We start from the raw sequence: 576,716 nt of genomic DNA on the forward strand, positions 1-576,716 counted from the left end.
TAAAAGTGTCTCCAATTCAAATTTTTCCATATTTTTGGTTCTTATTTTATGCAATAGAGTTGGCCATATTTCATTACAAAATTACTGCTTTTTTTAATAATTATATTTTATTTTTTCGCTTAAAAAAATTACCATAAAAAACTATAACTTTTTATAGTAGAATCTGTGAATCGGGAACTTCATTGTCAAAGTTGATCATTGTTATTTATCTGTTCTTTATCTGTGCGCTGGTTGGTGCTGTCCTACTGTCATCAGTGCGCTCGTCGCTATGTTTTCATGCCAGTGAAATGTTTTTAAACGTTCTTTTTCTTTTCGTCCGAATGAATTGAATCCCACAACTGCACCCTTTTGCACAGATATTTGAAGCAAGCGCAGTTTCTAATCATATTACTTAGCAGCCATATTTGAAATTTTAAACTGGTTGTGAAAGTTTGATTATGAGATTCCCCTTTTGATGAATCTCAGGCACACACACATATGCATATATAATGTAAATACATTATCTGAACATGTGTGATGTTTACCATGCGCGCTGCAGCGACACTGGCATTCTATATATATTGCTTATATTGTGCTTTGCAGCTGTACCTGGATTAATCCAGATTATTTTCTCTAATGCCAATGTATATGACAAAACAAAACAGCAACATAACAGTTGTCACTCTTTCTCTTTCTCACTCACAGCATTCGCATTGTCGCACTTTTTGTGCCAATTGAAGATAGAATTAACAAAAGGGCGAATGTCGCAAGCGTAAACAAACCGAGTGAGGGTTGATTTTCCTATGCTGGTCTAGCAAAAAATAACTCTCACTCGTTTTGTTTACGTTTGCGACATTCGCCCTTTTGTTAATTCTATCTAGAATTACACTTTTAGACTGCGGTGTCCAGTATGGTGCAAAATGCGGGATACTATTCATGCACTATATAATTAATAGTAAATTTCCATGTGAAATTCCATATTCTAGATAGAATTAACAAAAGGGCGAATATCGCAAATGTAAACAAAACGAGTGAGAGTCTAGGTGAGAGTTAATTTTTGCTGGGCCAGGGCCAGCATATATAGGAAAATCAACTCTCACTCGGTTTGTTTAAGCTTGCGACATTCGCCCTTTTGTTAGTTCTATCTTCATATAAATGACGTCTGCATGTGTCCTTTTATCAATTCTAGATAGAATTAACAAAAGGGCGAATGTCGCAAATGTAAACAAAACGGGTGAGAGTTATTTTTTGCTGGACCAATAGGAAAATCAACCCTTACTCGGTTTGTTTACGCTTGCAACATTCGCCTTTTTGTTAATTCTATCGATGATATCGATTCTCGGGTATCGATGTCATAATTTTTACCGATAAAAATCGATACGGCTGGTATTCTTTCTTGACGAAGTTGTGCTGGTGTTGCTGTGCTGTTGAGTTTGCTGGGTTGCAAAATTGTCGCAATTCGCAGATTACATTTATCAATTTCGTCAATTTAAAAAGGTGTTTTTAAGCTATTCTACAGAAAAATAAGAAAATTTCTTTCGATTGAACGCTCGCGTAGTCATCAGAAGCAATGGTAGTGCGCGAATATAACGAGGAGCTGAAATACATCGAGCGTATTTCGCCGAACAGCTTCCGCATCAAGAAGGGCTTTCAGCCAAACATGAACGTCGAGGGGATCTTTTACGCCAACAGCCGGCTCGAGAAGCTGATGTTCGATGAGCTGCGGAACTCTTGCCGACCGGGAATGACTGGTGGATTTCTACCAGGCGTGAAGCAAATTGCCAACGTTGCGGCTCTACCGGGAATTGTCGGCAGGTAAGTGACTCCATTTGGTATGAGCCGGTAAGTTTGATTATCGCTTATGTATGTTTACAGATCTGTTGGTCTTCCGGATATTCATTCTGGCTATGGGTTTGCAATCGGAAATATGGCTGCTTTCGATATGGGTGATCCAACTTCTATTGTATCGCCGGGTGGCGTAGGCTTCGATATCAATTGTGGAGTTCGGCTGTTACGTACCAATCTTTTTGAGCAGGACGTCAAACCTGTTAAGGAGCAACTTGCGCAGAGTTTGTTTGACCATATTCCAGTAGGAGTAGGATCGAAGGGTATAATTCCAATGAATGCTCACGACTTGGAGGAAGCACTCGAAATGGGAATGGATTGGTCCCTACGGGAGGGATACGTTTGGGCTGAAGATAAGGAACATTGTGAAGAGTATGGTCGTATGCTGAATGCTGATCCCAATAAAGTTAGTATGCGTGCCAAAAAGCGAGGATTACCTCAACTTGGAACATTGGGGGCTGGTAATCATTACGCAGAGATTCAGGTCGTGGAAGAAATTTATGATCGATATGCAGCCAGCAAAATGGGAATTGAGGAGCTGGGTCAGGTTTGCGTTATGATTCACTCTGGAAGCCGAGGTTTTGGTCATCAGGTGGCCACCGATGCTCTTGTTGAAATGGAGAAAGCTATGAAGCGTGACAAAATTGAAACCAACGATCGGCAATTGGCTTGTGCTAGGATCAATTCAACCGAAGGTCAAAATTATCTAAAAGCCATGTCAGCCGCAGCTAACTTTGCATGGGTCAATCGGAGTTCTATGACTTTCCTCACTCGACAAGCATTTGCCAAACAATTTAATACCACTCCGGATGATTTAGATATGCACGTTATTTATGACGTATCTCACAATGTTGCTAAAATGGAAGAGCATCTGATCGATGGCCGTCCGAGGCAGCTCTTAGTTCATCGTAAGGGATCCACTCGGGCGTTTCCACCCCATCATCCGTTGATCCCGGTCGATTATCAACTCACTGGGCAGCCGGTTCTTGTCGGTGGTTCGATGGGAACCTGTAGCTTTGTATTGACCGGAACAGAGAAAGGTATGGCTGCTACTTTCGGGTCGACATGTCACGGAGCTGGAAGAAGTTTATCACGAGCAAAGTCTCGTCGTAATCTAGATTATAAGGATGTACTGAGAGATTTGGAGGCAAAAGGCATTTCAATTCGTGTAGCATCACCAAAGCTGGTGCAGGAAGAGGCACCCGATTCGTATAAGGACGTCAGGGACGTAGTGCAGACGTGTCACGATGTTGGCATCAGTGCGAAATGTATTAAACTAAGACCGATTGCAGTCATTAAAGGTTAGTCTGTAACTTCTGTGACTACGTTTGAGAAAGGTGATTTTCAATAATAAATTGAATAATTTCTAAGTAATCGTTGTTTGTAAAATGCGTTAAATGGATGGACATTCACTAATTTAGGTGAAGCAGTTGCTTCTAGAAAGAATTGAACAATACTCTAGATTTATGAAGAGTGAGACGGTTTCTATTTTTCTATTTGATGCATTTTTGCACTATTGATATAGAATATGACTGGTCAACCACAGTAGAAATATCAACGGATGTAAATTATATCAGCAGATGGTTTAATCCAAATATTTACCTATCTTTTTTGTAGTTTTTTGCTTCCTTGCCTCAGGGTAGTCATCGCGAACCGCTGATATTTCTTGTTTAATGAACTAGATTTATTACATAAATTTTACTGAAGTTATTTTCAGACTTCACAGCCCAATGTGATCAGAATATCTAGTCTAAATATTGACTAAACAGTGTAGCTTAACTCCAGAGCTATCATGCACTCAGTGCACCTATTTTGCTGTTTTTAGCTGTAACACCTCAGCCAAACAAAATTAGAAAATGTTATGTATGGGGCATTTATAGAGCCGATTATTATCCACAAGATTGCTGAACTAAGTATTGCTCTATCTTAAGTATTTACGGTGCACTTCACACTGGGAGCGCTCTGGGTGCATCGCCCAGTGTGAAATGCCCCATACATAACATTTTCAAATTTTGTTTGGCTGAAGTATTACATTTAAAAAAGCAAAATAGGTGCACTGAGTGCAGGACAGCCCTGCTTAACCCGTTATAATTCAGAATAGGAATTATGATCAGATTGTGCTCCAGGCTAGTGCTTAAAAATTTCTCTTAATCACAACCTACTGGAACTAGCGAGTCCACACTGAAGTTTAATACTCATCGACATCATAATAGATATGAACCAATGCACGTTGAGCAAAAACGAGCGCCCTCTGCAGCGACTCAATGAAACAGAATTCGAAAAAGTAGTATGGCTCTACAAAGGACAATTGTAGAGTTGATTATTATCAACAATATTGTTGACGAAATTATATTTCTATCTTTTCTATTTACGGCACTAAAGGACTGCCAATCCGTTGGTAGCAAAAAAAGCGCTCATTTGGCTACCAACGTGGTAGCAGCTCCATAGCGCCGCAAATTCTTCTTCTTCAACATAGAGCTGGGGTGGCTCGTGCTTTTTCTAGCACTCGTCTCCATTCAACTCGGTCTTGGGCCACTCGTCGCCAATTTCCTAGTAGCCTCAGAAGTCGCAAATCGCTTTCGACCTGGTCGAGCCATCGTGCACGTTGGGCCCCCCTGTTCTTGGTGCCGGTGGGGTTGTTGAAGAGGACTATTTTCGTCGCACCGTCGTCCGGCATCCTTACGACGTGTCCGGCCCACCGTAGCCTGCCAACTTTCGCTAGATGTACAATGGAAGTCTCCCCAAGCAGCGCCTGTAGCTCGTGATTTGTACGCCTTGCCACTCTCCGCTTTCAGTTTGTACTCCCTCAAATGTCGTCCGCAGCACTTTCTGCTCGAAGCAGGCCAGATTCCCCGCTTGGATGCGCCGCTGGATGTCTTTACGAGTGTTGTCAGCGGTCACCAGCGATCCCAAATACACGAACTCCTCTACCACTTCCAGTTCGTCGCCGTCAACGGTTACCGTCCGTGGGAGACGCGCGTTTGTTTCCTTTGAGCCTCTTCCTTTCATGTATTTGGTCTTTGACGCATTTATTTTTAGCCCAATTCTCCTAGACTCCGCTTTCAGTCTGGCGTAGATTGCCTCCGCCGTCGCAAAGTTCCTGGCTATGATCGAAGTCATCTGCAAAGCCTAGAAGTTGGCTACTCTTAGTAAAAACCGTGCCTCTTGTTTCGATGCCCGCTCGTCGGATCACCCCCTCAAGAGCATGCAGGATAGACCGTCACCTTGTCTCAACCCTCGCCGCGTCTCGAAGGGGCTCGAGAGTGCCCCAGAGATGCGTGCGAAACACTTCACTCGATCCAATGTAGCTCTGATCAGTCGCGTCAGTTTGTCCGGAAAACAGTGTTCGTGCATTATCTGCCATAGCTTGTCTCGATCGACTGTATCGTATGCTGCTCTGAAACCAATAAAGATGTGATGCGTGGGCACGTTGCGCCGCAAATATAAAAGATAAAATTATACTTTTCCAACAATATTGTTGATAGTAATTAACTGCCTTTTATACTACTTTTTCGAATTGTGTTTCTTTGAGGCGCTGCAGTTACATGAGTAGGTAACTACTGAGAAAAAATCGAAAATAAAGCCTGCTCCTATCCTTGCCTTCACATGGTGCAAGCCAGAATTCGAGCAACCTTAGCGAAGATCGGGTAACCAATCCCGGTGGAAACTCAGGTCGTATACCAACAGTGACGGAGGCATAGTGTTGTCTCGACACTATAAGATGGTTGCCCCATCACGAGACGATGGCGCAGGCTCTAGTACGACTACCTAGCTAAATCCAACACAAGAGAATCAAGAAAATTCTACTCGGAACATTTGGCATGGACAAAGGCGACGAAATAAGGACATGGAATAGAAACTTGGCATTTGGCACTACAGATCACTAAATTTTGTTGGTGGCGACAGGGTGATGCTCGATCAGTTAGAATCCCAAAAGTTTGGCATCGTGGAACTGCAGGAGATCTGTCGCAATGGCGGAACGCGGCCAAATCCAGTTTTACCAGAGCGGTAGAGTGAGGAACAAGCTTTGTAGTGATGGGCAAAATGCAGGACCGCGCAATGGACATGCATGTTGAGGATAAAGGGCCATTTCTTCAACTACATTATCATAAACGTGCATTGTCCACAAGAAGGTAGACCCGACGACGATAAGAAGGCGTTCTTTGCGCAGCTGGAGGCAAAGTACGACGGCTACTCGCCACGGGACATGAAGATCGTTATCGGGAATGTGAACGCCGGCAGGGAAGCAGTGTATAGACCGGTGATCGGGCGCCATAGCCTGCGCACCAACACGAACGATAACGGCCAGTGATACATCAAATTTGCAGCATCCCGAGGCTTGGTGATCACAACCACTTTCTTTCACCGCAAAGATATTCACAAAACCACTAGGAGGTCACCTGACTAACAAACCTTGAACTAAATCGGCCATATTCTCATCGAGGGCCTGTTTTCTCGAACATCACCAACGTACGCTCCCTATGGGGAGTGGATATCGAATCGAACCATTATCTAGCAGCAGTACATGCACGCTCAAAACTATCGACGGTTTATACCTCGCGACAAAGCCGCCCTCGTCGGTAATATTCGGGATTTAGACAACCCGCGGGTTACCGAATACTACGCGCGCATACTAGATGAAGATCGACCTTCCTCTGTGGACCTAGATATTCCGACCCTCCAAAAAGGATGGCGTATGATACACTCGGCCGCAACCGCAGTGCTAGGTGAGGAAATCTCGCGTGCACGGTTTGACGGTTTGTGGTTTGACGAAGAATGCCAACAAGCGATAGAGAGGAAAAAAATAGCTCGGAAAAACTGTCTAAGCATATCCACAAGAGAGAATTTAGCCAAGTATCGATGAGCTCGGAATGAGTTGACCAAGATCCTGAGGGGGAAAAAGCGTCTGAGTACAGATATCGATAGGAGCTGGAACAACTATTCCAGGCTAATGACACGCGAGATTTCGTAGGGCAGTATCTGGCAGGCTTTTGGGGGCCCATGCTATTACAGATCAATTTTTTACTCTCTGATAAATCCTCCAGAAATGTCGTACCTTCGCATCCTGAAGAGTTATATAACGAGGGCTGAAGAGTTTTCGTTTTAGTTTCTACGCTATGCAACCAGAAAACAGTTTAGAAACTACTTTCTACCCATGCAGCCGCGAACGTGAGAACGTGATTATGGGGCCTACGACTGGAACGAATAGAGATGAACATACCAAATCCAATCGAGCAAATTATTTCAGATCAAATTACTAATACCTCTCAACTAACTTTTATCAATTGTAATTGCACAATTGAAACAATTGTAATTTATTCAACTACGATGATTTTTACAATTTCTATTATAATACTTCATAATTTTTTCTATAAGTTTTGATCATTTATTACTTACGTATAATCTTTCCAAAAGGACTAATCATTTATGAAGATTTTACCAACATTATTAGTTTCAAATATGTTTTTTCAAACCTTCAAATATTGAAACCCGATTGGTCACCATTCCTGTTTAATCATTTTAAAAGTAAAAACTTAAACCAATTTAATTCTAGTTGAAATTCATCAGTCAAATTGTGCAGATTTACTTCTGCTTGACAGCATTTTCTTCGAAACTCATTTAGTTAAACCTCAATAAAACCACATTCGTTATTAGTGAAGCGGGGCGGCACGTGGGTTGGCAAATCGTATTACAGTCGAGCGCTCGTTCTAAATCATTGCGAATTCTTTCTGACATTGGTGTGAATGTAGTTCTCACTTTAGATTGCCACCGTCAGGTCGTGAATCAGTGCCGTTCCTTGATCTGAAATTCGAAGCAGCGGATTCCACTGAATTCTCACCCGACACCCTTTCGGAAAGTTCTTTAATCAGCTGAAAAACCCCCTGCCGAATTTACCCGCGTGAACCAAAAGTGAATATAATTCAAACTTGATCAGTGACAGTTTGCCCAAAAACGGTTGAACTAATACGCAGGCGGGTGGATTTCCAAAATCGAAAGGTTGTTCTACGCCAAAATAAAAAACAACAACTTGTATATTAAAAGATTTCGCCACAATCGGAGGATTTTCTGTGTAATACGTTCAGTTTTCACCTGGCTACGAAGCAGACCACTGGCCGAGCCTAGGCGGTCGAACATCGTGCTAATTGCAAGCGCGCGTTTTCGGACATACGAAATTTACGATACCAGAGAGCCGTAGTAATAAGAGTATACACTGTGTAGGCTTTTTACGGGTTTGAATTATTTGCGAATTCGGTTACCAACGGAAGGTAGGAGTGCAATTTGTCATCGAGAGGATTTACGTGTTTCGGTACAGATAAATAATAAGAAAAAGCATTTTTTAATGAGAGAAACAGGCCATCAGCATGACCGCAGATGTTGCTGCTCGAGTCGAGTGTGTTTATTGCGAATAGGTACGTGTGTGGCGGATACAAAATTCGCGCGTGGGAGTCCTCCAACGCCGACCGACGACGGCTGCAAACCTTGATAGTCGTTTCTGAGCTGAGCTAAGCGGACGTAAAGCTCTCGTTCGCGCTAAGTACGTCCTAGCGACTTGGGCGCTGTTATAAAGCGGCTGCCACTTTGGGCGTGTGCATCTACCGCTGAGATGATTTTCAGTGACGGTTTGGTTACTCTGGGAAATGGATGTATTCAACGATTTCCAGTAGAAGTTAGTGAGTATTGATTGAGTTTTTTTTCGTCAGAATATCCTTACTGCAATAGTAACTCTATCGGAATAACCTAAATGTTTTCAAGTTGTCCAATCCGTTGACGCAGATTTTGGCTTATTACTTTATATTAAGAAAATATTCACTTTGTTGTTGAATTTTTATCTTCAATTTTTATTAACGAAAAATATTTCTAGTATTGTCGAAAAAACAATACATCGTTGTCCAGGACATTTGCTGAAAATAGTATTTTTTTTATTGCTGGAATTCCGAGATATACCAAGATAAAGTAAACGTTTCACAGGCGTTGTACAAAATAGAACAGCGTGAGTAACGGAGGGATATAAGAGAATTTGATTTTATGCTTAATTCTGTATAAAAAAAATTATAAATATTGTACTAGGGTATGGGAGGGTATTTTCAGCTCATTAATGGATTGCTAAATGGATCCAAAAAATGATAAATTAAACTTGACTTGATTAATTGAAGCTTTACTTCAAATTGAACTGGAAATTGGACTTTTTTGTGCAGAGCCCATGCTAATCTTTTCTGTGTCGTCCCAATTTTAGCATATGTCCAGCCGAAACTAGGACATTGGAAATTTGACTTGAATTTGGGTTACCCAACAAACATTCTTGTTGTTTAACAACTTATCCGGTATTTAGCTATACAACGGTGGCGTGTTCTTTATCGTTCTTTCTTGTCTTCAACTTTTCGTTTTCTTTGTTCAGTCTCCTCGTTTTCTCGCCCATTTTCTGCGTTTTTCCTTTTATATCCCGTTTTATCTCCAATTCTGTCACGTTTTTTTCGGGTTTCTTTTATTCATGCCAGTTTTAAAATAAAATAAATGAAACGAAACCTTTTCGTATCTAAGATTTTTTATGTTCAACCATTATCCGTTTATCGCCAGTGCCATTATGTGGCCATTATGAAAAAGTAGCAATTCGGTTAGATTCTTTCTCAGTTAAAAAATAGGTGAAACTTGCAATAGCATATCGGATATTCTGCACACTACATCTTACTATAAAGAAACAACGAAAAGCTACCATCGAGCGGGCGCTCAGCCATAACCTTAAAATAAAAAAAGTTGCTCTCCTCGGAGGTTCAGTCGCTTTTTTCCGTCGATTAGTTATTATTATATATAGGACCAGACAGGGCTTGACGATGGGTTTTTTTTTTTTTTTTCCTTGTTGGGTTGACGATGGGTTACTTCCAGTGGGCGTTTAAATTTATGCAACATTAACGCGTTCCTGCAACCAAGAAGCCTACCGCTCAAGCTTTCCTACGTATATGCAGCTTTGAGCATACGTACCTACGTTTTGTGATCCGCGCAATAATCATCGCGTGGGCCTGGGCATGGTAGCTTTTGGCTGGAGGCTGGCTTCTCATCTTAAAGAACGAACGAGACAGACTGTCGCATTTGAGAAACCACAGGCTGTGCTGTGGTCGGTTGCGGTCAAGAATTCGAATCAATCAATGCTTTGACAACGAGTCTGGTAAGTATTATTAAGTGCTAAGTCTATTATAAATCCAACGGTTAATTGCAGTTCAATTTTAACGCTGAAATAGACTTCGAATACGAATCAAGACACTCAGAAAAGGATCGTAATATTTGTTGTAGAAGACCTAAATGGAAGAATTTCCTCATTGCATCGGAAATAAAGGATCCTCTCTTCAAACATGACGCAAGTAGAAAATAAGTCCAGCTGTTACAGCCTGAACTGCAAAATTTTCGTAGAACTTCTTAAATCATCAAGATTTGTGATAGTAATGTTAACTTCACGTGACGTTTTGGGTCTGAGTTGATTGGCCACCTGACTTTGCGCAACTGTCACCCAGATCAGCCACAAATCTGTCACTTTATAACCCTACTTGGACATGATCACCTATCTGAGACCTTCATTACTCTACTACTGATTATAGTGTTTATCGTCAGGCTGTTAATTATAGGTTGACTTCGGCTCATTTAATTCGATTCGATGGCACTTTAAGCAATAATTGATGAACTGAATAGGGTGCTACAGGATGCACTTAAACCTGCTAACCAAAATCTCTTACCTGGAATTAAATAAAAAGAAAACTAATCTAATTTAATTCTACTATGTGTATTTATTCTTGACAGATACGTATTTCGCCTACGACTTGCAGGCTTCCTCAGTGTCTGTTTTCGAACTTCGAAGTTCGATATTCTACTAAGACGCTCCAAAAACGTCAGTCAAAACACATTTACACAACAACAGTTATTAACACATGAGAGATGAAACATTACATTTACCTATTCTTATAAAGAACATCAAAGCCTTCATCATTTCGGCTCAAAACATTTAGTTTTTGAGTCAGTGGATATCTTTCATCATAAATCAAGAAAGCATCGAGGCACGTTTCTACACGCGGTCCAACAACAACGGTCGGTTTTGTGACTTTTTCGAAGTAAGCAACAAAACACGGCAGCTCATTTTGTCTTTTTAAGCCTCTCATAAAATAAAGACGGCTTCGAATGTCGTATATAAAACGGCAGACGGCAGAACTTACAGTCATGCCGTGTCACACGGTAGACGTTAAAGTGCATTAAAGATGCATTATTGTGAAAGAGAAGGGGGGGGGGGTTCATTACATTCGGTGTCTCGTTCGTCGTGCTGAGCATTAAAAGCGCGTGCGTAGGTGAACTACATCTCATCATAAGTTTCCTTTTCCGTCCATATGTGTATTATATTCGTTTCGTTCAAATACGAAATACGCCAAGGAGGACGTCTCGAGTGCAGAAGAAAAATGACTACAACGCGACGAGGATTTATCATACACCCTGCCAGTTTGTGGTCGAAACTGTGGTGTGAACCGAAGGATGTGTGGTTCCGCAGGAGGAAAGATTAGGGGGCTAATAATGGCCGATCGCGTCGTCGTCGTCGTCGTCGTCGTCGTCGTCGACGTGTGTGGGGAACTTATCGGTGGTAAATAAATGTTGCAAGCTCACTGACAATAATAGATGGCAAGCAATCCGACTATCACGGAACAATGATTCATAAATCATAGCGAGTCAGACCAAGAGTTCGACAAAACGACTGAGACTGAGATGTCGGGTGTCGTTGGCCCTGAAATTGAACTCATGCGCCCTTTGATTTGATTCCTGCGTCGTTATTCGCATTCACAAGAAAGGGATGCGTTTGTTTTGTTCTTTAGATCCGTAAAATTAAGACTCTTTGTTCTTCTGTTCATTTGTTATTTTTTTGTTCTTTTATTCTTTTGTTCTTTTATTCTTTGGTTCTTTTATTCTTTGGTTCTTTTATTCTTTGGTTCTTTTATTCTTTTGTTCTTTTATTCTTTTGTTATTTTATTCTTTTGTTCTTTTATTCTTTTGTTCTTTTATTGTTTTGTTCTTTTTGTGTTCTTTTGTTCTTTTGCTCTTTTGTTCTTGCTGCGTCAGTTTGTCCACAATCCATTCTCGTGACTATCTGCCGTAACTCCTTGCGCTTGACTGTATCGTAAGCTGTCCAGAAATCCACGAAAACATGATGCGTGAGCGCCTTGTACCTAATCCTCACAATTGTGAAGGATTTATGGGAGGTGGAAAACTTTGATCTGTAGTTGCATGGGTATTGGCAACCGCTATCTTTATTTTACTTCACGGTTAACATCATTGTCACATATCACTAACGTATCAAGATAAACAAATTGGTCGATCACTTCAAAAGTATCTTCATCTGTCACTACCGTAGTTCCAATACCTGAAGGGCTACACGTTTCAATAATCATATACTCTGTTTTGGTAGAATTAATGAAAAGCCCTTTTCTCGCAGCTCCCTCCTTAAGATGCGTGTACGCCTCTTTTACAGCTCTACGGTTAACACCGATTTTTTCGAGGATTTCAAGGCAGCATACGATACAGTTCAGCGCGATTAGCTATAGCAGATAAAATGAACGAATGCGGTTTTCCGGACAAACTGACGCGGTTGATCAGCGCTACTCTGGAGCGAGTTGAGTGTTATGTGTTTCGGGGGCACTCTCGAGTCGTTTCGAATCGCGCAGAGGGTTGCGGCAAGGGAAATATTGACTGTCCTATATGTTATTCAACAACGCTATTGAGGGTATGCTCCAGTGAGCGGGCATCGAAACGAGAGGAACGATCTTCAGCAACTCCTAGCCTTCACAGACAACCTCGACATCATTACTAGAAACCTTGGGATGGCGAAGGCAATCTACGCCAGATTAAAACCGTTGGCTAGGAGGATTGGGTTACAAACAGGGATGGAAGATCAGTGATTTTGATAAAATCTGTGAGTTATCGCCACACGCACGGATCACGATCCGTACAGATCATGACAAACAGTGAATCTATCGTTGATTACAAGATTTTGGTCTCTAAATAGTCTCAGCAGTCGATTACAGTGTTACATCTTACCTAGCTGCGAGAAAAAGGTCACACATGTTGTTTGTATTGTAATTCATACGATGCATACAATCAATTGTCTGTACCTGTTATATTTCTCAACGCAATCATGCAATGAACATGATCTTACATGAGGTTTGTCATAATCTGTACGGATCGCGACGAAGTGTTTGTCGCTTACTAGTAGTTATGTTAATGAATCTGAATCTGGTCGCTTCTATGATCTTAATCGCTAGAAGCGATTTTCTTCCATCCCTGGTTACAAATCAATGCGTCGGAAACCAAATATATGGTAGGAAGAGGCTCCAGAGAAAATAACATTTGTCTTCAGTGAATATTGACGGCGATGAACTGGAAGTGGTTGATGACTTCGTATATTTGGGATCGCTGGTCACCGCTGACAATAATACGGTAAGGAGATAGTAAGGAGATGCAACGACACATTCAAGCTGGAAGCCGAGCGTAGTTTACCCTGCCTATGGCGCTTCGATCAAGAAGCATACGCCACTAGACAAAGCTGGCGATATACAAAACGGTAATCACACCGGTAGTCCTCTACGGACAGTAACTTTGCTTACGGAAGACATACGTGCACTCGCCATATTTGAACGAACGGTGTTGCGGACAGATATCGGAGTGTAGCGTAGGCGTATGAACCACGAGTTGTAGGCACTACTTGAAGAGATTCCTATCGTACACCTGGCGAAAGTTGGAAGACTAAGTAAATAAGTAAGGTTAACACCGATGTTATCGCTGTCGTGCGCGAATCACAGGAGCATGTGGGACTCCATGATGATGGCCCCGCTTCTCTGCACTCCTGCTCTTCGAATAGCATCTTACCTTCCAATGCTATGTTTAATAAAAAATTCGATAGGCCATCACCTTGCTTCAAATCATTTAACGTCACAAACGAGTCTGATGGTTCACCCGCTCTTCTGACGCTTGATTTTGAACGGCCAAGGCTAGCACATATGATCCTAATAAGTTTTGTATTGGTTTTCCACATGATACAAGCATAATCCGTCACAGTACATTTCGTTTAACTGAATCGTACGCCGCCTTGAAATCTATAACCAAATGGTAAGTCTGCGTGACCAGCGCGACAATTACAGCAATCGATTCATTCACCCAGACAGTACGTTTCCAGAATTCCAGCGGTTCACTTTTTTCCTAGCAAATACTAAATAACCGCTCTTTTATGATTCGCTAATTAACTCACTATTTTCAATCATGCAACCCTAATGAAAAGCTCACAAATTCAGTCGTCTCCTCGCTACTCGGGAATCCTCATTAACTAATGCTAATATTCTTCGTTTAACGCCTCTTCCAAATGGATCATCAATGCGCTCAAAAAATTATCACTTCATAGCAAAATGTACACTTCGGAATGTTCAACCAAAAACATTCTGCTCAATAAAACATGCTTCGTAACCACGTAATAAATATCGAATACAATTATAATGAGCATGCAATTTGTCAAGCACCGCTAAAAACTGCTAAATAGCATGCTAATTGCAAACCGTCTAAACGAATTTGTTTTTTATGAGTCCATAAGTCCTTAGGCTCAAATAACATGAGAATTTTATAACAGCAATATGTCGCTTAAACATAGATTTATTTGCAGCGAAGTAATTGGTAGAATAAAATACATATCACAATCGACTCGAAATGTGTCGAATGCTATCACATCAATTTTATTACAACATTTAAAAAGTAGCTGACATTAAATTAAATTATAAATTAACCACCTTATAACTTAAATTTAATATTACGATAAAAATTTGGCAATAAAAAAGACAATTTGCAATAAAAATTTTGTCGAAACTTACAATACGAGACGATCTCTTTCATCAGCAGTTATCAATACTACTTTGTTGGCAATGATAAATGGCACGTATAATTTCTTCATTACTTTGAGTTTTGTGCACCTGCGCGGTGTCCTACAACTGCCTCTGCCTCATTAACCGTTTTATCACTTCTGAATGCCATTTTCGGTAACGTCTTGCGCAAGATTGGGAAACAGCTTTTTCCTCGAAGCAAAAACCGGTCCACTCGAAAATGCAGCAGGTTTTCCTTAAAAAGAAACCCACGTTCGTCGAAAAAATCTGTGTCTTTGCAATCAACCCAAGCGTGTTTATATGCAATCTCTTCTCCCGTCCGCTGCAAACCTTGGAATCGATTTTCGGAACGGGAACTTCAACCCGATAAATATCAAACGAATTGGGTCTGCTAACCAATCAATTGACCTTTGACTGCACCACAGTAACGCTACATTGAGCTCTTACTTTCAAAAGTTTCGCACTAATCGCCGCCAGTGAACAATTTTGCAGGTCAGGGCGTGGGGGTGAAAGATATGCAAAACCGATATATACCCCTAAGCCAGCTGGCCGGGTCCGCGCGCGATTTGCAGCCGGCCTGCCGAACGATTCGCTGGTTCAAGGTAGTTTCCAATCGATACGCTCTATTTGCGGCCAACGTCGTTTGTGCACCGGGCCGGTTCCAAAATGGGAAGGCGAAAATCGTGAAAGCCGCGCACTATACTTAAGAATCAAGCTGACTGCATCATGCTGCTTGGCGAATAAAACGTCCAGCGCCGTGTGGTTGACGGTTGAAGTAGAAATTATGTTGCTGTTATCCCATACAAATCCATCGGCCGTTAAGGATAAATGAAATGGAAACCGGCAAAGTAAAGGCTTTTGCATGGATCACCTAACTTTGATGCAAAATTATAGCAGTGATTATGTTCTGCCGTGCGCAAATGGCATCCAGCATCGAAAAGAAAATGTTTATGGAGATATCAGCCGAACGGCTGTCTAAGGCTGCCAATTACGGTCCGGTGGGCAAGCAAACTGCGACAAAGGAAACTTTCCGCGAATAGATTATATTTTCTTCTTTCGGTTTTGCACGATCGAGGACCAAAATCTAGGTCATTAATAATAGACTTACTATCACGAGTGGAAAAAATTAAAGACCGCAAGTTTCTCGATTTTGATTAATCGAGGACATAATTGACAAATGCAGGGTACAATTCTATATTCAACCTTTGAACTTTGAATAGCTTTGAAATGCATGATTTGGTGTGGAACTCGAATTTAACCGCAACTTGCAAAACTGCAATTCAAAATACTTCGTTAGTGCTGATAGCGGTTGATTAGTAGACAATTTGATGGAATATCATTTGCACATTACCAGTTTTATTCTCATACTGTATATCAAACAGTAACCTTCTAACCATAATGTCAAATTTAGGTACCTAAATCATAGTCAAAGCAATGATGCAATAAAAGTACGTAACAAGTATTGATCGTAATTTGTTATTTCAAACGCAATTTATTTAGCAATCGTATGATATCATCAACGATTCGGAAGCTAAACTATACCGAAAATATCGATGTTTTACTGCTTTTTTAGATGCCGGGTTGAGTCAGAGATAAAATTCAATCAAGTACCGAAACAATTTACAAAAATTAAACCTTTTGATAAGATCGTACTACAGCTACAGCAGCCGTCGTAACTTTCACTACTGACGGCGGCGGTGCAGTGGTGTACGGTCGCAGAAAAACGCGATCAATTTCATAACCTTCGCTTCAAATTTTTACCAGGTTTCGTGCTCCACTGGCGGCGCTACTTGTACAATGTACCGACACAGTCGATGATATACATTGTTCCTCTTTCATGTTTGAATTGCATTGCAACTGTTGTCCGCTGCCACCGGCAAGCTCTTGTAAGGAAAAATAACATAAATATTTCATGCCATTCGGACACATAAAATAACTACAATATTGCGGAGGCGTCTAAAGTTTTCCTGCTGAAAGCGCGTCTCATTCTATTTGAATATAAGTTTCAAAAACGATTGCGAAATTACGACGGTTGTCTGTGGATAGGGATTAAACGTAACTATGTGAAACCTGATCCTCATAGGCCGGCTCAGTTAGGTTATGCTTTTGATTTATTCCGCAATTTGGTTTTTATGATTCTATGTTTTGAACCCACATCTTTGCGTGATAGTGGCAATTTTGAATGTTAGGAATACAATCGAAATAATAACTCACAATAATTGAGAAACATGCCTACAGTTTTCAATCAATGCATGCACAAAGGTCCGCATTTCTGACATCATTGCTTCGCATCCCACCAATCACGTCACAATACCGACCGACGCATCGAACAAATGTTAAAAAAGTTGTCTTCTTCGTAAAAGGAAATGGCCATATTGATCACCAGAAAAAAAACCTGATTTAATCCACCTAGTGGTGAAAGGAACCTTTGTTATACGGTCTTACTTGCTATTTGAGATAGAAATCGACAGTAGAATCAATATATATATAGAATGCCAGTGTCGCTGCAGTGCTCGTGGTAAACATCACACATTTGAAAATTACGTATTTACACTGTATGCGCTTATGTGTGAGTGATCGATTCGAAACGGGAATCTGATTGTCAAACTAAAAAGGCAACCCAATAAAAAATCCTTCTGCTTTTCCGTAAATCACGTAGGATAAATCACCCGATTTGGTCGTTTTGGGGTATTTCGTCGGCAGGAAAATTTTCTATTGGGCAATTTGACAATGTAGTTCCCGTATCCAAGACACGAACCAGCAACATGTTTGCCACCAAAATATCCATGAAACACCAGCGACACTGGCATTCTATATATATTGATTATACTAAATCGACACGTTTGGTTTACATGAAATTTTTGGAAATTGAATAAGTTTACAAAATTTGAACCAAATAGAAGCACTTATAAATTTTGATAGTTCCTTTTCTCATGAAATTTCTGAGTAAGTTGTTACTAATGAGGGTAAGTGCAAGTAAAAGTAAGTTGTAAGATGAAATATTATTCTTTAACATATACATTGTGTAGTAAAGGTCTAGTTTATAAGTTTTTAAACTATGCATAATTTCTTGTAATGCCATTCTATTTGATTCACAACAATAAAGTTTTCTTGAGTAAATTTCATCAATTTTTATTAATCTTCGGTTACTCACGCTGTTGTATTTTGTACAACATGTGTAGGTTTTTGAATGCCATATTGTTATAAAGTTACAAATCGTATATTACGTATATACTAACGTATATTCTTCAGTAAACTTGTTATGAGCAAAATGTCAGAATTATTCAATGCATTAATACTTTAAATTGTTAGGAAACAAGATTAGCATAAACCGACATCACAGAAACGAAGCAAGTAGCATGTGAGGTGTACCGCAATTGACCCCAACTGGAATTTTCTCTCGTTTCTTCATATGGAAAAATGGTGTCTGTATGCAGCAAAACTACCAGCAAATGTAAAATGTTTAAGATGTATCCGTCTGTTGGTAATCGAGTAATTCGGGGTCAAAATCAGGTTATTTTTTTACAATTAAAGTTCTACAGTTCCTAAACAAGCAAACATAGAGGTATACTAAATTCAGCAAAGTTGTGTATTTTTATTTTTTGTACAACTTACTTTGTAATACATGAAAAAGTCATACAATAATTACAAGAAGAGTTAGAATAGAAAAACTGTTTTTACAAATTCATATACAATAAATAAGATTTTTCTACCTTCACTGAAGAGATAGAAGGTTACTGTTTTCAGCCAAATTTCTTGGAATAATATGCTCTAAAAGTTTGCAGAACACATTAATGTGTTGTATTGAAACTGAAGGAAAATAATTTTTTTATTTCACTTTTAGGGGGATTAATCAAAATTTAAATTCTACCAGACGATAGAACTTTCAATTTTAAGAAACTCTTCCAAAGGTTCGATAAACTTAAAACCAAGTTTTCCTAGTCAAAACTCTAGTGCGCACGTTTTCTTTGGTTTTGGGCTATTGTGCGCGCAAGTAACCGTGTTATAAAAGTTGGCGCGAGTGTTCGAAAGTTAATATCTTTTGACCGGTAAAACCAATTCTTATGAAATTTTGCATACATATTCGTAGTGTCTAAAGCACTCGTTTGATATTAAAATAATTGAAATTAGGTAAATTATCTTGGTTAACATCATTATAAATTAATGTTAATTTTGGTATGGTGTATTCGATTGCTCATAACTTTCAAATTAAACGTCCAATTAGAAAACCATTCAATAGTGATCTATCCGGTTATATTACCTGCCAAATGAAACTAATAGCGCGTAAATCGGTTTGGCCATCTTTGAGAAACAGGCGTTCATTTGTACCTAGTCAAAACAGGTTTTTCAAGGCTAACTTTTAAACGGCTTGTCCGTTTTCAATAAAACTTAGCAAAATGTTTAGTAATAGTAAGAGCTTTCGTTTGGTACTAAGATCGTTAAAATTGGTTGCGTGGTTCCGGAGAAAACCGTGTCACGTAGTTTTCACATTTTTGCCTTTCTACTATATAAATATATAGTATAAAGGTATAGAAATCACTCGAAAAACCGGAAATTGAAAGAAGGTCCTGCGGGCCGAATGTCATATACCATTCGACTCAGTTTCGAAAACTGAGCATTTTCTGTGTGTGTGTATGTATGTGTGTGTGTGTGTATGTGTGTGTGTGTGTGTGTGTGTATGTGACGCTTTTTAATCTCACTCACTTTTCTCGGAGATGGCTGAACCGATTTTTATGATCTTAGTGTCAAATGAAAGGTCTTGGTGTCCCATTGGTCGCTATTGAATTTCATACTGATCGGACTTTTAGTTCAAAAGTTATGTATAAAAATACGAAAAATGTGGGACTTCATTATCTCATAGGTCCCTTAAGCGATTTGAACAAAATTGATTGCATTTGAAAGGGAAGCCTTTCAAACCCTTAACTTCCAAATTTCATGACGATTGGCCTTGTAGTTTGAAAGTTACATAAAGAAATGTGAAAAAATACTATTTAAAACATATTTTTGAAACATATAAACATAAATTCAATGAAAAACATCACACATTTTATTATTATTTGAAAATTACTGCTGAGATCTATCAAACGAAACCGAGTTATTTAAAATCGGACGGTTAATTCAAAAGTTATTCAAACTTTAACACTTGAGCACCGTATATTAAACCGTTAAAACGTGTGAAATCAAAACATATCAATCAAATGTTGATTGTACTCAATGTGTGCGATGTATGTATGTATGTATGTATGTATGTATGTATGTATGTATGTATGTATGTATGTATGTATGCATGTATGTATGTATGTATGTATGTATGTATGTATGTATGTATGTATGTATGTATGTATGTGTGTATGTATGTATGTATGTATGTATGTATGTATGTTGTATGTATGTATGTATGTATGTATGTATGTATGTATGTATGTATGTATGTATGTATGTATGTATGTATGTATGTATGTATGTATGTATGTGTGTGTATGTATGTGATGACAATTTGCTATTTTCAAATTTGCATTGAAATTCAATGAGAAACATGTCAATTGTCGAAAGTTTTTGAAGCCTCTTAGTGGAATACGAACTCTGAAATTAAAGAAAAGAAAAAACTTTTACCGACTAAATTCCACTATTTAATATTTATTCGCGACAGATACGTATACGCTTTGAAATAAGACACTGATGAAGCCTGCACGTCGTAGGTGAACTACGTATCTGTTGCAAATAAATATTAAATAGTGGTATTCAATCGAAAAGTTTTTTCTTTTCTTTGATTTCGGAATTCAATTGTCATTTTCTTTACTTGCTGTTACTCACAATTGTACAAGAAAAGCAAAAAGCGAAAATAAGCAGTTAATTTCAGCATGTATGTAAAGTGGTGTATAGGATTAAAAATACTAGTGAGTTGATTTTTCCAAATAAATTTATACAAATTTCAAACAAATTTTCCGCATCAATAGATGCTCTTTTCAATCAATAGATACTAGAGCTTAGAAATGTTACATGAAAAATAGGAAGTAAACGTTGAACGGTAGTAATTTTCTAAGATTTATTTTCGTTAGTGACATTTTAAAGGACAGATGTCTTATGTCATGAATCATGTTTTAATAAATAAATAAAAAATGACAAGCACTGCAAATCATATCGATCCTTTTTTCCATTCTCAAGCATGTTTATGGCGCAGCTTTTGCACTATTTTTCGACCTCATCTTGTTTTCCTAGCCCTCTAACGGGATACATTGGAAAAACGATGCGATCAAGCTAATGACTATCTTTTCATGAAATTACATTCGAAAGAAGCTTAAGTTTTGATTTTCATGCAAAAATAATTATCTGAAGGAGCACCAGCCAAGAAAAAGTTCAATTTATCTTTTTCATATCTAATGCTTTATTCAGTTATTTTTTCTAATCCAGATATATTGAAAAATTGAAGCCAAGCAAACTAATAGTCAAATTTTGAGATTAATCATTTTGTTGTCGATATCCTTTTTCTTCAAAAGCGAAGTATAATAATAATTTTTCTGAACTCTTGTTTTTCAAAGATGCTAACTTTTGAACGCATGGTATTAATATGAAAATATCAAAAAATCTGCTATGAACACATATTTCATATTGTCAATTCAAAACAAGTTTCGTATGTGGCTCTGAAACCCGAAAGTTAAGGCCGACCGATTATAAAACTAAATAAGGTGTTCATCAAGTAACATAAATGACGCTTACAAGTATTTACGCACCCAAGGAAAGAAAATATAATTATTCTACGCAATACGTTGTGAATTTTATTGGCAAATAAGGATTTTGAGGAATACGGAACAGATATGTAAAAATATAGTCAAGTTAATTATAGATGTTCCTGAGAAATTAAATAATGATTATTGTGGCAGTAGAAAGGCTAGGTCACGCCGCTAGGTGGATTAATTCGGGTTTTGCTTATAACTTTCAAACGAAAAGTCAGACCACGAAACCATTTAATAGTGATATACTAGGCAATAATACCTTTCAAACAAAAGTAATAGCGGTCGAATCAGTTCAGCCATCTCCGAGTAACAGGCGATAGAAAATTCGGAGCGAACACACATACACACATACACACATACACACATACACACATACATACACACACACACACACACAGACATTGCTCAGTTCGTCGAACCCTATCGATTGGTACATGTGACTCGGCCCTCCGGGCCTTGGATCAATTTCGTGTTTTTCGACCAATTTCTAAACCTTTGTTATATAGTATAACAAAGGTAAAAACGTTTGCTTCAGGAGCGTTCATTGCTTTGGACAAGCCTAGGTGATCACTATTTTTACCGCTCCCAAATGGCGCAGTGTTCATTCTGTGTTATAACTGTGGTCGAATGATAAATTGAGATTCGGTAAGCGATCGATCGACTGGGCAACATTTATTGCCTGTTGGTGGAATGAATCACGCATCTCATTTGCTGCTGTTTTCCACTATGGCAGTCAACATCATCCGTACCGTACGCTGTGTAATCCGTTATAACAAGTTAATAAAAATATAACAGATATGGCAAACTTGTCTTAGGGAAAAATGCGAACTACCGATCCTGTTCTTTTCCATGTACCACGTATAATGTCATTTTAGTTGCTAAGCATGGCAATTCTGCATCATACCAGCTACAGCTGTCGGATAGAGTTTATCCAGTCCTATCTAACGATAACCGCACATTTCTCTTCATAACATGTGAATCGCAAGTACAATCTCTATAGAATTTAGAATAAAGATTCAGGTCCATGATAAGCTAAAAACTAAAACCCAGATAACACAAAATCGTAATAGAAAGTTCATAATAAATCGTTTTCATGTCAATTTCACATTGGAATTGTATAATAATTAGAGTATGTCAAATCGAAGTAAACAATAAGTTGTTTTGCAGTCGTGCGTGCCTTCATATACAATTCATGACTGTGAATTATAAAGCAGTATAGACGATTGCAATATTTGATTATATCTTAATCATATATTCAGGAGTATTTAGTTGCGTGTTATAAAAACTACGCAGAAAAGAATTACAAATAATTGTCAAAGCTTTCGCACGTATATCGCCTCCACTTTGGTACATATATGTTCTTATATGGCGTGAAATATAACTTTTTCGTTCAGATATGATTTCGTATATCTCAGTTGCAATCGAGATATACAAACCAAATGGTTTACTGGGAAACGTCTAAATTGGTTGAGCAGTCCTGTTTGGGACATAGATTCATAGCACAGTTTGTAGCTCTAGTACTGTCACAATTTCTTTCTCCGTAAAGGTAAAGTTCCTCCTTCGAAATTGCTAGTGGAAAAATGCTGTGGATCCTTTTGTAGATCTTACCATTGGCTCGAAAATTTATCCGGGTCATCCAAATGGAACTTTTCTCTTCAGAAAAGATCATTTTTTAAGTGCAAAAATGGAGAATGCGAATGCTGAACGAATGTTTTAACGTGCCAGTTCCCATGTTATTGGTGGCTCTTGGCGGCTTGACGCTTCTTTGACTTGGTGATTTTTCCCCAGGGTACGAGCGGCTCACGATAGCGTTTGATCTGGAGCACGCGGCTGAATTAAGAAACGTGGTGTCTCGCCACTGAAGCTAAGATGACAGCCCCATCATGACATTTGATAGCGAGGCTCTGGTAAGGCAATCTGCCTGAATCTACTACGGAAAATCAAAAAAAAAAATCGACTCGGAACTTGAGCATGGACAAAAGCGATAGCTGTTCGCTACGAGACATCAAGATTGTGAACGCCCAGGTTAGTAGGGAAGCGATGTGTAGACCGTTTATCGGGACTCATAGTCTGTATACCGACACGATCGATAACGGCCAGCGAAGCGATGCATCAACTTTGCAGCTTCCCGAGGTCTGGTGATTCACTTCTTTCTCTGCAAAGATATACACAAAGCCACTTGGAGATCACCTGAACAACGAACTTAGAATCGAATTGACCATATTCTCTATGTTCGAAGCGGCTGGCAAAGTGCTGTCAGTGTTTAGTGTTGCCAGATGAATAGGTATTTGTATTCAGTAAACAATAATCTTGAGCGGAATGCCAGAACAGACGTGGTTTGTTCGCGTGAGTCCAAATAATCGCACGTACCACAGACTCACACGTAACGCGTAATTGTAACGCGGTTGGTTTCCTCTTTTGGAATATGTCTATTTCCCAGCTGATTTATTGTTCTTTAACTGCATGATGGCCTCCTTAACATCGCCTATCATTGAGGCTATTACCGCTTCCCCGTTCGTTACACCGTTAAAATCGCTTTCCTCGCCGCCATGGTTCTCCGCCTGGACGCCATTCAGGTGTTCATCGAAGTACTGTTTTAACCTATCGGTCACCTCACGATCGTCTATCAGAATACTGTTATTCTTATCCCGACGCATTTCGGCTTGCGGTACAAAGCCTTTGCGGGATCCGTTCAGTTTCTGGTAGAACTTTCGCGTTTCCTGAGAACGATGCGCGAGATCTAACCGAGGCTGGCGTCGGTACCGAATGTTGTTCACAACGGAGAGTTTTGGGCGCAGTTTAACCATCACTAGACCTTCAGGTGTACTTGTGTACTATGTACGAGTCTGTCCTGGAAGAAGGTACTACATACGGCCATGTTCTTAGAGGCGGCAAAGTCGATAAGTCTTAGGTCCATTTCATTGGTCAGCTGGTATGCGCTGAACCCTCAAATAACCGGCTTGTGTTCTTCCTCCTGGCCGACCTGAGCATTGAAATCCCCGATGGCGATCTTGATATCATCTTTTGGGCAGTGGACGTATTCACTCTCCGTGCAGGGAATTCGTTCTTGTCATCATCAGTACTTCTGAGGCAGGGCCCGGCATCGTCGAAACAAATAAATGAAACTGACTTCCTCTTACCTTCGCTTCATACATGAAGTGACTTGCTTCATTTGTTGAACAGAACGTTTCAAGCAAGATTCAGCTAAAGTTGGTGGCTGTTTCAATTGACGACGGCAGAAAGTCAGGTACGATTTATCGACATTGACTTGGTTACCTATAATATGCGTTGCATTCCAAGAAATATAACTCAAATTCAATTCATTTGCATTCAAAGTTGCTGGCCTTCTTCTGAATATTTGGTAGAAAAGTACAAATGAAAAGTTAAAACCGATAGTCATGATGAAGTGAAACCCGTTTCACTGACGCTGACATAAGCCAACTGGAAACCGAAGTGATGCTGCTTCTGTTGAAACCGAAGCTTCACTGCTTCATTGTTAAGTGACACTATGCAATTGAACGTGACGTTGTCGGGCGCTGTTCTGAGGTGCTCTATAGTTATGTCTTCCATAAGAGCCTTTAGAAGATCATTATTTTGCAAACAAAGCATTGGTTAAAAATGGCTCGGCTACTTCGGAAATTTATTTGCCGTAAGCCATTATCGCACAAATTATGAAAAATTCGGTCCATTAAAGCGTATGACGGTCTCAAATTTCAATATCGCAATTTTTCACTTATTTCATGATACGTCATAGGTTAAATTGACTTAGGGTAGACGCACCATTAGTGGTGGTAGTACCAGTAGTGGTGGAAACTTGAATTATGCCATTATTTTTGCATATTTTGGTACAAGTTTGATAAGTATCGAACTACCAGTAACAGTATTATTTGATAAGTATCTAACTTGTACCAAAATCTGCAAAAATAATGGAATAATTCGAGTTTCCACCACTACAGGTACTACCACCACTAATGGTGCGTTTACCCTATCTAATTTCTGTATTTTATATCATCGTGGTCGTCGTCAGTAGCCTACCTAGAGCCGGAGGGGCTCGTGCTGTTTTAAGCAGTGGTCTCCTGGTCATCTTGTCATCTTCATTACGTTTCTTCATTACATTACGTATAAATGTACATGCTAATAAATCGCAAAATTGGCATTTCCGTACTATTTTGGAGGCGATATACGTGATTAGGAATAATTTTAAGCGTTACGACTATTTATGTATATATATACGATAATATCCGATTAAGCGCGACTCACTTCGTAATGCTATACGATTTTGTGCTGCAAATCGTATGTATGTCAGTTATTATCATTATATACGATAGAAAATCAAATTGGGCCCACTTTATCAAGCTTTGATTTCGATTTCGAATTTGTTAAGAGATATTTACGATAATTTTCGTGGATTGATATTGGAGTTGGTGCTAGCTGGGTTGTTGAAGAGAATTGGTTTTGTCGCACTGTTGTTTGGCATCTTTACGATGTGTCCTACCCTCCATAGCCTATCGACTTTCGCCCGATGTACGATTGGAATCTTTCCAAGAAGTGCCTGTAGCTCGGATCGGGGATGGGATTTGAACCCGGGTCCTTGGCGCGAGAGGCGTGAATGTTAACCACTCACCGGGATCGACCCCCAATCGAGTTATTGTTTGATCATAGCTTTGTTTCAACCTCTGAAAGAAAGGTAACGGTATAGAATAAAAACCTAAAAGTGGAAAAGTGATCAGATGTGATATGATGTCCCAACATGACTTCATATGTTCATTTTTTGTTTGTTTTCTTTTCAAAGCGTTTTCTCTTTCTGTGTAAATGATTTCTGTTTACTACATTAGATGGATAAGTAGGGGAAATGTATATAATGTGCCCCCTCTAAGAATAAATGGATATATCTCCGTTATACTTCCCCAAATTAACGTTACAACTACGAGTATATGTTGGTATTTGAGCTGAAAACCAATTGCAATTTATTTCATTTAGTATTGTGGAATAAATATGCTAGGAATTATTTAATAAAAGCACCTACATGTTGTGTTTCTCATTTGCGCAATGCGCGGGGTAAAATGCTCCACCTGCAGTATAATATGCCCAATGCGGTAATTTGAGTATTTCTACCAGTGACAGACCATTTTGCACTGCGTAGTTTAATTACCTGAAATTTAGACGTTGGTAATAAAATATTGCCACCACGGTTACTCTACAATACTAATTGAATTAAATAATGGCAATTGACTTCAACTTAGATCTGTTTACCTATGTTTATAGCCACATTTGCAAGGGGGGCAAATTGCACCACCGCAAGTGGGGCATATTGGCCTGCTTTTACTTATTTGGAAAAATATTAAATGCCAAAGCAAATCAAGCGTTTCATACCGTTATTTTTGGCAGGGATGTCTTTTTGAAGTTCACTTCACGCAATCGAATTGCAACAAGCAGTTATTTACAGATTTTGACAAGAAAATAGCTTATGGAAATAATGCCAAAAGTTACATCGGAAGCTGCTCAAAAACAAATTTATTTTTGTTTTGTTTTTACAGCATGTGACAACTGTCATACTTGCATAGTAGGCTAGTTCCATCAAATACTATGGTTTCTGAGTGGTTTTGCATTTTAATTTCGCTTATTTAGGGAAAAACGAAGGGGGGCACATTGGCCAGGGGGGGGGGGGGGGGGGGCTGGCACGTTATACACAATTCCCCTAAAGCATAGGCTTACGTTGCATTTGACAACCTATCAAAAAATTTGTCTTCAAGGAAGCGGCACATCCCAATGTGAAAATCCTCCTCTAATTATGCCTAAGAAAGTAGGTTCACGTTAAAACGAAACATTTCGGGACGGTAGATGAAAGAAGCATCTGCTGTATGTCTAGTTACTACTGTTTACCATTGATATCTCGCTGGTTTCGCTTTACGGTATGGTTGATTAATGGTTGTAACGTATTGCTGCTTTTGCCTGTCGGCGCATAATTGAACCATGTTCATATACATGAACAGATAATCGGTTAATTAGCAAACAAATGAACAGATGCTTCGTTAAAGATTTACGTACCATTACGTTGATAGGGCATGTGGCCGATTTATACTTTCATTTTTTCCGTAATGGTCTGAGACAAAATGTCATTAAGACAGATTCTCTGTCATTGGTTGAAATAAACATGTTTTGGTTTCCTAGACCATTCACTGTTATTAACAGAACAACTTCGGACAGTACGTTTTCTGTACTCTAACAGTTTATTGCTATAATCATGCCATATTTAGCAAAGTGCTTCAAGCGCAAAGACACCCCGGAAATCCACAAGCGCACATATAAACTTTTCATGTTCAAGTTCACTCACGTTTGTTTCTATATTCGGCTCATCTCCCGAGCGCGGTTTGCGATATTCTATCGTAATCTGCAGAAATTGTTACTGTAGTTACCGTACGGTGATGACGGGTTTACGATTCGGTGAAACTATTTATACGCTAGCTGTACCGCTACGGGCTGCACAGTTAATGATAGACCTAATGAATGGTTGTGTTATCTATATGTATATGTTGGTGGCTTCATTGATTCGTAATTTTTGGGGGTGAATTTACTTCGGCCGTAGGTAGCGGGTGACGGGTGTTTTTTTATCTCACCGTCCATGACGTTTAGTTTGAACTGTAGTTGAATTTTATGGATCGAATATGATCAACCGTATATTTTTTCGGTCCAAATTAGGAATTCCTAAGGTAAACTACAATGGAAGAATCTACACAATAGTTATTACCAGAAATCCATAGTTTGCTGATTCACAGCGTTTACGTTGGAATTAAACAAAGGTTGAACCTTACAAACAGTTCTGTTATATCTAGTATTATTCTATCCAAAATCTGTATCTTTTGATATGCACCAGCGAATAAAACCTTCTGATAGGTTTTATAAAATATAAAAATCAACTATTCTATTTTTCGGTACTTCTAGAATCTAGAATCTAAAAACCATCTCGGATAACAAATGGCCAAACCGAACAGATCATTCTCCTCAACCTCTGCGGTTAACCGGTAACCTCCAATCCTACGTTCTGCTCGGCGAATAAATTAAGTACATTGAACGCAGAAGAGCAGTCGTCGTCGTCGCTTTTGAGAAGGGCCGCAATGAACCTGATGTGTTAGCTAGGTAAACTACTAGTTAGTAGTGCTCCGGTAGGTACATGCGCCGCGGGCACGCGAAAGCCAGAATAAGACATGACACATTGCGTGTTTATCTTCCGGTTGTATAAAGTACCCCGTAATATCAGGGCCACGACGCGTTACGCCGACATTTTGCTGAGGCTTGGTCGTCGTTCTACAGGGCGGCGCGCGACGTTCGTTCACTGACTATGGACAAGTGTAGGAAAATATTGGCAATTGTTGAATAATATTTACATATGAAGGAGTGCGAGCGCAAGGGACTGGAATTTGCTCGGACGTTTTGCGCTAAATGGCGACGTACTGGGATATTCTCGATCGCGCCCAAGAAGATTGAATCGAGCCGCTGCGGATCCGTAACCCCTACAAGGATATGTAAAATATATTTTAGCCGGCACTGCTAGGGGGCAGCATGGTGACTCGACAGCGCGGTATGGTTGATATAAGATAGTGATGGCCATTTAGCGCTTATTTATTTCACATTGATGCTCCGGGAATCTCGTTCAACTAAGCGGCGATTTCACATTGTGTAGTTTCCTGCTTTTGCATGGCATTTAGTATTGTCAATTTATGAGATAAACAATTACGGCACACAATGAGGGTCGTTCGTGTGTGCCATTTCCCTGTAATCTTCTGATTGAGAACTTAGATGCTGGAAATGACAGATTTCGTGCTGACTTGATCCCATATATGAGATTGGGAGAACTCAGACTAGGAAACTAATCGAATTTTAATAGAAAAGGAATGAAATATATTACATACCTTTTTCAAAAGTAGATTTTTTGTCTTAAAACGGTAATTTTGAAAATGAATGGAAAATACCTAATGGTTTGATAGTTTCAAGTAGTCCATAAATTAGGGTCGATGCTCCAGTAGTTGTGGTAGTACCAGTAGTGGTGGAAACTCGAAATATATCATAATTTTGGCGGATTTCGAGATAATTTCAGTTTTCTATTGTTAAATATTTATTTGTTAACAGTTTTATCTAAGATACACAGTTAAAATGCAAGAGCCTGGTGCAAAAATTACAAATTTCTTTTCTGCAGTCCAATAGAGTGCAATTTCTTAAGAAATTCGTAACAATCCATAGCATTTTAACAAGCCTACGTTGTTATCCACATGCTGCCATGCTCATTGCAAGCGTTGCTAAGGCGGTAAACAACATTCCACTATTATAGGCAAATTTTCCACTATTATAGGAACATTACCACTACTTTAGGAGCACATACTAATGTCAGGAAAATCAATATTTTAGATATATTAACCAGCAGAATGGTATAATTTTGGTATGTATTTAAAGCCAACACTATGGTGCATCATATTATCATGTAGTTCAATTGAAAACTGATAAATTGAGCGTTTAAATTGTCTTTACACACTACCCCCCGACATAATCCCTCCATTACTGGAGCATCTACCCTATTGAAATAGAAAGGCGTGAAATTATGAAAAACAAAACCAAATCTGAAAGTGTCAAAAGTAAGTAAGTCACAGCTTACTAATATAAAAACCAGAAAACCAACTTTTTGTGTTAGAAGGTAGAGGCATGGTTTCTTTGGAAAAGTTGTAGAAAATGTAAAAACAAGCCATTTTTCTAAAAAACTTGAATTTCTATTTCTATTGGCTGCAGAGTTATAGCGCAGTTTTTTCGGAATTTCCTAAAAATTAGTTTTCCATGTCTAATTTTTGTTTGTTGCATTTTACAAGAATATATTGTTCTATGCAATTATCCAAGCACCCATTACCGCCGAAAATAATAGGAGTAAGGAGATTCAACGACGCTTTCAAGTTGTAAATCGATGCTACTTTTTCCTCCGCAAGACCTTTCGATCAAGGAACATACGTCGCCGCACAAAGCTGACGATGTACAAAACGCTTATCAGTCCGGTAGTCTTCTACGGACTTGAGACAGTAACTTTGCTTACAGAAGACATACCTACACTTGCCGTATTTGAACGAAGGAAGGATGCCGGACGACTGTGCAGTGAAATCCGCCCTCTTCAAGAATCCCACCGGCACCAGGAATACAGGGGCCCAACGTGCTAGATAGCTCGACCAGGTTGAAGCCGACTTGCGTGTGTCGAGACGCGCTACGAATTGGCGACGAGTAGCCTATGACCGAGTACAATGGAGGGGAATTCTTGGTACGGCAAGAGCCACTCCGGCTCTCGGCTGAATAAGTATAAGCAAGTAGGAGTAAGAAGCATGCTAGGCGTTTGTACGATCAAGTTTTGATGAAATTGAACGGATGTATTTTTATGGACTACAAAACCTACGTAAAAATGGATTTCAAACATCTTCCCGGTTAAAAATTTGAAAAATTTTGGGTGGAAGAAACATGCTGACTCAGTCGCATTCTATAGGTTCGCGAAGTTAAGGAAAAATAAAGTTTAAATCTATACCTACCTATAAAAATGGATTTCTGTCTGTCTGTCTGTCCGTATGTTCCTTATAGAATCAAAAAATTACTGAACCGATTGGAAAATTTGCATGTGCGGGTTTTTGGGGCCGGGGAAGCTTCTTATGATGGTTAGAGACCCCTCCCCCCACTAAGACGGGGGCTGGCATACAAATCTATACCTATAAAAATGGATTTCTGTCTGTCTGCCCGTATGTTCCTTATAGAATCGAAAACTACTGAACCAATCGGCGTGAAAATTTGCATGTGAGGATTTTTGGGGCCGGGGAAAGTTCTTATGATGGTTAGAGACCTCTCTCCCCACTAAGAGGGGTAACTCCCATACAATTGAATTACACATTTCTGTATAACTCGAGAACCAATCAAGCAAATGGAATAAAATTTTGCATGTGGGTGTTTTAGGAGACAAGATTTTTTTCTATGGTGAATTGGATTTCTTTAGGATGGGAATTATTTATGATCCCTCCCTTCTTCAAGAGTGGGGGCTCCCATACAAATGAAATACAAATTTCCTCATACCTCGCGAACTAATCAAGCAAATGGAACCAAAGTTGGCATGTGGGGGTTTTTGGAGGCAAGAATTTTTTCTATGGTGCATTGAGACTCCTCCCCCTATAAGAGGGGACACCCCTATACAAATGAAATACAAATTTCCTCATAACTAGAGAACTAATCAACCAAATGGAACCAAACTTGGCATGTGGGGGGGGGGGGGGTTTGGAGGCAGGATTTTTTTATGATGATTTTAGACCCCTCACCCCTGTAGTAGAGGGATAAAGACTCTCATACAAATAAAACAGAATTTTTTGCGTAACTCATAAACTAATCGAACGCGAGAAATTTTAGACTCTTCCATAAAACATTAGTCAATAACAAGACCACCAAAAACTATCAATAGTAACTAGATGATTCAGGGCGAGACGGCCGGCAATCCGCCGTTGGAAGCGCCGGCCACTGCAGGCCCCCCGTAGAGATCACCTCTATCTAGGTTTATTTATTTTCCTAGATCTACTGACCACTATTACTTTCCTTCACTTCGGTCCGAACGAGCGATAGCGAGTAAGGAGAGGATCACCCCGGCGAAATGGTACTTTCCACGAAAACATTTTCCGTGAAATGGTACATCTCGCGTAAGATTTTTCACGAAATGGTATCCCGCGTTGTGGTCAGCCGAGAAGTGCTATTCCGCATGTTATATAATCATGGTGAATATTTTAACGCCATCCGCTTTATTTTATCAGGCTTAGCAATGGGGGGATTTGTGTATTAAATCACCCATGAACTCCTCTGAAACTTGCAAAACTCGAGATTGTGACAAAGGTCATCCGAGATTCACGATTTATTTACAACACAGTTTAATTTGTGGCAATATGAAGTTTGTCGGGTCAGCTAGTATGCCATAAGTTTGAACATAAAGGTCTTAGAGATTTGCGGTCTTTTACAAAAACATCTGTTTTCAGTGCTTCGATAATTACCTGGAACAATGTATTCTGATCATACGCTATCAATCAAAGTGAGCTGAGATCTATTTAAATTAAAGAATCTGACTAAAGCAGTGACAGGTAACTCATTTTCAGTTCGTCGAAACCAAGTGTGCATGAATCTCGATGAAACCTTCTGAATCTTTTGCTCGAAAACTTGCGGAGTATCAGTCGATGAACGCGACTGAAAATAATGACTGCAAGCAAACGGCAACAAATATCATCGTATCATCACGAAATCGATCCGTGCTGCCTAACGAAAATACCAGGCAATCAAATTTGTATCGTACAGTTCATAAAATCGCCTAAATGTTGAACTTGAAAAAATATTGTTCGAACTTTTCCTAGAAACTTTGAACAGAGTCACGCACAACAATCATCGTTGAGCAAATCAGGTTTAATGATGACGGCATTAAATTAAAGAATCTGACTAAAGAAAAGACACTGGAGCTCAGTCACTCGTTGAGCAAATCAGGTTTAATGATGACAGGAGGCCGCAAGTGACTGAGCTCCAGTGTCTTTTCTTTAGTCAGATTCTTTAATTTAAATGCTTGTTATCATTAAAGAAGTCCTACCAGCCAAATTCCCTCCTTTTTTACGTGCGACGAAGAACAAAATGTCGACTAATCGTTTTAATTTCCGTCATTCATAAATGAAAATCACTTACGCAAGGCATTGTCGTTATTCTCCAGCCAGGAAAACTCACCTGACCTGCAGAAATTTTGCAGGATGACATTTGTCAAGCTGTCCTGCGCAAATACATGCGCGTTAGCTTCGTAAATATTGTTGTGATTTTTAGTTTGGACGATGAAAAATTTTGATAGACGGATTTTAAAACGGTACGACGAATTTAAGAAATAAAGTCAATTGCGTAATTTCAATAATATGCTTTAATAATCGCATTTCAGTGATTTCAAAGTTCACGGATCGGAAGGTACGGGTGTTTTAGTCAAATCAGCACAAGAACTTTTGGAGTATTCATTGAATCCATTCAACAAATGATGAAAATCAGAATGCCTTTACTTACTACGACGGGAATTAGAATTCTACCCTAATAGCACACTTTTGTAATTTTTGGTTGCCGCAACCTTTTCATGACTGAAAGTAACTGCGGCAAAGTAACTGAGATGTCCATAGTCGATGATACGGTTCAAAAAATCAACAGATTTCAAACAAATTTTAACTATTTGGCAACCTTATCCAAAAAAGCCATGTCACGGTCCCTCAAGGAACTCCGGAATAACTCCGGGGCCGTAAGACATATGGCGGGCTGGTACCGAATCGCCGAAATACAAATGGCCGAATCATGAATGGCCGAAATCTAATTGGCCGAATTTCAACAAATGCCTAAATAACTATTCAATAAAAACATGAATTGGCAAGTAGTTAACTACTAACTTTAATCAATCAAAAAACAAAATAAGCAACACAAATATTTACTATAGGGTATAGATGATTGAAAGTTCTTTCTTCCCCTAAGCGCAATTGTGAGACCTATTTACCGTGTCAGTAGCAAATGTGTCCTAGAAGATTCAGGGCGAGATGGCCGCAGGCCGCGTGTGTGCGCCGGTGATCTGCCGTCGGAAGCGCTGGCCACTGCGGGGGGACAGCCCCCCCGCAGAAACCACTACTATTTAGGTGCCTGCATTTTCCTAGGTTTACTGACTAGTAGGGATTATCCCTTAGTTAAGTTCGAACGAGCGGCAGCGAGTAAGGACAGCGTGTACCCAACGTTAGTATATTTTCAGCCAAATATGAAGTTCGGCCATTCGTGTTTCGGCCTTTTGTAATTCGGCCATTCGTGATTCGGCCATTAGGTATATTATGCCATTTGTTGTTTCGGCCATTTGTGTTTCGGCCATTCGTAGGTAATCCCATATGACCATTATCTATAGATATTATGAGAATAGAAAAGATTTTCGGGAATTCCCCCAAATTTGGTGAAAAAATAAAACGACCTATAGTGATTTGTTTATATATGTTTAAATCGATTGTCGACAACTTTTTCTTTAATATCATTTCATAGCAGTTATTGGTTTTCGAGTTACGAATATTTGAAAAATACAAATATGAAAACACGTACACTACTTTGGAAATTAGTCTTCAGTTCTAATGGCCAAATCAAATAAATTTTTGACAGATTTCACCAGAAAATTTTTACTGAAATTATATTTTGGTACTTTCGCGAACATTTTATGTAATATACTTGTATTTCCTGAGGCGATACTAAAGAAGTTGTATGAAATTATTTGATCTTAGTGAATTTAAACTACATAATAATCTTTCCTGATTAGACATCAATTCGAAAAGACATCAATGATGGATGAGCTACGAACCTGTTAAGATTTATGATATTAGTTTTTTTCAACTACGTTCTGGAAATCTCAGGCTTTTTTTTGATAATTTAAAATTAATTAAACCCGGTCTTTAATAATGGAAAATTGAAAGGAAATCTTAATTTTTCAGCACTAAACTGTGGTTTAAAATCAAAAAATATTAAAATAAAAAAAAAATTTAGGAAAAATAAATTGAAGAATAATAAAATCACAGAACTTTAGTCTGCATGGTCGTAAAACTCAAACAGATACACTGAAGTCGCTTTTTACGCGGTTTTTTACGCGACTATTTTTACGCGAAATTCGGAATTTACGTGGTTTTGATTTACGCGGGACGTATTCTTCGCGCAAAAAGCGACTTGAGTGTATAGTATTTTTCATAGCATTCATTTTTTACAAACTGAACATTCATAGCGTACTGTTCGTTTTACTTCGTTTGGTCGGAACCGTAATTGAGTTCCGAAAAACGACTTATTTGGATAGTGGAGCTACCGAATACGGCGTGCACCTCGGAGCGGACGGAACCACTACACGAAACAACTCAACTGCGAACAAGCACATGCAACGCTTAACGGATTTTGCAACGCAGATGCCATTTACGCTAAGGTGTACAGTAGTTTTTCTTCATTTTTTGAGGGCTTTTTTCTAAAAATTCTGGGACTCAAGCAGATATGGAAAAAACGATACAAAAACGGATGAACCTTTCTAAGTAGCAATTGATACTTTGAAATATGCAGAGCTCCTCGAATGTGTTATAACTAATCGTGTGATCCCCAAATTTTAAGTGAATATTTATGCATAACGAGCATAACGAGGAGACTTCTACACGACCAGCGACGAACCGGGGCTCGGAAATGCGCTTCGGCGATAGTTCGTTGTATGGTGCGAAGGATGCATTTTCGCGCATCATGCGTGTTGTTTATGGTCGGGGTCGTGCTTTTGTTTACATCGGCCGACTGGCAAGCTCTGAGTGGCTCAGTCTGGCTGCACCCGCGAGAGTGAGAGATTTCCGTACCGAGCAACGACGGCATGGTCGGCACGGCAGCCCACTCGAGTACTGACGACGGTGGTATTTATTTTCCTACAGACATTTACAATGGTTCGAGACCGCAAAGTGGTTTTCAGTTCGGCCGGTTTGAAACGAGGCTTGCAACTTTAATGTTTTCTTCGCAAGTCAGTTTCGCGTTGGCGGGCAGCCCATACGGACCACGACTCGAGCGGCGGATCGAAAAATAAGTAGAAAACAAGGAAAAATAAAACGGAATAAACTGGATGTAAAGCGAATTAAGCGAGAATCGTACTTTTTGAGGGAAAACATCAGCTCAACTGAACGATACGATTTCACAGCGAGGCTACCGTTGCTGTTACTGCAAATCGCAAAGCGCTTTTTCCAGCATACGTACGGGACCTACAGTGCAGCATTGCTTGTTTGCTTTATGAATGTCGATTTTTTATTGAACTCGGTCAGGTTTCAGTTTGTCACTGACCACTGATCGCGTTTGTTCCAAGAAAACTCCTGCGACCAATTTGGCTTAGTTTGGTTCCGAAGAAGTGTAAACGTTCGTGAAGAGTATCTGCGATACCGAAGGTCGAATATTAGTGAATTATTTAGATTGTTGACGACATTTTTCTATACGAATGTAATTGTGTATTACCACAGTTAAGGCAGCGTGCTTGGTTTCACATTTATATATTTCGAATTTTCCCGAAGAAAAGTGCTTCCAATAGTGTATAAGTAACGTTTCTATTTGAGAGAAGCAGCTCAACGGAACATCTCGCTCATCATCGTGGACACGTTTGTTTTCTGTTCTACTTTGCTGGATTATTATCATTACTTCATGTTGTGAAACTGGCGTCGTTTTGCTGTCTATAGGATTCACTGTAAATATCTAACAACAACGGTACTACCGCCATTACCGATAGCTTCGGTGGGAAAAGTTGGAAGAAAGTTGCTGCCGAGCAACCGTGTGTGCAACCGGGTGGAACAGTCACCCCTCAGTGACGACGTAAGGTGTAAGTGTACAGTATAATAGTCGAATACAGTTCGCTTAAATATGTTATAGTTTCGTAGTCTAGTACAACTTTTTCTTTCAAGATTTAATTGCCGACATGCTGTTTGCTAGTGTGAGATATAATAGGCATTTATTTTGGACGAAAAACAATCAAAAATGATGATAATAATTTGTCAGTTGTTTTTGAAAACGCATTCCTTACTCGATTACTTTTCCAAGTTTTGTAATATTTTCCGAAAATTTCAGCATGTTAAATATTACCTTTTTTCCTCCAAATTACAGATACATTCAACTCAGTTGATGTCAAAGACGAAGCGTCGTAAACTAACACGCGCAAAGGGAAAGCTGTGCGAATTTTCATATCAACGATCAGAATACATTGTGACCGGCCAGCAGCAGCAGTGTGACATTTCTAATGCTGCAAGAAAACCAGAACACCGGAGTGCCTTCTGAATGCGCGAATCAGTGTGTAAGTCAGGAATGTTAAACCGGTAGGAAAAAGGAAATGTGCACAAGTTGTTTTTTGTCTGAAAAAAAAAACCTGCAATCAAGTTTTGTTTTGGCCGTTTGTCCATTCGTGATAGTGAACTTTGAAAGAGTGAAGTGAATCAATTGAGCAAAGATTACCGCAGCTTTGCTGACAAAAAACCAATCTCCGCTGGCGTTGTTTTGTTGGCTTTAAGCTTGAAAAGGTAGGTAAATATCGAATTGATGGTTTTCCAGTTATATAGTTTCCTGTGATGGGTTGAATGAATGGAGCAATGATGGTCAGCAGAAGAGCCGCCGCCAATGTGCGATAACACTTTAAATTCGCGTTTTATTTGTGCTTCGTTACGTCGTTTTACGCCGCGTTTCAATGAAAGTGTTGGTAAATTTACATTGAGCCATTTGATTGGCTTTTTTTACTTGCAGTTAAACAAAATGGGCCTTTATGGGTCGAATGTGGAAAAACGGTATAAACTCTGACAAGCCTAATAAGCAACTCTTAGCAAAATAAATATTTTTATTTTTTAATGATTTTATAATTATAAAAGTGTTTCGTTAAAAAATGAAATTGAATGCACCTGAAAATGAATAGCTTATTAAGTGACTGAAGTTTTTGGAGCGTCTTAGTAGAATACGAAACCTGGAATTAAATAATAAGAAAACTTTTCCAATTTAATTCTACTATTTATATTCATTCTTGACAGATACGTATTTCGCCTACGACTTGCAGGCTTCCTTAGTGTCTGTTTTCGAACTGTTCGAACTGTACGTATCTGTCAAGAATAAATATAAATACTAGAATTAAACTGGATAACCTTACTTTTTATTTAATTCCAGGCTTTTTAAGTGGTTTGGAAATAAACAGTTCATTGGTTCAGTTTGATTGAATTTTGTTTGCCCATATAAAGTTACCGAGGGTTGGAAGTGGTGAATCGATTTCCATCAATAAGGAAAAGTTTGTTTCACTACTATGAGAAGTTTCGTAACACATTTATTACCACTGTAAGGTAGTTTAATAGTGATCACATTTGATCAGATCAAAACTGATGACGAAAACATAAAATTGCAATTGAAATTGGTTTCATTTCGGTTCAGCTGTATGTCGGCAACAAATGTTTATGCTAGAATGCTGCTTAAGCAACAACGAAATGTGACCACTGCTCTGAATGTCAATCACAATGAATTTATAGCAACATTTGTAGCAAAATGCAACAAAATAGTGTTCATAATTTAGACACACACTTATAGATCAAGTCTCGTAACTAGAATTACGTAAATTGGTACATAGTTAAGCAAATGGGTACTAATGCTAAAAATCGAGGAGAATTAACAGGTCTTTTGTTTACTCATATAGGTACTGTGTACTGTGTTACCATAGTATTTACCATAGTCGCAAAAACGCTTATAGACTCGTGAACCAGGCACAAGCTTGTAGGAATTGCTGCGACAATTAGTTCTCAAGCCTGCTTCGTAACCTGGAAAATCCTCCAAGTCATACTTCCAACCAACTTCTTTGAACTTTTCCATTTCAAAATCTTTCCGATCAGGGGCGTAGCCAGAAATATTTCCTGGGGGAACTTTTACATAAAAAAATCGACAAAGGCTTACCTTAAGGAGTTTTTTCAGGAAATGAGGAATTATTTTCAGTTAAAAGCTATTTTGGTTAAAATTGAGTGTTCTTCGTTTGACAAAAAAAAAAATGAATTAAAATACAAGAAAACAACTATAAAAATTTTGCCTCCCAGTTGGCAGGTCGAGGTAAGTTGCTCGGTGTTAAGTCAAACCGAACCAAGTGACAAAACTCTGGTTTCGAGAACAACGCGTTTAAAATTTGCTGCTCTGTATGGCCTTGATCAACCTCGTGCTTTTAGTCTTGACCTTGAAATGTGGCATATAAATTAATATTTTTTAAACGGTTCTTTTACAACAGATGAAGGAATGGGAGGGAAAGTTGAGAAAATTTTAGAGTTAGAGTGGGGGGAAAAAGCGGAAAGGTGCGAAGGGAGGGGGGTTCATTAGTAGCTATGCTTAACAAGTAGTCGTTGTGACTCCTATCTTTTGTCCAATGCTGGGAGGTTCATGGGTCGAACCAAGCTATAATCTGAGATTATAACCTCTTCTATGGCTCAAAGCCACCCGAGGTTGGTCTATCCCATAGGAACGGAGCCTTTCCCCGAAAACCCGCGTTGAGAGTCACGGCTAACACGATGACAGACGAACAGTGTCACGCCCAGTATCTTGTAAGTCGTAAGGGCCTACATAGTGTCGTCGTCCCGCCAGTAAAAACCAATTGGTTTAAACTTCTCGGTCGGTGGTTTCAACAGTAGAGAGAGGAAGAGGCACAATTTGTGTCTATTAATAACCCAACCAACCAGATGGTGGAGTTTGCAGATACGTCGCTAGGTTAATAAGCGGGTAGTGCAGTCTTCTTTTGTCCAGCACCTCTGTGGTTCAAAGGTACATGAGAACCAGCGAGCCAAGGTTTGAACCCCCATACCCCCCTCCCCCCATCGCTACGTCCATGCTCCTGATACAAGTTGGACTCGATTATCCGGGTGAATTTCTTTTAAATAGGTTTTTTGAAATATGTTTACGTTGAAAACGTATTTACCGCTGAAATTTTTTTTTCATCCGGATAATCGACTAATCGAGTCCGACCTGTGCTTCCAAAATTGCCACTTTAAGCTCATCTATGCTGTCATACTGCTTTTGGATAGGCATGGATTCGTCACATAGTGATTTGTCAAAAGCTTTGCACCGAATTTTTACCCGGACTGCAGATTGACCACCATTATAGCTCAATATTCCGGGCGTCGCTCTACGATTTAGCCGCCAAACAGGTGTGAATAATAGCGGTGCTTTACTGGGAACATAAAATTTTTGCATTAGTATTTCACTTTGAATGGAAGCAATCTGCTGTTTACGCAAAACTCAATACAATATCTTTCCTCAAAATTGTGAGTAAAGACAGATCTCGGCCGTCGTCCTGAAATCCATTGTATTAGAGCCATCGAAATTAAACTTTTTCTTGACAGAAAAGATAATCTCAGTGAAAAACAAGCATCTTAATATTAACAACTAAATAAAATAAAAATGCGATAATTAGTAAAAAAAATGTCATATCATAATGATTTTACCGTAACCCTTTGTGCATAAGCATAAGCATTGGACCGTATCCCTTTGTACATCATAAAAAGAAGAGGACTCAGCTGAGAGCCTTGTGGGATACCGCAAATGATTTAAATGATGAATTTTACCTAAACCTAAACCTATCTAAACCTATAAAAATGGATTTCTGTCGGTCTGTCCCTATGTTCCTTATAGAATCGAAAACTACTGAACCGGTTGGCGTGAAAATTTGCAAGTAGGGGTTTTTGGGGCTAGGGAAGGCTCTCTCGATGGTAAAAGACCCCTCCCCCCACTAAGAGGGGGGGGGGTATACAAATCTATACCTATAAAAATAAATTTCTGTCTGTCTGCCCGTATGTTCCTTATAGAATCGAAAACTACTGAACCGATCGGCGTGAAAATTTGCATATAGGAGTTTTTGGGGCCAGGGAAGGTTCTTATGATGGTTAGAGACCCCTCCCCCCACTAAGAGGAGGGTTCCCATACAAATGAAACACAAATTTCTGCATAACTCGAGAAATAATCAAGCAAATGGAACAAACTTTTACATGTGGGTGTTTTTGGAGACAAGAATTTTTTCTATAGCGAATTGAAAACTCTCCCCACTTTAGAAGGGGGGCTCCTATACAAATGAAATACAAATTTCCTCATAACTCGAGAACTAATTAACTAAATGGAACCATATTAGGCATGTGGGTGTTTTTGGAGGCATGAATTTTTTCTATGATGAATTAGGACCCCTTACCTTTTAAGGAGGGGGGGGGGGGGCTCCCATACAAATGAAATACAAATTTCCTCATAAATCATAACTGTACAAATGAAATACAAATTTTCTCATAACTCGAGAACTAATTAATCAAATGGAACCATATTTGGCATGTTGGTGTTGTTGGTGTTTTTGGGGGGGAATCCACCATCAGTTCAAGGTCCTGCCAGTGTATGTGGGTAGACTTACAGTAGATCCAAATTTGATTGTCAAATGAATTTCACACTAATGCTGTTATAGTAGAACCAAAAGGGATTGGGCGGACCCACAAGCAGAGACACTTGTGCGCATTCCGGGATTATAAGAATTTCCTTCCAGCATTAGGATCCTTCCATGTAACAATCAATTTCGCTGCACCAGCTTTAACCCACGTGGTGGTTTGTTTGTTCGAAGAGTGCAACATAAATATTGTTTCAGACCTTCAGGAGTTTCCTCCTAGTGATTCCGGTTAACTCCTCACTCCATCCTCCAGTCTTCCACTCATATGTTGCCTCTGTATTCAAGAATTTATCATTCAATGCACGTAATGAATTTATCACATGATATATAATGAAATGAAATTAATATGGATAAAAATAGAACGAGCTCACCAGCAGTCCTTTACATCAGGCATAGTTGCATCATAATGATACCATCATTTGAGTTTCCATCAATCCTACATGTACAACAACCCATCAATATCCATGTACATTATTAGTAAGTTTTACGGTCAATGTTTCCATTGTATAGTAGATTTTTGAAGAGCTAGAACGAAACAAACAATTAGAATATATGTTGGGGCTTACCTATAAACGGGGCTGGGTGGATCAGCCGTCTGCCCGAAACTACGATTTTGATATCAGGCAGCCGGGATCCACGCAGCATCGCACCTCCTAGCAGCATCGCACCTCATTATGAGCCACCTCGGTTTCGTCAGCCACAGTTTCGGGATAGCTTTTTCGCACTGGGTTTGGCTTGGGTTTGTCAAAACATGGGTTTGTCGTTTAGACCTGGAAGATGTTTCATGATGTTTCGGCATGTTCCATCGTTTTTAGAACAAACCAGATGCAAATATCCGTTTTTGGCAGTTTCGAAGGTTTCGACCGACGCGATTCCTATGCGACGCTTGAACAGACAGACTCAACACTTTCCTGGTGTTCACGAGGTCAGTTGTCTACGATTATCCGCAACTGTCTGACTATCATTGCATCGTTTGGATCTCGTGAAATGGTTTCACCATTTGGGACACCGCTGAATGATGAATGCTCAGGTGTTTTCCGATCCATTTAGTGGGACACAGTAGAATACCGGCGCATAAGTTTTTTTGTCGGATCTGCTCTTGTTCCGATGCTATCACGATAACCACTTAATAGATTATGGTAAGATTTTTTTAATTACGTTCAGTCAACATTTGATTCATTTTCACCCTCACACAAAAAGGTTACAAACTAATTAATGTGTCTCATTTTTTTCGAAAACAGTCTTTAATATATGAGATTTGGGAGCTGGTAACAAAAAATCTTATAAAACGGAGTATGAATAACAACAATCTTCAATGTTCGGACTATCATAGGATTAGATCGGGACAAATATCGTGAATAGTAGGGACACCACATGGCTTCTTTGCGGGACTTTCGCCGCATTTGTATACTGTGGTGATAAACTAAGCATAAATCCGTTGGGAACTCCGTATTCGTCAGGTTTTTGACCAGCAAGCAGTCGCGTTGCTATTACATTGCCAGCATGATCAAGAACTGTTTTGAGTACGTATAATGTCAAAAGTACTTTGCTGATATAAAAGGCTAAAAAAGTTCCAAAACAAATACAAAAAAAAAACACAAAAAGAGTTAAAAAAGATCTGTAAAACACGCAAAACGATTCCAAAGTGACAAAAATATTATAAAATGTTTGTCAAAATTGATTGGAAAAGGATTGAAATGACACATTCCAGCGTTACGGGACTCCATCCTCCCTATGGGAATCAGTACCTATTTCACCGAATCTCTGGCAAACTAAAGAAAACTTTGGGTCCCTTTAGTGATATACAGGGTGTTAAGTAGTTGAGTACAGATATTTCAGGGATTGATAGAGTACCACATTTGACAAAAAAACCCTTTTACGCATATGGTCAAATCTCAACCATTGCAGAGTTATTAAATAACGGGTGACAACTAAAATTTTGGAATTTTTTTCTCAAGCTGTCAAAAAAAAAGACAAAGTTACATGAAAAAGATCTGATTTACCGAAATAGAAGATACATAATCCACTGTTGAAAAAAAATTAGTGTCCATTTGAAAACGGTCCGTAATCGGCTGTTCGGCGAAGCTTTCGTTTGACGTCGAAACAGAAGCGTTGTACGGCCGTCATGTCAACTTTGTGAATGCATCTCTTGATTCTACCAATCAACTGTTTGCAATTCATGGCTCACCAGTTATTTTTGTACACCAAGGAACTCAAAATCCCGAAGAAATCTTCGATTGGGCGCACTGAGACGGATTTTTCGGGTCGTGTTTTTTGAGTAAAAATGGGATCGAATTCATAAACGATTGTGTTTTTTTTGGTGTAATGCGATGATGTTCTATCCGACCAAAACACGTATTGTCCATCTGCATGATATTTTTGTAGAAACGGGATCAAAATTTTCTTCAAACATTAGTCTGGTGCATCTTAATTGATAGCCAAACCAGAGGGCTTTTTGTTGAAGAAACGAGAAAAAGAACGATGGCCTTCTGCGTCCATAATTTTGGCTGGTCTTCCACTACCTTGCTTGCGAATAGTTGTTGGGCATCTGAGGATATGGTAAACAATCAAAGCCGCAACATATTTGCTTTTTAAATGTTGCACTGTATACTTTTTGCCTAGATTTTTGTTGCGGTTCGTAGAAGTGTACAACGCACTCCCGAAATGCTTCTTGTTTCAACGCCATTTTTAGCAAAACTGAGCAAGCATAAACAAAACAAAAAATATTAACAAAAAGAGGAGAGAGAGAGCTAACACATACATACTCTCATTTCTCTCTGAGCTCGTTTGTTGTTGAGCATAAGGGCCGCGAAAAAATTCCAAAATTTTAGTTGCCACCCGTTAATTTTTGTTTTCGGTTCTGTTTGCCTTAAATTAAGTCTGGTACAAAATTTTGTACTGAAAATTGGTCTTAAACCTCCTACTTCATAAAATTTAATAACTTTCTAGTAGTAAAAAGCTTTGAAATAAGTTTTTCTCAAGGCGTTTTTATCGAATTTCTCGAATAACGATTATGAGACAGGCATTAGTTACCTACTAAGCACCACACATTTCAACCTGTTATATTTTTGGATCAGCCTTACAAACTTCCCACCGTACAATTAAAAGAAGATATCCTGCTAGTAGTCTGTAGTCGCTAGTCTGCAAAATATAAAACCAATTTATTCTGGAAATTTTTTTTTTAACAGAAAAATATGTTAACTACACAACCACTTCAAATGTACTGCTATGAAAACGAGCCCACGTGAAAGGCAGTTTATTATTACAGAACCTGAAGGTGCTTTTATGTTCGCTGAATAGGGCACAGCAGATTCCACTCGCTTACTTTCAAGTGATACCACAATATGATCCAATTACCCGAACATCATTCGTGTTGAAGAGTATTTTCGTGAAGTCGTATTTGCCGGTGGCTGGGTTTTTTACAGCACCAGAAGTGCTTTTAGGAATCACGGTACGCTTAATAGGTGTCCAATAAAAAAGAAAATTAGAAAGAGCTGTAAATCGTGAAATTTAATAGCATGGCCTAGTCTCAGCAAAGCTTCCGAAGAAGTATCATACCACGACTATTGCCGGCGGGTATGATGACCCCTTTTATGACCTTGATTCAGTCAAGTCAGCCGGCAAATGGAAAAGTTATGTTTTGCAAGGGAATTAAAGGAGGACACCCGATCGGGATTGTCGCCGGTCGTCGCCAACACGAAAAAGCCGAACGCGAATGTTGGTATCCGTTTGTTTGCACAAGCACATGTTCGAGCGATCCAAACGAAAGGTGATGCCGTGACTAATCTAATCATGACCGGTAATTTATTGCTCATTAATCATTGCAGGCAGTGTTTCGTGCAGCGAAGTGACCCATACCCATGCAGGCGGGATTTCGTTGAGGCTGTTTTGTTTTTGTTTAAATTATGGAACAGATTAGCACCACTTTTTTGTCATTATTTAAAGTTGAGTCAATCGAAACTAAAAAGGATTTATGTCAAATTTGTCGACATATTTGGTCTTGCTTCGCAATTTGTATCGGTTCGTTGTTAGTTACAAAGTGTTTTAGTGAGGATGAATTAACACATGGCATAAAAAAATATTGATTGACGCAACCTATAATTATATGACTTAATATTTCTTGGCGCTCTCCGTATTGAACTATTATGTTCAGTCACTGCCGTGATGAGCAGTAAAATTAGTAAGTTTTTTCAAGACTCTAATAATAAACTTTGTCAGAATGAGTTTTGAAACACGCTATGTTTCTCAAACACGTTATAAGATTTATCCACCTTGTTCGATACTGTTCATTCACACATGTATAAGGCCATTCACAATCCTGATTGGTGAGTAGATAATTTTATGTTTTGTTTTAGTCTACAATGGTCGATTCCGGATGTTTTGACGAAAGGAGCTGACAATCACATATAATCAAATGTCATGATTTGGCTACCGTCTGGTGGAGTTAGACTGCACCTTAAGTGTGGCTTCATAGGAATTTAAAGTTTCACCACGTTTGACGGTGTTCATAATTTTATTTTATTATTATTTGAAAAGTAGGCAAATAATCATAAAAATATGCTCGATTATTTTGATTGATACTGGTCTGTTGGAATCAAAAACCTGATTAAAAATGTTTTGCTTGTTTTAATCTGCTGAAACATCTACAAATTGTAAGCAGGTATCTATGTTAAAAGGATTCAAAGATTTAGATATGTTTATTACAACTGTATGTATGTTTAATTAGACTTGCAACGTTCAGCTTAATCCAGTGTTGAAATTTATTTAAAACTTGATAGCGCTGTCAACGTGTGACGTGCGATCGTGTTCAGCAGTTGGTGAATATCGCACCTCTCATTAGTCATTGGTGGTGCGATCGAATACCGCCCGCCTGTTTTGCTGTTGCGCCTCGCAGCAATTTTCCATTCTATATTATTTAGCTGCTCTCGGTGGAATTCGAATTCAAACCCGTCGAGTCAAGCTTCCTAAAAAGGGAGCCTGGAGGTCAGTAAATTTCATAGCCATTTGCTGCCATGAGGTCGGGAATGCGTCAGCCAATGTAAAATGTCTTTTTGTGAATACGGTAGATTCTTGAAATAGAAATGGATTTTTTATTATATTTTTTATTCCGTTGAATTACGTTGGTAAGGAAATAATAACACACAATGCAATCTAAAGTTAATTCATCTAGCTGAAGAACAATGTTTTACGGCTGTATGGTGAGATTTGTGGAGGTGATTATTCTTCCGTTCCAAACAGGTTGCAGGTTTTGTTATTCCTTCATAATAAAGAAAAACTATCCTCTTTCGGTTTTACCTATACCCGCACACGGTGTTTGTGTTTTGATTTGTTGTTGCTGATAAACATTTCCCGTAAAGTTTCTTGGCCGCAGTTAAACTTAAAAGTGCCCGCAGCACTCGCATGTCAACAATTACCGTTCCAATTCGGTACAGTTCCCAGTCAGTGATGACTTCATCTGCCACTCACACTGTGGTCGTTGGGAGCGGCACACGTCCCCATCTGGAAAGATCCGTTACCACTCGCTCGGGTCGGGTTGTTGTTTACGAGTGCGTTCTTTCCGTAAGGCAAAAGCACATCCAGCCATGTGGGTCAGTTAGTCAAGTGTTGCAGTTTACCGCAAGCTTAGAAAGTACCTACACACACCCGGTTCTTTGCTCGTTAAGTCTGCGCAATTGGTTGATCATGATGGAAGCTTCTTTTTAGCTGCTTCCTTGCTTGCTGTTTATTGAATAGTTTGCGGAACTCTGTGGAATCGCTATAAAAGTCAGTTAGTCTTGATGGTAAATAATTAGAGTGCAGGGATACAAAATTGTTCTCATTAAAGTGTATTTTAAAATACTCAGTAAGAATTGTCCATTGACTGTCGGAAAGGTTCAGGAGGACATTGTACACACATCTGCTTCACCCCCAACAGGCAATTTTAGGTTAGATAAACAGATGTTTGACACCCACTGTTGCATTATTTGCTTGCTTTAATACTTACTAGCACTTTAGCAGCTAAGAGCCGGGGTGGCTGTTACCGTATCTGTTCCGTTTCGTATCTGTTCATACACGGAGAATAAAAATGTAGTTTCAACCATAATTATGGTTGTTTTACGCACAAACAAAAATTTCGTTTTGTTTCAAACTAAAATGTATGATTGAAATGAAAATATTTATTGCTATATCAATGTTAACTTCAAATTTAAAAATACTTTACATTTAATTCAAAACTGTTATTTTCTTGATTCAAACAGAATCTCGTTTTGAAACAACAATATTTTCAGGTTGTTATAAAAATATTTTATTAAGGCTTAAAGCAACAATCATTTTGTTTGAAACAAACTGGAGCACGGTACACGGTACACGGTCCTGGACTACTCGTCGCCAATTCGTTGCGCGTCTCGACACACGCAAGTCGGCCTCTACCGGGTCGAGCCATCTGGCACGTTGAGCACCGACCCACCGTAGTCTCCCAACTTTCACCAGGTGTACGATGGGAATCTCTCCTCGTGATTCATACGCCCCGCCACTCTCCGCTTTTCGTTTGTACTCCGCCAAAAATTGTCCGCAACACCTTTCGTTCAAAAACTGCTAGTGCACGTGGACTTATTCATTGCGCAACGTTTTCTTGATTCATTACCTTTTTGTTAGAAATATTACTTACTCTACGCGCAACTTGAGTCAACGTACGACAGCTGTTTACCACAGGACATCAAGATCGTCATCGAGGATATGACCGCCCTAATTGGTAGAGGAGAAATGTATGGACCGATTATGGGACTCCAAAACCTGCACACCGACACGAACGATAACGGCCAACGATGTATAACCCTCGCACCTTCCCGAGGCTTGGTGATCCGAAGCACCTTTTTCCCCTCGCAAAGATATTCACAAAGCAACCTAGAGATCACCTGACCAACGTCAATGAACCAGATTGACCACGTTCGCATAGATAGCTGGTTCTTTTTTAACATCACGAACATACGTCCCATACGTCGTTCGGATATTGACTCTGACCATCACCTAGTAGTAGTATATGTGCGCATCAATCTTCAAAGTCGTTTCCCTACGCTAAACATTAGGCAGCTAGATAACCCGCAATCTGTCGAGAACTACGCACTAAAGTTGGATGAAGCACTAATTTGTTCCGGAGAGTTAGATGCTTCAACCCTCGAAGTCCGTTATGGCAGAATCAGTGCTCGAAAAAAATGACAGTCCTGCAACTGCATGAATGTTTTACCCCTGGTAGTATTCTTATATCTGTCAGCCCACGGACATGACTACTGAACTGCTGACAGTGTTTGTTTGAAGAGTAGCAAACTGAGAAAACAACAAGGGTAGCAAACTGAAAAAAAAAACAATTTATTCATGAATTGCCGTGCTGAATGGTTGCTCGAACTGTCGGACAATTTTCTCTCTAAGTTTAGTTTTTAAACTGTTTGCTTTTTGGAATCAACCAAAACCTGGTTCAAGGAAATCAAACTTCGGACCAATATTTACGTTTATTTTAATTTAGATTGCCGTTGTCGGCAGTTGAAAATGAATGAATGATTCACATTTAACATTCACATCACTTTAACTCAATTTTGATTCATTTGATAATACCGTCTCAGCCAAGCAAAATTTGACAAAGTTATACATGGCCCTAAGTGGAACTAAGAGTGTTTAAAACATATTTTAGTTACAGCATACTATTTATTATTATGGAAAAAGTACTGATTAAACTTGTCAAACGAAACCAAGATAAGGAAAATCGTACGATCTAGTAAAAAGTTTATCAAACTACGGAAATTCCATGCATAACACCGCCACAAAACGAAAAGGATACAAAACGTTATGAAAAAGCTTAACATATTAATCAAAAGTCATAGAGTTTGAATCATTTCGTCACATTATTAATTTTATATGTGTATGCGCATGTCTGTCACATGTGCAAGTATGTGAGTCTAGATACGTGTATTTATTTACTGAGCACGTCCCATCTGGAAAATGTAAATTTGATAATATCAACCGAGAACAAGTGTTTTTCTGATTCTAATTTGTGTCCAAAAAAAAACTGCAGAAATTTTAAGAACTGTGGCCTTGAACCGTGATTGTAATTAACCATACCGTGTTGCGTTCAAATTTTTTGTGTTTTTGTGAAATGGTGAAAATGGTTTCTTATAAAATAAATCACTCGTATGTCCAGATTTTTCCTGTTTAACCTTTAATAAAGCAAATTTGATATTATCAATAACCGGTCTAATCATAACAAAAAGTTTAATATGATCATCTATCATGAAGCATAAACTCGAGAAAAGTAACAAATATCCCTATCCCAAATCCAAATCCGATGTAACAATTTGCAGGCACTGCCGAACTAATCGGTCATGTCAACTGCGTGATCAATCACTACTTCAATCAGATACGATGAGCTTAACAATTCACTGCAACGGTCATGCATGCTGAGATAAATTGATAATCTGACATGTCGCTAACCTTGGTGGAGTCTTAGAACAAAACAATTAATTGCGTGATAGTCTCAGCCTGCACACGTCTATCATCATGAGACAACTTTTTGGGTTCGTCGGTAGAATCTATTTCGTGATATGCCATATTTAGGAGAAGCCGTCGTATCTTGTACGGAAAAAATCTCATACACGATATTAGTTAGCTCTAGCTGACAGACGGTTTATTCAGGAAGTGAATACACTAAAGGTTATGCTATTCAGCAACGCAGGCCAAAGTCGGCGTCTTATGCATTTCCATACGGAATGGAAATTAACACTATTTGAGCCACATTTTAAAATTAATTACATCTTATTAAAGTAATATTACTCTGCTATACACAGGAAGTGAATCCGTTTTTCTTTACTACAACCTAATTTGAGCGAAGTGTTGTTTTCTACCCGCAAAAAACACGGCGGGCTTTCGTTTTGTAGTGCTGATTTCCTCTATTGATGCAGCCACTTTAGTAGGTACGCTGTGTTTAGCTTATTTGATAAAAAAAACACAACCCTCAACAATGCGAAGTTTTTTCCCTTTAGGAGTTGCTTTCCACCACTCCGACCGGTTGAATAATAATGTTTGGTGTGGCATTTCCCAGTTCGTCGCTTGTTTTCCCTAAAGTCATTATTGGACTATTCTGCTTTCAGCCATTTCAGAGTGGGAAAAAAGTATATGCTTCGTTACAATTCACAGCATTTGGCCGACTTTTGTTGTTTGGTCTCATCTGGTGGTTGCACTTTTCAGCTGACTTGCTGCGAAAGTGATGGCTAGTTTACATCTAGCGTAAATTAGACTTTTTGATTTGATCGTTGCCACTAAAAACATGTTTTCCTACGAGCGTAACAAACAATTAAATTTTTCATGAGAATAGTTTTTTGCACTTCAAATCTTTTTCATTTATCTATGCTGTTAAAAATTGATTACACCGAAAAGCCCTCTTAATCTATTGAGTAACAATCCTATTGCCATTAGCTACCTTGTACGAAAAAAAACTAGTATCTATAAGAGAAAAAGAGCGATTCAATCTTACTGTTACACTGTCCGATAGAGACCACATGCTAAAACATGACATTGCTCTTTCCTTCATACAATGTAACGCTTATGTTATTATTTGCTAAATAAAACCTTCTTGCGAGAGACAATGACTTCGTCATACATTACGAAACAGCATAAAACTGTCAGGCGCGCTCGGTTATTCTGCAAGAAATAAAATCGTCTGTCAGCCAAAGAGAGCAGAAACCGGCAAACGTTTAATCGAACAATTTAATGCTTTTCCAGTCAGACGCCAGACAACAAAGACCTCCCGGGAACAGCAAGTTACTCGGCTCTGTTCGGAATGATTCTGCATACCTTCAAGGCAAAAGCGATACTGCAGGATAGACATATAAAATCGTATAAATGGCCTGCAGATGGTCACCTACTATTATTATCGTCGAACGTCTTCGTTTTCGTACCTACTTGCTGTCAGCGCGGTTATCTCATGATGGTGTCGTTTCGTGAATTCAGGTGGGATTTTTCGAACAGCTGAAATTGACGCCACGCATCAGAGTGTGTGGCTCGGTAAAAGAGCGGAACACCTTTTATATCGTTTTTAAATGAAAAATGTAAATGAGCTTTCTGCTTAAGGATTGGCACAGTTGATGATTTATTGTCTCGTATGAGTGATTGTACATCAACAAATTATAAAAATACAACTCCAGACTTGTGGACTCGCTGATAGCATTGACTCACGCTTTTGGTCAATTTGCATAAGACGATGAGGTCTAGAATGCTGTAAGTTGTACCAGTCTTACATTCAAATTCAGTATGGCTAACAGCAAAAAGTCGTACTGTCAAATGTGGAGTGATTTTGAACTATTACCTTTTGGTTATTTGAATTCTGGTTACCGACAACTTTTACAGTATCTTGGTATAGTCTGATTTGAAATTGATGTATTACCTCCGTCGCACCCTTCTATTAGATATTCTAATATCTAGTTTTGTTGCGATATTCCAATTTGACCATTCACCACACACTTACTCATGCTCATTATACTTATTCATAGAGCTCGGGTGGCTCGTACTATTTCAAGTAGTCGTCTCCATTCAACTCGATCTTGGGTCACTAGCAGTGCTCGAAAAAATTGGTAGTCCTGGTAGTATTCTTTTATCTGTCAGCCCATGGACCTGACTACTGAGCTGCTGATAGTTTCTGTCTCTCAGTTTTCTACTTTTCGAAACAATTCAATCATGAATTGCAATGCTGAATGATCGCTCGACTAACCTGTCAGTCAATTTTCTTGCTCATGACTGATATTTTAGATTTAAAAGTTTAGTACTTTAAACTGCCTGCTTTTTAAAATCAACCAAAACCTGGTTGAAGGAAATTAAGCAATGTATACATTTATTGTAATTTCATTTGCCGTTATCGGCAGTTCAAAATGTATAAATAATTGATGATTTCATTCACTATTATCGAGAATGAATGAATGTAGAGAACAATACGAACATGAACGCTGTGATTCGCTTGAATTGTTGTTGGTTGGCAATACTGAGTTCAATTCTGTATGAGCAGTTGAGAATGAGCATTGCATCAATTCAGGCGTATTGCATAAATTTTTTAAGCACTGGGCACTAGTCGCCAATTTTCCAGGCGTCTCAGAAGTCGCAAATAACTTTCAACCTAATCGAGCCATCCAAATATCGTCCGCAGCACCTTCCGCTCGAACACGGTTGAGGCGCGTATATTTTACGTCCATAAAGATCTAACAATCTGATAAAGATTATAAATAGGTTCAATTTCTCGCTTAAATGCGCCGCTCGATCTTCTTCCTAATGCTGTCGACCGCAGAATGCACGAACTCATCTATCACTCAAGAGTATCCCCGAGATGCGTACAAAATGCATCACTCGATTCAATGTAGCTCTGATCAGTCGCATCAGTTTGTCCGACAAACCGTGTTCGTGCATTATATGTCATAGCTGGTCTCGAACGACTGTATCGTATGCTGCTTTGAAGTCAATAAAGATAGGCACGTTGCACTCCCGACATTACTGGATGGTGAAAATCTTGCCCACAGTAGCGCAAGTCCCCGTGAAGCTCTCCTGAATTCCCTAAGAAACCTTGTGCTATCGGTGCTAACCGATGTAACAGGATCTGAGACTGAGAGTGTACCTTGTAGGTGGCGTTTACCAGCGATATGCCGTGATTGTTACAGTAGTCGCGCCGGTCACCCTTTTTGTAAATGGGATAAATAACTTCTTCCGTCCATTGCTCCTACCAAATCTTGGAAATAACCCAGTATAAATCCATAACTAGATTACTTTCTGCCACGGGAACTCATGGGTGTTTATCGAAAAATTGCTTACACTTGGTGACCACTTCGCGCTCGTTTGTGATACGATTTCTTCCCTCATCTCCACACATGTCAAGTTTCGGCGTATAACCCTTACAAATTTGATTCATCTTCATTCTGAGAAGTAATCTCAGGGTCGTGGTTAACTAGTTCCCTGCTCGTTGGTATTTGGGCAAGTTCTTCCTAGTGGCAATGCTCAGAAGTTTTTTTTTTCAAATCCCGTTTCTTCTCTTCACCGCTGGTTGGCATTCCCTTTCAAACTAATAATTTCATATAACTATTGGCCGAGTGTATTTTGCCCAGTGCTTAGAAACCTCATATTCAATTTAAGTAAAACGCCTGAATTGATGCAATATACTCTTTCTAGTAGGGTAACCAGCCTATTTTGGACCCCGGAAGCAGCTGTACATAATTTGGACACTTCCATTTGTTTTTGCTGCAAGTATCCAAATTATGTACAGTTGTTGATGGGATCCAAAATACGTTAGTTACCCTACAGATGAAATAAACCCAGCATTTTCAACCTGACATCAACAATTCGAGCAAATCACTTGCGTTCATGTTCGTGTTGTTCTCTCATTCATTCTGAATGTTGGTTCATTTGACAGAACCGTCTCAGTCGAGCAAAATTTAACAAAGTTAGGTATATATGGGAGATTTGTAGAACTAGTTATTCTTATTATCTATGATTTTGCTGAATAAAGTTTTGCTGTATCTTTTGTAATTACGGTGCAACAACGCTATTCTTATTCTTATTCTTATTAATACCATCACAGCCACAATAAAGAATTCCTGGAAATAATTATAATTATTTCTAATCGAAGAAATAATTCAAATTATTTTCTTGTCTGTATTAACATTTGCAGAATATCGTAGATATATTGCAAATGTTTAATCGGCCAGGCCAACTGTGAAGTATTGCCGCAAAGACGATTATACGAAATAAATCTTGTTTGAATATTTTATTCATACAAAGATGCATTTCAAAATCAGCAGGGGAAGAAAAAACGGGGACGTCTCGTACCAACCGTTTCTGAATAACTGTAACTTTGTTTTCGTTGGGAGTATCTTTGCTAACAAAGGTTAAATGATACTCCGGACCCTCGGGGATGAACTTTTGGCCTTTAGACCAAAAGCCTGGCTGCAATTAGCCAAGGTTATAGCGCCTTATTTCGCTCTCTGAAAATAGATTAATCTCACCAACTACCAAAAATATTAGTTCCAATTGATTATTTCAAAAATATTGAGAGAAAATCATCAAAAATAAAAAGCTTTCACTCATCTGCGTTGCAATCCAGATCCCTCCCTGGTGAAAAGATATTCTCTGAATCACTTCACACAATACACGTAGGTCATTCGGCGTGGTACTAAACGGTTCCCGTACAGCAATACGCATTTTTGCGACTGAATTCCGCTGATAGCTCCATCGTTAGTCTACATCTACTGTATCATCTACAGATCTTGTTGCACCGGCGAATCCATTTCTGTTCGTCTTATTCAAGGACACTTTTACACAAATTTTATAACCGATCGTTCACACAATCACGATAAATAATTTGCTCTCGAGGGATTTGTGATTGCACATTAACACTTGAATTGTGAACTATTTAGATCACTATCTCAGATTTATAGCTTCTCGGAATTGGAAACGTAAAGCTGATTTCGTTGACAACTTTAGACGTTGAAAATTTGTTTTACAAAATAAAACGGACATTGTTGACGCGTAACTTTTACTATTTTATATACTCTTCTCGATAAACTGTTTAATTTAAGTCAATTAAAATGAAAAATTCGCGACGTCAAAATTTTTCGCGTCCGTCCACGCTCGCGGTTTACTTCGATCTTTCTGGTGAGTGAAGAAATTCCGTTCTAGCAATAAACCTGGCAGACCTAATTACGGTGCAACAACGCTAGTAGCAAAATTATAGATAGTTCTACAAATAACCCATGTTTTCAACTAGATCGTACGATTTTCGTTATCTTGGTTTCGTTTGACAAGTTTAATCAGTACTTTTTCCATAATAATAAATAGTATGCTGTAACTAAAATATGTTTTAAACGCTCTTAGTTTCACATTTCTTTAAATAACTTTCGAAGCTAAGGTTCAATCATCGTCAAATTTGAAAGTAAATGCCTGCTTTTCATTTCCAATCAATTTTGTTCAAATCGATTTGGGACCTTATGGAGTTTCGTTTTTATCATATTTTTATAGATAACTTTTGATCTAAGTGTGTTCAGTATGAAATTCAAGAGCAAACCATGGGACAACTAACCCTTTCATCTGACACTAAGATTATTGAAATCAGCGCAGCCGTCTCTGAAAAAGTGAGTGATATTTGGTCAACCCTTCACCTGACCTGATCTGAAAAAAAGATAACAAAGTGTAAAGCGTTTCAAGCACATGAACATACACGCAAATATGTATACTCACGCAAAGACACGTATACAAACATACTATACATACAAATTTATATATAATATACAGACAATATGCACATAAATATACACTAATCCACACACAAATAGTATACACACAAATATACACACAAATATACACTCAAATATATACACACAAATATACACACGAATATACACATGGGCACACACACGATTATACAACCGAATATACACCCAAATAGACACACACATAATAAACACACAAATATACACACGAAAATACACACGAAAATACACATACTCATGCACACAAATGTAAACACCACGAGTCTTTTCTTCTTTCTTTCTGTTTTTCACGCAAATACATACTCAAATATACAGACGAATATACACATGAAACTCCACACAAATATGTATATACACAAATCACACACATAATATGCACATAGCCACACATCACCAACGCGCACACACACAACACTCACGCAATTATACACATCAAATAGGCACACATACATATCACATAAACACACGTGCACACACGTACCCATGCACATACACAGCAGAAAACACTCAGTTATCGGAGCAGAGTCGTAACATACCTACTTGATAATCGACCTGCTTCAAAAGTATTATTCTTTTTTTTAATGTTACAAACATTGAAGTGCTACGTGTGAAAAAATTGATTTTGTAACTCAATGAAATTGTAAACCGAAAATACGGTATAGTTATCCTGATGACGAAGATAGTTATCCTGATAGTTATCCCGATGACGGTATAGTTATCCTGATGATGAAGGGACGGTAAGGGTAAGTAATGAAGAAGGATTTTTTGGGAATGGAGGCAAAAGAGTGGAAAGGAAGGGGAGGGGGTAATAGGTAGCTACGCTTAACAAGTTGTCTTTGTTACTCCTACCTTTTGTCCAATGCTGGAAGGTGCATGAGTCGAACCAAGCTACAATCTGAGATTATTACCGGATTTGAATCCACAAGATTATAGCTTGGTTCGACCCATGCACCTTCCAGCATTGGACAAAAGGTAGGAGTCACAAAGACAACTTGTTGAGCGTAGCTACCTATTCCCCCCCCCCCCTTCCTTTCCACTCTTTCCCCTCCATTCCCAAAAAATCTCCAGATAACACAAAATCGTAATAGAAAGTTCACATTAAATCGTTTTCATGTCAATTTCACATTGGAATTGTATAATGATTAGAGTATGTCAAATCGAAGTGAACAATAAGTTGTTTTGCAGTCGTGCGTGTCTTCATATACAATTCACGACTGTGAATTATAAAGCAGTATAGACGGTTGCAATGTTTGATTATATCTTAATCATATATTCAGGAGTATTTAGTTGCGTGTTATAAAAACTACGCAAAATAGAATTACAAATAATTGTCAACATTTTCGCACGTATATCGCCTCCACTTTGGTACATATATGTTCTTATATGGCGTGAAATATAACTTTTTCGTTCAGATACGATTTCGTATATCTCAGTTGCAATCGAGATATACAAACCAAATGGTTTACTGGGCCCTTCATCAATTGTAGGACCATCGTTTCAAAAAATATTAATATATGCCTGACCGCATTTCAAGGTCATGACTAAAATCACGAGGTTTGGTCAAGTTTAAGACTGTATAGTGTTACAGCATGCTTTTGTACGTCTTCAAGTCCAGGTTCCAATTTATATTATCCTATTAGGTGGATTCGTGGTCATCCTAATAGTGTAAAAATGCTACATTTTATTAATAAATAAATAATAGTGAACATAATGAAATATATTCGAAATGAACTGATGAGCTAAGAAATCTATATATAAATTAATAAACTACTCCAGACACATTCCTTGAAAAATTACGCATTTTTAATTTGCGCAGGTTTAATCCCACTGTGCATTCTAATTGATTCATGTCAGTATAAAGTTTTATTAAGCAATTTCATAAAATTTTGATAAACAACATTTAACTGGTAAGTCCATTTCTTATCAAATTTGGGTAGTTATTTTTAGAGCATTAGGGCCACTCGTTTGATGCTAAAATAATTGAATTTCGATGAATTATCTGAAAAATTCGTTATAAATTATTGCATATTTTATTGTGTTGCTTACGATTGTTCATAACGTTTAAAGTAAATGCCCAATGAAAAAAATAACGATTCAGTAGTAATCTATGAGACTCAACCAAGCTTCAAGCAACTCTAGTAGTGGCTGCTTCGGCTTGGCCATCTCTCAACTTTTGCAATGTTTATTTGTTTTGAACTAAATTCTTCCAAAAACTTTGTAGTAGTAAGACCGTTCATTTTGATACTGGAATCGTTGAAATCGGTTTAGCGTTTTATTTAAAAAAAACTGCAAAATTTGTTAAATTTGTAGAAACAAAATGCCCAAATATTTTGACTCACTACTGAAAAACTTTACTTTTGAGTTGACCTATAATACACTTGGCTCAAGAGCTTTATAAGGCTTAGTACAAGAGTTATGAACTCTTAAAACTAGCGATGTTCGAAAGAAGCGGAAAACTTGTTTTATAGTTATAGAAAATAAGAGATTCTGAATGTTTTAAATAGTGTTTTCATTAATAAGACGTATGCTAAATTTCATAAAATTCTCATACACTCCGGTTCAAACCGGTACAACAATTTTGAAAATCCCCATTTTTCGTTACCAAACATTTTCGTTCTAGCCGCTGGCATGAAAATACTGTTTGTTTGTATAAGTTGATAAATTAAACTTGTAGTAATGGGTTGTAATTTGTAATAGAATATTGCCGAACATGCCAATACAAATGAACATCTCACACGTGAAAGCGAAAATGTGGCATCCCGAAAACTTATTACATATTTCTGTCCTTGCGATTCAGCTGTGTTTGCTCAAGAGTTATATTTAGACATCCCTTAAAATCTGGCATATAAATACGAACGTATCGGAATGGTATCCTCAAGTAGACTTGCAAAATGTGGAAGTGGATCGTTGTCGCAGTTGCTACGTTCACAGCTGGGGTAACAAGCTTTATCATTTTCTGAGCACATTTTTCGATAATTAATCAATTTAATCAAACAGCTTGCCGAGCCAGTTCCTAACTATGGAATTGCGATTTCCGTTCCAAACTCGGCCATTATTACAGTTGGATCCAACAACATAGCTACTGGTGTTACTCAGATCAATGGTGCAATAGGTTCTTTAAGTACCACTTCAAGCAATGCCAATATTTCCGCGGCTGCAACGACCATCAGCACTATGGTGAAGACACTTGCGACTCTAAGTACGGCAATTAAGAATAGTATAACTGCTGCCAACTCCAACAAAGTGAGTGTTGGTGCATCATTCGGAGCTATTAATGCTTCGGTGTTAGCTCTAACAGAATACTTAGGAACCACAGCCGCGGAAGCTATTACCAACTTGACAGACTCTCTCGGCGGATCCAATGTGGCCACTATCAATACAACATTGATTGCGCTGGGCACTGGGCTAACTAAGATAGCATCATCACTTGCCGCAATGGAGACAGCGATAAATGCCACAGTCACAGCTGCCGCTGGAGCTACTCTTACTTCCAAAATGGTTATGGATGGAATCCCAACTAGTTTGGCTACAGCTGTCAATACTAATGTAAATCTGATCAAGACTGGCCTTTCCGGGATCGTAACCCCGGTTAAAAACATCGTCACTGGAATTACATCTGCCAATACTTTCCTAACATCGATTGCAACTACAATTCAAAATGCCAATACAACATCCTTGAATAGTGTCAAAACCATGGCCAGTGTTATGTCGGCCTTGAAGATATCTGTTACAACCTATGCAAATGCAGCAGTGAGAAGCATGAAGGCTGACTGGACTGCAGCTGTTGCCAAACTTGCGGTGTTCTCGACAAACAGTACATTGAAGGAATTCGTTACCAATCATGCCACATTTTCTACAAAGAACTCAACAGATTTCTATACAACGTTCGTGGAGACTGCAGTTAACACAACCGCCGCTGCTGTTGCTAACCTAACAAATGCCTTAACAGCAGAAATAGCTAACATAACAGGCGAAGCTATAGATGCAGCTGCTGCCGAAGCTACTCAATTGTCAAGTAAAATTGCCGCAGGATCGACTGTTTGTAGTACAAAATACAGCGCAAATCTGACCTCGCTGATTTTGGGCGTTTCATCCTCCCTCAGTATGTGTACAACGACGGCTACGACAATGCTTAATTTGGCCATTGCTCAGTACAACAACGTTCTACAGGCCCCAATTGCTATAAACAACTTCTATACGTCGGCGATAGCATCCTGTTCGAAATATTCCACTTTTGCCAAAGACCCCATTGTCTATGGTCAAGCGCTGGCCTGTTTGACGAGTGTGAGTAATGTTATATTTGTCTAATTAATCGTTTTTTTTCATTACAATAATACTTCGTCTATTTAGAGTGCAACGTTCGGAACCGATAATCTCGAACCAATTCTGACTGAAGGAGTAGCCGAGGCGTTGGACTATCTATCGGTGCTATCTGATCCCACATCGCTGATCGGGGCCACCATTACCAACTGTTACGCTTTCCAGAAGGCACAGATTACGGCCGGATTCACCGCTCTGAGTGAAGCGATTGCAGCCTGTTAACCAGTTGGCATGAGTTTAAAGTTGATGTCAGCAACATAAACTATAACATAGAATATACGAATAAAACAGTTGAAGGAACTAGTTTTACTATTGCTTGAACCAAAAATAGTCCAAAATTTGCTGGAGCATTCCGAACAATGATTGCTGGTTTTTGCTCATCGTTCCCTTTGAGAGTGTTCGTTCTTTTTACCGAAAATTTTATGTTTTATGTTCAGTTTTGTCTCTCTTTTCTAAAAACTGGGATTAAATTATAAAAACATTCTGGCAAAGACCCAATATTCAATAACACTGTTACTGAAGTAAAACATAACATATTTAATAGTAGTTACTTGAATATTTATTTTGGTGTAACATTTCCAAAGTAATACAAACATAGTGTAAATTTGAAAACTGAAATGGCAGTGTCCTTCGGTTCGGCTGAAAAGAAATGCTTTTACTAGTTCTGGCTTGTATTTGTCAGGCGAGGTTCGGATCGAACAGTCGAGAGTGGACCATCATTAGATTTAGAATTTGCCTTATCGGTGTTATTTTTACAATCACAAGTGGTGACTGCCCAAGCAACACAGCTTGTTATCGAATAGTATAATCTATACCTATAAAGAAGGATTTCTGTCTGTCTGTCTGTCTGTCTGTCTGTCTGTCTGTCTGTCTGTCTGTATTTTGTTCCTTATAGAATCGAAAACTACTGAACCAATCGGCGTGAAAATTTGCATGTAGAGGTTTTTGGGGCCAGGGAAGGTTTTAGTGATGGTTAGAGACCCCTCCCCCCACTAAGAGGGGGGGCTCCCATACAATTGAAACACAAATTTCTGCATAACTCGAGAACTAATCAAGCAAATAGAACCAAATTTGGCATGTGGGTGTTTTCGGTGACAAGAATTTATTCTAGGGTAATTTGAGACCCCTCCCCTCTTTATAAGGGGAATTATAACTCCTCTCCCCTTTAAGAGGGGGGGTTTCCATACAAATTTCCTCATAACTCGAGAACTAATCAAGCAAATGGAACCAAATTTGGCATGTGTGTGTTTTCGAGGGCAAGAAAATTTTCTATGTTGAATTAGGACCCCTCCTCACTTTAAGAGGGGGGGCTCCTGTACAAATGAAATACCAATTTCCTCATAACTCGAGAACTAATCAAGCAAATGGAACCAAATTTGGCATGTGTGTGTTTTTGGAGACAAAATTTTTTTCTGTGATGAATTGGGACCCCTCCCCACTTTAAGTGGGGGGGGCTCCTATACAAACGAAATACAAATTTCCTTATAACTCGAGAGCTAATCCAGCAAATGGAACCAAATTTGGCATGTAGGTGTTTTTGGAGGCAAGAATTTTTTCTATGATGAATAAGAACCTCTCCCCACTTTAGGAGGGGGGGCTCCTATACAAATGAAATACAAATTTCCTCATAACTCGAGAACTAATCAAGCAAATAGAACCAAATTTGGCATGTGGGTGTTTTCGGTGACAAGAATTTATTCTATGGTAAATTGAGACCCCTCCCTCTTTATAAGGGGAATTGTAACTCCTCTCCCCTTTAAGAGGGGGGGGGGCTTCCATACAAATTTCCTCATAATTCGAGAACTAATCAAGCAAATGGAACCATATTTGGCATGTGGGTGTTTTTGGAGGCAACCATTTTTCCCATTATGAATTAGGACTTCTTACCTTTTTAGGAGGGGGGGGGCTCCCATTCAAACGAAATACAAATTTGCTCATAACTTTAGAACTAATCAAGCAAATGGAACCAAATTTGGCATGTGAGAGTTTTAGATGGCAGAATTTTTTTTCTGTGGTGTATTACGACCCCTTTCCCTTTTAAGAGGGTGGGCTCCCATACAAATGAAATACAAATTTCCTTATAATTTGAGTACTAATCAAGCAAATGGAACCAAATTTAGCATGTAGGAGATTTTTCAGTCTTGAATTTATTTTATGATAGTTAGAGACCGACCTCTCACCCCTGTGGTAGGGAGATATGGACTCTCATACAAATAAAACAGAAATTTTTGCGAAACTCAAAAACTAATCCAACTCGAGAAATTCGAGACTCTTCCATAAAACATTAATCAATAACAAGACCACAAAAACTATCTATAGTAACACTAGATCATTCAGGACGAGCCGGTCGCGAGTGTTGCCGGTGACCCGCCGTCGGAAGCGCCGCCCACTGGGGGGCTTGCAAAACTCGAGATAGTGACAAAGATCATCCGAGATTCATGATTTATGTACAACACAGGTTAATTTGTGGCAATACGAAGTTTGTCGGGTCAGCTAGTATTACATATATCAGAACTTCTCTATTACCTGAAAAGCGCAAAAAATTTAAGTCTAATGAAACAAGAATTGAAAGAAGTATGTATCAGGTTATTTCATACCAATTTAAAACGTTATTATAGCATAAGCTACAACTTGTTCTTCCAGTAGTTTAAATTTAGTAATGGAGACATAATAAAAACTTCGTGTTGACATGTTGACAAAACAAACATTATACATTTGATATGAGCTGTCAAATAAATTCATGTTATCCCAAAACATCTCAAAACCTTAATAATAACGACATATGTTTTCCAAGTACGTTTATAGTACTCGTAAGCGACTAATTTCAACGAATATTATTTTCTAACTTGTTTTGGGTGGTTGGGGTGATATGATAACATTAATATTTTCAAATATTGTTTTAAAACGGGAAGTGGATAACATTGTGGACAATAATTGGCAAATTACCTTACTCGTTTTTTTTTTGTTTGGCGTTTAGGTTGTCCCCTTTTGAGTTACAATGATCCAAAAAATCAACATTTTTGTTTTCATACATTTAAAAAAAAATCATAAACTTTCAACTACTCAACCGTCAACTAGACCCGAAAAACCAAGGGTAATCCCTTTTTGATTTTAGATTAAGTAGTTCTTATCTTATATTTTAGTAGATATATATTTTATTTTGACAGATACGTATTTCCCCTACGACTTGCTTTTGTTTTCGAACTGGTGAAACTTGAAAGTTGTAGGCGAAAGACATGTCTGTCGGAATAAAATAAATAGTAGAATTTAATCGGAAAAAATTTTGACTATTCTTTCTTCAATTTTCGTATTCTACGCTCAACAAAGTAACTTAAGTTAACGTGTTTTTATAGATTAAGGACCAAAGAGACCTTTGTTTTTTGTATTTTTTTCAACATAGCTGTATATATATTAATGTATATTTTTGTTTGTGAGATTACAACATTTTTAAGAGGTTAGGGTGCAATAACTCAATGGAGATGCGTGCTATTTTGTTTTTTTGGAATGTACCGTGAACTCCCACTAATGTGAAGAACACCTCGTTCGAATTAGGCGAGTTCATTTTCAATCTGAATATTTGGTATTTTTATCATATGAACATACGTGCAAGGCGCGCATCCTATGAACTTATTGTTTTGATTTGACGAAAACAAACGTTTTGAAAACATTTCAGTTATGCGTGAATTTTTAACGTCCGATTGAAGAATGGTCTATTTTAGGTGCTGGAGCGAGGTTAGTTGCATATGAGCTATATTGCCAAAGCTGCTGAGCAAGACCGTCAATTGTCTATGACGCTTGATCAGTTTTTAATGTAAACGCATTCATATCAGCGGGCGTAAGATTGAAAATGTTCAGATTAAAGAAGGTGATTCCAGCAAGAATACACGGTAACATGTATTTCTAGTAAGGAAACTGATTGTTTTTTCAGCAAATAGCCATTTTCTTGAAAATAAAAACAAACACCATGCGTTTCCATCGTATTATCTCAAATTTATTTTGTTAAAAATTGTATCTCAATCTTATACATTTCTGAATTTTTGATATATTGTGTAAAAATGGAAAAATATAAAAATGGGAGACCCTTTGGTCCTCAAACCATGACAGGACCATCTTGCTCGCTGCGCTCCTGGCCGTCTTGTTCCTACCGGATTTGACGCAAACACCATCTTTGCAGGATAGTTTTTCGGCAGTCTTACAACATACCCAGGCCATCGTATCCGTCCCGCTTTAGCCACCTTTTGAATACTGGGTTTGCCATAGAGCTGTGCGAGTTCATGGTCCATCCTCCGCCTCCATAAGCACGACTTTCGCTGATAATACGCCTCCGAATCTCACGGCCGGTATCATTGTCCGTCGTTACCAGTGTGCCAAGGTAGACAAAAATTTTCCCAGAAACCTCATTTATTATTAAAATTCAACTTCATTCAAAATTGTTAAAATCGATGCAAATGGTGCAAAAGTTTGATTTTTCGAAGAATGTTCGGAAGGTAAAAAGCCACTCTAATTTAAAAGGAGGCATCCTACGCGCCAGCTAAAAATACGGGCCATAAATCTAAAGAAGGAACATGTAGGTGCACAATTGTTGAACAAATCTGGAGTTTTTCTGAATTCTGAACGTACATTTTTTCATGGTTTTGTTGATATTAAGTAAGGATTCTTTTTAGGGATTTTCTTGTCGCTGTTCTTTTTTAGCGACTCTGACTCTTATAAAGATAACTTATTAGTGACACTATGGTGACGAACAGTATTATGTTTTCATATTTTAATATTGCGCTATTTAAAATCAATAAGGTACTCTCTTTATTGTACAAGTCAGTAGCATATATTGAAAAGTAACGCTGGATCAATCATTGGCAGTGGCCTTTTATCCTAATGGCCTTCTGGCTCACAAAAAAGTACTATAACATTATCGAAAGATCGATCGAAAGAAAACTTTTTCACGATAAAATTCTGTTAAATATGGAATTTAATCGAGAAAAAGTTTTCTTTCGTTTAATTATCTTAGTTTAATTTAGGTATATTGAGTATTACATGCCGAATGATATGAAATATTTAGAAATCCTTTTATAAAAGATAGAAAGCAATTGTAAAAATGTGTTTGGAAAACAAAAAGTAATTTCAAATCTTTGCACTTGAACTTAGAAATTGTTCTAAGTGAACCTATTGTTGTTTATTTCGATATTTCGCGAACACATGCGGGTAAATATTAGTTTCGGGTATTGAAACAATTTGTGCTGCATGGATAACAGCTGTTTAGCCGAATGGCAAGTTTTACCTGATAAGATTGTATGTGTTGCTTAAAATACGTATTGTTTGATGTGCGTACTTCGTACGTAACATTTGTTTGACGAATTAGCAGCTGTTTGCACAATCAATATGTGATTTGTATCAGTGCTAGAGTTTTTTTAAAGCAAAAACCACCGACGAACTATTTATTCAATTGTTCAATTTGTTATCTAGAACTATAGTTCTAGTGACGTCAGAAAAGTACTCTCTGCTGTAATACAAATCAGTTCCTTGCTCGCTTGTTTACTGATTTATTTACATATTTACTTATTGGTCGATGTTCGCATGTTCGTCCCTTCGGCCGAACAAACGGAAAACATTTCAGAAGTAAAATTTCGTCATAAATTTTCCTCTCACCTGTGGGAAGCTCATCGACAGCCTGAAAGCTATTAGTTTGTCCTACTGCTGTACTCAGCTTCAATAACAGTTTTTGTCCCCCCGCCCTTCAAAACTTGCTCAAAACTCGGAGGGCAAAAAAAATTGTTAAACTTGAGTAAAAATTTTTTGTATAAAATCTATTATTCGTGGGTTTTACAGCCTAAAGAACACGAAAAAGAGTTTACGGATTGTTAACGCTTCTAGCACGAAACAAAAGTGGAAGTACAAATAATGTAATTTCCGAAAATCGGTAAAAGAAAAATCCTTTAGATTTTGACTCTAAGTATTTTGGAAAGTTTTTGCATGGGAAATAATAACGCATGGGATGTTTAATTTGAAAGTTATCATCAGATCACCATTATCATCATCAGATTTTAATTATTTTAGTATCAAATAAGAGGCCTTAACACTCTGAATACATCTGCTAAATTTGACAAGAAATGTTCTTGAACTTGAACCAATAATCATGGTCAGTGAGAAAACTCATAATCGAAGCAAACTGATCAACTACGATTTTTAATTCAATGTTCTGAAAATCGACTACTTTGGTTAAGTGAATGGAATTATGAGCATTCACGGTAATTAATTCATTTTTACAATACATGCATTTACATAATTCATTTTTATATGGTGGAAAAGAATTTCAGCCAAATTTGACCACTAGATTCTGAGCCGCTAAACATGGCTTCGAAAAAAGTTCTTACTGTATTGCGGAGTTTCCACCAATTTAGAGTCCCACGTGAAAATTATTAGCGTGGTTATTTTCTGCGTTTACCACACATGTTTGCAACTTAGCAATTTGAACCATAAGTTTTTCGTTATTGTCTCCCCACTGCACTCCTCTTTGCTTGAGAAGCATATTTTCAATGTATTTAGTAAGTACAGGGTAATTATTGTTAAAAAACGAATTTGCGTAGGACTCGTAAAATTGCTGCAAGGTACAATAACTTTTCAACAAGATCAGATTTCGAAAAATCATTTCTTAAAACGTATTTAGCACAAGCAGTTTTACCCCTGGTAGTGTTCTTTTATCTGTCAGTTCATGGACATAACTATTGAACTGCTGACAGTGTTTTTCTTTCTTGGTTTTCTACTCTTCAAAACAATTCAATCATGAATTGATTGCTTAACTAACCTATTAGTAAATTTTCTTGCTCTGGACAGTAGAAACAATATATATAGAATGCCAGTGTCGCTGTTTTACTACGGGACTCATTGTGGTAAACATGATGCTAACAATCTGTATCAAGTCTGTGAATCGGGAACTTCATTGTCAAAGTTGCTCATTGTTATTTATCTGTTCTTTATCTGTACGCTCGTTGGTGCTGTCATCAGTCCGCTTATCGCTGTGTTTTCATGCCAGTGAAATGTTTTTAAACGTTATTTTTCTTTTCGTCCGGATGAATTGAATCCCACAACTGCGCCCTTTTGCACCGATTTTTTCAGAAATTTGCAGCAAGCGAAGTTTCCAATCACATTACTTGGCAGCCATATTTGAAATTTTAAACTGGTTGTCAAAGTTTGACAATGATATTCCTTTTTGATGAATCTCAGGCACACACACATATGCATATATACTGTAAATACATTATCTGAACAAGTGTGATGTTTACCATGCGCACTGCAGCGACACTGGCATTCTATATATATATTGATTATACTCTCTGGACTGATACTCTAGATCTCAAAGTTTAGTTTTTTAAACTTTATGCTTTTTAAAATCAACCAAAACTAATTAAAGCTTCGGAGCAATGTTTACGTTTATCCTAATTTCGTTTGCCGTTGTCGACAGTTCAAAATGAATGATTGATTTACATTTTATTTAATTTTCCTACTATAGGGTGTTTTACGGGCCGGGAAGGGCGAGTTTTTTTTAAATAATTTAATTTCTTTATTTAAAACAGAAATTACTATTTGCATTATATGTATAGCAAGGTAATATATCTGTTTACTAAATAACAAAACTATTTTCAACAAACAAGCTAAAACGCGGTAGAAATGATCAAAAATGTAACTATTAACTATGTTAGCGGGATAAAACTGAACAAATATCGATGACCAGTAATTGCTTTCGGCCAAGAAAACAATAAATTATAGTAAAACCAATGCTACATTCAGATATTTCGAACTTGGCCTATGCGGCATGCTGCACCCAAAGGCCATATTTTTGGGTTACCGATTCAATGCTAATTCACTGAAATATTAATTGCTAAATGTAAACATATATATATATATATATATATATATATATATATATATATATATATCGGGGTACATTTCTTGGTTGATTTAAACATTAATTGTTTTGATAATAGTTTTAGAAAAAATGATCATTTTATCCAACGCGTTTTTGCTGCATCGAATAGGAAAAGATGCAATGTGTGCCTAACAGACGTCTTGCATGTGTATGTAGCAAAAGCCCTATTGTTGAGAATGAATGAATTTAGAGAACAACACGAACATGAACGCAAGTGATTCGCAAGTTGGCAATGCTGAGTTCATGTTCAATGTAAGAATGGGCACTATATTGCATCAATTCAGGCGTATTGCATAAATTGAATATGAGATTTCTGGTTCCATCCTTCCAAGTTTATCATTTTTTGAGGTATAGAGGTGGTAGCATAATTAAACGATAACATTAATTTTGCTTTTTTCTTATCCTTTCAGGTATTATACTAAGATGCTCAAAAAAACAATGGTTAAGTGGTGTCTTCTAACAGAGACAAAATTACGTAGCAGAATGAATGAAAATCCGATGGTTTATCAGCGGTCGGTATTAATCTACCAATATTAAAATATCTTGAAGAATTGCAAGTTGTTGCAGTTAAAACATATATGATCTTGTGGAGGGCACATTGAACAATATTTCCTGCATATTTTATCTTGAAACTCGGTGGAACTTTTTTATCGTGTTTTCCAGATTTTTTGCATTAAAATCATTCATCACTGTGAGGAATTTTACATCAATGAAAACAAAAATGAACTCCCAAATTCTATTGAAGCGTTCATTTTTTCCCTTTTGCAGAATTGTGGAAGCATAACGTATGCATTAAAAAAATTAACTGAGTTTCTACTAGGGAGTAAATGTGTTTTTGTGAAGAATAAACATTGGAAGAACTGGAACCACCTGGGGTGTCAATTATTTTTCACAGTTTACATATCATTTTTCCCAGTATAAGTCAATATCAAAAATTGTTGACCAATATAAGTCAATATCAAAAATGATAAAAAGTTGAATGGACTGATTATAGAGATTTTTATGCGATTATCCTGACAGTCAGGTGTTGAGTTCACTTATGCATCGTCAATCGTAGTAACTCTATTGTGTACAGAAAAAAATTATCAGCGTTATCAGATTTGCAGTAGCCATGGCCAAAACAGTCAACCAACTACTTTCGAAGCTTTATTGGTACTGCCAGCTCCACCCCGGAGCGAAAAAGTTGTACATCGTGAGGCCCTTCGTGTCCGCCAGATGTAGCCGATTCGGCTTTTACAACATCTCCCTTCTGGAAAAAGGCGGAGGAGATGGACCGAAAAGAGAAGTTGTTCTATTGAATTATTTTCTGTAGCTTCATCGCGGTTCATCGTTTTCCTTAGCAGTGTTGCCAACCTCAAAGTTTTCTGTATGATTGGTACTAGTTGAGGGAATATTAGTTTAAAGCAGTAAAAAATATCTTAGTGGTTCGATTGAAACATTATCCAATCCTTTTTAGCTACTTGAGAGGCGTTAATTCTTTCCTCTCTTGTTTATTGTTGCTATAAGACTAATATTCCCTGGTTAAAGAGAACAAAAAAGTTCTTTGATGGAGATCTTAAGGGCCATCTCAGTATCTTAAAGGATTTTAAAATTAATCCCATATTAACTCATGAGGACTGGATGGATAGGCAATATAATTCTGAACGATTATTCTACGCAGAGCTGCCATAAATACAGATATTTGTGCATACATAAATTTGGGACCCATCAATTATTTCAGTTGCTGTGATTTCTGGCTCTACTAATGTTCCTGAATTTTAAAGTACTCCATAAACTATTTATGTTATTTAAAAGATTAGATCGAGAAAACTAAATACTCCGGAGAAAACGGTAGGGTCCCAAATTTATGCATGCATAAATATCTGTATTTATGGCAGCTCTGATTCTACGTGACAGAAACAAGTCGCACGGAGTGGGAATCGGGTGGGCCTAATATTCAACCAGGATCGATAGTCTTCTACACTGACGGTTCTAAATTAAACAACAAAGTTCGAGCTGGTGTAATGGGCCCCGGAGTCGACATATCAATATCCATGGGCCAATGGCTGACTAGTTTTCAAGCAGAGATACAGGAAATTATTGAATGTGCTACAGTTTGTCTGCGACGAAATTATAGACATGCAAATATATGTATATTTTCTGACAGCCAGGCTGCTTTAATAGCACTAAAGTCAGTTTCGTGTTCATCTAAACAGGTTTGGGAATGCATTCAATTGCTACAGCAGGTGACTAGAAAAAGTACAGTAAATCTTTTTTGGGTCCATGGGCATTGTGGAATTGAAGGCAATGACAAAGCGGATCAGTTGGCAAATACTGGATCGATTAAATTTTTCATTGGACCAGAACCATTCTGTGGGGCCTCAGAATGTACCATTAGAATGGAATTAAAAAACAAAAAAATCAATATCAATAATAGAAAAATCTATGATAGACGATATCTGGAAAAATAATTTAACAGTTCGACAATCAAAGAAATTTATATATCCTAATAAAACAATAACCCAGAAACTTCTTAGCCTGTCTAAAAAGGACTTACGTACTTTCTGCGGCCCCGTAACAGGCCACTGTGCAAGTAAATATCACTTAAAACTGCTAGGAAAATTAGAAGATGACTCTTGTCCCTTCTGTAACCTAGAAAGTGAAAATGCAGAACATCTACTATGCGTGGCACTCCTTCATAAAAGAAAAACTTTCTTTGACATGGCTTTAATACAACCCTCAGATGTATGGATAATTTCTCCCAAAAAGGCAATAAACTTTATTCGTTGTATAATACCTTATTAGGACAATGCCGTCGATCAGCAAGTGGAAATCACTCATATTAACAGTGATACGAAACCCTGATGTGGCTTACAATATACAGGGGCCTGCCACAATATTTCAAATAACTGGTCGCAGTGGAAAATATACCCAACAAGGAAAAAAAAAATCAAAGTGTAGTAACTAATTAATGAAAGTCGTTATAAGAGTGCACCTAAATTGTTACGTAGGATCATGATAAAACTAAGTGTGATCAAAATAAGGTGGTGTCTGTTCTAAAGACTATTTCCTCAATTCGGAAAAAATATAACATAAACTTAGTTTTCGATGAGTGGGGCTTTTATTTATTTGTTTATCGATTGATTACAACATATTTGCAAACTCTATCCATTTGCGACTATTTAGGATTAGGTACAACTGCTGATCAAGGTGGTCAACGTAGTTGCCTGGGAACTGAAAAGCGTTTCGGCCAATGACAAGCATTCGGTCAGCCGGGCTGTGGACATATCAACTTCCACAGCGAGAATTGAAGCCGCTATATCGAACTCTGGTTGGACTAACGTAGAATACAGAGCAGTGATGTAGTCTGCGCTCGGGAGCAGCTGAAATTAGAAATAAGACGTTAGATGTTTACATATATAACACACGAATGTTTTAGAATATCTCACCGTTGACAGACACGTCTGTGCTTTCTGGTAGACAAGCGGATCTTTAGCGAAGTTACTGTACGAAGCACAGCTCACAATAAGATTGATGATGTACTGATGGCTGCCAATCGCCATTTGCTGCAATCGGACCATGATGTCCATAACGGCGGCCGCTTTCGTTTGTTCCGCTTTTAAGCATGATGCCACATCGGTTTGAGCTGCGGACAACGCGCCGGTAATACCGCTAGCGTACTTGGAATTACAGGCAGCGCCCGTTGGTCCAAGACTCATAACCTGCGTACCCAAAGCTGTTGCCAAGTCTGAAGATGTGCTGGTGAAGGTGGCAGCAGCAGCTTGGATCATTGCCTCTGCTTGGCTGTACATCGTGGCTAGACCGAAGTTGACGGTATCGATATTACTGGAAGAGATCTGGTCCATGGTTTCAGTAATTGCTGTGGCGATAGCAGTCCATGCTGTAACGTAGGCTCCCAAGGTAGTGTCCTTGGAGAAAATTGCAAGTTTCGTGGTGACTGTTTTCAAATCGGCAGCAACAGTTTTTGCAGCACTGGTGAAAAACGAAAGACCGGTAGTATTTACACTGCTGAGTGCCTTCTGGAAGGTGGTTTGGGTTGCATTGATGCTCGTCGCTGCCTTACTAATAGTGGTGGCTGTGGTCGTCAAGTACGTATTGGTTGAGGCGACAGCAGTGGCGACACCTTTGATATTAGTAGTGACAGTGGCTAGTTGGCTTTTGATGCTGGCGAATGCGGTACTAACCGCCGTGCCCATCGCAGTAGTAACTAGAGGATTTACTTGTGCGGCCGTAACTGAGGCTGCACTGCCGGCAGTCGCAATGGCATTATATATTCCTACTTGCATATCTGATAGTGCAGTAATTATGTCGCCCATTGCTGCTTGTGCGTTAGCAATCTGTTCAATAATTGTACTCATTGCAGAACTACTTGATAGGACCGTAGTTATCTGAGTGAGGAAATCGTTGCCATTGACGGATAAGTACGTATTGAAATCGTCAAATGCTGAAAAAATATTGCCGAACAGCGTGCTGGGTTCTGTTTTCGTGTCCGATAAGGCAAGGGTAATATTTTTGGTTATCAATTGCGCTGCCGCTGCAAATCCACTCACGTAGCCTTTCAGATTCGTAATGATTGTAGTAATATCCGCGTTAGTACTGGTGGCTGGTAGGCCACTAACGGCACCAGATAGCGCGGTTATAGCGCTCGTGAAATCGGAAACACCGGTCGTTACGGCAGTTGTTGGCTGAAGTTTCACCGTCAGGCCAAAATTAGGAGACCCTTCAGAAACCTGCAACGAATTCGTAAATAGTGCAATCACAGACATTGGTTATTGTGCAAACTTACCCCCAAACACACCACAGCGATCAATAGTAAAATGTTTTTCATTTTGCTGGTTTAGCTGATTCCAGTGTGCCTCCCACAACGGAACTGATGGCTAGCGTTCAAATTTATTGTATATATCTAGTTCCCTCGATTAGCCACGTAACAAGTTTTGTTGACAAATTTGTGGGGATTACGCGTGCTACAGGTGTCAGTTAAATATCGATCTAGGCGGTACTTCGTTAAATCCACACTTTAACGAGTGTGTTGGAAGGTCTTTTCATTTCCCGCAAATCTGTTTTGGGATCCAGAAAACTTTCTAACAGCTGATCAAATAACCGAATCAAGCTGCTGGTTGCTAAAAATATCACTTGTTCGTAGCTTAAGATTTTACAAAATATAGTAAATGAACTGCTTCAAATGAAGCTTATAGGATTTTGATGCAGTTATGGCTTTTTGGTAATCTGCAAAATTGAAAAGTTCTAGCTCAACCAAACTAAAACCAATAGAAGTAAACCTAGAAATAAAGTTGCCTAATGCATCAGAAATTCCAGCACAATAAGAGTTCTAGATATTTAAATGTAATCCGATTTTGTTCAAATCTTGTTTCGTTTTGTTCAGAAATATTTAAATCTGTTCCCGATCAAATGAAAATAACAAATTTATAACAGGATGAGTTCTAAATAACAAGTTTTTTATAACAAAATCTCCTTTGCGTTTTGTTATAATCTTGGTGTTGTTAGTAGTTAAAATAACAAAACTGGTAACAAAATCCGCTCAAGGCATATCACAATTATATCAAATTATGATATAATTTAATCAACTTTATTTCAAGATTACTTCAGAAACCAGCATTCTGCCCTGCTTTATAACCAAAATGTAATAAACCATGTTATAAGTAGTAGAACGAGATTCTCGGTAAAGCGTCGCAAGTTTTGCTATCACATTTACAACACACTCTGGTAGAAATATCAACTGGAGTTACAATTCTGTAATATTAGAATCGTTAGAATCATCTGATCGGATTTCTAATTTTTCGTATTTAAAGTGCTCGCGTTGGAGTAAAGCTGGAACCGAAATGATTTTGGAAATGTTATTATCCCTTTTACACATACAAAATTTGATAAAATGGAACTACAATAATACGCTGGAGACGCATGATGTTGTGTTTTTACTTTCAAGGAAAAATATCCTTTTTGCCTTTTTATTCCATGAATATTTTAATCCTTAATGTTTCTTAATATTCTTTGGAGTTCCCCCAACTGGTGGAAGTTTTGTGGAAAGCCTTTTCCAAACGATATTATTCGTGGAAAGGTGACTAAATTTATTTACACTTACATTAGATTAGTATTTATTCCACGGTGCTTGGTTTCCGAGATATGAATTTTTGAAGTAGGTAACTGTCCAGAAAAATTGAATTTTTCAGAGAGAACACAGTTTTTCTTTGAAATTTTTCATTAATTTGGAAAATTTTGCAAAAATGTTTTTTCAGTTGATATCTTTCCTGGATTACTGCAATGTTTCCTTACATTTCCATTGTAAATATTTTGTTCTAATCCTAAAAATCCTAACGTGCCCCTAACGTCAGGGACTCGGTTTCAAACGGCCAACCCCGCAGGAGTCGTGAATGACTATAATCCAGGGCAGTATCCATATTTTTGTTGGAGAAGGAGCTGGCTGGGCAGCAAGCCAAAATAGTTTTGAGAAAAGTATTTGAAGATCACTGGCCTGTCCATATGTAAACTAAAGCATGTGTTACCTTGGAAAACAAGGTGTTGGTTGCCGGTTAAAACCGGAAAAAACTGGAAATTTAAAAAAAAATTAGTTGAACCTGGAAAACTTTTAAAAGTACACACTCGGCACCGAAATGAAGCAATGTAGACTCGTATTTTTATGAGTAAATGCGCACTTCTAAAGAAGATTTTTGGAATTTAGATTTAAAGAAGAAATTAACCAAAGTTGTCCTGATTTTTATGCACCAATTTCATTTATTTGGCCTCAGCCAAGCAAAATTGAAAAAATGTACGTGTATGGAACATTTCTAGAGCTAATTATTACCTAGAATATTGCTCTGTCTTTGGTATTTACAGCATACTCTTGGTTCATATCTATCGCCCCACGTATGGTAAAGAATGGTAAAGAAATAATTCATTCAAATAAAGTCTTAATAAAGGCAAGTTAAAAACGTCTGGAGTTTTTCACAACTCACTTGAAAAAAGTCTGACTCTTCGTTAGATAATCGACACCCGGTAGAATCGGGCAAATGATCAAGTACAGTGGAGAGGAATTCTTGATACAGCAAGAACCACTCTGATTTTATCAAGTCAAAAACTACTTATAGCTAGCTATAAAACCATAATAAAACTGTTAATAAAGCAAATTCATTGTTGTTGCATATATTACCACGATAAAACTAGTTGGCCGCAACACATCTCTTATGAACTTCCCTTACGTGGGGCGTAGTAATACAATATGACGCACCTTTTAAAAAAACTGCGGTTGAATATCGAAATCGGCGAACCCGCCCAACGTCCTCCAGCTGTGTCTCATCGAAAATTTCTGGGCAAACCTGAAGCGTAAGATCTACTCCAACAATTTTCTCGAGAAAACTGAGAAGATTGATAAATAAAACGAAAAAAGAACCTAAAAACATGCCATTCGTCCGCCATGGAAAATGTTCCGGTTAACTGCCGGAAGGCCGCTTTTTGCAAGTAAGCTAATATTACCTTACCTAGTTGTAGGCCAAATACGTATCTGTCTTGAAAAAAATTAATAGTGAAATTCAATCCTGAAAATAGTTTTCTTTAATTTCAACCAATCGGTATTAAAATTATGAAAGTCGGTTCAAATTTTTATAAAAGGTTTAAAGCAATGTTGCAAATTTTCATCACGATGAAGGCTCGTCACCTGCTCATCAGCGATTTAAATGTTATCAACTCCGATGCAAAAACTGGTGAGCAAAATATGAATTGATTACGCTCGAAAATACTCGCTCGGTATCTCTGTCTCACACTCATCGCTATAATCATCGTTAATCGCTGTCATCCAACCGAGAATGTATTTTGCGATGAAACGTAAACAAACATGTTTTTTGGCAAATTACAAAAGAAATATTGCTCGTTCAAATATAAAACGTTATTCGTATCACATATAATAATTATGAACTTGTCAAACGTCAACATATACTTGCAACGCCATACACAACCAGTAACTTCAAGCGGCACACGGACAAACAAAATGGTTTCAAGATTTAGTTTTAATGAAATGCAAAGCTGGTGCAAAATTATTATTATTAATTGGTGCCTTGAAGGTTCGAAGCTATGAAAAATAATACATCTACTTCTTGTGTGACTAACGATGAAGGCTGATAATAAAAATATCGTCGGCTACTGTTCAAAATTTGATGCTGGTGCACTCAACGTGAATGTTGAAAAATTATGAATAGCATGTTAAAATAAGTTTATGAGATTAAAAGTCTTCTTGGTGTAGAAGAACGTTGATGTTTTGAAGTGCATTTATGTATTATGTCGCAAAAATGTATATTCCAAGTATCTCAAGTGCTAATAGTCGAACTGAAAAACCAACATAAATATTAGGTACATGTTTTTTTTTGACGGTATAATTCAATATCCGATAGCGCTTTTGCCTGTTTTCCAAAATTGATAAATCATCGCTACTCATCGCGATGAGTCAAAACGCGTTGTTGTTGTTGATTGGCATCACTAGCGATCAAATCATTGCATGAAAAAGAGTGAGTGGTAATTCGCTTTTCTCTCACTCGCATTAAATAATTCTCAGCTAGAAAAGCATTGCCAGAGAATTTGACGTTATGGAATCACCTTTGAGTGTGTTTCGAACCGAATCAGTACTTTATCGATGAATAGCAACATTGGTTCAAAGGTTGAAATGAGCAAAAATGATGTTTTTTGGACCACCACAACTCAAAAGGAGTTGGACTCTAAACATTTTTAGTTTTCGAAAAAAATAAAAACAACGAATTTTCATTTTATTTAAAACGATTTTCATAGTCAAGTCATTCTTCAACATTTAATTAGGCCCCTTTGCTATCATGATTTATGCCCATACTGTATCAAGAGTACTAAAACGTGATTTTTTGGATACACTCGTTTTAGTCTTTTAGTACTTTTGTAAAATTCCACAAAATTTCAATTGTGCTTAAATCATCGGATTGCAGAGGTTATTCATGTATTTCACTCCTGTTGAACCTAAAAAATGCAGTGTGTTTGCTTCCAAACCAACTTGATTGTTTTTTTTTTGAATATATGATTCCCTAGTTGCGTCAGCAGGTTTTTGCCATCCACCGTTTGTGTCCAAAAAAGTCAAAGAAAAAACATTTTGAGAAAACTTCAGTCAATGTATATTTTCTAGCAAACGTTCTAATCGTTTTGCCTTATTTCGTTTGCTAATGAACGGCGTTTCATATCTCTTTCCCATACGGATATAGCACTTAATCTCAGGCACCGAAGTTCCTAACAATAATCAATACACTTAAAAAATGTTTCAATTACTATTAGTAATAATCTTCTACAGTGTCAATATAAACGTCACTGATTTCGATGCTTTCGTCGTTCGGTACCGCCGCTCGCGATGTTCCACTAGCTACGCATGCGTGTATGTCGTCATTCCAGCCGTCGATAGCGGCATTTCCCTCATTGTAGTGAACGGTCATGCAATTCTCCACCCGAAAGCGACTCGCCGATCCTTCCGACATTGCTAATCGATGTATGTCGTCCAACTGTTGACCAATGATGGTCTGGAACTCAGTCAAATAAACCAAATTCTAAAAACCAAAAAAAAATATTTGGTTAAGGAAAATTACAGAAAGAATTGAAAATTTATTACTAACAGTTTGCAGGCAAGCTGTAGCTTGGTTGAGTGTAACAGCTGAGTTTGCGAAACCGGAGTGGGCATTACAGCTGATAATATTAGTTGTCAACTCTTGGGTGTTAGCATTAATCAGTTGCACCATTTTGTCAACAATTTCCTCCAATCGTCCAAATCGATTTTTCTCTCGCCCAATGCAGTTGTTGATGTCATTTTGGAAGTTCGATAAATGGGAGAAAATCTGATTAACATGTTTGTTGAAGCAATACTCTTTGCTTTCGTTTCGTTCCAAATATGCATTCGTGAAATTGGAATTAATTTTCTGTATGCTTGAATCTAGATCGGTGTAAAAGCGCTGACTTAACTGATGCATGTAATCAGTGCAATTCTGGTAAAAGTTAGCGATATCTTCACTGTCCGATTCGTTACGATGAAGCAAATAGTAGTAAATCTTTGTGTAACCGGCATTGTACTGATCCAATAACGTGTGCAGCTTACGGTCCATGCTAAATCCATCGATCTTCGATATTGCATTACTTAAGTCGGCTCTTACGTTACTTTGGTAGTTAACAAGGCGCTTCAAAAGGTTTGTCTGTACGTTTTCAGCTTCCTTTTGAGCGCTAACTACACTGTCATTGAAGCTCAGCTGGATCGATTGGGACGTACTAGTAAACTTAGCGATATAAGAATTAATCTGAGATATATCGCGAAGAATGTTTTCAATCACCCGGCCGAGTACTGACATCTCAACTTTCATTTGTTCAAGTGCTGTTGAAAGGGAGCCTGTCATATTCGATGTGACATGCTTCATTAAAAAGTCCTTCGTCAATTGCTTTCCATCGACAGCATGAATCGCATTACCGACGGCGATTTCAATTTGGGTTGTTGCATACAATGCATTCATGTTAGCTACTTTCAACGAATCTAGAGCCTGAATAATTTTGGAAGCGTATGTTCTACCTACGGTAGCATTAAGGTTGTGCGGAATATCCGATTCCAGGTAAACGTTTATTCGGCTGTACGATTTATTGAGTGTCGAAAACAATTCATCGACGGGTGTTGTTTTATCATCCAAAGCTTTGCTTACATTCCCGACTAGAGCTCTTCCGAGGTCAGTGACATTATTTGTGATTTCAGCAACCAGTTCATTGGCCTCGCGTAAGCGATCAGTTTGAGCAATCAAGCTATACTTTCGAGCATTTTTATCAAAGTCTTTCAGCACACTGTTTATTCCATTTGTATTTGAGCTTATTGTGTTGCGTTCAATAACTGGAGCATTCAAACCAAAATCTGCCCAAACATGGCTGATCTGTAGAAGAAAAAATATATTTCCGCTAACTTTATCGGGTTAGGTGATACAAAAAAAAAACAACACCGTACCATTATTGCCGACACTACCGTAAACACCACCAATAGCGACGGGGTTATTTTAATCCAGCAAATCATGTCCGCTCTTGAGCACGCTACTTCTACGACTGGTCGCTAAACTGGAACAGTTTCCTGTCTTAACCTATGCATTACCTACCAAACATCATAGATTACTTTCTTTTTCGTGAGGTCACTATGGGAATTTCATTAACTTCATTTCGGTTCTCGGAGGATGCAAAAAAACTAATCGTTGTTTCTGTTGCTTCTGTTGATACAGAGAGTGCAAGGTGTTAGAGCTGAAACTGCTTTGAATTTTTATAGCCATTATTTTGAATATCATTGTTTCAAAACAAACAATTGATGCTTCGTATTCGTTTTACGCAAATCACAAAATTGTACTCTCTAACGCCACACTGTACTTTGTATACTTTCAAATGATGCCAAACTTTTCGATTACATATGGATTAAATTATATGAATAATTTGTTGCTGAAATTGACCTTAAAATGATTGAGATGAAATTTACTGTGACTTCCCCAAAAATGATTTTTGCTGAAAAATATATCGAAAATCTAATAAATTTTCCTCAAACTATACCATGTGGTGTAGATTCACAAACTTTACTTGTCATGAAATTCCAGAAAATGATACGAAAAGGAACAATGTCGAACAATTCTGTCAAGTTTCTTTATGGTTTTTATAAAACAGTTTAAGGCCTTTCCCGATTGTCTACCGTCTATTTTGTTTTAGTATTGAAACATACTTTCTAAGAAACATAAGAGTTGCTAGTAGCTGGTTTCGGTTCTTTTATAACCAATCACCTGGTTACGACGAAAAATATTAAATAGGACATTTTCGATGCTCTAGGATCGTTAATTTAATAGCGAAAATATCCAGTCAATTTTATACTCAATTACAGTAATACTTCGATATAAAGAGACTTTATTTTTATTTTCGTTACGCTATATCAAAGTTACGTTATATCGAAGTAAAAACGAAATTTCTTTTTATTTGAACGGAATTGCTAAAAGGGGAACCTTTCAAACCGTTAACTTCCAAATTTTATGATGATTGGACTTGTAGTTTGAAAGGTTACATCGGATAGGAGGATATTACTGTATTTAGCGAATGCGGTAGATTCGCAATTACAATCGAAAGTATACATAAGTGAACACTAAAAACAATGTCTTATCTAAAAACCCGAATTAATCCACCTAGCGGTGTGACTTAGCCTTTCTACTGCAACAATAATTATTTATTATATTCTCAGGAACATCTATAATTAAGTGGACTATATTTTTAAATATGCCTCTCAGTTGGCATCGAGGTATGACGCTGGCCTAATAAGCCAGTCGTCGTATGTTCGAATTTCACTGGGAGAGGCTGTTAGAGTCAAAAGGATCGTAGCAACTGGCCCTGCAATTGTCCCGCACTCTAACAGCAGGCTGCGAAGTCTGTCGTATAAAAACAGAAGGTCAAGTTTCGATAACGGAATGTAGCAGCTAGGCTTTGCTTTGCTTTATATTTTTAAATATCAGTTTCTTAGTCCTCAAAATCCTTATTTAACAGAAAACTTCACAAGAACGTACTGCGTGCAATAATTATATTTGCTTTCCTAGGGTGTTATTTGTAAGCGTCATACAATTTACTTTATCAACACCTTCTTGTTTATAAAATTTAAGTGATTTAAGCATGTATGTAAGTACAAAAGATCTGTAGACAGCCTTAGCTTTTGGAATTACAGGAAGGAATAGGAAGTTTGTTTTGAATTGACAATATGGAAAATGTGTTCATATAAAATGAGAAATGTTCATGTTTTTTTTTGTATGCCAGAAGGGCATTGGGTTAAAAGGCCAATGCGACAGTCTGTTCATGTACAAAATGTGTGAACAGATTTCTTGATATTTTTACCACAACATTTCGTCCATGCGCTCAAGAGTTATCTGATTGGGAATAACAGCAAGTGAAGAAAATGACTATGAAATAATAAAATGTTTCCCACTGTTTCTTGTATTTCAAGCAAGTTGCAAAATTGCATATTCATAGACACATTCACGCATACACACATACATACATGCATACACACATCACACATACGTAAATTTATATATACATACATACACACGTACATCATACATACACTGAATACAATCGACCTTTGATTGATATATTTTGGTTTTACACGTTTTGAGTGGTTTAATACAAGGTACTTAAATGTTTAAGTTTGGATAACTTTTAAACAAATCGTCCGATTTTGAACAACTCGGTTTTGTTTGATAGATCTTAACAGTAATTTTTAAATAATAACAAATTGTTGGATGTTTCTTATTGAATTAATGCTTATTTGCAACAAAAATATCTTTTAGATACTTTTTTTCAATATTTCTTTATGTAACTTTCAAACCACCAGCCCATTCGTCATAAAATTTGGAAGTTAAGGTTTTGAAAGGCTCCCCTTTCATATGCAATCAATTTTGTTCAAATCGGTTAAGGGACCTACGAGATAATGAAGTCCCGTATTTTTCGTGTTTTTATAGATAACTTTTGAACTAAACGTCCGATCAATATAAAATTCAATAGCGACTTATGACACCTAGACCTTTCATTTGACACTAAGATCATTTAAATCGGTCCAGCCATCTCCGAGAAATGTGAGTGACATTAAAAGCGTTCCACACACACACACACACACACACACACACACACACACACACACACACACACACACACACACACACACACACACACACACACACACACACACACACACACACACACACACACACACACACACACACACACACACACACACACACACACACACACATACACACACACACACACACACACACACACACACACACACACACACACACACACACACACACACACACACACACACACACACACACACACACACACACACACACACACACACACACACACACACACACACACACACACACACACACACACACACACACACACACACACACACACACACACACACACACACACACACACACACACACACACACACACACACACAGAAAATGCTCATTATTCCATCTCACGAGTTAAATATACGGAGCTAATTGTATATTTTAGCAGTGATTTCATTTCTAACTAACTAACTAAATATCATAGGGTATGTTGCTGGTTCTGCTGCTGACATTTGTCATGCCGTCCTACACAAATATATGCGCGTTTGCTTCGTAAACATTGTTGTGATTTTTCGTTCGGACGATAAAAAATTTTGATGGACTGATTTTAAAACGGTACGACGAATTTAAGAAACAAAGTCAGTTGCGTAATTTCAAAAATATGCTTTAATAATCGCTTTTCAGTGATTTCAAAGTTCACGGATCGGAAGGTAAGTGTGTTTTTGTGTTATCTGCACAAGAACTTTTGGAGTATTCATTAAATCCATTCAACAAATGATGAAAATTAGAATGGCTTTACTTACTACGACGGGAATTAGAAATAAACCCTATATCAGTATCAACGAATTCGGCAATTGATACTTAGAACCAAAAATATGAGTTATATCTAATGGTATTAATATATTTGAGTAATTCTCGTTGAAACGGGGCCACTACTGACACGAGGTCTTCAAATATTGGAACTTTTGCACTTAATTGGTTGAAAATGGTTTCAAAATGAGAATTGCATTTTTAATGCCTTGAATTAGTAGACCCCTCGTTCGCCAAGGGGCCTAACAGTTTCATAAAAGTTGAATTTTCAGCTAACCTTGAGATCTATCATGTAAAATTTCATTAATTTGTAATAAAACAACTATCAAATTGCCCGGTTCTGTAAAGAAGAAGAAAAAGACTTTCAAATGGAGTAAAAATTTTGTTGGCGACCATATTAGATTTTATCAATAAATCGCCGTTTTCGCCCCAACCGATTTTCATTTTAAGGCCACCATTGGAAAGCTGAGAAAAATGCTACAAGAAACATGCTACAAAAAATCGGTTGGGGGATCATGGCGTAAACGGCGTTTTGATGATGAAATCCAACATGACGGCCAAATTCAAGATGGCCGCCAGTTTTTTTGCACTTCATTTATAAGCCCTATCTCTCCTCTTTCCAAAACTGTGTCGTTTATAGTGTGTTTCATAGCAAATCCGGGATTAGATTAGATTAGTATTAGATTAGTATTCAGTATTAGTATGAGAATTAGTATGAAACACTCGTAGGATTAAGACGTGTTTTCTTGCGTCCGAAAATGGCTGAATGACATATAGTAGGCTGCAATGCGTAACGGAGAAAATTTGAAACTGTTTCATTCCTCACCGAAAAAAATCAACCAAACCCAAACATATAATTGAACGTTGATCCAAACATTCGAATTTAAGACATGAAGCCGTTGTGAGCCGCTCCTAATACAGAGAATACACTCTGTAGCCCAAAACACCAATTCTTCAAAAAAAAATTGATTGAGAAAATTCGTCTGAGGTTAAAAACGTTTGGAACAGTGGTGCATCGCCCTTGCTAAGACAGGAAGCGCAAAACGCATGCGAGAACGGGCACCAAGATCGTGCGGGAAGTCATAAAGAACCCGAAGATAACTGTCTACGAGATCCAGAAAACCCTTCAACTATCAGTTTCCGGTCGAACTGTTCGTTGCTGTCTCGTAGCACAGCGGTGGAATGGCAAAGTTGTCTGCAAGCACCCATTTAAGGCATGTTCGTGGCAAAATTTGGATACCCCTAAACACACACAGCTTCGGAAATACATCAACAATGAGTGAAATATTTTGCAGAGTAGTAGACGTATGTCTGTTCTTTCTGAAAATATAACACTTGTTTATATTACAAGCGCTAAGCGTAAAATGGCGTCGAAAGAAGAGCAGGTACAGATACACACATAAATGATATAAAGTTGTTTCATGGATTAAACTTCTAGCAAATTTGTTTTATTGCAAAATTGAGGTGTCCAGATTTTGTCGCGAGCAAGCCTTATCAGCAAGGCAAATAATTCCAAACGGCTTTGCTAAGTAGTTTGCTGATAAGCCCCTTAAGTTCTGGCAAACGGTTCTTTGAACAGACAAACATCAAAATTCAAGCTGTTTAACCAAAAATGGCGGGTTCGTTTGTGGCGCAGTTCGAGTGAGGAGCTTCAGGAATGCCACATCCAAGACATGGAGTAGCATGAAGGAGGAAATCCTTAGGATGGTCTGGTGGTATTTTTCATGGGGTGGAGTGGGAAACTTCGTGAAAGTTGACGGAATAATTACGGCAGATTCCTACACGAACATCTTGTGGGAAAATCTAGAGGTTTTACTGATCCAGATGGGGGTTGAAAAGAAGATCGTATTTCAGAAAGACCACGGCTCAAAATATATTGCCAAGAAGACCAAGTCTTTCTTCCGGTATTGTCAAAATATTGTGTTTTGTGGAAGTTATGGCCGTTTAAACTTTGCCAAATTTTTACTTGTTCCGATCATTTTGTCTATCTCTGTAGATTATCGAATTACCAAAACTAAAATATCGTGGCCCAACACTAATGACATTTCCATATAACTCGGTATAATTTACCGTCACAAGAAAACTGTGATTAACCCTTTGTTGCGTAGGTCGGTAAAAGCTCAGTTTTGAAACAAATTTATGAACTTTTCTCGATAAGGAAACGTTACGTGGCAGGGCCCACGCGCCTACGGCCAAGTGAAATGTGTGCATAAACGTTTTAATACATAATCGTCATCGTTACAATCGTTAACGCATGTAAATACCGGTATGAACCTACACGGCACTGGTCATGCCTTTCTACACAAGCGCCGCCGCGCCACGCCGTCCACAGTGTGGCGGCGCGGCAGTTTGTGCGCAACCATGCATTCTACTTCGGCCATATCGACGACGTTGAAGGTTGTGCTTAGCAAGCCAAGCTGCCGGCTGTTTTCCTAGCCTTATGGGGCACTGACATTTCAATTGTGTCCGCTTTGGAGAGACCGTCCAAAGAATTATGTTAAATGCAACAATTCGGATACACGGTAGCCGAATCATTAGCTTTTCAGTTCCTATACCAACATACCGACTGATTTTTTTTCCTAATTGCCTTCTATTAATTTGGAATATTTTATTCAATTTCAGGTAATGCCGGAGCCATGGTCGATTGAACGTATCTTTGAGCTGTGCAGAGTGCACTGCAAGGTAACTTCTTCAATAAGGAATTTTAGCTAAAAATTTGCTTTGCCGTTCCGAAAAAGGAACATACATAGTGTTGTTGTAGTTGCCGATTCAGATTCAGCCACCGTGCAATGACCATTGACGTTCCGTTCCGTTGATGGATTAAACGTAACTGACCTTTGTTTGATGTTAAACTGTTTTGATCCGCTAAACGATTTCAATTAATGCAACACATATTTTAATGCATTAAATGTGACGACTAAGCAGTTCATTTTTTTTTTGAAAATTTATAAGAAATAGTCTAAAAAATGATATAACTCTATTTTTTTACCAATCTGTTTGCAAAACTGTATTCGAAAAATTGTTATTTGCAACTGCCAATGTCCGAGGAAACCTCATTAATAACAACTTCTTCAATGTACTTAATAATATGTAGGGTATAACCAGTTTGGAATCTCTCTCGAAGCAAATTTTATGTTAACTGTATAATATCCCAGCAGAGGACAAAAATATAATATATATTTATCTTCGTTTTAAACGTCACTGCTTCTTAAAGCATTTAAGTTTATATGTAAATACAATAAATTAATAATTTCGAAGGGTTTAAATTATTTTAAATATTGATGGTATACAAATATATATATCTTTACGATAGAATAATTTACTATTCAAGATCCACTGGCCAGGCAGTTGGTGAACTTGGTCTGAACCTGGACGACGTTGTCGGCGATGTCAGACGCGATAGCCGTTGTGCAGGTTTGAATGCGCGCTTGAATTGCTTGTACTTCTCGGCTGACCAGAGAGCTGCTGAGGTCTAATTTTTCACTGATCCGCTGTGAAAGGTTTTTGAACGATGCGAAATACTGAAACGAAAAGGATGAATTAAGTATTGACTTTCAGAGTAGCACCGAAGCTAAAGCTTATGATCAAATTGTTTTATTGGTTGCCAGCTGGATCAACGTTTAAGCGTTAATGGCATTGAAGAACTGCTTAAAACCACCATTGAACCATGAAATTAAATAAAAAAGAAAATTTTCCAATTAAATTCTACTCTGTAATATACATGGTAGAATTTAACTGGAAATTTTTTCTTTTTTATTTAATTTCAAGTTTCGTATTCTACTAAGACGCTCCAAAAACTTCAGTCACATTAAACCAGTTCAAGTTTTGATTGTTAGGTATGTGATTTCATCTTTAAGACTTTCAACACATTTCTTAAGTTTTGCTTTGGTTTCTCTAGACAGGAACTGAACAATCAATATTCGTTTGGCGAGTGTTGTGAAAGATAAAACCACATAAAACTTTCCTTTCTCATTCTCCTATTTATTCTATTTACTGAAGCAAACAGATACTGATGAAGCCTACGGTACAAGTCGAAAGCGAAGTATGTATTAAAAGAAAAGTTTCGTTCATAAACAGTTTTTAAATTTATGAGATATCAAAATTACTGATGGTTACATTTAAGGACATTTGTAGCACATTTGAAGAAGTTTTTGAGGGTCTTTGTAGAATACAAAAGTTAAATAAAAGAAAAGTGAAAACTTTTTTCACAATTAAAATTCACTGTTAATATATTTTGCTTCTATATCCGACGTTTCGGTGGTTAACGTCGGATATAGAAGGAAAACATCGTTTTGACTGCTAATATACAGACTACATAGCCGAAAAACAGAACCTGAAAATTGCATATTACAGTCGGAAAGCATACGTTAAACTATTAATATGTTTAATTAAGATTAATAGTGGAATTGAATTGGGAAAAAAGTTGCGACTTTTCTTCAGCTCAACTCCAGGGAATGTTCGACTTACCGTCTGCACACAACTCGACAGTCCTTGCGTACACTGTCGGGCCAGAATGGTCGCCGTCCCGGAAGCGGCCAGTGTTTTCGTTTGATCCAGCAACATTCGGTACACCTTGGTGATGAAGTATACGTTATCGTTATCCAGTTGCACACAAACGGCCAGTCGACTCGCAAGCAGCGGGTTCTGGTTCAGCTGAGCAGAATACTTGCTGATGCAGCGGTCGGCATGGTCACTTCCGCTAGTGTGACCCTGTAGAGAAATGTTTTGAACGGTGTCCAGAAGCAGCAGAGCAGTTTGGTTGGTTGCAGTGTTTAGCATATTTGTAACATTATACTGAAGATTGCTATATGCTTCCGAAACCTTGCCGTTCGTGTCGGCTAAGTATGATTTGACATCCGAAAGAAAAGCGGTTAAATTACTGATGTCACCTCCGTTGTAGTTTTGCGGCCGCGAAGTGATTGGGACGTACAATTGGTCAATCGCGAAGCCAAGGTTATTAGTATTCTTCACAGCTGTTGAGTTTGCATCACTTGAAGTCTTGTTAAACGCTGTGAGTGCCGACAGAATGGATTTGTTGTTGTTGTTAAGCGTACTATTAACGGCACTGAGCATGTTCAATGCCGTCATTTTGTCTTTGGTTACGGCAGTAACGATCTTTGCAAGTCGGTTAACACTTCCAGTTATGTCACGTACCGGGTTAATCACCGTGTTAATTATGGAACTGGTGAAAAAATCATTTATTATCTGCGATGAATCGTTCGATCTCGAATTTTGCACCAGTGAGACTGTCGTACTAAGTACGGTAAAAGCATCCTGAAGCAGCGGGAGATTTGCAAGGATCATGGAAACATTCTCCTGGATTTCATCAAACTGCGTAGGACGTATGCTTCGTTGTAAGTCTTGCGAGGCTATCAATGCTTTATTGACTGCATTTTCCGTATCACTTACTAGTGGTGAAATGCTACCAAACATCCGCTGACCGTTGTTCGTCTTGCTGGAAGCAACCGATAGTGCCGTTCCTAGCAGTCTATTTAACGGACTTGTAACGTTATTCACTATCAGAACCAACGTTGCAAGCGCTCCGGACGGATCAACTTCCGCGTTATTCTTGATGGTTCCGTTTGCTTTGATCAATTCGATTACACCGACACCAACTGCATCGGCCATTCCGCTCACTAGGCCGGGTACTGTAAAATTTAGACCAAGATCAGCATTAACGTGATTGGCAGTCAACAGAGTGACCACCAGTAAAGCAAAGACGCGTCTCATTTCGACGGGGAGAGAATTAATAACTGACATTCGAACGTTGACGGTGACAGAAATCCCGCTACCAGTATCCAGATACCTACTTTATCTGCATATGTAAATGGGCCACGCTGGTAGGAATGTTTTCTCTCCATTTGGCGGTCAGTCCCGTAACGTTGTGCCACTTCGAATCCCTGTTTTAAATTGAGTTTATAAATCTAAAAACAAAATTTTATGATTTTTTTACCAATTCTTTTTTTTATGAGAGTTTTATTGTTCCTGAAATCCAAATCAGGTTTTGTCGTTTTATCATTCGATAAAAACATGTTTAAACATTTTTCCAAATCTCATGAAAAAAAAAGTTTGAAAAAATGTTTAGCTTTTAACATTGGTTAAAACCGTTTATTTAAGTTTTTGGAGAAATTCGCATGTATCCGTGGACGGTTATAAACAGTATCCGAAATTTCTTTGCTGTGTTACAAATCCTTCGAAGCGTTACTGGATTAAATCATGTTTAACTAATTACTTTCTAAGTAAGCATTTTCACTAGGTAGCATCAAAATTTTTGATTGCAATTTTAAAGTGACCCATAATTGTGTAAAGCTCGGAAAACACCATTATGAGTGACTTTTATTTTCCTTCAAATATCCGATAGACTACTGACTTATAGAAAACAGTTGAGTTTCTCTTGAAGAATACAAATTTTACCTTTGTTTTGTTACGAACATCTTTTTTCACTCGTTTTTAACTTGTTTCAATTTGCACTTACAAGCTTTACGAATCGTCGCACTTTCAGATGTTTACAATTGCGACGACAGTTTGGCAGCTGGATTATGTAGTAAAATTTAAAATATATTTTCTCGCGGTTTAGGTGTACAGTTGACTTATTAAAAGAATATCCTATTGTATTTTTTTTTTCATTCAATAAGTAATATTGAAACGGAAATAAGCTGTTAAAGTCGAAACTGACCAATAATTGTGTGCATGGGTCACAATAATTGTGTGTAACTCACGGTTGTGGGAGGACTGTATTGGTAACGTAAAAGAAAGTAATTAACAGAATTGGTAATAGGACACCACCTCTAGTTTCTGACAATAAAGAACAGAAGTTGGCGCTAGTGTTTCATCATGCGCAATGCGTGAAAGTATGCTTGAAACTATCAATGTTTGCCTGTTGAATACAACAGATGTCGTTACCTTGTAACGCATATTGTACATTTCGGAAACAGCACTATTTTGCGCGACAATAAATTTACTCGGCGCAGCAACAGTACTCTCTCATGCATCTCGGTTTCTTTTGTGTTTATCGCCAATCGTAATATAACGTTTGACATCTGAACCAATAAATAGTTGGTAAACATTGTTTTTATTTATTACGTTCATGTTGCAAAGTTAAATTTCTTCGAATTGAAATATCGCAAACATATTCAAAATCACTTTCCCGGGCTCTCGGAAGAATCGTAGTAAGATGCTATGGAGAGGTATAGGAGAAGTTTTTTTTTATCAAAATTAGACAGAAGTTATGAAAATTAAGCATAACAGAGTAACTGTACCACAAATAAAATGTGATTACTAAATGTTTTTTAGGTAGGTAAACATAGATTACTGAGAAATTTTGATTTTACTACTACTAGGAAAGTGCCATCTCTTGAAAAGCTACGATTCGTGTGGTGCCCTATTGCTAATGAGCTGCACAAAAGCTACCCCTTTATACGGTAGCTGTATAACTGTAAAAGGAAATGAAGAAAGTGCTAACCAGTTTTTACTCTTCTAATTTCGGTCGTTGTTGTTGTTAAGGGAGACAGATGTTTTTGTGTCATAAAATGGTCGTTTATTAGCGCTGACATCGCCCTGGGCTGCTGGGCAGAAGAAAGTTTTAGTTTTTTTCTAACTGTACCGTTTGTCGAGAAACCTGTTTCTTTCTACCTATCTAGATATAGTAATTCTTAAGCTGACTGACCGGTATTGATAACGGTATAGCTAACGAAGCTTTCGAAACTCTTTTTTGAATGAATCACATTTTCAAGTTCATAATTCTGATTCAGAACAGTCGCTAACCAATTGGTTCAAAAGACCTGGTTAGGGATGGTATAGAACGTAGCAATGAAACCGAACCGGTTTGGGCAGTGCTAATTAGTTATTCAAATTACTTATTAATAGTCCCAATCATAACGTAGTGTCAAACACCCCCAGCCCATCGCCATAATGCACAACAGCAAAATGTGACTAACGACATTTAACTAGGTTTCGATTTTGGCAATCATGGCAACAAAAACTTTCTCCACACCAGCTGATTTTTAATAGTTTGTGTTTATTATATCACTTTATTTGACTTATATGAATCATTTCAAAATAGGTCATATCGTACGGATGTGTTCGATATACAAACTAATTCAGTATGTATGCTCACTAAATATTTTATTTTGTTCCTATCAGTTGATAGAATTACAGTTTCGATTGAAGTAACATTTTGGAAATGTAAACTATAAATAGAAACATATTTCCTCTTCGATTTCGAACGAGTTTTTGAATGAATTTTTTGAGTACATATAACAAAATAGCAGGTCAATGTTAGCTCCACGTACATTTTGACAAACAGTTAGTTACCTTATTTTTAAATACCGTCATCCGGGGCGAGATTGTGCCAAAAAAGCATATGTTTTTGTTCTTTAGCTCAGTATACACGCAATTTAGGAACTAAGTTGATTTCAAACCTGTCAAATTAAACTAAATTGTTCAATTAACAACTACCGTAGAGATGGTTTAGTTACAATGAAACCTTATTTTACTGGAAGTGCATGAACTTTGGCACAATCGTGAACATTAGCATGTTTATAAACAATACACATAAATATCAGTATAAAGTAGTTCATATGGGGCTGTCCATGAACAAAGTGGACTATTAGGGGCAGGGGATCGGCCAAAAACAACGCATCATACAAAAAGTATGAACGAAAATAACCCGGGGAGGTCTGAAATAACTAAAAATGAGTTCGTACTCATTGGACAGCCTTTATATAGCCAGTAGCGTTTCGAGGGTTAACAAAGGGGAGATATATGAAGGGGTGTACCCAAGGGGGCATACCTATTTGATCATTTAACAACAGTAACCATTACTTCGTTCGAGAACCCGCAGCCGCAGAACATCCCACGCCCCTCCCCCTCCTTAAAACTTGCAGTTTATACACGGTATAATATATTCGTCTTATATTAGAGTGTATATTCAAAGTATCTGAAATTTCCAGAGAAAAAGTAAAAATTAGTTTAAATTATTCAGCAGACATATGATGCTGTTTGCTCTAAAATGGATGATGCAATCTAATCTGTCAAAATATTGTGCTCAATAGTAAGGAATGTGAGTGTACTGGTGTATACTGACGTAGTTTTGTTGTGTATGTGAAATCCACAAATAGGATCGATCATTATGGCTTGGCACAATCTCACCCCCATGAAGCTCGAAAAGTACAAAGTTTCGAAAAATATTATTTTCGTAATCAAAACTTATCCAACGCGTAATAACCTTTCAATACATTGTAAATGATTAGTTTATATACCTTCAAAATAGCAAGTTGATGCGATTTCTTGTTTGGGTTGGTTTATGGGGGACATTTTCTACAAGCGTTATTTCCGCGTATTTTTGATCGCGAACTTTGAAGCCCTGTTTGGGCTAAATAGTTTGCTAATATTATCTGTGTTCCACTCTAAGTTATGAATAAATATGTTATGTTCATCATCAGTTTGAATTTAGGTCACCAGTTTCTATAGATATAATAAATTTTCACAAATAAACATTTTTGGTTTTTGGCCCAATCCCGCCCCCGTGGCACAATCTCACCCCGGATGGCGGTACGTTTATATTTACAAAGCCATCCTAAGAAATATTTAACTGAACAAAGACAAATTACTTATTTAAAGTAACAACTGACAACAATCAAAACACATACTATCAGTTTCGACATTTGAAAGCTGATATTTTTTTACCAGAAATATATCGTTTCCTTCTACGTAATTTCTTTGAAAAAATTATCTCTAAAACTAAAAAATATCAATTTTTTATAACGGTAGTTTATACAATCGATAGAGGGAACGGTGTAAGAAGGTAATGAAACAAGTGTCAAAACAGAATGAGACAAGGCATGAAGTAGAAATACCGGAAAATTAGGTAAGGAAGGGTAATTGAAGCAACGCTTAAGAAGATATGTACTATTTCTCTTCATTTCTCTTAATTAGCGTATTTGATACTAGCATTTTTATACCTATTCTGCCATATAGTTAACTATAAAATACAAAGAATTTTCTCTGTTATGCATAAATTCATGAAACCTTCCAAGTTGTCATACCGCATGGTTGAAATGACAATATAAAAAAGGTAGATAGAAACGGGAACAAATGGTAGACAAAATCGGATGTACCTAAATTCGGGAGTAGATTGAATAAGGTGTAGATATAATCGGAATACCACTGTATTAACTCAGCTTTCCAAAGAATATAAAAAGATGATGTCCTTACCCATGAAAACACTACAGAAGGATATTTTTTATGTTTTTTCCAAGGTGCATAATTTTTAGCTCCACCACAGTATTTTTTCCAAAAATACCCTTAAAATCTTTTTAATTTTCCACATCAATGCTTGAAGTTGGTCCAGTCAGTGTTTCAAAAGATATGACTTATCAAAGTAAGTAGGTAGGTAAAAAATCGCATGCTTGGAACCACCCCAACTCAGAAAGGGCCATTCGTGCTGTTGCAAGCAGTCGTCTCCTTTCAATTCGATCTTGGGTCACTCGTCGCCAATTTCGCAGATGTCTCAAAAGTTGTAAATCACTCGGTCGAGCTGTTTTGCCCGTAGAGCTCCGATGGGGTTGTTGAAGAGAATCGTTTCGCACATCGCACTGTTATCCGGCATACTTACGACGTGTCCAGCCCACCGTAGCTTACCGACTTTCGCCAGATGTACCACAGGAATCTCTCCAAGCAGTGTCTATAACTCGTGATTCATATGCCTCTGCTACTTTCCGTTTTCAGTTCGTAATTCGCCAAATAACATCGGCAGCACCTTGCGCTCAATCACGACAAGGGCGCGTATGTTCTCCATGGGCAGCGTCACAGTTTCTATGCATAAAGTACTATCGGTCTAATGAGGGGCTTGAGGGTTTGTCAGCTTTGTACGGCAGATGCCGGAAGTCCGCCTTGACGTAAGTCTCATCATCCATGATGAAACAATGAGGCTTCGTCAGCATCTGGGTGTACAGTTCAGTCACGGGCCTGGACTTTCGCACCGTATTTTGCCGTTCGTGATGATTTGGAGTCTTCTGCACTTTGTGCGTATGTAGCCCCCCACCCTATCCGGGTGGGTCAACAGCCGCCACGGCGAAGTCAACTTCCACCTGGTATCAGCATCTTTGGCTCGAGCAGCACGTTCCTCACAATCATGTGGAAGATTTGTGCCTCAAATTTCGGACGCCTGGGGAGCAGTCAATGCGGCTGCTATCCAGATTGTACTTGAGCTACAAAACCGCTGGAAGCCGATCAACGACGAATAAACAGCCTAACTACCATAGTCCAGTAGTTATCTAAGAGAGTGCGGTAACCTGAATAGCCCCTCCCTGAAGTAATGCCGATAAGGTGGTGCCAGGGGGATTGAGGCTGGACACTCGAGTAGGGTTTTAGTGGGTCCGGATCCTCACGCCCCATTAGGGGGGTCGGGATACCAAACCCCACTCTCTGAGTTGCCTTCTCAGGTGTCTGATAGTACCGTATCTTCTAAGGTGCTCAGTAGATTTCCCTACTCGTAAAAAGGCCGTTCCCCCCGGTCCATCGCTTTCTGAACGTAAGACTTGGACAGATTCAACCTTTTGGCCACGTCCCTGACCAAAGCATTGGCATTCCGCTTAAATGCGTTTACAACACGCTTGTGATCCTGATCACTAGAACGTCCGTTCAGACCGCATTTCTCCTTTCGTTCGAAGCTCAGTGTTTTGCAGTAACGTTTAATCACGCGACTTACTGTTGACTACACGATTCCGGGTTATTTTCCGATGTCCTGATGAGAGAGTTGAGGATTTTCCAGCTGCTTGCGCTAAATCAATTCGCGACTTTGCTTTTCGGGTGACGCCTTTTTTCTAATTTTCGAAAAACTGACAGCGATAAAAATACAGTGTAAACAATACACTCCAAACTACTTTTACCTAAATTTTCTAGAGAAAATATCCAATGGGCAATTCTGTACAGCGGGTTTTCCGTGATGCAATTTGATGGGGGATACCCTTTACGTTGCCTTCAACCGCGTGCAGAACGCTTTCTTCTTATCGTCGGTTCTCTCATCGTGCGGGTAGTTTATGAAGTTGTAATTGAAGAAACGGCCATTTATCCTCAATAGATACATCCTCGCGTTGATCGCCTCTCAATCTATCACGCGATCAAGCATTTTGTCCAACACTACAAGCCCGTTCTTAGTTCGTTGGTAGTGCCGCCACTCTGATAAAACGCTTTTGCTACGGATCTTCCAAACCTTCTCTCCTTTCCGACAGATTTCCCGCAGAACTACAATGGCGAGCTTGCGGGGTTCATGCTGTTCGGACAGCACCCAGTCACCACCAGCGAAATTCAGCGAACTGCAATTAATATTATTATTATTAATATTCTTTATTTAAGAGGTTTTCAGCCTGCGGCTGGTTCGCCTCTTAAAGATTTGCAATTTCAAGTAATGAATTTTCATTCGTCATACTTGTTTCGTCGCCAAGAGTTGAAGCCGGATATTCTGATCCGCATTTTTATTGAATGTTCGTAGTAGTTCAGTTTAGGTAGCCTGTCTTACTATGGCCACGCTACCGAATCTCGTAATGGGACTGCTATCTTAGCTTTTGTGCCGATGCCATATTTCTTAAATTCGAAGTTTACTCTAGATCAGACGCTGTCATAAGCCGTTCCTAACCTAGAGTACAACCACTTATTTGATCGTCAAGGAATCGTCAAGCCGTAAAAAATCGGGGATAGGGATAGGGATAAGAGCTGCTGCATAAGAGGCTAAGGACACTGTAGTGTCTATTTTACACTTGAAGGTACGCGAGGCGCCGATGTTATTCATTATTCAGTCATTCACCTTCTGTGTAATTGCTGTTTAATATATTTATTATTATTTGTTTTTACTTCATTTCTGTTTATTTTTTCTTTGTTCTACATTGAACTAGCTGACCCGAACAACCGTGTACTGCCACAAATTGAGCTCAATGTTATAAATTGTAAAATCCGAATGTGAGTTAATTACCGGAGTTTCTCAGAATTTAATTTCATTTTTATATTTATTTAAATTTTATTTTCAGTTCATATTTACCATAATTTTGTAAACAAAAATATTTTGTTTTACTTTTATTTTAATTTAACTGTAGTTTTTTCTGTGCAATGTCTATTTTAAATTCATTGCAGTTTCTTTGTTAAGTATGTTTTATTTGTGTCTTTGAATATGTCTACCCGATCAGGAGGCCATAACAAGATTATATCTATTTTATAACACATTTTGTTATTTTTAACATATTGTGTTACAAATCGAAAAAAAAACTTGCAATGCAATTTCAAGTTTGTAACAGATTCAGATACAAGTAACACATAGAGTTATCGATGAGCTATTCAGATTCCACCACTAAGAATGACACATTTCGCTTTAATAACAAATTATGTTACTTGCAAATTACTTTTATAACAAAATATGTTACTCGCAAAAATTATTTTAATTACCATCATCATGTGAAAGTACATGTATATTAAAAACGTCACATCACAGTTACTAATACTTGCTAATATATCTTTATTTGCTATGTTATTTTTGGAATATCTTGAAATGTTGACAACCTTTAACACAATGTGTTTCAATTAAGATAAAATCATTACAAGGTTTGTTGTGAATCAGGTATTAATTAGAGGTAGTTATAATTATTGATATTTTAACCAGGTACGGAGGCTGATTTATAACAACGGTTGTTATAATATATTATAATATATCTAATTAATAACAACTGTTGTTAGAAAATTTGATAACAACAAAACAAGATGTGTTATAATTTTGTTAGGTCCTCTTGATTGGGAAGCTACCAATTTAAGTTTTGGTGCACTCGGTTGCGATTTTCATGACCTATTTCGATCACTAGAACTTAAAATTTGTTCTTCTGAGTACTGAACCGTAACAGTTGTTTCTTAGTTAATAAAACTACGTGAATTGTTGAATATAATTTTACACAACAATTAATTTGTTTGCAATTATACTTTATTCATTGATGTTTCAAATCAAAATAGTTTAGCTACCAGTTGTCAAACAGTTTACGAATTTGTTCTGAATTACTACCGATAAGTTTTGAATATCTTGCGACACAGCCATAATACAGTTATCGATGCGGCTGTATAAAATGAGTTGATCCGTGATGTAAATACTGGCCACTATGTCGTATTTAGCCGATATCCATGCACTGAATGACGGGATGGCCGCAAAATACTAAATTGAATGGAAAAAAGTGAAAACATTATTTCATATATTTTCGTTCAATTACATTGTCAGGTACTAAACATACCGATACGCTGCAGTTGCCATTGGCAACCATGCAGTTGCTCAATTTGACCGCTGATGAGCCACCCGCCGCTACCATACTAGCAAACTGTGCACTAATCGCTTTCTCGGACGCCCCCAGACTGGAAGTTTCCTGTGACACGCACGCTGACAATCGTGCCACGGAAACACTCGATTGCGTGTACATCCCTGCGTACTTGGACTCGCACTTGTCTACATGTTTACTTTCGTTAGTTGATGCCATGGTGGTGATGTTCATAATGCCAAGTGTCAGGGCACTGATTATAGCTGACAATTCCGCGTTGAGAGTGGTGGTTACATTGTCAAGAGTTGATTGGACAGTTTCGTTTAGTGACATTTTTAGGTTTGTGTCATTAGCAACATTATTGGCCAAGTACGTAGTCAGGTTGGTCATGTCACCATTGTTGTAGTTGGCTGACTTTGACAGGACGGCCGTAAAACTAGAGTTAATGGAGGTTAGGGCAGCTTTTGATAGCTTTATGACATCTGTTTGAGATTCATTCACGGTTTTGTTGAATGCGGTTAATACCGGAAGCAATGACTTGATGTGCGCGTTGATAGATTTGTTTGCATTGACTTCGAAAGTTATAGACTCTTGTTTGGCTTTGCCGATATCAGTAATTAGTTTGCTCACTGTGGTTAGATTACCCACTATGTACTTGATGGGTATTATCAGCGTACTGACAACTGCTGGCGTGAATACAGTTGTGATGTTTTTTGCTGTGTAAGGATATTCAGCAGCTACGACTTCAGCGACTAACGCGCTAACAGCTTGAAAACTGTTTCCTAGTTCAGTAAGTTCGTTAGATGCGCTTGTTAAATTTCCTGTTAGCCCACTGTACCAACTAGCTCTGGTGACGGTTTCTAGTGCAGCTGCATCGGTCACTGCCGCTTGCACACCTGTTGTGGCAGCCATTAATAAATCGCTAAGACTTGTTATTAAGTCAGTGGCAGGTCCTGTTTTATTGGTTGTCGCATTCTGGATGCCTGACAGTAAATCCCCCACTGGAACCAGAAGATCGGCTACTACAAGTCTTAGTGCTGTCACTGTACCGCTGGTATCCAAAGATGCATTTACCGTGACACTTGCATTGGCTGCTGTTAACGCCTTAATGCCACTTCCAATGGCAGACTTCACGCTCGACAGTGTAGATATTGGAATTTTAAATCCTAGATCACCACTAACTAATCCAACGGCCACTAGGGCACAGCTCAGCAAAAGCCACTTATTCATTACTTGTAACCTAATCACACGTCTCTCCCGGATTTTCGCAACCGAACTGTTAACCAAAACTAGATTTCGGATGCCTATATAGCCGGCCGGTAAACTGGGAGAAAGGTTCAATCAGGTTAGATATATTGATATTGTCTCTTATCCCATGCTCGACGGGCTATCAAAACCTTCTTCAAAGCGATACCATTGCGTGTATAGGTCATTTGGCAATAAAAATTTCGCCGCCGTAGTAGCTGTCTAATCGAAACTGGTATTTTCCGGTTCAAAGGTACGAATAAAGCGATCTCTCTTCGCCCCTTCAAAGTGTGTGCTTTGGTTCGGAGAGGAAAAATATTTTTATTTGAATTTGGAGTTGAATTGATTGAATTCTCAAATTTAATGGTAAACTCCAATTTGATGGATTCTTTTAAAGAATTTTTTTAAATTTTGTATTCTCAATGGACAGAATAATCAGAACACTCAGACTCAGAACCTTCAAGATTAAAACTTTTTGTTACCAAATGAATACACACCTATGTAGCATAATCAATTATTACAAACCGTAAATGGTTTGTATTGACTTCTATCATTTAGAAAGCGGCTCTAATAGGTTCCCTGGAAAGTGCTGCGTACCCGGAGATTTTCTAGTTTCTTTTTTAGGAGCTGTTCTTTAAACCGATCTGAAGAGGAAACGTTCTCGAGATGTTATTTGCAAGGTCTCTTCTATTGCAATTAATAGGAAGATGGGCATTTTTCAAAATTATCATACAGGTTTGCGCTGAAGGGTTCTAGATAGTCATGGAATTTTGATAGGCCGATTATAAACTATCATGAATGGTTGCATCAATTAGTACACGAGAACTTAACTTTATTCATTAAAAATCCAATTCAAACAGCTTAGCTACCAGTTGACAAACAATTTACGAATTTGCTCTGAATTATTACCGATAAGTCTTGAATATCTTGAGAGACGGCCATAATACAGTTATCGATGCGACTGTATAAAATGAGTTGATCCGAGATATAAGTGCTGGTCACTATGTCGTATTTGGTCGATACCCAGGCACTGAGTGACGGAATTGAAGCAAAGTACTGGAATGAATGGAAAAAAGTGAGTTCAATAAATTTTCGTTCAATTACATTGTTGAGTAGTACTAAACGTACCGATACGCTGCAGTGTCCATTCGTAACGGTGCAGCTACTCAATTTGACTGCTGATGAGCCGCTCGCCGCTAATATGCTAGCGAACTGTACACTAATGGCATTAACTGACGTCGAGACACTGTAAGTTTCCTGTGACACGCACGCAGATAATCGTGACACGGAAACACTCGGTTGTGTGTACATCGCAGCATATTTGGATTCGCACTTGTCCACATATTTACTCTCATTTGTTGATGCCATGGTAGAGATGTTCATAATACCAAGTGTCAGGGCATTGATTATATTTGACAATTCCGTGTTGAGAGTAATAGTAACGTTGTCTAAAGTTGATTGGACAGTTTCGTTCAGTGATGTTTTTAGATTTGTGTTATAAATCACATTATTGGCCAAGTACATAGTCAGGTTGGTCATGTCACCGTTGTTGTAGTTGGCTGACTTTGACAGGACGGCCGCAAAACTAGAGTTAATGGAAGTTAGAGTAGTCGTTGAGAGCTTTAAAACGCTGGTTCGAGAATCATTCACGGTTTTGTTGAACGCGGTTGATACTGGAAGCAGAGATGCGATGTTCGCCTTGATAGTTTTGTTTGCATTGACCTGAAGCGTTACGGAAGTCTGTTTGGTTTTACCAATAGTACCGATTATTGTGCCCACTGTAGTTAGATTACCCACAATGTACTTAATGGGTGTTACCAGCGTACTTACAACTGCTGGTGTGAATACAGTTGTAATATTTTTTGCTGTGTAAGGATATTGAGCAGTAATGACTTGAGCAACTAATCCTATAATAGTTTGAACAGAGTTTGATAGTTCAATCATTTCGTTAGACACACTTGTTAAATTTCCTACTAAGGCGTTGTACCAACTTGCTCTGGTTACGGTTTCAAGTGCAGCTGCATCAGTAAGGGCAGCTTGTAGACCTGTATAGCCAGCCGTTAACAGCTTGTTAAGACTTAAAAATAAATCAGCTGGAGATCCTACTTTATTAACTGTCGCATTCTGGATGCCAGACAGTAAATCCCCCATCGGAACCACAAGATCGGCTACCACATGTCTTAGCGCTGTTACTGCACCGCTGGTATCCAAAGATGCATTTACCGTGACACTTGCATTTGCTGTTTCTATCGCTTTGATGCTGCTTCCAATGGCGGACTTCACGCTCGACAGTGTTGATATTGAAAATGTTAATCCCAAATCACCACTAACCAACCCAACGGCCAGTACGGCACATCCCAGCAAAAGCCACTTATTCATTACTTATAACCTAATCACACGTCTCTCCCGGATTTTCGCAACCGAACTGTTAACCAAAACTAGATTTCGGATGCCTATATAGCCAGCCGGTAAAACTGGGAGAAAGGTTCAATCAGGTTAGATATATTCATATTGTCTCTTAGCCCATGCTAGACGGGCTATCTAAACCTTCAAAGCGATACCATTGCGTGTATAGGTCATTTGGAAATGCAAATTTCGCCATCGTAGTAGCTGTCTAATCTAAACTGGTATTTTTCGGTTCGAAGGATGCATCTCTTCGCCCCTTAAAAGTGTGTGCTTTGGTTCGAAAAGAAAACATATTTTTATTTGAATTTAGAATTGAATTTATTGAAATTTCAAATTTAATGGAAAACTCCAATTTGATGGATTTTTTTTTAAGAATCTATTTTAATTTTGTATTCTCAATGGACGCAAATTCCAGAACCCAGTGGTGTCAACTGTGCAGAACTAAACCCAAAATAGCCCGGTCGTACAACAAATCATATAAAACTGCATAGAACAAATATTAAATTTGTCCAGGTGAATCTTCACCATGCTGTATTTTGTAGAAGATTCACAGAAAGCAATCTGGATGTAGCACTGATCCAGGAGCTGTGGACCTATGAAGGATACAAGGAATTTTTACAAAGTCGTGTAAATTGATTTATGCCGAAGGTGAGCTCTCGCCAAGAGCTGCCATTTTGGTAAGTGAAAAGATAAAAAGTTTTCCAATTACAGAATTGATTACAAAAGATCCCGCAGCAAAATTGATGGAGGTTCCAACGACCCACGGCAAGACTGAAATTTGCGTAGCATCGGCATATTTTCCAGGAGATGTGGGTTAAGTACCTCCATCAGAAGTTGTAAATTTGGTTTCTTACTGCAAGAAACAAAACAAACCATTTGTAATTGGATGTGATGCAAACGCCCACCACACTGTTTGGGCCAGCACAGATACCAATACCAGAGGTGAACTCCTTTTAGACTTTATATCATCAAATGATATAGCCATATGCAATAAAGGGGAAAAGCCAACTTTTGTAAACGCAATAAAGCAAGAAGTACTTAACTTAACACTATGCAGTCCAACGATGACTGAAAAAATAAAAAAATGGCACGTGTCGAATGAAGAATCCATGTCCGATCACAAGCAAATCATATTTGATTACGAAGCTAATCAGCAACTTAAGGAAATTATAAGAGATCCCAGGAAAACAAACTGGGATCAGTATAATTTGAAACTGAAGGTTGGAGTCAAGAACTTGAAAGACTGCTCAAGCACATGTAAAGAACTTGAGGACAACTCAAAACAACTTTCAAACCTGATTCAAAAAACTTATCACGAAAGCTGTCCTGCAAAGGAACGCTCTTCGAATAGAGATATACCTAGGTGCAACAAAACTTTGGAGAAATTTAGGAAGAAAACTCGGAAATTATTTAACCGGGCTCAACTAACACAACAGTGGGAGGAGTATAGACAAACTCACTGCCTATTATAGGAAAATACGAAGATCAAAGAGGATTCACTGGAGGCACACATGTGAAAACATTGAAAATACTACAGCAACTGCTAGATTGCAGAAAATCCTCGCTAAAGATCGTTCTAATGGGTTAGGTACATTGAAAAAAGAGGACGGTTCTTTTACTAACTCAACTAAGGAAACAGAATTAATGATGAGAACACAGTTTCCCTGTTCAATCATTAATATATGCGGAGACCAAAGTGCACCGGCAGTGAGAACTGTAAATCTTGAAACCAGGACAGACATTCACAAAAGAGTGAATGAAATGCGTGAGTTAGATAGAAACAGGAATGATGCTTGTACTTTGGCCAAAAAATTTTTTTACGAGAAGCAAGGTTGAATGGGCGATTGACACTTTTGAACCCTTCAAATCACCGGGTAGGGATGGAATTTTTCCTGTACTACTACAAAAGGGCGAAGCGTTTTTAACACCCATTCTAACAAACCTCTTTCAATCAAGCCTGATACTAGGCCATATACCAGCAGTATGGCGACAAGTACGGGTCACGTTCATTCCGAAGGCTAATAAGAAGGATAAAACTTCACCAAAATCCTTAAGGCCGATAAGCTTATCGTCTGTTGAGTTAAAAACTACAAGGTATACAGCCCTAAGGGTTGTACGAAAGGGTGACGTAGGACTATATCAGATCATCAGATCTAAGACTAATGTAAACTGCATTTCTGGCATATGTATGTTTATAAGAATCTGTGAGTGCCATTGTGTAAGTGAATGTTTAGAAGAAAAGAGAGATGCAGATTCGATTCTTCATTGAATGCAACGGTGGCGGGATTTCATGAGTACAACGCCTGCCACCTTTCAGACATAGAGATTTCTTTTAAAAATCACTTGTGTGCATCATAAAAGTTGGAATGGATAATGAATGACAGATTATTGTATTGAATATTAGCTTGATTAGTTCCAATAATCTTACTTTAACTCGTATGTGGCCTTTAAAAGGCCCATTGGTTACAAATAACATTAAAGCCAAAGCACGTTCATCGCAAATATGATATGAAAATTCCTGCCTCCAAAAACCCCCACATGTCAAATTTGGTTCCATTTGCTTGATTAGTACTCGAATTATGAGGAAATTGGTATATTATTTGCATGGGAGCCCTCCCCTCCCAAAGAGGGGAGGGGTCTCAATTTACCATAGTAAAAATTCTTGCCTTCTGAAACCTCCACATTCCAAATTTGGTTCCATTTGCTTGATTAGTTCCAGAGTTATGAGGAAATTTGTGTTTCATTTGTATAGGAGCCCCCCCTCTTACGCCCTCCTTAAAATTGTTCTCTTACCGCCCTTTAAAATTGCTGGGCATTTTATCTATCCAACGACATATAAATTGTTCAGTTTCGTTCAGTAGTTTAGTAGTTACTAGCATTTGAAATCTTTCATTCAAACGTTACACTTCTATTTTCATTTTCACAAAGTGCTACCCAGTCCCAGTATAGTAAACAAAGACGTAGTCCTACGTCAAAACAATGGAAAAAATAATTGAAGAGCATATAAAGTCATCATATTTAGCCCAAGATCCTTTGAGCAAATATCGATTCGCATGTCATGAAGGCAAATCTTCAATAACAGCAGTACAAACTGTTGTCAAAAAACTAGAAAAGTCTTTGGAAGTGAAAGAAATTTCACTAGCTGCCTTCCTAGACAGAGAAGGCGCATTTGATAATTCATCTCATAATTCAATGATTACGGCTATGACGAAACGTGGTTTCGATATATTCATTATCCACTGGATTAGCGAAATGTTATCAAAAAGGGAGATATCAGCAAACCTTGGAAGCTCATCTATAAGCGTTAGAGCAGTAAAAGGGTGCCCACAAGGAGGCGTAATATCACCTCTATTGTGGTCTTTAATAGTTGATGATTTTCTTCAAAAGTTGACAGCGCTGAACTTTGAAATAATTGGCTTCGCAGATGGTATAGTCATAATTGTTCGAGGAAAATTTGATTCTATTATTGCTGACCGAATGCAAATGCCAATAAAACTACTCATACCATTTACGAGAAGAAAAAAATTTACTTTGAACAACATCAGATTGAAAAGAACACTTTTAAAACTTTCAGACACTGTCAAATATCTTGGAGTATTTCTTGACAGAAAACTCAATGTGAACACACATCTAGAGCAAGCAGTAAACAAAGCTACAAATGCTCTATGGATATGTGAAAGAACTTTTGGTAAGCAATGTGGACTGAAACCGAAGATGATCCATTGGATCTATTCGGCTATTGTCAGACCCAGAATTACTTATGCTTCGTTGGTCTGGTGGCCAAAAACGAAAGAGAAAGCTACCGAAAAAAAGCTGGAATGACTTCAAAGGCTATAGCCACTCTCTCAACAACAGGTGCAATGAGAAGTACACCATCGAAGGCATTGGATGCTTTACTCTATATACTTCCATTGCATCAGTTTATTATATCAGTAACTAATAATGAAGATTGGATGGAGAAAAAATACAACTTTAATCGAATATTTCGTGTATTTAAGCCTAGATGTGATTCTTGGGAAGATGGTGGTCCCGATCTTCGTCCAGGCTCGACAGTTTTTTATACAGATGGTTGAAAATGGACAGTCAAGTGGGAGCAGGAGTGACTAGCCCAGGAATAGACATGTTAATTTCTATGGGCAGATGGCCAACTGTATTCTAAGCTGAAATACAAGCGGTTCTAGAATGTACGACTGTGTGCTTGTGCAGGAACTATAGACATTCAAATATATGCATCATGTCCGATACCCAAGCAGCTCTAAACGCTCTAAAGTCGGCGACATGCACATCAAAATTTGTCTGGGAATGTATTCAATCACTCCAAAAATTGTCTTGTCGTAACCAAGTCAACCTGTACTGGGCCCCAGGTCACTGTGGAATCGATGGATCAACTCATCAATTTGTAGGACCTGAGCCCTTCTGTGGCTTATCTGTTTCTGCTTTAAAAATGGAGCTGAAAGCATGGGAATGTTCGAAAGTGGAATCAAATTGAAATAACACTTTCAATGCTAGGCAATTGAAACGGTTTATCTCTCCAAACGTTTCAATGACTCGCGAAATCCTGAAGCTTTCGCAGAAAAATCTAATATTTATACTGGTCTCATAACAGGATATTGTCCGAGCCGATATCATCTGAATCTGAAGCTAATGGGAAAACTTCAAGATGATATATGTCGCTTTTGTGGCATAGAAAAAGAAGACTTGGAACACCTGTTATGCCAATGTCCGGCAATTCTCAATAAAAGATTAAGGTTTTTCGAAAGAGGGCTGTTAGAACCTTCTGATATTTGGAGAACAACTCCCAGCTCAGTAGTGCACTTCATCCGAAGTGCATCACCGGGCTGGACAAATGCTATTAGTCAAATAATGACGATCACTTCTGATAGTGCTACGTCATCTTGACAACATAGCTATAATAAAACGGGGAATATATCACAATAGATCGAACAAATGGTGGCAGTGATAAAAATACCCAACACGAAAAAAAAAAAATCATTTAGAAAGCGGCTGTATAGTGCTGTGTAACCGGAGATTTTCTAATTTCTTTTGGGAGCTCTTCTGTGAACCAATCTGAAGAGGAAACGTTCTCGAAATGTTATTTGCAAGGTCTCTTCTATTGCAATTAATAGGAAGATGGACATTTTACAAAATTATCATGCAGGTTTGCGCTGAAGGGTTCTAGATTGTCATGGAATTTTGATGGGCCAATTACAAACTATCATGAATTGTTGCATCAATTAGTACACGACAACTTCACTTTATTCATTAAAAATCCAATTCGAATAGTTTAGCTACCAGTTGTCAAACAATTTACGAATTTGTCCTGAATTGTTACCGATAAGTCTTGAATATCTTGTGAGACGGCCATAATACAGTTATCGATGCGGCTGTATAAAATGAGTTGATCCGAGATATAAGTGCTGGTCACTATGTCGTATTTGGTCGATACCCAGGCACTGAATGACGGAATTGAAGCAAAGTACTGGAATGAATGGAAAAAAGAGAAAACATTGTTTAATAAATTTTTGTTTTATTACTTTGTTTAGTTGTAAACCTACCGAAACACTACAGTGTCCATTCGTAACGGTACAGCTACTCAATTTGACTGCTGATGAGCCGCTCGCCGCTAATATGGCAGCGAACTGTGCACTAATCGCTTTGACTGACGTTGAGACACTGGAAGTTTCCTGTGACACGCACGCAGACAATCGTGACACGGAAACACTCGATTGTGTGTACATCGCAGCATATTTGGATTCGCACTTGTCCACATATTTACTCTCATTTGTTGATGCCATGGTGGAGATGTTCATAATACCAAGTGTCAGGGCATTGATTATATTTGACAGTTCCGTGTTGAGAGTAGTAGTAACGTTATCTAAAGTTGATTGAACAGTTTCGTTCAGTGATGTTTGTAGATTTGTGTCATAAACCACATTGTTGGCTAAGTACGTAGTAAGGTTGGTCATGTCACCATTGTTGTAGTTGGCTGACTTTGACAGGACGGCCGCAAAACTAGAGTTAATGGAAGTTAGGGTAGTCGTTGAGAGCTTTAAAACGCTGGTTTGAGAATCATTGACGGTTTTGTTGAACGCGGTCGATACTGGAAGCAGTGATGCGATGTTCGCGTTGATAGTTTTGTTTGCGTTGGCCTGAAGCGTTACGGAAGTTTGTTTGGCTTTGCCTATACTACCGATTATTGAGCCCACTGCAGTTAGATTACCCACAATATACTTTATGGGTGTTACCAAAGTATTAACAACTGCTGGTGTAAATACAGTTGTGATATTTTTTGCTGTGTAAGGATATTGAGCAGTGATGACTTGAGCGACTAATCCTTCAACAGTTTGAAAGGTGTTTGCTAGTTCAGTCATTTCGTTGGACACACTTGTTAAATTTCCTGTTAAGCTGTTGTACCAACCTGCTCTGGTTACACTTTCTAATGAAGCTGCATCAGCAAGTGCAGCTTGTACGCCTGTATTGGCAGCCATTAACAGCTCGTTAAGACCTGTCAATAAGTCAGCTGGAGGCCCTACTTTATTGACTGTCGCATTCTGGATACCAGACAATAAATCCCCCATCGGAACCACAAGATCCGCTACCACATGTCTTAGCGCTGTTACTGCACCGCTGGTATCCAAAGATTCATTTACCGTGACACTTGCATTTGCTGTTACTATCGCTTTAATACTATTTCCAATGGCGGACTTCACACTCGACAATGTTGATATTGAGAATGTTAATCCCAAATCACCACTAACCAATCCAATGGCCATTAAGGCACATCCCAGCAAAAGCCACTTATTCATTACTTATAACCTAATCACACGTCTCCCTTTTTCGGATTTTCAAAACTAAACTGTCAACCAAAACTGCATTTCGGATGCCTATATAGGCGCTGGGGAAAATGGGAGACGACAAGTTCTCAATCAGGTTAGACATATTGATATTGTCTCTTAACCCATGCTAGACTCTGCTATCTAACCTTTCGAAGCAATGCAGATGTGTGTATAAGTCAACGTCATTTGGAAAGAAATTTACGCCGTCCTAGAGGTTGCCTAGCCCAAACAGGTATTTTCAGAATAAAGGTACGAATAAATTGATCTCTCTCCACCCCTTAAAAGCCGCACTGACTTTTTTGGTTGGTAGTGGAAGCTTTTTAGTTTTCAAATTCACATTGTTATAAAATGGTTCACTCAAATAATTCATTTTAATTTTATATACTCAGTGTATTCCGTGTTGAATAAATTTGTTTGCAATAACATAACTATTTCAAAACATAAAGGATTTTCCTGTAACTTTAATGTTGCAACAAGCGGCTCTAATAGGTCAGCACGATAGTGCAATATAACGGGAAATTTTCCGGTTTCTTTTTTTATTGCTCTTAGTTGCACCCATCAAAGAGCCAAAGTTCTTCATTACAATAAACCTAGTATCGATATGTACCGATTAGAACAGGTGATTTGAAGTTATAAATTGAAATCTATGTATTTGATATTTTAGACGAAAAGAACATTAACGAACCGTATGATGTTTGCGATCATCAACGAACAGTTATTTTGATTTTAATTGTAATTTGTTGTTTTGCAAGAAACTGAATTGAGAACAATGCGTTTCTTTTGCTTGGATTTTATGGTTGCTGTTGTTGTTGTTTTTTATTAGCAACACTTTACACTTCAACAGTGCATTCGTGTCGAGATTTTATGGTGAATGTTTGAATAATTTACTTTTCATAATGCAAGGAAAGCCTTTGTTGATTTAATTGATACTCTATTTTTACCGTTTTCATGTCTTCTTTCAGATTAGATTGAATTCCGTGCTGGAATTAATTCTCTTCACTTGTATTCGTAAAGAAAACATTTCAGTTGTATGTTTTGTTGCTTAACAAGCGCTTGTTTCACAGGTGTTTGCTATACAATAGATGAATAAGCTACTCTTAAATAAAAATGCTTACTGGGTTTTCCCAAACAGGAAGCCATAACATGGCTATATCGGTTTTATAATACATTAAGATATTTATTATATATTGTATTACAAATTCGTAGCAAACTAAAACAAACTAATTGGTAAAAAACTTTATTACCTGTTTGGTTGAAAATTATTGTTAAAAAATGAGAATTACACTTTTAATACCTCGAAACAGTTAGCCAAGAGGCCCGAATGTTTAAAAGAAAAAGTTGCATTTTTTGCAAACATCATGTAATATTTCCTAAATTTACACTAAAAAAGTTAACAAATGACATGTTTCTGTAAATAAGAAGAAGAGCATGGCTTTTTAATGAAGCAAATCAATTTGGCGGCCATCTTGGATTGATTTGGTCGCCACATTAGATTTTCTCAGAAAATCACCTTTTTGCGATTTGGGCGCACCATTTTTTTTCAGACCACCATTGAGTATCTGAGAGAAATTGCTACGGAATAAATCGATCGAAATAGATTACTTTCCCCTTTGGTGATTTTTCATGTTGCAAAAAACTCAAACTTTGCGACATCATTGAACCATGCCGAATTGAAATTTTGAACAGGGTGTTTTTCGTGGCAATTAACAGTTTGGATAGTGCCCCGTTAAATCCATATTTATTGGTACCCTAGAAGTATGAAATAGACCCTATAGTGGTCCTTAGGCTTTTATCCAGCAACTCCTTTCCCTAACTTTTCGTGGTACTAGCCGGAATGCGAGCAATCTTAGCGGAGATCGGGTAGCAAAGCCCACTACGAACTACCCAAAAAACATTTTTTGAAGAGCAGTTTATTCAACCATTATACAGCCAATATCCAATAAACAAGCGCTTGATAAGCTGTTATTCAACAAAAATGTTTGTTGGGTAAGGTCGTATACCGACAAGGAAGAAGGCCCTCATGCTAATGCTATGGGTGTAGTAACGCGGAATAACCTCGTTAGTCTTGAGCGTCTGTTTCCATGTCAGAAGGCGCCTTTTGATGGTTTGACGATTCCTCAACCAGGCGAGCTTTTGTGCTGCAGATTAAGAGCAGCTCATGACAGCGTTTGATCCGGAGCAGGCAGCAGAATTGAGAAATATGTAGTCTCGGCTCAAATACGGCAACCTAGCTAAACCAAATAACTACGGAAAATCAAGAAAATTCGACGCGAAACGTGAGGGATCGACGAATAGAATGCTGGATACCTGGAACTGTAGATCGCTGAATTTCGTGGGAGGCGACAGGGTGCAGCTTGAACTCCGAAATTTCGACATCGTGCACCACAGGAGAACTATCGCAAAGGAGAAAATGCGGAGGATCCATGGCGGCAAGGCCCAAATTTACTGGAGCGGTAAAGCGACCAACGACGTAAACCCGACGACAAGAAAGAAGCGTTCTATGCGCAGCTAGAGACAATATACGATCACTGTTCGCCACGCGACATCAAGATCGTTATGAGGTCGCAATCGCAGTGCTAGGTGACGTAACCCCGCGTGCACGAAATGGTTGGTTTGACGGGGAATGCCAACTTGCGATGGAGAGGGAAAAATGAGCTTGGAAAAACTATTTAAGTATTACCACGAGGGGGGAATGTGGGGAAGTATTGACGACACGCAGAGCATGGTCAAGTAACACCACGATCTTGAGGAAAAAAAGCGCCTGAGGAAGGACAGAGATCGTGAAGAGCTAGAACAACTTTTCCGGGCAAATGACACAAGCAATAAGTGCTATGAGAAGGTGGACCAATCTCGTACAGAATACACACCGAAGGTTGATATGTATAGGGACAAGGAGGAAAACCTGACCACAAAAGAGCGCGAGGTGGTTGACGGGTGGAAGCAATTCTTCGATGGGCGCCTCAATGGTGATATAACAGAAGAAGCGGCACGGAAGTTAATCTAGGAGTACCTACAAACTATAACAGCGTCCTGACTCCGGCGAGAAATCAGACAACTGAAGAATCTTGGAATTAAATAAAAAACTTCAGTCAATTGCAGAATAATGCAGTCGCCGGAAAGGACCGTCTTCCGACAGAACTGTACAAAAATGGCAAAGAACCACTAACAACGGTACTTTGTTGGATAATTTCAAGGAATCGGGAGGAGGAGAAACTACCGGAAGGTGTGGTTTGTCCCATCAGAGCAATCGGTTCAATTGCTGTAATTACCACGACATTACATGTCCATTCCCAATAACAAGAGATGTCGTAGGGCAGAATCAGGCGGTCTTCATGGGGGCCCGCGCTGGCGGGTACGGTTCAAATTTTCTCTCTCCGGCAAATCTTCCAGAAATGTCGGGAGTACAACGTGCCTACGCGTCATATTTTCGTGAATTTCAGAGCAGCATACGATACAGTCGAGCGCAAACAGCTGTGGCAAAAATGCATGAGTACGGTTTTCTTAACAAACTGACGTGGATGATTAAAGCAACCCTGGAGCGAGTGACGTGCTATGTGGGTATCGGGGGCATTCTCGAGTTCCTTCGAATCGCACAGAGATTTGCGGAAAGGGGGTGGACTGTCCTGTATGTTATTCAATATCGCTGTTGAAGGCGAGCAAGATCTTCAGCAAGAGTAGCCAACTCCTTCGCCTTGGTAGACGACATCGACATCATTACTAGAAACTATGGGACGGCGGAAGTAATCTCAGACTAAAAACTAAAAACGGAGGCTTAGAGGATTGGGTTACAAATCAATGCGGCAAAAATCAAATATATGGTATGAACATTTGGGCAGATAACTTCAAGAATTCTCTACAAATTGGTATGCAAACTAATTGCAGATACTTGCAAATGGCTAAGATATTCGGATTTTTCATCAGACGGATTTTAACCTAAAATCAGTTATATCTTATTAATTAATGCAGATAAAGCAAAACAGCTTTCAGCAAATATATTCCTCTTTCATGTGCAAAATTTTTTCTAGAACATCACATGGAGCTGTCTGTTGAAATAAACATGTTACAAGAAGAAATGTGATTTGAGGGGTTGTTTATAAACAAACGTCTATTGCTGAAAATGGGTACAAGGTAAATGTTTGATGTATTCAGGAAAAATACTTGCTTTTTTGAAATGAACTTGAAATTGCTTTATCTTTAATATTTTGAAACCAAAAAGGTGTATAAAAATTTATTCAAAAAGTTATTACTTAAATTGTTGTTAAGGTAACACCTAAATATTGGACGACACCTTCAAAAGATGCATCAATGTTTCATTTAAAAAGTTGCTAAAAGTTGCGGAGTAAGTAATTCTTGCCTCCAAAAACACCTACATGCCAAATTTTGTTCCATTTGCTTGATTAGTTCTCGAGTTATGCAAAAATTTGTGTTTCATTTGTAGGGGAGCCCCCCCCCCTCTTAGTGGGGGTGGGGTCTCTACTCATCATAAGAATCTTCCCTGGTCCCAAAACCCCCTACATGCAAATTTTCACGCCGATCGGTTCAGTAGTTTTCGATTCTATAAGGAACATACCGACAGATAGACATCCATTTTTATAGGTATAGATTGTGATATTAATTGTTTAAAAATAGAACCACCATTTTGGATTAATAATTAAACATGTATACCTTTGAAAGGTCGGTGCAACACTTTCCGTTTATCTCTGGGCACGCCAGTACTTCCATTGCATCGTACTTCAGTTCACTCAAAATAATCAAATGGGTGTATGTTGCAATGAATTTAATACTGTGTCTTCCAATCATGATTACTTTTAAACTTAGAATGAGTACTTACTAAAAACTGTCTGTATGAAATTTCCGAAGTCTAGTATAAATTAATAAATAAAAAAATCCCATGTAGTTTTTTTTTAATTCAAAACTATTCGCCGTTTTCTTGGATGACCTATTTGCAATATGGAACAACTATTACAGTCATTGTCATTTTTATTGTCATGGGTCATTTTAGCTTTATCTGTCGAGTAATGCGTGAATACTATACTGATTGATAAAATTGTTACTCATACGTAGCACTAATAATTTGATCAGTCATTAGGTGATATTTAAACGGTAATTGGCAGCTAAAGCCAAAATGACCCGCAATTGTGTGTGACTGACGGTATACGGTAATTCAAGGATATATATTCGGACAGAGCAATTATTGTTACATTTTATACAAACTTAAAATGATTTTATTGAGCATGGCATGGGTACAAACCCTTCGGTTACAAACGTTGTTTTTGTAAGGTTTGCCATACCCTGGCATAAAATTTCATCCTTATCAAATCTTTCATTCCCGACACTTTTTTTTTGGAAATGTTCGAAGCAAAATCAGTCTAGCCGTCGCAAAGCTGGTCTATTTATTTGCCCGTTGTGAGGCAGGTAGTGAAACTCGCCTGAGCCTGCGCTACCACATCCTGAATGTCAGCGGATACAGCTGCCAAACATGTGCTGACACGAAGCGTTTGCGTAGCGTCAAATACCGTGGCAATCGTACCGGCGGCGCCGAACATGTCCATGATGCGCGTCCCCAAGTCCGTAAACGCCATGAAAACCTGTTAGAACGCAAGCAGAAAAGATTATAGTACCTATGTCTCTTGAACCATTTTTCAAGTTAAACCATATTTTTACATTACGATTTTTAAGCGGCTCATCACTAGCATTGAAGTCACTCACGATATTAGACGGATAAGAAAATGTTGTCGTGATTGCTTTATGGCCAATTTGGTTAGTTCACATTGTCATACAATTAGAAAACGAAAATGACTAAATGAAACAAAAATATTTTGATGTGACTTTCAAATTAAAAATTGATCAGAATGATAGAAGAGAAAAAAGTTCGCGCAAAACATGGTTCTACCTTCGAATGGAACCCAGAATTGGACTACACTGAGACAGTTAGAGCAATAATACCTACCGCTACACTGCATTGCCCGTTCGCAACCGTACAGAGGTTCAGCTTAACGGCTGCCGCGTTAGAGGCAGAAACTATACTAGCAAGTTCCGCTGACACTGTCGATACCATCATCGAAACACTGCTGGTTTCGGGAGTCACGCAGCCCCCTAACAGTGACATCGCTACGGTATTGCCCTGCAGCACAGTAGAGTACTTATTTAAGCAGGTGGCGGCAAAACTGCTCTGGCTGGTTGAGGCCGTAGTGATCATGGTGTTAACTGCCGTGGTTATGGCCGGTGTTATTAGCGCTTCCTGGTCCGTTAGAGCGGTTAGAGTTGCCATTAGAACACCTGCTGCACCAGTTTGTACTGTAGTGAGTGTGGTTTGACTCAGGCCTGGAAAGGCGGCTAAGAAGGTGTTCAGAAGAGTCATGTCTCCCATATTGTACATGGTAGACTTGGTTAAAACAGCATTGTACGATGATGTGATACTAGAAATGGAACTGGCTGACGTCTTGGCAATCGACGCTATGGCATCATTCACGGCCTTAGTAAAAGCGGTCCAGGGCTTGACTAATGCGGCTACTCCTTTATTGATAGCTGTATTTGTCTTCGCTACAATAGATACGGCGGTTGTTACATCCTTATTGACGGTGGTGACCACGGCACTTACAGATGATATACCACTAACTAGAGCTTTTAGCGGTGCAGCCACTGCCGCTGCAACGTCCGCTGTAATAACTTTTGTGACGGTAGACGCTGTATACGGAGGACTTGCACTTGCAACTTGGACTAGCAACATTTGAAAATTGGTAAAAGAAGTAGTGGAGGCTGTAATTGCGTCTAACATAGCTTGCAGGCCAGAGGTTAACGATGTGTATGTGCTGGCCTTAACAACCGCTTGCAAAGGTTGCACAGTTGTTTGTGCAGTTGTGATAGCTGCCTGTGCGGCTGTTAGCGCTGTTTGGACTGGAGTAAGTACAGCAGTTGGATCACAACAGGGTGCTGTTAATGCAGTCTGAATGGCGGTGAACAGACCGGTAATAGGAGTTAGCAAATCGGTACCTAATTGCTTCAGAACGGTCAACGCTCCACTTGTATCCAAAGTTGGGTCTATCGTTATTCCCGTGATTGCTGTCTGCAATGCTTTAACACTAGGTGCAATTGCAGTTTTTATCTGGGCTGTAGTCGAAATTGAAAACGACAGACCGAAATCACCATTAACTATCCCAACGGTCGCAAGGACGCATCCTAGCAAAAGACACTTATTCATAGCACTGCCGGTTATTCGCTTTTCCCTGATACAACTAATTTGGCTTCAAAAATCGCACTGTACCAAAAGCTAGTCTAACCTTTCCTTTATATTTATACAGAACACCACCGCTGTGCCCTCTCCTATACAGAATACCAACTTCAAGCATAAATTACAGGTTAATCTTATGCTACCTTCTCTCAAAATAGAGAAATGCGAGATCAAAGGGTGATAACCTTTGTCGTGTTCTACTTTATAACGGGATGTATACGCTGTTCAACAAAAAAAAATGGAAGATCAATATTTTATCTTTTAGTAGAAGCCAATATTTTCATTCAGATCATATATGGATGGTACCATGTCGATCTCAGCACCGGTGCCATGCAAAGTAACGACGCTGTCCACTGGTCGTCGAAAACGGTGATACTGTTATGAATTAGGCCAATAATCTTCATCGTATCCCGTCCCTTTCCCCAAATTGCCACACGATGTTATTTTTTCTATTTCTATGTTGGAGCCGTTCCACACTTTTACATCTAAACCTGGAACGGGGAGATGACGTAAATAGAAAAAAACCAAAAATCCATTTCTTTTATCATTCTCTGCTATAGATATGCTGGTTTCGCTTCGCAAGCGCTAAAGAGAGGCTGCTTTTCGTTTTCAACGTTTACGTGGCCTCTGATACATATTTCTCCAGTTAAACGGAACAGTGGGAGCCAAAATAGAATATTTAAAGGCAAATAGGCAAATTCAGATAAAGATAGAAAAATATTAGAAATTCGACAAAAAATATGGCGATGGTAAATGATTTTTATTACACAGGAAACGTGAAAATATGACATCAAATTGAAAAGCTTTTGTGTTTAGAACGGTTAGTTCGACAGCCATATTGTATATAAGCCAATCCAGTACGCAACATTACATATGGAAAAGATCTATTCAAATATTTGCGATTTTGCTCATATTTCTTTAAGCAATGAAAATTGCAAAGTAACCTGAGAAGCGTTAAGGGGACATAAACGACCAAAAATTTTGAAAAATATCATTATTTTTTTATTTCAGATTTTGATTCTGCAGTCTTTTCCGCTTATTTTGATACTAAATTTGTAATGATCCGGGCACGGGAAGTGGTCGAAAAACGATCATACACATAAACATTCCAGTGAGCTGTGGAACAACTTCGGCGGAATCAACCGCCGCTCCTGGAAAACCACGATTTTCAAACTTTATGTACCTTTTTCTCAGAAACTACACAACGTATTGGAACAAACTTTTTTTTGTTTTGTTGGTAGTAGCTTAGCAAAGACTTTTATAACTTTTGAGTTTCGTAAACAAAACACAGCTCGAGAAAAACGAAAAAGAAGAAGAAAAGATGCCTGAAAAAAATAAATTTTGTTTTCTTTTTCTTTTTTCTCTGACTGTGTTTCGTTTACAAACCTCAAAAGTTATAAAAGTCTTTGCCAAGCTACTACCAACAAAACAAAAAAAGTTTGTTCCAATACGTTGTGTAGTTTCTGAGAAAAAGGTACATAAAGTTTGAATATCGTGGTTTTCCAGGAGCGGCGTTTTATTTCGCCGAAGTTGTTCCACGCCGCACTGGAATGCTTATGTGTATGATCGTTTTTCGACCACTTCCCGTGGTCGGATCATTACGAGTTTAGTATCGATATAAGCAAAAAGACTGCAGAATCAAAATCTAAAAAAAATAATGCTTTTTTCAAAATTTTTAGCCGTTCATGCCCCCTTAATAATTCCTTTTGGCATGCCACGGTAACTAACGGGTGGCAACTAAAATTTTGGAATTTTTTTCTCAAGCTGTCAAAAAAAGACAAAGATACATGAAGAAGATCTAATTCAACGAAATTAAAGATACATTATCGATTGTTGAAAAAAATTAGTGCACATTTGAAAACAGTCCGTAATCGGCTGTTTGGCGAAGCTTCCGTTTGACGTTGAAACAGGAGCGTTGTACGGCCATTATGTCAACTTTGCGAATGCATCTCTTAATTCTACTAATCACCTGTTGGCAATTTGCGGCTCTCCAGTTATTTTTGTACACCAAGGAACTCGAAATCCCGAAGAAATCTTCGATTGGGCGCACTGAGACAGATTTTTCGGGTCGTGGTTTTTGGGTAAAAATGTTATCGAATGGGTATTCAGGAACGATTGTGTTTTTTTGGCGTAATGCGATGATGCTCAATACGGCCAAAACACGTATTGTCCATCTGCATGATATTTTTGTAAAAACGGGATCAAAAGTTTTTTCAAACATTCGTCTGGTACATCTTAATTGATAGCCAAACCAGAGGGCTTGTTGTTGAAGAAACGAGAAAGAGAACGATGTCCTTCTGCGTCCATAATTTTGACTGATCTTTCACTACCTTGCTTGCGAATGGTTGTTGGGCATCTTAGGATATGGTAAACAGTCGTAGCCGCAACATATTTGCTTTTTAAATGTTGTACCGTATACTTTTTGCCGAGATTTCTGTTGCAGTTCGAAGAAGTGAACAACGTGCTCCCGAAATACCTCTTGTTTCGACGCCATTTTTAACAAAACCGCGCAAGCATAAACAAAACAAACATATTTACAAAAAGAGGAGAGAGAGAGAGCTAAAACGTACATACTCTTCTTTCTCTCTGAGCTCGTTTGTTGTTGAGCATAAGGGCCGCGAAAAAATTCCAAAATTTATTTTGTGAGTGTATCAGATTTCACTGAATGTGAAAAAATGGCTAAGTACCTTGTTTCACTTACTTTAAAATACCTAAAAATATGTTTATGAAATTATTCTAAAAAATGCTCTTTTTTCATTAAACTTAAATGTGCGACCCCTAAATCGCAACCAATGTTGACGCCATTTAAAAGTTTTGGTGTAACATCCGAAGATATCATTTGAGGAGTGAGCCCTCGGGTTTTATGACATAGTCCTCGGTGGATACTAAGGTCGTATAATGACAGGGAAGAATGCACTATGTTGTGTCAGCACTATAAGATGGCAGCCCTATCACGAGACTCGATAGCGTGGCCCTAGTAAGTCATCCTACCTAAATCTAACAAACTACGAACAATCAGCGAAATTCGACCCGGAACATTCGGCACAGACAAAGGCGACGAAAGAAGGACTGAGAATAAATACTTGATACGTGAAACTGCAGATCGCTAAACGCTAGCGACAGGGTGTTGCTTAATCAGTTAGAACCCCGAAAGTGCCACATCGTGGCACTGCAGCAGATCTGTCGCAAATACGAGAGGGTGTGTAGGTTCCGTAGCGGCAGGCCCAATTTTACCAGAGCAATGGCGCGACAAACGAGCTGGGAACGGGCTTCGTAATGATGGGCACAATGCAGGATCGCGTAACCGACTACGTGTACGTGTTAAGGATAAAAGGCAGTTTTTTCAACTACACCATCTTAAACATGCACGAAGGGAGACCCGATGACGAGAAGGAAACGTTCTATGCATAGCTGAAGGCAGCGTACGACAGGTGCTCGCCACGGGACATCAAGATCGTCATCGAGGATATAAACGCCCAGGTCGGTAGGGGAGCAATCTACAGGAATCCCCCGAATAACGCGATGGGTGGTACTGTACACCCAACGCAATATCTCAGTTGTTCATAAACCAATAAAGTTGATCTTTGGTAGGTAGCCAGGTGATACCAGATACTAGTAATGTACCAAAAATCAACTTGATTGATTGATGGACAACTAAGAAACCGACACGAACGATGACGTCCAGTCCGATGCCTCTTTGCAGCTTCCCGAGGCCTGGTGATCAGAAGCATTTGACCAACGAACCTTGAATCAAATTAACCATATTCTCATCGATGACCGGTTTTTCAACATCACCATCGTGCGCCCCTTCGAGATGCGGATATCGACACGGACCATCACCTAGTAGCAGTACATGTACCTTCAAAACTATCGACGGTTTATACTTCGCCCTCCTCGATTAAAAATTAGAGAACCCACGCGTTGCCGAGAACTACGCGTGCGTACTGGATGAAGCTCTACCTTCCTCTGTAGAGTTAGGTGTTAAGCCGGATGGAGTAGGATAAGCGCGGTCGTCAATGAGGCCGAAACCGGGGTCCCAGATGAGGAAGCCTCGAGTGCACGAAATGATTGGTTTGACAGAGAATGCCAAGAAGCGATGGAGAGGAAACAACGAGCTTGGAAAAACTATCTAAGCATTACCACGAGGGAGATTTTGGCCAAGTATAGAAAAGCGCGGAATGAGTTGACCACGATTCAGAGGAGGAAAAAGCGCCAGAAGGAGGACAAAAATCGTGAAGAGCTAGAACACCTATGCTGGGCTAACGAGACGAATAGGTTCTATGATAAGTTGTATCAATCTCATAAAGGACGCACACCGTGGCCTGATATGTGTAGGGACGAGGAGAAAAACTTGGTCACAAACGAGTGCGCGGTGGTCGACAGGTGGAAGCTGTTTTTCCAATAGCAAGAGCATTCGTAGGGTAGTACCAAGCGCGATTTATAGCGGTCCGTGCTACTACGGATCAAATTTTTACTCTCCTACAAATTCTCCAGAAATGTCGGGAGTGCAACGTGCCCACGCATCATATTTTCGTGGATTTCAGAGCAGCATACGATGCAGTTGAACGCGAACAGCTATGGTAGATTACACACGAGTACGGTTTTCCGGACAAAGTGACGCGGCTGATCAAAGCTATCCTGGAGCGAGTGATGTACTACGTGCGCGTTTTGGGGACACTCTAGAGTCTCTTTCAAATCTGGCATCGAAACGAGAGAACTCCGAGATCTACAGCAAAAGTAGCTAACTCCTTGCCTTCGCAGACGATCTCCACATCATTACTAGAAACCTTGGGACGGCGGAGGCATTTTACGCCAGACTACAAACAGAGACTAGGAGAGACTAGGGCCACGTCACAAGGATGCCGGACGACTGTGCAGTGTAATTCGTTCTCTTCAAGAATCACACCGGCACCAGAAATAGAGGGGTCCAACGTGCTAGATAGCTCGACCAGGTTGATGCCGATTTGCGCGTGCGCAGCGAATTAGTGACGCCCAGGAGCCCAGGACCGAGTAGAATTATTGATACAGCAAGAGCCACCTCGGCTCTCGGCTGATAAAGTAAGTAAGTACGTATTGCACCTAGGACTTCATCATCAGTGTCTTTCAGTAGTGTTCAAAAACAGACACTGATGAAGCCTGTAAGTGTTCGAGTGGTACCAAAATACATATAACGTAGGTGAGATAGTAAATTTTTACGAACAACTAAATCCATCTACTAGTAATATCTTTTGTAACTTTTAGTTCCTTTTAATTGTTCTTATTTTGCATTTATTGCAGTCTTTACTTATCAATCGCCGTGAAACTCCAACTAAACCCTTTGACCATTTTTAAGGTTTGATCCACCGCGTGTTAATGGAACATTTCTTTCAATACTACTGAAGTAGTTTTAGAAATATTATTATATTATTGAGACATTCCTCAATTGAATTGAAGTAAGTTTTGCCCAGGAAAACGATTGAAATGATTGCTGTTCATATAAAAGCATCACACAAATTTTAATTCTATCATCAAACGCTTTATTCTTGATATATTTCGGGAATGAACAATGCGTAATCAGTTTATCGCAAAGTTTGTCTATTTACTTGCCTGTTACGAGACAGGTATCGAAACTCGCGGCAGTTTGTGTTATCACATCCTGAATGTCACCCGAGACAGCTGCTAAACATGTACTGGCACGAAGCGTTAGCGTAGCATCATAAACCGTGGCAATCGTGGCGGCTGCGCCGAACATATCCGTGGCGCGGTTCGTCAATTCCTCGAACGACGCGAAAATCTGTAAGAATAGTATTAGTCTAGCGGTTCGCAATAAAATGAAGTTTAATAAAATTTATTACGCCAAGGGTAAAGCAACGAATTTGGAACAACCCAAAGTAAAAGTTGAAGTTATATTCCACATTTGTTGTGGGTTCTGTGAGCAACTTTGGTAATCAGAACCGCAGTGAGTGTGCAATAAGCTTCAATTTTTATATAGGATGTCTGTTGAACTATTTTGATCTAAATGCAACCCATATTGTTACAATACGTTTTGGATGTATGTTTAAATATGTTTCAGTTAAGTGGGTAAGTCCAGTGCACTCAAATGCATGATAATAGTGAAACAATACCTACCACTTCACTGCAATGCCCATTGGGAACCGTACAGAGGTTCAGCCTGGCGGCTGCCGAGCTGAAGGCAGAAACTATACTAGCAAGTTCCTGTGATACTGTCGATACCATCATCGAAACACTGCTGCTTTCGGAAGACACACAGCCCGATAACCGTGACATCGATACGCTATTGCCCTGCAGTATGGCAGAATACTTGGTTAAGCAGGTGACGGCAAAACTGCTCTGACTGGTTAAGGCCGTAGAAATCATGGTTTTAGTTGCATCGACAATGGCCGGTATTATTATCGCTTCCTGATCAGTTAGAGCGTCCATAATTGCATTTAGAGCAGTTGTTGCACCGGTCAATACTGTAGTGAGTGTAGTTTGGCTCACAACTGGAAAGGTGGCCAGGAAGGTGGTCAGATCGGACATATCTCCGCCATTGTAGTTGGAAGCCTTGATCAAAACTGCGTTATAGGATGTTGAGATACTTGCAATGGAACTAGTTGAGGTCTTAGTAATCGATGCAGTGGCGTCGTTCACGCTTTTAGTGAAAGCCGTCCAGGGTTTGACTAATGCGGTTACCCCTTTGTTAATAGCTGTGTTTGTTTTGGCAACAATAGTTGCCGCGGTTTTTATATCTTTAACGATGGCAGTCCCTATGGCAGTGGCAGATGTTACGCCACCAATTAGAGTTTTCAGGGGTGTAGCGACGGACGATCCAATGTTCCATGTAATAACTTTTGTGACGGTAGACGCTGTGTATGCAGGACTTGTACTTGCAACTTCCAACAGCAACGTTTGAAGGTTAGTAAAAGCATCAGCAGCGGCCGACGTTGAGTCTAACATAGTTTGCAAACTAGTGACTATCGAAGTGTATGTGGTTGCCTTAAGAATAGCTTGCAAAGGTTGAGCAGCAATCATTGCAGTGTTGATAGTTCCCTCTGCGGTTGTCAGAGCTGTTAGGACAGCGGCGATTGGATCACAACACGCTGCCGATGATGCAGTCTGAATTGCGGTGAACAGAGCGTTAAAGGGTGTGAATAATTCGAGGCCTATTTGCTGTAGAGTGGCCATTGCACCGCTTGTATCCAAAGATGCGTCTATTGTCAAACTCGTCATTGCATCTTGCAATGATTTTAAACCAGGTGCAACCGTAGATTTCACCAAAGACAAGGTCGAAATCGAAAATGGCAGACCGAAATCAGCATTTGCTATCCCAACTGTTGCAAGGATGCATCCTAGCAGAAGACACTTATTCATAGCACTGCCGCTATCGCTTTTCACTGATACAACTAATTTGACTTCAAAAATGGCACTGTACCAAAAAACTAGTCTAATCTTTCTTTTATATTTAAACAGAACACCACCGCTGTTCCTCTTTCCTTACAAAATGACAACTGCAAGCATAAATTACAGTTTAATCTTATGCTACCTTGTCTCACAATTAAGATATGCGAGATCGCGCGATAATAAACTTGGTTGTGTTCTGCTTGGTTCTCAACAATGGATGTCCTAAACTTCGTCTTCCAATGGAAGGCTAGATATTTTTATTCGAAGCATTTATTGGTGACACTTTATCGATCTTAGCACCTTTGCTATTCATAGTACCGACACTGTCCACTGTCGGTCAAAAACGATGTTACTGTTATGAATGAAGCCAATAATCTTCATTGCATCCCGTTCCTGTTCCTAAATCGCCACATGATATCATTTTTTGTTTTCATTTTGTAGATATTCCACAAATCCACACTAGTGCTGCTGTATCTAGAAATCTGATCTGATGATGCAAGAAGAAAACAGTAAAATTTCTACTTTTTTATCATTTTGTGCCACAGATAAGCTTCTTTGGAAACACCTCCATGTTTTCTTCACGTTTCTTGGCCCCACTTTCCGATGCCAACAACCGTCGAAATCAAACAAAACGACAGAAACGGGAATAGAATGTTTGGAAGTGCCTTAGTAAAAAAGACTCGCAATTCGACATAAAACAGCAATTTTAGTTCTAAATGTGGAGAATTGATATTCAAATTGACAAAGCTTATTTATTTCAAAATTATCGTTTCGATAGATGTATCGTATGGCTCTTATCGGCCAACATTTAACTTATTATTAATTTAATCATCATTTATTGGTCAGAACAAACTCACCCATATTTGCAGCACGGAATAATTCTTATTGCCATAATTACGAAATTTTTCTTTTTTGAAAGCTTATCATGATTAAAAAGCTACTTACTACGTTCAAGCTGTCTTTTAGTTTAGGTGTTTTAGTAGGTAGTTATTGATGTCTACTAAATACAGTTAAACACATTTCGAAATAAGTTGTTGTCTCGTGTGTTGGTTTGCACCTCTTTAACAAATATTGTACTTTTTATCAATTTATTTGTAATTGACATTGAAATGAAACTGGAGTAATTGTAGAAATCAGGACCACAGCCAGAATGCCCTTGTCAAGGTTCAGTTAACTATATAAATGACTTTCATCAAAATTATTTGTTTCCTTATTCTTGTTTAATGTTTCCCCAATTCAAATAATTTTCTGGGACCTAAAACTTTTGCGAGATATAAAATTTTAAAACTGCCACACCTGTTTCGAACACTCCCACATATTCTATAATTCCTCAAGCTTGTTTAACATATCCACTTGATACTGATTCTAATAATACATAAAATTTTCGAAAAATACTTATAGACTTTAATCGACTGCATAGTTTTAGTTGAGCTAGCTTACCCTCAATTTTTTAACTTAGCTTATAGCAAAGTTTCAACATTCGCGGTTAAAACGATGGAAAAACTTTTACATTTAGTTTCTTTTGATTCAAAACATCATTTTAGAAATATGTTTTTGTTGACGTCAAAAGATTAAGCTTAGTCCACCGACATTTGGAGAGAATGAAATTGTTGTGGCAGGCCTTAAACAAGTAAACGAGATTGCTGCATGTGAAGTTTTCATGCTTGAGTATCGCATTGATATTTCTTCGCCCGTAGGGAAGATTGGCGGTGTTTAGTAATACTAGTATAACGGTCGAGGAACTGCTGGACTTTGGCAGTGGCTGATTCTAGGGTTTCAGTGTCCAGTCCAGTCGTGTCCAGTCGATAAAGATGCTGGACTGCTTGACCCCAAAGTGGTATGTCCCATCAGACACATTTCAGGCATGCGGGAACAAGCTTTGTCTGCCTTTACGTGTTCTTGTGACACAAGAACTGTAAACTGCCCTAGTAGCAAGCAGTTAGGTCATACAACCTATTGCTGCAATGAGGCACCGTGCGGGAAATTCAAAGTGAAGTAATTGGTGGACTCTCACTTGGTTTGGTCACAGCACAGACAAACAGACATAACACACGTTTTCCATTCCTGGTACCGATTAAACCGTCATTTCAAATTTGGGCTTAGTTGGAAATGTCTCCGTATTCGTCAAAGTGGTGCATTTTAACGAAAGGAGGAGAATGTCCCATAAAATTTGCTAGTTCGAGGAATACTCCTGTTGCTATTTAATATTTCGGAATGTCGATCATAGATGTGTCGTACGACAGTTTTTGTTGATTTTTCTTCCAAGTGTTATGTGGTTACAGGTTGGTCTTCGGCCCTATTGCATTGTTGATCTTCATTTGGTCGTGAACCTAGCTTAGAAATATGTTAAATAAACGGTAGGGGAACTGTAGGTAAGATGAACAGAGTGAGTAAGACGGACAGGTAGTTGATTCTACCAGTTAAGCATTAAAATTCGTAAATATTTTGATGGGCATCGAACCATTTTGCTATCTCATGATGTCTGAACGTTTCCAAAATCATTTAGAACTTTCAAATTTTGATAAAGTACAGAAAAACTGAAATTGGAAGTGATTCTGCATTTGGATGTAACTTTTTTCCATCGAAATTAAGCTTTTTGAGTGGTTTAATTCTAAAATGCAGGTCGCTAGCAACACTCGCGGCCTGTGGCCGTCTCGCGCTGAATTATCTAATGTTACTATTGATAGTTTTTGGTGGTCTTGTTATTGATTAATGTTTTATGAAAGATTTCTCGAGTTCGATTAGTTTTTGGGTTACGTAAAAATTTATGTTTTATTTGTGTGAGTGTCCCCCTACCGCAGGGGTGAGGGGTCTCAAATCATCATTAAAAAAATTCCTGCTACCAAAACCCCCCACATGCCAAATTTGGTTCCATTTGCTTGATCACTTCTCGAGTTATGTGGAAATTTGTATTTCATTTGTATGGGAGCCCCCCCCCCCCTCCTAAAAAAAGAGAGGGCTCCTAATTCATCATAGAAAAAATTCATGCCTCCAAAAACACCCACATGCCAAATATGGTTCTATTTGATTAATTAGTTCTCGAGTTATGGGGAAATTTGTATTTCATTTGTATAGGAGCCCCCCTCCTAAAGCGGGGAGAGGTTTCAATTCACCGTAGAAAACATCCTTGTCTCCAAAAACACCCACATGTCAAATTTTGTTCCATTTGCTTGATTAGTTTTCGAGTTATACAGAAATTTGTGTTTCATTTGTTTGGGAGCCCCCCCTCTTAGTGGGGGGAGGGGTCTCTAACCATCATAAGAACCTTCTCTGGCCCCAAAAACCCCTATATGCAAATTTTCACGCCGATCGGTTCAGTAGTTTTCGATTCTATAAGTAACATAGAGCAGACAGAAATTCATTTTTATAGGCATAGATTTGTATGGGAGCCCCTCCTCTTAGTGGGGGGAGGGGTCTTTTACCATCGAGAGAACCTTCCCTAGCCCCAAAAACCCCTACATGCAAATTTTCACGCCGATCGGTTCAGTAGTTTTCGATTCTATAAGGATACATAGGGACAGATAGACAGACACACAGACAGAAATTCATTTTTATAGGTATAGATAAGCTCTCTGTATTATATTAGCTGTTCTTCTTAACCTGTTCGTCTTACCCACAGTTCCCCTACCCGTTGAACGCTTGTTGTAGGCTTTTTAACGAAGTAAACTGTGTATTTGGCTTCTAAATACATCAGTAAAAAACACGAATTAATCCGCCTAGCGGTGTGACCTAGCCTTTCTACTGCAACAATAATTTAATTTCTTAGTAACATCTATCCAGCTTTCCACGAGCGATAATGGAGGCTATTGGGCACAAGTGGGCACAACCTTTTGACATTCATTGCAGGAGCGTCGAGTTCGCCCTGACGGAGTTACTAGGGAAACATCCATGATTGTTTGTTGTTCGAGTATAAAAATGTAAACATTGTTTAATTTTGCAGGTTCAAAATCGAGTTGGCGTGAAATCCGTTTGATTATATCAAAATGTTTGATATTGTGTCAAGCAGACATTTGTGGGATGTGTTGATTATCCTTTATCAATCGAAAAAATTGGCGCATGAAGCGCATCGAAAGCCGCAAATGTTTACGGAGATGTTGCTCTAAGTTAAATAACGCGTTGTGACACCATTTTCAATCGATTGTATGAGCTGGGAATGATTCAAAAACAAGTAACTTGAGTTTCTTATGATTTGAAGCGTTGAGGGTCATTTTTTCATTTGTGAAGAACTGTTTCGGCGGTAAAAAAGCTAAAGTTTATTTTAATGCATCGTGACGGGTGATGAAAAATGGATTTATCACAGCTCAACAACAACCCAAAGAAAAGAAAAACATAGGGAATGCTACTAAGCTTATGTTGTGTGTCTGGTGAGGCCAGATCAATGCTATTTATTATGAGCTGTTGAAAGCATGCAAAGCCATCGTTAAGCTCAATCGATGTGACTGATTCGAGCATTGCCCGAAAATAGCTACAATATAAGCAGTTGCACACAAGAATTGATTCTACAGCATGACAACGCTCGGCTTCAAGTTGTCAAACCTGTTAATAACTACTTAGACACACTCAAATGGGAAGTCCATATTATGCCGTTAGATTATTACCTGTCCCGTTCGATGGCACATGGTCTGGATTAGCAGTATCACTTTTACGAAAACATCAAAAAATGACTTGATTGGTTGATAGCCTCAAAAGACAAAGAAATTTACCGAATGGTATTCAAACTCTGTACGAAAAATGGAAAAAAATGTGGCTAGTGATGGGTAATATTTTGAATAATTCATTCGTAACTATTTTTGTACAATAAAGTATATACAAATATTCATAATCATATTTATATTCATAGAAAGTGGTTCTCAGAACGTAAAAAAGTGAGTAGTTGACAAAAATAAAATATTTATATTTGTTAAAACACAATCTTAGTTCGAATTCTTTAGTGCTTTAAGTGAATACACTCCAGTGCATATATTGTTTCGACAGTTAGCTAATTGGCAAGAATGTTTGACAGTAGAGCAATTGGCAGTACAATTAGCGAACGAGTGCTTTATTATGATTGTAATTACTGCGACAGCGTTTGTGTTATTACAGTTAGATTCTGTAGACTGTCACCTTAACGGGAAACTAGCAGTCATTAACTTTTCGTCGAAGAGCCCAATTTCGAAAGCAGTTTTTGGGCCCAAAAGCTGGGTTCTGTTTATAAGAATGTAAATACTGCATTCTTCTTACGAATCTGAATACAGCGAATATATTTTCATGAACAGAATTTTTGTTTCAAACAAAAAAAAACTGCTTTTCAAATTGGCAGAATCGATTACGACTAATTTCAGCTTAAGGTAATGTGCCGAACTGCCCATAGTGTGATGTTGAATTATTTTTTCTAGTGAAAGAGCAAACATTTACTTATTTCGGGTAAAGTTTTTGAATTCATAATCATATGTTTTAGCGATTTTTCTAAACTCTCGAAGATTAAAGCTGCGGAACTATTAAATTAATAATTATTTAATGTTTATTAGATATTCTATCCGTAATCCGTATATGCTGAAGGTAGACACACATCGAAGAAAGTATCACTATTGTAGTAGGTAGGAATGCCAAGACCCAATGCGATGCCTATGGCCCATTCAGGAGGCACTTGTTAAATCGTTTCCTAATAAACCGTGCATTTTCGATGATGTCTGCAGCGGTTCCGTGAATACAGTTCAGCGTTCGTCCAGTCGCAATATGCTCATCGTTGCTGATTCCCCCGGCAATCACCGATACCTTGTTCTGTATCATCTGTGAGTGGTCCGGAAGGGCTGCAAAATACTGTCACCAAAGAATTAAAACTATAAAAATTTATGTTGAAATTTTAAAATTATTTTACCGTTTTTGCGCAGAAGCCGGTGGGTCGCTGGCAGGTTTTAGCCAGCTGGGTCGCAATCGAGCCAGCTGCGTTCTTGACCAGGTCCATCTGAAGCTGGGTGAACGTGATGGTGGGTTGCAACGCGTTGGATTCCTGCTGTATGCAACGAGAAAGCCTCGTAATCAGCAGTGGGTTTTGCTGTAGACGTTGCACCAAGCGGGCTGCACACTGGTTGGTATAGATGCTTGCATTGATGGCACTCTGATCGGCTAGAAAGCTGGCAGTTGTCAAAATAGTTTTCGATACTGCACCAATTCGATCCTGCAGAACTGGGAAAAATTGCTCCACCGTGTAGTTGGTGCTGAGGCTGACAAGCTGCGAGAAACTCTCGTTGGCAGCGACTAGGTCCGATAGGAATAAGGTTAGATTACTGATATCGCCACTGTTATAGGAGGAGCCTCGTGAAACAATCGAGGCGTAGGTTTGATTGATGGCTTTGAATGCGTTCACTTGGTGGGTCGTTATGCGATTGTAAGTCTCCAGCACGGTGCGGTTGAAAGCTGTTGCTGCATTTATTATGTTTTGAAGACCTTTATGCAGTGTTGTGTTCACTTGTGACAGGTAGTTAATGGCTTGAGTTCGTTCGACAGCAATGACCGTGCCTATTGCAGCGACGTTTGTAAGATAGTTTCTGATGGCTTGTAGCGGTGTTGTCACATTGGATAGAACTGTACCGTTGAGATAGATGGTGATGTTTTGACTGGTTAATGGATACTGCTCATTGGTTGCTTGTTCGACTTGCGTTTTAAGGTGACTTAAACCCTCCGTGAGGTTCGTTAGAATTGAGGATAAAGCCGTTAAATTACCGCTCAGCAATTGATAGAGATAGTCTTTTGTTGTTTCTCGAAGATTGCATGCAACATTCGATGCAGCTGTCAGTGCTGGTTTAGTGTCCACAATCAGCTGTGATAAATTGGCGAACGTATCTTGAATACTAACATTTTTAACTGTAGAAGCCGCTAGGATACTGCCAAGTAATTTATTCAGCGGAGTTGTGACATTATTTGCAATAATGATCAAATTAGCAATGGTAGCAGTACTATCATCTTCCGGGGAAGTTTTTATAGATGCATTTGCTCTGATCACTGAGTTTATTCCATTTCCTATTGACTGATTGATACTACTCGTGTAGCCGGGCACAGTTACGTTCAGTCCAAAATCACAAAGAACACCACCTGCGGTATTTAGCACCAGTATTACAAGCGGACAAACCCACTTCATACTTTAAGGAATTTTCTACCAATTACAGACTTGTACGGGAAACGATCTAAACCTTAACGTTACCAAACTAAGACTAACGGTAGCCAGGTTCTCTACCTTTATACCATCGTCATTGGTTCTGAAGAGAGCAGAATTTGAAGTAAATAGCAGATCCCAAAAAGGTGCAACTCATCTTAAATTTGTTCACTGCCACTGAGCATCCACAATCCTTCAATTAACAGAAAAAACCGTGCAGGCCACTTTCTGTTCAAATGAACTAGATTTTTAATGAATACGCAACGTACATAAGTATGGTACAGGTCATGCTTGAACTAACTAACAATCAAAGGTTCAATGCCCCGTTGATGATTTAGTTTCAACTTTGTAAAGTTTCTGCATATTTAATTTTTTTAGATACTTAAAATGTTAAAATAAATTGTATACAAAATTTACATTTTACCCTTTTGTTTTCCATAATTTTCAGATCATCCCAATCACGAATCAATAGAATACATAACATAACGGACACCCAACGGTTTTGCAGAACGGAACACCGTGATTCCCTTGTAAACCAATCGTTTCCATTCGCCGCTGGTTCTACCGGTAACAGAAAAACCAGTTTCTGGGAGGTGACCGAACCGTGCATCAAACTCTCCACCCGTCGGTTCGTAGTGATAGACCGAGTGCGCGTTCGCCTTTGCTGAGGAAGACTGTCCCCGAATATATCGGGCATCGGGTCCCTACCGGTCGCACATTTTGTAGCTGTAAGTGAAAAAAAGTAGTAGCGATCGCGATGGAAGTGGCCGCGGTAAACACCGTTGGTACGGCTTGCTCGATCCCGGCTGGATCCGCACTGCGGGGTCCCTTTCAGCGCGAGATTCGTGAGTGGCAGCATGTCGATCCCAGCACTGGCGCTCTGCTGACCGGGCGGCTCGAAGCAGACCGCTGGGTCAATGGACCCCTCAGCAGTTTCGGAAAGGTTAGTGTTCATGTTTGTTGGTTTGTTTGTTTTATTTATTCTGAGCTTTTTGGCTGCCGCTAACTATCTGGTAGAACGTAGAAGTGAAGATGTTACCTGTTGGTGACCGTTGGTGGTGTGAGTTAATTTAAGCATCGTTATTTTATGTTTTTTTGAGTGGCTAAAAGCGAGTGTTATTCTAAAAATATAACTTGTAGCCTATTGTAGGAAAACTAAGTATAGGAATAATGTTATTTCACTCATTTATCCCCCTAAAAGTTATTGTCATAAAACAGCATAACACATGCGAATTAGAAACGCGTAGATAGCTGAATTGATTAATTTTTAAAAAAGTACAGCCTTTTTCGTTGCAGCTTGCTTTGGTCTTATCGCTGAAACCATTCCTTTGTTATTGCATTTTATTGCTTGGAATATTTTCAACTGCATTTCAACTACAGCTGATAAAAATGCGGAACCGCTTCAGGAATTTTTTTCTTAAGATGCATCGACTATAAAAACGTATCGCTTTCATTTTCCCATGCATCATATTATTTACGCGAGTAATAAGAGAAATCTTTGCAATATAAAAAAATAGGAAGCTCTCTCTGTGATTTACCGCATCGGAAATATATCTATCTACATAGCATCGCCTGCAGAGGACAGGAAAAAAAATATTATTTTGTCTACGAAAAACCCGATTTAATCCACCTAGTGGTGAAAAGAACCTTTGTTATAGGTCTTACTTGCTATTTGAGATAAAAATCGACACGTCTTCGGAACATAATTCATCTATTGGTTATCGTTGCGTAGTGCGTTGATTTACATAAAATTTTTGAAAATTGAATAAGTTTACAAAATTTGAACAAAATAGGAACACTTTTAAATTTTGATAGATCCTTTTTTCATGAAAATGCCGAGTAAGGATAAGTAAGTTGTTATTAATCTGAGTAAGTGCAAATAAAAGTAAGTTATAAGTGGAAATCTTATCATTTAGCATATACATTGTCTAGTAAAGGTCTAGTTTACAGGTTTTTGAACTATGCATAGTTTCCTGTAATGCCATTCTATTTGACTCACATCAATAGAGTTTTCTTGAATAATTTTCATCAATTTTTATTAACTCACGCTGTTGTATTTTATACAACACGTGTAGGTTTTTCAACGCCATATTGTTATAAAGTTACAAATCGTGGTTTAACTAACGTATATTCTTCAACAAACTTATTGTGAGCAAAATATCATAATTATTCAATGCATTAATAATTTAAATTGTTGGGAAAATTTATGCAGCAAAACTATCAGCAAATGTAAAAAAATTATTAAAATGTATCCGTCTGCTGGTAGTCGAGTAATGCGGAGTCAAAATTAGGGTATTTTTTATAATCAAAGTTCCACAGATCCTAAACAAGCAAACATAGAGGTATAGTATTTTCAGCAAAGTTGTGTATTTTTACTATTTGTACAATTTTGTAGTACATAAAAGAGTTATACAACAATTACAAAAAGAGCAAAAATAGAAAAACTGATTTTACAAATTCATATACAATAAATAAGATATTTCTATCTTCGCTGCAGAGATAGAAGGTTACTATCTTTAGCAAAATTTCTTGTAATAATATGCTCTATAACTTTGCAGAACACATCAATGTGTTATATTGACACTGAAGAAAAATAATTTTTTTATTTCACTTTTAGGGGGATTAATCAAAATTTAAATTGCACCAGACGATAGAGCTTTTAATTTCAAGAAACTCTTCCAAAGGTTCGATAAACCTAAAACCAAGTTTTCCCGGTCAAAACTCTAGTGCACACGTTTCTTTGGTTTGGGGCTATTGTGCGCGCAACTAACCGTGTTATAAGAGTTGGCGCGAGTGTTCGAGGGATAATATCTTTTAACCGGTAAAACCAATTCTTATGCAATTTTGCATATATATTCGTAGTGTCAAAACCTCTCGTTTGATATTAAAATAATTCAAATTAGGTAAATTATCTTGGTTAAAATCATTATAAATTATTGTTAATTTTGGTGTGGTGTATACGGTTGCTCATAACTTTCAAATTAAACGTCCAATCAAAAAACCATTCAATAGTGATCTATTAGGATATATTATCTTTCAAATGAGACTAATAGCGCATAAATCAGTTTGGCCATCTCTAAGAAACAGGCGATAATTATTACCTTGTCGAAACAGGTTTTTTAAGCATAACTTTTAAACTACTTGTTTGTTTTCAATTAAAAATTCCTGAACAATTTAGCTTTAATAAGGGCTTTCATTTGATACTAAGATCGTTGAAATCGGTCATGTAGTTCCGAAGAAACTCGTGTCACGTATTTTTCACATTTTTGCTTATAACTTTTAAACGAAACGTCGTATCACGAAACAACTCAATAGTGATCTACTAGACAATAACACCTTTCAAACAAAAGTAATAGCGAACCATTCGGTTCAGCCATCTCTGAGAAACAGGCGATAGAAAAAATCATTACATACATACACACACACACACACACACACACACACACACACACACACACACACACAGACATTGCTCAAATCGTCGAACCCTATCGATTGGTATATGTGACTTGGCCCTCCGGGCCTCGGATCAATTTCGTGTTTTTCGACCAATTTTTAAACCTTTGTTATAGTATAACAAAGGTAAAAATGATCAAAATTAGGTAGATTGGAACGAAATGTTGATTATTCTCTATAGTTAACGAGTCAAAAGATTAGCTTTTTCTCTTGTGTTGTTTTGAACCGTACAAAGCAAAGCAAATCGCTAAATGGTACATCTGACAAGCTTTGCAAACAAGCAGCGAAACAAAGGCGAGAAAGAGTTTCCCATACCCTCTAGCCTAGATGCTATTATGTTTTCTATCATCAACAACAACAAATTACATAAAGCAGAGTTGCGCTACTCGAGAGTAGCACAGCGGTATAAATAGACGTTACTGTTGAGCTAAAGTACATAGATAGGTAAAGTGCTTTGCTACTTAAACTCTCAAGATCATTAATCATCGATTTATCAGCAGTGCTGCCACTAAGAGGTGACATTCGCTGATGGTTTAACTCTTGTTCCATAGGTAAAGTACAATCATATTATATCGTTTCTGTTAGTAGGGTACGGGAAGGTATTTCCAGCACGCTACTAAATTCGGCATGCATAACTTTTTTTGCTGCGCTTTCCCAAATAAAAACTTTGCCGCTATATAACAATACTGAAACGAATGTAGCACTCATAAGTTTTAATGTGTTATAACTATTTTCATAAAAATGTAAGTAATTTGCTAAATTTTATTCAATAAACATCAAAACCATTGTTTTTCCACTGGCACGTAATCAGGCTGAAAAAACCAGCAGCGATCGCTTACGCGTATCCCCACTTGATGATGGTTTGGAAAACACACAATTATGATCACGTTTTCTTATTCTAGCAACTAAACAGCTGTGAATATGATGTCACAGAACAATTTTACTTCTTTGCATCACGGAAGAACACAAAAATTCCCCTCTGATATGAAAATATAAATCAATTCTCATTCTCTAGCAATCTGCAGCATTTTGCTTTTAATTTCAGCATTTGGTGCTTTATTTACACTGCTACCTAGATGTGATGCATTTGCGCCTGAAACTCGGCTATCGTGTTGACATAGCTAGTATTTGAGTTTGACCACTTGCTTCTGGTGCTAATGTATATGACACATTCTGCGGGCCGGTATACCAACCAGAAATTTTATAAAAATTGCTTTTAGCATTGTTGAATATTTTTTCATGATTGGACAATGTTTCAACCTTTCAAAACTAGCATGACTGATATTCTAGCATTTCGGAAGTTATATAAAACGTGTATCGAAAATATATGAAATTTACAAGAAATAAATGATTTTTCGTGATATTTTTAAAAATGCTGCTACAGTGCGCATTTGACATTTCATAATTCATACATTTCATAATAGCACTTGTTTTCGACCAATTTACAAAGGAATATATGCTGAATCCATTCCAAAAATAGTTTGGATGTAATTTTTCAGTTATTTTGTATTTCAAGTGGATGAAAAAGGACCATTTTTTTGCGTTGTAACGTCACGAAAAAGGTGTACTTTTTCACTTTCGCAGAAAATTACAAATTCGAACAATCTAATAATCATATCTAATCAAATCATAGAAGAAAGCCCTTTGGATAAAATTTGAAAGAGAGCAGATTTTTCATATTTTTTAACAGAAGAACCAAAAGATGAATTTCTGGCGCGTTGTAACGTCACGCTACATATTTGCTTTCCAAAACAATCTAAGTAAGGCAAATGCTATTAATTTGTTAATTTTTAATAGGAAATTCCATGCTCTTTCTAAATATGTAATAATATTTGGGGGTTTCTTAACGATTTACCCAGCTAAAACACAAATACTGTGCAAAGAAATATCAAAACGTTGTAACGTCACGGGGGAATGTGTCATATGTATATTCAATGATACACTAGCACCAGCAGCAAGCTGTTGTCACTGCAAAACTAGTTATCTTCAATGAGCCGGTATCTAGGCAATACCGACACGTTATCCATCGGTCTCTCTTTTGATCTGTTTTTGAAAAGCATCTAATCCCTGTGCAGGCTACCCAGCAAACATTTTCGTACGTATATCAAAGTAACAAATATGATATATGTACCGATATATTTTTTTTAATTTAATTTAATTTTTATTTCACTTGTATCGTGGGAGGCAAAAAGCACTTAGATTGAGATAGACTATTAGTTTTTTGTCTTAATCAGGGCATAAAAACCTCCATCGATCTTTTAACAAACAATACATTGCATCCTTAGTGAGCAGTAATGCTCTTTAAAAAGGATGTTACCAGGGATGGTTCGATCACTTTGATTCAATTTTGATTCATTTGACACTACCGTCTCAGCCGAGCAAAATTTGACAAAGTTATGTATGAGACATTTGTAGAACTCGTTATTATTTATAATTTTGCAGAATAAAGTGTTGCTGTAACTTTTATAGTTACGGCGCTACAATGCTAGTACCTCTTTAGTAACTAAATGAACGTTCATTTAGTTACTAATGCGGTACTAGCATTGTAGCACCGTAACTACAAAAGATACAGCAACACTTTGTTAAGCAAAATTGTAGATCTAGTTATTATCTACAAATGTCCCATACATCAATTTGCCAAATTTTGCTTGGTTACGACGTTACTATCAAATGAATCAAAATTGAGTCAAAGTGATCGAACCATCCCTGGATGTTACTTATTGATATATCACATATATTTATATTGGTTTGTAGGCGGTGCGGTGTCGTGGCGGTGGGCGGCTTGGGTGATGTTGTGTGGCGTTCAATGGCGGTGGTGTTGACGTTGGCGGTGGCTGTGGCGGTGCGGAAACGAAAATAAGCAGATATTTAGGGGCGTAATTAGTGGCGTTATCTTAGAAATTGGGCTTAAGGTAGAAGCTTAGAAGCTTAAGGTGACTTCTGAGGCGGGTTTTGAAGAGTCCAATAGTGCCTGACTGCTTGATGGTTGATGGTAGGTCATTGAAAATTTTACTACCAAAATAGCTTAGCTTTTTCTTGCCATATTCGGTGTTAGGTCGAGCTAGTGTAAGATTACCAGCTCGTGTTCTTCGGGTATTTTCAACTCTTTCTAGCTCCAAGTTATGGTGAATGGCGGGATTGTTCATTATGTTGAACGTTTGAGTAGCAAGCTGGTGCAAGTGAAGCCCACGAATAGGCAAAACTGAGTGGCTTTCATCATTATATAACAGTTGCGACGAGTACAGATGAGGTTTACGGAAAATAACTTTTAGGCAGCGATTTTGAAGACTTTGCAATTCTCTTAGCCTAGAATAACTGGCATTGCCCCATATAGCTACTAAATATTGCAGTCTAGAGTGAACCATACTGAAGTTTAGTTTCAACAGCCATTTACTGAGTACAAACGATCCTATTTTGCGCAGTGCACCACAAATTGGAGCAATCTTACGTTTCAGTTGTTTAACATGGAATGCCCAATTTAAAGTACTGTCCAAGGTGAGTCCTAAGTATTTGAAATAATCAACCTCCTCTATTATCGTATTCTTGACCGAAACAACTGATGTAGGGGCTTTTGGGCGTCTCGGGGAACGAAATATCATAAATTTTGTTTTGCTTAGGTTTAGCGACAGCAGATTGGAGTTGAAGTATTCCAGTAGTTTCAGAAGATCTTGTTGAATAAGATTCACGATATGCTGACTTTCGTGTCCACTGTAGTATGTAAGTGAAGTGTCGTCCGCAAAGAAACGAATTTTTCCGTGTAATTGCAAATTCGATAGGTCGTTGATAAAAATCGAAAATAAAAGCGGACCAAGGTTGCTGCCTTGAGAAACTCCGACCTTCACTTCTTGTAGACCACTGTTGCATCCATTTGCTGAAACAAATTGTGTGCGTCCCGATAGATAGTTTCTCAGTAACTCAAGAGCATTTCCTCTTATTCCATATCTCTCAAGCTTGTGCAGCAGCAGGCCGTGGTCGATGGTATCAAATGCTTTCTTCAAATCCAAAAACAGCGCTCCGGCGAAGCGTTGATTGTCCAAGTCGTTATATATATCCTCAAGAAGCTCGCTGTTAGCAGTCAACGTACTCCATACGCGACGAAACCCATACTGGCGAGAGAATATATCTAGAAAAATCGCATTCGATGCATGAAATCAGCATTTGCGTACTATTTTGGACGCGATAAACGTACTGAAAATTATATGAAAACAATTCACTTTCATAAGTTAAGCATTTGTATACGATGAAATCCGACTCAACATGATTAGTTGCATAATGCTATACAATTCTGTGACGAAAATCGTATGTGAATCAGTTCTATCATTTTGTACGAATAAAAGTAAACTAGGGTGCGCTTTATTAAGCTTTATGTACGATTTCGAGTTTGTTTAGCGATATTCAAGATGATTTTCACACATTATTATACGATTTGTGGTTCGCTGGGTATTTCGGCTGGTCGAATTTAAAAAACACAGACACCACTATAGAAAATGGGCCCAATTTAGCCGCAGCGACTTCATCATTTCTCGCGACTATAACTCAAATTCAGTAGCGTTTCATTAAGACCAAAATACACGCCGATATTCAGTAAATATTATTCTATTTCAACTGGTATAAAAATCTTATCTCGAATGAATATAGTTCAACGTAATTCCTGAATATTGTTTAGGCTACCGCTTAATGGGCTGAAAATACCCTCCCGTACCCTACCATGGAGAACCGTAAACAATAAAAAATAAAGCAATTTTTGGTATGATATTATGACGTAGGACTACATCTTTGTTTACTATCTGGGACTGGGTAGCACTTTGTGAAAACGAAAATAGTGTAACGTTGGAATGAAAGATTTCAAATGCTAATAACTACTAAACTACTGAACGAAACTGAACAATTTATATGTCTTTGGAAAGATCAAATGATCAGCAATTTGGTCAAAATTCCTGCGCGGGTGGTCATGAAAGGATATAAGTTATATTGGTCACCGTGTTCATATCGGTAATATTAAGAATACACGATGGTAGTCCCGGGAGGGTAGGAAATAGACGGAGCATGTCATTAGCATAAAGGCGGTGTAGGTCGTACTGTTTCAAGCGCTAATTTTTGAGGCGTCTCAGAAGTTTCAAGTCGGTTTCAAATCTGAACGGGACATCTTGCACATTGGGCCGCTCTTTTCCTGCTACCGATGGAGTGACTAAAGAGAACCTTGCTTGTTGTACTATCGTACGGCATCCTTACGACGTGTCCGGCCTACCTTAGTCTACCGACTTTCGCCAGATGTACGATTGGAATCTGGCGGAACCAGCGGCTGTGGCCCCCGACGTTTTTTGGCCGTTTTATTTCGTTGTCATATTAAATCTAAATGCACATTAATTGCGATGTTACAACAATGATGCAAATAAAAATTACTTACAAGTTTTGGTTACCTATAGTGTTCTAACTTACAGTGTGATACATATATATTCGAACAAAAACAAAGTCATATATTTTTGTAAATAAAGGCTGAATTTCGAATTTTTCTTTTAGAAGTATCTTTAAACGCTTTTTAAAGTCGTTACATGCGGCACGCACTACTTCCATCTGAATATCATCCCATATCTTGTTGATAACTAACTTAAATTTATCCAAATCATAATATTTATAATCCTTGAGCTTCTGCTGCATGTCCGCCATATACAAAAATCCAGTAGGTTCGAATCAGGAACACTTGGAGGCCATTCCTTTTTCGATATGAAGTCCGTTGTATTGGTTTTGCACCACGTCTTCACAGGATTTGCAGTATGGGTTGGAGTTCCATCCTGTTGAAAGCCGTAATCTTCTTCGCCATACATTCCCCGACATACGTAAGGTATCCAATTTTGTTCAAGACCATTTCCAGATCAGGGTGTCGACTCAAATCCAAAAATAAAATTCCCTGACTTTCCCTGATTTTCCCTGATGCTTCAAATATTTTTCCCTGACCCTCAAAACTCGAATATCAAGCTTATTTGGGCGATTTCCGGCTTAAGTTTTTAACCCTTTAGCATGGCTTATGCGAGCTACTGAAAACTAAAGCTAGATTTCTTCATGTCTTTAGAACATATATCAAAAATTCTTAACCTATTTCTTACCAGCGTTTCGAAAACGCCCTCTTCTATCGAGTCTAGGGACAGTTATGTTTGAGGTATCAACATGAATCCAAAGAAACAAAGATTGAGAAATAATCTAATATTCTAATCCACCTGTTTTTGCACAAAGCTTAGATGTTACATACAAAAAAATTACAGCCGTGTAAACATAACAAATCTTGCTAATTTTCAGTCAGCTCAAACTAGTAACTTTGCCGCTGGAAGGTGGACACATGTCTGCGAGTTTTCAGTTAAACTAAAACAAAACTTTCCTGGAAGTTCCAGCTTGTTATCTTTGCTGCAAAAAGCATGGGGTTAAGGAAATGATTCCCCAAAGTACGAGCTTCGAGGTACGGCAAAACTTTAGCTAGATATATTATTAGAAAATGTCCAAATGGCAAATATTTTAACCCTCAATGGTGGACAGTTAAGACTAAAGCTGTGTGTCATGATTTCGGATTGCAACTATCGAGGCTTGAAAGCAACATTGACTCGAAGGCAGTTCGGTGGCCGGCCGTTCGTTCCGATGACCGTATATGGGTGTTGAGAATTAAGGCAAATTCTTCAACTACAGCTTAATCAACGTATAGTCACCAACAAATCATAAATTCTATGGTACTAGGGACGAATTGAACCGACCAGTTAGCTTCGAGGTACGATGCTGATCTAACAAGCCAGTTGTGTTCGAATCTCGGCTAGCCGGTTTTTGTTAGACAGAACCAGTAGGATCGTTGCACTGACCCCGTAATTTTCCTGTACTCTAACAGCCGGCTGCGAAGTCTGTCGATAAAGAAGGATAATGTCTAGTGACGGTTAAGACTTTGCTTTGCTTTGCTAGGGACGAATTCTATGACAGGTTCGAAAGGATTTATGTGGGGTGTGCACGACTTGAAAATTCAAGACTCTAGCTCCCAGATCGATCGTGTTTAACGGTCAAAACTTTTTGGAAGTCACAATATACATCTTGACCACTATCTTGTCGTAAAATCCACGCAAGGTTATCGAAATCGGCGAAGGCTCGCACTGAGAGGATGTTGCATTTCAACATCTAGCGCAGTGATGGCTAAACTGCGGCCCGCGGGCCGCATGTGGCCCTTTGAGATAATTTGTGCGGCCCGCGGACTGATTTGAAAGATGGTGGACTTAGGAAAAAAATTTTTGATGACATAGGAGTCCCTCAGTTTAATCGTTATGCCTCGTGCATGTTGTGAATCTGAATGCTTTCCGGTTTAAATCTTATGGTGATTCCTAGAAAATGGTTTTTGTTGTCACCTATTTTACATTTTGTTATGCACAGGAATGGCCAGACATTATTGCGGCCCGCGGCATTCATGGGCGATCTGATTTAGCCCGCACCATGCCTATGCCTGGGCACCTCTGATCTAGCGGTTTACGGCATATGACGTTGCAGTGGAGTACACCAGAAAGCTTGATCAACGAATCGCAGAACAGCAGGACGAAAGGGAATAAGACGTAAGTAGGCTGTGGAGGATCCGCCATGGCGCCAACAACTACGAAGGAAGTGATAGGCACGACGTGGGGAAGACAATCACCCTTATTCTGCGAGTCACGTGACTCAATACGACAATTGTCACTCGCCGTGACTCGCCATGGCGAGTCGAATTGAGTGCTGTCACCTAGGTGACAACCGTGTCACCTAGGTAACACCCCGTGTCACCTAAGTGACAAACCGTGTCACCTAGGCGACAATTGTCACCTCATTCGCGATGACTCCAAATTAGTTACGTCACTCGCCTCGCAGAATAAGGGTGAGTGTAACAGCTTGTTTGATGTCGAATGCCAGAAAATGACAGATGAGAAGAACCAGGCCAAGAGTCGCATGCCCACTGCGGATCACGTCAGAACAGAGAAATATGTAAGCTTTCTGCGTATTACGTAACCAGCAGAACCAGTCCCGAAGGTTGCCAACTCTCATAAGCGCAAATTCTACAGAACGTTAATGCTCCCGGTAACCCTTAACGGACATGATTCATGGACACTGAAGGAAGATGATCAATGCTTGGCGCTTCTGAGTGTAAAATTCTGCAATTGGTGAAAACGCTGTAGATCGCGTGTAAATAACAGTATGTATCCCGCTTTGTGCTCTCGATGTCTGCAGCGTGAAGTGCGTGAGGCCTGCCATTGCCGATTACGAGCACTACAGCGAGTGAAGTCTGACAATTGTACGGCGCAAAACAAATAAAAAATTTACGGCAAACTGAAAGATAATCGAATCGCCACTAGACATGTAACAAGTTTTAATTCAACCGATCAATCTGCGTATATTTTACACGAAAATTGATTTGATTCCAAAGTTGATCAACAATATTGCCGGGTAAACAAAATTTCCCTGATTGAATTTCGAAATTCCCTGATATTCCCTGATTTCCCTGATCCAAAAATGAATTCCCTGATATTCCCTGATTTTCCAGGTTTTTCCAGGAAATCGACACCCTGCAGATACACCAAATTCTTTTTTTACACGTGGGATGAGTCCCATGTAAAAAACCGTGCAAAATAAACCGTGTTATTTCAAGAAACCGTGTAAAAACCGTGTTATTCGAGAAACCGTGCCAAAAAAATCATAAACAATTCCGCGTAGAAAAATCCATGTAAAAAAATAATTGCGTGTACAACTGTTTTTGGCGAAATTTTCGGAAAACCGTGTTATTTCGAGAAACCGTGCAAAAAAGTCGTCCAAAAAAATCCGTGCAAAAAAGAATTAGGTGTAGTATTTTACATTAGCTTTCACACCCTTGTCAATAACTTCAAAAGGAAGTTTCCCTTTGTTGGAAATGCCTCCACATACCATGATCATTGATGAATTTTTACATTGTGGTACATTCCGTTTGTGCTTTGGAACGTCCATATGCAGTTCTGCAGTTCTAACACTTCGTTTTCTTCCGGTTTTTTACGGTTTTCAACAGATTCCGTCTCGACAAAACTTAGTGTATAGTATACAAATCCTCTTTTCATGCCGTGATGTTTGAGGTCACGAAAAATAGTGCCGCATGTAGCACCGTTTAACAATTTATTTATTGACCAAACTCGTGTTTTTAGTCTTTTGACCTTGAAATGCAGTCAGGCATTTCAAAAATATATTAATATTTTTTTTGTAGAACCATCGCACAGTGGTTCAAAAGGCGAAATACGTGATCGTGTGATATTGCGCCGAAACGTGAAGCTTTTCGCATGTAGTGTCTTTAGTAACATTTCTTGGTATAATAAGCCCCTTCTTGTGAGAGAAATCTTTAGGTGATTGATTCCCTTAGAAGTGAGATACGAAATTTATTTTCTCATATATTCGAGATACAGGTGTGGTACTTTCGGCAAAGTTGTAGTAAATATTAATACAAACAACTTTGTCAAAGACACCATACTTGTATCTCTTCATGGAAATTATCTATTAAGCGTTATTCGTGGACAAACCCTTTAAAACAGTTTTTAAACCCTGACTTATTCTGGTCAATTTTGACTTGTTCATAGTGTTCTAGAAAGTTGTTTATCTTGCTAAAATCAACGTTTCTGTAGAACATTATTATATGTTATTTTTCTAAGTTTCGGAGATTTTGAGCTTTTTTGGTGAAAAATAGTACTTCTTTGGGCTAAAATATTTCCCAAGGTGGCAAATGGTGGCAGATCAAATAACTCCTACCTAAAAGTACAACAAAAACCCTGTAAAAGCAAGTGTCAATTGACTGTATCCGTTTGTATCCTCAAAAGTTATATTTGTTTTAAAAATCCATCTCAGTCATGTTTACAGAACAATTAAACTGTACTTCGGATGCAATAAACGCCATTTTGTTTACGTTGAAAATCTCTTTCTAACAAGTTAAGTTACCAGCAATTTTTTCGCCTATTTTCGAGTCGAAAATGAATGTAGACTTAAAATTATTTGACGCAATTAATAAGAGAAAAGCTTCCAAATAACTTACCTATGCCTATTTTGTTCAATTCCTTCGATTGATGTCTTTTCAAAAGAACACACTCTGGCTGGTGCCGAATGGCCGAAACACAAATGGTCGAATCACGAATGGCCGAAATCCAAATGGCCTAATTTCAACAACAGTCACAAAAGGCCGAGTCATGAAAGACCGAATTTTCTCGGAATGACTAAGTAAGCAGTACGTCATATATAGTTAATTATGTTAAATAAAGGTGTAGGTGAGACGACTCATCATCAAATGTTGTTTTGAAAAAATGCGGAAGGAGAGATCAATGCAAAATTGAACAAAACAGACTTAAGTTAGTTATTTGGAAGCTTTTCTCTTATTAATTGCGTCCATTTTAAGTTTACATTCATTTTCAAATCAGAAATAGGCGAAAAAATTGTTGTTAACTTAACTTGTTAGAAAGCGATTGTCAACGTAAACAAAATGGCGTTTATTGCATCCGAAGTACAGTTTAATTATTCTGTAAACATGACTGAGATGGATTTTTAAAACAACTATAACTTTTGAGGATACAAACGGATACAGTCAATTGACACTTGCTTTTACAGGGTTTTTGTTGTACTTTTATGTAGGAGTTATTTGATCTGCCACCATTTGCCACCTTTGGAAATATTTAAGCCCAAAGAAGTACTATTTTTCACCAAAAAAGCTCAAAATCTCCGAAACTTAGAAAAATAACATATAATAATGTTCTACAGAAACGTTGATTTTAGCAAGATAAACAACTTTCTAGAACACTATGAACAAGTCAAAATTGACCAGAATAAGTCAGGGTTTAAAAACTGTTTTAAAGGGTTTGTCCACGAATAACGCTTAATAGATAATTTCCATGAAGAGATACAAGTATGGTGTCTTTGACAAAGTTGTTTGTATTAATATTTACTACAACTTTGCCGAAAGTACCACACCTGTATCTCGAATATATGAGAAAATAAATTTCGTATCTCACTTCTAAGGGAATCAATCACCCAAAGATTTCTCTCACAAGAAGGGGCTTATTATACCAAGAAATGTTACTAAAGACACTACATGCGAAAAACTTCACGTTTCGGCGCAATATCACACGATCACGTATTTCGCTGTTTGAACCACTGTGCATCGTTTCAAAAAAATATTAATTTATTTATTATCAACGACCGTAACTCAAACTCTGGTACGTACACAACGAACAAGACACAATACGAAAATTAAACTACGTCAAGTAAGACTTAAGGCATGATTACACACACACATGGTCTTAATTTGAATGTATTAATTGTATATGCCGTTGCAAGCATAAAATGATTTTTGTTCGAATATATGTGTCACACGAAACTAAATTTTTCCAAAATTTAAAAAACTTGGTCGATTTTTCTAGCCCCTCTAGTTACCAGCCTAGCCAATGCCAAGCAATACCTGTAGCTCTGTGAGCTTCAAGTCCATAAAGAACTACGGGTCCATTAAGGGTTTGTACGTTGTCAGTTTCGTACGGCGGCTTATGCTTGCCCGATTTCCGGCTCTAATGTGCCGCTAGATCTTCTTACCGGTGTTGTTGTCAAAGTTCACCAGCGATCACAAATACACGAACTCCTCCGCCACTTCTATTTTGTCAGCGACAACGGTTACCGTCCCTAGGAGGCACGCGTTTGTCTTTTTCAACCTCTTCCTTTCATACATTTGATCTTCGACGCATTTATTTTTTGTCCAATCCGCCTAGACTCCGTTGTGAGTCTGACATAGATTACCTCTGCCTCCGCAAAGCTCCTGGATATGATCTGGAAAAATGAATAAAAAGATCTCTTCTTTTTATTTAATTTCCAAGTTTCGTATTCTACTTAGACGCTCCAAAAACTTCAGTCTGTATATGATGTCAAAGTCATCTGCGAAACTTAGGAGTTAATATCTTTTGCTAAATATCGCGTCCCTCGTTTCCATGCCGGCTCGTTGAATCACCTTCTCAAGAGCTATTTGCACTTTATCTCAACCCTCGCTACGTCTCGAAGGAACTCAAGAGCAGCGTTGCCACAGGTGCAGATATTTGTGCACGCATAAATCCCTGGGACCCTGGCATTCTTCCGGAGTATTTTATTCTCTCAGACTAATCTTTTATATAACATAAATCGTTTATGGATTACTTTAAAGGTCAGGACATTGGTAGCACCAGAGCCCACAGGAACTTAAATAATTGATGGGTCCCAAATTTAGGCATGCACAAATATCTGTACTTGTGGCAACACTGCTCGAGAGCTTGCCCGAGATTATATCAATTGATCCAATGCAGATCACTCGCGTAGGTTTGTTCGGAAAAACGTGTTTGTGCATCTGCCATATCTGGTCTCGAACGACTGTATCGTATGCTGCCTTGAAGTCAATATGGATGTGATGCATGGGCATGTTATAACCTGACATTTCTGACGAATTGGAAAAATTTAGTCCGCAGTGGCATGAGCTCCCCTGAAGTCCGCCTTGCGAAACGTTTTGCTATCGGTGACAGCTGGTGCAACAAGATCTGGGAGAGTATCTTTAGGTGGCGTTTATCAGCGTTATGACGAGAGAGTTGCAGCAGTCACACCGATCATGCTTTTACATTATGGGACAAACAACTTCTTTCATCCATTCCTTCGGTATCTTCTCATTCTTACAAATCTTGGAAATAACCAAGTGTAGAGCCGTTGCCAGGGATGGTTCGATCGCTTTAACTGAATTTTGATTCATTAGAGAGTACCGCCTCAGCCGAGCCAAATTTGACAAAGTGATGTATGAGACATTTGTAAAACTGGCTATTATCTATAATTTTGCTGAATAAAGTTTCGCTGTATCTTTTGTAGTTACAGCGCTACAATGCTAGTAACTCTTTAGTGACTAAATGAACGTTCATTTAGTTACTAAAGAGATACTAGCATTGTAGAACCGTAACTACAAAAGATACAGCAAAACTTTGTTCAGCAAAATTGTAGATAATAACTAGTTCTACAAATGTCCAATACTTTATTTCAAAAAATTTTGCTCGGCTGAGACGGCACTGTCAAATGAATCAAAATTGAGTCAAAGTGATCGAACCATCCTTGGCCGTTGCCAAAGTTTCTTAGTCACGTTTATAAAACTCTATTGCTAGGTAGTCTTTGTTGGTCTTCAGCAACCCGACTTTCCATTTGACTTTTTGGAGATCAGTTGCTGAGACATTATAATCTTTCATGAGTATTCCTAAGTTAACTGCTTCTTTGCTTCCAATAAGTTATTGGGCATTTTTTGATTCCGCTTGACGGTGGCTTAATATTTATCGATTGAGCGGAGCTGCGGGACGTGCTGGGAGGGCTCATGTCCTTCCTGGCTGTCGACATAAGTTCCTCGAACAATTTAATTACGTTGGTTATAGTTAATTTAGCCACTTTTAATGCTTTCACTAACTTAAAGTGCGAGTAATTCGTTATAACTTTTTTTAAAAGAATTGCGTCATGTTCTTGTCAACCAAGTTTCGATCATAACACCCTTATTATTTGGTGCATGTATTAACACGTCTAAATTTATTAAAATAAAGCCAACACTGAACTCGACTGATTATGCTGTGAGATCAGCCATGGCCGTAATTTTCCAATGCAAACAAAAAATAGCTACCATTTGAATGGTTCTTTCAAGATCGTAAAACAGAATAATATCGTACAAAAGCAATAAGCACTTACATGAAAACATGCGCTTTATATCACCGGCTAAATAGTATATATCAGACCGGTATTAGTATGTACATGTAAATTAATTGCGGTCTGAGCCAGGTCGTAACAGTCGTTTTCAGACCTACGAACTATACACGAAACCACCATTTAATGGAAATATCTTTCTAGGGTAGTCTTAAAGGCGCGTTGCTTCGAGCCACCTGGATTAAGTATTCTGAGAATGTAGATGCACCCTTACTGAGCGAAGTGAGATCTGATAAAACCTCACATTGTTCGAATGCATAGCAGCTTATCAACACCACATCAGACTACTTTACGTACAATGCAACCTGCCTGATGATGGAAGAAAAATGCAGTAGCAGAACTGCCTTGGTCGTTATGAGCTACCGCGGCGCGAGCTTACCGCAGTTTGCAAGTATATTAGGCATCCGAGAATGGGCGATTAACTTTCAGATTCATAGCCATAGGTTAGGTATACCTACGTGCATTGATTGCACTCGAGTGTAAAACAGGGTGCCCTTCGGCACGTATTTCATCTCGGCAAACCACTGTCGGCTGCTGCCGCCATGGCGCTAAGTGCAATCTGCAGACAGTGCGGAAGACGTCTAGGATGTTCGACATCTAGCTTCGCCACCAGGGTGGTTCGATTATTTAATAATGTTGATAACTTATAAGTTAAAAACTAATTGCGTTCATTAAGCCGTATCCAAAATCGTATATTTAATTGTAAAATGACGCCATTTAGAAAAGCGAAACAATGCAGCTTCAATATTTAAAACTTTTTTACTTGAACCTAACGCGATCCGCTTTCGCAACTTCCGATTGCACTTTGGCCGCACTTTCGCGCAACGTTTTTTCGAGCAACTCCAACCGGATGTTCAAAGCCAGCGTCATGCCTTTGTCGTTTATTTCCTGCAGCGTCTGTTGCAGCTGTACCACTGGAAGGGCTAACGATTGCTCTGCGGACTGGATATCTGCAATGGCGTTCATTTTTGCAGAGTTACTGCTTACATCCACACTGGCGGCGAGATTTCCAATTGCCAGTGACGTAGCATTCAAGGAACTTAGCACGACATCGGTTATTTCACGAACCAAATTGATTTCCTCCACAAGTTGGAATTGTCTTACCGATTCGATTGTTTTAGGTAGATTTTTGGCGAGATTCAGAGCGCCTGACAATGTGGTTAATATTCCTTCTAGCGTTTCCGCTGCAGATAGCTGTTGCGAAAGTGTGTTCTAAAAATTAACCAAACATTTTAGTGCATGCGAAATGCTCTGAAAACTGGTAGAATTACCTCACAAAAAATTGCAACGAGACCAATGAAAAAGAAGTGTACTTTCATTTTGACCCACTCTTTTCGCTTACTGAATAAGACTGTATTTGGATGAGACAAATTGTTAGATTATCAACTGCAGCATCAAATTTAAACAGCTGGTGATGACGTCAATTTATTAATCAAAATGGAACATTCCAACTATATTAATCATTCAGATTCAAGATGTATCCATCAATATCGCGAGATATCTCTCCAGTAGAACCTGTCCCACGTTCAAGTGTTGACTAACATCGGAGGCTTTTTCCTGCGTTTCGTCTGATAATGTTCCAGGGCCGATTATGGGCCGAACCCTTTCCAGTTCGATGGCCATTCGAGCACAGGTACTGTTGATAATCCTTATAGCTGCGATTATTGTACGATAGCGCTCGAACTGAGAATGCAGCAGAAGACTTTCCGTCGTACTGGTGATTTCTTGCAGTTTCTGAATCACTCTAGTAACATTCGACAAAACCGATTCTGGGTTGTGGAACTCATCATACAGTACTGCTTCCTGCAGATCGACTTTTAAATTTTCAATATTCGACACAGCATCTCCAATTAAACCCTCCAGGCTCCGCAGTTGGTTAGCCGAAGCTTCATCCAATTGGACTGCATTCGATATCTGAGAAATTTTTGACGTGAAAAAAATACCTTGAAATTCTAAGTTGACTTTAGGTACATACCTCTATCAATAGTACAGCTACTGTTAAGAAAGTCACAAGCAATCTCATTTTGATGTATAACCAACGGTTTCTCTCGACCTTTTGCGGTTTTGGAGGGGGTCTTCTTACTGCACAAGGAAATATATTTGCACAAGTGGTTACACGCAGTATAGCTGTTTTCAGTTTAACACGCAGTAAAGTTTTAACAAAGGAACGTACCTCGAAAATTAAGGTAGAGACAGTCACAAGTAGAGGAATAAAATGACGCAAGATAGGTTTCGTCAGACAATTTACGATCATGAATGGTTCTATAGTCTCGTTAAAGTGACGTTGCTCAATAACTATATTTGAAATTGATGGATTTTTATGTTCAAAAATCTGTTATTCTCTTCGTAAAAGCATATTCGATCACTATCCATGTTCAAATCCTTTGGTGAAAAAATGATGCAAACCTTGGTATATTTTATGCTTTACAACTTAGATTTGTAAATCAATGCATTTTGGAACAAATTAAAACCTACGCAAGCAAAATACACCGCAATAGTAGGGGCCGAGCGCCGACTAAAAGAAGTACATAAACAGATGGTATATCGCACAGGGGTATGACAGTATCAGCGTTTGGCCATACCAACAACATGTCAGTTGCCAAGCGGCTACACTATGCTAAGTGAACTGAATCCAAATTTGGAAGATCCATAAGATTATTGCCATTGCTTTAGACACGTTTACGTGTCATTTCTTGTATTCACCGGCTTCTAATGATCAGTCAGTCGGTTGATTTGCGATCGATTTGGATGATTTGTATTATATTTGGAATGTTGATATTTTTCTCCAAAAAATGATTGACGTTCTTTGTTATGCTAAACACTGTTGTTGGGGAAGGCGTCGTCGGTCGCCAAAGCGTGAGCGTATGTGTTTCTGGAGCCCAAAATCGCAGTGGATTCAGTCGATTTGGACGCGGAATTCCGACCGGTCTTTTTGTTGAACGGCGGCTTCGGGACGGTGTCTTTCGAGAGTGCTTGCCGGCGTAAAACATGTGTTGTTTTTCTTCCATATTATTGTTGCGCGTATCTAAGTGACCGTGACCGTGACAATATTTCCTCATCGACAACGATCCGGGTTTTTCGTTAATTCGCGTTGATGGAGTTGTTGATATTTGTTCGGATTTTGTGTGAGAAAAAAAGGGAGAGAAGTATAATTGCCTTTGTCATCACTGCTACAATGACATTTTATTATGGGATTTTGGGTAAGCGCAAACTTCAAAATTTTTAAGAAGAAGAAGTGACAATTCGTAGTACGAAACTCAAAGCATTATTGATAAAAACGCCTGCCTTCAAAACTACTACGATTTTTCAACTAAATAAGTTGGTTGAAAAATCAATTATTTTGTAAATAAACGAAAAAAATTTGTAAGAATTCGTTCTGATTGTAGGTAGGGTAAAGAACCGGTTTTAAGCAGTCTAAGCGGGTCACTGATTGTTTTACCTTATTACAAGCGATGGGTTGACTAAGTGGGGGATATCAGCATACCAATCTTCTTGCTATCTTTAGTTCTTCAAGCTGTTACCATTGGAAGAAACTATTGTTGTGCTAAACTTTTGATTTTCCGCTTTAAAAGTTGGAGCGGTGGAACTAATTTTGATCAGACCGAACATATTTTCACCCTCAAGGTGCTTTTTTAAGCAATCCTGAAATCTGAATTTTTTTACGTCCCCATACAAAATCCCTCGGGGGAAACCCCCTATTCAGTAAGTTCGCGTTCCCATCCGCGACCTACTAATCGGCATCTGATGCGTAATTCGCATAGATGCGTAAAATGCCATCTGTCTAAATTGTTTATCGGGGCATACACTCGCCGCACCGTTCGGCAAACGGTATTCGTCGTCTCTTTTATTCTCTAGTGTTCTTATGGGAAACTGCGAGTTTGACGTCTCACTCGCTGTTCATAAGGATGGTGGGAATACCGCCCAGCTAGCTTCGAGGTACGATGCTGGTCTAACAAGCCAGTCGTCGTATGTTCGAATCTCGGCTAGGCGGTGCTTGCTAGTTAGAGTCAGTAGGATTGTTGCACTGGCCCCGTAATTTTCCTGTACTCTAACAGCCGGCTGCGAAGTCTGTCGATAAAGAAGGGTAATGTCTAAAGACGGTATAAACCCATGGCTTTGCTTTGCTTTGAAGGATGGTGGGAGAACAAAAGAGGTAAACATAGCAGTACGCACGGTCCGACTCAGAACAGTGTTGTCAAAGCAAATAACATTGAAACACATCGTTGCTTCATTAAATCACTGAGAAAATCTTCGAAAATTATTGAAAAAGCTGTCTTTTCTGTTGTTTTTAATAAAGAAAAATTAATTATGAACATACATTTCTCTTGAAAGTATTGAACTACGTTTTCACCATTGGAGGTTTCAGTTAATTTCAAACCTATAATTCTTATTTCCAGAACCGAAACAGTGTCTTGGCAACACGATAGCTTATCAGTTTTGCTGCAGCTGCTGCTACTGGTAAACAGGTTCCGTCAATTCAGAATTTGTTTTCAGTTTTGTTGGAAAATAATAAAACTTTTGGCTAGTGACAAAGCCTTAGATAATAGAAAAAAAGAGAGTGAATAATATGGTATGTGACAATTGAGTGCTTGACTTTTAGAGTGGTTGTAATCAGTGCTGAAAAATGTGATGGATTCGTTAGTAGCGAGGTGGCGATTGCCTTCAGCAGCTGAAACATGTACGTTTTTGGACAACAATTTTTAATTCATTAAATTTCTTGTCGGAAACCCAGTAAATTGTGTTTGTGTGAATCAAATGTATGGTTAGGTGATTTGTGAAGATGATCCTATCAAAAGATTTTGAAAATATGAATAAAAAGTGCATTTTCGGCTCATTTATTTTCAACTGATTAAAATAGGTGACACTGCTTAACTCGTTCCTTACCCTATCTATTTGGTAAAAATTGTACTAGAATTAAAAGGAATTTCTCCATTTTTTTCGTGAATTCTACAATATAAATCCGAAGCCGAAGTGTCAGAAATTACCGTGGCATTACAAATTTGCCCGCTGCCTCCAAATTGTTCGAAATAATTGTGAGTGGCGCCTTAACCTTCCTAGTGCATTGGGGTCGTTTTCGACCCATCGGCATACTTACAAAGCTTGATACTCAGTAACGGTACGTGCTAGAGACTTGAAATTTTCTGACTTTTCCTAACTTTGGAAAATTAGCATTGTGGGGGAGTTTCAGCTTTCAGCGACATCTAGAAGAGCCACAGCAAAAAAAGTTACATATTATGCATTAAGGGTCGAAAACGGACCAAGTTTTGAAAATGCTCTCATTCATCCATTTTCAATCCGAATTCGTTTTCTTTACCTCGTTTGAAAGATATGGCCAAAAACTAGCACCCAAGGTATGTTGGGGAATATTTGTTGACTGATGGCCACTTCTGCGTCGGTTCCGAAACACCCACTACCAGGTCCCGGGGAACATTTTTATATTTTGAGATAATTCATTTTGCGGCACATCAAATCACATCGGCTTGATAAAATAAGACTGATGGAAGTAAAACAATGTCATTTAGAAGCCAAATGGCCACTTTACCAACGGTATTGGGTCATCCGGTACCAGTTTCGGGGGACATTGTTGGCTTTTGATATAATTCACCATGCGGCACCTCAAATCACATCGGGTTGATAAAATAACAACAATGGAAGTATAATGGGGCGTCAGTCGCATATAATCCGGTACCCGGTATTTATAATGAACCGTAAAACAGGGTAACTCGGGGCAGATGAATTACCCTGTTGGATTACCGGATACCGGATAGTCCGGAAGCGATGGAGAAATGGTAATTTTGGCTCCAAAATTTTTACATTGTACTTCCATTAGTGTTATTTCATCAAACCAATGTGATTTGATGTGGCGCATGATGAATTATCCTATCCAAAAATGTTCTCATATACCGTGCACCCGATGTTCCGGAACCGATGATGAAATGGCCATTTGTCTTCAAATGGTCCCCATAGCTATTGTAACTGTTTTATTTGATCAAGGCGTTGTGATTTGATGTGCCGCAAGATGAATTATTTCATAATCCAAAAATATCCCGCGGAACCAGGTACCGGATGTTCCGGAACCGGTGGTAAAATGGCCATTTGGCTTCTAAATGACCTTATTTTATTTTCATCAGTCTTATTTAATCAAGCCGATGTGATTTGATGTGTCGCAAGATGGGTTATCCTAAAATACAAAAATGGCCCCAAAACCCGGGTACCGGATGTTCCGGGACCAATGCTGATGTAGCCATTTGCCTTCAAAATGTCTTTATTATACTTTCAATAGTCTTACGTTATTAAGCTGATGTAATTTGACGTGTCGCCGGATAAAGCATCCTAAAATTCAAAATTGTCCTCAAAAACCGGGTACCGGATGTTCCAGAACCAATGAGGAAATGGCCGCTTGGGTCCAGAATATTCCCATTGTACTTCCATTAATCTTATTTTATCAAGCCAATGTGATTTGATGTGCCGCAAAATGAATTACCTCAAAATATAAAAATGTCCCCCGGGACCTGGTAGTGGGTGTTTCGGAACCGACGCAGAAGTGGCCATCAGTCAACAAATATTCCCCAACATACCTTGGGTGCTAGTTTTTGGCCATATCTTTCAAACGAGGTAAAGAAAACGAAATTCGGATTGAAAATGGATGAATGAGAGCATTTTCAAAACTTGGTCCGTTTTCGACCCTTAATGCATAATATGTAACTTTTTTCTAATGCATTAGGAAGGTTAATTCAACGTACTAGACACTACATTTCTTCGGACCAACACGGTTTCATGGCTGGCCACTCCGTGACAACAAATCTCCTAGACTTCACCTCTAATTGCATTACCGAAATGGGACGTACTGTACTGAGACTTGTAGCAAGTGGATGTGATATATACCGATTTAAAAGCCGCCTTCGACCGCATAAATCACCGCATACTGCTTGACAAAATCTTGCGACTGGGTGCCTCGCAACTATTTGTCGCATGGCTTCGCTCGTACAGGGTTCTGCAAGTGAAACTTCGGTCTAAGTTATCATTGCCGTTCACAAATAAATCTGGTGTACCTCAAGGCAGTAACTTGGGTCCAATTTTGTTTTATTTATTCTTCAACGACGCTGCCTCTACTCTAGGAACTGGTTGCAGACTGGTATATTCTGACGATCTTAAAATTGACTTGGTGATTCGTTCTATCGAGGATTGTCATCGTCTTCAGTTACTGTTGGACACATTTGTGAACTGGTGTAAATCGAACCACATGACCATCAGCATTATTAAATGTGAGATTATGACATTCCACCGTATCAAATCGCCGATCGTATATACTAGCTCTATTAGACCCTTCGAATTGAACGAGTTCAGAGAAAGTTTATACGACTGGCTCTACGTAATCTGCCTTGGCGTGACCCAAACAATTTGCCTCCGTATCCTGACCGCTGCCGTTTGCTTGGATTAGATACATTAGAATGTCGACGTAAGGTTCAACAGGCTTTGTTCGTGGCCAAACTGTTAAATGGCGAAATTGACTCACAGAAATCACTGTCGCTTATGAATTTCCGTGCATCTGAAAGGACTTTGGGGCCGTCATCATTGCTGACTAACCTGTTTCACCGTACCGAATTTGGCCGCAACGAACCAGTTACATCGTGTGTCAGAGCTCAGAGTTTTTAGCTGCGTTGAGGAGCATTTCCAGTAAATTTAAGCGGTTGGTGAGAATAAATTTGTCATAGATTGTTAGAGTAAGTTCATTTAGACTAATAAGGCAGATGAAGTATAAAACAAACAAACAAATTTAACAACATGGCTCTTGAAAAGCAGTCTTGAAACAGTTAGGTTCATATGTTTGCATGATTTAACAACGTCGAAACAATGAACTAGCATAGAATTCCCTAGTCCAACGAATAGGATATCGCGCAAAGTTACAAGAAAGTATGTCAGTATTATTTATTGGTTTATATTTTAGAAATTTTTACCGTTGTCGGAAATCGAAACGAAAATGCGCTAGCCGTCACTGACTGGTTTGGTTCATAAATCGATTAAAATTTGGGACAATGAAAACAGCGAAATGCTTCTAGGCGTTATTTAATTAGAGATAGGCCATTTAGACCGCACACAAGCCGCGTCGCCGTCGGAAATGTAAAATAGATTCAACTTAAGCGCAAAATCGTATCTATTCCGGTTGCTAGCTGTCGGCAGCAAAAGCAACGAGAAACCGGTTGAGGTAGGTCCTCATTTTTCAAGTTTGCCGTCCGCGAAATATTTAATTCTGAATCAAATATTCGTCGTTACAGAAATTTATTATCCTTCATTGTTACTTCGCACGCTATTAATAGTTAGCTTAGTCGGACGTATCAGATTTAGGTAAAGGTAACTGTAAATAAATTAAGTTTATCCGATAAAATATGAGAAATGACTGTACTGTCCCTGTTGTCTGTTACCAACACTAGAGTGCTCATGCTGTAATAATTAAAAGCAAAGTTTTCTTTGCGAATGCAAAGTTCGCAGTATCTGTAAGTGTTTCTCTACATAAATAACCCCAACACTTAGGTCAATCAGTGCTGGTAGTGTTAGATAAATATATGTGAATATGCTAAACTTGCTTGTCTGTTTGAACAATTTTGTGTAATTTTCTAAACGGCGCTGCAAGCGCCGCCGTACAGCTACTTTGTCGGAGACGCGGCGTCTGTACATCGGTCAAATTGACTCAAATTACTAGGTTAGTCGCGCTCACTAGCGTGGTAAGGCATGTATTAAGCAACATTATGAATCACTACGTTTGATACTCTTACAGTGAAGTATATTTTCCGTTCGCAATGTGAATTATAGCGAAAAAGTTTAAGGAAAGGGACCGACCGGGATATATATTTTCTAAAGCCACATTGTAATTGTTTTACTCGAACTATGAACAAATTTTTATTTTCAATTTCTCATTTAATAAATTATTGTTTTTATTCCCAAGGCATTACCTTACCATAAATTGTCAAGCAACTTGGATATAAAAGGGTTCAAAGTGAGCGTAAATACACAGCATCAATTATGCGATTTGTGTAACATGCTAATGTGCCTCAATTAGTCATGTGAACGGTATGATTTCGTTTCTACTAGTATTATTTCCTTGGAAAACGAAAGCTAATCGTTCTTTATTTGCCATGCATGCCCTCTTTGGTGCCGTTTGCTTGCACGATCTGGCCACGCTAGTGAACCTGAAGCTTGAACCGGTCGCCACTGTTTTATGGCTTACCGGTAAGGTGTTCGCCCGTAGTGATTATCTATGCACTACTTGATTGCTGTATCAATTCGTATCATTCGTTTAATTAAATTAGTGACGCAGGTGATATTAAATTGTCTACCAGGTTATAAAACGCATCCGCTCGGTGGACGCTTTTATGGTTCAAATACGACGACACAATAGTCGTTGCTGTGTACATTATTTTTTCCAAATGACCAATCAGATGTAAAGCAAAAACGGTTCAAAGAGCTTGCCGAAATTTATTGCAACCAGTAATGTGTCATTTCACTTTTTACAAACCGGTCGTAAAGTTTTGCGAAGTGGCTTCGAGCAGCCGATCACCAAATTTGGATTCACTTCAGGCACTCGGTTGGATGGATCGCTGTGCCAAACCATAAGTCATCCGGAAGGCACGCAGGTATTCTGTTACAATAATACCATGCCATTCCATGCCATCGAGACCGCGCGTTAATGTTATTCCATCAAGTTAAAGTAGCTCAGCGAGATAACGATTTGATGAGTAATGAAGCCGCCGTGGTTAAAATTTTCAATGAGTTGAAGCACGATCGTAGACATGGAGGAGTCATTTTGAAAGATAGTTTTGTCTTTGACTTATCGGATTGAAAATACATATTTATCCAATTGATTTCTCTTCCAACAATATCAATCATAGATTTTAAAGGTTTACAAAAGGATGTGAATTGAATACATGAGCAATTCTCCAGTACTTGAGCAACAATCAGATAATATTTGCAATCACATTTTATGTCGTCTATTGATCATACTATTGACAGGACTGGAACACTGGCGTGCTCAGCCATAACCAGGAGGTTGGGCACTATTAGAAAATATTCGTCAATTAAATTTAAACTCCAGACTTCCGTGTTACACCTTGAGGAATTATTTTGTTTTACCTACATTAATTTTATAGAGAAGGTGTGCTACAGCCTGGGCATGCCAGTGGATTTGAATGCAAAACAAATACATGCACTAAACTGTTGGGTTTTATCTCTAATTGACTTCATAACCATCTGTTGATATATAAAATAATTGGGAAGCCATTGTCACGATCCATAGCTACCACGCCCCTTCGATAGTACTCTTTAACTTTTCCGTAACTGCGTATTTTATTCCGTTCACGACATTCGCCCAACATGACTCATGCATTCTAAATAATTTATTTAATTTCTTTCAATATTCTCTGCTGCTACACAGATGGTCTCAAATAACCTGTCTACATCGGACGGCGCAACACAGCACACGCAAAAGAAGCAAATGGAAATTCTGCAGGCCCGTACATCGTCCGGATCGTTGCAGGTGGTCCGGGCTCAGACTGTTCAAACCACCTCATCGCGTTGGTCCTCCGCTACGTTGCACTCCGAGATTAGCAGCAGCAGCACCAGCAGCAGTAATAGCACCAGCCACACACAAATAGCAACCTCCTCCAGTAGCAGCCATAAAACTGGCAGTTCTCTAACAACCAACGGATTTTCCAGCCCTCATGTACCACTACCGTTTCACCGGTCGCTCATAGGTTCTAGTAGATTATTGGTAAGTGCACAACGATTCCCGAGCAAATGCCCAGTGGGGTTCATGGAGTTTAGTCAAACGACAAACGACAAAAATATACCATAAAGGTAACACTTTCAGAAGGTCGTGCCTGATTGATATTTCCGATCAAAACACAGCCCTGTTTCTGATCAACAGAACAAAAACCACATGCGTCCATGATCAATCCATCAATCCGTGTCAGTCAGGGGGTAATTGATCTTCCTTTGTGCCGCCCGCCGCCTTGTTAATGTGAACAGTAGCACAGAAATGGACACTTTAAACGCGCCAATGGCCATCGCATGCCATTGAAATTCAAGTGTGACGCCGGTTTACGCATGATCATTTGGCACCAACAACGGCATACTCCTACATGCTTCGCTGAAAAAGGCCGTTACCATTATGGTAACTCCTATGGAACTATGAGAATTGAAGTGTACTCTATGGACGACCTTGAGGCATGCCTGGCATGAAACCGTCAAAGCTACCGCTAGTTGGGCATCATGTTGATGCTCAACTTTTTCCAAGCCAACTCAGTTTACTTAACACAGCGGTTGAGCTTTAAACGACTCTCGTCCTGGGACATAGTGTCAGTCTTTGTTACCCTACGTTCGATCCCATCGACTACTTTTATGACTCATCAATAATTCATAACATGGTACTTACACGACCATAAATCCTTAACTGCGGATGAGTTAAATATAAACCAATATAACATTTGTATAATGCTTTAATGGCACCCGACGTTCTTTTATTGCTTATGGTGGGTCACTAATAGAAAAAGAGTTTCGCGTGAAACGTTCCGTGTTGATAGAATTATGACAACTAAAGAACTGTTGGAATCCCAAACACTGAAATGAAATCCTTATTCGACTACCATTTTTTTTTTGAATTTGTGCCAAAAATCGAACCTAACATCTAATTGTCTTGTTTCCTGTCACAGTCACACCAGCCGCAGAACACCATATCCAGCAGCAGCAGCAGCAACAGCATCCCACACAGCAACTCGCAACACCTGAGCTCACAACTGCTGCCACCATCAGCACCACCATCGATAGCTGGGTCTTCGGCCAATAGCAGTACCGCGACGTCATCGGCGCATTCGGCTTTGGCTACTTCTTCACAGTCGCACACCGGACAAACGACCGGTTTCGGTAGCAAACCGCATTCCAGCGCCCCTGGCCAGCCAGCGAACGTGGGTGCACTGCGTACCATCAGGGACACAAGCATCGGCACTACGGTTGACTTCGGCCGGCACCACCACCACCGGCAGCATCTGGATCTGTTCGACAAGTTCAAAGATATCTCGGTGAAAGAGCAACCGGCCGATGCCGATAGGTGAGTGGAAGTTTTGTCGTTTGATATCTGGTGAACGTGCGATATTTTTACAATGACAGAGTGACCATTTTAGCGATAAATTTGGTTTTTCTAATTTAATTCGTTTGATTCAAATATTATTGAATCGATATTTTTCCAAGTCAAAGATCCGATCTGATTGTTGTTGATAAAGATATATTGGGGATTCCTTAAGCGTTATTCACGTTTAGATTAAATATATTTGTACATGCAACGGATTTTTGAAAAATATTCCTTGCAAAATCTTCAAATTTGTAAACTCTCTATTCTGAACTGATTTATATTCTAACAATTATAATCTATTTGAGCATTACGTTTTTCTAGCAAAGAATGCAAATACACAGCATGATTGCTTGAATTTTTTTTTATAATTATATTTAATTAGTTGGCTATCATAGAAATAAATGTATCTAAATTCAAACACGATACTTTTGGCTAAAAAGTTGTTCAAGAAAGTATATTTTATTTGGCGGTCAGGGTGACCCCTTCTGCGTTGGGGTGAACCCGAATGAAAACAATAATGATAACTATTGTCTTTCGTCCTTTTGTTTTAAAAAATCATAACTTTCTAGCAATTTAGTCTATTTTTTCAACAAATCTTGATTTGTTGATCCAGGGCGATCCAGGGCGAGACAAGGCGTGAAGGGGAAAGAGCAGAAAACTAGGTAAGGGAGAGTCCTTTTGAAGCGACTTTTATTAAGCTTCGTGAAAAATGCCTGGTAAACAGCGGAGCACCCAGCGTGGGTGAAGAGGAACGGTACACATAGGGTAAATATTTTGCCCCCTAGAACCCAATTTCCAATGAACTTTGAGAGTTTAACTTATGTTACTAATTATAGTCAATCAACTTTTTCTCTACAAGATTTTATGCTTTTTACCATTAATCGGTTACGTATTTTTATTGGAATTAGGCATTTAAAATCTATATTAATAATTTTATTCTTTGCTCCCCATTTCAATCTTGGCCTCTCGTATGTACCACATTTTCGCCCTCATGCGGAAAGACGCATTGTTAGCCATTTGTATATAGAATTATTCAAATTAAATTATGTTGAGGATTTCAAGACTATAATATAATAAGAATCGCCTTTCCTTTTTTCGCGATATTATTCGATTTTTAAACCGCAATTGACTTAGTGCTACCATACATTTTCAGGGATTGTCGTTATTACAGCATCAGGTTGCATATTTTCTGGATCATTTGTAATGGAATGACCCATATGATTTTGTGAAATTATCACTCGCAATAATTCGAACATGCATTACTAACGTATAATATTGGCGATGAAGCATAAAATCCAACTGATTATATGCAGCAACTAATGTTTTACTATGATTTAAACTGTAGTTGCCACGGGGACGAAAAACTAAAACATCGAATTTCTGAATGCTATTTTTCACCACCAATATATTTTATTTCCCCAATATTACTTACTTATTCAGCCGAGAGCCGGGGTGGCTCTTGCCGTATCAAGAATTCCTCTCCATTGTACTCGGTCCTGGGCTACTCGTCTATCACACGCAAGTCGGATTCAATCTGGTCAAGCCATCTAGCACGTTGAGCCCCTCTATATCTGGTGCCGGTGGGGTTCTTGAAGAGAACGGATTTCACTACACAGTCGTCCGGCATCCTTGCGACGTGGCCGGCCCACCGTGGTCTCCCAACTTTCGCCAGGTGTACAATGGGAATTCATACGTTTCCACCACTCTCCGCTTTCCGTCTGTACTCCACCATAAATAGTCCGCAACACCTTTCGTTCAAAAACGGCAAGTGCACGTATGTCTTCCGTAAGTAAAGTTGTCTCAAGTCCGTAGAGCAGCGGTTCCCAAATGGGGGTTCGCGAACCCCCAGGGGTTCGCCAAAACTTTAGTTCGCTGCAGGACAGTATAGGGAAATCCGTCAGGGGGTACGCGAACCGAAAAAAGGTTGGGAACCGCTGCCGTAGAGGACTACCGGTCTGATTAGCGTTTTGTACATCGTCAGCTTTGTGCGTCGGTGTATGCTTCTTGATCGAAACGTCTTGCGGAGGGAAAAGTAGGCTCGATTTCCAGCTTGAATGCGTCGTTGGATCTCCTTACTCGTATTATTGTCGGCGGTGACCAGAGATCCCAAATATACGAACTCATCAACTACTTCCAGTTCATCGCCGTCAATAGTCACTGTCCGTGGGAGGCAAACGTTACTTTCTCGGGAGCCTCTTCCTACCATATATTTGGTTTTCAACGCATTAATTTGTAACCCTATCCTCCTAGCCTCCGTTTTTAGTCTGGCGTAGATTGCCTCCGTTGTTCCACGGTTTCTAGTAATGATGTCGAGGTCGTCTGCAAAGGCTAGGAGTTGGCTACTCTTGCTGAAGATCGTTGCTCTCGTTTCGATGCCTGCTCGCCGGATCACACCTTCAATAACGATATTGAATAACATACAGGATAGTCCATCCCCTTGCTGTAACCCTCTGCGCGATTCAAAAGGACTTGAGAGTGTCCCCGAAACGCGCACGTAGTACATCACTCGTTCCAGAGTAGCTTTGATCAGCCGCGTCAGTTTGTCCGGAAAACCGTACTTGTGCATTATCTGCCATAGCTGTTCGCGTTCAACGGTATCGTATGCTGCTTTGAAATCCATGAAATTATGATGCGTGGGCACGTTGTACTCTCGACATTTCTGGAGGATTTGTCGGAGAGTAAAAATTTGACCCATAGTAGCACGGGCCCCCATAAAGCCCGCCTGCCCTACGAATTCTCTTGCTATTGGGGATGGACGACGCAATAAAATCTGGGTGAGCACCTTGTAGGCGGCGTTGACCAACGTGATGCCGCGGTAATTACAGCAATCTAGCCGGTCACCCTCTGTTTTTCTGTTTTTCGGCTATGTAGTCTGTATTTAGCAGTCAAAACGATGTTTTGCTTCTATATCCGACGTTTCGGTGGTTTTATTGCACCTTTTTCAAGGAAACTAAAATTTTATTACATATAAATTCGTTTTGTGCGTCTTAGAAGAATGACTTATTTTTAGCTTACAGAGGCTGTACGTTTTGTTGTCTGGTGTATGTGTGTATCTACTTTGTGATCGTCCATGTAATTTACAAATGGCGTCCTCTTTATATTGCTCTGTGAATACTGATAGTGATTGTTTGGTCTTCATTTTAACTGTTTTTTTACTTACTACATTTAATATAATAATTTGTTGTAATTGTGTCACTGTTTTCTGTTTTTAGTAGTCCGGTAAAACAAGCTTTTGCGGTAAACGTCTGTTAGTATCTCTAGCAACGGTTTGTGTGCCGTCTGTTGTCTGCTGTTGGTCACTTTGATTGTACTGACTGTTTGAGATTTGACAATTGTGTGGTGACGGTATAGCGTCACTCCGATCTGTGTTTATTTACATTTTTTAGTGTGTGTAATACTCCTGCATATATAATACTTAACTCTTGTGTATCTGTGCGTTTGTTAATTTGTAGCTCTATTTCATGTTTGACTTTAAGTAAATTTCAAATTCAATTTTAAATCTTATTTCAAGTCCACGTCAATTTCAAGTCCAATTTCAAACTACATTTTCAGTCCTATTTTAAGTTTGCTTACCTTGTCGAATTTGAAGTCCAGCTTCGGGATTTATTTTAGGCTCCTCGTGGCACCAGCTGGGATATGAACAACCTTGGTGGAGATCGGGTAATCAACCCCGGTGGAAGCCAAGGTCGTACAGGGAAGGAGGGCTTTTTCGAGCTTTGTTGGTCTTGCGGCAAAACGGGGGGTTGGTGTAGCAGGCTTTGCAAGCCGCTATGCCGAAAAAACTGAAGTACGGAGCGAAGAACAGGGAAATTCGCACTGGAACAATCGGAATAGACCCACGCGACGAAATAGGACTACGAATTGGAAACTTGGGACGTGGAACTGCCGATCTCTCAACTTCCAAGGGGGCACTCGAGTGCTCTCCGACGTATTATAGAGCCACAAGTCGTCGTTGTAGCGCTATGGTGTGCTGGAATAACTCAACGGTACGTACGTTCAGAGATGGACATACTATCTACCAGAGCAACAACACACACGAGCTGGGTACAGCTTTCATAGTGATGGGCGAGATGCGGAAACGGGTGATTGGGTGGTGGCCAATTTATCCTCGAATGTGCAGGTTGAGAATCAAGGGCCGATTCTTCAATATAAGCATCATCAACGTGCACAGCCCTTACCTCAGAGGTACCGATGACGACAAGGATGAATTGGCAGCATTTCGACGACGATGGCAAATTTCAAGAAAAAGAAGACAAAATTTAATTTTTTCATCCCTCTTTTCTTCTTCTTTTTCGTTTTTCTCAAGCTGTATTTCGTTTACAAAACTCAAAACTTATAAATATCTTTGCCGAGCTCCTACCAACAAAACAAAAGAAGTTTGTTCCAATACGTTGTGTAGTTTCTGAGAAAAAGGTACATAAAGTTTGAAAATCGTGGATTTTCAGGAGCGGCGTTTTATTCCGTCGAGGTTGTTCCACGCCGCAGTGGAATGCTTATGTGTATGATCGTTTTTCGGCCACTTCCCGTTGTCGGATCATTACAAAATTAGTATCAAAATAAGCGAAAAAGACTGCAGAATCAAAATCTGAAATAAAAAATTAATGAATTTTTCAAAAATTTTAGTGGTTTATGTCCCCTTAATAAACCGTTTTGCATGACGGGCTGATAGCGTATTATTACAGTTAAATATGACCTGATTCTCTTCCCATTTTTCAGTTCCATCTGGCACGTACTATTGGATACCCCACAGAAAGGTTCGGGACCTATAAATTCCATAGCAGATCCAGATCTGGCTAATTCGTCTGCTCTTTCATTACCTTCTATACCACAGTGCCCGGGAACGCAAAAGAGGTTTACCCTGTTGTGTGTAGATAGTTGTTGAAGCAGTTTTACACAGTCCCAGACTAATTTAGAAGTGCAAGCAACAGATTTTAGAGCTTTTAGAGCTGCTTGACTGTCTGAGAAAATACAAATATTTGCATACCTATATTTTCTCTTCAAGTAGATCGAAATACATTCTAGAATAGCATATATTTCGGCTTGAAATACCGTTGGCCATTTGCCCATTGCCACTGACCTATTCAGTCCAGGACCAGTAATGCCAGCCCCCACTCGGTCTGCCAATTTCGACCCATCAGTGTAAAAAGTTATTGAACGTGAACCATCTCTGACATAGGGGCCCCCTCGTTCCCATTCACTACGATCTGGTTCATGGATGCTAAATAAATGGTCAAAATCTAATTTTTTTCATTAGATCTTCGGCTTGAAAAATAAGAGGATTAATTTCAAATTCTTTTAGGATACTTAGATGGCCTTTTAGATCACCACTGAAAAGATTTTTAGTTCGTCTGAGTCTTAACGGCATCTAGTTGAATGACCTGAGATAATGCCAGCAGATTTAATAGAGCATCTAGGGCTTTAGACGGAGTAGTACCCATTGCTCCTGTTATAGCGATAATAGCGAGCCTTTGCAGCTTTCCAAGTTTAATTTGAATCGTTTTTTGTTTCGTTTTCGGCCACCAAACTAATGCTGCATATGTGATTCTAGGTTTCACTATGGCCGAGTAAATCCAATGTATCATTTTTGGCCTTAGACCCCATTTTTTACCGAACATTCTTTTACATGCCCAAAAAGCACTAGTAGCTTTGTTGATCACTTGTTCGATATGTGTATTCCAGTTGAGTATTTTATCTAGAGTAATTCCAAGACACTTAGCTTCTGTAGAAAGCGGTAGAGGAGGTTGGTCTAAGTGCAAAGTTATGAAGTTAGTTTTGTTTCTTTTTGTAAATGGTACAATTGTGGTCTTACTAGGAATGATAGTATCGAATTTCGTAGTTTATCGAAATTCCCAGGAATTATTTGTCAGACTTATTTCGATTGATTTCGTTAAAATTCGGTAAACTTGCTGAATACTAACCCCTCTCTTTCAATGGTATTCTTCTGTCATGTAGACATCAATGCGATCAGCGACGAACAGCTGATGATGTAGTCAGTTTTTCTAATATTTGCAAACATTTACATCATCGTTTCACTATTCAAGAGCAATACATCATCATAGAGAAGGCAGACAGCGTAGAAAATCAAGATTCTGGAATATGTATTCACAACTGTAGGGGTTTGTTTCCCGCATCAACATGTTGCTCATTTAATGTGCGAAAGTTTTAAAGTGAATTTATCTGATTGTCACGGTTATTATATTTTTATTGATTCATCATACTCAACCTAGTCGACGACAAAGAAAAAAATTCCTAATAACGTAGCTCTGGGTTAATTTTTTTGGCAAATCACCGGTTGACTCAATTGCCATTTAATATGAGTCAACATTGCGCTTTTTTATTATATATCTCAAAGAGAAAACGTTCAATAAAAGCCTAGGATGGGGCTTTCCAATCACTGCATAATTTGACCTCCTGTCGTCAATAAGGTTCATTTATGTAAATGGAACGGAAGCAACAGCTTGGAGTCGAATCGAGAGCAGCTCCCGTGCTGCACTGACTGACTGGTTGACTGACGGACTGGTAGTTGCATGTGTGCCACGACGACGCGGCGGGACGGGGTGGCCTTCCTGTGTACATATATCCAACTTAACAATTCGAACAATAGCGCAAAGAAAAGCATATAATCGACGAAAATAGTCCACCCACTCACCGGACTTGATTGCTCTAAACACTCTTAAAGTCTGCAGCCGTATTGTACAAATTTCGGCATCTGACGCTGCGAGAAGACAGCATCAGTCACAGTCACAGTACTGCGCTGGGAAAGACTGTTGCTGACTGCGGTTGTAAAGGAAGTTGGAAGTGCAACTGATCAGCAAACTGACGACGGGTTTTCTGATGGTGCTGTTGCGAATCGCATACGGTTTTAGCAATACGCCATTTCACCATTGTCCAACCCCTTTACCGCCGGGGCTTGGTTCGGTTCGATCGTGTGGGACAACTTCGCTCGCCGGCTGGTGCGCGAACGTCCAACGCATTTTAAACTAAGTGTGGCGGAGATTCGCGAAGCCTGTCGCTCAGTACAAGGCTTAGTCATTTATTTGCAGAGGCATCATCACCTCAGACAGTACGACACGTCTGGACGAGATCATTCGTCAAACAACAGTTGATTGGTTAGCTTTACACGTTGACTACAACAACGGTTTCAGATATATTAACAACCTAACAAGTCTGGTTTCAAGTGCAGTTAGTGGTGAAACGATTCGAGAAAAAAGTGCAAAATAATTCTGCAAAAATCTCGCAGCTCAGTCGGTGATCACGGAATGCCGTTGGATGGATGGCATGAGGCAAGAGCGTTGTAAAAATTAGTAAAGTGAAAAAGTTTACCAATTCTCGTGTGCCGATCGTTGAATAACGAATCAGCTTTCCCCGTTGTTGTTGGCCAAACTATGATTTCATGTCAAGCAGTTGGCACGAAGAAAAAGTTCGAAAACAGTACTCCGTGGTGGCGTGAAGGTTTCATTAGTTGAGATCGAGTGTAAACTAGAAGCAGAAAAATAACAAAGGTAACTTAGAGGAGAGTCATAAAAAAAAGTTTTTCAAATCTTACATGTGGTTTTAAAGGCATTAACAGCAATAAAACAACATCACGCTTTTTAAAGCTGGAACCTGATACGATTTCGATGTTAGTTTCCTACTAGTAGTGAGGAGAATTGCGATGTAGGTCTGCCGGCACTTCTGCAGCAGAATGATCCACTTATAGCTCGGTATTAATCAAGGAAAACTTTCAGTCTGAAATGATCCTCATCTTGGTCGACGATTGGACCTGTAATGCAAGTCAAATAATTAGTTTTTAGCTCTCTAACAGGTACGACCGCCCGTAGACGGCCTTCACTTTTAGAGCCTCAGAGTCATATATGAGATTTGTTTTGAATTGTCAATATGAAAAATGTGTTCAGAACATTTTTCTTGACAATTGCGGCACCAACATAACAAAATTTTGACCATGCATTCAAGCGTTATCATCGTTCAAAAACAAGAATTTAAGAAAATTGAAAAAAAAATTATTTTGTAGGAATAGGACGTCTAAAATCAAGATTGACTTCAAAATATTTTTGTGAGTAATTTACATGCTTTATATGAATTTGGTAATAAATTTGATTTGAAAAAAATGTCTGAGTAGAATGTTGGACGAAAAAAAAGGGGAAAAATTTGGACTATTTTTTACTTGGCGCTTGTCAAGATAATTGTTTTTGCATAAAAGTCAAAACTTGAGCATCTTTTGAGTCCTACTTTCATGACAAAATAGTCGTCAGCTTTATTGCAACGCTTTTGCGATGTTGCCTGTTAGAGGGTTAAGATCATTTTAATGTGCAAGTGAAAATAAGAAAAAATTGTAGTGAAGATAAAAAAAAATTAAACTGCTGTCTGAGTTAAAATATTCCTAAAATATTCCCTTAAAATATGGAATAATACTTTCGAATTACTATTAAAAGAATGCCTAGATTTTTTGATCGATGTAGCAATATGTGAACGAGTTTTGTCATGCAGTAAAACTAGATTTCTACCTAGTAGTTGCGTATTTTGTCGGTTTTTCTACTCACTCAAACGCGTTGTCGGTATAGATAAAATTGAAGTCTACAAACATGTAGTTTTTACGTGGTTTCAAAGAAAACTTAGAATCTTAGCTGATGGAACCTATTTTACTTTATTTTACGATCTTGCGCCGAACGAATTATGGTTCTCCAGTACTGTCGATCCTGGGCTGCCGTTCTCCAATCCCCTCGAACTCTAGTTGAACGTGCACCATCCTCGACTGCGCACATCCATCGGCTGCGGGGTCTGCCCCGAACTCAACGGCATCTTCCTGGTTCTTTGCTGAAAACAGTTTTGACTAGTCTTTCGTTGGGCATTGTGGCCACGTGCCCAGCCGATCGCAGCCTGCCACATTGTACTACCTTCACTTTATCAGCATATTTGTATACTTGATACGGCTCGTGATTCACGCGTCTGCGCCACACTCTATGTTCCGTTTTGCCACCAACTCTACGGTCCATTCCGATGATATTAACGTTATATGCAAAATGTTTACCCATCCAGCGTCGCACGAATCGGCGTAACGCAGCTCATTTCGTTTCACATAATATCGTAAAAAGCAAAGCCTTCTACGACTTGGCCCTTCTCTATCGATAGACTTCGCAGTTTGCTGTTAAAGTACAGGACAATTCCGAGGCTAGTGCAATAATCCTACTGACTCTATCTAGTAGCACAGCTCAGCGGAGATTTGAACATACGACTGCTGACTTGTTAGACCGTACCATCGAAGCAAACTGGGCGGTTAACTGAATCGTACGCCGTCCTAAAATCCACAAGCAGATGATGAATCAGCAAGTTGTACTCCCGGAACTATTCAAGTAACTGACATAGTGTAAACATCTGATCCGCCGTAGAGCGACGCTCACGACAACCAGTTTGGTACTCGCCGACGAAGGACTCCGCATTCGCTAAGTTTCTCTGTTTCCACAGCAAGAAGCACAAAACTCATGCATATTGCATCCCGCTTGATCAAATTCAGCTATTTTCGTCTCCAATATGCAAACTTCATCAATTTTAGCTCGAACACTGCCTGTAAGTCGGAGACGAAATGCGTATCTGTCAAAATAATAACATAATAATATGCGCAGAATAATAAACAAATAGTAGAAACGAAAAGTTTCTGCATTATTGCCCGTTTCTTTGGTAACAAAACGCGCTGCTCACTTTTTTGATAGCTTGAAATCGTCGCAGAAAGAATCTACTTGACTCTATGTAAGTTGTAAGTATATATTATGCTTGTCTAGCATGTAAGCTATTGATTTACTTGACAAAATAAACGATATTTGCCCCCGCGACGATTCTGGCGATGGTTATAATTCATCGCGTACGAAAGGGTGGGAAATTGATAATATCTTTTTTAAGATTCTAAGCTAGGCTATGGCTAAGTATACGTTTGCAATGTTCTGCTAAGTAAAGTGGAATGACGTCCCTTATATTTCTTTAAGCTTTGTAAATATTACATCCATACCCAACGTAGAACAGTTATTTATCTCTTTGGCGTATTGATGGTGATAGTTAGCAAATGGTGCTCATTGAAGATGTATAAAACTGCACTAGCAGTTTTGGTCTAAAATTGTACAAGTCTGAAGACTCTACTAGCTATACGTTCCTTTAATCGAGTTTTCAATTTCTTTCTCGTCTCGTGAGGGCATCTGATTTCGTAAATCGTCGATTTTCTCAATTTTTTCATCCGGGTCCTTTGTTGATCCCATCCTGCTTTTAAGTTGGTTATTTCGGCTAGTGTACGTACGTGAACTGTATGTATCTTTCTGATAGTAATTGTTTTTCTTACAGCTTATTTTCGACATTTGCTATAAACTGTTTACTAATCTAATCTAATCTAATCTCACACTAACGCAGCCAATTCTGGAAGGCATCCTGGAAAATGACGATTACTTGAATCAATCATTTTTCTTGTCAACGGCCAGGCCAACTGCGCAGCATGTACCGCAGAGAGAATTCCAAGGAATCAAGTGGAACTAGAAAAAATACCTAATTCCATCAAACTCCTTGAAATCAAGGGAAGGAAGAAAGCGTGGACCTCCCGTACCAAACGCTTCCCATATACATAGATAATGATTTATTTACAGTCGTTGGGAGTATCTTTGCTAATAAGGGTTAAGTGATACTCCGGACCCTCAGGGATGAACTAATGGCATTTAGACCAGAAGCCAGGCTGCAATTGGCCAAGGATATAGCGCCTTATTTCGCTCTCTGAAAATAGATTAGTTTACCAAAAAATTAGTATAAATCATATAATACTTGAAATTAAAGTCGTGTGGTTTAATGGTTGCCTAAAACTACATTTGTAAGGTTAGGAACTGAAAACCGCACGACTCCGCACCTCCTAGCTTGGCTACTCAATTATACAAATTGAAGTATTTCCAGGTATGGCCACGTGGAGGCGCTAGGTAGGGGCTTGGGACGGCTAGAGCTATGTTGGGCGCTTCTTCCTAGTTGCCTTCCCCATTTCATATCCGACATTTGCTATAAACTGTTTACATAACTTTATTGACAACGGATTACCCATTGGTGCTCCTTTAAGTTGTTTGTGAAAATTACTTCTGAAGGTAAATTAATACTCCTCCCTTCAAAATTGTTTTAGCCAGAGCTGTCGGTACCGCCAAATATCCTACTACTTTTTTCCTCCATGATTAAGTCGTATGAATAAATCAGTTTACTTTACTTCGTTCATAATGTTTACTCGGGAACAGCAAGGCAAACTGTTTTATTCATACGGGTCATTGTCTTCAAGTTGTTTCAACAGCTAATTGCTTTTACAGAGGAATACAGGCAATAAAGTTATTATCGTTTTCCGTTAGGTCTCCTGTTGTTTTAAGATATTCGATCAATTCTCGACTGACTTGGTAAATTTTGAGGGTATTTTTTGAAATTTGGATACCAATTGCTTGGAAATCTATGACGCGGCTGATCAAAGCTACTCTGGAGCGAGTGATGTGCTACGTGGGCGTTTCGGGGATACTCTCGAGTCTCGAGTCCTTTCGAATCGCGCAACGTTCGCCTCCCACGGACAGTGACTATTGACGGTGAAGAACTAGAAGTGGTTGATGAATTCGTATATTTGGGATCTATGGTCACTGCCGACAGTAATACGAGTGAGGACATCCAACGACGCATTCAAGCTGGAAATCGAGCCTAGTTGTCCCTCCGCAAGACGCTTTGAAATAGGAGCATACGCCGGACTGAGGGATGAAGTCCAAATCAAGGTGCAAAAAGTAATCATACCAAAACCATTAGTCCTAGGTATATAGTATCGTCGGAGAAAACTTGTTATTTCAACTTCCGCATTTTTTTGGTGCATAAGACGTTAGGGTGGCCATCCTATAAAGCGAGTCCAAATTTTTTATGGCTTAAGTTGGCTGAATAAAATGTTCAGCAAAGTTGAAGAACACTAGATTTTGAGTAACTTTGCCAGAGAAATGAAAGACCTATCTCTTAAAGTTGATAGGCTGGAGCAATTTTAAGTTTTTTGGTCAGGGTGGGCCTGAAACATCCGTTTTTTCTTTATATCTCCTTTTGTGTTCATTTCTCACAATTCATACCTTCTGAGCGCTTTCACAGCTATTGAAAACGAACATTTTCTTTAAAGGAATTAAGTTGCTATCTCCTTCGATTCTGAAACTACGGGCATTTTTTCTAAAAAAATATATGCAGTTTTCAAATGTCAATAACGTAAAAACTACTCAAAAGCAGGTTGGCCCTTTTTTGACCTAGACCATATTGAATAAAGAAGTAAAAATTACCGATTTACTTTCCAAAATCACTATTTTTACGATATTAGAATGGAATGAAAAAGTAAAAATAAATCTAAATGTTTGTATTCCACGCAGTAATTCCCACGCCGCCGCACAAAGCTGACGATGTACTAAACGCTAATCAGACCGGTAGTACTCTACGGACTTGAGACAGTAACTTTGCTTACGGAAGACATACGTGCACTAGCCGTATTTGAACGAAAGGTATTGCAGACTATTTTTGGCGGAGTACAAACGGAAAGCGGAGAGTGGCGGAGGCGTATGAATCACGAGCTAAAGGCACTGCTTGGAGAGATTCCCATTGTACACCTGGCGAAAGTTGGAAGACTACGGTGGGCTGACAACGTCGCGTTTTTAAAGAGTGATATCCGTTTGCCAAAATGATTTTCTACATTTCAGCTCCCAGTTTTTACATTTTGGGTTGACTACAATTTTTTATGAGCTTAATGCAATACGAAAATTAAATGAAAGAAAACTTTTTTCACGATTGAATTTTACTATTGATTTCATTCACGACAGATACGTATTTCGCCTAAGACTAGCAGGTGGAGCTCGCTCAGAGTTGATTCCGAAATCAATCGGATGCATCCTAGGAAACACGCAGCTCATATTAAGAAAGAATATTAAGTGTTGGAAAAAATTTGGTCATCGCTTGCAACTCCGTTGGCATGACTTAGTCACTACTCTCATGGCTAAATCAGATGAACAAAGGGCCCCCACGACCCCACCGATTATCCACCGATAGTATCAGAAACACTTGGTGACTTGCTCATTCCATATCTGCTGTCTCTGCCAGGGATGGTTCGATCACTTCGACTCAATTTTGATTCATTTGACACTACTGTTTCAGTCGAGCAAAATTTGACAAAGTTATGTATGAGACATTTGTAGAACTCGTTATTATTTACAATTTTGCAGAATAAAGTGTTGCTGTAACTTTTGTAGTTACGGCGCTACAATGCTAGTACCTCTTTAGTAACTAAATGAACGTTCATTTAGTTACTAATGAGGTACTAGCATTGTAGCACCGTAAATACAAAAGATACAGCAACACTTCATTCAGGAAAATTGTAGATCTAGTTATTATCTACAAATGTCCCATACATCAATTTGTCAAATTTTGCTCGGCTAGGATGCTACTGTCAAATGAATCAAAATTGAGTCAAAGTGATCGAACCATCCCTGGTCTCTGCACTATGGACCAGAAATTAAAATTTCGCGACAAAAATCAAAAAAAAAACTTTTTGAGCTATGAGTGTTTTTCTATCACAAAAACAATTTACATAGTCTTCGAAAATGATTTCAGGGGGTTATTTTGACATGACTATGCCCATTTATAGTTACCATGGCTTTTAATATCCGTTTTGCGTTGTAATGCCTAATTTCATCATTTATAAACACATTTTCACATTTATTCATCTAGTTTTAATTGAAAAATAACCATAATTACATTATAGTTAGTGGACTTTTACTCTTCTTTTGCTATAATGACAACATGGAAAACCTATAAACATTGATATAATTTTCATAATTTACTATTAAAAATTACTATTTTGTTACTGTGTGTTGGTAAAACTAATGGTATTCCCAGGTATTCTCTAAAATGAACATTTGGGCAGTTAGCTTGAACAATTTTTAACAAATTGATATGCAAACTAATTGCAGATACTTGCAGATGGCTGAGATATTCAGATTTTTTATCAGACTGTTTTTAACCTAAAATCAGTTATAGTTTATTAGCTCATACAGAAAAAGCAAAACAGTCTTAAGCAAAAATATTCCTCTTTTATGTGCAAATTACTTTCTAGAACGTCATATTGAGCTGAAAACCTGTTGAGATAAAAATGTTACAAGAGGAAATGTGATTTGATAGGTCATCCAAAAACAAAGGTTTGCTACTGAAAATGAGTAGAAGATAGAAAGTTGATACATTCAGAAAAAATATTTAAAACTGATTTATCTTTAATGTTTTGACACTAAAAAATAGAAAGCAATTTTAGTTGAATAGTTATTACTTAAATTGTTGTTAAGGTAACATCTGAATATTGCACGACCGCTTCAAAAGATGCTATAACATCCCGTTTAGCCGCAAACATTTTTGTCGCGAAATTTTAATTTCTGGCCCATAGTGCCCTGGTCGGTTACGGATCAACTAATCTGTAGCTTGATTATGTTCGCAACGGTCAGAAGGCACAGCTTTATTAAATAAATTTTTCGCAAAGCACATTAAAAAGATGACAATGCAAAATGTTGCTGCCCACCACACGCGCTGCTTATTATGATCCTTTGATTAAAAATTAGAGATTTTTCTTTTTTCTGTGAAAACTTCAAGCAAATTTTATGGTTTTTTCTAACATCGATTATTTTAAAACTTCATATTTCAGGAACTAACGTAAAGCAAATATTTTTGAAAACGTAATTAAATTTTTCCAGCAATGATAAAAAATACGACTTGGAAAACTTGTCAGGGTTTGTGGAAACTTCGAAAGAAAAGTCAGAAAAGTTATGTCCTTGCTCATTGAACACTTTCAAAATATTTTTTATCACTACCCGAATTTTCATCTTTTAATGGTGTAAATTTCACAATAGCGTTATTTTCTGTTATTGAATAATGGCCGAAAAACAAACGATTTACGACGACACAAGACCGGTCTTTAGTTTCAAACAAATGTTATCAAATTTGAGAAGTTTTTTGACCATAAAACGGTGGTAATCAAAAAGCTTATTGCCAACAACCTATACCCGCAGACAAATAGACATAACTCTTGGAAGAAAAATCAACAAAAATGATCGTACCTCACATTATGCTTAAACACTAGCACCATCTATGATCGACATTCCCAAATATCAAATAGCAACAGGAGTATCCCTTGAAGTAGCAAGTATTTTTTATGGTGCATTCCTTTTCTTTCGTTAAAAAGCGCCAATTTGACCAAAACGGAGACATTCCCAACTAAGCTCAAATTTGAAATGACGGTTTAATTGGGGCAAAGAATGGAAAACGAGTGTTATGTCTGTTTGTCTGTGCTATACCTATAGTTAAATACACTATAATGAATTATATGAAAAACACTCTCGAGGAGGGTAAATTCGATATTTAATATTTTTTCGTCATTTACCGTGCAAAACCTCAGATGTAAATTAGAAACAACATCAACTTATACTCTCGTCAGGAATAATTGTCACTGATTGATTGGCCAACTTCAGCTGCCAGCGATCATTGAGGTTCACGGGCATGATATATTCTCGATGTCTCGCTATCTGTAGACACTGGCAATGCAATATGTAGCACATTGTATCATTTGCCGGTGTACGCTCAAAGCGGTGACCCATCGAAATAGTTATTACTATAAATAGCACAGGAAAACTCGCGAAATCAACACACCTGGTACCTACCGCCAGTTGGCCACGTGTGCCGGCTCGACTGGTTGGCTGGCTGACTGGCTAAGGTACCTACAATCTGGCGCACGAGCCAACGATCGAAGTGAATGGTTTATGACCCACGGCTTGCTCACGCGCGCGCGCCTACTCAGGTTCGTTCGGGTGACGAGCAGAAAGTCTTGCGCGATCGCAAGACTGCCTTCGAGCGGCTTATGGCGGCTGGCACGCTCAGTCGCTAGTTCAACCGCAGCTGGCAAAGATCGTCAATCTCTGGAGGTGGTGCAGTCGTAAAGGAGAGCAGCAAGAAAAAAAATTGTGTAGAAGAACTGCAACCCATGCCGCGGGCATTTTAGAATAATTAACTGTACATCCGCGGTGAGCAGCCAATAAGGGGACGGAAATTCAATCGGAAATTTTTGGCAACCAGTAGAACCGCTCGCTAGCGGCAGACAATGATCGATTCCCATCCGCGCTCTTGCGCTTGTATTATATGTAAATCAGTAATTAGAAATTCCAGGCCACTGAACCTGATTTGAATTTCACTGAACCAGAAATAGCAGTTCTGTTTTCAACCCTATTCGAGTATACCTACTCGTTTCTGTTTTGCCATTATCATTAATGTGTTTCCTCAACTTTGATCGTGTTTTGCAGTTTCCTAAGCCGCGGCAAGAGCATCTCAACCGAAGATTTAGCCACTGAACGCGACGAAACCAACTTCGATGACGACGTCGAACCCACGCAGTGGAAGCGAGTCAGCAAGATCCGTCGTTCGCTACAATTTCCAAGGAAAACTGCACCAAAGTAAGTGGAAGTTGGCTTGCATGTTTCTGTTCATTGCTGTAAATTTAGTGGGACACACAATTAATAATGCTGTTTTTTTCTTGTTGTTCGAAAACAGAACCAACGTCCGTCCGATCGATCTGCCAGAAAATTCCGTTAGCGTGCGAAAGATTCGTCAAGAGTTAGAGAACGGTCGCCGTTTGAATACTGCCATGAGGAATAATCACATCGATTTTGTTGCACTGGATAACATTCTCAAGAACGTAGCGGAAAGTCCTGTTCCGAAGGTGGAATCTCCGCGAACACCAACCACTGCGACTGCTGCTAAAACTTCGTCCACCACCTTTCTCACAGCTGAATCGTTAAAAGAAATCCGTGGGAAGCTGCGAAGGCTGAGCAACGAGTCACTCTACCGTGATGACATGAGTCCAGGTGAGGAGCGCAAGGATGATGACGATTCGGTTACCATAACCGAGGTTGAAACACGATTGGGTACACTGCAGTCTAGCAGTTCGTCCGATTCCTACAAAAGTAATAGCCTAGAATCGAACCGTAAAGGTTCGACCGATAGTAACTCGGAGGATTGGCATTCGCGGCGAAAGTCCTATGGATTCGAAAGGATGCATCAGCAGTCTGGGTTTATGGCGAAAATGGATTCTTCGACCGACAGTGGAATCGGTCGTTCGTCGGATCTCAGTTCCAGTTGGTCCAGTGGTGGGACGGAGAATAATGCTTATTCTAGAGGTACCATTGTAACCCTTGGAGAACAGAAGGAAAAACCTGCCAGCACGGCGATGGTAATTAAAATCACCAACGAAGGTCAGGATAATGGAAAAACGAATTACCGCGATGAGGAGATCAAACGTCATTCGATAGCTGTTGACGAGACCAGTTACGTTCGTGACAGTTTGAAAAATATGTTCGAGAAGAAGTCATCGGTTAGTGTGAATGGTTTTACCCATACGTTTATTGACGATTTCAATAGAAACAAGAAAAAAGTTGAGTTTTGTAAAACGGAAGTTCATTTTACCGCTGACTCGGGTCGTGTAAACATCGTTGAAACAGATGAGAAACCCCCGCCAACCAATGTTTTTCGCAGGCGACGAAGGTCGTCATCTGGCGGATCGATGGGATCGTCATTTCTGCAGGCAATCAGTTCCGGTGTTCCGGTAACACATTTCGGCGATTTGGAAAAGGAGATCAACGAATCGGATCTGAAAGAAAACCCTGTTTATACTGCTCCTCCGGTGGTGACTACTTCGGTTGGCCGCCCGGAACCTAGTCCACACAAGCTCGTTGTCCCTTCGGATGACAGTGACGCCCATTCGGCAGACGAAATATCACTCCGTGGAATACTTAAAAACAAACCCGTAAAGCCGAAACCGTACATGCTAGGCGAAAATCTGGAAAATAGTGAAAGCTTATGGGGAGTTAAGTTGCGACCCGTATCGACTGAACTGAACTATTGGAACGGAGAGCTGGATGAAAAGCAACAAACAAGTGACGAACCGATGACAACAAATGGTACTTTTTCGACTAAAATTAACCTCCCTCCAGCCCAACCGGTCGCTCGAAAATCAGAAGGTAAGTCGCTTAGTCGTAGTTCTGACAAGCTTGACATCTTTTCGAGGATGAACTATCGCAGCACAATCTCTTTTAGTTAGCCTTAACCAACCGCTTCCACGTCGCACGCAAAATTGGACCATAAAAAACAATACACTAATTCTGTGCCACAGTCACCAATTGTTGGTTTAAATCTGTCATTTTTCTTTTGCACCATTCGTTTTTCCTTTTAATACAAACTCTAGAATCATCCGAATCGAATCCGAAATCCACTACTAAGATCACGATCGGTATGACACACGGTGATCCTTCGGATCGCAGTCCCCTAAAGTCAACGTCGCTTATTATGCGAACAATGCGTTCGGCAACTCAATTCGATGAAGCCATGAAAAAGCTCGAAGCAGTTCGGAGAGATTCTCTGGACAGCAACGCGGACGAGGAAGGACGTCCTGGAATTCAACTAATTTCCAGCACAATTTCCAAGTCGAATTCAGCCAGTAGCATCTACAGGGAAACTCCCAAGCTAAGAGTAGCAAAATATGCAGCCTCTCTGGACGGAGATATCGACGATGATGAGCCCCGCTACCGATCTCCCGTAGCTGCCTATAGAAGAAAGTCTACGAACGAATCTCGACTATCCGACTTCGAGGCTTATATCAGCAAAAACAGCATCCGTCGATCAAGTACGGACGAGTTTTCCTCAGTCAGTATGGTGTCTAATGTCAGTGCAAAACCTGTGGCAGCACCTCGGATGAAAAAGCTAGGATCAAGCGTTCTAAGTCATCAGCTTACTCAGCTGAAACGACTGTACGATGCGGCTGAGCAATATGACAGCGACGATAGTGCTAAAGCTGATGAAGAAGTCAAACTTTACCTAGGCAATTTGGCGGGTAATAGCGAAGAGAAAGGTGCCAGCGAGCTATCGGGAAGCTGGAGTCGGCTCAAAGCGAAAAGAAGTTATCAAAAGTATCGCGATCAGGACATTAAGATCACCGTCAACTCCAGTTCAGGTAAGTTCGAAGAGTGCACGCACGATTTCTTTGATAGTTCATCCGCCGTGTACATATTTTACGTTTTTCTTTTTGAATGTTTTCTTACAACTTTTGGTCACTAATAATGAAAATAAATTTTAATGAATTTCCTAGAGTTTGAAATAGTGAAACCATCATCTACCGGAACAACGACCACAACTATTTCCAATGAAAAGCAGCCCAGAAATAGCAACATAATGTCCATTGCGCTGAAAAGTCCTACTCCTATCAAGAAGCAATCGACGCCTAGTACCGGCCAGCCGGCCGGCAATAAACCTTGTCCGGCGCCAGTAATCGGTAACCGTAGCGTTCCACCAACGGTGAAAACCCAGCCTCCGCAAACGATCGAACCTCAACAAGCAGCTGCTGTGCAGCCACAGCAGCAACTTTCGACGCACTTCAAGCGCCACATTCCGACGGCTGCTAGCGAAACGAATGGCACAGCACGAAACGAAGAACGGGCATCACTTCGGCTGTCGTCGGGTGCACGACAACTTCGCGAACATGAACTGTCATTCTTCGGTGTCAACCCAAACAAAAGCCACGAATCGTCGAACTCGTCGGGTACCTCGTTGTCGTCGGCGTCAGTAAAGACTCCGCCGCATACGGCGTTTACCCGATCCACAACTCTTACCTCCTCGTTTATTAAACGTAACTCGATTAACATGCATCCTCTGTCGACGTCGTCGTCTTCCGCATCATCCTCTACGAATTCTACACAGGTTAAACCTCAAAAATCCTCTCCCTGGCAGTTGACGAATGATAAGCCTGACTTGTTACGGCACAGTCAACGTATCGACAATGATAGAGCTGAAAAAACTTCCGGCGCTCCAACTGCCACGACTACGGTTGTTGAACCGCAATACGAGAATCTAGTCAAATCCGTTGTGGAATCGTCCAGCACACAATACGATCGTAAAACGGATCTTAAACGGGATGAGGAGATTCTCGAGGAGCTAACACGAGCTGCTGATGAAATTTTGAATGTAGGTTACAAGCCCACTAGGTTTTAGCGTCTATACAACTGCTTGATATTTTTCAGGTTGTTAACAACATGTCGAACGCTGAAAGTACTGAGAGCCTCCTGAATGAATATCGTTCCTCAAACAGTGGCGTTACACTGGGAACGATTCGAGAATGTGCTTCCACAAACAAAATTATGAAGTCCCGTGGAATTCAGGTATCTAAGAACTTCGACGAAAGTTTGAAGCGACATCAACGGTCTGAAAAAGGTAGGTTCTAATCAGCAAGGCTTGTAAGCATACTGATGAACGTTTCTTGTAGTCTCTTCAGCATCATCTAATGAAAGCCTCTCGCGACCATCCTCCATGAGTACATCCGTAATGCGTCCTACGCAAGCATCCGAGTCCCGCAGTAGCAGTGGTCGCCGTAAGCTATCGAATTCGGCCACGGAAACTCGTCGACTGATTCGTATGTGCAGCAAAGAGCGGCTGCATCAATCGAATGCCAGTTCTTCAGAAGACTTACCGAATTCTGCCACAGTTGATCCTCCTCGTAGACCACGTCGAACCAGACACCACCACAGCTCCACTGATAAAGAAAGTTCTCGAAATGGAGTGTCGAAATCATCAACCGCCGAAAGCCGTAGAAGCGATGAAAATACCGTAACCAGTCGAACGCATCGCACCGAAAGATCGTCTACCAGAACTAGCAAAGGTGGATCGTTTTGTTATCGATTAGTAAACATTATCAGAGTAAAGAATCTTACTTTGCAGGTACTACCACTCATCCCGCGGGTAGTGTAATTCCAATCGGAGATCACCAACAGCAACGTGCAGTCCACCGCAGCAGCAAGTCCGGAACGTCCGTCCTTACCACTACGTATGTATTGCAATCGTTTATCGTACCACCGCCACGCCGTCGCCGTCGGCGCCATCAGGCCGCGAAAGCCATTGTACGCCGGCACTCCTCACGCTTACGATCCTCCTCTGCCATTCGTGCCACTACCGCCGATGTAACTAAAACGCTTAAACGAGGACGCCAGCTAGAGCTGTGCATCTGCTCGTAAACCGCGCGCCCTGTGTATTTGTTGTATGTATGTGTCGGGTTTCCGGTGCCTTAGTAATCCACACTCCTTTCCTAAGTATTATGGTGTATAGCAATATACATACATGTGGGCGTCGTACATTTTGTGTCTAATCGGCCTGTTTTCCATTTGTGGCTTCCTTCAGGGCTTCTCCCGCTAAAACCAAAAAACAAAAACCAAATGACATACGTGTAGCTTCACACTCTAGCAGATGGACAACCGAAAGCATACAAAAGCATAATTTGTGATAAAAATCAATAGGTGAATTGTTTGTCACGTTTTTATTTTCTTTTTTCTTTTCGTTAATTTTTGATACGACCCTCAGCGGTATAACTATACTAATTTAATTTTTTCTGGCCGATTTGTGCCTGTGATCTTTTGTTATCAATTCTTGCTAATTCTATTTTCACGTTTCCAAGTAGTAGTTTTTAAAACAAGTGGAGTGAAAAATAAACTTTGGAAAACAATGGTGCTTGCATCCGTAAAGGTCCAGTACATTAGTAACGAATAGTATCTATCGAAAGCTAATACTACTATTTGTTAACATTATGTTTAGTCGAATTTGCTTCTTTAAACCATAAATTATGTTTCACTTTTCTCGACACAGACTAACAGACGTAACACTTCCTACAAATTTCTAAACACATGCTGGCGACCATCACTGACGTTTCTTTCCGTTACATTGCCATTGACTGATGCCGATGGTTCAGCTTTAATCTGCTTATCTTCACCACCTGTGAGCGTCACGAAATAGCATAATTTGTAATGCTATAGCACAGACTAACAAACATAACACTGGGAGCATCAGGCCGTTGCGTACAAAAATGATCATTTCAAGTTTCCACTTAACCCGAAACTCTAATAATAGCCGTTCGCAAGCGCTGACGATGCTGAAAAGACGCTGAACAAACGCTAATGTGACAACTCTGCTGATTGTCTTTTGCAGTAGACCCATATTGCTATGATTTATGTGAATAATGTTTCTCGTGTTTCTATGTTTGGCTGTAAACATTTTTTAAATTGTAAAATTTAAAACGCAATCTTTTTTAAAAATTTCTATCATTTGTTTGACAAACTGTCAAAAAGTGCATGCAAGCAAAGCAATAAAATTATTAATTATTTAAAAAAATATGGAAACTATCAAACTTAATTATTTACGAATGGATGTACTTTGCTCGCACATCCGTTCCGTGACGAATACTATTTAAAAGCTGGAAATACTATCCCGCGCCCTATATTCGTACCAATCGTGAGCTTTTTCTTTTTCTTGCCTCCATTAATGTTATCAGAATTGCACAATAAAAAAGACTCCGTACCTACACTGGAAAACCTCGGGTCAAGAGTTCGCATTACATCGCATTGCACCGATCCGATGAGCATCGACAGATGTGCTGAAATGGGATTTCACAGTGATGAAACACAGCGTAATCGGTCGAACTAAAAAGTACGTTCAGTGATAAGCTTTACTAATCGACACCTTCGGAAGCTATGCACAGTAAGAAGATCAGTGAATATTATATTTAAATTTCCCAAATATAAATCATTTGAAAACGATAGAGGTACTTCAATTGCACTGATTTGTAATTTGTATCTAATTTGTAACATAACATACAAAAAAAATTGAATTGTGCTGTTTTTTTTTCACAAATTAGACATCTTTGAAGTAGAATGCATTGTACCCATCTGCATCTGGAATGTTTCATTCGACTATCAGTAGGTACTATTACGCCGTGAGAGAGGAACAATGACTATCGCGGATTAGCCGGGGACGAAGCAATGCTTTATGACTTCGCGCTCAATTTGCTACACACTGCAAACAGGCTTTGCTTTGTCGCTCATTCCTGGGGCAACATTGTCCCGGAAGGTTCGCCAGTGAATCACGTGAACTAAGGATGACTGGAGCTAGTCTGGCTAAGACTTTAGAGATTTTGATTAATTAGTTTGATGGCAACAATAGAGCTCATTATAACTTCTCTGTAATGTAATCACTGCAATTCTTATGAATTTCTTACAATTAGCAGCACACATCAAAAAGCAATGGTCCTGTGTCCAGGGTGTACGTTTAATCTGGGTTTGCTCAAATATGCCAATCGACAAATCTGCCAATTATCCTCAAATATGTCTGTTGCGAAAACATTTGCGTTTTTCGGTAATTTTTCATTTAAATTAGTAGCCCAGATCGCTACATATCTAGCCCAGTAGATGTCCACATGTCCTCTAACATAACTCTACGATTGACGCCAATATGTTTGGTGACATCCAAAAAGCTTCGCAGCACTTCATCATTATGGAACCTCCTTCGCATTGTACACACTCGCCTTTGTCAATGCGATAATCTTCTTGAAACCATCTAACTTCACGAACGGATCAGTTTTGCTGGGCAATTATATTCAGGCGTAATCTGTCAAAACTCATTTCGTTTAACTGAATCATATGCTGCCTGTAAATAGTTCGTCCGTCTGCATGTTGAATTCTTGATATTTGTTGAGAACCTGTCGCATGGTTGGTAATCGAAGAATTTCCAGAACGGCGTGCATCTGCAGAACAAGATGTGGCAAAAAATTCTGTCCAAGTTGAAAAGGGTTATGTCTCGATAATTGCTGCATTTGAATCGAGTGCTTTTTTTGTAAATACATGTTTGATCTGTCTTCCAACCAGCCCGCTGCTAGTTAGAATCGGGTCATACCCCCAGTATGACCAAATTTGTTACGCATATCCATGGTATCAGTAAGTTTCTGCTACACGAGATGATAATGCGACATGGGGATAAGGAATTGAATTCCTATTGTGCCCAGGGAGGAGTTTACGTTTACGTAGCCTTGGTGAGATAGGATAAATCTATACCTATAAAGAAGGATCTCGGCTAGGCGGTGCTTGCTAGTTAGTGTCAGTAGGATTGTTGCACTGGCCCCGTAATTTTCCTGTACTCTAACAGCCGGCTGCGAAGTCTGTCGATAAAGAAGGGTAATGTCTAAAGACGGTATAAACCCATGGCTTTGCTTTGCATAAAGAAGGATTTCTGTCTGTCTGTCTGTCTGTCTGTCTGTCCGTATGTTCCTTATAGAATCGAAAACTACTGAACTAATCGGCATGAAAATATGCATGTAGAGGTTTTTTGGGGCCAGGAAAGGTTTTAGTGATGGTTAGAAACCCCTCCCCCCACTAAGAGGGGGGGCTCCCATACAAATGAAACACAAATTTCTGCATAACTCGACAACTAATCAAGCAAATAGAACAAAATTTGGCATGTGAGTGTTTTCGGTGACAAGAATTTATTCTATGGTAAATTGAGACCCCTCTCCTCTTTATAAGGGGGGCTTCCATACAAATTTCCTCATAACTCGAGAACTAATCAAGCAACTGGAACCAAATTTGGCATGTGAAGGTTTTCGAGGGCAAGAACATTTTCTATAGTAAATTAGGACCCCTCCCCATTTTAAGAGGGGGGGCTCCTGTACCAAAGAAACACAATTTTCCTCATAACTCGAGAAGTAATTAAGCAAATGAAACCAAATTTGGCATGTGGGTGTTTTTGGAGACAAAATTTTTTTCTATGATGAATTGGGATCCCTCCCCGTTTTAGGAGGGGGGGATCCTATACACATGAAATACAAATTTCCTCATAACTGAAGAACTAATCAAGCAAATGGAACAAAATTTGGCATGTGAAAGTTTTCGAGGGCAAGAATATTTTCTATGGTAAATAAGGACCCCTCCCCACTTTAAGAGGGGGGGCTCCTATACAAACGAAATACAAATTTCCTCATAACTCAAGAACTAATCAAGCAAATGGAACAAAATTTGGCACGTGGGTGTTTTTGGAGACAAAATTTTTTTCTATGATGAATTGGGACCCCTCCCCACTTTAGAAAGGGGGGCTCCTATACAAATGAAATGCAAATTTCCTCATAACTCAAGAATTATTCAAGCAAATGGAACCAAATTTGGCATGTGAAAGTTTTCTAGGGCATGAATATTTTCTATGGTGAATTAGAACTCCTTCCCACTTTAAGAGGGGGGGCTCCAATACAAACGAAATACAAATTTCCTCATAACTCGAGAACTAATCAAGCAAATGGAACTAAATTTGACACGTGGGTGTTTTTGGAGACAAATTTTTTTTCTATGATGAACTGGGACCCCTACTCACTTTAGGAGGGAGGGCTCCTATACAAATGAAATACAAATTTCCTCATAACTCGAGAGCTAATCAAGCAAATGAAACCAAATTTGGCATGTGAAAGTTTTCGAGGGCAAGAATATTTTCTATGGTGAATTAGGACCCTCCCAATTTTAAGAGGGGGGGCTCCTATACAAACGAAATACAAATTTCCTCATAACTCGAGAACTAATCAAGCAAATGGAACGAAATTTGACACGTGGGTGTTTTTGGAGACAAAAATTTTTTCTATGATGAATTAGGACCCCTGCCCACTTTAGGAGGGGGGGCTCCTATACAAATGAAAAAGAAATTTCCTCATAACTCGAGAACTAATCAAGCAAATGGAACGAAATTTGACATGTAAGTGGTTTTGGACGCAAGATTTTTTTCTATGGTGAATTGAGACCTCTCTCTTCTTTAGAAAGCGAGTTATGGCCCATCTCCCCTTTAAGAGGGTGGGCTTCCATACAAATGAAATGCAAATTTCCTCTTATCTCGAGAACTAATCAATCAAATGGAACCAAATTTGGCATGTGGGAGTTTTAGATGGCAGAAATTTTTTCTATGGTGAATTACGACCCCTTCCCCTTTTATGAGGGGAGCTCCCATACAAATGAAATTCAAATTTCCTTATAACTTGAGAACTAATCAAGCAAATGGAACCAAATTTGGCAGGTGGGAGATTTTGGAGTCTTGAATTTATTTTACGATAGTTAGAGACCTCTCACCCCTGTGGTAGGGGGATATGGACTCTCATACAAATAAAACAGAAATTTTTGCGAAACTCAAAAACTAATCGAACTCGAGAAATTCGAGACTCTTCCATAAAACATTAGTCAATACAAGACCACAAAAACTATCTATAGTAACACTAGATCATTCAGGACGAGACGGTCGCGAGTGTTGCCGGTGACCCGCCGTCGGAAGCGCCGCCCACTGGGGGGCTTGCAAAACTCGAGATTGTGGCAAAGATCATCCGAGATTCATGATTTATGTACAACACAGGTTAATTTGTGGCAATACGAAGTTTATCGGGTCAGCTAGTTATTCTATAAATTATTGCCAGATGCACAATTTGTCGGAGAAAAACTGTTTTTACAGACAACTGAAAAGTGTGATCGAGAACGAGTCAAAGGGTAACATCCAAATCGATTCAAGTGAATTCAACACAAAGATTGGGTCGAACAACGCGGACTTTGGACGCATCAGGGACTATGGTCTACACAGAGCTGTTTGCAGAGTTTTGTAACGAGAACATTATGGGTGGCAGCGCTGAACCGAAACCAAATAGACCACAGCTGCATCAGCTGAAAGAAGAGCAGGGCTCTGTTTGACGTACATAACTAGCACAATGCAGACATCGCAATCGACCACCATCTTGTTGGGGGGGGGCATGTCTTTGGGTACGAAAATGACCCTGTTGGCTTCGTACCACTCCAGGACATCTTTTGAACAGTGGCACGAAGCTAGATCCGACTTCTTGTTGCTTCGACAGAAGAAGCAGATGCTTCTGTAGACTGAACTGAAAAATGGAGTGTAAACAATACACTCTAAGCTACTTCTATTGAAATTTTCAAGAGAAAATACACAATGCGTAATTTTCTGCAGCGTTTCTTCCGTGGTACAATTTGATGTGGGACACCCTTTAGTGTTTTTTTTTGCGTTCATTTTAGCAATACAGATAATATCAAGAAGAATAAACACAGTTTTCGCGGTTTGTAGAACAGCAATGCGCGAAGAGAATGGTTAGCAACCAACGACTTTGTGTAATACACATTCAACAGTTACGTACTTACTTAGTTGGCTTGGGGTCTAATACAAAGCTTGATGAACAAAGTTTCTCTGATGTACTCGGTGGGCTCTCCAATTTCTTGGACACCGCGTACTCTACGCCAGATCTCGCTTCACTTGGTCTAACCATCTTGCTCGGTGCGCCCGTATTTGTCTTGTTCCTACCGGATTTGAAGCGAAAACCATGTTTGCAGGCATTCTTGCCACATATCATGTCCATCGTATCCGTCCAGCTTTAGCCACCTTTTGAATACTGGGTTCGCCATAGAGCTGTGCGAGTTCACGGTGTACCCTCCGCCTCCATACCCCGTTCTCCTGTACGCCGAAGATCGTTTTTAGTACTCGTCATTCGAAAACTCCAAGCAGTCGCAGGTCCTCTTCGAGCATTCTCTACGTTTCATGCTTCCGCCGATAATACGTCTCCGGATCTTACGGTTAATGTCATTGTCCGCCTGGTAAACGGCTGAATAATGGGTACCGTCTGTGCCTTGCGTACCAGTAGGCATAAAATAGACCCTACAACGCCAGCGGTTCAAAGCCTCTAATTCAGTAACTCCCAAACCTACCTCCTCATGGTACCAGCCGGGATACGAGCAACCATGGTGGAGTTCGGGTGTACAACCCTGGTGGAAACTAAGGGCGTATGCTGATAGGGAAGGAGGGCTCTTTTGAGCTCCATTGGTCCTCCGGCGAGACCGGGGGTTTGTGTCGCAGGCCTTGCAAGACGCAACCACGAAAATCTATCAAGCCAGCATTTATAAAAGTGGGGTCATCCTAAATTAATTAGATTGACAACGTTAGAAGTAAAATATTCAAGTTGGTTACTGAGTTACCCCCTATCGTTTGGAGCGTCCTTGTCCCCTGGAAAGTAGGTGGACGCAATAACTATGCCCTGCTTTCCTCTAGTCGTCGGAACTACCACCGAGATGGCAAAGACATCGCGTTGCATGTAGGGTTTATTTCTGATTCCCGTCGTAGTAAGTAAAGCCATTCTAATTTTCATCACTTGTTGGATGGATTTGATAAATACTCCAAAAGTTCTTGTGCTGATTTGACTAAAACACACTTATCTTGCGATCCGTGAACTTTGAAATCACTGAAAAGCGATTATTAAAGCATAATATTGAAATTACGCAACTGACTTTATTTCTTAAATTCGTCGTACCGTTTTAAAATCCGTCCATCAAAATTTTTCATCGTTCGAACTAAAAATCACAACAATGTTTATGAAGCTAACGCGCATGTATTTGTGTAGAACGGCATCATGATAAATTTTATTCTGCAAAATTTCTGTAGGTCAGGCAAGTTTTCCTGGCTGTAGAATAACGACAATGCCTTGCGTGCGTTATTTTCATTTATAAATGACGAAAATTAAAACGATAAGTCGACATTTTCTTCTTCGTCGCACGAAAGAACGTAGGAAATTTGGCTGGTAGGACTTCTTTAATGATAAAAAGCGTTTAAATAGATCTCAGCTCACTTTGATTGATCGCGTATGATAGATAGCAAACTAAAATATTAGAAAATAACTAGTTTTGCATTGTGTGATCTAAAAATGCTGATATTTTAATAATTTTTGTTGGTTAGGACGGGAATAGGCAATTACGACGAAGCAGCAACATACCCTATTTTGTAATTGAAGAAAATCTAATTTTTCAATTCAACAGCATGATAGTCCTAGGCTGGGATTGTGTTCTACAACAGATCGTCGGATAAACCTCGGATCTTGGCAACGTTGATCCATGGCTTTTGGACCAAAGTAACAGTCAGTGCTACAGTGCTACTGACAGTTTTCGTGGCGCCCTTCTTGTCTTCGCATGGTTCCATTGTTTAGGAAGCTGTGGGGCACTTCTGGAGGAAAGTTTCACACATACCGTTTTTAACGCTGCAGACTTGCATTGCCTAGGTAGTGACGGGGCAACTTTGCAGCAGAGGCTGTTGCGCCCGTGTTAATCGAACACAGGTTGTTACCAACCTGTCGCATGCGTGCTTTCCCAAACATGGAGTTTAGCTTGAAGCGCCTCTCAGCGATCGGGCTAACCGACTTTTGTTTTGGTGTCCTGTACTTCTGCACTCTACGAGGGTACAGAACCTTCGGCAGGTTCTTGGTGGTCATAGGCACGTAGTTGTGTCCCTTTCCGCATAAATAAAAACAGTGGTGAAACTGGTCATAATCATATCGCCATTATAATCCTTATAATCCACCATACAATCAATGGTTATAGTACTTTCCAAAAACAAAAATTTCGATGGCGTCTACCATTTACATTATGGTTCAACCATTATCATTATGTTCATCATATCCTACGCTTCAAATATATGTATGGAAAATCACTCGTTTTCGTATGGTGAACATTCTTAACGACCCATTGTTTTTATCGAATAACCATAACTAATATACTTGATATTATACCAGGCAACAGTTTTAGTATGGTGCGGCACCATTTCACAAATGGTTCTAGATTGGAAGATAGATGGTAATGTCTATGGTTAGAGTATTGTTCCAATTAATGCGGGTTCCTACGGATGGAACGTAGATGCCTTTTGCTCCAGCTATTCGACCGTCGGATCGGGTCAAAGCAGACGAGTGTAAACTAACCATTCTTAAAATGGCCGCTCTTGAACTTGGCATAATGCCCAGAAGCACGACGCGGACAGTCTGCCGCTGATCGAACTGAGCAGAGAAGAGACACGGGATAATCAGCCGTTGTCAAGGCTACAATGAAAACCTCCATTTTTTCCACGTATGCGACACCCGGGAGTGGTTTTCGCTTGCGTGTTCTCTTTTCAGTGGGGCCTTTATTGCTGATATTTGTTAGCGTCAGGTCCTCCAAAGGGTCCTCTTCCGCATTTCATTCTGAATGTAGCATGCTCCAATGTAGCTTTTGCTTACTCATTGAGAGCAAAAAGTTTTTACAAGATTTGCCGCTGAAAAGACTTGATGTGAAGCTCTGGATGGATCCCTCACAAGTTTGTCATGAATTTGATACTCTTCATTTACACTGGCTTTGTGATAGACAGTTCGGGTCCCGATCCGATTTCTCCATCACTTGTTTACTATTTTCAGAGAGCCACAAGTGGCGGTTCATCAGCAAAATTTTATGTTTACAACATAGAGTTCACAACTAAAACTAAATTTGAAAAGTGAATAGTGTAAAAAACCTATTTTAGGCAGTCTAAGCGGATCACTGATTGTTTTACCTTATTTAAGGTGAAATTAGTCGTCATCGATTCTGCAAATTTCATAAGCAATTTTTTTGTTTGAAACAAAAATTCTGTTCATGAAAATATATTCGCTGTGTTTAGATTGGCAAGAAGAACACAGTGAATACATTTCTAACGGGTGGCAACTAAAATGTTGGAATTTTTTCGCGGCCCTTATGCTCAACAACAAACGAGCTCAAAGAGAAATGAAAGTATGTATGTGTTAGCTCTCTCTCTCCTCTTTTTGTTAATATTTTTTGTTTTGTTTATGATTGCCCAGTTAAAAATGACGTCGAAACAAGAAGCATTTCGGAAGCGCGTTGTATGTTTCTACGAACTGCAACAGAAATCTCGGCAAAAAGTACACGGTACAACATTTAAAAAGCAATTATGTTGCGGCTTCGACTGTTTACCATATCCTAAGATACCCAACAACTATTCGCAATGTGGGTAGTGGAAGACCAGTCAAAATTATGGACGCAGAATGACTTCGTTCTCTTTCTCGTTTCTTCAACAACAAGCCCTCTGGTTTGGCTATCAATTAAGATGCACCAGACGAATGTTTGAAGAAAATTTTGATCCCGTTTCTACAAAAACATCATGCAGATGGACAATACGTGTTTTGGTCGGATAGAGCATCATCGCATTACGCTAAAAAACAATCATTCCTGAATATCCATTCGAACACATTTTTAACCAAAAACCATGACCCAAAAAATCTGTCTCCGTGCACCCAATCGAAGATTTTGAGTTCCTTGGTGTACAAAAATAACTGGAGAGCCACGAATTGCAAGCAGTTGATTGGTAGAATCAAGAAATGCATTCGCAAAGTTGACATGGCGACCGTACAACGCTCCTGTTTCGACGTCAAACGAAAGCTTCGCCGAACAGCCGATTACAGACCGTTTTCAAATGTACACTAGTTTTTTTTCAACAATGGATATTGTATCTTTAATTTCGGTTAATCAGATCTTCTTCATATATCTTTGTCATTTTTTGACAGCTTGAGAAAAAATAATAAAATTTTAGTTGCCACCCGTTATAAACAGAACCCCGCTTTTGGATCCAAAAACTGCATCCGAAATTGAGCTCTCCGACGAAAAGTTGATAGGTTGACTAAGTGGGGATATCAGCATACCAATCTTTTTTGTCAACTTTAGTTTTTCATACTGTTACCTTTGAAAATCGCTAATATTAAGCAAAACTTTTGATTTTTTACATTAAAAATTAAAGCACTGGCACTAATTTTATTCAGCCGGAATGCATTTTAATCACCAAGGTGCTTACTTAAGCAGTCCTGAAATTTGCAGATGTATTGCAAAAGCAAAGCGAAGTAAAGCCTAGGTGCTACATTCCGTTATCGAAACTTGACCTTCTGTTTTTGTACGACAGACTTCGCAGCCAGCTGTTAGAATACAGGAAAATTGCGGGGTTAGGGAGGCATTGCGATGTATTGCAAACTTGTTCCAGATAACACTGTTATAAATCTACCTAATCTTAGTTAAGCTGAACTAAAAATTTTTAATTTGTCCTATTTCTTGTCGGAAACATAGTAAACTGTATTTGTATGATTTACATCTATAGTTAAGTTGAGTGATTCAAGATGGTGTTCTTAGAATGAGATGAGAATATGAACAAAATACTGCAATTCAAGGTCATTCAGTATGAATTGATTAAACTACAAACTATATACGCTTTATTAAGTGCACTTCATTGATCAATCTACGAAGTTTACACACGTGTATACATTTTTTACAAAAACAAAATTAATTAAACAATGATTCCGACCGATTGCAAACCTGTTACGTTAGCTTGAACTCAGTTTACTTTTACTTGTGTCAGAATGATTCTAGCTTTGTTTAAAAACATTTGATCATCTTCGGATGCATACGGTTGAAAGTACCGGATTTAACCGGTTGTTTGCGCACGATCCCGCCAATTGATTAGTATCAAATCAAACAACGCTTTTCGCAATCACTGCCCTAATCAAACGACGCAATCTTAATCAAATCAATCAATCGAACTAACTTAAACCGCTTCAGCTGGCTCTGCTACAAAGAATAACAGTTTAGTTTTAACCTCTGTCAATCTTGTAACATTTTAGAACGCTTCGCCCGGTTTCTGCCTTCTGGTTGTTACGTTGTTTTGACCAGTTGTTTTGTCTATCCCTGTGCACTCGTTCCGTCCACTCGTTATTATCTGATCAACTGCTCACTACTATATTCGACTATTTCAGATCATCCAAAAAACATCACCGGTGAGTCTCTGCCGCCTGCTGTTGTTGTTGTTGTTGTTGGTGGTACCTCAAATAGCTTTTGGCGGTTTTGAACGACAACTTCGAGTAACTTCGGATGCAACCTACAATCTCCAGCTTCCAACCACGTCAGAAAAAATGCAGCATACATACTAACAAAGATCTCGAGCGAACAAAAAAAAACAATCATTTCCTATGTAATCATCGAAAAAGCACAAGCGCCGAATGCGAAAGTAAACATATGTGATGAGTGGTGATAAATACTATCTCTAAGAAGTAAGCAGCAGAAAAAAAAAAGAAAGAATGAACAAACATACAATACGAAATGATTCGAACATTGACGATCGACTTTATTTTTTTTTGTTGGTTCCAAGGTAATCCAGCAGAACGCGAAACTATAAGTATTTTATTGGAATAGAAGCTTTTTATATAGAAACATTCTGTGTGTTCCTATTGTGGTTTGATTCTAAACTTTATTTTGTTAGCTTAATACAGGAGAAAGCAAAAAATGGCGATAAGCCTTTAAGGAGTGCGAAACTAATTGGAGGAAACGCAGCTAATCATCGGAATTAATTGCTTTTGCATAATCTCAACAGGGGTTCTACTATTTGCCGCAACGCATTATTACTAATAAAAGCTAAGTGATAAACGATGGAAACGAATTATAGAATACGAGTTTTGTAGACTTGCAAACGTTTTTCTTTATTAGTCAGAACAGGGATACAAAGCACAGTTTTTTTTTGGTTTTGCAACGTACTTTAACAGTTTAACACTTCTTATTGTATGCCCACGAAATATATTTATATTATTCACAGACTTGAAAATAAAATAATTACAAAACTACGAAGTCGGACTATTCGCACCCCACGAGAAATTCCTTAAGTAGCTTGATTTGTTCCTGCACCGCTCGTTTGGATGTTCCTCCGACGACGGAATACTGTTCCACGCTGTTTTCGTAGTTCCACAGTTTGCTGACCGTTTCGTCGAAGTACGGACAGATATCCTGAAGGTCCTCTAACGTTAGTTTGTTGATTGGAATTTTGACATTTTCGGAAAACGCAACTACCTCGCCGGAGATGTGATGTGCCTCTCGGAATGGGATACCTTTGCGGACCAAATAGTAGGCCTAGAAAACAAGAAATAAATGAGAAATTTTCGATAATTATTTGTCGAAAATGCGAAGTACTTACCATGTCCGTCGCAAGCATATCGTAGCTGAGTGCACTGAGACAGCGTTCCTCGTCGACGCGCATCGTCGTTATCACGCCGGTCATCAACGTCAGTGAGAGTGCAGTCTGGTCGTACACGGCAAACATGCCACTCTTATCGCACTGTAAATCTTTGTTGTACGTCGAGGGGAGCCCCTTCAATGTCATCAACAGGCCGCAATGTTGACCAAACACCGATCCGGAGATACCACGAATCAGCTCCAAGCTGTCCGGGTTTCGTTTCTGTGGCATCAGGCTGCTGCCGGTTGTATATTCCTCCGACAGCTCTAAGAAATTATATTCTTTCGTAGAATACAGAATCAAATCTTCAGCAAGTCGGCTCATATGAACGGCGGCAAGAGTGCATAGAAAATTGAATTCCACAACAAAATCACGATCAGACACAGTAAACATGCTATTGTAGGTAACTCCAGTGAATCCAAGGTCTTTGGCCAACTGGTGGCGATCAATGTTGAAAGGATTCCCTGCCAAAGCACCAGTACCCAGCGGCAGTACATTCATTCGTTTCGCAAACTCCACAATTCTCTGATAATCTTCTCTAAAGTTGAACGCATAACTTAGAATCCAGTGACTAAATCGAACAGGCTGAGCTTTTTGCATGTGCGTGTAACCCGGCATCAGTACGTCTAAATACCGTTCCGCTGCATCGGTGATTCCATCGATCAATCTACTTAGTTGCTTCAGAACATCTCGGACGGCTTTTCTCATCCACAGTTTCATATCGACAACCACCTGCTCGTTCCGGCTTCGTCCCGTATGCAGCTTACCACCGATCTGTGGTCCCACGATTTCGATTAGACGTCGCTCGTTAACGGTGTGCACATCCTCATCTCTTGGCATTAGTTTGATCGTTCCCTTTTCCCATTCATCTCGAATCGTCTCTAGACCGTAGCAGATCACTTTAAACTCACTTTGCGTTAACAGCTTAGCCTCGGTTAAACTCTTCGCGTATGCTATGCTACCATCCAGATCCTCCGAGTATAGCCGCTTGTCCACCGATAGGGAGTTGTTAACTTTCGACAGAACATGATCCGTACCTTTGGAATATCGACCTCCCCACAGTTTGAACGGAGTAGCCACCGATTCTTCGCGTCTTGAGCTCATGCTGTTCTGCTCTGTAGTGCACTGTCTTCTCGATAGAATGTCTCCTGCCAGACTGACTCCGGACGGAGGTTTCGAGCCGGCATAAATAGTGAGTGCGCGGAAAAAAGGTTATCAGTGCTACTGCGTCGTAGTCGCGCCGCTTTCTCTCGCGATTCACGCTAATGCGCTGAGCTAAGGATGGAACATGATAACGTTAATCCCTTCTCTCACGGTTTCATCATCACGAGAGTGAATGAAATATTTGCCGCATACGATGCAATAGTTTCGGACGTCCAGTTTCCATTTCAGCCGGGAAGAAAGGAATCCATACTGAAGTAAGCTTTTAGGTCTCGTTGATACGGTCTGTTACATAAAAATCCCATCGGTGCGATCACTGACTTGCAAAAATACAGACGCTTCCAGGAAGGGATGACGCTACTGACGATCGTTCAAAACAGGCATATAACCCAGCACTAATCAGATAACTAATGATTTCGTGCGTCGTTTTAAAATGGAAACTTAGTCATTCTGAATTGATAGATAATCACATGGAAACTACCGATTAGTACATATCAAAAAAATTAAATTCAGTGCCTCACTTTTACTAGTTAAGCCAAGAATCAATATACATAGCATAAACTTATATAATGCACTCTCTACAATTTGGCATTTCCGGATTTCCGAAGCATTCCAGCTCGATTGGTTATAGATAATATAATATTGACATATCCCTTTTTTCAGTTTATTACTCCTGTTATTACCTATTATTACATTTAATAGATTCAATCAACGCATCCATCGTAAATTGATTAGGCTAGGAAAAAACGCTTGCACCAACGCGGTAAATAACTCGGAAAAACATCCGAGATGTATCACAAATGTCAAATCTGCCAAGCCAACTGTTCAAGTACTGTCGGCAGTATCGGGCAGCGCAATTCGCTAATTCACTAATCGAGACAATTTTTTCGAAAACCATGGAAATGTCGTAAATCGACAGTCGCGAACTGCAAATTTATGAACTGTTTAGTTATGAACGTATCGTAAACAACATGCATCTGTCACTGCACAAATTATTATAAAATTAGATCTACTGCATCGATATTACTCATGAAACTTAGATCGAAACTTACGATAGTAGACAAAACTCTTCACAGTTTACTAATTCAAAAATAAACAACGGCATTTAATTTGCAATTAGTCTGAGCTTATCAATTAGCGTTTCACGATTGGTGGGTTAACGAATTAGTGAATCAGCGGTATCGAACACTGATTGCCTAAAAGACGATTGTGTGCAATGTAACTTGTGTAAAAAAGCTATTCATGCATTAATACATTTCTTAATCAATAGGTGAAGAAATCTTTAGCTACTTGAAGTTAAAAAAAAATCTCCAGACCTTTCGAGATGAACTTATGGCTTTTAAATCAAAAACCCGGCTGAAATACAGATTGAGTCATATAATATCTGGAAGCAAAAACCTCTAGCAACGTCTATCTCGGAACCATGTAAAAGAAATAGCTAAAATTTATAGAAACCTCACTTCGGTCAAATTGCAACCAAACTTATCACCGTTCTAGGAGTTTTTCATTTTTATATGATTTTCACGAAACTTCACACTTTGGTGTAAGAATTCAGTATGTTAGGCACAATTTCGCTAAATCGCTAATTAGCGATGTTAAATTTTAATTGGCTAGTTAGCGTTTTCGCTAAATGTGAAGTACGTTAGCGAAACCGTTAGTTTCGCTAAAAATAAATCTTTGAAATCGCTAAAATTGTATGAAACTTGCAAAATTATTCAAACTACCTTGCCGTTTTAATATTGCATTGGTCAGAAATAACGTCACACATCATTGGTTGGAGAATTCGGAGAATGCGGAAAAAGATTATATGAATCGATGAATATCCTCCAAGAACATACACTATTTGCGTGCCTCGCCGAAATGCATCCATCGGCTTTGAATTTTATCACGAACATAACCTCATTGTGAACATCGGAATTTGTTCAGAAATTGAATATTGAACATCGAATGTGACTGATTTAGCGAGCATATTATGCCCGGGGACGCCCGGAAGTAATCAAAATAATACCACCACGTAAAAGGAATAATTTAGAGTAGTATTAATTGCTTTAGAAGCAGCAGAAGGTGTTGTTTCGCAATTTTGCGTTGCACACGATAATAGTATATTCAGCGATGCTATGAAGCGTGAATGTATGCGGCTCATTAGTTATAGGCGAATTGAACTATTCGCTTCTCTGTTTTCTCATGATAAAATCGTTTGCCGATGCTCACATGCCTAAACGCGATCATTAACAAGTTTGTATGCGCCAAAAATATTGTATTACTGTCTGGTGAATGATATAGGGAGTATCATGTCCTCGGTGATCATGTCCAGTCAGCTTCTGCTACGAATGTAAAGTAATTGGGAAGCAAATACACATAGTTCCACCCATTTCTATCTTCTATCGTTTGCAGCTGGGGGACATTGAGAGGGTTGGCGGTATTTAGTTACCTACGATTATCTCTAGCCAGTCCATCTCTTCCAGTGATCCTTTCTCTTTCGCGTGATACTTCTAGATGAAGGCAGCAACTTCCCGCAAGCACTTCAAGCTGTATATCTTCCCGTTCACCGCAAGCTCTGAAGAAAAGCCTTAGCCAATCTCTTCTCGCTGGTCATCAGTTACAGAAAGACCTTCTACTGGGAACTTAGTGTGAAAGATATATTTGATGTCATCGCTTACCTCCTTGGTGGGAAGCGTAAAGTCCTTTGCCAATCGTTGCCGTTTAACATCATGTAGGTTCCGTCTTCCTTGGCTGGAAAGTTGTTTTTACCAGCACCTTCAGCCGTGATTGCCTGCTGCTCAGAGTACTTACTTATGTGTCCGTGTCTTCCGGTCCGGCTGAACAAAGAGATGAAATTAGAGATCTCCACTGTTGACGGTTACCCGCCAGAGCCTTTACTTGTCACTAGGACAGGTTCTCGTCTACAACCTGGATGTCGTTGGCTAAGTTGCATCGCCATGAGCCTCTGGGTCTGCTTCTTCTACGCTGTCCTTGCGGATTCCACTGGAGTGCTTTTCTGCAGATCTGGTTCGCTCCTTTCCTCAAGGTATGGTCGATTCACTTGCACCTACGTTCACGAATTTCTGTTGTTATCGGCCGTTGATGACATCGACGATGGAGTTCCTTGTTGAACATCCAGTTGTCAGGCCACCACGCACGAATGATATATCGCAGGCACCGGTTAATAAATACCTACAGTTTTTGCGTTGTCTCCGCTGAGACGTACCACGTTTCGCAGGCATACAGCAGTACGGATTTAACGTTTGAATTGAAAATTCTGGTTTTCGTATGTAGAGTTATCTGGTTTGAGCCCCAAATGTTTCGCAGCCCTGCAAAGGCATCCATGACCTTCCTGATCCGTGTGGCTATATCAGTCTTGGTACCATCATCGGGCGTTCTGGTTACCAAGCTATACCTACCTGCTCAACTTGTTGTCCCGCTGCTGTGAAGTCGGGTGTTCACTAACATAGACTTAGTTTTTGCTACATTGACTGTCAGACCTGCTGCCTGGGAACTCTTGGAGAGGTCATCTAACTTGCTCTGCATATCGTTTCGGCGTTGACAAGCAAGAGCTTGACTGACGCATCCATATAAAGATGTTCCTTTTAGCAAGGTGCTTCTTCACCGTTTGGCTCCGACACGTCCAAGGCGCGAAAAGGTGAGGGCACCTTGCACTCCGTGTCCCTTTTCAACTTCTGGTGCACTTAACTTTTCTCCAGAAGGAAGAGGATGCTGTAAGTGCCGGATCGGCAATACCCGGTGTACACGAAGTGCCTCACGATGTCCAACTCACTCCGGGCTGCAGCTGGCAGTACGAACAAAGTATCGAGTGTAATTGCTTGACTGTTTTCGTCATAGCTGCTGCAAATCAATTAATAACGCTGTCTGTACACTGTATTTCTGTACACAATGGGATTGTTGCTATTGACAGTACATATGTGGATTCATCAACGGTTGGCTGGGAAACTTCATGAATGATCGCTAAAATCAGTTTTTATGCATATGTTATGTCTTAAAATCAACAATTGCCGACAGTTATTTGGGCTAAATGGTATATGTTCATTCAAAAATTTGGTAATTTTTAAGTAATCTAGGTTTAGCGATTTGCAAAACTTTTGCTAATGTGAGTTTAACGATTAGCGTTTAGCGGTTATCGAGCTAATTTTTTCGGTTACAGGATTAGCGGTTTACAAAATTTTCGGTTAGCTGCGCCCACCACAAGAATTTACTTGTAGTAAATGTCCTAAAAATCGGACGCATTTCAAGTTGAGTATACAAACTAAGTTATAATCAAATATTCACCATAAAAATGCTATTGCAAATCACACCTCAAGTTTTATTTGATTTTGAATTTTATTTTCGTCTTTAAAATTCCAGAACAAGATTCGCAAGAGCCCACCCAAATGGAAAGATATTCTAAATATTTTTGGTTCCAGCTATTTTATTCAATAAGAATATACAGTAAAGGGATATTAGCAGTACTGGCTCCAGTTTAAGCGCTTTTGTTCTTTTGCAGAATATCTACTGTTGCTTCTTCTTTTGTTGTTTTGCTTCTTCCTGTTTATACGTTGCTCCAATTCCTCTCGTTTTTGCTTCCGGATTTTCGTTTTCTTTTTCGAAGAGACATTCTTTCTTCTTTTTTCTCTTCCTCAAACAGGTGAATTTTCTTAAATCGCTCGGAAGCCGTCAATACTGGATAATACTGGACTTCTTTTTAGAATTTCGATGGATGTTGCTTCTATGAGGAGTTGGTGAGTCTGAAGCAACTTCACTGAATTAATTCAGTCATGCTTATTTCACGATTTGGAGCGATATTTTCCTCTTCCTCGCTCGTTACACTGTGCAGTGCTCTATTGCGCTCTTCTTGCATAAAAACATCCTCACTCACCTCCTTAACAAGTACTAAATCCTCCTCATTGTTGCAATTACTCGATTTAGCTACTTCTTAGTCCATTCCGCCGACTAGCGACTTTTGCAAATCGATGGGCATCGACATCTCAAAAAGCTGTTGAATGATTTTTCCTTTTTCAGAGCTGGTAGAGCCGTTACCAACCATTTATGCGTTCCCTACAGGGTAATTAACCTATTTTGGACCCCATCAGCAGCTGCACATAATTTGGATACTTCCATTTGATTTTTCTGTAAGTATCCAAATTATGCACAGCTGCTGCTGAGGTCCAAAATACGTTGGTTATCCTTCCTATTTAATCTATTGCAGCCTGTATCGTGGATGTAGGAGTAATAACTGAATTCTCTAGAACATCTTGTTCTTCAATCTGTTCGTTCAATCTAGGAAATGCTTTGAATGTATCGGTTGCAACCGGGTCTTTCTCATCCACCTCATGAGTATCGGAATCTTTAGGATTGACTGGACTTAGGTGTACTGTCTTGGCTATACATTTCTCGTAATTAACATTATCGGCACTGAACAGAAACAATCCACAAAATCCTCAATCCGTTTCTTACGCTGGTTTTTTTATACCTTTGTTCATTGTTTTTTGCAATACTTCAGGAAAGTATTTCAACGAGAGACTTTCTTCTCCGTTATCCATTCGCCAGTCCGATACGGGATTCTTCCAGGCGCTTTTGAGAGGTTTAAATATGGATACGTCGTTGGTTGATTCGAGATTCATTAGCACATGTTTTGAAGCTTTTACTATCGTCTCGATCGCGACTGTCTAGTCGGGTTACGTCCAATACAACAACGTCGTAGTCACATTCGGTGACCATCAAAAACAAGTCGTCAATTTTAGTACAAAGTCCACGAACGTTCTGGTAGCACATCAGAACTCGGGAGGGTCGAGTTCTCGTGGTCCTTCTTGAAACCAACAACAGTGCATCTTAATGCCACAGTATTTGGTGAAATAAACGCCGACACTAGTGTCTGATGAGATACATGTGATATTCAGAGCGAGTCGTCGACTTTAACAAATAAAATTGTAAACTTTAAGAGCATGCTATTGAAAAATTATAAAATGTCATGACATGTCTTTTTTCTGTTTTACTTGTCTTTCGCTTTGTCAAATCATTTTTTTTATTGAAAGTGGAGGAGCGTTTGGCGAGGAAGAATGGTAGACTGGATGATATTGTGAAACTTCGATGTGAGGCCAAAGATATATTGTGTAGCTCAATTACTGAGTGGGACTCTAACACGACACCCTATGTCTCACATCTAGTTTCCGTTCATTCCAGTCTAACCATGTCTTATTTTTGCCTTCAGTTGCTTGATCATTGTGCAGACATCAGTTGTTTGATCATTGTCAGTACAGCAGCAGACAAACGAGCACCTCATAGAGTGAACTAGTTTTTTTCTCGCCCTTGAAAATTTAGTGGAAAATTTTACCAACTTTCTCAATTTCTCAAGTGCGAACGACATAAGTGATAAGATCGCGTCAAAGTTAAAATCGCGAAATAGTTTTTAAAGGTTTTATATAACACAATCTTTCTTTCAACATTACTAGAAACTCTATTACAACCTACTCACAATAACGGCTTTAATCACGGATACAAAGTGTTTAAGATGTGATATATTTACAGCTATAATAAATTTTTACTTTTATCATAAAAAAATAAATTTAAATTTGAAATAAATTGTAAAAATTCAAAATTTCATTAGATATTTTATATAAAAACAACTCTTTATTATGCAGTATAATATAACACTATACGAGACAGATTAGAAATTACTCTCGTTGACCTTTCGGTGCTTGTTTTTAGTACAAATTTCTAATATCAGATACACAATATTTATCTTTCTCCTGCTTCAGAATTCTGACATTAAAAACGAGCTCCTAATTAGTCGTAAATTTTTACGTCTATAAACATTCACTATGTTTTGTTTGTGTTTAGAAAAATAAAACCCTCATTTATGATTTTTTTCTGTGAAACTTGGTAGATATCTGCTGTCGAACGATCAGCGAATCGATCAACAGTACAATTAAGACAGTTTCGTTCTTTTATTTTGTTACAGGAAAGCTCGGTGTTCTTTCGATAGTAATACCAGAGATCATAAGATTCATCAGGTGAGAATATGATTTCCACCGATAAACAGGTAAGCAAGAAATGGCAACGAGATATGCCCTGAATCCTCCTAACCTTTTCTATGCGATTCAGTGCTGCAAGGCAATCGTGTCTCCTAGCTCTCAACCTCAATGCAAAGCTATTTTTTTTATTTCCCTAACCCTGTCATTCACCTATTTTCGGATCAACAAGAACATTTATACTAAACTTTCGCTTATTTAGGCAATTTTATACTCTGTTCTAGTTTTCACTCAAGTGTTTCGTGCAAGCTGATTGATTGCTCGAGAGTTAGCACGACCAAAAAAAAAAAATAAAAGGGAAAATAATTCAAACAAAAACGAACTAATAAGTTTTACTTCTTTTAGAAAGTTTATTTTTCTCTGTTCCGTTGTAAGTTACAATAACAGTATTGTTTCTCTGCTGACACCCCTCGCAAATATTAGACGCTATAATACAATTGAAACAGTAAAACACAAAGTTTTTACACAACAATAAAAGAGTTATGGAAGAACATAACTATATAATTGAGAAAATTTTCAATAACCTGCTCCTAATGTTTTACCCGGGACAACATTTCCATCTCCAGGTCTACTCAGTAATTCAAAATATACAAACCCATTACTAGTTGTGTGCTACCTATCGCCTAAAATACTTTTCGATACATGGAATCACGAAGAAAGAGTTTATTTCTTTCTTGCAGAGAAAAGAAAAATCTAATATAATATTGATCTATAGTCACTATTTACCATTGCTAATGCAAACTGTAACTCGGAAATTAAAACAAAAAAATAATTGGACCGGATTGGATGATTTTTTACATCTCTCATATACTTTTTCTAAACAAAACACTATTATTAGCAGTCATAAATTACAGACTATTTCACTAGGGATGAATATCATAGAACATAGACCACTCTGACGCATAACTAAAGCAATTACATAATTTTTACCTATGTCTGTCGAAGATACCCTAACAACTGAAGGCAACAAAGGCGAGTACGCAAAATATACAGGATTTTGTATCAACTTGATTCCTCGAGGCTACCTTCTAAAAGAACATTGCACGTAACGTGATCATAGCTGAATTTAAATTTGTACATATAAAATGTAGATGTTGTGTACTCGTCTGAGAAATATTCAGCCCCCGTTTGGTGGAATTCTCAAAGCAGAATGGTTTCTAGAAATCTAGATATAAATAGCATGAACTTCTAATGAGTATGAATTCGGTAAAATAAAGATCAAAATATTGGTATATTCAAAACAAAATCGCCTAATTTACGTGTGAAATATGAAAAAAAAAAGAATTTAAGCAAAACCATTCCACTTTGACACTCGTTGTTATCCTTGATACAGACACATGTAAGCGTATACAGAAGCCCGATTAGCTGACGACAATTATTATAATACTTCACGCACATCCCACTCAAGCCGACCTATCTACAGTACCTACTACATTCCGAAGTTGAAAACAGGAACTGGAAAATAAGGCGATTCACTTTAGCACCCAGTCGCAACTTCAACTTCTTTTTTCTAAGAAATCTGACGCTCTCGTACTCGCTCGCTACTCGTACACCTCCAGGGCAGCCTAGACATAATTTGCTACAACAGTTTCCTTGTATTCAACGTTTAACCGTAGTACGTTTTATAGTAACATTTAGCCCAGGATACAGTTTTACTTTCTTATACAACTAAAAACTAGCCTTTTCATTTGATTATCTCCTAGACATTGACAGTTTCATTGGTATTTATAACTACTTTTATGTGTTTCCTCTTGTCGTACTGTCCTGCTTCCATGATACCGTAACGATCTGATCGTTTAGATTTACCCGAGGTACAACTTCGATGTTGTTCTATCAGCGCTTATTCAAAAAGAATATTTTCCTGTTCATTTCGTTTGTCTAACTTAAACGCTTTTCCGTTATAATGAATTGTTTTCTTTTTCACCTTTTTTTGGTACAAAACAAGATCCTAACCATAGTACCTTACAACTAACATACGTAATCAGTATAAGAAAAACGTCATTCGTTTCCGGAGTGCTATCGAACATGCCAGGGTTTTTGATACGCGCACCCACGTTCTGTGAAAAGAAGAACGCTTAATGAATGTGATGCACACTGAATAACCATGATGCTAGTTTTATTTTATTTGATCATGAAAATAAAATTATTGATGCATCAAGATTCAACAACTTTCTAGTAGATATTACCGTTCCTATCACCTAGCAGTCAATTTCTTAGTCTCCTGCTACTGGTGCGGTAATCCGTTTACTGCACTGCTACTGATTTGTCGTCGAGAATCACATGCTTTTCACTGGCGCCGTCGATAGCTACAGATCGGTTTGGGGAGCCTCGCGAGCTGGTTGCTGGTTGCAGAAGAGGTTCGGTAAGTTGTTCTGTATACGCTTCCGGATGGACGAAGACGCGCGCTTGGTGCTGCTGCTGCTGGCTGCTGTGGGCGTACTGCCACTGCGCCTGCTCGCCGGACGGTTGGTCCAGGAAACGTTGCTGGGACTGCTGTGGGTGGTACTGCTGGTACTGCTGATGTCGCTGCTGTTCTTGGTGCTCGTAATAGTGGTACTCTTGGTCCTGCTCCGCATAGTTTTCATCATCATCGTTCTCAATCTCATGGTTGGTGTTGCGGGGGGTGACGTCGTCGTTGGAACGTCGTCTTCTGCGGTACATCACGCCTGCGGATGTGGAATCGAGAGCCGCGCGATTGGCGCGATAAGGAAAAGATTTGGTTTTTACAACAATCAATTTTCCTCGGTTTTATACAGGTTTTGTTTTTTTCAGGACAATCAGAGACAAACAGACATAACCCAACATAAGTGTGAAACTGTGACACTTATCGCATGCAGTAACAGTCATTTCAAATTTGGGTTTCATTGGGAATAGCTCCGTATTTGGCGATTTGTCCATTTTCAAAATTCTTGCTTATTCGAGGGATACTCCTGCCGTAACTTAATATTTGATTTGACGAGATTTTGTAGGATATTCTTCAAAGAGTTATGTCTGTTTGCCGGTGGAACAATGTTAAACACAAAATAGCGGGAAAAATTGGTACGGGCTATAGCGAATGGTAGCATGTAAACAAACGTAAGACAAAGCTGTACAATTTATACACAAAGCAATCTTCGTTTTTTTTGGATTAATTTTTGTATTTAAATAGAATGGATGATAGAAACTTAAACAGAAAAGAAAATGTAGAAATCGTCTCCTATACGAAAAGCGTTTAGAACTAGGTATTACTGTTCACTAGAAAACAATAAGTGTGAAGGAAAAAATTACAAAATAAAAATAAATACTTCCATACGCTTTTGGGGATGTAATGAATGCTGCTTCAAAGGGTGTTACGATCAAAATTTGGTTGGCCTAAGCTTGCCGCATTTGTGGCAATCATTCAAAAACGTGGCGTGCATTCAAAAACCTGAACATCCCTGATTTTGCAGTTGGGTGACATGCAGAAAGATGCAGATAATGGCATACAAGCAGGGGGAACAGCGCATCAAAATTTTCTCGCACATAGTGAATAGCTGAATTCCTCGCACATTGAGCCCGTTAAAAGTCCCGAAATCGTTAAAAGTGGCCAAATCAACTGTCACTAGTATAATAAAAAAGTTCGACTAACGAGTGGCCAGCGCTTTCAAACTAGCAGTGTCATCTACAACCGTCCATCGGGCTAAAAATAGCCGGACTTATAAGAATGTAATGACTACAAATTGAAGCCGCTTGAAAAGTGGCGTTTTCATTACGTGAACGTCTCCATGTTAGAATCGGCTGATCGACATCGTCTCCGTGTCGCTGTGACACATCTAAATAGTGCTGTATACGATGATCCTCCAGCGCTGCCGCAGACCATGAAGTCGAAACGATATGCAAAGAATGAAAAACAAAGAAATTCGTACGGGAACAACGGAAACAGATCAATGCGTCGAAAACAAACTTTGGATTGGAAACTCCGGACATGGGAAAACTTCCAAGGTAACGCTTGAGTGGTTTGCGACGTATTAAGGAATTACAAGGATGGCGAAGTTGTCTATCAGAACTGCGTAGCATGTTTCATAGTAATGGACAAGTTACGGTTTGGCTAGCCGCCAATCAGTCCACGAGTTCTTCAAGCACAGAAGCACCATCAACGCGCACAAAGTTCGAAAGTTCCGGACTTCTATGTACAGTTGAAGGCTCAGGCTGACCAGGATGAGGAATGCAAATTGATGATTAGAGGGCGTAGTTCGAAGAACTACTTTTGCCGGGCTTTTGCCGGGTTTGATAGCATGACGGTAGATAGAACCTTCTTCCACCATAAATTCATCCAAATTACAAATGGACGTCACCAAATTAGACAGAAATACCGATTGACCACGTGTTGATCGACTGCTGGCACTTTTGTGGCATCGTTGACGCCGAATCGTATCGTAACGTGGACTCGGACCAGTTGATGGGTAACTCTCTGTTGTGAACGACATTTAGTGGCGACGGATGGTTCAGCCTGGCGTCGCCGAAAATTATTCAACCATCGAAAGCGTAGCAAAGAGTATCCTCGGACTAGAATGACGATGAATTAGGAGAACGCTCAGTGGGCGGCAACTGTTATGCAGTGGCATTTGTCAGAACGTGGAGAGACAGAGGCAAAAAAAGATGCAGCAAACCCAAATCTTCCGGGTTAGCAACATAAGGCTGAAAATCATAAGGCTGAAACACGAAAGGCTGAAATTCGAAAGGCTGAAAACTAAGTAACGCCTACATAAGGCTGAATGGACAAAAGGCTGAAATCTCATAAGGCTGAATGTTCGAAAGGCTGAATAACGAATGGCTGAAACTTTGAATAAACAATGTGTATGCAATGCTAAAGGCAGAAATTTCAGAATGTTTCACAATTTTAACTTAAATCGAAGAAAACTTAATCAATTTTTGATAATTTTTTATAAATTATGAAAAATAATTACACTACATTTTATAGTGTCCAACGGGGAAAGCGTATCATTTAAGCTTAACCTGTGCACTGAGAAGGCATTGCATGCTTTTCATCTCGTTTCAATGTGTTCCAGTAAATTTTTACAATGATCCCATGTTTATGTGCCAAACACATTCCTAGATGATTCAGGACGAGACGGCCGCAGGCCGCGAGTGTTCGCCGGCGATCCGCCGTCGGAAGCGCCGGCCACTGCGGGGGGGCAGCCCCCCCGCAGAAACCACCTCTATTTAGGTGCAAGCATTTTCCTAGGTTTACTGACTAGTAGGGGTTATCCCTTAGTTGAGTCCGAACGAGCGGCAGCGAGTAAGGACAGCATATAACGAACACTTGAGCAGGCAGAAAGCCGCGAAAGTTTTATGACATACTCGCCCATATGAATAAAACAGTTCTGTTTGCTTTGCTTTCCCCTGGCAAACCTTATAGACGAAGTCTTATATATTTTTCAGCCTTACGTGATATTCAGCCTTTTGATTTTCAGCCTTTCGTAGCTTTCAGCCTTTTGAAATTTCAGCCTTTCGGTTTTCAGCCTTTCGAGATTTCAGCCTTTCGATTTTCAGCCTTTCGTAGGAGACCCGTCTGGAAGGGTAGGACGTAGGAGTGTGCTAAGTTGAAGCAACTGCATCGTTCTCAGAAGGCGTGCAAGCTCTATCAGTAATTGAACGCATTCCGCAAAGGATTCCTGCTGCGAGCCAAAATGTGTCGGGATACGAATGGCAAGATTTTGACCAACGATCGTAAGGTGGCAGAAAGATGGAAGCATGACTTCGACGAACATTTTAATGGCACCTTGGTAAGGAACGATGGTGACTGGCAAAGTAATTTCGACGGTGCGACAAACATGAAAGACACGTCAGCGCTAGCTCGACAGGCAAAGTTTAGGGCGCCATCAATCAACTGCAAAACAAAGCCGTGGGCTTAAACCGTCATTAGACATTACCCTTTTTTATCGACAGACTTCGCAGCCGGCTGTTTAGAGTACAGGAAAATTACGGGGCCAGTGTAATGATCCTACTGACTCTATCTAGCAAGCACCGCCTAGTCGAGATTCGAACATACGACAACTGGGTTGTTAGACCAGCATCGTATCACGAAGCTAACTGGTCGGTTAAATCAATCAACTGACGAACTATAAATCAGTTGGAAAGGATGGCGTCGATGGACCCGGAAAAGTTGGTTACTTATCTGATACTCGATTCAGAATTGTTTGTAAGAATTTGGTATAAAGAACAGATATCGGAGGAATGGGAGTACGGGTTTATCTACCGCCTACAAAGTTCCACTGACAACCACCAATTACGAACAGATTTCTTCTTCATTGAAAGACGTTCAACAACGGATCAAATGTTTACACTGTGGCAGATCCTCCAAAAAGGCCGTGAATACAGATCCCCCACGCAACATCTCCATCTTCTTCGAATTTAACGCTGCAGATGATACCGTTGTCCGCAAAAAGCTATGAAAATCAAGAACGAGAAAGGTTTTCCCGAGCAGCTGATAAGACTGATTATGGTCACGATAGATGATACGCGGACTTCGTGCGGACTTCGGCTGGCTTGTTGTGTCCAATCGAACCCCCTAGGGGACTTCGTCAAGGCATAATCTCTCATACATTCTGTTCAATGTCCCGATACAGGGTGTCGAATATTAATATGCAGAACACGATCTAGTCCATTCGATTGCTTTGCCGATGACATAGACATTGTAGGTAAAACAGTATAGCAGACTAAAGCGCGAAGCAGAGTAGATTGGGTTGAAGCAAATTCGTCCAAAACATGCTTCGTGCTGACCGGCGGAACCGAGGATGACCGATGCCGTTTAGGCAGTAGTGTAACGATCGACGGCGAGAAAGTTGACGAATTTTCTATTTTGTTCATTAAACCAGTTGTTCTCTACGGGCACGTAACGTGGCCAATACTCGAGGAGAATCTGCCAGTGCTCAGAGCTGTCGAGAGACGACAACGAAAAAGTATCTTCGATGGCGTTCAGACGACTGAGTATGGAGGCGAAGGATGAACCATGAACTCACGCAACTGTATGGCAAACTCAGTATTCAAACGTTGGCTAAAACTGGACGGATACGATGGGCGGCGCATGTTGCAAGAATGCCGGCCAATAACTCTGCGAAGATGGTGTTTACTTCAAAATCGACAGGAAAAAGACGACTAGGTGCACAGCGAAAAGATGTTTAGACTAGGTAGAGCAAGGTCTAATGGCGACTAACTAAAAAATAGGAGAGCGACAATCAACAACCAAGTGAATTGGAGAAATCATGTTCATCCGGGTATGTCGAAAGACGGAAATTTACTTGAATAAATTAAACGTCCCATTGAAAATGGGCGCATATTTATCCCACTGCATACATTAGTTCTTGTAAAATTTTATGTCGAAATTTAAGGACGATTTTCTCTTTATTGTATTTTGTCCCAATGTACATTTATGCTGTCAGTAGCAATTTTGGGGGAATAATGAACGTTTATAGTGTGTAATTTGGACGCAAAAAAGTTGACTTTACTTCAACGATACCAACCTACGACTCATTAGCTAACCAATTGGGATATCCCAGCTGTTACTTGTTCATCTGCTTGAACTATATCTAGAGATAACTGGGAATGAACTCAAACTAGTTGGGATTTGAATCTTCTGCGTTAAGCGGATTCTAACCAATATCTACGGTCACAATTTGGAATGCTCACAGACTGTGTAAAGTGTTGGAAACAAGTTCATCTTTTCGTCATTTGAGTACATTAGAATAAGAATATCTTATCGATTATGGTTATGTCTTTTGATTATTATTAAAGCAAGACATTTCTAGTGTACAAAAATTATTCACAGTGTACAAGAAATAGAAGAAAATAGGGTTGTACTTAGTAAGAAACCTACTGTCTATCGAGCCACGGTGCGTAATTCTACGTTCGGTTGAATGTTTGACGGTGGGTTTTGTGCATTTTTATAATGTGCACTTAAATGTATGCAGTTCTGTCTGGATCCATGCACCATACATATTTTTAAAACAACTTTCTTACCAATTGAGCATCCTATAGCATTCGCGCCCAAGCATTTCTCACAGCCACATCTTTTTGTGCAAACGTGATTGAGAAGCGATAGTATTCTAAAAGCTACATTACGTCTGCATAAAAAAAACTTTTTCTGCAAATATATCAAGCTATCGACATACAGATGTAGGCAATCGGGATATTGAACTGTGTCAGTCGACCGGCGTGTTAGCAGCACAGCCAACAAATTTGGTGTTTTTTTTTACTAAAAGTGTGTCTATATAGCAGGACTTGGCACATTGGTGGCATGATAGGCTTACACACAGTAACAAGGAGTATACTTATTAACCATGGACATCGGCTTCGACTTGGTCAAACACAAAGATTCTTTCATCCCAGCGCTGCAATTAAAAATAAGATCGAATACAGAAAAAACAAATCAGGAAAACGGGAAGTAAACCAAAAAGAAGAGTTTCTTCATCCAATTCATAGAATTTACAGTTTTGGCAAAAAAAGGAATATCTCTAGAAGTGCGATTCTGCTACTTCGAAATATAGCCAGCAATTTTGATTTGTACATAAAAAATCTTTAATTGAAGAATGCTTTGTTAACAACCACTGAGAAGTCGTCAGTCAGCCACCACCGCGTAATGTTTTCTAGCGATAATTCTAAAACTAACTCTTTCGAACTTGTCCGACAAGAAGAATTTCAACAATTTTTACCTAAACATTTAGTAAAAAATTAAAACGGGGGAGTAGAAATATGCAATATAAATGTCTATAACACAGGAAAGTTTTTGGCATGATTTGTTATTAAACGAAAAAGTAATACAGATGATTTAGATGAACAAGTTATGATCAAACATTACATTGTTAGCTTAATCTCAAACCTGGCGAATAATTGGAATGACCTAAAATCTAAAGAAATGGGTGAAGTTTCGAAAATGTTCCACACCAAAAGTGATAAGAATGAACCATTCATGCAATCTGCTACCATGAATCATGCAAATGAAAAATGATTTACCAAAATTTTGAAGTGACAACATGATCAATCACAAAAGCTACAATAGAAATCCACAAAAATAAAGACAAATTTTGCTAGAGCTGTAACGTCGATCCTAGGCAATAGTCTGGATTGGAGTACAGGGTGCTGCCTTCCGTCGCATCGTTGACATCCGTCCGAGTACGCCAACAGAACAGATTCTGCCAAAGTTTTTCGATCCTGGTCTTGTTTTTATCGTCGGTCTTGGGTCCAGCTTCTCGTACCTTAAGCGTTCCAAAATAATACCGTGACGGTTCTCGAATCTGTCTTCGATCGTCGTATCTGAAGCTACTACTGGTAGTACAGCCAAAACTAATATTTTTACTGGAAATACAACTGTTGTCGCTGCTACTACTAATACCACTACTACCATCTCTTCTAGCACAAGTGCAATTAAATAGGACATTGTTGGTGCGATCAAGCAAAATTGTACAAAAGGCCCCGTCCGGTTCGGTTCGAGGGGTGAAAAGCTTAGTGCAACATTCATAACAACAATGAGTACTAGAACGGGTCGGAAGTTGTTTGCTTACGTTTGAAAGTGATGTTTCCTGTGTGTCCTGCATCGCCTGCCGCCGGTGATTCGCCAGCTTTACTTTGTTGATGGGAGCGCCTGTTGGCGCGGCAAAACAAGATGTGTTCGACAACACACGACAAATCATGTTCATGATCCGAGAGATTTGTGCATATTTCGATTTGCATTTTTTTTTTCAACCCCCGTGGAATGTTTACGTTGGAAGCGATTTTTGATTTGATTTTAATTTTATTTGCGAAGCCACAGATGAAACGAAACGATAATAAGAAGAGAATGCAATTTAGAACCCGGTAATTTGTTATAATTTCGAATAATTTACGCACACCAAAAACATGTATCACACAGGTCATCATCACTGAATATTTTTAGTAAAATCGTCATTATATAGTAAACGCACACTTACAGTGGCCGACACTAAAACACCCACCTACCTCAATATGGAATAAGAAAATATAATTCTTTTTTCTCAAACTTAGTAATATAATCCTCAGCGCTCGAAAAAATTGACGGCCCTGCATGAAAGTGAATATATAACGTAATCAACGCATACAGTAGTAATCTTTTATCTGTCAGCTCATGAACATGACTACTGAACTACTAACAGTGTTTGTCTTTCTCAGTTTTCTACCTTTTAAAACAATTCATTCATGAACTGCAGTGCTAAAGGATTGTTCGACTAACCTGTCAGTTAATTTTCTTGCTCTAGACTGATATTTCAGATCTCAAAGTTTAGTTTTTTAAACTGCCTGCTCTTTAAAATCATCCAAAACCTGACTGAAGAAAATTAATTAATCGCGAATTTGTTTATTCAATCTGGTTTGGAACTGGATGAATTTTATTTGTCAAATAGGAGAAAATGAATTCATCCAGTTCCAATCCAGTTCGCTATAAAACTTCGGAGCAATCTTTGCATTTATTGTTATTTCCTTTGCCGTTGTCGGCAGTTCAAAATAAATGAATAATTCATATTCACTTTCATTCATTCATTATGAATGAATGAATAAGAACGAATGAATGTAGAGAACAACACGAACATGAACGCAAGTGATTCGCTCGAATCGTTGATATCGGGTTGGCGATGCTGAGTTCATTTCATCAGATAGTACAGATTCAGTCTAGAAACAGCAAAGAATAAGCAGTATATTGCATCAATTTGGGCATATTGCATAAATTGAATGAGATTTCTAAGAATTGATATAATCTAATCAAAGTATAAAATTGTATAAAATAAATCATGACTAGCAGTAGTGATAAATCACGATAAATGAAAAAACAATTTGTATTATTAGGGATGCTGTTTTTCCTATGAAAATGCAACTTGATTTAGAAAAAAAATGGTTACCAATGAATCATTCATAATATTGCCCATTGCTAGCTATATTTTTTCCAACATCTTTCAGGCAAGGCTCGAATACCAATAACTGATAAACCAGACTATGTGCCTTCGAACGGAATGAGTAATAAAAATAATCGGATGATGCAACATCTGGTGAATATGGTAGGTGGGGTAGAACTTCCCATTTGAGTGGTTCCAAGTAAGATTTAACGAGTTTGGCAAGCTTAGGTCGAGCGTTGTCAAGCTATAGGATCACTTTTTCCTGCCTCTGCTCTTATTGCGGCCGTTTTACGCGCAGTGCGCGACAATCGCATTACTTGAACATAGAAAATTATCGTGCAGCTTTGACTGCTTTGACCTCAGTTGGTAGTTTTGGATTATTGTACATTGTACAGATGAATACCAAATAACACTAGGTCAGCCACGAAATCGCCTTAGTAAAATTAGCAAAGTTAGGATTCATTGGCAGTGTTATTAGTTAGTTACGCTCATATCTTACAAGCAGTTGATAGTGAAAATTATTGATAATTTTTCTGATTAATTTTTGACCAAGGCAGCCAACTAGGACCTTTTATATTTTGCTTGCATTTCAATTAGGTATGGTGTTTAAACGCTATCACATTAGACCGAATTTTAAACAAATCGAGAGCACTTGGGTTGATTTCAAAAACTGTGAGAATAAAACCTATACCTAGTTCTAATAGATCTATTTTATTTTATTGTCTTGCTAAAATCGTAGGAATATTTTCGACTTACAAAGTCCTAAAATAATTTAAATTATTAAAAAACTTCTCAACATTTACGAAAGTATTTTTTAGTAATTCACATTTGTTGCACCCGGATTTGATTGTGTCGACCACGGCAACTGACTCTTTTAAATGCAGCAATATTTTACTAAAATTATACAGGGTAACCAATGATCAGTACCTACATAAAAAACGAGGACTTAACTTACTTTGAACTTTAATTTAATTTACTTATACCATTTGCATTTCTTGTAATATTTCTTGCAAGGTTAAGTCGTTACAAAGTTACGAACACTCGCACTCACACACACACACGTAATCGTTTCATGGGTGCCTGAACATGCAAAACAATGTTACGTATTAGTGTCTACATACTACTAATGAACAGCCATCGACGTTTCACGTGTTAACAAATCACACTGTTGTGCGTTCTCTCAGTGACATTTATATCGACACATTTTGGTTTATTGCTTCAAATTTCATCACATATATTTATTAATTTTCTATCAACCATGACTTATACAATACTGGACGTAACACAAAGCGCATATCACACACTGCAGCGAAGGGGCTACTTACCGATATAACTCAGCAGCACCGGAAGGAACACGAGACCATGGGCAGCACCGAACAGCACGATTCCCAGGTACATCCGGAAATAGAACACCTGGAAGATCTGGCTCTGGGCAAACCCTAGCACTAGAATACCGCCGAATTTGGTCAGCGTGATGCCAGAGAAAACCGAACTACCCATTCGGGTGAGTGCATCCGCTGATCGCTTTTCGCGGGTTTCCTCTACGGACACCGAGAAACTATGCACCAGATGGGAGCAAAATTCCACACTGATACCGACTGCCATAACCAGATTCACTAGAGAGACGGCATTCAACGAAATATCCCAGTGGTACATCAAACCACCGATATTGATCACAATCATTGTAATGGTAATGACTACCACCAGGGACGAGTGGATGTCGAAACCCATCAGCAGGAATGTCACGATGAAGATGGCCAGCACAGAAATGCCCATGCTCTTCAGAGTATCAGGCCACATAGTCAAATACTGTTCGTAGAATACGTAAAACACCGAGTACGGGAACACTTCCACTTGTTGAATATCCGCTTCGTCACGACCTTCCACCCGCAGCTTAGCGTGGATTGTGCTAGTTATGTTGGCAGAAATTTTCTGAGCCGAACGCAGCGCTTCGTAATAATCGGATGACGTTTTCAGGATCGTATGATAGGCCATAAAGTATGATGCACCTACATCGCTATAGTTAGCCTGCATCGGAGTTACGATATTAACCGCATTTCCATACGCTGCATGACCAGCCTTGGCACAGTTTTCGTCCGGGTTGTCTTGCAAAAAGAACGAAACGTACCGGCGGAAGCTTTTCTCGCTTGGGCGGTTCCATGAGGTCAAGTTAATGCTGCATTTGTTGCAACTCGTCACTGTGAATAAATAGGGTACAATTAGTCAACTGTGATTTTAATTGCTGGAAAAGATAAGAAATAATTTACATTCGTGTGGACAGAAGCTTCCATTAGGCTGCTGGCGGCAGCATGATTCCGCTGCAGACCAATCGATGTAGTCGTCCAACCAAGATGCCGCCGGGCGTGCAATATAGGTTTCCTCTGGCCGTTTGCTTGCGATGTAAACCTGTGTCGATAAACTGTCCAGATTACAGTGCTGTCCTCCGCATATCAGATTTTGGTCGTAGGGTAATGAGTAATTCAGTCCTTTTTTAACTACAAAATACATCGGAGGTCCTATGCTTAGGTACTGGCCGAGATAGCGGAAATATTTCAGCACGAAACTGTCACCGGGCATTGATAGTTCCTGATCTAATCCGATGTCGATGTGGGGTGCGACGGCAATGCTGCTGCACAGCCAACCAAAGAAGACAACCATCACTAATACTCGAACGGGTTTCTTCATGATGAAAGGCACATAGATACTTTTGAAAAATTTGTACAGAAGGCCTTCTTTGCTGCTGCTGACTCCAACCGGCATATCTTTCTTGGATCCGCGGAGGAAGAATAGCACATCCAACCGATTGTCTGCCTGGCGGGCGGTGTCCAATGCCAACAGACTCACAAAGCACGTTATTTGCAGAAGGAAATCGATCAACAGTGCCATACCAGCATAGAGAGCAAAGGCACGAACAGCTGGCATATCAGACAGGCCTCCGAGGAAGAAACAACAGCTTTCGCTAACGGCCGTCAGAAGAATGGAAGGCCCCACTCGACCGAGTATTCGACCAATGTGTTCTGCGTGAGTCTCAGTGGGTTTTTTAGTATCGCGCTGATGTGTTTGTACCAGAATAAAGATGTTATCCACACCGACGGCGAGCACTAGGAACGGTATGACTTCAACGATGATCAGTGTGGCAGGAATACCGATGTAACCAAAGATTCCCACGGATGCTACCACGGAAGCAAGCACAATAATAACACCACCAAGGCCTAGCGTAATCTTCGAGTCAATCAATGCCCTTCTCCACTGGTTAACGTGGCCCAATGAAACAGCAATGTAGGCAAACATAATTATGTACGAGACCAGAATAGTCGAAACATCCGATTGCGACTCACGCCGCAACTCGTCTTCAATCGATCGTTCCGATGTAAAAGCAATACTCATATTAGCCCTTGTCCAATTTTTCATAAATGCCACATAGCTTTCCTCCCACGATAGAGCAGCTTCAAGTTTGCTTTTGTCATGATAGTTCCGGACAAGGAACGTTAATATGACGGCATTTGCTCGTTCATATTCTGGTTTCGATTCGGGCGATTTCGGTTTTGGTATGCCTCCTAGAGCGATAGCTGGGTCAACTGGACCGCCATACGGGGCCAAACAATCTGGATTGTACGGATTACCGAAGCATTGCAACATTTTGTCAAGATAGATAATGGGATATCCCTGCGGATCTTCATCTTCCGCATTAAAGTTGTCTTCATCGTCCTGGAAGTAGCCCCAAAGCGATTGTACAACACAATCTTCCGTCTCGATGGGTCCCCGGTAGGCCGAACTCAACGGTGCATAGCAGATGTCTTTTAAACCGATTGTGGTGTTGTCTTCCAGTTTGGATTCAACTTTCTTGATTGCCTCTTGCAACTCGAACACACCCAACAGGAACTGTTTGTTAAATACCGGTCCGAATTCGATCACCCCGTTCGAAGTGTTGTGAACGATGTTCGAAAGATTTTCCGCCTTGATAATCAATTGTTCAATTCGGTAGAAGGGCTCAAAGTGCGAGTCAAAGTACTCTCGTTCAATGCGTGACCGTGAGTTAGGTGAAGCCCACAGTTCTACCGGATTAGTGGTAACGTGTAGGAACATGATACCGAAGCCCATGGCAACAATGAACAGGATGCCTGTGGAAATGTTGAAAGTTTGTTAGAAAAGAACCGAGTAGTTTACTACAAAACGCTAGCAACTGACCTAGCAGTAGTACGATCCACGGATTGTTAGCGCAAATTGTACCCCAGCTTGTGAAAAACTTTTCCAGCACGGTTTCCGTCTTGGCACCGAGTCGCTCGAAGTATCCGGACTCGCCATCCTCGTCGCCGTGGATAGTAGACGGATGAGGTCGCAGTTCCTGTTCACCGTCCCAGGTGGCACCTAGAGTGGGAGGGGTAAAATATGTGGTTTGTGAATAAACAACTAACCAGCAACTGTGTACAAGGGATGAAAGATTCAGTAGAAGTTTTCAGATAGGTACTCGATATATTTTACCATTTGATTGATTTGTGCATGTGTTTTGTTTTACTGAGACAGGTGCCACACTGCGAGGCGATGAATAATCTAGCAAGCAGTATGGTGTGTCGGTATTATGTTAGTAATATTTAATATGCATGAGCTGACAGTTATTAGCCGGGGGACAAAAACGGGTTTTATAAATTGTTCAAACGAAATGTACACAAATAACGCGAGAAAAATGAGTAACCTGCTGGACGAGGTGAAAACCAATGAATGCTACAGTTTATGCTGATATTACGAATAGAAAATAAACTAAAATCTATGAGAATAGAATACAATTTTAATGAATTTAAAAAAGATTTAGTAATAGCGTTGCTCTGCCTATGGGCACGCCATTGAGTCAATTATAGGTAGTAGGTACACATTGGACAATATATTCAGAATTTCCCAGTAAAACTAAAGCAGTTTAGACATCTGATCCGATCCGGATAGTATCCGATCGTCCCGTTGGATTTTATCCGACTTAATAGCTTTGAGTTGAGATTGAAGCTTCTTGTTCTAAAGTATTCATCAATATCTTTAACGTGCCCCGGGGAAGTGCATTTGGGTATCGTTTGTTCCCGCTATTTTAAAGAAAACTGAAGAGAACAGAAAGAATAAATTTTACTTTGCTTAGATAGACCAATCTTCGTTTGTAATTTTCAACATTTGTTTTCAATCGCCGTAGACGACAAATCACTAAGCCTGGACATACAAAATGATTCCTACAGATTCTCTCTGGTTCCCTACGAGATAATTGAGTTTTTGGCATCCCCACGATACCTATAATTCGGTAAAGGAATCGAATCTAATTCAGAGCTGGGCCCATGTCCGATTTCAGCCTAATTCAGAGTTCAGTTTAGTCCAGGTCCTAGCTCAAATTCCATACCAGTCCAGCTCAAATTACATACCAGTCTAGTGAACATTCCAGAGTAGTTTCTAGAATCCAGTCCAGAGTTCAATCCATTTTAGTCCAAAGTCTCAGCCTCAGTTAAGTTTAGGGCTTATTGCGGTCAATAACGTTTCGAATCGGAAAAATAATTGTTACATCGAGCGTTCCAGCGTGAAAATAGCCTCAGCCGGTTTGGTAATCTACGGAAGTTGTCTCGGTCTCATCTTCAGTTGAGTCCAGAGTTTAGTTAAGCCTAGTGCTTTCCAGAGTCCACTTCAACCCAGTCCAGTCCAGTCCAGAGTAAAATCCATTTCAGTCCAAATTCCTAGCCACAATACCATTCCCTTTTAAGTCAAGAGTCCATTCCAGTGTTGTTCTGAGTCTAGTTGGGACAACTTCAGTACAGATTCTGATTCTGCAGAATCCAACTTATTTCAGTTTAAAGTCTAGCCCAGACAGAGTACAATCCAATCCAGAACTCAGTGCTGTTCAGAATCCAGTCCAATTCAGAACCTGATCCAGCTCAGAGTTCAGTCCAATCTGGTCCAGAGTCCAGTGCAGTTCCGAGTTAGTCCAATCCAAATTGCACACCAGTCCAGAGTATAATTTAACCAAGAGTCCAATTTAGTTTAGAATTCAGTCCAATTCATAGTCCCGCGCAGTCTTCAGAGCCCAATAAAGTCTAGAGTCCAATCCAGTCCAGGGTTCTAAAAAAGCATAGATTTCATACCAGTCCAGCAGAGAATACCGTCTAATTCAGTCCATAGTACAATCCGATTCAGAGTTGAGTTGAGATCAGATTCTAGTCTAGCCTAGAGCACAGTCTAATTCAAAGGACTAAACTGCCTAATTGCATATCAGTCCCATTTGAAATATCATCGAGTTGAAAAAACAGCGTTTGAAATGTTTTCTTGTTTTAGTTATTTCACCTATTGAGCGCGGTCTATTTTTTCGACATAATACAAAGAAATAGACCTTTACCATAACTTCTTTATAAAAACATTGCATTTTTTGTGAAAATTACTTCATTTTTTACCGACTTTTTGGAATAAAAACAACTTTTTGTATTCTTAATCGATAGTAAAGTAAAAAAAGAGAGAATCTGATATTCAACTCAAAAACAATGGAAATGCATATAGGACTGATATGCGATTATAGGCCGTATGCAGCCCAGAATACAAAAGAACAGAGCCTAATCCAGTTCAATCCACTCCAGATTCTAGACCAGCCTAGTCCAATCAAGAATCCTCAGTCCAGTACGGTCCGGAGACCTATCCAGTCCAGTTTTAATACCGGTCCTCCTAAAAGTACAGTCTCGTCCAGTTCAGAGTACAATCTAGATCAGAATTCGGTCGAGATCAGAATACAATCCAATTCAGAGTTCAGCCTAGTCCGGGGTCCAGTCCAGTCCAGTCTAGCTCAAATTCCATACCAGTCCAGTCTAGATTCCAGAGCAGTTCATTTCAGAATTCTGTCTCCAGAGTTCAATCCATTTTAGTTCAAACTCCCAGTCTTAGTCCTATTCCCAGTCAAATTTATAACCCATTTAAGTGTAATCTAGAGTTCAGTATAGAGTACAATCCCATTCAGAGCTTAGTCCTGGTCAGAATTCAGCTCAATTCAGAGTCCAGTTCATTTTAGAGTTAGGCCAATCCAGGGTTCAGTCCAATCCAAAGTGCAATCCATTTAAAAGTTCAATCTAGTTTAAAATCCAGTCCAATTCTGAGTTCGGTCTAGTCCAGTTGAAAGTCCGATCCATTTCAGAGCACAATTCAATTCAGAATCCCATTCAGGCCAGAAACCAGTCCAATTCTGAGTTCTCAGGACCAAAGTTCAGAGTGCAACCTAGTTCAAATTTTATTTCCAGTATCCGGTCTAGTCCAGGGTTCAGTCCTATATAGAGTTATATAACGCTAGGAATATAACGCAGAGGAATATAGCGCTATATTGTTAAAGCTATGTATTGCTTCACAACCTGTTGCGTATACTCAGTTTTGCTCAAAACTACTGCAGTCTAGCTACAAGTTAGCAGTAAACCAAATCACGTCGAATTTACCTTGTACTGTATATATTAAGTTAATACTTTCCACCGAACCTTTTTTCCTTATTCTAGAGGCTAGAGAGTCAGTCATTTCTGTTCAGCTTCAGCTTCAGCTACCCTGTTACCAATATTCCTTCTGTTCAATGTCAGTACTTTTTATGTTGTGACCAGTCGTGCTTGCGATCAAATAAATAAAGACGGGAGAATTTATCGGCCACCAACAAACTAGCTTACTGGTAACTAAGATTTCACTGGCGTCACAGTGTTACATATACATACTAGGCCAGTGCTTCCAATTTCTTGAACGTCCTTGTTCTTGTTCTACTTGGACTAAGCAGCTAGTTTGCGACGCTCCTCATAATTATCCAACAAGATTAGCCAAAAATGGTCTTAAGCACCCGGCGTTCAATAAGGGTCAGTACTTCCGAAACTCCGTCGAGCATTCTCCACGTCTCGAGACGGTAGAAAACTATCGGTCTTAGCGTTTTGTACATAACATACTCAGTACGAGTGTTCTCTGCTTCACGTTTCCTCTCCGGGAATATCACCGCTTGGTTGAAGTCTGTGTATTAAAGTCATTCTGTGTATTAAACGAGCTTGATAACGCGCGTGATAAATTGACACATCACTGTGCACCATCCGTCGTGATTTTGCCGGTTTCACGGGAAAGCCATCGTCGTCCATTATTTGCCATAGATTTTCACGGTAAATCGTATTATACACGGCCTTGAAATCCATGAATAGAACTCTGAAGTCTAATTGGGACAACTTCAGTACAGTGCAGAATTCAAACTGAAATAGGTTGGATGCTGCACTGTACTGAAGTTGTCCCAACTAGACTCAGAACTCACTGAAATGGACTCTTGACTTAAAAAGGAATGGTATTGTGGCTAGGAATTTGGACTGAAATGGTATTCGCGACCATTTTGGAGGATCTGAAGTAACACAAAAAATTTGATCCAATACCGATCGCCCGCACGCAAAACCGACTTGATAACTTCCTAGAAATCCACTAGCTAGCGGCAATAAGAAAGATTATCTATCGCCAATAATTTGAAAAAGCACTTTGAAGGCAGGGTTACCGATACCAACTTGTCTTCCTTTTTGTATATTTGGTATATTACAACTTCCTTTCACTCCTACTTCCAGATCCTGACTAGCAGCGAGGCAAACAGGTATTCAACCAACCTATTCGGGCTCAACTTGATAAGCATAAGCAACTTGATAGTCGGCTGTGTCTTTGCTAGCCGCCTTATTCTTGACCAGCTTAATAGTGTCGATCACTTCACCTATAGTGGGAGGTAGCATATCTTCATAGCCCGTCGTACTGATGTAGTCGTTTTCCCTGCCGTTTTGGCATTATGCTTCTGCGCTATTTATATTGCTACTTTCACCTATCCTCCCTTTCACTTAACCATTCGTCAAGATCTTTATTCCGACACCTTTCGGATCGCAGCCGCGAAAGCCTTTGCAAGTTACGTTGAATTTCTTGTAGAACTTACGTTGGCTGAAAATGATACAGCTATTCCATTTCTGCACAATTCGTTATTTCCAGGCGGCGCTTCTTATCAAGGAAGAAGCGGATTTGTGGTCTTCGTTTCAGACTTTACCACCCCACGACGTTTCGACGGGTCCACAGTTGCAGCATCAACGTCCACACTATTGGTGAGCCTTTCGATTACTTCTAGCGAGTTTTAGTTAGTACCAACAGCCTTTAATACTCTTCCAGAAGTTCTTGAAAAAATCTTCAGTTAGCTCTTCTTTAGTCATTCCAGACTGCACCGTGGCGGGCGCACTTGAACCACCGAATGGTAGTGGTCGTAATTAATATTGACGCCACAATAGGCTTTAACGTCTAAGAAGGGCCTTCTATTAATCAATACATGGTCAATTTGGGATTCGGTCTGATGCGGTGCTCTCCAGGTGTATCGATATGGGAGGTTATGCTGGAAATAGGTGCTGCATATGGCCATGTTTTCGGAGGCAGCGGGGTCAACGGCGCGGTAATTCGGTATGGGTTGATTGCTCACATTGAAGAAACAGCCGGTCAAAAAGTCACCAAGATTGCGGGTAATTATCAGAAAATAAAAAGACCTTCAAAAATTTAATTTTTGTTCGTTATTGAGCAACAGTTGAAAAACTAACGAGCGACCATGATGATAGCTCATGATGGTAAAGCGTTAGTTTGGTTCCTAAGTTATAATTTGCTGGTGCTTGGTTCCTGAGATATAAAATTCTGAAGCCATTCGGCCCATTCTGTAAAATACGATAATTTTGTAAAATGCCCACCTTCCATAATTTTAAATATATCTCGATATCAAATAAAAACTATAAATTCAGAATAATGAAAACAACGAATATACCTAATTTTAAATGAGCTTCAATATAAGAACAACTAATAAAAACAGAAAAAATAAATGTACTACTTGATAAATAGCTTTGTGCAATGACAATGTGAATGATTTGTGTTTTTCGGTCTGATTAGACTTTAGCAAATGGGTGATATATGTGAAATCATGTTACGGACGGTGTTAGAATTGCAATTCTGTAATTGTTAAACGATCGGTTAGTTCATACCACATACTGTGGAAATGCGACGTACATGTGTAATGCATTGCAATTGTGCAAGTATTATGAAAAATGTAAATCTTGAAAGCGCAACTTATTACCATGAGTTTCCTTCAACAGAAGTTCATAAATTCGGAAATCATACGTGGAGTGAAAGTGATTCGCAGCAGATGAATGAGAATACTATGTGAAATGTGGTGAACACATCGAATGAGAGTTACGGTTAAATGGTTTGCAAACAACAGACAGTGCGTTCGGTACTCGGCGAAGGGACGAAAACAGACAGAAAGTAGCATAAACGTTCGTAAGAAAAAATAACCTACTCGATCTCTTCGATTGAAGGGGCGAATCTTCGCGGTCGGTGCCCAGATCACCACTATTCGACAGCCCACCGGCTAGCCGACGACCCACGGTCGAACGCAGGTCTGAACGTAAGGTGTCGCCCGGTACCAGGAGCTCTAAGAGAGAGAAAGAGCGTGGTGGAAGTGTTCGGTTTATGTTTCGCAATTAGTATTATTCGATAATCGATCGAGTAATGGAGGTTTGCGATAGTGCACCACCAAATGACCATCCGAAAAAAGAAAGAGAAAAATGTTCTTGATTAGATCCCAATGTGGTTGTAGGTTATGATCGATTGATGGATGGAATAAATGAATGAATGATCTGTCATCCTGTGGCAAACACTTTGGCGATTGTCATTTGTTGGTGAGCATTGTAGTTGGTAATACCGTTCAACCTGCATTATACTAAAAAGAAGATATTAGTCACATTTTGCTCTTACTCTAAACCAAAACCTGGTGTATCCATACCCATATCCAATAATTGCTAAGATTAAATATATACGAACGAACGAAAATCAAAATAACCGATTTTAATTGAACCTAAATAACCTTTGCTTCACAGACAAAACTGTATATTTATGATGCTGATTCCTGAATCATGAGAAATGATTTATTTTTAGTTCAATAGGGCGTAGGTACGACGTCACGTGGACAGACACATGCAAGTTGTGGTTACCCCAACAGCAGCACGCACGATCGATCTTTTACGTGAGGTCAAGGGAAATATTTGATGCAAAATATTTCCGATTCCCGATATTATTTTCCAAGTATTTTCACTGGAGCGGCATTTCCATCAAGGTTCAAGGCATACAACTACCAAGTTCAAGTTATTAATAGCAGTCATATTAAGTGCATGAGTTTAATAATGCGCTAAACCAAAAACCTTCCACAGAATAACTTTCTAAACTGAGAAGTCATCTTGTTTTATCGGAAATTAAACCATATACATCATCGTTCCCATTTTAGATTGCAAATACAATTTGATATATTCAAAAAATTGCAATCAATGATAACGTGCACAATTAGTCTCATGCCGGAAATAGCCACCGACATTTAAAACTGTGTGGCCTTCTGCAGTCAGAAATGACTGATTAGACAATCTATTTTTGCAGGAGAGCAACAAGTTTATAAAGCAGCATACGGCTACGCTTTTAAATTTTTATTTGAAAAGACTAATGAATATTGTACTCGGACGCAGGTAAAAATGCACAGCAAACGGTTGGGGCTAGAAAACCGATCAAGCCATAATATGTTCAGCCCACGCCGGACTGGCTCTGCCAGGCGGAACGGATGTCAGACCGGATGTCCACCATTACCATGCACACGATAGGTTGGTTGCGATTGCGACAGCAATGAAAGCAATTTTCCGTCCGAACTTCTCCAATCAACTTGGCACGGCATAATGCTTTGAAAAACCTCACAAAAACGAACAATTATGAATTGGGGATTTTTTTTTACAACAATGAAGTAGGTACTTCCGAAAATCTTGTCACGTTTGTCGTTATTATATAAATTTGAAATGGCAAAATGTTTCCTTTATGCACAAAGTTAATATTCAATATTCGAACATTATTCTGTTTGTGTCGAAAAAGCGATCCTTGGATTTTATTTCAATTCGATTGGAATTGTAGAGTAGATAGAACATTGTTGGAGGTCACCTTTGCACATGATGGTGGACTCTTTAGACATAAGGCGTCCCGCCTGAAGAAGAAAGGCTGGACGTCGTTGACGCAAGATGAGAGTTTCACTGTAGCTCCCCAGTATACTTGGTAAAATATGTTGATGCAAACAGTTCGTTACCTTCAAAATTAGAGAAATGCTAATAAGCAATAAAGTCATTCGTTCGACTTTGTCCACTCTACGTACACAGTAGGCAGCAGAGCAAAGGAAAGCTGTGAAGATCCTGTCACTTTCTGAATGTCTTTTAAATGAAAAACAATAAAAAACGAGGCAATATCGAAAAGGTGAATATTATCGCCTACATATTGAATGGCATATGGAATTTTAACCGGAAATACAAGAAACTTATTCTTAATGAACAAATAAATTTAATTAAAACATTGTAAAACCAAATTTGTTTTAAGTTTTAAATGAGAAATTATGGTAAAAATGTGCATTGTCTCAAGCCTTCATTTTTCTTTGAAAATAAACACTGAATCATGATGAATTTTGTCTCTAGAGAACACCTGTGTTTACACAGAACCGGTATCTGCAACGTCCGTCTTATGCGTATACATACACGTAGACGTAGTGATGATTCAGTTGTAAACTAATTCCTAGGAAGGTACAGTTTCATATACCTACTACATTGGACAAAGCAGAGTGTTGCTTATCTGACATATCGACATCGACGCCGCGGCAAGTAGCCTAGAAATGTGATATCACACTAGTGATGGTATCGGGCTGCTGCTGCTGCTGTTGCTGTCACTTTTGCTATTGGCTTGCATGTGTCTCACATTTCCGTCGAACGAGCGTATGCTTTATGTTTATCAGTAAGTGGGGCTTGTTTGTAAATTTCTAGTCCTAGGTAATGGGTTCTTTATCGGATCTAAGGATTGACAAGTATCGGATGATACAAAACTGATTACCAACAGAAACGAAACATTCCCTGCATTTTGCAATTTATGCTTTTTAAAGAATGCAGTAACTTTGGTTGATTGCAACATTTTTTAAACAACCCAGTTCGCTCTGTGTGTGTAACAGAACATTTGTTACCATTTGTATATTTGATTTCTCGCTTATCATGGGATGGTGAAGGGTGGTAATGAAGATGAAATTGATGAACGGAACGGAACCGAAGTGCACTTCGTAAAACACTGTAAAACGGATAACTTACCGGCACCGTTTGCACTGGATTGGCAGAGACATGCGCCAATCACGAAGAGTCCACTGCACACTAGGAATACAACAAACATCACCACGGCATAGCCATCGAAGCCGTAGATCATGAACGGTTGGGCTGGTGGGGATGGCGGCGGTGGCCGCGGGCAGGATGCCTCACAGTCGATGCACGAGCAGGCTGGCGTTTTATCCTGTGAAGTAACGATAAAGGTAGCGGAAAAAAACAGAGATAAGCTGTGTTGTTTATCCGGATATTCGCTTCGATGGAAATATACTATGATCGGCTCGGGAAATGAATTTTATGGAAGGTCAAAGGTCGAGCAAGGTTTTATTAGTGTGCCTCTCTTCAGAAGGGAATGGTTTTAATTAAAACCTAGTGAAAAGGGGTATCATTGGGAAAGTAATTTTAATTGGATTTTCTATCCACTTACATCCAGTCTCTCATTGCATGGCACCACTCGAGGATCCAACGGTTGGAACTCACTGCCATTGGTAGTTTGATGGGTGATGTAGTTGATTTGGAACGGTACGTAGTAGTTGTTTTCTTTGGTGCCCATATAGGTGAACCATTTTCTGGCGCTGCAGCGTGACGCTCCCCATTCGCCGCACATGAGATCAAGCGCCAGCTGTCCGCTGGAAGGAACGGCAACCTGACTACAGGAACCATAGGTTCCATTTATGTAACGCTCCATAATGTGCAGGTCAATTTCGGTGATGTAGTCTTTTTCTGCGTGAAAAAAATCATTGCAAGTATTAGTTTGTATCCACAAATCTTTCTGTAAACATTAAAAACTTACTGATATTTTCATTAAACTCCGTGGCCTTTACTTCCATGAATGTCGACTGTTTCGGATGACAGGTGAAGTCGCACATGTGCCTTACCAAATTCGCCATACACGAGGGACAACGAGCTAGGAAGTTCGCTGCTAGTTTAACGTTGTTGTTTAGGATTTGTACCTGTTAAAACAGCAGACGAGTTAAATGACGCTAACTTAAAACTATTTATATTTTAGATGACTGTGTCGTTGAATCCTGCACATTGCTATAAACGTGAATCTTATACTACAATGACAGAATACAATTGCGTTGTACTATATTGCATACACTGTCATCATTCGAATGCATTCGGAAAAGCTAAGTCAACGTAACCGATGGAAATGTACGCTTTCATTGCCAAGGCAAGTCAACAGTCAAGCCTCTGTCTCAACCGAGACGAATGGTTCATCTACCAGATTGTCGATTCTAGTACAACAAACGATGCCGCCGTACGGCATCGTGTGCTGTACCAGAACAGTATTGTATTGAAACGAACAATGACTGTATTTATCGTATGCTGATGTTCGTGATTTTCTTCTCGAGCTCACTAATGAAGGATGCCCCTCACGGCAATGTTGATAATTAAACTATTCGTAGTATGATGTTTAGTGCTTTCCTATAATTTAGCCTACGTTCTAACGAATCCATCCGAAAGTGCAAAGTGTAATCACGTGGGGAGCCCCTTACCTGTTCGGCATCGCAACAGGTCTCGATGCTGCCGTCGCCGTCTTCATCGACGAGCAAATGCTTACACCAGACCTTCAGCAGGTCACGTGTTCCGCTTTCGATCGGTTTGGCTGGACCGCTATAGTTGCAGTACTGGGAGGTCAGCGCGGTTTCGTTGTTGCACACGCCGTACCATATGCACTGACCTCCTCCGCCCCCTGCGTCATCCCGTACGGCTAACGGCTGTGATCCGTCGCTGGCGTCGGCTGTCGTTGTTTGGGCCAATGACTGAAAGAAACGAAAGAGGAAAATATGCATACAATCAGCAAACTTAGTGTACAATCTCTGCATTCTTATCAGTATATAATATAGTTAAACAGCGAACGATGAAATGATTACCACTTCGAAAGGGTTTACTAACTACATGCTCTAAGGAAGGGGTAATTCATAGTTTATATTCGACTTTTTTACCAATACACAGAACTTAAGAACAGATTATTTCAATGAATTGGGAAATAACTAAAAACCAAATACTACCACAATTTCCCAAGTGAACTATTAACACGTTCCCCGCTATAAATAGCATCTTCCATCTTAAGAATCAAATGCCAAACAATATTTTCCGGCACCTTTTAAGAAATTTGCTAGGATGTAGAGCGTGGCGGCAGAAAACTGTTTGTTTATTTTTCTATCTACAGTATGTTCCGCTGCACATTGACGTTTGGTTGGGTAATGTCGTGTGTCATTTCGATTGCGATTCAAAAGTTCACGGAAAATGTGCAACAGGAAGGGTGCAGGTTTTTGGAAGTTGTATAAATAAACTATCAAAATCCAATAATCATTTTAGCCCAGGAAGAGTAGTTTTGAAATGAATCATACATTAATACATTGAAAAAACTTATCTACAAAAGACTGATTGTGACAAATATTATTTTCTTCTACACCACAGTGACAACTAAGCTACTATCTTAGTGTACATTTGTGCGCGCGAATAGTTGATTTTGCTATCCTTCCATTTGGCAAACCGTCAAGTGATCTTTTCGCTGTTGTCGTAATATATCGATGCGTTGCACGTAACAGTCTCCATTTGTACGGTATTGTAAACAATGTGATAGGCAAAGTGTTTAAAGATGACGAAGAGAAATTTTTACTACCACGAATCAAAACAATTCGGTCTAAAGTCAAAACAATTTGCTGACTAAATTGATTTTTCGACGCCGTTGTCATGAGATGTCGATCGGATTAGAAAAGGAGCAACGGAGACCGAGTTTAGTATTTTAATTCAAAATGCTAATGTCATTCTTACCTCGCCACTACAAAACTCTAACTTAAGCTTCAATATCTCAAATATGTTTATTTATTTAATTTTCACAACTATAGACTCTTCCCGGTTCAGTTTGATGAAATAAAGAAAATCGAATTGATGATAGATGGTCCTAGAGTACTTCCCTGAGTTACGTGATGGGCCGAAGAAATCATCGCTACTTAGGTTTATTTGTGTTCCTAGATCTACTGACCTTTAGTAAGAACAACAACCCTTACTGCACCACCTAAACTACGTAATTGAGCAAATCTGATAACTCGCGTAACAACTCGAAAGGTACCAAGTAATAAAATGCTCATCATGGCGATGCAAACGTACTTGGACGTATTGGCTTTGCATGAATCGGTGCCCAAAACGGCATCACCGGTTGCTGCATATCAAACACCCAGCAGAGATGAAATTCTTCGGCGTAGTAGTTAGCGTACATCATCAAGTGTAATCTTCAACGCATCCTTTTTGGGTACAAAAATATCTCTTCTTAGACGACGGTCACTGGTATAACGATCGGAACATTGTAACTTCAATGGACAGGTAACTGAGGCAGAAGTCGTTACAATGGCCATAACTGAAACGGTTCGAGGAAAACTGGGACTTCCACAGCAAACTTTGGACTTCGCATAACTCGCAACACGGTTTAACCACTTCAAGAATTTCCCAGTGAAGGGCTTTCATTCGGTGGAACCGGAAATTTTCATTGGGCTCAGCTGCGCGCATCTGTTAGCTACCTACGCTTGAACTTCAACATGGCAGATCGGATGAATTGATAGCCACGAAGACCAGGATCGACTGGGCGATATGTGGCATTCTGCGAAACCTTATCGTGCATCGACAACTACATATGCTCTAAAAATCGACTTGATCCGTGTGAAAAATCAAATAAACTTCTGTACAGCAATTTACATGGACTTCCGGTGCGGGTTTGGCGAAAATTAATAAAATTTACTGGAATCGCACGTAAACTGGTTGGTATGAGTGCAATCTACCAACAATTCACGTAAACGTAACATGAAAAGTGCAGTGGATGAGAATCACCTATCTTTCCACGTAAATTTGATGTGCCGTTTTTTTCAGTGTATGAAAGCTGAACTGTACGAATATGTCAAGCCCTTCTTCGACATTGAAAGTCTTGGGGTGGCGGCTGCGGTAGTCGGCAAAGGAGTAGATGTGCAACGTGCTTACAAGATACTATCAAAAGCAACGTGGCGACTGGAGAGCAGTAAGTTCAAAAAGCGGCTGCCCTGGAATCACGAATGCATCAAGTTTCCGCACAGCAGGCATATGCCAAAACGACGCTTCAAATGCCTCGAAAAACGTTTGGTACGGAATCTAGACCTGTATGGCGGCGTTCGCCAGCAAATTGCGGACTTCAAATCTAAGGGTACATCGACGAAGCAACGAAGTAGGAGTTGGATGGATTCGACCTGCGACGCACTTGGTACTTGCCGATTGGAGAGGTTGTTGAAGAAAATAAGCCCGTTAAAATCAAAGTTTCGCTGAATTCGATGCTGTTGAAAGGTCAACAAGATTTCTTGACGACGTTACTATCTGCACTACATCCGGTATCGGGAACGCCAAGTTGCAGTCTTCGCTGACGTCAAATTACTGATGAGCGTCGTGTACTCCGACGTAGCAATCTTCGGAGCGGCCTGCTCATCAACGCAGTCTCAATGTATCAAGAGCTTGCTGGAGTTTTAACGAGGAGTGCGGCAGTGATATAGAAGCACTACGTGGATGACTAAGTGCACAGTTCCGATAATGCGGTAAAAGTGATCGAGATACACAGACGAGCAGAGTTCCATATTCGCAACTGGATGTCCAGCATACGATCCGTGTTGGATAACTTGGGAGAGAAGAACCTGAAACAATCAAAGTCTATGCTACCGGACAAGGAAAACGATTACATTTTCACGTTTTCGCATTAGTTTTCTGGGAAACCTAATGAACGGTTCTATGATTTCTACAAAGCGCGAGATGCTTCGAGTAATCGCCAGTATTTTTCTAACCCTTTGGGATTGGTGGAATCGTTTGTTATCCACAGTAAAATTCTCATCCAAGAGGTCTGACGCTAGGCTACAGGGAATGGGATAGCAGAATTCCAATGGATATCGTTACACATTGAATGGAGTAGCTAGCGGCTTTCACGTAAATAGAATACCTACATATTCCACGTTGTTACTTTCCAAACTATAATCCGGACAGTTGAGTTACAAACCGCTTGAACTTTACGAATTCGCGGACGCGAGCGAGTAAGCCTGTGCAGCAGTTGGATACTTCCGTGTCGTGGACAATGAACAGCTTAGTATCGCGTTTGTCTCGTCTAAGACAGAGGTGGCACCATTAAGAGGAATTGATGGAATGGATGGAATTAATAGCAGCATTGCTGGGAGCTCGTTTACGGAAGACTATTAAGGAGAGTCATCCGTTGAAGATACGCAAAACGTAATTTATTCTAGAGCGACTCATCGACCGTCTGTTCGTGGATCAAATCGGACATACGAAGATATGGGTAATTTGCAGCCTTCCATAGTCAACGAAATTCTAAGCCTATCAAGTATTGATGAATGGCAGTGGAACAAGACCAAGGTCAATGCAGCTGCCAAAGCAATCAAGTGGGAGAAAAGGCCTGCTTGCAATATGGAAAATTGTGGGTCTCGAGGACCAGCCATTCCGTACGGAAATGAGGCAGTATCGACAACGATTCCGGAAGAAAACACCGACGGAAGTGACAAGGAATTGCGAGATGCGTACATGTACGGCTTCTGGTCAGACAACCTGGTCAGATACACGCTGACAAATTTTCGAAGTCTGAGCGACTTACACATGCTACAACATATGTTCATCGTTTTACCGATAGAATACTATGTTCATTGAGTGCATCCACTGATACTGTCGGACTGACGAGTGAAGAATTACAGAATGCCGAACGGATACTGTGGAAAACTGCGACATTACCTGACGAAATTCTCGTCTTGAAAGTGGGAAGCAGTTAGAATCGTCAAACAAATTGATGGAGCAATCTCAGAGGCGGAGATTTTGTCGTATGAACCATCATCTTGCCCAGAAAATTCCGAAATACGGAACTGCTGCTAAACTATTATCATCGGAAATACCGTCATGCAAACGACGCCTACACTCATGAGGGGCTAGTGTCCCTTACATGGGGGGCTGTTGGAAAAGAATGGTTTGCGTAGTGAAAGCAGTATTAGCATTTGTTTTAGTAGTGCGAAAGCTCTGCTCCATTCCATTCGCTATAGTATTAGGTAGAAGCCGAAAATATGCTGAACTTTTGACCGCTCAACAACCCTCTAGATACAGCCAACCATGAGTCATTGACGTCCAATCACTTCCTGCTTCTGAGTTCCAACGGATTACAAGAAACGGAAAAGTTTCCTGTGAATTCTGGAATGACCACGCGGAGTAGCTGGAATTTAGTAAGACACATTCTGGCGTGAGAGAGTATCTACCAACGATAACTCAACGAACGAATAGGTTCTGAGACATAGTACCGATAAAGGAAGGAGATCTAGTGCTGGTGGTCGACTAAAACATTGCGATTGGATGTTCGATGCAACAGTCCCTTGTAGCGTAAGCAACATACGGTAACCGACGTGATGCGCTGATCTCGACAGTTGATCCAAAAAACTCAACCGTCAACAAAGATGATGGCAGAAATTGAATGACAGATGATAAGATCCCAAGCAGCACATATTTGGCACTTTTAGTTGCAGCAACTCATTTATGACTGAAATTAGTCACAAATCGGTTGCCACAACCGATTTGTAACAACTGTGCTATTAGGAATATGTGCAGTAACTGTTACTCGGATTGCTTATTAACAATTGTTATATTTTTTCAGATTTCTTATTAATAATTGTTACATGTGAAGCCTCCCAGATGACCTCGAGGTACGACACTGATCTTACAAGCCAGTCGCCGTATGTTCAAGAGCTAGAAGCTAGAAGAGCAGCTAGAAGAGACTGTTAGAGTTAACAGGATCGCAGCATTGGCCCCACAACTGACCTGTACTTTAACAGCTGGTTGCGAAGTCTGTCGAATAAAAACAGAAGGTCAACTTTCGAAAACGGATTGCAGTACCTAGGTTTTGCTTTGCTCTGCCCAAATAAAAAAATATCCACGCTTCTTTTAAGTACTATTCAATTTACTATTCTCTATCCTACCCGTATATATAAATTTTCGTTACAATCGATTTAGTAGTTTTTTAATTTATGAAGGACAGATAGACAGACGTTCTCATTTTAGACTAGTGAAGCAAAAAACCAGCCAGCGTCCATTTTCGTTGGGGATTTAGTTAATTTGCTACATAGTAGATGTACCGTAGCAATCGTGCAGCTTGCTGCTGATTGAAGAAAATGTTGAAGAACTGGAGTCTATTAATAGATAGCCATTAGCGGACTTGACTTGAAGTGCAGAACGATTTAGATGTAACAAAAGGTCCTGGAGTGGTTGGATTGACTCCATTGATCATCAAGAGCTGTGCGCAAGAACTGGCTGCCCGGATATCTTTGATTTTCAATCGTTCCCTTGCTGACCGTACGTTCCCGTCCATTTGGAAAACTGCTAAAATGGTCCCAATTCACTAATCAGGAAGCATTCAACTCGTGGAATATCGATACTTTGTTGCCTTGCTAAAGTCTTCGAAACAGTCGTCCAACGTTTCCAGAGCAATGCTGCAAAACCTTTGATCAGCGAGTTTCAGCATGTTTTTGTCGACAACGACAAACCTAATGGCTTATACCAACACGTTGTTACCTCACCATCCCGTCACCAAGTAGATTCAATTTACGTAATTTTTAGAACTTTCAAACTTGCTCATCTTGGTTTCCCGAGTTGGATAGTTGAGTGGCTGGAATCATACCTCACCGGACGAAAAGTTCTTGCTCAGATTGACCATGAAACCTCAGTAACATTTAACGTCACTTAAGGAGTTCCTCAAGGAAGTGTACTGCGCCCGCTTATTTTTATTCTGTACGTAAGTGATCTCGCATATCGGATATCATTCGGAAAATTTTTCTTCGCTGACGACCTCAAAATCTTTCGGGTGATATCATCCGCCCAAGATTGTGCCGCCTTGCAAAGCGACATCGATCAACCCTTGTTGTGGTGTGACGAAAACGGTAAGGCAGTAAGTATTAAGAAATGTAAGGTAATATCTTTTACTCACTGCCTAACTACTACTGAGTTTCCATACAAGATTGGCTCGGTCGTTGTCTATGATCATTTTGGCTTTCATATTAGTAAGAACGATTTTGTGAATTGAATTCATAGTTTACCTTAAGCAAAAATCTGTACGAGTATTTTCAAAGACAAAGAATCTAGAAATCATTAGCGCGTTTGTCATTCCTCTTACCTTCTGGTAATACGCGTAGATATTGTCGTGCTGATTGTCGCATATGTTGTCCAGCAGCCGCTGGATAACGATGTGCTAGAAACGGTGAGACGATTCAACAGTGATACCTAAATATGCGTTAGTGCGATTACCCCGCCAGAAAATTGAAAAGCCCTCCTTGTTACAACCACGAACAGAACTGAAACGGCTCCTTAACGTTTGCAGACTGGTGGCACAGTTGGATGTTTCGTCTTTGAAGCTTCAAAACGCTTGAAAGTTTATCAAATTATTCACAAGTGCAAGTTAGTTGAAAGTCACAAGATAGAAGAATAGATATTCAAAACTATAATTTTAGCAGTTTCATTTTAAAGTGTCGTTTTTCCACAAAGTATAGAACAAAGCAAAGTCGTGCCGCTACATTCCGACAGAATTTGACCTTCTGCTTTTTGTTCAACAGATTTCGCAATCAACTGTTAGTGCACAGAACGACAATTGCAAGGCTAGTGCTACGATCCTATTGATTCTAACTTTCACAAAGTATTTTTGACTGGAGTAGTTTTGTCCGAAACATTGCGAAAAGAAGTATCTTATCATCAAGTATCCGAAGTCCACTACCATCTGCTGAGACCAAATCTTCTTTAACTGCAATTTTAAATATCGTAGAAATAAAAACGAATTACTTTTCTAATAGCTTTGAACTGTAGTATAAATAATACGGATTGAATATTCAACACTAGCGAAGCTCAGTATTTTTGGTTGATCGAGAGAATTCTTTATCGATATCAATATTCATGCTTGCTTGGCAAAAAAAGTTCAATTCTGAATAGGTTTAAAACCGATCCAATTGAAATTCTATAAAATGATTTTTTGAACAATCAGTTTCATTCATGATAAAATCCAAACCCGATTGATACATTATTAAGTAGAGGATCTGCATGATTTATGTTTGGAAGGGATACATTTCCACTTAAAATATTCACTTTTCGTGAATTTTATTAACCGCTGGATGTCAACCTCGCCGGGTAACTGAGCGTTTTTAGTTGATAAAACAACCGAAAGTTCTGTCGACTGAAACATTGTTTTGTAATGAGAAGATAAATATTACAATTATATGGAAAACAGAAGCGTTTTATACAACAATACTTTCAGTTTTTTTCTTCAAGACTTCAACGGAATGCATGAGACTGCACCTTTTCATCCAGACGACACGTTTACCTAGCGAACAAGCGCCACAAAAGAATCATCATCCGCTGTGGTTGCAATTTCACATGGTTTGGTTTGAAGGCTTAATTGAAATAAATTAGTTGAGAAAACAGGCTGCCAGCAGGGAACAGGCAGGCAGGCAAGCGGGAGACGATAAAATCTCATACGCCGACCAAGTTGGAATCGGAGCACAGGTCAATTAATAACTGGACCGTACAATGTCACGTCTGTTCGCATGAAATTACTAGAGGTTGAGGATATTTGATTCGGTTGGTACCTGACGACGGTGGTGTGACGGAAGTTTACGTTTAGAAAGTGATCTGTAAGTTGATTATAGAACTGATTTAATAAATAAATCACTGGGGTGATTGGAAATCACACTCTGTTACGTGCTCGTTGTTGCTGAGTGTAACCTTTGTACTGAATAACTAAGTGGAACCTAACAAAGACTCTTCACGCATTGTATGAATAATCAAATACGTTAGTAAATGGCAAACAAATAATAAAATATAAGTCCCACGATTTACTGCATCAATCAAGTTCACATTCTGTATGTGCTCGATGCAGCAGTGGAGTGAACGACGTGAATCAGCAAATAGCTCAACAATTGGCTCGAGAAATGACGAGTCTTTCTTTGCCTCTCCGTATTGAATAACAAGTGCTGGATAATAAAGCCGCGGAGCTTCGAGGAAGCAGTATACTCACACAGAGACATACAGCTCTCGTCACAGCTGATAACAAAACCAAAGTTGTCACCAGACCAGGCTGCAATCAGACTCCTCCTTCCAACATCGGCAGAAACTCTAGCTGGAGCTAAAGCACGTTTCTGTTCGGATGATTTAATGTAGTAGAAATACAGCACTGGCATTCTGTGTGATGGCGTTTTTGGGACACAGTTTGTTAGAGTTAGGAATTGCAGTCTGGCAGATTTTTGCACGGTGAATCGTGATTTATTTAAACATAAATCGCACCGGTAAAATGCTAAATGTCAAGACAAAAAGTTGTCATTTCATTTGTAAGCCGTGCTAACTGATTTTCATTCGCTAAAGCTCAAGAGCAATAGATAATTGAAAAACGAAATTTAAACAATATGTTGTTATTGACTATGGACAGAATTTCTTAAGAAAACTTGGATTTCTTAAGAAGGTATCAGTAACTAAACCATTTACATACAAGAAGCCAAACGATAGAAATATAGGCAAAATTGAACTCATAAAACCATCGCGTTCTCAATTCTAATCCAAAAAGGAAACCTTACAACTGCCAAGTAACCTACAAACACTAACATGTATCGATTTTCCGTATCACTTCACAACTTGGTGGCCATTCACACTATCCTAGTTTACCGTTTCGTTGACTTCGCGACAACAGACTACCGTCCTAGGTACGCGCGGTAGCGATTTAGCGTAAACATCAAACCTTCAATGATGATGTAAGAAAATGTTTTTCTCGCGTGGTCTTGTGATACAGGTGTCGGTAATTCTATTTTTTATGTTTCATTACTAACAAGCAAATAGTCTCTGAACAGCGATCGGTCAAAACTCCCGTCGTCATCCCATCGTGCACATCTAGAGTGTAGGCACATACTTCTAGTAGAGGCAAGTCACACTCGAACGACGTTCACCTTGAACTGTCATAGGTATTTACGGATTTAAGGTTGGCAGCATTTTTGAGACTTACAGAGATTGTTTTTGCGGAAATATATTCGTGATTAATGCATTCGCAAAATATTCATAAGTTGAAAAGTTTTACTCGGCTTTCACCTTAATCATCGAAATTCAATATCACAGCGTGATCAGCAGATCAACAACAACAAAAAACTAAGTGACCTTCATTATACCCATCACGTGTTAGTGATTTATCGTCTCCCTTACCGCTGGTTACAGATTATTTATGGCTCGATTTCGCACGTTTGATGATGACGATTGATGACACATGCGTTATCTACACCGGTTTATCAAGTCATTGGCAGGCGTACACGGTTAACATTAAATTCCGGTTTACGATTCTCTTATAACTCTTCAAACTCAAACTCCTTAACCAGCACCGTGTAGCAGGTCAATCATCAATTTCAAGGTTTGCGGTTTGTGTTAAAATAAACTTTCAACAGTTTTGAATTACGATCGTACACCACAGCATAGGTATGATTGGCATCGCTGATGAACTGAATTTTAGAACCATTCATCAAAAATGCATAGCAAAATAGGTATAGGCACAAGAAGAAAACATAAACACTTTAGCGGATCATCACATCCCAATACGCTCCATTGGAAAATAAACGGCTGCTGCTTTTCTGTGATCTACAGTTAAAAATAAAACATAAACAGTGCGCCGGCGGCCGCTATGGTAAACGAACATTGCAGACCGGCGGCGGCGACGGCGACGGCGGCTGCCACGGCTACCATCCACCTACGGACCGAAAGGACCAGACAGTAATGTCCATATGGTCTTATTTGTGCATTAAGAGGCGTGGGCAATGTTGTTTTGCATCTTTTGGGCGGTTCGTCAGAGAAAGTTCACCAAGAATAATAGTCTAGCGAGTAATTGAATCGGCGCCATCGAATGTAGTGTTGCGAACTATAAATATAAAATTGCATAATTTTTCTCAGAGTTCGTCAGTTTTTACTGTATTCCAATCATCGAATATATATTGGTCTAATGAGACATTCAGTATACAGTCAAACAGTCCTTTTCAGATCATCATTGTTGATACTTCGTGTGAGTGTGTCAGTGTTTTGGTGTATTTTGGTAGATATTTGAAAATCTAAGAGTGATCGTTTCCAAGATCTTTGTTTAGTAAAGTAGAAGTGCATCTCTTGTAGATCTCCAAGCTTTTCGCCATATCCATTTCCCACTCCGAACAGTTGTTCATTACTTTTGCGTCGTTGATGATTAGCGGATGGTTGTCATTGACACATTGATTTGACAGCCTCTTCTCGGTATCCCTGGATGCTACCTTTGCCAAGTGCTAAATTTCTTCTCGTCTAGCCGACGTAAAGCTTTACGTAATGTGGGCAACTGATTACATAAATCGCGGATTTTCTATGTTCCTCAAAAGGGTCTTTAGTTGATCCTAACTTACTTTTGAGTTGATTGTTTTGACTCGTGTACACGAGGTCGATTCCGAATTTCTTCATTTTTCGAAGGAGATGACGTGTTATGTTTTCGTCATATGCTACTGCCACTCTCTTTAACTTCGGTGCTGTTGATGTTAGTGTTGTTAGCGATTTTATGTATTCTTCCCTTCTTTTCTTGGACATAATGGTTTGGATGGTGCCTTTTTGATATCCGTTCAGTTTCGCAATTTCTAACATGTATTGCATTTTTTTTGTTTCCCTAGCTCATTGAACGTTAATGTTTCCATCTGATGTATCATATGATAGAAATCCGCCATTTTGTGCTGGTACGAGTGGTTGGATGAACTAGCTATAACACGTTTTGTATTGGTGGGTTTTCTGTATATTTCATATTCAAAGAATTCTGCACTTTCCTTTTGCTCAATTACCAAAAAGTCCAAGAAAGGAAGTTTTCCTGTACGTGCTGCTTATGGCTTCTAGAATGGTTTTCAGTTCTCCTTTTTCGATTATGCTGAAAACGTCGTCGACGTAACGCCACCATCTTTTCGGTAGTAAGAGGGTAAGAGGGTCTCCTACATCAAATGGCATCACGGAAAAAACGCTGTAGAAAATTACCTAGTCGACCGATCTTTTTCAAACTTTCATACAATAAAATATAACACACTAGGTAGTAAGCTTTTGGCAAATTTATTTCATTAAACTTGAATACCATAAACGTATGTTCACACTTTACGCTTAACTCCACTCATAAGATTTTGTACTGCATTTTGCTGCAGCTTCTTATGTACGAAAACCCACTTTTTCTTCAAGTTTTCCTCAGATTTGACTTCCTTGGGATGCTTCCGTGGTGCCTGCTTTATAATAGCCCAGTATTTTTCGATGGGTCTTAGTTCCGGTGCGTGGACACTGCTAGAAGAAGACCTACGAGCACTCAGAGTTTTCGAACGGCGGGTGCTAATAACCATCTTTGGCGGAGTGCAAGAGAACGGTGTATGGAGGCGAAGAATGAACCACGAGCTCGCGTGTCTCTACGGCGAACCAAGCATTCAGAAAGTGGTTAAAGCTGGACGGATACGTTGGGCAGGACATGTTGCTAGAATGCCGGACAACTATCCTGCAAAAATGGGTTTCGCATCAAATCCGGTAGGAACAAGACGAAGAGGGGCACAGCGAGCGAGGTGGCAAGACCAGGTGGAGCGAGATCTGGCGAGCACTGGGTGCCCGCGGAACTGGAGATCAGTTGCCATGGACCGAAACAGATGGAGAAATTATACTGCGCAGGCCTTGTCATAAGACGTTAGGCCAATTAAGTAAATAAGTAAATAGTTCCGGTGCGTTGGGGTGTTCATGTCCTTAGGTACGACAGTGACCTCGTTGGCCTCGTACCACTCCAGGACATCCTTTGAATAGTAACACGTCGCTAGATCCGACCAGAAGATAGTAGGGCCCTCGTGTCGCTTCAACAGAGAAAGCTGACGCTTCAGTAGATACTGCTTGAGGTAGATCTGCCCGTTTACAGTCTCGGTAGTCACAAATAGCACACTCCACATGCCACATGACACATGAGCAGATCGCTTGCCATATCATGAATTTCTTGACAAACTTCAAAAGTTTCTGCTTCCTTTCTTACTCCGGAACATCAAACTTGAGCTGGGTGGTGAAGAACAGCAGCCTCGAAAGCTGCCGGAAGTCTGTCTTCATGTAAGTCGCATCTTTTATGATCAGCATCTGGGTGTACAGTTTCCCATCCCGTGACTTTCCCACCGTATTTTTCTGTTCGTCACGATTTGGAGCCTTCTGCACTTTGTATGAATACAGTCTTTCCCGGTCCTTGGCACTCTGAACGAAAGGTTTGGACAGATTCAACTTTTTGGCCACCTCCTTGACCCTGACCGAAGCATTAGGATTCCGCTTAAACGCTCTCACGATTCGCTTGTAATCCTGATCACTAATAGAACACATCACTAATAGATTTCTCCTTCCGTTCGATGCTCAGATTTTCGTAACAACGTTTAATCACATGACTCGCCGTTGCACATAGGAGTATTTGGCCCAAAAAGTTGGCCATAAGTCCGAAATATGAAATGCATGATTTTTATTTATATGTAGTATCTATAATCTCAGCATAGTCTACTAGTCACGTTAGTATGATTTTGAACTGAATTTATGCTTTTCTTCGCTCAGCAAGCTGCCTATTTAGAACGCCATTCGGCAGTAAATTTTTTCGCTTTTAAAATGCGTTCTTCCGCTCGTTGGTGCAAAAACCTAAAAATCCGAGTGAAATAGTGTCTATTCACCATGGGTAAGTATTTATCAGCAAAGAAGGATGTTATTCAATAGTTTTTATGTATAATTGCATAAAATTAATGAATGTCTTCGTTACGAATAGTGATTACGAAAATTACCCCAAAAATAGTGGTAAGATCTTAATACTTTAATCAATGTTTTGGTAACCTTCCGAGCATGTCCCGGCAAAATATCAATCACCATCAGATAGGTCAAACATCACAGAATATAGTGGAATCGAAAAATCTTCCGCGTGGTTCCGCTTTGTCGTTTTTTAGACATTTAATTATTTTAAGGTAGGAGTCGTGCGGGTAAGACCGGCACAGGGGATAAGACAAGCACGCATAGAGTTTTACTAGAATGCATTAATCAATTGTGTTATTAAAGACTCAACATATTTGTATTTATTATTTCAGATGTTTTAAAACAGATCGAGCTTACTATAAATCGTAAAATATCAAAATAATAAACAAAATAAACGCGAGTGTCGCTGATGCGCAGCCCGTTGTAACTTTTCGCGAGTAGGTTTTAAGCTTTATTTCTCAGAAGAAGTTTCAAACTAAATTTTAAGATTTTATATATTCTAGCTAGCATTGTTTTTCATAAGTGAGATTTAAGTAGAAATATGATTAATAAATGTATAAAAATCGTCTTCTTAAAAAACGTGCCTTGGGAGTAAGACCGGCACCTTTCGAACGGGGTAAGAAAGGCATATTTGCAGGTCGCCGGCAACAGTCACAGTCTGCGTTTGTCTCGCCCTGAATCATTTCTCACACTCGTTCAAAGTCATTTATAGAGAAAAAGATATTATTCAATGTTACGGAGAACCCTCATTATGGTTACCGTACATGTACCGTATTAATGACTATCGTCCGATGGTCAGTAAACTGACCACTTTCGCGGAGGTTAATGGAAGTTATTCGGCTCTGGTCATTAAGGTATATGATTTGACTTCTATTGGGTTTGCCATCGACTTCTAGAGTGATTCGAGAAAGTACATGATGGGCTTAGTTAATTTTAAATTCCTTTTATTCTCATAGTATGTATGTTTAAATTATTCTTAATAAAAAACAATATACTGTACTAAATAAAACTTTGGTAGGAAATTTTCAAGAATACAATGCAACAGAGATGTTTTGAATAGACTTCTGCTTAATTCGGATCCATTGCTTAGTAGCTCAAGGCCGATACCAACAAAAAAAGCAAACCTTTTTCGACCGAAACGTTGAAGATGTTGGAGGCAAATCAATTTCAAACTGAAGAATATGAGAAATGCAGCGACTATGAAACAGAAGACTAGAATGTGATGCTTCTATACGTATACGTACACACCTACACATTTACATACATACATACACTTTTACATCACACATACATACTGACACACATACATGCACACATCCCAACACCTAATAAATGGTTATGTTCTTAATCGGCTTTTTTATAAATATAAGAGAAAGATACGAATTGAACTTTACAGGGGATTAGTTGGCAATTTCTTTAACTTCATATGCAGAGTTGGGAAATATTTAATTTCTGATCATGTTTTATCAATATCGACTGGAAAGAAGCAATTTAGAATTTTGGCCAGCTTTTTGGGGCAAATACTCCTATGTGCGTTGACTGCACGATTCCGAGTTGTTTTCCGAAGTGTTTTTGATGAGAGTCGAGGATTTTCCAGGTGCTTGCGCAAAATCAATTCGCGACGTTGCTTTTCGGGTGATGCCATTTTTTCCAACTTACGTCTTTTCTAAGACTTGACTCTTTTTTATCGACAGACTTCATAGTCGGCAATTAGATTACAGGGCAGTTACGGGGCTAGTGCAACAATCCTACTGGCTCTATCTAGCAACCCACCTAGCCGAGATTCGATTTGATGTGGGACACCCTTTAACTTATTTTGTTCCAGCTTACTTTTGAAACTAGCCATAAACAGAGTTGGCACAGGAACAGGTGATAGTGGATTGCCCATTGGTGTACCTTTCAACTGTTTGTAGTAGTTTCCCCTGGATGTAGTAGTTCTCTTCTATACAAAATCGCGTTAGCTTCAAGTATCCTCCTACCTTTTCCCTCCAAGCGTTGTCCCAATGTTGTTTCAATAGTCAATCCTCCTAGATGCTTATCGATTCTTTCACAGGGACGCTAGGGAATAAAACCGTAACATCAAAAGAGACAATTAAGTCGTCTTCTATCTGTTAGTTCTCCCGGTGTTTCTAGATGCTCGACGAATTCTCATGTGCTGTTGACGGACCGAGTCGGGAGTTTTGTAGTTTTTAGAATTCCACTTAACAATCTGTTCCCTGGGTGATCCGTTTACCGTGACTATTTCCCACAATTTAAGTTGCTGGTTTATGTATTTTGGGTTGTCCTTTTGTATTTGTATTTGTTCTGGCTTTTGTAGGCTTTTTTTGCCCTTAAGCACTAATTAGACTACAGTTATAAAAACATTTACTTAACTAAATTCTATGTACATAAACACTAAATACTATATAATTGACCTCTGAAGTGCAAGCTAAGTCTTCGTCGTAACATATCCGGTGTTTTATCTACTGTTATTATATTTTGAAGCCCGTTAAACTCGTTCATGAATCTGCATGCCGCTTCATGCTGCGAATAATTTTTGCTTCGTAGAGGAGGTTCAAAAGTTCTGCGCCGACGAAGGACAGCTGGGCTCAATTTGTCGCTTAACACCTGGCTTCGTACTCGACCATTTAATACATTGACAAAGAAGATAACATCCGTTATTTTATGTCTAGCAGTCACGTTGTCCAGATCGACAAGCATACAAAGCTGCTCATGCTCATACGGAGGGAGTTCGTCGTTGTTCCGTTGTACCAAGTTTCTCAAAGCAAATCTTACGAATTTTTTCTGAATGCCTTCCAGCCAATTGATTTGATAGGTATACTGCGGTCTCCAGATGGTACTCGCAAAGTCCAGTTTGGATCGAATTAAGCCAGTAAATATAGCGAGTAGTGCATGCGGATCGTTAAATTCGCGGCCAAATCGACGCACTAGTGCAAACATTCCTTGACTAAATCATTGATATGGCAGTTGAACGAGAGTTTTTCACCGAACACAACTCCTAAGTCTCGTATCACTGTCACTTGCGGGATATCTGTTTCTTCGTAGCTATACTTGAATATAATTGGTGCTGATCTCCTAGTAAACGTCAAGACAGAACATTTCCCGGGATTTACTGACAGCCCACAGTCAGCACAGAATCTCCCGAAGTTCACTAAATCTGGTTGCAGGGTAAAACATTCTTTGACGGTCTTTACTGGTAAGAACAATTTGACATCATCGACGTACACCAGAATGTTTGATCTGTCGATGAAGGTGGGAAGACTGTTCATCACTAGTACGAAAAGTAAGGGGCCTTGATGACTTCCTTGTGGCACACCTGAGTTCACGGTGAATGGCTGTGAAACTTCGTCGTGAATTTTCACATACTGCGTTCTGCATGTTAAATATAAGCTTAGCCAGTTTAGCATCGAGCCCGTAATGCCGAAATCTAAGCAGCATCTAGTACGCTACCAATTCCAACTGCATCAAAAGCCTTACTCATGTCGGTGTAAATACAGTCTACCTGGTATCATCTAGTTATGTAATCTGTGATGGTATGGAATTCACACAGGTTCGTTAGAACTGATTTTTTTATTCTGGGTATTATAGGGTTTGGTGTCCGTTGTTTTCCGATGCAGTCTCCTAGCGCAGGTTGACATTCTTTTATTGTGCGTTTAACTCGTTTTACTATTTCGGATAGAGGGTCTGTTCTTTGACGTCTATATCAGCCTTTGTTTGTTTTCTCCAGCATCTGTTTATTGCAGTCCTCCTTGTTCATTATGACGACCTTGTTTCCTTTGTCTGCCTTCACGTATTATACTGATTTTTCTTTCAGCTCCTCGACGATGTGGATCTCGTGCTTCATCTTCTTTGGGTGACGATTCTTCTTGTAGGCATCGGCGATCGTTATTCTGGCATAGTTCACTTGGGAGGGTTGAAGATTACATGTGCTAATTCCTGTTTCTATGTCCTTGATACTGTGTTCGACGTTCAGTGTTGTCGTTACTGCGTAGTTTAAACCCTCATTGAGTTGATCTGTTCGTCGGTGAATTATTATTGTTCTAATGACCTGCTGTCTAAAATTTTTTTTAGTAGGTGAACCTTGAGTTTTTCTTGTTGTGTGTTGTTGTTGCGTTAGCGTAATTAAACTTCTTTCTTCCTATTCTTCCCTTTTTCTAGCCCAAGTAACAATTTGAGTTTTATTGCGCGCTTATAATGGTAATTTTGACCAATTCTGGCCATAACACCATCATAAGTGTATAATAAAACTTTCAATGTTATTTGGGCGAACTCATATTTCTCAGCATTTTTTATCTTTTGTTAGCAACAGTGGGAAACTGACGGGGAATTCTTTGGTCAGCTTCGAATGTAGGTGGTAGCATTCCAGAGTTTTTGTGTTCAATTTCCAGTAAAGGATCCTAATACTTTCCTTTATCCACTGCGAATCGATGCATCTAATAATGGTGCAAATGTGCTCCTTGCTTTAATTCTCGTATGTCAGAATGTATGTGTGTCGTGGTATGTCCGATTCTCGGCCGCTATAGGATCGTTGCACTAGCCCCGTAATTGTCCTGTACTACAATAACCGGCTGTGTAGTGTGTCGATAAAGAAGGGCCAAGGGTCTTAAACACGTTTATATCCAAGGCTTTGCTTTTCAACAATTGTGAGTTTCGTAAAACGTGTTGATAGATTGTTCATAAATGGTGCATTATTCACTGAGATTCACTGGGCCAATTGGTTAAAATAGAAAATGTACGCATCGCATGTACCGATTGGTTATGCTAAAACAGACACGATTATGCGTAGCAGGTTATGAGAGTTCAGAACAATTACGGGCTAGCGCAACGAACCTACTGAAGTTTTTGGAGCGCCTTAGTAGAATACAAAACCAGATATTAACGATCCTACTGACTCTTGCAGCACCGAGATTCGAACATACGACTACCGGCTTGTTAGACCAGCGTCGCAGCTAAACTAACTGGACGCTTGTCAAAATTGTTGGTTAAATGTAAATTACTGCGCAGCTCTTTGAAGCTATTTGAAAACAAAACAAACGTAGAAAAGGAATGTATGACCGGAAACTACGAGCGCAGATCACCAAGAACAACCCAAAGGAATCCTGGAATGGACCTTGGATGAATTTTTCAATGGGAGATGCTCCCGAAAAAGTGCAAATAAATTCACTAGCAAGCTATTGATATGATTGTGGAAGTATAACCATAATTCATATCACTGAAGCGACATGAATGAACAGTTTCGTGTAAAAACGACAGAAGGCCTTACCCGTTAAACAGTTAAAGCTAAAAAGAATTCCGTAGTGATTCGCGAAAAGGGCGCAACTAACAAAGTGTGAACAATGAGAAATATCATTGTGATAATTTGCCAGTACATTTTCAAGTCATAATTTAAATAAAAGTTACAGAAATCAAGTTTAAAGACATAAATTGGTGTAGAATAAATCAATCTTATAATTTCACAACAACACTGCATCAAATTTGTGCATTCAAGCTCAAAATCTAAGTTTTATAGTTGAACCCCTTGGAATGAGCCTCAAAGCATTTTGACAATGCGATTCGCCCAGCCCTGTTTCGCCTTGTTTTGATTTTTTATTTAGTTTCGCCTGTTTACAATGCGCCTGTGTTTTGAAAACAACGCAGTTTCGCTCTTTACTATCGCCTGTTTACAAAACGATTTGCAAATAAGCCTGTCACTTCATAACAATGCAAGGGGCTAAACTGCAAATTGTCTTTTGTTTTGATTAAACACTTCTATCGCCCATCACTAAAAACTTGTTTTAAATAATTCTAACGATTAAAACAGAAGAAAGGATATTATCAGTCTTTTTAAGGCTGATGATGTAATAAAACGATTTGTTTACAATTTGCCAGTTGAGCCCCAATCGCGAATCACTCCGGAATTACAAATGGATAACTCTAGCGTTTTTGAATGTTTATTCCCCTAGGAGCCAAGTTTTAAATGGAGCAGACTTTATGCAATCGTTAATTAAATTGCCAACTAAAAGAATCAAGTAATAAAGATTTTATTATTTTACTATCTGCTACGTGACAAAGTTGCCACGCTTTCATACCCGCCGAACACATTTCAGTGGCGCAGTTTTCCGACATTTTATCGACAGCTAAAATGCTGCCCGTTTTTCCGAATTAGTACTAGCACCATTTCAAACAAGTGGCCCTGGAAGCGGCAGTTGGGTTGCAGAAAATGGCGCCGTCAACAACGCGACCGTGAAGACCGTGTTTTTTCGTTTCACTACATCAGTCACGCCACCAACCAACAGGAAGCGCACCGAAAGCACGGCCAGTAATTGGAACGAAGCCCTTTGGGGTCATGTACACTAATGATCCTGCGGCGTAATATTCCCATGTTGATGATGGTGAACTGTTACCTTCACCGCGTCGTCGTCGTCATCATCGCCGTCAGGATCGAAAGAAATTTGCGTGCAATAGCAAAAAAAAGCACATTTTCTATTGGGGGTTAGCTGCCAAGTTTTATTATAAAATCCTTGTTCATGAACTTTTCGCGCCCGGTTGACTCTGACTGTGATTGAAGGAAGATAAAGTGCAATACCTATATCGTTCAGATTGCTTATCGTGAGTGATATGTCGATAAACAAAACATTTTTTTCAGTCAAGTGTTTTATATCGATTAAGTTATAAATAGCTGCACTGCTGGATGCATAACCCATAGATAGCACGGTGTTTTATGACGTAAAATAAACACAACACAGATTAGTTGACAATATTAATAATTTACTGATTTTCACCGGCAGGCATTGATGATTTTAAATTGTGTCGATCACTTTTGCTTCAAATTTATTACTTACAGACCTCAATTTTGCGGCATTTCACGCTGTCATAAAGCAATTTCAAACGTGATAATAAAATCCTATTAGGACGTAATTTTCCCACTTGAATGCAACCTCGAGCGGGCGACTTACTGGCGACAGCGGCGAAGACAGTAAACATCACATAAAAAAAACCCTGGCCCACTATTTGTTTGTAACTGCACTGTAACCAGCGGACCAGCGGAGGTTGGTTCTCCAGTAGAAAAAAAACATGAACAAATTGGGAAGAAAAAATAGGTCAAACTCCCTAGACCATCCGGACGGTTCGCACGGTCCGACTTGCAACGCCAAGCTGCAGCGCAAAAAGGACAATTTAAATTCAACTTAAAAAAAATTCTTCCGTTACTAGTGGGATACCCAAGATGCAGGAGGAAGAGTTTGGCATTAACCTAAATAATAGTGATGACCCGACTTGCGTGGTATTTTCCGTGCTAGGGATAAAATACACTGGAAGTCGGATGTCTGACAGGGGTTGACGGTGTGACGTGACCATGTTCGGTTTGGAGGCGGTCAAGTACGAACGAATTTGCTGTGTCCTTTACCTTGGACTGGCAACTGTAAATTATAGAACAACTACCGTTTTAGAATACAGTGCTCTCTAGAGTAGTTTGGTAAATTTGCTTGAAGTTCATATCATACTGCGAAAGAAGTATGATTGGGTTGCAGAAAAAAATATAAAATATGCAAACAAATCTATTTTAAACACGAAACTTTGTACGAAACGATAAAGACTGTACAGTGTACACAATGCGAGCATTTAATTAATACTCTCTAGTAACATGTATTTTTTAAACTTAAACAAATGGTATGTGTGATAAATCATCATCCTGTGACGGCCTGAGTGTATTTTAACCGACCAGCATGGATCGATAATGCAATTTACATTCTTTGCACACACTATGCCTGCCGGTATAATTTGCTTAGCCACAAACATGCACATATAATACGCCTATTTAACGCAACTAGCACGCGCTCAATCATGCCCGGATTATACGATAGAAACGATGACCACGGGATATCCTCGGTGGAGGAAAATAATGTGCAGTTTTATGCAGTTCAATACAATGAATAATAATTATGATGGGTAGTTTTTATTTCTATTTTTACTAACATTCCATGTCGTACTAAATACTGCGTATCTGATGCAAGCATGGCTTAAGTGTTACCTATTTTGTTAAAGTCAGCCCAGACAGAAGTCATTTATTCCAAATTTTAACCAACCAACAAAAAGTGTTAATAGTACGAAGTAATTCACCATTGCCTGTGAGGAAAAACAAATGCCAGAGACATGGTCTCATTTGCTCTATTTTTTCAGGGAGTAGGGTAACCAACGTATTTTGGACCTCAACAGCAGCTGTACATAATTTGGACACTTACAGCGAAATCAAATGGAAGTGTCCAAATTATGTACAGCTGCTGATGGGGTCCAAAATAGGTTGGTTACCCTACAACTTGCAGATTCATCAACTGTTTGTGGACTTTAAGGCGGCGTACGATTCAGTCAAACGAAATGTGTTGTGGCAGATTACGCAAATTACGCTAATTCGTGCGACGCTGGATGGGTTAAAATCATGCGTCAAAAAAGCGGGCGAGAGTTCAATCGCTTTCGTGACGTTGGATGAACTGAAGCAAGAGGATGCACTCTCTAACCTGCTATTCAACATTGCTTTGGAAGGTGCAATACGAAGAGCACGTTGAAAGGAACGGAACTGTCATCATGAAATGTCATATGCTTCTTGGTTTGGTGGATGATGTCGGTATCATCAGAATCAACTGCAGAGCAGTGGAAGAGGCTTTTAGACCCTTTAAACGGGAAGCAGCCAGATTGGGATAAGTCGCAAATCAAAAAAGGTTGGGAATCACCGTAATAGTGTATGCCAACGATGTCAAAATATCAATATCGGTCTGTTACATTGAAGATTGTCGCCATCATCAGTTGTTATTGAAAACGCCTGAGTGGTGCCGAGTTGTTGACAATTAATGGTACGAAACACGCAGTAATGCATTGTATTCACATTGATTTACTTATTATGTTCTATTACAATACCGATCATCAAGTGTTAAAATGAGTTGATCATGTGGATGGTCTTGGCGTGATCCTTGACCGCCAATCAATTACTTTTTTCAAAGCAACTTGCTGGACTCTCATTGTACTATATACTCATCAGCCTCTAATTCTAGTTCTAGAGAAAACGAGCTTGATCCGAATGTTAAATAACTATATTCAGGCTTGGAACTAGATCATACACAAAGAAGATGCATGCATTCAGCACCGCATAGCGTGACTCATTAGTGAATAATAAATCACTATATAGCGATGCACACAGCGCATACTTAAATTATAATCGGTTCATCGTTTTGTCACCAATTGCGTCGTTAATCTAGCATGGTAAACTTTGGTGCACCATATATTAAACATAGATTTCCGTCCCTGACACCAAATTCCAAACCAAACGGCAGGGACGTGCTGATGTATCATGGAGGCGTGTAATAATGCGCCACAACGCGTTGCTTGTTTGTATAGGGGCCGGCCCGTCAGCAATTTCTCGGAATTGCTGCTTTGAGTGATGCATTCAGTTCAAGCTGCATTTATCGGGATTGATTGAAAAAGTAACGTTTCAGCAATCAAATCGTCCGTCGGTGTCAATGTACGGCTCCGCATCCGTGGGCAGACAAATGAAAACATTCCTAAGGCCAACACGTGAAAAGGAGTCTTTTTCTATACGTTGGAACTGATTGCAGATATTTTGCACTTTTCGCACACTACGTTTCAAGACACAGACGATTGCGCATTTGCTTCTTCATGCTCGCTTACATTTATAAATGATGCGTAGAAGCATATAAAGGCTGTTGAAACAATTTGTCTAGAAATTTCGCGAGTTTCCACAGAAGATAAAATTGCAACTTAGGGCTAACTACAATTGAAAAGTTCAATGATTTGTGAACTAATGAAACAGAACAGAAATGTCTAGTCAAAACAAGTTGGACGGAAATGGTTTTTGTCTTTTCTAACCCCCTTAAAAGTGATGCTAATTTCCACATATTTTAAAACCAGCCCAAACAAGCCAACGCCACCTCATACCAACTCAGCAAATTATTGGCAGTTTTAAAAAGACTAATGTTACGCTTCACCAGTCATGCACATGTTGCTTTCCAACGATAGGTTTTCCCGCAAGGACGATTTTACAATCAATAACAACTCCGGCTTGTAAGTGTTGGTCTCCATCGTCGCCGCGTACGACCGACCGGCAACGTTTTGGCATGTCACAGCGACAAATGCACATCGCTAGCTAGCTAGCTAGCTATGTAGACGGAAACCCCCCCTTCCAAACCAACATATCAACCATTGCTCTATATGGCAGTTAATGTCAGCGGCTGCGCTTTACGTTGAAAGCTGGTCAACCTTTGTAAAAGGAAAAATGAGAGTAGCTTCCCGTCCCGTAGACAAAAGGAAACCATGCAATTGCTTGCTAGGCAAAACAACACAACCATGCTGTGCTGGCTGGGGCCACGACCACGAGTGAGTACAAAAAAATGCGCACGAATTACTTTTTTCGCGAAACCGGCGACGATGACGTCATTGCTTTTTTGTGTTTACCAAAACAGACACACTCGGATGCCACCAGCACGTAACTGGGTGATTAAACGATCGGGAAATAATAACAAGAGGTTGCTAAATTTCAATTAGTGGAAACACTGTTGGCAAACGTGAATCGTGAATGCAACTTTTCAACATCATTTTTTCCCGAAATGAAATAATCGGTTGGGACATCCAGATCTAATCGATTACAATTAACACCTGCAATCCGGTCCAGTCATGATAAAATCAGTGTTAAAATCCAGTTTAGGTCAGCTTACCTGTGAAACAGAAGAGAAAAAATCTTTGTTTAGTGATTTGCACTATTATTATTTTTTGTTCATTATATTAAACAGCAATCATGCAACAGCAAGTTACGTTGAAAATAATTAAAGAGATTATGATAAACCATTATGATTCAACTGTTGCTGCTGTTGCTTCGCTCGCGGTAATAAAACACAACCGGAAATAATCCATCCACCAGCTAAAGTATCGAATATTCTGAAAACCAAAAATATTGCTTTCCCCACAGAAAGCGGGCATCTGGAAATCGTTAATTTATTTTTCTTTTTCCAGCTTATCGCCATCAATCATGGGATTGTCGGTCATGAGTCTCGCCCGGTCGCAGTGTCGGTGCGGGCGCTAAGTCAACGAACATTCTTTCTTTCGATCGGTTTCCGTTTCTATATTCCACGGGAAAACCGATAGATAACAAGAGGTAGAACGATAAATGGGTCAGATTATCGATTACATCCGACCGGTGTGCGGTGTTGATGCTTGATTATAGCTGGTTTGTTTGTATTCGATTCAAAATTTCTTCACTTTCCCGTTGTGTTTGAAAACTTATCTGAATGCTTTATACGGGTAATCATACACCACGCTCAAGTACGTAGCTACCGTACAAATAGCATTGAATGCAAATGAGCGAGATGTTATTGAATTATTTGCTTGAGAAATTTTAGTCCGACTTCCGCATTAAGAGCACTTTTCTAAGCTGAAGTTGAAAGCGTGCAATTGTCGTCGTTTGGATAACGTACAATTAAATCCCGCAGAAAGCTGTAGCCATCAAGGACACCTTTGGAAAAAGAACCAAGCTGCGAGCTGTCAAACGAACGATTCTAATCTTGTTGGGCAGGCCATACCCGTATATATTATGGCTTCATGGCACCAGCCAGTGCCATAAACGACGTATCCACACGCATCAGTGTGTGTGATAAAATCAATGTTCAGTTCAGTTCAGCACGGTCAGTTCAAGGACTAGCAGTTCTTCAGCCGGTATTGGAAAAGCATTGCCTATAATAAACGAGAACGATGAGGGAAATTGATATTCCGATATGTGACATGCATTCGAATGGACATGCGGAGCATTGACGAACGACGCTTGATTAAAACTAGAGCAAATTAATTTCTAAAACTTTACGACGGACGAGTATAACTTCCGTTTGTTGAACAATTCTTCATTAACAAGTTTTTTGACACTATCACAGAATATTTGTATCAAATTTTTTTATAATTTATCAGATACGCAAATATACTCTCGCTGTTTTGATAATAATGCAACTTAATTGTAAAAATGAAAACAAATGAATCATTCAAAACATTGCTAGCTACAAGCGTACAAGGCTCATTGTAGCCACAAGTGATCCATTCCTTATGGCATTAAAATATGGATATTTCTGTTTCAGAACGTGGTAGAAGCATTGTTGTATAGGCTATATACACTCAACCCCCGCTAATATGAAAAACAGCTCGTTCAGATTGGGCGAGTTCATTTTTAATCTGAATATTTGGTAACTCTATTCATTTTCACACACGCGCAAGACGTGCACCCTATGAACTTGTTGTTTTGATTTGACGAAAACAAACGTTTTGAAAACATCTCAAACATGCGCGAATTCTAAAGGTTCGGTTTGTATAATACGAAATTGGCTCGGCAGTTTCGACTAAAATAGTCTATTTTGAGTGCTGGAGAGAGATAAGTTGCATATGAGCTATATTGCCAAAGCCCCTGAGCAAGAGGAAACGCATTAAGATTTTTTGCTTTTTTTAATTTACCGGTCCACTTTAACGTCAATTGTGTGTGACGCTTGATCGGTTTTTAATGTGAACGAATTCATACAACCGGGGTACAAATTAAAAATGTTCAGATTAAAGAAGGTCATACCAACGGGGGTACACGGTACAACTTGCTGTATAGAAGTTTTTATTTACAGAGGGTTACGGCTATTTACGTATCGAACCTGTTTTGATGCCTTCATATGAGCGGAACTGCTGATCAGCCAGAATCGAAGTGCCATCGAAAAGAATAAGTTAGATTCGTTTGGCGCAAAATTAGAAGACTAAAGCTCCAAAAGCGGAATATTAGCAACCAAGACTTTGTTTGTTTATTGGTGTTTGTTCATTGAGAATTTAACGAGGGACAGTGTTTTCCATTTGAGTGTTTCGAGGTTGATTTTAACGAGTTTAGCAACCTGAGGTCAAGCGTTGTCATGCTGCAGAATCACTTTTTAACACCATTTTCTGTAGAATTTGAGGAACGGTATCTCAGTGATGGTTTTGCTCGGTCTCAACAGCTCACAATAAATAACACCGACCTGATCCCAGCAAATACACAACATAACCTTTGCAGCCTGAATATCTGGCCATTCCGACGACGTAGAAGCGTGACTGAACAGTGCTGCTGACTTTCTTTGCCGTATGTTGCTATAATAAATCCATTTTTATATCACTCGCCACGGTGAGATGAAGGAAACCCTCCCTTTACCGCCGCAGTTGTTTACAGACGAAAACACAAAACTTAACGGTCTTTGATTTCGATTTACAAGTAATCTAAGTTCCTAATTTTTGCTCCTATCGCCTATCGCGGATGCTAGCTCTTTTTGCACTTTGCTGGTACTTATAGAGAGAAATGTTACCTAATGCACATCCCCATCTCTCTGTTCCTCCCTCTGCCAGCGGAGTTGTTGATGAGAACCGTTTCCGTCGCACTGCCGTCCGGCATTCTTACCAGTCCGGCCCACCGTAACCACCACTAAAAGTACCATAGGAATCTCTCCAAACAGTACGCAGAGGGATTTTTTTCCGTAAAAAGAGTCTTTATACGAATCTTTTCAAGTGCAGCCACAGCCCAGTTAGCTTCGAGGTACGATGCTGGTCTAACAAGCCAGTCGTCGTATGTTCGAATCTCGGCTAGGCGGTGCTGGTAGACAGAGTTAGTAGGATTGTTGCACTAGCCCCGTAACTGTCCTGTACTCTAACAGCCGGCTGCGAAGTCTTTCGATAAAGAAGGATAATGTCGAAAGACGGTTACGCCCAAGACTGCTTTTTTTTCAAGTGCAGTCGAGCTAAACCCTATCTTTTAATGTTAAAAGAAAGATATTTTCATAGTGATTCCAATGGTGGGGACCTTACTCACGGCATGCCGCTATTTCAAGCAATTTTTTAGCTAAATGAAGGACATATTATCCTACTTTTCCCGGAGTACAGAGATTGATCAATAAGTCTGGAACGAACGTAGTCCGTTGGAATAAAACCGATCTTTTTTCGCTATAAAAAAGTTTAGAAAAGTTGTCTGCATGCGAATTCCTATGGCAGGGTATCTGATTACGGTAAAATTATTTTTTTCAAAACGCTATATCTCGAGATCGGCAAAGAACACCTCGTGGTTATGATTGATTCTTATGTAAAAAAAATCTGAGGAATACGATGCTGTTGAAATTTTTGAGATCAAATTGCATTCGTTGAGAGAAAAATGCAAATTCAGTATTAAAATCGAAAATAAAAATACTTGGCAACACTGCCGGTAAAAACTAATATCTCTTTCGGATTCCTCAGATAATTTCCCTTGAAAACGTAGAAAGGAGTTTGTTCCAGTGATAACGGACGGAACATTGCGAAATCAGACAGAGTTTCTTTCTAAACAGATTACTTTCGGTTTCTTTCGGAAAATAAGCGAATTTGACGAAAATGAGGCTTTTTCTTATAAAAGCGGGGGCTCCCATAAATCCAGGGGATGTCCAATCGGCACCAAACTTGGAATTTTCGTGTTTTGGTCCAAAATTAACAATCTGGCCGCATTTGGTAAAAATCCGAGGAAGTGCGTTTTTATCAGTTTCGACCAATACCCGTCGTTATACCTTAATTTTTGCGACGTTAACTGAGAAAATTAGAGTTAAACGACTATATTTGCCGTATTCAAATACCTTCCCGGAATGCATAACGAATATTAATGTAAAAACATTACGATTACAATGAATTTTACTGTTTACAACACTTTATGCTATAACTTCACTATACCGTTCTTGGAAAAATTTTCATATAATTCGGCAACAATGCAAATTGTTTCGAAGCAAATGGCCACCGGAAATCATCTCTATCTAAGGTTCAATCCTTGGTAGATTGAGTTATTTTAGACACAAGTTGTACCTTCTCCAAGGTGGTTAATTTTTGGAAAAACACCGATCATAATCAGCAAGCGAGTAAGAAACCAATGAAAAATTCGTCATATGCTCTATAGCGATCAACTCTACCATCGATTCCGAAAAGAATGATTTGCTAGTCCTGCATTGCGAATTCACTCAATGAAAGAAACTATGTGGTTCGGGTGGCTTTGATGCTCGGCTGGCGAGTGAGTCGTTCGCGAGTACAAATTAGTTTTGATCAGATAACGAGCTAGGATGGCTAGAACTTTGCTGGTTGGACTCACAACAACGCGGGTCTCAGCGTAAGCATCGTAGCATACATTGGACTTGTGGATGGAAAATGCGCGCCTTTTATTCTAGAGATGTGATACGTAGGGAAAAAGCAAACGCACTCCGTTCAAAGCATAGCAATGCATTTGGTCCGGGTTATGCCAAAATTAATCAAGGACCAATATTTCAAAAATTAAGTTTAATTAGTTTCGCATACAGAAAAATGATAATCTATGAGCGCGTGTGGTCGGCAGCAAAAGTTTTCGCTGTCAATTTTTTCGTGCGGTTTTCCGAAAAAAATGGTCGATTTACCGGATTGTTTTCAGATTTTCAGAGAGCGAATAAGGCGCTTTAACCTTGGTCTATTGCAGCCTGGCTTATGGTCGAAATGCCATAAGTTCATCCCTGAGGTTCCGGAGTATTATTTAATTTTTACTAGTTGAATACTCCCAACGAGCATTAAAACTAAACAATAACAATTGAACAGAAACGGTTAGTATGAGACGTACCCGTTTCTTCCTCCCCTGTTGATTCAGAAATGTATTTATGTATGAACTAGCTGACCCGACAAACTTCGTATTGCCACAAATTAACCTGTGTTGTACATAAATCATGAATCTCGGATGATCTTTGTCACTTCTCGAGTTTTGCAAGTCCCCCAGTGGGCGGCGCTTCCGACGGCGGGTCACCGGCAATACTCGCGACCGGCTCGTCCTGAATGATCTAGTGTTACTATAGATAGTTTTTGTGGTCTTGTTATTGATTAATGTTTTATGGAAGAGTCTCGAATTTCTCGAGTTGGATTAGTTTTTGAGTTTCGCAAAAATTTCTGTTTTATTTGTATGAGAGTCCATATCCCCCTACCACAGGGGTGAGAGGTCTCTAACTATCATAAAATAAATTCAAGACTCAAAAATCTCCTACATGCTAAATTTGGTTCCATTTGCTTGATTAGTACTCAAATTATAAGGAAATTTGTATTTCATTTGTATGGGATCCCACCCTCTTAAAAGGGAAAGGGGTCGTAATACACCACAGAAAAAAAATTCTGCCATCTAAAACTCTGACATGCCAAATTTGGTTCCATTTGCTTGATTAGTTCTAAAGTTATGAGCAAATTTGTATTTCGTTTGAATGGGAGCCCCCCCCCCCTATCAAAAAAGGTAAGAAGTCCTAATTCATCATGGGAAAAATGGTTGCCTCCAAAAACACCCACATGCCAAATATGGTTCCATTTGCTTGATTAGTTCTCGAATTATGAGGAAATTTGTATTTCATTTGTGTAGAAGCCCCCCCTCTTGAAGTGTGGAAGGATCCTAATTCACCGTAGAAAATATTTTTGCCTCCAAAAACCTCCACATGCCGAATTTGGTTCTATTTGCTTGATTAGTTCTCGAGTTATGAGGAAATTTGTATTTCATTTGTATTGGAGCCCCCCCTCCTAATGTGGGAAGAGGTCCTAATTCATCACAGAAAAAATTCTTGCCTCCAAAAACACCTACACGCCAAATTTGGTTCCATTTGCTGGATTAGTTCTCGAGTTATGAGGAAATTTGTATTTCGTTTGTATAGGACCCCCCCTCCTAAAGTGGGGAGGGGTCCCAATTCATCATTGAAAAAAAAATTGTCTCCAAAAACACACACATGCCAAATTTGGTTCAATTCGCTTGATTAGTTCTCGAGTTATGAGGAAATTTGTATTTCATTTGTACAGGAGCCCCTCCTCTTAAAGTGGGGAGGGGTCCTAATTCACCATAGAAAATTTTCTTGCTCTCGAAAACCTTCACATGCCAAATTTGGTTGCATTTGCTTGATTAGTTCTCGAGTTATGAGGAAATTTGTATGGAAGTCCCCCCTCTTAAAGGGGAGAGGAATTATAATTCCTCTTATAAAGAGGGGAGGGGTCTCAATTCACCATAGAATAAATTCTTATCACCAAAAAAAACACCCACATGCCAAATGTTGTTCTATTTGCTTGATTAGTTCTCGAGTTAGGAGGAAATTTGTATTTCATTTGTACAGGAGCCCCCCTCTTAGAGTGGGGAGGGGTCCTAATTCACCGTAGAAAATTTTCTTGCCCTCGAAAACCTTCACATGCCAAAGTTGGTTCCATTTGCTTGATTAGTTCTCGAGTTATGAGGAAATTTGTATTTCATTTGTATAGGAGCCCCCCCTCCTAAAGTGGGGAGAGGTTCTTATTCATCATAGAAAACATTCTTGCCTCCAAAAACACCTACATGCCAAATTTGGTTCCATTTGCTGGATTAGCTCTCGAGTTATAAGGAAATTTGTATTTCGTTTGTATAGGAGCCCCCCCCCCTCTTAAAGTGGGGAGGGGTCCCAATTCATCATAGAAAAAAATTTTGTCTTCAAAAACACACACATGCCAAATTTGGTTCCATTTGCTTGATTAGTTCTCGAGTTATGAGGAAATTGGTATTTCATTTGTACAGGAGCCCCCCCTCTTAAAGTGAGGAGGGGTCCTAATTCAACATAGAAAATTTTCTTGCCCTCGAAAACCTTCACATGCCAAATTTGGTTCCATTTGCTTGATTAGTTCTCGAGTTATGAGGAAATTTGTATGGAAAGCCCCCCTCTTAAAGGGGAGAGGAGTTATAATTCCCCTTATAAAGAGGGGAGGGGTCTCAAATTACCCTAGAATAAACTCTTGTCACCGAAAACACCCACATGCCAAATTTGGTTCTATTTGCTTGATTAGTTCTCGAGTTATGCAGAAATTTGTGTTTCATTTGTATGGGAGCCCCCCCTCTTAGTGGGGGGAGGGGTCTCTAACCATCACTAAAACCTTTCCTGGCCCCAAAAACCTCTACATGCAAATTTTCACGCCGATTGGTTCAGTAGTTTTTGATTCTATAAGGAACACAGGACAGACAGACAGACAGACAGACAGACAGACAGACAGACAGACAGACAGACAGACAGACAGACAGACAGACAGAAATCCTTCTTTATAGGTATAGATAAATTATTCACACAAGATTCATTTCACAGAATCGTCTTTGCGGCAATACCTCACAGTTGGCCTGGCCGATTTGATTTTTGTGATATATCTGGGATATTTTACAAATGTCAATACTGACAAGAATACAGTTTTAAACATTTCTTTAAGAAATAAATTTAAATTCATTCCAGGAATCCTTTATTGTGGCTGTGACAGTATTAATAATTAATGATGATGAGTATGCGAAAAATAATAATCCATCGACCATAAAATGACCGCATTATTCGGACAGTTTACATCAATTTCAACAAATAAATTTGTGTAGCAGACTGCAGAAAAAACGAAATTGCATCCAACCAGAGCTAACTATAACCCAACAACATGGCATCAGAAGATAGGGATCGTGTTATCCTGAAAGCAATTTTCCCGATGTATCCGAATCTTTATTAATTTTTTCAGCTCATAGAAACAGTTGTCGGAATCTGCAAACTAAAGCAGCGCAACGGCTATCCTGGAGTATAAAACAGTGTTGAAAGAGCTGATCTGCGTTTTCCAAGATTATCAATCTTTACCTCAATTAGTGATTGATATCAGAACGGAAATTGAAAACAGTTTGCAGCCGTCGTTTTTCATAATTAGAATTGCTGTCGAAGTTAGTCCGGATTTCAATGGTTTGTTACGAATTCTGACGCGTTTTGTTTCGGCTCAGGTTCGTTTATTCGTTGCGTTAATGTACACATTGTTCCCGCCTGATAATGTTCTGAGTGAGCATTACCTACCAATAAATTTTTGAAACCGCGCGCTTTTTAGAATTTTTGAAATCGCGCGCATGAGGAAGTTCAAATCTAACTACGTGCTCCGATGAATGCATTTGGGTCTGTATTTGAAAAAAAAAAAACATCATAGTATTCTGTGCTACGGTAGCATATAGGCAGTAAGCAGAAAATGAAAAATTATACCTAACGATCCACACAGTTTGGATCGGTTGCCGAGTGATAACCATGCTTCGAAACGACAACTCAATTCGTTCGCCGAGTGAGAGTATGCTAAATCAAACGACAATATTCTCAGGACCTCTCCATTCATGAACTGAATCGAATCAAACTATCTAGGTTGCTGTGCGTTTTTTGTTGTTCAGAGAGACTAGCGGGAAAACTAATGCATGAATATTATCGCAGGCAAATAGATCGTGAGTGCTCTTTGATGCGATAATTTGCAACATTGATCTCTTCCTCCGTCTACTGTAGCAACCACTGATCGAGAAGTTTAATCTAACTCGTTTTACTAACAAGACGACAACACTATGCAGGCGCTTGCAACTTACGCTGGTCGTCTGTCAGCGTGTTAGCCGCGATTTTGAACGCGGCTGTTCGGGGAAAGGCTCCGTTCCTATGGAATAGAACAACCTCGTTGCTTTTATGTCTTGACCTTGAATGATGCAGGTATACAATTAAGTTTTTAGAACAGTAAACTTTACAATTGACGGAGGAAACGGATATCCTAGATTAGTTAGATATCTAACAGATTGAGACCAGGCGTGAAGGAGAAAGAGCGGAATGTCGAAGTCTGTCAAATTAATTTTCATCATATCTTTTCAAAAAGATGAAGTATCAGAATTATTCAGCCGGTTTTATTTTGTCCTAATAATCCGAAAGCCCGCATAGAAATGCATAACGAATATTAATGTAAAAACATTACGGTTACTATGAATTTTACTGTTTACAATACTTTATGCTGTAACTTCACTGTACCTTTCTTGGAAAAATTTTCATATAATTCGGCAACAATGCAAATTGTTTCGAAGCAGGGAATAATCTCTACCTAAGGTCCAATCCTTGGCAGGTTGAGTTATTTGTAGACACAAATTGTGTTTCTTCCTCTGTCTACTGTAAAAACAGCCGATCGAGAAGTTTAATCTAATTCGTTTTACTGACGAGACGACGAAATTATGCAGGCGCTTGCAACTTACGCTGGTCGTCTGTCAGCGTGTTAGCCGCGATTTCGAACGCGGCTGTTCGGGGAAAGGCTCCGTTCCTATGGAATAGACCAACCTCGTTGTTTTTATGTCTTGACCTTGAATGATGCAGGTATACAATTTAAGGATTGAACCTTAGATAGAGATGATTTCCGGCGGCCATACAATTTAAGTTTTTAGAACAGTAAATTTTACAATTGACGGAGGAAACGGATATCCTAGATTAGTTACCCGGGTAGAAATGCATAACGAATATTAATGTAAAAACATTACTGTTACTATGAATTTTACTGTTTACAACACATTATGCTGTAACTTCACTGTACCGTTCTTAGAAAATTTTTCATATTAATGTAAAAACTTTACGATTACAATGAATTTTACTGTCTCCAACACTTTATGCTGTAACTTCACTGTACCGTTCTTGGAAAATTTTTCATATAATTCGGCAACAATGCAAATTGTTTCGAAGCAGGAAATAATCTATCTAAGGTCCAATCCTTGGCAGGTTGAGTTATTTGTAGACACAAATTGTGTCTCTTCCTCCGTCTACTGTAGAAACCGACGAGCCAGAAGTTTAATCTAATTCGTTTTACTGACGGGACGACGACACTATGCAGGCGCTTGCGACATACTTGTTCGTCTGTCAACATATTAGCCGCGATTCTTAACGCGGGTGTTCGGGGAAAGACTCCGTTCCTATGGAATAGACCAACCTCGTTGTGTACGTCTTGTCATCGAATGAGGTGTCAGGCATATAATTAAGTTTTTATAACGGTAGATGTTCACCTTTATTCTTGTTTAAGGCCGGATCCTGCATTCGTATGAATAGTTTGCTTCGAACGAATCGGGAAGCACTATTCTCATATTCGTATGAGCAAAAGGAAGGGGTGTTCGAACGTTCGAATTGATTCGAACGAAAACAAGAATACGAATCGGTTTAACTTTCGAATGAATGTCATTTGAACGAAAACAAGAATAAGGGTGTTTACAATTGACAAAGGGAACGATAGAAGACAGTAATGAAACAAAGAGTCGATAGGATCTAACAGATTGAGATAAGGCGTGAATGGGAAAGAGCGGAATTTGTTTATGTAGGTGTACTGTACTGACTTCTAATACTTTCCTAATATGAGCGATGAATGCGGCTCGAAAATCATAATAGTTCGAAGCCTATCAAATTCATTGTCATCATATCTTTTCAAAAACATGAAATACCGTAATTAATCAGCCGGTTTTATTTTGTCCTAATAATCCGAAAACCTACAATTTTTTTTGCAGAACTCACCTTAAATTTCATTGTAACTTCGTTGTAAAACAGTGTAAAACTTATAGTGAATGTACCACAAATTTTACTGTTTTTGGTTTTTATTTGTATGGGAAAAAGCCGAAAAATTTAGTGTTACATCACTTAATCACCCCCTTATTCGCTGTAAAATTGGCGGTTTCCATTAAAATTTACTGTGAAAACAGCGGTATTCACGGTAACTTCAGTGTAACTTTTACAAAGTTTATCACTGTTTCAATGTGGTTTTTCGAAGTTTTTCAATGTTTGTAACAGTGAAATTTAATGTTTTTTCGCTATACTTTTTTATTCGGGTAGATATCTAACAGATTGAGACCAGGCGTGAAGGAGAAAGAGCGGAATGTCGAAGTCTGTCAAATTAATTTTCATCATATCTTTTCAAAAAGATGAAGTACCGGAATTATTCAGCCGGTTTTATTTTGTCCTAATAATCCGAAAGCCTATAATTTTATTTGCAGAATTTACCGTAAATTTAATTGTAACTTCATTGTAAAATAGTGTAAAACTTACAGTGAATGTACCACAAAGTTCACTGTTTTTGGTTTTTATTTGTATGTGAAAAAGCCGAAAAATTTAGTGTAACAGCACTTAATCATACCCTTATTCGCTGTACAATTGGCGGTTTCCATTAAAATTTACTGTGAAAACAGCGATATTCATGGTAACTTCAGTGTAATTTTTACAAAGATTTTCGCTGTTTCTCGGGTTTCCATTAGAATCGACATGGAAATAGGTTTGTTACGGCAAAGAAGGATCGGTTTCCCGGCGGATTCCAGAGTTTTTGAATAGCAGATCTCTGTATTACTAGAAATGCAGGAAAAAATTCCTTTCAGCATTTGTGACTCGAACAGCGCATTTTTCATTCGCGCCACGCCATCACTCGTGCAGTAGGTATCTGCCTCACTATGAAAATAAAAATTGTGGCAATGTATTGTGAAATGTAAAATATTAGTTTTCAATCCAGTTACCAATAGATCAAACAACTGATCGCAGTGATAAAAATACCCAACATTACGCATTGAAGCATACCTTGATGATTAAATATTGAAACTACAGTCGAAAGAAACTGCGTTTTTTAAAGTACATAGCCGTAAGCGGCACCGAAATTCGTATTAGGTTTTGCAGTAAAGAATTCCAACGAAATTGCTGATAAAGCTTGGACGTGCCGACATGTCGATTTGATCACTTCCGGACAATATTCTTAATTCAACGAACACGCTTTGCTGCGCACAAACAATTTTTAACGCAACGTATTTAGTAAAAGAATGCGTAAAAGGAATTCCAAGGTTAACAAGTTACAAATCGAGTCGCTTCAAATTGGTATAAATTTCTTAGTAATCAATATGATTTTGTTTTATGAGCAGCTGTTATCAAATTTCACTTGCTGCTAACAGATTCATTATCCTCAGAGTATTAACGTTTAATCTCTAGCTTGAAATCAAAGTAATCATCTTTTGATTACTAATGCAACACAATTGATTCGTGACGTCAGCCGTCGTTCCGACAGACAAACCAACAGCAGCAAACTTGACTATACTTGAATTAAAGCGCAGAAAAAGAAAGGTGTGCGTGTTTACAAACATTAGTTCATAAGGGCAAAGCGAAGCAAAGCATCCGTTGTAGGGATGACAGCTGGGTGTGGTTGTGGTGGTTGAGCACCGCGACGTCGTCGTCGAGTCGCCCGACTCGTTGGGGATATTGAAACGTGCATGTGTGAGTTTTTTTCAGGTGACGACTCCCATATCCACCATGAGTAAAACGCTGAAGAAAATCGACATGACTGAAGCAGAAAGCGAAATAATTTCTTACCATTTGCGATACTCCCAGTACTAGAAACGCGATAAAAATGGTTGTCTTTCCGCAGCAGCTCATTTTAGCACTAATAATTTCACCTTGAAGGCGTAATAATCAACACAACGTATGGAAAAATCACTGCCACAAACTCTTTCGAGGCACACTATTTGCGCAAAACTTTTGCAATATTTTCAACAAAGCAACTCTCACATTGGAAAAAACCCAAAGAATTTACTAAAAACTGAGTAGCGGTGGAGTTTGCCCAAACAAAACGTCAAACTAAAAAGGGTTTGGTTGGCAATCGCCAAACGATACTTTCGTTCGGCTAGCTGGAAAGTGGATCCTTTTTACTTCACCACTTGACGCACATAACTATTTCACTTTTTGTACACGCAATCCGCGAAAGACGTCCTCGCGCTTGTCCGGTCAACTACACTTCGCGAAGCCTAAAGAGAAACTGAAGCAAAAGCCCGTCGCAGGTCGCAGTCGACACAAAGTGAACCAAGTGAAGCGCGAGTGAAGCACTCATTTCCAGTGTTGCCACTACTGCATATTATTTTTTCGTTTTCATGATGTCAAATTAGGGTAACGAATATATTCTGCACAGAGCGTTACTACTGACTTACCTGACTCACAACGAACATACGTGTTATTGAAATAAAATGTATACTATACCGTTCTATTCGTTTATTGCATTTTATTCAGTTAATACGAATATCGAGAAGTTTTTTGTAAGTTATGTTTTTATTATTACTTTAAACTATAGTTACTATATATATAGTTCGGCGGATAGAAAACCAGGCGAATTGGCATCCCTGATTTATGAAATTAAATTTGAAATTATGGTGAAATGTGCAGGTTTTTACGAAAAATAATCACTGGCGGGTGTTGAAAATGACTAGTTCTATGAAAATAAAGTGTATTTTTTTACCATTACTCCTGCATTTTGGATTTTGAAAAGCTTTTGGCTCCGCTTTTGACGTTTATTTGGCTCCCGATTTTCTATCCGCCGAACTATATATATAGTAACTATACTTTAAACCTGTAAAACGATGCATGAATAACTCTCTAGCACACTCTTGTTCAACAAAGAAAGCATTGCATGCTACTGTCACTTTAAAAATAACGTTTTTGTATGTTATTTTCAGGGATGCGAATTAAGCGAGGGAACGTCGCTCATTTCAACTTTTTTTCCGATTTTGAGCTCCCGCGAACACAACGCTTATTCGCTATGAGTCAAGTAAAACAGAAGTATTTATCTCTTGTACATTCACGCTAAAAGCTTTTGACTTCTGTTTTAGAGCGATTTCGCGCGAATAGTTCTTCAAAACGTTGGAATCTAAACCTTTCTGCTTTGGATTAAACCTTTACCACAAATTATTTTTGTAGTTTAGGTCTATTTTTTAAGCCAGGTTTTTTTGGAGATTATGTCAAGCTTTCACATCCCACAATACTAAAAATAACCAACTATGTATACATTGTACACAATAACATTGTTGGAAACTCAACATCTACGAAAATGTTAGGAGACCAGGTAAAGACATGAAAAAGTTAAATAGAGCACTCCATTTTGTTTCTGTTTTTCCGACAATATTAAGGCCATTACAAATATTTAAAAAAGTTTTTGTCCCACCGGTGTTGGGTTACTGAAGGGGGGGGCGAAAAAAAACAAAGAGATTTTTTTAATCGAGCAAAAAAATGGATTTTAGGCATTTTTACTTAAAGCTTAAACGTGAAAGCCAAATCTATTCTTGCTTTTAATAAATACGTTGTTATTTCTCATGCAAAAATCTACGAACAAAAAGACAAAAACGAACGAAATTTTTTTTGACCGAGTTTCGGAAATTCCACTGTTTGAACTTCCATTTCTATTTCGTGCTAGAAGCGTTAACTTAACTCGTACACTCATTTTTCGAGTTTTTCAAGCTGTAGAGCCCACAGACAATTGATTTTATGAAAAAAATATACTCATCTCCTACAAAATGATTTTTTTGCCTCACGATTTTTCAAGCCAATTTCCAAAGATGGGGGTGACAAAAACTTTGAAAATGATTTGCAATGGCCTAAATGTTTTGACATTATTCGGAAATGTATGAGTAGAGTTTTACTTCAATTTTATTTTCTGACATAGAAATAACCTGAGAAAATAAATAAATGAATGAAACTTTAGATTAAATTGTTTGAATTATTTTTGCATTGTTGTACTGGTTGTTAATTAGCGTGAAAGCGTGATGTTCATTCATTCATTACTTTTGGCAACCCTTGTGATAACGGTAATAACCGTAATAACGCCTGCAGCTTGCAGGCCATGGTCCTGATGAATGAATTTTACAATTTTACGTTTCGTCCCGTTATGTTTACATATTTATTTCAAGCACTTTGACATTTGTACCGTCAACCAGCGTCTGTTTATTTTCCGTACCGTGTAATGTAGGTGCTTGACTGGAGAAGGCAAATCTCCAATCAATGGCCGAAAAAATTGCAACTAAATGGACCCCACCCTGCCGGAAGCAAATTTAAACGATCTTCGACTTCGTGCAACGCAAACATTGCAGTTGATCGGACTGGTTGAAGTAAATCGCTTGCTGTACGACCCCACGGATAAGAATTACACCCGCAAAAGGATAAAATCGGCAGCTTGGAAGGAGATCACTAGTGCGATTCTCGGCATCAAGCCGGAAGAGGTAACTCGGCTACAGTCACTCCAGATACAACATAAGTGGAAAAGCCTCCGAACCGCGTACGTTCGTCAACGCAAACTTGCCAACCCACTGGCACCGTACCGTTATGCTGACTTGATGAGTTTTCTGGATCCGTTCATTCGGCGGGAGGAATCTGCCGATTTAGTTCTAGAACCGAGCCAGTTCACTGCTCCATTTGAAATAGATCTTAGTGGCGATGTCGGAACGGAGATTGGACCAGTATGTAAGAAGCACTTGGTACATATTATGTTAAAAAAAAGTTGTTCTAATTCAGTCGTCATTTTGTTTTATTTCCGGCCAGCAATGGAGAGTCAGTGCATGGACTTTTTCGATCCCATTGAGGAGGACTTCACTTGTGACATCCAGATGCTGCCAAAGCCGCAGATTGTCGATGCCCTTCCCACTGCACCGCCGTCCTCGTCGGCTGTATCGACGGTTTCGGAAGCCAACGAGAGTACAACCACTTACGCCGGTAACAACAATGCCCCGGAAGCGTCAGTCAGTAGCCAAATCGTCATAGACGAACTGGAGGTATTTTTCTCCCAAATGTCACGCACGGTTCGTAAGTTTTCGGCCCGTAAAATAATCGAACTAAAGATGCAGATCTTTAACTTGGTATCGCAGGCCGAGTTGGACGAGCTGGATGCCGCCGCTAGGCGTTAGTGTTACGTACTTACAGGAATCTTCTCAGCCAAGGCTGGCCCACTGTTTGTGTACCGATTTTACTCATTTAATTGTACCTACTCGGCTGAGAATAATTTGAAAAAGTTTAGTTAGCGACTTTCATAGAGCTTCTTATGAAGCTCTATAAGTGTCCTGTTTATAACTTTTGCAAATTTAGCTTGCCTGACGTGGTACAGTCAAATAAAAAAAGTTACGTACCGTGAAAGCACCAGTCACCGCGCACTTGGTGATATTTTCATCAATTTCATCAAATTGAGATCAAAACTCTCAATTCTATGCATACATTTCTATTGTCACAACAAAACGACATGCATTCATTTGAGTTTATCAATCAGGGATGGTTAGATCACTTTGACTCAATTTTGATTCATTTGACAGTACCGTCTCAGCCGAGGCAGAGATGACAATGTTATGTATGGGACATTTATAGAGCTAGTTCTAATCTACAATTTTTTTTAACAAAGTTTTGCTGTATCGTTTGTAGTTACGTTGCTACAACGCTAGTAACTCATCAGTGACTAAATGAACGTTCGTTTAGTCACTAACAAGATATTAGCATTGTAGCGTCATAACTACAAAAGATACAGCAAAACTTTATTCAGCAAAATAACCTGTTCTACAAATGTATCATATATAACTTTGTCATATTTGGCCCCGTTAAGACGTTACTGTCAAATGAATCAAAATTGAGTCAAAGTGATCGAACCATCTCTGGTATGAATCTCAATTTGTAAATATCGATGAAAATAACACCTAGTGCGCGGCGACTTAAACATGCGCGGCGACTGGTATAATCACGGTATAATCAGAGCATAAAGAGTAGGACAGCTATGCTTTTCAGAATTTAGAGAAAATTAGTGAAGAACGGTAGAGGAATCCAACAGAACTAGTCAACCCGTACCTCAGTGATATTATTTACTATATTCGGTTTTAATCCAATTTTAGAAGAATTTAATTTATTATTTATTTATCTGCTTAGTTTAATTTTATTTATTTTAAATAAATTATTCGTAAGTGAAAAACATTCCAGTGATATAAATTATCAAATGCTCATTTTACTTCCTATTTACAACTTTTTGCATACTGAAATTCACCGAATATAATAGCATTCATAAGAGGCAGTGCCAACAATATAAAAAAACATACATTTATGTAATGAATTATTCTAGTCTTACGAAAATTCCGTTTTACACGAAGGTATACTCAACTTTAATGAAGTAATTGTGCACCGGAAAGGTTTTTATCCAACATAACGAAATACATGTAATTTTCAACAATTCTCAGTATGTTAGGATTTATTTGTTGTATGTATGTATGTATGGATAGCCACCATCACCTCAAGGGTTTCCCATTGTATGCAAGTAGAATTACTGCAGAATCGAATTTATCTACCTAGCTACTTTCATGTCAATGCTGTTCGTGAAGGACCAAAAGGGGTTGGGTGGATCTATAAGCAATGTCGCTTATACGATTCCACGGGATATAAGACACTCCTTCCAGCATAGACTTCCGGTTTCTAGATACATAACTTCGCCGTGCAAACTTATCTTGCGTGATGATTTGTGTGCTAGGAGGGCGCGTCAAAATCCTCTCCGACCTTATATGACTTGGGCTGGTTACCACATCCCTCATCCAGTCTTCGATTCATTCGATACCCTGATGCTCCTTCCCCTTTACGATATGTGTTACATGAATATACATTATATGAAGATATATGGACTAAAATAGAACAATCTCACCAGCGGTCCTTCGAATGGAATAGAGTTGCATCATTTGAGTTTACATGAGTACTTCCATTATTAATTTAGTTTTTTCTTCTGGTATCCATGGGCATTGTTTAAACTTTCTTCGGCCCGAGTTTTCACTGTACAGCAGGTGCGTGCTTCATGAGCTAAAGCGAAACATATAATTAAAATAACTTATGTTAAGCTTACCTACTAATAAGGTCGTGTGGCTCAGCCGTCATCCAAACCCGCAGTTTTGAGATCAGGCAACCGGGAACCACCCAACATCGCACCTCCTAGCTTTAGCTTGGCTACTCAATAGAGCATTACCGGCTAAGGCCACGTGGAGGCGCTAAGTAGGGGCTTGGGATGGCTGGAGCTATGTTGGACGCTTCCTCATTTGCCTTCCCCATTTCATACCCAGTATGTTAGGATTTATTTGTTTCTCACAAACCCCATACTTCTTTTCAAAAAATGTTTGTCAGAGCATCCAGACGTTCATGTGACGGCACGTATAACGTCATGATTTATGTGTGCTGTGTTATCCTTCATGTGACCTTCATGTGAGGGTACGTATGACGTTATGATTTGAGTGTGCTGTAACATCCACACACTGCACGGTGGTACGGATTTAGCGGACATTAGCATTTTGGCAAAAAAAGTGTAATTTTTCAAGGGTGGTGTCTTCGTAGAAGTTTAATAATAAAATATAGCGCATCTTTTTGCACTATTAAGGTGACCATGAATTCACCTATTAGGGTGATACAAACTTTTGTTTTTTAAAAATATTTTTCAAAAAAAAAATTCCTTCAAAAAGTTGCAGAACATACTAAAATAAGCAACTTTGCTGAATATAGTAACTATCTATATCTTACCGGTTGCGAAATATAATGATGTGTTAAAAAAGAGTTCTACAAAGTTATTCAGTGTGCTAAAAATACACACTGACCAGTTAGTAAGTAAAGTAGAAGATCAGAAATTCAGAAGTAGAACGAATTGGTTGGTTGGTAATTGGTGTTTAACGGCGGCTTTTAGCAATCCAATTTCACGCTCAAACTCTTGAAGATCAGATGCTGGGTGGTGACAGTTTCCATTTCGCTTTCTTCTGTAACAGAATCGCCAGTTGATCAAAGACTGCTCTCACGCGTTCATTTAGTCGGCTAGTCGTCTTTACACAGATGTCATACGAACAGTCCACGAATAAGCAGAAGTTTGGATATCCTTCCAACACAGACAGGATTAGTGATAAGTAAATTACTCGTTGGGACACCAACGTTTCGCATGGATAAACATTAAATGATTTTTTCTTTATTTTTCGCTTTATTCCGCTTGATTTCAACATTATTTCTTCTGGGTTCATTGTGTTGTTGTTGTTGTTGTTGTTCTACGAGCACATGGTTGTGAAACTTCCAGGAAGTCGGCATTTTAGACTTCCACTATGCATGTAGCCTTACATTCAGCGACAGTTTGGTTTTTTCTTCTCGATCAAAACATTCAATAAATAGGATTGATTTTGCTGCTGTTATTTTCTTTTTGTTTTTCTTCTTCAGTAAGCATATCGTACTTCGTGCGTGTGTGTGATGTTTAGAGATGAAAATTTGGTTGTTTATATTTTTCAACTTGTTTTTTTGTGTTTATCGTCTATCATATTTTGCATGTTTCACGCATGAAAGAATTTCGATGCTGTTGATTGAGAGCATATTTTGTTTGGTGTTTGAATAAATAAATTTTGTAACTGTTTTTAATGCTTTGCAAAATACAGGTTTTATTCATAGCGATGATATAGCATTCTCAAACCGTTAACTAGGTACTATATGCAGTATAAACACTTTTTTACATTTTAAAACCATAAGGATCTGTTTGAATATAGGATAAGCTAAGCTCGGAACAAATTTTGGAATGCTATCTACCGGATGGGAGGCAAAGAAAACCGTGCGCGGGCCATGGATCATGGATAGAGACTTTCAGTTGTGCAGGGATAGTAGTGAGGACAACTTTTTTTTGCTTGAGCATTCGAACATTTTCCTTACTTTTACTACCGTTTGCTTGTTTGACAAACATACACGAGACTATACCGTTTAATAAGTTATATCTTTTCTGCATTTAAAATCCTCACGATTTTGAGTTTTTTTTTGTTTCCTATTAAATATTACCTACTCTCAGCTACAGAGCTTTACCTTCTGATAAGTTTTAAAAACATGTCTTTCAACTTGGCAATCGTTTTTTTTATATGGATATCTGTTTGGTTTCGTTTCTATCAATTTATGATTTTGTTTCGCTATAAATATAGTGTTTTACTTGCTAAAACTGATGTCATTCAGAGAGAGAAAGAGGTGAGGGTTGGAAGAAAAAAGTGAAAAGGAACTGGACGAGCAAGACAAGGTGGTAATTTGTGGCGGGCTTAGGGCTTGGAAAAAATCTAATTTAAAACACGAGCCGTTTGGTTCCTCCGTTTAAATCATGTCTATTAACTGCAAGTCTTTTGTATTGCTACGGAATTTATATTGCAATTTAAAATCTAATGATAAGTGTCACAAAAACGGTTTGCCTTAGTAGGAGGTTTTAAGTCTTTTAAAATACGTAATAATATTGAATCTAATATTTTCGTGTGAGGTTTGTTTATGATTTACTTTTCTTTTTACTTCATAATGAGAACGATACTTATCCAAATGCAAAATTTAATATGTATTGGTTGCTGCTTGCGTTTGCTGATTTTTACATGGTAATATTACAAATTTTATTTGCTGCTTGATGAATGAAATGTTAATATGGCAATTTTATTTTTGTTTCAGACTAACTAGAGAAATCGAAGTATCAAAATTATTGATTTACTTTAATAGATTGTGTATTAGATATAGCGTACATGTGTTTTATTGTTTCGTTATACGAGAGTACAAAACTTGTCATATATAGAAAATTGATCCTCCGACGATGAATCAGAAACAACAGTATCGTTTCCTGTATGTAAATGGTAACGTTCAAATGAGTACCGTTTGTAATGATTCGGTGGCAGAATTCTCACCATATAGGCAATTTTTTTACTAGTAAGCTTCAGCTTCACAAATTTAGAAGCACTTTTTGAACAAACAAAAAAAGCAAAATCTAGTTTGAAATGACAACTTCTTGAAAACTGTTAGCATAGCTGCAAAAGGCTTGTTTAATTTCATCATTTAGTTGGTTTTTAAGATTTTACATAAAATAAAGTTGTATATATTACCAGGCCTTAGAAAAACAATCATAAACGTTAAAATAAATATAACCTTTTGGAGCATTCGAACTTCATTCGTTTTATTTGCCGTTTAATTCACAAAGTGTGTGATTGAAACTTGCAACAAAAGTTTTTGGCATTCTGTGTTACGCTGTCAAGAATAGAGACGCACACAGCGACATTCTCACCGCTATTCTGTATTTCGAACGAATTGGTATTTCGAACGAAATTTCCGCCAGCGAATGGGCAAAACATTTCGTTCGAAACAAGTCGAATGAAATAAAGATTCGTTCGAAATACAGAATAGGGGTGTCTGCCTTGCCGTAAACTTTGCACTCGCTATTGTGTTGCTGGGAAGAAATTTTGGATCGGGTGAGACCTTGCTAATTTCGTCTCAGTGAACAACAGTAGCAGATCCGTCCACGACAGAAACTGAAAAGCCAAGCAACCATTAAACATTTATGGTTTACCCAAAAGAATTTTACAATTTTAGTTACGCATGTCAGCCATGTTAGTTGTAAAACCATGGTAGAGACACATCCAATTTAACTGATATGCTGTGGTCTTACAAATAGAAATCAAGCTTAAACCAGCAGAGATACCAGAGATAGAGAGCTTAGGCAGCAGAATTCCGTGGTCGATACGATCAAATGCTGCCTTTAAGTCAGTGTAAATTTCATTCGGGCAGGGATGGTTCGATCACTTCGACTCGACGAATATTCATTTGACAGTACCGTCTCAGCCGAGCAAAATTTGACAAAGTTATGTAAGAAACATTTGTAGAACTAGTTATTATCTACAATTTTGCTAAATGAAGTTTTGCTGTATCTTTTGTAGTTACGGTGCTACAATGCTAGTACCTCATTAGTAACTAAGTGAACGTTAATTTAGGTTGCATCTGACTGGATACGTAGTCAGAATGCCTTGCAAAAGAGCAGCCAAAACTAGAATCAGCATAAATGTGCATAACATAACAGTCAAGCAACTACGCTCAATGCTTTGTTCATACTGCCAGTTCCACCCCGGAGCGAAGAAGTTGGAAAACGTGATGTAGCCGATCCGGTATTCACAAGATTTTCTTTCTTGCGGAGAGAGGCGAAAGTGTAGAACAGAAGCCTGGTTTCGACCGCTCGACAGTGCTGTGCGACCGAAAAATGCATCAAAAACAGAAGAGGAAGACCGAGAGCAACATGGCCTCATCGCTCTGCGCCTTGGGTCGGGAGGTCGGAGCAGTCGGCTAAATGGTGAAGCAGAACTTGGCCAAAATAGATATATTTATGCGGAAGGGCCAATCGAAGCCGGCCGTCAGTATTATCGTTGCACTAGCCCTGTAATTGTCCTGTACTCTAATAACTGGCTGCGAAGTCTGTCGAGAAAAAAGGGAAATGTCTAAAGATGGTTATATCTAAGGCTTTGCTTTTGGTATATTTTCGTGGCTGACGATCAGCGAGAAGAGAATGTCCAAGACGTTGTTGTTTTCTTCGAGGCTAGCGATGAACGGGGAGATATAAGGTTTATCAGGATGGAAAATCCTTTTACAATGGCACAATTATGCGATATTTCTGCTATACCGATCGAACCACTACAAGCCGTTCACATTCGATACTTAATTTGAACCGAAGATCGAAACTGAAATAGAGTGGCACCTCTATTTAACCGATTAAGATGTGTCATGTATACCGAGTTTGCTCATTCACAATATGCTTTCGATTCTTTTTTTTTTCCTTTCTTCTCTCTTAATATCTGCTTTTAAAAAGTTACTCAACAACGTTATCAACACTAGAGTCCAATAATGTCTATATATAAGTTTCAATTTCTTTTAAAAATTTGCCTTTTTACCTTCTTTTTTTTTGCTAACTTCATAAATATGTATCTGTTATCTTTTAGTTTCTATTCGTCTGTTCTCAACATTGCTTCTCTAAACAAACACGAACCGTTATTTGCGCTCTGCTAATATCCGTTAAAATCTTTCTACGGTTCATTCCGATCACTATTTACTGTATGATTAGAACACGTGACAAGCATTTTTATTTCTGTATTTCTGCTTAAAACTAAACGTTTAGTTTGGTAGTCATTTATTCAAAAAGAAAAAAATGTATAATAGCCTTCTTCTGCCAGCGAAGGTGATTATCCCGGCAGATGCTGTACAATTTTTCCTCTGTTCCTACATACAGTACTATGTATTGTTCCAATCCGATATAAATTACTAACCGTCTACATTCTAGATAAATTATTTAACAACTTAACCTGTTTTCGTTTAGCATACTTGGGAAATGGAGAAAAATCACACCATAGGAAAAAAAAACAAACAAAAGAAAACAAATAACCGTCATAACAAAAAAGAACACTGCAGTTGTTGACCTTTAGCACGACAAACTAAACGCTGAAGAAAATACTATCCCTTAGAGCTGGGCGAAACCAATCAGTCAAAGGTGGTCCAATTGTTGAACGCTCTGGTACTGCCGCCGGCGCCGCTGCCGCCGGTGCTAGCGCTACTACTGCTGGTATTGCTGGCGCGACCATTAACGAAGTTGTTTACAGTGCCTAACTTATTGAATCCACTATTACTGCTATTGTTGCTACTACTAATACTACTATGATGACTACTACCGTTAGTGTTTACGTTTCCCTGTTGTTGATGATGAACTGCCGAGTTGCTGAGAAGACTTGCCATGTGATGTTGTTGTTTCCGTTGTGGTTTCTCTTTGCCGTTACTAGCGCTATCTAGGAGCGAGCCGAACCTATCTAGACCGTAGTTTCGTAGCAGTTCGAAATCGTCTTGTGCGCTATTATTGGTGATGAGCTTAGTGGAACCGCTACCAGCAGGACCAGTCCGTGCCGTGGTGGTGAAATTTCCCTGCGATAGTGAGTGCTGATGGTGTGCGTGGTGATAGTTTTGCGGCGCTAGGGTGTTGACATTGAACGATGAGGATAACGGTGACGACGTTGCCGATTTGGTGGTACCGTGAAGATGCGTTGGTGTAAAGTAAGGATAAATGGGATTATCGAAACCGAGACCGCCAGCCGGGGCCGGGGCCGGGATCGGTGGGGAACGGCCGAAAGCCGTAACCGTAACGGGTGCGGTTAGTCCACGGGAATTTAGTACTGCTGCGCCGGCTGCCGGCATTGGCTTAGCGTTATCGTTTAGCGGATCGAAATCTTCTAGCTCAAAGCTTGAATTTGTGGTGTCCAGGTTGATCAGGTCTGTGGTGGATGTCTGGTCTGGTTCTGTGTTGCCGAACGGAGACGGGGGCTTGATGGGAAGGGCTCCCGTTCTGGGCACAGGGGATATGGATGATGTAGTAGCGGTAGTGACAAGAGCGTTAGCGTCAGCCACATCGTTGTTAGACTGCAATGATACGGTAGACAGACGTAAGCGAAAAGTTTTTTTTTGTTTTATCGGAAAGGCTGGGAAGAGAGTACGGCTTGACTCAAGCAGTTGGCGTCGCTGGAATTATTAGCTGGAATACCTGCGCTGCCAATGAAAGACTCTTTTAAACAGTTACTAATTTGGTGGCATATACTCTACAGAAATTTTATTAAGATAATTATTACAAAACAGTTTAAAACATAGATATGTGTGTATCAACTATGGATTTTACTTCTAACACAAGGAATTGCGACACTCTTCATGCCTTTAACGTGTTTGGCGAAAAATACCATCGAGAAAAACTATTATACCGTAACACATAAGACTTGACTTTCTATGTTTATATAAAAAAGTCTTTCATCGATATCTGATTGCTATATTATTTATTCAAAAATTACACATTTTATAACATTAACAACTCATAATTAGTTTTGAACATTGCTGAGCTTCAGCAAAACGTAAAAAAAGTAAAAAAAAACTTTAAATCAACAATGGTAATTCATTGTATCACACGAAACGCACACACATACAAACCAATACATTTTCGAACGCTAAAGGTAAAGTCTAGTAAACAAATAGAAAAATCAGGCATTAAAAACAATCATTTTTTGCGGACGATAACACAGGACATGTCGTAGGAGGAATTAGCGAAGCGGTAAAATGATGCAACATAAATGCAAAAGAAAAATGTAAAACGGAAGGGGAGTAGAACGGTGCTTTTCACATACAACACAATAGAGGTAGGTATGCTATGCTGTAGGAACGACGGAAAACTCGCGATCAAATAAATATGACAATGAAAGTAGTGCATGTAAGCGAGTAAATCCCATACCATCACAACCGTGAATGAACGAACTGTATAGGTATATGCAATACAATGAAGTTTAATCCCTAACCTAACGGAACGATCCGGAATGAATGATTGCGTGAAAGATTCGCTAAGTAACAATGATTCTACACACAAAACACATCATGGGATGATGAGAATGATGAGATCTTTCCTGTTTTGAATGAATTAAGTAATACTCGACATGAAACGGTTTAAAATGCAGGAAGTTCCGTAACGCATGTTGTTTACTTCAGGCGATAGAAAGCATAAAATTTGAAATCTTACTTAAATGCGCGTTTCGAGGGTGGTTGGTGATGATGGTGCTAGATTAGTCTTATCAGAGATTTTATTTTTTGGTTATTTTTACTCGTCGGAATCATCATCGTTGATGCAGCTCTACGTTAGGACATCGGAACGGATGGGTTGTGTTTTCTTCTGCGGTAGCATGTAGACTACTCCAACAAGCAGTTTGTTCATTCTCGCTAGGGTGGTTATTTTTTAGCTAATTCGATTGTACGGTTGGTGGCGAGGGTTGTACTATTTGGCATCTGTCCTTGGTTCAGTCGAGAGCGAAATTGCGTTTGGCATCTCCGGTTGGTTGGCGTGGTTGGCAAAGAATTTGTTAACGGGAGGAAATAGGATATACATTTTTACGAGAACGGATGGAAGAAAGAAACAAGCAGACAAGGGATGTTAAACGTTTCGACACTCGTTTTAGGATTGAATGACGTTCTCGTAAAAGGTTTATTTTAGACCCCAATATTTCGATTGGCTGATTCCTCTTAAACATCGTGGTTCATCACAGTCTGCATGCTGAATTTTCGCTCAAGACGTATTCTTGCCTGTGTTTAAGGATTTTATAGGATTGTTGATAGTTAAGCGGTGTTTCGTATTACATTCAGGTGTACATGCCAGTATTGGGTCAGAATCGAGCAGAGAGCATAAATATGCGATGTTGGCATACATAGTAGTATAGTGGTGGCAGTTACGAAATCATAAAATGAAAGAAAAAGTATATATAAAAGTTAGCGCTAGGAATGCGAAACAGGTCCTACTCTACTGTTGTGATGTATGTCGGGAAGGATCCTGATTGTAGTAATTTTTATGTTCCAAATAGGGATGAGTATCTTTAACATTCGTTCGTACACTTTCTGAATTCTATCGGATCGGAGCATTTTTATTACGTTTCATTATTGGACATTTACTGCTCGCTATTAGTTTTGATTTATAATTTAGGCAATATCCAGAAATAGTAAATTTTCAAGTCATTACGAATAGCTATGTCATTTTATAATTATGCCCATTTCATGCTCAGTTTTAGAGTCAGCTGAGACTTAGATCATAAGGTAATTACAATTTGAGGAATTCTTATCCTAAATATAGCGCAATACCACCGAATGATGCAGATCTAGTAGAGTCCATTAGGTTTGAATCTGGTATTATTGGCGCAAGAAGTTCACATTTTGGAGGCATCTGGGAGGCTGCGATGAAAACAATGAAATATTATACCAAAAGAGTCGTAGGAGAAATAATTTATTTTTCAATCATAGACACTTTAACCCTGAGGATCATTCGCGTTGAAGCAGAAATAAAGCTGACTGGCGAAAAGAAGCATTCATGACCTCGCGTGGCGTAGTCTTCCCCTTTGTTGGACGACCCGAATGATATAGAAATGCTTATCCGGTCACACTTCTTGATCTGCAGAGTGGGGATAAGGAACCGTGGGCTGGCCATGAGTTCAATCCAAAGGACGCTGAAAGGCGTTCAGCTTCAACGGAACGCAAGAAGGGATTTTCGCATCGAGCCATTGGCAACGAAAAGTTGAATGCGGTACAACAAGTCTAAGAACAAAAACTTGTGGGGTATGCCAAGGTTATGCATCGACACTACCGCCCAAGTAAAATATTCATAAGAAGATCATGCTCTGTACATAGTTGGATAAGTCGGACGTATCTGTTAAAGACCTCAGCAGACGTTAACCTCTTACAAGCATTGTGGATGAAAATGGCAAGAAGATTTCGCTTTATAACAATACACGGACCCGTAAAATCAGATATTTTGTCACACTCGCCATATTCACCGGACATGCTTCTATTTAATTTCCACTTGTTTCAGGGCCGTGACGCGTAGCTTATCACAGCAAAAGGTATCAAAGATTTTAATTAATAATACATCAAGTGTAAAGACAAAGAATTCTTTCGAGATGGTGTCTATACTTTGCCAATAGCTCATTTCAAAATTCATGAAAAAAAATTGCAATTACAATTTACCAAATCGATTAAGATGGATTTATTTGGTTTTGAGTTTATCTAATTCTTCGGAAATTGCGGCTTGTGCGAAATTTCTTTGTAATTCAAGTTATTTTTTTTTCTAAAAGCAGTAAATGTCCAACATTTTACGGTATATATACCTCAGCGGCTTGTCAATTGCGATAGAACAGTGTATTTAAATCTCATTCATACATGCATTCAACCATCCAAACTTCACAGCAACCACGAACGATGGTTGTCGTTCGAGAATAGGGGGTTGTCGATTTTCCAAAGCCAATCGTTTGATTTTGTTCCAGGGGGAAGGTGTAGCATATATTGATTTATTCATAATATAAAATTATGCAGCGATCAATGGTAATAGCGTATGAGCAAGTAGTAAACTATCAAGCAATGGATGAAGTAGTAAAATAGGTAGTAAAGCAGCGTTACCTCTTTGCGGAAGGTGGGCTTCGGTGCCAGTGGTGGCCTTTGCGGTGGCTGTGGAGCCGGTGGTTTTTGGTGGTTGTTATGGTGGAAGGGAGCATGCGGCGCCGCTGGTTGCACAATGTGGCCGCTGCTGCTGCCGCCGCTAATGCTGTTGGAGCGGCTCGGTTGGCGACCGGTCGGTTCCAGCACGATTTGGCTACTAGCATTGGTGGAGCTATTTGGCGTTAAGGTGATCAGTTCGTCGTCGTCAAACTGGGTCACAAGCGGATCGTTCCTACTCGCTTTTAGCGGCGGTGGCGGTGGCGGTGAAGGAAGCGGAGGTGACTGACTAATGACCGATGGGACTGTGCCGGTCGTATTCGGGTTGAGCTGAGCCGAATGGTTTGGTTTAGGTTGCATTATGGCAGCTTGTTGAAGGAAGTTATAATTTCTATAGGGTGATGCTGAAGTTGACGAGGAAGACGAAGGGGGAGACATTGGCGGGGGTGATATTTGGATTGCAGCCAGTGCTTCGGCTGCTGTTTGAAAACGACGTGGTGGCACTGGGGGACAGGGTATGTCTGGCGAGAGATCAAAGTGGCGATCGTCATCGTCATCGTTGTTGTTGTAGTTGTTATCGGCACGCCCATTTTCCGTTCGTACTGTGTTGAGATCCAGTTGCAGCAATGGTTGTGCTGCGGACGACGAAGACGACGGTGCTTCCTGTATGCGAGGTAGCATTTGACCGGATCCTGGCGGGCTCAATGGAGCTCCCGTCCGGGACGATGGACGGTTAGCTCCATCCATACTGTACGCTGGTTTGAGCTATTTATTTTTTTCGATGATTCGATTTAAATGTCACATTCGATCGTAATGAAAGATCAGTTTGGGTCATTTCAATGAACGAAGCCGAGGATGCGTGTATTGAATCGAGAGTCGAATTATGACAAAAATGTGGTATTTGATGTTGACACAGAATGGTTTGGAAGAAATGGAAAGCAGAAAGTATAAAAATAATATTAAGACACACGAGAGAAAGTGGTTTGTTATATATGTATAGATGAGTCTGAGGTTTGCTTTTGTTTCTAAGAGCATCAAATACTCATTTTTATTTTATATTATTGTGTAGTCTTCCACCGTGAAAATTACTAACAGATTACTACTATCCCTTCTTCCTTCACCGTAGGTAAAAAAACGTGTCAAAATTAGTTTAGTGCGGCTGCTCAAAACGCTATAACATAACCATTGGACATTTTCCGTTAAATATGTTCGATATTTTGGAAAAAATACATGACAAATAGAATGTCGTATTACCGGTGATCTGTATACTGAAATTTACTGTTTAAATAAAATAAAGAATTCAACTTCATCCAATGCTTTTTTTTGCCATGCATTTTCAAAACTAAACACATCATTTGATGCTCTTGTTTTAGGTGCCAAAATAGCTTCACTGCTATCAAATGCCGCATATTGCATCTTTATATGTGGTTGATACATCCAGCTGTAGAGCATGTTAGTTGTTAAAACGCAAAGAGTAGGAAATCAACAAAAATATATTTTCAAAACAAAAAATAAAAAAATCAAAATAAATACTAAACTGAGAACAAGCAACCATTCGCAAAACTAACCAACAAAAAATCGACTGACTACTACTAATATGATAGAGATCGGATGAAAACCAACAGACTACTTACATTTCGGTTCACCGCCGGCGATTTGAACAGCGCCAAATGCTGCAACTCCTGCAGCAGATTCATTTCCGATGAGGAGTTCGAGCTGGTTGGACTCAGGCTGAGCGAGGGACTTCGTACGTCGCTGCTGCTGCTGGTGTTGTAGTGATGACCGTGATGGTTGTTGTTGCTACTGCTGCTGCTGAAGTTGTTGTTCATCATCGAGCCCGTACCGCATCCGGTGATCGTGTTGTAGTTGTTATGGCCACTATTGTTCATCATGATGTGCGGTGAGTTGTATAGAGAGGTGCTGGAAGGGGTCAACATTTGCGCGTGACTGTGATAGGAATCGTCCGGAAGGGCGATTGTCTGGGGTCGTTTGTTGAAAACGGGTGAATTGGGAGCAGACTGATGACCGATATCGTACTGCGATACGTGCGAGTTCATGCTACTGTCCAGTTTCGATTTGGGAGGTGTGGTTTCGCGAAATTTCGATCGCAGTCCTTTGTAGGCTGTTTTGACTCCCTTACCACCTTCCTTCACCTGTTGGATGAACAGCGAAAAATGTTTACATTTTGTGTTTAAAATATCGAATTTAAGCTAAAGTGATCAATGAGAAGAAATGTGAACAGATAGGCAGGTTCCCACTCACCGATTTAACAGCGGATCGAACGGCCGGGTTGGTCTGGAACGGACAAAAGCCAAGATACGTTCGGAAGCATTTCGATGATAGCAGAAATGCACAGGATTGGTTAAAAACGAAAGGAAACATACATTAGAAGCCTTTAGCGCCAAAATGGATGGGAACAAAAACTTTGAACTTGAGCTTACGTTGCTAAATAGTACAAAACATGAGACAAAAAAAGCAAACCTAGGCACATAAGTGAGTAATGTTGATGAGTATCGGATTCAAATCGAATTCAAATTGGACAAACTATTGTAAAATTAAAGTGATTTTATTTAAAATTAGTGAAAAATACTGTTCTATCACAAATTAAATATAGACTAGAATAACTAAAAACTAAGCTTAAAATGTTGCATTTTGGGAAAAATATGTATTATTATTTGGAATGAAATATAGTATATTCGTGATTAGTTGAGAGATTAATCAGGTTAAGCACACTGGGACAGTGACTTGCAGAAACACCATAGGTGTTCATGTAAAAAAATCTCAATTTTTCGGAAAAAATATTGAAAGTGAAAATCTGTTCGGACTACACTACATGAAAACACGAAAAAACGAATACGATCATATGAAAAAGTTCAATGTTTTTGCGATCATAAGATACTTTGTATTTTAGTTTATTGTTTTCCCTGAACAGCCTGTTAAAATATCTTTCATTTCGTATCAAAATCATTTACATAGGTTCAAAAGTCATGAATTTTACAAGAAATGAAGATTGACAAGTGACGATTTTTAAGACCCTTTGCCTAAACGCAAAATAACAAAACGAATCTAAACTTTTATTTTTTCATGAAATTGCTGTATTGTCAGGTGTAATGAAATCTTAATTTCTTGACTTCATACCTTGTTTATTGTTTTATATTTAGTCTTTTGTCGGTAAATGATTGGAAAACCAAGCTGATCTTCGGGAGGATTGCTCCACAAAGCATCAATTGTTTGCACTGCGACAGGTCCATCTGCTTCATCTGCTTGGGGATTTCAAGGCGGTGTATGATACAGTCAAGTGCAATGAGCTGCAGAAAATAATGCTACAATACTGATTCGAACGACGCCGAATGGATCCAGATCGAGCGTTGAACAAGCGGGTAGAAACTCAAACGCCTTTGCAGGCGACCTAGACTTCATTACTAGAAACCTTGAGACTGCAGAGGAATGGAGGTTAGAAGGATTGGGTTACAAATCATTGCATCAAAAACCAGTTATTTGGTAGAGTGAGGCTTCAGAGGAAACAAAGCTCGCCTACCACGAACACTGACTATTGACGGTGATGAACTGGAAGTGGTTGATGAGTTCATATATTTGGAATCTGTGGTCAACAATACGAGTAAGGAGATTCAACGACGCATTTAGGGTGGAAGTCGAACCTACTCTTCCCTCCGCAAGACGCTTCGACCAAGCTTTTAGAAGCTTTTATGCAAAAACAATCTTAGGCAGGGGATCGTAGCCTCCTCATAAATTATAACTACCAAGGTTTTTCCGTTTTCCTAGGCATACTGACTCTAGTTAGTTTTCCATTGATCCCGCATCGATTCTCCTTCAACAGAAAGCGACTAAGCCGTAAAAGTAAAAGTAAGTATGTCTAAAAGGAACACTGCTATAGAATTAATAAACAATTCCTCAATTGGGCAAACTACTGCGTTCAGCACGTCAACTCGGTGGTTCTACCTTATGTACGAGTGCTTGAAAAATTATGCTCTATATTAGATGTCATGCTGTAGTGAAAAGAAGTTGGCACAGCGATAATCGCTGGTTCTGTTCAGTCATAGGCAACCAATCTGGCAACTACCAGTAGAAGCTATGAAAGGTTTTTTCTACATTAGTCGGTGTTGATTCATTAGTCTTGGAGCCTCCCAGTTGGTCTCGAAGGTACGACGCTGGTCAAACAAACCATTCGTTGTATGTGCAAATCTCGGCTGGGAGAGACTGTTAGAGTCCATAGTATTGTAGCACTAGCTTCGCAATTGTCCTGTACTCTAACAGCTGGCTACGAAGTCTGTCGTAAAAAAATAGAAGGTCAAGTTTTGATAACGAAAGATAGCGCCTAGGCTTTGCTTTGCTTTGGTATTGGTTCGTTATTTCCGCGCGGTGAAAATTAGTTGTCGATTCGGCAACTCGAAAGCCGCGAAAATAATCTACTGCATTTACCATTACACCGTTATCCACGTTGGTTTGGCAAAGTCATATTGGCTCCATTATTGTTGTAGAAAAAATATTGTAGCCGGCACATCAGTTACGATTAGAAATTATAAAAAATTATACTCTGCATTCGGCATTGTGCTAAAGTAAAAGTACTGAATGAGCCATACTCTTTGGCTCCGCTTCACCGCATCATCAATCGACCCGCTAAGTTTCAATACATGCTAAAGCAAAGCAAAGCAAAGCCTAGGTGCTACATTCCGTTATCAAAACTTTTTCTACGACAGACTTCGCAGCCAGCTGTTAGAGTGCAGGACAATTGCAGGGCCAGTTGCTACGATCCTATTGACTCTAACAGCTCTCCTAGTTGAGATTCGAACATACGACGACTGGCTTATTAGACCAGCGTCATACCTCGAGCCAACTGGGAGGCTGTGGACATGCTATGGAAATTAAATTCTGCATTAGGCCTTATTCTGCCGCGAAAATTCGGTTTTACTGATCAGAGCAACCGGCAGATGCCATAAATTTTATCTTATTCAGTATTTTATTAGACTAATCTCAAGATTTTAGTCTTGACCTTGGAATGAGGTCATACATATATTAATATTTTTTTGAAACGATGGTTCTACAATTGATGAAGGGACGGTAGGGGAAAGAAATGAAAATTTTTGGTGAAGGAGGGGGAAGAGCGGAAAGGAAGGGGGGGGGGTATTGGTAGCTATGCTTGACAAGTAGTCATTTTGACTCCTACCTTTTGTCCAATGCTGGAAGGTGCATGAGTCGAACCAAGCTGTAATCTGAGATTATAACCGGATTCGAACCCACAACACCCTCCAGGGCATGTGGTTCGCTGGTACTTGTACCTTTGAACCATAGAGGCGCTGGACAAAAGGAGACCGCAAAATCCACTTCTCAAGGATAGCTACGCGTGTTGGTTGTGTTATCGACACATATTGTGCCGCTTCCTGCATCAATTGCAGATTACCACCGAGCGAGAAGTTTTAATCTAACTACTATTTACTTTCAGGACGACGACACTGTGCCGGTCCTTACGACTTGCAAGGTACTGCACGTGACGCTGTTCGTCCGTCAGCGTATGTTAGCCGCGTTTCTCGGCGCGGGTTTTCGAGGGAAGGCCCCGTTCCTATGTAATAGACTAATCTCAAGATTTTAGTCTTGACCTTGGAATGAGGTCATACATATATTAATATTTTTTTTTTTTTTTTGAAACGATGGTTCTACAATTGATGAAGGGACGGTAGGGGAAAGAAATGAAAATTTTTGGTGAAGGAGGGGGAACCATCGTTTCAAAAAAATATTAATATATGTATGACCTCATTCCAAGGTCAAGACTAAAATCTTGAGATTAGTCTATTACATAGGAACGGGGCCTTCCCTCGAAAACCCGCGCCGAGAAACGCGGCTAACATACGCTGACGGACGAACAGCGTCACGTGCAGTACCTTGCAAGTCGTAAGGACCGGCACAGTGTCGTCGTCCTGAAAGTAAATAGTAGTTAGATTAAAACTTCTCGCTCGGTGGTAATCTGCAATTGATGCAGGAAGCGGCACAATATGTGTCGATAACACAACCAACACGCGTAGCTATCCTTGAGAAGTGGATTTTGCGGTCTCCTTTTGTCCAGCGCCTCTATGGTTCAAAGGTACAAGTACCAGCGAACCACATGCCCTGGAGGGTGTTGTGGGTTCGAATCCGGTTATAATCTCAGATTACAGCTTGGTTCGACTCATGCACCTTCCAGCATTGGACAAAAGGTAGGAGTCAAAATGACTACTTGTCAAGCATAGCTACCAATACCCCCCCCCCCTTCCTTTCCGCTCTTCCCCCTCCTTCACCAAAAATTTTCATTTCTTTCCCCTACCGTCCCTTCATCAATTGTAGAACCATCGTTTCAGTATTTTATTACCACGAACAGATCGTGACTAAGATCGCTAGTTTTCTATCAATAAACATCAGCAGGTGACTCATCAGCTATGAATAACAACTGCAGTGGCAGTGTTGCCAGAATTTGATGAAGAAAAATTCGTAGTTTTGCCATCCGTGTTTCCATCATGAAGAAAGGGTAATAATTTCGTTTAAAAATTAAAAAAGAAACAAAATTTAACAGAAGGTGAAGTTAAATTTTCTTTTACGGTAAAGCCTTGGTGCTGTTAGAGTACAGGCAGGGCTAATGTTACCATCCTATTGACTCTTACAACCTCTCCCAGTGGAGTGTAAATTTTGGTTGTATATGTAAAAGTGTTTAATCGGCAAAATTAACAAACACTTAATTTTAAGTATTAAGTGTTTGTTAATTTTGCTCAAAAGTGTAATTTTTTTCGATATGCGCTGTTTTCTAATAAACCAGAGTTACTATTCACATGAATGAAACCACGTTTTATTTCGCCTAAACGTGTGATTACTCTTTAAAGCATTTGTTTTATAGATATTGTTCTTGGTTGTACTTGAAGAAAATACACACTTTTTGGAATCATAATCATAAAACATTTGAAATTTGACTTTCAACGTTCATTCTTGATCTTTCATTATTCGCCGTTCGTCTTTGGTTTTTCGTCTTTAATCTTTCATTTTTCGTCGTTTGGTTTTTAGTCTTTTATCTTCAATTTTTCTATTTTTTTCGTTATGTATGGCGACAAAGTGCCTTTTTATGTCGTCTTCTTGTTGTTTTTTGTTGTCTTTTTAACGTTCGTTAGTCGTCTTACCGTTTTTTGTGCCATTTATAATTGTTCTTGAAGAACAACGGGACGTTCTTTTCGTCATTTGTAGTCTTTTTTGGCATTTCTTGTCACTGTTTTGCGTATTTTCATCGTTTCTCATCGTCTTTTCTGCATCTATTTAGTCGCTTCTTTGGCGTCGACACTGAGACACCGAAAAAGTCTTTTCATCGTATTTTTGTCATCTTTCGTTTTTATTTAATCGTCTTATTCTCGTTTTTTGCTTCGTTTGTTTGTCTTTTTTGTTTCTGTTTTGCAATCTTTTCTTCGTTTTTTGTCATCCTTTTATCGTCTTTTACCGTCGTTTTTGGTTGTCTTTCCATAGCAATTTTTCCTTATTGTTTGTCGTTTGTTATCTAGGCAACAAAAGTATCGAGGGGTCAATCCCGGTTTAGTGGTTAGCATTTACGCTTCTCACGCCGAGGACCACGGTTCAAATCTCAACCCCGCGGAAGTCACGATTGACCCAAGCTGTTAAAGTGACTAATCAAACAAAAAAAAGCTGGCTACATAGCACTAGCAAATGCAGCCTTTACAGAACGCCACAACAACGTAGTCAAGATATTGCACCAGAAGTTGGCGCTGCAATGTGGTTTGTTGGAGGAAGATGTGCCAATTTACCGCTACAAACCAAATCCCGTCTTGGAAAACGACCGGTTCAGATTGTATTGGGACCGCATCGTTCTGACTGACCTCTTTATTCACCGCAACCGACCGGGTATTATGATTTACGACAAGGGTAGTTAGACAAATAGTAACCATTATTGACGTCGCTATTCCACTGAGCCATAATTTAGAGTCAACACATGGTCACAAAATTGTAAAGTATCATCCACTGGCAGTGGAGTCGAAAGAGGTCCTGAGAATAGTTCCGATTCCGATAGTGCTTTCCGCAACTGGAGTGGTTCCGAAGTGGTGCTGGAAGACCTATAAAGGTGCTGAAGTTAGATCGTCAGCTAGCTGCGCTGTCCTGGGTCAAGACGACAGATATACTCCAGACGATAATCTTATGTAAAGAAAAAAAAATTGTACGGATCCACCGAGCCTAATCCCCCCTTGGCAACCGCCCCGGGTAGGTCAAATTTATCGACTTTGTCGCGAGTGTGAAAATTCGGTTGAAAAAAGTATCGTCTCTTTACGGGCTTTTCGTCGTAGGTATATTCGTTATCTTTTCGTCGTTATTTTCTTGTATGTTTTGTCATCCTTATGACACATTTAAATATCTATTTGTCGTGGTTTATTGTTTTTTGGTCGCTGTCTTGGCGTGTTTCTATCGTATTTTCATGTTATTTTCGTCTTTTCGTAAACTTTTAATTGTGTTTTCGTCATCTTTTTATTTCATTTTTTTGCCGGAATTACGGCGTCTTTTTGTCGCATCTTCGTTTTTTTCTTAGTATTTAAGTAATTTTTTCATCGCCATTTTGTTGTGCTTTCTGAAAGTTTAAATGTTCAACAGTCGTTAATAATCAGGTAAATTAGCTTTAATTAGCTTTAATAATTAATATAACTTGGACAAGAATTTCAGCTACTTGGTTGTAAAGCACGACTTTGAAAATGTAGTAAATGATTTTGAAGTTCTATTACACTACAGAAATCATACTAGGAACTGTCGATATGTGCGAAGAACTAGAAATGAAAATATTTAGCCTTTTTCCTGTATTCCAACCAGAAAAATAGTAGTATAACTACTATCTATGTGAATACACTACGGTCAGGGAGCGAACCCAGCTTATATATTATTTGATTTGGAGTAGAAAAGCACACGGAAATGGTATTAGGTATATACCGTCATATATTCTCCCGTGGGTACAAAACCTCGCATCTTTTGAATTGTACAAGAGACAATAAAATCTCAAAGTACAATTCTAGAATGTCTTCGAAAACATCGTCAATAATAAAAATAAGTAGTATGAGACAAGAACGAGTATAATACTGTAATGTTTACAAACGGTGGACTGCACTAACAGTTCAACGTAGTAGTAAAAATGTTACTTCGTTCGAAGTTAATAATTCACAATAAATCTTTATCACTAATGACGGTTTTTCCTTTTTAAATAATGCCCATTTGAGGCACTATTATTCGCCAAGCTGTGGCAATATTTGCACTGCGAATTGGGTTACTGAATGAGAGATGATATTGAAAGTGACTAATTTATCAATGAATCAATAAGATAATATGTAAAACAAACGTAAACTTTCATAAAACTTAGACAAATCCAAACGCAAAACACGTAAGCACCTACACTTCATTTTTGTAAAATACACAATACCTTATCCTTGAAATTCTTCAGCAAATCTTTGTATTGCTTAACCTTCCGGCCGGATTTTTCCGCGTATCGAAAACATTCCACTTCAAATTCATCGGAAAAGCCCTGTCCGGTGTTCAGCATATCCAGCCGCTCTTCAATGAACTGCAAAAATCGAACCGAAAAGTAATCCAATCATTACCAGTACCGTGAAAGCACCAGTCGCCGCGCAGTTCCAATGGCCGCGCACCCGGCCATATTTTCATTAATTACATAAAATTAAGATAAAAACATATAATTTTATGCATACAGTTCTGCTGTTACACTTTTTCTGTGTATGTTAAAGCAAAATAGACAACCAGGCGACGCTTGAAGAAGCAAAGAAAAAATAAATTCAAGCGAGTGATACTACAAGCACCTACAAGACGCCATCTTTGCAAATTGATTAGCTGACAAACTAAAAAACTGCATTCTTGAATTTAGGAGTTTCTTGGGACGCGTAGCAAAAATATTCCACAAAAACGGAAACGAGAAGTGAACTAAACATTTCTTCATATGAAATGCTGCATATTTTGATCGTTGTTGCATTTTTGCTGATATTTTCGAGTGTGCGGCCATTGGTACAGCTAAAATATTACCTTATCCTATCGCCGCGCATGGGTCTTTGGAAGATAGCATCTACTTATAGAACCAGGAAAAGATTATGGAGAATGTTCTTTTGTACAACAGTTTTTCTAAAGAGAGGGATTGTTTTGCATTTGGATGTATATAGAAGTGTTTTTCATATATTTTATATGATTTTGCTTTAAAAGACAAATAATAGAAAAGAACTATTGAAAAACATGTTTAAGATAGTAAAATTTATAACAACATATTAGCAGTTGAATATAATATAAATATTTATTGAAATAAATGAGTACGAAAAGTCCGCGGCGATTGAACCATTGGTGCACTGCAATGGAAACGGAGCAAAATTATGTGCGCGGGGATTGGTACATGTACATGATGCACTCGAAGCCGTGTTTCGCTGGTTAGAGGCAACAAAACGACGTTTTTAATATTTTTGTCTGAAAGCGTAATAAAAACACTAACCGAAAATGAATATTGCATAAAAATATGTAAAAGAAATATTTTTATACATGCATTTATGTATCAGCCAACGTACTAAGTGCGCGGCGACTGGTGCTTTCACGGTAACTAAGGAGTAAATAGAAGTTTCAAAGAGCCACTTACCTGCTGAAATATCTGCAACTGCAGCATGTTCGCTAGAAATGGCCTCAGATGCGATGGTCGGGTATCGATAAACGTTTCCGGATCGAAGGTAATCTTATCGTTGAACTTTACCGCATCCCGGTACCCGCCAATTAATTGCACTAATATACCTTTAAACAGGAGAGAAATTTTGTCAATCACTGGTGACAAATAACGGAATACAAATGAGCAATCTTACCTAAAAATATCTTTGACACCCGATCACCCCGATGCTCGGCCGAGTTGGCCAGGTGTTTCTTGAGCGAGGCGACCAGTTCCGGTGGCATATTTTTCACATCGTCGAACGGTGTTTCCAGCGTTCGTTTATCACAGTTCAGTATGACGACGTCACCGATCTCCTCGCGGCGCAACGAGTCAAACACGGCCTCCGGTACGCCAATCAGAAACGGCATCGGCGCCCCGAGGATGTCCTTCATCTTCATCGGCAGCACCGGGATGAAGATGTGCTGCCACACCATCGGATACAGGAAGGCGTTCGCCGCCTGGATGCACGACGACAGGATGTCCAACCGGCGGGACACAAAGATTATTCGCCGCTCTGCCAGCATCGCGGCGAACACTCCGATCATGAATTTCGGCTCCACGAAATTGTAGTACAAGTTTAGATTATGCTGAAAAGGTAAACGAAATGGTTAGTCGTAGATATGTTTACATTGCATAAGTGCATAGTTTGTTACATTTTCCGGTATACTGGGAAGCAGAAACTGCTGCGGTCGCTGGAAGCTAAACGTTTGGACCGGTCGGTCATACTGCAGCTTCAGGCACCCGCCCGGCTCGGGCACGCCCTTGTTGTAGGCTTCCGCCAGGAATGACTCGAACTCACTCTGAGAGTTTTTTCGCACCTCTGCCAGCACGTTCAGAAAGCGGATGAAGGTGTCATGCCACGGCAGATAGGTGACGATGACCATCGCCGTGGGCGATTTCGGATCATGCCTGCAGAATCCAAATCGCCACTTGGAGTCGATGTTGGTCAGTACGAACGAATGCACCTGGATGGTCCGCCTGTGGGGCACATCATTTTAAAGCAGGAGAAAAGTGGAAATAGTATGATTATTTTTTTTTCTAAAAATGGGTAGGATTGTCAACTAGTTCAAATATAATGGTATAATAAAATATTTAATATTCGTTTATGGTTTAATGACCGTATCGATTCAGCTTTTATTTAAGTAATTTGCCACTAAATGTGCTGAAACCTAGTGCACAGATTAAACCCTTTGAAAGACAAGGTAAAAAAGCAAGTTCCTTATCAGTACTAGTAACGGACATCCAACCAAAGGCATACTTATTCCGTCACTTTATTCGTTCAATCTTTCTAATCACGACTGCTGCTTGACCAGCTTGACGTACCTACGTGTTGCCTCCCATTCTGCAGACTGCCTCCCCAACCCCCCCCTAAGTCTCACCAGTTACTGATCTTGCCCTGCTTCTCGCTCAGCTGACACGAACGGAAGGGAAAAACCTGTTTGGTTCAAGTCTTGCACAGTGTATTGGTGGAAGTAACTAACATGTGAGTCATTCCGCCATTCGTCGCGCGCTGCCATCGAATGAATTGGTATATAGGCATTTCTAATTCCAGGAAGTTTTTGTATCGCTTGTCGCTTCACTGTGATGCATAGGAAAGTAAGTTAGCTAAGTGATGGTCAGCATTGGTACTGCCGAAACGATTCTGTTACTATGTAGAATCCTCTTCACTAAACGTTATTTTTATTGCTTGTAAATAGGAAGCTTCGTTTGTGGTTTTGCATTGTGGGAACTATTACATAATTTAATTGGAAGAATGGGTATATTTGTCAGCTGATGACTCAAAATAATGGATGATTCTCGAAAAAAACTCCATGGTAAGTGAACCGTAACAAACGACTCGCGCAAAGCAGGAAACTCAGGTCCAACTTTTATCACGCTATATATTTATATGGGTACGTGTAGTCTATCACATTTAAACATCAACGACTTCCTTCTTCTTAGCCGAGATTGCGATCGCGGGCTAACTCTCCCGTTACCCACATCACTTAATCATCCTGATTATCGCATTCTGCTCCGCTCGCTCGTAACGGCTCGTAGGGGTACGCGGGGCATATCATTCCGAAGCCACGCTGACCGCGACGTCAGCAACAATTTGTACGAGTCACAAAGAACGGTTCAATAACAATTGAATTAAATTATTAGTGCGCATTACCGCGCGGTTCGTTCAGCCTCCATCCATTGCATCCATCCATATGGATGAAGAGCGTGTCTATCGGAGGAAAGAAATGACTGAACCGGCTGAATATATGGTTGAAGTGATTTTGGTTTATTCGACGAAGTCAATCGCGTCCGCACGAAAGATATGATCGTCGACATGGTAATTAAAAAGCTAAACGAACTCGTCCGTGTCCAGATTCGAAAAATGTATGAAATTCTGCACTACACAGGGTACCTTTCACAATCACTTACAGTGAATCAAATTACATTATGGCTTAACTGTCCACCAGTAAATGATACACACGATACGATACGATATGATAGGTGATAGCATTTCGCCGAAAGACCTTGACTTCACCGTTATCGGACCGGGGAAAGTAAAAGCGCTTGAAATGTACACACTACAGACTAGAGCATGGTGGAAGGGTTTATGTGGAAATCGACGATCACGATAATAAACAAACTACCGGTAGCCAGCTTGCCGGTGGTCTTGCGATCGAGCAGCCAGGCAAACACCAAAATAAACCGCGAATTTTTTTACATAATCGAACCTCGTGAAAGGTAGCAGAAGCGAAGCATTAAAACAGAGGGAAAACATAAAAATAAAAGCAAAGAAATAATAAGCAACCGTAACGTGCGTACGGGACGGGACAGTCGATACCGGAAGAGCGGATCGAATGAAGAAATCAACTGAAAATAAACTAGAAAAACAGTGTCGACAAAATGCACTGACGCGTTTGACGCAAGTGGAAATCACAACAAGTCAACTTGATGACAGTGGATATTCGCTGGTAAATAATTGGAATTGCTGATGTGGCCGGTTTTTCCGCCGCTGGTTTAAGCTTATTTTCGGATCATTTTTCTATTTTTCGTTTCGGGTCGGTGGGCAGTTTTTAGTTGTTTTACGTTCATTTTGAGATAAGATTCTTTCCATTGGACGTTGATTATAATAGATTTATCGACCGTAAAATATACACAGCATTATCAGTGGAGTTGAATTTGGTAGAATGGGTTGAAATAGTTTTCCGGTAAAACTATTTAAGTCCACTCAGCTATTTGAAGTTGCCATAAATAATTCGAAATATTTATCATCAAGCGGCTTAGACTGTTTCAGTTATAACAATTGGGGTAAGTAGTTAACTATAAAGAAAACAATGCAGGAAATGTTAAAAAATATGATGACATATTTATTTTATAGGAGGCATCCGACTCAGGGAAGCTCTTATGAGAAATTAGACATAATGGAGACAGTTAAACGATTTCAAAATATATGGCAATCGTCCCGGTTTGAACTGTATAAGCGATCACACAACGTGGCTGCTCCCTTGCGCCGCCATTAAAGCAAATTTGAAAGAACACCTGCTGGTTTATTACCGAAACGTACGTGGATTGTGCATCAAAATCTAACTGTTCGTCTAAATATCCTGAAAGCTTTGTCTCATAGGTGCAAATTTACAGTCTGACTGTCAAATTCACAGTTGTGAAGAAAATACATTGAAGAAGAAGGCGATAGTGGTAATATTAATCAGGCGAAGGTCACTAAAATGTCGAAAAAGTTATTCAAAAATTAGATATTCTTATTTAGATCTTTTTTTTTACTGAATCTAATCTTTTCATGACTCTATATCTATACCTATAAAGAAGGATTTCTGTCTGTCTGTCTGTCTGTCTGTCTGTCTGTCTGTCCTGTGTTCCTTATAGAATCAAAAACTACTGAACCAATCGGCGTGAAAATTTGCATGTAGAGGTTTTTGGGGCCAGGAAAGGTTTTAGTGATGGTTAGAGACCCCTCCCCCACTAAGAGGGGGGGCTCCCATACAAATGAAACACAAATTTCTGCATAACTCGAGAACTAATCAAGCAAATAGAACCAAATTTGGCATGTGGGTGTTTTCGATGACAAGAATTTATTCTAGGGTAATTTGAGACCCCTCCCCTCTTTATAAGGGGAATTATAACTCCTCTCCCCTTTAAGAGGGGGGGCTTCCATACAAATTTCCTCATAACTCGAGAACTAATCAAGCAAATGGAACCAAATTTGGCATGTGTGTGTTTTTGGAGACCAAAATTTTTTCTATGATGAATTGGGACCCCTCTCCGCTTTAGGAGGGGGCTCCTATACAAGCGAAATACAAATTTCTTCATAACTCGAGAACTAATCAAGCAAATGGAACCAAATTTGGCATGTGAAGGTTTTCGAAGGCAAGAATATTTACTATGATGAATTGGGACCCCTCCCCACTTTAGGAGGGGGGGCTCATATACAAGCGAAATACAAATTTCCTCATAACTCGAGAACTAATAAAGCAAATGGAACCAAATTTGGCATGTGAAGGTTTTCGAAGGCAAGAATATTTTCTATGATGAATTAGGACCCCTCCCCACTTTAAGAGGGGGGGCTCCTGTACAAATGAAATACAAATTTCCTCATAACTCGAGAACTAATCAAGCAAATGGAACCAAATTTGGCATGTGTGTGTTTTTGGAGACCAAAATTTTTTCTATGACGAATTGGGACCCCTCCCTACTTTAGGAGGGGGGGCTCCTATACAAGCGAAATACAAATTTCCTCATAACTCGAGAACTAATCAAGCAAATGGAACCAAATTTGGCATGTGAAGGTTTTCGAAGGCAAGAATATTTTTTATGATGAATTGGGACACCTCCCCACTTTAGGAGGGGGAAGCTCCTATACAAGCTAAATATAAATTTCCTCATAACTCGAGAACTAATCAAGCAAATAGAACCAAATTTAGCATGTAAGTGGTTTTGGACGCAAGATTTTTTTGTATGGTGAATTGAGACCCCTCTCTTCTTTAGAAAGCGAGTTATGGCCCATCTCCCCTTTAAGAGGGTGGGCTTCCATACAAATGAAATGCAAATTTCCTCTTATCTCGAGAACTAATCAATCGAATGGAACCAAATTTGGCATGTGGGAGTTTTAGATGGCAGAAATTTTTTCTATGGTGAATTACGACCCCTTCCCCTTTTAAGAGGGGAGCTCCCATACAAATGAAATTCAAATTTCCTTATAACTTGAGAACTAATCAAGCAAATGGAACCAAATTTGGCATGTGGGAGATTTTGGAGTCTTGAATTTATTTTACGATAGTTAGAGACCTCTCACCCCTGTGGTAGGGGGATGTGGACTCTCATACAAATAAAACAGAAATTTTTGCGAAACTCAAAAACTAATCGAACTCGAGAAATTCGAGACTCTTCCATAAAACATTAGTCAATACAAGACCATAAAAACTATCTATAGTAACACTAGATCATTCAGGACGAGACGGTCGCGAGTGTTGCCGGTGACCCGCCGTCGGAAGCGCCGCCCACTGGGGGGCTTGCAAAACTCGAGATTGTGACAAAGATCATCTGAGATTCATGATTTATGTACAACACAGGTTAATTTGTGGCAATACGAAGTTTGTCGGGTCAGCTAGTATATATATATATAGAAGTCACGAATGACACAATCTAACAAAAAAAAACTGTATATTTATAAAGCATATTTCAACGATCTTCGGCGGTGGCTCAACCACTACAAACGGTCTAATTTTGACAACATTTTCACTCGTTACGTAAATGTCCCTGACTTATTTATTTAACAAACAATCAGTTCGAGCTTTACCCGAAATATATCTTGTGTATAGTCCTTTGCAACGATGTATTCAGATGGCCGAAATTCCGATTGTTTATTTGTAAAAAAATCATCGAATCCCAAGTAACAATTACAGGTTTTATTACGTTCGTATGGTGGGTTTCATGACCAATTTCATATCACTCCTAATCAAACCATGAGCTCCAGCAGAAATTTCTGATGACCGCTATAAAACTGCTTTCTGACCAAGTGGCCCACACTTCAGAATGTTTTCATAACCTCTATGAAAAAGAGGTTATAAGCTCAAGTAGTTCCATCACGCTCTGCTGAAGGCAGCAATAAAACCGATTAAGCTTTCGTTGATTGACAGCCACCGCCATAATTTAATTAAGCTTTTCGCTTTTCGCTCCGGTAAAAGCTGAAAATACATCCGTGAGCAGAAAAGTTAAAGTTTTAAATAATCTGACAATTTTGAACGATTTAGTTAATAGCGACCATGATAAAATATCCCACAGAATAAATAATGAATTTTGAGCAGTCTTAGTTCGTTAGTAGCATGGGCGCATTAAATTTTATCGTGCATATTGATATGATGATTCGAAAAGTGGTTGTTTTAACAAAATAAATATGTTCAGTTAGTCAACCTCAATTTCTAGCAAAGGTCCCTATTCTCACAGTCACCTCACCTCACCTCACTTCTCTCACCCGACCTATTCTCACAGTCACCCTCACTTCACCTTACAGGCCCCATTTGAATTGTACAGTCGCCCAGGTGAGCGGAGGTGACCTGAGTGACTCTGAGGATCGCAAATTGTGCTCTCACCTAAAAAATTGCCTCTTGTGGCAGGAAAACCGATTCATAATAAATTTCTTTCTGTAAAACACTTTGCTTTGATGAATTTTTCTTTGCGAGCTAAAACAAAATACTAGAATATGGCAATATGGCCTTGCATAAAAAAATTATTTTGGTGTTGAATTTTAGTATTCTTCATAATAGCAGCAAAAGAAAAACAGTTTGGTCAGGGTGTTACCGTTACCGTTTTACCGGGACGGCGGAGGCAATCTACGCCAGACTAAAAACGGAGGCTAGGAGGATAGGAGGAATTAATGCGTTGAAAACCAAATATATGGTAGGAAGATGCTCCCGAGAAAGTAACATTTGCCTCCCACGGACAGTGACTATTGACGCCGATGAACTGGAAGTGGTTGATGAATTCGTATATTTGGGATCTCTGGTCACCGCCGACAATAATACGAGTAAGGAGATCCAACGACGCATTCAAGCTGGAAATCGAGCCTACTTTTCCTTTCGCAAGACGTCGCAAGGATGCCGGACGACTGTGTAGTGAAACCCGTTCTCTTCAAGAACCCCATCGGCACCAGGAATAGGGGCTCAACGTGCTAGATGGCTCGACCAGGTTGAAGCCGACTTGCGTGTGTTAAGACACGCAACGAATTGGCGACGAATAGCCCAGGACCAAGTATAATGGAGAGGACTTCTTGATAGGTAAGAGCCACCCCGGCTCTCGACTGAATAAGTAAGTAAGTAAGTTACCGTTTTAATAGCTCTATAAAACTAACAGATTTCATGCGGTTTGACAAGCAACCACCATAAGATTAATTTTGACTGGTACGCCATTTTGTATTGCTACGCCACACTTATGGTAAGTTTACAAGAGACGTGGTGCGACCAAGTTTTAACGTGGTAATATAAGCAACCCGATCGTCCGTCAGAATACTGCCAGTCTTATACCGACACATTTCGGTTCGCGGCACAAAGCCTTGGCGGGATCCGTTCAGTTTCTGGTAGAACTTTCGCGTTTCCTGAGAACGATGCAGCTGCTCCAACTCTGCATATTCCTGCTCTTCCAGGTAGCGTTTTTTCTCCCGAAAGATTTGGTTTCGTTGCATCTTCGTCTGTTTGTATCTTTCCACGTTCTGTCATGTGGCACAGCGCATCTTGGCCGCCTCCTCATCCATCACCCTCCTACATTCATCGTCAAACCAATCGTTCCGCTGATTCCGGGCCACATGCCCGATGGAGCTCCGCTACACTGCTGATGGCTGTTTTGATAGTGCTCCAACAGTCCTCGAGAGGGGCTTCGTCCAGCTCGTCCTCTTCCGGCAGTGCAGCTTCGAGTGAATGCGCGTAGTTTGCGGCGACGTCTGGCTGCTTCAGCCGCGCGAGATCTAACCGAGGCTGGCGTCGGTACCGAATGTTGTTCACAACGGAGAGTCTTGGGCGCATCTTAACCATCACTAGGTAGTGGTCCGAGTCAACGTAAGCGCTTCGATAGGATCTGACGTCGATAATGTCTGAGAAGTGCCGGCTGTCGATCAAAACGTGGTCGATCTGTGATTCTGTCTGATTTGGTGACCTCCAGGTGTACTTATGATGGATTCTGTGCTGGAAAAAGGTACTACGTACAGCCATATACTTGGAGGCGGCAAATTCGACAAGTCTTAGGCCCATTTCATTGGTTTGTTGTTGTGCACTGAACCTTCCAATCACCGGTTTGTATTCCTCCTCCTGGCCGACCTGAGCATTGAAATCCCCGATGACGATCTTGATATCATATTACGGGCAGCGGTCGTATTCACTCTCCAACTGCGCGTAGAACTCATTCTTGTCGTCATCGGTACTTCTGAGGTGAGGGCTGTGCAGTTGATGATGCTTATATTGAAGAATCGGCCCTTGATTCTCAACCTGCACATTCGAGGATTGATTGGCCACCACCCAATCACCCGTTTCCGCATCTCGCCCATCACTAGGAAAGCTGTACCCAGCTCGTGTGTGTTGCCGCAGCTCTGGTAGATGGTTTGTCCATCTCTGAGCGTACGTACCGTTGAGCTCTTCCAGCACACCTCCTGCAGCGCTACGACGTCGAACTTGCGGCTCTTCAATACGTCGGAGAGCACTCGAGTGCTCCCTTGGAAGTTGAGAGATCGGCAGTTCCACGTCCCGAGTTTCCAATCAATAGTCCTTTTTCGGCGCGTGGGTCTATTCCGATTGTTCCAGTAAGAATTTATTTGTACTTCGTTCCGTGCTTTAGTATTTTTCGTGGTGACGGCTTGCAAAGCCTGCTACTCCAACCCCCTGTTTCGCCGGAGGGCCAACGAAGCTCGAAAGAGCCCTCCTTTCCTGTCAGCATACGACCTTGGCTTCCACCTACCCCGGTGGCAACTTCGACATTTACGAACAAAATAGATGAAGCCAACATAGCTGGATCACTGGATCACTTTTATACGTATCGGATCACTAGTGTGCGTGTAAAAGAACGATTCACATGATATTTCTGCAGCGCCACACGTGATTTTTGCTGCATTATCATTTATTTCTTGTCCTAAAGGCGACGTTTTCAGTTAGTTAGAAGTAAATTATTTTTATCGATGATTTGTAATTGAGATTCATGTAAAATTCTTCACTTCTACGTGATTATGTTTTGTTGGCTTGATCGCATCACTTCACTGCCGTGTGAATGCTGCGTATTAAAAGCAAAACGTCTGTAGCGCCTCCTCATTTTGTGGCGGTTTCAGGAAACATAGTAGATGCCCGGGGGTTGCTTTCACCGGGGTTGGTTACCCGATCTCCTAAAAGCTATAGGCTTATTTTTACGGTGGAAGATGGCGAAGCCCTTCGAGATGCTTACGGCAGGCATGTTATTCGAGAACCAATCTTCATTTGTCTACAAGGCGTTGTAGTTCAATGTCGTCGGAGTCCATTTTAACTATTTTAAAGACTTTTACTACATCGTCGACATAAAATGATTTACTGCCGGGTGGCAGGAGAGCAGATACTTCGTTTATAAAAAGAGAAAACAGCAAGGGTCCACGGTTACTCCTCTGTGGTACGACAGAGATCGCTGAACTAGTTGGAAAACTCGGATCCGAACTACTCACTAAGCCTCCGATCCAGCCGCTAACGATTATTTTAGTTTTCCGATGGCAGTTTCGACAATCTCCTCCGTTACACGAAAAACGTAGAGGCTGATGAATTTATTAGGTGTGAGGCAATTTGTTCCAAGGAAGCAGGAAAACGATTAAAAGGTTGCTTGAGGTGTGTAGCCAAGAGGTTGCATTTATCGCGAGCGACGCTTTACGATCGTCCAAAAATAAATCAACAGGCAGGCCGTCTTCGCTTTTCTTAGAGTTGACAAATGACCAGAACTTCTTCGGACTTCTGCGGAGGTATTCGTAGAGTATACTGTTTAAACAGAAAACGGTTGTACGCTCGAAAATCGCTACAGGCACGGTTAAAGTATCGCTTGGTGGCTTGGCAGCGTGATCCTTGAAATGCGCGCAGAGCAGAGGATCTTGTACGTTTCAATAGACGTAGAAGCGTGTTTCCCCATGGAGGCTTGCAAGAGAATCGATGTATAATAAATGGCGATAAAACTGCTCAAAGGACGAATAAATTGATCAACAGCGGTGTCAACATCAGGAAACAGCAAGTATCAAGTAATCAGATCTAACAAGCGATTATTCCTGTTTACCACTGGATTAATTTGTGTCAGGTCGTGGAAACAGAAATCGTCTAAGAGCGCGGTGCAAGCTGCGGAAGTTTGAGAGCGCTGGTACTAGGACAAGCGTTGATAGGAACATTCCAAACTACATTGGACTGGTTGTAATCACCGAACAGCAATGCTAGGTCATTCGACGCTATGTGAGAAAGGAACGATCTAGAACGATCAGCTACTAGGCCTTTTACCCATAGCTGCTCAAGTGTTTCGTAAATCTGGGATGGGTCGATGGAGCAACTCAGCTTATTAGAGATCACGAACAACACACGATTGTCACGGGTTTTTCTGCTGGTTACGGTCGCATCTAAAGACGGAGAATGCGCTTCTAAATAGCTGTTGCAAGTGAATATTCTCGAAGTCAGATTTCCGTTAATACGATAATATCGAAGTTAGACTCAGCAACAGCAATAAAAAAGTCATCGATTTTGTTCGAAGCCCGCACACATTCAGGTAGTAAATTAGTATTGGAGGATTGGAGTTCTGCTGGGTCAGACTCAGAGCTGGAAACGGGGACTGCGTCATCGAAGGAGTTGTTGCACTTGTCTGGCGTGGTATTTTGGAAACCCCGTTCCGTACACCCACACGCAGGCCCGGGACGACTGTTGATCGCTGACAGGAATGACTCGACTGCGGTGAGGAGGTCGGGCACTACCATAATATTGAAATGATTGCATCCCAGTACAGCCTCAGATGTCGGTGGTGAGCTGTGGTGAGCTGTCTAGCGTGGTATGCTACGTCCGAAACAATACCATCTACGATAATGATCGTTATTTATATGAACTAGAGAAAACTCTAACAAACAAGTACAATAAATATGCGCTCAATTATATTCATCTATAAAAATATTGAAAATAGTAATAATATCATAACGTTCTACTCTCGGGAGAGCTAATTAAAAACCCTTGCTGAAACAATCTTTTTCAACTTATTCACTCACCATACCTACTAGCTCTAGAAGATAATAAAAAAAAGCTCGAACAGTCGGACGGTAAAAACTCACCTCTCGAAGGAGCACGGAAATGCAAACGCCGGAATATCAGCTATCACCTTGGTATCCTTGAATGATTCCGGAAAGCTTTGCACAATGTATCCCGGACTCTTGTCTCCTGCAGCGGCCGGACTCGCAGGGGATGGCGATGTCGCCGACGGCGACGTCGCAGTTCCGGGAGCGATTTCACACCAGTACTCGAACAGGCGGCTGACATCCTCCCTGGTTTCGTTGTCATTGTTGATTACATTAGAAATGGAAAAGAAAACGAGAGAAAAAACACGTTCAGTTTATGCTGCACGGGATAAGGCTATGCGCTATGTAGCAAACTGGAGCACAGAAAATCGATGAATCGGGATAGTTCTTAGTGTTGTAACATTCAGGACAGCTGGGAGGCTGTGATTGAGTTACAACTTGTTCCATGCTCGAAACATTACACCGTTGGACATGACTTCTTGCAGGGTAAAGGTTTGTGTTGTTGTTAGGACATTTACTTCAGAAAATAAAAAATAAAAAAAAAATGATCGTCTGAAATCAAATGATATGGCTAAGCGATAAAAGTGTAAACTAAAATAAAAACTAGCACAAAAGCTTTTGAAAAGATTTCTCGATTAGAAATTATAAACCTTTAGAGAAAATGTAGTGAAACTATCATTTTAAACTTTTGCTTCACTTTTTGAGCTAACGTAAGAACTGACGACACTATGGAAACTACCATTCTACAAGATTAAGTAGATTCAAATAGTAGTTTTAACTGATAGAATGATGTGGGGACCTATTTAACCTTTCATTAACCTATTCAAAAAGTTTGTGAAAAAGTCCTACCAGCGAAGATCATTAGGCATCAGAGCCATGTTCCGCCATAACTTCAGAACAGCTTAACCATTCTCCACCAAACTTGGCGTATATGTTTCTGGACCGAGAGCCAACAGATGCATGCGGCGGTGGGACAAAGGGGGAAGCTGACCGGGGGCGGTCTAGGAAGAACGTATGTATATATGTACGCCATAACTCCGGAACGTCTGGTGGAGTCGTCACCAGACTTGGCACACACGTGCTTTGACATAATACTATCACCACAGGGAGTTGATAAAAGAGGCGATTGGCGAGCAGCATGGGAGAATGTTCAAATAAGTAAAGGGGCTGCGTTTCTCTTGAATTTTGCTTTACAGCTATTGTACAAGTGGGTGGATGACAATAGGGGGTCCGAAAAGGGAGATCACCAGCTCAAAATAAGGAAAAAGGCTTTGTTTTCCTTTCATTATAAGGATTTTTGGAAGAAACAAAAGATGGCTGTGGGGTAAAAGATGGCTGCTGACTATGGAAGGGAGGGTTAGCTGATAAGGGGGACTTCAAAATGAAGAAAAGTCTTGCTTATTGCATTATAGGAATTTCCGAAACGAAAAGAGATGCGCAAACGGATGGAATACAAAAACAGGCTGGGGAGGTCCAATCTAAATACATACATAATAAAAGCACATAAAAGTGAAGGCATGTTTGTATGCACTGTCATACTTCGAAATGCTTGGACGGTTCTTCATAAAATTTAGCATACATATTCCTTGACAAAAGGTGTGAAGGGGTGATCTTAACATGGAGAGAAAGTCAAAATAAGAAAAAGGGCTTTATTTGTCTTTCGTTATGCGAATTGCCGTATCGATATCGATAAGAGATGTACAAATGGATGCGTGACAAGAATCTAAGAAGGATAAGGGGGAGGTTCAAACAAGCCAAAAAGGCTTTGTCACTCTATACCAAGGAATTACCAAAAAAAGAAGACAGACGTACAAGTGGCTGAGAGACAAAGGCTAGTTACGAAATAAATAAATAACATAAAAGGCTAAAAATCAGCAAAAAATTTGCTTTGTCAAACAATACTATGTCTCTAACCAGCAAACAGAACAAATGACTTAACAAGTTGATTAGAGAATACTATGCGCTTCTTTGCAATAAGTTTGATTTGACAATTTTATTAAAATAAGATCCACTATAGCATTCATTCTGAAAACAAAAATCAGGTACATATAACTGTATACGCTAATTATTACGCAGGCATTACGTGTTACGTAAATAAGAAATGCGCCAACGATTGTTAATTTTACAGCAGCGCTTTATGGCATTTAGAAAACACGCGCTCAAAATTCAGTTACAAAGATTTGTTTAAAAATAGTTTAGTCGATTCGCAAAACTATAGACAGATTTATAATATTAGATCATATTTCAGGCGAAAGCCCTGGCAGCACTGCTAAAATACTCAAGGCCTTCGTTTCGTGTGATTATTGTTCTTGAAACGAATGCCTCTTCTGTCTGTTCTACTGCAACAGACGTCAATTTTAAATGGCCTCCTTTTAAGATGCTCGCCTCTCGGAACTAAATTTGCTGCCTTTCTTTGCAGCTTTCTCACGTTTTAAAGAGCCTTTGTGATTTTTCTTTTAGTTAAACTACCGTCTTTATTACTCACTTTATTCGGGAGTTCATGACACTTATTCCACTGGTACTGGAGTGACCACCGAACCGACCGCCGAGTTGCTGCTTAGTGGTGGGAGTAGGATTTGTCTTCAGAAAAACACCTCCGATGGGGCGTTGACCACTTGCAATATTTTCGCGTAGAACGCGATATCGCCACACCACCGGTCAGCCTATAAACTGGAAACTGCTTCCAGTTTTATCTATCTTCTGTACACTAAAGACCGTCCATTTCGATCTTTTCCTTCTGGCTGAATCACGAGTCACTTTTCTGTGCAGCACTTTTTCTTCCACACAGCTCACATCAAACAATGACCATAAGATTCTCAAGACACCATAAATAGAAATTCTAAACTTTTAGTAGCAAACTAATCGTTTACCATATTTCTTCATATTTGAAACGGAAGCACTAGCTCGCGATAAAGACGACAAAGATACAAATTAAACCTAAATGAAGATTGCATTAGAGGACGTTTTTTCGCAATGAAATTTTACACACTCCCCCTTTCTAATACTACTCCAGCAAACGTAATTACTATGTTACACTCTACAGTACACGGCACTACTACGAAAGGAAGCGATTTTTCTACCGAACGAAGCAAACGACGACTGTACTGTGTGCGACACAGTGCGACTGCGAATCCTTCGCTTTGCAAACTCTTGATGAATGGAGCTGCTGAGCGAAACAAGGCCCGGAGAGAGATTATGATAAAAATGTCAACGAAGCGAACAGAAAATGATACTGTCAGACCAAAGTAAATTGCCGATATTGGTGTAAGGTATCCCAATAGAAAATTTTGACAGATGCTGTTTTACGCATCTATCGACGAAATCGGATGCCGAAGAAATCAACTTATAAATCAACCGACTTCGTCGGATCGCGTTGGGTGGTTGTCTCCGTCACCCGACGCATTGGTATATTTAATCTGTTACCGTCGAGTAACGATTAAATCAGATGATGATCGGTTTACTCTGTACAGAATGATGTTTTGACAGCTAAGTCTGATTGATTTTTGAACAAGGCCAGTTTACTTCTAATTTACTTGTTCTTTATTTGAATAGCTAGGTAAGTATCCTTTACATAAAAAGACAGCTGCATTGAATTTGTAACTTATTATCGCTATTTTAGTTGGAATTTCGCACTGAAAATTATCGTGTGACTATTTTTTCCTATCGGATTGTGGAGCCACACAACGGAGATAGAGGTTAGGTCCAGTAACAAGCTGCTCTTGACTCGGTTTATATCTTCCTTAAAGGAACTCCGTCCAGATCTTCGTCGCCGTCAATGAGACATGGAATCGAAAAGGTCCTGCGACAAGTTCATCTCCTTTGTCACGATGGGAACGGATTGGTTCTGCGGAGGAAATTGATCGATTGGCTTCATGAAGGATGAGCAGGTTAGTGAAATTAAACTATAGGAGTCAATATAAGTGTACGTGTATGTTCCGCAGAAGAGAGAAATTTCTTCAATGAACAGCTTTTTTCGATTCCAATTAATTACCTTCTGATCGTTACAGGTTGTCATCGCGCCGACGTCGCTCGTGCTATTTCAAGCAGTCTTCTTCGTTCAACTCGGTCTTGGGCCGCTGGTCGCCAATTCTCAGAAGTCGAAAGTCGCTTTTAAACTGGTCGAGCGATCCCGCACGGTGGGCATCTCTGTTCCTGAGGCAGGAGGAGTTGTTGAAGAGGGCCACTTTCAAGGCATTATTAGGAGCATTTTTATTAGAATTAGGTTTGGTTCTATAGACTTCAATATAATGCTCAAATTGATCCACCTATTTTGTCTGTATTGATAAATTTTATGTCCCGAATAATCAACCTATTTCGTATGGTTCCGTAGGTTACAAAATTTTCTCCATCGATTAATCCACCTATTTCGTATGATTTACGTATTTCGTCATCTGATTCCTCCACCGATTTGATCGGCTTTGGTAGGCAAGTTAACTACATACACCAATTAATCCACCTATTTCGTCGGTATATTGACAAATTTTATCTCCCGATTAATCAACCTATTTCGTTTGGTTCCATCAGACACCTTTATTTCGTCACCCGACTAAACAGCCAATTTAGTCGGTTTTAGTCGATCGATTAAACATACCGACGAATCGGTAGATCGCCCTGTTAAACTCCCATAAGCGTCGTTGCAACAATCGGCCGATTCGTCGGGTCCAAAATCGGGCGATTCAGCCGACGCGAACCTACTAAATCGGGGGAAAAGTAAGGGGGATTTTTTATCGGGTATATGATTCACCGCGGGTTGTCATCCATGACAGTTTGACGGCCATAGTGCCAACTTGAAGCCGACCAAGGATGCCAGATAGACATATTTATTAATTAAATTTGAGGCTTTTAAATAATTATTGTATTAAATAATTATTGTCGCAGTAACTATGTTTTTTATTTATTCAGGCAAGTTTACTAATACCGTTTTTGTTTTTGCTTAGGTCCAGTTCACTCTGGTTCCAATCGAACGGCTGTCAAAACGTTTGTTTTTTCACTCAGGTTGAACTTAGTTTCGCTCTGGGTTGCACCTTTTAGACGACGGGTTCGCACTGAGTTTTTTCACAGTTTGAACTTCGCAATAAGCAATATACTGAAAACGTTTGTTTATGCTCGCGAAAATGTTTGTTTATTCAGTGGTCGGTTGGAATAAACCCAGGTTAAAAACAAAAATGCTATAAATTACAAATTTTGTTTCAGATGTTCGTTCTACAGATAAAAGATAATGATATTAATTAGAATGATAGAGGAATAGATAGATAGAGGAATTTTTTTGGCAAAATGTGGAATGCGACATGATGTTGCTATAGTTGTTGCTTCTGTCGCCACCTGAACATTTGTGATATGTTGCAATAGTTGCCTTGAACTAACGAGCAACAGTTTGGAACACGTTACATGTCACATGAAGCCAATCTAAACGCATCTTTAAATTGTCTCAACGTGGCAACATGTTGACAGAAACGAGTTAGTTATGACAGGTATACGTAAAGTTGGTATTTTTCAAATTTATGTATAGTTTGCAATATTCAATTTTGCAAGCCTCCAATGTTTTCTTTAATTTTTTTTTGCTATAGCCAGGCAATATGAATTAGTTGCAGACTTGTTCAGTGTACTAGTCCAGTGTTTTAGTTTTCAAAAGGCCGCATAATCAACTCTTTTGCATGACTAATGCGACTATTTGAATACTAAACCAAGGTTATTGTTCTATTTAATTCTATTTCAACATTTCTGGCAGCTCTGAACTAACAATCCCCATAACTTATATTGAAAGGTGGAGACATTTCCGTTCATTCAAACTTTCAAATTTTCAGTATGGGTGCTTTGCCCAAAGTTAAACGCGGTCTAAAGGAAACACCGCGCTTGAAGCAAACACCGCGCTAGAACTGTTGCCAGAATGCTGTAAACAGGCATGTTGTTCACCTAACTGGGTCGTCAAAAGTAACTAAAACTTTATGATTTCTGTGTGATTTCTTCCAATAATATCAAAATCGACCCGGCAACTATGAAAGAGCATTTCATTTTTGAGTTTCGCGGTGGATAATTTTCAATGAAACTCACAATAGTAGAATCAATATATTCAGAATGCCACTGTCGCTGAAGTGCTCGTGGTAAACATCACACATTTGAAAATTATGTATTTATCTTGTATGCGCATATGTGTGAGTGCTCGATTCGAAACGTTGGAAACAGGAATCTGATTGTCAAACTGAAAAGGCAACCCGATAAAAAACTCTTCCTGCTTTTCCGTAAATCACGTAGGATAAATCCCCCGATTTGGTCGTTTCGGGGTACAGTCAACTTTCGTTCGTTGGGCTATCTTTAACTGGGCTACGTTTTAATCGGGCTCCCGTTAATTGGGCTATAGCCCATCTAAGACGAAGTCAAACGTCATTTCTGACAGCGTATTTTTTCTTCCGAGGGGCTCTTGAATACCGTGGACCCCCGTTCGTTTAACCGTTTTTAATCTGAACACTTTTTAATTTGAACCCCGTTGGTTTGCACGACGTACAAATTAAAAATGGTTCAAACGTCATACTCAATATGACATCATTTGCTTATGCAGACAATGCTCATAAACACGATTTGTTTGTGCTGATCTAGCGTGTTTAATCTGTTTCACATTGCGTTTTCCCAACGATTATGGTAGAAATCCGATCGGAGAATGAATATTCACTGCTTGCAACTGCCTACTGAATCAAACCACCAAAACAATAACAAAGAGCAGGGCAGCCAGTTCACAAAAGTTCCAGCATATTTAGGGTTACCAGTTGTTCAAATTAAAAACTAACCCCGTTAGTTTGCATGAGGAATCGTTCAAACGAACGGGGGTCCACTGTATAGTTCATTTTAGTGTGGAAAATAATTTATACAGAAAATATTAAAATTAATTGAATGGAACACAATTGCATCATATCGTTTTCCGATCCCTTATGAACTTGACCCTCCTATTTTTAGCATCACGGTGAAACAGTTAAAAATGCCAATATATATTAACATTGTAGCATGAAATTCAGCTGTATACTTATTAAACAATCTAGAACTAAATTTCAACAATGAAAAGATTAGGTTCCACTTTGATTCTGTATTTAATATAAGTGTATATTTTTATAAACCTTTCTGCGACGATTTCGACAAAAACAATCGATATATCCCTCGGTTTTGACATCTCAGCCCAATTAACGAAAGTCTTTCACTAAACGGGCTAAGAGCTTAGTGCAATTAGCGAAAGTTGACTGTATTTCGTCGGCAGGGAAAATTTTCTATTCGGCAATTTGACAATTTTGGCTTTGACCCCCCCCCCCCCTCCCCCGCGAAGTATTTTGGCTTACATTAAAAAAAATTAATGCAGAATAACAAGCTAAAACCACATACAAACAGACGAGACACTCGCGATAATTCCATCGTCCAATCAAAAACCACTCATTTTTCAAAAAAGCATGTTTCGCAACATGGCCACAACGCGGCGCGTGGGTGTTGCTTTGAGTTTTCAGTATAAAACCATTCAAATGTACAAAACCCTACAGCATAAAACCCTGCAAATGCAAGCTACTCTGCAACATGCATAACAGAGGGTGCTAGTGGGCAAGCAAAACGTGCAGGACGATGGTTTTAAAAGGATTTTCTTCTAAGTGTCATGGCAGTTCGTCAGTGCTAAAACTGTAGCGCAAGTATATTTTTGATGAGATTTTTGAATAACGCATCATTTTGTATCTCTCATAAGTCTTTGAAAATTCTCAACTATGTTGTAGCTCTTTGTTACTCGGAACATCCGGCATAGACAAAGGCGAAGAAATAAGGAAATGGAGTGAAGACTTGATACCTGGAACTGCAAATCGCTAAATTTCGTTGGTGGCGACAGGGTGCTGTTCGATCAGTTAGAACCCCGAAAGTATGGTTTCGTGGCACTGCAGGAGATCTGGCGCAAAGGCGAGAAGGTGTGGAGGATCCGTGGTGGCAAAGCTTAATTTTTCCAGAGCGGTGGAGCGATTAACGAGTTGGGAACGGGCTTCGTAGTGTTGGGCAAAATGCAGGATCGCGTAAAGGACTCTGGAAAGCGATCAATGAGAGGATGTGCGTGTTGAGGATAAAAGCCCGTCTCTTCAACTACACCATCATAAACGTATATTGTCCACACGAAGGTAGACCTGACGACAACATGGAAGCGTTCTATGCGCAGCTGGAGGCAACGTCGTCATCGGGGGTATGAACGTCCAGGTCGGCAGGGAAGCAATGCATAGACCGGTGTTCGGGCCCCATAGCCTGCATACCGACACGAACAACAACGGCCAGCGATGCATCAACTTTGCAGCTTCCCGAGACTTGGTGATCAGAAGTACTTTCTTTTCCCACAAAGATATCTACAAAGCCACCTGGAGATCACCTGACTAACGAACTTCTAACCATATCGACATATCACATTTGCCTAGACCCCCTCCCCCCCTTTGTCACAACCTGTCACAAAATTGACACCCCCCTCCCCCCATAAGCAATGGACGTCATTATTGAATGATCCCTTTGTTCATCGTCAGCTTTGCGGCGTATGCTCCTTGATCAAAGCATCTTGCAGAGGGAAAAGTAGGCTCAAAGCGAGAGTGCCAGAAGCTATGCAGTCTTTAAAAACCCTGTAAAACATTCTTCTCAACAGCAAACTAATTAGCAGAAATCATATTGTACGCAAACTTTTGAAAACCATTAGAAAGTTACTTGTGTTACATGAGTACTTAGTTAAATAAATAAATTAATTAATTCGAAAGAAAATTCTGTAACCTAAGCATTAAATATATTGCTTAATAATTTCCTGGGTATGAAATGGAGAGAGTTACCTGCAAAGGAGCGTCAAACATAGCTCTGGCTCTCTCAAGTTCCCACCTGGCGCCTCCACGCAGATCTTAGTCAAATCTCGGGTAATTTTTCAAATAGACCTAAGTGACAATAAGAGATTCTCTTCGCGTCTCTTCCCTTTCGCTTTTTACGGCGAAACTAATGCATTGAAAAGAAAATTTTCAAAGCATTTGGCTAGCTAGTGACGATTCATGCAAAGCTGATGTATTAAAATGCATTAGTATCGCCGTAAAAAGCGAAAGAGAGGAGACATGAAGAGAATCTCTCATTGTCACTTAGGTCTATTTGAAAAATTACCCGAGAAATGATGACGGTCGATGGCCTTACCCGGAAATGCTTCATGTACTTACTGAAGCAGCTAAGCTAGGAGCTGCGAACTAGAGTGCCTGTTCTCCAGGTGTGGGGCGGCTCACACAGCGTCTGTCTCGAAACGGGCGGCTGAATATAAAATGCTGTTTCCCGCAAGCTATACCTAAGATGGCAGACCCATCAGCGGGATGTAGGTATCGTGACCCCGGTGAGGTAGTATACCGAAAACTCGATTACCACGAACAACGAAGAAAGAAATTCAGGACGGAACAATCGGTATAGGACACGGCAAGGGACAAGGAAACGATTAAGGGATTACGATTGGAAACTTGGTACCTGGAAGGTCCGAACTCTCCATGAACTGGCACGGGCTGGCTTGCTTGCTCGAGAGCTGCATCAACTCGGAGTGGAGATCGCTGCTAGTTCGGTGGCCAAATTCCGGAGAATGGGAGTTCCGTGCAGTAGACCCTATTGCAGGCACTTCTTTCAAGTACCATATCTACTACAGTGGCGGTAAAAAAGCAGAATATGGAGGCGGTTTCGTAGTGTTGGGAAAACAAAAGCAACGAGTTATCCGGTGGAGGCCCGTAGATGACCGTATATGCGTGTTGAGGATTAAGGGCACATTCTTCAACTATAGCCTACTCAACTTAAATGCACCGACAAATGATAAATCCGATGATGCTAAGAACGAGTTTTAGGACAGGCTTGAGAGGACCTATGAAGAGTGCCCAAAACACGACGTGAAAATCATCATCGGATATGCAAACGCGCAGATCGGGAGGGAGGAATTCTTCCGTCCAGTTATTGGAAGACATAGCCTTCATCTGTCGACCAATGATAAGGGTCTGAGGCTCATAAATTTTGCCGCGGCCAGAAGAATGGCCAACTGTAGCACCTACTTTCCACGTTTGAATATTCGGAGACACACCTGGAGGCATCCAAATAGGGACTCTAGCTCTCAGATCGATCATGTCTTGATTGACGATCGACACTTTTCGGATGTTATCGATGTACGGTCTTTTCGGGGACCAAATATCGACTCTGACCACTATCTCGTAGTGAGTAAGATTCGCGTAAGGCTGTCGAACACGACGAAAGCTAGCACTGAGCGGACGCTGCGTTTCAACATCCAGCGGTTAACGGCAGACGGCGTAGCAGTGAAGTACGCTAGGAAGTCTGACCAACGAATCGCAGAACAGCAGTTTGATGGAGAAGATATAAATGGGTTGTTGAGGAACATCCATGGTGCCATCGAAACAGCTGCGAGAGAGGTGGTAGGCACGACGCGTGGAAGACAGCGTAACAACTGGTTTGATGCCGAATGCCAGAGAGTGACAGATGAAAAGAACCAGGCCAGGAGTCGCATGCTCACTGCGGCAACGCGTCAAAACAGAGAGAAGTACAGAGAGACTAAAGCTGCGGAAAAAAGAATCCATCGTCTAAAGAAACGCGAGTACGAGGAGCACGTGCTCGCTGGCGCTGAAGAGTGAAACGCCAGCAACGACACACGGAGTTTCTATAAAACGGTGAGATGCAGGAATTTTGCCATGCCTCTGATGTGCAATGATAGTGATGGCAACCTGCTTACCGACAAAATGGCGGTAGCAGCCAGGTGGAAGGAGCACTTTCAGACACTGTTGAATGGAGAGATAAATGCGGAGATCAGCAGGGACAGGATAGGAATTGTAAGCGATGGTCAATCTGTAGAGCCACCAACACAGGAGGAGGTTAAAAAGGCAATCAGTGAGCTGAAAAACGGTAAGGCTGCTGGGAAGGACGGTATCCCGGCTGAACTTCTAAAAGCTGGGAGCGAGCGGCTGCACGAAGCAATCCACCAGATCATTGTCAGGATCTGGGAGGAAGAACAAATGCCGGAGGAGTGGTTGGATGACCTCATTTGCCCAATTTTCAAAAAGGGACATCGACTGGAGTGTAAAAACTATCGAGGAATTACATTGCTCAATTCTGCCTACAAGGTGCTTTCCCGTATCCTGTTCTGCAGACTGAGACCGTTTGCAGAATCCTTCGTCGGCGAGTACCAAGCTGGTTTTCGTGAGGGTCGCTCCACGACGGATCAGATGTTTACCCTGCGCCAGTTGCTAGACAAGTTCCGGGAGTACAACTTGCAGACACACCATCTGTTTGTGAACTTTAAAGCGGCGTACGATTTAGTTAAGCGAAATGAGCTGTGGCAGATAATGCTAGAATATGGTTTTCTGACGAAACTAGTTACGCTGATTCGTGCGACGCTGGACGAATCCAAATCATGCGTTAGGATAGCGGGTGAGGCCTCAGCTGCTTTCGTGACGTTGGATGGACTGAAGCAAGGGGATGCACTCTCTAACCTGCTATTCAACATTGCCTTGGAAGGTGCATTACGAAGTGCAAACGTGGAAAGCAATGGAACTATCATCACGAAATCTCACATGCTTCTTGGTTTTGCTGATGACGTCGATATCATCGGAATCAACCGTAGAGCAGTGGAAGAGGCCTTCAGGCACTTTAAACGGGAAGCGGGGAGATTGGGACTTACCATTAACACCGCCAAAACGAAGTACACGGTTGCTGGCAGGGAGCGGGGGAGCCCAAGTGGTGTTGGTGCCGAAGTGGAGTTAGATGAGGAACGATGTGAAGCAGTGGAGGAATTTGTATGCCTTGGTACACTCGTGACATGTGACAACGATGTAAGCCGCGAAGTGAAACGACGAGTTGCAGCCGTGAATCGGGGTTTATACGGATTACGTAGCCAGCTGAAGACCCGTAGTTTGCCAATTCGCGCAAAATTGGCGCTCTACAGAACACTTATCCTCCCGGTGGCCCTTTACGGACACGAATCATGGACGCTAAGGGGCCATCCATATACCACGTGGACAGTTTAGAGGGGGGTGGGGGTATGAAAATGTCCACGCTTGTCCACGGAAGGGGGGGAGGGAGTATGGAAAATGTCCATGTGGACAAATTTTTTTTCATACCAAAACAGAAATTAGAAACAGAAATATTGAATTAATTTTACATATTAGCATTAACCATTGATCAATGATTGTTTTTAATTTCATATAAAGTTTTATCTTCTGATGAGGCATATGTTGACGTAAACACATGAACCGAGCATTACTGAAAGATTCGCCTTTAGAAAATTTTACGAACCACATCGCGTCGGATAGGTCCTGTGTTGTGTTGAAGTAGACGGCCAAGCAGAGGTGCTTTGGTTAGACAGGGATATTCTTGATGGAGAAGAATCGTCAACCGAAAGTCAAGATGAAACGGACTTTCTTGCAGTCGATTATAATTCGCTGTGGACAAGATCACTATGGACAGAAGAATTAAGGTCCTAACACCTTGCATACGGATTTTAAAACGCTACTGCGGAAATTTGACGGAAAATCCATGAAAAAAATCAAATTTCCGCAACGACTCAAAATCCGTATGCATTGTGTCGGGACCCTTGGACAGGAGCTTCCTTTCACGTGAGCTTTTTTTAAATAAATACTGCATAAATCAAGTTGAAAACAAAATTTAGCACAATGCATTTCTGTTTTGTTAAATTTTATATAAAAAAAATGTCCACGTGGACAAACAGGGAGGGGGGTGGGGGTTGACTCAATGTCCACGCTTGTCCACGGAGGGGGACGGGGGGGTTGAAAATTGGCATTTTTCTGTCCACGTGGTATCTGGATGGCCCCTAAAGGAAACTGATCGGCGAGTGCTTGGCGTTTTTGAGCGTAAAATTCTGCGATCTATACTTAGTGGCAAAATGGAAAATGGAGTGTGGCGCAGACACCAAATAATAGTTTATAAACTCAGTTGCGGGATACATTGAAAATGCATTTAAATGTTGTTTGACAGTCTGCTTTTGTCTCAATATTCTTAATTTATGCGCTTCATAATGCAATCCGACTACCGACTACTATCATAAACTAAAATTCCTTTTTAATGGCGAGGGCGCCATTGCAGCTCACAACAGTACATGCATATCGCGGCAGAGAATCAGTTCGTCATACAAATAGCGACGCATTTACTGAATATAATTCAGGTATCTGAAGGTTAAGCAACCTGAATAATAAGAGTTTTCCGTTGAACTCAACCGTTTGTATCGGCTTCGGCCCTTTAGTCTGCGCTGTCGGTTGCAAATGATTTGAATTCCAATGTGAGAAAAGTGCACCATGTATGTAATTTGGGCTTCATACGTTATTTGGTTCGGAACTCTGGATTGCAACGTGCTGGCTTGGACTAAAAAGGCTGAAGCGTGGTGAAAATACATTGCTGTACCTTACCTGATCAGAATAATCAATCCGTCGCGTCGTCTACATGTGTTCTCACCTACGTGTGCCGACTGGGAGGCCGCTGGATCTTTTCCTGTGACAAAACGGCAAGATTCAAATGTTCAACATAATTGTCTTGATTTAATTGTTCGTACTTAGTTCAAGTAATTAATTATTGTAAATCGAACAATGTTTTACATCTGAGAAATACTCTGTTGTCTCCATCGTAAAGTTTTCTACTAAGTTTGTATTTCTAAAAGGTAATTTTAATTGGATTAATTCCAGTGAAATAACCAAATATCTCTAGCTTTATGCTAATGTTAATGACATTAGTATGGTAAGCCCAAAAGACAATAACTTTTCTTAAAATTTGAATGTCAAGTCGAAATGGGGTTATTCGAATGCTGCTAAATTCATAGTTTACCAAGCACAGCCAAAACATAGAATTATTGCAGAATGTGAAGTTTATGCTTCCGAATACATTTCTGATTCTCTTATAATATAGGAAACGAGCAGGGAAAATTCAGCTCAAAGTGTCACAAATGAAAAACTAGTTTGCTCTCTCCGAAGATTGCGGGAAACAAACCGAAGCCTTGCATGTGAATGAGAAATAATGCTAGAAACAAATCAGAACGGTAAATAAAAGTACCGTTTCGAGCGTGACGGTGCATGAAAATAACATTAAACTTACCGGCAGGATCCGGATATTCATGAGCCATTAGCGCGAAGGTTTTTTTTTAAACGGTTCGTTCGGATGTCTCAATTCCGAACCTAATCCAATAATTTATTTTATGTTCCCGCAGTTTTACTCTAAAATGCATCCTATTACGATCGCCATTCAACCATTTACCGGCATAATCCCATCCGGTCCGCCAATGAGTTTACGACGATCCACAAACCAAATGTGTGGCATATAGGCAAAGTTTTCTGATTGCATCAATACACAATGGCAAAATTGAACGCAAACAAAAGCTTGAGCGGCTCTGGTTCCGGTTTCACTCATACCTCAACAGTCGAAATAGAATTCGGCTTGTTCGATGGTTAGCCGCCAAAAGGGTGCCGCTTAACATTGATTATCATTAATATTCTTTAATATGTGAAGAAGACCCACGAACTAGTAATAATCAAAGCATGTTGCATGTTTTCACATTGAATTTAAATTAACCATTCTGAATAGAGTTATCAATAGTTCAAAACAAGAGACCTCTTACTCGGTGGCGGTTGCTCTGCATCAATGGACCCTGTTGTAGATACCGAACCTAGGCGCAATTTTCCATTTAATTTTGTTTTTTAATCTATTTGAGCTTTCCGTTTTCAGCTTCTACTTTACAGTCAGAGAACAAAACATTCCATCTATCGGTCTCGAAACCTCAGTTCTTTGCGTACTACTGCAATGCAAATATGTACACGTTTTACTGTGGCTTATAACGTACGGAAGCTTTCCACTCTCCCACAGCACAGGGCCACACTGCACGTTTCTCACTTCGGATAGTCACTTCCGACCACCGGATCGGCCAGCATTTCACGGCGGTAGTCCGTTATGTCATTATTTGATTGTCATCTACTTTTTTGCTATTTTCCGTCGCTTTCTCCCATCCAGCTGGGCTGCGGATTGGGCCGGCTCCGCACTGCACTTCCCATATTCGGAAATTAGCCAGTAACCAGTAATGAATGGTGTGTTTTGCTAGACGACAACGTTCAACAAAGTATCGAATACCCAATCCTATTCGATTACCAACTTGATCGTTCAGAGGGTCTGAATATTATGCATGGCTCGTAGGTACTGTTGCCTATACTGTTGCTTTAGCAAATGGAAAACGAACATTGTGCCAGACAGAGACAGGAAAAGTTATTAACTTCCATTTTGTACTATTTCCGTCCTCAATATTTATCGGTTACGGCATGCCAATGAAAAACGATGACCGACTGACTGTGCTGTGCTGGGTATGTTCTGCTATTGAAAACAAATAATTAAATGCATCTCCTTTTTCTAGCGATGACGTGATGAACTTTATCTGGAACAATCCGCGATTCGAAAATGTGCATTTTTCTGATGATTTAAAATTGTTTTAGCATGCATGCTACATTTTTATGAATTCTAAAATACGGTTTAAAACAAGAACCACTTAATTTGTTTTTTTTTTTCTTTCAATAGGAACCAACACAAGTATGCTACATTCGGAGTAAATTGCGGAGGACCCCAATCTTCGGTGTAACGCGGATGAACGTTTGGGGTTTCGTAATCGATTCTGCCAATTTCAAAAGCAGTTTTTTTTATTTGAAAACAAAAATTTTGTTCATGAAAATATATTCGCTGTTTTCAGATTGGCAAGAAGAATGCATTGAATACATTTCTATAAACAGAACCCCGCTTTTGGGCCCAAAAACAGCTTCCGAATTGCTAATTGCGACTGCTAATTTCCCGTTGATTTTAAAAGGTGGCCCACATCACATCATATCACGGAAAAAACCATGAAGAAAAATACCTATTTTTTTACTTTAGTATCGTCCATTAGCGTAAGAAAAGGATCTTTTAAAATTTTCCGCTTACGAGTTTTTATCATTTTAAGTACATTATTCTTATTATTTAATTATTCACTAACAACATAACAATTATCTTCTTTGGTCAATTACAGTAAATTTAGAACCTAGTTAACACGGTTACAAAAATTGATGTAGCTTTTCTTGAACATTGCTTTCGACGATAAGCGCTTCAACTCGGGCGGTAACGAATTCCAATTTACCACACCTAGAACGAACAGTGAACCAGCGTAACATGCAGATCTGTGACGAACAGTGCATTGCTCTTAGCTGGATTGAATCCAGCAAAAAAAGCTTATTTCGTTGTAACCAATCCGCAACACGTTCTAGATCCGCATTCATCATCCTGATTAGCTCACGCGCACAAGGACCATGCCGACCGACGTAGAGTTGCACATCATCGGCGTACATCTGAATCAAACAATACTTCAACACCGTCGGTAAGTCATTGATATGGCAGCAAAATAATAAAGGGCCGAGTACTGAGCCTTGAGGAACGCCGGACGGTACTGCTACACTACGGGAGCAGCAGTCATCACAAAACACGGTCTGTTTTCTTCCACACAGGTACGATTCCATCAGGCTTACGGCAGCAGTAGAGAAGTAGAACTGAGTATTCAGCTTGGTTGGCAGTTTACCATGCGGAATGGTATCGAAAGCCTTCGAGAAGTCAAGCATTAGCAATATAGCAGCACCTTTCTTGTCAACAGTGGCTGCTAAATCGTCATACACTCGCAGAACTGCGGTTTTGATGCTCTGTCCTCTACGGAATCCAGCCTGGTAGTCCGTCAGCTGTTCATTGGCGTCTATGCAGGATATCATTTGCTGGAAGCTTCTCAAAAGCCTTCGACAACGCACAAAGTATGCTTATTGGTCGCAGATTGTTAATGTCGTTTAAGTGCGCCTTCTTCTTCAGCGGTATAACTTTTGCATGTTTTCAAGAGTCAGGGAAGGTGGAACATTCTATGAACGTGTTGAATAAATACGTAATGTGCTGCACAACTAACGGTAGGATAACCTTCATGAACTTAATTGGTAATTCGTCCATTCCGATAGCATTAGACTTAATGTCACAGATGGCATTCACGACTTTTCGGCAGCACTTCGTGAAAGGAGAAACTGTGCAGCGATGCTGGAGCTGAACTCACGGGTGTTGGTCTTCGTTGGGTACTGTTTGTAAAACTAGCTAAGAATGTTCGATTCACTTCATCTGGATCGAATTCGCAGGGACCATACTGCATATCCTTTCCGACTCCTAGGCTCTTCACCCGCTGCCATAAAGTTTTCGACGGTGCTCTGCTATCTAGAAAACAATTCAGGTACTGCTGTTTGACTTGAGCAATTTTAGTATTAGCCCGGTTTCTCCGTGCCTTGTATCGTTGCCAGGGCTTCGACCGATCCTTTTTTTCTACCGCAGTCACACCAACGCGCATTCAAGTTCACACCGTCCGTTTAGAGGTGGAATACGAATGCTATGCATAACACAACTGGCATTTTGCTCAGTCAAACACCGACTGCACGCTGCAGAACGAACGGCTTCTAAAACTTTTTGACATTTTCGTTTCGATCAAGTTGCCTTTACCGTTTGGAGCAGCGAATGACTGCAAAACAGTCAAATGACTGGCAATCACCACGCTACGAAAAGCAACCGCACAATCGTATGATTCAATACTACAAAAAAACAACCACTACATGTGCATGGAAGAAGTCGGTCGGACTCCGTCCAATACAAACGAATATTTTGCTTGCGTCGGACCGACGTCTGGGTGACAAACTTTTACTGTGAGCAGCCGATTTGGAGACAAAAAGAGAAACGAAAAAATACGTCACCGTATGCTTCCAGTCAGTTTGCAGTTTATATTCTCAAAGCGCAAAGCAAAACGGGAGATCGACTGTTTGCTTTTGCTGAGATGCCGCATGAATTGTACGACGACAGCAGCGCAAGCGGCAGTTTGACTGGATTAAAAAAACGGTCAAATGATCGTTCAAAAATCGGAGTTTGAATGCGGAAAGTTCGCATTCACGGCAGTCACATTCAACTTGCGATCCCTTTTTAAGCCCTGATTCGTTGCCGCTTCACATCGTTCAGATGTGTTGGAGCTTGCAGCCAGTCCTTGTATGCCAAGTCACGCTCAAGCAGGGACTGTCGTACACTATCAGAGAACTACGGATTGTGCCGACGGCGATTGGTACTTACACGGTGTGGAATGCACAGTTCGTGCACTCGCCTAATGTGTTCGTTGAAGAATTCCAAGGAATCGTTCTGGTTCACCATTGCGTAAAACTGGTTTCAGGGGATGTCCAGAATTTCGTTTTCTAGGATATAAGAATTAAAGTTGGTATAGCCTCTATAAGTACGCAAACTGGAGCGTCGAGAGATATCAAAGTCCATCACAGATGCAAAAATAAATCGTGTTGCGACAATGCGGGAAAGCAGACCTGTCCGAACCGCAAAAACTTCTCGTTTCTGTTGGTTATGAAGAGATCAAGCTGCGAGCATCCTCCATCATAGAAATATGTTGGTTCTTCACTAACGGATGCCAGGGAAAAGGTACGAAGCATCGATTCGAATAGCGTACGTTTGCTGCTAGGCTGGAGCAAGTTAGTATTAAAGTCCCCTACCAGAAAAAAATTGTCGTAGCGTACAGCAAAACTAGACAACTTCTCTGCCAAGAAAGAAGAGCAATCGTTTTCCGGAGGGTGTCAGATGACTATCAGTATAATTTTCAGATCTTCCACTCGAAACTCCAACGCCAGACATTCAGTTTTGTCGATTGTATCTGCTGCAAGCGCCTTGCCAAACACTGTAGAGCAGGCTAAATGCTCTCTGTAGTAGACAACGATACCTCCACCGCGTTTCTATGCTCTGTCGTTTCTCACAACGCGGTAACCTGTAAAAGACAAAAAACGAGACAGAAAAATAGAAAAACAAAAAAACTGAAAAGAACAATCAGGACTCCGGAAAAGGGCGAAAAACGGATCATGAAAAGGCAACACCGGACAAAAAAAAAAGGAAAACCGAGAGAGGATAACATGGAAAACGAGATAAGAAAAAGAATACAAAACAAGAGATACCAGAAGAGAAAAAAGAATTACGTGATTGAAAAAATAAAAACCGATAAAGGAAACGAGAAAAACGGGAACGAGGGGTTTAACGGGCTATAATAGAAGAAAGATGGGACAAAACCCGGGAAAAGGGGACAGAAAAAAAGAAAATAAAGAAAAAGGAAAGAGTAGACTAAAAACATATTTAAAACTGGGTCTTTTTCCCAAAATGGGAGAAGAAAACAGAAAACCTGAGAGGGAAAAGAAAACAAGGAGCAAAAAATAGAATAAACTTGACAAAAAAAGACGAAAACAAAGGTAAAACGAGGCATTATGAAGAGACGAAGACAACAAGCGAGAAGGATGGAGATAAAAAGAGATTCAAAAAGATGAAAAGGAAAAAAAGAAGAGAAAGCAACGAAAAACAAAGAAAAAAATTGCAAAAAAACGAGTGAAAAACAGGATATAAAACAGAACTAAAAATAAGAAAAAATGAGGCAGGAAACAAAGAAAAATGGAACATTAAAACAGCGAACACAGAAGGCCAATTTTCAATTTATACCTATAAAAATGGATTTCTGTCTGTCTGTCCGTATGTTCCTTATAGAATCGAAAACTACTGAACCGATCGGCGTGAAAATTTGCATGTAGGAGTTTTTGGGTCCGGGGAAGGTTCTTATGATGGTTAGGTCCCTCCACCCACTAAGAGGAGGGGCTGCCATACAAATGAAACACAAATTTCTGTCTGTCTGTCCGTATACAAGTGAAAACTACTGAACCTATCGGCGTGAAAATTTGCATGTAGAGGTTTTTGGGACCAGGAAAGGTTCTTATGATGGTAAGAGACCCCTCCCCCCACTAAGAGAGGGGGGGGGCTCCCATACAAATTTCTACGTATAAAAATGGATTTCTGTCTGTCCGCATGTTCCTTATAGAATCGAAAACTATTGAACCGATAAGGCGTGAAAATATGCATGTGAGGGTTTTTGGGACCGGGGAAGGTTCTTATGATGGTTAGAGACCCCTCTCCCCACTAAGAGGGGGAATTCCCAACAAATCTATACCAATTTCCAATTTATACCTATAAAAATGGATTTCTGTCTGTCTGTCTGCCCGCATGTTCCTTTGGAATCGAAAACTACTGAACCGATCGGCGTGAAAATTCGCATGTAGGGGTTTTGGAACCGGAGAAGGTTCTTATAATTGTAAGAGACCCCTCTCCCAGTAAGAGGGGGGGGGGGGCTGCCATACAAATGAAACACAAATTTTAACTAGAACATGTGGGTGTTTTTGGAGGCAGAATTTTTTTCTATAGTGAACTGAGACCCTTAACCTCTATGAACTATGACCCCTTCCACTTTTAAGAGGGGGGCTTCCATACAAATGAAATACAAATTTCCTCATAACCCCAGAGCTAATCAAGCAAATGGTATCAAATTTGGCATGTGGGTGTTTTTGGAGTCAAGAATTTTTTTCTATAGTGAATTAGGACCCCTCCTCATCCTCAGGAGAGGAATTATGACCGCTCCCCTCATTAAAAGAAGGGGGGTGGGGCTCCAATACAAATGAAATACAACTTTCCTCTTAACTCGAGAACTAATCAAGCAAATGGAACCAAATTTGGCATGTGAAGGTTTTTGGAGTCAAGAATGTTTTTCTATAGTGAATTAGGACCCCTCCTCATTTTAGGAGGGGGCTCCCATACAAATGAAGTACAAATTTCCTCATAACTCAAGAACTAATCAATCAAATAGAACCAAATTTGGCATGTGGGGGTTTTTGAAGGCAAGAATTTTTCTATGATGAATTAGCACCCCTCCCACCTATAAGAGGAGGGGCTCCCATACAATTGGAATACAAATTTCCTCATAATTCGAGAACTAATCGAGCAAATGGAACCAAATTTGGCATGTGAGGGTTTTTTTGAGCCAAAAATTTTTCCTATGGTGTACTGAGACCTCTCCCTCCTCTAAGAGGGGGGCTCCCATACAAATGAAACACAAATTTCTGCATAACTCAAGAACTAATCAAGCAAATGGAACCAAATTTGGCATGTGGGGGATTTTAAAGGCATGAATTTATTTTATGATGGTTTGAGACCCCTCACTCCTGTGGTAGTGGGGGCGGACTCTCATACAAATGAAACAAAAATTTTTGCGTAACTTAAAAACTAATCGAATTCGAGAAATTTTAGACACTTCCATAAAACATTAGTCAATAGCAAGACCACCAGAAACTACCTATAGTAACACTAGATGCTTCAGGGCGAGACGGCCGCAGGCCACGAGTGTTGTCAGTGACCTGCCGTCGGAAGCGTTGGCCACTGCGGGGGGTAGCACCCAGGATTTATGTACAGCACAGTTTCATTTTTGGAAATACGAAGTTTGTCGGGTCAGCTAGTTCAATATAAAATACAGTCGCAAGCAGGGCTTGAAAAGAGATCGCAAGTTAAATGTGACTGCCGTGAATGCGAACTTTTCACATTCAAACTCCGCTTTTTGAACGATCATTTGACTGTTTTTTTGAATCCAGTCAATCTGCCGCTTGCGCTGCTGCCGTCTTACAATCCATGCGGCATCTCAGCAAAAGCAAACAGTCGATCTCCCGTTTTGCTTTGCGCTTTGAGAATATAAACTGCAAACTGACTGGAAGCATACGGTGACGTATTTTTTCGTTTCTCTTTTTGTCTTCAAATCGGCTGCTCACAGTAATAGTGTGTCACCCGGACGTCGGTCCGACGCAAGCAAAATATTCGTTTGTGTTGGACGGAGTCCGACCGACTTCTTCCATGCACATGTAGTGGTTGTTTTTCGTTAGCCTGGTGATTGCCAGTCATTTGACTGTTTTGCAGTCATTCGCTGCTCCAAACGGTAAAAGCAACTTGATCGAAACGAAAATGTCAAAAAGCTCTAGAATGCGGTCGTTCTGCTGCGTGCCATCGGCGTTTGACTGAGCAAACTGCCAGTTGTGTTATGCATAGCGTTCGTATTCCACCTCTAAACGGACGGTGTGAACTTTTGACCCGAAGTCTTTAAATATTAGAACTTTTAAACTTGATTGGTTGAAAATGATTAAAAAATAAGAATTATACTTTTAATACTTCGAAACACTTTTAACCCCTCGTTCGCGAAGGAGCCCGACAGTTTGAAAAAATGTGGAATTTTTAGCAAACCTTGACATCTATATCATATTTTAAAAATTTGCAATGAAACAACTAATAAATAGCACGGTTTTGTAAAGAAGAAAAACTGGGCTTTCAAATGGAATAAACAAATTTTTAGCGGCCATCTTGCATTTCGTAGCCATATTGGATTTTATCAAAAAATCGCCGTTTTTGCCATAAGCCCCCCAACCGATTTTCATTTTAAGACTACCATTGTAAATGAAACAATTTATTATTTGTAGCAAGGTCTACAAATCCCATGTAATGTTAAACCTTGCTACAGAAAGTTAACTGTTTAATCGGGTCGATGAAGGGATCGAAAAAAAAAAACAATTGAAAAGTGTAAAACATTGTGCGAACGAACAAGTGTAAAACTTGGCGAATATTTAAAAACTTTGAAAAAATCGTGAGCAAAATTGTTGAGCATAATTGAAAGCTAGAATGGTACAGGCTCAAGACGCGCAATGAAGCCTCTTGTTCCAGGGAACATTTTAACTAGTTGGAGAAACCACACATACACATACACTTCGAGAATGTCCAGAAGATTAAGATAGGTGTAGGATAACTCTAGTCATTAAACGGCAAGGATAATCACATTTCAGAATAAATTTTTATCTTACGCTTATCATTCGAACTTTTTCAAATTAACAAAAAAAAAACTTTTTTATTATGAGAAAGGATGCATTCGATTTGAGAAAAGGTGGTTAGAAATGAATTTAATCCAAAATATTTGAAGACCCGATTGAATTTTTTAACGTGATTGGATAACATTTCAGAAAAGAAATATTATCATTTTCACATATTTTTAAGTAGAAAAACAGCTACGCGTCCCCTTTTTTTATTTGAATTGATGGAGCCGCCATGTTCGGTACGGTTGTTAAAGCTTCTGCGTATGGTAAAGCGTTGAAAAATTTAACAATGTTTAACTGAATGTGAGGCTCCAATCTTTCTCGTGAAGTTTCACAATACTTTTTAATGGGGTTGAGAAAAATCTTGAGGTTTTAGCTTTTATTCTCATTTAATTTATTTTACACGTCTCTATATAAAGTTTGACAAAACCCGCCGATTTAGCTCTGTCAAAGATGTTATTGTATTCACGTTGATTTCACAAGAAGTACACACAAGAAAAATATCTGTAGAACATCTAGTACTATTAAACACAAACATCTTAACTCAATCTTCCTAGTAAATATCGAAAATTCTACCCATTAGAAACTTTCGTTTCAAGTTTTCCAAATAATTGTTAGAAACATGTTGCTCATGTAATGTCATAGGCTGAAAACCTCTTAAATAAACTTACTTATGTGTCCATGTCCGCCGGTCCGGCAGAACAAAGGGATGAAATCAGAGATCTCCACTGCTGACGGTTACCCGCCATGGCTTTTACCTGTCGCCAGGACAGGTTCTCGTCTACAGCCCGGATGTCGTTGGCTAAGCTCCGTCTCCATGAGCCTCTGGGTCTGCCTCTTCTACGCTGTCCTTGTGGATTCCAGTCGAGTGCTGCTCTGCAAACCTCGTTCGCTCCTTTCCTCAAGGTGTGTCCGATCCACTTCCACCTACGCTCACGAATTTCTGTGGCTATCGGCCGTTGATGACACCGACGATGGAGTTCCTCATTGGATATCCAATTATCAGGCCACCAGGCACGAATAATATATCGCAGGCACCGGTTAATGAATACCTGCAGTTTTTGCGTTGTCTCCGCTGAGACGCACCACGTTTCGCAGGCATACAGCAGTACGGATTTAACGTTTGAATTAAAGATTCGGGTTTTCGTACGTAGAGTGATCTGGTTTGAGCGCCAAATGTTTCGCAGACCTGCAAAGGCACCCCTGGCCTTCCTGATCCGTGTGGCTATATCAGTCTTGGTACCACCATCGGGCGTTGTTTGGCTACCAAGATATTGAAAGACGGCTACCTGCTCAACTTGTTGTCCCGCTACTGTAAAGTTGGTGGAATTGTCAGTGTTCACTACCATAGACTTAGTTTTCGCTACATTGACTGTGAGACCTGCTGCCTGGGAGCTCTCGGAGAGGTCGTCTAACTTGCTCTGCATATCGTTTCGGCGTTGTGCGAGCAAGACAATGTCGTCGGCTAGGTCGAGGTCATTTAGCTGCTCCATCGTTAGAGGATTCCAAGGCAATCCTCGATTTGGTCTACTGTCAATTGCTCCAACTAATATCTCATCCATAACGATGAGAAACAGAAGCGGTGATAAAATGCAGCCCTGTCTCACGCCAGCAGTAACCCTTATGGGGTCGGACAAGACGCCGTCGTGCAAAACCTTGCACGAGAACGCCTCGTACTGAGCCTCGATGAGATGGACTAGCTTATCTGGAACTCCTCTACGCCTAAGTGCGCCCCAGATGTTTTCGTGATTGAGTCGGTCGAACGCCTTTTCGAAGTCAACGAACACCAGCAGAAGAGAGTCCTGGAATTCGTTGATCTGCTCCAATATAATGCGGAGCGTTGTGATATGGTCTACACATGATCGGCCAGCACGGAATCCAGCTTGCTGCCGCCGGAGAGTAGCGTCGATCTTCTCCTGAATCCGGTTGAGGATTACCTTACAGAGTACTTTGAGAGTAATACAGAGCAACGTGATGCCACGCCAGTTACCGCATTCCGTTAGGTCTCCTTTCTTAGGGACTTTGACCAATATGCCCTGCATCCAGTCCACCGGAAAAGTTGCGGTTTCCCAAATATTGCTGAAAAGCTGATGCATCATCTGGGCTGACAAAGATGGGTCAGCTTTGAGCATTTCGGCTGAAATACGATCTATCCCTGGCGCTCTATTGGATTTCATACTCTTGATGGCTGCTACAATTTCATCCAGCGATGGCGCCTCCGAGTTCACGCGATTTATTCGACGAACTGTAGGCGTCGTACGCTGCTGGTTTTGTTGGTCTCTGACATTTGAAACTCGGAAGAGTTGTTCAAAATGTTCAGTCCATCGCTTAAGCTGTTCTGTATGGTCAGTCAATAACTGACCAGCTCTGTCCTTTAGCGGCATCTTTGTATTCATCCTAGCACCACTAAGGCGGCGAGAAATATCGTACAACAAACGGATATCACCATTGGCGGCGGCGGTTTCTCCTTGTTCGGCTAGGGAGTTAGTCCAGGCTCTCTTGTCCCGTCTACAAGCACGTTTAACAGCCCTCTCCAGTTCGGCGTATCGTTGACGGGCAGGTGTCTTAGCCGATCTGGTCCGCGCTCGCTCAATGCCGGCTTTCGCCTCTCTCCGCTCGTCGATCTTCCTCCAAGTTTCATCCGAAATCCACTCCCTCCGCCCACTGCGCGCTTTGCCGAGGGTTTCATCACTGGTCGTGATGAAGGCGTTCTTGATGCCGGTCCATTGCTCTTCGACGGTACCACCAGATGGCAACTCCGAGGCTCGAGATTCCAGTTGTTCAACAAAGGCCCTTTTCACCTCAGGATTCTCCAATCGGCGGACGTCGTAGCGGCACCCAACTTTCTCCTCCCGTCGTTGGACACGTGCGACGCGCAGACGTATCTCAGCGATAACAAGATGATGGTCGGATGCAATGTCAGCGCTGTGTTTGTTGCGTACATCAAGAAGGCTCCTTCTCCATTTCCGGCTGATGCAGATGTGGTCGATTTGGTTTTCTGTTCGGCCGTCGCGGGAAACCCACGTGACTTTATGTACTGGTCTATGGGGGAAGAGCGATCCACCAATGACCATGTCGTTATTACCACAGAATTCTGTAAACAGCTCCCCGTTTTCGCTCATCTCTCCTAGGCCATGGCGTCCCATGACGCGTTCAAGGTCCGCGTTGTTTGAGCCAATCTTCGCGTTGAAGTCGCCCATGTGAATTTGGATGTCCCCCTTCGGGATTTTCTCAACCACGCTGTTCAGCTGGCTGTAAAAGCTCTCTTTCTCCTGCAGGTCGGCAGCATCTGTTGGCGCATAGCACTGGATTGCCGTAAGGTTCCTAACCCGTGTTCTAAATCTGGCAACGATTATTCGCTCATTTATTGGTTCCCACTTCATCAGGGCCGCATGTGCCCCTGGGCTCAGTAGGAATCCAACTCCTCTTTCTCGAGTAGCATTTTCACCTCGTATGCCAGAGTAGAGCAAGACTTGCCCGGATGATGTCCTGTGTTCGCCAGTACCCGGCCAGCGGACCTCGCTCAGCCCCAGGATTTCAAGCTTCAGGCGGCTAGCTTCCCTTGCAAGTTGAGCCAGCTTGCCCTGCTGGGCAAGGGTCAGTATATTCCATGTTCCGATTCGTGTCCGTGTTTTCATGCTAAAGGTCGTTGCCAATAATCCGGAGAGATTTCTTCTTTCATTTTCATTAACTTTTTGTGTGTTCTGGTACAGTAGGCTGTTAACCTAAGGTCCTTATCCCGCTGATGGGGCTGCCATCTTAATGTGGGCGGGAGCCACTGTGCCCCCTTTCCTGTTAGCATACGACAACCGAAGTTGCGTACCCCAGCCGGCACCTCGTGGAGGTAGGAATAGGAGTTAATGAACAGAGGTTATGGAATGCACATGTTCACCCTTTGCCAGCCCTCTTAAATAAAGAATAATAATAATAATGTTGTTCATGTAACAATTATTTGCCATAAATTAAAAGTAATTTTTTTGCGGAAAGTTACTGTGTGTGATACTTACCATTAAATTAGTTTTCGCAAGTAGTAAGTATACTTTTTTGCTAAAAATTCTGCTTGAGCTAGCAAGCTTTACGAAAAGGATGATTTAAAGAACTGGAAGTCGAAGTAACTATTCAGCATTGATAACTTCGAATCAACCTTTGAAATGTTATGGTTATGGGTTAACAGTTAAAGTGCTTACTTCCACGCTGTCAACCACTTTTTTTTTCGATCATCCCCACTACCGTTGCTTATTCACTCACTCGTCATCTTTTTAAAGCTCTCTGTACTCTCGTAGCTCTCACTTCATTCAATTTCTCCACCGAAACTCGAACGAACTCCTTCCACACTCTCGATTCGATGTTTTCATACCACCTGTTCTACACCCGCGCAGCACATGCTCTGCCTGCACCACGCGTTCGTATATTTTTGGTCATTCTCTGTTTTGATCGCTCCATTCGCCGTGGTTTCATTGATGAAGTCCGCTTTTGGGTGGTGAATGCTTTCCACTACGCACTGCCGTCGCTCCGTCCACACGATGGGTAGGTGCACATTTTCCGGTGCAAGACGCACGGTCACATGGTTTCTCGAGTTCATCGCGACTCGTGTAGGATTCATTTTGGTTCACTTGATGAAAGCCCGATTGCACGCGTACCGAGCACGGTAGAAGGCAGCCTCCCAAACACCCCAACAGGAACCGACGAAGCTGATGCGTTGGGCTGGACCTGCCGCAAGTCGCCCGGCAGTATCTGATGTTGGTTCGTTTGGTACGGTACGTTGCGGATGGTCCAGATGCAATCGTATGTTTGTCTCCCAAGGGCTGTCTAAATACGCCTGTTTGATTTTTAGCGATCCCGGTGGGTTACTTTACGTGTCGCTGTCGCTTCGTATGCTCGATGTGGTCTACAGACTGATAGTTTCTTTTCGGAATCCATGCAAAGTTGGCGGCCTGATCTGTAGAATTCGGAACAAAAATCGAGTTTTGCGCGTGCTGCGTGTCAGTCAGCCGGTGGCAATAAATCTGCAGCCGCAGTAGCTTTCCAGTGTCACAGTGCATTTCGCGGATAGAGTGAAGAACGCTCTCCTGCTGACTCTATTGTGAAGGGCTGAATAGTTTTTGTTACGTTTCTTTGATTAGTTTTTGGTTGACATTCGAATCTACATGCGGTGTGATTTACGATGTGATTGGATTGGCATTTTAGAGGATGATTCTGGGATACTGGGTCAACTGGCGAACTGGCGAGCCATTGTGTAACAATAGTTAGCGTTGCTGGCGAAGCACAGCCAGCCAGTAGTGGAATACATTATTATTAATCCGGCACAGACTGGAAAGTGTCCATTTTTTCAACGACGACCGAATGAAACGAACGGATGTCGCCGGTTTCGATCGAATGGGAAGTTTATGTTTGCCAACCGAATTGATTATTTTGTTTTTGTTTCCCACTGGCAAAAAGGCGAAACTCTACGGAAAACTCAGTAATTGATTTAACGACAACAAACCCTGAATAATTGATACGGATTTTTTCTCTCACTGGTGCGGTGTAGTGATTTATTTCCAGGATTGTTTGTAAACCAAATCGCGGTTTGTAATGGTTTGTGTCAGATTCAGAACTCGATTTACGTGCCAGTGTTAAAACGGAAAGCGAAAATGTGACCAGTGAAAGTTATTCTATAGACGGTTGGATGGTCAGTAATGGGTTCTGTACTCTACTTCCTGCGTACCGCGGGGATTTAGGTTCTGAAAGTTTCCAGTCACGCTTATTAAAGCATAGCAGGAGAGTAAAGAGAGGAAAACAAGAAATAAAAAAAAGTGCGGCAAGTCGCTTTTGGTCGGTTGTCGGGCACAGCCCAGCTCCGCTGAAGCTGAACCAGATGAAAAATTATTCCTTGCTTGCTAACCGCTACTCGGGTTGAGGGCGAAATATGTTAAGTGTTTAGCGAAAAGCTTTTTTTTCAATCTAAAGTTTAGAGGCACTGAAATCGCTGTCAACGATAACGATGAAGAGTTTGTAAATTTGTGAACATACTGTGCAGTAGTTTCGCTTTAAGCTGGTACAAAATCATCATCATATTACGAGGTTAATGCATGCATGATTTAACTATTTGATAGTTTTTGGTAGAAAAGAAAAATGCAATTAAGGAAGATTCAGTAAGCATAAAGTGTAAGTGAGCAACTAGAGAAGAATTTCTTGAAGTTGGTTTATATCATTCAAGTGAAAAGATTAATGCTTCCATCTGCCAGAGTCACATAATCAAAAAGGTAAATATACTAAATGTTCATTAATATTGCAAAGTTGGTTTCACCGCGGCATGCAGTTGAGCGTGAGAGGTCTAATGACCTTGAACTAATTTGTGTGATTTATTTGCTCGTGTCAGTTGCCTGAACATGATGAATTTATGTTAATGACTATGTGTAACTTCAATTGCATAAACTTGAACTTTATGTCGAGCACAAAGCAAAGCCTTGGTGCTACATTCCGCATTCGTAACATGACCTTCTGTTTGTTACTCGTCAGACTTCGCAGGCAGCTTTTAGAGTACAGCACAATCGCTAGCTGAGAATCCATAGCCAACTCGCATCGGAATGTCCATGTGCCGGTGTCGCTGTACAGGATTCTGGAAAATTATTTCCAGAATCGTGTGCTATGCTACAATACGGAGGAGGGTCAGAAGAGCGTTTCAATCACCGCAGGTGTTCCCATACTGGGCCCGGGGTTGTGGAACGTCATGTATGACGAGGTGTTGAAGCCTGTAACACTAGCCTGTGTGAGTGATCTTATTGCCTCTTACAGACTCTCCCAGTCGAGATTCGAACATACGACGACTGGCTGCGTGAGTAATAAGCATAATAATTTGGCAGGACTTAGTGATTTTTTCACGATCATCATTGATTGAAAAAAGAATAGTTGGTTTAGTAATTTAATTAGGCTATCGATAAACGTTGTGAATGAATTTGGTTAAAAAATAAAACTGAAATACCACCGTTTGTTGCTTTGGCTGGTTTATCTACTTGCTCGATAACATTGTAGCCTTCTGAGAGATGCATTTTCTGTCCAGCGGTCAGCAAAACACAGTGCACTTTGTACGGGGGCTCAAATTGTTCGACCGCAAGTGTTTGTGGAGTCCGCAGTAGGCCTGGCTTCCGCTGATAATACGCCGATTACCACGGTACTACCCAAGCGGGCCCTGTCGCGCTCGGTCCCGCCCGCCAGCATATACTTCGTTTTAGACGTATTTATCTTCAATCCAATCTTCTTTGCTTCGCGTTTTAGTCTGGTATACTGATCTTCCACCGCTTCAAATGTTCTGCCGACAGCATCCACGTCGTCAGCAAAGTGGATAAATTGACTGGATTTGGTTCCCCGCATTTCAATCGCCGCTCGTCTTATAACACCTCCAAGCGCAATGTTGAATAGCAGGCAGGAAAGACCATCTCCTTGTCGAAGTCCCCTGCGAGATTCGAATGGGTCCGACAATCCACACGAGATTCTCACACAGCACTGGATCCCATCCATCGTAGCCATGATAAGTCTAGTAAGCTTACTCGGAAAGCCGTTTTCGTCCAAAATTTTCCATAGCTCTTGTCGGTTTACGCTATCATATGCGGCTTTGAAATCGATGAACAGGTGGTGCGTGGGGACTCGGAATTCGCGGCATTTCTGGAGGATCTGCCACAGGGTGAAGATTTAGTCTGTTGTAGACCGACCCTCTATGAAGCCGTCCTAGTCCTACAAATCTATTGGCTATTGGCGATAGTCGATGAAAGAGGACTTGGGACAACACTTTGTAGGCCGCATTCAGTGATGGCTCGATAGTTCTTACAATCCAGCTCATCACCTTTCTTGTAGATAGAGCAGATAACCCCATCTTCCCACTCCTCCGGTAGTCGTTCCGTATCCCAAATCTTGACAATCAGTTGATGCAGGCAGCCGGTCAACTTGTCCGGCTCCATTTTAATAATTTGCGCTCCAATGCCAAATGCCATCCATTCCCGCTGCTTTGTTGTTCTTCAGCCGCTGGATGGCTTCTTTAATTTCCCTTATCGATGGGGTTGGCACATCTTCGTCGCTTGCTGCACCAATGTGGTCACTTCCTCCGCTATCATGGTCTTCCGCCTGCACGCCATTCAGGTGTTCATCGTAGTGCTGCTTCCACCTTTCGATCACCGCACGGTCATCAGTCAAGATACCTCCATCTTTATCTCTGCACATTTCGGCCCGCGGCACGAAGCCTTTGCGAGATCCGTTGAGTCTTGAGTCTGACAGAACTTCCATGTGTCGTGAAAGCGGTACAGCTGTTCGAGTTCTTCGCACTTCTTTTCCTCTTGATAGCGCTTCTTCTCGTTGAAGAGTCGGGTTTGCTGCCTCCGCTTCTGTTTGTATCGCTCCACATTCTGACGGGTGGCTCTACGCAGCATTTGTACCCGCGCTGCGTTCTTCTCAGCCAATATCTGCTGGCATTCCTAGTCAAACCATTCGTTACGTCGATTCGGTGCCATACCGCCTAGGACGTTCTCCGCTACGTTGTTAATGGCTGTTTTCACGGCATTCCAACAGTCCTTAAGAGGGGCTTCATCTAGCTCAGCCTCTTCCGACAGTGCGGTTTCAAGAGATTACGGGTAGTTTTTGGCGACCTCCGGTTGCTACAGTCGCACTAGATTATACCGTGGCGGGCGCCGGTATCGTATGTTGTTCACAACAGATAGTTTTTGACGTATCCTTACCATCACTAGGTAGTGATCCGAACCAATGTTAGCGCCCGGATAAGTTCTCACGTCGATAATGTCTGAAAAGTGCCGACCATCTATCAGAACGTGGTCGATTTGTGATTCTGTCTGGTTGGGTGATCTCCAGGTGTACCGAAGGTAGAGGTTATGCTGGAAGAAGGTACTACGTATGGCCATGTTCTAGGAGGCGGCGAAGTTGACAAGTCTTAGGCCGTTTTCGTTCGTTTGCGGGTGAGCGCTGAACCGTCCATTCACCGGTTTGAATTCCTCTTCCTGACTAACCTGAGCATTACAGTCCCCGATGATAATTTTGATATCATGTCTTGGGCAGCGGTCGTATTCACGCTCCAACTGCGCGTAGAATTCGTCTTTGTCATCATCGGTACTTCCGAGGTGAGGGCTGTGCACGTTAATTATGTTAATATTAAAGAATCAGCCCTTGATTCTTAAACTGCACATTCGGAGGTTGATCGGCCACCACTCGGTCATCAGCTTCTGCATCTCACCCATCACTATAAAAGCTGTGTCCAGCTCGTGTGTATTGCCGCAGCTCTGGTAGATGGTATGACCATCTCTATACGTACGTACCATCGTGCCTTTCCAGCATACCTCCTACAGCGCTACGATGTCTAACTTACGGCTCTTCACTTCTTTACTTCCGAGGAAATTTAGAGACCGATAGTTCCATGTTCCTAATTTCCAATCGTTAGTCCATTTTCGTCGCCTGGATCTTTGCCGATTTTTCCGATTAGAGTTATTTCTTTTTACGGAGTCCATTGCTTTGATTTTTTAGTGGTTCAGGCTTGCAAAGCCCGCGACCAACCCCACAGTATCGCTGGAGGGCCAACGTAGCTCGAAGGAGCCCTCCTCCCCTATTAGTATACGACCTTGGTGTTCACCGGGAGCGTTTATCTTCTGTCGGTACATCCCCTTTAGTGATCTCTTGGATAATGAGTCGAGGCCAGCCTTATCCAAAAGACCACATCCTGGCTCACGTGATACTTGACAGCGGAAACTTCCAGCAGGCACTTCATACTGTATGTCTCTTGGTGTGGGAGATCGCTTACCTTCTTGGTGGAAGACGTAACGTACCGTCATCCGGGGCGAGATTGTGCCAAAAAAGCATATGTTTTGCCTTTCTACTATATAAATATATAGTACAAAGGTATAGAAATCACTCGGAAAACCGGAAATGGAAAGAAGGTCCTGCGGGCTGAATGTCATATACCATTCGACTCAGTTTCGAAAACTGAGCATTTTCTGTGTGTGTGTATGTATGTGTGTGTGTGTGTGTGTGTGTGTGTGTGTGTGTGTGTGTGTGTGTGTGTGTGTGTGTGTGTGTGTGTGTGTGTGTGTGTGTGTGTGTGTGTGTGTGTGTGTGTGTGTGTGTATGTGTGTGTGTGTATATGTGACGCTTTTAATCTCACTCACTTTTCTCGGAGATGGCTGGACCGATTTTAATGTTCTTAGTATCAAATGAAAGGTCTAGATGTCCCATTGGTCGCTATTGAATTTCATACTGATCGGACTTTTAGTTCAAAAGTTATGTATAAAAATACGAAAAATATGGGACTTCATTATCCCATAGGTTCCTTAACCGATTTGAACAAAATTGATTGCATATGAAAGAGGAGCCTTGCAAACCCTTAACTTCCAAATTTCATGAGGATTGGACTTGTAGTTTGAAAGTTACATAAAGAAATGTGAAAAAATAGTATTTAAAACGTATTTTTGTAACATATAAGCATTAATTCAATGAATAACATCACACATTTTATTATTATTTGAAAATTACTGCTGAGATCTATCAAACGAAACCGAGTTATTTAAAATCGGACTGTACATTCAAAAGTTATTCAAACTTTAACACTTAAGCACCGTATATTGAACCGTTAAGGGGGCATAGTACTTTTTACACCATATTTTTTGCCTTATTTCAAATATTTTTTTCTCGATAACGCGAAAAGCGAATCGATTCGGGTTTATTGCTTGCTAAACATTGCACTTTATACTAATATTTGCAGTTTTGTTTGCATATGTGAACCTCTTCCCCTCTCCCCTACGGCTCCTTGAACATGATCATTCGAAAAAAACATGATTTGCGGTACCATGGATTGGCGCTGGGGGGCTTATCCGAATTGAAAAATTCCAAAACGACATGAAAGAATATTAAATTATCTCGTATTTGACCCATCCTTTTTTTAAAATTCGAACGCATAACAAAATGGCAGACATTCAAACATAAAAGTAAGGTTTTCAGTCGAAAAAATTGACTTTAAACATTTCTAAAAAATACAAAAATTGTAATATCGAAAAAAGGATGGGTCAAACACTAGATAATTTTGTTGGCTTTGAAACAAAAAAAGAATAATGAGAATTGCTTCAGGCGTTCTTGAGATATTTATGGTACCGACTTTCAAAACCTGGTTTCGAGAAAAACGACGTTGAAGTTTTTATTCGCTGTGTAATCGCTCCAGACATGCGCGGTACAAATAGCTGTAACTTTGTCAATTTTTGGAATTCATCGAAATGACTTGAAACACATATGGTCAAAATATTAATCTTTCGAAATAATCAACAAAAAAAATTTCGATTTTTTTAAATTGCAAAAGTACTATGCCCCCTTAAAACGTGTGAAATCAAATCATATCAATCAAATGTTTGTTGTATTCAATGTGTGTGATGTATGTATGTATGTATGTATGTATGTATGTATGTATGTATGTATGTATGTATGTATGTATGTATGTATGTATGTATGTATGTATGTATGTATGTATGTATGTATGTATGTATGTATGTATGTATGTATGTATGTATGTATGTATGTATGTATGTATGTATGTATGTATGTATGTATGTATGTATGTATGTATGTATGTATGTGTGTATGAATGTGTGTAAGTGATTACTATTTGCAATTTTTAAATATGCATTGAAATTCAAGAAAAGTGAGAATTATGTCAATTGTCTGAAGTTTTTGAAGTCTCTCAGCGGAATACGAACTCTGAAATTAAAGAAAAGAAAAAACTTTTACCGACTAAATTCCACTATTTAATATTTATTCGCGACAAATACGTATACGCTTTGAAATAAGACAGTGATGAAGCCGGCGAACTACGTATCTGTTGCAAATAAATATTAAGTAGCGGGATTCAATTGAAAAGTTTTTTCTTTTCTTTGCTTTCAGATTTCAATTGTCATTTTCTTCACTTGATGTTACTCACAATTGTACAAGAAAAGTAAAAAGCGAAGAAAAGCAGTTAATTTCAGCATGTAGGTCTAGTGGTGTATAGGATTAAAAATACTAGTGAGTTGATTTTTCCAAACAAAATTATACAAATTTCAAACAAATTTTGCGCATCAATAGAAGCTCTTTTCTATCAATAGATACTCGAGCTTAGGCATGTTATATGAAAAATAGGAAGTAAACGTTGCACGGTAATAATTTTATAAGATTTGTTTTCGTTAGTGACATTTTCAAGGATAGATGTCTTATGTCATGTATCATGTTTTAATAAATAAATAAAAAATGACAAGCACTTGAAATCATATCGATCATATTTCCCATTCTCAAGCATGTTTATGGCGCAGCTTTTGCACAATTTTTTCACCTCATCTTGTTTTCCTAACCCTCTAACATTGTAAGAACGATGCGATCAAGCTAATGACTATCTTTTCATGAAAGTACATTCAAAAGAAGCTTAAGTTTTGATTTTCATGCAAAAATAATTATTTGAAAGAGCGCCAGCTAAGAAAAATTTCAATTTCTCTTTTCATATCTAATGCTCTATTCAGTTATTTTTTCTAATTCAGATACCTATATTGCAAAATTGAAGCCAAGCAAACTAATAGTAAAATTTTGAGATGAATCATTTTGTAGTAGATATCCTTTTTCTTCAAAAGCGAAGTATAATGATAATTTTTCTGAACTTTTGTTTTTCAAAGATGCTAACTTTTGAACGCATGGTATTAATATCAAAATATCAAAAAATCTGCCAAGAACACATATTTCATATTGTCAATTCGAAACATGTTTCGTATCTGGCTCTGAAGCCCGAAAGTTAAGGCCGTCTGTAGAGCCGTTAGAGGGTTAATTTCTAATTTTCTATATATATTCATTCAAGTCTGTAAAAATTATATTATTTTATAAATCACGTAAAAATTATAAAACTAAATAAGGTGTTCATCAAGTAACATAAATGACGCTTGCAACTATTTACGCACCCAAGGAAAGAAAATATAATTATTCTACGTATTGGACGTTGTGAATTTTACTGGCAAATAAGGATTTTGAGGAATACAGAACGGATATTTAAAAATAGAGTCAAGTTAATTATAGATGCTCCTGAGAAACTAAATAATGATTATTGTGGCAGTAGAAAGGCTAGGTCACGCCGCTAGGTGGATTAATTCGGGTTTTTGTTCTTTAGCTCAGTATACACACAATTTGGGAACTAAGTTGATTTCAAACCTGTCAATATGTACTAAATTGTTCAATTAACAACTACCGTAGAGATGGTTTAGTTACAATGAAAACTAATTTTACTGGAAGTGCATGAACTTTGGCACAACCTCACCCCTTCTAGGGGGTGACATTGTGCCAAAAACTTAAAGTTAAGCTAAAAACCTAAACAGTGAACATTAGCATGTTTATAAACAATACACATAAATATCAGTATAAAGTAGTTAATATGGGGCCGTCCATGAACTAAGTAGACTATCAGGGGCAGGGGGTCGGCCAAAAACAACGCATCATACAAAAAGTATGAACGAAAATAACCCGGGGAGGTCTGAAATAACTAAAAATCAGTTCGTAGTCAATGGACAGCCTTTATATAGCCAGTAGCGTTTCTAGGGTTAACAAGATATATGAAGGGGTGTATCCTAAGGGGGCACACCTATTTGATCATTTAACAAAAGTAACCATTACTTCGTTCGAGAACCCGCGGCCGCACAACATGTGGCCCATCCCACCCCCCTCCCCCGGCCTTAAAACTGGCAGTTTATACACGGTATAATATATTCGTCTTATATTAGAGTGTTTATTCAAAGCATCTGAAATTTCCAGAGAAAAAGCAAAAAATAGTTTAAATTATTTAGCAGACCTATGACGCTGTTTGCTCCAAAATGGATGATGCAATCTAATCTGTCAAAATATTGTGCTCAATAGTAAAGAATGTGAGTGTACTGGTGTATACTGACGTATTTTTGTTGTGTAGGTGAAATCCACAAATTGGATCGATCATTATGGCTTGGCACAATCTCACCCCCGTGAAGCTCGAAAAGTACAAAGTTTCGAAAAATAATATTTTCGTAATCAAAACTTATCCAACGCATAATAACCTTTCAATACATTGTAAATAATTAGTTTATATACCTTCAAAATAGCAAGTTGATGCGATTTCTTGTTTGGGTTGGTTTATGGGGGACATTTTTACAAGCGTTATTTCCGAGTATTTTAAATCGCGAACTTTGAAACCCTGTTTAGGCTAAATAAGTTGCTAATATTATCTGTGTTCCATTCTAAGTTATGAATAAATATGTTATTTTCATCATCATTTTGAATTTAGGTCACCAGTTTCTATAGATATAATAAATTTTCAAAAATAAACATTTTTGGTTTTTGGCACAATCTCACCCCCGTGGCACAATCTCACCCCGGATGGCGGTACTCGGTTTCCTGCCAGCCGTTGCTGTTCAGCGTCAAGCCGCTCGGTCTGGTCATGACATCATGCATGACGCCATGCAGATTTACTACTTTACCGTTTGGCTGACTGCTACGACCGCTTGGGCTGTCCTTGGTACCTTGGTACGGAATAATGAGGTTACCTTGCTCTCGGTTTTTGTCTTCAGTTTCAGCTATGTTTTACGGTCGCGCAGCACCGTCGTGCGGTCGGAACCAGGCTTTCGTGCGGCACTCTCAGCTATCTTCAGCAGCGAGAGGATTTTCTAATTATCGGTTCGGTGTTATCTGGTGGACACGAAGTGCCTCACCGTGTCTAATTTGTTCCCTCCGCGGCGGAGTTAGGAGTACGAACAAAGTTTCGAGCGTAGCTGCTTGATTGTTTTCGCCACGGCTCTTGCAAATCCACTGCAAATAATGTTATCATTTTTTTCCGTACACATCGGGGCTGCAATGATTGGCGATGCATAGGTGGATTCACCACCAGGTGATAGGGTAATCGCTGAAAAATCGCTAAAATCAGTCCATTTTCTTTAATGCATACGTTACAACTGCGTGAGTGAGAGAGGGGGGCTCCGTAGCCGCAAGGTTACCGAGTCTGCTTTGACAAACGAGTGGTCGTGGGTTCGAATCTTAGTAGAATCAAGCCATTCTCGATGTCAAGTGACTTTAGCATGGGTTTATTCTCAGGCCCCTCCATTTACCCTTCCTTCGTGCTGAATTCTATATTTACCCTCTGAAGCCTCTTAACAGTGCAAATGTCCCTCCTATAGTTAAGTGTACTGGTCAGAGGTACGAATGAGTCCTCGCCAGGGACGGCTATAATATGGGATAGTGCTGGCAGCGAGGAATAAGTGGGTAAAGTAGATTAAGCTTTGAAGGAAGGGTAAACCCCAATACACGCAAGCACGCATAAAATTTAATAAGCATATCGCTCACTCAATAGCGATTATAGCAAAAAGAAATGCAGTGCAGGTCATACAGCAAACACCCGGGCGATATTACGATAGATCAACTATACTAGTCGCAGTAATGAGTCCACACATGAAAAAAAAAACTGCGTGAGTGAAAATCTGTGTTTAGTTTATAATTACTCTATTCTGCAACTCTGTCAACCGAAGGTAAATCAGCAATAAAACAAAATAACTTAAAAAATTGTTACAGAAACGATGATTTACTGCAGATTTTCCGCCTACCCAACCAAAACGACCGAGATTAGAAAGCGCAAAAATGCGCTGGTTTTATGAGCTTTTCCCGCTTAAGGGACCACTTCGGAAAGGACAAATCTCGTTCGCAAACTGTCATCAAATGTAATGTCACAATTTATCCTTACTGTGCACGTTTAGCAATCCCGTTGCCGATATATAGGTACGTGAAATTCAACTGGATTTTAACTGCTTGTTGAATGAGGCAGAGGGGAAAAAATCGAAAGCCACCCGCCGTCACCCGAAAGCCCCAATAACGGCGGCTGTGTCTGGGACGTTTGATTTTATTGTTCTGGGCATTTTTGCCCTCTTTGGCAGGCTACTCATAAATAACAACGATTTGGTTTGATGCCGGTCGGGAAATATTTGCTACATGTACCGACTCACATACCCTACTTGCTGACTGGCTGGGCCGATCGACATTCCTTCGCTGGGCTGCATGTTTCCCTAACGATAAGAATGGTTAGATAATGTAGAAATTGTAAATCATGGTATTTCACATTCGCATAATTGCCACTTAGAACGTGCGACGGCTCGAATGTTGGTTTGGCTGGCGACATGACGTTGGTCCGCTGATAAACTGTCTAATTGTGTCAAAGTTTAGCTTTAATGGCTTTAATGGACTATCACCGATATCTCTAGTTGCCAGTTTGCTGGCAATATTTCTAAAACAATGTATTCATGATGGTTCACAATCATGTAATAAATAATGTCAATCGTGTTTTACTCCAATAAAAAGAAAGAATTGTGGTCTCTTACTTTAAGTTATTCTTTTTGTCGCAAATTTTATTTGAAGAGATAGGTATGTATATGTAACTTATAAACCGTTCGAAACATATCTGGTGGCGAACGTTCTCTGTTTCAACCACTTAGCGACAAAGAAATAATTGAAACTGAACCGTCGTCACTTCATTGGAGTATTTCATGACTCGATGCTTCTTATGTAAGCATCCTTAAACGCGGGCCAGAATGCTATTTTTAGCAGAAGAGAATAATAGTATCACACTATGAGTGAGCATTGTCTTCACAAATCGATTAATTCAACTAAAAGTCACCTAATCGAATAATGAACACGAAATTTTCGAAGTACCTTATCCTAACTTTGACCAAATTAAAATGTTCAATATTCCGAAAGATATAGTTTACTGTTGAAAATAGTTTCCAACATCTTTAATGGAGTCGCACTATAAGCTCGTATAATTTCGTAATAATAAAAATGGCACTTTTATCAAATGATTTGCGCCTAGTCTTGGAGCAAAATTAGAAATTTATATACATGTGAAATTGGACATAATCTTTAGCTATGTATTTTGCAGAAAGATATACCCAAATTAAATTTTTCATATGTTTACAAATTTTACGAATATTAAGCTTGTTTCGCGAATCATCCTTCCCTTTGTTTTATTTCGTTAGCTGTCCTTTTGTTGGTTAACGTTTATCCCTTTATATTCGTCACGCAATTTTTTACGTTCTTCAACCGTCAAATTGGGGTTCGTATTGGTGTACACATCATTTTATAGATCAATTTTGAGAGCGACAGTCATCGAGAAAAAGGGTGGGGGGAAGCGCCAAGTGCCATTGAAAAGTTTTATGAACAGCTCACAGCGCAGCGGAATGGTTCTGACCGACGACGGCGACGGGGACGGAGAAACAAATACTGACTGATAGCACGTTTGAGATAATCGAGCCAACTTCGCGATGTATTATTCAACATTTTATTAGCATACAGGCAGCTGTATTCTGCAGTTCGTTTCGAGCGTGTCCCGGCCTGGCAGAAGAAGCATACATAGGTACCGGCCGAGTGAGGGTGATCCGAGCCAAACGGGCTGGATCGACCGAAAGTGAATAAAAGTCTGTGTGGCATGGCATGTGTGGTTTGTTGAAAGGATGAGAGTATACACTCACCGCATGCTGTTCAATTCGTGGTTGCCGCTAGACTTTCGCCAGCAGCCCCCAGCGGATGCCCATTTTTCTCCAACATGTACCACATTGTTGATTATGACATAAGGAAAAATGCAGCGAGAAAAGTTTAATATACATGGATATATTAAACGAGTCTATGTGAGGAAACGGAAAGAAGCTTATTTATCACAACAGCTCATGAAAATTCTCTAAATTGCATTTTTCGTTTGTTTTGTTTGTGTCCCTTTTTATGCTTGGCTGAGTAAACAATAACATATATATCCTTTCTAAGTTGATTTATTTTGGTCGAATAACCTTTTATTTACCCATATTTCACTATAAATAATCTCAAGTCTTCAAGACACACTATTCCAGGCGCCCTGTTCCAAAACGGTTTCTCATTCTCACCGGAAAAAGATATTGTGTGCAAAAGTATTAAACGAATAAAGCATTGGATATAAATTATGATAGAGAACATTTGAGGAAAAATTATGACCGGAAAGTGTCACATCAAAGTTTATTTCATTGTTTTTAAAGCTATCATAAAAGCAGTGGCTCATGGTGTTAGGAGGAGTACAGAAATGCTATATTATGTGTACCAGCAGAAGCATCAAATAAAAAACAAGTTTGCTAAAACCGTGACAAACTATATAAAATTATCATCCAAGCAAATCAGAAACGCAAAACTCATTCAATAGAATGCACATATTTTCTCAGTGAGCAGTGTCATACGAGAACTATTGCTCGGATGAGGACTTCGTACATTGTCAGCTTCGAGAAGTGCTATACACGTAAAGAAGCTTAATAAAAGAAATAACACGTAATTCATATTCAAAGTTCCGAAACGAACTGGAATGCTTCCGAATGTGCAGTATCGGAATTAAAATGCGAATGAACGCGGCAAAAACATAAGGACTGCACTCATGCGACGACAAATCCCGTCGTATCATCACGAAATCAATCCGTGCTGCCTCGCGGAAACATATTTGAATGTAATGATGGGGATATTTCTGGCCTAAAATTTCAGGTTCGTATTGGGCAGAAATATCCGTTTCTAAAAACAAAAAATATCAAAACACTGGGTGCCTCTGTTGCTTTCATACAATTATTAATTTAAATGTGCACTTCTCAAATACACTTCTAAATTTTTGATAGGATTATGGACCTTCTTCGTCATACGCAAACACAATCCAGACTTTATTGCGAGTTTTTATAAGAATTAACCCACAAGTACTCAAGTTTTTTACACCAGATAAATCTGAAACATCTTGCATCTGTACATGTATACCCATTTAGCCTAAAAAAATATTATGGAACTTACATTTCTCAGTGGAAAAAACAGCTCAAAATTTCAAGTAGTTACTCTTCGTCATACTCAAGCTTTTATTCGTCATACTCAAAACTGGTATAAAAAGCAAGAGGACTTCTATTTTTTGAACAAATATTGAAAAATAGTTATTTTCTAACAATCTTTTCCTCGATAGCCAAGAGACAATCCATAAATATCAATACCATGTACCCCTGCTGGAATGACCTTCCTTAATCTGAACATTTTTAATGTGAACCCCGTATGAATGGTATGAATGCGTTCACATTAAAAACTGATCAAGCGTCATACTCAGTTGACGGTTAAGTTGACCGGGCAAATTGAAAAAATACAAAAAAAAACATTATACGTTTCCTCTTGCTCAGCAGCTTCGGCAATATAGCCCATATGCAACTTATCTCTCTCCAGCACTCTAAATAGACCATTTTAGTTGAAACTGTCGAGCCAATTTCCTCTTCTACAATCTGGATGTTCAGAATTCGCGCATATTCGACATGTTTTCAAAACGTTTGTTTTCGTCAAATCAAAACAACAAGTTCATAGGGTGCGCGCCTTGCGCGTTTGTGAAAATGAATAGAGTTACCAAATATTCAGATTAAAAATGAATTCGCCTGATCTGAACGAGGTGTTTTTCATATTAGCGGGGGTTGAGTGTACCAGGTTGGTTTGACTGTAATTCGCATAGAAATTGATTATAATGCTGGTTTCTTGTCAATATGTCTGGAAAGTAGACGAAGACCCGCCGTAGACGAACCCATCCAGCACCCTATGTTATGTAAATTCTTAACTTTACACTTTCTTTGGTCTGCATACCATGAAATCACAAAAACAACCGATGTTTTGGCAATCATAAAACAATTTGAGTTCCAAGCTAGTATTTTTGCTGACGTTTTTGACGTAGGACTACGCCTTTGTTTACTATACTGGGTAGCGCTTTGTGAAAACGAAAATAGAAGTGTAACGTTTGAATGAAAGATTTCAAATGGTAATAACTACTAAACTACTGAACGAAACTGAACAATTTATATGCCATTAGATAGAAAAAATGACCAGCAATTTTATGCTATCTAGACTAGATATATAAAAATGAATTTCTGTCTGTCTGTCTGTCCGTCTGTATGTTCCTTATACACTCGGAAACTACTGAACCGATCAGCGTAAAAATGTGCATGCAGGAGTTTTTGGGACCGGGGAAGGTGCTTATGATAGTTAGAGACCCCGTTCACCCGTAAGACGGGAGGCTCCTATACAAATGAAACATAAATTTCTGCATAACTCGAGAACTAATCAAGCAAATAGAACCAAATTTAGCATGTGAGGGTTTTTGAAGATAAGAATTTTTTCTATGGTGACTTGAGACCCCTTTCCTCTTTGAGGGATGAATGAAATGAAATACAATCGAATGAATCGATGAATAGAAATGAAATACAAATTTTCTCATAACTCGACAACTAATCAACTTAATGGAACAAAATTTGGCATGTGGGAGTTCTAAGAAGCAGGATTTTTTCCATGGAAAATTACGAGCCCTTTCCCCTTTAGGAGGGGGGCTCTTATACCTATAAAATACAAATTTATTCAGATCTCGAGAACTAATCAAGTAAATGGAAACAAATTTAGCATGTGGGGGTTTTTTTAAAGACAAGAGTTATTTTTATGGTGTACTGAGACCCCTCCCCTTCTAAGAGGGGGGCTCCCATGCAAATGAAATACAAATTTCCTCATAACTCGAGAAATAATAAAGCAAACGGAACCAAATTTGGCGTGTGAAACTTTTCAGAGGCAGTAATTGTTTCTATGGTGTATTGAGACCCCTCTCCTCTCTAAAAGGGGAGCCTCCCATACAAATGAAATACTAATTTCCTCATAACTCGAGAACTAATCAAGCAAATGGAACCATATTTGGCATGTATGGGTTCTAGGAGGCAGGAATTTTTTAATGGTGAATTAGGACCCCTGCCTTCTTTTTCCGTAGAACCCTTGGGGCTTTATACCTTGTAGTTTTAAAAATACATTTCTCTTGGTATCAATATTGTCAAATCAATTTAGTTGTTTAGTAGTTATGAATTTTAAACGAAAGAAAAGTTACCAAAAATGGCGATTTTTGGACCACTCCAAAGGGGCATCCGAAGCCCAAAAAATAAAAAAATACTAAAAATAAATCTAAAAATTTTTGTAAAATAAATAATTACACAAAGTTTGAACAAAGTTGGAATGTAATTTTATTGTTTACAACTTTGGCGAAGACACTGTTTTGAAGGTTTTGAGGGTTACTGCTGGCGTGAGACAGGGCTGCATTTTATCACCGCTTCTGTTTTTCATCATTATGGATGAGATATTGGTTGGAGTAATTGACAGTAGATCAAATCGAGGATTACCTTGGAATCCTCTGACAATGGAGTTGCTAAATGACCTCGATCTAGCCGACGACATTGTTTTGTTCGCACAATGCCGTAACGATATGCAGAGCAAGTTATTTCGATATTCAGAGCAAGATGAACTCTCCAAGAGCTTCCAGGCAGCAGGTCTCACAGTCAATGTAGCAAAAACTAAGTCTGTGGTAGTGAACACTGACAATTCCACCAACTTCACCGTAGCGGGACAACAAGTTGAGTAGGTAGACGCCTTTCAATATCTTGGTAGCCAGACAATGCCCGCTGGTGGTACCAAGCCTGATATAGTCACACGGATCAGGAAGGCCAAAGGTGCCTTTGTAGGTCTGCGAAACATTTGGCGCTCAAACCCTCTACCCGAGCAGGAGCGAAGAGCAAAATAATATAAATACAATATCAAACTGTGTAATAATGGTATATTTTGTTATTGAATAGATATGGAGAAACATTGATAACACATTTTGTTATTGAGCAGATATTTAAAACAGTGGTTGTAAGATGAGTTTAATAACTGATTTTGTTATCATATTTTATTTTGGCCTTCAAATGACATTCGATATATTTCATACAATTTTTTTGTATTGATTAAATAGAATTCAGAGTATAAATATTTTATATTTTTTTTTAATATCTCATATACTACTGCATTTGTTATTCAATACCTTAATAATATTAAAATATGTTATTCTAAACTCTGAATACAGTCATGCTATTGCTTTGTTATTCAAATAACACAAATAGTTTATTATTTTGGCCTTAAAGGAGTAAAATTTTGATATCAGTTTTTGTTATTTTACAAACAAGTAATGTAATAATGAAACAAAATTAACATTAACGGTACAAAAAAGCATCAAAATATTGTCAGAAAGATTATCGAAAAATGATAAATTATAAAAATGGGAAAAAATGATATGTGAAATAATACAAATAAATACAAAACATAATTACAAAACAAACAAAATAAGACAAAGATAACACGGAAATCACCCAAAAATGTAACGGAAATTATTTAAATATGACACAAAAAACGTGAAAAAATAAGTATAGTGGAAGTGGAATAGACCAACCTCGTGTTTTTGTATTGACTTTGTAGTGAGCTCAGGCATATAATTAATTTTTTTTGTAACGGTAGTCGTCGGTATATCGTCGCATGAGAAAGTGTGTGTGTGCGTATACGGAAGTGATAGAATTGGGAGAATAAAACAAAATTTGGTATTAAACTACCGCGGTATAGCGGGTGGGGGTAGTTTAGTTGGTAAAACACTCGGGTACCAACCGGAAAAGTGTGGGCTAATTTAAAAAAAAATGCCATTGCACTTCATTGTATAATTTCAAGGATTTGAGATGAAAAGAAATTACCGGAGGAGTGGATGGAAGGTGTGGTTTGTCCCATCTACGAACAGGGCGATCGGTTAGATTGCTGTAATTACCGCGGTATTACGCTATTCAACGCTAACTACGGGGTGCTCTCCCAGATTTTGTTACGTACGATGCTATCCGGGGCAAGAGAACTCGTAGGGCAGTATCAGACGGGTTTTATGGGAGCCCGTGCTACAACAGAGGGCTCATTTGCCAAAAAGGGGCATCGAGTTCTCCCGTATCCTGTGCTGCAGACTGAGACCGCTAGCGGAGTCCTTCGTCGGCGAGTACCAAGCTGGTTTTCGTTAGGGCCGGTCCACGACGGATCAGATGCATCTGATAATATGCTTACCCTGCGTCAGTTACTAGACAAGTTTCGGGAGTAAAACTTGCAGACACATCATCTGTTTGTGGACTTTAAGGCGGCGTACGATGAAATTCTGCGATCCATACTTGGTGGCAAAATGGAAAATGGAGTGTGGCGCAGACGCATGAATCACGAGCCGTGGCAAGTATACATAAATGCTGTTATAGTGAAGGTAGTACAGTGTGGCAGGATGCGGTGGGGTCGTGGCCAGCATGCCCGACGAAAGAGTAGCCAAAACTATTTTCAGCAGAGAACCAAAAAGAGGCCGTAGTCTCTGCGGCAGACCCCGTACCCGATGGTTGTGCACTGTCGAAGACGATACACGTTCAGCTGGTGTTAATGGGGATTGGGGAACGGCAGGCGGCAGCTCAGGATCGACAGTACTGGAGGACCACAATTTGTTCGGCGCAGAATCGGTAACGGACCGTTGCCACTAAGATAAGTAAAGTAAAGCTACTACGGATCAACTTTTTACTCTCCGACAAAACCTCCAGAAATGTCGGGAGTACAACGTTGTATATTTTCATGGATTTCAGGGCAGAATACGATACAGTTGAACGCGAATAGCTATGGCTTATACTGCACGAGTGATATGCTACGTGTAAGTTTCGGGGGCTTTCTCGAGTCCTTTTGAATCGCACAGAAAGTTGTGGTAAGGAGATGGATTGTCTTGTATGTTATTCAGCATCGCTATTGAAATTGTGATCCGGCGTGCGGGCATCGAAACAAGAGGAACATTCTTCAACAAGAGTAGCCAACCCCTAGCCATTGTAGATGACCTCGACATCATCACTAGAAACCTTGAGATGGCCGAGGCAATCTACGCCGGATTAAAAATGGAGGGTTGGGTTACGAATCAATGCGTCGACAACCAAATATATGGTGGTAGAGGCTACAGATAAAACACCGTCTTTCGCACGGACAGTGGGAGGTGACGGTTGCCGATGGTGAACTGAAAGTTCATGAGTTCGTCTAATTGGTGTTTCTGTTTGAACGACGCATTCAAGCTGGAAGGTGAATCTACTATTCCTTCCACAAGACGCTTCGATCAAGTAGTATACGCCGCCGCACAAAGCTAGCGATGTAGAAAACGCTAATCAGAACTGCAGTCCTCTACTTAAGACTTAAGACAGCAGCTTTGCTTACGGAAGGCATACGTGCTCAAACGTACGTAACGGATAGCGGAGATTGGCGTACCCAAGCGGCACATTCGTCGCACCAATGGCTGCTGAAACTTATTTAGGACGAAAATTAGTCATAATTCGGTTATCACAACTGGTTTGTAACAACTGTGCTAGTAGGGTAGGGAGAGGTTCCCATCGTACACTTGGCGAAAGTTGGGAGACTACGGTGTGCCAGCCGCGTCGCAAAGATGCCGGACGACTATGCAGTGAAATTCGTTCTCTTCAAGAACCCCACTGGCTTCGGGAATAGAGGGGCCCAACGTGCTAGATGGCTCGGACAGGTTGAAGCCGACTTGCGTGTGTCGAGACGCTTTACGAATTGGCGACGAATAGTCAAGGCCCGAGTACAATGGAGAGGAGTTCTTGATACGGTAAGAGTCATCCCGGTTCTCTGCTGTTAGAAGTAAGAAGTAGGTAAGTATCGACTCTGATGTTGAGAGCAATTGATTTTTAAATGCAGGCTATTGGAAAATTGCCACATGTCATGTCATGCCTTCCCTTTTGACGATTTCGACATATCTGCCAAGAAAGCGAGGCATTTCACTACCACAGACATTAGGTTTATCATTTCATATACAACGGCAGACAAACGTGCTCTTGAAGAAGAGTAAATTAATTTTTTCGTACGTTTTAAAGATTAACTTTTGCAGTCAAATTTAGATGAAACTTTTGAACTCATTTTCTACACAATTTCTCAACTTCTCAAACACAGACGACCGCCACCGTACACGGTATGACTACTGTATTATTGCCACTAATATTTTGTTTTTAGGAATAGAATTTGAAAAGAATCTCGGAAAAGCCTATTTATGCAAAGAAACGAAATACATAGAGCGGGAGCGAGACTTCCAATTTGGCATTCCATAATTTTGTTTCTTGAGAGAAAGTAAAGTAAGTTTAGTTAGAATTAAATATGATTTTCATTCTATTGTTTTAAGTTTTCTTTTTTCATAGCAAAATTCTGCCCATTGTAATCTTACAACCACCATGCGGTCGTGTATGTAACATAATCCTTCTGAACTTAAGATTTATTGATTTTCAAATCAATCTAAAACAATTAAATAGACGCTGCAATACGTTCTTTTTCCAATATTTTTACATTCAAAGACCTGCAGCATTTGTGAGCCGAATATTAACTGACAGGTCTGGAATTCGGGACCTGCCGGCCTATTCAGACAACTGCTGCATTATGCTACGCTACTAAAAACTAAGAACCATGCTGTGAAAAACTAAATTGAGAAAATTTGCCTTATCGCACCAGCCAGCCTTTAGAGCCTTTAGACGGCCCAACCGCAATGTCTGCCTGTGTGAAGCTAATCCACTTCTGCATACCTGCGGCCAGGAACCGGAAAATTATGACATCCTTCCACGGTAAACTCGGCTTTCTTCTATCCATGGCAGCATAAACTATAGCGTCGTAAAAGTTGCGCAACCACATGTTTTCGGCTCGGTGTTCCGGTTAGCTGATGTACCGCTGGCTGCTGCGTACTCGACCGGAACTAAGGAAACGCATACGAATTTTCACTGACAAACGGACGGGGGGCGGCGTGGTTGCATAAATATTAAACATCAACTGAATGACAAAGTAACGAAGCAACGGAAGACGTTTGGCTTGACTTCTGCTGCGAGAGTTCAGATGCTACTGAGCTGTTGCCGCCGTCGTTGTTGTTCTATAAGAATGGAGCACAGCTATATTCTGTTGGAGAACCGAAGGAAAGGAAGGATGGATCGCGGAATTGTTTGCTATAAATCTTATCACGTTTATGATGCAGATTTGGTTGTTAGCTATGAGTTCTGCCTGTTGTCGGTGGATTGGTTGGTAGCACTGACTGTAAGAAGTTCATCAGAACAGCATGGAGCCGTTGGGACGTCGAAAGGTTGAAGTCAACTAGAGCGCATATCGATTCATATGTCTATATCCTAGAAGGTTGCCAGGAACGGCACGCTTCTCTTTGTCGTGAAGGACGATGACAAAATCTCTTGTAATAGGTAACAGTAAATATCTTAGACTCATTGTTATTATTAGATGTAGTGTTATTTGCGTAGGTATATAAACTACGTCTATTTGAAGATGGAAATACCACCCAGGGTGCGAGTTATGCTGCGCTCTCTAGCTCCAACTGGGTTGTCCTTTCATCCATGTCCTCGTTGATGGCAAGAAGGCAGCGCTGGCTGGCAGCGGATACATCACTCTAGTATTCATTGCAGAATTCTCGCCCGACTATATATCTAGTGTCGGAGGGTCCAGCTGCTGGCACGGACATTGTTTCTCTTAGTTGAATATTTTATGTCTGGCATCCGTGGCTTTCGGTTATGGTCGTGTGGCGGCGAATGGCACATCGACTGCCGTTAGATGATGGTGGCAGCGAAACTCGAAACCTCACCTACCAGCAATGAAAGCGGAATAAAAAAGTTCGAGTCGAGAGCGTATGTGACAGTTTGTTGATGTTACGACGTTGTTTGTATGCATCGCTAGTGAGTGCTGTCATGCTGCACGGAGATATATCATAACAGCTTCATCAAGCCTTTGCCTCGGAGCTCGGAGATAGTGGAAACAATTCTTTCTAAATGAACAATTTCAAAGTGAAACCTTTTTTCGAGTGAACTGACTAATAACCTTTTATGTCACTACTATGGTTATACTTTGTTTCAATTGCCTAGTCTTTTCATATGCAATTTATATGCCGGAAGTAGAAGTCTTGTTCTATGAATCATTTCCTTGAATATTTTATTTTAAACTATACATGCATGAAATGATTTGAACGTATAACAACTAGAGCTTTTTAGACTTAGAAATTGATATGGTTCACCTGTTAATAAATAGAATACAGTACTCGCAACGTATAATTTACAATATTACGTTACGTATTGAAAACTTGCTCGGTGAACCCAACAACCTGTCATAAAAAAACCATCTGAGGGTTCTTTTGCATAAAAAAGTGAATGAACTATTTCTGATCTGAACAAATATGCTCTGAGTCTGACGACGGCGACCATTCGCAAAAAAAAACAGAAACCCGCCAACATATGGGATGATGAGGAAAACCGATCTCGCCGGTTGTTGCCATAAGTCAGCTTTACTCTCCGATTAGGTAAATCGTGCCCGGCAACCGTAAAAAAGTGACCCAACGCTGGAATGCTTGTACATCGGAGTTTTTTTTTCGTTATCCCACACCGGTTGTTGGCTTGCGATATAAAAATATATATTACTGTAATCTATCGGATGAACACGAAAAAAAAACTCGAACCTCGTTCTGAACCTAAAAAGAAAACACAAAAACTCTTCGACATGTTTTTCTCTGTTCAACACAGGATTTTTTTTCGTGTCTAGCTATAAAAAAGAGGGCTCGATGAAGAAGCGATAGATCCTAAACTTTTCTGTTGCCCTATTTTTACACGCCGGTTGGTTAAAAAGCATAAGGAAGCCATTCAGATTTGACTGCCAAACCGTTTTCTCAATGCTCCATCATATCAAACGTTGAAAATCGACAACAGCAACGACGCGAATCGGCAATATGCAGTGCAGCATCCCGGGCGCGGAATTTATATGGATCAAGATAGATCAAACGGCAGCGGCCAACAATTCGGTTCTGCTGCTGCTGTGGGATTGGCAAAATTTCAATATAGGTACGTACGATGGATGCTACAACCGGAGTAAACTATTTTCATTTCGTCAGAATACGGCGTCCGGGTCTGTTGAGAGATCCCTACTACAACGTCTCTTGGATGTGGAAAACAAATATCCTGCGAGTGTAAAGCTTTGTGCTGGTTGCAGAGAAACGGTCGTTTCACAGGTGCCTATGTGCTATTTTTATTGTATTTCATTTCCCCTTTATGATTAAACTGAGATAACTGAATAAAAAAACTTAGAATAGTTTACCCGCTTAGTTGAAACAGGTTACTTCGGTAGCAATATTTAAAAAAGGCTGCGGCTGCGGATTTTAACAATTAAAGTTTTGTTTAGAACACTGTTATAAATCAAAATCTATACCTATAAAGAAGGATTTCTGTCTGTCTGTCTGTCCGTATGTTCCTTATAGAATCGAAAACTACTGAACCAAAAGGCATGAAAATAAGCATTTAGAGGTTTTTTGGGGCCAGGAAAGGTTTTAGTGATGGTTAGAAATCCCTCCCCCACTAAGAGGGGAGGCTCCCATACAAATGAAACACAAATTTCTGCATAACTCGACAACTAATCAAGCAAATAGAACAAAATTTGGCATGTGGGTGTTTTCCGTGACAAGAATTTATTCTATGGTAAATTGAGACCCCTCCCCTCTTTATAAGGGGAATTATAACTCCTCTCCTCTTTAAAAGGGGCGGCTTCCATACAAATTTCCTCATAACTCGAGAACTAATCAAGCAAATGGAACCAAATTTGGCATGTGAAGGTTTTCGAGGGCAAGAATATTTTCTATAGTAAATTAGGACCCCTCCCCACTTTAAGAGGGGGGGCTCCTGTATCAAAGAAACACAATTTTCCTTATAACTCGAGAAGTAATTAAGCAAATGGAACCAAATTTGGCATGTGGGTGTTTTTGGAGACAAAATTTTTTTCTATGATGAATTGGGACCCCTCCCACTTTAAGAGGGGGGGCTCCTATACAAACGAAATACAAATTTCCTCATAACTCGAGAACTAATCAAGCAAATGGAACCAAATTTGACACGTGGGTGTTTTTGGAGACAAAAATTTTTTCTATGAGGAACTGGGACCCCTCCTCACTTAAGGGGGGGGGCTCCTATGCAAATGAAATACAAATTTCCTCATAACTCGAGAGCTAATCAAGCAAATGAAACCAAATTTGGCATGTGAAAGTTTTCGAGGGCAAAAATATGTTCTATGGTGAATTAGGACCCCTCCCAACTTTAAGAGGGGGGGCTCCTATACAAACGAAATACAAATTTCCTCATAACTCGAGAACTAATCAAGCAAATGGAACCAAATTTGGCACCTGGGTGTTTTTGGAGACAAAAATTTTTTCTATGATGAATTGGGACCCCTACCCACTTTAGGAGGGGGGGCTCCTATACAAACGAAATTCAAATTTCCTGATAACTCGAGAACTAGTCAAGTAAATAGAACCAAATTTGGCATGTGGAGGTTTCTGGAGGCAAAAATATTTTCTATGGTTTCTATATTTTCTATACAAATTTCCTCATAATTCGAGAACTAATCAAGCAAATGGAACCATATTTGGCATGTGGGTGTTTTTGGAGGCAACCATTTTTTCTATGATGAATTAGGACCCCTTACCTTTTTAAGAGGGGGGCTCTCATACAAACGAAATACAAATTTCCTCATAACTCTAGAACTAATCAAGCAAATGGAACCAAATTTATCATGTGGGTGTTTTTGTAGGCAAGAATATTTTCTATGGTATATTTTCTATGGATTTCCCCACTTTAAGAGGGGGGGGCTTCTATACAAATGAAAAACAAATTTCCTCATAACTCGAGAACTAATCAATCAAATGGAACCAAATTTGGCATGTGGGAGTTTTAGATGGCAGAAATTTTTTCTATGGTGAATTACGACCCCTTCCCCTTTTAAGAGGGGAGCTCCCATACAAATGAAATTCAAATTTCCTTATAACTTGAGAACTAATCAAGCAAATGGAACCAAAATGTGGGAGTTTTAGATGGCAGAAATTTTTTCTATGGTGAATTACGACCCCTTCCCCTTTTAAGAGGGGAGCTCCCATACAAATGAAATTCAAATTTCCTTATAACTTGAGAACTAATCAAGCAAATGGAACCAAATTTGGCATGTGGGAGATTTTGGAGTCTTGAATTTATTTTACGATAGTTAGAGACCTCTCACCCCTGTGGTAGGGGGATATGGACTCTCATACAAATAAAACAGAAATTTTTGCGAAACTCAAAAACTAATCGAACTCGAGAAATTCGAGACTCTTCCATAAAACATTAGTCAATACAAGACCACAAAAACTATCTATAGTAACACTAGATCATTCAGGACGAGACGGTCGCGAGTTGCCGGTGACCCGCCGTCGGAAGCGCCACCCACTGGGGGGCTTGCAAAACTCGAGATTGTGACAAAGATCATCCGAGATTCATGATTTATGTACAACACAGGTTAATTTGTGGCAATACGAAGTTTGTCGGGTCAGCTAGTAACAATATAAATGAGATAATAGCACCGTAATTTGACAGTTATAAAGACGAACCGCAATGGCAAAAATTTTAAAACACAAGCTGGTTTTGAAACTGTACCCTCTGTTTTGTCTTGTCTATTGTCTATTTTCCAACTGTCCACAAAACTTGATTTACACTTGTCAGTTCGTGCCTATAACATATATATTTGGGATGTTGAGAAATTATGAAGTTAATAATAATGTTAGTCCCATTTGCTTCATTAGTTGGCGAGTAATGAGGAAATTTGTTATGTGGAAATTTCATTTGTATGGGAGCCTCCCCTTTTAGAAGGGTGAGGGGTTTCAAACCATCATGGGAATCTTTCTCGACCTGAAAAACACTTGCATACAAATTTTCATGCCGATCGGTTAGGTAGTTTCTGAGTCTATAAGGCACATGCAGACAGACAGACAGACAGACAGACAGACAGACAGACAGACAGACAGACAGACAGACAGACAGACAGACAGACAGACAGACAGACAGACAGACAGACAGACAGACAGACAGACAGACAGACAGACAGACAGACAGACAGACAGACAGACAGACAGACAGACAGACAGACAGACAGACAGACAGACAGACAGACAGACAGACAGACAGACAGACAGACAGACAGACAGACAGACAGACAGACAGACAGACAGACAGACAGACAGACAGACAGACAGACAGACAGACAGACAGACAGACAGACAGACAGACAGACAGACAGACAGACAGACAGACAGACAGACAGACAGACAGACAGACAGACAGACAGACAGACAGACAGACAGACAGACAGACAGACAGACAGACAGACAGACAGACAGACAGACAGACAGACAGACAGACAGACAGACAGACAGACAGACAGACAGACAGACAGACAGACAGACAGACAGACAGACAGACAGACAGACAGACAGACAGACAGACAGACAGACAGACAGACAGACAGACAGACAGACAGACAGACAGACAGACAGACAGACAGACAGACAGACAGACAGACAGACAGACAGACAGACAGACAGACAGACAGACAGACAGACAGACAGACAGACAGACAGACAGACAGACAGACAGACAGACAGACAGACAGACAGACAGACAGACAGACAGACAGACAGACAGACAGACAGACAGACAGACAGACAGACAGACAGACAGACAGACAGACAGACAGACAGACAGACAGACAGACAGACAGACAGACAGACAGACAGACAGACAGACAGACAGACAGACAGACAGACAGACAGACAGACAGACAGACAGACAGACAGACAGACAGACAGACAGACAGACAGACAGACAGACAGACAGACAGACAGACAGACAGACAGACAGACAGACAGACAGACAGACAGACAGACAGACAGACAGACAGACAGACAGACAGACAGACAGACAGACAGACAGACAGACAGACAGACAGACAGACAGACAGACAGACAGACAGACAGACAGACAGACAGACAGACAGACAGACAGACAGACAGACAGACAGACAGACAGACAGACAGACAGACAGACAGACAGACAGACAGACAGACAGACAGACAGACAGACAGACAGACAGACAGACAGACAGACAGACAGACAGACAGACAGACAGACAGACAGACAGACAGACAGACAGACAGACAGACAGACAGACAGACAGACAGACAGACAGACAGACAGACAGACAGACAGACAGACAGACAGACAGACAGACAGACAGACAGACAGACAGACAGACAGACAGACAGACAGACAGACAGACAGACAGACAGACAGACAGACAGACAGACAGACAGACAGACAGACAGACAGACAGACAGACAGACAGACAGACAGACAGACAGACAGACAGACAGACAGACAGACAGACAGACAGACAGACAGACAGACAGACAGACAGACAGACAGACAGACAGACAGACAGACAGACAGACAGACAGACAGACAGACAGACAGACAGACAGACAGACAGACAGACAGACAGACAGACAGACAGACAGACAGACAGACAGACAGACAGACAGACAGACAGACAGACAGACAGACAGACAGACAGACAGACAGACAGACAGACAGACAGACAGACAGACAGACAGACAGACAGACAGACAGACAGACAGACAGACAGACAGACAGACAGACAGACAGACAGACAGACAGACAGACAGACAGACAGACAGACAGACAGACAGACAGACAGACAGACAGACAGACAGACAGACAGACAGACAGACAGACAGACAGACAGACAGACAGACAGACAGACAGACAGACAGACAGACAGACAGACAGACAGACAGACAGACAGACAGACAGACAGACAGACAGACAGACAGACAGACAGACAGACAGACAGACAGACAGACAGACAGACAGACAGACAGACAGACAGACAGACAGACAGACAGACAGACAGACAGACAGACAGACAGACAGACAGACAGACAGACAGACAGACAGACAGACAGACAGACAGACAGACAGACAGACAGACAGACAGACAGACAGACAGACAGACAGACAGACAGACAGACAGACAGACAGACAGACAGACAGACAGACAGACAGACAGACAGACAGACAGACAGACAGACAGACAGACAGACAGACAGACAGACAGACAGACAGACAGACAGACAGACAGACAGACAGACAGACAGACAGACAGACAGACAGACAGACAGACAGACAGACAGACAGACAGACAGACAGACAGACAGACAGACAGACAGACAGACAGACAGACAGACAGACAGACAGACAGACAGACAGACAGACAGACAGACAGACAGACAGACAGACAGACAGACAGACAGACAGACAGACAGACAGACAAGGTAAAAATCAGAAACACAAAAGTCAAAGAATCAAAGGTCGGAAGCTAAAATCGAAATTCAAAAGATAAAAATCAACAGTAAAAGTCAAAGTTTGAAAAACAAAGTTAAAAATCAAAAGTGGAATGCCAAGATTAAAATCAAAAGTGAAATGGTGCAAATCAAAACTAGTAGTCAAAAGCCAAAAGTCAAACTCCAAAAGTCTAAAAGCAAATGTCAAAAATCAGATATAGTCAAGTCAAAATTTTAGTCAAATGTCAAAAATCGAAAGTAAAAATTCGATTGCGCAAAAAGGGAATATCTTTACTTTTGAAAAAATGGACATCTAGGACAAAGTGATTGACCTCAAAATTTTTGTATGTATAATTTGCATGCTTTATTTCAATTTTGTAATATATCTGAATTCAAAAAATATCTGGATAGAGCGTTAGACATGGGGAAATAAAAAGAGAAATTAGACTTTTTTTTAACCTGGCGCTCCTCCAGACAATTATTTTTGCACGAAAATCAACACTTGAACTTCTTTTGAATGTTAATTTGCATTGATTGGAATCCTGTGCATTATGAGCGTCAATCCATGGTACAATGTCTTCTGATTTTTTTGAAGGGTGTGTGGGTGTGTGGTTTCTATATGAAAACACAATTTTAAATATTAGTCTAAAGTGTGATTTTCTCTATGTAGAAAACCCGAACCAATTCGTTCTTCACGATATCGAGTAGAAAATATTGAAAATGAGCCAAACAAAATGATAACAATAGTCCTGTGCCATCTGAACAGCACACGAAGGCCCGATCAGGGATTTAATTATGGTAATGGTTAATGCTGGATTTTTGATGTACTTTTAGCGTTTAAAGGTATAAACAACATGACATAAGCAGCCTTGGCATACACTTTTCGCTTCGATTTTGAAACCAAGCCCAAGCAAAATTTGAAAAAGTGATGTATGGGGTGTAGAATTTGTTATTATCTACAATATTGCTGAAGTAAGCATTACTGTGCATTTTGTATTTATGACGCTATAAGGCTGCTACCCTTTTGGTAGCAAAAAGAGCAAAATCAAAGCGAAAAGTGTATGCTAAGCCTGGACATAAGTATTAATTGTTACTTTTTAGGTGCCAAGAATTAGGAACAAACTTACGCAGAATTAGGAACATGCGCAAAAAAGCGCGCAGAACTAAGTACCGTGGATAAGTCTACCAAATGAAATATATGAAAAATACCAAATGAAATGTTGTAAATACAAATCTGTCAATATTTGGAACTTATTGAAACGGCTTCAGTTACATTTTCTAAAAATAATGTTGGTCTTGCGATATAATAAAAAAAAGAGCCGAAAACTCTTTCCTGTACTTTAAACCAGGCTGCATTCTTGGTTTTTTTGCTCAGTAGATGCTCATTTGACTGTAGCACCTTAACGAAACAGAATTCGGAAAAGTAGTGTAAACGGCGATTGTAGAGCTAATTAATATCTACATTATTGTCGAAGAAAGTTTAGTTTTATCTTTTGTATTTACGGCACTACGCGATTGCTACCCCGTTGGTAGCCAAAATGAGCGCTCTTTTTGCTACCAACGGGGTAGCAGCCCCATAGCGCTGTAAATACAAAAGATAGCTTATAATAGATAACAATAATGTAGATAATAAGTAAATCTACAATTGCCGTTTACACTACTTTTTCGAATTCTGTTTCGTTGAGGTGCTGCACTCAAATGAGCATCTACTGAGCAAAAAACTGAAAATGAAGCCTGCTTTAAACTGGACATAAAATTGGTTTTGAAGTTGAACTGAAGTTGGATTTGATATTGGATTTGAATTTAGCTTTTACTTGAGGTTTTACTTAAATTCAAACTGGAAATTGGACTTGAATCCAAATTAGAACTTGGCCTTGAAACTGGATTCAAAATTGAACTTGAAATTGGGTTTGAAAATGGACTTTGAATTAGACTTAAAATTAGAGTTGAAATTGAACATCAAATCGGACATATTGATAAATGTAAGACGCAAATCCTTCCAACAGGTCTCCAACAAACTCGCTGCTATTTTCATTGTCATCATCGTAACAATTTTATCGTCCCTGGGAGGTATCTGCTGTATCTTCTAGTAATTGGCGGTAGGTTTACCGTAAATGACGACTAGTTGTCCCTCAGTGTCTAGAACCAGAGGTCCTCAGCGCTTTGTTCTTCCTTGCAACATAGGTACTCTAGCTGCCACTACCACCTTTTTCAAAACGAATGCAATCTGTTTAGGATCGTCTGGTAGCGTTTGAGTTGGTTCATTATAATTTTCGAATAGTCTGGATTTGTATGCTGCGCTTAAGAAATCATTAGGATCATCAGATATGTACCTAAAATTAAAAAACAAAGAAAACTTATCCAATTTAATTCTACTATGTATATTTTATTCACGACAGATACGTATTTCGCCTACGACTTGCAGGCTTCCTCAGTGTCTGCTTTCGAACATAGTAGAATTAAATTGGATAAGTTTTCTTCCTTCTTAATTTTAGGTTTTGTATTCTACTAAGACGCTCCAAAAACTTCAGTCATCAGATATGTCTCTCAGGTGTTTCATTGGGACATCCTTTCACTTGAGTCAATAAAGTGCATAATTCTTCAATTGACGCAACGTAATCCTCGAGAACACGAAACAAACGGTATTTCGCTGCATTAACTGCTGTTTTTCACAGCCCTCCGGAATGGAGAGTGCCTTCACGTGTCGTGTTCTAAATTATTGTGTTAACTGGGTCGAAAGGTCTTACAATTTAATGCAGCGTTGTAGATGACCGTAATTAATGGACTTATTAACGAAAATAACATTTAAAAAATTTGAAATCTTCTATTGACCTGAAAACTACAACGCAATTTTTTTGATTTTCTAGGATATCGCTTATATCTAACATTCATAACACTTGTACCAAGTGTCGTACAAAAAGTCCTAAAGAAAAATCTTAGAAAAAATACTTCTGAATCATGGAAACTCATACAAATATCAAAATGGCGTGTTTTGTTGTACCTGAAGGAATGGTTTTATCTATTCATGTGTGTAAAGCAGTAATTGTATGGATGGTACAGTAAAAGTATAATCACCATAATTTGCTGCAATTAGATTTACAGAACTTGCAACATATACTTATTTTGATTCTGATTGACTCCGGATGGGATTAAAACTGTATCTAACTATTTTGTAATGGAACCGCGAAATACGGATTATTACTTTTTTCAGTTGATGGCTACTGGCTAAGAGTTGGGAATATTCATATCATTTTCGTTTTTTTTTATTTTAACGCCAAAACGGAAACTACCGAGTTCGTCTGAAATTATAGCAGCGAAAAATGGAATCATACAGAATCACCAAATACAGTTATTGCTTTACGCCAGTGATGACCAAATGTCGGCTCACGGATCGCATGCGGCCTTCCAAAGTATTCCACGCGACCCGGGGACTAAATAGTTATAATCGCATATTTTACTTTTTGATATGAGTAGTAAATCATTGCGACACGCGGCATTCAAAGAGGCAACCAATTTGGCGCGCACCTTGTCAATACCTGGGCACCGCTGCTGTACGCTGTAGGGGTACTGCAAACTAGTTCGAAAATACACAGAACACCGGTAAAACTTTTCTTCGCGTGCAATTAGAAGCAGAATAATTCATTCAGCATCCTACCCAATGGCAACCGGAAGCTTTCTGCGATGCTGCGTGATGGATGTATGTTTCGCGGTCATGCGAAGGACTATCCATTCCTATGAATGAGTTTTGATCAGTGTGCTTTATAATCCTTGGTAGATGAGATGAAATTTTTTAGTAACTTTCTCTTCATACTGTTAACAAATGGGTTTTTTAAAATCTATACACATTGAAAGATTGAAAAAAATAAATACACCAAAAAATCGTGTTGATACTACAGACACCCTTTGCAAAAAAGGCTTGTTACTAATGGTTTCATTTCATGCTTTGGACATAGGTACGTACGCAAGGATGAGATATTTGTTTCACATGTCAATCACCGCACGTTCAAAGCTCCATTTATGAACGGATTCTGTTCGTCGGATGAATTTTCAGCAAATATGACTTTGTCGCAGTTTCGTCAGGGCTCGCATTAGTTGAGTTTATGAGCTGCCGCGTAATAGCCCCTCGGATGTTAATCTAACGCGATTGCTTGTTTTGCATAAATATGTACATTTATGAAATTTCATCACCCCAGAAACTAATATAGTTTTTAATTGTGCTTGTTTATTATGCATTTTTATGTATGTGTGAAACAAATTTCATTTTATCTAACCTTTATTATTTTATGTCTAATCTTTTATCACCCTAATGGTCCTAATGGACATTTGCAATAACCGCCTAGTCATCAAGTGGATTTCGTGCTTTTCGACCACCTAAGTTTAACAGAAGTATAACAGAAACAAGTAGAAGTTTACTGCTATGCTGATTGACTCAGGCTCATCAAAAATTATTTGCGAAACACCACGAATAATATCGATCAGATGCACGTGCGTCACTAAGCATCATCCTTAGATAGAAACATATCATGCGTTCAGATAGCGGGCAATGTAAACAAATATGTTCATGCCTGCCACACCTGCTGCCACGTAGATACGACCAGCAGCGAACATCGTGTTTTGCGCCCCGTGGGATGTGAAACGGTTCAGGCCTTTGTCAAGTTCAACGGCAGAACGCCACAGTAGACTTGTTATCGCGAACTGATGAACCGCCCGCCTGGTGCGGGTATATCATCAACGCGCCCGAGGCTCCTAATGCCCTTTTGTGGGGTATGTGACACCGGTGCGGTGTATCTACGCATGCATTTTGCACTTTTCTCCAATTTTCTCGCAGCAGCAGCAGCAACAACAACAACAACAACGGCACCGTTCCAGCATCATCGGGCTGATATCGGTCGGTACGATTTGTAGCGCCGAAAGCTCCATCCGGGACCTCATATAATAGTATCTGGCCTTGTAAAACTGTTGACAGCTGCACACTCCACCGAGCCAGACCAAGATACGATGGCAAGCGATGGAAACGGTCCGTGTGCTTGTTTGTCGATCAACACCCAAGCGATTGACTGCGCTGCTTGATGCTGACTCAACCGTACCGGGAGTTGATAGTCAGGAGTTGAGGACATCGTCAGACAGGCAGGCTGGCAATTTTTGCTCCGCAAATGATGTACGTACGTACATATATGCCGTACCTACTTCTTCACTCTATCTGGCTGGTGTCGTCTGGATGATTTTTTTCTTGCGGAAATCGAGTAATGAGGCAAATGCGGAGATAGCTCCAATAGACAATTTTCTCTGTTTATTGAGGTGGAATATTAAACTGATGTAGCATAGATAAACATCTGAGCATGTGAGCTGGATGGTTAGAGGTAAACTAAATTATTCATTGAGTTGTGTAGAATGAGAACAAAGAATATGGGAATAGTAAAATTTTGTGACGGAAAATTATTGAACTGAAAATATTTGACCAAAACTCAAGACTCGAAAAAATGCCACCAACAGCAAAACATTTAATCCGATAAGGGACAAATGTCGACCCTGCAGCAATGAAACTTTTGCGCAAATATTTTCGTTCGATTGGTGCGTTCAACCCGATCCGTACGTACCAGCCCAGCACTGTCATCGTTGGTGGTCTGCATCTATAGAGCAACACATATGGGGATACAGTACAATGCAAGAATATGCTATGGAATTGAGTTATGTGATCTGGCCATTGGCACTTTCCAGTGTACGTACGTTGTACGTACGGTACAGTACAGCGGCGAACTGATGATGTGGAGAACGAATTTGAGAAGACGAAACGAACTGCGTAATAAGTATCTATGAGGGGTTATGCACTAGGTACATGATCATAACAATTGTAAATATCTCTGAAAAATCAAATGGAATATCTCAGAATCCCATATAGACTTGCATTTATCTGTGGGAATGTTCTGACAATACTAAACAAATTTAAATGCATTTCTGTAAAAGCTTGTCGGTGCATAGGTTTTAGCCCAAGTAACACACAAAACAAGTTAGAAAATAATCTTCATGGAAAGTAATCGTTTAAGAGTACTATAAACGTACTTTGAAAACATGTGTCGTTATTATCAAGGTTTTAAGATGTTTTGTGATAACATGAATTTATTTGACAGCTCATATCAAACGAATAATGTTTGTTTTTGTCAACATGTCAACACGAAGTTTTTATTATGTCTCCATTACTAAATTTAAACTACTGGAAGAACAAGTTATAGCTTGTGCTATAATAACGTTTTAAAATGGTATGAAATAACCTGATACATACTTCTTTCAATTGTTGTTTCATTAGACTTCAATTTTTTGCGCTTTTCTGGAAATAGAGAAGTATTGATGTATGTAATGTTATACTATTCTATAACAAGCTGTGTTGCTTGGGAGAATGCCAAATCACTGTCAATGCTTAGGCCTACACTGAGAACATTATTTCGTATTTTTTTTGAAATAAAATATTCGTAAGACTATGTTTCTAGGTGATAAAAAAAATTACATAGCAGTTAAAAACTTTCGTAGGTTTATTGTTTACCGCACATGTGGTTCGTATTTGGTACGAAAACACATTCTTAGCACATTTTGCACCAGAACACATTTGCGGCACGGTTATTGTCTGGCTTCGTTATCGACAAGATCGGGCTACGAAGAGAAAATATACTTGTACAATTATTATCTGCTAAAAACTAGATTTATCACCTTTATAAATATACCAATTTTTACCAAAACCAATTATTTGGTGTATAAGAAACGGTTGGTGAACGAATGGATAATGTGCACCATAGACCCCCATAGTGGTCCTAAGCCTCTTATCTAGCCACTTCTATTCCTACCTCTTGGTGGTAGGGTAACTAACCCATTTTGGTGTCCAAATTATGTACAGCTACAAATGGGGTCCAAAATAGGCTGATTACCCTACCAGCCGGAATACGAGCAACCTTAGCGGAGATCTGGTAACAAAACCCGGTCTAAATTAAGGTCGTATACCGACAGGGAAAGAGGCACTGTATTGTCTCGCCACTATAAGATGGTAGCCCCATCACGAGACTCGGTAGCATAGTCGTAGTTAGTAGGTTGCCTATTTATAATACTACGAAAAAAATAGACTCGGAACATTCGTGACGCTTAGTTGGTTTCGAGGTACGATACTGGTCTAACAAGCCAGTCGTCGTATGTTCGAATCTCGGCTAGGCAGTGCTGCTAGAAAGAGTCAGGCACTAGCCCCATAACTATCCTGTACTCTAATAGCCGGCTGCGAAGTCTGTCGATAAAGAAGGGTCAAGTTCTCAACAGGACGTTTATACCCATGGCTTTGCTTTTTCGGAATATTCGGCATAGACAAAGGCACCGAAATAAGGATGTGGAATAGATACTTGGTGCCTGGAACTGCTAAATTTCGTAGGTGGCCACATTGTGCCGCTCGATCAGTTCGCCTGAAAGTTCGACATCGTGGCACTGGAGAACGTCTGTCGCAAAGGGAAAGGAGCAACCAACGAGCTGGGAACGGGCTTCGTAATGATGGGAAGAATTGATGATCGTCTAATGCACTGGAATGCGATTAACGAGAGAATGTGCATGTTGAGGATAAAAGGCCATTTCTTCAGCTACACCATCATAAATGGGCATTGTCCACACGAAACAGATCCGACGAGAAGAAGGAAGCATTCTACGCGCAGTTGGAGGCAACGTACAATAGCTGATCGCCATGGGGCATCAAGATCGTTATCGGGGATATGAACGCTCAGGTCTGCAGGGAAGCAATGTGTAGACCGGTGATCGCGCCCCATAGCCTGCACACCAACATGAACGTGAACGATGCATCAACTATGCAGCTTCCCCGCAAAGATATCCGAAAAGCCACCTAGAGATTACCTGGCCAACGAACCTCGAATCGAAACGACCGTCTTCTCATCGAAGGCCGGTTTTTCTTGAACATCATCAATGTACGCTCCCTACGCGGTACGGATATCAGTTCGGACCCTTACCTAGTAGCAGTACACGTGCGCTCAAAACTATCGACGACAAAGCCGCCTTCCTCGGTTAAACGTTAGGAAATTAGATAACCTGCGAGTTGTCGAGAATTACGTGCACGTACTGGATGGAGGTCTACCTTCCTCTGTGCAGCTACAAGTTTCGACTCTCAAAAACCGATGGAGTATGATGAGTGGACCACGGTCCTGTAGAGAAAAAAGCACCAGAAGGAGGACAGAGATCGTGAAGCGCTAGAACAACTATTTCGGGTTCTTCAATGAGCATCTCAACGTCGATATTACAGAAGGAAGCGCAACGAAAGTTAACCTAGTAGTACCTACAAACGACTCCATCGTACCGGTTCTCGATCTCGAAGAGATTCGGCGAGAAACCGGTCTGCTGAAGAATAATAGAGCCGCCTGAAAGGATTGACTCCCGGTAGAACTCTACAAAAATGGTCAAGAACTGTTAGCAACGGCACTTCACTGGATAATTTCAAGGTTTTGGGAGTAGGATAGACTATCTGAGGAGTGAATGGAAGATGTGGTTTGTCCCATCTGCAAATTATTCTGGTCATTGCAGCCTTCAAGGTACTCTGCTAGATTTGGTTATGTCGTCTATCCCTAATAGCAAGAGAATTAGTAGGGCAGCATGAGGCGGATTTTCAGGGGGGCTCGTGCTACTACCAGCACGGTCGGCTGAAGAACAATAAAGCGGCAGGGGCTGATTAGCTACCCGGCGAGCTGCTGAAATACGGTGGTGATGCACTGGCTAGAGCGCTGCACTGGGTCATTGTGAAGATTTGGGAGGAATTCACGGGTGCGCGTGCCACCACGGATCAGATTTTCGCGCTTCGGCAAGTGTTGCCGAAATGTTGCGAATACAACGTGTCCACGCATCATTTATTCGTCGACTTCAAATCTGCGTACAACACGATCGATCGAGATCAGCTATGGCAGTTTATGCACTACTACGAATTTCCGGATAAACTAACGCGATTGGTAAAGGCGACGATGGATCGAGTAATGTGTGTTGTTCGAGTATTAGGGGCAGTCTCGAGTCCCTTTGGATCTCGAAGAGGGTTACGGCAAGGTGATGGGCTTTCATGTTTGCTGTTCAACATCGCTTTGGAGGGTGTGATAAGAAGAGCGGGTATAGACACGAGTGACACGATATTCACGGAGTCCGTCTAGCTTCTTGGTTTCGTTGACTACGTTGACATCGTTACACGTACCTTTGAGAGGATGGCGGAAACGTAGATCGGACTGAAAGCTGAAGCCAAACGGATTGGACTTGTCATTAACGTATCGAAAACAAAATACATGAAAGGAAGAGGATTCACTTCTCTAGAACCTGACTGACTCCCTCCCCGGATTTATATAGACGATGATGAAATCGAGGTGGTAGAAGAATTCGTGTATCTGGGCTCACTGGTTACCGCAGACAACGACACCAGTAGAGAAATACAAAGACGCATTATGGCAGGAAATCGTGCCTACTTTGGACTCCGTAGGACGCTGCGATCGAACAAAATTCGCCACCGCACGAAGTTAACAATTTACAAGACGCTGATTAGACCGGTAGTTCTTTACGGTCATGAGGCATGGACTATGCTCGTGGAGGACCAACGCATCCTTAGTGTTTTCGAACGGAAGGTGTTGCGCACCATCTACGGCGGAGTGCAGATGAAAGACGGAACGTGGAGAAGGCGAACGAATCATGAATTGCATCAGCTGCTTAGGGAATCACCCACCGCTCACACTGCAAAAGTCGGTCGCCTGCGATGGGCTAGGCACGTCGTGAGGATGTCGGACGACAGCCCGATTAAAAAAGTTCTCACTAACGATCCGACTGGAACGAGACGGCGTTGTGCGCAGCGAGCAAGATGGATCGATCAAGTGGAAGGCGACCTGCGCAGCCTACCGAGTGGAATGGAGACGAATTCTTCGTACAGCAGAGGAAACCACGGCTTGGAGCTGATTAAGTAAAGTAAGTCGTGCTACTACGGATCAAATTTTTACTCACAACTTGTTTTCGGGGATTTCAGAGCAGCATATGATACTGTCGAGTGCGAACAGTTATGGTAGATAATGCACGTTTACGGTTTTCCGGACAATCTGGTACGGCTGATCAAAGCTGTTCTGGAGCGAGCGATGTGTTACTTGCGAGTTTTAGGGGCACTCTTGAGCTCTTTCGAATTGCGCAGAGGATTGCGCCAAGAGGATGAACTGTTCTGTATGTTGTTCTACATTGCTATTGAAGGTGTGATCCGGCGAGCGGGCATCGAGCGGGCAACGAGAGGAACGATCTTCAGCAAGACTAGCGAACTCCAAGCCTTCGCAGACGACCTCGACATCATTATTAGAAACCTTGCGACAGCGGAGGCAATCTACGCCAGACAAAAAATGGAGACGGAGGAGGATTGGGTTACGAATCAATGCGTCGAAACCCAAATATATGGTAGGAAGAGGCTCCAGAGAAAACAACGTTTGCCTCCCATGGATAGTGATTATTGGCGGCAATGAACTGGAAGTGATTGATGAGTTCGTGTATTCGGGATTTCTGATCACCGCCGACAGCAATACGAGTAAGGAGATTGAACGACGCATTCAAGCTGGAAGTCAAGTCTACTTTTTCCTCTACAAGACGCTTTGGTTAAGGAGCATGCGCCGCGGCACAAAGCTGTCGATGTATAAAACGCCAATCAGACCGGTAGTCCTCTACGGACTTGAGACAGTCACTTTACTTATGGAAGACATACGTGCACTTGCCGTATTTGAGCCAAAGGTTTCTAAAAAGTGACGCATTTTGATAATATCAAATAGTTTGTAGAACATATCGAACCTGTTAGATGAGGTTTTATGTACAAAAAGTTTAAAAAACTGATTTTAAGGGGTCACGACAGAAAGTCAATTATATCTCGCAAATCATACGATGCGGATACTTAGTATCTTCGGCAAAGTTTAATGAAATTCAAAGTTCTACAACTTTGCCGAACACATGACCATGCTATCTAGTTCCTATAAAAAATTAATTTTTTCAAATTTGTTATTGGTTGGTTATTGTTGGTTATTGGTTATTGGATGGTTTCTTTTTTACGACCGATTTTTTTTACGTCCCTCGAATAGTGGACGTGAAACGAGACTTGAGTGTACTGTACAATAATGTAGTGTACAGCGGATAACGGATGTCAAAAAAGAAAACCAAATTAGGAAAATATTATACCTATCTTTAAATCATAAAAAATTTCAAGATATTTTTTATTTGTATCTATAAAATTCGTTTATGGAAAGAACATCGGATTCTTCGTGTCCTTGCTCAAACCTATCGTTTCATAAATTATTTCTGACCGGATATTTAGTGTAGTGGCATTATAAAAAGCAAACCCCATTTTAAGAAACTGCCGGTTTCTCCACCCTATAGCATAGGCTATCGGGGAACATTGTTCATCGAGAAGAAACTTTAGTGTATGACCTAATGGCATTGTAGTTGTCTTGCTTTATATTCCACATTAGGAGAAAGTAATTAATCAAATAAAATCAGGACTTGAGGCAATGCGTTTGCCTACGTTTGCGTACGACTGGTGGTCAATTAATAAACTTGATACGTTTCCTCACTATCTTCCTGAAATAAAAGATCTAACCAACAGGGTTCACAGAAGGCAAGGAGCCAATATAAATAGAACGGGTAAAAGTTGTTTTCCATTGTACTTTTAACACTATTTAGCATGGGAATGCCATTGTTTCAGTATAGTTAGTATGCTTTTTTGTTTGAACCGAATAGGAATACATAAGCAGTGCCTTGAACCGAACAATAGCGAGCAAATAGCAGAATATAATGGGTCTATAGGCATTGCAACCTCCAGTTTTTGTTTTTGTTAGCAGCTGCTGCCGGCTGGTACGTGTAAAATACGATTTTGCCAAATTTCTCCTTTCCTGGAAGCCGATGGACATGTTCGCCGATAGGATTTAATATAACGATTGGCTATTCGTTGAAGAATCTTGCATTTATTGTTCAAGACAAGAACGTGAATGTCGATTTGAGGCCAGCTGCCCCAAATTGTTCTCCCTAAAACCGTTTTACGTAAACCGTTTTACGCCACCGATAAGGACTTTGCTGAAATAATGTTGAGAAAACGGCAGTTCATTGGAAAAGTTTTATCGTACCAGCAACTGCCGGCTATGTCTGGCAGATGTTGCCGTCCACAATCAACTACCGGAGCAAATTTCGGTGAATGTCAGTTTGGCAAATAGATTGCTGTTTGCCACAGGGTTCGTTGTTCTGTCATATTCGATGAAATTTTGAGACTAAATTGTAATTTTAATCAGCGCAATGTAAGTGTTGATTCGTTTGACTCGGGGAGTAAGCTAGAATGTGTGTAAAGATGTAATCGTTAAATATCTGACTTTCTAAGAAAAATGGGTTGCCATAGTGGTATTCTATTTATATACATATTTCTTTAACAAAATAACGATATGCTCTCATTGTGCTTGAAATACGGCGGTTTACCTTACGTTTTGCATTTAATAACAATCCGTTTAACCACCCACTTGGCAGGCAAATATTCAGGTCAGTCTGTAAAAGTAAAGCATGATTGTGCTATCGTTGTAAGTTGTTTTGTTTTGTTATTCATTTGAAAACTTCCAATACAATATAAACAATACTTTGATCCCAGATTACTCAAGCCAGGCACTTCTTTGAAAGGCATCCATTAACCATCACTGATATAATCATCTTTGAACCCAAAATATCCAGCGCTTCAGCCCATGGAACCAACAAAGCGTACTTCAACCCTTTCGTAATCCTTCCAGATAACACTCCAGAACAATCTTTGATGCCCTTCGTATAGAGGCAGAGAAATCCTTTTTGATCATACAAAATGGAAAGTCTAAACCGGAGCAGGCAGTTTAAAAAATTAGGCATTGTTGAAACGATTAAGCTTTTCTCATCATATGCTGTGTTCGAGAGCATGTGTTCACTTGTTTATCGAGCATAAGGCGGGTAGTTTATAATTCCATTGCCCTATTATGCAATCATGTTATGAAACACCATTATTCTATTGTTGTGAAAAGCACTTTTGAGGATGCATGATGACTCGCAAATTATGACATACTGCAGCTGTTGTTTGTTGTTGACCACCGGCAATGCAGAATAAATACCGGATCACATAACAAAACAAGTTGAAGGCAAAATTTTTATTCCATAAGGCAACTTCTGCTTGACTGTGCTGGACACTGAAAGCACGGAGGAAATAACCGTTTCGGCACATTTTCACCTCACCTCCTCTCGAGAAAAAGTTATCCACTTAATAGCCTGTATCATGGCAACCAATCCCTGTCGTTTCTTCAATCTTTTGTTTCGTTCCTGAATGCTTCAATCCCGGGCGGCGATGTAGCGCCGCCGTGCTGCGACGAACAACTTTGTCAGGGTATTCCGATATTCCACTGGAGCACTTTCAAGGGTGAAATGTGAGTTCCATTCCAACCCCAACCGTCTAATGGGCGTGTAAAGATACGCAAGTTTGCTACTAAAGCTTGTCTCTGTGCGAAAAAATGTTGCTACTGTGACAGTAGGTAGGCCAAGTGTGTACCAAAAGTGACTTTAGTGGCCAAAACATTCACTCTGTGCTTCCTACTCTGCTGTTTGTTTTTTTTTTTGCGGTGAGTCGAACAAGTGTTTGTTTCGAAAGTATCGTAACATAAAAACGGTAATGTGATGCCATCAAAATGCAACTTCCTTGAACCATTCCAGTTTTTCATGGCATTCAACCGGAACTAAAAATTGATTCTTTGTTGAAGATGCCAATTTGAAAAACGTAATTTATTTATTAAAAACACATAAAAGGACAACGTGGTGCCTGACGGTTCCGAGCAGAGAAAAGTTTTCTAATTTATGCAGATACAGAGCAGCAATTTTGCGAAAGCTGGCACCAATCGGTTTTTGTTGATCCAACTTCCCGGAGGGTTGCGTGGATAGCTTTTTCGGGGTGTGCCGAATAAAATTTGCATGAATATAGCCAAGTTGGAAAACATCATCAAGTAAAACTGAAAATGGTTCGGACAAACTTATATTGAATTAGCTAATTCACAATAATCTCGATTTGATAGACTGCGCAGGGATAGTTCGTCACTTGTTCAACGGAAATAGAAAGACTGGAAACTTTTCTCGAAGCTTTTATTAATATTCTTGATCATATAGCTTTTAAACTATTGTATCTTAGTAAATTACTTTCAATTTGTATGAATTCAGTTGTACTCTGTCCGAGCACTGTAGAAAGAGTTAATTATTTCCGTATAGCCTGCTGCAAGCACTGAAATATTATGGAAGTAATGGAACATGTAAGTGTGTAAATCGACTCTGCAACGGAAAGAATGAACTGATTCAGAAGTGTAATTCAAATTTCGAAAGATCGTTATTGAGAGTATTCATAGAGTTCTGCCTAAATAGTTCTTTTCTACTAGTTATTTCTTCCCGCGTGCTGGATATTGGTGATTTAGTCAGTGAGCCTAGCTTGACTGTCAAGGAGCTGCTGGGATTTGGAATTGATCACTTTGTCAGGTTATACTACACGTATGTACTGAGGAGGAACTACCAACGGACTAGTTGGAAGGTCTCATATGCCCTATTTACAAAAAGTGTCATCGATGCGTATGCACAAATTACTAAGGCCTTACACTCCTCAATTTTGCATACAAAATTCTTTCCCGCGACCTGTTTCTCAGTACAACGTGCCCACGTTTTATGTTTTCTTGGTTTTCAGAGCAGCATACGATACAGTTGAATGCGGACAGCTATGATTGCAGCTTTCATTGACATTTTGCTCCCGCTTGCAAAAAATACGTTTGTGACTAAGTTATTGAACAAGTTTTAAATTATGTCTATTAAATGTACTTTCTAACGTAGTATTTACTTTTAGATTTAGATTGTTATTTAGGTAGGTATAACAAGTTACATTTCGTAACGGGACACCATCGCTGAAATACCGCTTTTTCCACCATCTACACTCAAGTCGATTTTACGCGAAAGATACGTCCTGCAAAACCGCTTAAATTCCGACATTCGCGTAAAAAAAACCGCGTAAATCCGAATTTCGCGTTAAAAATCGCGTAAATTCCAAAATTCGCGTAAAAAAACCAAAATTTCGCGTAAAAAAAACTTTGTGGAATTCAACACTTCGTGAAAAAATATACGTTTTGAGCACATCCGCGTAAATTCCGAAAATCGCGTAAAAAAACCGTATAAATTCCGAAATTCGCGAAAAAAAAACCGCGTAAATTCCGAACTTAGCGTAAAAAAAAACGCGTAAATTTCAAAATTCGCGTAAAAAAAACCAAAATTTCGCGTAGAAAAAACCGCATAAATTCCGAAATTCGCGTAAAAAATCGCGTAAATTCCAAAATTCGCGTAAAAAAACCAAAATTTCGCGTAAAAAAACTTTGTGGATTTCAACACTACGTGAAAAAAATAGACGTTTTGAGTACATCTGCGTAGATTCCGAAAATCGCGTAAAAAACCGCGTAAATTCCGAAATTCGCGTAAAAAAAACCACGTAAATTCCGAAATTCGCGTAAAAATAGTCGCGTAAAAAACCTACCCCGTAACAAAGTGACAGTTATTAACGGTTTCCCATAACACCCACCAGTGTCAAAAATGTCGCGACGATCGTTTTTACGTGCCGGTCAAAATTGACGCACCTTCGATTTCTAAAGGAAATGTTAATTTTTGTTACGTTAAATGTGAACGCAAAAAGCTGTCTGGACAACGATTTGAAAAGTGCGTATTGATTATTTCAGCATTATTTCATGTTTTCGGTAAAACTGTTTGAATTCTTGGTGGGTTGTTTGATTGATTTGTTTACAAGATAAAAAGCGGTATTTATTACAAGATGGTCACTCTTGTGTACGAGTTGTCTGCTCTAAAGTATTTAAATATTGCGTGTTTCATTGAAAGTTATCCGCTGCGCAATTAAAAATGAAATGCTCTTTCATGATTGCTGGATCGATTTTGTCGTTAACAGAACAAGTTATGCAAAATTCAAGAGTAAATCCAAGCAATAGAGATCGTTGCAGTTGTACAAAAAACACTGTTACATGACAGAACCAAATAGAGCATGTTATTATGACAGAAGAACCAGTTATGCTGCTATTGTCATTACCACGGAAACGTTTTGGTACTTGACATAATGTCAGTTCGTAAAATACTCTATTGAAATAATAAACCAATTCAGATCTTATATGCACAAGGGATTTTTTTGCCAAAACAAATGATAATAAACTCTTTCTTCGATATTTACGCAGCTTTCAAACAGCTGTCGTGAACCATGAACCGGCAGTTTTAGGAACGTTTGATTAGTATGGGAGCTGTCACATTGTTACGGGGTTGTAAAAAACAAACCGCGTAAAAACCGACTCTATTTATATAAAAGGCTTATGTCTGTACCGAAAACCAAGTCTGTGACAGGACGTTATAAAAGGCTTATCGATAACTAAAAACAGGTCCCTGACAGGACGTCATGCTTTCGTAGCAATGGGTTGTATTCTCAGTCACCTCTCTGGCCGACTGCTGGACTGCTCGATTGCTCAACTGGTTGACTAGACTGCTCGACTAAACTGGTCGATAAGACTGCTCGATTTGATTGCTCGACTGAACTGTTCGATTTGACTGCTCGACTCAACTGCTTGATTGGACAGATCGACTTGCATGCTTGACTGAACAGCTGGACTGGACTACTCGACTTAACTACTCGATTCGACTGCTTGATACATTTGTTTGACTTACTACTCAACCCGATTGCTCGATTCAACTGCTCGACTAGACTACTCGATTTGATTGCTCGACTCAACTGTCAGCTTGATTCAACAGCTCGACTAGCCTGCTCGACTTAGCCACTCAACCTGATTGCTCGACTCAACTGCTTGACTTAACTGTTTGGTATGACAGCTCGACTTAACTGCTCGATTCAACTGCTCGACTGGACTACTCGTCTAAACTGCTCGACTCAACTGTTCGACTTTACTGCTCGAATGAACCGCTTGACCTGACTGATCGAGTGCTTGACTGAACTGTTCGATTCGAGTGCTCGACTCAACTGCTCGACTAGACTACTCGATTCAACTGTTCAACCGGACTGCTCGATTAAACTGCTCTACTCGACTGCTTGGTTCAACTGCCCAATACGACTGATCGACTCAACTGCTCGGCTGGATGGCTTGACTGAACAGCTTGATTTAGCTGCTCGACTGGACTGCTCGATTTAACTACTCGACTCGACTGCTCGACTGGACTACTCGAGTCGATTGCTCGATTGGACTACTCGAGTCGACTGCTGACTCGACTGCTTGACTCAGCTGCTCAACTGGACTACTCGACTCAACTGCTCGGCTGGACTACTCGACTGTTCGACTTAGCTGGAGCTCGAACAACTGGATTACGCGACTCAACTGCTTGAATGAACTGCTCGACTCAACTTTTCGACTTAACCGCTTAACCCACCTGCTTGACTAAACCATTCGATTCGACTGCTCGAATCAAGTGCTCGACTAGACTATTCAACTTATTCAACAAACAGCCAGAAGTTTTTTTCAGTTAAATAAAACCCAATACGCCCATAAAAACTATTTGTTTCAGTTTCCGGCTATGACTCTCTTATGTACAACATATTAGAGCTATATTATGCAATATAAGAACTCAAAGAACTAATACAAAGATTAATTATCTTCACAAACACTGGTCAATGGAATGTAGCCGCAGTTTTCTGAATTCTGAACAGACATTTATATTTTCCGGATCGTAAGATTCGGGCTCAACTAGTGTTTTAATATGTGTACACTTCAATGTGCTAATTATTAAACGTCCTGTATGTTGATTGTGTTGAGAACTACGTTTTCTTTGTAGATCAATAATCACTGGTTCATATCCAGTATAATATGAGTTGAAATATGCTGTTTTAAATACCGATGTCTTGGTGTACACCCAAGTAACATTTTGGGCTTTATTACACTCTTATGATGGCATTTAAGACCAAAATTGGTCATGAAAGCCGCCATAAGAGTACAATAAAACTCGCATTGTTGCTTGAGCAAGTACGTGGAATGTATCAGTGGGTTACGGCAAGGGGAAGGACTGTCCTGTGTGTTATTCAATATCGCTATTGAAGGTGTGGCCCGGCGAGCGGGCATCGAAACGAGAGGAACGATCTTCAGCAAGAGTAGCCAACTCCTAGCCTTCGCAAGCATCCTCGACATCATTACTGGAAATTTTGGGACGGCGGGGGCAATCTACGCCAGAGTAAAAACGGAGGTATATGGTAGAAAGAGGCACCAGAGAAAGCAACGCTTGCCTCCCACGGACAGTGACTATTAACCACAATGAACTGGAAGTGGTTGATGAGTTCGTATATTTGGGATCTCTGCCGGACGACAATGCAGTGAAATTCGTTCTCTTCAAGAACCCCACCGGCACCAGGAATACAGGGGCCCAACGTGCTAGATGGCTCGACCAGGTTGAAGCCGACTTGCGTGTGTCGAGACGCGCAGCGAATTGGCGGCGAGTAGCCCAGGACCGAGTACAATAGAGAGGAATTCTTGATACGGTAAGTCACCCCGGCTCTTTGCTGGTAAAGTAGTAGTAGTAGTATCCTGTTTCTCAGACTAAAGTCGTTGCAGTAAACCTTTATTTGCGAATACCAGTGCGGTTATCGGGAGGGATACTCCACAACGGACCAAATGTTCATCTTGCGACAAATCCTCGTTAAATTCCTGGAATTCAACATGCAGACTCACCATTTGTTTATAGATTTCAAGGCGGCGTACGATTCAGTTAAACGAAAGGAGCTGTGGCAGATTATGTTAGGACTTGGATTTCCAACAAAACTGATTAGGCTGTCTCCAATGTCTTCTAACATGCGCCACGGACAATGATTAGATTGTGTAGGAATTATTGAAGTGTAATAAATCTTTTGAAGAAACCTTGCTGCTGATGTTGCTTGTACTCTTGTATATAATGTTGTTACAATAATCAGAAATGATTTATTTACAATAAAGTCTCTGATGTATTGCTTCTTACCTAATAACGCGTTTTCTAGTGAACTTGATTAAATTCCATGTTTTGCATCCCATTGGTTTCTAACAGACTTTTATACGACAGAATGGCATCTCCGTTTGCAGTTTTTCTTTTCGTTTATTGCATTTCTGCATTGAAAGGGTCCTTATCAGTCTCGTTTTTTGACAATGTCGATGATACTTCTTTATAAGTTTCACATCCTTGCCCGAGATCATTACTTTCCACTCGACTCGCCAGACGCCGCCATTTGCCAGTGATTCAATCATCGTCCTGTCCCTCATTTGTTCGATATCAATTTACTTCTCCTACGGAGAAGGCTAACACTTCGTCGAAAGCCAAACTGAAAAGGGAAAGCAGCTGGATCCATATTATTCGTTACGTGGTGATCACTCGATTCGCGAAAAGTTTTTCTCCATTTTTTTCTACGTCTCTGCTCTTGGGTGTCGCCCAATATTCATCATAGCAAAGTGTGACAGATGCAAAGTCTGAGATACTGTGTTGTTAGGTGACAGAAAAAAAAATTACGCCAATGTGAGTAGAAAAGTTTTATTCGAGTGGTTAATAGAGTGTTTGATTTATACGACATGGTTTGATTTATTTGTGTAACAAGCGTGCTCTTGGTATTAGTTTACTTAGCAATATTAACTCAATTAATTGGATCTTGAAATAGGTATGGCTTGTGCAACAATTTCAAAAGTAAAGGTACAATTCTAGTGTAAAAATGAAATTGATGTCCCAGTTGTTTAGGACAACTGAAATGTACAAGAGCATGGCAGTGAATGTGGGTATTTTTAGTTTTCCTCTGGCATGTCAACCGCAGCTGTAATATCGCTATCTGAATAATGCGTCAGTAGTCGAAAAGAAAACAAAACACTTGTTGAGAAAAACAGCCATGAGGCCATGAGAATGATGTTGTTAGTTCGTGGATATCTGCAGCAATAAAATAAAACGCATCTTAACTGGCTTAGGCAAAGCTTCAAACCAAGAAAAACAAATTAAACCTAACTATGTTCACGTATTTCTGTTTCTTAGGGAAGAAATACTTTTAGAATTGAACATTCCCTATTTCTTAAGAAATGAGCAAAACGACGTTCACATATTATTGAGTCACATAACAGTAGATAACTGGCCGAAAAGTCATGCTTAATCCACCACCACCAAATCCACCATAAAAATTGATCAGAAGGAATCGTGAAAAATTATGTGGAAACATTTTGTCAGAAAATATTTTTTTCTAGATTGTTGAGAAAAATTGCTTACATTTTTGTGAATAAATATATATTCTGCGACGCTTGGTTCAAGAATACTGATTTTTTGGAATAAGCGTTGTGTAAGAAAAGCGAATAAATTCCATAACAGTTTTCCGGAAAAATTGGTATCCACAATTTTTTTTAAGTGATAATTTCGTTTATATAGTAAATCCGTGCACCAAATTTCATGAAGTTCTGGCACTCTTGGATAATTTAAAAAAATGTCCTCCGGGTGGACTATGGGAAACGATTGTAAAAATTCTTAAAAATTGTACAAAAATGATTGAAATATCAAAGTAAAAATCAAAATATCACACTGAACACAATCAGTTGGCTGCGAAGCCTGTTAAACAAAAGTATGCAGAAGGTCAAATTCCGTTGGAATGTAGTGCCAAGGTTTTACTTTCCTTGCCCTTGTCTAAAGAACATAAGTCCATAAGTTCATTAACGTTTCCACCCACCATCAAAAATATGTAGGTAAAGATAAAGCAGTGTAGGAACACGGTCTGCAAATGATGCACTTGTCAAACCACCGGGGAAAAAGTTTCCCGGAACAAGCGTTAGCAAAAATTACGCCAATTTCGTGTTGACAGTCACTTGCAGGTGCCGGTTGCTGAAAATTTATCACTCAACAATCACGCTCGCCCACGACAGTAACCTCCAGTTGTATTTTTTTGTGTTCTGCAACGTGCCAACGTTGGTTGCTAGTGGAGCAGTATCTTCGATAAAGTATTCGACGGTTCTGTCGGTTAGAGGCGGATTAAATTATGCAAAGTTCACCCGCAAAATTCTAATTAATTTAAACTCGTCCTGTCGGGTGCTTGTCTTGTGGCGAACGCTGGCGTTCGACAAACGAGAACGGTGAACGTCTCTTATTGGTAGAAATATTTCCCTCCTAAAGTTACTCTCCGATAAGCAGACTTAGAAACTTTCCTCAATACATTTTTCGTAATTATTATAAATTGACGGCGCCCGGCGCGCCGGGAAAAACTGGAGATAAAACCGAGAACTTTTGTTTAATTTTAAATACGTTCACGAAGAGTGCACACATTTTATCCGAGTCAGGTCCATTCACTGTTCGATTGAATGAAATTGCTGCGCGGGAATTTGAATAATCGACGGCAGCAAATAAATCAAATTGAAACACTTGCTTGTTCTTCTCAGTGGATTGGTTTTACGTGATCTGGGTTTATTATTATGCGCTGTAGTTTTGCTGCAATGATTTAGAGGAAAACCTGAGCAACCGATTGTGTCAAAACAAATAAGTATTCGGTAGGAATAACTTAGTTGAGATAGAAACAGTTCGGAACGGCTTCTAATGGAAAAAGTTGTAACAAATGCATTATTGCAAAACGTCCGCCAATCATTGCGATTGATTGTTCCAAGCTCATGAAACGTGAGTTCATTTAAATTGTGGCAACATTTCAAACATACCTAAATAGAAGCAGTCCATTACCTCCGGCCATCCAAAGAACTCTCGAAAGAATAGATAGCAGCTAAAATTTGAATAGGAAAACTTCTTCCTTTCTCAAAATCTATTACCTCTATCAATGATAGATAAAACCGCGAACAATTCGAACATTGCCCGCTCCTTTGAATGATTCCTGCTATGCTATGGCGTTTGGTTTTATCCATTTTCCCGTTTTTTTGATCGACCGACAGCGATAAAAGTCGAATAAATGTTTCACTTTCTTCAAATGGTTACCACCAGTTCACAAGTAGGTACTTTCTCGTTCTTTTTTCAATGATTCTAATTCCTCTTGCATCCGTGATAGCACATGTTACACAGCAAATCTACTGGGAAACGTGCGTCCTTACTACTGTGCTGCCAGCCGATGCTTGAAATATCCGTGACGAGGAAACAGCTCATATCCGAGTTTTGCTATCATTAATTCTAATCTCCGCTCTCTAGCTGGCTGGCTGGCTCGATGGCTGGATGGATGGATACTTTCCAGCCGACGGAAGGAACCGGATGAATGAAAATGATTTTTCCGAGTCAGTGCTATCAGTTTTCGTAATGATTATAGCGCCGCCTCCGGTAGGCTCGACTTTTGCCAAGTGGCTGGCCACTTCAGCCAGTCGTCTACAGTAGTGGGCGTTATACCGTGAGGCATAACACCGGAAGATTTAGAAAAAAAAACCAGATTTTCTAATTAATACTACAACTTCATATGTTCGCGTGTATTTAGCGGTAGATAACACTTCACAAGTAGTTGCAAATTACCAGTTAAGCCTCACTTAGTTTGTTTTGGCATCGTTCGGAGCTACTATTTTTGTGGGAAATTTGTGTTTGTAAGGATATGTTGAAGAATGTAGTGTAAACATCTTTCTTGAAAATTTATGCGGGAATCCCTTGCTTGTAAGCACTTGTGTTGCGATGCTTCCTTTCAGGATATTCGTCTAGGGTCGGATGGATAAAACTCACACTTAACCTTTGATGGAGCTATAGTAGAGGTTTCGAAGCATGCTCGCACGAAATCTATACCTATAAAGAAGGATTTCTGTCTGTCTGTCTGTCTGTCTGTCTGTCTGTCTGTCTGTCTGTCTGTTTTGTGTTCCTTATAGAATCAAAAACTACTGAACCAATCGGCGTGAAAATTTGCATGTAGAGGTTTTTAGGGCCAGGAAAGGTTTTAGTGATGGTTAGAGACCCCTCCCCCCACTAAGAGGGGGGGCTCCCATACAAATGAAACACAAATTTCTGCATAATTCGAGAACTAATTAAGCAAATAGAACCAAATTTGGCATGTGGGTGTTTTCGGTGACAAGAATTTATTCTAGGGTAATTTGAGACCCCTCCCCTCTTTATAAGGGGAATTATAACTCCTCTCCCCTTTAAGAGGGGGGGTTTCCATACCAATTTCCTCATAACTCGAGAACTAATCAAGCAAATGGAACCAAATTTGGCATGTGAAGGTTTTCGAGGGCAAGAAAATTTTCTATGTTGAATTAGGACCCCTCCTCACTTTAAGAGGGGGGGCTCCTGTACAAATGAAATACCAATTTCCTCATAACTCGAGAACTAATCAAGCAAATGGAACCAAATTTGGCATGTGTGTGTTTTTGAAGACAAAATTTTTTTCTATGATGAATTGGGACCCTTCCCCACTTTAAGAGGGGGGGGGGGCTCCTATACAAACGAAATACAAATTTCCTTATAACTCGAGAGCTAATCCAGCAAATGGAACCAAATTTGGCATGTAGGTGTTTTTGGAGGCAAGAATGTTTTCTATGATGAATAAGAACCTCTCCCCACTTTAGGAGGGGGGGCTCCTATACAAATGAAATACAAATTTCCTCATAACTCGAGAACTAATCAAGCAAATAGAACCAAATTTGGCATGTGGGTGTTTTCGGTGACAAGAATTTATTCTATGGTAAATTGAGACCCCTCCCTCTTTATAAGAGGAATTGTAACTCCTCTCTCCTTTAAGAGGGGGGGCTGCCATACAAATTTCCTCATAACTCGAGAACTAATCAAGCAAATGGAACCAACTTTGGCATGTGAAGGTTTTCGAGGGCAAGAAAATTTTCTACGGTGAATTAGGACCCCTCCCCACTCTAAGAGGGGGGGCTCCTGTACAAATGAAATACAAATTTCCTCCTAACTCGAGAACTAATCAAGCAAATAGAACAACATTTGGCATGTGGGTGTTTTTTTTGGTGACAAGAATTTATTCTATGGTGAATTGAGACCCCTCCCCTCTTTATAAGAGGAATTATAACTCCTCTCCCCTTTAAGAGGGGGGACTTCCATACAAATTTCCTCATAACTCGAGAACTAATCAAGCAAATGCAACCAAATTTGGCATGTGAAGGTTTTCGAGAGCAAGAAAATTTTCTATGGTGAATTAGGACCCCTCCCCACTTTAAGAGGAGGTGCTCCTGTACAAATGAAATACAAATTTCCTCATAACTCGAGAACTAATTAAGCGAATTGAACCAAATTTGGCATGTGTGTGTTTTTGGAGACAATTTTTTTTTCAATGATGAATTGGGACCCCTCCCCACTTTAGGAGGGGGGGTCCTGTACAAACGAGATACAAATTTCCTCATAACTCGAGAACTAATCCAGCAAATGGAACCAAATTTGGCATGTGAAGGTTTTCGAGGGCAAGAAAATTTTCTACGGTGAATTAGGACCCCTCCCCACTCTAAGAGGGGGGGCTCCTGTACAAATGAAATACAAATTTCCTCCTAACTCGAGAACTAATCAAGCAAATAGAACAACATTTGGCATGTGGGTGTTTTTGGAGGCAACCATTTTTCCCATGATGAATTAGGACTTCTTACCTTTTTAGGAGGGGGGGGGGGGGCTCCCATTCAAACGAAATACAAATTTGCTCATAACTTCAGAACTAATCAAGTAAATGGAACCAAATTTGGCATGTGAGAGTTTTAGATGGCAGAATTTTCTGTGGTGTATTACGATCCCTTTCCCTTTTAAGAGGGTGGGCTTCCATACAAATGAAATACAAATTTCCTTATAATTTGAATACTAATCAAGCAAATGGAACCAAATTTAGCATGTAGGAGATTTTTGAGTCTTGAATTTATTTTATGATAGTTAGAGACCTCTCACCCCTGTGATAGGGGGATATGGACTCTCATACAAATAAAACAGAAATTTTGGCGAAACTCAAAAACTAATCCAACTCGAGAAATTCGAGACTCTTCCATAAAACATTAATCAATAACAAGACCACAAAAACTATCTATAGTAACACTAGATCATTCAGGACGAGCCGGTCGCGAGTGTTGCCGGTGACCCGCCGTCGGAAGCGCCGCCCACTGGGGGACTTGCAAAACTCGAGAAGTGATAAAGATCATCCGAGATTCATGATTTATGTACAACACAGGTTAATTTGTGGCAATACGAAGTTTGTCGGGTCAGCTAGTTCCATAATAAACTATTTGAGTATGACGACAGCGAAAATATTTGCCTCTCTAATTTTGCTTTTACAGATTAAGTAAAGTATCAGCAATTCCGCTAACACGAATGTTCTGTATTTTTTTAGTTGCCAAGTTCGAAAATTTTTCTTCGCTAATATCACTGAAGACGCTTTAGACGCTTCCTCACGTAGCGACCCAGTTTAACTGAAAAATAATTAGGAGTAAATCAAATCTTCAAAATAATATGTTATTGGCAATAATATAAATCGTTGCTTGATCTGGCCCCACCAAAATTCAAATAATTCTACATCAAGCATTCCTTTGTCCTCGTTTGAAAATTAACAAAAAACAAGCTTGTTGTTCATATGCCATTTATGGAATTTTGTTTCATGCTGCTTAACATGTTTTCTCCTGTCTGAGAAGAAGTCACAAGAGAATTGTGCTGCAACTGTAACCGTCAAGGCACGAAAATTGATTCACATTAACCAGTCCATGAATGCATATGTCGCCTGTTTTGCAGCGTTCTGTAACAAGCAAAAAACACGATCAAAAGTTAGCCTTGTACAATAAATTTTCAAACGACGATCCTTAAATCGGATTATCACTGGTTGTGTCTAAGCTTAGATCGAAGAGGAAAGCAGAATAGCTCGGGTGTCGAACAGCGAATGAATGACGATAATGACTTTGGTAGGCGAAATCGTTCAACAACCTTCATTTATTCGTGACGCTAGCCGGAAAGACAGAGGGTATGTTGCTGCTTCGTCGTTATTGCCTATTCCTGTCCTATGTCCTATCCAACACAAATTATCTAAAATATCGGCATTTTTATAACACACAATGCAAAACTAGTTATTCCCTAATATTTTAGTTTGTTGTCTATCATACACGATCAATCAAAGTGAACTGAGATCTATTTAAATGCTTTTTTCATTAAAGAATTCCTAGCAGCCAAATTTTCAACGTTTTTTCGTGAGACGAAGAAGAAAATGTCGACTAATCGTTTTAATTTCCGTCATTCATAAATGAAAATAACTCATGCAAGGCATTGTCGTTATTCTACAGCCAGGAAAACATGGCTGACCTGCAGAAATTTTGCAGAATAACATTTGACATGCCGTCCTACACAAATACATGCGTGTTAGCTTCGTAAACATTGTTGTGATTTTCAGTTCGGACGATGAAAAATTTTGATAGACGGATTTTAAAACGGTACGACGATTTTAAGAAATAAAGTCAGTTGCGTAATTTCAATAATATGCTTTGATAATCGCTTTTCAGTGATTTCAAAGTTCACGAATCGGAAGGTAAGTGTGTTTTAGTCAAATCAGCACAAGAACTTTTGGAGTATTCATTAAATCCATCCGACAAATGATGAAAATTAGAATGGCTTTACTTACTATGACGGGAATTAGAAATAAACCCTAGTTCTGTGTCAAGTAAATACATATTCAGCTTACATTTAATTGAAATTGAATTGCCAGGCCTTTCATTTAACTGCTGCCGTCAGGTTCTGCACAGCCGCCGCGTACACTTTGTTCACTCCAGAACGCCTTGAAGTTGTTCTCGTTTTTAATGGATTTTTGGATGTTATTCACGTTCCGCTTAACGATGGCCCAATACGATCGGCACGATTCTGGTCCTTGAGCGCCTGCACCTGCATGGCATACCACTTAGACCATAGTCTCTTAGATCCGTAGCTAATGGTAAGATGCCAAATCCAGCCAAAACAGCACGAAACAGTCGCGTTGCTTCAAAGGAGGCAAGCCAGCAGGCCTTTTTTTAGATTTTGCAATGCACACTGCTTCGCGTGAATTTTCTGTTTGATGGCCCCGCTTGTAAAATGTTGCTTTTGAAGCCATCGGTATAGAAAGCCTACCAAGCCAGATATTTTTTAGTGAATTAGGACAATTCCATATGCTTGAGAATGTCTGTCATCTTTCCCTTTACTTTTTTTCGCATTTTTGTGCCAAGAATGTATCTTATTTGTATAATAATTTTTATTATTTTTTGTATTAGGCCATTACAAATATTTAAAAAATCAGAGGGGTTGTGTACAAGACACGACCGCATATATATTGGTGACGCAGAACTACGTAAGTCTCTTTGTAGTGATAGTAGCATGTATTCGATTCTTCATGTATACATGCTATATGCAACATATATACATGCTACATGCGTTGTATGTAACATTTATCAAAGTAGTAACATTGCATACGTTCAATTCTCAAAAGATTGTGCATTTGAAAACAATTTAACAAAATCAAGAACACAAACTAGGTCTTGCTTTCCTGCTACCTTACTGAAATTAAAGATTGTTTTTATTATCCATGGTATCCCACGTTGAAGGGATTTTACCAATTCAATCCTATTTTATCAACAGCACATCTTTTCACTACACTTCTAATGAAACGGCAAGCATGCCGTTTCATACAGAGTCGTATTATAACCGAACACTACACCTGTAGCACATTTTTCTAACACAGATATCAAATTCGCCGAGGTTTAATCGTCTCGCAGTAAAGAATTTGCGATCTGTTGGGACGACGAACTAGTGTCATTTTTCTGGGACACTTCCCTAACACAGACATCAAATTGGACTAGGCTTAATCGCGTTCGTAACAAATCTGGCACGAGGGGGCTTTGTCACTGTCTCTGACGTACTTCCCAAGCAAGGACATCAAAATGGTCTAGGTTGAACCGCGGTGTTAAGAAATCTTGTTGAAATGAGGAAACTTTGCACTTGTTTTGGCTTACTTCCCAAGCACAGATATCAAATTGGTATAGGTTTAGATCATCGTAAAGAATCTTCCAACCAATCACGAAGCGAGAATTCTGGTAAAACATAGGTTCATTATTTTCAATTTTTCAACAACATTTAACAAAATTAACTCCTTAAATCGGGTTGTCAATATCTTAACCACAAAACTTGAAATAAAGTTGGAAAAAGTTTTCAGCATTAGGTAAGAATCTTTGCAACCACCAGGACTACACGTTCGATACAATACTCACTTTTACACAAAATGCAGGAAAATTCCGTAATCAATAAATCTCACTAGAAAAATCACGTCCTCAGTAGAAAAATCCGAATACGCTATCAAAAAATACGAATACGCTATCAAAAAAAATCCATGTGGTTTGTACTTAGGCACTCATTCGATTGTTCGTCACGTTCGTAGAAGTCGCAAGGCAAAACCGGAAGGCGGAAGACAACATCGGCGCCAAAAATTGTTTTTGCTTGTTTGGGTTTGCTATCTTGATATCAGGAACATCAGGTATCACGGGAACGCGAAACGCTTTTAAAAAAATAAAGATAAAACAAACAAAAGGGCGAATTTCACAATCGTAAACAAACGAAACCAACCGAGTGAGAGTTGATTTTCCTATGCCAACCCAGCAAAAAATAACTCTTACCCGTTTTGTTTATATTTGCGACATTGGCTCTTTTCTATAATTCTATCTAGAAATGACAGCCAAATTTACTGCCAACCCCGTCGAGTGAAACGAGCAAGGAAACAAGTGAAACGATGAAACCCACATTCAAAAAAATCGACATGTCGCATCCACGTGAAAAATCATGTAAACTTCTGTACAGCAACTTACGTGAACTTCATGCACTAGTTAACGGGAAAATTGATAAAATTTACCGGGATTGTACGTAAACTGGTTAGTATGAGTGCGAGTTACCAACAATTCACATGAATGTTACATGAAAACTGTGATGGATGAGAATTACATATGTTTTCACGTAAACTTGACGTGCTGATTTTTTTGAGTGCAGGGCCACGACAGAAAATTGAGCGATACCTATAAGTATCGTTTGAATAGTATCGATACCAGTACTCATTGGCTGTCGGCAGTATCGATGCCAAAATACTCGATACTTTTGAGTGAAGTATCGATATCGAGTGTATCGAATACCAGTATCGCCCATGCCTACTACTTGCAAACTGTTTACAAGATTCTTGCATTACGCGTTTTTGATGCAATTTGCAATACTAAAAATAAGCAGTTCGAAATCTCAAATATGCAGATTTCACCCTCATATGCCTGAAAAGTGTTTAAACCACCTCATTGAATCAAGTTACCAAAAAAAGCAAAGCCCAGATGCCACATTATAGAAACTTGAAACTTCTGCTTTATTTCTCAGATTTCGCAGACAGCTGTTAGGTAGGGTACACGACACTTGCGAGGTTAGCCCCGCACTCAAAAAAATGGACATGTCGCATCCACGTGAAAAATCATGTAAACTTCTGTACAGCAACTTACGTGAACTTCATGTACTAGTTAACGGGAAAATTGATAAAATTTACCGGGATCGTACGTAAACTGGTTAGTATGAGTGCGAGTTACCAACAATTCACATGAATGTAACATGAAAACTGTGATGGATGAGAATTACATATGTTTTCACGTAAACTTGACGTGCTGGTTTTTTTGAGTGCATAATCCTACACTCAAAATAATCCGCACATAACTAATGGAAAATTTCCATATGAAAATCCTTATGATTATTATGTGCCACATATAAACACAATCCGCCCAGAAGTACACATGAAAATTATATTCATATGAATAGTATGTGCAAATTTTAACGGTAAATTTTAAAAACACATAAATGGTAACTGTTTGGCACATAAAGTTCATTTACTGGGCACATGGAAAAAATCTATGTGTGAAACACATAGAAACTATACGAAAAGTTTTCTCAGTGTATTGTCTCTAACAGCTACTGATGTCCTAAATTTTCAATTATTCGATTACCGATTAATCGGTTAGCGTTGTAGGCACTGATCGATCAGTTCAGTATTCGACTATAAGGCTGTGAACCATTTCGCGAAAGTTTTAACTTTTTGGTTAAAATTTGACAGTTCGATGGTTTTTCGCACCCCAGAGGCAGGCAATCATGTTTTCGCTGCCAACATCTCATGTGTGCGAAAATGAGATAGCATGTCAGCACTGCGTTTCACTCAACTGCCAGCAGTCTAATTTGGGCCCGCTGTCAAATTTTGAGCCTAGGACATGCTGTTGCTGACGTTTACTGCAGCTCGTTATAGAGATGTCAATGGGGTGGTTTTTCGAAAATAACCCTGCTCGGGAGCATGGTTAGTTTTGACCAAGGTTTTGACAGTTCGATGGTTCGCTTCAGAGCCAATGAGATATGCACAGGTGAGTAAGAGAGCTCCGACGTGTTTCACTGATTATTCGTTGGAATTTTTTGCATTGGTATGGATGCTTATCGCATAATAAATTTGTTCAAACAACCCGGGTTGAAATGAGATGAATTTTATCTATCAAATAAAAGCGAATCAACATCAAAAATTCATCCAATTTTAACTCGAACAGAATAAACAATATTTTCATCCTCACCTTATAGGGTCTCATTGAACGATCGGAAAACCGCTGAGCTATTTGCGCTCAAAACCTTTCATTTTTCGTGACGCTCGCATTTTTCGATTTTTTGGAATGACACCCTATCTCAAAACTTGCCGTAAGACGTAGTCCTACGTCAAAAAGTGTTTGTCCTTCCGCCGTTGGACAACTGAAGGGGGGGGGGGCCGAAAAAAAAACAAAGATTTTTTTAATCGAGCAAAAAAACTGCGCTTTTAGCATTTTTACTTAAAGTTTAAACGTAAAAACTAAATCTATTCTTGATTTTTCTATATCCGTTATTATTTTCCATGCAAAAAATAGGGTAAAGAACTAGTTTTAAGCAGTCTAAGCGGGTCACTGATTGTTTTACCTTATTACAAGCGATGGGTTGACTAAGTGGCGGATATCAGCATACCAATCTTCTTGCTATCTTTAGTTCTTCAAGCTGTTACCATTGGAAGACACTATTGTTGAGCTAAACTTTTGATTTTTCGCTTTAAAAGTTGGAGCGGTGGAACTAATTTTGAACACACCGAACCCATTTTCACCCGCAGGGTGCTGTTTTCAGCAATCCTGAAATCTGAATTTTTTTACGTTCCGTTAAAAAATCCCTCGAACTTTTCCCCCTATTCAGTAAGTTCGCGTTCCTATCCGCGACCTACTAATCGGCATCTGATGCGTAATCGGCATAGCGTATCGGCATATGCGTAAAATGCCATCTGTCTAAATTGTTTATCGGGGCATACACTCACCGCACCGTTTGGCAAACGGTATTCGTCGTCTCTTTTATTCTCTGGTGTTCTTATGGGAAACTGCGAGTTTGACGTCTCACTCGCTGTTCATAAGGATGGTGGGAGAACAAAAGAGGCAAACATAGAAGTGCACACGATCTAACTTTAGAACAGTGTTGTCAAAGCAAATAACATTGAAACACATCGTTGCTTCATTAAATCACTGAGAAAATCTTCAAAAATTATTGAAAAAGCTGTCTTTTGTGTTGTTTTTAATAAAGAAAAATTAATTATTAACATACATTTCTCTTAAAAGTATTGAACCACGTTTTCACCATAGGAGGTTTCAGTTAATTTCAAACTTAAAATTCTTATTTCCAGAACCGAAACAGTATCTTGGCAACACGATAGTTCATCAGTTGTGCTGCAGCTGCTGCTACTGGTGAACAGGTTCCATCAATTCAGAATTTGTTTTCAGTTTTGTTAGAAAATAATAAAACTTTCGGCTAGTGACAAAGCCTTAGATAATAGAAAAAAAGAGACTGAATAATATGGTATGTGACAATTGAGTGCTTGACTTTCAGAGTGGTTGTAATCAGTGCTGAAAATTTGATGAATTCGTTAGTAGCGAGGTGGCGATTGCTGAAGAGCAGCTGAAAAATGTACGTTTTTGGACAACAATTTTTAATTCATCATATTTCTTGTCGGAAACCCAGTAAATTGTGTTTGTGTGAACCAAATGTATGGTTAAGTGATTTGTGAAGATGATCCTATCAAAAGATTTTGAAAATATGAATAAAAAAGTGCATTTTCGGATCATTTATGTTCAACTGATTAAAATAGGTAACACTGCTTAACTCGTTCCTTACCCTACGAAAAGAAAGACGAAATCGAATGAAATTTTTTTTGCCGATTTTCGGAAATTCCATTATTCGAAATTTCCATTTCTGTTCCGTGTTAGAACCGTTAATAGTCATTTTACGAGTTTTTAGGTTGTAGAGCCCACAGACAATTGATTTTATAAAAATATTTTGACTTATATCCGACAAATTATTTTTTTGTCCCACGATTTTTCATGCCAATTTCAAAGCGGAGGGGGGGGGGGGGGGTGACAAAAACTTTAAAACTAATTTGCAATGGCCTTATTAGTTCTAGCATTTTTAAAATTTTTCTGTAATTTTTATTATTAAATGACTATTTTTAATGAGGCACGGTGGTCAAAATGGCGCAATTATAATTTGAGGCATTTAGGTTTTTTAGTCCAAAACCGACTAAACTTATTTTGTATTATTTTCTTTTGTGTATTCTTACATCATTACTATAACACATTTGTGGCATTTCTGTGTCAGTCTTTGTTCTTTTTAAAGCTCTTTTTGTAACCTCTTATTCTTTTTTTGGATTTAGCATTTATTTAAGTTTTGTTTTAACTCCATTCATTTCGTTTTATTATTTTAATATCATTTTTATATGTTTTGAAATATTTTTGCATCATTTTTGTATCATTATTTGTGTTATTCTGCCTCTTTTCGATATTATCATCATTGTATAATCTTTGTGTTATTTCCATGTCAGTTTTTGGGTTATTCTTTGTGCCTTTTGCAGTTTTTGTTTTGTACTTTTCTTTATTTACTTGTGTTTTCTTCTGTTTTGTTATTATGCTATTTTTGTATTATTTCTTTCATAATTTTGTGTTAGTTTTGAATAATTTTTGAATAATTTTTGAATAAATTTGATCAATTTTTCTGTCTTTTTTCCTTATTATTTACTCGTAACGACTATACGCGGTCATGACGTAAACTATTTTGGAAAAGGAGGAAGTGTCTGAAGCAAAGAATGATTAACTAGATGAACTGAACAATTTCGATTTGACCAAACTCGTGACTTTAGTCATGACCTTGAAATGCGGTCAGGCATATATTAAATTTTTTTTTTTTTGAAGCGATGATTCTATAATTGATGAAGGGACGGTAAGGGAAAGTAATGAAGGATTTTTTTTTCCGGGAATGAAGGGGAAGGGTGGAAAGGAAGGGGGGGGGGTAATAATTTCGATTTACCGTAAACGTACCTAATTCTGCGCACCCTACATTTTAGTCAAAACTTCCAAATTCTTGCAAATTTTTATCTTAATTAGCATATCTAGGAAAATATATGTACATAGAGCTAGCATTTGAGAATGCTATGATTTTAAGGAAAACATGCGGTGCGAAGAATTGGGAACCATGCGCAGAATTAGGTGCATTTACGGTAGATCAAAACTATATTGGGACAAACGGATTGTCGCCGAAAAAGTAATGTAAAATAAGTATGACTGCTTTGTTTCTTTGCATCAGACACTTCGTCCCTTTCCAACATAGTTTACGTCATGACCGCGTATAGAGTCATATACGAGTAAATAAAAAAACACACATGGTGGTATATATTTTTGACCTCATTTCGAAATTTCCAGGTTTCATCCAGTTTACCATTCTTCTCACCCAAACGTTGCTCCACTTTAATAAAACATAGTGGTGGTTTAATCGCGAAACTTGTCGGAGCGACTGAACGTACTGCTTGTTTCTATCGCATTGACCAATTAGATAACGGTCCATCTTCTCGGCGCACAGTGGCGCCAGTCAGAACAAAACTGAGACAAAACTAATAAAATTGGTAAAGTAACATGGAACTTACATATTTTGTATATAACTGTGAACCAAATTGACCACTAAAACTTAAAGTTTTCAAATATTCAAAAAATCAATAATTAGGGTGTCTCTAAAATAATTCTCTAAGAAAAGTTTCATAACTACTTGAACTATTATTTTTATTTTGTGTTTTTTTGCATTGGGATAATTAGGAGAAGTAGTAATGACCTTGTAACACTCAGCAAATCATAAGGTTGCGCCACATTTAAAAATAAATTTTGAATTTTAAAAATAGCGCTTTCTCCAGCCAATAACCATGTTTATTCACTAAAATTTGAATATCAAAGTGTCACTTCTGCTCTGTCGACCTGGTACTAACTTATACCTGCTAAATGCTCAAAGATTTACTTTAAAAATATCTGTAACAGTATTGCTTGAAGTAATTACAAAGTGGAATTGCCTAAAAACACATGGTTCTATAAAATTCAATATTTTTAGTCTTTGCGCAAATCTGCGCAAAATGCGGATATGATTTTTGGAAAGTAGACTAAATTCTACATAAAATATGAAAAAATGACGGTTACCTTCCGTTCCCAAAAAAAGATGCTAAACTTTGAAAATGCGAAGTCACATGTGTGTTACTATTTGGAGATTTGAAGCAAATATATTTTAGAGTGTACTTGATTTTCGTCAATCTGCAAAATAAGGTGCTAATCTATAACTATTTCAATACCAAATATGAGAAGTTGTCACACAAACCTCAGATTCAAAAATTTCTCCAAAAAGCTGTATCATTCCCAGCACTTTGAAATTTTGCAATTAAGTTATTTAGTCTGTCTACTTTCATAGAAAAATAATACTTCATGAAAAACTTCAACTCCATTTTGGGTGTTTTGTCCCAATATTTTCCACTGTGCGGCGGTAGAAACAGAGATGTTTGTTTGTATGTTGGTATGTTCGGCCATAACTCCAGAACGCCTTGACCGTTCTCCACCAAACTTGGTACATATCTTCCATGACATAAGGGAATCAATACTGGGAGGTTAACTTAGGGGGGATTCCTAACGGAGGGAGCGCATTGAGGTTATAATTCTGAAACGCTTGGACGGTTCTTCATCATAGTTGGCACACATCTTCCTTGACATAAGGGAATCAGCAGTGGGGGGTTGACAAAGGGGGAACGTCCAAACAAGTAAAGAGGGTTGCGTATGTTCCACCATAGCTCCAAAACGTCTGAACGGTTCTTCATCAAATGTAGTTTGTTTTTTTTAACATATGTTAACTTAACTTTAACTTAAAAGAATCAGTGCAGAGGGGTTGACAAAAGCGGAAGATGGTTTCTTATAAGGGGGGAGGAGTCCCAGCCCCAGTTTCGTTTATATAGCTCGCTCCTACTAACAAAACAAAAAAAAAGTTTGTTCCAATACGTTGTGTAGTTTCTGAGAAAAAGAAAGCAGTGTGTTCCACGCCGCACTGGAACGCTTACGAGTATGGTCGTTTTTCAGCCATTTTCCGTGGTCGGATCATTACAAAATTAGTATCAAAATAAGCGGAAAAGACTGCAGCAATGAAATGAATTTATCAAATTTATTAGTCGTTTATGTCTCCTTAATGGCATTCTGTGATATGTAGACCGATTGATAATAACTTCCTTTCTGCAACTCACACTTTGCCTTGTTGAACTGGATTACCTACGAATGACCGAAACACAAATGGCCGAAATAACAAATGGCGTAATAGATCTAATCGCCGAATTATCAAATGGCCGAAACACAAATGGCGGAATGTCATTTTCAGCCGAAAATTCATGGCCTTCTACTTGCAAATGTTGGGTATACGCTGTCCTTACTCGCTGTCGCTCGTTCGGACTCAACTATGGAGCCATCCAGATACCACGTGTACAGAAAAGTACCAATTTTCAACCCACCCGTCCCCCTCCGTGGACAAGCGTGGGCATTGACTCAACTCCCACCCCCCTCCCCTGTTCGTCCATGTGGACATTTTTTTTTCTTATGTAAAATTTAACAAAACAGAAATGCATGGTGCCAAATTTTGTTTTCAACTAGATTTATGCACTATTTGTTAAAAAAGCTTACGTGAAAGGAAGCTCCAGTCACACAATATATACGGATTCCATGGATTTTCTGTCAAATTTTCGTAATAAAATCCGTATGCAAGGTATTATTCTATTCATAGTGATCTTGTCTACTGTGAATTATGAACTGCGACTGCAAGAAAGTTCATTTCAGCTTGACTATCGGTTGACGATTCTTCACCGTCAAGAGTATCCCTGTTTAACCAGAGCACCTCAGCTTGGCCGTCTACTTTCAAGACCGACGCGATGTGGTTCGAAAAATTTTCTGAAGGCGAATCGTTTTGGAAATACGTTTCACTTGGATACCCTTTTTTGGCGAGTTGTATTTGATTTTGAGGCAAAACGCAATCCACATTTGTCGCAAGCATCTTAGAGTGAGATCAAATGTTTTGGGTGTACTTCCGTAACCTTTGTCATTTCCCAAAAGAGGCAAGGGTTGTGAAATAACAACATCTTTATTATTCCATTACTTCAACTTTCAGGCTGGGCAATCAACATCTATGTGTTCTAACGCAGGCTTGATCTTTTCAACAAGTTTGATGCCAGACACGTGCTCTGGTAATGCTCGATTCATGTGTTTACATCAACATACGCCTCATCAGAAGATAAAAATTTATTTGAGTTTAAAAACAATCACTGATCAAAGGTTAATGCTAATATGTATAATTAATTCAATATTTTTGTTTCCAACTTCTATTTTTTGTATTAAAAAAAAAGCCTGTCCGCGTGGACATTTTCTAGATTTTTTTATGCCAATTTCACCGATATTGAAAGGTAATTGAAAAGCAACTTTCGGTTCCCGGTTAACCACAAAGCAATCCTAAAAGCACCATATTTCACCCTGCAGAGAGGAAGTCGAACGAGCAAGCCTCCTTTCTATAGCTTTTTTTTTAAGAAGAATCGAAACAGAGGGTGTAGAGACCTTCTTAGAAGATTTCTTTCATGGCAAATAAATTCAAGTTTACGACGTTATTGGTTTGGCACTTAAGTATAGTAAATTGGTATTTGTTTTTGTTAAGTAGGAATAATCATTCGCTATTGCTTTTGCCAACATTTTATACCAATTGTGTCGTCTATATCAAGCTCAAACCTTTCAATGAAGTCATTTTGTTATCTTCAATTATGAAACCTTGATTTGAGAGTTCTTCCTGTTTGGGACACTGAATAAAAAAAACGGCCGCCACTGTATATTCATACCACCTTTGGACGAAAGAACAAAGTGTGTTTAACAAGCAGATCACATATCGGTCGATACGGATCCATTTTGGCTTCTAGTGCAATTGAAAGGATTGGGCTGGCTCCTGGGATGTAACCTGGTCAGTCAGTATCGGTGAGTACGAAACCCAACGCAACCAACGGAGCGGGAAAATATTCAATTAAGCCATGTTAAAGAAAACGAACGCAAAATAACACCGACATCCTCTAGTGAGTGAGTGAGTAAATAGCGTCCGTTTGATTACGATGAGTGCTCTTCGGGCAAAAAAGGGTTTGGTTTATCCGGGCGAAATTGGCCCCAAGACAGTTGTTGTTTTGATGCTTGTGATCAACAGCTACCTTTTTTAGAAGAATCACCTCAATAATGATGAAATAACTACTTCACCCGATGTATATCCTCTTTCCGTTTCCCAGTAGAGTATAAACACTTTTTATGGGGATGGTGGTTGTGCTAGAGGAACGGTTCCTGCTGGGAAATTGGTATCCTCTTGAAGGAATTATTCCGCTTAGTTTGCGGCAGTACAAGTCGGTTTATAGGTCATTTCATTTGGTAGCTTCCAGAGAAGCTATTTCAGTCGAATTTATCATTAATTGGTTATGCATTTATCGTAACTTTGATGGCAATTTGGGTTTTATTACTTCTTTTGTTTTCTTCACCTTGGAAAAGCTATAATATGGCATCAAAAATAATAAATAATATTGCACGTTCAGATTGGGAGCCTATCACCTAGTTCTTTATTGCTTGCTTAGGAGCCATAAAAATAAACCGCACCTCAGCATAATTTTACTAGCCTTTCTGGTCTTTATTTTTCTTATGTATTTCATGACAAAACATAAACGTAATTGACTGATATATTTAATGAAACTGAAGCAACAGATCCGGTTCAGAACCTTCACAATATTTTGATTTAAACCTGTCTCCTTCAAAAGCGAGTTGAAGAGCAACATCCGAAGCAAGGTGATCCGAAGTATGCTGTGCAACAGATATTATTTCCTCTGGGTTTGCCCATTACGCTTCCGATTATAGATTCCTACTAATACCGGGCACGACTTTGCTAGGCATCAAATCCATCAATCAGCTGCTGCTGGCTGCCGGCAGACTTGGGACTTTCTCTCGATTGCCAGTTAATACCTAACCTACAATCAATCACCGCTTCTCGTTCGACCGAAAATATTCTGACACGCATTTTCGTTGATATTGGCAAGTTGAACATCGGCGTTGATGATGGTCTAGCAGTAGCATGACCGGGTCGGAAAATGATAAGGATCCGCCGGATCAAATGCCAAACAAACGGAGTGAAGTAGGGTACTTACGCTGTATGCTGTATGTTGTACAGCAGCAGGTAGGCAGGTATGTATGTGCGTACGTACGTGAAAGTGCGGGAGCTCAAATCAAACATATCAATCGGACCGTAGCTTGTGAATGGCTTAAAGAAGGGAGGCTTATCGAAATTCTATCTTTGTGCTCTTTTCCCGTGCTTTCTTTTCCTCGACGATTGACGAAACAAACTGTTGCACGATTCTTCAGGTCATAGACGTGGTCGTTGATTCTCTTTATCGCTCTTCATCAAAAGCGCTTCTTCTCGCACTCCCAAATCGTAGGTAATGAACATTAATTGAAAAGTATAGGCTTTATCGTAATCGCAAGAAGATCTAAACTTCAGCAGCATTCTAAATAGAACGGCAATTCCCGGAACGAACGTGGAGTCACGTGGAGGCGGTCGAAAATCGTGATTTTTATGGGTGTGAGGGCTAATAAAATAGCGAGGGCGTTCGTATAGAAGAGTTTACTGAGAAGCAGGAAACTTGAGCTTGTTAGATTTTAATAGTCTTTCGAAGCATTTATGGGAAGGCATTAAAATGTTGGACATCACTAAACACGCCATATGCTGGTTTCATTGCTGAATTTCTATTAGGTTTGAAGAAGTCATTAAACTGCAAGTCGAGCTGGTGTTTCACTGGAGATTGGGTGTTACCGAGCATATTAGTTTTTTTGGTAACAGGAATATTTGAAACTGATTGCACTTGCTTCATTTGTATGACGTCTGTTCCACTAACAATCACTAACAAGTATAACAATCTGTCTTATTGCGCACAATACATCTGCAGTACAAAAAGAGTTGATTTTAGTTGAAACTGCATGAGGCTTTTATGGTCCAATGGAGAAATTTTGTCTTTTGAAAAGGCTTTTCATGGTACATTCTTTATTCCAATTTTCCAAAGAAGTGTAATACTCATTTTTTGCAGAATCTTCAGTGAAAGAGTACACTTATCAGATAACTTATCGTCAAAAAAGATAACCAAACCATCAATCTCATTGTAGTCCACAATAACTTTCATGGTTTTGAGGGACCCCAGCATAAAAAAGAGGGGTTGTTAAGTATCTTAACAATAAAAAAAATCGATTTTTTCGTGAACAAAAATTTTTATTTACAATGATAGTTATCGTCCGATCATGGTAATTTTTTAAGCAAAAAATCTAAATATATTTAGAAAAGGTAGTAAATTTGTGATGAAATATGGCCAATTCTACTGCTTAAATTAAGAAACAAAAATATGAATAAAATTGGAATTTTTGACACTTTAACAATAAATTTACCATAAATTTCAATGTACACAATAAAAACTGTTGTTGACGCATTGTTTCTACTACAAAATTTAACGTAAATTTTGTTCGGGTATACTTTTGTTTCAAAATCAATACAGAAGAGAAATCCATCCAAGCGTATGATCACTCTTTATCACATTTGTTTTATAGGTATTGTCCTTGATTGTATTTGGAGAAAATTAGGGTATGTTGCTGCTTCGTCGTAATTGCCTATTCCCGTCCTATCCAACACAAATTATTAAAAAATGTCAGCGATTTTTATGACACGTAATGTAAAATTAGTTATTCCCTAATATTTTAGTTTGTTGACTATCATACGCGATTAATCAAAGTGAGCTGAGATCTATTTGAATGTATTTTTTCATTAAAGAATTCCTAGCATGAAATATTTCCTACGTTTTTGCGTGCGATAAAGAAGAAAATGTCGACTAATCGTTTCAATTTCCGTCATTCATAAAATAAAAATAACCCACGCAACGCATTGTCGTTATTCCGCAACCGGGAAATCTTGCATGACCTGCAGAAATTTTGCAGAATAACATTTGTCATGCCGTCTTACACAAATACATGCGCGCTAGCTTCGTAAACAATATTGTGATTTTTAGTTCGGACGATGAAAAATTTTGATGGACGGATTTCAAAACGGTACGACGAATTTAAGATATAAAGTCAGCTGCGTAATTTCAACAAAATGCTTTTTAATCGCTTTTTAATGAATTCAAAGGGCACGGATCGGAAGGTAAGTGTATTTCAGTGAAATCAGCCGCAGAACTTCTGGAGTATTTTTTAAATCCACCTTAGAAATGATGAAAATTAGAGTGGCTTTCCTTACTACGTCGGGAATTAGAAATAAACCCTAATACTTTTTTGAATTAAACCGTTTCATGCACATTTGAGATTTGACTTAAATTAATTAAGGACACTTAGTCTCAACCAGGGACCGAAACGGTTACACTTTTTTTATACATTTACCAGCATGCAATGTCATGTCAGACTCTCCAATGCCATCGCTCTGCATTGTTTCTGCATCGACAGTGCCTGTCTCTAGTACGTGTTGAGACTAGCCCGTGTACGTACATGATAATAAGCAAACATTTTCGTACGTCAAGTGACCATTCATCAAAATGTCGTGTAGAAATGACATGCATTTGCCGTTTTTTGCTTACAGTTATCGTTGCAATAGTATGGAGAAGTGATAAAGAATAAGGAGTATGGGGAACCTTCTTATTTAAAACCGTGTTGTTTGGGGGAAAGCTGTTGCTGCTTACGTGCGCAACAGCAAAAGAGAATACAAAAAGTGTCTCCAAGACTGGTGACATTTTCTCCTCCATACCGAAAAGTTTACGACACGTAGAACAAAAGAAGTTTTCGTTGTTCTTGCATTTCTTTTCGGTGCTTGCGAAAAGAAATGCAAGAAATACCAATAACATGTTCAGTCTTAGTAGCAAGAAAAAATGGTAAATGTCTTTAAATTTTTGTCACCAAACAGTACATTGAACGTCTCTGGTCTCAACTTTCGTTATTGATCTTTCGCTTTCTCCTTTCGTCAGTGTTTTTCCGTCTTTCATCTTTTATTATTCTTGGTGTGGTTCGCTCGTTGTAACATCTGCCTTTCTGGCATCTTTACGTTGTCTTTTCCAGCGGCTTATTGTTATATTTTATTGTCTTTTATTGCGCCTTAATTTCGCCTTTTTGGCCTCATTTTTACTATGTTTTTTGCACTTCTTGTCATTGTTTAGCTGTCGTTTAATCGTCTCCTTATTGCCTTTTCTGCATCAATTTATAGTCTTTCGGTGGTTTTTGACATTTCTCTGGCGTTTTTTCGGTGTCCTTTCATCGCATTTTTGTCATCTTTCGTCTTTCAATTTCATCAGTTTATCGTCTACTTGTGATCATATTTTCGTCTTCTTTTTTTTCGCTTTTCACCGCCTCTTCTTCTATTTGCGATCTTTTTGTCGTCTATTTGCTGTTTTTACGACATTCTGATGTTGTCTATTCGTTATTTTTTGTTGTTTTTTTTCGACACGTTTTTGTGTCTTTTTTGTCACCTTTTCATGGTCGTTTTGCTATCTTTACGTCACATTTCCGTCGTCTGTTCATCATTTTGTGATCCTGTGTTTTGCATTTTTGCCACTCCTTTCAACCGTTATTGGCGTCTTTTTTGTTGCTGTTTTGGCATCCTCATTTTGTCAATTTTTGTTTCTTTTTTCTGTCATCTTTCTATCGTTGTTTTTGTTGTCTTTTCGTCACCTTTTCTCGCTGTCCTGTTTGTTTTGAAAGCAACCAAAACTGCTACAAAAGACGTTTATTAGGACTGTCGGAATGCCCTTCTGGATATAAAAAAACCCGATTTAATCCACCTAGTGGTGAAAGGAACCTTTGTTATACGGTCTTACTTGCTATTTGAGATAGAAATCGACACGTCTTCGAAACATAATTCATCTATTGGTTAACGTTGCGTGGTGCGTTGGTTTTCATTAAATTTTTGGAAATTTAATAAATTTTGATAGATCCTTTTTTCATGAAATTACTGAGTAAGGGTAAGCTGGTTGTTTCTAATTTGAGTAAGTGCAAGTAAAAGCAAGTTATAAGAGGAAATATTATTCTTTAACATATACATTGCGTAGTAAAAGTCTAGTTCATAGGTTTTTGAACTACGCATAAATTTCTGTAACGCCATTATTTTTGATTGACATCAATAAAGTTTTCTTGAATAAATTTCATCAATTTCTATTAACCTTCGATTACTCACGCTGTTGCATTTTGTACAACACGTGTAGGTTTTTGAATGCCATATTGTTATAAAGTTACAAATCTCTGCTTAACTAACGTATGCTCTTCAATTACCTTGTTATGAGCAAAATGTCATAATTATGCATTAATACTTTAAATTGTTGGGCAAATAGATCAGCATAAACTGACATCACAGAAACGAAGCAATCAGCATGTGAGTTGTACCGCGATTGACCCTGGAAGTTTCTCTCGTTTCTTCATATGTAAAAATGGTGTCTGTATGCAGCAACACAATTAGCAAATATAAAATGTTTAAAATGTATCTGTTGGTAGTCGAGTCATTCGGGGTCAAAATTAAGGCTTTATTTTAATCAAAGTTCTACAGTACCTAAACAAACAAACATAGAGGTATACTATATTAATCAAAGTTGTGTATTTTTACTATTTATACAATTTTGTAATACATGAAAAAGGAATGCAACAATTACAAAAAGAGCTAAAATAGAAAAAACTGATCTTACAAATTCATATACAATGAATAAGATTTTTCTCTCTTCGCTTAATAGATAGAAGGTTACTGTTTTTAACAAAATTTCTTGTAATAATATGTTCTAAAACTTTGCAGAACACATCAATGTGTTATATTGAAACTGAAGAAAAATAATTTTTTTATTTCACTTATAGGGGGATTAATCAAAATTTAAATTGCACCAGACGATAGAACTTTCAATTTCAAGAAATTCTTCCGAAGGTTCCATAAACCTAAAACCAAGTTTTCCCAGTCAAAATTCTAATGCGCATGTCTTTTTGGCTTTGGACCATTGTGCGCACGAGTAACCGAATTACAAAAGTCGGCGCGAGTGTTGGAGGGTTAATATCTTTTGATCGGCAAAACCGATACTTCTGAAATTTTGCAGATATATTTGTAGCATTAAAATATCTAATTTGATGCCAAAATAATTCAAACTAGATAAATCATCTTAGATGAAATCGTTACAAATTATTGTAAATTTTAATGTGTTGTATTCAATTGATCATAACTCTCAAATTAAACGTCCAATCAAAAAACAAATCAATAGTGATCTATTAGGTTATGTTACCTGTCAAATGAGACTAATAGCGTCTAAATCGCTTTAGTCATTTCTAAGAAACAGGCGATAATTATTACCTTGTCAAAACAGGTTTTTTAAGCATAACTTTTAAACTGATTGTTTGTTTTCAATAAAATTTATCCGAAAAATTTAGTGTTAACAAGAGCTTTCATTCGATACCAAGATCGTTGAAATCGGTCATTTGGGTACGGAGAAAATCGTGTCACGTAATTTTTACTTTTTTACTTATAACTTTTAAACGAAATGTCGAACCTCGAAACAATTCAATAGTGATATACTAGGCAATAATACCTTTCAAACAAAAGTAATAGCGAACAAATCGGTTCAGCCATCTCCGAGAAACAGGCGATAGAAAAATTGCGCTCCGCACATACATACACACATACACACACACACACACACACACAGACATTGCTCAGTTCGTCGAACCCTGTCGATTGGTATATGTGGCTCGGCCCTCCGGGCCTCGGATCAATTTCGTGTTTTTCGACCAATTCCTAAACCTTTGTTATAGTATAACAAAGGTAAAAACACTAAAATGTTGTTTTCTTTTCTGTCGTTTCGTCGTTCTTTGTCGCCTTTTTGACGCTTTCTAAATTATTTTTTGTCATTTTTTGTCGTGTTTTCTAGTTCTGTTGTTTTTTTACACGGCTATTTTTCATTTTTGTCGGTGTTTTGGCTTCTTTTCGTCGTTATCGTCGTGTCCGCTTTCTGCCGAATATTCGTATTTTTTTCATCGTTTTTTGTTTTTTATCATTATTGGCGTGGTTGTTGGCGTCTTTTCATCGTCTTCATCATATTTTCATCTGATCTATCAAGACGTTCCAAAAATTTCAGTCATATTTTCTTATTATTCATTCATCCATTGTGCTTAAAAGCTTCATTTTTGGCATATTTCGTCGATTTTTTTTGCGTTTTTGACGTTATTTTCGTTGCTGTTTTGACATCTTTCTGTCGTCTTTTCTTTGTTTTGGATTATCATCTTTTTGTTGTCTATTTTAATCGTTTCGCCGTTGTTGTCTTTTCGTCTATTTCTCCAATTTTATCATTATCATATTTACTGTTAAGACAACAAAAATTTGTATTTTTACTTTCCAGCATATTTTCGTCGTTTTTTTGTCGTCTTTCTGTCATATATTCGTCATCTATTCGTCGTCCCTTTCGCGTGTTTTGTCGCCTTTTTGAAGCTTAATTATTTTGTCTTGGTTTTACCGTCCTTTTATCGTCTCTTTTTCGATTTTTCTACAACTATTGATTTTGATTATTGTTGTCTTTGCGATTCCTTTTTGCATTCTTTTTGCTCTCTCTCTTTGTTTTCTTCTATTCGTATGCGTCGTCTGTTTGTCATCTCTCTGCCATATTTTTGTCGTCTTTTTGTTATCTTTTTGCCATGATTTCAACGTATTTTCCTAGTTTATTCGTCGTGTTTTGAAGTCCGGTTTTGAATTTTTTTTACTTTTTCATCTGACTTTCTCGTTATCATCGTCATTTTTTATTTTGACACTTTTAAACGTTTTTTTGTCCATTTTTTTCGGTTGCTATGTCTTATTTAGTCATATTTTTGTCGTTGTTTTGGCTTCTTTTAGTCATCGTTTTGTTTTTCCGGCTTCTTTTCTTCGTTTTGTTGTAATCTCTCTGTCGTATTTTTGTTCATGCATTGGACCGTTTATGTCGACTATTTTGTTGTTGTGTTGGCGTTCAAAATGTTACATTTTTACCATCTTTTCATTCTGCTTTCAATGTCGTTTTAAGCATGTTTTGTCACCTTTTCTTACGCTTTGTCATGTGACCTCATTTTGTCATGTGTTTGTCCTTTTTGACGCTCTTTTGGCTCTTATACAAATGAAATACAACTTTCCTAATAAATCGAGAACTAATCAAGCAAATAGAACCATATTTGGCATGTGAGGGTTTTTGGAACCAAACAATTTTCTTATGGTGTACTGCGACCTCTCCCTCCTCTAAGAGGGGGGCTCCCATTCAAATGAAATACAAATTTCTGCATAACTCGAGAACTAATCAAGCAAGTGGAACCAAATTTGGCATGTGAGGGATTTTAGAGGCATGAATTTATTTTATGATGGTTTGAGACCCCTCATCCCTGTGGTAGTGGGGGCGGACTCTCATACAAATGAAACAGAAATTTTTGCGTAATTTGACGTCATCGCTTACCTCCTTGGGGACCAACGTAAAGCACCCGGTCCCCTGCCAGTCGTTGCCATCCAGCGTCAAATAGGTTTCGTCGTCCATTTTGACATTTCAACGCGACGTCCCGCTGAATGAATATAAAATTGTAAAAGTAAAATATATGGCTTTAGACTGAAGCAAATAATAATGAATGGGAAAAATAATGCGAGTTGTACTGTATTTGAATTGTACTGTATTTGATGTATTTGATGCATGCATAAGGCAATTTCATACTTCGTTTATAACTATTCTGATAAAGATGAATAAATTAGGTGTCGCATTGAAAACCACAATTCGTATAGGAAAAATATAAGATAAAAAGTATATGCTTTTTCCCGCTAAAGCATCTGAAGCACTGGTGTGAACGGATCCCCACCTGAAAGTCTTAACAGAAACAGGCTTCTTGCAAAGATATTTTTTTAAATATTGTTTCTATTCTCTCCTAGTTATAGAATGTGTCTCCTTGAAAAGGCATCCGATTTTTATCGTTTTGCCTTATTGTCATGCTATTGAAAAGTATCGACTGCTGGTAACATACACTCCGAAAGCTAAGCTCATTTTTCCTCATAACAAGCAAAGGCTTTTCAGAAAAAAAAGTTTCCGATCCTAGCCCCATTCGCCTCAACCCAATTTTAGAAATATGTCTTAGGATTTGCTCAGCGTTTTTTTTCTACCTCCAATCTACCCCTCACCAGCCGCATATAAAATTGTCTTAATCTCGAAAATTTAAGCTAGGGATTTGAATAGGCTGAGTCGAGGGAAAAAACAGCAAACGACTCACCTTGATCGCATTATCAATTTAAGCGCACTCGTGCGTACACAGACCGGGTTTCACCTTTAAAGGCAAAACAGCGAAAGGGAAATATTTATGTACGATACACTGCCGGGTCCCTGGGAAAGTTGCTCCTTTGCTTCTTGCCGGCGAAGTCGCGATAAAGAATTCATATGGCTGTGTGTATAGAAATGTGCTATTTTGAAACCGAAGCGGGAGCCTTTTTCCGTTGGGAAAAAATTCACTCCCAATCACACGTGTACGGTGTTTGGTGGGTAAATGCACTGGTCCTGACTAAGCTGTGACTTAGCGCCCGCACTGACTAAGCAGGCCCGATAAAAACAAAACACCATGCCAATATCGATCTATTTATTGGCCCCTGCCTAAATGGCTCGTTTATAAGCTATATCAGTGACATAAATCAGCATAATTGATTCCGTTATCATCGAGTTTCAACTTGTGGCCACACGGAAATGTGGCACACGAGGATGCTATTTGCTCGTTAAGCACGGCAGAGCGTAATCCCTGGCTGTACCCTATGAACTGGGAAGATCCGCTTAGTCTATCGTTTAATGAGTTGGATGCTGCGAGTGTGGGTGGAAAATTATATCAAGGATTTACGGTAGCTATATAATCAGAACCGAAGTGTGAGAATTTACGTGTGTTTCTCTAGCGAATGCGGATTCAGGGAATTGGGTCATTGGATGTTTGAGTTCCGAACGTAGTTGCATTGGATTATCACCGACTTGTTTTTAATGTTCTCGTCTCAAGCTTTACGAGTTGTTTTGCAATTGGAAATTAACCTCAACAAATTGCACTGATGGGTAAAGAGCTAATCTTGTGTTGTTCAATCGATATAAATCGCATTTAAAACTCATTACCTCAAATGAAGCAGATTTTTATAAGAAAGTTTAAATTCTCGCCATAGCAAGCAAGTCAGCGGAATTGATGTGGTGCTCGTTTTGTAAATCTGTTTTTGTGCTTCAATAAATTACTCCCGAAATAAAAACAAGTCCATTTTCTTTCTCGTCACATCCGGTCGATAATGGAGTAGAATCATTGCCACACTGATGCTGCTTACACTTTCCTGATTTCTTCCACTCCCACGCATCCAGGATGAAGACTCTATTCAGTTGGCAGTATTTTCTTTTCGACATACTGCTTCCGCTCAAAAAAAAAAAGAGAGGAATAGTAAGAAAAATAATAATGTTACCCAGCGGGCATCCAGCCAAAAACCATGGTGGCATAACCTTTTTTCGGTTTCTGTTGTCCCAGAGTCTAATTGAACAAAACGGTCCAGCCTGTTCCAGCTTATTAAGTGTAAGAGTGCTTTTCCGCGTGCGCCTCACTGCTGGCAAAAGTCCTTGGTCTGGATCGAGCTTCCTTCCAGAACGTTTTAAAAGCCGGAGGTCAGGTGACCGCAAGCCTACTTTCGAAAACATTCCAACTGCCTGCACCAACCTAAGCATACATACATGTATGAAGACAATTTGCTGTGAAAAGGAGGGTACATTTCGGGGATTGAATTTTCCTTCTCGCTTTCCATCCTTCCTGTTGTCCAGGATTTCGTTTACTTAGAGCAATGAGTTAACTGTGTAGGTGCTTAATTTGGAGGAGTGATAATGTCAAATGCAGTTTTAGGAAATGAGGTTCAACGGTGTTCCGTATCCGGTTGTACTCTTTCGACAGGAACGTGTGTCTTCCGACATCCTGGCGTTGACTTTTCGAATTCCCTTTCCTGAATCAGACAAAACACACACACAGTAAGGATTGGAAGTCACTTTTGAATTGCGAAGAGTGCACAGCCACTTTGGAGAGCCAGTTTCGTGAAGTGTTGACTGTCGACTCAAGACAGGAGTGTAATTTCAACTGGAAATAAATTGACTTTTGTAGTGAAGTGTGGAAGAGGCTGCCTATTGAAACCGTTTTCTCGTCCGATCGGGCTCGTTAGCTGCCGGAGAAGAAAGCTGTTTTGTGAGATTTTAGTAATGTAGTACTGGTTTTGGCAATCTGTACAAAAGGGGTGATCTGGATGTCCTAAACGGATAATAACAGTGATAAAAATCAAAGGTATAAGGAGTCAATCGAAAGTTTTACGACATGAGAATCGATTCCTATCGTTAAATGATGGATTGATAATAAAAAATAAGTCGTCAACAGCACAGACCCACGTGTAAAAATATATAAGAATTACTATTGAAAATTTTTTGGATGTTTTCAAAAAAAAGTGAAAGTTAGCATCACCCTGATAGGTGAATTTATGATCACCCTAATAGTGTAAGAGATGCGAAATATTTTATTTATAACTTCTCTAAAGACCATCGTTGAAAAATTACGCATTTTTTATGCAATAGCAAATAAACGTGTTCGGACGTTTCTGGAACTAAATTCTGATATTTTGACAAAATTTGGAAACCATTTGGGTCTATTGCACGGGTAGTTAATAAGTTTTAATACTGTTTAACTAGCTTTTACCATAATTTTTGAGGAAAATAGGGCAAACTGGACATCTTCCCAATGTCTGCATGAGACGAGACTAACACCAATCGATGCCTGCATTTTGTACATAGGAATAGATAGGGTTTATTCCTAATTCCCGTTGTAGTAAGTAAAGCCATTCTAGTTTTGACCATTTGTTGGATGAATTTAATGAATACTTCAAAAGTTCTTGTGCTGATTTGACTAAAACACACTTACCTTCCGATCCGTGCACTTTGAAATCACTGAAAAGCGATTATTAAAGCATATTATTGAAATTACGCAACTGACTCTATTTCTTAAATTCGTCGTACCGTTTTAAAATCCGTCCATCAAAATTTTTCATCGTCCGAACTAAAAATCACAACAATGTTTACGAAGCTGCCGCGCATGTGTTTATGTAGGACGGCATGACAAATATTATTCTGCAAAATTTCTGCAGGTCAGGCAAGTTTTCCTGCAGGTCAGGCAAGGATAACGACAATGTCTTGCGTGAGCTATTTTCATTTATGAATGACGGAAATTAAAACGATTAGTCGACATTTTTTTCTTCGTCGCACGAAAACACGTAGGAAATTTCGCTGGTTGGACTTCTTCAATGATAAAAAGCATTTAAATAGATCTCAGCTCACTTTGATTGGTTGCGTATGATAGACAAAAAACTAAAATGTTAGAAGAAAACTTATCCAATTGAATTCTACTATGTCTCTACTATGACTACTATTCTACTATGACGCTCCAAAAACTTCAGTAAAATATTAGGGAATTACTAGTTTTACATTGTGTGTCATAAAAATGCTGATATTTTTAATAATTTGTGTTGGATAGGACGGGAATAGGCAATTACGACGAAGTAGCAACATACCCTATCTTGTAGGATTCCAAACTAGCGGTTTCAATTAATTGGGATTAGAAAATCGTTTTACGTTTTACAAAACGTAAAAAGAGAAAAAAGTGGAAAAGAAGAAAACGAGAGGAAAAAATGGAACACGTGGCAAAAAAGACGAAACTGGATAAAAACGAGGAGAACAGAAGAGAAAAAACAAGGAAAACGAGAAAGAAATGAGGACAAACTGGTCAGAGAAGGAAGAAAATCAGAACAAAAAGTGGGAAAGACTATGATGAATAGAAAAAGAGAACTAACGGTAGCAGGAACATTGAAAAACGAGGAAAGAAATAGAGAAAAATGGACAGAAAAAACTGGTAATGGAAAATAAACGAAATAAAACGAAATCAGATCAGATGAAAAAGGAGCAACAGTAGGATATAATAAGATGAAAAACGAAACAGACGAAGAAAAATAGAAGAGGAGTTAGCGGGATGGAAAACAAAAAAAGAGACTGGAAGAGAGGAAAAACTGGCCTGAAAATGAGGAAAACCGTGTATGTGTGTATGGAGTGTGAGAGGAAGCGAAAGAGGCGAGAGAGATAGAGAGATAGAGAGAGAGAGAGAGAGAGAGAGAGAGAGAGAGAGACGAAAATATATAAGACAAAATATTCTGTATCTATGCCCAAATTCAAGTCCAATTGTATGTCCGATATTAAGCAGACTTTGAACGCTGGTTTTAAGTCTAAGAAAAACTTAACAGAAAACAAGGAAAAAGTAAAATGAGAAAGAGAGAGAAAAAAGAGAACCGATAGAGAAACGAGACTAACGACAAAAGTAGGTCAGACGAGACATAACAGAGAAATGTAGGACAAAAAACGGGAAAATAGAACAGATAAAGAAGAAAAGAAAACAGGACCAACAGGCTAAAAAAGGTAAAACGGAAAAGACGAAACGAAACGAGACGAAAAACGGGTGATAAAGAAGAAAAGCGGTAGAGGAATAGGAAAATAATTGCCAAAACAGAATCAAAAGGCAAAGAAATATAGAAATGACAATCGAAAAGAGCAAAACGGCACAGACGAGGACGAAAAACGATATAGAAAGGAGATAAAAAGTGGAGGTGAAAATAAGGGAACAGGAAAAGAAAAAGCTAAGAACGGGGAAGAAAAAAAAACAATGAAAAACATGAGAAAAAACCGGACTAAAAATATGAAAAAATGGAACAGGAAACGAAGACCGAAATCGGAAGACAAACGTGAGAAAACGAAAAACAGAACGTGACAGGACAGGAGGAAAAGCAGGACATTATAATAGGAAGAATGGAACAGACGCAAACCAAAAATAGAAAGATAAACGCGACAGAAAATATAAAATGAGAAAGCACGAGAAACTCAGGACTAAAAAGGGTAGAAAAGGGACAGGAAAAGAAGAGAAAGGGTGGCGCAAAAAAAGGATAACGAGGAAGACAAGTGTGGACAACGAGACAATCAGAGAGGACGAAGGAAGACGTGACAGAAAAAGAAAAAACGCAACAGAAAAGGTTGGAAACTGAAAACGAAAAAGAGTTAAAAAAGAGAAAGGCTGAAATCGGGGAAGACAATAATAGAAAACGAGTGAAAGCTTGAGGAAAAATTGGACAGAAAATATACAAAAATGGAGCAGGAAACATAGAAAAACGGCATTATTAAATAGGGAACACAGTAGAAAAAAATGGAAGAACGAATGGAAAGTAAGTGCAAAAATCAAGAAAACGGAACAAAAAAAAGGTGACTGCAAAAAAGAAAAAGCCGAACAGAAAAAAGATAAAACGTGTAAGAGAATAAGATAATAAAATTCAAATTAATAATCCAAAAAATAGGTTGGGTGCTATACTTTTTGTGTATGTCTGAACCAGGGCTTGAAAAGGGATCGCAAGTTGAATGTGACTGCCGTGAATGCGAACTTTCCGCATTCAAACTCCGCTTTTTGAACGATCATTTGACTGTTTTTTGAATCCAGTCAATCTCCCGCTTGCGCTGCTGCCGTCTTACAATTCGTGCGGCATCTCAGCAAAAGCAACCAGTCGATCTCCCGTTTTGCTTTGCGCTTTGAGAATATAAACTGCAAACTGACTGGAAGCATACGGTGACGTATTTTTTCGTTTCTCTTTTTGTCTCCAAATCGGCTGCTCACAGTAATAGTTTGTCACCCGGACGTCGCTCCGACGCAAGCAAAATATTCGTTTGTATTGGACGGAGTCCGACCGACTTCTTCCATGCACATGTAGTGGTTGTTTTTTTTGTAGTATTGAATCATACGATTGTGCGGTTGCTTTTCGTAAGCGTGGTGACTGCCAGTCATTTGACTGTTTTGCAGTCATTCGCTGCTCCAAACGGTAAAGGCAACTTGATCGAAACGAAAATGTTAAAAAGCTTTAGAATCCGTTCATACTACTGCGTGCCATCGGCGTTTGACTGAGCAAACTGCCAGTTGTGTTATGCATAGCGTTCGTATTCCATCACTAAACGGACGGTGTGAACTTGAATGCGCGTTGGTGGGACTGCGGTAGAAAAAAAGAATCGGTCGAAGCCCTGGTCTGAACACGTTACTGTCGACGGCATAGAATTCACTTTAGCAATCAACTGATGTAATCGTCTGCTACTCGCGTGTCTTCCGGATTACGAAGGCAGCCGGCGAGGCATGATCAGTTTCACCATTACTGGGTGTTACGAAGGCATCTTTCCAAGTATTAAATGACATTACTAAAGTCACTAGCGGGGGTCTCCAGCTGACAGCCATCAGAATGACCAATGTCGCACGGCCTTCGATGATCGTGTCGTCATCATCTGTGAGTTTCTTGTTCACTTTAAACTGAATTATGAATCTGCAGCTAAATTTCAAACACTTTGCCTGTGCAAAAACGAAGACTTTTAATATGTATATTATCGACTGGTGTCTTTTTGATGTTAATTTTCACTTTTTGAACGGCTTCTCAGTCTTAAGTATTAGTCAGAACAGTTTTTTAAATTCTTTCTGACGTTTCGGCTTTGTATTTAAACCTTTTTCAAGGATTGCTACAATGTGCCTTGTTAGTTAGATGTAAATTATTATTTTAAATTGTACATACAATGTTGTTCGTTCTGTTCTGATTTCTGCTAAAGACTGAAAAGCCAGACAAAAAGTGAAAATTAACATCAAAGACTTTTATTTCAATATTTCACAATAGTAGTATTTGCCAAAAGAATAGCATATTGCCGAAGACCCCATTATTAACAAGACTGGCCTCTCTGTTATCCTTTCACATAAACGTCATGCGTCAGCATCAGCAACGCTTCTATTTGCAAAATAAATTTCGCATGAGTGTTAGTAAGCTCACAAAAATTGTATATTGATGTTTGTTCGACTATGTTGGCATGACGGTATGAATATTAGCACTCACACAGATGCATTCAGAGATCACCTTGGCCGGCAGGGCGAGCTGCCATCAGTGTCGACCAAATATTGGCAAAGCTGCCAGTTTTCTTGTTATGGGGTCTTCGATTCTACGCTAGTTTTCTTGATATGAACAGACATAAAAGTTCCTATCTCCGGATTCGCTGTGATAAAGTGGATCTTCTTATCCTACAAATAAGCAATTTTCATGAGGAAATTGATAACAGGGTATTTGTTTAAGCCCCGGGTTGTTTTGTGATGTTTTAGTTAAATAAACGGCATTTTACTGGATTTTTTTAAATTAAAAGTGCATAAAATGCTCTTCATTTGGCCAGAACTACTAGGAACAGACACGTGCTTTGCGCTAGAACCACGTTGTTCACATCCCTGTGAAAATACTTACTTTTCTTTGTACATCAAAAGATTGAATGTAGCCCCGCGGCATTTGAAGATATTATGATATGGGACGTTTTTACTTGAAAATCCTCACTGCGCATTGAATTGAATATTTTGGTATTAGATTCTCACTTCAAAACAGCTATTTATGGAGGACAAGAGCCACTAAGTCTGAAATTATAGAACTGCCAAGATGTTGATGGTTACTGTCAAAACCAAAATGGCAAATCATCTGTTCCATTTTCCCTGTATGGGGCACCTACGCTTGCTAACTTCAAAACCAGCTGAGTGGGTAGGTATTACATAATGACATAAACCCCAAACTATCATCACCCCAGCAGTCTAAGGAGCTTATTCCAGAAGACTCAAATTGAAATGCAAAACCCATTCACATTCCTTTCTGGGCCACTTACTTTGGATAATCCATAACCATGGTTCATGGTCGTGTCGTGATGCAAAATCTTCATCCGTTGATAAGCGAGCTTCTCCAGCAATAATTGATTTCAATTTTCAGCCACATAAGAGCACGTAATTCGATTATGATTCCGAAAAGCGCTACTGGTGGGAATCAGGTTTTCCATCCTCAACTGTTCGATTATTGGTTTTTTCACAGGCGCGCTTCTGTTCATTTTTCCGCATTCAATGATGGTGGTGGTGATGATGCTTCGCTGCCATTAAATCGATGGCTGCCAGCGAACAATGAATGATTCCCGGTTCGTGTTCCCTGAATGGGGTGCAAGAAAGGCAGTGCAAGAGCAAACAGGACAACTGCGGAACAGAGAGCAGCGGTATACACGTCTGTGGTAAATTGTTGATTGTTGATTGGGATTTCATCGAATTCCCGCGGGTGGGTTTTCCGCCTTTCCTATCGCTATGTATTATCTCTGTCAGTTGGGATTGCAACGTTCCTTTATACACAAGGTCTCACGGCCACCGCCCGAATAAGCTCTGAGAAAGAGATGTCGTTTCGAGCCCGAGGGCTGAATTATCCGGCCCGATAACAGAGACGACGACGGTATGAGCTGCTAACTATATAGGTGAACCTTAGCTGGCGGGCAATTCTGGTGTCACTTCTTGCGCCGAATAGAAGGCGAACATGATTAAGGCCACCAAATTGGGCCAATTTGCGAGCTATGATTTATGGCATTTTGACCGTTATTACCTATTGAATGTACGATACGTGGCCGGAAATGGAATGTAGACATATTCGATTAGATCCCTAAATAATACGAGGCGATGAATTGGTAATGGTCAAACTATGGCAGTTAATAGCGATAGTTTAGATGGTGTAATTGAATTCCCGAAGGCTGTTTCAAAGTTTGTTTACAACGTGTTTGAACAACGTTGAGTAATCCATTCGTAAATTAGGCAATATTCTACGACCACGGCTAATTATCATGTCGACTGTCCTACATTCCAGCTAAAAGAAATTTAAAACTCAATCAAACCACTCGAGTAGGTTCTGCCCGCCGAAAATTTCGCTTCGTTCAAACGCTCTTCCAGCATTAAAATATGATACCCTGTCCTAACGGAACGCGTTCGAAATGTTCATAATCTTTACGACCAGAGCGTCAGTTTCAATCACAGACGGTTTTCCTCAAAATCAAACAATTAAACTCTGAAGTGGAGGATTCCCATCTCCCTATTTCCCCCCCAGTCGTCCGTCCGCTGGAAAGCCTGCGTAAAGCAAGCAAACAGCTGAAACGCAAATATGCCACCGGAAAGCATCAACCGCATTGAATGGATGGAACGAGGAAATTCTACCCATTCCCATATCTTCTTTTCCGCCGCTGACGATCAACCATGGCGAACTGAAACGCAACAGAACTCTGACGAAAGCAAAGAAAATAGCGGATTAATGAATCATTCTGCGCTCTTCGGCCGCGCGTTCCGTGGGCGGTTTTACTTTCCGCTCATTTTTTTTCTTCTTCTGGTTGGAATCATTAAAATTCAAGTGGAAAACTATATATATGGAAAAAGTTCTTTTCTTCTATCTGCCAGCCAGCCAGCCAGCCTCGCATCTGCCTGGTCGAGCAATTGTTTCCAATAGATTTGCCGTACAATGAGCACCGCGCCGTGGTTGTTTCTGCCTATACGAGGAGGTGCGCGCACTATGCTCACTGACCTAGTTTTTCATCGGGAACGGTTTGTGGCCACTTGTTTGAGAGCTGCCGCTTTGGTTTGGTTCACCGGTTGATTGCATTAAATCGAAGCATTGGAAACAAATTTGACCCATAATGAATATCAATGGAAATCGGAAACGGCAATTCAGTGGCTACAAAATACAGGAAAATTTGTTAATTGGGTTTTCGAATTTCCATATGCGAAATGTCGGGCTTTTACACACCTTCCATCAGTTTTTGTTCCGCTGCTGTTTTCACCATATTTGATGCAAAACGCCAATTTGCTTTCAATTGTTTCTCGTTTCTAGCTGTTTTCTGAGTTTTCTTAAGGATCCGATCACTGATTGTCCTATATTTCTTAATTGGGCGTAGTTTGGAGAGTTTTTGTCTGTGGGTATGACTTATATATTAGGGAAAGAAATTAAATTCCGATACCATGATTAAAATCATTATATAATAAAACTTTGTTGCAGTGAAATTGGGACTGAGCTGCCACATCATGAATAATGATGATCTCGTGTAATGTTTTACCGGAAGTAGTTCGTGATATCATAACTATTATTCATGGTGTATTTTTATAAAAAAAAATAGGCTGGAATCATCAAATCGTCAATTAGAGATTGAATTGCTTTCATGTACATAGGTAGCAGTATATCAGTCCAGAACCAAGTTCCCGCAGTGATAAGAAGCGAGATCTGGCCAAAACAGCACGGAGCAATTATGTTTTTTCAAAAAAGGTAATGTTTCTTCCAAAATTGCTCTTTACAGCCTAGTTTTCCTTTTCCGGTTATCCATCCCGCTCTACCTCTACGGCATCAAACACCATTTGAACTCCCACGATTCCTGGCAGCAACCATGTTTTTTTTTTGCCAGTGCTGACGGTAAGTTCTATTTTAAAAGGCCTAAAGGCCTGTTTCACAACTCTACTGCAAATCCAAGAAGCCTGTAAGATTTCGTGATGATGGGACGAACGTTAAGGAACGGGACCTTTCAACGTTCGCCCTTCGTATTGCACTTTCCAAGGCAATGTTGTATATCAGGTTTTAGAGAGTACATCCCCTTGCTTCAGTCCATCCAACGTTACGAAAGCGGATGAGATCTCACCCGTTATTCTGATACATGATTTTAACCCATCCAGCGCAGCTCGAGTTAACTTAACTAGTTTGCCACAGCTCATTTAGTTTGACTGAATCGTACGCCACCTTAAAGTTCACAATCAGATGATGAGTCTACCAATTGCACTACCGGAACTTGACTAAAAAAAGACGCAAGATAATTATCTGACCCATCGTGGAGCGATCCTCACGGAAACCAGTTTGTTACTCGCCGACGTAGGACTTCGCTAACGGCCTCAGTCTGCAGAACAAGATACGAGAGAGAGAATTGAGCAATGTGCCTCGGTAATCCTTATAGTCGAGTCGACACCCTTCTTTAAAAATAGGGCAAATAATTTGTTCTGTCATCCAGATCCTGATAATGCTCCAGTGGATTGCTTCATCTAGCCGCACGCTCCCCGCTTTTAGAAGTTAAGCCGGGATACCGTCCCGGATAGTTGCTACCGCCGTTTTGTCAGTAAGCAGGTTGCCAGCATTATCATTGCACATCACAGGCATAGCAAAATTTCTGCTCCTCACTGTGGGGGTTGAGTGCCCTAGATACAGAATATCGCTTATCCCAGCATCAGAACATGCATCGCGCTGTATACCATCTCGGCAGCGCTAGAATGTGCCGCCGATGCGACGAGCAGTTCGGTAGATCGTTGTGTCGACAATCATCGGGGTCGTCTAGATTCCGACCGCGTTCAAAGACCTGGCTGGTAAGCACAGTCAGTCGTATTCAGTTGACTAAACAATAAAGACTTGGGCGATTCTTTGTTGCTGTAATTTAGACTCTGCACACTCACGTTATTTATGTTTTGGCCCATGTCCACCGGTCCGGCAGAACAAAGGGTTGAAAGGCTTTCAGCTGTCGTCAGGACAAGTTTTCGTCAACAGCCCGGATGTCGTTGGCTAAGCTGCGTCGCCATGAGCCCCTGAGTCTCCCTGATCTACGTTGTTCTTGCGAATTTCAGTCGAGTGCTTCTCTACAGCTCTCGTTTGCACTTTTCATCAAGATGTGTACGATCTACTTCCATCTACGTTCACGAATTTTTGTTACCATCGGCTGTTAAGGACATCGACCATGGAGTTCCTCGTTGGATATCCAGTTGTCAGGTCATCAGAGTCTCGAATGATATATCGCAGACATGGATTAAAAATACCTGCAGGTTTTGCGTTGCCTGCGCTGAGACGCACTCCGTTTTGCAGGTGTACAGAAATAGGTGGTATGGATTTATCGTTAGAGTTAAAAATTCTGTTATTGGTTCTGGCTTGAGCACCATATGTTTCACAGACTCGCAAAGCACCCCTGGCCTTCTTGATCCGTGCGGCTATATCAATCATGGCTCCACAATCGGGAGTTAAATGGCTAATGGCTGTTTTTCTTACTATTAGGCATTCGGCATCAAACTTGCTGTTACACTGTCTTCCGCGCATCGTGCCAAGTCTAAATCCAAGTCCAATCCCAAGTCCTTTTTAAGTCCAAGTACCTGTTCAAGTCCAAGGCCCTGTTCCAGTCCAAGTCCCTGTTCAAGCTCAAGTCGAAGTCCCTGTTCAAGCTCAAGTCCAAGTCCCTGTTCAAGTCCAAGTCCAAGTCCCTGTTCAAGTTCAAGTCCAAATCCCTGTTCAATTTCAAGTTCAAGCCCCTGTTCAAGTTCAAGTCCAAGTCCTTGTTCAAGTTAAAGTCCAAGTCCCTGTTCACGTTAAAGTCCAAGTCCCTGTTCAAATTCAAGTCCATACCCCTGTTCAAGTTCAAGTCCAAATCACTGTTCAAGTTCAAGTCCAAGTCCCTGTTCAAGTCCAAGTCCAAGTCCAAGTCCAAGTCCAAGTCCAAGTCCAAGTCCAAGTCCAAGTCCAAGTCCAAGTCCAAGTCCAAGTCCAAGTCCAAGTCCAAGTCCAAGTCCAAGTCCAAGTCCAAGTCCAAGTCCAAGTCCAAGTCCAAGTCCAAGTCCAAGTCCAAGTCCAAGTCCAAGTCCAAGTCCAAGTCCAAGTCCAAGTCCAAGTCCAAGTCCAAGTCCAAGTCCAAGTCCAAGTCCAAGTCCAAGTCCAAGTCCAAGTCCAAGTCCAAGTCCAAGTCCAAGTCCAAGTCCAAGTCCAAGTCCAAGTCCAAGTCCAAGTCCAAGTCCAAGTCCAAGTCCAGCAGAATCCGACCCTTACGGTTCGTGCGACGAATTCCTCACTCTACAGCCCAAGCGTAAAAGTCGCCCGCCACAACCAACGGCCTTATACCAGTCAGCACAACTGACACTCGGTCTCAACCGCAAATCCCTCGTCTTGACACAACCTCTTGAACCGGGAACCTGGTTGTAGTCCATATAGCCGCCGTCCCGGACCTATCCGAAACTCGATTACCGTTTCCGGCAGGGATGAGGTATGGGTCCGAGATGATGGCAATGTCCGTCAACGGCTCAGTAATTGCTTGGTATAACAGCTGCTGGGCCGCGTAGCAGTGATTCAAGTTTAGTTGCGTTACCTTCACTACGCCCATGTTTTAGTCGCAGGCGCACCTGCCGGGCACTTTGGGCCTTCTGTTGTGTGCTTAGCGTCCCGTTGACTGGTACAGATCATGCACTTGGGCGGTGTAGTACAGTCCCTCACTATATGGCCCGTACCGCCACACAGGTGGCTTCGGTCTGGCCCCTTACAGCCCAGGACTTGTGCCCTCTCTCAAAGCACCGGAAGCAGGCCTCCGGCTGCTGGAACACGCTCAGTGGGCATACGGACCATCCCACCTTCAGCTTAGCCACTTTCAGGGCTGCTTTTCTGTCTACCAGTGGAAGTCTTATAGTTGCTACCTGGGTTCCCGCCGGTTCCTTGCGCAGATGAGCTGCCTCGGTAGTCAGCACCACGTTACATTGCTTCTTGAGAGCTCGTGCTAGTTCGCCCGCTTGAGTGATCTCGTTCAGGTTTTTAAGGTGGAGAGTCATCTCGGGTGTTACCCAAGTAGCACTTGTAACTAATCATAAAAATAAAAAAATACAAAAAGGTTGCACAGCAGTTACATTTAGGATACTTGTAACGAGTTAGGTTACATAAAATTAAAAATAGTTACTTTTTAGTTTTCTAGTGACAAAAATCTCAAAAAGTTACCAGGTAGTTACCAAATGACCAAATTGAAACCTTTTTTTCGAACTGTCAACAACTTGGTCGTCGCAAAACAGTCACCTTTCAGTTACGAGTTACCAAATAGTTATCAAGTGACACAAATGAAACCTTTTTCCAAACTGCTGGTCGCAAAACAGTTAATTTTCCGTTACGAGCAGTTACGAAGTCAAAAAAAGTCGGCTAGTAACATTTTCGCAACAATTTGTTCACTGTTTCTTGTAAACACAACGGATTAAGGAAAAACTAGACCTGAAGAATATTGCTAATGGTAAAGATAAACAATTGGTACACGGGTTGTGAAATGCTCTTGTAAATGCGTTTATTTACTTAATTGATGGTACTTGGAAACTTCTCCTCCCAGACATTGGTATTAAGTAAACAAATGATGATTATTCTCAAACGTCAAAACGATCAAGTGCCCGGATCTGAACGCTCTCGCCAAGGATCTTTTCTGCCAGCACTTTGTAAGCAGAACCCTTTTCAGTGGCATACTTTTTGAGTTCAAGGATAACGTCGGCCTGTGCGAGAGCGGCGAATACTTCGCACATCCGCACCAAGACCCTTCAACTGATCATCCTGTCTCATGGCCTTTAAAACTTCGGAATATTTCGGCACCTCAGTTTTGAGGATAACGGAATTTGCTCCTCTTTTTCCTGGCCACTTTCGGTGGAGCTCGATCCTCCTCTTTCTTCCTGACCTTCTTCTTTTTGACCAACTCCCACTGGTTGTCGGACGCTAACAGCGTCTTGTTACCTCAGTGGGTTCTTCGGTATGCTTACGATCCTCTGCTATCAACCGCTTCTTCGGGCCAGTGGAGGTTTCTTCCCGAGAGGACTGCCTTGCACGTTTGGTGGATGCTTTGTTGTTGTTGGATCGCTCCATAGTCGCGAGGGTCACGGTGTGGTCAGTCATTGACGGGCAGGCATCCGTTTGTACAGATCTCGATTCAACCGCCTTCTCGGCCTTTTTTTCTGCCACTTTTACTTGCGCTCCGAGTTCGCTGTGCTCCTTCGTCTCTGCACGCATGGTGCCCCGAAGCATGAGCAGATTTTTTTTCAGGTCTTTCGCCAGGGTGCTGCGACCTGCCACGAACTCGATATTGGCATCGAGCTGATGAGACGCCGCTACCACTCTTGGTAGCATGTCTCTCTTGCCTGCCACTGCTTTTATTAGCGACGGGCCGTTCATTGCTGCGTCCGGCGTAGATGCAGTTGGAGCGACAGGTGTGCCGTTTCCCTTTCCGCTTACGCTGACGCTTCTACTGGTATCAATCGGCGGAGAACTCTGGATACCACCTCTTGCGAATGGATTATCTAATCCGTCAGCGCTCTCTGAAGTTAATGTTTTATTTCGATTACTCATATAGAATCCCGCGGGTTGAGGGGAAAGAAGAGTCCGCCGCATCAGAGCCCCTCATGATGCGATACGGGCTGATTAGCCTCTGGTACTCCACAGGCTTGTTCGGACGTAGCCAGGTATATAATGCGATTATACAGCCACCTACGATGTGTGCAACCTCATATGCTAATGCTAATTGTCAATTGCGATTGAAAAAGCCATTGCTTAAAAGTAACTATCCATTTTTTGAATAAACTTATTCAAATTGGATGTTGTGTTGGACTTGGATGCTATTCATGTAATTTTTAAATCATTTTTCTGTCAATATCTGTGTCATTTTTGTATTATCTTTGCACCTTTTGGTTTTAGTATTTTTGTCGGGAAATTGCTATCATTTATAACTAGCGCGCTTATAATTTGAAAGCATTTGATCAGCCAAAAAATCGGCAGAGCCCACTATTTTACCATTTTTGTGCCCGTTTTTGTATAATTTTTTATTTCTGGGTCAGTTTTTATGTGCTTTTTTAAATTTTTTATTGATTCATTTTCTTGTCGCTCTTGCATTATTCCTTTTATCATCTTTGCAACATTTTTGTACCATTTATGTTTTCGATTCATTTGGATTCGCGTCAGTTGGACGTTACTTGTGTCGCATTTTTTTTATTCTTGTGTATTTTTTTAAATTATTTTTACGTGTTTTGTCAAACTTACCTTTTATGTGCGTCTTAACAGAAGCCGTAGACAAAGGAACGACCTTAAATTTTAAACAGAAGGCGGTGCACGTGTTCAGGTGTGCCCTATCCTAGGCACGCTAGTAGTGGGTATAACAATAGCTAATTCAGTTAACGTTACGAAGTAGGAATAAACAACGTTTGAAATGTAGTGTTCATCGCGTGTTGCCTATGTAGATTGTGCTCTCACATCATCTACTTCAAACTACACTTTAGTGATAATTTATTCAGGTGCTCATCGAAGTGCTACTTACACCTTGGGATCTGCACATTTTGGGTCGGGACATAAAGTCGATGTTTCAGATGGAGTTTCCGTGTTGCATTGGAAGAAAACGATGCAGTTGCTTGCAGTTTCCTACGCTTCTTCTCCTGGTGGTGCATTTTTTCTTGCAAAAGTTGGGTTTACTGCCTGTGTTACTATTTATGCCATTCTGCATTCCGAGAAGTGTCCTGTATTTACTGACAACCTTTCTCAAGCTATTCCTTGCGTAAATTTGGTTTTACGTTGTTCAAAACTTTTTTCGCTATATCTACTGTTGATGATTATTTAAAAGTTTTTTTTTCAAGAGGAGTTTTGCTTTTTCTGTCGGATCTTTTGCATCTATAGATTAGCTTAATTTTAATTTAATTATATTTATTTTCTCATTTACCAGATTTGGAGAGCGATAAAAGTGTTTTCAGTGCCGTTTTGTAACGCAGATGTTAAGTTCATGCATGCAATATAAGTCAACGGACTCCAAGAGTAGCACTTGCAGGCAGAAAAAGTTCTCTACTAAGCTTGTTTCGCCATAAATGATTCCTAATCCTTATACAATGTATACATTTTTAAATCGAATGTTATGAAAGCATGGTGTCCCATCTTTTGCAAAGTTTGGACATTTGAACAAGCATTGTTCGGATGCAGCCAATGTTTTTAAAAGACACTTCAAATTTAAACATAGTAATCATCAATGCAACGTGATCTGAAGAAAGTCTTGATTTATATATTTTAGTAAGTTTTGATTTGACAATGAAGACTTTACTCATGCTACAATATTTTAAATACAATTTTAAGCATAATAAGTAACGTAATTTTACGTCTCGGTAATCACTTTGATTAAGATATGCACAGCTTCACCTTGTTAATTTTCTCATTGTATTCCATCCTCATAAAGCAAAAAGTAGAAAAGAAAGCATGAAAATCTCTTTCATCGAAAAATTGAGATCCCAGAAGCTAAGCTGCCAGCTAACGTGCTGGAATTGCCCGATAAAAATATAATTAAAGCAGAATCTATAAACACATTGCCAGCACCATCGTGCAATTACTTTTCGATTATCTCATTTCCGGGGCCCTTCTGGTGAATATTTATAAGCAAAAAAAATCCTGGTGCAAACTAATTTTCCGGGTTGTTTTTTCTTCGCCTAGCGAATCGCGTCCTGAAATAACATCCCGCTTCGTCTTGTGAAGGTCTTAGGTCTTTGCCGGCTGCTGAAAGCTTATTAGTTACTACCGCCAGAGCATACAATAATGGGGCTCAGTTATAATGCGTAAACGAAACCAGCTGCAAGTTTGCTGAGGACAATTGTGTCCCCAAAAAAATTCGAATAATTTACCTTGCAGAAGAATAATGATGTTTGTATGTTTCAAACGCAATTTCATGTGTACAACTTCCGCCTATTTATTTAAGCGTTGGCGACAGCGTTAAAATTAAGGATCGCACGCGGAAACAATCGCGGAAAACAACGTGGGAAAAAAGTAGACAACAATTGACGGAGAAATAAGATTGATGAGCAACGCTTTTTTATTCCGCTGTTTTTCAACGAGAGAATCGTTCCAAGCTTTTGCCCTGGCTCCTGGTTCTGAACTTTCCGAGCGCCCTTTGTCATGGGTGGGGGAGGAGAATCAGTGCGAAGGCGTTATTTTGCATTTGTAGATCAGAAAAAAAAACGACCGTAAAAAAGAACGAGAGAAAAAGAAATTAACGATTACACAAAAGCGTTTAATTCGAAAACGAGCTGAAGCAACTTTTGTTATCTGGTAAATTAAGCAGAAATGAGAAATTTTACAGAAGAATGCAATAGCACAAAGACTTCGGTGAATCCGGTCGGAAATTTGGTATTACAAGTACCTACTTCTCTCTGTTTGTACCATGATATGGCTCGAGATTTGTGTGCGTGTGACAGCGCGAAATACGATTCCTAGGGCCTTGTGAGTAGGTACATATAATCCTGATGTAAATTTGCAGTCTTCGTAAACTGTGCTGCGATGCTGGGTGTCGGATGTAGGCATTTGAGAAGCTGCGAGTACTCGCTCGTAAAAGAGCATTATTCAATTTGAAAATTAAATTTATTGCAGATTGTCGCCGGAAACACGATGCGAACAATTTAGTCGCTGGAATGTTTTTAAAGAAAATGATATATTTGGCTTATAAACTTGATAAACTTGGTGATATTTATTAGGTTTTTTGAATGCTTTTGAGTATGAGCATTATTAGAAGTGTTCAAAAATTAAAGTTAATTAAAATTATTTGAATTTTTAAATTCCTAGACAGCCTCATGGCTACTGCAGTTTAACCCCGTTGCCATTCTGAACTCCCACTAACTAATTAACCAAACGAATGGATTTTCTTTTCGAGGTTAAGCCATTCGCGGAAACATTTTTATCTCGCTTGACAGGGAACGCATGACAGGCCAACATCGAAGCTCGGTGCTCTGTTTTAAAGTAACGTTAAACATATATACCTCTTTGGGCCACCGAACCGTTGTTCGGCTTCAGCTCTTCTCCTCCAGGGCGGGCACGGAATATGTCACAAACTTTACCCATCCAACCAGGAACTTGACTTGACATGGCAGCGTCGGTTTTTTCGTCGCTTTTCGGCGTTAACTCGACTAGTGAGTGGTGCGATAACGGGAAGGTTAACACCGGGCGGGATGACAAATTTGGATACGGAACACGTGCTCTGCTGCCTTAATGCACCGCAGATGGTCCCGCGGCTGTACGGGCGATGATGGGTGACACTAAATATATCAAACCGAAACCGGGACGACCCGTGTGCGGTCGGGAAAAGTGATGGAAAGTCGCCGAGGCGCTGTTAATTTCTTCTGGCACTTTGGCTGATGTGTGTGTGTGTGTGGTGGCAGGCAGGCAGGTTGAACAGCAGACGAATGCTGCTCACTTGGTGAACTAACCGGAAAGTTGGCTACTGATAGGTGTGCTACAGTTTACCCTTCTGCCGCCAGGGCTGTTGGTATGTCATTATTGTTTTTCTTTGGCATGGGGAGTTTGGAAGTTCGGTCGCTGCTTTTCTGGTGCATTAGGATGAACTTTGTAAAGTGCTTTGGGCCATATTGGAAACACACAACAACCTTGGAGATTTGAAGTAGAAAGTTTAAATTCCGTTGTTAAACATCGAATAACAAGTCAGTTTCGTACAAAAATAATTAACTAATCTAGTGTACAAAACAAACAACAACCAGATTACTATAAACTGTAATTACCATAAATTTAAAAAAAAAATTGGGATTTTTTGGGACTCGTTTTAAACATTTTTCAGACTTTTTCTAAGTCTTTTATAACTGTTATGAGACTTTTTCGATACTCTTTTGAGACTTCTTCGACACTCTTTTGAGATTGCTTTGAACTGAAACCGTTTTAAGACTGCTTTAAGTTCATTTTAAATTTCATTTGAGACTTTTTGTGACTCTTTTGAGACTTGTTTGACACTTTTTTAATTCTTTCAAATCTCTTTTGAGATTTTTTAATACTTTTTTAAACTCCTTTGAAAGTCTTTTGCGACACATTTGAAAGTGCTCTCTGATCATTTTGACCCTCTTTTGAGTCTCTTCTGACGCTCCTTTGAGACTCTTTTGACACTCTTTTTGGACTCGTTTGTAACTTTCTGAGATTTCTTTGAATCTATTTTGAGACTCTTTCGAAATTATTTTAAGACTTTGGAACGCTTTTGAGACTGTTTTATTACTGCTGCGATACTCTTTTGAGTTTCGTTTGAGACTTAATGGATACATCTTTTGATTCTTTTGAGACTCGTTTGTGACTATTTTGGGACTTTAATGATGCTGTTGCGAAATTGTTTTGAGACTCGTTTTAAGTTCATTTGGAAGCTTTTTGTGACTTCTTTAGTACTCTTTTGCTACTTTTTTTAAATTCGTTTGAGACTCCTTCGAAATGTTTCGAGATTGTTTTGAGATTACTTTGAGTCTTTCGACTTTCGTTTCAAACGTTTTTGACAGTCGTTTAAACTTTTTTGAAAATCCTACGATGATCTTTTGAGACTCATTTGAGCCTTATTTGAGATTCTCTCGCGACTATTGTAAATCGTATGAAACTGTTTTAAGACATTTTTAAAACTCTTTTGATGCTCTTTTAAGATTCCTTTGTGACTCTTTGGAAACTTATTTGAGATTTTTTGCGGCTTTCAAATTTCTTTTGAGACTTTAAAACTCTTTTTAATACTTTTGGGACTTATTTGAAACTACTTTGAGATCATCTTGACACTCATTTCGATACTTTTTTGCTTGATACTTTTTCGAGACTTTTCTGAGACTTTTCAATCCCTTTTGTCGCGTTTTGAGACTGCTTTGAAACTCTTCTGAGACTATTTTGAAACTCTTCTGAGACTATTTTGTAACTCTTTTGATATTATTTCTTTTGATTATTCTTTAGAAACATTTGAGACTGGTTTGAAACTTTTTTGAACTCACTTGACACTGTTTTGGAATTATTTTGACACTTTTTCTTGACTCGTTTGAAACTGTTTTTGGACTCTGTTTCGAGTTATTTTGAGATTTTGGAACTCTTTTAAGACTGTTTAAAAATCTCTTTTGTCGCTTTTTGAGACTGCTTTGAAACTCTTCTGAGACTATTTTGAAACTCTTCTTAAACTATTTTGTAACTCTTTTGATATTCTTTCTTTTGATTATTCTTTAGAAACATTTGAGACTGGTTTGAAACTTTTTTGAACTCACTTGACACTGTTTTGGAATTATTTTGACACTTTTTCTTGACTCGTTTGAAACTGTTTTTGGACTCTGTTTCGAGATTATTTTGAGATTTTGGAACTTTTTTAAGACTGTTTAAAGACTCTTTTGATATTCTTTTGATGCTTGTTTGAGACTCTTTTGAGCTCTTTTGGCACTTTAGACTCTTTTGGCACTCTCTTGAGCTTGTTTTGAGATTATTTTGAGACTTTTTTTAGACTCATTTGAAACGTTTTTGATGTTCTTTTAGAACTTTTGTTACTCTTTTGAGATTGTTTGGAGATTCTTTTGAGACACTATTGTGTTTCTTTCGACCCTATTCTGAGGTTGCTTTGTGTCGTTTTTAGACTCGTTTGACTCGTATCTGTCCCATGTAACAAAACACGAAAATGAGAAAATCGCACTCAAAGTTGAAAAATTGATTTTTCTAAAATTAGTTAATTGATGTTATTATTTATAGTTCTTTGAGAAAAAGTTGAAAAACTTCAATCAATTTTGAATACAACCCGAAAACATTTTATACGAAATGATATATGCAATGAGACAAATATGCGTCCATTTTTCCAGTGGGACAAATTGTCTTCAAATTTTTTCGGGTTTTTCTAGTGTAAACAGCATGTTTACACATCGAATTATAACGTTAGACAACAAAATGTCGAAAATGACGAAATGTAACATGGGACAGTTATGCTTCCACCGGCAGTGAAGCTCTTTCAAAACTTCTTTGAGGCTTTTTTGAGACATATTTGAGAGCACCTCAGCTTGGCCGTCTACTTCAACACAACATAGGACCTTTCCGACGCGATGTGGTTCGTAAAAATTTGTAAAGACGAAACCTTCCGTAATGCTCGGTTCATGTGTTTACGTCATCGTATGCCTCACCAGAAGATAAAACTTTATTTTGGCTTAAAAACAATTACTGATCAACGGTTAATGTTATATAATTAATTCAATATTTGGGTCATTCCACGTCAAGTGACCGAGAAAAAGTTCAAACGTGCAATCGACCTTCACGGATTTGAACCAAATTTCGCCAGATTGTTTGTTTTCGGTCAGAAAGTAAAAATCCAAAATTTGGTGCCGATCGGTCATTCCCTCGATTAATGGGAGCCCCTCCTTTTTTAAGGAAAATACCCGTTTTTGTCAAAACCTCTTATTTTCATTTGCTTTTATCTCCGGAAATATTAGGTTTAGACTATTTTCACATTTTCAAAGGAATTCGAAAAAGGTATTATTCTTGAGCACCAGTGCTGCTAAATATTTTGAAACTCAATTTGAAATCTAAATTTACATTTTTCTCTCAATGAACACAATTTGATCTCAAAAATTTCAACTTCATCGTGTTTCGCAGATTTTTTAACATAAGAATCACTCATCGTTCTGAGGTATTCTTTGCCGATCCTGAGATACAGCGTTTTAAAGTAAGCAATCGCTCATTTTTAATGTAAAACTTAGAGCAAAATGACTTTTTCTTGAAGCAGTGAATCTCTACGCAATGTAAAAATACTTTGGCATATCGGGAAAGCATTTTTACAGTATATAACAAAGTTTTTCTTAACAGTGTTGCCAACTTTTCAGTTTCCCGCATGATTATTTACATTAATTAAAGGATTGCAAAGTATGGTGTCGACTAATGATTGTTTGTAACTTTTTGGGAAATGGCGTATGTAATCAAACCAAAATCGTAACAAATTTTCAGTTACTCTTCAACGTCGGAGAGTAACTGAAAATTTGTTACGATTTTGGTTTGACTACATACGCCATTTCCCAAAAAGTTGCATTAATTAAAGGAATATTAGTCTCCTAGCAACAATAAACAAGAAAGGTAAGAGCTCATGTCTATTAGCGAGATGAAAAACAGTTTACAAGGCTATGATCAAACAACTCACGTATATTTTACTTCTTTTTGGAGTAATATTGCCTCATCTAGCACTATAAATCAAACGAAAAACTGAAAAGCTATAAGAGAACTGTAAGAGTTTAAAACCCTTTTGATACTTTTTTGACTCTTTTGAGATTTGCTCGAGACTCTTTTAGGACTCTCTTGAGACTGTTTTGAGTTTTTTTTGAGACTTGTTTTATACTCATTCGAAATTTTTTTGAGATTGTTTTAGAACGCTTTTGAGATTCTTTTCTGTCCCATTAAGACTCTATTGCGATTCTTTCGAAACTCTTTTGAAATTACTATTAGTTTATTTTTGACTCTTTTAAAACTTTTTCGAAGCTCTTTTAGGCTCTTATGATTTTGAGACTCTTTTCTTTATTAGATTATCGTCACTTTTACATCTTGGGTCATTCGTTCTGCCGGGTTGGGATTGGTACCCGGGTCCTCGGCGTGAATGCTAACCACTACGCCGGGACTGACCTCGTTTGAGACTCTTTTGAGAAAAAGTGTTTTGACTTTGAGGCTTTCTGAGAATCTTCTGAAGTTCTTTTATGACTTGTCTGTAATTCTACTGAGACTGTTTAGAGATTATTTTGACATTTTTTTTCGACCAAATTAAAACTTCTTTCTTCTTAAAAGCCTTTGAGACTCTTTTCAAATGCGTTGAGATTTTTTGAGACTCTTTTAAAACTCTTTTGAGATGGCTTAGGACCCATTTGATGCTCTTCGAAGACACTCTAGAAACTTTATTGAGACTACTTTGATACTCTTTTAATACTCATTGTAGTTTCAATTAGGACTTTTTTGAGATTCTCCCAATTTAGTTAGTTTAAGTTAGTTTAAATTTTTAGTTTTAATTGACTTTTTGAGATTCTCTTGAAATTTTTTTGGAGACTATTTCGGGACTCTTTTTTGATTCGTTTGAAATTTAAAGACTCTTTGAGACTTTTTTGAAACTTTTTAGATACTCTTTTGAGACTTCTTTGAAAATCTTCTGACTCATTTGAAACACTATTTAGAACTGTTTTGAAAATACTTTAAGTCTCTTTTTTTTTTGGATTCGTTTTATATTTTTTTGGCAGTCTTTTAATTTTTTTTAGATTTTTTTGAGGATCTTTGATATATTTTAGCGGCATATGTGACATCTTTGATTTTTTGGATGTTGTTTTGAGACTTTTTAGACTCGTTTGATATTTTTGAGACTCTTTTGAAATTCTTTTTGACTTATTTTGAATCCCTTTTGGGACACTAATGAAATTGGATGTTTTGAGATTATTTTAAGTCCCTTCGAAAACCCAACAGTTTCTTATGAAAATGTTAGTAAGTTTTCTTAGCCTTTTTACAGATGGATTACTACTGGTCCTAACCTAATGGTCTCAAGGAGCGAAGTAGGAATAATGAAATAGGAGCAGTAAAAATGGAAATGAACACAAAGAAAGAGCAGCTGACAAAACCTGGCATGAAAAAAAAGAAAAACGAAAAAAACTTGACAGATCGGAAGCGTCAACGGGACAACAAAGAGAAAACAGGAGCAAAGAAGAAATAGTGGGAAAACGATGCAATAAACAATGAGGACTGGACTGAAAAAAAAAGAACGGAAACGGAAAGAAGAATACTTAAAAGAAAATAAATATAAACTTAACATAAAAGGAGAAACCTCGAGATATAACAGGAGCAAAATTGAACGGAACAGAAGAAAACGAAAACCGAAAACGAAATAGAAAAGAAGTTGTCAAACGAAAAAAGACGACCGACGATCGAAACCGAAAAAAAAGAAAAAAGAGCGAAACTGACAGCAAATAGCAAAGAACGAGACGAAAAATGGAAGAAAAAAGACGAGTAACGAATAACGAAACAGAGAAAACTCACAGGAAAAGGACAAAAAACGAGACAGAAAAAAGAGAAAAAGGAAACAACGAGTAGAGAAAAAAATACAAGAGAGAAAAAGAAAAAAAACGAGAAAAGAAAGAGAATGTGGAACAGAATACAAGAGAAAGAAATTGATAGAGTAAACGAGAAAAACGGTAAAAATGGGTTAAACGGGATATAAAAGGCGAAAGACAGGACGAAAAAACGAAAATGAAAAGAAGTAAAGAAAAGCGGGAAAAACGGTCTTAGAAAAAATGTAAAACGGAAGAGAAAACTACGAGAAAACTACTAAAATGGGAGATAAAGAAGGAAAACCGGAGAAGAAAGAGAAAAAGAGAAACGTGGCAATAAACGTGCCAGAAAAGACGGAAAATTCGGGCATCAAAACGGAGAAAAACGGAGCAGACGAAGACGAAAAACGAGAAGAAATGTATCTCCAAAAGAGTTAGTAAAGACGAAAACTGGAAACAAAAACGAGAAAAGTAAGCGAAAAAACGGCAAACGGGAAAGAAAACAATAAAAAACGAGTGAAAAACATGAGGAAAAACCGGACTGAAAATAAAAAATGAGACAGGAAACGAAAAAAAAACGAATCAATGAAAGACTGGCCCGAAAAAGAGGAGTAACGAAAGGAAAAAGTGAATCCAAGAAAACGGAACAGCAAAGAAGATGTAACGGAACAAAAAGTGTGAAAACGGGACAGGAACAGAGAAAAACGGTACCAAAAAGAGATAAAACGTGGGAGGCAATAAGACTTTCTTTTTACTTTTTTTGATATTTTCAAGGCAATGAAACTTTCATGAGCGACTCAGTAGAATACAAAAACATTTATACTTTTTAATTTAAAAATTCTCAAGTTATCTGAACGAATAAATTTTCAAATACCAACTTTTTCCGAAGCAAGATAATGCAAATCACTTTATACGGCTATAGCAAGGCAATAAAAGTCCAAGTGTTTTCGAAAACAGACACTGAGAAAGCCTGCCAGTCGTAGGCGAAATACGTATCTGTCAAGAATAAATATACATAGTAGAATTAAATTGGATTAGTTTTCTTTTATTTAATTCCAGATCGGTATGGGTATTAAAATAAGGTACGATTATAGAAAATAGCCGCAGTCTATCAACCCAAATAAATAAGCTGACCTAAACCTTTCGGTTAATCGATCTCGTCCACACGTTTATAAATATACAGGTGCCCAACAAGCCACAAAACGAACCAATGTATTTCTGTTGACTGTTGGTGTCAAGCCCAAATACAAAACGGACCGATTTGAGGGCGGTTTCCACGTAAAGGATCAAACAAATTGGCAGAGTTTGACGAAGGAAACCATATCCATTCATCTGAAAAGGTTCCCACCGTTCTGGGGTGCTGTGATGGTATGGTGTCATTTTTTACCTCGTAAAGCACAACTTCCGGGATTGCTGGTAAACTGGACACTAAAATCCAGTTACGTCGCTCGTGATAGTCAGCTGCTGCAGCGCTGAAAGGGAAAGGGAAAATTATTTCAGCCTGCTGATGAATAATTAGGCGAAAAGTTTTGGATAATGACTAGCCATTTCTGACTGAACTGAACGGCGGCGGTGCTTTTCCAGCGGATTTACGACCGGCTTCTTGGCTTCCGTTGAGGTCTGCGGGCTAACTCTAGCTAACTCGGGGCTGGGCTGGCGTGACTTGGCAAAGGAAGCATATTTCCTGTCCAACCGGAACGGTAGGAGGCTGCCGTGGCGTACAGAGCAGAAAATACAATGAATATGCAAATTAAAACGAAACTTTCAACAGCGCAGCAGTAGCGTGGTGGACCTAAAGCGGTTGCACGGCACAGACAGTAACTAGCTCTGGCCAGCAAAAAGCCCGAAAAAAAAGGATTGACTCTTCGTAGCGGAAATAGGACGAGTTTTGGACAATTTTCGCTTTCCTTCTTGGTTCGGGTGGATGGGTGAATTTTGTCCCCTATAGTAAATCACAATCCCGATTGAACGGCTGTCGCTTATAATTACTTCGGGATGACATTGGGACATGCTCTACATTTTGGATGATGAATACGATTAAAATATTGTCGAAAATTATCTCAAAATTAAAATTTAATTGTATTGCTTTTTGAAGAAACGTAAATTTGAGAGTCGGCACATACACCCTAGCCGGAAGATCATTAGAATTACTTGTTACAAACCCTGCAGAGTCTAGAATTTGCCACAATCGAGGAATAATTAAAATTACAAAAATATTCTGTCATTAATTAAACGTGAAAACTTCCAGCAGTGTTTCTTAGAGCAGTGCCTCTGTTTTAAAGGCTCGGTGTGAGACTCGTACATGCAATCGATATCTGAATTTAGAATCCAGTTAATGCAAACGAGTCTTCAGTTGCTGGTTGTCAAGGGCTTGAAATTGACGAACGATTTATAAACGCTTTGCACACATGTATACAAACAGTAATCGAAATAAGCTGGTTAATTGCTAAACAAAATTTTAATGTAACAAAAAAAAATGGCTTCAGCGGCGATTGATGGTGAAATGAATCGATGTAATTATGTTTCAATAACACCGTTGTCAATATTTACTTCTGCGTGATGAATAAAGCACCACACGATTGGAATTACGTTTGTGTGTGAAAATGGTTAAGCTCTAGTGGTTATTTAATTTGATTGGAAAGTTAAATACTGTCTATTTATTTAGTCGCAAATTACAATGGTTTTCAATGTAGTCAATATTGAACCTTCTAAATTACGTTGTGTGTAGAGCTTGCCAAAAATAGGACAGTGAACGAAATTAATTACAGCATATTCTCGCAGACAAATATTTCCGATTGCACGTGCTTTTATTGTTGCGTATTCGATGAAACTGATAGAGTTTCTGTAAGCTTTATTAGGGTGGGTCGGTGTGAACGTTTGTGGATATAATTTTTTTGGAAATAGGTAAAAGTTTTTCAAAATTCTTAACATTCACGATGGCAAAGTGAGCTAAATTTAGAAATTTCAACCAATTCAATGATCTATATAACTTGTGACATAGATAGTTATCCAAAACTGGTTTGATGATCAAAACTAAGTGCATTGTTGATGACAAATGTTTTCAATCGTAAAATACTGAAGTTTTTGGAGACAGAAGTTTTTGGAGCGTCTTAGTAGAATACGAAATCTGGAATTAAATAAAAAGAAAACTTATCCTATTTAATTCTACTATGTATACGTATTTCGCCTACGACTTGCAGGCTTCCTCAGTGCCTTTTTTCGAACTAAATTGGCTAATTTTACAGTTTTTATTGGAATCGTAGAATAGTCACCATTACAATTGCTCAATCGGACCGTACAGTATCTTAGTTAACTCATCATCAGTTTCATCATCACGGAATCGTACGCGGTTCACTGCTGAAATGTCAACGAAATTATTGTCCAAAATTATCTAAAACGGATGTATGGTATGTTACTGCTTCGTCGTAATTCCCTATTTCCGTCCAAACCAACAAAAATTATTAAAAATATCAGCGATTTTTATGACACACATTGCAAAATTAGTTATTCCCTAATTTTTTAGTTTGTTGCCTTTCATACGCGATCAATCAAAGTGCGCTGAGATCTATTTAAAGGAATTCCATTAAAGAATTCCTAGCAGCCAAATTTCCAACGTTTTTTTCGTACGACGAAATAGAAAATGTCGACTAATCGTTTTAATATCCGTCATTCATAAAATGAACATAACTCACGCAACACATTGTTGTTATTCTGCAGCCGGGAAAACTTGCATAATCAACAGAAATTTTGCAGAATAACATTTGTCATGCTGTCCTACACAAATACATGCGCGTTAGCTTCATAAACATTGTTGTGATTTTTAGTTCGGACGATGAAAAATTTTGATGGACGGATTTTAAAACGGTACGACGAATTTAAGATATAAAATCAGTTGCGTAATTTCAATCAAATGCTTTATTAATCGCTTTTTAGTGAACTCAAAGGGCACGGATCGGAAGGTAAGTGTATTTGAGTCAAATCAGCAGCAGGGCTTTTGGAGTATTCATATTATCCACCTTAAAATGATGAAAATTAGAGTTGCATTCCTTACTACGACGGGAATTAGAAATAAATCCTATACGAGATTCCAATACAAGCTGACAATCGCAAAAAAGGGATGACATTATAACTAGGCTTTACACACATCCAAGCAAATAGTGAATTCAATAAATTTAGAGGTTAAATGCCAAACAACAGTTAAATGTGGTAAAAGGCTTCAGTGTTAATTGATGATTTTTTTTTTGCTATGTTGGGTGTTTTCGTCACTGTAACCATTTGTTTGATCAATTGCAAAATCGAACAGAATGATTCGGAGTAATTATAATTCAATAATCGATGTTACGTTATGTTCGATGTCAATGTTACGAATGTCAACTGTGTGGCGAATTAAGCACCATATTAGTGCTTTGTTTCTACGAATCGGATTCAGGTATTTCATTTCATTTGGAATGTATTATTTGCTTCGTCACAAATTACGATGGATTACAGTCTGGTGCATATTGAAAATTCTAAATTATGCTGTATGCATAGTTTTCCGAAAGTGGTTTATATTGAATGAAATGGATTACAGTAAGTAATTTCCAATAGTAAGTGGCTTTATTACAATGAGTTTGGCGATGCATTTCAAACCTGTACCCGTACCTGGTGGTTGATGCACCTGCGCTATAGGCATTATATATTAAGGTGCTAATGAAAATGGGCTTTAATTGAACAACCTGCAAAATGTTTATTGTCATGACCATTACCTATGACAGCTCAATCGAATTCGATTTTCGGTATCGCAAAGCCGCTGATATGATCACCTTTCTCAAGGCCGCCTACAAAGCGTTGTCCCAAATCAGTTTCCGTTGGCTATCACCAATTGCGAACAGATTTGTGGGAATTTATCAAGCCGACTTCGTTGAAGTACGGTCAACAACGGATCAAATATGTACACTACGCCAGATCCTCCAAAAGGGCCCTGAAAACAGAGTTTCCACGCACCGCTTGTTCGTTGACTTCAAAGCCGCATATGATACCATCGACCGGAAAGAGCTATGGAAAATCATGGACAAAAACTGTTTTCCCAGGAAGCACATCAAGCTGATTAAATCTACGATGGATGGTACACAGTGCTGTGTTCGGATCTCGAGTTGACTGCCATGTTCATTCGAATCACACAGAGGACTTCGTCAAGGTGATGGTCTCTTATACCTGCTGTTCAACATAGTGCTACAAGGAGTTATGAATCGAGCGGATATCAACACGTGGGGCACGATTTTCAACAAATCCAGTCAATTCGTCTGCTTTGCTGATGACATGGATATTATCGGCAGAACATCGCTGACGGTGGCTGAACATGTATATATAAAGCGCGAAGTAGAAAAGATTGGGTTAAAAGTAAATAGGTACGTCTAAAAATACGTCTAAACCGCGGCCGATCGACACCGCTTGGGCAGTAGTATAATGATCGACGGCGAAGAGTTTGAGGTAGTTCAAGAAATTGTCAACCTTGGCTCACTGGTAACGGCGGACAATGATACCAGCCGTGAGATTCGGAGACGTATTATCAGTGAAAGTCGTGCTTACTATGGGCTTCATAAGCAATTGTGGTCGAATAGATTAAGCCCCCGTACGAAGTGCATCCTGTACAAGACGATAGACGTATGATCGTTGCACCGGTTTTACAACCGTCTGCCAATTCTGTCAATAAAGAAAGGCCAGCTTCTTAAGGACGTGTATACCCATGGCTTTACTTTACGTTGTCTTTTTGTCATATATTTGTTGTCTTTTCCTGGTTTGTTAGTTTTCTTATTGTTGTCTTTTCGACGTCTTCTTGCCATCTGTGTGTTGTCTTTCCTTCGTATTCGTCCTCTTTTTGTCATCTCTCATGGTGTCGTCTTTTGATAGTTTTTTTTGTCATCCTTCATCGCATGTTTGTAGTGCTTGATGTCTATTTTAGGCAGTCTTTTTGTCGTTTTTTCGTCTATTCGATGCCTTTTCATCGTATTTTCCTATTATTTTTGTTGCTTTGAAAAGATTTTCATCAACTGTTTATCGTATATTCACCATCTCCTCATCATTTCTTCGACGTTTTTTCATCGGTTTTTCACCATCTTCTCTTCGTCTTTTAGTAATCTTTTCAGCCTTTTTCTGTTTTATTCGGCTCTGGCTCTGTAACGCGGTCCAACGTAAACTTTTTTTTTGTAACGTGAAGGAGTTTTTGGTGCGGAGAACGATAAACTGGATGAACTGGGAAATTTCGATATGTAGGCCAAAAATATATTGGGTCGTTCAATGGTAGGTAGAACTCCAACTCACACCTTTTCGGTTGGTACCCAAATGTTTTGGCAATTAAACTACTGTTCCTCTGCGGAGGAGTGGTTGGATGGCCTCAATTGCCCTATTTTAAAAAAGGTAAAGGTCTGTGCCTAGAGGCACGAACGAGAGGCTGACGTAGGACTACGAATGCCGGTTCAATTCGACACAGTTTGACAACTTTTTTTTAGTAACATTAGGTGGCTTGAACCGAATGTCAACTGGTTTAAGAATCTTGCTCATAACATGAAACATTGGACGCACAACTGTTGCGGTTCAACGGAAAAAAGATTAAATAATCTGGGTTATCATTTACCACTGGTTCACATTCGTCATTTCCTTACAAAGAGTTGCTATATAGCACCATTCATTGTGACAGGTTGATTTCAAATATAATTGCCTCTCAACTAACACACGAACAACGAGTTGAAATTATAACAGTTAAAATATCATCAACTATTTAACGTCCTCTGCACATTGATGATTATTTTAGGCATTCTGTTCGCCAATTATTTCACGCTTAACAGCAATACAATCGAAATTGCAATTGTAAACAATGGCATGCAACAAATGGTAAAGCAACAAATCAAACGCCCAAAAACTATTTTCGGATCAGACAATCGCTAATTCTTCCTCACTTTGAAAATTGCTGCATCACGCCATATGCTTGAATATTCCGTACACTCTTTTTTCAAAAAAGACATCAGTTTTGAATCAGTATGTGGAAACAAACGGGCAAAAGATAGGGTTCATAATTGAAATAACCAAAATGATTAAAGCAAAACTCAATATGCCCGACCAGACTCGGCCGAGATTTTTGGCACACTTTTACAACATTCTATAGCGGTTCAAGCGATGCTAACTTTAGCTGCCAGTAGGTGCCTATTTACGGAAAAAATACTTGTAAAAACGGTAAAATTTATGCTTCAAATCAATTTTTAAAGCAAATAAAGCAACATATGATATTTACACCTTCTAGAAAGTTACGTATTTTGATAGTATCAAAAAGTTTGCAGAACATGTCGAACCTGCTAGATGAGGTTTGGTGTAAAAAAGCTTAAAAAACTGATTTTAACGGAGTCACGACAGAAAGTCAATTATATCTCGCAAACCATATGATGCAAATACTTAGTACCTTCGGAAAAATTTAATAAAATTCAAAGTTCTACAACTTTGCCGAACACATGACCATGCTATCTAGTTCTTATAAAAAATTAATTTTTACAAATTTAAGATTAAGGGGATAATCTCTAATTATATAAAAATGTCATTAGATGCAGAATACTTTTTTATGGAACTTCGCTTAAGACACCCAAGCTTGAAAACGTCAGGAAAAGCGAGAAAAGACTTTTGACCGCCTTTTTCCGGAATGGTCCCACTGTGCGACGAGCGCTTAGAGGTTTTGAGCTTAAAATTTTGACTTCGTAGACGAAGCAGACATCGGGATAGACCTCGCACCCGATGGACGTGCACTGTCGAGGACGACGTACGGTCAGTGGGTGTTCGAAGGAATTGGAGAATGGCAGCCTTTTTTTTCATGTGTGGACTCATTACTGCGACCAGTCTAGTTGATCTATTGTAATAATATAATATAATATCGATAATATCGCCCGGGTGTTTGCTGTATGACCTGCACAGCATTTCTTTTAGCTATAATCGCTATTGAATGAGCGATATGCTTATTAAGTTTTATGCGTGCTTGTGTGTATTGGGGTTTACCCTTCCTTCAAAGCTTGATCTACTTTACCCACATATTCCTCGCTGCCAGTACTATCCCATATTATAACCGTCCCTGGCAAGGACTCATTCGTACCTCTGATCAGTACACTTAACTATAGGAGGGACATTTGCACTGTCAAGAGGCTTCAGAGGGTAAAATATAGAATTCAGCATGAAGGAAGGGTAAAGGGAGGGGCCTGGGAATAAACCCAAGCTAAAGTCACGACATCGAATGGCTTGATTCTACTAAGATTCGAACCCATGACCATTCGCTTGTCAAAGCAGACTCGATAACCTTGCGGTTACGGAACCCCCCATGGCAGCCTTAGAAGTGCTCTGAAGAAAGTCTTCTGAAATTGTAGCGTTGACTAACTGACATGACACATAGAAGAAAATCCATTAAAAACATTGACCTACACATTTTACTTGCACACTAGCATTCTCTGTTATTCATGTTTCGAAGTAACTATTATGCTTGAGCGTCGCGGTGTGACCATGCTGCGAAACGTGTTTTTTTGAAAAATGAGTATTTTTACATGGATAATGCATGAAATTAACGCAGGTGTCTCGTCTGTTTTTGTCTATGTTAATAGTACCTATATCAAGGAACAGCTTTTGTTGGAAAACTTGAAGGTTATTTTCGGTCAATCGTTGGAGACCAATTTATGCATTACCACTGCTGTAAACAAATATTGACCAATGTTTCACAGAAATAGTAAAAAACCACTAGCCGTAGCAAGTTAGGAAAGCAACCGTTTGTTTTTACAACAATAATCAAAACATAAACAATCAGAGAAGTATAGACCGAAAGCTGCACGCACAACGGTTCCACGTAAGGCCCATCCATTTGTTTGATTTACGCATAACTGAATCCAATCCAATTTTCCGTACCGGGAAGTAACAATTCGGTGCAGGTGATTAAATAAATGGAATCAATTTAATATCATAGCAAAACATAATTATTTATTCCTAATAGGTCGTTCCAGGTAATTTACCGGTGATTGACATTTCACTGTTTGGTTTATTATGCAGGAGAAGGCTATAGGGATCATCGTGTGAAAGAGGCGGTGTGGTGTCATAAATTAGGTGGCAGTAAGTTACCTGATTAAATTCCGGTTAAATTCTAGTCAGAAAATATTCCGAATGATTTCTTTCGCTAGGTAATTTAATTAACTGCTGTGGGCAAATGAATTCATGGTCAAATTTATAACTCGTTATTTTTTTGGTAAAGTAGGAAGGCTATAATAAGTTCAAGGTATTGATGGGTAAATGTTAGAATGCAACCGGATATTTAGAAATTGAGTAAATCCAACTATTTTTACATTAATGAATGTCCAGTTCATTTACCTGAATAGATGTATTATTGCAATACCTATCATATTTTGTATTGTCAAAATAGCAATAAAGAATCTGTAAAAATACATGTCTACATGTTCAAATTTCTGTTTCTTTATAAGTTGCAATTATGCACGGAAAGAAATTTGATTCTGATGCCATGAATGAAATCATAAAATCATGAAAAGTGAATTCGTGTCAAATCATGACCGAACTGCCATATCAGACAGCACAAAATCTTGAATATTAGTTCATGATTTTGCGTTGTGTTGTACTGCAAGAAGTTCGTGATATCATGATTTTTATTCATGGTGTAACCGGGAATCATGAGTCGTTTTGCTCGTTTTGGAGATCAAATTTCTACCCGTGTGGGGGCCCAAGCATCATGCTATCGGTTTAGGTCACGTTGCGGAGTTTCGCGAGAAACCCCATGGCAAAACTGTAAAATTTCCGCAAAACCTATTCAAATCCGTTTGCTTTGTATTTGAACCTTTAGTTTTTCAACTATATTAACATTATCGTCGTGCTCATCTAAAAACTAGTCGGACTTTTCCAACCACACTATTGTCGAGTCCGGAACAAAGTAAATTTTCCACCATGGTGTGGAGTTGATATTTACGGCTTCGCTTTATTAGTGGAAAGAGTATTAAAATATTTGTCAGAATTCTGTCAGCTAAACGAGCAGCTTTGGACCTTGGCGCTGGCAGTCGGGTCAACGGAGGCAATTTCAATAGCCGACATTTAAATGGAATTAGGTTTTATTTAGTACACACACTAATGAAATTTTGATATTAGTTGTCCAACCATCTGCAAAAAGGGTCTGGACGGGCGGACACGAAAATTTAATTATCTATTATGATACTGTCATTAGCAGTGGTCAATTACTTATCAAGTTGTTGAAAGGGAGAAAAGGCGGAAGGTGACAGCACAATATTTACACTACGAAATAAATATTGATATTCATTTTGCTGATAAAGCAGCAGTGCATAATAACAAATTACTCATTCGTATCATTGCAGGTAATTTTGCAACACACGTGACAACACCTGTTAGCGGTGAACAATTGCGTAAGTAAATTGTAAATGCAAATTATTTTCATTTTCAGCGCGAATTCGGCAGGTTTTTGAAAATCTTATATGTTATACAGCACACTGTAAAAAGATATGAAGTTAAGAATAGCTGTTTAATTCACTCAAAACAACCATTTTAGAAGATAGATGATCTTTTTCCACGCAAGTAACAAGAACGGAAAAGACATTTGCATACACAAATTACATAAACCAACGACTGTGTATGTTCCTTACGTTGAATAAATGAACGAATGTTTGGCATCTCCTGTCGTGACGCTGACGCAAGGTTAAAGTGGGAGGCGATCCTTTTCCTCATTACATCAAACCTAACCATATCACACCGGGCTGCTGTGAAAGCCAGTTCGTTAACTCCACGAGAACGAGCGACGCCCAGCACCGAGCCGAGCACGTCAGGCTGGATAAGAGGTGCAAAAACATGCTCATTATTATCGCAGCAGGCAGGATTCTCGGTATGCTATTTATTAGCCCAACAAAATTGAGCGTGAAACGTTGGTTCTATAGAACGGTGCAGAATTTAGCTACTTCAAGGAATTCGATTAACACTGAGCGTTGCCTTTTGGAACTGGTCGATTGGACTGGAACTGAGGATAGGTTATGCGTAGATAACTGACACAATCCAAAAATAAACGATACCGTCTACCGATCTGGCAACAGATCCTCGATGAAATTAAGCCTGCACACGCATCATCTGTTTGAAAACTTCAAAGCAGCGTATGAATCAGTCAAACGAGATGAGTCATAGCCAACTATGCTTGAACCTTAGCGTGCCCAGACAAAAGGTAGGACATCCTACCTTCAGAAGAATGTTTTGGCCTGGAAATCGAATGGCGAATCTATTATTACTTATCACAAAAATACCGACCGATTAGATTTAAAACAGCACACTTTCGGATGCAACCGGATTTAAAATCAAAGTAGAAATTGGACTATAAATTGAAGTTAAAATTGGTTTCAAATTGGAAATTGGGAACTCAAAACTGGATTTGAATTTGGACTTAAATTTGGAGTAATTTGGGTTAGAAGTTTAGAGTTGAAATTGAACTTGACATTGGACATTAAACTACACTCAAATTTGGACTTGGACACGAAATTAAACATGAAGGTTTACTTCAAACTGAGATTGATATATTTTGTTTCGCTCTCTCACATGTTTTGCTCCTTTTCTGCTGCTTATTTTCTGCAATTCCGCCAACTTCCAATTACGCCTTTTCACTTTTTGTTTCGTTTTTTCTTCTCTTCTGTACCGTTTTCTTGGTTTCTGCTGTCACTTTTCTTCTTTTCCCTTCCGTTTTTCTTCTTTTTCTTTTTTCTGTCTCATTTTTTCAGTTTAATTGTTTCGTTTTTCTTCTCTTCCAATCCAATTTTTTCCTCATGTCCTGTTTTCCTCTTGTTTTTCACGTTTTCCGTTTTTCTTTATTCCTTTTTGCTCTTTTTGTTGCCGGTTTTCATCTTTTTCTAAATCCGCTACTTCTCGTTATTCGTCTTCGTGTATTCCGTTTTTCTTATGGAAGTGTCCCCGCTTTTCTTCTTTTCTGTCACGTTTGTTCTGTTCTTGGCTCCCTTTTTTTCTTTTGCTGTCCCGTTTTCCTTTTTATCACCCGTTTTTCATCTTTTTCTCTACAGTTTTCCTTTGGTCCGTTTTACGAAAAAGTTCTTTTATTGTTTTTCTGTCCTAATTTTTCATCCCGTTCCCATTTCCCATCCTCATTTTGACCAATCTTTTCTTTTTATATCCCGTTTGGGTTTAACCTGTTTTTCCCGTTTTTCTCGTTTCCTCCATCAGTTCTTCTTCGCTATTTTCTATTTTGGTTTCTCTTGTTTGCTGTTGTATTTTCCGTTTCTTGGCCCGTTTTCTTACTTTTTCTTTGCGTTTTTTGCTTTTCGCCTGTTTTTTCGTTTTGTTTTGTTTTTCTTTCTCCTAATATTTTTTGAAACGTTGGTTCTACAATTGATGAAGGGACGGTAGGGGAAAGTAATGAAAGGTTTTTTTGAAAAATGATGAAGTGGAAAAATGGAGTGAGTGGAAAGATGAGGGGTAGGGGGGTAGGTAGCTACGCTTAACAAATTGTCTTTGTGACTCCTACCTTTTGTCCTATGCTGGAAGGTGCATGGGTCGAACCAAGCTATAATCAGAGATTATAACCGGATTCGAACCCACAACACCCGCCAGGGCATGTGGCTCGCTGGTACCTTTAAACCACACTTTAAACGCGCTGGACAAAGGACAAAGGAGACTTCACAACCCCCCTTATTAAGCTAGCGACATGGGTTGGGCTATTTTTAGACACAAATTGTGCCTCTTCCTCCGTCTACTGTAGAAACTACCGACCGAGAAGTTTTAATCTAACTTGTGTTTACTGTCAGGACGACGACGCTTCATTCTTCATACTACGCAGCATCAAATACATATGGTGTCCGGTATAAATGCTTCAAAATTTGTTATCAACCTCTATTACCACCACTATCGGAGGCGGCTTCAGCTGACCAACCTCCCCCCACTCTCCTTTCCCCCATTTTTCAAAAAAACCTTTCATTACTTTCCCCTACCGTCCCTTCATCAATTGTAGAACCAACGTTTCAAAAAATATTAATATATGTTTCAAGGTCAAGACTAAAAACACGAAGTTTGGTCTATTTCTCTCTCTTGTTTTTTCTTTTTCTGCTAGCTGTTTTCCCTTCCCGTTTTGACCATTTCATTCCTGATTTACGTCTTTTCGTTTTTATCTTTCACTTTTAGGTCTTTTTTTCTCTTCTACAGTCTCATTTTTGGTTTGTTTTGTAATTTTGGGCTCATTTCTCTCGTTTTCTGCATCGTTTTTCTTACTTTTCTCTTCCGCTTTTATTCTTATGTTCTGTCTCCTCTTTTTAAGACTCTTTTTTTCTACCATTTTCTTCTTTTTCACTTTTGTTTCTTTTACGTCTCGTTTTGCCTCCTATTGTGTCACTTCACTTTCACTTTCACAGTCACTTTCTTCACTTTTCTTTAGGTTTTTTCAATTTTTTCTTGTGTTTTTCCTCTTTTTCTATCACATTGGTCCAGGTTTTGTCGCGTTTTCCCCCATATTCTTCTCCGTTTTTTCTTCGCGAGCAGCTAGAGACGGATTCATTTAAGATTTATTTTTTTTGTTTCCAGTTTCCATTTTTTTCTACCGTAAACGCACCTAATTCTGTGCATCACCTATTTTTTTTAAAAATCGTAGTATCCTCGAATGAATAGCTCAATGTATATATATTTTCTTAGATGTGTTGTTTAAGATAAACATTTATAGAAATTTGGAAGTTTTGACTGAAATGTAGGGTGCGCAGAGTTAGGCACCATGTGCAGAATTAGGTGCGTTTACGGTAACTCGCCTCCTTTTCGTATTTTTACTTCGCCTGTTTCGTTGTTCCTCTTTTAATAGCCTCACTTTTCTTCTTTTCTGTCACGTTTATTCTTTTTTTTGGCTCGCTTCTTTCCTTTGCTGTCCCGTTTTCCTTTTCTATTTCCCGTTGTTCAAATTTTTCTCTATAGTTTTACCTTTTCCTTTGGTCCGTTTGACCCGTTTTTCTTTTATCATTTTTATGTACTATTTTTCCATCCCATTTTTATTTCTTGTTCCTCTTTTGTCCCAACTTTCTATTTTTATATCCCTTTTGACAAAATTTTCTCGTTTCTTCCACCGGTTCTCTCTAGCTATTCTTTTTTCTATTTTGCTTCTTCTTATTTAAAGTTTGTCCTATCTTGTGTCGTTTTTCTCTTTCACAAAAACAGAAACAAAAACTTTTAAAATGATTTGTAATGGCCTAATTACTTACATCTCATTCGTTCGAAATATTTGATTTCTTAATAGAGAATTCGCGAGAATTGGCCTCACAGGCACTACCAAAATAAAAAAATCTGCCATCCATGCCAATCAACTCTGAGCGGAAAGCTGAAAGTTGAAATATGGCGTACATGATCATGTCAAGATAATGATTCGATCGGAATAGGTAGGTATATAAATCTCGGGACATAGTCATGTGAAACTCGGCAGGCTGGACATGAAGCGAGAATGCCGGATGAGTTATATTTAACAAAAACCCTGTTGGAAGCCGTTGACTTCGTGGTTTCCCTTAACACAGGATATTTAACTAATCTAATCTAATCTAATCTCACACTAACGCAGCCAATTCTGGAAGGCATCCTGGAAAATGACGATTACTTGAATCAATCATTTTTCTTGTCAACGGCCAGGCCAACTGCGCAGCATGTACCGCAGAGAGAATTCCAAGGAATCAAGTGGAACTAGAAAATACCTAATTCCATCAAACTCCTTGAAATCAAGGGAAGGAAGAAAGCGTGGACCTCCCGTACCAAACACTCCGGACCCTCAGGGATGAACTAATGGCATTTAGACCAGAAGCCAGGCTGCAATTGGCCAAGGATATAGCGCCTTATTTCGCTTTCTGAAAATAGATTAGTTTACCAAAAAATTAGTATAAATCATATAATACTTGAAATTAAAGTCGTGTGGTTTAATGGTTGCCTAAAACTACATTTCATTTGTAAGGTTAGGAACTGAAAACCGCACGACCCCGCACCTCCTAGCTTGGCTACTCAATTATACAAATTGAAGTATTTCCAGGTATGGCCACGTGGAGGCGCTAGGTAGGGGCTTGGGATGGCTAGAGCTATGTTGGGCGCTTCTTCCTAGTTGCCTTCCCCATTTCATACCCTTAACACAGGATATTTAACTAAGGTATTTAACTACAAGTTGTAGTAAAATGCATTCGAGTGAAAAAGCTGAGAGCATATTAAGTGCAAAACCCGACAACTGCAGCTATCGGGACGGTTAATATACAGTAGAGGACCTGTACGAGAATTTTGTAATTCCAATATAGCTTGTGAATCGCAATACCGACAAGCTCAATCCAGGTCAAAAAACATCGACCCATCAGCAACATGCAGGCTTGAAAATTTCAATTTTCAGTTACAGTTCAGTTACAGGGCATCTTTCCAAAGTAAAACTAAACCACCGCATACGAGTACATAGTTGAAGCAGAATTCACCGTGATTTCACTATCCGTTTGGAATCCTGGGTTCGACCAACCAACGTTAAGTGAACCAGTCTGATATCATCACATGAACACGTCAAACCAAAACATCGCCCCATAGGCATATGCGAGGGTTACTAGCATCTGACCTGATATCATGCTGTAAAATAACAATTTTATCGCCGAACTTGGTGCAGCCCACATTGTAAGTACTATCTTCACCGGTAGGTAGGTAGGTAGGACCTCGCTATCTGTGAAACAGCACTCGAATCCAACGTTCGAATCTGGGGAGAATCATCATTCCAAACTTCATCCATATGCAATAGTTTATTATTTCGACTGGCCCGCTGAAACGAATTCCTGGCTTGTGCATGCATGCAGTTGTACGGGTAGAAAATTAAACGTTCTACAAATTACAAATTACACCTAATCGTGATTTATCCAACCACTCGGTTTAAGAATTTAGCTCTATTTCTGTGCTTCGACTGCGTGTGATAGGCCTTTTTCTATAATCATTATAATATAATGAAATTATAAATTTTATCGAAAACAATGTGTTATACAGCAACTGGATCTACTCATACTAGAACAAAAAGCAAGCTGACGAAACGGCAAATTGACTGAGAATCGGCGCCAAATATATTGTTCTCACCGTTCAACATTCCCTGGTTTCCCGGTTCCCCGGTGAAACAATCTACGGAGACAACTTTCCAATTTAAATTTAAATTGAAAACTTGTTATTTCTGCACTAACTTAACCCACTTAGCTCTCACTTTTTCTCCTTTTTTTGCTGTTGGCAGTCAAACCTCAACGCTCTGGTCTGGTTTGGCCTGGCCGGCGGTGATTTTCGGAAGGACAGTTCCCATTAGCACCGGAAAGGGCTGGGTAAAGAAAATAATGGATTGCCACCAGATTTCATATAACGAATTGGATTTTTTACTGCGGAATCACGATTCAGCGGATCGGTACGATGGAGTGCTCATTTCGATTTTTTATACAATTCGACTGAAAAAGTATCAAACCGGTGAATTCGTTAGACACAAATCCTCTCAGTTTTTCCGGATTACTGGCAAACCAATTTGATAAGCCGATTGATTTAACAAATTAAAACCAATAATGCAAAGTACTATGTCTCTCCTCTAACATGGTGATGGGTTATATAGCAGCGAAACTGTACAACATGAGCTGTGCAAACTTAACATTCATTAAACAAACATCCAAACATATTTAGAAACTGTAGGACCCTTTGTTTTGTTCACCTTTTCGATTCGAAGCACTTGAGCGAGCTGTGCAGATGACATTCGATTTCCAGTTAGCAAGAACAACATATTTTTGTCACCCGCAATTTTTTTCACGCAGTTGAATTCATTAAAAATGTCAATGTTTTGTTTGGTCGCCTCTGGTATCTATCGCTTCAGCAAGATATCTAACATCTTTGCTATGAATGATTAACTGAAAATCGCTTTTCACCCAATAAGAGGTAACATTCCAAACTAACGATGGTCTTTGATGGAACGAGGAGGGGGATTTAGAGCTGCCTAACATTGCATTAGAAAACACTCTTCATCCCCATTTATATTTTTTCTTTAAGTGTGCTGTATCCATTCCCACGCTTAGAGGCTAGTTGCGTTCAATGATGATATTGCAAATCAACATTCAAATCGATTGACTCCAAATTGACAGAATTGCAGCAACCGTCATCGTAATCAATTTTCCGACTTTGTTGCAAGAATAAATGCAAAACGATTGATGCAAAGGATGATTGAAAATTGAGTTTGTATGGACAGCTTTTCTGTGTTCACCCAGTTATACCGCAAACGATGCCGTAAGCTTATTTATTGCATTCATATTTTTGACTTGAGACTGCCGGTTGAGGCTAGCATTGCCAGACCTTGCTGAAAAAGTCCGCAGTTTTATCGTCTGTGTTGTTGTTATCGAAAAAAGGTTTGTAATTTCGAATCAAAATTAAGAAAAAGGAAACTTTAATTACATTTTAAATCAAAGTTTAAAGGCAAAGCTTCAATTGATGGTTTGTTAATTTTGCTGAAAAGAATACGAATGATTATTCCTTATCGCATTTATTGGATAGATATTTTTTTCTGTTTTACTTGTCTCTAACTCTGCCGCGGTCCAACGTAAACTGTTTTTATTAAAGGTGCAGGAGCGTTTGGTGGGAAGAATGGTAGACTGGAATGATCGAAACTAAATGTGAGATTATCCAATATAGCGTGTCGTGTGCTGGTAGTTTAACTGTCAAAACACTTGGGCGCAAACCGAGAGAGTGTGGGTTAGAGTCCCACTCAGCAAAGAACTACGCATTAAATTTTTGACGCCATATAAAAGTTTCGCAGTTTCATCCAGTCTACCATTCTTTCCACCAAATGCTCCTCCACCTTTAATAATAATAGTAGAATCAATAAATATAGAATGCCAGTGTCGCTGTTTTTCTATAGGACTCATTGTGGTAAACATGATGCTAACAATCTGTATCAAGTCTGCGAATCGGGAACTTCGTTGTCAAAGTTGCTCATTGTTATTTATCTGTGCGCTGTTTGTTGCTGTCATCAGTGCGTTCTCCGCTGTTTTTTTTCTTTTCGTCCGGATGAATAGAATCCCACAACTGCGCCCTTTTGCACCGATTTTTTCAGAAATTTGAAGCAAGCGAAGTTTCCAATCACATTACTTGGCAGCCATAATTGAAATTTTAAACTGGTTGTCAAAGTTTGACAATGAGATTCCCCTTTTGATGAATCTCAGGCACACACACATTTGCATATATAATGTAAATACATTATCTGAACATGTGTGATGTTTACCACGCGCACTGCAGCGACACTGGCATTCTATATATATATATTGATTATACTATAATAATACATACCTAGATATTCTTCTTGATGGCTTTAAAGGAAATTAATGCCTTTTGGAATCTAATGAAATCAGTTTTGAGTTTTGACCTAAACTTTACTTTTTTCGCCTTTTTATATTATGTATTTGTCGTTTTGATTTTGAGCGCTAATAACTTCGCTAATCGGAAAATCTTTTACGCATCCACACCAAGAATGAAACCTATTGATTACAAAGTACGTACTATTGAAAAATTATAAATAATGGAGCATTTTCCTACTATAAATCCTCGTTTCATGACTGGTTGGAAAAGAGGCCATCATAGTTTTAACGTGATTTTAGAAAAATAAAGTGACAACAGGTCGTCCCAACAGGTCGTAGATTCTTTACGGCGATCTAAACCTATACCAATTTAATTGCTGTGCTTGGGATGTAAGCCAAAACAAGCGACAAATTAATATTTTTTTGAAACGATGGTTCTACAATTGATGGAAGGTGCATGATGCATGGACAAAAGGTAGGAGTCAAAATGACTACTTGTCAAGCATAGCTACCAATAGCCCCCCTCCCCTTCCTTTCCGCTCTTCCCCTCCTTCGCCAAAAATTTTCATTTCTTTCCCCTACCGTCCCTTCATCAATTGTAGAACCATAGTTTCAAAAAAATATTAATTTATATGTATGACCTCATTTCAAGGTCAAGACTAAAAACTTGAGATTAGTCTAAGCGACAAAGTTTCCTCGTCTCAACAAGATTTTTTAACATCGTGATTGAACCTACACCATGTTCTTGCTTGGAAACTACGCCAGAAAAAGTGACAAAGCCCCCTCGAGCCAACAAATTTCTTACAAACGCTATTAAACCTTGTCCAATTTGATGTCTGTGTTAGGGAAGTGTGCTAAAAAAAATGACAAAACTTACTTGTCCAAACAGTTTGCAAATTTTTTACGGTGTGACAAATAAACCTAGGAGAACTTATCTATCTGTGTTGGAAAAGTGCGCTACAGCTGTAGTATTCGGGTTTAATATCTTTCCAAATGCACATAGAAATAACTCTGAAATCTATTGAGGAATGAACGTATACAATGTTACTTTTTTCATGTATACATGAAAAATAGAATAATTACATGCATGTATACATGTTATCACTACAAAGAAACTTACGTAGTCCTACGTTACCTATGCGGTCGTGTCTTGTACACAACTCCTCTGGTTTTTTGTTGTCTTTTAGATATCTGTTAGTCGTTTTCCGTTCCTGTTAAAATCATACGTTCTGGTATCTTTAAGTCGTCTTTTTGTTAATTTCAGCGATTTGTTATCATTTTTTATCATCTCTGTGGCGTATTTTCGTTGTTTCAATGTTATTGTGTAGCTTTTTTTTGGTTTCTGTGACATTCGGCGTCTTTTTATCGTGTTTGTGTAGTCTTTCATTTTTATCGTCTTTTTGGCTACTTGTCATACCTTTTGCGTCAACTTTCCGTCGTCTTTTGCCTGCCTCTTCATTGTGTGTTTGCTGCCTTTTTATCGTTTTGTTGTCGTCTTCTCGTCATCTTATTGTTGTCTTTCTGCCGCTTTTTCGCGGTCTGTTGGCAACACATTGTTTTTTTACTTTGTCGTCCTTTTACCATCACTCTTTTGTATTTGTGTGGTCTTGTCATGGTCTTTCTGCCATCGTCTCTTTGTCGCCTTTTCGTTTTTCGGCACTTGTTTTTGTTTTTTTGTTGCTCCTCTGTTCGATTCAGATTTAGACGATTTTTATGTTGTAATTTGTGTTTCGTTGTAATTTGCTGTTTTTTCTACGTCTTTTGACGGTGTTTTACCATTTTTTATCTGTCTCTTCGTTTTTTAGCCATTTTCTTTGTTGTTCTATTTTCAAGATAACAAACAATATTTTTTGCTATCTCTTCGTCGTTCTTTTTTCGTATATGTAGTATTTTTGGCATCTTTTTGTCTCCTTTTTTAAGTTTTTAAACGTCTTTTTATTGTTTGTGTCGTGCTCTGGCTCTGGCTCTGGCTCTGGCTCTGGCTCTGGCTCTGGCTCTGGCTCTGGCTCTGGCTCTGGTTCTGGCTCTGGCTCTGGCTCTGGCTCTGGCTCTGGCTCTGGCTCTGGCTCTGGCTCTGGCTCTGGCTCTGGCTCTGGCTCTGGCTCTGGCTCTGGCTCTGGCTCTGGCTCTGGCTCTGGCTCTGGCTCTGGCTCTGGCTCTGGCTCTGGCTCTGGCTCTGGCTCTGGCTCTGGCTCTGGCTCTGGCTCTGGCTCTGGCTCTGGCTCTGGCTCTGGCTCTGGCTCTGGCTCTGGCTCTGGCTCTGGCTCTGGCTCTGGCTCTGGCTCTGGCTCTGGCTCTGGCTCTGGCTCTGGCTCTGGCTCTGGCTCTGGCTCTGGCTCTGGCTCTGGCTCTGGCTCTGGCTCTGGCTCTGGCTCTGGCTCTGGCTCTGGCTCTGGCTCTGGCTCTGGCTCTGGCTCTGGCTCTGGCTCTGGCTCTGGCTCTGGCTCTGGCTCTGGCTCTGGCTCTGGCTCTGGCTCTGGCTCTGGCTCTGGCTCTGGCTCTGGCTCTGGCTCTGGCTCTGGCTCTGGCTCTGGCTCTGGCTCTGGCTCTGGCTCTGGCTCTGGCTCTGGCTCTGGCTCTGGCTCTGGCTCTGGCTCTGGCTCTGGCTCTGGCTCTGGCTCTGGCTCTGGCTCTGGCTCTGGCTCTGGCTCTGGCTCTGGCTCTGGCTCTGGCTCTGGCTCTGGCTCTGGCTCTGGCTCTGGCTCTGGCTCTGGCTCTGGCTCTGGCTCTGGCTCTGGCTCTGGCTCTGGCTCTGGCTCTGGCTCTGGCTCTGGCTCTGGCTCTGGCTCTGGCTCTGGCTCTGGCTCTGGCTCTGGCTCTGGCTCTGGCTCTGGCTCTGGCTCTGGCTCTGGCTCTGGCTCTGGCTCTGGCTCTGGCTCTGGCTCTGGCTCTGGCTCTGGCTCTGGCTCTGGCTCTGGCTCTGGCTCTGGCTCTGGCTCTGGCTCTGGCTCTGGCTCTGGCTCTGGCTCTGGTTGATGCTTGATCTTTCTGTACGTAATATGTTCCTCGTAATAAAAATCCTTGCTGGTCTTAAACTGCCCGTTCGCTCCAAATAAAGCTATCGTTCGCTCCAAATAAAGCTATCGTTCGTCTTAAAAGTCCATTTTGTGTGACGAATATCAGTTGTAATTTATATTTTATTTGCCCACATTTTCATTTCATTCCCGGATACAACAATAAACTGATAACATTTAAATAATGACGGTACCCTAAAACTACGCTTTAAAATGCTTCAGTAAAAATCCGTCGACATTGATGTTGTACTGTATACAACATCCAACCACACAGCCACAGGTCAGGATGTGCAGTCGCTCTCGGTAAATGAGTAGCTATAATCAATTTATGACAGAATCGCCATCAATCGTAATTGTAAAAATGCAGTACGGATGTACACCGATAGTACGCCGTGTATATTGCTAACGGGGGAGTAATAGAGCAACCAGTCGGCGAGGAAACTGTCCCATCGCGGGTAGTGAAATAAAAATTGTGTAATATTTTTTTTAATGCCACAAACACCAGAGCTTAACTCGTAACTCCAGCAAATAATCCATCAGTCGAATTGTGCGCGCTGTAACTCTTCCGACGAGAACGAGAAAACGCAAAGCGCATTGCAGTGAATATTTATTAATGAGAGGCACTGAATGCGATGAATTACGGCATTCAGCCGGAAATTACTTGAGCGCAATTTATTTGGCATTTTTAGCGCTCGAAGCAATTACTGGAAATCGGCGAAAATAAATTTAAATTATTCGACCCTTCTCGAAGCTAGAGGAGGTTTATTACTTCGGTACTTGGAAGATCGCCTGGAAGACTTTTCAAACAGTATCCACAATTTCCAATTCTGAGATGAGAAAAATAAAATGCGTTTTCAATTAGCATAAGCTACTGCCGGTTCAATCGAGGTGAAGTGAAGCGGAAACCGCGCCGCACTAGATCAGCTTGTTTCCACTACCGGATGTGGTACCTAGATGGGAAAATCATAAATATCCTACGAACCCTGAGGTCGTGATTTCATTGGAAATGTCGATAAATTTGGATTTGGTGCCTAAAGAGTTCGGTTGAACAGGTCAAGAAAGTCCATTAGCAGCAGAACCGTTCCGCAAGGAAGCTCTGCCAAAGAGTAACATTTTTCACACTAACGATGACGTTGATAAATTTCCGGTTTTTAACCATACACCACTGTTTGGGTAGACTTATGTCAGTCAGTGTTAAGAGACTATTTTAACTATATAAGGTTGCTCCGGAAGAGTAGACATTTGCAGATAATGGCGGTGATCTGAGGACCCGTTTTGAATTGAATTGATTTTTTCATTTCCTTACTGAATATGGCGTTGTGTTCAGCTAGGTTCGAAAGTTTGCATATAGTTATGTGGTTCTTTCTCTGTTGGCTGTTAAACCGTTTTTTAACAGACTATAAATCTGGACAACCATTTGTTTATAGCCAAAGGAACTGGTGGATTCTTCGTTGTTATTCAAAATAGATTATTGTGACTGTAGTATAGTAGTTCATTTGACAGTCCATTTGACGAGGGTATCGTCCTAGGAATATTATATTGAAAGCAATTCAAATAAAGTAAAAATTATTTTGATTAATATTGCTTTTTTAATGTTTTGATTGTAGTGAGATCAAGAGAAGAATTTTAAACTAACTGGCCTTCATCTTTGTTTCCAAATTCTGCCTACGATCTTAATTTCTATTTATGAATCTGATAATCTGATAAGCAAAGTTTAATTTCTTAATTATCAAACATAAAGACACACAATATGTTTCGGGTTTTTATTTCTTATATATTCAAATGATCCTGATATTGTTTTCTTGGAAGAATACGAATTTATTTCCAAAGCACGAACCAACGTCTAATGCGTTGCTAGTCACGTCGGAAATCACTTAAAATAGGTTGCACGCAGTATCACCACGTAGCAATTCGTGCGGATACCCGTCGCTATCACATGTGATCCCAACCACCAGTAACATCCCGCCAGGACACCGGTTGCCGAAGGCAATTTGACACCATCGTCTTCATCTTAAATATATTTGTGCAAACTCTCAGCCCCCCATGTGGCATGTGTGGTGTAGTAGCTAAAGTGAGTCGACCGCCCAGACCTCTACCGGTGTGATTTTTTAGGTCGGCTCCAGGATATCAACAATTCGATACGCATGTTTGCGTTAATGTAGTCAATATTTTATCAACGAGGGCATGTTGCATCTCACCCTCGCGCATGATTGTTTATTTTAGGATCAATAATCCCTACGTCTTCAGGGGGTATTGAGTAGGGTTGGGTTGTGACTGGGGAAAGGGATCGATTGACGAAGTGGGTTGCTTGGGTGGTCTAAAAGTGGCAATAGCGATGTAAAGTGTAGATATGACTTATAAAAACAGCTTGGAATGTTTCACGTAAAATATGTGAACTTAAATCTAAATTAAATTTACTTACAATTATCCCTTTAGCATTATTAGTTCGGCATCGTCCCGTCGATGGGTAGCAACTTTACGCTCTTTTTAAATCTCTCTCAAAATGCTGAAATCTTAAAATCCCCTTTCCTGAAAAAGCATTCCGTAGAACAGCTACTTGAAATTGAAATATTATAGCTCATGAAATTATCAAATTAAGAATTTTTCATATTACCTACTTAATTATTTTAAATATGAATAACAATTTCTCATATGATCTTCTTATATATAAAAATGAATTTCTGTCTGTATGTACCTTATAGACTCGGAAACTACTGAACCGATCGGCGTTAACATTATTAGTTCGACCGAGGACTGGGAAAGGTTCATATAATGATTAGAGACCCCTCCCGCCACTAAAGGGGGGGGGGGGGGATACAAGTAATATACAAATTTGTGCATAACTTAAAAACTAATCAAGCAAATGGAATCAAATTTGACATGTGAGGGTTTTACGAGGCAGGCTTGTTTCTGTGGTGTGGGAGTCAAATATATGGCATCCAGGTTAGACTGAATAAGTGTCACATGCTTATTCAAAGGTTATAGTCTTATCCTGGTTACACCTACTTCAATGTCCCCTCTTTATCTAACTTTTCGCTGTTTCCCTTTACATCTTGCTCAGCCTAGGGATACTATGAATAAACCGTCTATGTTTCAATACTTTCTCCCACCACTCCGTTCGTCTATTGGAAAGACTACTGTTATAAAAATTATTCAATATGTCATTAGCTCGAACCTATGACCGATTTAACAATCATCAGTTTAGTGCTTATCGTTGCCAGTAATCAGCAGTAAGCTGGAATCTGTTGATATTCAGTAAGCAATTTGTTTGTTAATTTCATTTCTGCACCAGTTTTAAAATGTTGGTGGTGATAATAAATAATCCGTATATTGATTATAAAAGTCATGAAAGGATAATGACTCTGGCCATTGCACTATGGTCCAGAAAGCCAAATTAGGTGGAAAAAATTGTTTACTCAGTAGTCGTTGATTTTAGACTATTTACGTGTTACCAACAAAATCTTGATTTAGGATGCCGCTTTTTTTGGCATAAGCTGTTTTAGGGTGACCCTTAAATTAACCAAGATCCAGAAATTATCTTCAAAACGAAACAAGATGGGGTGATCCTGCTATTTTGCGATTTTTCTCCATAACTTTTTTATTTTGCATTTCTCGCAAAACACTTCTTCAGATGACTTTTGGTTCAATAAGGCACAACTTTTGGCGAAAAAAAAACTGGTTATCTACTTTACTTCTACACTTATATTAAATTTTGTGATAAAAATAGGTCGTTTTCAAATGTTAGTAGCTATCTTAGAAAGATGCAAGCAGAGTTAAAATCGGTTGATTGCGTTTGAAAGATCGTGATTTTTCGTGCATAATATCAAAAAATTGGTGAGCGGATTTTTGTTTATCTCAAATAAGTCAACTTTGAATATGTGGGGTTTTAACATATCATCATAAATATAAGAGGCTTATGTCTGTCGCGAAAACGAGGGGCGCGATATGTATTTTCGTGGTAATAATCGCCCACATTAAGCAAAGACTCGAACCAATCACAGCAGATTACATTCAAGACGAGTAAAAGTAACGTAGTTGCACTTCATAGTGTTACATAGCGTTAGAGATACATAGCGTTAGCGTTACATAGCGTACCTCCAATTTGCACTCAATTAGACGCGAGGCGACGCGCGGGTGCTACAGATAGTTTAAGTATATAAAAGTAAACGAGTTACGCCATAGCTCCGGAACGCCTTGACTTTTCTTCATCAAACTTGGCGTACATATTTCTTGACATAAGTAAATCAGCACAAAGGGTTGACAAAAGCGGGGTGGTCGCTAAAAAGGGGAGGGGGAGGTACAAATAAGTAAAAGTTGCTGTAATTATCTTGCATTTAGAGTTGTGTGTGCGGTCCAAATCTAAAAGAGAATGTATAAACTTAACCTCATGTTTGTTGACATGAACTTTATAATGAGGTTAGACATTAAAAACGGTAGACTTATTAGAAAAGTGGGAATGGTAGACAAAGTAATGAAATCATATGTGTTTCATAGTATCGTAGAGTGGAATAAGACGTGAAGGGAAAATAGCGGAAAATTAGATGAAGCAAAGTCATAGAAGCAACACTTACAAGGTTATATATATATTTCGTTTCACCAAGCTAAGGGATCCACGCATTACAGCAGTTTAGTGTGCCACCATCGCTGGCGGAATTGCTTTATTTTTAGACACAAATTGTGTCTCGTTCACGTCTATTGTAGTCAACTACCGAAAGAGAAGTTTAAATAGTTTTCTACCCGCGACGGGGATTTCCCCGAGGTTGAAAATCTCAGGCGAGCGAGTGTGAGAAGGATAGCATCCAAAGCTTACTTCGCACAAGCCTACGACAAACAACTACTGGTACTGTGTGCATACATTCTGCTACCTACACACTCGCGATTCTACAGCCTCATAGCAACTCTCTGTACATCCCGCCCGCGAATCCAAAGCTCACGAGCTGTCAATAGATCGTGCGCACGAGCGGCACACTAGGATGTATGGATACGGAGTTTACTTTACTTCTTTTCTTCCTTTTACACCCTCCCTTACACACGCGGGTAAGTGAGCGAGCCATTGCGAGCGATGATAGGTATTAACTACTTGGGTTGCAATGACGAGCGTTCTCAACGACCGTGGCTGTTAACTAAATAGCAAAGCAAAGCAAAGCCTACGTGCTACCTTCCGTTATCGAAACTTGACCTTCTGTTTTGTTTATACGACAGACTTCGTAGCCAGCTGTTAGAGTGCAGGATAATTGCAGGGCCAGTTGCCACGATCCTATTGACTCTAACAGCCTCTCCCAGTCGGGATTCGAACATATGACGACTGGCTTATTAGGCCAGCACCATACCTCGAGGCCAACTGGGAGATGATAACTAAATACACTATGGCAAAAGCTTGTCGCAGTGCATGAGAATATCAGAAAAGAAATACGAAAGAAATGCTCATGCATGCGTGTTTCTTAGAAGAAAATCGTGATGGAAAATTGGACCACACGAATGCGGGCTTCACAACACTTACGTTTTAGTTTGCAAATACTCATAATACAAAAAAACGAAGTTTTTTCCTCATTTAGACATATCTACCCATCCCCTTGATTAGCTCTCCTCTGTCAGCGGCCCTTTTGTCTACAGCAACTTGTACGTCTCTCCGAAGATAATGAAAGAGAAACAAATCCTTCCTTATATTGTTCTACTCCCGTAGTTGTGACCCTCCTATCTTTTCACACGCTCTTCATCTTATCTCCCAGCCACTGGTACAACTTCTAACGGTCCAAATGCAAGATGTTATTATTATTATTATTATTATTATTATTCTATATTTGAGAGGTTTTCAGCCTGCGGCTGATTCGCCCCTTAATGCAAAATAATCGCAGCCACTTTTACATATTTGGACCTCCCCCCCTTTTTAGCGACCACTCCGCTTTTTGTCACCCCCTGTGCTGATTCACTTGTATCAAGAAACATGTACGCCAAGTTTGCTGAAGAACAGTCAAGGCGTTCGGAGTTATGCCGCAACTCGTTAACTTTTATATACTTAAATCTGCTAAAACCCCACATATTCAAAGTTGATATATGTGAGATAAACAAAAATCCGCTCTCCAGTTTTTTGATATTATACACAAAAAATCACGATCTTTCAAACGCAATCAACCGATTTTAATTCTGCTTGCATCTTTCTAAGATACTAACATTTGAAAACGGCCTATTTATATCACAAAATTTGATATAAGTGTAGAAGTAAAGTAGACCAGTTTCTTTTTTCGCCAAAAGATGCGTCTTATTGAGCCTCAAAAGTTATTTGAAGTGTTTCCGAGATATGCAAAATAAAAAAGTTATGGAGAAAAATCGCAAAATAGCAGGGTCACCCTTACTTGACTTAGAAAAACCGCCCTAATATGGAAACGATTCGAGATAGAGGGACTTTGTCTTCCGCAATATTACTCAAAATACTTCAAGCTATAAAATTGCTGTAGTGAATATTGCTCTATCTTGTTTCGTTTTGAAGATAATTTCTGTATTTTGGTTAATTTAAGGGTCACCCTAAAATAGCTCATGCCAAAAAAGCGGCATCCCAAATTAAGATTTTGTTGTTAACACGTAAATAGTCTCAACGACTACTGAGTAAACAATTTTTTCCACCTAATTTGGCTTTCTGGACCACAGTGCATTGGACTTTTCCGTCTATCCCCAGCTAACATTTCTGCGAAAAGGAACCCTTGGCTTGTTATTATTATTATTGGCTGTGGCCAGCGTGTTATCTTTCCGTATATACAAACAAAACATGTTTATAATCATGTGGCGCGTGTCTACCGCAAACCGAGACATTTATGCGAACTGCCGATTCCTCCGGTGGTCATGATCCATGATCGTCGTCAGCGTTATCATGTCGTCGGGTATTATCGAAACAACATTTTTCGCTTCGCTCCTTCGAGTAACCCCACATCGCGACACGTCGGGCGTCGTATGGAAATCCTGCACAGCTAAGCAAAACGGTTGCTTAGGGTGAAAGTTACTAATTTGGACATGATTGTTAATAACTAATCCTTTATTGAACGGATACACCTATGAGGTTCTAATTAAGCACTGTTTCGACATGTAACCATATGAATCAGTATTTAACTGATAATTTAAAAAATGACGCCTAACCCAAAACAGGATAATTTTCCCCCCTGATAGCGTGCTATTCTTATTTTCCCTGCACTGCTCTTTCGGTGGTTTAATGTTTACATTCGTGACAATCGCCGACTGCTGACGACACCGTTCAGTGCTGTTGATTTTATTATCTTCAGGCTGCCTATTTATTGGGCAGTTAGGCAGAGAAAAAATGGTTTCTGGAAAGCAAGTCCAAGTCTGCGTTGATGGTGATAATGATACGAACGCGTGGATTCGGTTACGGTTTGGGTTAAATATCGTGTCACTAATAAGCGAAGCGTTAATGCGTGAAAGCATGCATATTTCAACAAAGGATGTTGTTTAGAGGCAAAATAATAGTCGTTGAATGAGGTGTTTGATTATGAGCTGACTATTTCTGTGTACGAAGCTCAAATTTATGATAATGGTGCAATATTGCACAAACGTGTCTTGCTATCATAAACAAGAAATAGCTGGATTGATAAATCAAATTGAAGAATTTGCTCAAAGATCCCTCTAGTACTACTCAAAACGAGCCAGCTACAAGAATGCAAAGGCAGCCGAGCACTGGAAAATCAAACGAGGTGATGCTTCATAAACAATAACATTGACGGTCATGAATATAATAGAGATTCTGGTATTTAATGCGTTTGTGTAACTGTAGGATCAAAACTGTGTGAGAAAATCAATTCTAGTCGTAAGAATGGAACCGGACGAAGAACCATTCTCTTACGCATTGTTAGGACAAACCCAGGTAAGGACATTGCAAATAATTTTTAAAGTTTGTAATTGGTATTGGCCTAACTTGGGCTGGACAGTGTCCAAAAAACTATTCTGAAAATCCCATTTCAAATTTGGTTGAAATAAAGTCACAAATTATGGTTATTGTTTTGTACCATTTAAATCTTACTCGTTTTAGAGAGTTGACAAGCAACATTTCTTTTTACACTTATTTTAACAATACACTTAAACTCAATAACATTCGAATTAACTTCAAATCAGTACAACCCTTGCATCACACTAGTTGCTAGTCAATTTTCATGTCACAATTATTTTCAATCGTACCGTGTGAATCAGTTCAAAGCAATACCGTTCCGTTTCCATTTGAAATTATCTAGCTTGCAGCTTTCGCTACATCTCGTCGCCATTGTGGTTGATTCCACTATTTCAATCACCGGTATCATCACGCAGACCAGCTCGAACGGACGGGTCATTAGCGTAAAAGCTGCGGAATCATGAGTGACGGTCATTCTGATGCGGGGCGACAAATTTGTGCCGGATTGAACACTATTGAGATTGAAATTTGATCCACAAAGGTGTAGTCGGTGACGGCCGACAATCGTTGGGAACGGGACCCGGGACGTTGCGTTGAGGTGGGGCGCTTTATGTGCATGCATGATACGATAAATGCTGGTGCAGTTTTCCGAAGATAGAAATACCTAGATAGAACTTTGGGAAATGCATCGCAGATGAAACTGTTCACCGTAGATGGCGAGTAGTGGTACTAGGTGTGTCGATGAGACTCCAGATACAATGATTTGTTGCAGCAATGTTCATGGTTGAAATGAATTGTGTGCAAATTAATTTTATAACGACACGAATAAAAAAAAGTCCTAATATTATTCCTCCGAAAATTTATTTGATATATTACTAGATTTACAACTTCAATGCTCAATAATTATCATAGATTTTGCAAATACAAATCTGTGCCATTTTTGCAAGTGTTGGCAAAATCATAAGTAAAGCCATTCGCCATAGAAGATGACACCCCATATGTTTGCTAAACGGACGGTTGCTATACATACGATTGTCATAAAGACGATTGCAATGATGTTTGTTTGTCATTAGACGAAAGCTATATTATTAGTGGCAATGATGAAAGCCATCGCTTGATTAGTATTTACCAAATTTCAAACCACTTTGCTGTGTACCCGTACGTTTGTCCACACTCACCGCACGATTTGACGACAATTTGAAGCTATCCAAAACCATTTCGTCCCGTTTCAACGTGTCCTATCCTATCTAGGGTACCGCTACTATCCAGCACGCTACTAAATTTGGCATACATAACCTTTTTTGCTGCGCTTTCCCGAATAAAAACTTTGCCGCTATATAACAATACTGAAACGAATGTAGCACTCATAGGCTTTAATGTGTTATAACTATTTTCATAAAAATGTAAGTAATTTGCTAAATTTTATTCAATAAACACCAAAACCACTGTTTTTCCACTAGCACGTAATTAGGCTGAAAAAATAGAAACATTCATTACTCGTATCCGCTGTTGATGATGGTATGGAACACACACAATTATGATCACGTTTACTTATTCTAGAAACTAAACAGCTGTTAATACGGTATCACAGAACAATTCTACTTCTTTTTATCACGGAGGAACACAAAAATTCCTCTCTGATATGAAAATATACATCAATTTTCATTCACTAGCAATTTGCAGCATTTTGTTTTTAATTTCAGCATATGGTGCTCTATTTACACTACTACAAATATGTGAGGCAATTGCGTCTGAAACTATTCTATCGTGTTGACATAGCTAGTTTTTGAGTGACAACCAGTTGCTTCTGGGGCTAGTGTATATGAACGATTTAATATAGGGTAAAGAACCGGTTTTAAGCAGTCTAAGCGGGATTGTTTTACCTTATTGCAAGCGATGGGTTGACTAAGTGGGGGATATCAGCATAACAATCTTCTAGCTATCTTTAGTTCTTCAAGCTGTTACCATTGAAAGACACTATAGTTGAGCTAAACTTTTAATTGATGATTTGATTTCGCTTTTTTTTTGTATGGGCTTATCACTTTGACCACAACATTATTGATCTATTGTAATGTTGCCCGGGTGTATGCTGTATTCTGCACTGCATTTCTGTGCTTTATCGTTATTGAGTAAACGATAAGCTTATATTTTTTTTATGCGTGCTTATGTGTTGAGGGTTTTACCCATGCTTCGATGCATGTCCTACTATACCAAACCTGTTTCGCCTCGTTATAGTTAGCACTGGTGAGTCCTCCTGAAGTTCAAAACCATTTCCTCATTAGGTGCTCATACCAGTATACTAACCATAAGAAGCGTCTTCGGGATAATGTAGAACTCAGCATGAAGGAAGGGTGATGAGGGGCCAGAGAATAAACCCATGCTAAAGTCACTTTGACATCGAATGGCCTGATTCTACTAAGATTCGAACCCATGACCATTCGCTTGTCAAAGCAGACTCGGTAACCTTGCGGCTACAGAGCCCCCCTGATTTCGCTTTAAAAGTTGGAGCGATGGAACTAATTTTGATCAGACCGAACATATTTTCACCCTCAAGGTGCTTTTTAGGCAGTCCTGAAATCTGAATTTTTATACGCCCCCATAAGTTCGCGTTCCGGCATCGGCATCTGCATTAATAGATTTGATATTTTTTGTCGGTAGATGCGTAAAATGCAATCTGTCTAAATTGTTTATCGGGGCATACACTCACGGCACTGTTCGGCAAACGGTATTCGTCATCTCTTTCATTCTCTAGAGTTCTTATGGGAAACTGCAAGTTTGACCTCTCACTCGCTGTTCTTAAGGATGGTGGGAGAACAAAAGAGGCAAACATAGCAGTGCACACGGTCTAACTTTAGAACAGTGTTGTCAAAGCAAATATCATTGAAACACATCGTTGCTTCACTAAATCACTGAGAAAATCTTCGAAAATTATTGAAAAAGCTGTCTTTTTTGTTGTTTTTAGTAAAGAAAAATTAATTATGAACATGCATTTCTCTTGAAAGTATTGAACCACGTTTTCACCATTGGAGGTTTCAATTTCAAACCTATAATTCTTATTTCCAGAACCGAAACAGTGTCTTGGTAACACTGTAGCTGCTGCTACTGGTGAACAGGTTCCGTCAATTCAGAATTTATTTTCAGTTTAGTTATAAAATAATAAAATTTTCGGCTAGTGACAAAGCCATAGATAATAGAACAAAGGATTGTGAATAACATGGTATGTGACAATTGAGTGCTTGACTTTTAGAGTGGTTGTAATCAGTGCTGAAAAATGTGATGGATTGGTTAGTAGTGAGATGACGATTGCCTTCAGCAGCTGAAAAATGTACGTTTTTGGACAACAATTTTTAATTCATCATATTTCGTGTCGGAAACCAGTAAATTGTGTTTGTGTGAATTAAATGTATGGTGTGATTTGTGAAGATGTTCCTATCAAAAGATTTTGAAAATATGAATAAAAAAGTGCATTTTTGACCCATTTATTTTCAACTGATTAAAATAGGTGACACTGCTTAACTCGTTCCTTACCTTACATTAACGCCAGGAGCAAGCTGTTGTCACAGAAAAACTAGTTATCTTCAATGAGCCGGTATGTAGGCAATACCGACACGTTATCCGTTATCCGTTATCGTTTGTAATCCAGCGAATAGGCCCTTGAATGGTGCTATTTTCTCATTGTAATTTCTCAGGCTTCTTCAAATAGATTTAGCTGGTTTTTGGTAGACGATAAGCCTTCGATAAGCGTCGACAATATGCCAAAAATCAGCTTTATCCAGCTTTCCACGAGCGATAATGGCGGATATTGAGCACAAGTGGGCACAATCTTTTGACATTCATTGGAGGAGCGTCGAGTTCGCCCTGATGGAGTTACTATGGAAACATCCATGATTGTTTGTTGTTCGAATGTAAAAATGTAAACATTGTTCAATTTTGCAGATCAGCTGAAGTAGAACATAACTGGAAGGATTCAAACTTTTGTGGTGGTTTGCGGCCATAATTTCCTGAATGCACCGGCTCAGGATACTTTTTACAATCGTGCGAATTAACATTCGAGTGCGCTTAAAAGGCAAACATTAACTTCATATTGGTCGAGTCGTTGCCAAGTTTGCTATCGAACAGCGTCTTGTTTTGATAAGAAACTTTCCGTTGCGTATTTTTCCATTCTTCCTGAAGTGTCCGAAAACTGCGAAGCCACAATCATGGTACATGATGCTGCTTCTAGCTACGTTCACTTTTGCCATGGCCATAATATTTTCATTGCTATTCTCAATAGATTGATGTGCTTGCGCTTATTTCGACACTAACAAAGAATTTCAAAGTATTTTGTTGACAAAATTGAGCATTACTGAGTATAAAACATAGTTATTGCGTACTTACGACAAATATTTTTAATAATTTCCGGAGTTGTTTACGTATGGATGTAAACAGAACCGCATTTTAAACTCACACTGACGTCAGTTTGACTGCCGGATTATCGAGTAAAAATTCGCTAATCCGGCTATAAATTTGTCGGATTAGCGGGGCGGTAATGTATTGAAAGTGGTCCCAAATTAGCAGCAGCAACTTCAACATTTCTCGCAACTATAACTCAAATTCAGTAGCGTTTCATTCGCTTGCAACCATTGAGTTTTTTTTTAAATCACTTGGGTGCATCACAAAGGTTGAAATAGCAATGAATGGCCAGTCCAAAGATTATTGTATGAAATACGATTATGCGTAGCTTGACATGTTTCAATAATCTAACTTTAACTCGTTTGTGGCCTTTAAAAGGGCCATTGGTTACAAATAACATTAAAGCCAAAGCACGTTCATCGCAAATACGACGTGCCATTCGAATGTCCTTCCCTTTTGACATGAATGGCAATAGGGACGTAAGTTAGCGGCGTCGGTGAAACGTCTTTTGCTCCGAGAAGGTTTTACTAGTTTACTTTCACAGCAGAAAATATGGCACATACGCAAAAATATCTGTTTTATTTGTACGAAAGTCTTTATCTTCTTACCACAGGGGTCTCAAACCATCATGAAATAAATTCATGCCTACAAAAACCCCCACATGCCAAATTTGGTTCCATTTGCTTGATTAGCTCTATAGTTATGAAGAAATTTGTATTTCATTTGTATGGAAGCCCCCCCTCTAAGAAGGGAGAGGGGTCTCAATACACCATAGAAAAAATTCTTATCTCCAAAAATCCTCACATGCCAAATTTGCATAAAACGCATGCATAAATTCCGAAAATCGCGTAGAAAAACCGCGTAAATTCCGAAATTCGCGTAAAAATAGTTGGGTAAAAAAACCGCGTAAAAAACGGAGTGTCTCCAAAAAACGAGTTTTGCCGTTCATTCGATACCACCACCATCCCGTGATGTTTGGCCAGATTTGGCAAGCTGTCATTACAGCAAAGTCGTGCAAGAATGGTATGTAGAGAAATGGGTCCAGTTTGTTCCGAAAGATCTCAACCCACTCAATTGCCCCAATTCCGCCCTATTGAGATATACTTGGCAATCATGAAAAGGAGACTCAAGGCAAAGGGAAAAGTTGTCAATCAGATCAAGACCTGGTGGAATAAGATAGCCAAAACGATGGACGAAGAAAGTGTGCACCGCCTAATCACTTCGAAACCGTAACGAATAATTTTAACCGTATTTTTTCTTAAAAGTGTGAAGAAAATGTAAGAAAACATTTTGAATTCAATAATAAATAACTGAAATACACACAATTGTTTTTGTTCCAATACTATTTGAAGCAAGCTTTAGTATCAAGCAATATATCAAGGTAGAAGCTTCTACCATTTAAAAAATGCGATTTAAAAAATGCGTAACCATTTTTGTTTACACCAAACAGTAAAAACATCGAGTAAAGCTTGCAGACGGCGACTGTCATTAATTCTTTCAACTGCCAGAAACAATTTTAAATCATCCGCATATACTAGTCTGCAAACAACCCCCAACAGGAAGGTTACGTCGTTGAAAAATAACGGTCCCATATTGCTACCTTGTGGAACTCCAGAAATGTTCGTGAAATTCTATGTAATTTAACGACCTTATTGATGCTTGTATAGATGCATAATTTGTTTGAGTCTTCGCTGACATTTATACACTCAATTCTTTTTTTACACGGGAGATACGAGGCGCGTAAAAGAAAACCGTTTAAAAAAGCCGCGGTAATTAAAAAATCGTCATAAAAAAACGCGTTAATTCAAAAATCGTAAACAAACGTGTAGAAAGAGAATTGAGTGTATACTAATTTACAATTGTCAACTGTGGCAAAGCAAAGCCTTGAGCCGTCATTAGACATTACCCTTCTTTATCAACAGACTATCTAGCAACAAGCACCGACTAGCCGAGATTCGAACTTACGACGACTGGCTTGTTAGACCAGCAGCGTACCTCGAAGCTAACTCCGCGCCAACTGTGGCGCGGAGGTTTTAAACAGGGTACTGACTTCTGTACAATGTTGTATCACGAATATTATTATGCTTGTGACAAAAATTTTGGCGTGAGAGGCTCTCTTCTCTTCTCTTCTATAAGAATTTCGTAGATAAAATTTCTTATCGATTGATGTGAAAACCTTGTTAATCCGTTACGAATTCAAGAGGTTATGAAATCTTTTGTAAGATCTATTGCAATGTAAAAACTTCTGATATGTTAGAATAAAGTTTTAAGATAACGTCGGACTCCGATATGACGTGCATATTTGAACCAATTGACTGATCTGAAAATAGCGTACACACTAAAAAATTCACTAATTTTAGTAATTTTTCAAGCGGGTACCCGATGTTGAATCCGACTATGCATCGCCAATCATAACAATCCAGTTGCGTACAGAAAAATATTGACAGCGTTATCAGTTTATTTATGGCAGCGACGGGGAAAACAGTTAAGCAACTACGCTCGACCCTTTAGTCATACTGTCAGCTCCATCCCGGAGCGAAAGAGTAAGACATCGTGATGCCACCGTGTCCGCCATATATGATCGATCCCGTGTATACATTATGCTTCCTTTCTGGAAAAAGGTGAGAGCGTCGAACGGAACCCTGGATCCCAACTGTAAAGTTCAGCAGAAGTTAAAAAGGTAGACCGGGAGCAAGGTGGTCTCATCGTTCCGGGCCTTGGGCCGGGAGAACGGAGCAACCGGCCAAACAGTGAAGAAGTACCTGGCCAAAATAGACAGTTTTCTGCGGACGCGTCAGTCACCCCGAAGAAGCGGCTGAAGGTGCTGTCGAAAAACATCTTTCCGGTGAAGCGCGATGTCGTGGTCATTATGGACGATGAGACTTATGAGAACGTTGAATGGCAACGACTGCACGAAAAGGGGGCAAAGAATGTCCAAGCTGCTGTTCTTTCCTGGGGCTTGTGGTGAACGAGGAGCTATACAGTACGAAATCTGAAATTAAATTAAAAAGAAAACTGTAAGACGAAATTAAAAAGAAACGACTGCATGGTTAGACCAGCGTCGTACCTCAAAGCTAACTGTGCGGTTAAGTTCCTAAAAAGCTAAAAGCTAAAACCGCGTTTCCTTCTTTCGACTAGCACACATTTATCAGAAAAATGGTAATTGTCGTTGGAAGTGGATCTGGTAAATTGTTAATTCCGGTGAAAGCATGTCTGCTTATAGAATAGCGCATTCGGTTATTTCGAGCTAGGTTATTTTGGTTTTTGCCTTCGAAGTAACGGAAAACAAAACAACAATTCTTTCCGAAGTTCAAAGCGATTACAGTTACAAATTGATTGGCCGTTAGCACGTATCCCCAATAACTCTTCAGCCGACAAATCGAAAACATTTATCCCACAACCGTCAATGATCTATGAAACTAACTGCAGTTGTATCATTGAAGGATCACATTTCCTCCCCGCGCGCGACCGCGTCGTCGTCATTGCCATCATTGTAGGTCGGGCGGTTAGTTCTTTCGGGCAATAAAGTGGATCCGCAGCACAGTTAGCGAAACGTTATCCACGGCAGGCACTCCTGGCATGAAAAATTACCCGACCTCCCATCAATATTCATATGCCGAAACGGAGGGCCTGTTTTCGGTCCGTTCCTTAGCGAGCGGCCACGAAACGTTAAGTTTCATGGCGGTTTGCAAGAATGTTTACGAAGCAGTGCCGAATGGTTTGGATTGTTTGGCAGCGAATTTTGAAATGTGAAAAACGAATGATTATGTTTCGGTTGAGAATAATTCACTGTATTTTTAGTAATACCAGAAATTATATAGTTTTATGATTTTCGGGACCACTCAGGCGGCGAAATCCTAAGTGACAAATTATTATATGCAAGTCAAAAGTACTTAAAAAGGGACAAATAAACAAGAGTTGAACTAAATCAGAGCACAATGATAGAGTATCATTACATTATAATAGCGAACAGAATTTTGTATGTATTTCAAAATCCAAATTTTTCACCGAAGTGCAGCAAAATATTGTAACAACTGACAACGTTTTATGTGCCATATAATATACGGTATTCGTAAAAATATTAAACAGATTGATAATAGTGGGGGAAATTAAAAATTAACAAAACTTTCGCTCCGTTCGTTAATCTATAATATCCCAACTGCGGAAAAAGAAACTCTTAAATTCATTTTAATCTACTATTATTATCATGTTAAGCATTTTAATAATATTTTCGAGGCGAAGTGGACCGTACCTGTATGATGAAAAATAAGCCCACGTATCATTTATTATTTGATAGGTTCATCCATGATTGATTACGCTGTTGGATTTTGATTTTCGGCTTTCTACCGAACCAGCTAGTACGTGGGCGGCGGAGGGTGACAAAAAAAATGCATTATGGTTGAAAATATGCGGTTTGCAGTGGGATATGTCAATGCTTGTGAAAAACGTGAATTAAATAAAAATTAATTATATTGGCTGGTTGCAATTGATTTATCAACTTCTGGCAGCGCATAGATTGGACGCGCAGGTGCTGTCGTAAATTTTAGCAGATTATTTATTGCGAAATGAGTAATATTGGCTTGATAATTTTTTTTTCTCTGTCGAGTACTGATGTTTTTTGATGTGCAATATGACATATTTTACTATTGTTAAAAATATCGCTTAACTGAAATCGATTCCGGATTTATTTTATTCCGGAGTATTTCCAAGGATCCAGATGGTTCGCACCAAGGCACAGTCGCTGATTTGTTTGAAAAATAAAGTATGTAAGAACCAAATTCAAAAGGTTTGACAAAATTATCTTGAATAGCCCAGGTTTTGTTCTTCAAAGAACATTGGAAGGAATCTTCCCGGCGATTAAATGAGATATGGTTACGATCATTTGTAGTCATAAAATAAGAAAGATTCTAGAAAATTCTTGGTTTTGTACCAAAACTATGAGAGGCAAAGGTCGATTGAGTTTAAAACTTTTTCTCGGTGCTCAGGTCTCAATATGTATGATAGCAAAAAACTAAATGCACAATATAACGACGCTTTGCGTCCTGTTTGTTACAACATCAGTAAAAAACCAAACAACAACAAAATCTTCAAATTAGCTGTTTTTTTTCCTTCAACCCAAACAGACAACATCCGCTTCCGGAGAAATCGCTAGCCCCCAATGCAATGGAAGGCATCTATGCATCCATGTGCGCGCGGACTACAATAAATCACCGAGAAAGCTTTTTCGCATTACGCTGTCGAGCAAGATTGAAAAGCTCATGGACATCATTAGCCAGTAACTGAAAATCCATTACAGCGCATTTCGTTCGCTCGTCTCTCGAGAACCGGCCATAGCGAAGGAATGCAGAGTGCGGCCGCATTCCGTTCATTTCAACCAGCCCGGAATTGCAGAGCCAGAAATTGCACTTCTCAGTGTTGTTATCATATGATTACATGGAATCCGTGCCCGCAAAATCACTTAATCATCATCCCAGCCCACTCACATGACCGGCAACGGATTCGGTGCAGAGTCAGCATTACAGGGCGCTTTCTTGACAGCTTCCGTTTGCACATCTGATTACAATAGTCATAATATTTTTTTGCTCTCACTCTTCTTTGGCTTCGGTTTCATAGTTAGAGAAAAAAGCGTTTCCATTCCTGTGGAGATAATGGCGACACTTAGACAAGGATGAAATGATCTGAAATCTTTGTGGTGAAAACATTTAAAAAATAATAGGCGTAGCAGGTGATATCAGTTGTAAGCCATCAGCACCTTCAGAAGCTTTGGAGATTTGTACCCTCTACGTACGCTGAGATGCTACGTTCTAAAGGATATAAATGTCCCGCTGTGATCTCAAGCCATCATGTTCTAAACATGGAAAATCTGTAGATCAGAATGAGTCATCAATGATTCGGTAATCGTTCCTACCGCTACTGGCCTGATAGCGAGAGTGTTGAAAGAGACTTTAGATTAGATGGTTATTTCTGACAGTTAAATGTTACTGCTGACTTGCCTCCGCATAGTGAGCGAATGGAACAATTTTGATGATAGCAGCAATGCTGATGAAATTATGCAAAGCTGAAGGGAATCGTAGAAAATAGGGAAAACAAACTTGTTAAAAGTATCCAACTGTGAAATAATTCATTTGAAACTAGATTCAGTAACTGGACTAGCCGTAGTATTTGAGACTATGATACTTTTTCGGTGAACAATAGCATCAAAACTATTTTCAATTTATTCGGTGGCTAATCACTGAAAAATAAAAGCAAAATTCTTACACTTGACCAACTGAGTTTAAGCTCTCTACTGGTAGTCACTGTGCCGCTAATGCTAATAAAGGAAGCACCTACTGAGTGGCCTTTTAATTCAAACGCATAATTCATAACCTATTTCCGAGGAGTTTAATTCTCGTAAGCATTCCTCCTCCGTTATGGCGTTTATCCAACATTTCCAGCTGTGCAGTACCTAGCTACACGTCCGTAGCGAGCGGGGCGGACGCTGCTGTGTCGTGGCCCCTTCGGCTGAGAGAAATAACGAACACGTGTGCTTCCGTGTCGCTTGCGACGCGGCTTTTGTGCCATTGTTGGTACGCCTTCACAAATAATCGCTTCCGGTTGGGCATGACGGTGGTACCAACCATCGCCATCGTCGCTCGTTGGATAGCTACTTTTGAAGTGAAGCACAAGACACGGTTTACGACATTGCGAGCTAACATCGACCGCCGGACACTCGTAAGCAATTGCTGTTGCACCTTGTCGTTCGTTACACCTATTTGCTTTAAAGTACCGTGAAATGAAGAATTCGTTTTCATTATGTTTAGTTATCTGTCGTTAATGGTTAAGATAGCCAAAGGAGATATAACTAATAGACAAGTTTTTTTACAAACTTGCCAAATTCCAAATTTAAAGGAGTAATGATACATTTTCCCCACATAAGCTCTGTAACCTACATGTATCGAACATTGTACTTCTATATTCGACATTACATACTCTTCTAGACTTCAATCTTCAGATGAATTAAAATGGAGAATTCGATTAGTTCAAAATATGTGCATATGCTGTACACAAATATCATTTTCGTAAAGTTTGGCATTTGAAACAGTAGATGTTTGACATAAATTCATCATTTATTGTTGTTATTAAAACAAATACTTATACTGTAAAAAATTGTCTAGTGGAATGGGTGATATGTGTGTTTGATTCTGAGGAAAATAGTTACAAAATTCTGAAATAGAAAGACAATCAATCTTGACCGGGAACTATCCTAGTAGCAAAGTTGTTACAAATTAGTTATGGCAACCGATATATGACTAATTTTAGTCATAAATGAGTTACTGCAACTAAAAGTGCTAAATGTGCTGCTTGGGTAGCGTTCAGTTCAATAGGAGCGTAGTACTAATCACTCCTACCCCACAACATTGTCATGTACCTTAACAGCTGGCTGCGTACGATGTCTTTCTATGTCTTCCTGGCTTTATGAGCATTAGTAGAATGTTCTCTTACTTCTAGCAGCAGAGAGCAGGGGTGGTTCTTGCTGTATCGAAAATTCCGAAAATTCCTCTCACACTGTACTCGGCCTGGGCTACTAGAGAACAGATTTTACTGCACAGTCGTCCGGCATCCTTACGACATGGCCAGTCCTACGTAGTCTCCCAACTTCCGCCAGGTGTACGCTGGAAATCTCTCCAAGAAGTGCCTGTAGCTCGTGGTTTATACGTTTACGCCGCATTCCGCCAACCGTTTATACTCCGCTTAAAATAATCCGCAACACATTTTGCTCAAATGCGGCAAGCGCACGTATAACTTCCGTAACCAAGTTACTGTGTGTGATGTTTTGCGTTTCACCATCTGACACCAACTGACTCCTCATCCCATTTACGCGTAAAACTGTCCACTGACCCCGACACTTTCTCCCTGTGCCAGTTACACGCTACCGGCAACTACCCAAATAATGTATCATTAACACACATTACACATTCAAGGCAATCTAATATGCTATAAATACCACGATGCCACATTCTCCCCCTGCATAAAATAAACAATTCATTATATGATATTATTCCAGGTCCATTATAGGTTGCTTACATTGTTGGTACAGTCTTCTTCTTATGTTTTTTGCTACATAGAAATTCGTTAACTTGAATTTGTTATATCGACTGTAGAATTTAATATTCTAGTTTTTGTAGGCTGTCAATCTATTAAGAGCAAAAGAGATTTTCTAATCTTTCGGAAAGATCAAAAAATCTATTCTACTTTTAATAGACTGACAGCCGATAAAAACAAGAAATTCGTAAACTCTTACAGTGTTGTTGAGTATTCGATAATAATCAGCAACAAATCAAAAATTTGTTATATGCTATATGGTCGGGGTTCTGCCAAAACGAACCGAGCGCCAATTTTCCAAAAATTGAGTTATTTACGCCATTGGATGCAAAAACTGATAATCTATTGAGCATAAAATAATCGTTCCATTCGGACAAATAACAACAGTTTTAAAACATGAATTTTTTCTAGCAGACTGTAGAACAAACCAAATTGCATCCAAGCAGAGCGAACCGAAAACCAACCATAGGAGCCTGGAATATAGCTCTATGGCAGTCCTGCAGCATAAAACCGCGTTGGTAGAGCTGCACTGCATTTTCATAGATTGCGTTCAACCAAAAGCAACCAGGTACAATTTGTTTTAAAATAAATTTATTTTCATTAATTAAAAAATTATGCTGCGAAAAACACCAAAACTCAGTCAATATACATACAATATATGAAATTAATAAACAGCCGTTACAAAGTACCAATGCGTTGTATAATGATACAGTATTAATAATTAGAACGTATTTGGTGAATACGCCCTGGCTGAATAGAAAATGAAGTTATACATATATTTATAGGATTTCATTCCCGTTAAGATTCAGAATCCGAAATGGTCGACGATATCGAGAATGACTTCTTTATGGAGGACAGAAATTCAAGAGGTAATAATACTCTAAGTAATTCTGAACCTGGTTCACCTTGACTGATCGATTTTTTTATTTCCTTCGAACATAATTTTTTAGAAACAGGAGAAAACGTTACTTTTGAGTCTACTGAAGAAGTTTTGGATTCTCACCAGAAGAACGTTGACGCCTCGGTTCAAAAAACTTAAACACGGTGATATTTTATTATGGAAAATAAACGTATATGGAATACTAGTGCTTAAGTATAGCCATTACCCAGATGCTCCATTCTTTAAGATGGATTCAAGAAATAGGTTGAGAGTCTTCAACAATCTTTAGTCAAGCCGAAATGGAACTTTTGCATGCATCATAAGTTGTTCTTAACATTGTAAGAACGACATAGAGTAAAAATACAACCAACCAGATTGAACTGAAAACCAAATTCTTTCATTTTCATTCAGCCAAAGTGAACTCAGTGCATTCATACCAAAACTAAAAGTTAATTATTGCGATAATAACATACTATTTTATGGATTTGTATAATCTCAGGGCATAAAAGACATCCTGTTTGTGATATGTGAGCGATAAAATTATTTATTAAGTCAGCTGCAAACAGTTGGTGGGACGATAAAGTTAAAGTTTGAATTACTCAAAATAATGTTTTTGGCGCTTGGTTCGCTCTGGCAGAACCCCAGCCATATAGCGATCAACTCTACCATCGATTCTGAAAAGAATGATTTGTTAGTCCTGCATTGCGAATTCACTCAACGAAAATAAAACTATGTATGTGGATCCCTCCCAGTTGGTCTCGAGGTATGATGCTGGCCCAATAAGCCAGTCGTCGTATGTTCGAATCTCGGTTGGGAGAGGCTGTTGGAATCAATAGGATCGTAGCAACTGGCCCTACAATTGTCCTGTCCTGTACTGTTAGGTGACATCCATTTAGTACGTCACGCAAATTTTGACCAAAATCAACCCCCCCCTCCCCCCTTTGTCACATTTTGTCACACATTCATGACCCCCCTGAGAAAGTACGTCACGTCACGGCTACCCCCCCCCCCCCTCCCAACGAAAAAATGAAATAAACATTCCAACTTTTTTTATTTCAAGCTATCATAACATAACTATAATAATAACTATAATAGCTATAATAACAAAACAGAACCAGTATATAAAAAATAGAAAAAGTTTCGAGGAAAATTTTGAAAGAATCAGAACTTCCTGCTGACGCTTTGGAACAACTTTTCTGACGGATTTTGTCATTTTGTGTATTTTTTGCAATCGTACAACATTACCTTAGATACGAAATTTAATCCGCAAGTGGCACATCCTTCAGCGAGCTTTTGAGTGAGGGACAGTGTAGGTGATACAGCAGTACCTTAACACCAGCCGTGCAACTTCGGTATGAGTTTATTTATGGTTGCAAAAACCTTTTAGGCAGGACGGTACTCAAGGAGCTCTGTGGTGTACAGTATATTCTGTAAAAACTTATAATTTCCCGAATAAATTTTCCATTTGAAATTTTTTCATGTGACGTCACATAACTTTATACCCCCCCTCCCCCCTACGTCACAAATCGTCACGATTAGGTCAATCCCCCCTCCCCCTATGAGCGTGACGTACTTTATGGATGGTCCCTTACAGCTGTAACAGTAAAAACAGAAGGTCAAGTTTCGATAACGGAATGTAGCACCTAGGTTTTGCTTTTGATGTGGTTCGGGTGGCTTCGATGCTCGGCTGTCTAGTGAGTCGATCGCGAGTACAAATTAGTTTTGACCAGATAACGAGCTAGGATGGCTGCAACTTTGCTGGTTGTACTCAAAATAACTGGATCGTGAATGCTCTTTGATGCGATAATTTACAACATTGAACTCTCATACATAGCCTGTAGAGAAATCGCTCACTTTTGTAATGTGACGACTTAAAATAGAAAATACTAGTGCTACATTCCGTTATCGGAACTTGGCCTTCTGTATTTTTATACGACAGACTTCTCAGCCAGCTGTTAGAGTGCAGGACAATTGCAGGGCCAGTTGCTATGATCCTATTGACTCTAACAGCCTCTCCCTGTCGAGATTCGAACATATGACGATTGGCTTATTAGGCCAGCGTCATACCTCGAAACCAATTGGGAGGCATCATTTGTTGGATGGATGTAATGAATACTCCAAAAGTTCTTGTGCTGATTTGACTAAAACACACGTACCTTCCTGAACTTGAACTTTGAAATAACTGAAAAGCGATTATTAAAGCATATAATTGAAATTACGCAGCTGACTTTATTTCTTAAATTCGTCGTACCGTTTTAAAATCCGTTCATCCAAATTTTTCATCGCCGAACTGAAAATCACAATAATGTTTACGAAGCTAACGCGCATGTATTTGTGTAGGACGGCATGACAAATGTTATTCTGCACAATTTCTGCAGGTCTGGCAAGTTTCCCTGGCTGTAGAATAACGACAATGCCTTGCGTGAGTTATTTTCATTTACGAATGACGGAATTTTAGTCGGAAAACGATTAGTCGATATTTTCTTCTTTGTCGCACGAAAAAACGTAGGAAATTTGGCTGGTAGGACTTCTTTAATGATAAAAAGCATTTAAATAGATCTCAGCTCACTTTGATTGATCGCATATGATAGACAACAAATTAAAATATTAGGAAATTACTAGTTTTGCATTGTGTGTCATAAAAATGCAGATATTTTTATTAATTTGTGTTGGATAGGAGGGGAATAGGCAATTACGACGAAGCAGTAACATACCCTACTTGTTATAAAATCTTTTATAGGACATGTATAATCGTCCCAGTATTTACCATATCTTGTCATTGATATTTTACATCTATGGTCCTTGCGTATGTGTACACATACTATCATGAGTAACTCAATAATTTTCTGAGCAATTTTAAGTTTTTTAAACATTTTTGGAAAGCTTAGAGGGATCTTACATCGTGTACAAGATGCTCAGTTGTAAGATTAGGCTGGTGATACATGAGAAGCAACAAATTCTACAACTCTTAAAAATGGTCTCAAATTTGCAAATGTTGACCGATTTGGCTGAAATTTTGACCAATGTCTTAGGATTGAATATAAAACAAGTGATGTTGAGCCGAGGAATGTGGGTCATTTTTAAGGTCACTTTAAGGACCCCTAAAGTGAGAAAAATTTCATTTTATTAGTTAAATTTCATATTTAATTGAAAAAAATCTCGTCTAACTTTTGTAGAACCATAGTGAATGTGTATATATCCTGAAAGCTTGTCCTCTAAGCTTTTCAAAAATGTATAAACAACTTAAAATTGCCTAGAAAATTACTGAGTTATTCATGATAGTATGTGTACACCAAGCCAAAAACGTTTTTTTGCAATAACTTGAAATTTTGTGGGTGTAAGAAAGATTTCAAATGTGTTTTCAAGATATACTAGGTATGACTAACAACGTACACTAGGTCATTTGAGAAGTATTTTTTCCGTGTAACACCGTGTTAGTTTGTAATTTTTTAGCGTGTGGGTAAAAGTTGATGAAATGTTGACTGAAACTAGCTAAGATTCTAATGTTTACGTTTGCAGAATTTTGTTACAATCTGTTAAGCGGTGATCGAAATGCCATTGGAATAAAAGCAGTTCTGCGTAAAAATTATGTGTGCCGTTGTGAAACATGCTTCGGGAAACAACTGAAAATCACCTAAAAATAAAAAATAAGAAAACTTATCCAATTTAATTCTACTATGTGTATTTTATTCAATGACAGATACGTATTTCGCCTACGACTTGCAGGCTACCTCAGTGTCTGTTTTCGAATTTATTTTTAGGTTTCGTATTCTACTAAGACGCTCCAAAAACTTCAGTCAACTGAAAATCAATTATTCGAGGGTGTTCCAGATGGTGAAATAATTTAGGGAGCTCCAGGGCGAACACCATAAGAAGCTCCCACTGACCTCCTGCGATCTCACGGAGGCGAGATGCTGTTTTGGCCAGATTTGGCAACCTGCCATTATGCGCGACCGTTAAAAATAATGCGATTATTGACGAATTCGATTATCCAGAGAGCAAAACAGAAAAAAACACTCCGGATAATCATTCCGGTCTGTACCATAGAAGAAGAGCGTTTCATCTGAAGCCAAAATGTCGCATCTGACATTTTGATCCACAGGTATTATACTTCTAGTGACATTCTGTTAAACCATCAACTTTTTGTTGAACCTTGATCCCAGATCATTTCCTAAAATACAAATCATTAAAGTCGAAGACAGTTTCAGCTGCCCACTTAATTCACGCTAATATTTTGCAGGATTTCGTCCAATACTCTCTCTTACACATGCGCTTCGAAAAGAGAACATCAAATATTCGGTACACTCCAAACTGTATCGTCCAATTGATGATGTGATTTGGTTTGGTCTCAAGTTCCACAAATGCAGCTTCTTAATGTGCTTACGTACAGCATCCATGTTTGCCACAGAAAATAAACAAGCGGTGGAATACTGTCAATTGTTTACACTTCAAAACGGTAACTTAAGTTTGCAAATAAATTGTACCTTGCTGGGAAAAATCTTTCAAAAAATTATGTCATTTAATCTGAGCCATCTTTTATTTTTACTCCGCTAAATTCTATTCGTTACATGAAATCAAATGTTTTGCGTAACAAGGTATTTACACTCTTACCTAAACTTGGTTAGTCTAGGTTGGTTCGGGGTTACCTAAAGTGTACAAACTTCGATTTTGTGTAGAAAATTTGTCTTATTTTAGCTACTTGCTATTAGTAATATTCAATTATTCGCTGTAAAAAAATTCTACTTCTTCTGCCAATTTTTAGGTTCAAAGCTATTCAGAATCTAAACTTGTTAAGAGGACTTCGAACAACTTCAAGCAATTTATGGGTGAACATATTTAAGCGTGTACGATGACATGCTGCCTTGCGACAAAAACGACCCGGCTCGTTGGCGGAAGTGGAAATGAGAGATTTTCTGTATCCTACATTTGCCTAGATTTACCACCCAACCCAACCGGCGTTCATCTGCAATGAATACGGTGCGGTGAGCAGAAGATTTCCCCGCCGTCTATGACAATAGCATTGCAGTTCCAATCGTGATCAGGTGATGCTCTCACCAGCCGTGCCAGTCGTCAGGTTCCACTTCTATCGGTCGGTTGGTCGGTCGTCCGTCAGCTATCCTGTCTCCATAGAATGACGGAGGAAAGAGGCGGCGTGGTGAATGTGGTGCTGCCCGGTGTTGGCTCCCGTTGGGTATTGTCCGCAGAGTCTTTTGTGAGTTTCATTTGTCAAGATCCCGGTCCAACTGTCGGCAGCAGGTCATTCGGCTGTCACACTTAAGGCTGTGTTGCATAGCGCTACAGTCATCAGTCGGAAGGTAAGAAATAATGCATTGTGTAGAACGGACACGTCTATTCGCTTGTAGGCTATTAAGATTGTTTGTTCGGTAAGGGCAAAAAAAGGCGAATATAGTCTGTCATTGTTAAAGCAAAAAAAAGTTGACCGTTATTCAGCAAATTCTAGCGTATTCTGCGATTAAAGAAAATTGCCGTTGAGTCGATACGATTCCTAGTAACATGAGCTGGAATGCAATTGCTCTCCTCCCCACAAATTACTGCTATTGCCGTTACTTCGAAGCCAGCTGGCTGGCTTCAATAAACCTATAATTTGAAACGACGATGGTGATATTGGCAAGATCGGAAACGGCAAATTGGCTAAATGGCACCAGAACACGAAACCTGCACATATCTAATCTAGCTTGCTGGGCATCGATTTAACAAATCAGAAGGATGTTGACGTCGATTTCGTACTTCTAGGACGCCCGAAGTTGGAGTTGGGATTGGAGCCGGAGTTGGAGTGTGTATTTTGTAGGCAGCGTGCTTTACTTCGCTTGAATGCATGCACACTGCACACAGGTCAGAACAGCAGAGCAAATGGAGCTAACAAACTGCAACCGCCCACCCACCTAGTGCGGAAATAAATGTTTGTCCTTGTGTCCGTCGCTGGCTGGCTGGTGGACGTGATTCAGGTTAATGTTTCGTACACAGAACCGCAACGCGGCCGGCCCCGTTCGTCCTGTAACTGTGAAATAATTTTCCAGCGCACTTGGCTTTGGTTGGCCGGGTCCTTTGTGCCAGAGCGCCCGTACCACCGCCGCCGCCGGTACGAGGGCTGTGCGGTTGGACCGAAAAAAGGGAATCGGCTGGCCGAAGTGGTGGGTTGCATTTTTCCCGGTGCTGCTGTGGGAATTTGGGAGTTTTCCTTTTTCGGTGGTACATTTTTAAAGTGTCTCGTATGCGGTACTTTCCCCGGAACTTTTGTTAGTTGATTACAGAGAGGGCAGCAAGAGTTGTGCACGGTTATTTCGCGTGCACGAGCGATGCATGTTGTTCCGCTGGCGCTGAATATATGATGCTTCAATACGGTGGTGGTTTCGTACGGCCTTTCCATTACAGTTTCAGTTGAAGGCCACATTTAAAGCATACTCATCGTGATCAAGTGGCAGCCCTAATTGTTTTCGCGAGTAACTGTTTTCGTAACAGTCACTAGTGATAGTGACTATCATGCTAACCTTCTCTTGCTGCCCTCTTTTTAGAACAGAAAGCATTACATAGGAATGTGATTCGAGCATCGGAACCAGTTGCCAAAATAAACGTATCCGGTAACCGGAACAATGTTTGCCTTTGCGACCATATCGGTCATCAAGTTTTTGAATAACATAAATTTTGATCCATTTAGTGTCACAATTTTGATAATAAAGGGCACTTTCAGTGTTGTGCACCGAGAGCTTGGCCATCATACAGACTGACATCGTCCTCTGTACATAGCATAACACCTCCTGGCGATCGTACGGCCGAAAATCAACTTATAGTTTTCATGTTGCAACTATCGGTAGCAGTTATTTCAGCATTAGAGTAGCATCAGACCGACAACGGGGCTGTGGCTATGAAAATAATAACGCTAGCAGAAAATCGTTGGTCGTTTGGCTTTTGGGACGGAACAGTATTTAGGTGGAAAGTTTTCATTGGCTCCCGGTTCACAAGGTCTCGCGAAAATTTCATTAAAATTATGCTGCTAACTGCAAAAATAGCCTTGACGCTAGTGTATAGTGTTAAGCCCCGGGGTTCGATGGTGTTACATTGTTGACCTCGCAGGCATCAGAAGTATTCTTGGAGTATCATCATCGGCCCGCAGTGAAGGAAAAGTTTTGCTGCACCTTATTCCGTCGTATGCAAATTATTTTCGAAGAACTTAATTGGTGGAGAGCAGCGCTTTTGAATTCATTAAAGTCAAAATTAACTTGACTCAGTTTAAATTATTTTCTAGTACTAATATAATGCCTCTCCTCCGATAGGAAATAAAATTTTTAACCTATGTGAAATCATATAATGTATTTCACAAAAGGGTTTGTACTGTGCCTGCAAAGCAAGATCACCAGAAAGAATGTCGTAAATCGATTGTTTCATCAATCGAAAACGAAATAAGCTGCATTGAAATCATTGCATCCACTGAAAAACATGGTCGCAATCATCATCATCATCATCTTCCTCACTGGCACTGCACAAATAGAAACAATCTTCGGCTACAAAAGTGCAAACTAACAGTAAGAGTTGCTCAATATACACCTATATCATGAGGCAAAATCAGCAAAAGAAAATGCCATCTTAGCATACAAATGTCCCTCCAGAGGGTACTGGGACAATGCTGCTTGCCTGACTGTGGTGGTACCTAGTACTTGTGCGACCCCCCCTGTTGAGCTTTTGCTTTTGGTTGCACAATATGTTGGCCACTGTTTTGCCAACTCACCATTTCGACAAAAGTGTAGAATGTAAATTTTAGATGAAATAGGTTTCACTTGAGGACTATCTGGGGAATGAGCCGAGGGTGGTAAACTTTGGAGAGGAAGTCATGTGACAATAGAATCAAGTGACGACCAAAAAATAAATTCATTTCATTCGTAGGAAGATCTTTTACCTAGTAGAAATATTTGTTTGCTGGTCATTTTTGTCTTCCGTGGAATTCCTGTTAACGGAACAAAAAACAAAAGCTGATCACGGCCTTCGGCCGTCATATTTCCTTATTAGTATTAGCTCCCGTTAGTTGTTATGATTAAGAAATTCGGCTAACTGAGTAGATCGACTATTATTTGTCTATACATCGAAAGCCACAGCTTCCGACTGCTGGTCGGTGACTGACGACAACTCGGTTACCCCCTTTAGTTATTCTGCCTTTCGTGCCTTTCGGAATTCTGGCTTATGTATATTCCGCCTTTTGAATGCAGCCAAACCCTATATATATCAGAGTACTTTATGCGATTCTGCCTTTTGAAATTCCGCCTTCTGGTGCATCTCTGTGCAAGGTTTATTGCTGGAATGCTGTAAAGCCTGGCCGAAAGTGGAATACTAGATTGTATTTCAATGGTTTCCAATATCTGTGTTTCCTCAGATTTATTGATTGCAAGTATATTGCAAATGCAAGAATGGTAGGTAACTATTGTCTTTTCGACACGAAGGAACACTTTGAATCTTAAGTAGAGTAGATACGTAGGACACGTGACCGCCTAAACGAATGTTTGATATCCGGCATGATTCTAATACAGTAATGTTCCAATTTTGTCAGCTGCCGATTTTATCTACCCCCGATTTTATTAGCTTTTTATCCCGATTTGGTCAGCCTATAAATTTTGTTTAACTTTTAAGCTTATAAACATGATTTATGAAACTTTTCAGCCTGTATGAAACTATTCTGATTCTCTGGGGAGAGTTTTTGAATAAAATGATGCCTTCCTGCGAGTAATTCGGGGTCAAAATTAGGGTATTTTTATAGTAAAAGCTCTATAGTTCTTATACTATATTCAGCAATGTTGTATATTTTTACTATTTGTATAACTTTGTAAAACAAGAAAAAGTCATACAACAACTACAAAAATAGCTAATATAGAAAAACTGATTTTAACGATTTTTTATTAATGAGCAATAGGATTTTTCTATCTTTGGTGAAGAGACAGAAGGTTACTGTCTTCAGCAAAATTTCTTGTAATAATATGCTGTAAAACTTTGCATAACACATTGAAACTGAAGAAAAATAAATTTTTTATTGCACTTTTAGGGGGATTAATCAAAATTTGAATTCCACTGAACTTTTTATTTTAAGAAAATTTTCCAAAGATTCCATAAACCTAAAACCAAGTTTTCCCCCTCAAAGCTAATGCGCACCGAAAAAGGTTCTGGACCAGTGTGCTGTGCCCGGTGTACCAATTGAGCGTTAAAATTTAATTTTTAGTAGAAGTCTTCGATATTGCAAGGTCTTAAGTCTTGAATTTTGAAAAAAATTTCGAAACAAAAATTTCCCGATTTTGTCAGTTTTCCCATTTTGTCAGCCCAAAATTCAACATGGGGCTGACAAAATCGGAACATTACTGTAGTAGGCATCCATTGGCACTGACAGATTTTGATGCTTAGAACCGGTTCGCTTTTCTTGTTTTGTTGTTGTTTCGGCTCTCTTATCTCTTTCCCTGCTCTTGTCGGTATAAATTAGAAATAGGCATTGAGTTCGGGCGTCTCTTCACTGAAACTATTAATTTTCCATTAAAGTAATAAACAATATTTATAACACATTTAGTGTTGAAAATCCAAAGGGGCTGTGTACAGAAGTCGACCATATAGATGACGTAGTACTACTTAGTCGTTTTGTTGCATGGTTTTGAGTATTATACTAACTCTTCTGGGATAGTTTGGTGGCCCTGAAAAGAACCGACTAATGATGGTAATGCATGCGATTTTCCGTTCAACAACGGTGGACGCTCTGAATTATCCGCAGAACCTGGAAATTAAACAAATTGATTAGTGACAGCGTAAAGCAATAGAATAAAGCAAAAGAAATTAAAGGATTTTTTTGAAACGATGATTCTACAATTGATGAAGGGACGGATTATAGCTTGGTTCGACCCATGCACCTTCCAGCACTGGACAAAAGATAGGAGTCACAAGGACAACTTGTTAAGCATAGCTACCTATTACCCCCCCCCCCTTCCTTTCCACTCTTTCCCCTTCATTCCCTAAAAAATCCTTCTTCATTACTTTCCCTTACCGTCCCTTCATCAATTGTAGAATCATCGTTTCAAAAAAATATTAATATATGCCTGACCTCATTTCAAGGTCATGACTAAAATCACGAGTTTGGTCAACTAAAGGATTGTTAGAACAACTTCTTGTCTCTTGTTAGTATACAAAAGAGTTAATTTAATGAAGTCAAACTTATAAATAAAATTATTGTAGCTTGAGCGACACCAAATAAAGGTCGGCTACAAAAATGGTTACTTTCGAAACAGATTCTTTTAGGCTTCTGGAAGGAACAGTTGACAAGATAGCATAAAAATGATACAAAATAATGTTAAAATGAATTTAAAATAGCCTAAAACACAAAAATTACGCAAAGATAACAAATAACAAGTGACATACTAACGGCTAGATAATGCGGAATATAGACCCCATAGTGGTCGTTAGCCTCTTATCCAGCAACTCCGATCCCGACCTCCTCGTGGTACCAGCCGGAATACGAGCAACCTTAGCGGAGATCGGGTAACCAATCCCGGTGGAAACTAAGGTCGTATACTAACCGGGAAGGAGGTAGTGAGTCTCGGCACTATAAGATGGCAGCCCCATCACGAGACTCGGTAGTGTTGCCCCAGTACGGCTACACACCTAAACAACACAAACTAACAACATTCAAGCATATTCGGAGCGGAATATTCGGCATCGACCTAGGCGACGAAATAAGGACGACGAATGGAGACTCGGGACTTGGAACTGCAGATCGCTAAATTTCGCAGGTTGCGAGCGGGTGCTGATTGAACAGCTGGAACCCCGCAAACTCGGCATCGTAGCTCTGCAGGAAATCTGTCGCAAAGGAGAGAAGGTATGGAAGATCCGTGGCGGAAAGGCCCAGTTTTACCAGAGCGGTGGCGCTACCAACGAACTGGGAACGGGCTTTGTAGTGCTGGGCGGAATGCAGGATCGCGTGATAGATTGGAAGGCGATCAACGAGAGAATGTGTTTATTGAGGATAAAGGGCCGTTTCTTCAATTATAGCATCATTAACGTGCATTGCCCGCACGAAGGTAGACCCGACGATGAGAAAGAAGCGTTCTACGCGAGGCTGGAGGAAACGTACGACAGCTGCTCGCCACGGGACATCAAGATCGTCATCGGGGATATGAACGCCCAGGTCGGTAGGGAAGAAATGTATAGACCGGTGGTAGGACCCCATAGCCTGCACACCGACACAAACGATAACGGCCAACGATGTATAAACTTCGCAGCTTCCCGAGGCCTGGTGATCCGAGGTACCTTTTTCCCGCGCAAGGATATCCACAAAGCCACCTGGAGATCACCTGACCAACGTACAATGAACCAAATTGACCACGTTCTCATAGAGGGCCGGTTCTTCTCTAACATCACGAACGTACGCTCCCGTCGGGGTGCGGATATTGATTCTGACCATTACCTAGTAGCAGTACATGTGCGCTCAAAGCTGTCCACCGTATACCGGACACGTCAAAGCCGCCCTCCTCGGCTGAACATCAGGCAGCTAGATAACCCACAAGCTGCCGAGAACTACGCGCGAGTACTGAATGAGGTACTGCCTTCTTCCGAGGAGTTAGGTGCTTCAAACCTCGAAGACGGTTGGGGCAGAATACGCTCGGCCATCGGAGAGGCCGCTACCGCGGTACTAGGTATTGAGCCTCGGAGTACACAAAATGATTGGTTTGATGGGGAATGCCAACAAGCGGTGGAGGAGAAAAAAAATGCTTGAAGAAATTATCTAAGTATTGCCACTAGAGAGAACCTGGCCAAGTACCGACGAGCTAGGAACCAGTTGACCACGATCCTGAGGAGAAAAAAGCGCCAAAAGGAGGACAGAGATCGTGAAGAATTAGAGCAACTATTCCGAGCTAATGACACGCGCAAGTTTTATGAGAAGGTGAACCAAACTCGGAAGGGCTACACACCGAAACCTGACATGTGTAGGGACGAAGGAGGGAATCTAATTACAAACGAGCGCGAGGTGGTCGACAGGTGGAAGCAGTTCTTCGATGAACACCTCAATGGCGAAGTCGCAGAAGGAGGCGGAACGGAAATTAACCTAGGAGCGCCCATGGAAGATAGTGATGTCCTAGCACCTGATCTCCAAGAAGTCAAACGAGAAATCAGGCTGCTGAAGACCAATAAAGCCGCTGGGAAGGACCACCTACCGGCAGAGCTTTATAAACATGGCGGAGAAACGCTAGCAAAGGCTCTACACTGGGTTATTACGAGGATTTGGGAGGAGGAAAAGCTACCGGAGGAATGGATGGAAGGAGTGGTTTGTCCCATCTACAAAAAGGGTGATCGGCTAGACTGCTGCAACTATCGTGGTATTACGCTGGTAAACGCCGCCTACAAGGTACTCTCCCAGATCCTGTTACGCCGGCTGTCACCGATAGCACAAGGTTTCGTAGGGAATTATCAGGCGGGTTTCATGGGGGCTCGCGCAACTACGGACCAAATGTTTAATATCCGACAGATCTTGCAGAAATGTCGGGAGTACAACGTGCCCACGCATCACATCTTTATCGATTTCAAAGCAGCATACGATACAGTCGATCGAGACAAGCTATGGCAGATAATGCACGAATACGGTTTTCCGGACAAACTGACGCGACTGATCAGAGCTACATTGGATCGAGTGATGTGTTTCGTACGCATCTCTGGGACACTCTCGAGTCTTTTGGAGACGCGACGAGGGTTGAGACAAGGTGACGGTCTATCCTGCATGCTGTTCAACATCGCTCTTGAGGGGGTGATCCGACGAGCGGGCATTGAAACGAGAGGCACGATTTTTACCAAGAGTAGCCAACTTCTAGGCTTTGCAGATGACTTCGATATCATTGCCAGGAACTTTGCGACGGCGGAGGCAATCTACACCAGACTGAAAGCGGAGTCCAGGAGAATTGGACTAAAAATAAATGCGTCGAAGACCAAATACATGAAAGGAAGAGGCTCAAAGGAAACAAATGCGCGCCTCCCACGGACGGTAACCGTTGACGGCGACGAACTAGAAGTGGTAGAAGAGTTCGTGTATTTGGGATCGCTGGTGACCGCGGACAACAACACTAGTAAGGAGATCCAGCGGCGCATCCAAGCGGGAAATCGGGCCTACTTTGCCCTTCGTAAAACGCTGCGATCAGGAAGCATACGCCGCCGCACGAAGCTAACAATGTACAAAACCATTATTAGACCGGTAGTTCTTTATGGACTTGAAGCCGTGACGCTGCTTACGGAGGACATACGCGCCCTTGTCGTGTTTGAGCGGAAAGTGCTGCGGACGATATTTGGCGGAGTACAAACTGAAAGCGGAGAGTGGCGGAGGCGTATGAATCACGAGCTACAGGGGCACTGCTTGGGGAGACTCCCATCGTACATCTAGCGAAAGTTAGCAGGCTACGGTGGGCCGGACACGTCGTAAGGATGTTGGACGACAGTGCGACGAAAACGGTCCTCTTCAACAACCCCACCGGCACCAGGAACAGGGGGGCCCAACGTGCACGATGGCTCGATCAGGTCGAAAGCGATTTGCGACTTCTGAGACGACTAGGAAATTGGCGACGAGTGGCCCAAGACCGAGTTGAATGGAGACGAGTGCTTGAAACAGCACGAGCCACCCCGGCTCTATGCTGCTGAAGAAGAAGAAGACTAACGAAGCAACAATTGAACAAAGATGACATAAACGACGTACCGTTTTGGTTTTCTGACCGCAGCAGCACCAAATCCTTTGCCAGAGAAAAAGTTTCCAATCCAATTTATCAGCAAAACCAGACTTAAATTGGTCGGGGACATCACCTCCTCGAGTCGTGGCTGGCCACCTAAAACTTTTATTTGCCCGGTAAGGCAAGATGCCCAAAATCCATCTTCACATAGGTTTCGTCGTTCATAAGAAAGGATCTCTGGTATTTCGACAAAATGTGGTTGTACAACTAACGGTATGTGGCTTTCGGTCACTGTGTTTTGCCACAGTGCTCGGTTTGTGGCTTGCTGGCACGAAATAAGCGATAAGTTTCAACAATTTGTGATTTTTTAACTTAATTATGTAGGATTTTCAACATCGGTGTCCAAAACTAATTTTATTCTTTCGACACTTTGAAACTGAACACTGAACTGATGTTAACAGAGAACAGACTAATACAAGGAGAGCTGTAGTGTAGTAAAATAAGCAGTGCGTCCAGATATTAAGTGAATCGAGCTTTACATATGAATTTTGTGGCAGTAGTTTCGAGTAGGAAATACGCACATAGGTACCGCAGGGTATTTTCAGCATGCTATTAAACTCAGCCAACATTTTCATTTACTGCATTTGTCCATATGAAAACTTTGCTGCTTTAATGTGTTGTAACTATTTTCATAAAAATGTAAGTAGGGTAAGGAACGAGTTAAGCAGTGTCACCTATTTTGATCAGTTATGAATAAATGAGCGGAAAATGCACTTTTTTATTCATATTTTCAAAATATATTGATAGGATCATCTTCACAAATCACTTAACCAGACATTTGATTCACACAAACACAATTTATTGGGTTTCCGACAAGAAATATGATGAATTAAAAATTGTTGTCCAAAAACGTACATTTTTCAGCTGCTGAAGGCAATCGCCACCTCGCTACTAACGAATCTATCACATTTTTCAGCACTGATTACAACCACTCTAAAAGTCAAGCACTCAATTTTCACATACCATATTATTCACTCTCTTTTTTCTATTATCTAAGGCTTTGTCACTAGCCGAAAGTTTTATTATTTTATAACAAAACTGAAAACAAATTCCGAATTGACGGAACCTGTTCACCAGTAGCAGCAGCTGCAGCAAAACTGATAAACTATCGTGTTGCCAAAACACTGTTTCGGTTTTGGAAATAAGAATTATAGGTTTGAAATTAACTGAAACCTCCAATGGTGAAAACGTGGTTCAATACTTTCAAGAGAAATGTATGCTCATAATTAATTTTTCTTTTTTAAAAACAACAGAAAAAACAGCTTTTTCAATAATTTCCGAAGATTTTCTCAGTGATTTAATGAAGCAACGATGTGTTTCAATGTTATTTGCTTTGACAACACTGTTCTGAGTCGGACCGTGTGTAGTGCTATGTTTACCTCTTTTGTTCTCCCACCATCCTTATGAACAGCGAGTGAGACGTCAAACTCGCAGTTTCCCATAAGAACACTAGAGAATGAAAGAGACGACGAATACCGTTTGCCGAACGGTGCGGTGAGTGTATGCCCCGATAAACAATTTAGACAGATGGCATTTTACGCATCTATGCCGATACGCTATGCCGATTACGCATCAGATGCCGATTTGTAGGTCGCGGATAGGAACGCGAGCTTACTGAATAAGGGGAATAGTTCGAGTGATTTTTTTTGGGGACGTGAAAAAATTCAAATTTCAGGATTGCTTAACAAAGCACCTTGAGGGTGAAAATATGTTCGGTCTGATCAAAATTAGTTCCACCGCTCCAACTTTTAAAGAGGAAAATCAAAAGTTTAGCTGAACAATAGTGTCTTCCAATGGTAACAGCTTGAAGAACTAAAGATAGCAAGAAGATTTGTATGCTGATATCCCCCACTTAGTCAACCCATCGCTTGTAATAAGGTAAAACAATCAGTGACCCGCTTAGATTGCTTAAAACCGGTTCTTTACCCTAATTTGCTAATTTTTTTTCAATAAACATCAAAAGCGCTGGCACTGTTTCTCCACTAGCACGTAATTAGGCCGAAAAAATAGAAGCAATCTGCTCACGATAATGGTTTGGAAAACACACAATCATGTTCACGTTTGATCATTCTAGAAATTAAACAGCTGTTAATACAGTTCCACGGAAAAGTTCTACTTCTTTTTATCAAGGAGGAACATAAAAATTCCTCTCTGGTATTAAAGTATAAATCCATTTTCATTCACCAGCTGCAAGTTCATCTTGTTGTTAATTCCAGCCTAAACAAACTGAGGTCATCATTTACACTACCGTCATCCGGAGTGAGATTGTGCCAAAAATGCAAACGTTTGGTTCTTTAGCACATCATACGCACAATTTAGCAATTGAGTTGGTTTAAAATCTGTCGATATGTTCTAGATTGTTCAATTAACAACTGCCACGGAGATGGTTTAGGTATAATAAAACCTGACTTTACTAGAAGTACATGAACTTTGGCACAATCTCATCCCTTCTAGGGGGTGACATTGTGCCAAAAACATAAAGTTTAGTCAAATACCTAAACGATGAACATTAACTTGTTTATAAACAATGCACATAAATATCATTGTAAAGTAGTTCGTATGGGGCTGTCTATGAACTAAGTGGACTATTAGAGGCATGGGGTCAGCTGAAAACAACGCATCATACCAAATATATGAACGAAAATAACCTGGGTAGGTCTGAAATGACTTACAATGAGTTCGTAGTTTATGGACGGCCTCTATATAGCCAGTAGCGTTTCTAGGGTTTACAAAGGGAAAATGTAGGGGAGGGGGCGTATATCCTAAGGCTTGAGAAAAACGAAACAAAAGACGAAAAAATGAATAAAACAAAATTAAATTTTGTGCTCTTTTTCTTCTTTTCTGGCTGTATTAGGACGTTCACAAAGCTCAAAAGTTATAAAATAATTTGCCAAGCTACTACCAATAAAACAAAAAAGTTTGTTCCAATACGTTGTGTAGTTTCTGTAGTATATTTTTGTTGTGAATGTGAATTCCATTCGTTGGATCGATTATTATCAACCGCCTAGTTAGCTTCGAGGTACGATGCTGGTCTAACAAGCCAGTCGTCGTATGTTCGAATCTCGGCTAGGCGGTGCTTGCTAGTCAGAAGGATCGTTGCACTGGCCCCGCAATTTTCCTGTACTCTAACAACCGGCTGCGAAGTCTGTCGATAAAGAAGGGTAATGTCGGTAAAACGGTATAAACCCAAGGCTTTGCTTTGTTTGAATCGATTATTATAGCTTGGCGCAATCTCACCCCCGTGAAGCTCGAATACCGCCAAGTTTGGAAATGGCGGTACTACAAATGTGCGAGGCAAAGGCACCAAGAACGTTTCTATTCTAACGCTTCATATTGAGTAAAAATTCATACTAAATTGAAAGATTATTGAACGTAGACCACATTATTAACAAGGATGGCGTCTCTGTTATTATCTATACCTATAAAGAAGGATTTCTGTCTGTCTGTCTGTCTGTCTGTCTGTCTGTCTGTCTGTCCTGTGTTCCTTATAGAATCAAAAACTACTGAACCAATCGGCGTGAAAATTTGCATGTAGAGGTTTTTGGGGCCAGGAAAGGTTTTAGTGATGGTTAGAGACCCCTCCCCCCACTAAGAGGGGGGGCTCCCATACAAATGAAACACAAATTTCTGCATAACTCGAGAACTAATCAAGCAAATAGAACCAAATTTGGCATGTGGGTGTTTTCGGTGACAAGAATTTATTCTAGGGTAATTTGAGACCCCTCCCCTCTTTATAAGGGGAATTATAACTCCTCTCCCCTTTAAGAGGGGGGGTTTCCATACAAATTTCCTCATAACTCGAGAACTAATCAAGCAAATGGAACCAAATTTGGCATGTGAAGATTTTCGAGGGCAAGAAAATTTTCTATGTTGAATTAGGACCCCTCCTCACTTTAAGAGGGGGAGCTCCTGTACAAATGAAATACCAATTTCCTCATAACTCGAGAACTAATCAAGCAAATGGAACCAAATTTGGCATGTAGGTGTTTTTGGAGGCAAGAATGTTTTCCATGATGAATAAGAACCTCTCCCCACTTTAAGAGGGGGGGCTCCTATACAAATGAAATACAAATTTCCTCATAACTCGAGAACTAATCAAGCAAATAGAACCAAATTTGGCATGTGGGTGTTTTCGGTGACAAGAATTTATTCTATGGTAAATTGAGACCCCTCCCTCTTTATAAGGGGAATTGTAACTCCTCTCCCCTTTAAGAGGGGGGGCTTCCATACAAATTTCCTCATAACTCGAGAACAAATCAAGCAAATGGAACCAACTTTGGCATGTGAAGGTTTTCGAGGGCAAGAAAATTTTCTACGGTGAATTAGGACCCCTCCCCACTCTAAGAGGGGGGGGCTCCTGTACAAATGAAATACAAATTTCCTCCTAACTCGAGAACTAATCAAGCAAATAGAACAACATTTGGCATGTGGGTGTTTTTTTTGGTGACAAGAATTTATTTTATGGTGAATTGAGACCCCTCCCCTCTTTATAAGAGGAATTATAACTCCTCTCCCCTTTAAGAGGGGGGACTTCCATACAAATTTCCTCATAACTCGAGAACTAATCAAGCAAATGCAACCAAATTTGGCATGTGAAGGTTTTCGAGAGCAAGAAAATTTTCTATGGTGAATTAGGACCCCTCCCCACTTTAAGAGGAGGGGCTCCTGTACAAATGAAATACAAATTTCCTCATAACTCGAGAACTAATCAAGCAAATAGAACCAAATTCGGCATGTGGAGGTTTTTGGAGGCAAAAATATTTTCTACGGTGAATTAGGATCCTTCCACACTTCAAGAGGGGGGGGCTTCTACACAAATGAAATACAAATTTCCTCATAATTCGAGAACTAATCAAGCAAATGGAACCATATTTGGCATGTAAGTGTTTTTGGAGGCAACCATTTTTCCCATGATGAATTAGGACTTCTTACCTTTTTAGGAGGGGGGGGGGGGGTCTCCCATTCAAACGAAATACAAATTTGCTCATAACTTTAGAACTAATCAAGCAAATGGAACCAAATTTGGCATGTGAGAGTTTTAGATGGCAGAATTTTTTTTTCTGTGGTGTATTACGACCCCTTTCCCTTTTAAGAGGGTGGGCTCCCATACAAATGAAATACAAATTTCCTTATAATTTGAGTACTAATCAAGCAAATGGAACCAAATTTAGCATGTAGGAGATTTTTAAGTCTTGAATTTATTTTATGATAGTTAGAGACCTCTCACCCCTGTGGTAGGGGGATATGGACTCTCATACAAATAAAACAGAAATTTTTGCGAAACTCAAAAACTAATCCAACTCGAGAAATTCGAGACTCTTCCATAAAACATTAATCAATAACAAGACCACAAAAACTATCTATAGTAATACTAGATCATTCAGGACGAGCCGGTCGCGAGTGTTGCCGGTGACCCGCCGTCGGAAGCGCCGCCCACTGGGGGGCTTGCAAAACTCGAGAAGTGACAAAGATCATCCGAGATTCATGATTTATGTACAACACAGGTTAATTTGTGGCAATACGAAGTTTGTCGGGTCAGCTAGTTTTACATAAACGCCATGCGTCAGCATCAGCGACGTTTGTATTTGCGAAGATGGTAAATTTTGCATGAGTGTTAGTAAGCGCTCCAAAATTCTGTATTGATGTTTGATCAACTATGCACTCTATTAATATTGGCACTCACTCATACAGATGCATCCAGGGACCACCTTCGCACGCAGACAGAGCGATCAGTGTCTCCCGAATATTGGCAGAACTGTCAGTCTTCGGCCAGAAGCAAACTGTTGTCACCGCAAAACTAGTTATCCTCAATGATCCATTATATTGCCGGTATGTAGGCAGCACTTGCAAAGGCATCGACACGTAAACCATCTGACTCCCTTTTGGTCTGCTGTTGTGGTACAGCAATCCACCGAATAGGCTCTTGGGTGGTGCTGCGTGCTCATCGCAATTTCTCAGGTTTCTTCAAATAGATATAGCTGGTTTCTGGTAAGTCAGCTCTATTGTTAATTGCACAACTAAGAAGTTACGGTGGGCGAACGCGCCTATTTGGGGGATTGCTTAATAACTGTTCTGGTTTGTACCATACAGGCGCGTTCGGTTTGCTGGAAATTCAAACCACACAGACACCACATTAAAAAATAGGCCCAAAATAGTCGTAGCAATCTATACTATATTTCAAAGACTATAATTCAAATTTAATAGCATTGCATTAAGACGAAAATGCAATCAGATATTCAGTATATTAATATTTTTTGAAACGATTCTACAATTGATGAAGGGACGGTAAGGGAAAGTAATGAAGGATTTTTTAGGGAATGAAGGGGAAAGAGTGGAAAGGAAGGGGGGGGGGTAATAGGTAGCTATGCTTAACAAGTTGTCCTTGTGACTCCTATCTTTTGTCCAATGCTGGAAGATGCATGGGTCGAACCAAGCTATAATCAGAGATTAGAACCGGATTTGAACCCACAACACCTGCCAGGGCGTGTGGCTCGCTGGTACCCGTGTACCTTTGAACCATAGAGGCGCTGGACAAAAGAAGTCTGCACAACCCCCCTTATTAACCATAGCGACATGGATTGGGCTATTTTTAGACACAAATTGTGCCTCTTCCTCCACCTACTGTAGAAACCACCGACCGAGAAGTATTAATCTAACGTGTTTTTACTTTCAGGACGACGACACTATGCAGGCCCTTACGACTTGCAAGGTACTGCGTGTGACGTTGTTCGTCCGAAAGCGTGGTAGCCCGGGTTTCTTAGCGCGGTTCTTCGGAGAAAGGCTCCGTTCCTATGAAATTGACCAAACTCGTGATTTTAGTCATGACCTTGAAATGCGGTCAGGCATATATTAATACTTTTTAAAACGATGATTCTACAATTGATGAAGGGACGGTAAGGGAAAGGTCATGACTAAAATCACGAGTTTGGTCAATTTCATAGGAACGGAGCCTTTCTCCGAAGGAACCGCGCTGAGAAACGCGGACTACCACGCTTTCGGACAAACAACGTCACACGCAGTACCTTGGAAGTCGTAAGGGCCTGCATAGTATCGTCGTCCTGAAAGTAAAAACACGTTAGATTCATACTTCTCGGTCGGTGGTTTCTACAGTAGGTGGAGGAAGAGGCACAATTTGTGTCTAAAAATAGCCCAACCCATGTCGCTATGGTTAATAAGGGGGGTTGTGCAGACTTCTTTTGTCCAGCGCCTCTATGGTTCAAAGGTACACGGGTACCAGCGAGCCACACGCCCTGGCAGGTGTTGTGGGTTCAAATCCGGTTCTAATCTCTGATTATAGCTTGGTTCGACCCATGCACCTTCCAGCATTGGACAAAAGATAGGAGTCACAAGGACAACTTGTTAAGCATAGCTACCTATTACCCCCCCCCCCCTTCCTTTCCACTCTTTCCCCTTCATTCCCTAAAAAATCCTTCATTACTTTCCCTTACCGTCCCTTCATCAATTGTAGAATCGTTTCAAGAAATATTAATATATGCCTGACCGCATTTCAAGGTCATGACTAAAATCACGAGTTTGGTCAATATTCAGTATATGTTATCCAACCAATTGGTATGAAAATCTTGTCTCGAATAAATATAATTTGAATGTAATTCATGAATATTATGTTCAGGCCTCCGCTTAATAGGCTGAAAAAAACCTACACTTAGAATTCGTGTGGGTCGAGTTTTGGTTGTTTGAGAGCTTTCTGGGTTAATAGTAAAATCGTTCCGTAAAGGAAGCAACCCGCGAAGGTTTTTCATTTCCTTAATTAACAAGAAATTCGAAAGGCACCGTCATACATATTTACCCACTGCAACATAGCAACTTGCTTCTACAGCTAATCGTCAATGAGAGTGAGGCAGGCAAAACTTAGTTTTCCCCCTTAGTATTGCTGACAGCAATACGGCGAGTGGAGGACTTCCGTAAGCCGATACGGTGTGTTTACGGCATCGTGGTAGGAAGATTTTAACAAAAGAACCTTTCTAACCAATAATCAAGGACCGCTAGTAGCCTCCAAAATAAGCGGCTAACTAGCACAACAATGTGGAAACTACTGGATAGGTCGCTACACAGTGCTAAAAGGACATTGACGACCTGAACGCGGTGTCGTATAATTAGTTTGCTTTGTTTAATTTTCTTTTGTATTCAAGAAGCGGAAATCCTATACCCATACCTACTTAACGCATTTGTATCGTTCTGAAACAAAAGATTGGACCGACAAATCAAAGCAGGTTGAATAATAGCAGCTAGTTGGCTTCTGTACCAAACAAGAAACAAAATGAATTTTGATGAAGACGGAATACAATAACGTTTGCTACATTAATAACTGTGTGTTAAAGATATCATGCTAAGGAGCATGAAAATTCATTAAAATCGCCTAATACTTTTATTTTCCAATCAACTTGTCAAGTACCGTCAAACGGGGTAACTTGCAACAGCGGGGTAACATGCAGCAACTAAATCGATCCAATTTACTGTACTTTTTGATGTGTTACTTCAATTTTCAATCTATATCAGTCACTGAATCTTGTTGTTAACAGTTCAAAGAAGCCTTAGATACTGTTATGTTGATTTTCTGCTGTTCTGGTGATTTTTAAAAAATCCCACAAGATGGTGTCAAATATATCGTCAATTTTTCGTCAGTGTTGGGTTAGGTTCACCAACTCCGATTGAGCAACACGTTTTTCTGTGTGTGAGCTTTTAGCTGCAACCAAACCTTTATTTTAGAATAATCAATTATAATTTTTAGATTTACAACTTACAAATTTGGTGTTCTGTCTCTAGAAGTGGAGTGGCTTGAATCGTAATATCCACTAAGCTGCTATTATCCGTACTATATTTAAGTTAAGTAACAATCATTAGCACTAAGCATTATTTAGGTTTTATCAATTTGTACTCACACTAGGTTTTAATTTAGATTTAGCATATGCACGGTATAACTAGGTTTAATGAGCAATATAATATAGGTTTAATGTAAATATCAAATAGAAAATCACTGTTAATCAGTATAAATTTGTAGAATGGAATCTGTAGGTTTCAACTCGTGGCTTTTCTGTCCTCTACGATTTGTCTCTCACATACAAACCGATCGTGCCGTTATCACTCGGCGACGTTATCACTTTTGACATCTGCACTGTTAACAGTAGCGTTACTACGATGAGGGGTCCCGTCGTTACATACCCCCACCCGTAAACCTTGGTGAGTGTCCGAAACCTGTGAAGCACCGAATCCTGGTTTACTATTCGTCTCGACGTCCAGTACAGCCAATTTCACGGCTGGTCTACGCAGAATCCCCGTTGAAGTCCACACTAACGCCTGCCGCACTCTGCCGTCTCGTCCGGGTATTATACGTTCGATTCTTCCACGTAGCCACTGGTTCCTCGCCTTTCCGTCAACCACCAACACTAAGTCGCCAACCGCTAAGTCCTTCACGTCCTTGAACCACTTGCTTCTCCGTGTGATCACAGGAAGGTACTCTTTAAGCCACCTGCGCCAGAAATCATCAGTAATATATCTTGCCAATTTCCAACTATTACGGAGCGTTAAGTGAATGTTCATCTGTTCAGTGGGTATAAATTTTTCTCCAGAAGAATTGCCTAGCAAAAAATGGTTGGGCGTTAATGCCTCTCGATCGGCAGACTCCAACGGAATAAATGTAAGAGGTCTGGAGTTGATCAAGACCTCGGCTTCCAAAAGAATGGTCTCCAGGGTTTCGTCGTCAGGTTTGCGCGGCCCATTTAGGGCTGCTCCGATAGCTACCTTCACCGATCGGACTAGTCGCTCCCACGCACCTCCCATGTGCGGGGCTGATGGGGGGATGAATTTCCATGCCGTTTGCGAGGTCGTGAACTTACTGGACAGAGCTTTGTTTCTTGCCTCTATTTGTGCCTTAAGCACATTGCTAGTACCTTGGAAACATGTGGCATTGTCTGTCCAGAATTCTCTCGGTAGACCTCTGCGTGCCACGAAACGTTGCACAGCCATAATGCTAGAATCCGTGCTTAATGAATGCACCACCTCTAGGTGCACTGCTCTAATCGTGAGGCAGGTGAATAGCGCCACCCAGCGCTTCACGTTGCTTCGACCTGATTTCACGAGCACTGGCCCGAAGTAATCCAACCCGGTGAATGTGAAGGGTTGAATAAATGCTGTCAAGCGCATCTCGGGCAGTGGAGCCATCGCTGGTGGTTTCGGGGTTGCCTTCGCTAGACGACAGACGACACACGCGCGTTCAATTTTGTCCAACAGTCGTCTCAGTGCGGATATCTGGAATCGTTGGCGAATTTCGTTGAAGACAGTTTCTCGGTTGGCGTGACGGAAACGGCGATGATACCAGTCTACAATAAGGAAAGTGATTAGGTGTTGATTAGGCAGGATGGCTGGAAACTTAGCTTCGATCGACGCATACGGTGCAGCATCGATTCGACCACGACTACGCAAAATGCTCTTCTCGTCCAGAAAGGGACACAAAGTGTAGATTGAGCTGCATTTGTCCACGGTGGCGTGGCGATTTTCAGGTGATCCTTGCGACTTGATAAGTATAGCGATTTCCTCTGCATAAATTTCATTTTGAGCTGTTTTGATTAGCGCCTCTTCGGCTCGCCGGAGCTCGTCGCTGGTGAGATTACCGAGTTGCAAATCCTGTTTCATTAAACGCCGACGAAAATTATCAATGCCACGAAAAACATATGCATTTTAGTCCAGCGATTGAACCTTTCGAATACCATATTCGGCGCTAAATGTACTGCGAGAAAGTGGGTAGGACGAAGTTCTTCCTCAGTCGGAACAACTATTCGCTGCTTAGGCCACCGCTCTTCAGGTTCGTACAGGAATGCTGGTCCTCGGAACCAGGGATTTTCTGCTGTCACATGTGGTAATTTATTCCACTTGGTGGCTAGATCGGCCACATTCTGCTTACTTGGTACCCACCGCCACTCCGATTGGTGTGTCGAAGATAGGATCTCCCCAACTCGAACTGCGATGTATTTATGGTAGCGCCGATGGTCAGTAGAGCGAATCCATGCGAGTACCGTACTCGCGTCGCTCCAGCAGTAGCGTTGACTGACTGTAAAGGTGTGATGTTTCTGGATAGTTTCCATTAGGCGGACGCCCAGGACCGCTGCTCTGAGCTCGAGTCGAGGTATTGATAGTGTCTTGAGCGGCGCTACCTTGGTTTTAGCTGCTCCAAGCGCCACCTCTGCACCACACTCGGATTCCAAACGGAAGTATACCGCACAAGCGTACGCGCTTTCGCTTGAGTCAACGAAAAGGTGAAGTTGCAGATTGGAACGTTTCGTCGACGAACGAAAATAACAGCGCGGTATGCGCAGCAGGTCGAGCTGTTGCAGTAATTTCACCCAGTGCTGCCAGCGCTCATTGAGATCTTGCGGAATTTGCTGGTCCCATCCTATTCCCGCGGCCCACAGCTCCTGGATAAGGATTTTGCCGTGAATAAGAAAGAAAGCGATGAGACCCAGTGGGTCGAAAAGACTCATCACCACTTTAGCTACTTCGCGTTTAGTAGGAATATGGTTGCGATCCAAAATGTGTTGAAGATCATCTCGTGTACTAAAGGAATAGATGAATACATCTTCTTTGGGAATCCACCTCATCCCCAACACTGACTCGGGCTTGCCGTCCCGCACAAGGTGCAAGTTTTTTGCATTTTCCTCAGCCACTTCGCCTATTCTTTGCAAAACGTCTGACTTGTTAGACAGGAAGCGCCGGAGAGTGAAGCCTCCTTTCGAGTGCACCAGCCTGACCTCGTTAACTACTGCAATAGCCTCTTCGACAGTCTCGAAGCTGTCCAAATAATCGTCCACGTAGTGTTTGTTTTTTATTGCTGCTGCGGCTCGTGGATAATCGCTGGCGAACTCATCTGCGTTAATGTTTTTCACATATTGCGCTGATGCTGGGGAACAGGATGACCCGAAAGTGGCGACGTCCATTATATAGATCTGAGGAAGATCTGTAGTGCGATGTCGAAATACGAAGCGCTGCGACTGGCAATCTGGGAAGCGTATTTTAAGTTGATGGAACATTTCCATGATGTCACCCGTCACCGTCACTGGGTGCTGGCGAAACTGGCATAATACCATCGGAAGAGGGGTCAATAGATCGGGCCCCTTTAAAAGCCGAGAGTTGAAGGAAACATCGCCTATTTTTGCTGCTGCGTCCCAGATCAGACGAACCTTGCCAGGCTTCCTGGGATTTGTTATAACACCTAGAGGAAGATACCATATGCGACTGGGTTCAACCGAGGTCAATTCGGTCAAACTCGCTTGGTGGGCGTATCCTTTCTTTTCGTAGTCCACGATTTGTTCACGCACACGTTCTAGAAGGCCTGGCTCTCGTTGAAGTCGACGTTCCAATGCCTCCAAACGTCGGACGGCCATTGGGTAGCTGTCGGGAAAATTCGGGCTGTCCGTGTTCCACAGCAGGCCTGTTTCGTAGTTCGGTCCGGTAGGCGTGCGCCGAGTTGTTTCTTGCAGCAGTTGTACGGCACGTTTCTCGTCGGCTGACTCCACGATCTGACACGAATCAGTAACTCCTGCATCTTCGAGGGTGAAATAATCACGAAGCTGCTCGTTTAGTTCGTGATCCCGATCGGAAACCGTTCCCATGTGAAACCCAAGAAGCGCTGATTGGGATGATTTGTTTGGAACATATCCATAAACGCTCCATCCTAGGCGACATTTTGCAGCAACCGGATGTGTTTGTCCTCCTTCGCGTAATTTTAGGGGAACGCACAACCTCAAATTGTCCAGACCGATAAGTAATTTGGGTTCAATCGTATCATAGTCGTCGAGTGGGAGACCGCGCAGATGGAGAAAACGATTCGCTAGATCGTGATACTTTAAGCTTTGAGTCGGCAGAACCAGACGACTAACTGTCCTAGCGTTGAAGAGAGAGTATCGTGAACTATTGCTTTTACCAGAAATGTCGATTTGCACACGTTGTGACTTTGGCTCGACCCGTGTTACATTTGCAGTCCACTTCAGTGTTAGCGGTTCCGATTTCCCATTAGCACCAAGCCGTCTTGCAATAGATTCATCCAGGAGAGTATAGGATGACCCCTCGTCAATAAAGGCGTAAATTATTTCAGAGGTATTGTTGCCATATAAAATAACAGGGAGTATGCGGAAAAGTGGCCACTGTAAATCTCCAGAGGTTACATGGCTAGATGATACGTTTATTCGATCAGAAGAAGGGGAGGAATGCAAAAGAGTATGGTGCTTCTGTCGGCATTCATCGACACCACAACCATGCCAGGATCTACACGGCCATTTGCCATGACTATTGAGGCACGTTCTGCAGAGTCCTTTTTGCTGTACCAGCTTCCAGCGTTCATCCACGCTCGCGATGTTGAACTGCTGGCAATCTGCCACTCGATGACCTACTCGCCCACACGATAGGCACGGCTTGCCTGTCCTAACACTGCTTTTGTTACTAAGCGTCTGTGCTGGCTTTTCGTCCGCACAATGGGCTTGAACGATTACCGTATTTCCTCTGGGTTTGCTGTTCCTATTTTCATTTGGCATGGTAAACTTTGGTACACTATAACCCGGAACGCTAAAGGAAACTTCGCTTGCTGATGTCACCAGTCCCGACATAAACTCACCAAAGGTGTCAAGAGTTGCAATTTCATGATGATTTTTATAAACTGCCCAATCAAGGCGCAACGAGCCGGGTAGCTTTTCTACCAGTTCCTGCAACAGTACAGGGTTCGTAAGGTGATTAGATTGCTGAGCTGCCTTGAGATGATCCACGAGGTTCTGCACAGCAAGACCGAAGTGTATAACCGTTTCTAGTCGATCCTGCCTCGGCGGCGGAATTTGGTTGATTTTGTTCAACAGCGATCTGATGAGGAGCTCCGGTCGTCCAAAGAGGATACGCAGAGTCTGAATGACGTTCGGTACACTACCTGGCAAAAGCAATCGGCTTTTCACCGACTCCAGGGCGTTTCCTTTCAAGCACCGCTGAAGCCGCACTAAATTTTCCGCATCCGAATAACCGCAGGTCGCTGTAGACTGCTCAAAATTACTTATGAAGATAGGCCAGTCTTCTGGATTGCCGCTAAATACGGGCAGGTCCTTTCCCAATACCTGTCTCGCGGCAATTTGCGTTTGCGTCAGGGTTCGTACTGAGGAGACGGGATCCACTGGGTCTTCGGGAATCGGGTTAACACCAAGGTTCTGCTGATTCCCATCTGATCTTCCAGTTTCCTGTCTGTGTAGCCAATTTTCGACCTTTTGCTTGGAATTCACAACCGAATGACCTCCATTGTTTGCTTCTTCCATTCGATGCTCGGAATTAATAACAGAGCCTCCATTACTTGCTTCTGCCAGCTGCCGAATAACCACCTGTCGCTTCTCTAGCGATTCTTTTCTAATTTGCTGCTGTTTACGCCTTAGCTCCATTTCCTCCTTCAGTTTGCGCTCGCGAAGGCGTTTGGCTTCCTCTAACTGACGTTCATCTTCTTGTAACATCCGCTGCCTAAAGGCTTCATCTTCCAATAAAGATTCTTCTTGTAGTTTTTGCTCTTCTTCGAGGAGTTTTAATTGTTCCCTCAATGCCGCAGCCCGCACGCTGGAAGATACGCTTCCGGGCGGGCCAGGGTTCTTCTTGCTATTCCTAGACCCGGCCTTTGAACCTGCCTTAGATCCTTTGGGCGCTCGTGTCTCGTCGACCGGCACTTTCAGTTGGCCCTTACCGGATTTCACTTCCTTCACTTGCTTCAAACATTGCTTGCATACGTATGCAGCATCCGGCAGCCGGATTTGAGCATCCACACCTGCACATCCAAAATGTTCCCAGCGCTCGCATTTGTCACACTGGACCATCTCATCCTCGGCCGAGTCCACCCGTTTACAGGACTGGCAGTTTTGTGGGGAATTGTTCTCTGCCATACTTCCGATCCCTAACAAATTTCTAAAAGAAATGTTGGGTTAGGTTCACCAACTCCGATTGAGCAACACGTTTTTCTGTGTGTGAGCTTTTAGCTGCAACCAAACCCTTATTTTAGAATAATCAATTATAATTTTTAGATTTACAACTTACAAATTTGGTGTTCTGTCTCTAGAAGTGGAGTGGCTTGAATCGTAATATCCACTAAGCTGCTATTATCCGTACTATATTTAAGTTAAGTAACAATCATTAGCACTAAGCATTATTTAGGTTTTATCAATTTGTACTCACACTAGGTTTTAATTTAGATTTAGCATATGCACGGTATAACTAGGTTTAATGAGCAATATAATATAGGTTTAATGTAAATATCAAATAGAAAATCACTGTTAATCAGTATAAATTTGTAGAATGGAATCTGTAGGTTTCAACTCGTGGCTTTTCTGTCCTCTACGATTTGTCTCTCACATACAAACCGATCGTGCCGTTATCACTCGGCGACGTTATCACTTTTGACATCTGCACTGTTAACAGTAGCGTTACTACGATGAGGGGTCCCGTCGTTACAGTCAGTAAAACGTTTGTGTCGCCCACAGGCACTTAAAATAAAAGAAGCATACATACACGAACATACATTTTTTATAGTAAAATGAACAATAAGGAAACAAAATAATCGATTTATGATGACTAGTTTTGTTTATCTTACTTGTTACCACATTATTCGTAAAACAAGTACTTAAATGGGGTAACTTGCAACAGCGGGTAGATATAAAAAGCTGTGTTCCGTTAGCTTCAAGAGGCAAGATATCATTTCATTTTGCATCAAACAATACTAAAGCACACTTGAAGAGTGTAAGATACTTTCGGTAAGTCGGAAATATGCCAGTTTTTCTCTGGATATACTGAAAATAGCCATAGAAGAGGCCAACAAGAAAATAACCTCACTGAGAAAAACCACCAGCAATATGAGAGTGTCTAATTACGATCACTCGTAACGTAATGAACATTCATATATTACGTAACCAAGATATCGATGATTTTTAACTCTCCCGCTCCACTTCATGACGCGATTTTGCATAGTGGATATACGACGTGTAATGCCTTGTTACACAACTCCCGCTTCCCTAAGTGCGTTACGTAATATGTGAATGGTCCTTAAAGAAGGCTAGAAGAAGCTCTATCGAATCTAGACAAGGAATATCAATTGCGTGAATAATATAAAACGTCATTTCTGTAATATCCGTTACGGGGCTCATACATTTTTTTGACTAACGTGACATAGGACATTTATGCGTATCTTCATAGCAAAAGCATTGAAAATCGCAAGTCCGATTATCATTTGCATATTCAAGTCAAAAGAAACTCATAGAAATCTTTAGATTTGTTCAATTTCCAAAAACTATTGTTTGTTGCAAGCAGGGCTTCGACCGATCCTTTTTTTCTACCGCAGTCCCTTCAACGCGCATTCAAGTTCACACCGTCCGTTTAGTGATGGAATACGAACGCTATGCATAACACAACTGGCAGTTTGCTCAGTCAAACGCCGATGGCACGCAGTAGTATGAACGCATTCTAAAGCTTTTTAACATTTTCGTTTCGATCAAGTTGCCTTTACCGTTTGGAGCAGCGAATGACTGCAAAACAGTCAAATGACTGGCAGTCACCACGCTTACGAAAAGCAACCGCACAATCGTATGATTCAATACTACAAAAAAAAAAAAAACAAACAACTACATGTGCACGGAAGAAGTCGGTCGGACTCCGTCCAATACAAACGAATATTTTGCTTGCGTCGGACCGACGTCCGGGTGACAAACTATTACTGTGGGGATTTGGAGACAAAAAGAGAAACGAAAAAATACGTCACCGTATGCTTCCAGTCAGTTTGCAGTTTATATTCTCAAAGCGCAAAGCAAAACGGCAGATTGACTGTTTGCTTTTGCAGAGATGCCGCATGAATTGTAAGACGGCAGCAGCACAAGCGGCAGATTGACTGAATTCAAAAAACAGTCAAATGATCGTTCAAAAAGCGGAGTTTGAATGCGGAAAGTTCGCATTCACGGCAGTCACATTCAACTTGCGATCCCTTTTCAAGCCCTGGTTGCAAGTTATCCCGTTTAACCTTCCTAATGCATTAGAAAAAAGTTACATATTATGCATTAAGGGTCGAAAACGACCCAAGTTTTGAAATTGCTCTCATTCATCCATTTTCAATCCGAATTTCGTTTTCTTTACCTCGTTTGAAAGCTATGGCCAAAAACTAGCACCCAAGGTATGTTGGGGAATATTTGTTGACTGATGGCCGCTTCTGCGTCGGTTCCGGAACACCCACTACCAGGTCCCGGGGAACATTTTTACGTTTTGAGATAATTCATTTTGCGGCACATCAAATCACATTGGCTTGACAAAATAAGATTAATGGAAGTGCAATGGGAACATTTTGGACCCAAGCGGCCATTTCCTCATTGGTTCTGGAACATACGGTACCCGGTTTATGAGGACAATTTTAAATTTTAGGATGATTTATCTTGCAACACGTCAAATTACATCAGCTTGATAACGTAAGACTATTGAAAGTATAATAAAGACATTTTGAAGGCAAATGGCTACATCAGCATTGGTCCCGGAACATCCGGTACCCGGGTTTTGGGGCCATTTTTGTATTTTAGGATAACCCATCTTGCGACACATCAAATCACATCGGCTTGATGACTGATGACTGACTGATGAAAATAAAATAAGGTCATTTAGAAGCCAAATGGCCATTTTACCATCGGTTCCGGAACATCCGGTACCTGGTTCCACGGGATATTTCTGGATTATGAAATAATTCATCTTGCGGCACATCAAATCACAACGCCTTGATCAAATAAAACAGTTCCAAGAGCTATGGGGACCATTTGAAGACAAATGGCCATTTCATCATCGGTTCCGGAACATCGGGTGCACGGTTTATGAGAACATTTTTGGATAGGATAATTCATCATGCGCCACATCAAATCACATTGGCTTGATGAAATAACACTAATGGAAGTACAATGGAAAAATTTTGGAGCCAAAATTACCATTTCATCATCGGTTCCGGACTATCCGGTATCCGGGTTTTGGGGACATTTTTGGATTACAGGGTAATTCATCTGCCCCGAGTTACCCCGTTTTACGGTTCATTATAAATACCGGGTACCGGATTATATGCGACTGACGCCCCATTATACTTCCATTGTTGTTATTTTATCAACGCGATGTGATTTGAGGTGCCGCATGGTGAATTATCTCAAAAGCCAAAAAATGTCCCCCGAAACTGGTACCGGATGACCCAGTACCGATGGTAAAGTGGCCATTTGGCTTCTAAATGACATTGTTTTACTTCCATCAGTCTTATTTTATCAAGCCGATGTGATTTGATATACCGCATTATGAGTTATCCTAAAATACAAAAATGTCCCCAAAAATCGGGTACCGGATGTTCCAGGACCGATGCTGATGTGGCCATTTGCCTTCAACATGTGTTTATTATACTTCCAATAGTCTTATGTTATCAATGTGATGAAATTTGACGTGCCGCAATAGAAATCATCCTAAAATTCAAAAATGGCCTCAAAAACCAGGTACCGGATGTCGTAACTGATGGGGAAGTGGCCATTCGGATCCAAAATGTCCCCATTGTACTTCCACTAATCTTATTTTATCAAGCCAATGTGATTTGATGTGCCGCAAAATGAATTATCTCAAAATATAAAAATGTTCCCCGGGAGCTGGTAGGAGGTGTTCCGGAACTGACGCAGAAGTGGCCATCAGTCAACAAATATTCCCCAACATACCTTGGGTGCTAGTTTTTGGCCATACAGTATTCCCCCCAATAAGGACGCTAATAGGGACCGCGTTAATCGAAACCGTGTTAATGGAGTCTACGTAGCATATGGGAATTGACTTAATTGGTTCCAACATGGAATAACTCATGATCTTGACCGTATAGAACGTTGCTGTCTTCGACAAAGTTGTTCATCAGATCGAGGGCTTTTCGTTGGATTGTAGTATTTCGGAATTGCCTCACTGCGTGGCGCTAGCGTATATGTAATATTTTTGTATTGGCTGTATCTTGCGCTGCTGACTATCTAGAAAGTTGTGGTCTTCGGGACGGTTGCTCAAATGACTGCCACCTTCTAGATGGCATAAAAAATAGCTCAGAACTGACTCACCACGTGGCGCTAGTGTATATGTAATATGCTTAGACAGACTGTATCTTGCGTTGCTGACTATTTAGAAAGTTGCGGTCTTCGGGAAAGTTGCTCAAATGACTGCCACCTTCGAGATGACATGAGAAAGAGCGCAAAACTGACTCACCACGTGGCGCTAGTGTATATGTGGGTAGTGTATATGTGGTAGTATTTCGGAATTGCCTCGTAATATTTTTGTATTGGCTGTATCTTGCGCTGCTGACTATCTAGAAAGTTGTGGTCTTCGGGACGGTTACTTAAATGACTGCTACCTTCAAGATGGTATGGAAAATAATGCAGAATTGACTCAACGGACGGCGCTAGTGTATTTGTGATTTTTTTGTTACCCAAAAATAAAAAAGAAGAAAACTTATCCAATTTAATTCTACTATGTGTATTTTATTCACGACAGATAAGTATTTCGCCTACGACTTGCAGGCAGTCCTCAGTGTTTTCGAACCGAAAACAGACACTGAGGAAGCCTGCCAGTCGTAGGCGAAATACTTATCTGTCGTGAATAAAATACACATAGTAGAATTAAATTGGATAAGTTTTCTTCTTTTTTATTTTTAGGTTTCGTATTCTACTAAGACGCTCCAAAAACTTCAGATTTTTTTGTGTTTGCCATAAAACTCAAGATTTTGGTAATGTACAAGAAGTTGCTTTCTTCGGAAAGGTTGTTTAAGTGACAGCGGTTATTTAACTAGTAACTAGTAAAAAACAAAGAAATTTTTAATCACGCAAAAAAATATTGAGATTTTCAGGAATTTTTACTTGAAGTCTAATCGTGAAACCCGAATCTATTCTTGCTTTTCATGTATACGTTATTATTTTCCATGCAAAAACCTTCCGTAATAGGGTCAAAATCGGAAGAATTTTTTTTGCCGATTTTCGGAAATTACATTATTTGTACTTCCACTTTTATTTCGTGCTAGAAGCGTCAACACTCCGTACACTCTTTTTTCGAGTTCTTTAGGCTGCAAAACCTGGAGATCAATGATTTTATACAAAAAACAAAATTTCTCAAGTTTAACAAAAATTTGTTTGCCCCCGATTTTTAAAGTCAATTTTAAAGGGCGGTCGAACAAAAACTTTAAAAATAATTTGCAATGGTCTAAATGTTGCTAGAGAATAAAATTGAGCGTTGAGCGTTCAGCATTGCAAGGTACAGCCTGTATAAGAATACTACATATACGCGCCGCGAGTGAGTTCTGCACTATTTTGCATACCACCTTGAATGTGTCAGTCATTTGAGCAACCGTCCCGAAGATCGCAACTTTCTAGATAGTCAGCAGCGCAAGATATAGCTTGTATAAGAGTATTACATATACACTAGCGCCACGTAGTAAGTCAGTCCTGCGCGATTTTCCATACCAACTTCAAGGTGTCAGTCATTTGAGTAACCTTCCCGAAGACCGCAACTATTTAAATAGTCAACAGTGCAAGATACAGCCTGTCTAAGCATATCGCATATACACTAGCGCCACGTAGTGAGTCAGTTCTGCGCTGTTTCCCATGCAAGGTTGAAGGTGGAAGTCATTTGAACAACTTTCCCGAAGACCGCAACTTTCTAAATAGTCAGCAGCGCAAGATATAGCTTGTATAAGAGTATTACATATACGCTAGCGCCACGTAGTGAGTCAGTTCTGCGCGATTTTCCATACCATCTTGAAGGTGTCAGTCATTTGAGCAACCTTCCCGAAGACCGCAACTTTCTAGATAGTCAACAGCGCAAGATATAGCTTGTATAAGAGTATTACATATACACTAGCGCCACGCAGTGCGTGAGTTCTGCGCTATTTACCATACCACCTTGAAGGTGTCAGTCATTTGAGTAACCTTCCCGAAGACCGCAACTATTTAAATAGTCAACAGTGCAAGATACAGCCTGTCTAAGCATATCGCATATACACTAGCGCCACGTAGTGAGTCAGTTCTGCGCTGTTTCCCATGCCATCTTGAAGGTGGAAGTCATTTGAACAACTTTCCCGAAGACCGCAACTTTCTAAATAGTCAGCAGCGCAAGATATAGCTTGTATAAGAGTATTACATATACGCTAGCGCCACGTAGTGAGTCAGTTCTGCGCGATTTTCCATACCATCTTGAAGGTGTCAGTCATTTGAGCAACCTTCCCGAAGACCGCAACTTTCTAGATAGTCAACAGCGCAAGATATAGCTTGTATAAGAGTATTACATATACACTAGCGCCACGCAGTGCGTGAGTTCTGCGCTATTTACCATACCACCTTGAAGGTGTCAGTCATTTGAGCAACCTTCCCGAAGACCGCAACTTTCTAGATAGCCAGCAGCGCAAGATATAGCCTGTAGAAGAGTATTACATACACGCTAGCGCCACGTAGTGTGACAATTCCGCAATAATATAATCCAATGAAAACCCGTTGATGTACTGAACAACTCTGTCGAAGACACCAATCTTCTATACGGTCAGGATCCCGAGTTATTCCATGTTGGAACCAATTAAGTCAATTCCCATATGCTACATAGACTCCAATAAGGACGTTCGACCGCGTTAATGGAATCACTCGAGACCGTCCTTATTGGAAACGTTCTTATTCGAAACCGCGTTATTCGGGGGACTACTGTATCTTTCAAATGAGGTAAAGAAAACGAAATTCGGATTGAAAATGGATGAATGAGAGCAATTTCAAAACTTGGGTCGTTTTCGACCCTTAATGCATAATATGTAACTTTTTTTGCTGTGGCTCTTCTAGATGTCGCTGAAAGCTGAAACTCCCCCACAATGCTAATTTTCCAAAGTTAGGAAAAGTCAGAAAATTTCAAGTCTCTAGCTCGTACCGTTACTGAGTATCAAGCTTTGTAAGTATGCCGATGGGTCGAAAACGACCCCAATGCACTAGGAAGGTTAAGGGGTTACTAGTAAAAAATTAGTTAAAACAGCCAATAATGATCGCATATTTTTTCTCAATATGTGAAATTATTCTATGCTAGACCTAATAACTTTGTATTAGTTAAATGTCCTCAAATGTACTACAGAACTGTTGCAAGTTACCCCGTTTGACGGTATGCAATATTTACGTGAATTCAAAATAATTTGCACTGATACAAACCAGTTTATTTTAAAATCGGGTAAGTGTTATTATTTTTGTCATTTATAAAATGAAAATTCTGTTATTACAAAAAAGCCAGGTGTATTTTTTGTTACCTTTAAATGTAATCATTTTCATCTATATTATTAAACCAAACAAACCATTATTAATAAGTCTAAAATCCCAGATCCCGAACCGAATTCAAATCGGATTATTTTAAATTGAATCAGCAGGCTAAATATCGTAAATTTTGCGTGTATCCTCCAATGCCATAATTGTCAGAACTAGGAGTAATTAATGGGGGTAAGTTTACCCGGCTTACCCTGCGATACGCGTAAGGCGTGGTACACAAATTACGTAACGTAAAAATTATAGTTTTTTGACCCCCTCCCTCCCCTATGTAACAAAAAGTAACGCTTGGCATAGCCCCTCCTTTAAATTACGTAACGTTAACTGAACCTCCCCCCCCCCTTGTCCTTAAATAAACATCGCACAATCCGTTTAATTTTTTTATTCTTACAAACTCAAGAAACGAACCGATTCTACCTTCCTATCAAAACCATTCTGATCAGAAGTCAATTCTGAATTCTGATCAAACTGTATGATTTAACACAACCAGGTCTGAGTTCAGAACAGACATTTTGATCAGAATGGGTTTAATCAAGCGGAGAGTTTCACAGTTGAAACAGCAAGGCATCACCTCTTGTTACATGTTGGGCTCAGCTGCTCAGATTTATTTAGCAAAAAATAATTCCGTAGTTTTTTTTAATTTGATAAATTTGTTACGTAACTCTTCTCATGACTCCCCTTCCCCCCTACGTAACAAAAAGTAACGCAAGCTCGACCTCCCCCCTCCCCTCTGACCTTTACGTAATTTGTGCACGAAGCCTAAACGTAACTAACCCCATTCAGGTGTTAGATACGTCAATGGATGCACCTAAATTACATAAAAAATTACTGTACCCCGGTATAATGACATAACATTGCCAGGCATATCATAAACACTGAAAAAGGATCGGGTGGTTCGTGAAATATTTTAATAGAGGATCACCAGGTAAATCGTACAGCCCACGTTTAGTCAAGAAAAATTTCTTTTGTTTTTATACTTCGCTTCATCGGTTTTCCGTGATTCCGGTTTTCTACAATTGTGCATCTGACCTGCCATTTCCTGTGATGGTTTTTTTTTTGTTCGGGGAAAAATGGTAATAAAAATAAAAACAGGTATAAATTTAACGATGATTGGCAGTACAACAGTAGCTTGTTAGTATCGTTGGTAGTGGAGTGAGGCAACCGATGGTGGAGAAAATTCAGGTTCTATATTCTCGTCCAATATGTGACCCACACCAAGTTCAAACATGCCGGACGCTATCAAACGTGGAAGGGGTATTTTACTGTGGTCCGTGGAAAGTAAAAAAAAACACAACAACTCCCACCGTTTGCAATCCGGGAATTAATTTCCTTTCTAAGTGCCAAAATGCACAGGGTTTGGCTGGGCGATTTGTCGGACTATGGCATTAACTGGGTGTGAGTTGTTTGTTTTTATTTTGTTGTATTTTGTTTGGATATTCTACCTTTCGCGGGAAAGTGCGTGATTCGGGCAACTTTACGAAAATGAATGTGAGCGAAATTGATCAGCTTGCTCGAAAAAGGCTGGTTGGTACCTACCCACCTGCCATTTTTCATAAAAGCAAATTTGCTGATCAGCAGCGGGCAGGCACGTATAGATGATGAGGTGGACTGTATGGTGTAGCGAAAAAAAAATTCAATTTCACGCTTTCGTTGCAGCAGAATGCAATTTATTATAAAAAGTGACATAAACGTTTCTGTCGATGGGAAATCCGGTTTAAGCCCCGGGGGGTTGCGAATAAATTTAATTGTAATATGTATTACAAATTATTGCTTTGAATTTAAAAAATAAATTTATCCGAATTAGGCGTTCCAGCTGGGTTGTTAATCCTTGCACCATAAAGTGTAGTATATTTATTTACTCGAGCAATGAAAAGGCTAAAGCTGTGTCTGTCTCAGAGCAAGCAACTGAGTGCAAAATGCGGTATCTGCCATCTACAGATATTCATGACGGCATTTTCATTGCGAGCAGAAGCTTTAGATTGTCACACAGTTGAACCGAAACAAATTCATTAACAAAATAAAATCATTTTTGTGAATCACCAGATAATTTTTTTTGCAGAAATTCAAAGTTTCATCATAGTGGAATGACTTTAAAGCGGAAAAGTCGTCTGCAAGCTATCAGCTTACTGACCCAGAATGTGGCAGATAATTTATTTCCGGCTTCCACGGTTGTTTTCTCTTACAATCAAAAGCCATTCCCAAATCAAAACCTGGCGATAATGAATTTCGAAATGCTTAAATACATAGACGCAAATTTATGCACCAGAGGCCGTACCACCAGACCCGACCCGACCGTTCGTAGTGCAAGAGGAGCAAGATGGTTGACATTAATGCAGGCGCACGTACCGGCCTCGACCTCTCTTTCACTCTTATTCTGTTTTGTTCGACTTCTGGAGTCCTGCTCCGAGTTCTATTCTTCACAGCTGCACCACGGTACCATCAGCATCGGTATCCATGGCCGGCTAGGAAGTAAGAATCCTCCTCCTCAGGGTCTCCAGCATTCCCAACCAACCGCACTGACTGAGGTCAAATGATCCACGCTCCAGCAACACTTAGAAACATTTTATTTGGTTGGATTTGCATTTTTATGTTTTGGCTTTAGCATTCATTCAGCTTCATTCGTCTTGCTGTTGTTTTCCAAAATTTTCATAATCACTTTCCACTACAGCGGCTTTATGAAATTAATTCTTTGTCAATTTGTGTTTCATTGAATGTGCAAATATTTGGGTAATTTTAGTTAGATTATGGTAGATTGTGAATCTGTTTTGGTTGGGAAATTAGCACGAAATAGGAACGAGATCGTGAGGATTTGTGATGCAAGTTTCGTTGTTTGAGCTGCTCATTTCTGCAAATTTTACCCCGTTTTGATATGGATGGAGGGAATCAAATCCAGATTTTTCCAATATTTTTACCATCATATCTGCTTACTCTTGCAACTGTTTATTCCTATTTTCTTCGAAACCATAAATCACTCCCTAAACCAACTTCAACCGTTCAACTTGCCGAGATTCAATTCACGCAATCCCTCTGCAATCATTCAACGTGGGTAGTAAACAGGTACCAATCCGCTCTCTCCCCCCAGTGATAGTTACTTCTAGGAAAGTTTTCCCGTTTTCGCTCGGTGGCAGTATCTCAAGTGGCGCTATCATCAGCCCACTGACACTGCACGGTGAGCTCCGGCAGTCCGCTTGCTGATTCTGTTTTGAGTAAATAAACCGCACAACCCACAACCAGCCAGGACCAGGAGCCAACAAGAAATTCTAAACGAAGCCGGGCCCCAACCCGGCTACTGCCGACCCTGTGCTGTGTGTATTTGTGCTGCTGCATCTCGACTGCACAATTGAATTGCTACTTACAATGCATCAAGTTTGCAACAACTTCCGGCACCGGAAAGTTCCTGTGTGTTTGTTTGTGTGTGTGTGTGCGCGGGAGCTGTCCTGCTTCGTTTTACCAACGAAAGGAAAACGGAGGACAACAGGATGTTGTGTGGTGATTCCACTATTCCTTATAGTGCTGACGACAAGTCACCGATTCCGTCTTGATCTGTTTTCCTTCGTTGCAGAAATGGGGATGAGTGTATGTATTGTGTATGTCTGTGCATGTGCGTATGTGCATTTCTCACAACCGTACGTGTGCGGTTTCAAATTGGCATTGAAGTGAAATGGTTTTGACTAAAAAGTTGGAAGCTTACACCAACCGACAAGCGGAAATGTTTATATGTATGTATGTCTAAGCTTTCTATTGTGCAAAACGAGGCGAAAAGAATGCTATTTGTGAAATGCTGCACACTGGGTAAACGGCACGTACCACCGTGTGGGGGTCTGTCTGGAACTGGAACCGGTATGTGTGCTCGGCTGGGGGCCATTCGGTATTGTATTTAGGAACTGTAGTTACCAACCCGCATGCACTCGAGGATTTAGTTGTTAGGAATGGTTTACGTGGTAGATAGACGATGGGGCTGGGAAAAACTACAGTCGCTGGCACTACCGGAGACACTGCATGCCTTAGTTCGAGTTGGAAAATTATGAACGCTAGTAAATGTGTCAAATTACAAGTGCAATTGTACTTCGACAAAGGGGAAATTACAATGGACGCCTTGGCAGAATGGGGCCGCTTAGAAAACGCAATTCGAATCTAAAGTGGTTGCTTTACGGCGGTGTTTTATTAGGCGAAAAGCTAAAGTTATGTCGATTTTATTCCATGTCAGCTAGCGTTGCGATGCGGAACGCAGTAATGAAGTGGTCGAACGGTTTCATCTGGGGGGATTGATGATGGGTCAGGAAATTCAGAGAAACTTGATTGTATCAAACTTCACAGCACTTTTATCGATTCCATTGGAAAAGTTATTCTTTCGGAGAAAAAGCAACCGGTCGGTTTCAAGTTTTTTGAGGAATAATGGAATTCTAAGTATCCTTCGGACTCTAGAAACACAAATGCCTTGCGGGCAACCTAATCTTAAGAAATTGCTCAAATTTCATGGATACAGACTCTTTTTTTACACACTGATCCATTCAATTCAACACAAACTTTAACGGACAAGTTAGTGACGTGGCATTCCAATTTCCGATGCTTATGGTATTGCAGTTATCGTCGGGCCACTGTTATGGTCGGGTCATCACGATTTTACAGTTTTAGTAACTCATGATATCTATGGTACAACCATTGTAAAACTTCTTACTATGATAGCTAACTTTTCACAATATTGTGAGTTTCAATCACGTATTCAAAACACCCGTACTGAATTCAGTGACTAAATCTTCCAAAAAAAAGTATTCCACGCACAATGAACTTTTCTTCAGGAAATAATTCATGAAATGCAATTATCGAGATAAATTTTGAAAATGTATGAAGTGTGTTGTGCTGCACACGAAGACTATAGAAAAATCCCCCCAGTAAGGTGTTTGGGAAAGCTAAGGTGAAATACTATAGAAAAGCGCTATTTGTAAGGGTCGGGCCACTTGAGTAGTCATGGTTGGGCCACCATAATTTTAAGCGCAGAAACGCAATAATCACTTGAGAATGTCAGTCACGTAAAATGTGATGAAATAAAGCAAAATTAATACGATAAAAACCTAGATTTTTGTTGTTTTTTCCATTGTAGTTGTACACTGCGGTAAAGGCGATTGTAGCAATATTGATTTTACAAGATCGCCAAAATTTCGCAAAACGCAATTAAAGATAGGGTATTTGTACCTATGTGAGCCGTTGTTCATGGAATTCATTCTTTTCTTGTCTCTATATAGAATTTCAATATGTATGTCTCAGATTTTCTGCTGTGGCCCAACCTGTACAACATGGCCCGACTATGACAACATTTTTTATCTTCACGTAAATGCCTGTAACTTTTTTATTTTTCAAGCAATCAGTACAAAACTTTCCGAAAATGAACCTTATTCTTAGACCTTTGCAACGATGTATTTAGATTTCCAAAATTCCTTTTGAAACGAAAGTTATGGGCGAATTCCAAAACGTGGCCCAACCACGACGACACTCCCCTCTTTTGTTTGCCCAAAAAATATATTACAGTAACTGGAACAACCCTCTAACTGGTAGCGCCGAAAAAAACCACCGGATCGAACCAATTCTTTTCTACGTGAATACAGTCGAAAAAGCTAGCAAAATCAGCAAAGGTCAGAAATAGCTCACAGATGATATTTGAATTTTTATAGCCAACGCTTTTCGAATAATGCCATGTTGTGCTGGCACTCAAATTATAATGTAGATCATTTTATTCTAAATTCATTTATTTACTGAGTAATTTGCAACTCACTTTTTGTATTTGAGTTACTGCATGAAAAAATTTAACACGAAAAATACACCCAACTGAATGATGTAGAGAAATTTCTGAGTATATAGAGCATATAAATAAACTAACTTATCCTTTTACCTGTCAACATAGCAAAAAATAAATGTTTCATGGTAAACCCAGTCAAGGAGAAAAGATATCAATCACTGAATATTTACGTCTTCCAAACTCACTGTTTACAGCCCAGTAGCATCAGGGAAATTGCCTTCACTGTATGTTTTTCGTTTCATTGCTCATAAAGAAGATAGCATGCATTAGATAAGATTGGATTAGATTAGATTAGATTAAATTAAATTAGATCACGCGGTTTCGAGCCTTAATGCATAAAGATATTTAAACCCAACCACGAGAAAACATCATAGGGTAAGGAACGAGTTAAGCAGTGTTACCTATTTTAATCAGTTGAACATAAATGATCCGAAAATGCACTTTTTTATTCATATTTTCAAAATCTTTTGATAGGATCATCTTCACAAATCACTTAACCATACATTTGATTCACACAAACACAATTTACTGGGTTTCCGACAAGAAATATGATGAATTAAAAATTGTTGTCCAAAAACGTACATTTTCCAGCTGCTCTTCAGCAATCGCCACCTCGCTACTAACGAATTCATCAAATTTTCAGCACTGATTACAACCACTCTGAAAGTCAAGCACTCAATTGTCACATACCATATTATTCAGTCTCTTTTTTTCTATTATCTAAGGCTTTGTCACTAGCCAAAAGTTTTATTATTTTCTAACAAAACTGAAAACAATACCTGAAACCTCCTATGGTGAAAACGTGGTTCAATACTTTCAAGAGAAATGTATGTTCATAAATAATTTTTCTTTATTAAAAACAACACAAAAGACAGCTTTTCCAATAATTTTCGAAGATTTTCTCAGTGATTTAATAAAGCAACGATGTGTTTCAATGTTATTTGCTTTGACAACACTGTTCTGAGTCGGATCGTTTGTACTGCTATATGTTTACCTCTTTTGTTCTCCCACCATCCTTATGAACAGCGAGTGAGACGTCAAACTCGCAGTTTCCCATAAGAACACCAGAGAATAAAAGAGACGACGAATACCGTTTGCCGAACGGTGCGGTGAGTGTATGCCCCGATAAACAATTTAGACAGATGGCATTTTACGCATCTATGCCGATACGCTACGCCGATTACGCATCAGATGCCGATTAGTAGGTCGCGGATAGGAACGCGAACTTACTGAATAGGGGGAAAAGTTCGAGGGATTTTTTAACGGGACGTAAAAAAATTCAGATTCCAGGATTGCCTAAAATAGCACCTTGCGGGTGAAAATGGGTTCGGTGTGTTCAAAATTAGTTTCGCCGCTCCAACTTTTAAAGCGAAAAATCAAAAGTTTAGCTCAACAATAGTGTCTTCCAATGGTAACAGCTTGAAGAACTAAAGATAGCAAGAAGATTGGTATGCTGATATCCCCCACTTAGTCAACCCATCGCTTGTAATAAGGTAAAACAATCAGTGACCCGCTTAGACTGCTTAAAACCGGTTCTTTACCCTACCTAGTGTCACTGGCAAAAATGTGCATTTGGAAAAAATGAAACAAAACTAAGAACAAGACTACTGCTGTCTTGCCGCTTTACTTAAGTAACAATTATAAACCCACTCGGTTTTACTTGAATTTTAAAAAGTTTTTATTGCAGTAATTATGATTACGTCTGCTTTTGTTATGATATTATGCACTTATAGTTAGCTATAAAACCATAATAAAACTGTTAGTAAAACAATTTTTGTGGTTGCTTATATTACCATGATAAAACTAGTTGGCTGCACCACGTCTCTTATAAACTTAAAACTTACCATACATATGGCGTAGCAATACAGTATAGCGCACTAATCAAAATTGATCTTATTACGGTTACTTATAAAACCGCAATTTATAAACCTTATACTTATAAACCAGTCGTCGTGTGTTCGAATCTCGGCTGGGAGAGGCTGTTAGAGTCAATAGGATCGTAGCACTGACCCAGCACTGTCCTGTATTCTAACAGCAGGTTGCGAAGTCTGTCGTATAAATACAGAAGGTCAAATTTGTTGGAATAAACTGTTTCAATTTGTCGTTCAGTGTAGAACAGGGGAACTGTTATACGCTTGACCATTGCAAGGTTCCAGGTTCCAGCAGAACAAACAGCTGTCAACATTATGTCAGCTGTCAGATGACGCCAGCTCTCAGAACGACCGTCATCAACACAGTGACGCAGAAACATGTGTTTAAGTTTAAGTACATATTGTTTTCTTATACATCGCTAATAGAATGTAACCTAGAAATAAGACTTGCGAAGTAGTCTAAGTCCTCCGGCTAGATAAATAGTGGTTTTTTCTATTAATCTGTCAAGGTTCAACAGGTTATTGGCCCAGCCAACCTTGAGATCATCTAGTGGAGACTAGAATTTTTGTGGATTAGGGCACCTAATCCTAGGAAGAAATTCCGTTTATTTAAAAAGCTAACCAGTAGTCAGCTGGTGGAGCAGACCCAGTAGGTAACTGGCAGTCCACGCATCCAGTAGTTAACTGGAAATCCACACAACCAGTGGTCAACTGGCGAAAAAATAGCCAATCGGTGATATTCTCGGTGGTTAACCGGATGCTTCCCGAGTTTAATTTACTTACGGGAAGTAATATCTCTTGATCCGATTGCAGCAAAATTGCTGAAAGTGATATTGTCGGTAGTTAACCGGATGGTTTCCGAGATCGATTTATTCGTGGGACATCGGACTTTTTGGTCCTGTTGCAGCAAGACTGCTGGTCGTGATATTTTCAGTGGTTAACCGGATAATTTCGAGTTCACTTTACTCGCGGGACGTCAGACCCTTTGATCTTGTTGCAGCAAAACTGTTGAACGTGTATTTTTGGTGGTTAATCGTATGGTTCCAGTGTATAATTTACTTACGGGACTTTACATCTTTTGATCCGACTGCAGCAATACGTGGTACTTTCGGTGGTTAACCCGGTGATTCTCGGAATACTTCGATTTTGTCAACATGGAGGATAGAAATAACGGCAGCAGCGGTCGACGGAACGGTGGCTACGAGAGGAGCACTCTCGAGTTCACATTGCCGTTAACTGCAGTACGTGGCTTCGATCGGAAAAGAATCTTAGACGGCAACCGAGCCACCTTCCTAGTCTGGAAGTGGCGTGTAGAGCATCGCCTGGCGAAAATGCAGCTGATACACACTCTGCTGCGTACGCCTATGGTGAAAACGTTCTATAAACCAGTAGAAGGAGCTACTCCTGAGCAGGAGGCAGCAAGAAAGGAAAAGCTGCAGAAATGATTATTCGAAGACATTGAAGGCATGGATGAAATTATTATTCTGATCAACAACGATGTGTTGAACAGGTCGTCGGTCTGGAATATGCAAAGGAAGTCATGGACGTTCTAGTAAAGACGTACCAGAAATCCGGTACTGTCGCAGTAGTAAATATACGAGACCGTCTCTTTGGAATAAAGCATAAGAACCTACAAACGCTGGAAAAGATACTTGAAGAGTATGATTTAGTGCTCAGGGAGCTGGATCGTATGGGTGCTAATATCACGTATGCAGAGAAAGTGCATGCCCAGCTAATTGCTATGCCGACGAAATATAAATTCATCAAATGGTCGATAATGATCCAATCTCATGAAGAGCTCTGTAATAATATAATCGCCGAATTTAAGCAGGTATTCCTGGACACAGAACTTGATGAACCCGAAGAAGAGAAAAGTCACAACTTTGCACTATAGTCTAAGAAGTTGACCAGCAGATGTTTCGGATGCAATGAAATTGGACACTATAAGAGTAAGTGTCCACTGTTGCAAAAGTACAATGAAAAAGAAATACGTTTGCAGAAGAAGACAGAAACCAAGAGAGCGTACGTGATGAGAATTGACAGGAACATTAATAGGGGAAGCAAAATAATCACAGCCATTGCAGATTCAGGAGCAAGTAACCACAGAGCGAATGACGAGTCGCAGTCGGAAGAAGAGGGGTTGCGTAAACCAATCAAGGAAACAACTGCAAAAGTTAATGGAAACCTTCGGGCTACAAAGCGTGCATCACTTTCGATAATTAAATCGATTGAAGATAATAAAAGGGTTACTTTTACGAACAAAAAGGTCATTTTCGAGAACGAACTTGTTACTTCGGGTCCTCTACGGACTTCAGACAGTAACTTTGCTTACGGAGGATATTCGTGCACTAACCGTATTTGAACGAATGGTGGTGCGGACTATTTTTGGCGGAGTACAAATGGCAAGCGGAGAGTGGCGGAGGTGTATGAATCCCATTGCACATCTGGCGAAAGTTGGGAGACTACGGTGGGCCGGCCACGTCGCAAGGATGCCGGGCGACTGTGCAGTGAAATCCGTTCTCTCCAAGAACCCCACCGGCACCAGGAATAGAGTGGCCCAACGTGCTAAATGGCTCGACCAGGTTGAAGCCGTATAGCCCAGGACCTAGTACAATGGAGTGGAATTCTTGATACGGCAAGAAGCACCCCGACTCTCGGCTGCTAAAATATAAAATATAGATAAAACTTAATGCGCATAGGGTAGATGCTCCAGTAATGGAGGGATTATGTCGGGGGATAGTGTGTAAAGACAATTTGAACGCTTAGTTTATCAGTTTCCAATTGAACTGCATGATAATATGGTGCACCATAGTGTTGGCTTTATATACATACCAAAATTATACCATTCTGCTGGTTAATGTATCTAAAATATTGCTTTTCCTGACATTAGTTTGTGCTCCTAAAGCAGTGGTAATGTTCCTATAATAGTGGAAAATTTGCCTATAATAGTGGAATGTTGTTTACCGCCTTAGCAACGCTTGCAATGAGCATGGCAGCAGGTGGATAACAACGTAGGCTTGTTAAAATGCTATGGATTGTTACGAATTTCTTAAGCAATTGCACTCTATTGGACTGCTGAAAAGGAATTTGTAATTTTTGCACCAACATCTTGCATTTTAACTGTGTATCTTAGATAAAACTGTTAACAAATACATATTCAACAATAGAAAACGGAAATTATCTCGAAATCCGCCAAAATTATGATATATTTCAAGTTTCCACTACTACTGGTACTACCACAACTACTGGAGCATCTACCCTATACTGCAAACCAACGGAGACTGCTGAAAATTTAATAATTATTCTATGCGATGCCTGCCCAGTTAGCTTCGAGGTATGATGTTGGTCTAACAAGCCAGCCATCGTATGTTCGCATCTCGGTTAGGCTGCGAAGTCTATCAGTAAGGAAGGGTCAAGTCTTAGAAAGTCGTTAAAGCCCAAGGCTTTGCTTTTTCTATGAGAAATTTTACTATGGTCGCTATAAACTAAATCGATTAGGATTATCTGACAGTAAAACTTTAATTTTTCTATTCAAAGTTGTATTCTAAAATTAACAAAGCTGGCGGACTAATTATCCTTTTTACCAGAGCAAGCTGTACGGTTTATAGCTTTGTAGCGAAAAGCGGTAGCTGTCAAGAAGCGAAAGGCTAGAGGAATGTAATAAAACTTAGAATTGTTACTTGGGTATAGAAATCAAGAATTGTTTTTATTACGATCCAGGTGCAATACGAAACCGTAGATATGAACGGGAATATCATCGCGAAATCTCACCTGCTTCTTGGTTTTGCGGATAAAGTCGACAACATCGAAATCAGCTGCTTTCGAAATTAGGGTTTCCGACGAAAACTTAATGATTGCTAGTTTCCCGTTAAACAACGTCAATTACAAAAGATATTGCAATTCTTATACAGATACGCGCAGGGTAACCAATACATTTTGGATCAGCAGCTGTTCATAGTTTGTACACTTGCATTTGATTTTGCGTAAGTGTCCAAATTATGTACAGCTGCTGATGGGGTCCAAAATACGTTGGTTACCCTACTTCCTTTGCTATCTGGGATCTTCATTAGTGTTTTAATGTCTAAGTGACTGAAGAAGGCTTTAAAATTGTGAAATTTTGCAGTAAGTGTTGTAGTAGAAATAAATGAAGAAATTATTACCCTTTTGAATTCAGATTCCTTTTAAGATGTTTGAATATATTTCAAATTCATTTACGTTACTCCACTCAGAAACTTGCCTAAAAATCGTATCTGAAAATAGCTCAGTGTAATTCGATAGGAACCAATTTCGGTCGCAAGGTTATCACAGCAAATTGCATAAGTGCCACTCTTCCTACATGTGTGATGCACTTCAACCCGTCGGAACGTCTCGAGTGGTTGCAAGTAATCAAAATCGTCTTAGCCGGTGATCTCGCATCGATTTGTCGTGTTAAATCAAACTCTCACATACACGATAAGGAGCATGTCTCCAGTGACAGCATTTCCAATTGCACATGACCTCGCACACAGTGCACTTATTCTCATCCTGTAGAGAGTTTCACCAAGAACAAACCCTCCATCCAGCCAGCCGCTTGCTGCTGGCACGGAACGACTGAACGGAACAACTTAAGACAGCAACAAAGCGATGGATGCCGAGCACGGAAGCATCGCCTAGCCTTCCGTATACGTTCCCGTCCACCAGCCACTGTCACCATACATTCGATTTCTTCGACACGTAATCAATGTTGACACTCTTGTCTCACTGCCGTCTTGGTTCGACTCCTCCGTCTGTCTGGAACGAACGACTGAGGAGGGAGGCGTTCATAGACTTCATAATTGTGTCAAATTATCCTATTAAACTTTGGAATTTCTCACATTAAGATCGTTACATATAAGGCCGGTAGAACAGAAGGAGCATCGGATTCAATCGGTGGTTGTTCACGTTTAGCCTAGCTGCCTATGCTAATGACTGCCTCCTACAGCCCTGGTGGAAAATAAGACGAGCGGAGAAAATTTCGACGAAGTGCTGCCGGATCGTTGAAGGAATTATGGGACAATTTATTGATATTTATTATGCATGATGCTCACACGCTCACATGGCAAGCAAGCCTTCTGTGTCTTCGAGCAAAGTCTTGCGGTTGCTTCTAATTTCTTGAAGCATCGTGAGCATGAATGAGAATGTGCCGCCCGCCCATTCATCACTTCACTGCAACCAAATGCAACGAACAAACGAGATTGCAAGAAACGAGGAGAACGACATTTCAATTGTCAACACATCCCGTTACGTTACGTTGCCGGCGTAGAAAGTGAACCACCACGATAATCGAATATGATGATCGAGCTGAGCGGAAGACGTTTCCCGTTTGTTGAACTTGGTTGGGAAGATTTTGCATCCCATATTGAAGCTCTAGGTTAGGGGGATTTGGCCATGGGATTAGAAATCTCCCGGAAGGTTGGTATACTGTCTTTTAATGACCCCGTGGCTGGTTGGGATGCTGTGCGGAGAAGTCCGAATCCAGTCGAGAGCAATTTAATTTTTCAATGTATCAACATAGGAATAAGTTTTTCTGAAGATTACGAGTAAATTTAAAAACATACACCCAAAACTTGAAACTATTACTTTAAAAGGAATAACGAAAAATTCTTCTTTTGCTAACAACTTTGTTACTTAAAGAGTAATAGCGTTCGTCGTCGGCTGAATAATAACATACACTAATGCATATTGTATACGTTATACAGTCCAACTATCTGTTATTTGCGCCTGCGCTTTGATTTGCATTCATAGCATGACTGTTGGATAGCACTCAATACAAAAACATTGATTGTAAATGTGCGTTGTATGTTGAATTTGCTAATTTGCCGTTTGCATCGGGGGACTAGCAGCCCCATTCCTTTCTACAACAAATGACAGCTACCGCGGGCCTTATTCGAATGCGACTGAAAACTATCATCCGGTACTGTTTGTTGTTTTTTATTGTAAAGATGATGACACAATTACAATTTGTGCAATCATCAAACTATCTAAGCAATCATTTGGTACTCGTACTGGCAGGAGTATCAGAATGGACATAACAAAGAGTAATGTGAACCACATTTTAAAACACTTAAGGTGCGTTTAGATTGGCAACTTGTTCCAAACTGTTCTTCGAAGTTTCCATGAGATGCATGGCAACGTATCACAAATGTTCAAGTGGCGACAGAAACAACATTGAGCAACATGTCGCATTCCACTTGTTTCATTCGACATGTTGCCAAAAAATTGTCCAGTCTAAACGCATCTTTTCAATATGTTCGATGTTAGCTGCAAAACATGGCTGGTTGCCAGCTCCTTGGTTTGCATCTGTAAAGTGTAGGCGTATTGGTAAACTTTGTTTGCGTATTCCAATACGAAAAAGTGAAACTGCGCGGCCAGAATTTCTGGACAAAAAGCAACTAGGTAATTATCCATTATCGGATATTTTGAAACCCATAGTTGTTTACTGAATTGCAGTATATTTTTACAGCTAAAGTTGAATGAGTGAACGAAAAATTGTTCTATTAAGCTTTGTTTGCTTTGTTTTTATTGTGTAAACTTTATGGAAGAAGCAAAGCAAACTCTTTTATTCCTACCGTCCATTGAATTCTGGAATTTCTTTTGCTTAGAAAACAAAAACTGTAGAGCTTATTTTCATTTATCCGCTCTCAAAAAATGAATTGGTATACAATCGAAAGTCAATTTTCAAAAGTTAAACTATACTAGCAGCTCAGGCCATGACAAATATATAACCGGTTTCAACTATGGGGTTCGTCTACCAGTTATGGACCCTTTTCATATTATGAACCCTTGCATATAATTTTTTTGTAACTTATACATATTTTTTTATATATTCGATCTGAAACTGAATAAAGTCAATATAAAATACACTTTAATTTATAAAACATTTTCCGAGTTCGATAATTAATGTCAATATTTTTAGCAAACGAATATTGTTATATAATAAAAGTGTCGAAATACGTTAAACATACAGCTCAACAATATGATAAAATAATATTGTTGATGATGTAAATATAACTTTTTGGCCATTTCGTATAATCAATTAACAATCAACAATCAACTTTTCTCTCATAAGAGAAATCAACTCAAGTACAAAAACGGTTTTGGTTATTATACCCTATCAATATGCAAACGGACAAAAGTGACGCCGGTCTGCGAATGGATCCATGAAGAGTGGTTTGGAAATTGGGAACAGGTTACTAAAATCACAACTGCTCGATTCTGGTGCTAGTGTACTCATACGCTAGCGCCGAAATTAGTAAGTGAAGAATAGAATAATTAGCGAATATCACATCCATACAGCCACAAGAACTTATCTCTAACTAACACATATAGCGCAGTTTTCGAATGTGTGGTTCTTTACTGAGACGCATACATAGATGTAGCTGTCATTTTTCTTGTTACTTTTAGGTTGTTACTATTTTCGTCTAATGTACGGTCGTAAGACGAAAAAAGTAATAGATTATTGCTCAAAAACAACAAAATATTCTCTCCGAGTTTTGGGTGCACTTATCGTGTACTCAAGTATATTTTAAAACATTTGTATATTCTCATTCATGCGCAGTAGAGTGTCCCAAAATAGCACTATGTCAGAAAACCCGGGGGCTCACCCCATTTCTAAAAATATTTTTTTGAATTTACTTCTGAAAAGTCCCATTTTTCATAAAACTTTAATGTGCGACCTCTAAATCGCGGCAACCAATGTTGACGTCATATAAAAGTTTTGTTGTGACACCCTTAGCTATCATTTAAGGCGCAGTGGAGACTTGAAATATTGTTTGAAGTTATCAAAAAAGGGAAAACAGAGGTAGTAAGTGTACTCGAAAAATAAACGTAAATCCTGTGATGACTAACCTGTCGAACAATACTTTGTACTGACAGACAAAAATAAATTATTCATAGTTTCGGTCGTTCACGAGTTTCTCATAGTTAAAATATATGAAAGCTTTTTGACACTTTGGACTTTGGGATTCGCTCTGTATTTTTATTCGACCAACAAAACGGTGATAATCCAACAAAGTGTTTTAAAACAAAATTCGTTCTGAACTATAAAAACAACTCCAATGTTCAGTTACAAAGCATTTATCACCGTCTGCAACGGACAGACACTTTCCGTTTGTAGGAACAAAAAAAAAGCAATATGTGGACCATTTTCACGAAAAAATAGATTTATGGATTGAATTATGTATGAGTAAAACGTTTTAAAGACTCCTCTGGCGGCCCTTCTGCGCTAGCTAATTCACATATTCCGCATGGGCACCGGCACAAGCAGTAGCAGCAGTACGGCCGGTTTCTAACGAAGGTGCACAGTTTTTCCAGCTGTCTTCTGAGCAAAGTATTCAAACATCCACCACACCACGCCCAGCCCAGGACGACAGAAATGCAGAGACAAGTCACAACTCACCCGGGATAAAGTTGCACACTCTGATCCCTCCATTGCACTCCTTCTAACCGTGCTGATCCTTGAGCAAACAGTCGGTCTTGACTCTGTCTGTCAGACTGGTTGAACTTTCACGAGCATCTTCTTGCCGGGTCGGTCGGATCGTATACGGGGGACTCTGTGTGAGGCAAATAGAAATACTCTAGACATGGTATGTCGTTCCATCGTGGGGCTCCTTTCGAGCTAAGCTGCTGTTAACGGTACAGGTACGTAAATATTTTTCTACATTCTGACACAAAGTGTGTCGTTAAGAAGTATATTCAATTACGTCATAATAGTTCGCCACAAAGGCAACATTCTCAGGACGCACATCATTCAAGGTGTGCTAATAATAGCCAAAAACATTTAGTATCCTTCACTATGGAACGTTAGTCACATGTCACCTGGCCTGGAAAACATTCCACATTTTGCGTTAAAAATGGTTCGGCATTGTTTCAGCTTTCAGGTGAATACCTGAATGAAATATGTGACTGAAGAATCCGAAAAGAGTAGCGTGGTACACTTATTATGTAGAACTTTGCAGGTTTACCGTACGAATAGTCTACTCCTATAAACAAATGAATCATTTGTTTGAGAAACCTCACATGTTCATTTAACACTATTGTAAGAAAACAACAAACACTGATTTTCTCGAATTATTTCCAACTTCAACTAAGAGGCTTGTGGAACTAACTTCGTCTGGAATTTTAACGGAAGCTGTTGGACTCCACGAGGATTCAGAACTGTCAATAAGTCATGAAAACCTCGACCAAAACCTAACCCTCCTTGGTCAAAGCGTCATTAACGTGAATTAAAAAGTGGACGTGCAAGAGCTCTTCGACACTACTCGAATAATCGGAACCCGTACACGAAAAGAGAGTTTGTACTCGCAAGCAATGCATATAGAGACTATAATCGTCGGCTATATTCCCTACTTGTTCAGCGAACTCAAAATGACTTGAAACGCAACCCCAAAAGTTTTTGGTCATTTGTGAACGGGAAACGAAAAACACTTGGTCTGCCATCAGTAATGTCTAACAACGATGATTTGGCAAGCTCTCCGAGTGAAATTTGTGGATTGTTTGCCGGGCACTTTGCCAGTGTCTTTAAAAATGGATAACGAGGCACTTCTGAATGTTGAACAGGGTGTTTTAGAAATGCGGAATGTGACGTTTACGGAAGCAGACATTAAAAATGCGATCTACAAACTAAAATCACAGACAAACAGACATAACACTCGTATTCCATTCATCGTACCGATTAAACCGTCATTTCAAATTTGGGCTTAGTTGGGAATGTCTCCGTTTTGGTAAAAGTGGCGCTTTTTGACGAAAGAAGGGGAATTCCCTATAAAAAATAATTACTACTTCGAGGTATACCTATGTTGCTATTTGATATTTGGGAATATCGATCATAGATGGTGCTAGTGTTCAGGCTAAATGTGAGGTACGATAATTTTTGTTGATTTTTCTTCCAAGAGTTATGTCTGTTTATCTGTGCTAAAATCATCGTGGCGGCCTGGACCGGATGGCATCCCACCGATTATTTTCACGAAATGTTGTGATGCTTTGTGGACCTCTCGCTACTGTTTGTAACCAGTCTATATCGCAATCGACCCAGATGCCTGGGAGGAGTCCATCTTATTTCCTGTATACAAGAAGGGAGATCGTGGTGATGTGGCCAACTACCGTGGAATTACATCTCTAAGCAGTGGCTCTAAACTGCTTGAAATCCTTATAAGTAAACAGCTGATGCACGAGGCAAAACGATACCTCTCTTGTGATCAGCACGCATTCTACCCTAGGCGATCCGCTGTCACTAATATAGCGGAATTTACATCATATTGTGTACGAAAAATAGAAAATGGTGCTCAAAATGACACAGTGTACGCTGACCTGAAAGCTGCCTTCGACCGTGTGGATCAACATTCTGCTTGTAGCTAAAATAGAGCGTATGGGTGCAGCGTCCAGCTTTGTTAACTAGTTGAAATCATACTTAGTTAATTGCTGTTTCTCAGTAAAACTAGGTAACTCATCTTCCAGTGAATTTTTCAATCAATCTGGCGTCCCACAAGGAAGGAATCTTGGGCTCCTTCTGTTTTCCTTATTTTTCAACGACGTGTGCACTATGCTTCCAAGAGGCTGTAGATTGCTCTACGCTGATTACCTGAAAATTTACGTACTGGTCAAATCATTTGAAGATTGCCAAACATTGCAAAAGCTCATCGATATCTTTGTGGACTAGTGTCGAAAGAATGAACTTTCTATTAGTGTGTGCAAGTGTTCGGTTATTTCCTTTAACCGTAAAAAAGAACCCATTACTTGAAGTTATTACATAGGCAACTGGAAAGGGTATGTGCTGTTAAAGATCTAGGAGAGATACTCGAACACACTTTAACTTTAGGGAGCACTACTCCTACATTATATCCAAGACCAATCAAAATTTGGGCTTTATATTTCGCGTGACCAAAGAGTTCAGAGATCCGTACTGTTTACGCGCTTTGTACTATTCTATCGTACGGTCTGTCTTAGAATACGCTACTGTAGTTCGGAGCTCTTACACTGGAATTTGGTCTTCCAGGCTAGAGGTAGTACAAAGGAAATTTTTACGATACGCATTGAGACACCTTCCCTGGCCAAACCCTATAGTGCTTCCGCCGTATCAAGACCGTTGTAAATTGCTCGATATGGAATTTCTCGCCAAAAGGAGAAATATTGAGACGATACTCTTCATCAGGAAAGTTTTGCTGGGCGAATCGGACTCTCCAAATATCCTCGCTCAAATTAATATAAACGCTGCTCCACGTGCCCTTCGCTAGGATTGGGCGAAATTCCCGAAAGTATCGATAATTGAATATCAATATCAAATCCGCCGCTTCGTCGATACCGTCGATATATCGTTCGTGGAGCATCTATATTAGATTTATCGATACTATTTAAGGTGGCATTCCGAGATTAGGAAATGCTACACAAAAAAAGGGATTAATAAAAATTAATCAATTAAAACATGTTGAGCAAAGAGAGTGCCCCTAAAACACGCACGCAACACATCACTCGCTCCAGTGCAGCTCGATTTCAGACGGAAAACCCCACTCGTGCACCACCTGCCACAGCTGTTCGCGCCCGACTGAACCGTATGCTGCCCAGAAATCCACAAAACTATTATGGGTTGTACCCCCGATACATCTGGATAACCTGCCGAAGAGTAAAAATTTGAACCGTAATAGCACGGGGCCCCATGAACCCCACCTGGTACTACCTTATGAACTCTCCTGCCACCGGGAATAGACGACGCAACAAAATCTGGGAGAGCACCCTGTTGGTGGCTTTGGCCAGCGTTATGCTGCGGTAATTACAGCAATCTATCCGAGATGGGACAAACCACACCCCCAATCCACTCGTCCGGTAGCCCTCTCCCAACCCCCTGAAACCATCCAGTGATGTGTCGTTTCTGGTGGTTCTTGGCCATTTCTGCAGAGTTCCGCCGGGAGTTGCCCCTTTCCGGTTCTAGCTCTTCTCGATCTCTGCCCCACCTCTGCCACTTTCACCACTATTATGGCGCGTAAAAAGCTGGAAAGTTTTTGTTAATGCCGTCAACGCCCAATACTACTGTCTGTGCTCTCTGGTCAGTTCTGAATTGCTGAAAACCGCGTATCGTATGCGCTTACTGTTCAATAAGCGTTAAACATGTAAGTGACATTGTTCAAGGTTTTGCATAAGAGTCAATTCCAGTAAAGTAAATTTGAGAATTAAGCTTAGTAGATACCTGAAAAGAAAATAGCGCCAGAAAAAATCCTTAAAATATTGCTTTCTTGAGCATTTCCTGGCCTAGTTTTAGCTTATATTTTTTCATCTGCATATCCCGCTTTATCAAAACAGTATCGGGATGAAATTATCGATTTAGCATAATATCGACGTCGTAAGTATCGATGAAATATATCGAAATATCGGCCTTCGAGTATCGATATCTCGATACAGCTCAGAATTTCTTCGGCTGGATTTTAGAAGAACTGATTACGGGCAATCGTGTATATACACACTAAAAAAATTTTACCGAACACCGAAATTTTTTTGACGAAATTAGAACTGCTAAAAGTTCGGTAAAAATTTCGATGATGCCAAACGTTACTACGGGTCCGAAAACGTTGATATACATGACCGAAATTTTTACCAAACGTTCAGCAGTTCTAATTTCGTCAAAATATTGCGGTATTCGGTAAAAACTTTCAAGTGTGTAGTCACTTTGATTTTAATTGTTCTGCTAATTGTTTTCGATCAATGTTAATAAATATAAATGTAATTGTAAAAATTGACTCGTGTCATATGGATATAAACAAGACACAACACTGTATACAAGTCCATTGAAAATATAGTTAAATATGTTTGGTTCTATAATTAGTAGGGTAGCCTGGGGTAATATGCACCGTTGCACCGTGGCTTTTCTTTGTTGAAGCTTAAAGCCAATACCAATCTTATATACTGAGAATAATCTCATGAAAATTAGGTAAAAGTTTCTAGAGCTATTAAGCAAAAAAACATTGTGTAAAAGGCGTGCAAAGTGGTTTTTGATTTTGAGCAACAGTCTGAAAACTCAACTAGCCGAATTAAATTGAATCAATTAATGAGAATCTATACCTTTAAAATGAATTTCTGTCTGTCTGTCTGTATATTCTGTATGTTCCTTATAGAATCAAAAACTACCGATCCAATCGTCGTGAAAATTAGCATGTAGAGGTTTTTGGGGCCGGGGAAGGTTCTTGCGATGGTTAGAGACCCCTCCCCCCACTAAGAGAAGGGGCTCCCATACAGATGAAATACAAATTTTCATCATAACTCGAGCACTAATCAAGCAAATGGAACCAAATTTGGCATGTGGGGCTTTAGGAGGCAGGAATTTTTCTTCAACAAATTATGGCCAGGCCCACCGAGGTTTTCTGAAACTCGTTACAATAGTCTATTCTTCCAGATCTAAATCCTCAGAAAACGATAATAAATCCCACCTGCACTAAAACCTTTTTCATGACGTTCACTTCATTCGAAATATTCGTTTCCTTAACTTCGCAAACCACTTTTCTAAAGCACGCATCGATAGCAAAAGAAATCTGGCCAATCGTTGTCAGTGTATTGGTAATTGCGGGATTGAAACTGTAAATATACAGCCAAAATCTGTACTACTCTGCCAAAGTAAATTGATATATACCAGGTATATGACAATGCGAGCTGTCATATACACTTTGCACTAACACATCTACACTAGTTCTGAGATTTCGAGCATTTTGTATGGAAAATTAGTTAATTTTTAAAAAAAATCGTTGGATACGCAAGATTTGTCTATTTTTTTTCTCACAGTTTTTATGTTTATGCTTAGAACATTATTTCTAGTATGTATTTTCATGAATACAATGAAATTCAACATTCCAAATTGCAAGCGGAAATTTTTTCGTCAAAACGGTATCAAGATGTCTCAAAGAAATGTCGTTATATCGCTTTCCTACAAGTAGTAAAACAAAAAAGATTTTTTTTTAAACGCTCGGACATGATTGTTCAATAAGCAGCATGGGCAACATTGTTATCCGCCCGCGATATTTTTCGTCTGATTTCTGGTAAGCTTTTAAAGTGTTAATTATCTTCTAAGACCGTTTTGTAGCAATCTAAGATTACTTTTTATGGTTTTCTACGTAGTGTTGAGACGGGTAAATTTATGATAAAAAGGTATCATCTTGGAACAGTGACTTCAACTTAAGGATTTTCAAGCAGTAGCACAAGCATCTATTCGAATAAAACTAATTTTTAAAAGAAGACATCAAAGGCAGATATTCAAGAGCATCATGCAAGCAAAATGTTGGATGGAACGTGTTTTAATTTAAGCAACCGTATACCGTATTGATCGTGAAGTATTAGAAACATTAATTCATTTTTCAATTGCACATCGAAATAGTTAGTCACCCATGTTCTCAAATTTTTTACGCATAATAAAGAAGGCTACAAGTGCAAATGACTTAAAAATATATTCCTTACATTTCATTGTAAATTTTCAAATATTTCTCTGGAATAATATAGCTGCATTCATTAATTACAATTAATTTAGTTTTAATTTTCATGCAAGTTACACCATATTTCAGAACTATTTCTTCTTCTTTCTACACACACTAATGCAACCCTCGATGGTCACATACCTGGTATATATCAATTTACTTTGCTACTCTGCTACGTAGTGCAATATTTTGACGAAACTTGCACCCGTTGCTCTTCATAAACGTATAAGTAAACAAAGCTATGTCAAATGTTTCCAGTTCCTACCATATGAGGCCGGTGACGCACGAGGGGCGTTCAGATTTTCTTTTAGTAAGATTTCAAAAAGTTCAACCGAAGCGAACAAACAAACCAACAAGCGAACGTACAACAACGTAGCGACCGTATTGACAGCTATTTGGTTGGAACTAGGGCAAGCCTAGGTTGAGTCTGAACAAAAACAATAACTCTAGTAGGGAGAAAAATCGTTGCCAAAAGCCTAGTTTTTCATATAATCTGCTGCTTATTTATCAAATAAACATTAAAATCACCTGTTCCTCCACTAGAATTTAATTAGGTTAAAGAAAAAGAATCAATCACTTAATAGGCTTTACATGGGTCTTCTGCCCAAATGTAGGCTGTTGGCAATAAACGTTAACCATCAAAAACAGTGTGTACTTACGATAATTTTCAAGAATCGCTATAAATATTGGTGTTCATTATCAAGGTTTTCGCTGGAGCTCAGATTACACTGCGGTAGTATAAAAATACATCTGCGGAATGCTAATAGAAATCAATTCAGGGCTTACTCCCACTCGAATTAGAATCGAACGATTGCCTCCGAATCCATTAAATAAACCATGATGATTACTTTTCCAACTCCAACTGATAACGGCCAACACCTCCGGTACTCAAACGGCCCTCCAGTCAAATAAACGCGACTATTTCGCTCGAATGAACCGTTTGTAACTTTTATTTTATCCCGCATTATTCTTGGGTGCGCTTGGGATCCTTCGGCTGCTGCTGCAATATCTTTTCATCGAGCGTGCAGCAACTATTACTCATCTCAATTAAAAAGCTGTAATCAGCACGAGGATCTTCTGCGAAGAAAAAGTTTTCCTTCTTTCCTGCTCCGCCCAGACCTGTATGCTACGACCATGGTTGGGAGGGGGCTCGGGAAATAATTATTCAATTATGACTTTCTTTATCGTTCTCTTTTCTTCTTTTGAGATGGTCCAGAATGAAAAGAAAACAACCAAGACGACCGGCGGAGGCTGCTGGCTGCTGGCTGGAAGGAAGCTGAATTCAGTTGGAAAAGGAAATTTTTAATTGCAATTTGCTTAGTGCCGTCAATTTTGAGCCGGCTATTTGCTAGTAGCAAATCGTGAAAATAAAAGTGTGTGTTTTATTTTAAATTATTTGCAGAAAAAAAGGTAAAATCATTCTGATCCCTCCAGGGAAGGTAACTCTGCCCGTTTCTTTTAAAATTGAAGTCGACTGAGTGTCGAAAAGGGAACAGGGATGATTTCTGGATGGCTTTCCGCACTGACCGAGTTGAATTGAGTCAGCAGCAAAATACGTACATCTTGAATTAAAAGGCAGATGTTTCTAAACGATCTTTAAGCGTAAAGTATTGTTTTATAGGTGTCCATAACGTTTCCGGATTCTGGTTCCGAATTTTAACCGTAACTCATTCTTTTCGTATAACGAATAAAATTGCCTGCACTGAAAAAGCGCCATGTCGTGGTTGTAAAACAACGACAAACAGTCTTGCTTTCTTCATTCTGAAGGCAATTTTCACTCATACTTACTGTATCCTGACAATCCGCTTTGTTAAGCACATGTAAGCCCGCCAATCCGTCAGTCAACTCTGCTGTTCATGTACCTACATACTTTTGACAGTTTCGAAATAGTGGCTCAATATTTAAAGAACCGCTTCAGGCGAACACCGACTGCATCCTTAGAGCCCGACGGCGCACTGCAATCACTGGCTCGTTCTTTTCGGTGAATACTCGAAACGAAATCCGGCTCCTTGATGAGCCCCCCATAGACTGACTGCTGCAGACATGCTTTACGAGCTTCTCGCGTAACACTTTATCGTGCCACCTCCCCGGGGAAGAGAGTCAGAAAGAGCTCAGCTAATGTTGGATACCAATGCTTGTTAGGGTGGGTAAATTTGCTTTATTATTAAGTTGGCGTCGGAAAATTTGTTTCGGATTGCAACCATATTGCGTTGCAGCAGAGCACCGTGTGCTTACAATTTGGAAATATGTATAATCAGTTAAAGCCAAATGACGAAATAAATTATTTAAATTGACCCGGTCCATAACATTATCAGTATTTGTATTCTCCTTCGGCTTTTTCAGTCTCTATAACAATATAAATTAGTCTCACCCTCGAGTACTTGCTATATATTATTTATTATGTCTTCAGCACAGTGAAGAACAGGGCAATATTATATTAAATTATTTGTTAACCAGATTAGCATTTTCTCAGATTAATTATTAAGTTAAATTTATAAATTTTGAGGGATTTTTTTAAATGACAGTTCAGATTGGAACATAGACTTAACCCTAGCCCTAGCCCTAGCCCTAGCCCTTGCCCTAGCCCTAGCCCTAGCCCTAGCCCTAGCCCTAGCCCTAGCCCTAGCCCTAGCCCTAGCCCTAGCCCTAGCCCTAGCCCTAGCCCTAGCCCTAGCCCTAGCCCTAGCCCTAGCCCTAGCCCTAGCCCTAGCCCTAGCCCTAGCCCTAGCCCTAGCCCTAGCCCTAGCCCTAGCCCTAGCCCTAGCCCTAGCCCTAGCCCTAGCCCTAGCCCTAGCCCTAGCCCTAGCCCTAGCCCTAGCCCTAGCCCTAGCCCTAGCCCTAGCCCTAGCCCTAGCCCTAGCCCTAGCCCTAGCCCTAGCCCTAGCCCTAGCCCTAGCCCTAGCCCTAGCCCTAGCCCTAGCCCTAGCCCTAGCCCTAGCCCTAGCCCTAGCCCTAGCCCTAGCCCTAGCCCTAGCCCTAGCCCTAGCCCTAGCCCTAGCCCTAGCCCTAGCCCTAGCCCTAGCCCTAGCCCTAGCCCTAGCCCTAGCCCTAGCCCTAGCCCTAGCCCTAGCCCTAGCCCTAGCCCTAGCCCTAGCCCTAGCCCTAGCCCTAGCCCTAGCCCTAGCCCTAGCCCTAGCCCTAGCCCTAGCCCTAGCCCTAGCCCTAGCCCTAGCCCTAGCCCTAGCCCTAGCCCTAGCCCTAGCCCTAGCCCTAGCCCTAGCCCTAGCCCTAGCCCTAGCCCTAGCCCTAGCCCTAGCCCTAGCCCTAGCCCTAGCCCTAGCCCTAGCCCTAGCCCTAGCCCTAGCCCTAGCCCTAGCCCTAGCCCTAGCCCTAGCCCTAGCCCTAGCCCATGTGGTCGTGTCTATAACACAACCATTCTGATTTTTCTTCTCCGTTTATTCTGAATGTTTAAAAAAAAAACAATCTCACGATAGTATGTGTTTTCGCTCCTGAGTTCCTGAGATGAGATCTCTAAACACACGGGAACAAGTCACACATGTTCTTGCACTCCACCTGCGCACGGAGGTTTGAGAGAATTTATATCTTTAAATTCCGTCTGCATACATCCGTCCCATGTTATGCCAACTATTGACATCCTGACGCCTCTGTCTTTATATAAATGATCCAACACCAGCGATATTGCCTTCACGTTCACCATCATAGTACCGACCATAGCAAAACATCTCTGGATAAAAATAAGTCTTGTATGCCAGCATCTGCCAATTTGGGAAATAAAATAAATTTCTATCCATCTAAATACAAACACAATAACGAATAATAAAGTCACTAGGTCGAAAGTAATCATCGAATCAAAATTCTTACCATAATCTAATTCAACAGCAATAACACTTCTGTGGAAAATCTTTACCCGTCGAACCCACAGCCGACGCGGAACTTACGGTTGCAGCCCAGCACCACCCTGGCTGACTTGCTGGTTGGCAAAATATCCTCCCGCGAATGGCCAGAATTGCAATGGCCAATGTTGCCAGCCAGCCAGCGTCGTTCTGCAGTAGGAAGCTAAATGGAAAGGAAAGTTAAAAATAATTGTGTTTGTAGAAAGTTGTTCCTTGTTTTTAGTTTGCACAGTACCCGCTGCGATGGCTGCCGTTTGTGCTTGAGACTTGAAGACTGGAAGCAGTCGGTGACAAATGACGAGGCGGAGAAGCGGGTCCTTGTAACTTTTGTGTTACGCTTTGGTGTATTGTAAGCTTGTGTATGATCGCGGGAATGTACCTTCGCGGGAAAAGCACTTCGTAACACAATTCGGGCGAAAGATTTGCTCGGGGACCTCTCGCGATACCTATAGGATTCGTGTACCGGTTCCTTTTAATCCTTTCTAGCTCCGGTTTAATTGTTGGTTCCGCTTCTATTATGTAACAATAGAAACAAGCAAAATGGATGAAGTGGCAACGGTTTTGTTGCTGGTCTTACTAAAGCTGGTCCGACAAAGCGTTTCATCGTGGATTTGGTTTCAGAGGACCATAGAATTTGCATTATACTCAAATTTAGTGATGTTCTTTGAAGTTGAATGACAACATTACAAATTCAGTTACCGGCAGTTCAGTTACTTTGAAACGATGTTGAATTTCTCCTTTTGCAATTCAATAATCGGAATATGAACGATTACCGTTTCTTACCGCAAGACCGCATGTCAATTGTGCTGGGTTGATAATTTTGCACGAAAAGGAGGGGGTCCTATTGTGGTATCCGTCTAATCGTGCATTATTTGCTGACAGAACAGATTTTCAATCAAATCCAAAATTGAACCTATTATCATTATCTGGCGGAAGCAAATGTCCAACCAACATCGCTAACCACGAAACCACGGAAACCGGACCACGAACATATGTAGCTAGAGCATTATAAAGTTCAAGTTAGATGAACTCAATCACGCATCATCAAATGATGTAGAAAACTGAATGAATGTGCTTACTTGTTGTGACCGCATGGAGTATGCTTTCTGCAAAAAAAAACCCTAAATCGGATGAAACTAAGAGCGAAAAAGCTTTCCTGGATTCGCCCACCGACCGCAACCAATTCCATGATTGGGAAAACGTGCGTAGAATGGTTGAATTTTTGTCGGCATTTCGATGCTCTGTGGCAGATAATTGAAACGAACATCGGGCGCTCAGTCAAGTGAAGAATATCTGAAAAGTATTACAGCAGGGATCAAATTTGGAAGTGGTATCGAATTTTCAGTTACAACCTCCTCTAGCAGATGCTAGAGTAGGAAGCTGCTGTTTCGAATAGGCCACTTTGAGACTCTCAGCGAATAATAATGACTCTCAGATTGTAGGTGTTGGCCGTTGGGTACAGATGTGTGAACAAATTGTTACAACTTAGCTTTTTTATGAAAATCTATGTAGAATTATTTAATATTGATACACAGAGGGAAAGTGTCCAGTTGATGTTTTCATCTTCCGAATTGGCGTTTGATCAGTTTGTCAAGCCAATGATAAATATGTACGATAAAGGACTGCTGATATTCTACAAAAGCGCAACCAAAGTTCTGATATTATCGTCTTCATCATCTTAAAGTTTTATTGAACTACACCAAGTTTTGACCTAGCTCCTGGTATCTAGCTTGCATAACAAAGCGAAGAAAACTTTCATAGAAACTGAAATCATTGAAACGCACGAAAAGGGGAGGAAAGCTCTGCTGTATTCCTTCCATTCCGGCTATAATTCAGCAGAGACGATTTTCCTCCGTTTGTTGATTGTCATCCATGCTGGTTTGAGCTTTTGTGTTGTTCTCTTTTTTTTCTTGTGTGGACTCATCACTGCGACCAGTATAGTTGATCTATTGTGATATCGCCCGGGTGTTTGCTATATGACCTGCACTGCATTTCTTTTTGCTATAATCGCTATTGAATGAGCGAGCGATATGCTTATTAAATTGTATGCGTGCTTGTGAGTATTGGGATTTACCCTTCCTTTAAAGCTTGATTCCTTTAAAGCCTTACCCATCTATTCCTCACTGCCAGTACTATCCCATAATATAGCCGTCCCTGGCGAGGACTCATTCGTTCCTCTGACCAGTGCACTTAACTATAGGAGGGACTTTTGCACTGTCAAGAGGCTTCAGTGGGAAAATTTAGAATTGAGCATGAAGGAAGGGTAAACGAGGGGGGCCTGAGAATAAACCCATGCTAAAGTCACTTGACATCGAATCGCTTGATTCTACTAAGGTTCGAACCCATGACCACGCGCTTGTCAAAGCAGACTCGGTAACCTTGCGGAGCCCCCCGTGTTCTCTTATACTGCATAATAAACAAGAAATCAATTTTCTTTGATATTCACATTGTCATCACACTTGGCATCCATAAAAGGAAAAAAATAATAAACGGCGATCTTTTGGGTCAATACGTCCAATCGAGTAAGTTTCGAATCCGGTAGAACCCCTCGTTCTCACGTCCGATAGGGTTCCCAGAGGTACCGTAACAGCCCCGCCCCGGAGTTCTGGTATGGGTGCACTACTAGAACCAAACTTACGATCTCTAACTTCAGGTACCGCCAACTTAGCTACCAGACGTTTGTAGACATCCTCGGTTGTCCGCCCTATCGCTTGCCTGACTATGCCCTTGATAACTTTCTCCACGATTACTCGAGTCCACATCTTCCTATTCTCGTTGTCCGCAAGATATAGGGGAATTATGTATAACGTGCCCCCCGTGGCCAATGTGCCCCCCCTTCGTTTTTCGCTAAACAAGCGAAATTAAAATGCAAAACCACCCAGAAATCATAGTATTTGATGGAACTAGCCTACTATGCAAGTATGACAGTTGTCACATGCTGTAAAAACAAAACAAAAATAAATTTGTTTTTGAGCAGCTTCCGATGTAACTTTTGGCGTCATTTCCATAAGCTATTTTCTTGTCAAAATCTGTAAATAACCGGTTGTTGCGATTCGATTGCGTAAAGTGAACTTCAAAATGACATCCCTGCTAAAAATAACGGTATGAAACGCTTGACTTGCTTTAACATTTAATATTTTTTCAAATAAGGCGGGGTTCACAAATTACGTAACGCAAAAAATCCGGATTTTTTACCCCCTCCCTCCCCCGTGTAACGATAAGTAACGCTTGGCGTAACCCCCCCCCATTAAATTACGTAACGTTGACCAAACCCCCTCCCCCCTTGGCATTTAAAAAAATTTCATAAATCGTATATTTTTTTATTTTTACGAATTGAAGAAAATCAGATTAAAAACAACAATCAGGCACTGATCCATGTTGAGGTCAATTGGTTTTCAACTATAATATTGTGTCGCCAGCACTAAATTGAACTTCCGAAAAAACGGCAAATGATTTTTCTTCCGGTACGGTACGTACATGAAACTTAAGCTCCAAACACAATGCATACGGATTTTACTACGTTGCGGCAATTTGACAGTTTTTACATGAGTTTTCTGTCAAATTTCCGCAACGTAGTAAAATCCGTATGCATTGTGTCTGGGCCTTTAGTGTCGGAGATAGTGCGCTATATAGCAAATGAGACGTGCTACACAGCGCACTGCTTCCGACACTAGGTTTAATGCACTGTAAAAATTGTTGCCGTTTTTTCGGAAGTCCAATTTTGTCCTGGTTACATAATATTCGGAAATATAGTAGGATCGCTACAAACGCTACGCTCAGCTACAAACTAGAATTTTGAATTTGAATCTCCATCAGTCTAAACCAATTCACTATTTCACGCCATCACCACGTCCTTTCTTCGCTTTGCAGCTATTTTTTGGTATTCATAATTTTGTTACGTAACTGTTCTTCTGACTTCCCCTCCCCCCTATGTAACAAAAAGTAACGCAAACTCGACCCCCCTCCCTCCCTTCCAAGCGTTACGTAATTTGTGCACGAAGCCTAAGTAAAAGCAGGCCAAAATGCCCCACTTGCGGTGGTGCAATTTGCCCCCCTTGCAAATGTGGCTTTAAAACTATGTAAACAGATCTAAGTTGAAGTCGATTGCCATTATTTAATTCAATTAGTATTGTAGAGTAACCGTGGTGGGAATAATTTATTACCAACGTCCAAATTCTAGGTAATTCAACTACCCGGTACAAAACGCCACAGCTGCGTATAATGTGACAGCTGCGTATAATGTGCCCCATGCAGAAAAGAAAAAGTGCACCAGAAGGCCGAAACTAGGTTTATTTTACATAAAATAACGATATTTTGCAAAACAAAGGAAATAGTTTTACTTTCTACAAAATAGAGTTGGTCTGTCACTGGTAGAAATACTCAAATTACCGCATTGGGCATATTATACCGCAGGTGGGGCATTTTACCCCGCGCAGACGAGAAACACAACATTTAGGTGCTTTTATTAAATAATTCCTAGCATGTTTATTCCACAATACTAAATGAAATAAACAATTGCAATTGGTTGTCAGCTTAAGTACCAACTTATACACGTAGTTGTAACGTTAATTTGGGGAAGTATAACGGAGATATATCCATTTATTCTTAGGGGGGGCACATTATACACTTTTCCCCTACCACGGCACCAGGCTCGTTCGGTTTTTAATTTATTTTGAGTCATAACACGCTTGTTGGTGTACGGCAAGAACTCCAACAGCCACCTTTGTCAAAGCTTGTCCAATAACAGCTGGGACCGCTACAGAGACTGTAGATTACAGAGGCGATTTGGCACTCAAAAATCGCTAAATTTTGAACCAAAATGGAGAGTTACCTTAATTTGTGCTGGTACTCTCCGTCTTGATTCAACACTTAGCGGTTTTTGAGTGCCAAGTCGCCTCTGTAATCTATAGTCTTTGTAGCGACTTCTTGTAGCAGTCTCTCAATGGTTCCGATTCGCTCACTGCAACAATATACGATTCTGCGCAACCGGGTAGGCAGTCACAAGAGAGCCACCATTCTTTAGCATCCAAGGCTTGCGGCTTGTATTTCAACGACCTGGAGTTGATCCCGTCTTCAGCCTCGGTAACACTTCCTTCGCTGATCGAACCAGCCGCTTCCAAGCCCCGCCCACATGGGCCCGCCATCAAGAATGCCTGACTTGGTAAACTATGGGTTAAACTAGATGGTTTGATCTGGTGACAAGGCAGGTAAACAAGACCACAAATCGCTTCTCTACACGCCGTCCGACAGTGACCTGCAAAGGACCAAGGAAGTTCAACCCAGTGAAGCTGAACGGACGATGATTGGGAGTTACCAACGAGACATTACGCATTTTTAACCGTGCTTTTTCAAACAGGCGTATGCCATAGAGAGGACTGCTCTTCTCGAGTTTGACTCCAGTTGATCTCTCTGTTTGACAATTCCTCAGCAAAACTCTAACCTCGTTTTGGTACGCACAAGCTAGCTTCAACAAAGTCCTTTCTGCTACTTGATGCTCCTCACTGGTCAATGGCTTCACGATCATCAGCAGCTGCTTCAAGACCAACGCTTTAACATTCGTTGCTGCCGGAACAGTTTCGTTAACAGTCAGTGAACAAGGAACGTGACTATGAATGTATACTCCTGCATAACTCCAAAACATCGGGATGTTGTTGCCTTAAAATGAAAATCGGTTGGGGGCTCATATCGAAAACGGCAATTTTTTGTTAAAATGCAATATGGCCACCAAATCCAAGATGGCCGCCAAAAATTTTTTACTCCTGTTGGAAGCCCAGTTCGTCTTGTTTACAGAACTGTGCCATTTGTTAGTTGTTTCATTGCAAATTTAGAAAATACCACATGATTTGCTAAATATTCCACATTTTTATAAACTGTAGGGTCCACTGTTTCGAGGTATTAAAAGTGTAGCTCTCATTTTTTAACGATTTTCAATCAATCAAGTACAAAAGTTCTAATATTTGAAGATTTTGTGTCAGTAGTGGCCCCGTTTCAACGAGAATTACTCGTTCATTAAATGGGAATCAAAATATCATTGTTCATACGCAGAAATAACCGACAATAATGAAGAGCGATAAATCAGTTATTCTCTGTCTATAAAACAAACATACGTAGCAACCAGAATGTGTCACGATAACAAAATAATAGGACAAAGGAATGTCCCTTCACACCAACAAGCAGGACAACTTTCGTTGAGAATATATTTTGATACAAACTCCCCGAGCAGGAGCGAAGAGCAACATAATATCAAAATGTGTTATTATCAAAATTTGGACTTGTTTTGGCTGACATAGTTGGTAAAATAACAAAAAATAATATCAAAATTTTACTCCTTCAAGGCCAAAAGAATAACTACTTGTGTTTTTTGAATAACAAAGCAATAACATGACTGTATTCAGAGTTTAGAATAACATATTTTAGTACACTCAAGTCGCTTTTTACGCGCAGGATACGCCCCGCGTAAATCAAAAGCGCGTAAGAAAACCGCGTAAATTCCGAAAATCGCGTAAAAAAACCGTGTAAATTCCGAAAACCGCGCAAAAAAACCAAAATTTCGCATAAAAAAAACTTTGTGGATTTCAACACTACGCGAAAAAATAGACGTTTTGAGGACATCAGCGTAAATTCCGAAAACCGCGTAAAAATAGTCGCGTAAAAAGCGACTTCAGTGTATTCTTAAGGTATTGAATAACAAATGCAGTAGTATATGAGATATTAAAAAATCATTTTATAAAATATTTATAATCTAAAATCTCTTTAATCAATAAAAAAATGTTTATGAAATATATCGATTGCCATTTTAAGGCCAAAATAAGATATGATAACAAAATCAGTTATTAAACTCATCTTACGACTGTTTTAAATCTCTACTCGATAGCAAAATGTGTTATCAATGTATCTCCATATCTATTCAATAACAAAATATACCATTATAACACAGTTTGATATTGTTTTTATATTATTTTGCTCTTCGCTCCTACTCGGGTCGCTCTCACAAGCGCTTGTTGTTGGTGATGCAAGTATGCAATAAAATATGTCTTTGTCGCCAATCGGCTGGCCAGCGGACAACACTTTATTAGCAACTTGAACTAAAGGGACAAACAGCAAAAACCGTAAGAAAAAGACTAACTCACTTTAATCTAAAGTCTGGCGTACAAAAGATACCAACGTTACCTTGGTAACTACCAAACACTGCCGCTGCCGACACAGTGTGACATGATTAGGATTGCTTTTGTTGCGTACAACAACACGTATTGCATACAGCAGTGTGTTTTTTCGCAGGCAACAACATAGTTGTCATGAAACATCTGTATCCACGATAAACAGCTACGATAACTTGTCTTTGTCCTAACTTCCATGCAATAGTGACAAACTTTCATCATACATTGACGCCAGGGATGGTACAATCACTTTGACTCAATTCACATTCATTTGACAGTACCGTCTCAGTCAGGCAGAATTTGAAAAAGTGTGTGGGACGATTGAAGAACTAGTTATTATCTACAACTTTTCTGAATAAAGTATTGTTGTATCACTTATATTTACGGTGCTACAATGCTAGTACCTCTTTAGTGACTAAGTGAACGTTCATTTAGTCATTAACGAGTTACTAGCATTGTAGCGCCGTAACTACAAAAGATACAGCAAAACTTTATTTAGCAAAATTCTACAAATATCCTATATAAAACTTTGTCAAATTTCGCTTGGCTGAGACGGCACTGTCAAAGGAATGTGAATTGAGTCAAAGTGATCGTGCCATCCCTGATTGTCGCAACATTTTGAAGTAGGGACACTATCTTTGTCTCTGGTGCGTACGTAATTTTTGATTCTCTGCTCATTAATAATACAAAGGTATTACAGTAGGATTTCGAATTTGGCAACAAATGCATGTCGCCTATGTTGCCAAAATCGAAACCGTCTCCGCCAAGAGCTGTCCGTCCGTGCAAATAAGTTTTTGGCATGTTGCGGCAAGACAGAGGAGTATTTGGACCAAAAAGCTGGCCAAAATGAAGAAAATTAAAACTCGTTCAATCCCCTCCGATTAAACCTCGCTGTCTTCCCAGATACTTATCTCACAATGTAAAGTTAATTTAGAAACCATTTGTTTTGTTTACATCTTGCGTAGAGCTGTCAAACTTCGAGTAAAAATGGGCCACATGTTTTCGCTCATGTAGGTAAGGTTGTTGCCTTTCACATTTCTATGGCTACATATATCCTATCGACCAGCTGTAAAAAGGCTTTTGAAACTCAAAGACTTTACAATTATTTGTTGATATAGAGTTTAAATTTCAATGAATATATTGAGTACAAGCGAGCAGTATTTATTATAGCAAATTAGCATAAATATGTTACTACTTTAAAGTGATATTTGTTTATGTTCTCACCTTTTCTCATTACAATCTTGGATGCAATTTGATAGCTTAAAATCCCAGAAAGAGGGTTGTGAGTGAAATTTTTGCAACTTTTTGCAATTTTATGAAATAAAAACTTTTTACTAAATGATGAAATATTTAATTTTACAACATTTTTCTTATGATAAATTATATTAGGGTAGATGCTCCAGTAGTTGTGGTAGTACCAGTAGTGGTGGAAACTCGAAATATATCATGATTTTGGCGGATTTCGAGATAATTTCCGTTTTCCATTGTTAAATATATATTTGTTAACAGCTTTATCTAAGATACACAGCTAAAATTCAAGATGTTGGTGCAAAAATTACAAATTCCTTTTCAGCAGTCCAATAGAGTGCAATTGCTTAAGAAATTCGTAACAATCCATAGCATTTTAACAAGCCTACGTTGTTATCCACCTGCTGCCATGCTCATTGCAAGCGTTGCTAAGGCGGTAAACAACATTCCACTATTATAGGCAAATTTTCCACTATTATAGGAACATTACCACTACTTTAGGAGCACATACTAATGTCAGAAAAAGCAATATTTGAGATATAATAACCAGCATAATGGTATAATTTTGGTATGTATTCAAAGCCAACACTATGGTGCATCATATTATCATGTAGTTCAATTGGAAACTGTTAAATTGAGCGTTCAAATTGTCTTTACACACTATCCCCCGACATAATCCCTCCATTACTGGAGCATCTACCCTATCATTAAATTTCAAGCATTTGAAAGATAAATTTTATGTCATTGTGCTTGTGAGACACGGGAAGAATGCTCTATAAAATAATTGAACAAGAAATTTTAGGTTTTAAAGGAAAAATTCACCAAATTTCTGAAATTTCTATAAAATTTGCGAATGTTTTGAGTCTCTTCATTACGTAATTCATGCGATAAGCGTGTTATCAGTTAAAAGGCCTGTTTTATCAGAAGAATAAGTACATGCTGGATTAGTTTTTCCTGTGGTAATTCGTGTGGGTCGCCATCGAAAGGATTAAATAAAAGATCGAGAGAAGCTTGTGCAGGAAAACGAAGGAAAGTGTTTAAGATCTCACCCCCCCTCTCTCTCTCTCTCACACACACACACACACACACACACACACACACACACACACACACACACACACACACACACACACACACACACACACACACACACACACACACACACACACACACACACACACACACACACACACACACACACACACACACACACACACACACACACACACACACACACACACACACACACACACACACACACACACACACACACACACACACACACACACACACACACACACACACACACACACACACACACACACACACACACACACACACACACACACACACACACACACACACACACACACACACACACACACACACACACACACACACACACACACACACACACACACACACACACACACACACACACACACACACACACACACACACACACACACACACACACACACACACACACACACACACACACACCCTTTATTCATATAATTTTTAGAAAGCTTCCATTCTCCAACTTAGTAAAACCAATAGCAGAAAAGTTGTGCTACACTACTAGGTAGATACAAACATAATTTCATAAAAAATTACTTCATAGAACTAATGATACCATTTTTCACTCATCACCGCTTGTTTACTTTGAAGAAAATGATTAACAATACTTTTCGGCCAACTTTTCGGCTCAAATACTCCTATGTGCATAGCCCTACGGCAATAAAAATACTTTTGTTCGAAACTTTCTATAACCGCAAACTTTTTGTCATGAACACACTGAGGGCATCATTAAAAGCATGTATGCGGAAACTGATTGATGTTTAAGCAGATTTTTGGAAGTGAAATATTTTGGTTGCCAAAAACGAATACTTTTGTTGCTAAAATCGAGGCATGCCGAAAGCGAACCATGCCAAATTCGAAATCCCACTGTAATAATTTTTGGTAGAACAGTTCCTGAATTTTACCAATTCGTCAGATAATTTCTTTGAATAATGTCAAAAATACACAAAAAGGCTTTGGATTCCTCAAATTAGCTATAAATATGGATCCTCTACCCTACTTACTTATTTTACTATCTTTCTTTTGCATATCCCACGTGTCATTTCAGGGGTTACTTAAAAACTTGTTCATGACTAGTCCATGAATTATTTATTCGTTTGTTGAAATCATCATATACGTTGTTCTCCAATGGCATTGTTTATTTGAAATAGTATCTTTCCAGATATTTTCAGTATAAATATTGCCTTTGTGATAGACAGCTAATTTTAAACCAGAAGCAGATTATTGCTTCAACTTAGTTCATTCCGGGAATAACACCATGAACGACTTCAACAATGTATCCGATAATCATATTACGCACCAGATACATCAGAACATGCGAAAAACCGTCCCTTGTAATGCTATTACATCTATCCTACCAGTTAATCAAGACCGATCGGTTAAAAGTTTCCATTTGCTGACCCAGAACGAACCCACTTTCCATCTCTCATCCAACAACCAACGGTCCGGTCGTCGTCGGTCGGCCTTTATCGTCGCACTCAAACCGGATCTGAACCGACGACGGTGATGCGATGGGGGATACACAGCGCGGTCACCATCCGTTGATGGTACTGTCGCTATAGGTTCGCTATCACCGACCAATATTTCACCGGTCCACATTTTCACCTAGAAACAACCACACGACACATAGCCACACATGCACACACGCACACGCACCAGGCTAGTTTGGATGTCGAAGGATAACAGCAGCCCGCCGCCGGATGAGCCAAAGGCCCCAACATGACAAACACAACAATTCAATTTCCAAACATACAGCCCGACTGACTAACTGGTCACAGCAGCTGGTCAACGGGTTTGGCTCGTGAGCTGGTTAAAATTGGATATCTTAACTTTCTCGTTAGTACGAATGTTAGGGTTGGCCAAGTTTGTTGTTTATTGATTTTTTCGTAAAAAATGCTTTCTTTTGACAAACTTTAGAATATTGTTTGTTAATAAATAAATTATTATCATAGTTTTATGTCATCGTATGTGAGACACCCTAGCAAGAATGGCTTTGATAACTTCCTTTCGGAGAATACCGGAGCAAGCTGAGCAAAAATAAAAAAGGACACTGTGAATATTATTGCGACACATCAGTCGTTCCGTGATGTTCCCGTGTACTGTCACGCTTCTCGAGATGAGAAATTCGTTAAGCAACAAGGGTTGATTGTTTATATAGCATTAGCTGAGTTAGCTGAGTTAGCTGATTCGTTTAACAGCTTAACTCTACTGAATGTTTGCTGACTTGATGGCTATAAAATATGCTGCGAAATTTGGTTTGAAATTTGAATTCAGGAAAATTTGAAAATATGCGAAAAGTTTTTCGAGCGAAATTTACTAGGTATATTGTTTAATTACCAACAAATGGAAAAACGACCGTAAATGATTGATCCGTGTAATGAAAAATCGCCGATATTCAATTATACGTTTATACCAGACAAGCGAAAATAAAACTGTACTTTTACCAAGTCAAAATTGCACGATATTAAATTCGATATTTCAGTTCAGTTAACATGAGAGACCTTTGATAATTAAAAATAACATGTACCACCCATGAGATGCCGGGTTTAATCGAATGGAGGCTGGCTGGGGAGATAATATTTAATTACATTTCCCGCGAGTCGGTATGTACAGTCATCCCAGTATTATGGGCCACCCAGTATTATGGGCCAGTGTACACTTTACGTTAGTTTTATACGGAACAAATTAATATTTAACTATAGAATATGAGTGCAATAGATAGAAGCAACATTCTACTGTATGATTGACAGCAATACATTTAGTTCCAATGCGTTAATTTTCTTAATTTTCCGATAGTTGTCACTTGGCTCCAATCGACTGTCGATTTAATGTTATTTTTGTGGTTGTAATAAAAAGTCGGCTGTGAATTATAAGCTGAAAAGCGGCGTAAATTTGTATGTCTGAGCGTAAAATGAATGGAAATCGAGGGAATAGGTATGTATTCATTGAATTACGGTGAAACCACCTAGAAAAATGCATTTTCTGCTTTAATAGACGAAATTAAACAATGGCCCATAATACTGGGAGCAAAATTAACTTTTCCCAGTATTATGGGTCAAGCATATAGATCAACAGTATTCGCTGTTTTTGACAGTTGGGTGGTTGAAGAAACACCCGAGCATGTAGTCTTTGTATGCCCCAGTTTTGAAGCGGTGCGCGAGGATATGCCGCTCTAAACGTAGACAACATTGTTGAGAAAATGTGTCTAGATGAGGTCACTTGGAACGTCGTCAATAGATCGATTTCAAGAATTCTGGTTGAGCTGCAGCGAAAATGGAGGGCAGATCAGCAAGTCGGTAATGCCTAGCTTCAAAAGAGGGGTGATGAGCGTATAGAGGACAAGGTGGCCCATTGAATGGACGTATCTAGGCCGCATATGACACACAGATCAAAAGCAACGTGATTCTGGGCGTGGTAAAACCCTAGACGGACTTATATGTGGGGGGCTGGATCTTTCCCAAAATAGTCCCTGTACCTAGATGAACAATATTCAGTGTGGAAATGGAAGAAATCCTGCGATGGTGACTGTGCGGGGTGCGCGTTATATTGGAGGGCACTTCCTAATCAGGTCACGTCTCGACAGGTGGAGAAATCCCGCTACGGAGGCCATGTGCGTGCTGTTGGAAGGCACTCCTGATTTGGCTCACGTCTCGACGGGTAAAGTTCCTGTGAATGTGATCGCGGTGCTAGCTACACTTTCGCAAAGAAATCCTGCGAGGGTGGCCGTGTAGAGATGGACGTTAAGTTGGTCGCCATCTCAGCATCGGTGCACGTCTCGACAGGTAGCAGGGGCATAGGCATAGGCACGCCCTCCTCCCGAAGTAATACCTAGCGGTGGTTGCGGGAGGGTTTGGGACCAGGAGCAGTGAGGTTTTTAGTGGGTTAGAGTCCCACACCGTGCAACGTGATGCAGTGCATCATCAGTGTGCCAGATATTGAGGTTTTCTCGAAATAAAACCAATTACGTTTTACCGACCCGTAATACTGGGAACATTGACCCATAATTCTGACCAGGTTTAAAAGTGGCTCATAATACTGGGAATGGAATATGCTTATATTTTGTTGTTCTGCAAAAAAATGTGTGAATTTGGAACAAGATTGCCTACTGAACATCAAATTATGATATATTTATAACCAATTAGATTATAAATAAACTGTAAATTATTTAAACCTGTGTTTCTACCAATAATTTTGTAGCATCATCATGCTTAACTGGCCCATAATACTGGGATGACTGTATCTGCACGCATGCGGTTGCATGGTGACACGCAGTTTGAGGACGTACGCGAAAAAAATTATGCATGTGGAACAATAAGTTGCCAATCGGTCATGTTTATGAGTATACCCAATTACTTGTTCAATCAATTGGCTTTAATTATTATTATGAATTGTCACATTGCAGAAATCAGTGCCGGAGTGCAAGTGCACACGTACACTGAGTCAGTTGAAAAATTTCTTTTAACTTGAAGACTCCAGTTCAAGAATTCAAGATTGGGCATAACAGAAGGTTCGCATATGCACAACAAAGGACGATACTACTAACGCCATCTCTTATCTCAAGGGAGTTACTACTGCTTATAAGTGTTAGTGATCGCAACCATCTGAAAGAATGTATACGTGTGATGTTGATATGCGATGTCATGTAATGATGTCAGTGTGGTGTGGTTGTGATACTAGAGTGATGGTACATATACAACCTAAAAGCTATCACCGTCATCCGTAGAGGGCGTACTGACTCTTGAGATTTGACAGAATGTCCAGTCTTGAGTTCGTTCAAATTTAACTAGTTTTGCCAAACAATATTAATGTCGAGATATTTCGAAAAATAGGCAACTTTTAATGGAGGATCTACTTAAGTATTAAGGTCTATTCTGTTTGAAATATGAGAGAGAGTTTAATTATGACAACGTATTTTATTACAACGCTCTACCCAATTGTTTTTTCAAATCAAATTTATCACAAATTCTAATAGAGCATGTAAATTACTTACTTACTTTTTCGGCGACAATCTGCTTCTCGAAGCCATGCCGGATTCAGGAGCCGCCTCCACGTTTCTCGGTCTTGGGCTGCCGCTCTCCAGTCGCCCCTAACATCCTCTGCTAAATATTATTTTCGCTGGTCTCTGCTCCGGCATCCTTGCTACGTGGCCAGCCCATTGTAGCCTGCCGTGTTTTCCTCTATCTCCAGAAAGAATGCGTTCTATACCTTTTTGACATTTTTGTTTCGATCAAGTTGCCTTTACCGAATAGATTGGAAAAAAATACCGATAGATTGGAGAAGCGAATGACTGCAAAACAGTCAAATGACTGGCAGTCCACGCTAACGAAAAGCAACCGCGCTATGTGGCGCTAACCTACTACAAAAAAACAACCACTACATGTGCATGGAAGAAGTCGGTCGGACTCCGTCCAATACAAACGAACGTTTTGCTTGCATCGGTGACAAACTATTACTGTGAGCAGCGGATTTGGAGACAAAAAGAGAAACGAAAAAATACGACTTCCGTCGTATTATGCTCCCAGTCAGTTTGCAGTTCAGACTCTTCATATGAACGCGCAAAGCGGGAATACAACTGTTTGCTTTTGCAGGGAGGCCGCATGAATTGTAAGACGGCAGCAGCGCAAGCGCCAGATTGACTGGATTCAAAAAACAGTCAAATGATCGTTCAAAGAGCGGAATTTGAATACGGAAAGTATCGCATTCACGGCAGTCACATTCAACTTGCGATCCTTTTTCAAGCCCTGGTTCCAACAACCGAAGGGGTACCACGCCCACTATATACTTTGTTTTGGTAGAATTTATGATAAGCCCTATCCTCGCAGCTTCATCCTAAAGATGCATATACACTTATTCCACAGCTCCTCGGTTAACACCGATGTTATCGATGTAGTCCGCAAACTCTAGGAGCATATGAGCTTTCGTAATGATGGTACTGATTCTCTGTACGCCTGCCCTTTGAATAGCACCATCCAATACAATGTTGAACAGTAAATTCGACAGTCGGCAACCTTGCTTCAAATCATCTAACGGCACAAACAAGTCTGGTGTCTCACCCGCTATCTTGACGCTTGATTTTGCACCATCAAGGGTAGCACGTATCAGCCTAATCAGTTTTGTCGGAAAACCATGTTCAAGCATAATCTGCAACAGTTCATTTCGTTTAACTGAAGCGTACGCCGCCTTGGGGTCTATAGACAAATGATGAGTCTGCAAGTTAAATTCCCGGAAGTTATCGAGGATTTTTTGCTAGGAGAACATTTGGTCCATCGTGGATTCGCCAACAAAGGTTTCCTGCAATGGCCTCAGTCTGAGAACAGAGTGCGGGAAAGAATTTTGTATACGGAATTGAATAGAGTAACGCCTCGGTAATTGCTGCATTCGAGTCGATGGCCCTTTTTGTAAATAGGGCATATAAGACATTCTAACCAGTCCGTAGGCACTTCCTCCTCTGTCCATACATTTAGTATAACAAAAATACAAAAAAAATGCAAAATACAGTCATTCGCTCCCGATTTTCAAAAGTTGGGCAAGGAAGCCGTCCTTTCCAGCTGTTTTCGAACTCTTTCGCTGCTATTATAACCTCGTCCAAAGTTGGTGGATCCACAGCTTGTTTATCATCCTCATTCTTATCCTATTTCTGTTGACCGCTCTATCTTGTGCACCATTCAACAATGCATCGAAATATTGTTTCCAAAACTTAGCCACCTCCGATCTTCCGGTAATAAGGTTCCCCTCCTTTTCGTTGCCCGTAACAGGAGTTGTCACGGTCCGGTTCCTGATCCCGTTGATCGTATTTAAGACACTTCTCGTATTGTGCCTCTCGAAGCAATTCTTCGTCTCTACAACGGTGATGTCTCGTTTTGGCAGCTCTGGCCTGTCTGTCTCGATTCTGCTTATCAGTCACTCGTTGGCACTCTGCGTCAAACCACTCACTGCAGCAGTAGTATTTAACAATTCTTGCGCTGTAGTACTGATCGCGTCTTGGATCCACTGGTCGTTCAGGTTCTCTCGAATGTTCAGTTGTATCTTCCTCGTTGGTTGCGAATTGAACATGTTGGACAACTGGGCGCGGATCTTGCTTACTACGAGATATTGGTCCGAGTCGACGTTTGGTTCTCGGAGGAATCGCACGTCTGCAACATCAGAAAAGTGCCGGCCATCATCAAGAACATGGTCGATCGTAGAGCAGGCCTTTCCATTAGGGTGTTTCCAGGTGTGCTTTCGAATGCTTTACCGTGAGTAATTATCGCTGAAACGGGGCCACTACTGACACGAGGTGTTCAAATATTGGAACTTTTGCGCTTAATTGGTTGAAAATGGTTAAAAAATAAGAATTACGCTTTTCATACCACGAAATAGTGGACCCCTTGTTCGCCAAAGGGCCTAACGGGTTCAATAAAAGTTGAATTTTGAGCAAACTTTGAGATCTATATCATGTGATATTTCATAAATTTGCCATGAAACATCTAACAACAACTGTGTTCTTATTCTTCACAGAACCGGGCCATTTGTTAGTTGTTTCATGGCAAATTTATGAAATATCACATGATATAGATCTCAAAGTTTGCTCAAAATTCAACTTTTTTTGAACCCGTTAGGCTTTTTGACTAATCGGGGGGTCCACTGTTTTGTGGTATTAAAAGAGTAATTCTTTTTTAACTATTTTCAACCAATTAAGCGCAAAAGCTCCAATATTTGAACACCTCGTGTCAGTAGTGGCCCCGTTTCAGCGAGAATTACTCCGTGTAAAATAGGTACTACAGATAGTCATTCCACTGGCTGCGGCGAGATTAGTGACCGTGCCAGTAATACATAAATGAAAGCAACATACTTATCCCTGATTCTTAATGCAATTTACTGTGGTACTAATGATCGTGAAATTTTCATGACTAAGACACTACAAGATAGATAGATAGATAGATAGATAGATAGATAGATAGATAGATAGATAGATAGATAGATAGATAGATAGATAGATAGATAGATAGATAGATAGATAGATAGATAGATAGATAGATAGATAGATAGATAGATAGATAGATAGATAGATAGATAGATAGATAGATAGATAGATAGATAGATAGATAGATAGATAGATAGATAGATAGATAGATAGATAGATAGATAGATAGATAGATAGATAGATAGATAGATAGATAGATAGATAGATAGATAGATAGATAGATAGATAGATAGATAGATAGATAGATAGATAGATAGATAGATAGATAGATAGATAGATAGATAGATAGATAGATAGATAGATAGATAGATAGATAGATAGATAGATAGATAGATAGATAGATAGATAGATAGATAGATAGATAGATAGATAGATAGATAGATAGATAGATAGATAGATAGATAGATAGATAGATAGATAGATAGATAGATAGATAGATAGATAGATAGATAGATAGATAGATAGATAGATAGATAGATAGATAGATAGATAGATAGATAGATAGATAGATAGATAGATAGATAGATAGATAGATAGATAGATAGATAGATAGATAGATAGATAGATAGATAGATAGATAGATAGATAGATAGATAGATAGATAGATAGATAGATAGATAGATAGATAGATAGATAGATAGATAGATAGATAGATAGATAGATAGATAGATAGATAGATAGATAGATAGATAGATAGATAGATAGATAGATAGATAGATAGATAGATAGATAGATAGATAGATAGATAGATAGATAGATAGATAGATAGATAGATAGATAGATAGATAGATAGATAGATAGATAGATAGATAGATAGATAGATAGATAGATAGATAGATAGATAGATAGATAGATAGATAGATAGATAGATAGATAGATAGATAGATAGATAGATAGATAGATAGATAGATAGATAGATAGATAGATAGATAGATAGATAGATAGATAGATAGATAGATAGATAGATAGATAGATAGATAGATAGATAGATAGATAGATAGATAGATAGATAGATAGATAGATAGATAGATAGATAGATAGATAGATAGATAGATAGATAGATAGATAGATAGATAGATAGATAGATAGATAGATAGATAGATAGATAGATAGATAGATAGATAGATAGATAGATAGATAGATAGATAGATAGATAGATAGATAGATAGATAGATAGATAGATAGATAGATAGATAGATAGATAGATAGATAGATAGATAGATAGATAGATAGATAGATAGATAGATAGATAGATAGATAGATAGATAGATAGATAGATAGATAGATAGATAGATAGATAGATAGATAGATAGATAGATAGATAGATAGATAGATAGATAGATAGATAGATAGATAGATAGATAGATAGATAGATAGATAGATAGATAGATAGATAGATAGATAGATAGATAGATAGATAGATAGATAGATAGATAGATAGATAGATAGATAGATAGATAGATAGATAGATAGATAGATAGATAGATAGATAGATAGATAGATAGATAGATAGATAGATAGATAGATAGATAGATAGATAGATAGATAGATAGATAGATAGATAGATAGATAGATAGATAGATAGATAGATAGATAGATAGATAGATAGATAGATAGATAGATAGATAGATAGATAGATAGATAGATAGATAGATAGATAGATAGATAGATAGATAGATAGATAGATAGATAGATAGATAGATAGATAGATAGATAGATAGATAGATAGATAGATAGATAGATAGATAGATAGATAGATAGATAGATAGATAGATAGATAGATAGATAGATAGATAGATAGATAGATAGATAGATAGATAGATAGATAGATAGATAGATAGATAGATAGATAGATAGATAGATAGATAGATAGATAGATAGATAGATAGATAGATAGATAGATAGAGCTAGAGCTAGAGCTAGAGCTAGAGCTAGAGCTAGAGCTAGAGCTAGAGCTAGAGCTAGAGCTAGAGCTAGAGCTAGAGCTAGAGCTAGAGCTAGAGCTAGAGCTAGAGCTAGAGCTAGAGCTAGAGCTAGAGCTAGAGCTAGAGCTAGAGCTAGAGCTAGAGCTAGAGCTAGAGCTAGAGCTAGAGCTAGAGCTAGAGCTAGAGCTAGAGCTAGAGCTAGAGCTAGAGCTAGAGCTAGAGCTAGAGCTAGAGCTAGAGCTAGAGCTAGAGCTAGAGCTAGAGCTAGAGCTAGAGCTAGAGCTAGAGCTAGAGCTAGAGCTAGAGCTAGAGCTAGAGCTAGAGCTAGAGCTAGAGCTAGAGCTAGAGCTAGAGCTAGAGCTAGAGCTAGAGCTAGAGCTAGAGCTAGAGCTAGAGCTAGAGCTAGAGCTAGAGCTAGAGCTAGAGCTAGAGCTAGAGCTAGAGCTAGAGCTAGAGCTAGAGCTAGAGAGAGAAATTTAAGAGGACGTCTATAAACCAACATCTGCTGCAGGAAATACCTAAATACGTAAGAGATAGAAGTTTGACATATTCTGCAAAGTTACATGGAATTGATTTATCTTCAATGTTTTGATACTAAAACACCAAAAACAACGAATTTACCCAGAAAATTAATACTTGAATTGTTGTTACAGTAACCGCTGATTATGGGACGACTCCTTCTAAAGATTAGTGATCGACATCGGACCGGGTAAAGTCCGGAAAGTCCGGTCCGATACCCGGTCCGAAGTCCGATCGGAACGAAATTTTTGAGTCCGATTTTTTATCGGACCGGAACCGGAACGAAGCGTTCCGGAACCGGACCGGACCAGGTCTTCCGTTGAAAGTCCGGAAAAGTCCGGAGCACTTTTGATCGTAAAACTGACCGCAGTGGAAACGATGACTAGGACTTGCTTTGTATGCTTAAAACTAATTTCCTTTCACTTCCTCAGTATTGAGGAAAGGCAATAATTTCGCTAGCAATAATACACTTTCTGTTGAAGGCTCCAAAACAAGTCCAGCGAATCGATTTATTTTTGAAAAATTAGAAAATATCTGTGGGTCTTAAAACCGAACGTTTCGCAGCATCGGTTCGTGCCTTATGATCCCTCAAAATTTAATTTCAAAGGTAACCGATATTCACGCTTATGGTCCAATATGAAAGATAACTCAATAGTTTCATCGGATTTTTCAAAATTATCGTATAGGTTTAGGCCGAAGAGTCTCAGATTTTCATGAAATTTTGCTTACGAGTATAGGATGTTAACTTTTTAATGAAAACAATATCCTGTCCTATTTTCCCAGAAAACTCCACTAGAAATTTTTCGATTTTTTCGAACACAGCTCATTTCGAAAGTTTATAGTTTTAAAACCAAGCATTGCAGAACAATTTTTTTTATGAAAATGCAATAAAATTTTCTCAGCAATCCAGGAAAAATATTAGTTGGAACAAGCTTTCCACATCATTTTCTATGACGGTGCAAAATTCTAATCAAATGTTGGAAAGCCCATGTTCTAAGTCTTAAGAAATTTTGAAATATAGTGAACTCTCGGAAAAGTTAATCGATTGGTGAATGGGTCGATTAACTTTTTCGAAATATTACCTTTTGTGAGTAGTCCTAAGAGTCATTGAAAATGATAAACACAAAAGCGAAAAATATATTCTCGGATGCAGAATACTCATTTTTAAGTATCTGGAAGTTGTAACATAAAGAAATATGTAGCAAGATCTTTATGAAATAATGCTTCCCTACGATAAAACTGAACCTTGTCGTGGTGTAGGGCTTTGTGGGTATATGTCAAAATACTTTTGTGATTTCAAGAGGATCTCGGGGTGAAAATTTACCAAATGCGATTGTTGCGTTGTTCAGAAAGTGCTTTTATTCCGTTTAAGAATAAGGCCAGTATGGGGATCTCTGATAATTAATAGATGAATGTTTTTGGGATTCATCCCTATTTACAGCTGTCACAAATATGTCCGAAAAATGTCGGATTGGTTGGCTTAGGGCTAGTAAGGGGATGTAAGTGGGATACCAGATCCTGTTGGATGCCGAAGGACCACTCTATAATGATTACGGGTATAATAATAGAAGTGCTTAGATAGCAGATGGGAAAATTAGGTCAATTCGTGTCGTGTGTTCGAGTCTCGGCTGGGCGGTGCTGCTAAATAGTCAGTAGGATTTTTGCACTGACCCCGTGGCTGACCTGTGCTCTGATGGCCGGCCGCGGGGTCTGTCGATAGGGAGGGGTTGAGTCTTAGAGAGACGTTTAAGCCCACAGCTTTACTGCACTAGCTCTTTGGTCTCGAGGGTAGGAAGGCGGGTGCGTCTCTATAAAGCTTTATAAGCTCTAAAACTTCTGTCGACTACCGCGAACGTCCGAGTTGTACTGCGCTCAATTTACTGTGTATCTTGGGACAGTGCATAAATGCTGGGGGAATGAAAGATTCAATTTGCCCTGATAAGTTGATAACCGCCAATGCTCCGAAATTTGTCTTTCCTATTAGTTCATTTGTCGTTGTTTGTGTTAGAAAATAGAAAGCGGCCGCGCGGTTGATGACCGGTGTCAGACGGGGCTGACGAATCCTCCACTTCACTATACTACATTTTACAACTCAAGTATGAACGCATTTCAAGGTCAAGAATAAAAATATGAGATTAGTCTAACTCAAGTAGTACAAAAAGTCCAAAGCACATTTACAAATTCGATCTATCATTTTTCTTCTCATCATCATCATCATTATCATCATCATCGTCATCATTATATTTCAAATATGGCATTCCGGCCTTTCGCAGAGAGATCTTAGAGCCAGTTCATGGAGTCTACGCAGGGCCGGACTTGGGACTCTACCTGTTTTTAAGTGGGCGACATTGCCTGCCTCGTCAGGTATAACTGATGTTTGAGGTCTCCCTGACACTTTGTTAACATCACAAAAGGGCTCAGCGCAGAGTGTTATATGCTACTAGCTGACCCGGCAAACTTCGTATTGCCACAAATTAAAATGTGTTGTACATAAATCGTGAATCTGTCACAATCTCGAGTTTAGCAAGTTTCTGAGGAGCTCAACCTAAGATAACTCATTTTGGCAGTTACGTCACTATGAGAGCATGGGTATTTTAATTTACAAATTTTCAATTTTTCCTAACAATAAAGTAGAAAACAATCCCCCTGTTAAGCGGATAGCACTTAAATATGCGCCGTGATTGTATAACATTTCGCTGAATACCATTTCGCGAAAAACCTTACGCGGAATGTCCCATTTCACGGAAAACCTTTTCATGAAAAGTACCATTTCGATCCTCGGGGTGATCCTCTCCTCACTCGTTGTCGCTCGTTCGGATCCAACTGAAGGAAAGTAATAGAGGTAGACCTAGGAAAACAAATCAACCTAGACAGAGCTGATTTCTGCGGGGGGCTGCAGAAAGTTTTTGGTGGTCTTGTTATTGTCTGTTATGTTTTATGGAAAAGTCATGACAAAAAAATCCTGCCTACAAAATCCCCCACATGCCGAATTTGGTTCCATTTGCTTGATTAGTTCTCGAGTTATGAGGAAATTTGTATTTCATTCCCCTAAAGGGGGAGGGGTCATAATTCCCCTCCTAAAAAGAAGAAGGGTGCACCATTAAAAAAAATTATCTCCAAATATACCCTTATGTCAAGTTTTAATCTATTTGCCTGATTAGCTCTCGAGTTATGCAGAATTTGTGTTTGATTTGTATGGGGGCCCTCCCTCTTGGTGGGGGGAGGGGTCTCTGACCATCATAAGAACCTTCCTCGGCCCCAAAAATCCTACAATGCAAATTTTCACGCCGATCGGTTCAGTAGTTTTCGATTCTATAAGGAACTTACCGACAGACAGACAGACAGAAATCCATTTTTATAGGTATAGAAGATTAAGCGACCAGTTAGATAACCCGAAAAAAAGAAAAAAAACCTCTTTATGGAATAATACTTAGTTCCTTTCAGTAAATTTTAAATAGTCGGTTATACTAGTTAACTTTTGATTTTTCGAAATCAACGCCAACGTTTTGGTAATGTTCGCGTTTATTTTTCGTCCCTGCTGTTCCTTCTTTAGCATTTAAAATTCAATCTAAGTTTGCGCTTTTCCAGTATGTTATCAAAAATCCTGAGAAAAGCATGTGCCCGTATTGAACTGTTGCTACAACTGTCCGGTACAAGAGTTTAATTTAATCCCAGTTATGATGAGACTCTGTAAGAAACTGTGAAAAGGCGTTAAGAAATCGAAAAAGGAGAATTAAAGATAGAAGGAAACCACACGTGTGTGAATGAACGCTTTGGATAACCAAAAAATTTAAACTCTCAGAAAAGTTAAGGCAAAAATTGCATGTGTTGCATGGGAGCTAATATTCGCTTAACTTTTCTGAACAATTAACTTTTCAGAGAGTTAACTTTTCCAAGAGTCCACTGTATTTTTTTCTTATTAGATAATTCATTTATCTGTTAAGGCCCAAACAGAATGCAGCGTTAACGCATCCGTCAGCGTCAATTTGACAGTAAACCCATGGGAAAACTGTCAGAATAACGCTGACGGACGCGTTGACGCAGCATTCTGTTTGGCCCTTTAGTGTCAAAAATTTCACTGCAGTGATTTTTTTTTCTACAGGAGTTTTCCACCGTGAGAAATATTTTTTCCAACTGGTATTTTTGTCAAGTGGCTAAGAATTTTTTGCCGTTTCATAAAACAAATTGTTCAAAAGTTATAAACTTTTGAAGCAAGTGATGTCCGAGAAAACTGTAAAATTTGATTGGAAGTTTCCTGAGAAAATAAAAAATCGCGAATTTGAATTAATTTTCAAATTCAAAGATTCAGAACATAAACTGGCGATTGACAGGCAATTATTTAATTAAAAGCTGACTTTCATGTCTAAAAGTGTACCATTCCATGATTGGTAAGCTACCAAGCATCAGTTAATGGTGTCGCATTTCCATTTTTTTTAAATTATCCGTTTCAGGCCGGTTAGCGTTTAGTAGTTACGGAAGGTTCCACACATTCAAAGCTTTGCCTTTGACATTTACCTATTTTTTAAAAATTGGTCAATTTTGCATCCGGACAATTTCGGACTTCCGGACCGGAATCGGACCGGAACCGGAACAGAGCTAAATCGGACCGGAACGAAATCGGATCTAAAAAATTCGTTCCGATTTTTTACCGGACCGGACCGGACCGGAACCCGGACTTCAATTTTCGTTCCGATGTCGAACACTACTAAAGATGCCCACTTTTTTATTCAAACAGTTGCCGAGAACCTCGTTGAGCTGACTCATCCCGTTTAAACATCATTTTTGCCCAACTAAAATCGCTTTCTGGAGCACAGTGTATTAGACGCGCCATCTGGGCTCATCATTTTTTTTAAAACCAGCTTATAGTTGCCTAAAACATTCGTTCTCTTTACTATTTGTTTCACACCATTTTCTTTATTAATGAGATACAGACTCATGGTTTTTTTCGAGTACATAAACATATTGTGGAGAATAGAAAGGCTCGTTATTTGTGGGACCCCTACAGTAAACTTTTCATATGTTTATACTGATAAAGAGTAAAATTTCGCGCTTCCATAACAAAGCAGTTGCGGTTCACATAAAATTTTATAATTTCCCTGCGTTCTTTAGAAATGTAATAAAATCGAAATCCCCAAAGAGTTCTAAATCAAAATATGTCAGCTTATGATTAATCACTCTACAACGTAGAGTCTACGTCTACTCATGAGCACGTTTCCTGCAAACAAATGCCGCAAATACGTTCACGCCTTGTTGCTCACCCAATAATAATATCAAAGTAATAGAACTCGTTAACGCAGGATAAAACTATTCATTGTAATTCAAGACGAAGCTAGCAATAAATCGAAAAGCAGACGAAACAAAAAAGATCTAATAAAACCTGTTTTGAAACGACGCGTCGCTTTCCCGGCAAAGGGATGAAAAGAATACCTAGTTTATCAAAAGAATTGTCAATGCTTTCCTTTAGCCATATCTTTTGGGGGAAAAAAATAAAAAGTCGGGAGGAAAGGGTGAAATTGCATCATCGCAAACCATTTGCGTTTCGTTATCTAGCGCGCTAGCACACGTTGATTGACATCTGGCTGATTTGTATACAGGCAAGTTACAACGAAGTAGGGTGACCAGAATTCCGATTTCTTCTGACTACTGTCAGAATATTTTATTGGTGGTATTTTTGGAAATCGTAGATCATTTTGAAGCGTCAGCAATCGGACAATGTTGAATGCATTGGTCTTCAATTGGATCATCTTGCTTAAAAAATGCGAGTCGGTCACTCTAAGATCATAACATCTCTTCCGGAATAAAAGCTGCCAGTGCGTACATACATATGAAACGACCAGGAAGCAATGAAGAGCAGTTTTCGTTGATTGAATTTGGGTTGCTTTTTGTTGGTAGAGGCAGGACGAAAAATAAATTTTATCATTTCTAAAATATGTGAGGTTCATTATATGAGCCTGATTGAAATTGGCCAACGCTAACGGTGTCGTTAGCATTGGACAGTTATGGTTATTAAATGAATTGTGATCACATTGCTCGGATAACTGTGTTTTAAAATAATGAAAACTGATTTTTGTGTTATTGTGGAGCAATCAATCAGTCGATTTATACATTAAGCCATGAAATAACTATCGAGGCTCATGATTTTCCGATATCGTAAAACCGTTCCGTCTCAATCGATCGAGCAGTGCAAACATAGTAGGTAGCACACCCCTGATCATCGAATATGAAACAAACCGAAGCACATCTGTCCAAAGACGTGATACGTAATAGCATAAATTATTTCTCGCAGCAGACGCAGTTTTACGACCTGCTGCCAGCCAGCAGTGTGTATCCGATTTCCTCCTCCTTTATGCGCTGCGCATCCTCGTTCACTGCCCTCCACTCACTACTGGAACAGAAACTCGTTTCGGCTGTTCCCGAAAATATGCTCTTGAACACGGCAATGTTGCAATGTTGTAAAATTCCTCTTTGTCTGCCGTATTTGTTTTGCACGCGTACTGACCGGTAAATAAAATAAGGTAGTTATGCATAGCTTCGTTGAGGTCTGATGGGGTTTTCCTCCGATCGGCCGGACATACCGAAACAATGGCAACGAATTGAATACGTAAAGGTTGATCCCGGCCCGGGTAAGCGTTTTTATTTTTCCTTGTCTATGATTTTGACTGTATATTTTGTCCCTCCAACCAAGCAGGGGTAATCCCGGCTTTTTGTATTTGCACGTGACCGAATGAGAGAGACCTGGTGGCGGAGCGGGATTTGTCCCTACTGCGAAACGTTCCCGTGGTGAGGTCTGATTTGCTCCTGACACCTCTTTGAAGGATGATGGTAGGAATCTATACCTACGATTTACTGTGCTGTGCGATGAAATAATGTCCTCAGGTGGAAACGTGAGGAAGATTATGATTTGGGAATTATGAATTGAAAAATTCAAAGCGCGACGACTGCGGTGAGGATTGAACGTTTCTGCTTTGTTTTATGTTTTGAAGCTCGCATGGGATCTCCTGCTGGGAGAGCGTTTGGGTTGGGAAACTGCCCTCTAGCTTCAGCTGATGTGGTTCATCACGGGGAGTTGATTTTACGTTTCATTTATTAATAAATTGGATAAGTAGTAGTTTTAGTTCATACTAGCGGTACAATTAACAGCAACTTCGGAATTGTATATGGTACCTAGCTGTTGATGTCTAGAAAGAACCCCTTATTCATATTTTGGTTACAAAAATCATCTCACTGCGAATTTCGTTCATTACCGCTCACTACTTTGACCCATATCCTTATGGCCACATTTGAATACACGTGAGTACGTGCTACGTGACACATCTTTCCTGTTACGTAAGAGTTAAGCCTGCTTTTGACGGCTCATTCAAGGCACGCTGAAATGAAAATCGGAGGCGGTGAATACGCATAGGATAGGATTTTTCATCGAGCCACTTTGAAATACCTGGTTCTTCATCCGTTTACAGCATGTGTCCGAGCCGACTTTGTTGCATCTCAAAGCCAAAGCTTAGTTTTTGCCGACGATATTGATGGATGGCTAGCTCAACACCGCATTTGTTGCGCTCTGATGTGCTTCATGTAGATCAACTTTACAAGTCAGGAAAGAAAGCAAGTCGATTATTTTTTCTGCTGATGACATCTTTTTAATCGAGTAACTCTTAGAAAATCTGAATGTTTTTCCTAATTTGGCAGATTTTAAGAATATACCTAAATGGAAACGTTCGCATTTTTTACAATATAGCTAGAATAGACCCCACAATGCCAAATTAAGTGTGCAAATCAAATGCTAGCTGGATTGGTAGCAGCGTGCACACTTTACCGAACAAGAACAAAGCCTACCGGGCGGCATACGCGCACTGATGTTTCACCACAATTCACCACCAAACAAAAAACACCTTTCGATCGTAATCTGTTCATTGCCGGTAACACCTAAAACCTGCTGCGGTGAGCAAAAGGGCAAAGTAATTCATTAATAATGCATACCCGAAGCAGCAGAGCATGTCGTCACGAATCGCTGGAGGCAGTACAAGTTCAGAGCTCCAGCATTTGCTTCACCCAATCTGACTTGGCTCTTGGCCTGGCTTGGTTTAGTTTGGCTACACCTCCGATAGGATAATGTTTGATGACCTAGGTGGAGGGCCCGAAATCATCATCCTTATTTATACACTCACGTGCCACCAACCGGCACCGAACAACACCGGGGTCGTAAAATTCTCGATGAAAGCATCTAATAAGTATGTGTTTCGTTGCTCAACGAGAACTTTCTTTTCGGTAGTTGTTCCAGTTCACCTGGATTCGGTACAAACAATGCGGTGGCGAAGTCTTTAATTCCGGACCCACCACCACCACCCATGCTGGCGGGCGGGCGGGCGGTTGGTACAAGTTGAAATGTTTTACGATACGCAATCGTAAGTGCAGTACAACAGCTGCACAGTCACTCAGCTGTAATTGCTCTTTATAGTCGGTACGGAGCAGTAAGACACAGTCACCGTTATATACAGACTCTCGTTTGAGTTCTGTGCCGTCCGAGTTCGTTGCCAAAACTAGGCACCGAATTTGGTTGAATAGCTCATAACCCTCTACCTACGTACCTTTTACTCTTCGGGAGGAGTTATCAACATTATGAGTATTTTATTATGACGCATTACGTGATATTGCTTCATTTGTGGTGTTTTTATAGGTCCGTTTCATGCATCCTTCTCGGAGGTGATAGGCGTTATCATCATAGGAATGAAGGTTTCTGCTCTATGAACGATATTAGAGTCCTTTTCACCGTTTCCCCGTGCTCCAGCTTGCTAGCAGATACCGCAGATAGATCAGTATAGCTTGAAGTATCTTTAATCTTGGATGGGTAAAGAGCAGTGAACTTTCATCCTAAAATGCTGGTTTTGTTCGGTTACAGATATCAATTCATTTGGTTTCGAGCGTATGTTCTTTTGGGTTCCCCGTTAACTGACTTACATTTCTAACAAATATTGTGGATTAAATCGACAAGTTGGAAATTTATGAATTTATGAATTTAACACGCTGCCGGTGACCGCCAATCTTAAACTGATTAGAGTACTTAACCCTGACTTTCGACAAAGTTGCTTATCTAGTTAAGATACATCCGGTGACATACGACAAAGTTCGGAGCTGATTCGCTAGATGGCGCTAATAATGAAAAATTAAATTCATTTAGGAATATTTAAGAACCATAACGAGCTAGAAGGTTGCTATTTACTACAAAATTGTTTGCAAAGCCCAGGCGCATTTGGTAACAAACACTGAAGTTTGGAACTAGTCCGCTAGATGGACTATACGGTGAAATTTGATTCATTTGGCGATATTTCCGAACCATGACGTGATCGAAAATTGATGTTTTCGAAAAAGTTATTTATCAGGTCAAGATACTTCCGATGATGGTAAATAAAATTCGGAATTAAGTCACTAGTATGTAGAAATGATGAGAAAATCAAATTCTTTTCGGAATATTGCGGAACCATGATGACATAGTACACTGCTCTTCACTACAAAGTGGTTTCTGTAGTCAAAACATGTTAGATAATGCATCGTTGTCCTTTTCCCCATTGATTGTGTTGTCAATTCCAGCCAATCAACAGCTATTTCTATAGATTCCTGACAAAAGAAAATGATACGCATTGCTTCAACTTTTATCAAAAGACAAGATGAAGAGCACAGACTGATCAAAATTCTTTTAACGAAGCAATTTCGTCGTCTACATCGTCTAGCCAGAAAGATCACCAGGAAAAGATTCCTGGAAACCGTGCTGCGTTTCCATCACATTGATCAAAAATATTTTAGTGAGTGTTTGAGTCCCTATTCTTCCCACGGTCGCTAATAGGTTTATTCGAAAATCTGGCAAACACGAATAAATGTCTGGCCAAAATCTGGCGATCAATTTGACCGATGAGGAGGACTTTTTCGGGAAACGTCTTGCCAGTTTTGCTCAACGCAGATACAAAACGTTGTCTGAAATTGGGAATGATGACTCTTTTGCAGAACGGAGAAACTGATATCTGGCAAAAATCTGGGACATTACCAAATATCTGAAAGATTTTGAACTTTATCTGGCATGCAATAAAAAAATCTGGTAAAATCTAGATTTATCAGCAAAGCAAAACCATGGGTATAAACGTCTTTCAGAAATTGCCCTTTCTTTTTCGATAGACTTCGCTGCCGGTTATTAGAGTACAGGAAAATCGCGCGGCTAGTGCAAAGATCCTATTAACTCTGTTGCGGCACCGCCCAGTCGAGACTCGAACAAACGACGACTGGCTTATTGGGTCAGCATCGTACCCCGGAGCTAACTTGGCGGGCAGGCTTAATGGCAACGTTGATACTTGCAATTATTAACGTGTTCACGATGATAAAACCAAAACTATTTGTTTTGCTAACGCGACAACACGACTGAAGTGCACTCTCTTGATACTCATTTGTATACCTACAGCTTGCTTTTTTTATTGGGCTCGAATACTTTACTCTTTCCTTGTATCACATGTGTTTTATTTCCTGTATGATATAAGTGACCGTAATAAGAATATTATAGCATTGTTAGGAATCTAATGCACATTTTTCAATCTCATTATCATAGCAGGAAATAAAACAAACAAATGCTCACGGTGTTCAAAATACGGTTATTAAAAATAAAATAGGCCATCCAAACGGTAAATGCCAGTTGGTTTGTATTGCCATCCTACACCTCTGAGCCAATTTTTAAAAAAATCGTTCGACGAATTTTTGAGTTACGTCCTTTTGAAGTTTGAAAGGGCAGATTGCTCATATAAAGTAAATAAAAAACTTCAATGACACTTCCAACATGAACGTAAATCACAGCTAGTATTCGTTTTTATGCAACGTATGCCTATTGGCGACCAATTTAGGAGTTTTACGCCGTATTGGGACTAACCGGAAATGGTCCGGATTAAATAAACGCTGTGGGAAATGGCCAGTATCGAATATGAACAAAAAATTACCACGCGACACCTCAAATTACCCTAAAATTTAAAAAGTAGATCAATGGAAGTCAGATCAGCTACCTAGCACCACGTTGGTTACCTTTGGACATGTTCATGAGACTTCCGAGAATACTCAGATAAGTGGCCATGAACAAAAACTTATCGTGCGACACCTTAACTCACACTAGCATTCGATAACTAGATCAATGGAAGCCAAATCTGCTATCTAGGGTTAGGTTAGGTCTTATCTGGACATGTTTATGTTTGAGGGACTCCGGGAACCCTTAGAGAAGTCAATAACACAATATGGCATTTGTTTGATAATAAAACTATGTCCGGAATTGGCCATTGTGGTTCTAGGTACTCAATTTGGCTTACATGGATCTATTTTTAAAATTTTAGTGTGATTTAAGGTGTCGCATGATGAGTTTTTGTTCATGTTCGAAACTGGTCATTTCCTAAGGGTTCCCGGAATCCCCCAAACTTGTCCAAATATGACCAAACCTGGCCGTAGATTTGGCTTCCATTGATCTAGTTATTAAATTCTAGTGTGATTTAAGGTGTTGCACGTTAAGGTTTTGTTCATGGATGAAACTGCCCACTTGACTGAGTGTTCCCAGAACATGTCAAAATATAACCAGCGTGGTGTTAGGTAGTTGATCTTACTTCGATTGGTCTAGTTTTTAAATTCTGGCGTAATTTGAGGTTTCGCATGATAAGTATTAGTTCATGTTCGATGCGGGCCATTTCCCACAGCGATAATTTAATCCGAAACATTCCCGGTAGGTCCCAATACAGTGCAAAACTCCTAAAATGGTCACCAATGAGCATATGTTGCATATAAATCAATACCGGCTGTGATTTACGTCCATTTTGGAAGTGTCATTGAAGATTTTTGTTTACTTTAGATGAGCAATCTACCATTTCAAACTTCAAAAGGGCGTAACTCAAACGATTTTTTCAAAAATTGTCTCAGAGTTGTGAAATGGCAATACAAACCAACTGGCATTTGCCGTTTGAATGGCCTATTTTATTTTTAATAACGGTATTTTGAGCACCGTGATGCTCGTTTTGTATTGTTTTATGTTATTGTTTTATTGTGCATTACATATTCAGTTTGTCAACATTGTCAATGATTCACAAACTCTGTTTTGGGATAATCGCAAAGAGAATACTATTTGCAAACATTTTGGTGTTCTTTTCCAGACCAGATAAGCCATTTTACCGTTTATTCGACATAAGCTGAGATATCGCAAAAAGAAATATGATTTTACCAACTGCGACATCTAACGGGACAGTTCCGAATTTAACCGATCAATTTCAAATTCGTATTGTCTAGACCAGGGATGGCACAATCACTTTGACTCAATTCACATTCATTTGTCAGCATCATCTCAGCCAAACAAAATTTGACAAAGTTTTGTATGGGACATTTGAAGAATTAGTTATTATCTACAATGTTGCTGAATAAAGTTTTGCTGTATCTGTTGCAGTTACGGCGCTACAATGCTAGTAACTCGTCAATGACTAAATGAACGTTCACTTAGTCACTAAAGAGGAACTAGCATTGTAATACCGTAAATTCAAAAGAAACAGCAATACTATATTCAGAAAAATGAATGTGAATTGAGTCAAAGTGATTGTGCCATCCCTGGTCTAGACAAACAACTTTGTCAAAAACCGCAATCTTCTATCGTATCATGGTCATGAGATATCATCATAAGATTATAATTTGACCACGTGCGCCACCTAGTGAGACAGTTTCAAACTTTGTTATGCATTACCAAATGTGTCTTGTTCGAACAAATAGCTTTGTAGAACACAGTAACATTTTATCACGTCACGACTCTGAGATATTCCAAAAAAAAAAAAATCAGTATGCTTGTTATAAGCGCCATCCATCGCATCAGTTCTGAATTTTGTTGTCCGCAGTCAGACTGATCTCGTCCAGATAAACAATTTTGCCAAAGACAGCAACCTTCTATCTCTTTTCAGTCCCGAGATATTAGAGATTTTAGTATCGAGATTCTAGAATCATTTATTTTGGTCGCCATTTGCGCCATCTAGCGAACCAGTTCGCAAACTTTATTGTTCGTTCCCAGATGCGTCTTAAATAGATAAACAACTTTGTCGAAAACCGCAACCTTCTATCTCATGCCAGTCCTGAGATTTAGGCAATTTTATTCGCCGTGTACTCGGTACACGACGCGACCGCTTACGTAACTTTTTTTAAAGCGACCGCTCTAGGGTTAACAACGCTAATAATAGTACGAAGAACTTGATAATTGAGACTGATGCTTTGTCTTTCAATCTTTTGATGCAATCTAAGCATGTTTATGTTGGCTGGGAGCGGTTTAAAGTTTTTGGATATGTCGATGTAATGTGATGCTTCCAGTGCTCCCAGTATGGGCACAAAGTAATTAATTGCAACAACACTGTGTGCTGTCCTAAGAGCTGAAGGACATCCTGTCGGCCAATGTGAAGCAAACACCGAAAAATGCACTAATTGCGTTTCTCTAAACGAACAGTAAAAACTATCACCCGCTGAGCAGCTAGATGTAAATCATGCATGCTGGAGTACAAAATGCCCACTGTATCAAAAGCGTCTCAAAAAATCAAAGCTCAAGATTGACTATGCTGCATAGCAGTCAGTTCAAACTTCACCGTCAACGGAGGGCGTGGTGCACCCTCCTGAGGGCGAAGTTGGGCATCTTCCAGCTAGTAGCAAGCTGGAGGAAGCCAAAAAGTTGGTGGACGAGTTGTACTCGTTCATCAACTCAAGGTCAAATGTCCACCTCGACATTAAAAAGCTGGCGGTGAGCCTCCGCTCTACCGTCATAGCTGCCGAGGTGGAGAGGCAAGAGCTTCTGCAGCGATGCGAAATCGCCGAAGCTCTGGTCATAGCCGCTAAGGCTGTGGCCATGCCTAGTCAGGCGCGTACGCCGCTTGCCAAGCGCAAGGCGGCTACGCCCGACCATGGACCAACGCTGGTAGCCAAGAGGCAGCGGACTTCGGCTCGCGCCTCTACCAGCGAACGTGCGGAGGCGGTCCCGGATGGTGCTTCCGGGACCGGGGATGACGAATGGCAGGTGGTTAGGCGTAAACCGCCTAAACCGCCGAGGCCGAAACCGATCCCTACCGGGTCCCCCGTGGAGGCGCTAACTGGGTTATCAATAAGGGTCGGATGGCAGCGATCGCCGTGATGGGTAGATACCCGATCCAGGAGGTGGTGTCGTCCGACCAAGAGGGGTTCGTGATCGCGGTGGTCGATGGCGTCTGCATCTGTAGCTGCTACGCTCCACCTAGGTGGTCGCCGGAGCAGTTTGACCGGATGCTAGACGTGCTCACCGACGAACTCACGGGCCGCAAGCCCGTTGTCATTGGAGGAGACTTCAATGCTTGGGCTGTCGAATGGGGTAGCAGGTGCACTACTCCGAGGGGACAAAGCTTGCTGGAAGCTCTGTCCAAGCTAGATGTAAGTCTGGCTAACGTGGGATCCGTCAGTACCTTTTGTAGAGGGGTACAACAATCGATCATCGACATCACCTTCTGCAGCCCAACGTTGCTTGACAACATGGGCTGGAGGGTGTCAGATGAGTACACGCATAGTGACCACCAAGCTATACGGTACACGATTGAACGACGGGCGCTACGGCCACGCGGGGCGAAGTCGACAGGGAGGAGGTGGAAAGTGAAGGCCTTCGACAAAGACCTGTTCGTTGAAGCACTCAGTGCAGAGAGCACCCGCTCGAACCTGAGTGCTCGTGAGCTGACCAACGTCCTAGTACGGGCATGTGATACCACTATGCCTAGGACGGGGCAGCCAATGAACGGTCGTCGCTCGGTATACTGGTGGAGTGATACCATTGCCCAGCTCCGTTCCAGGTGCCACAGAGCGAGAAGGCTAGCGCAGAGAGCCCGGACCGATGCAGATGCTGAAGCTCGGGGAGTTGATCTTAGAGCGGCAAGGTCGGCGCTTAAGAAAGAGGTTAGGCGTAGCAAGAAATCCTGTTTCCAGGAGCTATGTCGCGATGCGGATTCAAACCCCTGGGGTGGTGCATACCAGGTGGTAATGAAAAAGATGAAGGGTACATCTGCGCCGCAGGAAACCTGCCCCCAAAAGCTGAAAGTCATCGTGGAAGGGCTCTTTCCGCAACACGATCCAGTTTGGTGGCCTCCGACCCCGTACGGTCAATCGAATGATGTCCTCACTCCGGTCACGAATGAGGAACTCATCGTAATTGCCAGGGGTTTGAAATCGAAGAAAGCGCCCGGTCCTGACGGGATTCCGAACGAAGCACTCAAAGCGGCGATCCAAGCGTATCCCGATATGTTTAGAGAGACGCTTCAGAGTTGCCTAGAGGTATGCGAATTTCCAGACAAATGGAAAGTCCAAAGATTGGTACTGCTGCCAAAGCCGGGGAAACCGCCTGGTGATCCCTCGTCGTACAGGCCAATTTGCCTATTGGACACGCTAGGCAAATTGCTAGAGCGGGTAATCCTAAACAGGCTGACGCCTGTAGTGGAAAGTGATGTCGGACTGGCAAACACGCAGTTTGGCTTCCGTAAGGGGAAGTCCACTGTAGATGCCATAAAGTCCGTAGTGGAGAGGGCCGAGAAGCCTATGAAACGGAAAAGGCGAGGCGACAGGTATTGTGCCATAGTCACAATCGATGTCAAAAACGCCTTTAACAGCGCTAACTGGGGTGCAATTGCGGTAGCGCTGCATAGGATGAGGGTACCGGATCATCTATGCAGGTTGCTTAAGAGTTACTTCGAGAACCGGACGCTAGTGTACGACACGGCGGACGGGGCGAAGAGGTACAAAGTGACAGCGGGTGTTCCACAGGGTTCGATTCTCGGCCCCACGCTTTGGAATGCCATGTACGATGGGGTGCTGAGGCTCGAACTACCCACTGGGGTCGATATCACTGGCTTCGCCGATGATATCGTCCTTACAGTGGTAGGCGAGTTTCTGGAGGAAGTGGAAATGCTGGCATCAGACGCCATAAGCATAATAGAGGGTTGGATGGCGGGCGTCAATCCGCGATTGGCCCACCATAAGACGGAAGCTGTGATGGTCAGCAACCGAAAGTCGGCCATAGAGGCAAAAATAATCGTGGGGGGACAGGTGATTGTCTCCAAACGAAGTGTGAAGTACCTGGGTGTCATGACAGACAACAGGCTGAACTTCACCAGTCATGTGGATTATGCTTGTGGTAAAGCGTCAACGGCGGTCACTGCTCTGTCTAAGATCATGCCGAACGGCTACGGTCCTAGCAGCAGTAAGAGACGCCTGATGGCCAGCGTTGCCATGTCGGTGCTACGATACGGTGCACCGGCGTGGGCCCCGGCTTTGGAGAGTAAGCGCAATCAGGCATGCCAGGCAGAGGAACGTCAGGGGCGCTAGGGACAGAGTTAGGCTGGACTCTATTAGGCGTTGGCAGGCGGAATGGGATCGCACCGACCATGGTAGGTGGACCCATAGGCTGATCCAGAACATATCGTCCTGGATCGGCAGAGGTCATGGTGAGGTAAACTTTTTCCTTACCCAGTTTCTGTCGGGTCATGGATGCTTTAAGAAGTATCTACATACGCGCGGGCGGCAGGAAACGGCGGAGCATGTGATTTTTCACTGCCCGCGGTTTACGTCCACTCGGCAGGTGATGCTTGCGGTCGTTGGAGAAGACACCAACGCCGACAACATCGTGCAGAGAATGTGCGCTGAGCAGCGTGCATGGGGTGCCGTCGATAGGGCGGCAACCGCGGTGATAACGGAGTTGCAACGGCTAGAACGTTTGCAACGACAGGGCCGACATAGCTTGCTAGGGTCAGTAACGGGCTGATTGGGCAGCCCAGGCCCTAGGTGAAGGGTAGTGGCGGTATGAAATGGCAAGAGTGTTGTGTGGACCCACACACGCAACGGACAAGTCGGAGTGCTTCGGCACGTCCTCCCTCCTGAAGTAAAACCTAACGGTAGTTCCGGGAGGGGTTCAGGAACGGGCAGCAGGAGAGTTTTTAGTAGGTAGGCGCATGTTGGCACCATGTGAATCCTATTCGGCACCGCGAAGGTGCTGTCTATGAAGATTTTCTCCCTGCATAAACAATACAAAAAAAAAAAACTTCACCGTGGATTGATGCCAACTCTGGACCGGTGGCTCTAAACGGCGAGTACGATGGACCATTTACTTTATCAGGACATGTCGACGCAGTTACTAATCCAACAGAAGATCGGTAGCCTCCCGCCGCTCCAACGACCTCCACACTCCCAATTACTGACGAGTGACGACAACGTGGGATTATCTACGCCGTCAGGACGTATGGTACTAAGAGAGTCCCTGAGCCACCCGACCAAGTCGTGCTTGCAGATAGTTTTTTTTACATATTCGACAATCTTCTGATAGTTCCTACCAACAAAGTCGTCCTGGCCCTTCGGTCGTGGTTGGTGACGGGATCTCCCGACAATCAATCTCGGGTAAGTATGATGCTGTTTTGAACTTAACTTCTCCTGATCCGTCGATTGCTTCTAGTTTATCTCAACCAGTTTGTCCTCGTCGATTATCACCTGAAGGTCACGCGGGACGCATTGAAGTTGGTATTATGGAAGCCCTCGATCCCTCAGCCATTGTCGTGCAATTCCTGCCAGCGGCCAGCAGTCGTCCCTGCCCTGTGTGCTGGTGTGGTGACAGGGTCTTCCAACCCAGTTATGCAGGCAAATGCAATAGTAATCCGGACATTCCTTCCACTGATGTATTTCCCGCTTCCAGCTTGGAATATCCACGTGCAGAGAGTTTTGTTTCGGAGCTTTCTGCACACGCCAATGATGTGGATGGTACTGGTGGATACAATCAGAATGTGCGAGGTTTAAAGACTAAAGTGGACGACCTATTCCTTGCAACTAATGACTGCAACTACGATGTAATCCTGCTAACTGAAACCGGTTTGGACGGCTGCATCGATTCTCTTCAGCTGTGTGGATCCGCCTTCAACGTGTATCGTTGTGATCGTAGCTCGAAGAATAGTGACAAACGTAGTTTTGGTGGCGTATTGATTACCGTTGCTCAACAGTACCCTAGTTCGCTGGTCAACTTAAGACATGGAAATTGTCTCGAACAAGTCTGTATTTCTGCTGTCATTAAAGGAATGAAGTTTTTGCTTGCTGCAGTTTACATCCCACCTGACAGAAGTAAAGTCGTCAAGTTTATCGATGAGCATATTCTCCCAATCCGTGAATTACGTGACAAGGGGTCTTCATAAGAAAGGATTCTCATTTGTGGTGATTATAACCAACCGCAAATTTCTTGGTTTAATGGAGAGGATGGAGTACAATACAACAATTCTCTTCCGCTTCCTGCTGCTAGCGCTGCTGTGGTCTTCCCAGAATTAGACCTCCTTCAAAACCTGTCTGCAGTAATAGTGCGTTGCACAGATTGAAACGGCATCGAAACGCAAAGCAGATACTGCTTCGTAAGCAACAAACACCGCAGAATAAACGCGCATTCAAATTTGCCAACGATGCCTACCGTAGGCTAAATAGTTCTCTCTACAAATCACACGTACTGCGGGCGCAATTCAGATTGCGAACTAACCCAAAAAGCTACACCCTGATGTGGCGTACAATAAACTGGGGCCTGCCACAATAGATCAAATAACTGGTCGCAGTGGAAAATGTATCCAAAAAAAGAAAAAAAAACCCCAAAAAGCTTCTGGACATTTGTAAACTCTAAGAGGAAAGGATCTTCTATTCCTTCTAGCGTATTTTTGGGCGGAACGGAATCATCAACTGTTACTGAATGTTGCGAATTGTTTGCTGATCATTTTTCTTCTGTATTCGACAGTGGATGTACCACGCAGTTTGATGCTGAAATAGCTACGTCCGGTGTCCCCAATGGTGCTGTTGCTCTGGACATTTTTGACATCACTCCCGAAATGACATGGTCATTTCTGGTGCAAAGAAATTGAAGAGCTCCTACTCGCCTGGTCCCGGTGGTGTTCCGGCTATTATTTTCTGTCACTGCGCTACTGCTCTTGCCGTGCCTCTAAGTCGAATTTTCACCAAATCGTTTGAACAACGGAAGATCTCACGCTGTGGAAACAATCCCATACAGTAAGGAACTACAGAGGCATTACCAGTCTTTCTGCTGGATCAAAGCTTTTTGAAATCATCGTAAGTGGTATAATTCTGAACAGTACCAAAAACTATATATCAGTCGACCAGCATGGTTTTAAGCCCGGTCGTTTTGTGGCGACGAATTTGATGGATTTCACTAGTGCCTGCATCTCACAGATAGAAGCTGGAACTCAAATTGACGAGATATTACGGCCGCTTTCGACACAGTAGATCATCGAATACTCTTGCACAAACTCTCTAAACTCGGATATCTGATAGATTGACTTTATGGTTGAGCTCATATCTAACAGACCGCACTTTACGGGTCAAGCTGGATTCCACAGTTTCACGTGCATTCAGTAATACTTCTGGTGTTCCGCAAGGCAGTAACCTGGGACCTTTGCTATTCACCTTGTACTTTAACGACATAGCCATTCTGCTTGGTTCCGAATGCACACTGGTATATGCCGACGATCTAAAGATCTACCTCGTTGTGAAATCTATCGCTGATTGCTACCGATTGCAAGCGCTGTTGGACACCTTTGCCGATTGGTGTAATAGAAACAAGCTCACAATAAGCATTGCCAAATGTGTGGTTATAATATTCCACCGTTGTAATTTGCCCATTTCATTTGATTACCGAATAAACGGAGCTATTCTCGGACGCGTCGATCAGATCAGCGATCCTGGAGCTCTGTTGGATAACAAGCTCATGTTCAATCAACATTATACTGCTGTCATCTTTAGAGCATCGCAACAACTTGGGTTCATCACAAAAATTTCCCGAGACTTCACAGATCCCCATTGCTTGAATTGATTTGATGCTTTTGAGCAATTTTTACGTTATTGACATTTGAAAAAAGCATTTTTTTTTAGAAAAAATGCCTTTAGCTACATAACCGACGGAGTTAGCGACTTGATTCCTTTAAACAAAATGTGCGTTTTCAATGGGTGTGAAAGTGCTCAGAAGGCAAGATTTGTGAGAAATAAACATGAAAGGAGATATTAAGAAAAAACAATTTTTTAGCTCCACCCCATCTAAAAAACTTTAAATTGCTCCATCCTATCAACCATAAGAGATAGAACTTTCATTTCTTCAGCAAAGTAATTTTAAATTTAATGTTCTTTAACTTTAAGCCATAAAAAAGTTTATATTTCGCACTCGCTTACTATGAAGTCATATAAACCAAAAAATGCGAAAGTTGAAATAACAAATTTTAATAATACCTAGAACAAAATGTTCTTGTGAAATGCAACCAACAAAAGCTATGCATGAAAAATTATTTTTTAAAGAAGTTACAAATAAAATGCTCTATATCTCTACACCCGAAAGAGATAGGCATATCATTTGTTCAGCAAATTTGTTTGCCTTTATATTTTCTACAACTTTATCGTAGAAACTATGTCTGTGTTTTCCAACACAAAAAAGTTATTTTTTATTTTTATCACAGTAAACCATGAGTCACTTTTGACAGTTTCAGATTATGGGAGATGTTTTTACTAAAAAAAGTTCCGAGGTCACTATATTGCTGAAATGAAAACATAAGACGATAAGAAAAAAGTTCCCCTTTTCACCCTTTTGGACCACCGTGGCATTGCCTGTTTAGCTATGCTCACCTTAATCGAAGAGATATCAAATAACGATCATCTAGATAGGCTGAATTCACATGCAAACGTGAATTTTCAAATCACTTCAGTCGTTGCTAAGAGAATTATTGTGCAAATTTAGAAGTCCACAAGTCGTAATCGAAAACCTCTCTTTTTTTTCAAGAGCCAAATTATGGTCTTTTCCCAGTAAGGAAAGCACCGCTCATACTTTTCGCTGTCACACTCACAACACAACCCACTTCATATGCACATTTACCTACATCGATTTGCTCCGATGGATTTGTTGATTGCGGAGACAGAGCGCCGCTAGAAGTCTGCTATATCCGATTTGTCAGCCAGTTTGGATGTCTCTGATTGAATGATGTGGTTCAAAGATTACTTCTACGGAATGCTGTCGTCTGGATCGACGATGGCGTATTATATTGGCCCACTCGATTGGCGCATGACGATGAAGTCGTTACATTTTTTCTACACTGGCACTGTATAAAAGCCATGGGCCAAGTGGTTGTCTAGTCATAATATGGCGATACGCCTTTCGCCGCTGGAAATTTCCCATCATCGCATCACTGGACCACGGTAAGAAAATCAAGATCGAAATTGGCTAAAGTGGTTTTTCCTCTTTAGCATTTTCTGTAACGAAACGGTGAAGTATGTGTACATACTAGGTTGGTACATGGGGTGCAGGAGTGCAGTGCCACCTACCGTAGTCGGGTAGAGGACATACCGTACGTCAAAGCGAGACCGATTAGGAATAAAATTGTACGAAGCTAGAGAAAATGAGGTACCGGTTAGAGAGCAGACCTGCCACGTGCATAAAACGCTAACTGAGAACCGGTAGACCAAAAAAGGAACTGCGACTCCACATCATGTAGGTTGTAAGTACCGAAAGTCGATTACATGGGTTCTCTGCACTGTGCCAGTGAGGAAACGAGTTGATGTGTTTACTTTTCGCAAAATCGTATTCCGATGGCAATCATGGAAGGTTTAATTGTACGGTCGGAAATGCGCAGCAAACAGAATAATCAACATTTCGTTGGTGAAGAATAAACGAAAGATCATACAACTGATAGCAAATCTGGTGCTGTTTAAACGTACTCCAGGTTTGTTCCAATCAGGTTAATTTACTCTTCGTTTGTGAGTACTTCAAATGAACTTGGCACAGTAGCGAATAAAAACCAATTCCGACCAACTTTTTTATGATGTTTCATGCAGCATAGAAATCTGTTTACTGCGTAAAAGTGTTTGAGCTAGATTCATTCCGGGTTAATGAACGTAGAGTTGCAAACGGAAGCTACTTTGGCAGATAAAATTAAAACAGAAAAATGTTTTGATGTTTTGGCTTGTTTCAGCATTGGTTGCTGTTCCCCATATCCTATTTCACACAGCACCCTAAAAGGCCCAAACAAAAGGATAAATCGTATTAAAATTCAAATTAAATACGCACTTCGCGAGCATCCACCTCGCCTATCTACTTTCAATCGGTGGCTGCGCGTGCCACATCTCACTTTTCGATCCTTGCTGTGTTTGTATTACTTCTCGGAATCTCTGCGCGTTTCAACAGCGTCCCTCAAACTTTCAACGCCCTTTCGTCCCTTTCGCACCTTCTCGTTTTCCTGAAATTCAGGTTTACGACTCTATCTGCGGAGCTGTACGTTGTCTGATCGCACAACGTATAACCTTCAGTCACATACATACGCCGTACACCCGACGCTAATCTATTATTCTCTCGCATTTATTAGATTTATGCTGCATCATATGCCACCGGTTGTGTTTGGGCGTTTGCAAACGTAGAACCGACGCCGAGTGACTTTGCAATAAATGTCACTCGGCATCTCATCAACAAAATTTCCGTTTCACCAAACTATACGATCTTTAATACATATAAATTTAAATTTTTAAAGATTGTTGAAATATTCGAAAGACTTCAAATATTAGGCTAACGCTCGAACAAATTAAATAACGAATGTTTTCTACATCAACCTCATAAACCCTTTTTTGATTTTGTTATTCATTGAAAATTTATAAATAAAAACACCGAAATTTCTACAATAATCTTTTAGGCCGGCAAGCAAGCATGACGGTAGTCTCTTCCAGTCGGATCCACCAACAGCGATTGTTTTCCACAGTGCTTACCATCTTACGGAAGCGTATGAATTGAAAACAGCAGAAACGAGCTGCGCGCACGTGGCAGCAGCCGGTGTGCAGAGTCTATCAAATCTACATTTTGCTGCCTAGATCAAAAGCCTTCGCCCATTCAAATCTACACGGCAGTAGCACGAGCAGCGGCAGAATCAGTCTGAACGATGATGGGGTCTGAACCTTTTTCCAGTTGGCGCTTTGCCATGATGGTAGTTTCGAAGATGGTTCGTTCTGCACTGGAACGGCGCCTGCCGAGAAACACACCGGCATGTGCCTGCCGTGCGCTATCAATGTGTGTTTATGATCTGCCTCCAATAATCTGTGCAAACCGCTCATATGTATACCAGCCAACCCGACACATGCACATTGTCTCGAGGATTCTCTGCCCCCCCCCCTAAGGGAGAAGGTACGAGGGCGACAAAAAAGGACATTAATTTGAACGATAAACAAGATAGATATCGCCTGGCTTATTCTCGTTTTCACGCATTACATACATGTCCTTTGTCCTTCCTTTCCGTGGTAGAAAACCGAAACGATGCTTTTTGCTGCTGCTGACGTCGCACAACAAGCAACCAAAATTGGCGGCATTCGGATCAGCAGCAGCAGCAGTAGGGATATAACGCAGGAAAACATATGTCGTTAGTGTTGAAGAAATATCCCGTTTGTTCTTGTTCCCGCAGAAGCTTGCTCGGTGAACCACTCCCGGTAGGTAACATTTGTGTCGCATTTCTGACGGGTAATTTGTCTTGGGGAGTTACATTTATTTATGCTTTATGTTTTTCGTGGATCGTTTTTCATTAGCTTCCTGTGCATAACCAAAATTTTGGCGTGTTAACCATCCAAATTGATTGGAAGCAAATTATTCATTAACAAATTTTTACAGAAACTAAACGAAATCTTTCCAAGAAGATTTGCTGGTTTTGCTGGGGAAAATTTAAAGCGCTTCAGCTGCTTTGAAGCGCACAAATTGGTTAATTTTCTGCTTCCTTACGGCATCCATCGGTACCGTGTGGCTGAAATTTTATATTTGGGATTATTCTAACGAATGCTAATTTATACCCATCGGAGAACCACACCGACCCAAACACCCAGAAATGATGATACTAAAAATATAATCTTCCAATCCGATGCTATTCTCACTGATCACTCGGTAGCAGCGAAAACTCATTTCATTCATTCGAGCAGCACGAGTTTTGTAATAATATTTTTTAAAATAATTGTGACACCTTTCGGAAATTTTATTTCAACTCTTATTCCACGCCATGGGTAAATACTTTGGGTAGATATACTAGTAATAGTGGTAGAACAATGTTTTCCATAATTTTCACTTATTTTGGCATTATTTAGGCCATTGCAAATCATTTTCAAAGTTTTTGTCCCCCCACCCTTCAAAATTGGCTTGAAAAATCGGGGGGCAAAAAAATAATTTGTAGGATATGAGTTAACTTTTTTTTATAAAATCAATTGTCTGTGGGATCTACAGCTTGAAAAACTCGAAAAATGAGTGGACGAGTTGAGTCATCGCTTCTAGCACGAAATAGAAATGGAAGTTTAAACAGTCGAATTTCCGAAACTCGGCTAAAAAAATTTTCTTTCGTTTTTGTCTTTTCGTACATTTTTGCATGAAAAATAACAACGTATTTATTAAAAGCAAGAATAAGATAGGTTTTCACGTTTAAACTTTAAATAAAAATGCCTAAAATCCATATTTTTTTTGCTCGATTAAAAAATTCTCTTTGTTTTTGGGGTGAAGGATCTCAAACCATCATTTAAAAAATCCTGCCTCCAAAACCTCCCACATGCCAAATTTGGTTCCATTTACTTGATTACTTTTCGAGTTATGAGGAAATTTGTATTTCATTTGTATAGGAGCCCCCCCTCTTAGTGGGAGGAGGGGTCTCTAACCATCATAAGAACCTTCCCTGGCCCCAAAAACCCCTGTATGCACATATTCACGCCGATCGGTTCAGTTGTTTTCGATATAAGCAACACTCGGGCAGACAGACAGAAATCCATTTTTATAGGTATAGATTTGTATGGGAGCCCCCCCTCTTGGTGAGGGGAGGGATCTATAACCATCATAAGAACCTTTCCTGGCACCAAAAACCCCTACATGCAAATTTTCACTCCGATCGGTTCAATAGTTTTCGATTCTATAAGGAACATAAAGCAGACAGAAATCCATTTTTTTAGGCATAGATTTGTGTGGAAGCCCCCCATTTTAGTGGGGGGAGAGGACTTTGGCCATCGAGAGAACCTTCCGTAGCCCCAAAAACCCCTACATGCAAATTTTCACGTCGATCGGTTCAGCAGTTTTCGATTCTAAAAGGAACATAGGGACAGACAGACAGTCAGAAATCCTTTTTTATAGGTATAGATTGTACTATTTTTGAATCCTAATGCTATTTTGGCATTTTTTTTTTCTTTACTAGTTGATTACCCGATCTTAACCTAGGCCCCTTTGTCTCTCAGTAACTTGTACGTATGTTATTGTAATGAAAATTCGCATAATGCAAAAAACCCTTTTTCTTCATTTAAATGTACCTGCACTGTTTCAGGTCCCCCCTCCTGTTGTCCACCAGCTCCTACTTGTAAATCTGTTTTCTTTTCGGTAATCCCCATAAAGCGTGACAAAGCCTTTTTTACAGTTTCGAAGGCGGAGGTTGTCAATGGCCACCCTCTACCTCCATTTCAGAGATCCCCTTTTGTCATTCAACCACTTTGTTTATTTGTTTATTGTACAACTGCTCTGCCCATAAACGCATAACAGTCCCATGTGACTTTTCACCACTTTTGAGATAAACCTGGGAATCTTTAAATTATTTATTCTTTCAATATTTCAAACAAAAAAGTTATGTTTGTTCCCAAAGTTTAGAAAAAAATATCAAGCTATGTCAGTCCCATATTACAAATAAACGCATAACAGTCACAGTAGAAAAAATATATCAGTAAGCAACTGTTTTTTGGAAATGCCTGGACCGATTCGACTGCAACAACTGCCAAACGGAAGATTTTATGTCCTAGAAGAACACTATTGAAAAGAATTTGGATCAGATGTACAGTTCCGAAATCATAGTGGGAACAAGTTTCGGAATATATGGAACTTGAACATAGACGCACCTTGAATCACCACAAACCCATCATGCGACACCTTTAAGTACACGGATTTGTAAATCTAGACTATTGGTAGTCGTATAAACTATTCAAGACGTCTTTGGCCACATCTAAACATGTCCGTAAATGTTCCA

The 576,716-nt window shown here is 39.8% G+C and overlaps 14 protein-coding genes and 1 non-coding gene across 23 annotated transcripts; 4 read left to right on the top strand and 11 right to left on the bottom strand.

Moving 5' to 3' along the window:
• Positions 1-1,385: 1,385 nt before the first annotated feature.
• On the top strand, positions 1,386-3,184 carry LOC128743921 (RNA-splicing ligase RtcB homolog 1). The gene is made up of 2 exons (XM_053840625.1): positions 1,386-1,794; positions 1,855-3,184. Exons 1-2 carry the CDS (start codon positions 1,550-1,552, stop codon positions 3,128-3,130), a joined length of 1,521 nt encoding a protein of 506 aa, XP_053696600.1. The 5' UTR covers positions 1,386-1,549; the 3' UTR covers positions 3,131-3,184.
• A 5,790-nt stretch (positions 3,185-8,974) lies between these two features.
• LOC128744862 (U6 spliceosomal RNA) lies at positions 8,975-9,082 on the bottom strand. The gene has a single exon (XR_008412479.1). It is a non-coding gene; the product is annotated as a U6 spliceosomal RNA (small nuclear RNA).
• A 76,640-nt stretch (positions 9,083-85,722) lies between these two features.
• LOC128740766 (uncharacterized) lies at positions 85,723-88,126 on the bottom strand. The gene is made up of 2 exons (XM_053836332.1): positions 86,864-88,126; positions 85,723-85,917 (listed from the first exon to the last, which is right to left on the bottom strand). Exons 1-2 carry the CDS (start codon positions 88,124-88,126, stop codon positions 85,723-85,725), a joined length of 1,458 nt encoding a protein of 485 aa, XP_053692307.1.
• A 24,244-nt stretch (positions 88,127-112,370) lies between these two features.
• LOC128740767 (uncharacterized) lies at positions 112,371-121,608 on the bottom strand. Its single transcript, XM_053836333.1, has 4 exons — positions 120,508-121,608; positions 119,986-120,172; positions 113,119-114,278; positions 112,371-112,756 (listed from the first exon to the last, which is right to left on the bottom strand). Exons 1-4 carry the CDS (start codon positions 121,606-121,608, stop codon positions 112,562-112,564), a joined length of 2,643 nt encoding a protein of 880 aa, XP_053692308.1. The 3' UTR covers positions 112,371-112,561.
• Positions 121,609-127,383: 5,775 nt separating this feature from the next.
• LOC128740768 (uncharacterized) lies at positions 127,384-128,896 on the bottom strand. Its single transcript, XM_053836334.1, has 2 exons — positions 127,637-128,896; positions 127,384-127,578 (listed from the first exon to the last, which is right to left on the bottom strand). Exons 1-2 carry the CDS (start codon positions 128,894-128,896, stop codon positions 127,384-127,386), a joined length of 1,455 nt encoding a protein of 484 aa, XP_053692309.1.
• Positions 128,897-146,768: 17,872 nt separating this feature from the next.
• Positions 146,769-147,460, bottom strand: LOC128743926 (uncharacterized). Its single transcript, XM_053840630.1, has 2 exons — positions 147,367-147,460; positions 146,769-147,307 (listed from the first exon to the last, which is right to left on the bottom strand). Exons 1-2 carry the CDS (start codon positions 147,412-147,414, stop codon positions 146,855-146,857), a joined length of 501 nt encoding a protein of 166 aa, XP_053696605.1. The 5' UTR covers positions 147,415-147,460; the 3' UTR covers positions 146,769-146,854.
• A 35-nt stretch (positions 147,461-147,495) lies between these two features.
• Positions 147,496-148,176, bottom strand: LOC128743927 (uncharacterized). The gene is made up of 2 exons (XM_053840631.1): positions 148,071-148,176; positions 147,496-148,009 (listed from the first exon to the last, which is right to left on the bottom strand). The coding sequence occupies exons 1-2, from the start codon at positions 148,116-148,118 to the stop codon at positions 147,566-147,568; spliced, it is 492 nt and encodes a 163-aa protein (XP_053696606.1). The 5' UTR covers positions 148,119-148,176; the 3' UTR covers positions 147,496-147,565.
• An 8,348-nt stretch (positions 148,177-156,524) lies between these two features.
• LOC128740770 (uncharacterized protein DDB_G0271670-like) lies at positions 156,525-158,562 on the top strand. Its single transcript, XM_053836335.1, has 3 exons — positions 156,525-156,860; positions 157,801-158,195; positions 158,538-158,562. The coding sequence occupies exons 1-3, from the start codon at positions 156,525-156,527 to the stop codon at positions 158,560-158,562; spliced, it is 756 nt and encodes a 251-aa protein (XP_053692310.1).
• An 8,969-nt stretch (positions 158,563-167,531) lies between these two features.
• LOC128740771 (uncharacterized) lies at positions 167,532-191,017 on the top strand. Its single transcript, XM_053836336.1, has 9 exons — positions 167,532-167,566; positions 174,557-174,706; positions 174,804-176,269; positions 176,494-177,258; positions 177,394-178,265; positions 178,322-178,511; positions 178,564-178,956; positions 179,016-179,121; positions 190,720-191,017. Exons 1-9 carry the CDS (start codon positions 167,532-167,534, stop codon positions 190,742-190,744), a joined length of 4,002 nt encoding a protein of 1,333 aa, XP_053692311.1. The 3' UTR covers positions 190,745-191,017.
• Positions 191,018-191,424: 407 nt separating this feature from the next.
• LOC128743923 (argininosuccinate lyase) lies at positions 191,425-425,740 on the bottom strand. The gene is made up of 3 exons (XM_053840626.1): positions 425,731-425,740; positions 191,928-193,114; positions 191,425-191,863 (listed from the first exon to the last, which is right to left on the bottom strand). The coding sequence occupies exons 2-3, from the start codon at positions 193,068-193,070 to the stop codon at positions 191,591-191,593; spliced, it is 1,416 nt and encodes a 471-aa protein (XP_053696601.1). The 5' UTR covers positions 193,071-193,114; positions 425,731-425,740; the 3' UTR covers positions 191,425-191,590.
• LOC128743916 (NPC intracellular cholesterol transporter 1) lies at positions 199,748-262,560 on the bottom strand. Of its 6 annotated transcripts, XR_008412338.1 has the most exons (13): positions 262,139-262,560; positions 225,677-225,943; positions 224,971-225,130; positions 224,605-224,900; positions 224,169-224,364; positions 221,315-221,449; positions 215,194-215,373; positions 213,273-215,126; positions 212,331-213,203; positions 209,668-209,747; positions 208,279-208,497; positions 208,127-208,219; positions 202,702-202,815 (listed from the first exon to the last, which is right to left on the bottom strand). XR_008412338.1 is itself a non-coding variant. In XM_053840615.1 (11 exons), exons 1-11 carry the CDS (start codon positions 262,199-262,201, stop codon positions 202,810-202,812), a joined length of 4,110 nt encoding a protein of 1,369 aa, XP_053696590.1. In that variant the 5' UTR covers positions 262,202-262,560; the 3' UTR covers positions 202,705-202,809. The 6 variants fall into 6 exon arrangements, 3 of the variants coding, with proteins under 3 accessions (XP_053696588.1, XP_053696589.1, XP_053696590.1); XR_008412337.1 differs by having other exon boundaries at positions 208,127-208,497; XR_008412336.1 differs by lacking the exons at positions 208,127-208,219; positions 208,279-208,497; positions 209,668-209,747 and adding an exon at positions 199,748-202,206 and having other exon boundaries at positions 202,336-202,815.
• LOC128740772 (uncharacterized) lies at positions 264,613-265,592 on the top strand. Its single transcript, XM_053836337.1, has 2 exons — positions 264,613-265,048; positions 265,127-265,592. Exons 1-2 carry the CDS (start codon positions 264,613-264,615, stop codon positions 265,486-265,488), a joined length of 798 nt encoding a protein of 265 aa, XP_053692312.1. The 3' UTR covers positions 265,489-265,592.
• Positions 268,554-302,441, bottom strand: LOC128743919 (DENN domain-containing protein 1C). Of its 4 annotated transcripts, XR_008412339.1 has the most exons (11): positions 301,814-302,441; positions 299,365-299,574; positions 288,740-289,064; positions 288,241-288,673; positions 288,024-288,172; positions 286,815-286,955; positions 279,638-279,670; positions 279,010-279,528; positions 277,340-278,140; positions 274,926-275,482; positions 273,677-273,790 (listed from the first exon to the last, which is right to left on the bottom strand). XR_008412339.1 is itself a non-coding variant. In XM_053840621.1 (10 exons), exons 1-10 carry the CDS (start codon positions 301,828-301,830, stop codon positions 275,423-275,425), a joined length of 2,688 nt encoding a protein of 895 aa, XP_053696596.1. In that variant the 5' UTR covers positions 301,831-302,441; the 3' UTR covers positions 274,309-275,422. The 4 variants fall into 4 exon arrangements, 3 of the variants coding, with proteins under 3 accessions (XP_053696594.1, XP_053696595.1, XP_053696596.1); XM_053840621.1 differs by lacking the exon at positions 273,677-273,790 and having other exon boundaries at positions 274,309-275,482; XM_053840619.1 differs by lacking the exons at positions 274,926-275,482; positions 277,340-278,140 and having other exon boundaries at positions 268,554-273,790.
• A 65,823-nt stretch (positions 425,741-491,563) lies between the features above and the next one.
• Positions 491,564-493,114, bottom strand: LOC128740773 (uncharacterized). The gene has a single exon (XM_053836339.1). The coding sequence runs from the start codon at positions 493,112-493,114 to the stop codon at positions 491,564-491,566; it is 1,551 nt and encodes a 516-aa protein (XP_053692314.1).
• LOC128740775 (uncharacterized) lies at positions 493,114-497,373 on the bottom strand. Its single transcript, XM_053836342.1, has one exon. The coding sequence runs from the start codon at positions 497,371-497,373 to the stop codon at positions 493,114-493,116; it is 4,260 nt and encodes a 1,419-aa protein (XP_053692317.1).
• Positions 497,374-576,716: the final 79,343 nt, after the last annotated feature.

The sequence above is a fragment of the Sabethes cyaneus genome, chromosome 3, assembly GCF_943734655.1.
Source record: "Sabethes cyaneus chromosome 3, idSabCyanKW18_F2, whole genome shotgun sequence".
Taxonomy (NCBI): Eukaryota; Metazoa; Arthropoda; class Insecta; order Diptera; family Culicidae; genus Sabethes; species Sabethes cyaneus.

Excerpts from the sequence above, each read along its gene's own strand:
- LOC128743921 (XM_053840625.1), top strand. The coding sequence starts at position 1,550 with ATGGTAGTGCGCGAATATAACGAGGAGCTGAAATACATCGAGCGTATT. Across the intron at positions 1,795-1,854 it reads CTACCGGGAATTGTCGGCAG|ATCTGTTGGTCTTCCGGATA; the intron begins GTAAGTGACTCC and ends GTATGTTTACAG.
- LOC128740766 (XM_053836332.1), bottom strand. The coding sequence starts at position 88,126 with ATGAGACGCGTCTTTGCTTTACTGGTGGTCACTCTGTTGACTGCCAAT. Across the intron at positions 85,918-86,863 it reads TGTCGAGTTGTGTGCAGACG|TATTTCGCATCGTTCAAAAA; the intron begins GTAAGTCGAACA and ends TTTTCGTTTCAG.
- LOC128740767 (XM_053836333.1), bottom strand. The coding sequence starts at position 121,608 with ATGACGAGTTTGACAATAGACGCATCTTTGGATACAAGCGGTGCAATG. Across the intron at positions 120,173-120,507 it reads ATGGGCATTGCAGTGAAGTG|ATTTTCGCGTCGTTCGAGGA; the intron begins GTAGGTATTGTT and ends CTATTCTTACAG. Across the intron at positions 114,279-119,985 it reads CGATACCTGTCTCGTAACAG|CCCAGATAAAAACTGCAATT; the intron begins GCAAGTAAATAG and ends TTTCGACTACAG.
- LOC128740768 (XM_053836334.1), bottom strand. The coding sequence starts at position 128,896 with ATGAAGTGGGTTTGTCCGCTTGTAATACTGGTGCTAAATACCGCAGGT. Across the intron at positions 127,579-127,636 it reads CCGGCTTCTGCGCAAAAACG|TATTTTGCAGCCCTTCCGGA; the intron begins GTAAAATAATTT and ends CTTTGGTGACAG.
- LOC128743926 (XM_053840630.1), bottom strand. The coding sequence starts at position 147,414 with ATGAAAGTACACTTCTTTTTCATTGGTCTCGTTGCAATTTTTTGTGAG. Across the intron at positions 147,308-147,366 it reads TCGTTGCAATTTTTTGTGAG|AACACACTTTCGCAACAGCT; the intron begins GTAATTCTACCA and ends GTTAATTTTTAG.
- LOC128743927 (XM_053840631.1), bottom strand. The coding sequence starts at position 148,118 with ATGAGATTGCTTGTGACTTTCTTAACAGTAGCTGTACTATTGATAGAG. Across the intron at positions 148,010-148,070 it reads TAGCTGTACTATTGATAGAG|ATATCGAATGCAGTCCAATT; the intron begins GTATGTACCTAA and ends AAAATTTCTCAG.
- LOC128740770 (XM_053836335.1), top strand. The coding sequence starts at position 156,525 with ATGGTCTCAAATAACCTGTCTACATCGGACGGCGCAACACAGCACACG. Across the intron at positions 156,861-157,800 it reads TAGGTTCTAGTAGATTATTG|TCACACCAGCCGCAGAACAC; the intron begins GTAAGTGCACAA and ends TTCCTGTCACAG. Across the intron at positions 158,196-158,537 it reads CAACCGGCCGATGCCGATAG|CAAAGAATGCAAATACACAG; the intron begins GTGAGTGGAAGT and ends ACGTTTTTCTAG.
- LOC128740771 (XM_053836336.1), top strand. The coding sequence starts at position 167,532 with ATGAATCAGCAAGTTGTACTCCCGGAACTATTCAA. Across the intron at positions 174,707-174,803 it reads CCAAGGAAAACTGCACCAAA|AACCAACGTCCGTCCGATCG; the intron begins GTAAGTGGAAGT and ends GTTCGAAAACAG. Across the intron at positions 177,259-177,393 it reads CACCGTCAACTCCAGTTCAG|AGTTTGAAATAGTGAAACCA; the intron begins GTAAGTTCGAAG and ends TGAATTTCCTAG.
- LOC128743923 (XM_053840626.1), bottom strand. The coding sequence starts at position 193,070 with ATGAGCTCAAGACGCGAAGAATCGGTGGCTACTCCGTTCAAACTGTGG. Across the intron at positions 191,864-191,927 it reads ATATGCTTGCGACGGACATG|GCCTACTATTTGGTCCGCAA; the intron begins GTAAGTACTTCG and ends CTTGTTTTCTAG.
- LOC128743916 (XM_053840613.1), bottom strand. The coding sequence starts at position 262,201 with ATGAGCTGCTGCGGAAAGACAACCATTTTTATCGCGTTTCTAGTACTG. Across the intron at positions 225,944-262,138 it reads TACTGGGAGTATCGCAAATG|TCATTGGCCCAAACAACGAC; the intron begins GTAAGAAATTAT and ends CGTTTCTTTCAG. Across the intron at positions 215,374-221,314 it reads CCTTCAATCGAAGAGATCGA|GTGCCACCTGGGACGGTGAA; the intron begins GTAGGTTATTTT and ends CTCCCACTCTAG.
- LOC128740772 (XM_053836337.1), top strand. The coding sequence starts at position 264,613 with ATGGACCCCACCCTGCCGGAAGCAAATTTAAACGATCTTCGACTTCGT. Across the intron at positions 265,049-265,126 it reads AACGGAGATTGGACCAGTAT|CAATGGAGAGTCAGTGCATG; the intron begins GTAAGAAGCACT and ends ATTTCCGGCCAG.
- LOC128743919 (XM_053840619.1), bottom strand. Across the intron at positions 288,173-288,240 it reads GGTGTCAAAGATATTTTTAG|GTATATTAGTGCAATTAATT; the intron begins GTAAGATTGCTC and ends TCCTGTTTAAAG. Across the intron at positions 279,529-279,637 it reads TTCGATCCGCTGTTAAATCG|GTGAAGGAAGGTGGTAAGGG; the intron begins GTGAGTGGGAAC and ends TTCATCCAACAG.
- LOC128740773 (XM_053836339.1), bottom strand. The coding sequence starts at position 493,114 with ATGAAACAGGATTTGCAACTCGGTAATCTCACCAGCGACGAGCTCCGG.
- LOC128740775 (XM_053836342.1), bottom strand. The coding sequence starts at position 497,373 with ATGGCAGAGAACAATTCCCCACAAAACTGCCAGTCCTGTAAACGGGTG.